This window comes from Caretta caretta, chromosome 7, assembly GCF_965140235.1.
Source record: "Caretta caretta isolate rCarCar2 chromosome 7, rCarCar1.hap1, whole genome shotgun sequence".
In the NCBI taxonomy this organism is placed as follows: Eukaryota; Metazoa; Chordata; order Testudines; family Cheloniidae; genus Caretta; species Caretta caretta.
Genome location: NC_134212.1, coordinates 93356509 through 93933224, shown reverse-complemented (window position 1 = coordinate 93933224; position 576716 = coordinate 93356509). Strand labels below are relative to the sequence as shown.

Genomic DNA, 576716 nt, shown 5'->3' with positions numbered 1-576716 from the left:
GGGTTTGGCTTAGGATAGAACACTGAGCTTGGTGCGTTGGTCATCCCACTTGATTCGGAATATCTTGTGGAGGCACCATGGATGGTATCATTCAAGAACCTTGAGGTGTCTACTGTACAAGAGATACAAGAGATACTGTACAAGATTTCACCACCATACAAGAGAGCAGGGATAACATCAGCCTGGTACATGAGAAGTTTGGTTTGATTCTTATTGTCACAGTCTTCAAGGGCACATTTTCTCAAGCGTACGAAAACTGCACTGGTGCATTGAAATGCAATAAAATATATTATCTAACCCTCCTTGCCTCTCTCATATCCTGAGACCGGCACAGCTACAACAACACTGCATTCAGCTATACATGGCAGTACGTTGAAGGATCTTATGAAAGATGCATCTCTGGAGCATTTCTCTGAGAAGCAGGCTGTGTAGGAAGTCTACATCTGTTACTGGAGCCTGATCTTACCCTCCACTTGGTAAGGCAACTCCCATATTTTCATGTGCTGTGTATTTATACCTGCTACTGTATTGTCCACTCCAAGCATCTGATGAAGTGGGTTCTAACCCACGAAAGCTTATGCCCAAATAAATTTGTTAGTCTGTAAGGTGCCTCGTTGTTTTTCATCTGCTAGTAGCAGCCCTGTAACCTACTATGTACAAGACAGTTTCTTTTGGACATATTCTGCACAAAGCTGGGATTTCCATTCTAAGGATCTCACAGTTACAATACCTCATAATCTTTAAAGACAGCAAAGCAAAAAATAAGTGTAGGAGATACAGCTCTATGCCACTGTTATGTTCCTTTTCTTTAGATCTGTAGGTAGATGCACACTTTGTAATTCAAACTGAATTATATAGAAAACACAGCACTCCTGAAGGGTGCTCATCAGAACTTTGTTTTTATTTCTACTAGGTATGACATAGCCCACAACAATGGTTTCCCACGCAGCCTAATCCAAATGTTGTTATGCAGTATGTCTCCACAATATGAATTAAGAAAATATTTCTAAGGGGACTCTAATATAGTCCACGTTGCACTCATCTGATGCCATCACTTTTTGCCTTCTTCTTTACCTTCTCTTTTCTTTCTATCATATTCCAGGGTTGGAAAGATTCTCCCTTCTTTTGTTTTAAAGGCACTGATGTAGTGGGCTGACATCATCCTCGGTATTCTTTAGTTATATGAACTGAATCTTCAGTAGAGAGTGAAAGCCTTCAAAGGAATTACACCAGGAATAAAACTGACCCACTAATTTTGCCTTGACCATTTATCTATGGGCATGTCTATATGATGTGTCAGTGCATAGTAACCTGGGCTCATAGTGTGTTTTGCATCAATGTACACTAAGGAACTTTTAGTGTACAACAGCAGAGTCCATATGGACAATTAATGCATGGCACACTGGAATACTGAAGATTTATCCCCCAGTTTACTGGGCACTAATTCATTGTATAAACAAACCCTAAGTTCCAGCCCAACGAGAAGCGTCTTCACAGTAAGACACTTAAAGAGCTCAATCTGTTTAGTTTATCAAAAAGAAGATCAAGAAATGACTGTACTTTCGTGGGAGGGGCGGGGAATACCTAATGCTAAAAGGCTGTTTAAATTAACAGAGGAAGGCATAACAAAAACTAATGGCTGGAAACTAAAGTCAGATAAATTGAAATTAAAAATAAGGCAGAAATTTTAACTATGAGGCTATTTAACCATCACAACAAACTACCCAGGGAAGTGGTGGATTCTCCATGTCTTAAAGTCTTCAAATCAAAACTGGATGCTTTTCCTGAAAGATATGCTTTAATGAAACATAAATTATAGAGGTAACTGAGTTAAATTCTATGCAGTGTGTTAACAGGAGATAAGATTAGATAATCTAATGTGTCCTTTTGACCTTAAAATATAAGACTCTTACATGCCAGAAGTAATCTTGAAACTCAGTTATGTACATAGCCATTCTCCCAACCTTGGTTGCCTAGGCAACCAGGGCTGTGTTAAACTCTCCACTTTCTTTCTCAAGCAAAGTTCATTGTGCCTCAGTTTTCTAATCTGGTAAATGGGGATAATGATATTTACCTCACATGAGTATGATAAGGTTAAATGCATTAATGTTCGCAATGTTCTTTGAGATCTTCAAATTAGACATTCAAAGTAAAGTGCAAAACATAGCCATGTAATATGTGTTTCTAAATGTTTGATTTTGATTAGCTCTGTTTTACTGTTCTTGATATTTTTATGTTTAATTTTGAAAATTTAAAAGTCTATATACAATATTAAATGTAACTTATTGTAAGATCTTTAGAGCAAAGAAAATTTCTTTCTACATGTTTGTATAGCACTTACCGCAAAAGGGAACTAATTTCAATTGAGAGCTTTAGGTACTATTGTAACACTAATTAATAAATAAATAATGATAATTAATAATGAAGATAGGTCCCAATGCCGCTCCCACTGAAATAAGATCCTTTCTTCATTGTAGTTGTAATGTATCTAGATGCTTTAAACAGCCAGCTTTCCCCTTTTCTTCTAAAAATGATCAAATCAGGCAACCAAATACATTTCTAAATTGGACTTTATTGAATACGGTTTATTTTGAACATTCAGGGATGCATCATATTTAGCAGACATGTGAGACAGGTAAGCGTGTTCTTTAAAAAATGCAGTGTGGAAAAAGCTTTGCATGGTAGAATATTTTGTTTAGAAATGACAGTTGTAGGCATTCTCTCATCCTCAGTAATATTTTCCATGTGTGCCTTTTTGTTTTTCAGCGATGCAAACGAGCAATAAAGGCCAAGGATATAAATTAATCTAACAGCTTTTGTAGCAATGCTTTTGATGGTTTCACGCAATTTCATTTTTCAGGGGGTACTGACTTTTTTACTTCTCCTGTCGCTTGTAATATGTAAAGCACAATTCCCAAAGGTTTATGAGGCTATAAGGATCCAGAAAAAGATGACTGTTTCTCCCCATACACGCACATTCCACCCCACACCCACTCACCCACCCACCAGCAAAACATAATGCTGTACTATTTTTGGTAACAAGGAAGGGCCTCCCTATGAAAACAGAAAGCAGTGTATTTTCTCAGTTACATCAACTTGCAGTCTAATGCTGTGTTGTGCTCACTGTTTTTGTGGTGATGCAAGTCTTTTTTTTTTTCCCCTCCCTACAGCTGGTTGGATTTTCCCCATCTTACAGCACCTCGCAGGTCCCTTCTCTGAGCAGTACGTTGCCTGAGTGAGTAGAAACACAGAGATCAGCTGCAGGTTTTTATCTTCAATAACAGATACAGAGGGAAAGGGAAAAGGGTTGGAAAAGGAGAGACAAATATTGACTTGGCCTTATAGAAAGACATCCAGTGACTGAATAAAGAAGCCCTGTTCATGTTTTGGGATATTCTTTCAACTGGCTGGAACCAGAGTCGATCAAAAGAATGGGAAATGCCAGCAGACCCTTTAGAAGAATTGCTTATTTCCTATGCCTTTTTTGTATGCTTTTGCTGACTGAAGGGAAGAAATCAGTGAAGCCAAAATGTCCTGCCTGGTGTACTTGTACCAAAGATAATGCTTTATGTGAAAATGCCAGATCTATTCCAACCAGCGTTCCGCCTGATGTTATCTCACTGTAAGGGCTGTAAGCATTTGGTTATTTAATTTATTATTTAAAATGAACTATTATGTTTGGTGTTTTCAGCACAGACTGAACGATGCTTGCAGTAGGGAATATACCTTCCGCATTCAAAATCATCAGATAGAATGTTAAAATGTGTGTTACATCTCCTTCCTCTATACATGTACCTTTTTCTGCATTATGTGAAAACTATAACAGATTTGTTTTTATTGTTAATTAATAGTAGCTATGTAAAGAAATTATATTGTAATTCACAGCTCAGTGTTGTAATGATGAATATTTGAGATCTCATTAACACAATTTTTCCCCCCTTCTTTCCAGATCCTTTGTGAGATCTGCTTTTACTAAAATCCCAGAAGGGAGTTTTTTGCTCACACCGTCTCTGCAGCTTCTGTGAGAAATATTTATATCATATGATTATTTGTTATGAAACATATATATCCATAAACAATATAGTAAGGGTCTGAATACCCACTTTATAAGAAATAGCAAGGGTGGCTCCATTACACATCAAAATACACAAACAGTTAGACTTTGAAGTAAAGGTAATTTTGAAAGATGGCATATGTTTAATGGGGTAGGGGTGTTAAACTGCATGTACTTGTTTGGGGTTTTATTAATTATTAATTATTATTATTTGCTGTCAGTATTAGTTGGAATAGATTAAATTCTGAAGATTGCTTTCTGTGATGACAGATATGCTATCCTCTTATGTATTGTACTCTAATGGATGTTACTGAAGGAGTCTGAGCATTACAAGAACTGTGCCTGTTTCTTTTCTGCAATCTTAGGGCCTGATCCCCATTGATGAGATGTTTAGGATATCTCAGGATCAGGCCCTTAATTTCAATGGGATGAATCCTGAAGTCCTTACTCAGGCAAAACTACCATTAATTTCAGTAGAAGTGTTGACACCTCAGTAGGAGTTTTGCCTGGGTAGGGACTGGATTTGGCCCATCATTTGTTATTTTGCATTCTCTAAAGTAGTGAGATTGATGAAAACTGTAAATTCTTAAGCAGTCATTACAAAATCATTACAAAATCAAACACTATGATAGTGTGTGCACTGAACAGAACACTGGAATATTGTTAGATATTTATATTCATTTGTGTGTAAAATTTTACAGATTCTCCAGAGAAATAGCTTTCTAGAAAACTGGAAGAGTGATTATATAATCACTAGCTGTACAAAGATATAGGAGGTATAAACCTGAACTGTTTGCACTGGGTTTGCTATCAGTTTGAGATGTATCCAAATTTGTTTCGGAAATCTGACAAGAGACTTTTTTCAGTCTGTTCAAAAATGAAATAAGACACCTGCATATGACTGATTTCACATGTGCAGTAGATTTGCTACAAAGTGAAATTTTGATGTATTAGAGCACTAAGGCTGTTACATTAAACTGTTGGTGTTCTGGTAGCTGAAGCCATGACTCAAGCTGTGCTTTTCTACCTCAAGTGGAGCTGATAAGGAGGTGCAGGCACACTGTACAATTTTGGATACAGGGTAAATAGGTAAATGTAGTTACTATGGAAACCTGAATACTGTTCCATTGTGCATTATTCCCTACAACATTTTCCAAAGTGGTCACAGATCACAAAAGGGACAAAGCCCACATGACTTCTGAGCTGGGCCTTCCAGCAGAGAGAAAAAGAAGTGGCTGTATTTGTATTATGTTGCTTGTATGTCAGTAAAGTGAAAAGGACATCATAACCCTCCCTCTTGGCTGTGCCACGCCACCTGCACTTAGCAATCCTACGTCTAGCATGGGCCATAGAATAGGTTAAGTGAAGTAGACTGGGAGTTCCTTGGAGCAGGGGCCATCGTTTTGTGCTGTGTTTGTACTGCACCTAGAACAAAGGGGTCCCGGTCTATGACTAGGTCCTAGGGTAATAAATAAATAAATAAATGATATTTAATAAATACCGCAGGCTGTATTTGCATGATCTACCATTCGCTTCACTCACACAATGTACCACATGTTATTGCTAACAAAATGCTGCAACATAATCTCCAAACTTACAAAAGCAGTTTTTGTTCCATTGTGGGTTTTGACAAGTAGTACGCTAAAACAATACAAACTATCCCCAGATTGCTTACTTTGTGATTGGGAACAAAAAAACCTCAACCCATTCCACAGTTGGGAGAAGGGGAAGGAAAGAAAACTTAACTTCATATATACCCTGCTGCCCTGGTTGGGTTCAAGCAGCTTCTAAAACACAGAACATAAGCAATGCCACTAGACTAGAGGGCTCATAAACTATTTAAAGGGATACTATCCTATCCCTAAATACTACAAAGAGGGTAGATTGTGATCAAATAAAAAGTATCCCTAGACAATTATGTTAATAGTAAATAAATAAATATGAATTGCAGACAAGCTATGATGCAGATCTACCATGTGGGTCTGATAGCAAGATTTGATCTCAAGCTTTTGAAACATACATGTGAGAAAATCTTCCTTTTAAAACCATTCCTATAAATCTATGTCAAACTCGTTAACTGGAGAAAGCATAACCTATAGAAGCAGAGCTAGAAAATAACTGAACTTGAAATTTTTTAATGCAGGATTCCAAAGAATAAATTAACTCATTATTAATTAATGCCTTGTAATTTTGAATCTTTAAGTGCCTCTGGATATTACACTATAAGTCCATGTTCCCTTGAAGTCCAGCTGATTGTAATTCCATTGAGGAAAGTGAAACTCATCTTCGTGGACAATCTCCTGGCATATTAGGGGTGTGGCAATCCAAAACTGATTTAAAATCACCAAAAGCAAACTTGTCTATTAATTATAAATAGGACAGACCATTAATCAATTTTATGAAAGATTAAAAGATTTTTATAGGAAAAAGTAAATGCGGTGGCAGTATATGATAGACAAAAAGAAAAATATATACATATATAATATAATGTATACATAATGAAACCTGCACTGTGAACCACCTCCGGTAAGCAAAATCCATTTTAAAATATGGTTCTACTCTGAACACTAAGTTAAAATGGCTTTAAGGGAGTCCATGCTGATTATATCTCAAATGTGCTCTTTTCACAAGTTAAAAGATTTTTTCCTAATTGCCAGCTCTGCAAACTCATCCTGCAATCTGAATGTCAAGCTAGGGTCTTCTCCCACATCACCATCAGAAACAAAGGTTCTGCAGGGCAATTCAGGCCCTTAGAGATACCTGTGCACCTCATTGTCTCCTGGGTATGTCTTTAGTAATACTTGTGCAGTCCCATTAGTTTCATGGAGCTTGCATAGGTAGCTGATTGGCCTGATAAGCATGTGCTTAAGTCCTACTGTACTCAGATGGAGCTACATCAGTTTAGCTCAGCTGAGGATCTAGTCCTTAGTCTAGAAAGCAAACCAGTTTTGCTGCTCCCTAGGGTCAGTGGTTCTCAACCTATTTACCACTGTGGGCTGCATAGGCAGCTCTCTATGTATTATGTGGGCCACATCCACACAGTACATATATTACCTGTATGGCCCTGAGGATGTCACATGGGCCACAGCTGTGTGCTGATTATGCCGCTAGCAACCCACAGGCCACAGGTTGAGAACAACTGCACTATACTATGCCATATATGGGCAGTGCACATTAGCCATATTATCCTGCAACCCTTACACAGACAAAACCTTTGATGTGGTCAGTGAGAGTTTGGTCTGCATGGGGACTTCTGGATCATGCGCTAAAAAGTATAAAAATCTAACAGTTTATTTTGTATTTCTTTATGCAGGTTATTTACATCAAACTCTTTTGATGTTATTAGCGATGATGCTTTCATGGGCCTTCCTCATCTAGAATATTTGTGAGTGAACAAAATATTTCTAGAATTATGGACTAGGTGGGATTTCCAAGTTACAGGCATTGCTTTAACCAAAATGAATTTGTGACCCATTACAGGTTCATAGAGAACAACAGCATTAAGTCAATTTCAAGAAATACTTTTCGAGGACTGAAATCTTTAATTCACCTGTAAGTAAAGTGTTTTCATGTATTACTTAATAGGGTGTATTTAATTTAGTAACTGAACCATCGTGTGGTTTAATTTAGCATTTGATATTATATAATCATTGATGTTTGCTGCTTAAACAATGTCAATATCCATATTATGCAGACCAGAAATGGCAAAAAAAAAAACCAACAAAAAAAACTTCTCAGCCAGGTCATGTCTATCCTGCCCTGTGCAGGAAGAATGATGCAAAAACTGTCCACTTGGCTGCTTCCCCTTTTCTCTCTCACGCACTAATCCGAGGAGCAAGAACAGGATTATGATCTTGCTGTTCAAGAATAGTTTTAGAAAGACAATCAGCTAAACTAAGAAAAGTTCCAATTTCAAGCTAAATCAAGAAACAAAAATATAGAAGTAGAAACTGAAAGCATGTCAGCCCAGGACAGTATACTGACACCTGTAACATTTAGTTGCAAATGTATGTACAGTATTTGCAGGGTCTGATTTATCAAAGCTAAGCTACTGTCATGTTTAATCAAAAGGTGTGTGGCATTTTCAGTCAGTTTTTACACACTATATGTATCCATATCAAATTAATTGTTTATAAAAAATTGAATGAACTTCCTTTCAAAATATAGCAGTTACCTTTTCTATATAGAAAAATATACCAAAAATATTCTAAGAAAATGAGGCTTTGTTATGGAGATTTTGCTGTCTATAAAGTCTAAATAACATTAATTGTCTAAAATGTGTGGGGTATGCCTAACATATGTATGAATTCCCTACTCTGATCATTTGCATTCACACAGGCATATATCTTGGTGTATTTGTCATATGCGGGGGAGTGTATTCTGACCTTTTGTCCTCAACATAATAGCTTCTAAGAGAAGTACAGGGTCATTTGACTTTTTGTTTCATATATGGTCAGATGCAGGGGAAAGCACAATTTCACCTACATATGGTGAATGCACAAATATAATTAATTAAATTTCACCTAATTCTGCATCATATAACAAATGCATCATAGGATACTATAGACCAGGTCCTTAGCTGGTGTAAACTGAATTCACTGTGACTATTCACATGCATAAAGTTATTTGCATGCATAAACATTTTTAGGACTGGGACAATAGAAAGAGAGAGAGAGAGAGAAACTAAGATGTGTGGTATATACATAAAAATCTGTCTACAGGTATAATTATGGCGTAGTTAAAAAAAAGACAGAGAATGGGATAAGGTTGTTGATAACCTGAAGGGCCCGTAAACTGCAAACATTTATGAACATGAATAGCTTTACATACACAAATTATTTTATTTATTAACTTATTAAATTATTTATTTTATTAATTTATTTATTATGTGCCTGCTGCTATCAGTGTGCAGGTGTTTTCCCAACACAGAGGAAGATACAGTCCCTATTCTGCAAAGGACACAATTTAAAAATAACATCATGTCTTAACTGTTGTGCTGGCTTAAAGGGACCCCTCAATAGTTTTCTAAGGGAAAGCATATGCAGGAGATGAGACAGTATTTTGAACAGCTATTGTCTGCATGTGGTTGCACACACAATCTTGGGAGATGAGTTTATATATCATGCAGTTTCTTCACATGCAAAGCTAATCTTCAATACAACGGGAGTTGTATTAGATGGAATATATGGGCTAATGGTGTTAACATAACCCAGGCATTGTCAAACATTAAACAGTGTTAAAGAAGATTCAGGGTTTGGTATACAGAGACCTCAGCCTGCTTAAAACCATGGCAAGCGCATCATTAAAAATCCTTTAAACTTTGTATTAAAGATAAAGAAAAGAAAGAAAACCAGGTAAAGCATTTGAAATGTAAATATTAAATAAGGTTTTCATTTTAACGACGTTCTTTGTTCCCTTTACTGGAGAGAGTTTTTAGAAGGAAAATCCCCCTTGTCTGACAGTCTCTTAGATGGTATCAAAGATGGTAATAACTGTCCTTCTGGGGGAAACAGAAGAAGTTAATTGAGATGTGTGAGAGCTGTTGTTGTTGCTGTTGTTAAAAGCTGATCCTATTTCATCCCAGGGCGTTTGGGATTCAGCTGGAGCTGGAAGAAGTGGCAATTTTATCAGGGTACTTTTTTTTTTTTTTGGCCCGGTCTGATCAGGGCATCTCTCAGGATTAGGTTGAAGAAGGACTGGGTCCCAGGAGATGGTAGGGGTGCCAGCCATGATGGTGAAGCCCACTCCAGAAGCCAATGTTTCTCCAAGAAGTCTCGTTCTTTAAGGACCCACAAAGGGAATTGTGGGTGGATTACCCCATCTTCCTTTATGATAGTTAATTCATGTAGAACAGCCTCTGCAGAACTAAAACTACTAGAAACATCTGAAGGGGTTTCACTTGAGGAAAAAGGATTCATATTTTCCTGGGCTTTTGCAGTAATAAAATAAGTTCTATTACTAACTTTGCTCTTTTGAGGGGTCTTTTTGGAAAACATTTTAACTTACAAGTATTTACTGACCTCAGGAAAAACAAACAGAATACAACCATATTTGGTTAAAATCAAAAAGGAAAATTAAAAATCACAGATCATGAGAGGAAAAGGAAAAAATAAAAGTTGAAACACAATTAAAACAAGGCACTACGATAAAGTGTCTGAAACAAAATCAAAATAAAATCCTGAAACATTAATCAGAGTGAAACAGATGCAGTTTCTTGTGCTTTGTGCTCCTAATCTTTTTAATGACCTTTTACTTCCCAAAGCCAATTATGAAAACATTCAGTTGCTTGCCAAGCAAGCCAATTGCCACATTTGTATAACTCTTTGAGATCTGAGTCACAGCACCAATAAACGTTGTATTGAGCTCAAGGGCCAAAAGAGTTAAAAGGTGTTATAAACTCTTTCACTGCCCAACACTGAAACAGTGTTACAAAGGTTTGGCGAGTGGGAAGGGGTTTCTACAGAGACCCTGGTTTGCTTAGTTTCTCTGGCAAACACCCGAAGGCACTCATTCTAAAGCAGGAAATATATTGATTAAAACACAAGAAAGAACAAGAAACATTTACACTTTAATGAAATTGAGTAATTATGCAAAACAAACTTAATCAAAAGCTATTAAAATTTTTCTTCTTTTGGAGGTAAAATATCAGTCCCCTATACCAACAACCTTTCTGTGATGAAAAGGAAAGGGTTAATTTTACTCTCAGTCCTGATGTATGAAGGGTATTTACTTCTGTGGAGAAGAGACAAGATAGAAAAGGTGGGAGAAATATAGCTTTTGTTGCTGTCCTTGGAACCAGTATTCTGTTATGAATGGATGCTTTAGACTCGCATGTCGGCCACAACAACTGTTGCTGTGGTCCCAGGCTCACAGTCTGGTCAAGGACGTCATCTGGGTTGGTGCTTTTTTCCTTAGACAGGGCAGGGCTGGATAAACCATCATCTCACTGTGCTGATGCATGCAGTTCAATTGATTTCAGGATCTAGTGAATAGGTGAGAGAGCTTAAACAAGAGCAAGGCCTGATGACCTTCCTCTCGGAAAGAAAATCCTTTGGTCAGGTCTGCTCCTCCTGTCTTAGGGTCAGGGAAGATGAGATTAGACACATTCAGTCAAGTCAAGATGAGAGTTTTCAAAGTATTTTAAAGACACCTCCTCCCGCAAAAGGGGTTGGAATGTGGGCAACATAGTTTATCCCCTCATTATTTTGCCCACCAATTAGGGCTAATATTCGACACACCAATTTTCGTTCATTAATTTCCAGACCTGCATTTTCTTGTCTGGACTCATTCAGTCTCTCTGTCTGATTTTCTTGCACCAGTTTATAACATTATTTTTTGAAAATAATTTGACTTACTTTTCATGGATGATTCCCAAACAGGCAAAAAGTTATAGGCCCAGTTGTCACAGCAGAGTTTTGCAGGTAGAATACCTACAGAAGCAGGCCCATAAACTACTCAGTGTGACCACTTTAATCCTTGTTTGTACATCCTTGTCCTTTCCTAGAATGTGTCTATATACACTTACCTAGCATAACAAGTAGATTCTCTGAGTCACACTCCACTTGAGGAAGAGCAGAATACTATTGTCATGTAAAATACGTCAAAGATATTCGTGGTAATTATGCATACTGATGAGTTCCATGAAGTGATGGCAGAATATGACCTTTGTTCTGTATACTCCGCCCATTTCCTTTTCACAAGTGAATTTCTGCATTCCAGTAAAATTACCCAAACATCTGGGTTTTACATTTATGCAAATAACTCTAATAATTGGAATGTGTCCTCACTGTAGTGTAGTCACATTAGTATACCTATTCAAGACAATTCATTTTGAAGAGTGGAATATTTTTTTAAAAGCATAGGAGCGGTATAATTGCACTTTTGACTCATTTAATGCCATAACCCTAAATTGCAGAATATTTTAGCATAGAAAATTATTTCCATGAACAAGATGTAATTTTGATGGCATCTTTGAAGTTTTTCAGAAAAGCAAAATGTCATTCTGAGATTTAAAATATGGGCCTTCACACATAATTACACAGGACTGAATATTTACTCCCTCATTAGCATCCATCCTTTCCAACTAAGTGTTTTCTGCACAGGTACCACTAAGAGCACCATCTAGAGGTTACATAATAAAATCTTATGGCATGTTTTCTAATAATGGAAGATATAAAGTGCCAACCTTTCATCCAAGAATTGGCTCAATGTATAAATCTGGATTTTTTTCTGTTAATCTGATTCCCACTAAAATTATGAACTTTTAGTAGCTCTGTATCCATTATTGTGCTCTGCTTGGTATAATTCGGTGATCAAAGATTACGTAAGGCTGGGATCCTGCATGTTCATATATGTGCTTAACTTTAGATATGTGAGTAGTTCCATTGACTAATATCAAATTACTCACATGCATAAAGTTAAGCAAATGCATAAATGTCTGGCAAGTTTGAGTTTATAAATTAGTTGCAGTAAACCAAATATGGTCTAAATGTAAATGGCGCCAGAGAAGGCACATTACTCACACACAAAAACACTAACCTTTAAGCTTTAACCTTAAACATGTGGTTAAGTACTTTGCTCAATCAGAGCTATTGTATCTAAATGCCTCCTTGTCAGATGTGTACAATTTACAAGTAAAAATAGTTTTTATTTCTAATGCCCAGTGCCACAAATTCCAACTGGAATCTGAAAATCATGCCAGCTTCTTTCCTTTTCATGCATCCTCACCAGTGATAAAGATTTTGCTGACCAAATTAGGCACTGACTCACACACACACAACCATATTCTCTTCTAGTTATGCCCTGAGTGATACTTGTGAAAACCTTGCATCATCCATGGGCTTACACAGGTGTACCTGCTGGAAAAAACGAATTAACTATTTTAAAAGTATATTCACATCTTCTGTCCACTCTACCAGTTGAAACTGTTGGGTACTCTCTTAGTTTAAAATAGTTTTCTTGAAAATCAAAGACATAGTATTGTTATTATTTGCTGGTAAGATAACTTTTTATCCCTTAATAACCCAAGCAAGAAAACTTTTAGGCTTAACTCAATGTTGACCTCCAATTTCTGCTTTATAAACTTATTGACTCCCAAAAATGTTAGTTACCGGATATTTTCAGAAACCATGAGCCAATGAGAGCTAGCTACAGTATCATGGATTCAGTGTTTAAGATAGATTGTGGTTCCTAGAAAGTGGACATGGAGGCAGGACATTACAATATTATAACAACACACATGTCCAGAAGGGAAGACATTTGTGTGTCCAGTCATGGCTAATCATTTTAAAATAATGGTGTTGGCAAAATACTAGAGATGATCACATTTTCTACTACCCTGAGTGAAGTACTATAAATGATACAAGAATGTTGAAAAGCAAGAGAGCAATAGGAAGTGTGAATATATCTTAGCAGAAGAAAGAGTCACAAGGTAAATGAGATATTCTTTAAAGTAATCTTGTATAACTAAGGATTGAAGTACATTATTGTTCTTTACCATAAAAAACAATATTGCATTTTGTAGAAATGTATTATCTGATGAGCTGACATATTTTCTTTTACAGGAGCCTTGCAAACAATAATCTCCAAACACTTCCAAAAGACATATTCAAAGGGCTGGATTCTTTAACAAACGTGTAAGAAATCAGCAATTTCTTATTTTCAGACACTATGGTTAGAAAAAACAGGCCATTGCCTATTGGTGATGACTGCAAGATATTGTAAAGTACTTGATTTGGAATTTTGGGTATATGAATTTTCACCTCTCTTTTAACTTCTTTCATGATGTAAAATATACAAGATAGACCTAGTAACAGGACGCTCCTATGACCCGGTGGACATTCAGGCCAGTAGACAGTGGAGGAATCCTATCACATTGGTGGGTGAAGGTGGTAGAAGCAAGGGTGGATTTGATTTACGTTTAATGCTGTCAATATTGTATAATATTTCCCAGATAAGATTTATATATATATATATATATATATATATATATATATATATATATATATATATATATAAAAAATAAAATAAGAATTCTGTATGGTCATAATCCCAATAATATGACACTTAAATATGGCCATTGAAATAAGAAAAAGACATCCTTTGTAATGCAAACAGGACACGATGTGAAAGCAGGGAGAAGGATACTTGATGAGAATGAGAACATTTCATGTTTCCAATATAATCTAACAGGAGGCTATCTTTAAACACAATGACCATTTAAAATCTCAGTACAAGTACTTTATACCTGGCTAACTCAAACTGCAACCAAAACAAAACGTAAACTAGTTTTAAATTTGTAAACCAAAGTATCTTAAACATTTGTAAAAGTACAAAATATATTTTTGAAATATATGCTTGGACCAGATCTTGCAGTTATTCCACTGGAAGAGTCCCATTAGAGACAATGTGCAAAATTCTGGCTCCCCCAGTACACATAGAAGTTAGACTCAGTAGATACCTAATGTTCCCTGCACCAGTAAGTCCTGGAGCTGGCCCAATGGCACTCCAGGGCTATTTAGGGCATAGCCAAGTGATCAGGCTGCTTCCCTCTCCCCTGCATGCCTTCTAGAATCTGACAACAGGCACCACAGAGTTTTGCATTGCTTCTGTTAGCAGCAGTTCTGCAATACCCCAATATAGTTCTTCATCCACACCCTCCAGTACTCCCTGAGGCCTTCTTCTGGAGTCTGCCAAGTGTTTGTAGAATGCCTCAGAACACCACCAGTCAACCACTACAGTTCCCCACATACCCAGTGCTCTTCACAGGGGACCCAGTCCTGCAAGGCATTTGACACCTCCTACACTGAATGCATCCAATGAAGTGAGCTGTAGCTCACAAAAGCTTATGCTCAAATAAATTTGTTAATCTCTAAGGTGCCACAAGTACTCCTCTTCCTTTTGCGAATACAGACGAACACGGCTGCTACTCTGAAACCTCCTACATAATGTGAGCTGAGGGTGTCAGCATTTTATAAGAGGCACTCAGTATCTTTCAAAGGCCATAGTTTGACCCAAAGGGAATTCAGGTTATATCCCTTATGACCCTAAATGAGTGTGTTTAAATGAAGAAGAGCAGAAATAGGGGTAAAGCTGAGGAACTGTCCACTGATCACTAAATTAATCTATCATGTCACAGTAATTGTCCCTGTGTCATCTAGAATGTCCTAGTGAGGAAATGCTAAACAATGAGAAACAAAAAAAACAAGATTTGGGCCAAAAAGTTGGACAGGAATTTAAATACCTGTAAATTTAGGATTATAAGTAAAATACGGAAGAGCAGATACTTCCACTGATTCCCAACCTAAGCTTGTCTTGATTTCCTTAGTATAATTGAAACTATTTAAGTTTTTGCAAGTAGTTTTAACAAACTGTTGTGTTGTTTTTGTTTGTTTGGGTTTTTTTTAATTGGTTCAGGACAAATTAATTCAGGAAAGTCCAGCATTCTCATAAGAGAAAGCAAGAATATAGTCATTTTATAAAAGTCCTTGTTATTTTAGTCTTGTGATGTTGTGGAAAACAACAGCTAATTGATCATTGTCAGTGTGTGGTTTATATTTTTACAGGGATCTTAGAGGGAACACATTTAATTGTGACTGCAAACTGAAATGGTTAGTGGAATGGCTGGGCAGCACCAATGCAACAGTTGAAGACATTTATTGCGAAAGTCCACCAGAATATAAGAAACGTAAAATCAATAGCCTATCACCAAAGGAATTTGATTGTATTATTACAGGTAACGTGTTCCAAATTATTTCATCTCATTACTTTAAAATCAAGGCTATATTTTCTAATTAAGGGTGCAATTCTGCAAGCAGTCTGCCTATGGACCTCTCACTGAGTCAACAGGAATTCCTTGTGGATTCAGGCCTGATACAGAAACCATTTTGTGCATCTATTACTAGTCTTTACTCAGACTTTAATAGGAGATTTGCCTATGTAATAATTGCAGAATTGGGACCTATAACTGTAACAGGTAACCTTCTTTTTCAGTTCAGAAAGAATAAGCAGCCTTTAAAATTCTGTCTTATTAGCAGGAAAACTAGACTACTTATTAAATGTATTCTTTAAAAATAAATGAGTATCAATTAACAAGACATTATTTTAATATGGTGAAAAAATACACATGGAAAGAAATGCTACCTTTAGTTATCAAATGTTATGTGTGCTTTTGCAGAATTTGCTGTTTATGAATCCCTGCCATATCAGTCTCTGTCAGTAGATACTTTCTCCTACATGAATGATGAGCATGTGGTTATTGCCCAACCTTTTACTGGAAAATGCATCTTTCTTGAATGGGACCATGTAGAAGGGTCTTTCAGGAATTATGACAACATTACAGGTATGAATAATGCATGCCAAATAACATTACATTACCTGATCTCAAAGGCAGTGCTAACTTTGTCCTTTATCTTTCTTTTTGTAGGTACTTCAACTGTTGTGTGTAAGCCCATAATTATTGAGACTCAGCTGTATGTCATTGTTGCCCAGCTCTTTGGAGGCTCCCATATTTACAAAAGAGATATTTTTGCTAATAAGTTTATAAAAATTCAAGATATCGAAATTCTTAAAATCCGAAAACCCAATGACATTGAAACTTTCAGGATAGCAGAAGACTGGTATTTTGTTGTTGCAGACAGTTCAAAAGCTGGCTTTACCACGGTTTACAAATGGAATGGAAACGGATTTTACTCCCATCAGTCTCTGCATGCGTGGTACAGAGATACTGATGTGGAGTATCTTGAAATAGCAGGCAAACCTCATTTAATTCTGTCTAGTAGTTCCCAAAGACCTGTAATATACCAATGGAACAAAGGAACAACTGAATTTGTTAAGCGTCTCGATATCCAAGATATGGAGGATGTGTATGCAGTGAAACACTTCAGAGTGAAAGAGGATGTGTACATTTGTTTAACAAGATTTATTGGTGATTCCAAAGTAATGAAATGGGGAGGTTCAGCATTTCTGGATTTACAAAGAATGCCATCCCGAGGGTCAATGGTATTCCAGCCTCTTCAGATAAACAGTTATCAATATGCCATTCTTGGAAGTGATTATTCTTTTACTCAAGTCTATTATTGGGATACTGAAAAAGCAAAATTTGTGAAGTTTCAAGAATTAAACATACAGGCACCAAGATCTTTCACACACGTTTCCATTGATAAACGCAATTTTCTCTTTGCTTCAAGTTTTAAGGGAACTACATTAATTTATAAACATGTCATAGTTGACTTAAGTGCATGACACTCATAATTCTGAGATTACATCAGACTTTCTACCGTAAGTGGACAAAATGAACTAAATGCATGATGACTCTTATCCTACTTCCAGATGAATGCCTTTAAAAGTTGAGATTGCTAGAACAAAGTATTACTAGTATCTTCATCTTTAATTGTCAAGTCTAGTGGTGTTGGAAGTTGCATTTTTTAACAAAAAGAAATTAAATTGTTAACTGTTCTTTGCATCCACAATATGTAAATATGCGTGCAACTGCATCTGTTGCTAAAAGTATTAAGATGTACTTTCCCATTTATTTATTCACCTGTTTGACAACAACTGCCAAATAAAATGTTTACATTTTCTGTCTTTCACATTCCAAATATGATTATTTACAGGTGATAATTTTTATTTGTGTATATATTATACACATATATAATAAACAACAAGGTGTGTTGTACATGGCAGTGTTTTTGTTACATGTTTCTTTTAATATTATAAGCCACAACAATAAAGCACAAGTGGTTTATACATGTAATCACAACCACATGATAAAGATACAGCATTACATCCCAACTCTATAATTGGTCCAATGCAGACAGACACTTGCATTCATGTGGAGCTCCACTTGCTTAAATGGGACTCACACTGACATGAGTATGGATCTAATTTCAGGATGGGGCTTTATATTGTGTACAGTTTGGGAATTCTTAATTTTTGAATAACGTATGGAGTAATCAAAAGAATAAAGTCTTGTTGTCAAGGCCTATCTGCTACTCCTGCTGGAGCAGCACAGAACAGGTCGTGTCAGATGTGACAACATTGTTCTGTACAATAAAAGAAAGCTAGGAGCACATCTTATTTTTCAGTTAACATCTTTTCTATATCTGAAGTTTAACACATCATTTGCATGGATGCCTTTGTAATTTTAATTGCTGTCAAGTCTTTTTAGTGTTTTTGCAATTATTTAATCTTCAATAAGTTTCTCTATTCCTCTGAATGTGGTTAACTGAAGACATTTTTCTGCTCTCCTGCACTAAAGTTCAGGAAAAGATATTGTCTAGAATCAGGGAGTTTTAAATGTAACAGGACAAACTCAAAGCATGTGTAAGCAGGTGCAATTCCACCTAAGTTACTCATCTGCTCTTAAATTATACCAGCTCTGAATTTGACCTCAAAATCTATTAAAAGATCACAGATGATATATTTACACAAAAGATTACATTATGTGTAGAATCTGAGACACTAATGTCCAGATCCTATTTTTGAAGAGCATTTGGTACAACTCAGGAAAGGAATACAAACATGGTTTTAAGTCCCCCAATGTTAGGCCAAACTATACCAGGCCATTCCCCTTTGTATTCCCACAGTAAAGGAGCCATTCTGGCAATTGGAGATCACTGGAGCATAAAGGCGCACCAGCCACACCCCTTTCCCCCCAGCTACACCCATTACAGTGGCCTTATTCCAACAAGGATCCCACCAAACTGAAGAGATCCTCCAGGAACCATATCTGCAAGTTTTAGGGCAGTTTTGCACTGGAAAAGATGTATGAAACTGCTCTAGCAATTCCTGGCCTCTGGCCTTATATATCCCTACCTTACATGTAAATACTTAACTCTCATTGGTATTAATCCCATGCAAAACCCTACTGACTTTGGCTTTTATGAATGGATAATCAGCTGAACATGATCTCCCCGTATGATGCTGTGGCCAAAAAAGCTGATGTGATCCTGGGATGCATAAGTTGGGGAATCTTGAGTCGGAGCAGAGAGGCTATTTTACCTCTGTATTCGCATAGGTACGACCAAAGCTGGAATACTGTGCCCAGTTCTGATGCACACAGTTCAAGAAAGATGTTGTTAAATTGGAGAGGGTTCAGGGAAGAGCCACAGGAATGATTAAAGGATTGGAAAACATGCCTTATAGTGATAGACTTAAGGAGCTCAATCTATTTAGCTTAAAAAAGAGAAGATTAAGGGGTGACTTGATTACAGTCTATAAGTATCCACATGGGGGACAAATATTTAATAATGGGCTCTTCAGATCTGGCAGAGAAAGGTATAACATGATCCAGTGCTGGAAGTTGAAACTAGACAAATTCAGACTGGAAATAAGACATACTTTTTTTATTGGGGAGAGTAACCATTGGAACAACTAACCAAAGGTAATGGTGGATTCTCTATCACTGACCATTTTAAAATTAAGATTGGATGTTTTTCTAAATATATGCTCCAGGAATTATTTTGGGGGGTTTCTATGGCCTGTGTTATACAGAAAGTCAGACTAGATGATAACAATGGTCCCTTCTAGCCTTAGAATCTATGAATGTAGCTGATGGCAGAAGTTGACGCAGTACATTTTAATCTCTAATGTATAAACTTAAATATCAATACTTCTGTATTCTTGTTTTCAGGCTCAGACATGCAAAATTTATTTCCTGATTTTTCAGCTGTTGTTCGATACCTTGCAATAATGTGCCCATCATCAGGAATGTCTGTAACATTTTAAAATGTGAATTCCTGTAATGCTTTCCATGGAATATTCCTAGCATCAAACTGATTCCTGATAAATGCCAAAGTATTGACATTTTGTTGTGTGGAAAGTTTCTCCAAAGAATGATACTGAAATAATTACTTTAATGTATTCGAGTTTTTCCACATTTTGTGGACTGCAAAAGGAACAATCTTAGTACAAGTAGCGCCACTTCCAAAAAGTTGGCCAAGATTCACCTTGCACACAGCTGAGTGAGGGCTATTTTGATTTAGCCTTTATGGCACTGGAAAAAGTTGAATTCTAAGAATGACATTACTAATACTTGAGTAGTGCTGACAGGTCAACAACAGTGTCAATTCTAGAAACCCTGAGCCAAATTAATCTATGTCACGACTCCATTGACTTCAGTGGAATTATACCAGTTGCAGATTTAGCCAGTGTATTTTAAGAAGTGCTATTTCATGGAGTGACTTTAAATGAATATATTTCAGGAAGTATAGGTTTTAGTTTAGATATCCACAGGGAGTCATGTGGCCTTATATTTTAATTCCCATATTTAAAATATGGGAGTGTATACATTTATGTACTGAATTTGTAATGTTTACAAATTTTTGAAGACTCTGACTGGCAAACATGAGTTTCACGATATGAGTGTCTTATTTAAATCACACAAACTAATTCTGCAAGTTTCTCTGCATGGGTGGCCCATTGTGCACACACACGGAGCCCAAAGAAGCAAGGGTTCACTCACACAGAGCAGCTTGCAGGATTAAAGCCTCAGTCACATTCTCTTCTTTCACACCACTAGGAGGATTGACAAATATAGTTGAAAAGCAATCTTTAAGAATGAAGAAATACATTCATTTTGAAGTGTAGGTTCTCTCTGTTATCTTCTACACTTAAACACAAGGTTTTCTACCTTAAACTAAAATATTGTTTGATTTTAAAAGTCAGAAAAATCAATGTTACTTTAACAAGTTATGCTATAGTCTAGTGAAGATGGTGGTAGCTGAATGCAAGTAGAAATGGACATCTATACATCTGCTACTCAGTTTTTTTGGCAGATAATGCAGCATTATCCACTCAGACATTGTGATCAATCCCCAGAGCTGTGCCATTAGAAGGCCACATTTCAGGGAATTAAATTGCAAAACCAGCCAGCTACGTTCTCAGTGCTGTAGTGACGTAACTGTATTCTCAAGTTAGCACTTCCTGGAAAAATATGAAGGGCCTCTGGGAATTTACTGTTTCCCCTATGTTTAGAGGAATTAGAGCAAGGGTACCAGTGACACACCTAAATTGCAGTACACAGTAATTAGAAAACTACATGAGGTATAGTTTAAGATGGTATTGGGTACCAATCTAATATGCTGTGTAGTTGTGTTACTGATTTGATAATCCCTTTAAGAAATGTTACCTTTAATCAGGAACTGGTGATTTGGAAGATTTTAGATGCTATGCGAGTTTCTAGAAGTTACAAGAGTTACAGAGCTCAAGCCTAAATCTGTTAATCTTAGGGAAAGAATTTTCTATAACTAATCTGTGTCAAACTGGATTTCACAGGCCCTATATTTGGTTTACTACTGTACAGAGACAGCATTTCATTGCACCACATACAGAATGGGGTACTTGTAGCACAGAACTCAGGACAGTTAAGCAATCCTTAAAGTGCAGCGGAGTAGAGGTTCAGTAGGCAGCTTTCTATGATGTATATTCCCAACTTCAAGAGACAGGGCACTTTAACTGTCTTTATGAACCCTTGTATGGAATTCCTATTGTGGTCAGTAGGAGTTCTGTGCAAAAATATGGAGCTGTGTTTACACTATTTCCCTGAGGCTTGCTTAAAAAAATGTAACTACTTCTTCTTCCAACATAAGGTGTTATTTCAGGCTGCCTGGTGTGGTCTGCGGTTTAATTGTTTATTGAGCTCCATAACAGAAATGGCTGACATACAGTAGGCAAGTACCAAATGTACTTCAGAAGATAAGGAATACTGAAGATTATTAATGGATGCACCTAGAGATCAATTTTCTTACATAACTGTTGATCATTGATACCGCTGATGTCATTTTCATGTCTAAGACATACAATAAAATTCCATCAGTAATTGTATACCTACAACTCTTAGTTACTATCTTTAAATTTTAAAATGATGCACAGTTATAAAGGAATATACAAATCACAAATAACCTCTCTTGTGTTGGGAGTTAGATATACATATATACAAACACACACCCACACACCTATACATACACATATACACACAAAAAAATACTTTCAAAATTACTGATTTATATCATATAAATATTTATCTTTAGGTGATGTAAACTTGTGAGTTTCATGAATTGCAGGGGAAATAAGATACAACGTAGTACCCTCTCAATCTAGTAATTTTCAGCTAGAAGATATTCCACTATTCACTATTCCCACAGAAATTCACTGATGAAAGAGAGTCTTCTTGCACTAAGAAAATTAAATGTATAAATGGAAACAGACTGTATTTGCATGTCACTTCTATCTGTATTCTATTACCTTTTAATTAGAATTTTCTTTATTTTTCTTTTTTCTTATTGCTTGCCTTTTTCTATGAATGGTTGATAACTACCATAAATCCAAGTATATTTGGGGATGGAAAATAATTATCACAGTTAATGTGTAATATGCTTTGATATGTTCCTAGTTGAAGCTAAATGTTTAAGTGTGTATTTATGTCCATTACAATTTATTGTATTAATATTTAATGGAAAATAAAGACTATTTAAGCCACAGAAATAACAAAAGTCCTTGGACTGTTTTGGACGTTACTGAGAACAGCATCATGAACAAACAGAAATGTCCATTTGTATCTAGAATTCTAAAGCCAACACATGATAGAAAATTAGTCCATTGGTGAAAGTCCAGAAGACTTTTATTCCTGCATTTCAAGGAAAGGCTTTCCTTAGTAGCAACGAACATTACACTTGTTTAATACATTCCCACACTAGTAAAATTTCCCTGAAAACCCAAAATATCACCTAGTATATGAGAAATACTAAGAACACTAAGATACACAATCCTGACAAACCTTATCTGCTATATCCACACCCATTCCTTGACGTGTCCCTTGTAGGGCATTATATTGTGTACAGTTAGGAATTCTTGATTTTTGAATCAGAAGACACAGAACACAGGAAGAGTCAGGTTTCTATCAGTACCTGGTAAAACCTGAAACCTAATACAGGAATCCAAAAGGAGAGATGGTCATGGTCCTGTTCCCCAAATCATATATATAAACAAATAAGGTCATAGTCTAGTGAAAAATGAAATGACTAAGTAGGCTATAGCTGTCATCAACACAGTCTTAAACTTTTGCCATTTTTCTGTGGCAAGGAGACCTGTGCAAACAGCACCAGCTATTCCTCACCCTCCCTTCTTGGCCACTTGCAGAAGAAAAAGATAATAATTAACGGAGCAAATCCAAATTAAATAGACTTGTTAATTCACTCAGTTGTTAATCAGTCTGATCTACCACTTATCTCCCATTTCTAGTGAGTATCTATGCACACTGCACATGCTTGCATTTAAAGTGACATCTCCAAAGTGTGTGAAGGGCAGGCAGGACTTGCCTACTTGGTGCAGCAAAGTATACCAGAAGGGTATGATTTGTAAAGCATTCTAACATGCTGCATGCTAACTGCCCTATGTAGATCCTGCATCCATCCTCTACGTACTTCACATTAATGTAGTCCTTATGTTAACAAAAACTAGGTACTTTTAAAATGCACCAGCAGAGTCTACATGGGGCATTTAGAGTTCAACACATTACAGCACTTTACAAATCACTCTCCTCTGGTGTGTTGTGCTAGCACCCTGTAGACAAGCACTCAGTCGAGCCTGAACTTCTTTGTCTGCCCACTGTAGGACTACCAGTATCTCAGAAGGATGTTAAACAGCAGAAACTAAAGCTAGACATTCTTAAATAAGTTCGCCCAAATAAATTTACATCCAAGAGTTTTAGAAGAGATGGGTGAGGAGCTTGCTGGACTGTTAATGATGATTTTCAATAAGTCGCTAGAGCTCCAGGAAGTTCTAGAAGACTGGAAGAATGCTAATATTGTGCCAATACTGAAAAAAGGGTAAATGGGATGATCCAGGTAATTTAAGCCTTGTCAGTCTGACATCAATCCCGGGCAAGGTAATGGAGTGACTGATATGGTTAATAAAGAATTAAAGGCAGAAAATATAATTAACGCCAATCAACATGGGTGTATGGAAAACAGACCCTGTCAAATTAACTTCATATCTTTTTCTGATGAGATTACAAGTTTGGTTGATAAAAATAATAGTGTTGCTGTAATAGACTTCTGTAAGGTATTTGACTTGGTACAGCAAAACATTTTGATTAAAACACTAGAATGATATAAGAAAAGGAGTACTTGTGGCACCTTAGAGACTAACCAATTTATTTGAGCATGAGCTTTCGTGAGCTACAGCTCACTTCATCGGATGCATACCGTGGAAACTGCAGCAGACTTTATATATACACAGAGAATATGAAACAATACTTCCTCCCACCCCACTGTCCTGCTGGTAATAGCTTATCTAAAGTGATCATCAGGTGGGCCATTTCCAGCACAAATCCAGGTTTTCTCACCCTCCACCCCCCCACACAAATTCACTCTCCTGCTGGTGCTAGCCCATCCAAAGTGACAACTCTTTACATAATCAAGTCAGGCTATTTCCTGCACAAATCCAGGTTTTCTCACATCCCCCCCACCCCCATACACACACAAACTCACTCTCCTGCTGGTAATAGCTCATCCAAACTGACCACTCTCCAAGTTTAAATCCAAGTTAAACCAGAACATCTGGGGGGAGGGGGAGGTAGGAAAAAACAAGAGGAAACAGGCTACCTTGCATAATGACTTAGCCACTCCCAGTCTCTATTTAAGCCTAAATTAATAGTATCCAATTTGCAAATAAATTCCAATTCAGCAGTTTCTCGCTGGAGTCTGGATTTGAAGTTTTTTTGTTTTAAGATAGCGACCTTCATGTCTGTGATTGCGTGACCAGAGAGATTGAAGTGTTCTCCGACTGGTTTATGAATGTTATAATTCTTGACATCTGATTTGTGTCCATTTATTCTTTTACGTAGAGACTGTCCAGTTTGACCAATGTACATGGCAGAGGGGCATTGCTGGCACATGATGGCATATATCACATTGGTGGATGTGCAGGTGAACGAGCCTCTGATAGTGTGGCTGATGTTATTAGCCCCTGTGATGATGTCCCCTGAATAGATATGTGGGCACAATTGGCAACGGGCTTTGTTGCAAGGATAAGTTCCTGGGTTAGTGGTTCTGTTGTGTGGTATGTGGTTGTTGGTTGGAGCAAATGCGGTTGTATCGCAGAGCTTGGCTGTAGACGATGGATCGTGTGGTGTGGTCAGGGTGAAAGCTGGAGGCATGCAGGTAGGAATAGCGGTCAGTAGGTTTCCGGTATAGGGTGGTGTTTATGTGACCATTGTTTATTAGCACTGTAGTGTCCAGGAAGTAGATCTCTTGTGTGGACTGGACCAGGCTGAGGTTGGTGGTGGGATGGAAATTGTTGAAATCATGGTGGAATTCCTCAAGGGCTTCTTTTCCATGGGTCCAGATGATGAAGATGTCATCAATATAGCGCAAGTAGAGTAGGGGCTTTAGGGGACGAGAGCTGAGGAAGCGTTGTTCTAAATCAGCCATAAAAATGTTGGCATAATGTGGGGCCACACGATCCATCGTCTACAGCCAAGCTCTGCGATACAACCGCATTTGCTCCAACCCCTCAGACAGAGACAAACACCTACAAGATCTCTGTCAAGCTTTCTTACAACTACAATACCCACCTGCAGAAGTAAAGAAACAGATTGATAGAGCCAGAAGAGTTCCCAGAAGTTACCTACTACAGGACAGGCCTAACAAAGAAAATAACAGAACACCACTAGCGGTCACTTTCAGCCCCCAACTAAAACCCCTCCAACGCATTATTAAGGATCTACAACCTATCCTAAAGGATGACCCAACACTCTCACAAGTCTTGGGAGACAGGCCAGTCCTTGCCTACAGACAACCCCGCAACCTGAAGCAAATACTCACCAACAACCACATACCACACAACAGAACCACTAACCCAGGAACTTATCCTTGCAACAAAGCCCGTTGCCAATTGTGCCCACATATCTATTCAGGGGACACCATCACAGGGCCTAATAACATCAGCCACACTATCAGAGGCTCGTTCACCTGCACATCCACCAATGTGATATATGCCATCATGTGCCAGCAATGCCCCTCTGCCATGTACATTGGTCAAACTGGACAGTCTCTACGTAAAAGAATAAATGGACACAAATCAGATGTCAAGAATTATAACATTCATAAACCAGTCGGAGAACACTTCAATCTCTCTGGTCACGCAATCACAGACATGAAGGTCGCTATCTTAAAACAAAAAAACTTCAAATCCAGACTCCAGCAAGAAACTGCTGAATTGGAATTTATTTGCAAATTGGATACTATTAATTTAGGCTTAAATAGAGACTGGGAGTGGCTAAGTCATTATGCAAGGTAGCCTGTTTCCTCTTGTTTTTTCCTACCTCCCCCTCCCCCCAGATGTTCTGGTTTAACTTGGATTTAAACTTGGAGAGTGGTCAGTTTGGATGAGCTATTACCAGCAGGAGAGTGAGTTTGTGTGTGTATGGGGGTGGGGGGGATGTGAGAAAACCTGGATTTGTGCAGGAAATAGCCCGACTTGATTATGTAAAGAGTTGTCACTTTGGATGGGCTAGCACCAGCAGGAGAGTGAATTTGTGTGGGGGGGTGGAGGGTGAGAAAACCTGGATTTGTGCTGGAAATGGCCCACCTGATGATCACTTTAGATAAGCTATTACCAGCAGGACAGTGGGGTGGGAGGAAGTATTGTTTCATATTCTCTGTGTATATATAAAGTCTGCTGCAGTTTCCACGGTATGCATCCGATGAAGTGAGCTGTAGCTCACGAAAGCTCATGCTCAAATAAATTGGTTAGTCTCTAAGGTGCCACAAGTACTCCTTTTCTTTTTGCGAATACAGACTAACACGGCTGTTACTCTGAAACCTGTTAGAATGATATAAAATTAACATAGCATACATGAAATGGATTGAAAGCTGGTTAGCTGATAAGTCTCAAAATATAATTGTAAAGAGAAAATCAACAAGCAGGTGTGTTGCTGGAGTCTTGCTGGGATCAGTTCTTGGCCCCACACTCTTGAATATTTTTATTAATAACCTGGAAGAAAATAAAATCATCAGTGATAAACTTTGCCAATTACACAAAAAATGGGAGAGTGGTAAATAATGAAGAGAATAGGTCATTGACACAGAGCGATCTGGATTGTTTGGAAAACTAGGTGTAACCAAACAATATTCATTTTAATATAGCTAAATGTAAAGGTATACATCTAGGAACAAAGACTGCACGCCATACTAACAGGATAGGGGACTCTATCCTGGGAAGCAATGAAAAAAATTTGGGAGTTGTGATAAAAAACAGGAAATTTCAAGTAGCAATAGAGAGATTAATTTTACCTCTATATTTAGCACTGGCGCAACAAATGCTAAAATACTGTACCAATTTCTAGTGTCCACATTTCAAGAAGGATGTTGATAAATTACAGAGCGTTCAGAGAAGAACCAGGAGAAAAATTAAAGGATTATAAAATTGCCTTATTGTGATTGAACTCCAGGAGTTCAATCTATTTAGCTTAACAAAGAGAACATTAACGAGTGATTTGATTACAATATCACTACCTACTTGGGGAACAAATATTTGATAATGTGCTCTTCAGTCTAGCAGAGAAAGAGCTGACACGATCCAATGGCTAGAAATTGAAGCTAGACAAATTCAGAATGGAAATAAGGAGTCAGTTTTTAATAAGGGCAATTAACCTTCGGAACAACTTACCAAGGGTCATGGTGGATTCTCCATCACTGGCAATTTTTAAATCAAGATTGGATGTTTTTCTCAAAGATCTACTCTAGGAATTTTGGGGGGAAGTTTTATGGCACATGTTATATAGGAGGTCAGACTAGATGACCATAATCATAGAATCATAGAATATCAGGGTTGGAAGGGACCTCAGGAGGTCATCTAGTCCAACCCCCTGCTCAAAGCAGGGCCGATCCCCAATTAAATCATCCCAGCCAGGGCTTTGTCAAGCCTGACCTTAAAAACTTCTAAGGAAGGAGATTCCACCACCTCCCTAGGTAACGCATTCCAGTGTTTCACCACCCTCCTAGTGAAAAAGTTTTTCTTAATATCCAACCTAAATCTCCCCCACTGCAACTTGAGACCATTACTCCTTGTTCTGTCATCTGCTACCACTGAGAAGAGTCTAGAGCCTTCCTCTTTGGAACCCCCTTTCAGGTAGTTGAAAGCAGTTATCAAATCCCCCCTCATTCTTCTCTTCCGTAGACTAAATATCCCCAGTTCCCTCAGCCTTTCCTCATAGCTCATGTGTTCCAGTCCCCTAATAATTTTTGTTGCCCTCCGCTGGACTCTTTCCAATTTTTCCACATCCTTCTTGCAGTGTGGGGCCCAAAACTGGACACAGTACTCCAGATGAGGCCTCACCAGTGTCGAACAGAGGGGAACAATCATGTCCCTTGATCTGCTGGCAATTCCCCTACTTATACAGCCCAAAATGCCATTGGTCTTCTTGGCAACAAGGGCACACTGTTGACTCATATCCAGCTTCTCGTCCACTGTAACCCCTAGGTCCTTTTCTGCAGAACTGCTGCCTAGCCATTCGGTCCCTAGTCTGTAGCGGTGCATTGGATTCTTCTGTCCTAAGCACAGGACTCTGCACTTGTCCTTGTTGAACCTCATCAGATTTCTTTTGGCCCAGTCCTCCAATTTGTCTAGGTCCCTCTGTATCCTCTCTCTACCCTCCAGCATATCTACCTCTCCTCCCAGTTTAGTGTCATCTGCAAACTTGCTGAGGGTGCAATCCACACCATCCTCCAGATCATTTATGAAGATATTGAACAAAACCAGCCCCAGGACCGACTCTCGGGGCACTCCACTTGATACCGGCTGCCAACTTGACATGGAGCCATTGATCACTACCTGTTGAGCCCGACAATCTAGCCAGCTTTCTATCCACCTTATAGTCCATTCACCGAGCCCATACTTCTTTAACTTGCTGGCAAGAATACTGTGGGAGACAGTGTCAAAAGCTTTGCTAAAGTCAAGGAACAACACGTCCATTCTGGTCTTGGAATCTATGAAGCTACCAACTCTGGTGACCAGGAGACATCACTATGATGCTGTTTAACAGTCTGACCTGAGATTGGCACTTTCAGTTGTGAACCATACCAGACAGCATGATAATCACTATAGAAGTGTGATAGTGATTTATGTTACTGTTGATTCTAGAGTCACTAAACATGTTTTTCTGATCAAGAATCACTGACCTATAAATGTTGAGGTCTTGGGAAGTTCAGTTTAATAAATATTAGTGACTGTACACAACCTGACTCTTTATTAAGGGGAGTTCTCTTCACTACTAATCCTGTTTGATTCAGATCACTGGTATTATGGGCATGTGAGTGTTTTACTTATATTTCGTTTATCCAAACTGGAATGCATAACCTAGGGAGGTGGTGGAATCTCCTTCCTTAGAAGTTTTTAAGGTCAGGCTTGACAAAGCCCTGGCTGGGATGATTTAGTTGGGGATTGGTCCTGCTTTGAGCAGGGGGGTAGACTAGATGACCTCCTGAGGTCCCTTCCAACCCTGATATTCTATGATTCTACAAGCCAGCCCTTTATAGAGGCTGTGGGAATTTTCCTGAAATGAGCTGTATTAACTAGGATTGATTGTGCTATACACCAATATTTTTATATCTGTATTTTGAGAAAAACTAAACAAAACTAAAGAAATTCATTCCTGGTGATGTAACACCATTGACTTCTCTGAGTTACACCAGAGGTGATTTAACCCAACACATGCAGTACATGATACTATTTTTTCTCCAAGGACAAAGAAATGAAAGTGCCATGAAGGTTAAAATATGTTGCTGTCTCACACACACCTTCCCAACCCTTTTTAATTCTCATAAACCTCTCTTCAATTAAGCTTCCATCTGTGTTATTTAAATGCAGTATATTAGTTTAATTTAGGAATTAGAAGTTCCTGACCCTACTCTCACTTCCTGTTTGTAGGCCTGGTTAGGTAGGACACCATGTTAACAAGATGAGTGCAGAAGACAAGAGCACAGACAAGAAACAACAGCTATTGACAGGCAAGGTCCCAATTAAGTGAGAGCAAATGCAGAAAAGCACACTCACCCCTAATCCTCTGCTGGATGGAGGATCAGTTATTGTCTATGATCTGCCTGTTGCCAAAGGTGCTAGGAAACTCTTTCTGGGAGAGACTTTTCTTATACATGTAAACAGCTCCAAGCATATTGCAGGTGTTGTCATGCGACAGACAATAATAGGAGGGAGCCAGTTGCTTCTCCCACAGTACCTCCTCATCAGTTCAGAGGGTGGCATGAAATGTTATATTCCCATATCACAGTCACACACACACTGGTGTTTGTATTGGTTCTTCAATTTTCTTTTTAAGTTGACAGTATTTGTTTATGATGTAAAAGTGATCAGGTACATGCAAAAACAAAGGAGAAACCCACCGTGGTGCATAGTGTCCACACAACTCCCTCTGCACCACTTCCAGGAGTTCTCAAACAGGGTCATGACACCTCAGGGGGTCATGAGGTTATTATGGGGGGGGTCACAAGATGTCAGCCTCCATCCCCAAACCCCACTTCACCTCCAGCATTTATAATAGTGTTAAATATAAAAAAGAGTGTTTTTAATTTATGAGGGGGAGGGGTCATACTCAGAGGCTTGTTGTGTGAAAGGGGAAATACAAAAGTTTGAGAACCACTGATTAAGCCCTGCTGCCATAGGCGCTGAGTCCGTGGGTGCTCCAGGGTTGACTGTCCGGTCTGCAGCGCCGCAGCGGGGCTGGCAGGTTCCCTGCTAGCAGTGGCACCAGGCAGCTCCCAGGTCCGGAAGCAGCCATCTTGTCCGGCAGCAGGCTCCTAGCCTTAGGAGCTGCCGGGGGGAGGGGGGGTCCGTGTGCTGCCCCCCCTTAGAGGCGCAGCTCCCATTGGCTGAGTCAGGGCAGGGGAGGAACTAGTGTGAGCTTCACTTGCAGGCGCTCAGCAGGTGGCTGCTGAGGGGTCGCATGGCGCGCACCTGCTGCCCGGCCCCCTTCTCCTCACGCTCCTCATGTGGCTGCTGGACTCGAGCTGAGCTGTGGCGCATGCCCTACGGCGAACCGGGGTCTGTCGCCCCATCGCCAGCACCCTGGAGTTCAAGGTATGTGTATCCCCGTCTCCGAGTGCTAGGAATGAGGCTGCACCTCCATCCCCCTCACTGCATCCTTCCCCATCCCACCGACCCCCATCCCTCTGTCATTGCATCCCTCCTCCCCCCCCGCACGGCATCCTTGCCCTGTCCCATCCCATCCCGCCCCCTACACCTACCTGTTCCAGCCCTGTACCACTTATAGCACTCTCCCCCCCTCCTCTCCCCCTCCCAGAGCTGCCACCCCCATATCCCTCACCCCCACCCCATTCACCTCTGGAATTAGAAAGTTGGCAACCCTACTCCCCACACCTCCCACCCACCGTAAACAGCTGTTTTGCGGTGTGGGGCAGGCTCTGGGGGGGAAGAGGGGACGATACGGCACCCCTGGGGGTGGGGGGGCAGAATGGAGCAGGAAGAGGGAGGGTGGATGTGGGGCCTTGGAGGAGGGGTTGGAGTGGGGGTGGGATCTGGGGCAGAGATGGGAGTCGAGCCTCCACCGGCACTTTGGAAAGTCGGTGCCTGTGCCTGCTGCAAAGCTGCACCAAGAAGGGGATCAGACCAACTGCACATGGAAGTTTCTGCCCCCCATCCCTGCCTCAGAAAGGAGTTGCACACCAGTCCAAACAGGCTGGCAAGTAGCAGAGGTTTGGGGACAGGATAGTAGGTAATCATGAAATCTGTTTTTACCCTGATCCAGTGACCTTAACACCCACCATTGGGGGCATCAGTGGCTCTTATTCCAGCCTATTGGCTGCAAGACTAGGTGTGGAAAGGTTGTGTTGTAGCCCCATGGCCTACCTACACATTGGTGCATGAATTCTATCCCACTGAAGCTCATAGTTTGTGCCCAGAGGTGAAATACATAAAAAAAGAATAAAGCCCCAGTGCAATTATCAGGGCAATACACCAGGTTCCCCATCAAACTGAGTGTACAATGTTGAGAGAGATTAAAGAGGTAACAAAATCTAACAAAATGATAATAGGGGATAATAATAATACCCTATTACAGATCTTTCAAGATCCAGGGTCCTGCACGTGACTATCCACAGTGCACTGAATGCCCCAACAACAACTATGGTGCGTGAAACCAGACAATCACTATGCTCTTGAATGAACTCATTCAGAAAAATGATACAAAACAAAAATACCAAATCACTCCTGGGCAAACACCTTTCACAAAACCATCATTCCATATCAGACATCTTGGTTCTCATCTTCTAAGAAAACCTGCATAAAACCTTCAAAAGATGTGTCAGAGGGCTTACATTCATAACTTTGTTAGACACTAAAAACCATGGATTCAATAAAGACATTGGATTTATGGCTCATTGCAACTATCTGCAACCACTAACTCTCCTTTGTCCTATGACTGCAGAGTTGTTAACTGCCCACTTCATCTTGAATCTTCTCTTGCAACATGTACTAATTCCTTATGCTTAACGATCTGTTCCACCTCGTAACACTGAATACCTTTCCCAGATTTCAAGAAGAGCTCTGTGTAAGCTTGAAAGCTTGCTTGCCTTTCAACAGCCGAAGCTGGTCCAATACAAGATATTACTTCACCTACCTTCTCTCTCTGATAATGGGGGACTCAGCTACCCAGCTAGAGACTGGAAATGGCAAGTGAGATAAAGTTTAGAGAAAATTTCTCAACATTTTAAATTATTCCCTCTTGGAACAACTAGTTCTGGAGCACATAGAGGAGAGGTTATTCTCAACTTAGTCTTAAGTGTGACATAAGAACTAATTCAAGAAGTAACTGAGTCACTAAGTAATAGTAACCACAATATACTTAAATTCAGTATCCCTAGGGAGAAGTAAGGAACCAAAGAGTGGCAGTGACGCTCAACTACAGAAAGGGAAAATGGAATAAAATTAAAAGGCTAATAAAAAGATCCCCAAGAGGCAAAAAGTAAAGTAAAATCCTTAGATGCAGCAGACACTACTTAAACAATAGAGTCTTAGAAGACATATCTGCCACTGAGCAAAAAGAGAGCCAGAAAGGCAAGGAGTGAACCAATCTGGCTAAATGGCAAGGTTTTAGAAGCTATTCAAGCAAAACAGAAATCCTTCAAAAATTGGAAATCTAACCATAGTGAAGGCAATAAACAGGAGCATAAATTACAGCAGGCAATGTGCAAAAGGGAACTTACATAGCTTGAAATGAACAATAGCTAAAAGTATAAAAACAAACAATAAATTCAAGTATATCAGAAGCGGGAAGCCCACAAAAGAACTCATGGGTCCACTGGAATATCAGGGGGTAAAGGAAGCAATTAAGGAAGATAAAGACATTGCTGAGAAGCTAAATGATTTTTTGCATTAGTCTTCACTGCCAAGGATGAGGGAGTTACCTATGCCAGACCTGCTCTTCTCTGGTAAAAATGATGAGGCACTATGAGAAAGAGAGGTTCTAGAGCAAATTGATCATTTAAAAGCAATAAATCACCATACCCAAATGGCACATCCAAGAGTTCTGAAGAAGCTTAAGAATGAAGCAGCTCAGCTGCTAACAAAAATTATGCAATTTCTCATTTAAAAACAGCTTATGTACCAGAGGATTAATAATTCTACCTACATTTAAGAAGGGTTCATGGGGTGATCTGGGGAATTACAGACCAGTAAGCCTTACAATTATGTAAGGCTGAGATTATAATTAAAAATAAAACAAAACATATGGGAAATGACATGATAAAGTCCAGCCAACACAGTTTCTGCAAAGATAAATAACATCTCACTAAACTCTTAGAATTCTTGAATGTGCCAATAAAGTAGCGCATAAAGGAAAATAAATTGGCAAAATACAGTTTGACTTTCAAAAGGTCTTTTACAAGACGCTACTAAGGAAACTAAGTAGTCACAAGGTGAGATGCAAATTATTGTCCTGAACCAAAAACTAAAACAGGAAACAAATTATGGGAATAAACTGTCAATTTTCATGATGGTAAAAGGTGAACAGGGTGCATCACGGTTCTGTGTTAGGTCCAGTGTTTAATATATTTATTAATGATCTGGAATGGGGACAGAGTAGTTAGGTGGCAAAGTTTCCAGAGGACACCAAAATAATTTAGGTTAGTCAAATCGAAGCACTTCAGAGGGAATGCCCATTCATCTAGCTTGGTTCAAACATGATGGGAAATGAAATTCAATATTCATAAATGCAAAGTAATCTACACTGGAAGAAAAATATTAACTATTCATACATTTTACAGAGTTCTAACTTAGCTCTACTAACTCAAGAAAGTCACATGGGCATCACTGTGGCCAGTTTGACAAAGACCTAAGCATAACGTGTAGCTATAATAAAAATAGCAAACAGAATATTAGAATACATAAGGAATGGCATAGAGAAAAATACAGCTAATATTATAATGCCTTTTATATAAATCATTGGTGTGGCCTCATCTGCAACTATGTGCAGTACTGATCACCCCATCTCAATAGAAATATTGCAGAATTAGAGGGGCTTCAGAGAAGGGTAACTAAACTGATTAGGTGGATGGGAAAACTCTTATATGAAGAGAGGCTGAAAAAACTGGGATTGTTTGCCTTAGAAAAGAGATTAGCAGGGGACAAAGGAAATAAAATAATTAATAGTGCAGAGAAGTGAGATCCAGAACTTCTGTTCTCCCTGTCTCGTAACACAAGAGCAAGGGAACATTCAATGAAGTAGAAAGTGGCAAATTCAAAACTGATAAAAAATATTTTGTCACACAATGTGTAATTGAACTGTGGAACACTCTGCCAAAGGAAGTTGTTCAGACCAAAAAACTTAACAGGATTCAAAGTGAGACTGGACATTTATATCAATATCAAGAATATCCAGTGTTACCATAATTAATGCTAACAAATTTTGGAAGAGATTTTAAACCTCATTCTTCAGATCTTAAACTTATTTCTAACTACTAGGGATTAGAAGGTTTCTTACACCTTTCTCTAAAGCACCTTATATAGGCCATTGTTGAAAATGAGATACAGACTAGATGGACCATAGGTCTGATTTTCACATTCCTACATTCAGTCCTGGAGAGACTATTTTTCCAAACTTGGCTCAAGTTGCTACTGTTACTCTCACTGTAAAATAAGATGTACATATGTACTCTATTTCTGTCTGTCTTTATAAAATATGCATCTATCACACAAGCCTCCAGGAGTATATTCAACTTGAAAAATATAAATGCTGGTGGAATCTGGAAAACGCTGAGAACATATGTTTTGGAGGTGTCAATAATTAGAACATTTTGGCAAACTTTTCACAAATGCTTGAAAATATAACTACACAAGAACTTCAGCTGGATCCAGTTACGCTAGTCTTGACAGACACGGCATCCCATGGGAGCAACTGAATTAGATCTCTTTGTGTACCAGTTGCTAAGAGAGTTATTCTTAGATGCTGGAAAGACATGAATGGCTCATCTGTAAAGTAATTTATTGTCAACATTGTAACAACACCATCCTGTGAAAGAGTCATTTCTGAAACACAAGACAGCTTGATCATTTTGTGAAAACATGAACGAATTTCTAAGAATTGTGAAATTCAAACTCCACCCCCAAACACACCATGAGAAAAACCATCAGAAAATAATAATTCAGGCTATAATTTAGTCACGGGTATTTTTAGTAAAGTCATGGACAGGTCGTGGGCAATAAACAAAAATCCCCTGACCTGTCCATGACTTGTACTATAAATACCCCTGACTAAATCTTAGGTGCTCTGGGGGCTCCAGGGTGCTGCAGATATGCTCGGGGAGGGGGGGCAGGAGTGTGCTCCAGTGCACCTCTGCTGCTGCTCTGGGGTGAGGCCTGCAGGGGATCTGCCGCTGCTGCTCTGGGGCAGGAGAAGGGCTGGCTCGGGGACCCACAGCCGCTGCTCCAGGATGGCTGCTCCAGGGCAGCGCCCAGGAATACTGCTTCTTTGGCGGCCCCTGGGGCCAGCTGCCTGAGGCTGCCTGAGCAGTGGCCGGTGCAGCTGGCCCTGGGGTCACCCCAGCTGCTCAGGCGTCCCTGGGGTCAGCCGCATTGGCCACTACAGAAGTCTGGAGATCCCGGAAAGTCACAGAATCCGTGACTTCCATGACCTCCGTGAAAGACTTACAGCCTTAATAATAAATAAATAATAATAATATGAAATGGAAGGTATCATAGGATGCCATGGTGTGCACAAATAAAAGGAGAAAATAAGACAAAGATAAAATAGTTACAACAGTTTAGGGCAGTGGTTCTCAACCTTTCCAGACTACTGTACCCCTTTCAGAAGTCTGATTTGTCTTGTGTTACTCCCATGTTTCACCTCCCTTAAAAGCTACTTGTATCAGACAAAAATACAAAGTGTAACAGCACACTATTACTGAAAAATTGCTTACATTTTCTTTACCATATAATTATAAAATAAATCAATTGGAATATAAATATTGTACTTACATTTCAGTGTATAGTATATAGAACAGTATAAACAAATCATTGTCTGTATATAATTTTAGTTTGTACTGACTTTGCTAGTGCTTTTTCTGTAGCCTGCTGTAAAACTAGGCAAATATCTAGATGAGCCGATGTACCCCCTGGAAGACCTCTGTGTACCCAGAGGGGTACGTGCATCCCTTGTTGAGAACCACTGGTTTAGGGTAACTTATTCTGTTTGTTACACAGAGCACACATATACAAATAAATATATTACATTACTGAGGGGAGCCTTTAAACAATATATATTTGAAGATATCATTAGCTTGTAAACATCAGTACATAAAATTCAAAAAATATTCCCCTCCTACCCCTCACCCCCATTCTAAAAGAGTACACACTCACTGGCTCTAGTTCAATCTTTAACCCCTTCCTGGAGTTTATTTTAAATAAAAGCAATCTAGGCTCTCTCCTGAGCTTAGCTGTTCCTAGAGTTTTCCCTTTACATGACCTCTGTAGAGGTCCTTGCTTCTAGCTTCCTCTGCCCCAGAAATGCTCGGGGCGAGTGCCAGCTATAACTTTCCAGAAATGTAATAAGAGCTGCTTTTGCCCAGCTCAAGATGTTGTAGATATCACTTCTTGCTGAATTTGATGACCCTGATGGTAATTGGATCACTCCCACAGAAGGGTTTGCAAGATCTGGAATGTTGTTCAGTGAACTACTGGCATCCTCAGATGTGCTTGCATTTTAGTTGTGCTTTGAACAAAATGCAGTCCATGTGCAAGTGCCTGTATGCTGCAAATTGTGGCTGTGCAAGGCCATATTGTTGGGGGACATACAGAAGGTTGCAATGAAGAACCAGGATGACTAACAACCACCAGCAACTGTTCCATCACCACCACCAAATAATTGTAGCAACTAGGTTAGTATATACTTCTGAGCCACAGATAATGATTCAATCACTGAACTGATTAACCCTTTGCACATTATTCATTGTCGTTATGGGCCCAGTTATGGTGTAACCTATCTGACTAATGACTGAGGATATAATCTTAGCCTGCTCGTAACCTGGTATACTGCTGATGATGACCTCATTGTGCATGTGTTGCTCTTATTGATCAAATGCTTCTGTGAAGCTATGTGGCAGCACGTGGTGTCCGGTGAGTGTGTTATCTCACCACCATACGTACTGGTATCCTAACATAATGAGGTTGCACTGTACTAATCAAATTACTTTGGGTTGTGTTGTAGTCTACTCCCCCATGTTATGTGCTTTTGATGAAGTGACAGCTATGTGTGTGGGTTTAGTCATGTGCTGTGGACCTTCTGTGTGGTTTGTCTGTCTTATTCCTCCTGCCTGCCATGCGAGACTACAAATGGATACAAACAAACAGGGGAATACAAGGAAACAATGAGACAATATTGGTGCTATGATAAACAGTGATATCAGGGAAACAGCAGATTTACATCTGCTTGGTTTTGCTCCTGGCTTGATCATTCTGTCTTTTTATCTATCTGTGTCCCCCACCCCCATCTTAGTAGATTCAGGCCTCACTGCTTTCTCTAACAGAATTGTGTTGATTTTGCAGGCTGTTTTTGAGCTGTGGACAAAGAAAATGTTGCCTATCAGTAAAATGCTGTGTTTGCCCTCTCATTCTTCCTTCTGCCTACAACATTTGGTTGCACTTCATGGATATTATCATTGCCTGTTCACACGTAGTGACTGTACCAACATTTCTCACAAGGCCAGTCCTGAGCCTCCTATGCCCTACGTGCTCCCCTGTTTCTGTACAGTCACAGGGAAGGAGGCAAGTGTTTTCTCAGACCTTTGGTTTTGCTTAACTTTTTGCTTAACTGGTTTACTTTTGCATGTTTTCAGCATTACCAGCGTCTATGGGCTTAAAATCCGTTCTTGTTATATAAAAGTATATCGTAAGAATATAGTTACATGGTATGGTGATGGTGTTGTAACATATATTAATTACAGTTTATGGCTGAATCTGCAAAGTATCTTTGTGGTCTCCTGTGTTATTTTTCTGATTATATTTCTCCTTGGCATGTTAATGATAGCTTATCACAGAAATGGTTATTTATTTTATGAAGCAACACCATATAGCTTTTTGCTTTCTCTTAGTTCCTTTATCAGTGCCACTGTTCTCAAAATCATAGCACAGAAACTGTAATATCAGCTTGTAACTCTGGAACAAGCATTCTCATCATGTTTGGTTAAAGAATACAGTATAGTTATCTTACTGTGTGAGAGACGAGGAGGATGAAGTAATATCTTATATTTGATCAACTCCAATAACTTGCCCACCTTGTATTTCTAATATCCTGGGACCAACATGGCTACAACAACACGGCAAATAACACTGTAACATGTCAGGTTCTAGGACCCTGCATCGACATGGAGAACTCTTCTGCTGACTCATCCTTACCGCTAAACTAGGTATGATTTATTAGTTCCAATTCAGAATAGCCTGCCATAGTCCTACCCCGACACATCAACTCTGAGGCCACTGATAGCAGCTAGCACTGCCATCACTACCCTCTTGTGCTCCAACACAGTTTTAATGGAAAATTTTCAACCAGCCCTAGTGTTTATGTACGTGCATGCATATATATATGTCTGGCATCCTGTTCTTCCCATTTGTTATTAATAAAGTTTATTCAAAAAACTGTGTGCTTTGCTGCAGCGGAAATAGCCCGACTTGATTCTGTAAAGAGTTGTCACTTTGGATGGGCTAGCACCAGCAGGAGAGTGAATTTGTGTGGGGGGGGTGGAGGGTGAGAAAACCTGGATTTGTGCTGGAAATGGCCCACCTGATGATCATTTTAGATAAGCTATTACCAGCAGGACAGTGGGGTGGGAGGAGGTATTGTTTCATATTCTCTGTGTGTATATAAAGTCTGCTGCAGTTTCCACGGTAAACATCTGATGAAGTGAGCTGTAGCTCACGAAAGCTCATGCTCAAATAAATTGGTTAGTCTCTAAGGTGCCACAAGTACTCCTTTTTTTTTTTTTTTAAAGATGCATCAGTAAACGCACCCTTGCTCAAGGCACTATCCAGGTTTGAGGCGTCAAGGGTTGCATGAGACTTCTGGTGTCCGTAACATAGAATGAATTCTGAGATGTCATTAATGAACCAGGAAGCATTAGAATATTTCACAGAGGGAAAATAAGTTTTAAACACACTTTATTTGTGTGCTCAATGCCCACCACAACCTTTTGGCACATATTTCTGAGCTTCACTCAGTTGTCATCTCAGCTTTGTAGTTCACTTTTAAAAACATTTTACTGAGCACCAGCATAGATTCACAGATTCTAAGACCAGAAGGGACTATCATAATCATCTAGTTAGGCCGACTGTATAGAACTTCCCCAAAATAATTCCTGGAGCATATCTTTTAGAAAAACATCCATTCTTGGTTTAAAAATTGTCAGTGTTGGAGAATCCATCACAACCTTTGGTAAATTGTTCCAATGGTTAATTACTCTCACTATTAAGAATTGACACCATATTTCCAGTCTGAATTTTTCTAGCAAAAGGGATATAAAACAAAGTAATCTGCATACTGATAGTATTTGGTCTTCTCCGTAAGGGACAGAACGCTTTTATTTAACAATTACAATATTTTCATTTAAATATGGTAGAACACAGTAACCAGCGGCTGCTGCCTATTGCAGTTCCTTGAGCTGTCGCTGCAGTCCAGAATCCAGCCTCCCAAGATGGTGAGTCACCTTTGGTCACTGCGCCGCACCTAACATTCTTACACAACAGCTGCTCCACAGCAGCAATTATTTCACAGTAATAAACAGTAGGCAAATCCTGTCATCAGAAATTAACATATGTGCGGCTCATGAAAATCCTCTGTGATTTAACTAGTCTTAATTTCTATTTTTTATTTGTTACTTCAGTGTCTATTTGTAGTTCCTGATAGCACATGGTGATAACTTTAAACATCTCAAGCATTCAGGACACAGTTCTCAACATATTAGCCATTCACAAGTTGAGAATTCCCGCTTATGGATTCCGGATCAGAATCTGCAACTACATACTTTGCCAGTCACATGGTAAAATTTTGCAGAGTCATAATTATAAAGAAAGTCACATGATTTCTGTTAGTAGAAAAGATTATCTCCCACAAAGTTAAGGTTGTGTTGAGATCCGCACTTTAAACAGGACTAAAATCCCTATGTTTATAAAAGGATAAATATTCACTAACTTTCACAAAGGAAACATTTTTAAATGCTCCCTTTTTGAAATTGTGCCTGAACACCAGCACTGCTAACCCCCAGGTTCAAAAATCATGAGTCAGACCCAAAAAGTCATAAGAGGTTTTTTTAAAATCAGATTGTGATTTTGGTCTGTCTTTTGATTTTTGACCTCCCCCTGCCCATCCCCAGTATGTGTTTTATATGGTAATTTTTGACTCTCCTGCAGGAACTTCAACCACCACATTTTCCTCTTCCACTGCCCAGCAATTAATTTTAACCCCACCTAACCCCCACCCCCATAAGTTCAGTCTCCCCATCAATTCAACCACCAATCCCCAACAGTTCAGCACTCCCACTTCCCCATCAGTTCTGCTCCCTTACCCCACCATCCAGTCTACTACCCCACATCAATTGAGCCCCCTCAGCTCTCACATCAGTTCTCCCCCATCAGCCTCACTTGTGCTCCTCCTAAAGCTCCTGGGGCTCTTCACCCCTTCTCCCGGTCTTCAGGAGGCTGCAGGAGGATCCGTGCCCCTTTGAGGCTGGGGAGGGATAAGCTCCAAGCGATCTTCACCCCCTATCTCTTCCTTCCCAGACCTGGTATTGCAGGGAGAGAAGGGAGGACGTGGCATCCATCCATTGCTCAAACAAGGAAAGGAAGGAGCAAAGCCCCCTGAACTGCTTGGCTCATTCTGCTCCCTCCCTCTTCTCCTCCTGTGAGAATAGAGTCACTCCGGAGGGGAAGAGAGCTCTGCCAGTTCTTGCAGAACTTAACTGTTGGCTGCTCTTCCCCAGTAGGCAGGGCATTGGGGGAAAGCAGCAAATCAGAGGGGTTTCCCCCAAGCAGAGCTGAAATTCACCATAAGACTGGAGTTTCTGGCCTCACAGCTTCAATCTGGGGGAAGGTCTGCCAACTCTTGCAATTTTGTTGCAAGTTACAATGTTAACACTGGCATGAGGTTTGGTCTTTCTCCGGCTAAAGAGCCACAAAAAAATCACAAACTCCAAATCTCTCTCTCTCACACACACACACACATAGATATCTCAGAGAGTGGCCATTTTCCCCATTTTTATATTAAACAAAATTATATGCACCTTATTTATCACACTCTATTTGATTGATTTAGATTTAAAGACTTCATAGATAGTGCACAGAATTCTGAGCTCTGTGTGTGTGCTCAGTGTGCAAGCATAATGAGATAAAGCCAACGTAGTGCAACTGTCGCGCTTTATTTCTTCTGCCCTATGTACCAGTCCTCTCTCATCAAACACTTCCTGAAAATAGCATTCTCCATGTCCGTAGACATTACCCTACACATAATCATATTATACTAGAATGCCTCCTTGTCACAGGTTCCACTCACCATTAGGGGCACTTCCTCCTGGCCACTCTGGGGATCAGTTATTTCCAGATCCAGTGTTCCCTTCCTCTGATCACTGCACACCCAGTCATCTCTCTCACACTCTGAGATTCAGGGTGTTCTGTCTTTGTGGCTGGGCCCTCTGGCCAAGTCATTATGGTCCTCCACTTCCTGGTTAACAAATTATTTCCTTACAAACAAACAGTCTCAGGCAGCCTTCTCATTCACTGCCCTGATGGTGCATTTCCCCAGTGGCTGGTAGGGGAACTTGAGCTCACGCTCTACTCCAAGTTCCAGCTCAGGGAAACTCTAATCAGCAGCCAAGGTCTGCACCATCCTAAACCTTGCTGCCTTTTTTCTGAGCCTTTCCTACACCTTCTGGCTCCCTCCCTTCTGGGTCTGTCAGCCCAAACTCCTTCCTCCTAGTGAGGGACTGTGGACTAAATTTCATGGCCCCAAATACACCTGCTTTCCCCCAAGGGAATGGCTGCAAACTATTTCCCCCAGCCTCCTTCTACTGCCAACTTCCTGGCTTTATACCAAGCCTACCTATTCCTCTTCAGCTGGGCTTTCCTCTTAGCCTAAACATTCCTCATCTTGCAGCCTAATAGGTTAATTGGCCACTCTGGCCTACATTGACACCTTCAGGGTGAGTGTGGGGAATACGGTCCATCAGATTTGTCCTATTGGGTTATTATTTGTTGTAACACAGAGGCCTTGACATAAATGTAAAAGCACAATATTGAGAAGTTACACAATCAAAGAAAGCTGCAACAGCATTTCTCCTTGCCTATGTCCCCAGCATATCCACAAAAGTCTACTTGAGCTCTGCCAAGAAAAACCAGCAGAACTGCTCAGAATCATCTGCTGCTTCTGTTTTCCAGTGCACAAGCGGCAGCTGCCCCTGCAGTGCAGTTACATAATCCAAGTCTCTGACAACTTAGGATATGTCTACACTGCAAAAAAAAGGTGTGTTCTTAACTCAGTTTTGCTAACCTGTGTTAACTAACACAGGTTAAAATAACAGTGAAGACATAGCAACTTGACTCTTCTTAACTCAGGTTAGATGCTCAAGTTCAAGCCTTTAGGGCAGGCTAGGGTCAAACTCAAGCTGCTAACCTGAGTTAGAAGCTGAGTTGCCATATCTTCACTGCTATTTTAACCTGAGTTAGCTAACACAGGTTAGCTAACCTGACTTAAGAAACACACCTTTATTTTGTAGTATAGACATCCCCCTAGGGTTCAACTCTCTCCCTTTCCTAGTCCTTTTCCATCCTGTCCAAGCCCAAATAACATGGGCACATGGAGGGTGATGTTAAGATGAAAGAGGTGGGGGGGAAGGTTTGGGAGTGAAGATAAGGAGAGGGAGAATATTGAAGCACAAGTTGTCAGATAGTCAGAGCTTGGAGGTTTGCTATAGAAGCATCTGCTTCAACTGATGAAACTCCTGTGGTGCATCCATGGGGAGTCACAAAATCCCAGTTCCTCAATAGGCACAATTGCTTGTTGAATTGCTTTATACATGGTTCTCATTTACAGTAAATGATCTGAAAAGGAAGAGTTTTATCCATGTAAAACTTTGAACATTTTAAATGTTCTTGAGATAAACTTTTAAGCACTTTAAGTTTTCAGTATGGGTACCCTTTTGCCCCCATTCCCTCCACTGTCCACCTCCTCGATATAAGTTCCTATTCCCACAGCAACTTTGTACTTGCTAAAGGCTGGAGGAAGGAAACCTGCTTGAATGGGACTTATAATATCTCAGCTCACATGGCTTCAATCATCATCGCTATTCTGATTACAAGCAAATTGCTCTTTTCCCATTAAATGTCTCTTTCCATCCAATCCAATACTTCAGTCTGTCTCTGATGTGTCTTCTTGAATGTCTTGTTGTCAAATCTTAAACTGAACATGGACAAAATTCAACTCCTTATCTTCACTCCCAAACCTTCCCCCAACCTCTTTCATCTTAACATTACCATCCTACCCAGCACTCAGACCTGAAATCTCAGGGTTATTTTTGACTCAGCCTCTCTCTTGCCCCAAATGTCCAGACCACATCCAAATCCTGATCAGCATCTTTTCAACATCTCCAGAATTTTTCCTTTTCTTTCCACCCTCACAGCCAAATCTTATGTTCAGGCCATCATTATATCCTGTCTTCACTACTACAGCACCCTCCTTTCTGATCTCCTAAACCCATACATTGACCCCTATCTGTCTATACAAAATGCAGCTACTAATGTCATGATCCTTACCTCTTGATTTGTTCATGTAACTCTCCTCTTTGAATCCTTCTACTGGATATCCATCCACTAGATCTTCAAATTTAAGCTTCCTGACCCAGATCCACAAAGGTACAGTAGTTAGGTGTCTAAACCCCAGATTTAGGAGCCCAAGCCCCAATTTTAGCCTACACTGTGATCCACAGAATTTCCACTTGGCTCCTGCCAAATCCTGTTGGTGCTCTAACTCATTCAGCACCTAATTTTCCACTGTAGAAGTTCCCCGTGTGCCTAGGTTTCTGCCTCTGGGCATGCATACAGATGACTCACTCTAGGCACCTGGATACATATCTCCCACCTAAGCCCCTGTGTTATCCACAGGAAGATAGGCAGAGGAGCACCTGTCTTTTCTGCAGGGCCCGATCCCATTAGTGTGTACTTTTATACACACAGGATGATTTGACTCTGGAGAATCATCAAAGAAAACAGGATTTTATAGTTTTATAGCTAATCCCATGATGTTATCACGTTCCAACCACTAGTACAGTGCAGTCGTATTACAGTGTACAGTAAGTGAACAAGAACACTCCAAGGCTGCATGCATCTGGCAACTGAAATGACCCCAGTACAATTAAACAAGGAGAGAGGACGGTTGCTGGGTGACGCTAAATCCAAATTGCCAAAGTAGAAAAAATTATTTGTTGCTTTCCTGGAAAATCCTTAAATAGAGCAAGAGCTAAGATATATTCAGTCAGATTAAACAATCAACAAACAAACAACAACAGTAAACACCTGCCACATTTCATTTGCCAGAAAGGAGAATTATCCACATTCTACATTATCCACATGTTGCTGTAGCCTATCTGGTTGCTATGCTGAAGTTAGCATTCAAAATGTAGAGACCTAAGTAACTAGTAGCAATAACCTTAAGAATGTACACTGAATCTAGTGATCCTAGGAGGTATATACATTTATGAATTCATTGCATTACATGAACAGTGTTACAGGGCCTCATGGAAAGCAGGATTATCTGAGCTGTCATCAGTTACTGCCACTGTACTTCTTTTGTTCATTCTAGCCTCTGTAGGTCCAGATGTCACACACATCATTTCCTCTTATGATCGCAACGTGCTATTGTCAGCACTAAATTGCTTTTACTTTGGTGTAGTGAGTACCACTTTAATTTATAAAGTTAGCTTTTTTATGTAAATAGAGGCAAGATTATCTAATTTCTATACATCCTCCACATCTATTTTCCCCCAAAGATGACTGACTGTCAAAAGATCCGGATGATACAGCAGATTTTTCCACCAGTCACAGCTCCAATTTAGACATTGATTTCCAGTTCTAATTCATATAAAGAATAAGAAATTCCAACCTGGCTAATTAGAGAGATACGGTGGATGAGGTAAATATCTTTTATTGGACAACTTCTGTGGGTGAGAGAGACAAGCTTTCAAGCTTACATAGAGCTCTTCTTCAGGTCTGGGAAACATATTCAGGCCTGGTCGACACTAAAAAATTAAGTTGGCTTAATTACATCACGCAGGGCCCTGGTCTACACTAGGAGTTGAGGTCGAATTTAGCAGCGTTAAATCGATTTAACCTTGCACCCATCCACACGACGAAGCCCTTTTTTTGACTTAAAGGGCTCTTAAAATCAATTTCCTTACTCCATCCCCGACAAGGGGATAAGCGCTGAAATTGGCCTTGCCGGGTCGAATTTGGGGTACTGTGGACGCAATTAGACAGTATTGGCCTCCGGGAGCTATCCCAGAGTGCTCCATTGTGACCGCTCTGGACAGCACTCTCAACTCAGATGCACTGGCCAGGTAGACAGGAAAAGGCCTGCAAACTTTTGAATTTCAATTTCCTGTTTGGTCAGCGTGGCAAGCTGCAGGTGAGTGCAGAGCACATCAGCAGAGGTGACCATGCAGAGCTCATCAGCAGAGGTGACCATGATGGAGTCCCAGAATCGCAAAAGAGCTCCAGCATGGACCGAACGGGAGGTATGGGATCTGATTGCTGTATGGGGAGAGAAATCTGTGCTATCAGAACTCCGTTCCAGTTTTTGAAACGCCAAAACATTTGTCAAAATCTCCCAGGGCATGAAGGACAGAGGCCATAACAGGGACCCGAAGCAGTGCCACGTGAAACTTAAGGAGCTGAGGCAAGCCTACCAGAAAACCAGAGAGGCAAACGGCCGCTCCGGGTCAGAGCCCAAAACATGCCACTTCTATGATGAGCTGCATGCCATTTTAGGGGGTTTAGCCACCGCTACCCCAGCCGTGTTGTTTGACTCCTTCAGTGGAGATGAAGGCAACACGGAAACAGGTTTTGGGGACGAGGAAGATGATGATGATGAAGTTGTAGATAGCTCACAGCAAACAAGTGGAGAAACCGGTTTTCCCGACAGCCAGGAACTGTTTCTCACCGTGGTCCTGGAGCCAGTTCCCCCCGAACCCACCCAAGGCTGCCTCCCGGACCAGGCAGAGAAGGGACCTCTGGTGAGTGTACCTTTTAAAATAGTATACACGGTTTAAAAGCAAGCATGTTTAATGATGAATTTGCCGGGGCATTTGCGGCTCTCCTGGATGTACTCCCAAAGCCTTATTCCGTTCACCATGGAAGGGCACTTTAACATGTCAGGCCAGTAGCACATAGTCAGGAATCACTGTAGAACAAGGCATTGCAGTGTATGTTTGCTGGCGTTCAAACAACATCCGTTCTTTATCTCTCTGTGTTATCCTCAGGAGAGTGATATCATTCATGGTCACCTGGTTGAAATAGGGTGCTTTTCTTAAGGGGACATTCAGAGGTGTCCGTTCCTGCTGGGCTGTTTGCCTGTGGCTGAACAGAAATGTTCCCCACTGTTAGCCACGGGGAAGGGGGAGGGGCTAGCCACGTGGTGAGGGGAGGCAAAATGTGAATAGAACTCTGACAGAGGAGTTCAGCCCTAACCTCTGACTGGCAGAACACTGGGGATCCTGATTCGTTCTCAGCTTATATTTAAACCAAGCAGAGGACCAGGAAGTTGTCTATATAACTGTTTCCCTGTATGTTGGACTGCTTCACTTGCACTACCTGCTCCTACTGCCTGACCCTGCTCTCTGGGTAACCTGGTCTTGCCTAACTGCCACCTGACTTCTGGTTTGCCCTCTGGCCTGTCTCAGACTCTGACCTCCTGGTATTTGACTCTGCCTGGCTTCTGCTCTGACCAGTAGATCAAATGGCCTATGGCCTGGTCCTGACAGGAACCAAACATTGTGCTAGCACATGAGAATGAGTAAGTAAAACTGACTTGTCTGTCTTAATTCTGAAATAAAATTAAATGCAAAAAAAAAAAAAAAAAAAAAACCAGCAGTGTACAGAGTAAAAAGTACATTAGACTTTTAAAATTTTAAAATTTGACTTGAATAATCTCAGGTGTTAATGACAAGAAACAAGAAATGTTAAGAAAACTATTTAATTTTAAAGACCCTTTAACATTGGCTATGAGCCTTAATGAAATATTTCATAACATACATTATCACACTTATAGTGAAATCTAACTTTGATAAAACATGTATCACTCACTTATACAATTGTGAAAGCACCTCCCAGTATATCTGTGTCTACGATAAAGAACTAAATTGTTTCCAATGAAGCCTGTTAAAATGTACCAGTTTAAGCACAAATAGTTCGTTGCATCAACATTAGCCATACTGAATAAGTTTAGTAAGCCTTGCAGTTTTGCCATGCTTCCACATAAGTGCTGTTCTAAACCACTTTCAGTGCTGTCTGGGTACCTATCCCGCAGTTCATGTTACAACTCCCAGAAGCAGTGGTATGTAGGGGATTTCAAAAGGCCTGGTGCCCAAGTCAACTGTGGGAACAGAGGACAAACTCCCACAATCCCATAGAAAAATTCCTTTATTGCCTGTGCCATTTTCTGACCGTGGAGGTCAGGAGGAATGCTCATGTAAGGGGACTCTTGTCCCCTTACTGACATTCAGTGGGGGTGTTTTGGTTGGCTAGCTCCCAGTACTAAAAGGGGGAAAGGTCGATGGCAAATCAGGACCCTGAGACTGACAGTCCCCAGGATCAATGGGAAGAGGCCAATGCTCCAGGTCAGCCTGATTAAGAGGGTGGGCAGGCTAATCAGGGAGTTCAGGAGGCCAGGGTGGGTCTCATCCTCCATGTGAGCTGGAATTGCCAGGGTCAGACAGAGTGGGGCCAAGCTAAGGAGAAAGCAGGGGCCCAAGCTGAGCTGAGGAGCAGAGCCGTGCCAGATCCAGAGGGGCCAGAAAAGGAGCCCAGGAAGCAGGTCACTGCTGGGAGCAGAGTCACAGAAGCAGCCCACAGAGCAGACCTGTGCTGCGGGGAGAGCTGGAGCAACCAGAGCCAGGGGAACCAGACACACAGCCCAGGGAGAGTAGACCCTGTCCTGGGAAGCGGGGCTGCAACCACCAAGCCAGAGGGGCCAGAGAAGCAGCCCAGGGGGCTGGAGGCAGAGCAGCAGCCTCAGTGCTGAGACAGAGTGGAGCTGGGGCTGGAGCTGGAGCAGTCTGGAGCAGGGTGTGGTGAGCAACAGGGGCCAGCCAAGGGGGGGCCCTGGGCAAAGGGCCCAGTGCAGAAAGATACCACCAGCCAAGGGTCCTTGCAGGACAAACTGGGAGGGGGATCTTAACCCAATGGGGGGCTGACGCTGGGAAGAAGGCCACCACCCAAAGCCTGGAAGTGTGTGGCCACCACCAGAGCAAGTGTCCAACCCACAGCATCCCTGCAGCACAGCCAGGGCCTGAGAAGAAAGCCTGAGACCTACAAGGAACAGACTGTGAACTGCCCTGACATTCCAGAGACACTGTTTGTAATGTTCCCTGCCACAGAGCGGGGTATTGTGTTTTCCTTTAACCTTTCCCATTTTTCCTTATTCCTTTTTAAATTAATTGCTGATTAAATAAATTGAATTTGTTTCAATTGTATGTAATGATCAGGGAAGTGGGTCAGGGAAGTGTCCAGTGCAGAGAGAGTACCCTGGAGTGGGGACACCCTAGTCTCTGTCCTAGGTGACCACAGCCAAGTTTGGGGGTTAAGCCCCCCAGGAATCTTGGGCCCAGCCTTGTTGGGGTTACAAGGACTCTGCCAGACAGGAGAGTGGAAGGGGAGTTCTCGAGGGCAGGGAAGCCTCTGGGTAAAGGAAGTGGGAGCGAGGACTCAGATCCTGCCGCTAGCCCATTTCACCGGGATAGTGCAGAAGCCAGGAAAGTTCCCCACAATAGCGGGACCATTCCCTGCTTACACTCAGCAAGAAAGATTTCTGTTGGATAAGGGTAAAATATATGTTGGAATTTTTGAGAAGCCACTACAAGGAGTCTGAGGTAGTATCCTTAGAGAGCCAGGGACTGAGACCAGGAACTCACCAAGCAGTTAAGCAGACATAGTTACCAAGAAAGGAGATGACTCTACTGTACTTGTGGAGAAGTTTTACTTGGCCCTGGTCTACACTAGGACTTTAGGTCGAATTTAGCAGCGTTAAATCGATGTAAACCTGCACCCGTCCACACAATGAAGCCCTTTATTTCGACTTAAAGGGCTCTTAAAATCGATTTCCTTACTCCACCCCTGACAAGTGGATTAGCGCTTAAATCGACGTTGCCGGCTCAAATTTGGGGTACTGTGGACACAATTCGATGGTATTGGTCTCCGGGAGCTATCCCAGAGTGCTCCATTGTGACCGCTCTGGACAGCACTCTCAACTCAGATGCACTGGCCAGGTAGACAGGAAAAAAACTGCGAACTTTTGAATCTCATTTCCTGTTTGGCCAGCGTGGCAAGCTGCAGGTGACCATGCAGAGCTCATCAGCACAGGTGACCATGATGGAGTCCCAGAATCGCAAAAGAGCTCCAGCATGGACCGAACGGGAGGTACGGGATCTGATCGCTGTTTGGGGAGAGGAATCCGTGCTATCAGAACTCCGTTCCAATTTTCGAAATGCCAAAACCTTTGTGAAAATCTCCCAGGGCATGAAGGACAGAGGCCATAACAGGGACCCGAAGCAGTGCCGCGTGAAACTGAAGGAGCTGAGGCAAGCCTACCAGAAAACCAGAGAGGCGAACAGCCGCTCTGGGTCAGAGCCCCAAACATGCCGCTTCTATGATGAGCTGCATGCCATTTTAGGGGGTTCAGCCACCACTACCCCAGCCGTGTTGTTTGACTCCTTCAATGGAGATGGAGGCAATACGGAAGCAGGTTTTGGGGACGAAGAAGATGATGAGGAGGAGGAGGTTGTAGATAGCTCACAGCAAGCAAGCGGAGAAACCGGTTTTCCCGACAGCCAGGAACTGTTTCTCACCCTAAACCTGGAGCCAGTACCCCCCGAACCCACCCAAGGCTGCCTCCTGGACCCAGCAGGCGGAGAAGGGACCTCTGGTGAGTGTACCTTTTAAAATACTATACATGGTTTAAAAGCAAGCATGTGAAAGGATTACTTTGCCCTGGCATTTGCGGTTCTCCTAGATGTAGTCCTAAAGCCTTTGCAAAAGGTTTCTGGGGAGGGCAGCCTTATTGCGTCCTTCATGGTAGGACACTTTACCACTCCAGGCCAGTAACACGTACTCGGGAATCATTGTAGAACAAAGCATTGCAGTGTATGTTTGCAGGCATTCAAACAACATCCGTTCTTTATCTCTCTGTGTTATCCTCAGGAGAGTGAGATATAATTCATGGTCACCTGGTTGAAATAGAGTGCTTTTCTTCAGGGGACACTCAGAGGAGCCCATTCCTGCTGGGCTGTTTGCCTGTGGCTAAACAGAAATGTTCCCCGCTGTTAGCCACAGGGAGGGGGGAGGGTTGAGGGGGTAGTCACGCGGTGGGAGGAGGCAAAATGCGACCTTGTAACGAAAGCACATGTGCTATGTATGTAATGTTAACAGCAAGGTTTACCCTGAAAGAGTGTAGCCACTGTTTTATAAAATGTGTCTTTTTAAATACCGCTGTCCCTTTTTTTTTCTCCACCAGCTGCATGTGTTTCAATGATCACAGGATCTTCTCCTTCCCAGAGGCTAGTGAAGCTTAGAAAGAAAAAAAAACGCACTCGCGATGAAATGTTCTCCGAGCTCATGCTGTCCTCCCACACTCACAGAGCACAGACGAATGCGTGGAGGCAAATAATGTCAGAGTGCAGGAAAGCACAAAATGACCGGGAGGAGAGGTGGCGGGCTGAAGAGAGTAAGTGGCGGGCTGAAGACAGGGCTGAAGCTCAAATGTGGCGGCAGCGTGATGAGAGGAGGCAGGATTCAATGCTGAGGCTGCTGCAGGACCAAACCAGTATGCTCCAGTGTATGGTTGAGCTGCAGCAAAGGCAGCTGGAGCACAGACTGCCACTGCAGCCCCTCTGTAACCAACCGCCCTCCTCCCCAAGTTCCATAGCCTCCACACCCAGACGCCCAAGAACGTGGTGGGGGGGCCTCCGGCCAACCAGCCACTCCACCACAGAGGATTGCCCAAAAAAAAGAAGGCTGTCATTCAATAAATTTTAAAGTTGTAAACTTTTAAAGTGCTGTGCTTAAAGTGCTGTGTGGCATTTTCCTTCCCTCCTCCACCACCCCTCCTGGGCTACCTTGGTAGTCATCCCCCTATTTGTGTGATGAATGAATAAAGAATGCATGAATGTGAAGCAACAATGACTTTATTGCCTCTGCAAGCGGTGATTGAAGGGAGGAGGGGCGGGTGGTTAGCTTACAGGGAAGTAGAATGAACCAAGGGGCAGCGGGTTTCATCAAGGAGAAACAAACAGAACTTTCACACCGTAGCCTGGCCAGTCATGAAACTGGTTTTCAAAGCTTCTCTGATGCGTACCGCGCCCTCCTGTGCTCTTCTAACCGCCCTGGTGTCTGGCTGCGCGTAACCAGCAGCCAGGCGATTTGCCTCAACCTGCCACCCCGCCATAAACGTCTCCCCCTTACTCTCACAGATATTGTGGAGCACACAGCAAGCAGTAATAACAGTGGGAATATTGGTTTTGCTGAGGTCTAAGCGAGTCAGTAAACTGCGCCAGCGCGCCTTTAAACGTCCAAATGCACATTCTACCACCATTCTGCACTTGCTCAGCCTGTAGTTGAACAGCTCCTGACTACTGTCCAGGCTGCCTGTGTACGGCTTCATGAGCCATGGCATTAAGGGGTAGGCTGGGTCCCCAAGGATACATATAGGCATTTCAACATCCCCAACAGTTATTTTCTGGTCTGGGAATAAAGTCCCTTCCTGCAGCTTTTGAAACAGACCAGAGTTCCTGAAGATGCGAGCATCATGCACCTTTCCCGGCCATCCCACGTTGATGTTGGTGAAACGTCCCTTGTGATCCACCAGAGCTTGCAGCACTATCGAAAAGTACCCCTTGCGGTTTATGTACTCGGCGGCTTGGTGCTCCGGTGCCAAGATAGGGATATGGGTTCCGTCTATAGCCCCACCACAGTTAGGGAATCCCATTGCAGCAAAGCCATCCACTATGACCTGCACATTTCCCAGGGTCACTACCCTTGATATCAGCAGATCTTTGATTGCGTGGGCTACTTGCATCACAGCAGCCCCCACAGTAGATTTGCCCACTCCAAATTGATTCCCAACTGACCGGTAGCTGTCTGGCGTTGCAAGCTTCCACAGGGCTATTGCCACTCGCTTCTCAACTGTGAGGGCTGCTCTCATCTTGGTATTCATGCGCTTCAGGGCAGGGGAAAGCAAGTCACAAAGTTCCATGAAAGTGCCCTTACGCATGCGAAAGTTTCGCAGCCACTGGGAATCGTCCCAGACCTGCAACACTATGCGGTCCCACCAGTCTGTGCTTGTTTCCCGAGCCCAGAATTGGCGTTCCACAGCATGAACCTGCCCCATTAGCACCATGATGCATGCATTGGCAGGGCCCATGCTTTCAGAGAATTCTGTGTCCATGTCCTGATCACTCACGTGACCGCGCTGACGTCGCCTCCTCGCCCAGTATCGCTTTGCCAGGTTCTGGTGCTGCATATACTGCTGGATAATGCGTGTGGTGTTTAATGTGCTCCTAATTGCCAAAGTGAGCTGAGCGGCCTCCATGCTTGCCTTGGTATGGCGTCCGCACAGAAAAAAGGCGCGGAATGATTATCTGCCGTTGCTCTGACGGAGGGAGGGGCAACTGACGACACGGCTTACAGGGTTGGCTTCAGGGAGCTAAAATCAACAAAGGGGGTGCCTGTACATCAAGGAGTTTTTCAGGCAGGACTTCACGGAGGGTTCCAATAAGAAATGGTGCACCTAAGTTATTGTTCTTATTGGAACAAGGAGGTTAGCCTGGCCTCTGACTGATACATGGCTAGATTTACCTCGCTGCACCTTCTCTGTGAGTGACTGCAGTGTGACCTAGAGGAATGAGTCCCCTAGACAGGGGAGGAGGCAAATGAGTACAAAACAAATCTGGTCTATTTCTTGTTTTGACCCACTCCATCTATCTTTTACATCTTTGGCTGGCAGCAGACGGTGCAGAAGGACTGCATGCCATCCACATCTCATGGCTGCTCAGCAGAAGATGGTACAGTACGACTGCTAGCCATCCCCATCTCTTGCCTGCCTGGCAGAAGATGGTACAATACGACTGCTAGCAATCCTCATCTCTTGCCTGCCTGGCAGAAGATGGTACAGTACGACTGCTAGCAGTCCGTATCGCCTGCCCGCTCACCCTAAGATGGTTCAATAGGACTGACTGCAGGACTAAAGAGAATGACCTGGTTAAGTCACTCCAAATTTAGTCCCTGCGCCCATGTCTGCCCAGGCGCTCCCAGCCGACGTGGCCAGGAGCACCTCGGACACGACGAGGATGACTACCAATCGTATTGCACCGTCTGCTGCCAGAAGGCAATGGGTTGCTGCTACTGTGCAGCAAAGCCGTACCGCGTCTGCTAGCACCCAGGAGACATAGGGTGACGGTTACCTGAGCGGGCTCCATGCTTGCCGTGGTATGGCGTCTGCAGAGGTAACTCAGGAAAAAAGGCGCGAAATGATTGTCTGCCCTTGCTTTCACAGAGGGAGGGAGGGAACGGGGGCCTGACGATATGTACCCAGAACCACCCGCGACAATGTTTTAGCCCCATCAGAGTGCTCCATTGTGACTGCTCTGGACAGCACTCTCAGATGCCCGATTGTTTGCCGTTGCTCTGACGCCGGGAGGGGCACTTACAGGGTTGGCTTCAGGGAGCTAAAATCAACAAAGGGGGTGGCTTTACATCTAGGAGTATTTCAGGCAGGACTTCACGGAGGGTTCCAATAAGAAATGGTGCACCTAAGTTATTGTCCTTATTGGAACAAGGAGGTTAGCCTGGCCTCTGACTGATACATGGCTAGATTTACCTCGCTGCACCTTCTCTGTGAGTGACTGCAGTGTGACCTAGAGGAATGAGTCCCCTAGACAGGGGAGGAGGCAAATGAGTACAAAACAAATCTGGTCTATTTCTTGTTTTGATCCACTCCATCTATCTTTTACATCTTTGGCTGGCAGCAGACGGTGCAGAAGGACTGCATGCCATCCACATCTCATGGCTGCTCGGCAGAAGATGGTACAGTACGACTGCTAGCAGTCCATATCGCCTGCCTGCTCACCATAAGACGGTTCAATAGGACTGACTGCAGGCAGGACTAAAGAGAATGACCTGGTCAAGTCACTCCAAATTTAGTCCCTGCGCCCATGTCTGCCCAGGCGCTCCCGGCCGACGTGGCCAGGAGCACCTCGGACATGACGATGACGGCTACCAGTCGTACTGTACCGTCTGCTGCCACAAGGCAAGGGGTTGCTGCTACTGTGTAGCAATGCCGTACCGCGTCTGCCAGCACCCAGGAGACATAGGGTGACGGTTACCTGAGCGGGCTCCATGCTTGCAGTGGTATGGCGTCTGCACAGGTAACTCAGGAAAAAAGGCGCGAAATGATTGTCTGCCCTTGCTTTCACGGAGGGAGGGAGGGAACGGGGGCCTGACGATATGTACCCAGAACCACCCGCGACAATGTTTTAGCCCCATCAGGCATTGGGATCTCAACCCAGAATTCCAATGGACAGCGGAGACTGCGGGAACTGTGGGATAGCTACCCACAGTGCAACGCTCCGGAAGTCGACTCTAGCCTCGGTACTGTGGAAGCGCTCCGCCGAGTTAATGCACTTAATGCACTTATAGCATTTTCTGTGGGGACACACACACTCGAATATATAAAACCGATTTCTAAAAAACCGACTTCTATAAATTCGACCTTATTCCGTAGTGCAGACATACCCTTAGTGAAGTAGCTGGGTCTGTATCTAGGTGACAGACTGTTCGTGACATTTTGTCTTCAAGACCTACGGTGATAAGCAGTGACTGCAGAAATTCTAAATGTAGAAGTAAAATTTGCTGGAATTCATGTTGAGCCTGACCTAAAACTGCAACTGCAAACCAACAGGATGAGTCATGCTTTCTGTGAAAAGATGGTGGTGCTAGCACTGTGAAAGATGGCTACCCCCAGTTGCTAATAGCCATATGCAAAGCAGTTTGGTGTAAGGAAATCCAAGGTGGCCGCTGTTGTGATGAAAGTTTGCAGGGCTGTGCTGCAGGAGAGATTATTTCATCTACTAAGATCACTTTGCTCTGGAAATTACACCAGTGGTGGAAGTTAGAGTAGGCCCCTGCCAGGCCTTAGTGACTGGAGGTCAGGGAGCTGACGAGTGACCACTAGTAGAGAGTCAACATCAAGATATTTCAGGGGGGTTGTGATCAAGGTGGTAATGTGCTGAGGGCAATCACTTCTTAGAAAAATATGTTTCTCTAGTGTAGACAAGGCTTTATATAAACTTGAAAGGTTGCATATAAAGCTGACTTGTAATACATATTTCATACATCTACATGTCTTTCCTATCTGGGTCACCCTGCCTGCAAATTATATTTGACTGCTGGTTACTTTGGGCAGCTGCACTGCCCTAACATTCTGGAAATGTTCCCCCTCTTCAGAGAGGGCTGTGTTTTACAAATAGACTTTGGAAGCTTTTGACATGAGACAAGTCTGGCAGTTTTACTGGGAACTTGACCAGCATCAAATAGAATGCTTTCTATATCTTGGCATAAACAAACACTGCCCTGAGATGCTCCTGTTCAAAATGAACCCAGGGAGTTGGGGCAGAGAGCATATTTCCTTGAATCTCCTCCTACAGTGCAGTATTTGGTACTAACTCTGGCACTTCTATAAATTAATTTGTGTCTCAAATGATGGACCTAGCCCTGGGGAGCGGATCCAGCATTCATAGACAGATCCCTGCTGCTGAGACTGTCCCGTTTTTTCTGGATAAAAAACCTCAGCCACAAACGTCCTTTAAAATGATTTTTTCTCCTTTCCCCCCTCATTCTCCTTGCATAATGACTCATGGTTATTTAGAGAGGGGGAAACTCTCTCTTTTCTTAGAGCAGCTCTACACTTACAATGGTGCACCGGCAGCTGCTGCACTGCTTACGTGAAGATGCTCCTGTGCCAATGGGAGAGTATCTCCCATCAGCATTGTTAAATCACCTCCCCAAGAGGCAGTAGCTGTGTCAGTGGGAGAAGCTCTGCTGTTGACATAGCACTATCTACGTGGAGGTGGGGGTGCCTAGGTCGGAATAACTTGTGTAGCTCGGAGGTGTGGATTTTTCATACCTCTGAATGATATAGTTATATTGAGATAGGTCTGTAGTGTAGACCTAGCCTTAGTTTTTCGAGACATGGGGTTTCTTTTCCGTATCAGTGTCTTTCATTAACTTTAATGGTCCATCATTTGTCTTTTCCTGGGTTGTATAATGCTAGGTGCTTGGAGTTAGTCTCATTTGATTGCGGAGGCAGCCCCTCCCTGCCTGGCTCATTTGGCCACCTTCCTGTTATGCGGTGGAGCTTGACTATTGCAGCACAAATTATAAGCACTGTTTTATATCTACACAAATACATAAATTCGTAAACACTGGGTACATATATCATAATGACCATCAAGTTCAGAACATTACAAGCATTCATAAAAGACCTTACTTTACATATTTTTATACACAATAACATTGTATACAACCAGTTGATCAATTGCTTATTCTTTGGGGGTTCATAGGTGACCAGATAGCAAGTGTGAAAAATTGGGACAGTGAAGGGGGTAATAAGATCCTTGAGATAAAGCCCCAAATGTTGGAACATCCGGTCACCTTAGTGTCCAGACCCCCCCGTTGCCCCCTTGGTTTGTCTGGACCCTGATTGTCATAGAAGTTGCTCCATTTTACTTTTGATTCTAATGTGTTTCACTTTCTGATTCTCATGCTGTAGCACACTGGTGGTGGTTAAATTTACACACTGCGTGAGAATGGTTAAATACCTCCTCCACCACACTAAAAAGTCTTAACTTTTTTTAAATAAAAAAGCCATGAAAACATTTCTATTCACATTAACTTTTGTAAATATGGGGCTTGTAGACGGGAGATGAGATGAGGCACACAGTATCACACATGGAAAGATGCACACACCTGAGCTGAAGGAAATACATTTTTATTTAATGAGCACAGTTTGAAATCAGCACTTAAGTAAAACACTTTAGAACAGATTACAATGAGATTCTGGTGAACTCCGATCTAACTGGGACTAGAGCCAGATCAGATAATCAAAAAATCAGATAACAAAGAGCTTTCTTTACTTACCTTTCAGGATTAAGAAAGTGTGAGGCTGCAGCTCCAGTCTAGCGGCCACAGAAGAGATCAGCCACTTCCGGACCTGGAGTCAAGCTCAGGTTGCTTTCCCCACCCTCCCCATTGAGAGCATCCGATGAAGTGAGCTGTAGCTCACGAAAGCTTATGCTCAAATAAATTTGTTAGTCTCTAAGGTGCCACAAGTACTCTTTTTCTTTTTGCGAATACAGACTAACACAGCTATTACTCTGAAACCTGTCATTGAGAGCCATGTAATCTTGCAATCGTGCTCTTCAGCATTAAAGCCCTTGCTTGTTAAGTAAACACTACCATGTTTCCTGAAGGGCTACAGTGTTTCCTTTTTGCAGGAGCAGCATCTCTTGAACATACATAATTAGAAATCCAGGGCTTCTCTTTCAATCAGGTCTCTCAGAGTCAGCACCACTGGCTTTGGGTTGTTAATTTCAGGCTAACAGATGTGCTAGTTGCTTGGTTAATGGAAAAAGCCAGATAATGGAGGCTCAAATTAACGGGATTCTACTATATCTGTATATGATGTGTAGAGATCTCCATAGTGAGGATGTCTAATGATACTGGGGTTGAGAGCAGAATAAAATGAGTCACTAGACATATGGGTCTGATCCAAAGCCTGCTGAACTCAATGGCTGTCTTAACATGCATTTCAAAAGGCTTTAAATTAGAGGTCTGCTCGAGCCTAATTTTGAAGCCTGGACCTAGATCTAAACCAGACCCAAGCTCATCCAACCAAGTCATTTTCGACCCAAGCCTTCACCCTGAACCTGAGTCAGTGCCATCACCATTCCCATGCCTGCTGGTTTAGCGCAGCAGTGGGTGTGTGCATTGGCTGCTGCCGGAGGTGCTGGAACAATTTTTTATTGTGGGGGTGTTGAGAGCCATTGAACCAAATTGTAAACCCTGTATTATAATGAAAATCACTTCAAGCCAGGTGATGTGGAATCACCCGCCACACCTCTAGTTCCAGCACCTATGGCTTCTGCGAGTCCTGTGCCTGCTGGCCATTGCCCTCAGCTGTGCTGTGTGTGCTGCAGAGTGAGAGGCTCCATGACTCGTTGACACATTTCATTCTGCAGCACACACAGGCAGAAGTAGGAGAGCCGACTCGAACCCAAGAGGTTGTTTTCCAACTGAAGCCTGATACTTGTAGTTGAGCGGCAGCCCCACTGGGTTTGGATTGGGTTGCAGGTTTCTGCTTTGAATCAGGGCCATATAGCTAGATTATAAGAGATGTCAAGCGCCTGCAGCTCTCATTTAAATCCACTGGGTGCCCATCTCAAAATCAGGCCTAAATTGCCTGGAGTTCTGCCAAAGTGGGAATGGAAGATCCCACTGCTGTAGGGGTGCTTGATGTTGCACTGGAGTTCCGATACTGGTTGGTGGTGAATATGTCCTTTAAAAAATTAGCTTAATGCTTTTCCCACTTGCACCTTTTTGTGTCATGCTCCATAGATGACAATCCTCTCCATTGTCTATCAATTGCCACAGATTGATTTGCAGTGTTTCAACCTATGATTTATTTTGGTTTCTTGGGTTATTTAGTGGCTCAGGATGTGGCTTTATGTTCTGCTGCTAGATGGGTGTTCATAAGCTTCCTTGAACATGAATTGCTCTTTTCCCGCTATTTGGAAAAGGAGAAGGGGGAGGACAGAGCAAAAAAGGTCTGTCTCAAAGGCCCAGATCCACAAAGGTATTTAGGCTTCTAACTTCCATTGATTTCCATGGAAGTTAGGAGCACAAATACCTTTGTAGATCTGCACCGAAGTAATTTGTAAACATTTTGTTATTGTGTAGAAATGTGTGTTTGCTCACAATGCTTGCCTAATTGCAAGCACTATGTCAGGAAATTATCTGATGATGCCTGTGGACATTCATGTGTGCACAAGAACAGGTTCAGCCAGATAAAAGCACTTTTGAACTCTGAAAGATGATAGTCACTGCTGAGATCATTGTTCAGTGGTATGATTCAATTAGTTTTTAATGAGACAGTGGAAATAAATGCCTGGCATATAAATTGGTGCAGAAACTGGATTAGTTGGTCCCTGATAGATTTTGCACAGTGACAATGGCAGAATGAGAAAGACCAAGTGAAAGCTAAGCTATTATCTCAGTGAAACGTTTGTGCAGACTCTCAGCTGTCATGTTGCTGCCTGGGCCGCTGCAGGAGAGTGAGTTTGTGTGTGTGGGGGGGGGGGGGGGTGGAGGGTGAGAAAACCTGGATTTGTGCTGGAAATGGCCCAACTTGATGATCACTTTAGATAAGCTATTACCAGCAGGACAGTGGGGTGGGAGGAGGTATTGTTTCATGATCTCTGTGTGTATATAAAGTCTGCTGCAGTTTCCACGGTATGCATCGGATGAAGTGAGCTGTAGCTCAGGAAAGCTCATGCGCAAATAAATTGGTTAGTCTCTAAGGTGCCACAAGTACTCCTTTTCTTTTTTCAAAAATAAGCTTTGCCTCATTTTTCAAAGTTTTGCTTTATGTCCTTGAAATGGACGTGGTCACCCTAGCGGCCAGCTAAGGCCTCTGCGCCAGCAGCATCAGGGATGCAGCTAAACAGAAGCCCACACACAAGGCGCTGACGGACCCGCAGCAGCACACCAGGGTGAACCTAAGGGAGAGCGGGGGAAGCGCGGCATTGCCTCCTCAGGCAGCTCCCTCCCTTCTGTGGCTGGGGAGGAGAGCGCGCCCCCTCCTGTTCAATCCACTTTAACTACCGCCAGCGGAACCTCTGCCGCGCAGCCCGAGTTGTGGGGCCCGGCCTCCGGGGGAGAGATCGGCGAGGAGCGGCGATGCGGAGTTAGGATACCAAGGGACAGGGGTCGCTCCCCGGCTGAGGCCAGGCGCGGGTTAGGTATCTGACGGGGAGGGAGCCCTTTGGAGGCTGGGCGCCGGCGGCCGACCCTTCAAGCCGTGACAGGGCTGGGCAAACACAAGCCTTCCGCAGGCTGCAGCAAGCCCCAGCCCAGGGGGCGGTACCTGGGCGGGGCCCCCGCGTGCGCAGGAAGCCGGGTGCGAGCCGGCTGGCCGGCATCAGCGTGCAGAGCCAGCAGGAGCTCCCAGCCGGCCCCATGGTGCGGCACCTGGGCAGCGGCGGTGCTGCTGCTGCTCCCCCCGTAGGAGGACGGGAGCTGGCGCCGCCGCGGAGCGAGGAGGAGGAGGATGCGGGGGGCGCGGGGCAGCACCCCCCGTGCCAGGCGGGCGCCATGGAGGCGGCGGGCGCCCAGGAGCCCGGAGGCGGTGGCTGTAGCTGCTGCTCAGGCTCATCCCGGCCGCGCTGCAGGCTCCCGTGGGCACGGAAGACGCCCGGTGAGGAGGGAAGCCCGGCCGGCGGGGGAGGGGAGCCGTGGCCTGCCCTGCCCTGCGGCGTGGGCTCCCCGCCCCTCGGGGGGACACTGCCAGGCGGAGGAAGCGGGCACCAGGGTACATCCAACACGGTGACTGGGCGCAAGCTGTGCTCCTGGGGCCGCTCCCCTGAGGGCGCCAGGCAGATGGGGGCGCGATCCGCTGTCTCCAGGGACAGTGCGGGTCTCAGAGGGGCTGTGGGGCAGCGCGGCCGCGGTCTGCCCCCGCCTTCGCGTGGCCTAACGGCCAGCGAGCCCTGCGCGCTCAGAGCTCACTCCCCTGCCTCAACACTCGTCCGCTGGCGCGCTGGGCAGCGGCCTAACGTCGGCTTTCCACGGCGTTGGGCAACCACAACCCCCTGACACGCGGCGGGTGTGAATCAGGACACGTAGCTACCCGCGTTTGGACATTTTGCCCTCGGTCTCCTGTTCCCTTCAAGAAAGGAGTACTTGTGGCACCTTAGAGACTAACCAATTTCTTTGAGCATGAGCTTTCATGCATTCTGATGAAGTGAGCTGTAGCTCAGGAAAGCTTATGCTCAAATAAATTGGTTAGTCTCTAAGGTGCCACTAGTACGCCTGTTCTTTTTGCAAATACAGACTAACACAGCTGCTACTGTGTTCCCTTCATACTCTTTTGTTTGTCCCATTCCCCCCAGGTTAAAACCATCTTAATTCATTAAAGGTACAAGTATAGAGAAGTGAAGCCCAGATTGCTTGGACTCACCATCCTAACTATCCTTAGCACTATATAACTTCATGTTTAAAGGGCTTTAGGATCCTCTCCCAACAAGACCACACAGCATTCTGCAGAGGTACAGAAATATCACGGTCTATTTTACATACTGGGAAACAAGTGGACACAAAGCTTCAGTGACCTCTCCTGCCCAAGGCCACATGAGTGAGTGTCCAGCTCTGAGAACAGGGAAAAGAAAGCTTTAAATGACACCTGAGAAAGTCCTGAAGTTCCTGGTTCCTAGCTTAGTGGTTATTTAACAAGACTGAACTTGTCTCTGCTTTTCTTTGACCAAGCACTGAGATTGGCTTCCTAGAGCTTATCTTGTGGGGAAAACCTGTGCAGAGGGCATTTGTTCTTGGATTGTAAACTTTGTGTGCCAGTTCCGAGTAAATGAAAATGACTAAGAGATAACGGACAATGAACTTTGGCCTTGTGAGCAATATTTTCTGAACCGTACTCTGCTTATAATGAAGAAATATGAGGGAAAATCCACATACTTATGAGGCCTCCACTATGAGGCTTCATTGGTAATACAGATATTTTACTTCACTTTATTTTCTCTGATAGTCTGAGGTCATTTTTTATATTTTATAGTTGGTTATTTTTATTAGAGCCACATGAAATTCTTGGGTTTTTTTTATATTTTTATATTTTTGTGCTTTTTCATTTTATTCATATGGGTTGGCTGGGTCCTACCCCCTGTGGGGATGGGAGATGCTGCACTACTCACCCTGCTCTGCAGATTCACCCAGTTTCTCACTGAGGGCACTGCAGTCTGCCCATGGGTCACAGTGCCACTCACTCAAATCCCCACCCTCCACCCCATCATGATTGTCAAAGGGCAGCCTGGCCAAACCTGAGTGGTGCTGCAATCCCATGCCAAGAGCAGGGAGTTGGGCCCAGCCCTGTGGGGCAGGAGCCATCAATGTGGGGAATTTTTCATTTAATTTTATACATTTTTTGTTTTTCATTTTATTTTGCAATTGTGAAAAACATGGGGCTCTAGCCATGATCCTGCAAAGACTTATGCAAGTGCTTTAACTTTAAGCATGTGAGTACTGTAGATGGATTCCTCACTGACTGAGCTGTCTTATAAACAAGGGTCCATGTCCAGAGCTTGTCTCCTGGAATTTGGGAAGCCCACACACACAAACTTATTCCTGCAGCTTTCCTGAGGTCTGCCAGATAATTCCTCTCTTGTGAGCATCCTAAGACATGAAGGTTAGGAGCTCTTCTTCTGGACTTGGAGAACATTCTTGGTCGATGTCCTTTACCTTCTCTTGCCATCTCTCAGCTGCCCACTCCATTTTGTTTTGCAAACTAAACATTTTTATTTGTATATATTTTGCAAGTATAACAATTACACATATGAAACTTAGATATGTTAAATGTAAATGCTCGTAGTTTACAAGAAGAAAACTGAGTGGGGCAGGAGTCAGGAGGTACCTGTCTAGAGCTTAAAACAAGGGGTGGAGGTTGTCTAAGGGACTGGGGAGTGGAACTGATTAGGGAACGGAACTAGGGAAACTATAAGAAGCTGCTGTAACACCTGCTCTGTTTAAATGTTTACGCATCTAGTAGCGAAAGCTCAGGTGTCATTTAAAGCTTTCTTTTCCCTGTTCTCAGAGCTTTTCGAGCTGCTAGGCAATGATATTTTTGAACTGAATGCATGTTTGTTGGAGTGGTTGAGTGTCATGGTGATAAAGGTTAATATTTGCAGACTTCCATTGAGTTGGGTAGGAATGTTGCTTTACCGTACTTTCTTCTTGGTATGTTCTTTGAAAGAAAATAAACTTGAGCAACTTTAATTCTCATGGGGAGGGAGGGTCTTATTTAATTGTATCAGTACAGTAGTAGTGTATTGAGAAGCACTGTTTTATGTCGTAAATTCTTGCTTTGGTAATCTGAGATATCACTGTTTTCAGTTCTAGTGTTCTCTGATATCTTTTTATTTTTCTGACAGTCCAGTGTTAGGTCATAATGGAGGAGTACGTTTTTCAGACATGCATAGTACACTGGCTAAATTACTAAAGCTAAGAGTTCTCAGAAAATTTTCTTTTTCTTCAAATCATAAGCTTATACTAGATGTGGGAGCTCTTGCTCTTGCTTTAATTTGATTCGCTATCCACTTCAGGGTTCCCATTTTTTTGGTTGACTTCTACTATTTGTAGTAATCTAACAGGCTACCATGCAGGAAATATGAATTTGATTTTCTGTTTTTGTGCTTCCCTCCCTGGATCAGCATGGGTTTGGATCTCCTCTTTCAGCTGTAGGTCACTGAGTCTCCTTACTGTAATATCTCAGGCAATAATTTTAAAGTGTGTGTGTGTGTGTGTGTGTGTGAGAGAGAGAGAGAAAAAGAGACTGACTTACTTACACAATGGGGACAATTATATTATTCAGGGATTAAAATTTACACTAGTCTTCAATTGCTAAAAATTCTAGGCTAGTGCCAGAATAGCATAGAAGATGAGTGACAGATTTAAGGACTGCTTTCTTATGAGCTACTAGAGCTAAAACAAATGTTGCAATCAACTGGAAATGTCATTAATTTCCCACTCTAGTGTGGTGTGAGATTTTGAACCTTAAAGTGACATCATTTTGGTAATCATTTGCCTTCCCTGTTCCCACTAGCCCACTTCAATTCCAAGCTGATTTTAATGTCTGCTATCTTAAGAACTGTTAAAGCTGGACCCAATGTCATAAAACATTAGGCCAGCCTGGAATCTCATCTTTTAGATGGTATAGAGCAGTTTCTTAACCTTCGAGTCGTGATTCCAAGGAGGGTCGAAGTGGGTTGTGAACAATCTTTCTTAATTAAATATAACAAATCCCTATTTTGATTCTTGGTTGCTTGCTAGGCAACTTTCTGCTGTGTCCTGTCACGTCATTCCTTGTGCTCCGTCTGTGAGATCTGTCAGCCTCCCTGCCTCCCCCATTATCTAAGGGGAGCCATCTTTCATCACAACTAACTGCTTTAGAGAGTGGCTGTTCCATTTATTATCTTTATGTGGTGGCATACAAGTTAGGGTCACCATAAAATATTATGCTTTTTTTATATGTACAATCATTTTTCCCCTTCTAATGACATGAGAACTCCTTGCTAATATTGTACCCTTGAGATTCTAACTTTCCTTCAGTTAATGGTTTAGTGAGTAGAGTGTTCATCTTATTTTGCAAAGAGATTTTGTTTTCTCTGGAGGCATGTTGCAGGTCATCAGCAGTTCATCTTCACCCCTTTTGCCATTTTGTGAATCACTGGAGGACATAGAGGGGGACCAGGAAGAGGGAGGAAAATGTCACTGAAGGGTGCCTGAAGTATCAGGGAGCCTCAAGACCAGCAAAGAAGCAGAGTTAGGGACCTTCTTATGGGGGGGAAACTGGAAGATGGAATCAGATGAATTCAGGGATGAAACTCCTGTGTCTATAGAACTGGCAAAGATGCAGGGACTGTTTAACAAGACCATGATGATTGAACACTTGACCAAATTTAAAATTATTTTAGTTAAAAATATTTCCATTTTAGTATCTGTTACAAGAAAATATTGGTAAACCCCCAAAACTCCAGAAATCCATAGAATAGATTTAAGGGGGTTGTGTTATGATGAAATATGCATTTCTTTGTACTTGTTTATGTAAACGATGTAAGATTCATGTTATACGTAATGAATCATTTCCTTGATTTTAAGTGTTTAGGTTTTTTAGATGGTGTGATAGGTAACTGTTGTCATTTAGCAACCTTAACTGGCTTTTTAAACAAAGATTTTTGTCTTTGGAATTTTAATGAAGTAAGGTGACGTATATGCCTTAAGGTTCAGTGTTTCATGACCTGGCAGGAGCCAGTACACTTTCACAGTTATATTTTCTAAGCCTCAAACCTAGAGCAGTGGTCAGAAAGAAACCTGATGCATGTAATCCAGTGGTCCCCAAACTTTTCACATGGTGCCTCTCCCCCTTCACTCCCCCCCCACCCCGACAAGGGTTAAGGGGGCCAGGAGCAGGGCCACAGCTGGGGGCTGAGGTGCGGGGCTGGGCTGGGGCCGGAGCTGGGAGTGGAGCTACGGCTGGGGATTGAGGTGGGGGCGGGGCTGGGAGCAGAGTCATGGTCGGGCTGGGGCTGCGCCTGGGAGCAGAGCAGGGCTGGGTGGTACTCCCCCATCCCCTTGTGGGGGCTGGCCTGGGTCTTGCCATGCCCTCCTGAATGTTCCCCCGTGCCCCCCTAGAAGGGTCTGCACCACAGTTTGGGGACCACAGATGCAATGAATTTCCCAAATTACAATCAAATATTTTGATATTAACCAAAAATGTAAACCACCTAAGCTGACAAATAAAATGTGATTTGTAAGAGTGTAATGCCATTATGTATTGAATTTCACCTCCTATACATGAGATCTAAGAAAATATTAATAAGGGGCTTGGGATGTACTTACAATGAATAAAAGTGGTACTTTTCTCTTGTTTCTTTTGCCTTCCCACCCCTTGCTGCTTCCCCCGACTCCCCATATAACTACATCGTATGGACAATCATAATTTCAAATACAACTGAAATACCTACTATTAGGTAAATTACTGTTAGTTACTAACTGGAATTTATTATCTGTTGCAGGAACAAAGAAGAAATTCACCTGCCCAGGACTTGGCTTGTTTTATACTATATTGTCTGCCTTCCTTTTCTCAGTGGCTTCTTTGTTTCTTAAAAAAATTGAAGATGTACATTCAGTGGAAATCAGTGCATTTCGATGTGTTTTCCAAATGGCATTTGTTCTTCCTGGTTTAATATACTACAAGTAGGTATTGTGTCTAAATACAAAATCTTGTGAGGTACCTAATGTTCTGTAGGTAATAATATATCCACAGCTATCATTAATGAAATTGGAAAGTAAATCTGACTGCAAGTATTATTTTAATTCAGGATTTAATTGAAGAAAAGAAATGTTTCAAGAAACATTTGTAACTTCTCACTAAATAAATAGCATTGTTTTCTTAATGACATTGAGATTCAGAAAACATCTCTGAAATATTTTGAGCCTCTGAGCAGTAGAAGAAGGGATTATTCCAAAAATACGTCACTGAAACTCTGAGATATTATCCTTAAAAATAGAAAGTCATTAGTAGGATTTCTCTTTATATTTTCTATGGAGTTATTTTGCAAGCAGTACAACAATGCCTAACTAGTACAATGGGATCTTGATTCTGATGGAGGCTTCTGGGTGTTACAGTAATCCAAAAAAAATCTCTGCAGAGAGCCAAATTAAGGTATTCTGACAGTTTCATGATAAAAAGTCCCTCATTTGAGGGTATGAATGTAGTGAAATTAAATGTTTGATTATGAATCATCAGGCTATGAGATCAATGTGATTATATCTTTGTTTTTCTTTTTAATTTTCAGAACAGGGTTTTTGGGACCAAAAGGTAAACGAGTTTTTCTTTTCTTTCGAGGATTCCTTGGCTCTGGTGCAATGATTCTTCTCTACTATGCTTTCCAAGTAATGCCTCTAGCTGATGCCACTGTTATAACTTTCAGCAGTCCAGTTTTTACATCATTGTTAGCCTGGATATTTCTCAAGGAGACATACAGCCTTTGGGATCTTCTTTTTACCCTCTTTACGATCACTGGAGTGGTTCTTATTGCAAGACCGCCTTTTCTGTTTGGATCCAATATTATAGGGATTGAAGGAAGCTATACAAATCATCTTAAAGGAACAATAGCTGCTGTCATAAGTGCAGTATCAACAGCTTCAACTTTTGTTATATTAAGAAAGATGGGAAAATCTGTGCATTATTTTTTGTCTATTTGGTATTATGCAGTAATTGGATTAATTGTATGCATTGTAGCACTGTTTGTAATAGATGAATGGACTTTACCATATTGTGGTACAGATAGATTTCTCCTAATATTAATTGGACTGTTAGGGTTGGGGGGTCAGATATTTCTCACAAAAGCATTACAGATAGAGAAGGCTGGTCCTGTTGCCATAATGAAAACCATGGATGTGGTGTTCGCTTTTATCTTACAGATTCTTTTCCTCAATCATCTGCCAACTTGGTGGACGGTGGGTGGTGCCCTTTGTGTAGTAGCCAGTAGCTCTGGAACTGCCATTCGTAAGTGGCAACAGAATTCAAAAAAGGCTAAAGAAAATGAAATCTAGCAAGTCAGACACTTTCATCACAGAAACAAAGATAACCATCATAATCTTGGGAAAATATATTTTATAGTAAGATATATTTTATTTATTTAAAATATTTCATTTATTTAACTCTCTGTTACCAAATTGTCCCCAAGAGGAGGAGTCAGCTGACTTTCAAGCAGCATAGCAGATGTTTTAACTAGCTGGTTCAGCATGTGCTACTCAGTGTCATACTGAGGAAGGCATTGGTGTATTTTCACAGATCTTGCTGTCTCTGTTTCCTGATTGCTATCTTAAACAGGCAGTAACTGTATACAGAAGTTTTTTTCTCTTTCCCACAAACTAGTGTTGTTTCTTTAAATTTTTGGGCCTGATTCTCCATTTCTTACACCTTGTATAGTCACTTACCCATCTCTAAAGTGGGAGTTAGTCTACCATTCTAAGGTAGTAGTTTGCATTCACTTACTACAGGTATAACTGAATAGAATAGGAGCAAGGCAGTGGAGTCTAATTATTTTTTCTTAACTCTACTCAAATTTTCTATTTTTAATCTTAGAAGTGCTCAGTGACATAGTTTCATGAATACACTTACTCCAAGCAGTTAGGGCCCCATTCAGCAAAAAGAAACAACAACAAAATAATACAGCTTCTGTACAACAGGCATGCAAGGCTGATACATGTGGCAGCCTCCAAAAATCTCTGCAGAAAACAGAAGCTGGATATGTAGGGATTTTTCTTAATTGGGTTCTAAATAAACATATGCTCTTTAATCTTCTGTATTATTATTTTTGAAAATTCTTTTGTTTTTCTGATTATCAAAAGAGAGCAGGGCTGATAATGCCAAAGTAAATCTGAAAACTATTTTCAGTGGCTTAACATGTAACATTATGTCAGTTAACTTTTTTAATTTAAAGTGACTTTCCCAATAGACCACGTCACATTGATTTACTACTTCTTTAGTTGCTACAATTTCAGTGATTAAAGAAAATGGTTGTTAATATAGCCCTTTGTGAGTAGACCATTTCTTACGCTACAAAATGTTATGCTGTGTTGCACTATCCTTAATTCTATGCAAAAAATATTTTATTTGTATTTTTTTAGGTATTTAATTTAGATTACTCAAAATGCTGTTCAGCAATTTTGTTTAATACTTTGTGTAAAGTATTTTTGTGGAAAAAAAAGTTGCACTTTTCTTGGCTGCAGTTATGTTTAATGTTTTATTGTAAAACCTCCCTTTTCTTCTTGTCACTAGCTAATGAAAGGTATTTAGAGATTCCACAAACAGCACTGGTTAGCCAGCGTCATAGTGGAGAATGTACAAAATGTACCCTGCACTCCTCACATGTCATTTTTAATGTTTGAAAACTATGTTTTGATAGCAATGACTACGGTAATATTACAATATAGAGTCCAGTTTCCCAGTTTTATGGGCAGGAAAAGAAGTTCACTATAATACATAGTGGTTTCCCAGAATGGATTGTGATGTACTGGTGGGTCTCAGTCCAATTGAGTTTTAAGATTAATTTAATTTTTACTTTGCTGAGACCCTTTACACTGTTCCCTGTGAAGTTTTTCAGGCAATTACATTGTTTCCTCTTCTTTCCTGAAAGAGGAAGATCTTTTATAGTCGTAACCCAAGAATACATCCTGTGTGTGGAAACTGACATAAAATAATGGATATAGTCTTATCTTGTACCATCACTTTCATGAGATAAATTGTTAAAACTGTTGCACTCCACTCTGCGGTGGTTTGGGTGAAGTGATTCCTGCATGTATAACACTAGTAAAGTGCTTTAGGATGCTTCTAGAAGAAATGAGCCATATTTGTGTAAGATTGCCTCAGAATATATGCTGTGGGTTTGAGGCTGCTTTTGTTGATGTCAAGGTCAAAACTCTAGGGAAAGGAATTAAGGAAACTTAATAAAAAATATGAAAATATAACAATGATCCAGTTTCAACAATACAGAGTCATAAGTATTATGGAGGGTTGTCTTTTTTAGAAATTATGTTGAAAATGTTTGAATCATACATTGTCCCTGAATTATTATAAATTGATGCATATGATTTAGTAGCCTGAATTACTGAAGAGAGGTTTTGTTGTCTTATTATATATGAATATTTACTTAAGTATAGAAAATATGCAGGTCTGAAATAGACAGTTTATTGGTTTAGTAACTTTGGAACAAATCTTTTTCTCAAGTTTTCTTCTTCAAATCTTCACCTTAAGTGTAATTTACTGTCTATGGTAAATGAGATATAGCAAGTCAGTCTTAAAACTGAAATTTTTATTAATCCTTTTTAAAACAAACATCTGTTAGCAAACTGGCAAAGTAATTTTTTTTGTCCAAAACTGTGATTTCTTTGGGGTTCTCCATGACTGTTCACACTCATTATTCCCAAACTTTCTTACAATATTGCGTGTATAGAAAGAAGGAAAACAATAAACCTGGTTTTGTGGTCTGTTTGAACTACAAATTTTTTGTTGTCCCAGATGTTTTAGGGCCTGATGATGCAAGGTGTTGAATATCTGGGTACCTGCATCTTCCAATGAAATCAGTGGGAGTTGCAGGCATTCACTATCTTGCAAGATACGGCTTATATTGTGTTACTTTCTTTATAAATTGAGTTAAGCAAATTTCTTTTATAACACTTTTTGCTCTTTAAAAAGGGCAATGCCTTCATTTGGATTTAAAAAACTTTTTAGATGATGGTTGCTCAAACAATATGGAGAGGAAGACCTTGAGTATAGTGATATACAGCAGTGCTGATATATTTATTTGTTCTGTTTATAAAGCATGATTTTAGGCATCTACAACTTGTCTTTCCAGATTCATTTTTAGTAGTGTAAATCATTTTAAGTATTGTATGGTTTTTGAAGCACCTCAAAAATTTTTGAAACCAATTTCAGATGCTTTCTTAAACTATAGCTAAAAAGTTAAATTTGGACAGTTTTGAAGAAAATAGTTATGAAATGGCTAAAATAACTGCCTTAAAATGCAGTAGCTGGTGAAAATGCTTCTCTTTTAATAAGTTATACTGGGCATTCAAATATCTGCTTTTCAGGAGCTTACACTGCAGATTTTAAAACTATATCAGATTGAAATTGAGTTGTCAGGTAACTTTTCTGGCCCAAGTCTTTTTTTTTTTTTTCCTTTCCCCTCCCCTCTCTACCCCCCACCCCAAGAAAATAATCTTATTCTGGAAAGGCATTTTTGAATTATAGAGCAACAAATTTCTCAGGATTTCAGGTGCTATTTTTCCAACCTCTAAATCAGAAACATGGCATTAATGTTTAACATCTTTTAGTGTCTTTTAAACCATTTTTATGAAATTGGACAAATGTACTGTATTTCTTAGGAATTTTTTTCTATGGAATATTATGCACTATTACTGCATACAATTTTTATTATAAAAAGGTCTATTAAAATCAATGGGACACTTGTAACCACTGATTTCAGTAGCTCCTAAATAAAAAAACATTATAAATGTTGTCCTGCACAAAAATGCAGGGTCAAAAGACTAAATTTTTACTGGTGCATTGACTGTAACATATGCTATTTTAGTAGGCAAAAATCCAGTGAATTCAGCTGCCATGACTTCAGTGGGACTTTACAACCTTAGAGCCTTATTTGCCTGAATTATACTCCAGGCTTGTGGCCCAAAAGTCTTCATATGGCGACTGTACAGCAGGTCAACATGTCCAGGGTTTATTTGGTTCTGAAAAGCCCTAAAGAAAATCCAACTTCTGCACCAGGGATTTAAGAATGTGCATGGGGGAGAAACAGGATATATATGTAACTGAAATCCCCACATACTAAATTACCTGTCCAGCATCTGGTTCTCTTTCCTCCTATTATCCTGGTGCTGCACAGACTTTGGGAGTTACTGCACCAATAGCGTTTGAGTAACCCCTAGTATAGCACCATTGGTGAGTGGTGTGGGTCCAAGCCAATTGTGCTTTTTGCTGTCAAACCTTAAATTGGAATTATGTTTTCCCACTTCCAAATGCTCAAATGTTGTTCTCCAATAGATAGAAGCTTCTTCCTCTGATTGCATGTTGTGAAGAGATGGGCCTTACCACTCTTGATCACCATTTGGAGGGAAGAAATCTCTTGTTGAGCTTCATTCAGGAGCTGTCTTCTAGGGAAATGTTAATTTCTAACTAGTCAGTCTCTTCAAAATTTCTCCCTTTGCTGACTGGCATTTAGTCAGCCGGGAGAATCTGTTTCCCAGCTCCAGGTTTGGGACTCCACTATTCAGCATCGGTCCCATAAGCAGAATTGGATGCAATTATGGACTCTAGTAGGTGGCAGGGTTGCCAATGTTGGCAGCAAGAGCGCAACATTGATTATTTTGGGCATTACATAGCTGCTATCAAGAGAGTTCAGTCTCTTGACCGTCAGCATGTCCAAAGAGGAGTGTGGTGCCTCTGTGAGCCTGCAGCTGGGGAGGGGATTCTGGGGTTGGATATACCTCAGTATACAGGCCATATTGTATTGTCACTCATACAGTTTATTAGAGTGGGTAATTTTATATACTACGTGAGGTACAGTTTCACAAAAAATGGGGTAAAAATCAGATACCTCTAGCACTAATTGAAGAGTCTCTATCTATTACGTAGTTAAATGTATGTGAAAGCGTATGTTTTGTAGAAGTTACTGTTTTTTGGTATCTACTGGTATATTTTTGAAAGATTATTTTAATTCCTATATCTTGAAATGTTAACATTTTCATAAAAGGTTTATATTTCATAACTTAATAAAATGAATAAGAAGAATAAGCAAGTTTTGGTTTTCATTTGGTTAATAGAACAATTCTAAACATAATCTTTAACAAAGAACAGCTGATCAACCAGAGTCTGTGGACCTAATTTTTAAAGGTGTTGAGCACCTACATCTCCAGTTGAAATCAATGGAAACTGAGTTCTCAGCATTTGTGAAAATCAAATCTAATTTTTCTGCTTCTGATTTTCTTTTTAAATTTTGTGAATCAGGGCCTGATTACACTGAGTCCCTTGTAGTCCTAATCCATGCTTCACCTATTCTAAGAAACTGGTGGACAAATATTGGCTAAGCTTCCATAATTAATTGCGCCAATACATAAAACAACTTGCATGCAGCAACCTGACTATAGGTTCCTGTGTGCTACCTGTGCATCTATACACAGATACCCATTGCTGAAGTCTGTAGCAGCACTGCTGCAGACTTTTTTTTATACTGTGGAACCAACTCACTGAGCAGTGTATACAAATATTACACCAACTGTTAAAAGAACATTAAGATTAAGTCAACTACTCAAAATTTAGGAAATGCTAGAATTAAGGTTTTCTGTGAAAACTTTGATCTTGGCATTTCCTAACTTTTGAGTGTTTAATCAGGTCATCCTGTGGTATGTATTATAATACAGTCTGTAATTACATAATCACAACTATTTTTCCCCTCACAGGATCTTAGCTTCATCTAGTACACAGGACCAATGGTACTGAATTAACGGGCAGCTGTTCAATATGTGACTTTAGGCCTTATCTACTGCACAATATTCAAATCCTTCTCTGAAGGCAGAATTTTTAATTTCTGCCTGGGTTTTTCTATGGTGCTCATCATTGTAGTATTCAAGTACTTCACAAACATGAATGAATTATCTTCACAATGCTGCTGTGAGTTCAGGGGATACTATTGTCCTCATTTTACAGATGAGGAGCTGAGGCACAGATTTAAAGTCAAATGGATCAACTAATTTTGGGTGCCCAGTTTCAGATGACTAGAACCTGATTTTCAAAGTAATTAGCATTATGTAGCACTCTGTGTTCAGTTAGAGCTCCCATTGACTTCAATTGTAGCTGTGAGTGCAATTTAGACCCCAGAGTCGCAAGTCAAGCACTCAGAAAATGAGGAACACACAATTAGGGCAGGTCTACACAATTAGGGCAGGGATCAACACTCTGAGATTGATCCACCAGCCATCAATTTAGCTGGTCTAGTGAAGACCTGCCAAATCAAGTGCAGATCACTCTCCAGTCGACCCTTGTACTCTACCCTCAAAGAGAAGAGTAAGATAAGACACACACACACTCCGCAGTGTAGGCCCCACGGTAACTCGACCTAAGGTATGTTGACTCCAGCTACATTATTCACGTAGCTGGAGTTGTGTAGCGTAGGTAGTCTTACCGTGGTAGTGTAGACAGCCTAAATGACCACCTGTAAAAAATGTTGTTTAAGTGCTGTGCCCAGCATCACATAGGAACTTTGTGACAGAGGCAGGGATATCAGTGCTCCAGAGCAGCATTTAAGTGTCTTAACCATGAGAGCATCCTTTCTCTTCCAGCAGTCCCTTGCTTCATTCACTTTCCAGCTTCTGCAACAAATGAGGCAGTGCTCCTACAGACAACAGCCTCCTTCATGACACAACCCTGACTCATCCCCAGAGTGAGTCTATTATGTACTGGGAGACAGAAGTGATACGGAAAAAATGTGATCATAACATACACACAAGGGGAAAAATTAAGGTTAAGATCCAGGGTAAAACATTTTAAGTTATGTTAGCTGGCCATGTTTTTGTGCAGGCTTCCCCCAGGCTAAAACACAGACAGGTAACATGACTTCAGACATGTTAGCCTTCATTTAAACACGATTTAAAGCCCTGTTAAAATTAACCCTTGAATTGAAAAACACCCTTTTTGCCTGTTAAAATGTTGGTGAGGCCTACAGATATCCGTGCCTAACACAAGCAATATACTTGGGTTATATTTACCTTCGCACCACATCAACCTTCGTAATCTACCCATTATGAAGTTCATCCTGTTTTGTTAAAAATAGCACTTAATATGGTCAGTAAAGTTTAGAACAACTTTTAAAGTGGGGAAAGGAAGTAACTTGCCATGGTAGAGTAGCTCTGCTGGCAATTGATATAATGGAAACTTTACAGATTTAGGTTGAAGTTATTTCTCATAAGAACACCATCTTTAAAATGAATACATTTAAATAACTAGATGTTTATAATTATAGTACTAGTTTTCTCTCAATCGGAATTTTACATCTGACCTAATCTGAGGAAGGGCTGAGCCAGTTCAGGCAAAATAGAAACACTCCTGATGCTTTATCGGTATCCTGGATCAACCTAGAAACCACTTAATATTTTGTGATCCAAGTGTCCCTTTCCATTTCTTATCTCCATGGAAAATTTGGAAGACAGGCCACAGTGTTCAAATGCCAGCCTTGTCCAATACCACACAAAAGCTACATGAATTTTATTCAGATATAACCCCTGAACATGTTAATTTCAGTATAGTGCTCCTGGATCGTGTTTAAAATTGCAGAATTGCACATTAGGCTCGTCTTCACTAGAGCAGTTTAGTGTTAGTCATTTACAGTTTCCCAGAATGCTGATAATACATATCACATGCTTAACACAGTGCACAAAAGTTCACACAATGTTATGCACTTGCTTTGAGCAAGGCTAGGCTGTGTTACATCCATTGCTATATATACCATTGCAGTGATAGCATTGTAGCAGATGCAATAATGCAATTAGCTCTCCCATAATGATTCAGCACACCCCTCGCTGGCTGTATGCATGGCTGAGAGCAGCCAATGTGGTACTCAATTGGTCTTAGCAGTGGCCACCACCTGGTACCTTCAGCCAAGCTGCCAATAAAATAAATAAAGCCCCACCTACCTTGTCTCTCTAATAAATTCTTTAATTCTTAAACTGAAAAAATTGCATCCACTTTTTAATCAAAAATCATTTTTATACGTTTTTCCATTTGTTTATTTTTTGCAACATTTAAGAAAATATTTTATTGTAAAATGTTTATTTTTAATCTATATATTGTTTAACGTAAACTTTTATAACAGCATTCTTTTCTTTTTTCCCATTGTTTCTCCTGCAATGTGTTTTGCTTTTGTAGGTCCATCAATGGCTATTAGCCAGGATGGGCAGGGATGGTGTCCCTAGCCTCTGTTTTCCAGAAGCTGGGAATGGGCGATGGGATGGATCACTTGATGATGACCTGTTCTGTTCATTCCCTCTGGGGCACCTGGCATTGGCCACTGTCGGAAGACAAGATACTGGGCTAGACAGACCTGTGGTCTGACCCAGTATGGCCGTTCTTATGTTCTTAAAGAAGGTTACAAAATGACCACTGCCTGAGCCTGTGCTTGAGAGAGTCTTGCTTGTAATGTATGTCCCTGCCTGGCTGAAGCCTTGCTTGGCAGCTATCGAGAAGCATTTCCTGAACTCTGGAAATATTAAAAGAGAAAACAAAGAGAAAAGGTTCATTATATAACAGGAAATTATTAATAGTATCAGTTTAGCTACCCAATATTTGCTCCTCCTTCCCCCTCCTCCCAAAAAAATAACTTAGCATATAGTGTCTTGTTTCCTCCCATTCTCTGAGCATGCAGCATAACCCCTATAGTGACCACTGTCACAGATATGGCAGGAGGGAACTAATTCTAGGTTGAGGAGTCCTGTGGATAATCCTGCTTACCCTTGAACCTGGCTTTTGGGGAGACCCTTTTCTGGATCCTATGGAGAAAATATCAAGAAAAAGGGAAGCTACTTACAAACTCCAGTTACAAGGTATGGTCTCTATCTGTATTCCACTGTGGCTATGCATGCTCTCCATGCACCTGAGACTTGAAAATTCTTGCAAGCAGTATCTTTTGGTCAGCGCCTGCACCCTTTGCTCTCCTCATACTCCATACCAAGGGTATAATGGGCAGGGTGCATTGACCACCTCTACAATTCCTTCACTATTGCGAATCTAGTCATGATCCAAAGCAGAGGGGAAGGACTGTGGTTAGTGGAGTACAATAGGAATCACACATCTTGAAGAACTCCAGTTACAAGGTAAAAAAAACTTCCCTTTCTTCTTTGAGTTCTGGTCCCTACGTGTATTCCACTATGGGTCATTAGCAGTACTCAGAGAAGAGGTGGGTGCAAGGATGCAGGTGTTATAGCTCCTTGTAGAACTGCTGCCACAAAGGACGTGTCAGCAGAGGAGTGTTGGACCAAGGCATAATGTCTTGACTGTCTGAATGGAACTCCACATAGCTGCCCTGCAAATGTTTGTCATTGGGGCCCCTTGTGCACTTGTAGAGTGAGCCCTTACCCCATCTCGGGGAGGGAGCTGTGCCAACTGTGATAGAGTAGGATACAGTGAGAGATCCACTTGGAGATCTTCTGATAGGATATAGCTTGATCTCTGACTCATTCTGTTATGGCAACGATCTAGATGACTTACTGATCAGTTTTGCTCAGGTCAATGCTCCTCTTATGTTGAGGGAATGAAGTCTCCTTTCCTTGCCAGAGGCATAGGGCTTTGGAAAAAATGCAGGTAAGTGAATTGACTGGTTTATTTGAAATTCACTCCTAAGTTAGTTTCAGGTCATAGTAAGACTTTGTCCTTATGGAATATTGTGTATGATGGATCAGTCGTTAGTGCCTCGAGTTCACCTACCCTTCTGGCTGAATTTGGGATACAGTTTACTTGGGCTTTCTGTTTAATTAGATGATCTATGAATGTATGTTGTATTCGTGTAGATCTGACATTTTAACAAACCCTATAAAACAGTATGGGGCTATGTCTGCATTGCACACTAAACCTGGGCTCTGACTCAAGTTTACATCCAAGTCCCTCTTCTATCCACACACAAATCAGTCTGACTCAGGACCCTGATAGAGAGGTGCATCAGAACCCAAATTGTGCTATCTCTTGGGTCTAAGCCAGGGGAGGGCAAACTATGGCCCATGGGCCAGATCCAGCTCGTCAGGGCTTTCAGTCTGCCCGCAGGACAGCTCCCTGCCTACAGTGGCACAGGGGGGCTAAGGCAGGCTCCCTGCCTACCCTGGCCCCTTGCCGCTCCCAGAAGCTGCAAGAACCATGTCCCTTAAGTTCACCCCCCGGGGGGAGGGGAAAGGGCAGAGGGCTCTGTGCGCTGCCCTCACCTACAGGCACCGTCCCCTACAACTCCCATTGGCCGGGAACAGGGAACTGTGGCCAAAGGGAGCTTTGGGGGTGGTACCCACAGGTGAGAGAAGTGTGCGGTGGAGCCACTTGCCCCACCCCACCCCCTGAAGCCACTGCTGGACATGCTGGTCACTTCTGGGTGTGGCACGGGGCCAGGGCAGGCCGGGAGCCTGTCTTAGCCCCACAGCCACCCCAGAGCCACTGGAGGTAAGCGGCATTGGGCTGGAGCCCGCACGCCACACCCCTCCTGCACCCCAACCCCCTGGCCTGATTCTCCTAACCCCCTGTCTTGAGCCCCCGCCTCACCCCTCCTGCACCCTAACCCCTTGCCCTGAGCCCCCTCCTGCACACCGCACCCCCTCCTGCACTCCAACCCGCTGCCCCAGCCCTACATTCATGGTCCTGCATAAAATTCCCCACCCAGATGTGGCCCTCCGGCCAAAAAGTTTGTCCACCCTGGTCTAAGCCCTGTTATTTTGCAGTGTGGATGCAGCTCAATCTGCAGACTCAGCCAGAGGTCTGTGTCATGCAGTATGAATTCAGGGTAGATGCTCAACTACAGGCTTGGAAATACACAGTCCATAGTGCTGTGTTTACAGTGCTGTGCAGTATATGTGTATGTGTATCCAGAGAGTCTGTCAGCTAGATGGCAACCTGTGTATGTTATGGCAAGGATGGTGGGTGACACTGAACTAATGAGAAAAGGCTTTGTCAGCTGAATCACAGCACCTTGTATCAGCATGAATATTGCTCCAAATAGGCAGCTAGCTCTTGGTTAAGCAATGGCTTTGTGCAAAGCACTTCCACAGTCATTAGTCCTGCCTATTAGGCAGAGGAAAACTTAGACCTGCTTTTAATTTCATAGCCCTGCTAGTGCATAGCAATTTGCAACTGTTTAGAGGGCTGTATGAGGATCCTGAGAGGAAGATTTAGCCCTAAGAAAACATTATATCATTTTCTCGATAATAAGGAATATGAAATTCTTTAAACTACAGTCCTTTCTACTTTGTATTACAATGTCTATATCTCCTTTCTGACAGTAGATGGTGCTAGGTCTAATCAGAATCTAAAAAACTGCTCAAGGGTATGAATTTAAACACAAAATTCAGCTCATTCAAAAGTTAAGATTTGCTTATAGTGACATAGCACTATTGTACATATTGTATTCTATGATCTAAGATTGTTGGTCTAAATTGGTGTCAAAACACTTGTTTTAAATTACTGTATGCAGTATATGCCATTTTTCAGTTAATTACACTATATAATATGCTTCCAATCTAGATGCATGGGCCCACATGCTCCTCTCCACTGTTCAAAGCAAAGGATAGCAAACTGTACCTGGAAGCCAGCAGAGACTCCTCTGCATTCTCCCATGCTCCTAACAACATCCCACACCCTGACTCAAATTAAAAACCTGTATCTTTCCACAGGATAGGGGCATGTTGGCAGTGCCATCTCTGAAATTTTTCCTTTGTCCTAAATAGTCCTTGCAAATATGCTCTGCGTGCTGCTACTCAGGCAAGGGCTATAGGTGTTTTCAGATCCTATTTCCTAAGGCTCTCGCTCTGGATGGGTGTGCCAGATGCCTCCAACTGCCAAGCATTTCCCAGGGCCCCTACCCATCCTGTCTCCATGACCCACTCCTCCCCAACTGCTGTAGTACCTTCCCCTCCCAGTGACCTATATTCTTCCAAAGCAAAGAAGCAACAGGTTCATTATTAGCAAATTCATCATACTGCCCTCTATTGGCTTATCACTGCTCAGGGATTCATTGCAATGTGTTATATTCCTAGGCCCTGATTTGCAAAGAGCTTAAGCATGCATTATTTCTCTCTTCGCTGAGCCTGGAGGAAGAGGGCCTTTGTGGCTGGGTGCTTATGTTGCTTTGTAATTTCAAAACTATTAAACAAGTTGTTTGTTTGTTTGTTTATTTCAACTCATGTCAACATTAAATGGGCTTCAATCGCATCAGTTTCAAAATCAGCAGAATTTGAAGGATTCTGAACCAGCAGACTAGAAAGTAACTTGTGAGGGTATATTCCATGCATTTCTGGTATTGACTGAAGTTTAAATGTTATCTTGGAAATCAACATGCACCACTTTAAAAATAAAGTACAGCCTCTCTAAGGAAGGAGGGTTATATTGAAATGAGAGAGCTGCAGGGTGGGATAGGAATTTTTGATGAAGGAGCATCGTAGAGGCCAGGGCAAAGACACGACTGCTAATTGTCACCAGCAGGTGTCACTATAATAGAATTTGTTTTGATAGGTTTCAGAGGAACAGCCGTGTTAGTCCGTATTCGCAAAAAGAAAAGGAGTACTTGTGGCACCTTAGAGACTAACCAATTTATTTGAGCATGAGCTTTCGTGAGCCACAGCTCACTTCTGTCACATCTGATGAAGTGAGCTGTGGCTCACGAAAGCTCATGCTCAAATAAATTGGTTAGTCTCTAAGGTGCCACAAGTACTCCTTTTCTTTTTGTTTTGATAGTTATCTGGGCAATTTACAAACATGAACAGAGAATAAAAGGGAGTTTAGAGTTACTTGTAAATTGTATGATTAAAGCACGTTGCTCTGTTGCAGAAAGTATACTTTGATCCAGGCACATAAAATACCTAACTACTTTATATTTTTATTTTCAAAAGAAAATTACAGGTGGAAATATACATTCCCATTAAGGTACCATAAAACCTATTCAACCACAATCAGGTGTTGATCAGGAACTAAGAGAAAAAGCCTTTTACTTAAAAAAAAAATCATTGTGAAGGTCCACCTATTTATGGAATTTCTTCATTTATTTTATGCAATTTAATTTTAGATTCAGATTTAAAAAAAAACAACCTTTTAGGTTAGCTCACAAATCACACTAACAGTAAACAATGGTTTATATATTGCTGTTCCAGCTTCAGTATTTTCAGAATCTTGATTGGATTTAGTTTTATGATATTTGATTGCCTTCTACAACAGGGAAGTCCCTAAAGCAGAATATTTTGCACTGTATAATGTACCTATTCAAACAGTGTATTTCTTTTCATGAAACAGTATCTTTACTACATGATAATAGGAAAGAAAGCGCAGAACATATTATGAAAGCTACATTGGAAATATGAGAACCCTGTTAGACAAAAGTCATTACCCCGCCATATGGCAACATAGTCTTTAATATTAAACAAATAAAGCAATAAAGAGAAATTTTATAATCTAGAATATCATACATAGGAACTCCAAAGAACAAGGTAGTATTTTTTAACTCATCACCTTTGCTTGCCAGTCACATAGTTTTATTTTCCCAGCACTTCATTATCTCCCACCCTGTCCCAGAAAAAGTAGCTATTTGTGTAAGGGCTGGCCTTAAGCACAAGGAAAACAAGTATCCACTTGAGGCCATGCTTTATTGGGGAGTGGTGGAGTGGGGATCTCCTGTGCAAGTTCTAGAATTTATGAGTGAGCCTTATCCACTCTCCATCAGTGGGAATGGAGAAGGAGGAGAAGGCTACTTACTGCAAATTTCCTTTCCTCTTCCAGTTTAAGACTCTCCAAACTATAACTTAAAATCAGACCTATTTGTCTCAGTTTTACTGGGAAAAAATACCAATGCCTCTGCTTCTTCACTGGCAAACAAACTTTTGAGCAAAACTATCTTCCTGCATGCTGCCTGTGTGCCCAGATACAAACTGGGAGAAGGGAAGGAGCAGTTTGTCCTCTTCCTATGTATTATATAGTAAAATTCTTGATAGTGTGCTGCTCTCGCTTAGATTACATCACCTATCCTAAGAATGGGATAGGATAGGAAAACCAGTGTTAAATCCACAATTTTTTTTCTTCAATGTGTTATCCCTTAAATTTGGAAAACATGCTGGCTATGTAATTAATCTTATTGAATATTAAGTTTTAACATGTTAGAAACTCACATTTCTATCAATGTATCAGGAGCCCCCTTGTGTACTGGTTTCCCCAAGAGAGATACACATGGCAATTTGACCCAGTGTTCTAAGTTTTCTAGAGGTCACTATACTGCCTTTCCAAGTTTCATGGTGTCCTCGGACTAGTCTGTGACATGTTTACTATTTGTATTTTGTCTTCCACCTTCTCATTCCTTCTATCAGATTTAGCAAGCTGCATATCAAAATTAGAACATTCCTCTGCAATCTTTACTAACTTCATTTTTAGTAAAAAGAAAAGGAGTACTTGTGGCACCTTAGAGACTAACCAATTTATTTGAGCATGAGCTTTCGTGAGCTACAGCTCACTTCATCAGATGCATACCGTGGAAACTGCAGCAGACTTTATATATACACAGAGAATATGAAACAATACCTCCTCCCACCCCACTGTCCTGCTGGTAATAGGTAATTTATGCAGGAAATAGCCCGACTTGATTATGTAAAGAGTTGTCACTTTGGATGGGCTAGCACCAGCAGGAGAGTGAATTTGTGGGGGGGGGGTGGAGGGTGAGAAAACCTGGATTTGTGCTGGAAATGGCCCACCTGATGATCACTTTAGATAAGCTATTACCAGCAGGACAGTGGGGTGGGAGGAGGTATTGTTTCATATTCTCTGTGTATATATAAAGTCTGCTGCAGTTTCCACGGTATGCATCTGATGAAGTGAGCTGTAGCTCACGAAAGCTCATGCTCAAATAAATTGGTTAGTCTCTAAGGTGCCACAAGTACTCCTTTTCTTTTTGCGAATACAGACTAACACGGCTGTTACTCTGAAACCTTTCATTTTTAGTGATAAAAGAGTAGGTCTTCTTCTCATACCCTGATTAATTACTTATAATACATATTTGCAAGGTACATATTTGGCAAATAGGTATGTGCTGCCAATTCATTTTTGAAGCAATCTCTGATAAGCAATGGTACTTGATGCAATGGGACTTTGTAGGCTGCAGTCTAATTGCCCTTTCTTCTGACTTTCTGGTTCAGAAATACTTAGTTCTGCTTCCTTTGAAGTCACTGGCAGCTTTTAGGTAAATCATAATATATATATATTATTGTGTAGAAGCATATGTGAATCTATGTGGTACATGTGCAAATGCATAGGCTGCACAAGCCCACCTGGTACCCTGGGTATGTATTTGCATTGCTAGCCTACTCCACTTAATCATAGGATAGGGGAATATTATGTGGGCAAAGGAGCCAATGGCAGAAGAATTCATAAAGGATTCATGGAGCCAGGAGCATAGAAAGGCTTAGCAATGCTGAAGATTGGCCAGCACATTACAAAGCTGGAACTTCCAGTCCCTGCATATCCCTAAGACCTATGGTATTTGGAGGCCATATCTCTTCCTTCTCTGTGCCCCCTCCAAAATCCTCTCCATAAGTGGTGCATTCACTGGAAACTGGTTTAAAAAGGGAGTAAAAAGGGGAACAGAACACTTTGGCTAACCAAAGGCAAACACAACCCACTGAATGCCTCCGATGAAGTGAGCTATGGCTCACGAAAGCTTATGCTCAAATAAATTTGTTAGTCTCTAAGGTGCCCCAAGTACTCCTTTTCTTTTTGCGAATACAGACTAACATGGCTGCTACTCTGAAACAACCCACAAATTAACAGTCAGAAAAACCAGAACAGAATTTGGGTCATTTCAAATTGGAACAGAAAGGAACAGTGTAACTCTATAAAACCGAGAGAATGTACTGTCAGGGACAGTCCTGCATTGTTGAAGAGCTGGATTAATGACATATGCCTTTTCTCACCTCTAACAACTTCATTCTATAAAAAAATCACTTAATTTAAGAAAATCTTTGCATAAAGCTGTAGATCAATATGGTGACATGGAAGCTGGTCAGTTACATTTTTTGACAACTTCCAGGTATAATTATGTTAATAAATGTTAAAATGATCAGGAATTATTGAGTGGGTCAGGGCTATTTCCAGTTTGGTTGTTAGATTCCTTATTATCAGCCTGTAATGGAGTTGTTTAGCCTTGGTGAGTGATCCAATTTATAATTAGTATGTCAGAGTTATAATGTAATGAGATATCTGAAAGAAAGCACAATGTACAAATATTTTGAAGAAAGGAAATCAGGACACATTACTTTTTATACAGCTGAAAGCTGCTCAGCAGATGTGGAAGGAATTACAGTAAAAGGAACCTCAAATGGCATATAAAACAGGAGCTTTAGTTTACTTTGTTTTTATTATGAAATAGAAAAAGAACACTTTAGTAAGATTCTGTTCCATTTAAAATTATATGGCTATATAGTAGTAATGGAACAAAAGAAAATTATCCAAAATTAGGCTAGGTTGTCTGGGGCTGAATATAAAATTCTATGTACTAATAGGATATTACAAGTAGAACATGACAAGTTTTTTACAAATGTATTTAGAGTAAAGGTTTTATAGTTTCTGCATTGACATTCATTGGCTAAGCTTGCAAATGATTTACCTCTGAGGTGAGCAGGAGGGAATAAGGGGGGGACACAGAGCTGCTGACATAGGGGAAGAGTGAGGGACCCTAGTATGGGAGGAAATGGGGAGCACATAAAACTCCTGGGTGGGAGATTGTGGGAACCTGGCATTAGATGGATCAGAAAATGGGGGAGGGGAGCACACAGGGGCCCAGGCATGAGAGGGTGGCGGGAGTTGCAGGGAGTCCCTGAAATAGAGGGGGATGGGAGGGTGGCACATAGGCAGCTTGTGGGGGGGGGGAGGGAGAGGGATGCAAGAAGCCCCTAGTAGGTTCAATGAACTTGTCTAAAAGAAGCTACAAAATGTGCAATCCCCTATTTGTAAAATAATCTCCCTAGAAATTGGATTGATAGCAAACCACATGATAAAATGGGTTTCATTTATTTGTATGTGATGATCAGTTCTTGTTAAACTCCACTCTTTTTCAGTTCACTAGTAAAGTGAAACATAGTCATTGCCCTTTTTTGTAGACTGAGTGCCTGGCGAAGTTCATGGAAAGCCCTGGTCATGTAAATTCATTTCTGAATACCCATTATGAGTAATTGTATGAACTCCCACATTCTCACATTCTAAACACCTAATCAGCCAACCTGAACTTGGAAAAACAATAGGTTATTGGAATCTAGAGCAAAGAATGAACCAGAAAAAATATGAATATTATTAAACTGTTAAAAGATCTATTTCACTCGCTATTTTCTTTTTGTTGAAATCTTTTGTGGAAAAGCTATTTTGGAATTAAAGAAAAGAGTAAAGTTCTATTCATACCTCCTCCTTTTTCAATAGCCAGCATGTGATAGGTAGAGAGCCCCGCAAATCTGTGAATATCTGCTTTTTAGCTAAAAGAAAAGGAGTACTTTTAGCTGCGGATATCTGCATCTGTGGTTATCCATATCCGCAGACCATGTTTGAGGATCATGGATGTACGCGGATCCAAATTATATTTCTAGAGCCCTGCAAATCTTTGGATATCCATTTTATATCCACAGACCATGTTTATGGTTCACGGAAACGGTTAATATAGAGTCAGAAGGCGGCTAATTAACCTGGCAGGCTGCAGCTGAGGGGAATCAGGTGGCTAAATAATCCCCTGACTGAGTGAGGGAGCCCAGCTGGGGAGGAACGAGCTGGGCACAGTCTATAAAGACAGGAAATTGGCAGCCAAGGGATCTGTTGGGAAAGTCTGCAGTCACTCCCTGGGAGAGAGAATTGTGAGGCTGGAAAATTTAGAGGGAGTGCCAGATGGTAATGAAAGGGCTCGGGGAAGACAGTTAGGTCTAGAAGGGAACAACCTTTGGCTGTTGATTAGTGGGTTCCTGAGCTGGAACCTGGAGTAGAAGGTTCCCCTGCTAGCCACTAAGGATGTGGCGCCATTTGGCAGTGAGTGAGAAGATAGCCTAGGATTGCTGAAGGAAGACTTTGATATCCGGAAGGGGAAAACACACAGTTATCTGGCTGAAGGGTCAAGTCATGAAGCAGCAGCTCCTGGAGCAAGAGAGGGGCTGCAGACTGCAAGAAGGATGGAGAGATCTCATGCAACCACAGAAAGGGGTGTTAACCTTGCAAAGCTAATCCCCAGAACAGCCAGGAGGAGGCACCATCCTAGTGGTGAGTACAGCACCCTGTCACACAGGGACATCAATTAACCCACTCTACTGTTCATACTTGATCTCCTGTCCATAAATCCTTTGTTGTATATAGACAGCAATGTGTTCTTTGTCTTTAATCTTACTCTTTTAAATAATAGACCTAAATTGTGGAGCATGGAGTACCAAAACCAAATGGGCCAATAATGGGTTTCTCATATACATCTCTCAAGTACCAAAGATATTGCTGAATTAATGTATGAATCAAGTGCTACCAGGAATGCAACTATATATAGTACTCATGACAAATGGCAGACACACAAGAATGCAACAATGGTAAATGAGAGTCAAACGTATGTCATTATTCTATTCACTTGTAAATCTCTTAATCTAAGAAGAGCTTTGCTCTTAAACTTGAAATTACAGAACAGATTCTTCCAAGGCTGTTGGGAAAGGTAGGTCCCTCAACATGTCACTTTATAAGGACTTAAGTTTATTTTGCAGGTTCTTTTAACTGTGCTAATGTAGAACAGTAGTAGACACCAAAGCAGTGGACAACATGAAATCTTTTGCAACGCCATCTCAATTCACATGAGTTAGTTAGTGCCAAACTGTGCTGGCTTCAGCAGATAATATTGCTATTTGTGGGATATGCCAATCATATATTGCCTTAATGAAAACAGACACTATTTTACTATTGCCAAATTTTATATTGCCAAATTGCAATAAACTGTCACTTTTAATACTTCTTGGAATCTACATCTGTTTAATAGGTTTTAATGAGAAAACCAGAGAACAGTATTAAGTTGTCATAAATAAGTTTCATATAAGCTCAGACTTTTTTACCACTACATTGTGTAACCAGAAACACCTCAGCCCTTTGAAGATCTGTATATACAACAGCATCCACTGGCATGAGGTTACATCTATTTGGAACAAAGGCTCAAAATCCTAGTATTGACAAGGACTAATTTCTCCTTGAGCTTTGTAGTGTTGTCATAGCTGTGTTGGTCCAAGGAGGATATTAGCGAGACAAGGTGGGTGAGGTAATATCTTTTATTGGACCAACTTAAATAAAAGCTCAAAAGCTTGTCTTGCTTACCAACAGAGGTTGGTCTAATAAAAGATATTACCTTACACACTTTGATCTTAGGGGCATTAATGCAAGTCTTCCAAGATTAGGCTTTTCCTTGCCCTTGATAACTCTAGGGAAGATGTATACCATGTAGGCCCTCAGAACGCCCAACAGAGAGACCTATGAAAATTGGGCCACTCTGAGTGGTGATTCTGGGATTTTTTTATTTGACTTTGTCTAATTTACTATTCCTCACTCTGTTATCTTCGTTTCCTTCTTCCTGTACTTAAAGTTTTGTATAGCTGTTAAGGAATTTATATTATCAGAGTAGTATTTCAATGTGCTATGGGAGGGGGAAATAGTCTTCTCTTGTTTTACGAGAATAATTCCCAGTTACGCTAATGGAAGTTCTGTGCATAGTTTGTGGGGAAAGTAGTCCACGGACGCATTGCATCTGAGAGTGCTAAAGGAATTGGCGGCTGTGATTTCAGAGCCATTGGCCATTATCTTTGAAAACTCGTGGCGAATGGGGGAAGTCCCAGATGACTGGAAAAAGGCTAATGTAGTGCCAATCTTTAAAAAAGGGAAGGAGGAGGATCCTGGGAACTACAGGCCAGTCAGCCTCACCTCAGTCATGGAGCAGGTCCTCAAGGAATCAGTCCTGAAGCACTTACATGAGAGGAAAGTGATCAAGAACAGTCAGCATGGATTCACCAAGGGAAGGTCATGCCTGACTAATCTAATCGCCTTCTATGATGAGATTACTGGTTCTGTGAATGAAGGGAAAGCAGCGGATGTATTGTTTCTTGACTTTAGCAAAGCTTTTGACACGGTCTCCCACAGTATTCTTGTCAGCAAGTTAAAGAAGTATGGGCTGGATGAATGCACTATAAGGTGGGTAGAAAGTTGGCTAGATTGTCGGGCTCAACGGGTAGTGATCAATGGCTCCATGTCTATTTGGCAGCCGGTGTCAAGTGGAGTGCCCCAGGGGTCGGTCCTGGGGCCGGTTTTGTTCAATATCTTCATAAATGATCTGGAGGATGGTGTGGATTGCACTCTCAGCAAATTTGCGGATGATACTAAACTAGGAGGAGTGGTAGATACGCTGGAGGGCAGGGATAGGATACAGAGGGACCTAGACAAATTGGAGGATTGGGCCAAAAGAAATCTGATGAGGTTCAATAAGGATAATTTCAGGGTCCTGCACTTAGGACGGAAGAACCCAATGCACCACTACAGACTAGGGACCGAATGGCTAGGCAGCAGTTCTGCGGAAAAGGACCTAGGGGTGACAGTGGACGAGAAGCTGGATATGAGTCAGCAGTGTGCCCTTGTTGCTAAGAAGGCCAATGGCAATTTGGGATGTATAAGTAGGGGCATAGTGAGCAGATCGAGGGATGTGATCGTCCCCCTCTATTTGACATCGGTGAGGCCTCATCTGGAGTACTGTGTCCAGTTTTGGGCCCCACACTACAAGAAGGATGTGGAGAAATTGGAGAGAGTCCAGTGAAGGGCAACAAAAATGATTAGGGGTCTGGAACACATGACTTATGAGGAGAGGCTGAGGGAACTGGGATTATTTAGTCTGCAGAAGAGAAGAATGAGGGGGGATTTGATAGCTGCTTTCAATTACCTGAGAGGTGGTTCCAGAGAGGATGGTTCTAGACTATTCTCAGTGGTAGAAGAGGACAGGACAAGGAGTAATGGTCTCAAGTTGCAGTGGGGGAGGTTTAGGTTGGATATTAGGAAAAACGTTTTCACTAGGAGGGTGCTGAAACACTGGAATCCGTTACCTAGGGAGGTGGTAGAATCTCCTTCCTTAGAAGTTTTTAAGGTCAGGCTTGACAAAGCCCTAGCTGGGATGATTTAATTGCGGATTGGTCCTGCTTTGAGCAGGGGGTTGGACTAGATGACCTCCTGAGGTCCCTTCCAACCCTGATATTCTATGATTCTATGACAGTCCACTAGCAGCAGCTTTATTCCTGGATTCACGCATTTCTGTAGTAGAAAGTAGTTTTGTTCCTAATCTGATTTTGTTATGGCAGTACAAGGTAAACAATGTGCATAATGTGAGCATAGGTGCCAACTTCTCCTGGTGCTGGTGGGTCCTCTCACCCTCCGCCCCGACTCCACCCATACTCTGCCCCTGCCCTCCCATCAATTCCAATCCCATTCCCCAAAGTCCCTGCCCCAACTCCACCCCCTCCCTGCCCCTATTGGACTCCTTCCCCAAATCCCCACCCTGGCCCCGCCTCGTCCCCTGTGTGCACCACGTTCCCGCTCCCCCCTCCCTCCCAGCTGTTTCGCGGCTGCAAGCACTGGGAGGAGAAGCAGGGAAGGCGTGCTCAGGGGAGGAGGTGGAGACAGGGACGGAGGTGAGCTGGAATGGGGGGGGGTGGGGAGCTGTCCATGGGTGCAGAGCACCCACCAATTTTTCCCCGTGGGTGCACCAGCCCCGGAGCACCCACAGAGTCGGCGTCTATGAATGTGAGCAGGTCTTTCTCACAAATATCTAAGTTTTCGTTCCTTACAAATCTGTATAAGATATATTACTGGGGGAATTCTGTGCCCCAAAATTAAAAATTCTGCGCACAATATTTTAAATTTCTGCATAGTTTATTTGTCAGAATAACACAATATAATCACTCCAGTTTCAATTATGTTGATAACTTACTCGTTGACAGGTATTTTGAAATATATCTGTAACAATACAGACAACAACAAGGATTCAGGAAATCTTTTTTGACAAATAAGGTTCCTTACTAGGTATATTAATACAGAACTTTGAGTAATAGTTCATTTAAACTACAATACAGAATTGTATTTCCTGCATCTCTCAGAAGCAGTGCAAAGGCTTGGGAGAGTCAGGGGTAATGGAGGAGCTGAGGGAGAGGGAAGTGATTGCTGGAAAGGAGCCTGGGAGTGAACCTGGAGGGCTGTTGGGTGCAATAAGTATAGAACAGGTTTTTGGTGGGGAGGGATTGTTAGGGAGTTGGGGAGCCTTCCCCATGCAGACACTGGCTGATGTCCTAGCCTCTCCCATTCAGTCAGGCATATTTGTCCCCATGTGTCCCTGCACACACACCCCCGATGTCCCTGCACCTCACCACACACCATGTGTCCCTGCACCCCAACTCAATCACCTCTCCTCCCCCAACTCTGTGGTTCCACACCCCCACTAATCCACCCCTCTTCCCCATTCCTATGTGTTCCTGCACCTCTGCTCAGCCGTCCTCCTCCCCCAGTCCACACGTATCTCTGCACCCCAACTCCCATTCAGCTCCTGCCTCAGTCTGACCCGCTTGTACTCCGTTCTGTCTGACTCCCCATATCCTGTGCCTCCTCACCTGGCCTGCAGGCAGGGCGCTGTGAGGAAAGCAGTCTCTCCTCCTCCCTTTCTTTGCTGCTTCTCAAGTAGTCTTAGAAGGATCCGAGACTATTAGAATGAGCAAGAACTTCAGGATTGATCCTAATGTACGCAAAAAGTTCTCTAATTCAATCATTACATCCCTAATTTAAAAAAAGGAAAATGTGTATTGTATAGCCCAAAATTCTCTTTTTTTATTTTTATGCTAAGTTACTTTTTATCATTTAATCAAAGTCTTGTCAAATTTTAATTTGGCTATTTCAAGCATTAGAACATATTACAGGAAAGTCTTGACCTGAAACATCTCATTTACAGGCATAAATACAGAACTTTGTATGTGTAACTATATAACATAGTCTGATCTGGTTGTGGCTGTTAGATACTACTGTGATATGTTAAATTATGAAAATAACTCATAAGGGGCTCATCAAATTGCAGAACTGAGCTATAAAAGAACAGAGAGGTCCAATCATGGTTCCATTGGAATTGCTGGCAAAACTCCCATTCACTTTAGAGGTCATAGAATGAGTCCCCAAAAGACACATTTTGAATTAAAACTGTATCTTTTCCTTTGTGCAAAGGAACATCTTTTTCTCATTTTCACAGAACAGAACTCAGTGGATTTCAACTTTCTTTTTGTTGAAAAGACTGTAAATGATCCAAGATAAAGTACAATATTAAAGAACAACAAAAAAAATTAATTTCCATCAAAACTATATTACTTACAATACTATTGCCCTTCGCTTTCACATTCAGGCTTCTCAGAACAATTCAAACAAAAGCAAAATGTCCTAATATTAAAATATGCATGTCTGGATTTCATAAAGATTATGCTCAATAACTCATGGAAGATGGGAGAGATTCCAGAGATCTGGAAGAGGGCAAATATAGTGTCAATCTATGAAAAGGAGAATAAGGACACCTGGGGAATTACAGACCAGTCAGCTTAACTTCAGTACCCAGAAAGATAATGGAGCAAATAATCAAGCAATCAATTTGCAAACACCTAGAAGATCATAAAGTGATAAATAATAGTCAACATGAATTTGTCTAGAACAAATCGTGTCAAACCAGCTTAACAGCTTTCTTTGATGGGGGAACAAGCCTTGTGCATAGAGGGGAAGTGATAGATATGGTATATCTTGATTTTAGTAAGGCTTTTAATACTATCTCACATGACCTTCTCAAACTAGGGAAATATGGCTTAAATGGAGTTACTATAAAATGGGTGCATAACTGGTTGGAAAACCATTCGCAAAGAGTAATTATTAGTGGTTCACTGCCAAGCTGGAATGTCATATTGAATGGGGTCCTGCAGGGATTGGTACTGGGTCTGCTTCTGTTCAATATCTTCATAAAAGATTTAGATAATGGCATAAAAACATAAGAATGACCATACTGGGGTCAGATCAAAGGTCCATCCAGCCCAGTATCCTGTCGGCCCACAGCGGCCAATGCCAGGTGCCCCAGAGGGAGTGAACCTAACAGGTAATGATCCCAGTGATCTCTCTCCTGCCATCCATCTCCACCCTCTGACAAACAGAGGCTAGGGACACCATTCCTTACCCATCCTGGCTAATAGCCATGAATGGACTTAACCTCCATTAATTTATCTAGTTCTCTTTTAAACCCTGTTATAGTCCTAGCCTTCACAAATGCAAAACAATCGACTTAGGAAGGAACAATCAATTGCACAGATAGAAAATGGGAAAATGACTGCCTAGGAAGGAGCGTTGCAGAAAGGGGTCTAGGAGTTATAGTAGATCATAAGCTAAATAAGAGTCAAGAGTGTAATACTCTTGCAGAAAAAGTAAACATCATTCTGGGATGTATTAGCAGGAGTGTTGTAAGCAAGACAGGAAGTAATTCTCCCACACTAGTCCACACTGATTAGGCCTCAGCTGGAATATTGTGTCCAGTTCTGGGTTTCACATTTTAAGAAAGGTATGGACAAATAGGAGAAAGTCCAGAGAAGAGCAACAAAAATGATTAAAGGTCTAGAAAAAATTATCTCTGAGGGAAGGTTGAAAAAAATGGGTTTGTTTAGTTTGGAGAAGGGGATATGATAACAGTTTTCAAGTACGTATAAGCAGGGCAGGCTCTAGGATTTTTGCTGCTCCAAGCAAAAAAATTTTGAGCCGCCCCCACTTTTTTTTGTGCCCCCCCAATCCCTTCCCCAAATCCCCGGCCCCGCCTCCTCCCCCAGGAGTGCCGGATTTCCACCCCCCCCATTGCTTCCTGAGGCTCCCCACCCCAGGAAGTAACGGGGAGGGTAGAACCGCTCCCCCACCCCCAGCTTGCCTCCGCTCCACCACCACCGCCTCCCCCGAGCGCGCCGCCACTCAGCACCTCCTCCCTCCCTCCCAGGCTTGCTGCGCGTGAAACAGCTGTTTCGTGCAAGCCTGGGAGGGAGGGGGGACAAGGGGAGTGGCGGCGGCACGCTCAGGGGAGCAGGTGGAGCGGAGGCACATTTCTAGGGGCAGCGTGGCCGGCGCCGGAATGCCACCCCTAGAAATGTGCCGCCCCAAGCACCTGCTTGTTTTGCTGGTGCCTAGAGCCGGCCCTGCATATAAGGTTGTTAGAAGGAGGAGGAAGAAAACTTGTTCTCATTAACACCTGCGGATAGGACAAGAAGCAATGGGCTTAAATTGGAACAAGGGAGGCTTAGGCTGAACATTTAGGAAAAACTTCCTGTCAGCGTAGTTAAGCACTGGAGTAAATTGCCTAGGGAGGTTGTGGAATCTCTGTCTAACCTGATCTTAAAAATCTCCAATGATGAAAACCTGTCAGGAATAGTCTAGTTGTTATCTAGTCCTGCCTTGAGTGCAAGGGACTGGACTAAATGACCTGAGGTTCCTTCAAGTCCTACACCTCTGTGATTCTGTGGAGTGGCAATCTCATTGGATAACTAAAGGTCTAGTCAAACAATGTTACACTGGTTTCTTAAGAAGGCCAAATGTGGCTCTGGGAGACTGCCAGAGAAAGCAGGTTCTAGAAGTATAGGCCCTCCAGGGTGAATGCCCTTCCATCAATCAAGGAACAAAATGGAAGAATGACCCATCAGATTGTGGCAGAAGAAGAGAGGAAATCTCAGTCAGATGAGTCTAAAACCATGTAGGATTTTTTTAATCCACATAATCAACACTTTGAACTGTGCTTGGAAGAAAATAGGCAGCCAGTGCAGAGCATAGAACTCTGATATTGAGCTAATTTGTTGGTTGCTTTTCAAGGGAAACCCTGAACACTGCAATAATTTTCCTCTAAATTAAAGGCCTAGCTCACAGAGGTCAGAGGAAGAACAGCCACTGGGCAAAAGTGTAGGCGAAGAAAGATTCTTTAGAAATATCAATCATAAGAAACAGACTTAAAAATAAAGTTAAAATACTGTTCAACAGGATTAGTCAGGTGAGTCTGAAGACACAATGAGATTATACAAATATAGACACATCTAATTAGATCAGATCAGTCACACTTTGTTAGACACTCTTTGAACATATTCACTGCCTGTTGAATTTCAATGTAATTCAATAAACTGGTAATTTGTAACAATATTTTTAGGCACCAAAAAGGAATTTAATTGCGGGGAATGGGATATTTATATGCCATTTGGGGCAAACTTAAATCTGGCACTCTGTGTGGGGAAAACGTATAGTCATTAGATTGGTATCTCAAGATCAAAGGCTTTAATATATAGCCGAATCATCTTGATCTACAGTGGTAGCCACTCTTTCTTTTAAGTGATCTTTGTGTATAACTCATGGCACAAATTCCCTTAAGAATTAATATACTAAAAGATTTATCTTCCATTCACAGATTAAACAAGCTTCTGATTTTAGCGAGAACTACAGATAATCTCAGAAAATTGATGCAGTTCCTTTAACATTTATTAAAAATTGAGTAGTAGTAGTAAAGTAAGATGAATTAAAAGTTCATATGCTTAAAATGTTTGTACTAAATCCCACAGCCTCATATTGTAATTTTTGTAAGAATTATTCTTCCAAGATTTTGAAAATAGGTATTTTAAACTGTATTTAACTAGGGAAGGAACTTCCTGGAATAGTGTAGAGAAAACATTTGAACAGAAACACAGATAAGTAATAAGATGGCAATAATAATTAAACATATTGGCTCAGATCTTCAAAAATAATTCTGAGGATCTGGACTGTAGGGTCTGATTCATTTAAATAGGAATAAATTAGGAGTAACTCTATTGAAATCAAAATTAGTATAAGCAAGAAGATAATCAAGATGATGATTGTTTAAATTAACATATTTACAATAAAGTTATTATCCTTATTAGAAATGTTTAATCTTAGTTAGATTTGAAAACAAGATTTCTCTTTACAAACTACTCAGGAAACTTCCTGATTGATTCTAAATATCAGAGATTTTATTGATGGCTTGACTATACTAGGCTGCTGAGTGATTACAGAGGAGGCATATTACTGTTATAGCCAATAGAGTACGTTTCCTTGATCTGAAGCATAGCTTGGTGGAAGTTTGAAAGCTTGTCTATCTCACCAACAGAAGTTGGTGTCATAAAAGATATTACCTCTCCCACCTTGTCTCTGATAGCCAGTAGATACATTTTGTGGTGGTCTTTTTGTCCAGAGATTAAACATTTTTCTGCATTATGATGTCAAAAGAGACTCCAGCTGAGCATGCTTATTATGTCTCCAAAATTATTCACATAAACCCAACAATATAGCAATCAGGTTGGATGGAATCAGACTCACCCTGTGAAGTGACATTATATGGTTGTTAACAAAGAGGTACTTACTGTTCCAACACAGTTGTCTACATAGACCCATGGAACATTTGTAAGATAGCAGCTTTTGGTTAAGACCTTTTATATGCTAGAGTCAAAATCTGAAAAACTGAGACATAACTCACAAATACTAGAACAGCTCTTAATATCTGCACCTTTGGGTTTTCTACTTACTTATTGTTTTAAGAAAGTACAATAGGGTATTGATTTAAATCAGTGTTTCTCAACCTTTTTGTCCTGGTGACCCCCTTTGGACTTAAAAAAAAAATGTGACTTATACTTGAAAAAATTGCAACCCCCCCACCTTAAATATTAAGTAAATTATTAATAATATTCAGGGTCAGCATTAGTGGGTGGAAAGCAGGGCAATTGTCCGGGACCCCACACCAGCGGACCTTGCAAAGTTAAGTTACATGCTTGAGTCTGGGGTGGCAGGACGCGGGCTGAAGCATGTAATTTAACTTTGCGGGGCCCCCTGTGGCATAGGGCCCTGGCCAGTTGCCCTGCTTGCCACTCCTAATGCTGGCCCTGCACTTGTGACCCTAAAATTGTCCTGTGACACCTCCCAGGGGATCATGAATCCCAGGTTGAGAAACACTGATTTAAACTTCCTTTTAGGACTTCAAACTATTAGAAACCATTTGATTTGAAATGAATACTTTCAGTAAAGCAACAGCCTTCAGAGCTGAGACTGTGGATTTCCCCAGAGAACTCTCTTATAATGGGCCAGAATGTATCCTCCCTGATACAGAGGACCTGTCAATTGTGTATGGAAAGGGGATTGCTTGGCAGGACTTGGTGGGCTATTCCATGTGTGCAGAATCTGTGCTGCAGTAGGAAAGACAACTGAGCAGGATAAGAGGTGGAGTGGATTGGAGGCAATTAACTTTGTCCCTTGTGTGGCCTTATATACCTTCCCTAGCAAAGATCATTCATCCCCAAGCTATATTACCTTTTCCACATGACCCCACTGTGGATTTTGGAAGCCACTGGAAACAATGGGAGTTTCAGCTAGCATGGCTCCAGTGGAACAGTGCTTCCAGGAAGCTAGGTGGGGTATACCTTCTTGAGGATCCCCAGGGCTTTGCCTGGCTTGTCAACAGACCGCATTATTTTTTTCTCTTGGGAAGAGGGCAAATCCAACCTCCCTGGTAGAATGATATAGGTAGAACTTCCACAAGAAGATCCTGACTGAGATTTCCTTCCCAAAAGCTCTCTCCTGTGGCTCTTAATGTGGAAGGAAGTGATCTGGCCCAATATTAGTAGAAAGCAAGACTCTTTGAATAATAAATGTGGTTTTTTAAAATTTTAATATTGTGGTAGTGATACTTTCATTGAAGTTGAGAGAACCTTTTCAGTCTAAATTTGTGTTCATGTGTTTCTAACTTTTTTTTATTTTTATTATTTAAATTTCCTTGTGTGTGTGTTCTTAGCTCATAGGTGCATTTTGGAGGAAAACTTGAAGAAAATACTGACATTTTAAAATTATATGAATGTTAAAAATGTTTAATTAAAATTAGATAGTTTGAAAATATTGTTATAAAATATCATAATTAAAGAAAAAACTTTTCTATACACTCCATTCTGTAGATTTTAGACCAAAGAGGCACAGTGTAGACCAAGGCCAGATCTACACTACAGACCTATATTGGTATAATTATGTTGCTCAGTGAAAAATCCACACCCGTCAGCAACGTAGTTATACCAACCTCACTCCCCATGTAGACAGCATTTTGTCCCTTCATGGAGGTGGATTAACTACACCGAAGAGAGAAGCTCTGTAGTGCTGTATGTGAAAACAAGCCATTTTCTCTAAGATGGTAGCACTTACATGGTAAATTTGGGGTGGTTTTCTCCTCTCTCTATCATCAGGCCCACAGAAGCTATGGGCATTGTGTTGGCATTACTTTCAGCCTTGAATCCTCAAGGATCTGAAAAGGCCAAATAAGGAATAAAGGCCACCCCATCTAGTCTTCACATAAAAGGATGATGAGTGTGATGTGGAGGCTTAGGGAAGAAGAATGGAAGACTCTTCCATCTTGTGAGGGATTCCATGGACCCACATGACAGAAAAATATTTCAAAAGACTGTGATCTGAGTCCAACTCAGCAGAAGACAGTTTTCATACCTTCAAAATGCTAGGTTAGAAGTTGTCCGTCAGAAATAAGAACTCAGCCAGCCCCAGAATTATCCCCTCAAATGTTAGCATTTGGAATGCAACACTGAAGGGGATGGAGCCCTTGAAGCAGATGTATACATGTGGAGTATCCCCTCCCCAATAACACACTCGTTTTCAATAATTTTTCCAAAACTTAGTTCAACTCAACCTTTTTAGTAGCCCCGTTGATAAGGGGCTAAGTATGGAGCCAGACTTCCCAAATGTCAGTTGTGTAGAGGAATTACTTCCCAAATGTCAGTTGTATAGTAATGCCAATGGACTGTGCAGTCAAAGGTGAACTGTCCTGAAAAACTGAGTGATGCAGTGTGGAGGGCAAAGAGATCATCTGAATGAATTATCCTCTAATAGGCAGCTTTAGAACTTGCCACCAAAGCCCTGGTGGTTATATTTATGCAGAATTTTTTTCCTGCTAAATCTTCACAAGCTGTTGCAGGCAGATCAGAAGGTCATATATACTTCTGTTCATTTCCTAAATTACTACAAGTGGCTTAAGAGAACCAGCAAAGCTTGTCTTTCTTGATCTGCCAATGACTTCCATGCAGCTTCTTAACAAGGAAAATCATGTGGAAAACGTAATTAACCATGGGGTTACATGAAAACTCATTATTTAGATATACCTATATATGCTATTCCTTTCTATTAAAACTTTATTTTAGTCTGCAACACTTTTCAGGAATGTGATTTCTGGATTAACAAGCACATAAAAATAGGTTGGAGGAAGGAGTCTGAATGGGATAGTTCCGCAACTCTATGGAAAGAAATAATTAAGATGCTAAAAAACTGCTGGGTTGGGACACATCCTCCTCAAATGTACCCATCTAATCAGTCTAGTATTTCTAATGTGCCTATCACCATGGTATCAGACATGGATGTTTCACGTTTGCAATTTTCTATCTATTTAGGTATTTCTATGGCCCCAATTGTCATAGTATCTGAGAACCTCATAAATATTAATGAATTTATCTGCACAATACCCCTGTGAAACAAAGTGTTGTCCCATATTTACAGATGAGGAACGGGGTTACAGAGAGGTTAGTTCTCTAATTCAGTAAGGTACTTAAGAATGTGCTTACCTTTTAAGCATGCGAGTAATCCCATTGACTTCTCATATGCTTAAAGTAAGGCACATGCGTAAGAACCTTGCTGAATCAAGGATTAGATGATTTTCCCAATTTTTTTAATTTTTATGAAGGTTATAACCTTTTATTACTCTTCAGTACAATAAACATATACTCTTGCCAAGTTAATAAAAATCAAGTGCTAATATATTGTGAAGGAAAATGGCAGATACATTTTCCACTGGAATAATTTGATATAAGTTTCCTGTACTTATTGAAACAATTGAAAAAGCAGAGAGGCTCCATGAAAAGTTCTTCTTTAGAGAGGCTGCTATTGCTTGTATTTGTACTCCCACTCATGATTTTTACTAAACAACTACTAGTCCTCTTCTACTGAAATTTGGTGCTTTAAAAATGTAAATCACACTATTTTATTTATTTAATTTATATTTATATATACTGTTACAATATTTGTAAATTAAATATACTTGTGTACAAATTAAAAATAAACCGTGCTGAAACACAATACAAATATTTTCAATTCAAAATGTGACTTGGCTAAGGGGAAAGAACCAACAAAATGTCACCTATGGCAAAAAAGGGACATTACTATTAATACTATGTACTATGGGTGAAATCCAAACCATATTGGAGGCCATGAGGATTTCAACCAATATATGGTCCATTTCAGTAGAGAATGATTAATATAAAGTATTTTGAATTGGTGTAACTGTTTTAATTTCAACTAAAACATAATTCAGATTAAACTAGACATAACAGTATAAAGTCAAAATCATATTAGGAAGGCTGAGGTGATCTGTTGTGGCTCGCATATTTTAGCGCTTTTCATTCTTTACTCTAATAACCTTGTAGTTTAAGCTTGTTGAAAGAACCAAGCTTAAAATAAGTAGCTAATAAAGCCACATAATGTTAAGTGAATATTACAAATATCTGGCTACGGTAATAGTAAAAAAAACCCCTATGCTTTCAGAAAATATATATCTTTCCTAGGTTTTACTTCACTAGACAGCTACATTTACTGGTTTTAAAAGTCTGTTATAACACGTCTCATAGTAGACTTATTACACTTTGATTCCCAACTATGCTACGCTCAGTATAGGTGCCCACACTTTCATAGTGTCACCATTTTATAATTCTTGTCCTCTGAGCATGGTATAAAGAGATACAATATATTTTCTGAAGTAAAGTAAGTATATAATATACAATAGTAAATACCTGACCCTCAAGTGTAAGATACGGTTCCCTTAGAAAACAGTATGAATTCCTTATATTAGAAGGGAATGAAGTAAATTAATTTTTTTAAAACCCAACAGTGAGACATTATCTCCACATGCCAGCTATGAGAATTTGTATTCTTTATATAGAAAAGTCCAAAAATAAAATTGCATGTTGTCTACAGCCAACTTTTGCTGTTTTCAGAATTAGAATACTACTTTTAAAATTAAGTTCTAAATAGACCAAGACTCCTTTTCTCTTTGTTTGACTCTGCACACAAAGACCAGAAAGTCTTGCATGCAAAGATGCACAGCTGAGTTAATTTAAATTGTATTTTTCCATAAAGTACTTGGAAACTGTACAATATTTCCCCCTTTCACAGACTTTAGTTAAGTCTTTCTTCCCATAGATAATGGTTGGCAGCAGTGCACAGTGCAGAGGTTGTGTGCTGCACTTCTGAACAAAGTCGTGAATTGAGCCATTGTTTTCACTAAGATAGCCTGCATTTTTCGCTGGACAGAGAGCAGGGTGTAAAAAAGGCACCTTGTGTGCAACTGTTGGCAAGGCTTGGAAGTGAATTAAAATCTCCACAAGGTCTGGGCAGTACAGCTCTGCTCGGTATTGAGCTCTTTGGAAGCACAGTTAGCTCAGACATTCCAATGTAGTGAGACAGCAGGAGGGACACAACTCAACTCTACAGTCGAACGGGGGAAAAAAGCCAACTCTTTCACAGAGATTAGTCTCTGTACTGAACTTTCATTCACAACGTGTGAGACACACAATGGCTCTGGACCAGCTTCTGCTCTACAAAGATTTGGAGAAGGCTCCGTTATCCAGTGATCTTGAGTCACTGGGTATTACCACTTAAACAGAATGGGTTGCCTGCCAGAGGTAAGCAAAACTAACAGGAAAGGCTGAAAACAAATCAACTGAAGATGCACGTCAACTGCTATGGTGTAGGAAATTTTGGGGAAAGTAACTCTCCTTTTGCGTTTGGTCTTTACCCAAATCCTTTCCTCCTTCCAAGCTCTGGTGTCATTTGAGCTTTACAAACCAAATCAAATGTAAAAATAACAGTTGAATGTATTTGCGTGATTATCTTAGTTAGCATTTTGGAAATCTCAAGCCCCAAATAGTTTGCTGTAGTGGCCTTGACACCCTAACCTCAGTATTTTAATTGATTTCAGCAGAGAAGTTCTGAGCTTGAGAGCCTTTGAAGATGCACCATAATTCAAGAGCAGGCAGGCTGCAGCTCTAAACGTGATGAAAGGCACCAGGATAGTAGCTATAGAACACTGTCCTATTGCTTAAAAAGCAAATGCGTTACAGCTGGGAGGGGGTGGAGTGTACTCCAGAGGTGTTTCTAACAATGTAAACTCTCCATCAGTGCACGTAGCACTGCATACAATGGCGCAAACTCTTTGGATGGGGGTATGTATTTAATATTGCATGTAACAATTTTAACATGGAACGGAAGGTCAATGTACCTAACGCCTCACAGCGGTACAGATAACCGGGGAGACTCTCCGGGGGAGGGGAGAAAGAGCTGTGTGGAAGGTTCAGCCACATCTTGTCCCCTGACTTCTGCGGGTGCCCCCCGCCCCGCCCCCCGCTTTATGCTTTTGGGTAGGTGCAATAACCTTCCTCCCTGCAGCGTGTGGGATTTGTGGGAGGGGAGGATCAGGAGCCCGCTGGTGGCGGCGGCACAAACATCCTGGCCCTGGACTGTGTCGGGGGGAAGGCGGGCTGCGGACCCTTCAGCGTTGGCGCGGTGACGTTCTCTCCTGCACGGTGTGTGGCCCCCCTGAGGAGATCGCTCTGGGGCTGGGGCGGCGGTGTAATCCCACTGTGCGCTACGCTGGGCAGCACTCGTTCCCCGGGGCAGAGCACGCAGGAGGAGGCGGCAGCAGTACCCAGCACTGGGCTGTTTGCCCTGGTGCGAATGACTCAAGGTGCTTCCCTGCTCTGTGGCCCTGCCGCGCTCACCTCAGGATGCCTGTGGCGGGCTCCCTTCTCGCTGGGGGAGAGGAGGGCTGGGCACGTTTCCTTGCCCGCCCAGCCGTCCTGCGGGGGGAACCCGGCCGTAGCCCCCTTCTCCCGCCGCCACCCCCCCCCCGGGCTGCGCGAGCCCCCGTTCTCCCCGCTGCGCCTCCTTCCGCCCAGCTGGGCGTTGCGAGCCCGGCAGGCCACCTCCCCCTCGGTCAGCGCGCGCTCCCGTCCGCCGGCTCGCTCAGCGGAGCCGTTGAGTTCGGGGGCTGACCTGACTCGGAGCCTGCCCTGCGCAGTCAGCCGGGGCGAGAGCCCTCGGGGCTGCTGCGGTGACCCGCCGCCCGGCCTCAGCTGCAGCGGCAGGAGGAAGAGGCTGGGGAGACGCTGAAAGTTGCCTCCTTCTACTTATCCCCAGCGGGTGAGGCGCTTCCACAGGCTCCTTGCCTGAGTTCCTGGGGCTGGGGTGGGTGGGCCTCCGGGTTGCCCAGAATCACCCCATAGGTTGCTTTGGGGTTTCGGGTGGTGAGAGAGCGCCCCCCCCCCCAGTCACCGAGCTACGGGGACATAGGTTCACACCTGATTGTGCACCCCAGCAACCTCATGGACGTCAGAGGGGTTGTACTAGGTCTGACATCCTTGCATTGGCTACACTTGCACCCTAGTTTGTCATCCCCTTTCCTCCCCATATATCAGTTCTCCATTAGGCTTGTGAAGATGATGATCCACACTAAAATGCAGTTTCTATGCATTCACATTGCAATATTTAGTTGTAAAATATCCCCTTTCTCTGCAGAGGATTTGAGGAAATGCATAGAGTGATTTTTTTTTTTTTTGGGTGTGGATTGTAACAAACTTGTTATAAATTACAACTGCGTCTAAAGTCCTCACTATCTTTCCCCTGAAGTTCTCCCTTTACAGCGTGGTTTATATCAGTAGTAAGTTTCATATTTCATTGCTTTAAACTTTCTGGCTAATCACATCTCAGTGGATTGTTCTGGGTGAGGTGCAACATCTGATCAACTACTAAGGTTTTAGGCTACGGGGGTGAAGTGGTCTCTCCCCAGCATTTTGGTGGTTTATAGTAATAAGCCCCGGTTCTCAGATGTTATAAAAGTTCATTCTAGGCTGAAACCTGGAAATCAAAGCAATGAAGTGTGTAAAAAATTTTTTTTTCACTGGTTCTGGCCTTGCCTTTGATATTTTTGAAAAAGTTTAGTTTTGTGAGTAACTTTGCATTCCCTACTAGTCCTATTGAAGTGTTTGCAGGATTGGAGCCAAAGTGTGCAAGACTTGCTGGTTCTCAGGTATACTGTAAACTCTGGGGAATGAGACTAGCATGGAAGCTTAGCCCTGGTCTACACTAGGACTTTGGGTCGAATTTAGCAGCGTTAAATCGATGTAAACCTGCACCTGTCCACACGATGAAGCCCTTTATTTCGACTTAAAGGGCTCTTAAAATCGATTTCTTTACTCCACCCCGACAAGTGGATTAGCGCTTAAATTGGCCTTGCCGGGTCGAATTTGGTGTACTGTGGACACAATTCGACGGTATTGGCCTCCGGGAGCTATCCCAGAGTGCTCCATTGTGACTGCTCTGGACAGCACTCTCAACTCAGATGCACGATTGTTTGCTGTTGCTCTGACGCGGGGGGGGGGGTGACTGACGACACGGCTTACAGGGAGTTAAAATCAACAAAGGGGATGGCTTTACATCAAGGAGTATTTCAGGCAGGACTTCACGGAGGGTTCCAATAAGAAATGGTGCACCTAAGTTATTGTTCTTATTGGAACAAGGAGCTTAGTCTGGCCTCTGATTGATACATGGCTAGATTTACCTCCCTGCACCTTCTCTATGAGTGACTGCAGTGTGACCTAGAGGAATGAGTCTAGACAGGGGGTGGTGTGGGGGTTTGCAGATGAGTACAAAACAAATCTGGTCTATTTCTTGTTTTGATCCACTCCATCTATCTTTTACATCTTTGGCTGGCAGCAGACGGTGCAGAAGGACTGCATGCCATCCACATCTCATGGCTGCTCGGCAGAAGGTGGTACAATAGGACTGCTAGCCATCCTCATGTCTTGCCTGCCCGGCAGCAGATGATGCAATAGCAATGCGTATCACCTGCCTGCTCACCATAAGATGGTTCAATAGGACTGACTGCAGGACTAAAGAGAATGACCTGATCAAGTCACTCCAGATTTAGTCCCTGCGCCCATGTCTGCCCAGACGCTCCTGATCGACCTCACAGAGGCGACCAGGAGCACCTCGGACATGACGATGACGGCTACCAGTCCTATTGCATCGTCTGCTGCCACAAGGCAATGGGTTGCTGGTGCTGTGAAGCAAAGCAGTACCGCATCTGCCAGCACCCAGGAGACATACAGTGACAGTGAGCTGAGCGGGCTCCATGCTTGCCGTGGTATGGCGTCTGCACAGGTAACTCAGGAAAAAAGGTGCAAAACAATTGTCTGGCCTTGCTTTCACAGAGGGAGGGAGGGAACGGGTGCCTGACGATATGTACCCAGAACCACCCACGACAATGTTTTAGCCCCATCAGGCATTGGAATCTCAACCCAGAATTCCAATGGGCAACGGAGACTGCAGGAACTGTGGGATAGCTACCCACAGTGCAACACTCCAGAAGGTGACTCTAGTCTCGGTACTGTGGAAGCGCTCCGCCAAGTTAATGCACTTAATACACTTAGAGCATTTTCTGTGGGGACACACACACTCAAATATATAAAACCGATTTCTAAAAAACTGACTTCTATAAATTCGACCTAATTTCGTAGTGTAGACATACCCCTAGAGAGGAGCTATAAGAGTATCAGCAGGCTGAGTTGCTGCATTCTAAGGATAGTAGGATGGTAACTGAAATGATACAGGTTTCAGAGTAGCAGCCGTGTTAGTCTGTATTCGCAAAAAGAACAGGAGTACTTGTGGCACCTTAGAGACTAACAAATTTATTTGAGCATAAGCTTTCGTGAGCTACAGCATCCGATGAAGTGAGCTGTAGCTCACAAAAGCTTATGCTCAAATAAATTTGTTAGTCTCTAAGGTGCCACAAGAACTCCTGTTCTTTTTGAAATGATACAAAAACTCATGAAAGGGTTGGCTGTGGTTCAAGGACAAGACAAATATTCAGACTGATTCTTATTTTGCCATGTGGTTTGACCATCCCTAATTGTAATGCACATTTGCGAGGGAGTAGTATTAAAATTAGTATTTTATGTTTATATCAAGATTTTGTTGAATGAATAAAAACATAAATTTTATAAGTATTTCAGAAGTGGGGATGTGATTTGCCCCCTTATTAAAAAAATTCTCAACATCTGAGAACTAATAAAGAATTTAAATTCCAGAATTTGTAATTACCTAATAATCATCTTGAATCAGAAGCCCTCCTTTTAATTTTTGAATCATCCTATGAGAAATAGGACTAACTACAAACAGTATATGTATATTTCTAATTAGATGAAAACAGTGACAAGATGAGCAACACCTAGACCAACAGGGGGGGAAAAATAAACCAAATCAAACTACAAATAACTTTATCACAGGAACTGAATATATTGTAGATCACCAATAGAAAGCTGTTGAGAGAGACAAACTGGACTGCGTAAGTCATGAGAAACTGTGCCCAGTTTGCATAGAAATTAACAGGGGATTGCTAAATTCTTCCATTCTTCTCTTAGTCATCTGAGTAAAAGAAACTTCTCATATTTTTGCCATGTTAAGACATTGATCCAATATATTATTATGAGTTCATTTCCACTTTCCCATGTGTTGAGACAGTTTTCTTTGTAGCTAGATTTGCTCTTAGAAACCTCCCCTTTTTGGGACCCAATTCTACGAAGTGTCAGCTACCCTCAACTCCGTAGACTTTTATGTGGAATGTGTTGGGCAATGTATTTTTGTTGCATTAAGCAAGATTTAATACTAAATATAGTTTAACTAAATATAGTATCTTGTCTATATTTTTGCATAATTTTGTCAGTCTGACAATAAGTGACACATAAGAAAAGACGGGGAAAACTCTATCAGTAAAGTAAGGATAAGAAAAACAATAAATCGTCAAAGTATCCATTGAGAGTCATGGAAAGGGTTCAGAAAAGGGCTACAAGAGTGACTTGATGTTTGGAAACACAGATTAGAAATAAGGCACAATTTTTTTTTTAACAGTGTGGGAAATTAACTATTGAAATAGTTAACTAAGGGTTGTGGTGGAGTCTCTATCACCAGTAATTTTAAAATAAAGATGCTCTAGTTCAACCATAGCTACTGGACCTCAAACAGGAATTAATTCAAGAAAGTCCTAGTCTAACTTTCTGCGTAACACAGGACATAAATCACAATGGTCCCTTCTGGTCTTAAAATCTATATATGAATAACTGCATTAAAATTAGAACTGTTACTGAGTGTTTTTCATTAATCATTAAAATAAAATATATATTTCAAAGATCAGTTGAAAGTAATCTTCCAGTAGAAAAAGTATTTCCATGTTGGTTAGTTTTGTTTTGAAATAACCTTATTAGGAACCAGGCTCTTTAGGCAGGAACTGTCTTTTTGTTCTGCTTTTGTACAGCATCTAGCACAATGAGATTCTGGTCAGTGAATAGGGCTCCTTGGCACTATGCTAATACAACTAATTAATCATAATGTCTGCTATATTTTATATACGTTAAGCATTATGTTTCACTTACGGATTTTTTTTAAATCATGCAACTCCAACATGACTAGTTATGAAAATAAGTTCTATTCCCCTTGCAGTCATTTGGTATTAGTTGTGTGAATAAGGGATGTGGAATTGGTCCACAGTCTTTAACTATGAAATTGCACTTTTAATTTTTAATTTTTTTAATTATTTTTATTATTATAAAAAACTGTTAGTATGCAGAAGTATGAGCCATGTTTGTCAGTGGTCAAATTCTGCCCTCAAATTACTTTTTAAATCCCATTTAAGTTAGCGTTATTGTATGAGAGTACCTGAGGCTGTAAGTGACTGAATACACAAATCAGAGCAGTACGACTTATGCTGCATACTACTTAGTTTGTCTTGGCAGACCTATGTGGAGATCTGACTGTGGGTGGGGTTCCCAGAATCATGCTTCTGTCAAACGTGGATCATATTGCACTCTTGATTTCTGAGCAAAACTCCTATTTACTTTGAGAGTTGCATGAGAGTTGAGGAAGAGGGTCATTGTGTTAGCACTACCTATATATGGGTGTCTTTTCTTTCTTTAGTGACAGAATTCTGATCTCACTTGAAATAAGTGGAATTTCTTCAGACTTACACCAGTGTGATATCGAACTCTGGCCATTAATGGTCTATTATGTTTCATCGCTCTAGCATTTGGGTGCATGACATAACTGAATGCAATTAGATACTAAATCAAACCATTGACAGTATTCTTTCCTGAACTACCCTAACCAGTCATAAATAATCCACCATAGTCAAACAAATGCTTAACCTAAAAGGTGTCTTGTACTTGTTTCTGAAAACCTGTAAAGGTGACCTCTAACAGAGTGCTCATGGGGATGAGTTTCAAAACTAAACTTTCTCCTCCAGAATCATCCGATTTCCAGTGCCCAAGAGTGCACACCCAGCAACTATCAGCAGCGGTGTCTCAGGTGATCTCATCTGTTGTGGTGATTCGTTGGGTCATAAGCGAGTCACGTGTCAAATCTCGGGACATATATGAATATATCTCAAGGAAAATCCTTCTGCATCCAAATCTCCTATTCAGTCTAGGGAAGTTTTGGGCGTGCGAGAAATGCAGGATTGAGCCTTACATGATGATCGGCATTCTGCAGGCTAGTATTTCAGCTGTGACATTTTATCCACAGTAGTCTGTGGCATGCCTCAGTAGACTAAATGGGTTCTGGACTCTGGAATGTCTTTTGCTGTATATTGCAATCAACAGAAAAGTAACCTTTAGTAATTTGGTAAGAAAATTGCAATGGAGATCTCTTTTTAAAAAGGTAAAAATGATCTGCTTAATTTTTAAATTGATATGTAAAGTTTTTTTAAATAAATACTTTAAATATCATTCAATATCTTTAAAATATTTAAAGGTATTCCTGTGTACTCTTACAGTTAACTGTTTTGTGTTTCTTTCTGTTAATTCTTACTAACATTTAATTACTTCTGGTTCAGCAGAAAGGTGAAAATGTTGTGTACCAAAGTAAAGTTACATGAAAGATATTTTTAAATATTTATTTTGGGATAATATTTTAATTCTATTAGTATGCACAAGTGCTGTATAACTTGCGTCTAATAATAGTATGTTTTATTAAACAGATGACTCTCCAGTTGCATGTGACCTTGCCTAGTGTTGTAGGACTTTTGCTGTCTGTTGTTTTAGACAATGCTCTGATGTGGGACTTTTCCTCCCACAATATTTTTCTCCATCTGTGCTACAGTGTACAGCAAGAATGCCTCTGAAGTGAACTCTGGTATTTCTGAGGTTTGTGCTACAATACATCTTTATTCTAACATTTTTATAATGCATTCCTTTCTTTCAAATACAAAACTCAGTTGTTGATTGAAATCAGCCACTTAGTTGGCTGATTTCCCCTCATAGCAGTGCAAGTAGTTTCAAGCAGCATTAACACCTGATTGAATTTCCACTTGGAAATCAGTGGGTTGTGGAGGGAATCGTGCTGTGTAGAGTAACTGCGCTGTGAATCTACTTCATCTACAGTGCCTCCAAATTCCCATGAAGGAACAAACTTGTGGAGCTCCAGTTGAGAAACTTCCATGATGTCAAAAGAACAAGGAGTACTTGTGGCACCTTAGAGACTAACAAATTTATTTGGGCATAAGCTTTCGTGGGCTAAAACCCACTTCACTGGATGCATGCAGTGGAAATATAGTAGGAACATATATATACACAGAGAACATGAAAAAATGGGTGTTGCCATACTAACTTTAATGAGAGTAATCAATTAAGATGGGCTATTATCAGCAGGAGGAAAAAAAAACTTTTGTAGTGATGATCAGGATGGCCCATTTCCAACAGTTTACTAGAAAGTGTGAGTAACAGTAGGGGAAAAATTAGCATGGGGAAATAGTTTTTACTTTGTGTAATGACCCATCCACTCCCAGCCTTTATTCAAGCCTAATTTAATGCTATCTGGGGACATGACCAACTTTTTCTTAACCAGCCGTGTCAGTTAAGAAGAAGTCAGAAAAACACTATAGAGGAGATGAAATGTGCATTGTGGGCTTAGTAGATCTCTTATTAGATGGAGTGTATCAAAGTTATTTATTCAAGCCTAATTTAATGGGTTTTGATTGGAGGTCTTTATTCAGTTTGCAAATTAATTCCAATTCTGCAGTTTCTCATTTTGGAGTCTGTTTTTGAATTTTTTTTTTTTTTGGAGTATTGCGACTTTTAGGTCTGTAATTGAGGGAGGTTGAAGTGTTCTCCGACTGGTTTTTGAATGTTATAATTCTAGATGTCTGATTTGTGTTCATTTATTCTTTTGTGTAGAGACTGTCAGGTTTGGCCAATGTACATGGTAGAGGAGCATATGCCCAAATAAATTTGTTCGTCTCTAAGGTGCCACAAGTACTCCTCGTTCTTTTTGCTGATACAGACTAACATGGCTACCACTCTGAAACCTGTTTCTATGATGTCAGGTCTCACCCTTCAATTTCTCTGGCTTGGTTCTGCTTGTTTTGGATCCTGCCTGCTTATGAAAATGAAGGGGAGAAAATTGTTTCATGTTTTTAGTATCCAAGCTAAAATTTAAGAGCATATTTTGCTTCTTTGCCTTCCTTTGCTAATTTTCATTTTCTCATTTTTTCATATATTTATAACTAGATTAAGATAATGAATTGTTCAATTCATATGAGTATATTAAAATAAATGTGTTCTGTAGGATGCTTCATTTAGTGGACAGTGATATTTTAATATTTGTACTTCTAAAGTTGTTTAATATTTATACATTTTACTAATAAGCTTCATGTTCTGGTGACTTTTTTCAAATAAACTAGATACCTGCTGTATGTCTACATAGCTCCCTTCTGCTCAAAATTATGTGGGTGGGAACTAGCTAATACAAACATTCCCTGGCCCTGTAAAAGTTGCAGGTCCTTGTAATCTCATCTCTTTTAGTGTATGGAACCAAAAGAGGTTCAGGTGTAAGGTAAGCAATAAAAGCAGGGAATCTGCATGTATCCAAAACTCCAATTCTGCAGATTATTGGCCAGCTGAGCCCCTCTGCATTCCCCTCTGGCTCTTGCCAGTTATGTCTATTACTTGATCAGGCCAGGAGGTTCACAGGTTGCTCATCCAAGGTTGTTCTGTGACCATCTTGGGTGGTAAAGGGTCAAAGAGCAAACAAGATTGTTTGTTTGAAGTCCTACCCCTCCCCCCCCCAGTGGTTCTTCCATGGTTCTTGGAGCAAATATATTGCTCCATGTGGCTCATTCAGAGTTCTGTGAGAGAGTCTACTGCATAGTGCAGCTCCCATCCAAGTCCTGTCGTATCCCGTCCCTCCCATGCAGTCTGCACAATTCTTTTGTAGTGGATATCTGGAAGGGGGAGTACCCTGCGTAGCTACCTTCCCTCTGCATGTGGTCATTTCATAGCAGTGTCTGTAGTCTTGCTTCCCTTCACATGAAGCAGCTGGAAGAGGAGGTGAAAACAGGAGCTTTAGAAATGATTATGTATAATTTGTATTAAAAAGTACATACAGTGTAGAACCCCAGTGAGGCCAACTAGTCATATATTAAGAGAAAAGCTTTTAGATGCACACAATTAATCCATAACATGAGTGGGAAATCTCACAATTTCCTTGGTGGTTGTTGCACTCTCAGGCAAGGTTTCAGGCAGAAGCTTATACCAGGATTGTTTTTAGGTTAGTGAGCTCTCAAAATGTAGGTATTACAATGGGTTTTGATTGGAGGTCTGTTTCAGTTCTAGTTTCATGTAATAGTGTACTCTGCAATAATTAAGTGATGTCTAAAGAAGTTCTCCTTAAATCTTGTTGGCCATTCAGCACACATACAGCCTGGACGTAGAAAAATTGGATCTCTTGTCTCACTTGTATAATAAAACCAGTATCCCAGGGCTATACCTTTTAAAAGATATTTTCACTCTAATTAGCATGTATCCTTTAAATATACAAGGTAGGCTTATAGGGCCTTTTTTTGTTTTATGCATGTATAAAGCACCTGTCACCATATTAGTGTCTGTCACTGAACAATATATGTTTCAAGTTACACAACTCAGAATTAAGTATCTTATTCCTTTTTATAATTGCTATATAGCCTCACAATATACAATCAGTCATATACATCTTGTTTTCTTAGTACAGTTTTTAGAAGGCAGTTAATCATGTGTCAGGTTTCAGAGAAGTAAGACTTCAGCATACCACATGAGTGTATGTGCTTACAAAATATAATTTCTAATACTTAGAAATACAAATAACACTCATAAAATTAATTGTAGTGTTGGGGTGCAGTTCTTTTGTTTGGCAGAACATTTGGCAGAGTTCCAAAATTCATATGCATTTCTGTATGCTCTGGGTGGCAAAACATTTTGTCCAGTTACTTCCTATCACAGTCATCTATTTGCACTATGCAGATCTGGCTGAAGGAGGGATTTGCTAATATACATTGCTCAAAAACAAGGTCACTGTACAACCAGTAACTAGTTCAATATCTGATTCCTCTCTTGTGTTTTTGCTTTGGACTTTTCCCAGTTTCCCTCTTCTGCCCATAATGTCAAATCCTGTTTGCTGTTACATAGAGGTTAGATTCTAAAAAAGAGCAACTGATGTTGTAGCAGGCAATATGTGCCACAAAATACAACAGAAAATCAGTCGTGTGATTGTACTTTTAATTTCACTGCCATGAAGGGTGACTGAATGACCTTGGAAACCAGTAATGTGTCTGTTTTCAGGGCCTCTTTCAATGTTCCTATCAGTCCTACAAAAAGTCTTTTGTTCTAATTTTTGAACCTCTGCAGACCAATGAGCCACCTGAAGAAGTTGCCTGTCAGCTGAGCTGGTGAAATCAACAGAAGGCTGTCTGAATACATATGCAAACCAAAGACTACTTATCCACCAGGCACATCACATACTAACCATTCCTGAGGCTTAATTATTATATGTGCTCTTTTTAAATCTAGCAATAGCCTAAGTTCCAGATGTATTTTCTTTTTGTTTTTAATAAAATTTACCTTTTTAAGAACGGGATTTTTTTTTGTGTCCTAAGAGGCTGTGCACATGTTGTTTAATTAGATGGTGGCAACAGTTGATTTCCTTTTTTTCTTTCTCAGCTCTTCCCGGGGGGAGGGTGAAAGGGATTGAGGGTACCCCACAGGGAGGAGTTCCCAAGTGTGCCTTCCTGGGTCCAAAGGATTGTTTTTGCACTTGGGTGGTGGCAGCATCTACCCATCCAAGGTCAGAGCTGTAATCTTGGGAGTTTAATACAAGCCTGGAGTGGCCAGTATTAATTTTTGGAATCCTTGCAGGTCCCTACCTTCTGCATTCGAAGTGCCAGAGTGGGGAATCAGCCTTGACAGCCCACAACCGAGTTTTTATTTACGTCTGAGAGTGAAGTATGTACAGATTTCATGGCAGAATGCTATTAACATCTAAAATCCAGTTTTATCTATCAGTTTTGCCATATAGTGACTATAGCTTGGGTATTTGTTAATGAATGTAAAATATTTCGTTATTTAGATTAGATTTGCTGTTGCTTATTTGTGGTGGTTTTTAAGGTTTATTTCAGAGAGAGAGCATTTTTGAGTCCTGAAACTATTTGCACTGACTGGGCAAAATTTTTCTAGCAGTGGCAGGTTGTCTATTGGATGTTAAAGGTACTTTAAAAATAAAGTTTTTAAAAATTAAATGAAATATATATTTAAAAATTTAAACTATGTACATTTAAAATATAATTATTTTCCCTCTGTTGTGGTTCCCTTTCCTGGTAAAACTGGAAGGCCCTTTGAGACTCAAGCTGCTGCTGTCTTAAGGACTTCCTTTTTCTGTGCTCAAAAGGAACTATGGTAGCCCAAGGAAGTTAGAGGAAAATATTGGATTAGGGAAAAGATAAAATCTATTTACATTACTTCAGTATGTTCTTGAGAGTCCTCTTGGGTGTGGAATCAGGAACTGGTTAGATGTCAGCAGCAGTGTGGGATGCAAATAGATTTTCTTTCTTTTCTGTGGGAAAGATGTAACTTTTAAAAATGATTGTGGACAAATATTTTTTTGCATAATTTAAACAATTTGCCTTATCATGGTACCTAAGAGCCCCAGTTATGGACCAGGGCCCTGTTGTGCTTGGTGTTGTACAAACAGAGAACAAAAAGACAATCTTTGCCCCAAAGAGCTCACAATCAAAGTATAAGGCTAGAGACAACAGATTGGGGAGTACAAGGAAGGCATTGAGACAATATTGCCTAAAATAAATAGACAAGACAGACAGAGAGGGTGGGGGAAGAAGTACAGCACACAAGCAGAGTGAACAATATGATGGCAGCAAACTTCCTGTTAGTCCCACATTTATTTTGGAGTGTGTGAGTTTACTTTGGAGATTAGGAAGGGAAGGGAAGTGAGGGGGACAAAGCAGGAATGGAAGTGTGACTGAGGGAGCAGGAGGATTGGCGCAAACAGCCAATCAGCGAAGAGCAGAGAAAGTCAGAACATTCTACAGTTTTGACTGGAATGTCTGTGGGTCCAAAAGTCCCTCATTTGGCTGCTCCTATTCCTCATAATGAAGTAACTGACGTCCTCAATTTAAATCAGTTTGTTATGATTAGGGTCTGGCTCCCCCTCTCAACTTCAGTTCTAACATGTCATCAGGCATTTTTTTAATAACAAAAACAGTGTTACTAGCTCCCCCAGGGTTCAAAAGTCACTTGATATGCCATCCAACGTCATTAGGTTGTGTTAAAAATAATAATTTGGGGGTCTTTATCCTAAGATTCCTGAATCTTTACAGGTCATGTTATCTAAGTGTTACCACAACTATGAGGGCTAAAACATATATTAAAAAAAATTAAGTTGAAATTCTCAGCAATTACATGACTCCAGGAGGTGGGGCTTTAAGAAAAACACAAAATTTTGTGAGACTGGCAATATGATGAGAGTTTTCAGAGCATTGCTTACCTGGTTAGAGATGAACACTATATACCATTTAAGAACTGGGATTCTGAACTTGCAGTTTGTGTTCTGCATTGATTGTAATTCTGATAGTTCTCAAGATAGCAGTACCTAAAAACAAGTCTGAAATGAAGTGGGCGATTCCCAACTTTTCGATGGTTGTATAGCATTAAACTCCTGGATGGATTCAAAATCATGTCCATAATTTCTAGTTTTGGTAGATAAGGGACATTAAAACAGCTATTGGTCTCTCAGCTCAGTAGTACCTTTTTTTATCTTTTAAGCACATTTATTCAAACTGAAAAAAATTGACCACAGTTTATGTAGGAGTAATGTTTTAACTGATCCCCAGCACACTATTAGAAGGAGGTACTCTAGGGAGTGGTATTAACTGGTGTTAGGAGCCAGATTCTCCTTAGAGGAAAAAGGATAATGCTAGCTGGAAAAGCCTTCTCTTTTTGAGTCCATTTAAAAAACAAAACAAAACAAAATCTTTGCCTGAACAAGTGTCCCTTGTTTTGTTCATTTGTCCAAGTTCATTTAAAAACCAAGCTGAAGGAAACTAATTGAACTTGATTTTTGAAGTATTGACTGTGCAAAAACTTTCTTTTGACCAGGCTCCAAAAATCCTGAGTACACCAGGAAAATGGGAATCAAAGCCTTCAGTTGTTGGTAGAGACTGAAATATTCGAGTGACCATCTATGGTGAACTTTATAATGAAAATGAAATCTAGTAAAATCTTTGCCTCCATCCTTATGCTCTATATATCTGCAGACTCCTACTCTTCCCCTCCAACCCTCATTCATACACACCCTTAAAAAGCTCATTTAGGTTACTGTCAGTTGTCCTCAGTTTCAAACAAGCACCTTCATGCTTCCCCTCATGTTTGGGAGAAACTCCCTGTAAATATCCACAGAACTAACTCATTATCACCCTTCAAGTCTCTCCCTAAAACTCTCCTTTACTGTGATACCTACACAAATACCTAACAATGGTTAGACTACCAGTGTACTGAGACCACGTTCTATCATGCTGACCAATATGTTCTCAATGTTTCCTTGTACTCCGCCATGTATCTATAGCCAAAGTCTCTTGTCTTTTACTTAGATTGGCTCTTTGGGTCAGGGACTGTCTGCCACCCCCCCCACCCCCCCAGTATTTCTACAGTGTCAAGCATAGTGGGAGCCTGGTCTACAACTGGGGCTCCTGGGTACTACAATAGTGTGGACTTATAGCATTTCCTTGGAGGACTCTGGGTCCACAGACAAAATAATGGATTTTATTGCTCCATTAGCAGTTACATCTGTTTTAACTCTAAAATACATGCTAATACTCTTTACTTTGACATGACACTCCTCAATTAATGTTTAAAACAGGTATAATTTAATACATTTCTAATGTAAACTATGTTCTTTTTATCCTAATATTTGTACTTCTACAGTACAGTACCATTTGTCTGAGGAACTCGAATTACTTAACTATTTGTCAAGGCTCACAACATTAAGTTTTGTTCTTCCCAGATTTGGAGGAGAAAATTGAAGTACAGAGAGATTAAAATGTCTTAAGTTGGTCACTCAAGAACTGACACACACAGAATTAGAGGGCACGTCTAAAAGTATTGAGCCAAAATGCCTTCATACTGTACTGGACATCTATGGAATTTTCTTTGAAATTTGGGCCCAATTGACTTATCTAAGGTCACCCAGTAAATCAGCAGCACCATGGGAATGGTCTCCTGACTACCAGTCTTGCATTCTAACCATTTGATAATGCTCACTGCTTTTAGTTCAGCAGACTTATGGCATATGATGTAAGGGGGAAACAACAGAATGATCAAATATATTAATCAACTCTGTATTTTATGATGAACACTTACTATTAGCTTTACAGTCAATAGCATATGGCAAGTCACATCAGGATCATAAGCGAAGGATGAAGGTTTCTGGCAATGGAAGTTTGGGGAGGGCTGAGAAGTTACTTCCCTACCCTGTTTCTCAACTATCATAAATCCTCTCTCATCCTGTTGCCAGTTTCTAAGAGTTAACTTTAAGGTCTTCATACATTTTATTATTAAAAGAAGACTGAGGATAAGTAGTATTGTAGTTGTTTCAATATCCTCATTAGTTTGGTTTTCCTTCCTTATTATGTAGTGTTCATTTTCCCCCCGCCGCCTCCTTTAGGTTCCTCATATCATTTTTGCACTGTATTGATACATTTTCTTCTTTCTTTAGCCATGTTATCCAACACTATTTAAGTTTACAATTCAATTTTATTCTTGCAACTTTTCAATGATACTATATAGCCTAGTCATGTTGCTTCACCCTTTTTTCATTTAATGTAGTTTTTCTTTTAATTTTTTTTAAAGTCTTCCCTGTAGTCACAGTGGGTTACTTTTGTTGTTTCTTTTATATTTAAACTGCAACAGAGTCAATTTCTTTTGTAGGTAGTGTAGATTCCACTAATTTCAGAGGGATGGATTGGAACAATAGAGTAACTGCTCAACTGTAAATTTGTTCTGTGTGGCTCAGATCCATCTTTCTGGAGCCTATCCTAACAGACAGCTGCAGCAGCACAAGAGCCAGCAGACAGAGCTGTAAACAGGGAAGTTTGAGTGGGAGTTCTGTTGAAGGAGAAGGTATTATGTTGGAGGAGAAGACTAACAGGACTTAGGTGCGAAGGCCATGACCGATACCGAGGCAGCGGTGGTAGTGATCCAAGTAATGGATGACACAACGAAGATGACTGAATGTGGAAGCTGCAGCATGTACATGATCCTAGAGGGGATACCTGAAAAGAGTTTCGTCTGTATGAAGTGTCGCCTGATAGAGCTGATGGAAGAAAAGATCCGAGGGAACAAATGATACAGCTAGATTCTCGCTGGAACGTATCAAGGGAGAGTATGCCAGGCTGGGGAAGATGCTTAAGGAAATTGAGGTTCAGGTGATCTTCAGTGGGATTCTTCCTGTTCCTAGAGAAAAGCAACAAAGGTGTGACAAGATTATGATGATCAACAGATGGCTCAGGCAGTGGTGCTATAAGGAGGGCTTTGAGATGTATGGCTACTGGGAAGCATTTGTGGACAGAGGACTGTTCTCTCAGGATGGACTTCACCTGAGTAGGGAGGGAAATAGACTTCTAGGATGGAGGCTGGCACAACTGATTAAGAAAGCTTTAAACTAGGAATTTGGGGGAGATGGTTGGGAGATGTCCAGGTAATCTCCATGCTGGATTTTAACACTGAGAGGGAAGAAAACAAATTAAGAAGGGATACAGTCGTGGGTAGGAGAATGGACATAAGCAGGAAGGATAGTGTAGATACCAGTCTAATAGGTGATACTGGTTGTGGAATGTCTGTGCCCAATTGGGTAAAGCAATTGTGAGCGAAGTGAAACAGCAAAAATTAAGATGTTTGTACACTAATGCGAGGAGCTTAGGTAACAAAATGGAGGAACTAGACCTACTGGTGCAGGAAGTGAAACCAGATATTACAGGGATAACAGAAACATGGTGGAATAGTAGTCATGACTGGAGTACAGGTATTGAAGGGTATGTGCTGTTTAGGAAAGACAGAAATAAAGGCAAAGGTGGTGGAGTAGCATTGTATATCAATGATGAGGTAGAGTAAATAAATAAGAAGTGATGCCGGAATGGCTAAGACAGAATCTGTCTGGGCAAAAATCACATTGGGGAAGAAAGCTACTAGAGCCTCCCCTGGGATCGTGCTTGGGGTGTGCTGTAGACTGTTGGGATTCTATTAGGATATGGATAGAGACCTCTTTAATGTTTTTAATGAAGTAAATACTAATGGGAATGTGTGATCATGGTAGACTTTAATGTCCCAGATATAGACTGGAGGACAAGTGCTAGTAATAATAGGGCTCAGATTTTCCTGGATGCGATAGCTGATGGATTCCTTCACCAAGTAGTTGCTGAACCAACAAGAGGGGATGCCATTTTAGATTTGGTTTTGGTGAGTAATGAGGACCTCATAGAAGAAGTGGTTGTAGGGGACAACCTTGGTTCGAGCGATAATGAGCTAATTCAGTTAAAACTAAATGGAAGGATAAACAAAAATATATCTGGGACAAGAGTTTTTGATTTCAAAAGGGATAACTTTAAAAAATTAAGGAAATTAGTTAAGGAAGTGGATTGGACTGAAGAACTCGTGGATCTAAAGGCGGAGGAGGCCTGAAATTACTTCAAGTCAAGGTTGCAGAAATTATCAGAATTCTTTTCAGAGTAACAGCCATGTTAGTCTGTATTCGCAAAAAGAAAAGGAGTACTTGTGGCACCTTAGACTAACCAATTTAACTCCTTTTCTTTTTGCGAATACAGACTAACATGGCTGTTACTCTGAAACCTGTCATTATGCAAGGCACTGTATTTAGCCGTATGGAGTGAAAATGCTCAAATAAATTGGTTAGTCTCTAAGGTGCCACAAGTACTCCTTTTCTTTTTATCAGAATTCTGCATCCCAAGAAAGGGGAAAAAATTCATAGGCAGGAGTTGTAGACGAAGCTGGATGAGCAAGCATCTCAGAGAGGTGATTAAGAAAAAGCAGAAAGCCTACAAGGTGTGGAAGATGGGAGGGATTAGTAAGGAAAGGTACCTTATTGAGATCAGAACATGTAGGGATAAAGTCAGACAGGCCAAAAGCCATGTAGAGTTGGACCTTGCAAAGGGAATTAAAACCAATATAAAAGGTTTTATAGTGATGTAAATAAGAAGAAAACAAAGAAAGAAGTGGGACCGCTAAACGCTGAGGATGGAGTGGAGGTTAAGGATAATCTAGGCATGGCCCAATATTCTAAACAAATACTTTGCCTCAGTCTTTAATGAAGCTAATGCGGAGCTTAGGGATAATGGTAGGATGAAAAATGGGAATGAGGATATGGAGGTAGATATTACCACATCCAAGGTAGAAGCCAAACTCAAACAGCTTAATGGGACTAAATCGGGGGGGCCCAGATAATCTTAATCCAAGAATATTAAAGGAACTGGCACATGAAATTGCAAGCCCATTGGCAAGAATTTTTAATGAATCTGTAAACTCAGGGGTAGTACCATATGACTGGAGAATTGCTAACATAGTTCCTTTTTTTAAGAAAGCGGGGGAAAAAGTGGTAGTTTGACATCTGTAGTATGCAAGGTCTTGGAAAAAATGTTGAAGGAGAAAGTAGTTAAGGACATTGAGGCCAATGGTAATTGGGACAAAATACAACATGGTTTTACAAAAGGTAGATTGTGCCAAACCAACCTGATCACCTTCTTTGAGAAGGTAACAGATTTTTTTAGACAAAGGAAATGCAGTGGATCTAATTTACCTTGATTTCAGTAAGGCATTTGATATGGTTCCACATGGGGAATTATTAGCTAAATTGGAAAAGATGGGGATCAACATGAAAATTGAAAGGTGGATAAGGAACTGGTTAAAGGGGAGACTACAACGGGTCACACTGAAAGGTGAACTGTCAGACTGGAAGGAGGTTACTAGTGGAGTTCCTCAGGGATCAGTTTGGGACCAGTCTTATTTAATCTTTTTATTACTGACCTTGGCACAAAAAGTGGGAATGTGCTAATAAAGTTTGCGGATGACACAAAGCTGGGAGGTATTGCCAATACAGAGAAGGACCGGGATATCCTACAGGAAGATCTGGATGACCTTGTAAACTGGAGTAATAGTAATAGGATGAAATTTAATAGTGAAAAGGGCAAGGTCATGCATTTAAGGATTAATAACAAAAAAATTTTGTTATAAGCTGGGGACGCATCACTTGGAAGTAACAGAGGAGGAGAAGGACCTTGGAGTATTGGTTGACCACAGGATGACTATGAGCCGCCAATGTGATATCGCCATGAAAAAAGCTATTTCCAGTACAGATAAGGAGGTGTTAGTACCGTTATACAAGGCACTGGTGAGACCTCTTCTGGAATATTGTGTGCAGTTCTGGTCTCCCATGTTTAAGAAGGATGAATTCAAACTGGAACAGGTACAGAGAAGGGCTACTAGGATGATCCAATGAATGGAAAACCCGTCTTATGAAAGGAGACTCAAAGAGCTTGGCTTGTTTAGCCTAACCAAAAGAAGGCTGAGGGGAGATATGATTGCTCTGTATAAATATATCAGAGGAATAAATACCAGGGAGGGAGAGGAATTATTTAAGCTCAGTACCACTGTGGACACAAGAACAAATGGATATAAACTGGCCACCAGGAAGTTTAGACTTGAAATTAGACAAAGGTTTCTAACCATCAGAGGAGTGAAGTTCTGGAACAACCTTCCAAGGGGAGCAGTGGGGGCAAAAGACATATTGAAGTATCACTAGAGGAGGTTTTGGAATTAATTGAGAAACTTAACAGTAACAAGTCACTGGGACCAGATGGCATTCACCCAAGAGTTCTGAAAAAACTCAAATGTGAAATTGCGGAACTATTAACTATGATTTGTAACCTGTCCTTTAAATCAGCTACTGTACTCAGTGACTGGAAGATAGCTAATGTAACGCCAATATTTAAGAAGGGCTCTAGAGGTGATCCTGGCAATTACAGACTGGTAAGTCTAACATCAGTACCGGGCAAATTAGTTGAAACAATAGTAAAGAATAAAATTGTCAGACACATAGAAGAACATAAATTGTTCTTCAAGAGTCAACATGGTTTCTCTAAAGAGAGATCATGTCTTGCTAATATATTAGAGTTCTTTGAGGGGGTCAACAAACATGTGGACAAGGAGCCAGTGGACATAGTGTACTTAGATTTCCAGAAAGCCTTTGACAAGGTCCCTCACCAAAGGCTCTTAAGTAAATTAAGTTGTAATGGGGTAAGAGGGAAGATCCTTTCATGGATTGAGAACTGGTTAAAAGTCAGGGAACAAAGGGTAGGAATAAATGGTAAATTTTCAGAATGCAGAGTGGTAACTAGTGGTGGTCTCCAAGGGTCAATCCGAGGACCAATCCTTTTCAACTTATTCATAAATGATCTCAAGAAAGGGGTAAACAGTGAGGTGGCAAAGTTTGCAGATGATACTAAACTGCTCAAGATAGTTAAGACCAAAGCAGACTGAAGAACTTCAAAAAGATCTCACAAAAGTAAGTGGTCGGGCAACAAAACGGCAAATGAAATTTAATGTGGATAAATGTAAAGTAATGCACATTGGAAAAAATAACCCCAACTATACATACAATATGATGGGGGCTAATTTAGCTAGAACTAATCAGGATAAAGATCTTGGAGTCATTGTGGATAGTTCTCTGAAGACGTCCATGCAGTGTGCAGCGGCAGTCAAAAAAGCAAACGGGATGTTAGGAATCATCAAAAAAGGGATAGAGAATAAGACAGAGAATATCTTATTGCCCTTATATAAACCCATGGTATGCCCACATCTTGAGTACTGCGTACAGATGTGGTCCCCTCATCTCAAAAAAGATATACTGGCATTAGAAAATGTTCAGAAAAGGGCAACTAAAATGATTAGGGGTTTGGAATGGGTCCCAGATGAGGAGAGATGAAAGAGGCTAGGACTTTTCAGCTTGGAAAAGAGGAGACTAAGGGAGGATATGATAGAGATATATAAAATCATGAGTGGTGTGGAGAAAGTGAAAAGGAAAAGTTATTTTCTTGTTCCCATAGTATAAGAATTAGGGGTCACCAAATGAAATTAATGGGTAGCAGGTTTAAAACAAATAAAAAGAGGTTCTTCTTCACTCAGCGCACAGTCAACCTGTGGAACTCCTTGCCTGAGGAGGTTGAGAAGGCTAGGACTATAACAGGGTTTAAAAGAGAACTGGATAAATTCATGGAGGTTAAGTCCATTAATGACTATGAGCCAGGATGGGTAAGGAATAGTATCCCTAGCCTCTGTTTGTCAGAAGGTGGAGATGGATGGCAGGAGAGAGATCACCAGATCATTATCTGTTAGGTTCATTCCCTCTGGGGCACCTGGCATTGGCCAGTGTCGGTAGACAGGATACTGAGCTGGATGGACCTTTGGTCTGACCCAGTATGGCCATTCTTATGTTCTTATGACCTTCTGTAGATGGGTTGAAATGATCCCCAACAACTGTATTGCTTGGCATGTGTGGTCAGTTAGGTCTTGGAGTTTTCTGGTTGGGAGCAAACAAAATGGATGAGTCAGGAATTTTATCAGGGCGAAGAGGAGATAATTCATCAAGTCATGGAGGGGGAAAATGCTGGAGATGATAAACCTGAAGAAGAAGAATAAATTTGGGCAATCTAAATCCATTCCTCAAGCATCTATACAGTAGATGCCACTTAAAAAAAAAACACCTCCGCATTCACCCTCCATTCCAGGTAGTGTATTTGAAGCGACCAGGGGATCTTCAGAACTACAGAATCTCTGGATTATTAGTGGAAGCAATGGTATAACTACATGTTTGTCTTCAATGTTGTTGTTGCTTTTCTCTATAAAATATTGAAAATTTTGTAGATAGTAACTCTAGGTAGATATGTTCTTTTAGAAGTCTAGAGTATTTTTAGGAACTCCTTTTGATCCTCAGAAAAGAAGATTTGGGTGAGATAAAGCATAAGCACATCTGCAGTCTGAGAATGGAGATTATGATGTACTGTAAAAAAGCATTAGGATTTATGCTGGCATGTGTAGATCTGGTGTCTCTGTCAAAATTCAAATGCTCACTGCAAAGTTTGATGCAGTTGGAATGGAAGAAGGATCCATGAGCCTGCATTGCACAAATTCATTTGTCAACTAAAGTCCGGGTAGTGCTACATTATGTTGATAATTCCAGTGAAGCAAAGGGAGACATCTAGATTCTGCAAAATCTTTGAACACCTTTGATGATCCTGTTAGTCAAGATTGCAGTGGTGATTGGAAGGTTAAGAGTACGGCAATGTAATTAGCATGTCCCATAAATCTTCAGACCAGGGCAGTTTTCCTAGCTATGTCGAAATGACAGTATCCGGTGAAAGGGAGGACTGTCTACAATGTACATTACAATATATATTGCAATACAATTTTTTGTCATGGTTTCATTATGAAAAATCAGGGAAAATGTACAGTAAAACCCCTTTGAAGCTCTCTTCCTTTTTGCGTGGAAAGGCATCTGAAAAAAATCAAGTGTCTCACTTACCTGGACATCTTGATATGAAGTTGGACTGGTTGTCTTCACCAGTTTAAATCCAAGGGAATTAACAGTACATCCAGTGATCTTTACTCAGTTGTGTGAGAAGTTGAAATTTCACGACTGGATTTATTTAAATCAAGTCAACACTGCCAGTTCTTTCAGCAATGGGAAAAGGTGTGCAATAGTGAAAAATGTTTGGTCAGCCAAACTGCTGTTGGCACGTGCATTTTCCTGGGTCTGTTATTCATGACATCCATAGAGAATGGAGAGGGAGATTAGTAATTTTGGTGGATTTGACTGAGATGGCGGATAGTAGAAGGACCTTGTATCTAGTTAGATGAAACAAACAATATGGCAAAATTCAGTATTACACTATCAATTGGAAGTTGTCACTTTGAGCATGAAGTTCAAGGCAACTGTTGAACAAAAAAGGGTCTTTGACTTAAAATGCAGATTTTTAAGGGTATTTAGACCTTGCTGTACCGTTGGGATTTATCTCTGGAAGGCCTAAATCACTTTTGAAAATGAGATTTAAGCTCCAAAAACAGACATTGTAGCACTGAGCACAGCAACACCTAAATACCTTTAGAAATCTGGGTCTAAATGATTGCAACTCAGATCTAGAAAGAAACCAACAATTTCCGTTGACTACTGGGTTTGTGAGAGATTGTTTCAGGTTCTCCTCTTAGTATTGTACTCTTACTGATGGAAAAAGGCATGGATGTGGGGGAGCAAATGGGGACCTGTCTGGCACAGGGGGATTTCAATCCTTAGCTCCCCAAGATTAGTTATGGTGAGGAGAAGGGCTACAAGGGGCTGCAGCATTTGGCACATTATTGGAACATCTAATAGTTGATTTTAAATTTTCATTCTATTCTGTTATAGCTATTACAAATAACTGTCTAGCCTAATTTATGACAAGTTGCATAACCATTTTAATTCTTTGAGATTTTGTTATTGAAACGGTCTGACACATCTGCATTACTGTTATATTTTATGCCAAATATATAATTTGTCTTCAACTGTTAAAAGGGATTATGTTAGTTTTCATTGATTCTTAGGAGGCCCACCATTTCTTTTTCACTGTTGGTGTCCTGGTGGTGGTGACATTGCCAGGTGATGGAACTTGCTTCTTATTTCTGGGGCCTTTTTCATATGGGGAATTAAATCTAGATATTTTACTTCCAGGAGCACATTGCCAGGGTCATTCCATAACTTTATTATTAGGAAAAGGTCTGTAGTTTCAGCTTTTTCTTGCTAATCTAGAGGTGAAAATCTCTGTATCTCATCACAAATCCTGTGACCTGTCCACTCCTCCAGATTCCTTTCTTTAATATGAAAAACTCATCCAATACTGAAGTCCGTACTGATGTCTTACCCAAGCAAAACTCCAACTGGCTTAAATGGGAGTTTTGAATAAACAATTAAGACTGGACCCCATCTCACCTTTTGTGGAATTTTCTTAGGTTGGTAGGGGTGTAAACCTATTTTTACCTAGCCTCTTTTTTAATCTATTTCTAGAATTCTTTTTTAATTTAAATATGAAGTTACCAAATAAGTCAGTACTAGCTGACACTTTAAATCTTAAAACACTGTACAAGTAATTAAGCTAAGTGAATATAGATGAAATATTTACTTTGTTAAATTGGTTTCAGTGTCTTATGCTTTACAACTTGAAACATTTTGTGAATGTGAGTGCTGAAATGTTGCCATGTTATCTCTCTCAATTATTCACTTTATTTTTGTTGGCTGACCTTTGGATCCAGGATGATTCACCTTTGGATCTAGTTTTCCACATTTTTACTTTTCTGTATTGATAGAGGGAGCATATTTCATTTGAGGCTTAAATGATGTCAGAAATGTACCAGTGTAGTTATTAATGTATTTCATTAGCTATTTAGTGGCTTTAGAAAATGTCCATGTGAGACTATAACCAAGGTGCAGGCTTTTGTAGGTTGGCCCATGTGCCTTTATATTCAAAATTAATTATAAAAATGTTTTGAGTGCTTTTTGGCAAAATAAGATTAATTGGGATAATTTAAATGTGTGCATATTTGCTGTGTGTATATATTTTCAGGTTTCTATACTCATTGTTTTTGACTGCTCATGTGCAAGTATGCAAATAGGGAGGGCCTGGGAAGTCCCCCTTTCTGCATATGTCTGCAGAGGTGGTAACTAGCATCCTGGTGCTTGTTTTCCATAAACACTAGGTGGAGGAATGCACGCTATACTTTTTTAAAGGGTTTAGCAATTGCTGCCTCATTGTGCTCCCCTGGTATCCCTGGAGACATTTTATCCACCTCTGTGATCGTCAGACATAATGCCCTTGGACAGCTGCAGCCTGAGAAGCATTCCCCCATGTGTCTGTGGCTTCAAAAGCTACATGTAATGCCCATGTCCCTGGGTGCATCGTCAGCAGTGGGCATGTAACCTGGGACCTATGGATCTTAATGCATGAGTCTCCACTGCTTAAGCTAAAAAATCCCAGCTTTTAGGTAGGGCTGTAGCAGGCTCATCAATCTCTAGGGCTAGCGACCACCAGAGGGGGACAAAGTGCCAAACTAGGTGGGCATGGATTAACTACAGTATATAACCTAGCCAGAGAAATGTTTACCATTGAAAATGCCCACAGGCTTACAGACTGTTTCAAAATATTATTTTATTTTAGTAGCTTCTTACGTACACTGGTACACAGGTACTATGTTAACGTCAATGTTTTTACATTTTAAATGGTGTAAATTACCATCTACTGATCAGTTTTATGGTCTTCAGTGAATGCTGTAAAATTAAGTTGCATACCAATGTTGTAAGGCTTTTCTGCCTTAAATAAATTAGTTGCTTTGAAAGAATCAGTTACTGAAGCAATAAATACATTATTCTCAGTGACCGTTCATAGCATTTTCTCTTTATTTCCGGTTTAGCAGCATCACAGGGAATATATTTATGAATATGGTACAGTAGGTTACCTTTTTTTAGGTTTGTCTGGAATTTTCTTGCGTAGGCAGGAAAGGTGAATCCGTAGTCTGTGGTGTTTTGATAGATGAAAAAAATCCTCCAAAAAATAGAAGGATATTAGTAATACATGTATATATTTTGATCTCTAAACCATCATTCTTATATTGGAAGAGATCTAGTGCAGTACAGAACAGGAGTTGGAAGAATATAAACAAGGTATCTAGAGAAAGCAAAACTAAAAAGATGTTTTTTTCCCCCTATACTTTGATTTTAAACACAGGGTGTTTAAAATAATAAGCCAATCATGTCCTCCACATTAAAAGACACAAGAAGGCCAAAATGCAAGTAGAAAAGTCTATTGACTTGAATCTGAGGGATTTTAGCTGCATCATCCCTTAAAATGGGGGTTTGGCAGCTCATGAAAGTGGGACTGTGGATCCCCATGCCAGTGGCTCCTTGCCTGTGCTTGACCAGAAACAACACCAGTGGGAGGGTTGGATTTGAAGGCACGGAGTAGTAATCTATAGAGATGAATGCGGAAAGGTTCAGTGGAAACTCCTGTGGGCATTTTCCCTGAGTGTGATATGGGAAAAGTTGCAAAGAAAAGTTTTCATGTTTGTTTAGGAAAATGGGTCAGGGTAGATAAAAATCAGTTACTTGAAGAAAAATCTGATTATTTTTTCTGTTTTAAATTGGAATTTTTTAATTTAAATTGAATACAGATTAATTTTTTTAAACCTCTTTAAAATTAAAATTTGAAAATATAACCACCTATGTTAAGGCCTCAATGTACCATTTATTAACATTTAAATTATTTAAAAATACATATTTGTTTGCCAGGTTTTGAAGAACTTCAATCACTGAACTGTTGGAAGTCACCGGGTCGGCAACTTGCATTAGAGTTGTTTAAAACACCTTTTGATAACAGTAACCTCTGTGGCATGTGGAGAGAGAATATTTATTTTTATAAATTTCAGTTTAGTCAATTAGCTCAATTGAATGACTAGTTCATTCAGAGTTAAGAAAAAGATTAGGAGTTGAAAAAGGAAAGCTTGTTGTCCTCTTGTGATCTATGAATAAAAACTAGGTATGAGAAAATGAGACCTACTAATTCTAAAATCTGGAAGGACATGGTGACCAGAAACAATCAGTTTGATTCACTAACTACAAGTCTTCCTTTGTTTAGTAAATCAGTTAGTTTTAAAAGCAAAACGTTTTGATAAACTTTGTTTTTTTCTTATGTATCTAGCACATTTAAGGTTTTCATTTTTAAAAAAGTTTTGTGTATAATTCCCTGTTTTCTAAGATAAAAAATGTAAACATTAAGAATCTGAATAAATATAACATAAGCTGTATAATAGCTGAAATAGATGTGTATAGCTATACACATCCTCCTAGTTAGCAAAAACAAGTTCCAAATTTAGTGTAAAGGCCTATATTTAGTTGCAAATCAACACGTTTTAGTGGTTACCAACGAATGAGGTTCAACCTTTCTTTTGGTAAATAAGTAAATACCAAGGTAAAACCAGATTAAAACTGATTTTAAATCAGTTTCCCCCTTGCTGAATTAAATCATAATTAAAATGGTGTGGTTTAAATCAATCCACCTTGAGGGCAGAGGTGTGGGGTGTAACATTATTGCTGAGGCACCCTCCCCCCCACCCCCCAGCAGAATTTTGGGCATTGAAGTGTGCTTTTTCTGATCCATTCATTCCCCAACTGGCTAAAATTTAGGGAGGTGATCGAAGTAGAAGTAACTAGTTTTATTTAAAATATTTCATTTGGGGAAGATTCTCTAATGATGATAAAATTGGTCAAGTGTGTAAGGAGATTTTCAGAATTAAATGAGCACATAGCTTGCTTTTATTAAAGTGCTGTAACTGCACGTGGTAATTTTAAAAAGTAATTAGTTTTATTAGGTTGATGAGAAACAGCTGTTGATTTTAGAATGCTTTTTGTTTTTTAAAGAATCCAGGGGTTCTAACTATCAATCTTTTCCTTGCTAAATAACAGGGCTTCTAGTCTGTTGCCTTGGACACTAGATCATAATTCCTTTTTTTTTTTTTTTTAAATGCCTTACCCTCTGGACTGGCCTCTCTCGATTCTACTTCTATCTCTCTGGCCATTCCTTAAGTGTCTCTTTTGTCTGGTCATCATCCTCTGTTCCACTTGCCATAGCGATTCCACAGGAATCTATCCTTTGGCCCTTTTATTTCCTTTTGTCATTTCTTTAGATCAGTGGTGCCCAGCCTTATTACACAGGAGGGATACATAAACCTAAGCACAACCTTGTGTGGGCCAAAGATTTAAAGTCCCCTATATTGATTTATATTTTAAGTTCCACTTGTTTAGTATGTATTTAGGTTGTTTCTAGGTACAGTATTGTCTTTTTACACACTTGTGTAAATTAAAATAACGTAAACATGATGACAAAACTTTAATGAATCAGCTGTTAGTATATTGCGTTGAAGCACGCTGCCGGCCTTAGGAAATGCCCTGGTGGATCATAGGTTGAGCACCCCTGCTTTAGGTGATCTTATATGCTCCACATGGCTTTAGTTAATATCTCTATGCTGATGAGACTTTAATTTGTTTGCTCCTGAGTTTTTTTCATCCATTCAGTTCCATATCTCAGCCTGTCATTCTGATATCTACTGGATTGCCGCTCAAATTCAGCATTGTCAAAAGTTAACTACTTATTTTTCCTAACAAACCCTCCCAATTCTTTCTCATTGTTGACAAAAACCACCAACCTCCCTGGAGCTCAGACTTGTTGTTAATTATTTGTATTACTATAATACCTAGGAGTCCAACTCGTGGATTTAAAGGTGTTAGTTTTGTGGATGTTTATGTGGAGTTCCTTCCAAACATGAGGGCCAGCATGGCAGAAAAGAAGTAAAGAGCTTGTTTGAAAATGTAATAATGGGGATAGAGTGTGGCTTCATGGGGTGATCACAATGAGAGTTGACATCGCAGTGGTGAATGGGAGATGATAGATAAGATAGTAATAAGTTGGGAGGGGTTTAAAGTGAAGACCAGTAGCTTATGTTTGGCATGGTAGAGAAGGGGGATGCAAAGAGAGTGGAGATGTGGTCAGAGACTGACTAGGAAAATGGTCTTTGCAGCAACATTCTGAATTGATATGAGTGTGCAAGTTTGCATTTGTCAAACCCAGAGAGAAAGATATTACAGTAGTAGGTGTTTTAGCTGTATTGTGGCTGAATAGGAAAGGCCATATTTTTAGACATGTTTTGTGGAAGCAAGGGGGTTTGAGTTGATTCAGAACAGAGAGCATGTGCTTGTCTAGCTAAGCATGGGAAGGCTGTAATTTGTATGATATATGTCGCACCAAGGAGAAAGTGTTTAACCTGTGCTAGAGATCCTTACCTGGGTTTACTCCTGGCATTGCCTCACCAAGATAAGTATTTTATTGCTTAATATAGTACTTGTTCCAAGTGTTTAACTCTTGCCCTCCCTCCAGGAGAAAGGGTTGGGACTTGGGCAGAGGCAAGTGGGTGGTGACCTGGGATCCCCTTCCTCAGCTCAGGGAACTCCCCACCTCACACATTTTCTTTCAGTCCCTACTGCAAAAACTCTCATCCAGGCTCTCATGATTTCCCCTTTTGACTACCTCCTCTTTGATACCCACATTAACCCTTCCAATCTGTACAAAATGTACATACTAAGATGCTTGTTGTTCTGACTGTGACGGGTTGGACCCCCCTCTCCTGTCCGGGATGACACCTGATGTACTGGGGTTTAACTGAGCCCCCCTTCAACCAGCCTGGGTTCCCTCTCCCTGCTTTGCTGAATTAGGCTCTCTGGCCTCTTGCAGCACACACACACAGAGGTAGGGCCTAACCCCGCTGCAGACAGACTAAAGTCAGTTCTGTGTGAGAGGGCTACCCCAGCACTCATGTGCCCCCACCCCTTTTGGGGGACAAACTCAAAGTAATACTGTCTTGCACTCTTTAGAAATATCTGTACAGCACAAGCTCTTAAAATTTGCCCTCTTCCTCAGTGTGAAGAGAGATGCACGACTTCTTGCCCCTCTGTTAGAAACTGCATAAACTGGGTTTAATAATGAACAAAATCTGCCTTTTATAGTTCATAAAATTTAAGTGGTTTAAGAGATAACGAACAGAGCAAAGCAGATTACTAAGCAAATGAAACAAAACATGTAAACTAAGCTTGACACACTAGATAGGTAAGATACAAATTAGCAAATTCTCACCCTGAGTGATAAACAGGCTGGCGGATTCTTAAGGCACAGGTTGCCTTGACTTTCCCAGGTTTTCATACACAGGCTAAAGATCTTAGCCTGGGACTATCACTTCTAACAGTTCAGTCTTTGTTCCTCAGGTGTTTTCAGATGTGTTGTTGTAGGGATAGTGAGGACTCCCACATATTATCATTGTCCCTCTTTTTTTATTTCCTCTCCCCCCTCCCCCCTTCCTGGAAAGCTTTTTTGCTGTGACTTGGGTCAAACAAACAGCTCTACACAATGGGAACTATCTCTGACCTTTAATGATGATCATAACCTTTAATGATACCTTACGTGAGTCATCTTGCATAAAGTACATCTCAGTTATGTCATGTCCATATCATAAGCATATTTACATAATGAATATGAAGCGCAATGTCACACTGACCATGTCATGTTCCGTTAGATTTCTTCTTGGCTTTTCCTCCTTCATACCAAGTTCAATCCTCTGTCCTTGCTATCAAGTCCCTGCACAATTGTCTTTTTACTTTTATCTCCCATCTCCTTTGCTGTACCAGTGGCTGCAGCCTTGACACAAGACACTTGACTAGAAGAAATGCATTCCCTCATAGTGGCAGGGTTTAAGGGCAATTAAGGATAATCATGTAATCTTTAAAAAACCTCTGTTAAGGCATAAGCAATCATTATCTTGACCACTTTACTTGTGTGTTGTAACTTTTTCCCCTACTGTGTGTGTCTATCTCTTTAATTTTGATTAAAAGAATCAATTATTTTTCAAAGGACATCAATAATTAATTTTTTCTGAAAATATTTTACCAACTTTAGTGATAAGTAGCCCCTAAAATAACTCTGAAAGAGATCATAGAAAACCAAGTATTTTCACTTTGTTCATATTATGTATGTTCAATTTCACAGTTTCACCCCGTACAGTAACATTTTCCTGTTTGTGTTTTCATACAATAATGTAGAGAAAAACCTTTTTTAAAATAAGAAAATTTGATTGCAAAACCTTAAATATTGATGGAGGGAGTCTAAGGGGATGCCAATACAACAAAAAGGCCTGTGGTAGTGAGTCTTAGAGCCTGGTCAACTGGTTTGGGCTTGCAGGGCTTGTGCTACGGGGCTGGAGCCCAAGCCCAGACATCCACACCGCTGTGTTTAGCCCTGTAGCATGAGCTCTGCAAGCCCAAGTTAGTTGACCCAGGCTCTGAGACTTGCTGCTGCTCCTTGTGTAGATGTTCCCTAAGACAGATATACTTCCTGAAACTGTTTTCAACTTTTTTTTTCAATTAATTAGATATCAAGTTGACTGTGTCCTCTTAACATTCTATGAACAGCTTTTACATACTAACCATTTCTTCTTGTTGTTATGACTGTGCATTTTATACCATGGAATTTAATACATTGTCTTTTTCTTGCAGGAAACTAATTAAAATTGGATGTTGTATGGTGAGATACATCTTTGTGATGGATTATATGTTCAAATATGCTCTTTTTCTACAAACTGTAGAAACAAATAGTACCCTGCGTATGACAGAAATGCTGAAAGTGGAAAGAAAATTGTCAACTGGCAATATCACGTTAAAAAACTGCTTTAAGAAACACTGTAGTTCACATCAGTGATCCACAGCTGATAAAGCTTTGTAGTTAGTAGTGCATGTGCTTTTAAAAGTAATAAAGGATTCAACATGTTTTTACACAGTGTGTCTGCACTGATAATTTAGCACTGAATTTTCATACACTGAAATCATAGTATGATTATCAGTGAGGAAAAACAGAACATTATCTAAAAACTGTCAAAATGACCTCTGAGGAAATGGCAGCTTCTGTACTTGTGTCTGTGGCACAGGGTAAAGTGATACCTGCTCAGTCAGCTGGAGCTGAAAATAGTGAAAATGCTGTGGACACCAATGTTATAAAAAGACACATTGCTAATCAAGGAAGGCAAACGACACATACTTTCTCGTACTTACACAGACTTAAAGAAGAACATCTTCAGGGCTCGCTGCCCAAAATTTTCTCTTTGGCAAATGGAGAAGGAATGACTGATAATAGGAGTAATGAAAACTTCTTGGAGAAGAACACATGCATCCCTGGTTCAGTGGAGTTTCTTAACATGAATTGCAACACTATAAAGAAAAAATGCAAGAGCAGTGTTCCGCATAACCAGTTACATAAATCATGTGATTCTTTAGCAGAAGAACACACATGCTTGGAAACTGGAATTTCTACTTCACGGGAAAGGACCATGTTTGCTGATATTCAGTTGAAGAGGGATGAACCTGCAGTAGAGATGAAGTCATTAAGAAACCATTTCGCAGTAAATAAAAGTGGCACAGATGATGCTGATAATGTAGCAGTGTTTCACTTTCACTATGCTAGTGAAAGAAATATATCAAAAGCTTTGTGCACGCTACACAACAGCTTCATTTTGGGTGACTGTTTACAGCATGTAAATGTTGGTAATGATCACGCCAGTGATTCAACAGCCTGCACTTGTAAATTAATGGAATTGACAAATAATTGTGACAATAAAAATGGACAACAGTTGTATGATAACTGTGACACTTTAAGGGACAAGTATTTATATGTGGAAAGAGCAGCACGAAAGGTTAGAGTGGCATGCTCAAGTCACAGCTTTTATGGTGGTAATTTTACTGGAAAAATGCCCTCAAAGCCCTTTCTGAGCCATTTTGAAGATTGCAGTGATAACTGCGAAGAAGGGATGGAGGAGGAGTTTTTTAGAAACAAAAAGGAACGTTCCACTTTATTAATCAGACGTTTTTGTAAAAATGATAAGGAGGTTAAAAAATCAGTTTATACTGGAACAAGGGCAATTGTTAGGACTTTACCTTCAGGGCATATTGGAGCTGTTGCTTGGGATTATGTGGAGCAGAGGAGAAACAAGAGTGATATAAAGCATTGTAGGATTATCACAAAACATCTAACTATTCAAGCCTTAAGTGAGGAATTAAATTCTGATCTTGTGAAATCCATGTGGTATGAGGTAAGCTTTTCATATTTTTTTTCATGTAAACATGTACTGAACTGATGTTTTGATTTAACAAAATTATTACACAATTTATTGGTGAAGCTCTTGAGGAGGGTGTCAAACTACATGATTAAATAACACCGATAACCTTGTAGATAAGATGTAATACAGCCACAACTACTATGCAAAAACAAGCTTTTATTATGAATAACATTTAAGATGCATTTTATGATTGTCCACTGGTACCAACTAGTATAGAGAATGGAAGACTTAATTAACATATTGCTATGTTGAACACTCCTTTTTAGAAGGGTTTGTCTCATCCTTAAACTCATTTTGTCTAAACTGGCACAAGAGTTTCTAATCAAGGGTAGAATAAAAAAAGAAATCCATCCATTTTTATGGACTTTCTAAAAATGAAGCAGAGACATTGTTGTTTCAATTTTTTTTTTACAATTTTCAGACTAATGCTATAATGTCCCATGGTGTGGATTGATATAGAATGATTGTAGTGAAAACATATGGGTTGTATTAGGTATTTTTAAAAAAAACCTAAATATTTCATCTAAATTATCATGTTTGAACATTACTTCTGCACATATAAATAACTATCTTTATAATTTGTTATGACAGTTGCATACTGTGTATTGATATATGGTTGTCTTAACTTACATTCTGTTGACTAAATATCGTTCTAAGCCTTCATCCACAATTATTATGAACTCATTAAAAAGTTGTAGAAATGATATGGCACTTCACAAACAAATAATATTAATTGTGAAGTACTTTTACATTATGCTGTTCAGAGTTCTGCAGTTCCATGGCTATAGAACTGGAAGCAGAAACTACACTTGGTAATGGAATTTATAAAAAAGAGTTTCTTCACAGTATTGCTAACAAAATGCCATTTTAGAATGGAAGATTACAGTGCTTTTCTTTGGCATCAAGTTCAGCCAGCATCTAATGTCAGTGTTTTGTATTTGACTTCACTTTGCCAACCATATGCTGCCTGACATTTAAAATCATTCTACATAATCTTATTACAACTGACTTTTAAATTTAACTCTGATTTTATTAATCGTAGCATTACTCTTCTAATCGTCTCGATACCTGTTTATTTTCATGCCACTAATACGTTTAAATGATGTAGTATTTTGTGACTGGGCAATCATCTCAAGGGTGTAAATAGTGATATCAAATCCATTCTCCATTTTTGCGGTGGTTCCTGATTTTACAGTTTGACTAGTTGGCTGTCATTTTAACATTCCCTTTGAATACCTGTGTTTCGGGGAGAATCTCAGTAAACAATATGACCGAAGAACAGCAAGTGTATCTAGATCATGTGAATGGTTGCTGCATTCCATATGGAGTAGTGGTGGAATCATTGCTACTCCAAAGGATATTGCTGCTATTGTCAGATCACTATATCAAGACTGAGAAAAGGCCATGTGACTGCCTGTTTAAAGAAAGTGTTTTAATTTCATCTTTTTATTTATTAAACTCTATCCATATCCAGAAAAAGTGGAAGAAGTTTTCAAAGGTAACTAACTGGCATTTGTGACTTTGAAAATCTTCTCCAGTGTGTATGAGTAATTCTCCTGTAGTACTCCATATTACATTTTCATATTTATGCTCATTTATTATTCAGTCATATTTTCCTGGTATAATTTACACTTCCTATATATTTTCATTTTACTTTTTCTAAATTATTTAAAGTGTTGAAGAAAAAATAAATTTGAAATATGTTTATAGGGACTTCTGATTTTGTTTCACATATCATTTGGGAGAGGGTGAGCACTCTTTCTTTTGGTCCCTGATTTAAGTACTTAAGCATGTGAGTACTCCATGGGATTTAAGTGCTTTGCAGAATTGGGGTGTGGAGCAAGCTGTTCTAGCTCACTACTGTGTAGAGAAATTGTCCTCAATTTCCTAAAGAAGGTATTTAAAGGAAAGCCTGAAATAAAATTCAGTACCTAGGATTTTTTTACCTTGTTTTTCTGTCCAACTTTTTGTCAGATCTCCAAAGTTATTGATTTGTTTACAGTTGAGTTGAGCAATATTCCTGTGTTATGCTTGTATCTTCTTTAATGAATTCTCCTGTTCCTATGTTCATGAAGATCTCTAAAAAGCAAATAAGATAAAGACAGAAATCAGGAAAATGTATAAGTAGAACTTTCTATATAAGCTACTGCTTCTTTTAATGCTTATCTCAAATTATGAGAGAGATGAAGAAAATATTTCTCAACGCTTAATTATTTATCCAGTACCTGAATGCTTTGGTCAGTGAAATTGTAACAATTAAAACAAAACAGCTTCTCATATCTCAGAGCTTTTTTGCTAATGTTTCTGATAGTTTTAGAAATAAAAAAATATATATATTTATTTATTTATATTTGTTTTTGGAAGGAGAAATTTGAGATTAAAAATAAGTCAAAATTAATTCCTGATATTAGTGAATACAGCTCCACTGACTTGGAATAAAATCTACCTGCACAAGGTCTGAATCTAACTAGCATAGAATACATCACCAAAGTCCCATCTAACTAGCATAGAATACATCAAATCTGGAGTAGTGGGTATGGAACCATGAGAGCACAATTTCTGTGACATAGTATTCCCCAGACCTTGGAACGTTGCAGAAGCTTCTCTACTGGACTTCTATGGGGTTGCGCCTCCCTCAGTACTTAGCAGTTGTGCCAAAACTAACTAACGTAGAGAGAGTTGCATGAGGTGAACCATTTTTCCCACTGCTCTCTGTCTGGATCAAGATGTTTGACTCCATCTTAAGTTGGATTCATGATGGTAGAATCCTTTTCAGTCATCATCATTATAGATCATTCTTTGTCTTCCACGCTGCCTTTTCCCTCCAGATGGAATCCAATCTAAAACATACCTTGTGCTTCTGTCACAGGGTAGCCTAATTACCTGACCAGACTGCCATAACTGTGTCTGTATAATTTGAGTCCACAGTCTGCTGACCCATGCGGCACAATACTTCCACATTGGTTACATAATCTCCCTGGTAGATTCCCAAGATTCTTCGTAATGCTGGTGGAATGCATTGAGCTTTCTGTTGTGTACATCCATTATCTGCCATGTTTCTGAGGCATACAGCAGTGCTGGGAGAACAATCTCATATTACTGTATATATGTATCTTCTTCTTCCAGATGTTTGACAAATGAGAAAATGATCCTATGGCTTCACTGATTGCTTCTTTAGTGAGTTGGCCATGAGCAGATCATAGAATCATAGACCTTAAGGTCAGAAGGGACCATTATGATCATCTAGTCTGACCTCTTGCACAACACAGGCCATGGAATCTCACCCACCAACTCCTGTAACAAACCCCCAACTTATGTCTGAGCTATCGAAGTCCTCAAATCGTGGCTTAAAGACTTCAAGATGCAGAGAATCCTCCAGCAAGTGATCCATCCCCCACGCTGCAGAGGAAGGCGAAAAACCCCCAGGGCCTCTGCCGATCTGCCCTGGAGGAAAATTCCCTCCTGACCCCAAATATGACTGTCCGCTAAACCCTGAGCATTTGGGCAAGACTCACCAGCCAGACACCCAGGAAAGAATTCTCTGTAGTAATTCAGATCCCACCCCATCTAACATCCCATCACAGGCCATTGGGCCTATTTACCACGAATAGTCAAAGACCAATTAATTGCCAAAATTAGGCTATCCCATCATACTGTCTCCTCCATTAACTTATCAAGCTTAGTCTTGAAGCCAGATATGTCTTTTGCCCCCACTGCTCCCTTTGGAAGGCTGTTCCAGAACTTCACTCCTCTGATGGTTAGATACCTTTGTCTATTTTCAAGTCTAAACTTCCTGGTGGCCAGTTTATATCCATTTGTTCTTGTGTCCACGTTGGTACTGAGCTTAAATAATTCTTCTCCCTCCATGGTATTTATCCCTCTGATATATGATAGCAATCATATCTCCTCTCAGCCTTCTTTTAGTTAGGCTAAACAAGCCAAGCTCATTGAGTCTCCTTTCATAAGACAGGTTTTCCATTCCTTGGATCATCTTAGTAGCCCTTCTCTGTACCTGTTCCAATTTGAATTAATCCTCCTTAAATGTGGGAGACCAGAACTGCACACAGTATTCCAGATGAGGTCTCACCAGTGCCTTGTATAATGGTACTGACACGTCCTTATCTCTACTGGAAATACCTCGCCTGATGCATCCCAAGACCACATTAGCTTTTTTCACGGCCATATCACATTGGTGGCTCAGTCATCCTGTGATCAACCAATACTCCGAGGTCCTTTTCCTCCTCTGTTACTTCCAAGTAATGTGTCCCCAGTTTATAACAGAAATTCTTGTTGCTAATCCCTAAATGTACATCCAAGGTAGAGGAAGTCCTGAACTCCTCTGTACTCTTCTTCATCAATCACATATGTGCCTGTGTTGACAGCATTCTCTCCTGCCTCCATAGTCTTGGTCTTCTGTGTACTGACACACAGTCCCACTTTAGTTACTTCTGCTTTTATGCTCATAAAGAGTCTTTTATTTTTTTAATTTTGTCCAAGTTGGTATCCAGTATGACCATATCATCTGCAAAATCTAAGTCTCACAGCTTATTGCTTGCCCAAACAATACCATCGTCGTTGGCAGCAGCTCTCGCTCTAGTCATCAGTCTGTGACAGTGCAGAAGAGAAGTGGGGAAATTATGCAATAACAATTTGAAAACACTCCATGTCTACGCTTTCTGTCCAGATGCAACCTGCAGACTAGTCATACAAGGCTTTTATCGAATTCGCATCTTTGCTGGAATTCCAGAGTGCCTCAGGATCTTCCAGCAGGCTTTTGTAGACACTATATTCAACACTTCTATGAAAATCAAGGAAGTTAAAAACCATCTTCTGCTGGTGTTCTAGGCCTTTCTCAAGTCATGTCAAGGTGAAAATCTGGTCTGAACACAACCTACTGGATTGACATCCAGTCTGATCTTCCCTGAGTATTTAATCAACAGCAGTTTTCACCATATTTAAAATGATAATGCAAAACGCTTCACCAGGTACAGATAGTGTTCTCTCTCCAGTTATCACAAATAAGCTGCCCCCCCCCGTGGGAATTTTGCAGATAACACCTCTTGTCTGATCTTTAGGACAGGTTTAGGGTTCCTAAACTATTCTATACAACCTGCAGGTGCAGTTAATCATCACTTCCTCTCCATCTTTTAATGTTATAATAGTCTGGTGTTTTCCCTTTCTGTTCAGTTGGTTTATGACTTTAGTTACTTCCTCAAAGGCAATTACTTTTAGTGATATAAGTTGTCTGCTATTTCTTTACATATCTGTGTGTGTTAGTGTTCTGGCTGATTCAGGGTAGCTGTAAATGTTCCATCTAATGGGCTCTCTACCTTTCCTCTGTGGTTAAAATTATACCATCTCAAGTCTTCACAGGGCCACAACAGTTTGAGAATTATGTCAGTTTTACAGATACTACTAAAACCTTTTTAGAATCTCTGCTTTTGTGTGCCACCTCAGCTTCTCTTGCTTTATTTTCCATACATTCTCTCATCTCGTCTGGCTGATCTTTTTAACTTTCTTGTCTTTTGTCCACATATTTTTGTTGTGGAATACTTCTTTTACTGCAGTTTCCTTTAATACTGTTCTTCAACAAGCCTCTGTACATTTGGTTGGAGCCATTATTTTTTCTTAGATCTTCGCATCCACACTTGCTTCTTTGAGAGACTACCATTGTTTGGTTACATCATCCATCACTGTCTTTAACTTTTCAAATCACTATCTAAGTTGCAGTTTTAAATGTGCCTTCACTTGTGGATATACTAACTTTCTAATATCATAGATGCCCTTTGCCTTGCACGGCCTTACCTTTTTTAGTTTGTTTTATTTTCCTAATGACAAGATGATGGTCACTTCCAACATCAGCACTCATATACGCTTTAGTGTTCAACAGTGTTCTTCTCCAGCTTCTACTAATGGTAACACACTCAAGCTGTTTCTGGGTGAAGCCATCATTAGATCTCCATATTATTTTACCTTTCCTTGCTTGGAAATAATGTACGCACAATGCAAAGATTGCATGGACCACAGAATTTAACTAAATGTTCTCCATTGTATATCTGCCCTGGCATGCCATGTCTGCCCATAATGTGTTCATATTCAGTATTATCATCACCAGCCTGTGTTATCCTCATCGGGATATTTAAAAGCAATGTCATCTTTATTGGTCTGACTAAGGACATGCTGCAGTTTTTCATGGAAGCAGTTTTTGACCTGTTCATCGCTGTCACTTATTGGCATATAACACTGAACAGCTGTGACTTTTTTGCATGGTTCATCACAAAGCAAGCAGTCAATATTCTTGAGTTTACAGGTTCCCATTCCTTCAGTGTTTTAGCTTCCTTGCTGAATAATATATCTAAGACTTCCCAGTGTTTTTTTATCATCCTGTCTTCCAGAATATAAAACATTCATGCCTTTGATGATGATGATTTGCCTTGTCTAGTCCACCTCATCTCATTTAGTCTAAGTATATTCGGGCAAATATTTTCATTTCTCTGATAACTTGAGTCTTACCTGTGCTCCAAAGTGATCTAATATTCCAATATCCAATTCTTGTGTTAACCTTAGCTGTGAAGATGCCTTGTTTCACTTTCAGAAATTCCTTGCAGCTTTGATTCTTCATCATCATAGTGTTGGTTGCTTGGCCAGTACTGTCTTATGTCCAGCAGATTGTGGTCCCCACAGTTGATTTGTAATAGCAAATTTGTGACACTCCTCTTGTCTCTGGGCTGATTCCATAATAACAGAAAACATTTTTGCATGGTCAGGTTGTTAGCCTGACTCTCAACCCCCTAACAGAAAGACTGGTGGACTGCCTTTAGTCTGGCTTCTACCCTTCAACCCATGTGGCTTTGGTAACTGTACAGGGAGTTTTGCTTTAAGCAGCATTTAACATTATCTGGAAACTTCATACTGTGCAGCTATGGAAGGACTCTGCTACTGGCAGCAGAATTCCTGCCTCTGGTTGGTACCCAAAGCCCCTCTCTTGAGGGGAATATTGAAGGAAAACTCCACAGCAATGATCTCATGGAGTTTCTCTACCTCTACTGCAGGTGTCTTTTTATAGGAGGGTACAATTGGGCCCCAAATTTGGTATTTTATTGTGAAGAGATTTTAAAAAGAGCTATAACTCTGAGAAGTCTCACTTTCCCCACACCTTAAAATAGTAATTTATTTTACAAACCAATATATTCCTTAGAAGAAAAATAACTTAATTTTTTTTTGTTCTGAAGATTCTATCCATCTGACTTCATAAAAATATCTGAATTCCTTGTAGTTAAGGATAGAGTGATTTTTACCAATTTAGAAATCAGAGATCAGTCTTCTCTACTAAAACTGCTCACCTGTTGGAGGTTAGTACTTTACTTTTCCATTTAAAAATATGTAAAATTATCTCACTGTACCATACAGTGTCGCTCTGTGGTAAGGTTCACTAACGTGATGTCCCCAGTCATAAATAGTGAAAGTATGCAGATGCCTATACTTGTGTAGGACTTGGTAGATGGGCCACATTCCAATGAAGGAATGAGTCTGAACCACATATTTACATAACTTGACATCCACTCACTAGATTTGTGTATCTTTTCACTTAACAAACATTAGCTGAGATCAGATCAGATTGTCACTTGCTCAATTTAGGAATGGATGTATTTTACGTTTCTTGTAGGCAGTTCTACCTTCAATTATTAGAGTCTATCTGCTTTTACATGCACACTGCTTTCCCTGACCTTTTCACCACCGCCACAATCAGTGCATATTGTGCAAGATGTTGAACATTTTGGTTGTACAGATTTAATTTTAATTTATGGTCCCATATCTACAAATTCAAGAAAAAGATCAGCAGTACATAAAATTGTCATACAAAAGTACAGACAAAATAAGAAATTATAAAAAAAATTTAAAAAATAATAAATTTTTTTAAATACAGACAAAATAAGAAAAAATAAAACGCTCAGTAAAATTGCCAGAATAATTATTGCAAAGTGAGTAGCTTGTTCGCCATAGAACGGAAGACCAGACAAAACAGTGACCTAAATCTGCAAATTTCACTGTTTCCCGACCTGTCACCTTCCACATGATGGTTTCTGTATTTCCTTTACTATCCTATTCTGTAATTGACCTATTGCGCATAGTATTCATCAAGAATTCCTAGTATCTTTTTAATAAAAATGTAGTGAAAAGTTGTTCTGTAATATTACTCCTGTTAGTTTTTTGATTATAGTGTCTTAATAATGTTTTCATATACCTGCGAATGAATTGTGTAGTAGCCAAGTATTAATACATTTACTGAGTTTAAAAAAAAAATCAACTTAGAGAAATGGTAGCCAGTAAATGAATGTGACTTTTTTTTTCATACTTTTTTCTCCTTGGTTCACTCTTATGCATGTTTTGTTGGAACAACTGAGTGAACGTTAGTACAGTCTTTTGAGTAAGAAAATCAGAGCACTTATCCACACCAGAGAGATTGCCTTGTCACAGTAGAATAGCTGTACCATTCAGCATAGTGCTGTCCGTGGTCTAAGTAGAACATGTGGGTATCGTTGATAAGTATCTCTTTGCATGATTGTTTCAGCGTTGGTTTGGAAAAGGCACGGTATTGTTGTCTTGCTAAAAAATTTCCTGTTTGCTTGGACTACTGAAGTGTTGTTAAGTGATGTAAGAAGGTGGAATTGAGGCTTCAGATGTATAGATAATACAGAAATTATTAGCGTCCTTGTATAGTGTATGGCTGCTCTTTATATATATTTCATATACAGGTCTCCTTGTCCATATAAATACCTTCATATAAATAGGGGATATCAATGTTCAGTCACTACTTACGTTTAGTTCTTCCTTTTTATTTAGTGTATAATCTCTGTAGTGATCAGTAAAATGAAAAGAGGCTCCATTCAGTCCTAGTCTATTTATCACAACATCTTGAATATGAAATATGAAGTCCTGTTCTAGACCATTGGTTTTCAGACTGTGGTCACAACTCAGTACTGGGTCGTGGAATGTAAGGCACTGGGTTGCAGCCGCTCTGGTCAGCACCGCCAACCGGGGCATTAAAAGTCCTGTCGGCGGTGCTGCCTGGCCAAGGCAGGCTAGTTCCTACCTGTTCTGACCCCACACTGAGCCTTGGAAGCGGCCAGCAGCGTGTCCGGCTCCTAGGCGTGGGGGCCATGGGTCCCACCCAATGGGAGCTGGGGGGGCAGTGCCTCCAGGCAAGAACCGCACAGAGCTGCTTGCGCACCTCCGCCTAGGAGCCAGACCTGCTGCTGACTGCTTCCGGGGTGCAGCACGGTCTGCAGTGCCAGGACAGACAGGAAGCCTGCCTTAGCACCCCCACTGCACCGCTGACTGGGAGCTGCCCGAGGTAAACCCATGCCCCAGTCCTGAGCCTGAACCCCCAGCTCAGAGCCCTGAACCCCTCATTCCTGGCCCCACCCTGCAGCCCTCACCCCTGCACCCCAACCCTCTGCCCCAGCCATGAGTCCCTCCCAGACCCTAAACCCCTCATCCCCAGCTCTGTTGGATCATGCGCATCAACGATTTTCTTCAACTGGGTTGCCAGAAAAAAGTTTGAAAACCACTGTTCTAGACAACACATTTCATAACTTTTGGAGGGTAAAATATGGTGAATTAATTTTGTAAAATACTGCTCTTCCCACACACATTTTCTGTGATGCTTGAGCCAACAAGATGCTTAGCATCCTAGCCCCAAGGCAGCAAAGGACATACAGCACTTACCTAATTTTTAAGTGCACAAGTACTCCAATTGACTTTCAAGTTAAGCATGGACTTACATGATTTGCTGGTTTGGGGCCAGAATGCTCATCTCTTTTGGAGGAGCAATTCTTTAAACAACTATGCACAATGCATTTCCTCAACGCAAAACCTAAAAGGTCCAAAGAGGAAAAGCTAGTGAAAACAGGATGCAAAAATGGTCATTGTAATACCATCTTGAATGTAAAGGTCTTGAACCTAACTTTGAAGATCGCTAGAGAGGGACATTGATCCAGTATTGCCAACCCCACGTGTTCAAAAATCCTGAGTCAGGCCCCAGAAATCTTTAAATTGGTTTAAAGATAATGAGACTTAAAAATAATCTCATGGGTTTTTTTTAATTTTACTTTTACTTTTTAAAAAAACCTTCAAGATACAATCTGTTCAAGTCTTTGAGCTTTTCTTCACAGCCATGAGGGCTAGAATTTTTTTAAATGAAGGCTGAGATTCTCACATATCACATGACTCCAGGACTTGGGGCTTTAAGAAATACATCAGATATTTGTGAGAGTTGGCAACATTGCCTGTGGTTATGCTTAGGAAGGGAGTTCTAAAGTTTTCTTGAATTAAGAAAACACTATCCCTGGCTTGATTCAAGAATAGCACTGTGATTGGTGCTTAATTCCCATCACCTGTAAGGGAAGGGAGATGAGCTCTGCACCTAGGAATGATTAACTGATTGTCTCCTGGCCAGAGAAGGAGGAGCTAGGTGGTATAAGGAGCAGAGAGAGCTCCCTTGGAAATGGAAGACCCAGGAAAGAGAAGGTAGGTGGAAGAGTTCCCCTCCAGGGTAGAGGCTTGGAGGAAAGGCTAGTTGTTGTGATTGGTTGCTCCTATAGCTTTGATTTCTAGTAAGTGTTAGCTTCTCTGGTGGGACTCTAGAGTGGAGAGAGTCCCAAGCTAGGGTCTCTAAGGACGAGGGAATGATCTATAAGAACATGAGGGGTAGAAGTTGAGTGATACTTGGAGTCCTAGCAGAGAAAAGCTTTGGGGTCAGTAATGGGATGGAGGGGAGGAGCCAAAGTTGAGCCCAGGAGGGGCAGAGAACCTTTTGTCTGTCAAGCCCATGATTGGTGAAGGACCTTTTTTGTTTAGAGCTGAACCCAGAAGGTATCAAATTATTGTGTGACTTGGCCGGAGGGCTGAGCGATAGGGACTCTATTGGGCAATCTGGAAAAGGGACCATCTGAAACTGACCATCACAGGTAGGGTTGCCAGGTGTCTAGTTTTCAACTGGAACGCTCGGTCGAAAAGGGACCCTGGCAGCCCCGGTCGGCACTGCTGATCGAGCTGTTAAAAGTCTGGTTAGCAGTGCAGTGGGGGCCCGGGGCTAAGGCAGGCTCCCTGCCTGTCCTAGCTCCGTGTGACTCCTGGAAGCAGCCGCCAGGTCCCTGCAGCCCCTAGATGCATGGGCGGTCAGGAAGGCTCCGTGCACTGCCCCATACCTGAGGGCTGGTTCCACAGCTCCATTGGTCAGGAACCACGACCAATGGGAGCTGCGGGGGCGGTGCCTGCGGGCACAAGGGTAGTGTGCAGAGCCTCCCTGGCTGCTCATGGGTCTAGGGGCTGCAGGACCTGGCAGCCGCTTCCTGGGTAAGTGCCGCTGGGACCCCGCACTCCAACCCCCCTGCTCCAGCCCAGAGTCTCCTCCTGGAGCCCGGACCCAAACTCCCTCCCGGAGCCCTCTCCCGCACCCTGAACCCCTCATCCCCACCCCAGAGCCTGCATCGCCATCCAGAGCCCCCAACCCTCTGCCCTAGCCCAGTGAAAGTGAGTGAGGGTGGGGGAGAGCAAGCGGCAGTGTGTGTGTGGGGGGGGGGAGGGGGACCAGGATGGAGCAAGCGAGGGTGGGGCCTCAGATAAGGGGCAGGGCAGAGAGGGGGCCTCGGGGAAGGGTTTTGTGCAATTAGAAAGTTGGCAACCCTAATCACAGCCCTGGAAGTGCAAGAGGCAAAGTCTCCTGCAACAGTGCATCCAGAGAGGAAGGGGGCACCCTAGTGGTAAGGACACGCATTTACAAGCACCAAAGATAAATGTTTGCATGGCTATTACAATAACCCCATTAAAATGACAGGTTTCAGAGTAGCAGCCGTGTTAGTCTGTATTCGCAAAAAGAAAAGGAGTACTTGTGACACCAGTCTCTAAGGTGCCACAAGTACTCCCATTAAAATGAGTATTAATAAAAAGAAAAGGAGTACTTGTGGCACCTTAGAGACTAACAAATTTATTTGAGTATAAGCTTCCATGAGCTACAGCTCACTTCATCGGTCTCTGGACTGCACTGAAGCTTCTGTGCCCCGATATGTTAAGTAAGTGGCATTGAAGTTTGCCTCTAACTCCTCCTCTTTATGAGGCATTGCTTCTGCAGAATTGCTGAAAGCATGAAGCACAGGTCAGAGCCAATAGCTGTGTGTGCGCCGCTGCCAAAACCTTTAAGTTTGAGCTGCTCCATGTTGAAGCCCCTGGAGAAACCTCTCAACATTTGGAGATCTCCATGTTCAGGTTCCTTTGCTTGTTCAGTTCTTGTTCACCTGGCAAATTCAGCTGTAACACAGGAAATGCTGATTTGTCCCCAAACCTGCTTATAAACAGGATTCTAGTAGATTCCATAGATTAGACTGTATGAGTGTTTCATAACCAGATCAATGATTTGGTGTAACAAAGGTTTAAAAAAATTATACATTCCTTAGGATTATGTAGTTTTTTTATGTATTAAAATATTTTGGATGTTAGAAGTAAAACTGAATAATATGAGGAACTCTTGCTTCCTATGTAATTCAGGAAGTGACTAGAGGACCTAGTAGTTGATGGTAGTGCCAGTTAATGATCTGTTATCTGTGTTTGTCATATTGACATAATGCTACCTCAGATAGTCAAAGTGTTGTGAGATGAGAATTTTTTCCCCTGTGTTGTGCTGGGAACATGAGATACGCAGAGTGTGCTCTCAGATGATGATTTCAAAGAAGCACAATTACAAATGAGGTTTGGTCAAATTTTCAGGTGTTTGCTAATTTTGGATGCTGCTCTTGAAACACCAAGAGTAATTTTTCAGAGGTGCTTAGCATCTACAGATCTAGTCAAGCTTCACATAAGCTGCAAGTGTACTACCACCTCTGACAATCAGAATCTGTGTATTTAGAATTAGGCACCCAGAAATTGGGACAACAAAAATAAGTGGGCACTCTTAAGGGGGAAAAAATAAATAAAATGTGGACTAAATGATTTGTCCAAGTAAAGAGAGCATGTTAATCTCAGCCATGGGATTGGAATCTAGGTCTCCTGATGTTCAGTTCCACTCTCTAAACACTGGGCAACTCAGCATTCTATAAATAGTATATATTTGTATGTTTATTATTAAAGGAAGATTAAGAAGTGTTTGTGCTCAGATAATATGGAAATGCCCTTTTGGTTAGTTTAATCAGGTTTAAGCTCCCCTAATAACCTGGTTAAACTCAACAGTTTTCTTTTTAATGATGAATTAGATTATTCTATTTTATAGCATTGTGATGGATATAGTGTTTCCCACTCCTGCTACATGCAGGAAGATTTAATAATGCGCATGCACAATTTTCTAAAAAGGTAGATAAAATTGAATATGAACTATAATTTATAAAAACAAATTTAATTGACCCTAGTTTGCTAAGACTATATAAAAGCATTTTCTTGGTGTCAGTCTTTTCACTATGATGGCTAATGCTATTTAGGAGAAGAAAAACAAAGGTTAATAGAGTGGTAACATAGTCATCCACCAATAGGAGTGATTGAGAAAATCATTCTGCCAAACTCTAACTTCTCAGGGTCTGAAACAGTAGCTGTGTAATAAATTTACTATTATCTTGTTACAGGTGCTCTCTTGTCAATTTGCTGACTCATTTGGCTGGCAGGAGGAACCAAAGCCTGAAGGCCCTGTTTTGTACAGGAAAATTTCAGGTTATAGGGGCACAAGAACAAATTTTACTCAAATTAAGTAGTGGCAAAGTCCAAAAGAAATGAACAATTAGAGCTCATGGTTCAGAATCTATACTTCCTTATTGCATAACCACCAAACATAGGGGTTTACACGATGGAAATTGCAACTGACCCTTTGTTAAAGTTAAGTGGTTATCCCAATGGCAATAAATTTGTGTTCTTCTAGTGCTTGCTCATGTGAATGTTAGGTGTGCGTACGCCGCATGTACCGCTGCTGGAGATTTTTCCCTGAGTGGTATCTGTAGGGCTGGCTCTGGCACCCTCTGGAGTGATGCACTCACGCGCTGGAATATGAGGCGCCGCCGGCTCTGCGCCTTCTCAGTTCCTTCTTACCTCCCGTGAAGGTTGCAGGAACAGTGCTCTTGCTTCGGCAAGCCTCTAGTGGTTTCTCCTGATTTCCATTGTAAATAGTAGTATAGTTTTTACGGGATGTTGTTCCTAAGACAGGGCATGCCCCGGTCTCTGGGCTTCAAACCACGTTCAGTGTGTGCTAAACCCATGCCGGTCAGCAACCCTCACTCTAGCTGCCTGAAGTGTCTGGGGCAAGCCCACATTTGTGATAAGTGCAGGATTTGCAAGAGCTTCCGCTCGTGAATCCAAAAGTACAGAGATTGGACTCAAAGCCCTCCTGATGAAATCTGTGCTGAGACTGGCTTCCGAGTCAAGTTGATCAGACTCTTCACCGAGCATGTCTGCCTCTGTGCGCAGTGCTCCTGTGGCACCGTTCCGTCCTCTGCACTGTTCAACATCCCCAGTGCTGAGGAAGAGACAAAAGAAGCGCACCGAGAGAGGGCACTCCCAGTGCTTGCAGGAAATACAAAAGATTTAGGAAGTGAGTCGTGACCCGCACCCACGGGAAGAAGCAGGCCTTTTGGAGGCACGCTCAGGGACAGATTACCAATCTCCGTCCTGGATCAGCAACTTCCTCTTGTGTTTCTGGACCACCTTTTGCCATACCTACCTGCTTGGGCAGCTATTACATTGGACCACTGGGTACTGAGTACTATTGCAGTGGGGTACCACCTCCAATTTGTTTCTATCCCTCTCCCAGACCGCCCCCCCATTCCTCTTCAGGGACACTTCTCATGAGCAACTTCTTGTCCAGGAGGTTCAGGCCCTCCTGGGGGTAGGAGCAGTGGAGGCAGTTCCTTCAGAACTGAGAGGGAAAGGATTTTGCTCCTGATACTTCTTGATCCGAAAGGAAAAATGGGGGGTCTATGGCCTATCCTAGACATACATCACCTCAACAAGGATATCAAGAAGCTGAGGTTCTGCATGGTCTCTTTGGCCTCCATTGTCTCGTCGCTAGATCCAGAAGACTGGTACACTTCCTTCAACTTGAAGGACCTGTATTTCCATGTCCATTTTTTGGGGACACAGGAAGTTCCTCAAGTTCATGGTGGGTCACGAACACTGCCAGTTTACATTGCTCCCCTTCAGACTCTTGGTAGCCCCAAGAATCTTCATGATGTGTATGGCAGTGGTGGCATCTTCCTCAGGCCCAGAAGAGTATAAATTTATCTGTACCTCGACGACTGGCTGATAAAAGGCTGTTCAGTGGTAATGGCCACCTGCAGATCTCCGGGCCTTCTCATAAATAGAGAGTTGATGGTGATCCCAGTACAGATGATAGAATTTAGAGGAGCAGTGCTTGACGCCTCCAAGCCCAGGCATTCCTCCCAGAGGCCAGATTCAAAGCCGTCGTGGTCTCTCAGCTGTTAGCTCGTCTGCTGACAACTGCCCAGGTATGTCTGCAGTTTCTGGGCCACATGGCGGCGTGCACTTACATAGTTTGACACACATGGCTGTACCTCCAACAGCTCCAGATGTGCACTGTTCTCTTGGGAGTGCCCTTCAAGACCCCGCAGCCTGTGATGACCCTGGTATCTGACACGTCGGACCTACAGTGGAGAGCTTACCAAGGCAACTTCAGGACTCAGTCTCTGGGTGACAAACAAGCTGTCCCTGCACATAAATGGGAAGGAACTTAAGGCAATCCGCTTGGCATGTGAGGTGTTCCTCCCCCAGCTCATGGGCACAATGGTGCAAGTGTTGAGGGACAATACAGCAGTGATGTTCTATGTCAACAAGCAGGGAGGTGCCCGCTCAAAGGTCCTTTGTCAGGAAGACCTTGGGCTATGGAACCTTTGCATGAAGCATTCTGTCCACATAGAGGCCAATGCACCTGCAAGGGGAATGGAACGTACTAGCAGATCGCCTCATCAGGTCCTTCTCCTCTCACCGTGAGTCGTCTGTACACCCGGAGGTAATCAGTGCAATCTTCCAGAGGTGGGGACTCCTCAGGTGGATCTGTTCACCATTTCAGAGAACAAGAAGTGTTCCCTCTTTTGCTTAAGACTCTGCCAAGGCAGGGGTGCTCTGTCTCAGTGGTTCTCAAACTTTTGTACTGATGACCGTTTTCACACAGCCTCGGAGTGTGACCTCCCCCTTATAAATTTAAAACACTTTTTTATATATTTACCACCATTATAAATGCTGGAGGCAAAGCGGGGTTTGGGGTAGAGGCTGACAGCTCGCGACCCTCCATGTAATAACCTCGCGACCCCCTGGGGGGTCCTGAACCCCAGTTTGAGAACCCCTGCTTCGTCCATGGTCGGACATTCTGCTGTATGCTTTTCCACAAATTCTTCAGATTGACAAGGTGGTTCTGAAAATACAAGTGGACAAGGCAAAGGTCATTCTGATAGCCCTGGCATGGCCTCACAACATTGGTTGGCATGCTCCTAGACCAGAGGTGGGCAAACTATGGCCCGCGGGCCGGATCTGGCCTGTCGGGGCTTTGGATCCGGCCCATGGGATTGCCCCCTGTGGCGCTGCAGGCCCTGTGCCGCTCTCAGAAGTGGCCGGCACCACATTCCTGGGGGGGCGGGGGCACAGAGGGCTCTGTGCTTTGCCCTTGCCTCCAGGCACTGCCCCCCCAGCTCCCATTGGCCGGGAATGGAAGCCCTGTACTCCCCGCCCTGTACTCCCCACCCCCCAGGGCCGTGGTTCCGGCCGCTTCCCGGAGCGGCACAGCGTGGGGCCAGGGCAGGCAGAGAGCCTGCCCTGGCTCCGGTGTGTGTCGCTGCCATCCTGGAACCGCTTTAGGTAAGCGGCGCTGGGCCGGAATCTGAACCCCTCCTGCCCTGAGCTCCCTCCCGCAGTCTGAACCCCTGCCCTGAGCCCCCTTCTGCACTTCTCCTATATCCCAACCCCCTGTCCTGAGCTCCCTCCCGCTGTCTCCACCCCTCCTGCACCCCTGGCCTGAGCCCCCTCCTGCACTCTGCACCCCTTCTGCACCAACCCCCTTCCCTGAGTCCCCTCATACACCGTGCACCCCTCTTCTGCCCCAATCCCTTGCCCTGAGCCTGTTCCTGCACACCGCACCCGCTCCCACACCTGCTCCCACATCCCAACCCCCTACCCTGGCCCTGCATACAATTTCCCTACCCAGTTGTGGCCCTCGGCCCAAAAAGTTTGCCAACCCCTGTCCTAGACCTAGCTGTTGCAGCCCAGTGGACTCTCTCCCTCAGACCAGACTTGATCTCGGATCAAGGGAGGCTCCTCCATTCAAACCTTGCAGGCCCACCCCTGACAGCATGGCTGCTGTGTGGCTGAATCCAGACGAAAGAATGGGTTCTGAGCAGGTGCAGCAGGTCTTGCTAGAAAACCCTCCTCGAGGGCAACCTACCTGGCCAAATGGAAACACTTCTCCTGTTTCTTCTGTAAAAGTTGACTTGGTGGCAATTTCAGCATTCCATCTCTGGATCCATGGCAGGTTGATCTTTGCACAGAAAATGATGGGCAGAGTTATCAAATGGCTGGAAAGTCTCTAACTGCAGGTTTGTGCCCCCATCCTGACTTGGGACTTGAACCTGGTTCTGTCTGGGCTATTTGGGCCACCCTTATAGCCTTTGGCATCATGCTCCCTTCTGGTACTCTCATAAAAGGCTGCTTTCCTGGTGGCGATCACTTCAGCAAGAAGGATTTCTGAGCTTCATGCATTAACCTCTGAACCCCCTTAAACCACCTTTTTCAAAGACAAGGTCTGGCTGTGTTCCCACCCAGCCTTTTTTGCCCAAGATGGTGTCGCAATTTCACATCAAACAGGATATCTTTCTACCAGTCTTATGACCGAAACCGCACAAGTCAGAAGAGGAGCAGTGTCCGCATTCTCTGGATGTAAGAAGGGTCCTAGGCTTTTATATTGACAGGACAAGACCCTTTCACAAATTGATGCACTTTTTTGCTGTGATAGTGGATAGGATGAAGGGCCTTCCGCTGTCGGCCCAGAGGATCTCCTTCTGGATCGCAGACTGTATCTGAGCCTGCTGCGAGCAAGCAGGGATCCCATCTCTGGCAATTGTAAAGGCTCATTCCACAAGAGTGCAGGCATCCTCAGCAGCTTTCCTGGCTCATAGTCCTATGCAGGACATTTGCAGGGCCATGACTTGGTCATTGGTGCATATGTTTGCATCAAACTACACCATCACCCAACAGGCCAGAGATGACGACAGCTTCGGCAGAGCTGTGTTGCAAGCCGCATGTCCGTGAACTCTGAGCCCACCTCCAGGGATGCTGCTTGTGAGTCACCTAACATGGAATCGACATAAGCAAGTACTCAAAGAAGAAAACACAGTTACCTGCCTTTTATAACTGTTCTTTGAAATATGTTGCTCATGTCCATTCCGTTACCCACCCTCTGTCCCTGCCGTTGGAGTTGATGGCAAGAAGGAACTGAGAGGGTGCGGGGCTGGCAGCGCCTCATATATGGGTGAGCATGGCACTCCAGAGTGCACTGGAGCTGCCCCTATGGATCCCACTAGGGGAAAAATCTCTGGCAGCAGTGCACACGGCACACACACACACCTAACATAGAATGGACATGAGCAACAGTTATGAAAGGTAGGTAACTGTTCTATTTATGGTGACAGGTTTCAGAGTGGTAGCCATGTTAGTCTGTATCCGCAAAAAAACCAAGGAGTACTTGTGACACCTTAGAGATTAACAAATTTATTTGGGCATAGGCTTTCGTGGGCTAAAACCTGATGAAGTGGGTTTTAGCCCATGAAAACTTATGCTCAAATAAATTTGTTAGTCTCTAAGGTGTCACAAGTACTCCTTGGTTTTTTTGTTCTTTTTATATCATTGTATAATAAAAATGTAAGGAAGTTGTCTATGGAATGGTATGCAGTTGAACTGTACTCTAATACAGAGGTTCCCAAACAGTTTTCCCTGAGGACCACCTGTACAGCTGCAATAGGTGCTGTGTCCCACTATTAACATGTGTCCATCAGGGAGAGGGGTCGCAGGGGGCATGCGCAGCTCCTTGCCTCAGCAGGAAGCAGGGCCTGTGAGAGGGCAAAGGGGCCAGGCAGGTGCCACAGCCAGCCCCTGCCGACACCCTCTGCCTCAGCAGCCCGCTGAGTGCCTTGAGCTGGTCACCTACTCAGCACCCTAGCATGCCTCACAGGCATCCCCTGCGGGGGAATGAGGGAAGGGCTCAGGGCCCACCAGTGCCGGGCAGAGGCAGGTGCTTAGCTGGGCCCGGCCCTTGCCTTGATGGTCCTGATCACCCATTGCCAATCCCTAATCCCTGGGCTGAACAGCCATGGATTGCGGGGTGCAGCGTCTCACAACGGGAATGGCCACAAACTCTCCAGCTTTCCTGGGAGCTGTTGCCTCTCAGGGGTGTACCCTTCTTCTGGCCCACTGCCCGGTGCTTTTACCACCTGCCAGGGACGCTGGACTCCTTCGGACTCCACTGATGGCGGACCATCCTGGATTGTGTCACAGCCCATCTTTGGGCTGCGACCCACAGTTTGGGAACCTCTGCTCTGAGTAACAACTATATCCTTGATCAGAGTGCACAGCTAGAGTAAATAGGATGTATGCTCAGGGAATGAGGTACAGGGTTGAGGAACAGCCACATATGTAATAGCTTGCACTGAGCCACTTGTGCCACAACTAAGTCAGGCTATAGAGCAGAAGGTGATGTGGATTGCTGCAGTCTCGCTATATAAGCTGTGGGAGAGTGGATCCCTGTTGTGACTAGGGAGTCCACACACACTGCCATTCTGCTGATCCACCATTTTACCATTTTGACTTCATATTGCACAGAGCATTGGAATCTCCCTGAATGGTTCTGCCCCTTTTTTTTTCCTTTAACCCCCCCAGTTGCCCCACATGTGCATTTCCACCATTTTAGGTCTTTTCTGATTGCAGGTGGGGCTGAAGAATTTGGCCCGAAACCAGTAACATTTATGCTAAAACCTGTTTACCATGACCCCTGTTATAAATATATTCTTTACAGTTATTCTACTTTATATATGGTTGTGGGTTAGGTTTTTTTCTGTATTTTCACACTTTGAAATAACAATTTCCTCCCTACTGTCCGGAGGAGGGATTTGCATGACAATGTGGTATAAAGCAAATCTACTAAGTGCTATTCCTCCCATTTTCGGGAAATTAATTTTCTTCCCTTCTACTCCTCTGACCCTTCTGTTACCATTTAGAAATATCTCATACCTGGGAGGGGGTATTTCTAAATTTTAAAAAAGTTTTATATTTTGAAGTTCAAAAATACTGAAGAATAGATAAAATTTTCCTTTTATATTGTCTCAAACTTGGGGTGTTATTGATATTCTTTTTATAAAATTCAGAATCTGAGATATTCAAACACGTTTTAAAGCATAGGTTCATGAGCAAACATAATTAAGTGGGGGAGGGAAGTAAAGCTCCAGCAACAGTGAAGCCAAATGGACACAGAATGAGGTTTCCGCTTTGGCAAATGCTGTAAAAATTAAATTGAACTGGTTCAAATGAAACTGTATACTTCTATTTGCTTTGGTCAGGGTTACTCCATTTTTATGGTTTTGCCTTTAGATATAGAAACTGTATACTGTTTGTATAAAATAGTCAATTCTATCACTATCATGTTTGATAGGTTTATCGATAAATTTGTTTGCACTTCTATGTGGTAGTGGCTTAATGGCCTTCTTGCTTCAAAAAGATTTTGGGCCAAATTTTTAACAAAGTTTTAGCTCTGAGCACATTCATGTATTTAGAGCCAATAGTGTGGGAGTCTTGGCAGGAGTAATAAAATATGCCTTCAGTTTTTCCAGCTTTTCTGTCCTTCCTTCTAGTGGTTATTCCTTAACTACGAAGAAGTACAGAGCTCTGTTTTAGAGAATGTCACCTCTCAATATATTAAAAAGTTAATCTTAGATCTTCATAAATTAGGTTTTTCTAAATTATTGTCAAACTTTTTAATTTTAAACACTTCACCTGCCTGTCAAAAGGACAGGATCTGATAAGCTATTTAATATTTGTTTAATATTTGTGGCTAAAATCTGCCTGAGTCAAGATATTGACAAATCTGCTCAAGAGTCAAGATATTGGAAATTGGAGTCACATATGTGAGTTTAGCAAGATCATATTTTGCATTTATCTAACACACTTAATTCCGAGGCATCTCAGAACCCTGAAGAAATTATACACCTACAGGTCTACTGAAATATTTGGGGTAGATAGCAGTCAACGGGCACATGTCATGCTGTTAGGAAATTTTAGGCAAGGACATGTAGGAAAATCCCTATTCTTAAAAAGTGCCATGCTATCATCAATGTCTATACAGAAAAGAATGGAGGATACCTTGAAAACTGTGGTCCTAATGTTCCATGGTGCTCAGTTTCTTTACCTGTGAAAGGGTGAGTTCCTCTTACTAGAATATGAACATGTGGCTCCAGAGTGTCTAGTTATTGCAAATATAGACCCTTCTCTTCATTCTGTTTCACGTTCATTCATGCACATCCATTCCCTTCAACAAGGTGGTACTCAGTATCAAGATATCAGGGTCACAGGCACAGCTGGCTCTCAATGAGCTCCTTCCAAATGGTTGTTGCTTGTTGATTGGGCACGGGAACCAGCAGTCTTCTACTTGAGCCTTGCAGCAGTCATATGGTGGCTGCTCAGTGCATACCATGCCTGTAGCTGTGCTTTCCCTGCTCTCACTTCCAGTCCTTGCTCCAAGCCCTGCTCCTGCTCTAGCTCTAGCATCAGCCTGTATCTGCTCCATTCTGGTTTGACTCCTGGTTCTGACTCTGGCTAAATCCCTGACTAAGACTCCAGTTTACCCTTTGGCTTAGACTTGACTTTTGATTCCTGGTTCTGACCCCCTGGCTACATCTGACTATGATTCTTGCTTAGGTTTTGCCTGCTGACTCCAGTTCTGACATTTGGCTTAGCTCCTGATCCTGACTCCAGCTTCAGCCTTGAACTAGTGGATCCCTGGATCTTAGCTTGCCATTACCTGAACTGTCACTACAACCACCAGGCTCCACCCACTAGGTAGGCCACCCATAACCGAGCAGCTTGTACGAGCCGGGACCGGGTCTTCTTGGAGTCAGGTTGCTTGGGAATGCAGCCCAAAACTGCTGGTAAACTCCATCTAAGGCTAAATACTGGCACAAGACTGATAGTCAACAAGTACCGAAAGGGAAAGTTGAAAAGAACTTTGAAGAGAGAATTCAAGAGGGCGTGAAACTGTTAAGAGGTAAACGGGTGGGGTCCGGGCAGACTGCCCGGACAAGTTCCAGGAGGACAGAACTGACATTGAAAAACACGTAATAACTGAGCATAGTGTAGCAGTTAGGAACAATCAGGATTAATCATAGTGGTGGTGTGCAATACTGTATAAGAGATTAGAAAAGCCATCAGAGTATTAACACAGAGTAAAGCTGAACACATCAATACAGCAGTCAGACACAATCATGATGACTCAGGATGGCATGGCTGCGCTGAGCATTCATCAAGAATACCAGCAATAAAACGGGTCTGGAAACATAAAAATTCAGTCTCTGGGACTGATAGCTCATTGTTTTCTTAATCTGTATATACCTAATAACTTCACCAGCAACTTCTGATTTTAGAAGTCATTCTCTCTCTCTCTACAAAACATTTACCATACAGTTGTTACGTTATGCATAAAACATTGTGCAAGTGCTCACTTTCATAATACTTAAAAAGCACAACAGGACACAAATTTAAAAAATTTAAGTCAAAAGTCAACATGTCATCTTTTTGATCCTCCCTCTCTTAATCCTGCAATTTTAGTAGAGTCACAGTCATTCTAGCATTAGTAGAAGGGCCTGCTTGGCTGGTACCTGATAACACGTATGTATGGATGATATTTTCATCTTCATTCAAATTCACACAAATATTGATAAATCCTCTAGATCCTTTTCCTCTATGGTAGAGGGAATGCCTAATATTCAGACTGATGATAGGATGTCCATAGTCATGTAAGTTGATAGCTAATAACCACTTTAAAAAACTTTTCTATATCTGTTAAAGATTTCCTTACTCTTTGTACTTAGCCTCCACAATCACTTGCTCTGGATCTAATTGAACAAACTGACTTTTTTCGCAGCAGTAAGTTTTTTGAAGACCTTGTTTCAGCTTTATTTTTCAAGAGTGCATTGATTGTGTTTTTTCCTCAGTTGTCAATAAACAGTCTATTGGCCTCTGTGCCAGGCCCTGGGACTAGTTATTCCTGACATCTTTAATCCTGAAGCCTCTTCAGTGCTTCCCCCCTTTGATGTAAGGGAGAGGTAGGGGAACTGAGGCCTACGCCCACTCTTCTGGGTTCCAGGCCTGTATGAAGTGGTCAGCAGCAATCTCTCCCAACCCCTTAACTGTTTCTGTGGCATGCTTTCCTGCTGTGCCTCACCTGCAGACCATTCCTCAGTCATACCCTGTAGTTTTCTTCTCTGGAAGATCTGATTTCCCAGGCTGCTTCTCACCTGTCTGTTGCTTTAGATGTCTACTCCTGGTGGTTTCTCAGCCTTTGTGGTAACTGCTCAACTCTGTTATGAACTGGCCTTCTGAGCTACTTCTGTCTGACAGGAACTTCCCCCGAGCCTTCCTCCTGGAGCTGAGGTTGTGGTTCAGGTGATTTAATAACTTGCTCTTTCAGACAGCAGTCTCCCCAGCTCTCCAAAACATTCTTTATTCCCAGGATTGTTTCCGCTCTCCCAATTTTTCCTAGGTCCTTGTATATCAGGGCTGCCAAAATTTTTAAGGGTCATGTCACGTGATGGTGGGCTGACCCCTAGGCACCACTGCCCTTAATGGGATGGATCACCCCAGATGATTAACATATTTAATTAGTAAAACCTTGTTGCATTACCAGTTGTAGGTAAGAGAATGTTCTTCAGTTGCATATATTCATTGTTTCTTATTTATATTTATTTGTATTACCAGAGCACTTGGAAGCCCCGGTCAAGGACTAGGACCACACTGTATGCACTGTACAAACACAGAGAGCTTACAATCTGAGTTTATCAGTGAAATAATAATGGTGTCTCACTCCAGCTCCTATATTTAACAGCTCTAGGTGTTTTTGGAACTATTAAAAAAACAAACCCCGAAATACAAGCATAAAAATCCAAAAATATATAAAGATCTTACCCCCACAAACTAATTGAGACTAAAATAGTATTAGCCCAAATAAGGGCCATAATGTGAACCCCCTACAGCACAGCCCTCAACCCCTTGCCATTAATAAAAGCTTGAGAAAATAGATGAGCTTTGCAGCATATCCTAAACATATCGGTTCTATTGAACCAAGATGGGATCCTTTAGTAGAAAACGTATCACCAGCCTTCTCTATTTTAAATCAAAAGATTTAGGTTGAGTGCCTCTGTTGGTTACAGTTGTTGTTAGTGTCACAAAACAAAATAGAGGCAATTGTAATTTTCATCTATTGCACATGTGTACTGTGTTCATTACTGTATATCATAACATTAAAGCATTAAATATACATGTGTTATGTAATAAATTATTGTGGGTGTTGAAACCATAACTTTGAATTTCCTGGCTTTTATAGGTATACAGTTTCAATTTTAACATTTCAGTAAGAATTTTTTGCATGTCACTATTTTTATTTTTTTAAAAAAAGGAAAAACAAACCAGTTGCACATTTACATAAACATATTCAGTATATTTGCTTCAGTGTACACTTCAATATGTGTACAACTCCACATTCACTTGAAACTCCTATTACATTAAAATAAACCCGGCTGTGTATTTCAGTAATCATGGCTCCAGAAATGAAGTCTTTTCATATGCAGAAGTCCCATTTAGTAGGATCAGGCCCTATATGTATGAATCTCTCCAGCACAGTATTTTTTTTAAGTGAAAAGTGATGGACTGTGAGTATGCAATATGAGACTTTCAAATCCAGTTTTTAAAAACACAGTATGTGAAGTCAGTATTTCTCACTGAGGCCTTGCTACATGCCAAGTTTGAACTGAGTACAAAACTGCTTTTGTTGTATATGTGGTGGGAAGTGGATAATCCAACAACCTAAAGCATGTTGTGGGTTTATTTATTTATTTATTTAGGGTTTTTTTTAAGGTGAAGGTTTTTTCCTTGTTTAATTTGGATAACAAAAATTACTGGAAGAAAATATTTTTAAAAATTCACTTTTAAACATGACAGTGCTACCATATGGTAACAATGCTACTGTAAAACAGTAAATATTTACTCGTTCATAACTGATTTTTACGGACGAACTAGGGAAAAAAATCAAATACTGCTGGTAGGCAGATGGCATTCTGCAGTAATCAGTCACAATAATTAATATTTAATGTATTTACTATAAGGGTATCTTATAGTTTCATTCATATAAATATACTGCATGTGTAAAAGGACACACAACTTCCATATTTATTTCAAATGATAAACAGTTACTTTGGTAGTAAGGCTGAAAACCGTGATCAGTTTTCTTCTCTAACATAGGGAGTATGTGCTGCATTTCTATTATATAACTATTTAATATTTGAGTGCAGATGGTATCACCCCAGTATTTAAATCAAAATCATGTAGAAAGAAAAACTGTAAGTTTAATATTGCACAAGATTAATACCTAAATATAGCAATATGTGACTTTTCTTGGTCTTTAACAGTCCAGAATTGTATCCTGATTTATCAGCAAGTTGGAGACAGAATTTAACAATATGATTGCTTCCCTTGAGCAATAAAGTAAATTAAGCTTTCATGTTTAGCAGATTTCAGAGCTAAAAGCTTTCAAGCTTTCAGATTTACTTCAGTTTGTCCAGTGTATTTCTGACTCTGGTTTGGAAAGATTGTAAATCCAGCCATTGCAGGTGATTGCTTTATTTTTGAATTTTGAAAACATTTATTTCTCTCAGCACTTTCGCTGTGACCAGCTGTTTCCTGTTTTTGTTCTCGGAGGCCCAGCTGCAATGGAGATAAAGGCAATGGTGGTATGTTGCAGAATGAATATTGGTCACCTTTATAAAATGATGGAAAGATGAAAGAACAAAAAAAATGGACTTATTACACGTTGGCTTACGGAAAAATTCAGGAGACAGACAATGCTATCATTCTTGCACCTGTGAGGTCTTGGTACTGTTCTCTTGGCTTTCACCCAGTGCTAGATGACAAGGCTGCTTCTGCTAAAATAGGACCTTTTCCTATGAGGTGAAATTCACCACTCATCACAAAACCTCAAGTAATGCTTCTTTGTTTAGGGAATTCCACAGGGTTTGGGGGAACTGAATCCTCCAATCTGCAGAGATGTTTCAGGGCTACATCACAACACCTTGATGTGCCCAGGATGAGGGTTTTGGGCTGCTTGATCTGCGTAAGGTCTTCAGTTGGAGTAATCACAATGCATGAAGTTAAGAACGTGCATAAGTCTTTGCAGGATTGGGGCCTAAATTCGTGTCTGTTACCCTCCTTGGTCTGCCACTCAGTGGCCCCCTTCACAGTGGCCTATTCAGGACCAGGGTGGAGCCCCCTTTGCAGTGCACAAGAAGTTTTCCATCTGCTGGATATTCTGTCTGCACCACAGGAGTGAATTGGTGTGGAAACCTTGCATAGACCCTATTTTGTATGCAAAATTCCTCAATAAAGGCTAAAGTCTTCACTGACCATTTCTTAAAACTCTTGACTCCCTAAAAGAGAGAATTTCATGCTGAGGAAAATGTATACATATACACAAAACCTAAGATTATTGTGCATTATTTCTGTGATAAGGGCAGGCTGTGTATTCAGTGCTGTGTAATGCACACAAATACTCTTCCTACCATAAGATGCTTATAGCTTAAAAGTCAGATGCAGAGAAAACAAGACACTGGAAAATCTAGAATATCCATTACTATAAACATGTCAGCAAACCTCTTTGAGAAGCAAATTAGATCTCTCCTATTCAATGAAAACTCTTACAGAATGAAGTCCGTTATAGTGTAAAGAGCTCCATTAAAAGAATAAAATATGGGGTAGAGGGAAGAAACAAACACCTGCCCCCTTCCAAAAACCAACAATAACCCCCTTCCCAAAAAAATACATGGCCTTCTCCCAATCGCAGTGAGGCATAGATTCCAAGGCCAGAAGGGACCATTGTGATCTACTTGCCTGACCTTTTGTTACACAGGCCATGGAACTTTCTCACAATAGTTCCTAGAGCAGATCCTTTAGAAAAAACATCCACTCCTGATTTAAAAATTGCCAGTGAGGGTGCATCCACCATGACTGTTGGTCAATGGTTGCAATGGTTAATTACTCTGACTGTTAAATTACACCTTATTTCCTGTCTGAATTCGTCTAACTTCCAGCCATTGGACTACGTTATACCTTTCTCTGCTAGATTGAGGGGACATTATCAAATATTTGTTCCCCATGTAGGTATTTAGCCAGTAATCCAGTCATCCCTTAATGTTCTTTTTTTTTCTTTAAGCTAAATAGATGAAGCTCCTTGAGTCTATCACTATAAGACACATTGTCTAATCCAGGGGTCTCAAAGTCCCGGTCTGCGGGCCATCTGTGGTCCAGAACCTCCCCAATGTGGCCCACGATGCTCCAGCAATTTTGGGGCCGGGTCTCTCCCTTGGCCCCGTCTGCTGCTCCTGGGTGCTTCCCCTGCCACGCGTCCCCTGGGTGAGTTAAAACTGTCTGGGGCCCTGCCCACCACCAGCAGAGCAGCGGAGCTGAACAGCTTCCTGCACGCTTGCTCCACGTGGCTGCTGGCCCCTCCCTGCAGCCCCGGCGTGGGGCTGTGCCTCCACGTGCTGCCTCTGCCCTGAGAGCCCCTGCGGCCAATGGAAAGCTGCGGGGGCAGTGCCTGGGAGTAGCAGCATGCAGCGGCCCCCCAGCTTGCCCTGCCTAGGGGCTCCCCCCCAGAGCCTGCACCCCCCCTTCCCAAACCCTTCCTCCTGCCCCCCAAACTCCCTCTCAGCGCCCGCACCCCTCACCCCCTTCCCACACCCCTCCTCCTTCCCCCAAACTCCCTCCCAGAGCCTGCAACCCCACCCTCTCCTCCTGCATCCCTGCCCCAGCCCAGAGCCTGCACCCAGCACCCAAACGCCATCTCAGAGCCTGCACCCCAGACCCCCTCCGCCATCCAAACTCCCTCCCAGAGCCTGCACCCCAATTCCCTACCCCAGACCTCCTTTCCCCACCCAAACTCCCTCCCAGAGCCTTAGGCAGGTGCAGGGCGGAGTTTTGGGGGGGTGGGTTCTGTGCGGCATGAGTGACATTATTGGCCCGCTGGGAGGATTTGAGGACTGGCACTGGCCCTAAGGTAAATTGAATTTGAGACCCCGGTCTAATCCTTTAATCATTCTCATGTCTTTTCTCTAAACCTTTGCTAATTTATCAACATCGTTCTTGAATCCTTCAGAACTTGACACAGTATTCCAGCAGTGGACAAATACCAGTGCCAAACACAGAGGTAAAATAATTGCTCTCTTGAGATTCCAGTGTGTATGCATTCAATGATTGCATTAGTCCTTTTGGCCGCAGTGTCACACTGAAATCTCATGTTCTGCTGATTATCCACTGTGACTTCTAAATCTTATTTTGAGTCACTGCTTTCCAGGTCAGACCCTCATCCTTAAACATGGCCTACATTCTTTGTTCCTAAATATATACATTTACATTTAGCCATATTAAAACACACATTGGTTGCTTGCACCTGGTTACGGAGCAATCTGGATTGCTGAGTATTAGTGACCAATTGTTGTGTTACCGGAAACTTTTATCAGTGATGATTTTATGTTTTCTTCCAGGTCATTGATAAAAATGTTAAATAGCACAGGGCCAAGAACTGATTCCTGTGGGACCCCACCAGAAACATCTGCTGAATGATGGTTGTCCATTTACAATTATATTTTAAAACAGTCATCTAGCTGACTTTTGATCCATTTAATGTGCCATGTTAATTTTATATTCTAGTTTTTAATCAAAATGTCGTATGATACCATGTCAAATGCCTTACAGAAGTCTAAGTATATTCTTACATCACTGATATAACCTTTGTCAACCAAACTTGTAATCTCATCAAAAAGTCATTAGTTTGATGGGATCTATTTTCCGTAAACACATGTTGACTGGAATTAATTATATTTCCCTCCTTATTTCTTTCTTAATCAAGTCCTCTATCAGCCACTCCATTATCTTGCCCAAGATTGATGTCAGACTGACCTCTATAATCACCTGGGTCATACCATTTACCCTTTTTTTTTCAATATTGGCACAACGTTAATTTTCTTCCCGTCTTCAGGAACTTGATCAGTGTTCCAAGACTTATTAAAAATGAACATTAATGATCCAGCAAGCTCCTCAGCCTGCTCTTTTAAAACTCTTGGATGCAAGTTGTCTGGACTTGCTGATTTTAAAACGTTTAAATTTAGTAGCTGCTGTTTTTAATCTCTTCCTGAGATATCAGTGGAATGGAAAAAGTGTTATGATTACATCATTTGTTTTTTCCCCCCAAATACAGAGCAGAAATTTATTTAACACTTCTGCCTTTTCTGCATCATTATTGATAATTCTACCATTTCCATCCAGTAATGGACTAATACTGTTGTTAGGGTTCTTTATGTTCCTAATGTATTTAAAAATCTCATTGTCCTTCACTCTTCTGCCCATACATTTCTCCTTTGTCCCTTATATTTTTTTCTACAATTCCTAGCTTCTGATTTATATTCATTAATATCAACTTCCCCTTTCTTCCATTGGTGTTTATAGATAATAGCTGCCTTCACTTCCTCTATATAGCAGGTGGTAGTCTTTTTTTTTTTTTTAAACCACTACGGCCTTCTTCCTTGATGGTGGGTTTTTGGGCTTATAGTAAAGTGTTCTTAAACAATTCCCAATTATCATTCACGTTTTTCTGATGAAATTCTTCTTCCCAGCTGCTATGGCTCATAATTGTTTTCAGCTTTGTGAAATTGGCCCTTTTAAAGCACCAAGTATATATTGTCATTGGTTTGGACTTTATTTGCTTTGCATATTATAAATGTGATGAAGTTATGATCACTTTTATACCTAAGCTACTATAATTTTTTAGTTCTATGATCAGTTCCTCCCTTATCTGTCAAGATAAGGTCTAATATAGAATTCCCCCATGTTTGATGCAACACTTTTCAGTTAAAAATTATCTATAATATTTTGAAATGTCAAGGATCTTTCAGTACAGGCAGCATATGTCACTCAAACTGAAGTCTCCCATAATCACACAGCTTTTTCCCCTGCACATTATAGGTAGGTGCATACGGAATTGGTCATCCTGTTCCCTAATATGATTTTGGTGGTCTGTAGCAGACACCAATTGATATCCCATCTTATGCTTTATGTGGTGGGACACTGATCCATAAGCATTTAAGATGATTTTCTTCTAAAGTTATCAGTGACTAAGAAACAGATGCCATTTCTGACATAGTACTACTCCCTCCCCCTTTTTTTCTCACTCACTCCTTCCTAAAGAGGTTATTACCACTGATTTTTAACCATCCAGTTGTGTCAATGAGTGGTTCTCAACTACGGGTACATCTACCCCTGGGGGTATGCAGAGGTCTTCCAGGGGGTACATCAACTTATATTTTGCCTAGTTTTACAACAGGCTACAGAAAAATACATTAGCAACAATTTCATACAGACAATGACTTATTTATATTGCTCTATATACTATGTGCTGAAATGTAAGTACACTATTTATATTCCAATTGATTTATTTTATAATTATATGATAAAAACAACCAAGTAAGTAAGTAATTTTTCAGTAATAGTGTGCTGTGACACTTTTTTCTATTTTTGTCTGATTTTGTAAGCAAATAAAGTGAGGTGAAACTTGGGGGGTACGCAAGACGAATCAGACTCCTGAAAAGGGTACAGTAGTCTGGAAAGATTGAGAGCCACTGGTGTGACTCCAGGTTTCAGTAATACCAACTAGATTAGATTAGATTAAATTTATGTTCATAAATGAGCAATTCAAATTCTTGTTTGTTACTTAGGGTCCCAGCATTGGTATATTAGGCAATTAAAATGTTTCAGTTCCCTTCTAGAATCTTCTGCCTTCTGTCTTCCTTTGCTTGTGGGGCAGGAAAGATCTCAGAGAAGATTGTTGCACGCACTTCTTCTTTAGCATGCATATGAGTTCCTTGAAGTAATCTATTATCTAGACTGTGAGATATCTTGCAGTGTAGTGCCAATATGCATCATTACCAATAGTTCCTTGTCCATCGACTTAAGAAGTCTGTCCAGTCTTCGTGATGTCCTGTGTCTTGGCTCTGGGAAGGGAGCACACCATGCTGTTGTCCTCTTGCCCCTTGCAGAATGTTTTTTCTATTCTTCTAGTACTGAATCCTTAATGAGGATAGTCTGTCTTCGCTGGGTGGTTGGAGAACTCTTGTAGGCAAGCTTGATTTTCTTACAGGCTGGGCTGCACTGCCATCCATAGCTGTGTCCTTCTGTTCCCTTGGACTAGATGGATCTTGAGAGGTCGCTTCCAGTTGCCACATTGAGAACGTGACGTCAATTGTAAACTTCTAGCTGTGTAGAATTCCTCCTGGTCCTCTTTTCTGTGGTGGCCACAGCCTGCCCATCTTTGTATGTCTCCAGCCAAGCAGAATGCTACTGTGACCTCTTCCTTCTGGTGGTTACGAACTGCCAGGTGTCCTTTCTGACTCTGTCTCTCTATTTCTGATTTGCTTGGTGGCCAGCTCCTTTCTTCCTTGAACCTGAGGTACTGACGTTTCCTGGATCTGGTTGTCTAGGAACTCCTCAGCTTCTCTGATTCTCCATAGCATCTGAACTTCAAGAATCTTTTCCTTTAGCATAGCCACCAACTTGCACTTCATGCACAGGAAGTCCCTTCTGGCTTCAGGTAGGAAAGAAAACATGGCACATCCGAAGCAAGTCACTACCACTGTACGCTTGCTGGCTTTCTTGAAATTGTGTGTAGAACTGACCCTGGAAAGAGACCCTCTCTTCCTTGCTCTCTCTGTCTTTGTTTGCAGCTCTCAATTTTGCCTAGCTAGCAAGTGATTTTTTTTTTATACTAAGTCTTGCAGCTCAGCTCTGCCTCTCACCACAAGAGAGCGATTAACCACTCAGACTTCAAACAGTAGGGCAGATCAAAGCTCCAAGGATCCGAGCCTTGCAGCCCTTAGTAAGCCCTTAGCTTCTTACTCTGGGGCCCATGTCCCAGCTGTACACCTGCAACACAGAGAACACTCAAAAAACCTACAGATGGACCAAATGCACCACTGAGAGTTCTTCTACCTCCAGGCACAGAGTCCACAGCTATGTCCTCTGAAATTGTTAGATACCTAATGGAGGGCAGAACATGGCCACAAACATAAATTTATGCAAACTCATGGCATAAATAAGTTTCTCTGAAGGCAGAATTTTGCTTATTGCTTTTAACCTGAATAAAAATAATTATTTACATGTGACTGCTATAATTTGAACTGCTATGGAGCTAAGATTTTTTCCCACAGAAGAGCTCTAAAAAATAACTAAATAGGATCTATCCCAAAAGTTATTCTTAATATGAAAAATTGAAAAGTTGTTCTGTCATCTTCTTTCATATGGCTTAGATAGGTAGCAACGATTACAAATTTATATCTAGATTTGATAGCCAGCACACTGCTACAGCAGTGAGCTGGTTAATGTCCTTCAGGCCCCTGGGAAAAGAACGAAGGGGATGCTCAGATATAATGTGCTCCATTTGTTTGTGCCTGATGACCACAGGTGACCATTTAAAGAGGGTTTTTCCACATCTCCGATTGAATGTCCTGATGCAATTCAGTCTGCACCTTTCTTTCTGACATAAGTCAAAACCCGGTGGTTCCTTGGCAGGATCAAGGATGAGCTGCTTGTTTGAGCAGTCAAAATGCTCCATATGGCTCTGCATTGAGCCTCAGCGTTGAATGTAAAGGTCTTGATGCAATTCCATAGAGGGTTGTGGGATTTTAATCTTCTTTAGCGGATTCTGCAGTCATTGTGCAACGGGATCCTTGTGTTTGCATTGACATCGTTGAGACAGCGAGATGTCTGGGCAGCTCTTCTAATTTGTGAAGGCTGTATGTGTGATAGACTCCAGTTGACTGTTTCCCAGTCAGCGTCCCTGACACTATGTGCATGGTGTTTTTGAGCTGAGTATCAAGGAGCTAAGTGTGGCTGCTATGGGACCACACTGGCGCACAGAATTCAGCCACAGAATACCCCAAGGGAATTGTTGCGATTCGTAGGGTCTGTGGACTGGAGTCCGATGATGTTCCTGTCAGTTTTCTGACAAGTGTGACATGAGACCTGACCTTGTTCTGTCTCTTAGGACTATGGTTCGTTGTGTTTTTTTTTTTTTAAATTGTTTGGCTTACAACAGAGGGTCCCACACTTATTTTTCTGAGCTACCCATTTGAAGGTTCTACGTCCAATGAGCACCCTCCTCTCAGGGTTAAGGGTGCCCTATATTCATGGGGGCAGGGGGAGGGTAGAAGGGTGCCAAGTACTCATGAAGGCCAAGGATGGGGTGGCAAAGAGAGAGGTGCCCAGTACTCAAGGGGGATAAGGCTGGTATGAGGGGTGCCTGGTATTTGTGATGGGAGGAGGGGTACCTAGTACCTATGGGAGGTGAGAGGTTACTCATAGGTTGCCAACTTTCTAATAGCACAAAAACGAACACCCTCCCCCCCCCCTTGGTTCTAAGGCCCTGGCCTCCCTCAGTCACTTGCTGTCCCCCATCCTCACCCATTCGCTCATTTTCACCAAGGGATGGAGTGAGGACTCCAGCTGGGGGTGCAGGCTCTGGGGTGGGGGCCAGGGATGAGGGGTTTGGGGTGCAGGAGGGGGCTCCGGGCTGAGGCAGGGAGTTTGGATGTGGGAGGGGGTATGGGCTCTGGGCTGGGGCCAGAAATGAAGGGTTCAGGATGTGGGAGGGGGCTCTGGGCTGGGGCACAAGGTTGGGGCACAGGGGTGTGAGGACTCTGGGGATGCGGGCTCTGGAGTGGGGCTGGGGCCGAGGAGTTTGGAGTGTGTGAGGGGGCTCAGGGCTGGGGCAGAGGGTTGGGGTGTGGGAGCGGGTAAAGGCTCTGGGGTGGGGCCAGGGTTACAAAGTATATCACTAGCTTGAAATTGGCCCACATTGGTTGTGACCAAAAGTTACTACTGTCTGAATGGCCTGTGTGAAATTAGTAGGTCAGTTTCTTTTAGAAAATACATAATTAGAAAGGACACATTTCTCACTCTTGATTTCAGTGATTCAGTAACTACCCAATCCAGGTTTCAGAGTAGCAGCCATGTTAGTCTGTATCCGCAAAAAACAGGACTACTTTTGGCACCTTGGAGACTAACAAGTTTATTTGAGCATAAGCTTTCATGAGCTACAGCTCACTTCATCAGATGCATCCGATGAAGTGAGCTGTAGCTCATGAAAGCTTATGCTCAAATAAATTTGTTAGTCTCCAAGATGCCACAAGTACTCCTTTTCTTTATCCAATCCAGGTAATTGCATTGTCAACCTTGACTTGGACATCTAATATTGCTGATCCTAAGCTGTATGAAACTATCCTCTCATCCACAGAAAAGTTTCCTTGAGGCCAGTGCTGAAGCATATTGGACGGTGTGACAGACCCAGACTGGTTGGGTGCAGGAGTCTGATAGAAGGAAAACAACACTGGATGAATAATTTTCTGTTTCCTGAGTGATGTGGGCAGAGGCTACCCCAGAGCAATCAGGAAGGTGCTAGAAGCAATTAAGTCAGGCAGATGCCATAAGACATCAATTAAGAACTGATTAGAAGCAATCAAAGGAAACAGGCTAATCAGATCATCTGAAGCCCATTTAGAACCAGCTGGGACTAGTTTAAAAGGAAGCCCCTTCAGCGAGGCCAGTTGGTAGGAGTTGGGAGTAGGAAGGTGTGTTGTGGGAAGAAACAAGAGAAAGAAGGTGCTCTGTAAAAGACCTGGGAAACCAGCATGGTCAGGTGCTAAGAGGGGCCGTTTGGGGAAGTAGTCCAGGGAAGGGCTATAGCTCCAGTAGTATCAGAAAACTACCTGTTTCTGCTGCCAATTAGGGTCCCTGGGCTGGAACCTGGAGAAGAGGGCAGGCCTGGGTTCTCCCAACCCCCCAATCCCTACACAGACGCTCCCTGAGAAGGAAGACAGGGACTAAAGAGGGTTCTTACACCAAACCCGTTGACTGACCGATGATGCAGGCAACTCAGTAAGCTGTAACTCTTGTCTCTAGGAGGGGAGAGAGGCTACATTGAGGGTCACAGCAAACCTCTGAGGCAAACCCTAACTGCCTAGAAGTGCAGAACTCCCCCGAGGCAAAGGCGGTGCTCTGCCACACCAGTTACAGTGTACAATTGAGTTGTGATCAGAAGCTGAATGTTCTGTCTGGGTATCTGTTCTGTTTATAATTAAGACTTTAAAGTCTCCAGCACTGTTTACCACCTGGAAACTAGTTGTTTCTAACAAATTTTCAGAGATATGAAGTCAGGGAAAAGTGATAGTTTTGGACAGTTGCGAGATAGCAGAGAGTGGATGGCTGGAGCACATGTAGTCAACACCTCCACCAACAGGTGGTGCTTTATCTTAGTGCTAAATTGTTGTCTTTGATATTATATTGCTGTAGCTGATTTGGGGTGGAGGGACATCGTAGGAAGTTTTAGTCTTGCTTGTGGTTTTGGAGTTGTTACTTGCAGTGTCCCAATAAATTCTTTGGTTTCTGTAAGTGAGTATTACAATATACATATGTAACACAACTACCAGGAGGAGTCGGCAGCAGCAAGGGCTGGATTCAATATCTAGGCGGCTCCTTTTTAACAATACAACACAAAACCGGCTTGAGCCCCCACCTAGTAACCTGGGAAAATTACACACCATCCTCTGTGTGCCTGAAAGAGGCAATGTTTCCCCACTTGCAAACACAGAGTCTGTGTGTAGAAAAGAAACTTTTTATTAAAAGGGGCAAAGTAACCTGGCATTATCTTGGGAAAATGCCATAAGCAGGGTTCATAAGCATAAGACCATGAGCAAAACACCCACACCAGAGTATCCTATTGGGATCCAGGAAGCGGGCGGGGGGATCCACAGGACCTGGAAGCCAAGTGATTTTGGGGGACAACTAATAAAATAACAAGAACAGGAGTGCGGTCAAAGGGTCAAACAAAGGGAACCTGACAGGGACACCGAGCAGAGAACGCCTGGACAGCACCCACTGCTCCTCGAAGGCGTCAAGAGTCAGTGGACGCCACCCAGAGGAACTCTGCCCGGATGCGTGAACGGACGGAAGATCCGGAAGTAGGCCCCACAGTCACAGGAGTCTCCATCAGCCAAGCTCCTCTCCCTGGTTTTATAGATGGCCATTTTAGCCAGGGCCAAGAGGAGGTTGACCAGGAGGTCCCTTGGCTTTGTGGGGCCACGGATAGGGAGTGCACAGATAAGGAGGTGAGGGAAAAAGTGTAGCCAGAAACGTAACAAAATATTTGTGAGGAGCCGGAACAGGGGCTGCAACCTGGCACACTCCAAGTAAACATGCGCTAGGGTCTCCCTCACACCACAGAAGGGGCAGGTGTCCAGGACAGGGGTAAATTGCGCCAAATACACGCCCGTGCTCACGTATTGGACAGTGTATTTTCCCTCAGGTTCTTAAGTTCAACAACCAAAAGTTCCTTTAAAATGCCCTTCCCTTTTCCCTCCACCTCACTCCACTCAGTTGTTGTCTTTGGTCAGTGGAGACCAGAGTTCAAAGGTGCTTTTGCGTGAAATCCCATCCCCCCAGGGAGGGGGGAAAAGGCTTGCTCGTTCTTCCAGCCACTGAACCAGTTCCTCAGGATGTCTTGAGTTCCCACTACTTAACACAGCCTTCTGTGATTTCAGTTGTTAGTAAGGGAGCCTCCGTGCTAGTGCAGGCTGGGCAGTCTCTCTTCTCAGAGACACTGTCCCTTAGACCTGGGTTTAAGCGACTTCACCTCTATTGATCTGCAACACAAGACTCTCAACTGAATCTTAATCATCTCTGTAATTACACAGTGGAGAGGGTGACGGTCAAATGGTGCTGTAGGCCCTGCCTAAGACACGTACAAACACCTATCCCCAATCTCTCTCATCTCTACTGGGCTTTGGCTCCTCTACCCCCTGTTTAGCAAGGGAAGTTCTGCTGCCCTTGATTCACACAACAAGGATAACAACCCTTTATTACCTCTGCACTCCAGTAACAAAGTGACTTTCAATTCACCACCCGCCAAAAAGGATCATTTGGGCAAAGCAGCTCCATCAGGCTGTTCACCTAGCCAGAGTGGGTGTGTCTATGCAAACAAGATCAGCTCCTGAAGTCCTCTTCCCCAGCTCACCACTAGATGTCAGGGGAGAGCTCATTCAGACTCTGCTTACATGTACAATAGCAGAGGATTTGTGTTCTAATGTTCAGTCCTGTATACTACTTGTTTCCTCTAGATATTGTTTCTATTTGAAATTCTTTGGCTTTTTCAAGTAATTGCAGGAAAGAAACCAAATTACTGAAACTAATTTATGTTTGCTGTGAAGCACACTAAATCTGTTCCACTACCTTCTGGCCTGTCACATATGGGAGCTCTCTTTAATAATATGTCCATTTACAGATGTGGTTAGGTGTTGGCCTTCCATACTTATTCATTAGTGACGTAAATAAGGATGAGGGGGAGGATATAAAAAGAATTTTATTTTATTTTTCCTACCTGGTTCAAGTTAAATCTCTCATCTGGTATGGGCCAGATGTCTCTGTAGATTGGTAATGGGCCACAGAACCTTGTAGATAACTGGTTCAAATCCTGGCCAGCTTGCTAATAAATGCAAGTTGCTGCCCTACGAACAGCTGCTGATGCCATACCTGAAAATGGTTAGAGGCCCCAGTCTACTTCTTATGGACAGATACCAAAGCTCTGGTTGGCAGCCTCAGTAGAAGGAACAACAGTCAAAGAGGAATGGAACTTCAGCTGCTCTCTTATCAAGAGCTGATCCTTCCAGAAAAGGAAGGAGACTGTGAAGAAGCTTGCACTTTGGGTAGTTGCTCATACTGTACCTGTTCTGCAATAAAAGTGGCCTGATCTCAAAGTTGTTGACTAACCATAGCTTCCATTAATGTCTGTGGGAGTTCTAGATGCCTAGCACTTCTGACAGGCCTCTTATGTTCAGGTGCCTAAATACAGACTTATGGGCTTTAATTTTAGGCTAACAGATTTGAAAACTAGGACTTAATTTCCCTTGAAACATTGCCCTAAAAAAACACATCTGTATGAATAGACAAGCTTTGGCCAGCTATTCACATTCGTATTCACGCAGGCCTGGTCTATATTTAGTTGTTATATCGGTTCAGAGTGTGGAAAACACTACATCCCTAACTGAGAGCTGTGCTGGCAAAAACTCTGGTGTAGACAGTTATATCAGCAAAAATGCCTTTAACCAATGTAACTTATTTTGTTTGGGGAACTGGCATAAGCTTTACCTAGCAAAAGAACTGCACCTGCATTTCTACTTGAAGGGTTTGCCAGTAAGGCTGTAGTGGCAACTACTTTTTAGTGCAGATATGGCCTAAATCAGCTTATGGGTTATGTGGCTTCTAAGAACTTGTCTACAGGAGGGTTTTGTGGGCTTAGTTATATTGGCAAAACTTTCCACTGTGGATGCAGTAATTCTGGTATGCTTGTTCTGTCAACCAGGATAAGGATTTGTCTACACTTAAAAGGGTTTATCGGTATAGATACAGTGAAATAGCTATATCAATAAGCTCCCATAGTGGAGCCACAGCCTATCCTAACAAAAGAACTTTTTTGCCATTACCAGTTTCATGCTTCTAACTGACATAGCTATGCCACTTAAGTGTAGACCAAGCCTAAGCTATTTTTGTATAAGCATCGTTATACCAGTATAACTGTGTGTAGACTAGGGCTTTTGCTGGTATAGATATGTTTGTTAAAAAACTTACACCCCTAACCACCATAGCTATGCCAATAAAATGTTTAAGTGTAGAAGGCCTAAGTGTGAAAATACATGTATTTATTCTGAATCTTAATCACAGCATGTATCTTCATCTCATGCATTCTGTTAACACAGTATTGTAATAGCTAATCTGTCTGCAAATCTTGTAACTTACAAGAAGAAACAGGCAGAGTATCTGAAATCAGGTAGCCCAAGCTTAAATATATTTTTATTGAAACTGAGATGCATGTAGAAAAGGAGTACTTGTGGCACCTTAGAGACTAACCAATTTATTTGAGCATGAGCTTTCGTGAGCTACAGCTCACTTCATCGGATGCATACCGTGGAAACTGCAGCAGTACTCCTTTTCTTTTTGCGAATACAGACTAACACGGCTGTTACTCTGAAACCTGAGATGCATGTGCCATCTAGTGGATAAAGTTGTTAATGCAATTTTATTGCAAATTTTGCTGTAGTTAATGAATAATTAATATTCACATTTTGGACAACTTGGGTTTCAATGTATCTGTTTTAGGTAGAACTTTGTTTATATTTTTGTAGTCAGATGTGAAAGGCATTCTGGAAACTGAGTTCCTGTGCTTGTTCATAGGCGGAGTGTCAGGCCTCTGCCACCAGCTGTACTGTATATCCTGATGATATAATAACTTTGGAAATGAATTCATTTTCAAGTTTCTGTTGTGATCTTGACTTGTCTTTTCTTGCATATACAGACTTAACAATTCTATTATGCTGTGTAGTTTTGTGATAAACAGCAAATTACTATTGGGATTTATGAGAATTGCAGGATATACTTAACGTGATACCAGAAGTTTAAATATAGTGATTCATCTAATAAATTCCTTAGCCTAACACTTTTTGAATATCAAGTTAGAAAAAATTAATTCTGTTGTTAACAGGACAGAATTGAACCGTGTAAATGCTTAATCTCAGAGCATAAGGACTAACACTTACACCTATCTCTAAGGTGCCACAAGTACTCCTTTTCTTTCTACCTACACAGTAGAACCTCAGTTATGAACACTTCAGGAATGGAGGTTGTTTGTAACTCTGAAATGTTCATAACTCTGAATAAAATGTTATGGTTGTTCTTCCAAAAGTTTACAAGTGAACGTTGACTTAATACAGCTTTGAAATTTTACTATGCAGAAGAAAAATGCTGCTTTCCCTTTATTTTTTTAATAGTTTACATTTAACATAGAGCTATACTGTATTTGCCTTTTTTTGGTCTCTGCTGCTACCTGATTGTATACTTCCGGTTCCAAAAGAGGGGTGTGGTTGACTGGTCATTTTGTAACTCTGGTGTTCGTAACTCTGAGGTCCTACTGTACATCACAGAAGTCACTAAGATGTGGGTGTACCTGAGCATAGAATTCGGCCTTACGTTTTCTTTTTTTCCCATCTTTCAGGAAGTTGCACCATGCTGTTTATTCTATCATTGCTAAAAATGTCCTATTACTGTACACTGTAATATTGAGGTTCAGATCGGAACATAGGAACAGTCTTCGAATGAAATACTGCAACTACAGTCCAAATATGAACAGCAGGCTACATTTATTCTTTTTTTTTTTTCCCCTTTCATTTGCGTTTAGGCAGTGCATGAGAAGAGTGGTTTTCAACCTGTGGTTCATGGACTGCAGACTGTCTAAGATTTCCAAAGGGGGGTCTGCACCTCCCTTTGAAAATGTTCAGGGGTCCACAAATTAAAAAAGGTTGAAAACCACTGCATTAGAAACAGAAGGGATTTATTTTGAAGATATTACTACTCAGCTCTTCCTTTTTAGAATTAGAGGTCGCAGACACAAAAGCAGTCCAGATATTAGTATATAAAATCAGAAAGCAAAGTGGCTGAATGGCTTTATCTGAGTAGCTGAATTGTGAATAATTAACTTCAAAGATACTTATAAAGTGTTTCTAGAAGTAATTTGTCTAAAATTAAATTAAAAAAATCAATGTCCCCACTCTCTCCTGGTCACACCGTACAGTTACAATGGAACAATCCGTTGCTAGGTTTATCATTTTACTATGTGTGCAGCATTATGGTAATTCTTTGGTCTATGTGAAATGAGTTATGGTGGACAGGTATTCACCTCACAACACCCATCACAACTGGCACTAGTTGGCATCTATTTGTTTATTTTTGAGTTGTACTAATAAAAAAACCCACAGCCCAAAACCCTGTGCACTTTTGGCAATCTTTATATACTCAACAATACTGTTAATAAATCTCTCTCAATACGTGAGAGAGGCCAAGAATTGATTGGGCATAGACACTGAACTATCCTATGACCTGTACAGTCCCAATTCAAGGAGGCACCCCTATTCAGGACAGTACTTAAGCATAGGCTGAATTGGGGCTACATTTAGATTTGTAAGGGGCCTGTCAGAAGTGCTAAATGCATCTACATACACGTTTAGAATTTTAACTCTTTGATGCAAGGACTCTATGTATTTGGCTCATTTTACTCATTGTATAGCACTGTGTATACATACAGTGCTACGTAAATAATAGTAACAAAGATGTAAACATTCTGGTAAGTCTAAGGGGAAACTTCCATTAGTGCTGTCTTTGCTGCATCTGCACTGAGGACTTCAGTCTCCTGAGATGTCAACATGGTCTGATCATAGCAATACATCTGTGTAGATAATTAATATAATCCCCTATTTACAAAGGAGGGTGTTGAGAGACAGAGGGTCAAATTCCCCCTGGTAACTAACTTGTTGAACTCAGTGGTGTTTCATCAGGGATGAATTTGGGCAAGATTATGAACCCCTTCATCAGACTAGTGAGCAGTTACTTATACAAGTAATTTAATTGAAATCGGTGGGATAACTCAGTCTCTGTGATTTGCCCAGTCAGAGATGATTCGGTGTTACAAATGGAATAAAAACTTGGGAAGCTTTGGCTCCTAACCCCTATGTTTGGTGAACTAGACCACAGTTTGTCAAAAAAGAAAAATCTGTTTTAAATAAAAGCATAAGATCAATAATAATGTAAAAAGTCAAGCATTGACTGACCACAATTTTGTGTTTCATAAGTATTCACAGAACAGACACAGCACAGGCACCAGTAGTGCACCTACTTCCACTCACTGACCTGCCAATGTGTTTTGATCCTGATGGACCGCTTCTGTGGATTCGTGTGTAGTTTATAATGATTGTCCTTGACCTATGTGCTGAGACTGCTAAAACAGATGCCAGACGCAGTGCTGATTTTAATGATATGGCAGCTTCCCCACTAAAATTACACGGGGACCACAATCTCATTTTATATGGTCACTAAACAGCAGTCAGTTTACTATTTACTACTGAGCTAGATGTGTGAAAAGGTGACTGCCAACAAGTCTTCCAGACATTGTCTTCTAAACTTGGGGTCTTATTTTCTTCTAGTATTGGGAATTTGGATGAAAAAACTCAGGGGATGAGTATCTATTTTGTCCAATGATAAATATATCTTAATTTTATGTAAATTATCATATTGTGATATAGTACAGTTAACATGTTTTATCAAATTAAATTTGGGTTGTAGCTGTTACTTCAAAAGAAAATAATAGCTCTAATATACTGGTGACAAGCAAGTGTGACATGAACTTATCACCATCTTACCACACACTTGAAATTCCATAAGGAATATTATACAATCTGTTTTAATCATAACTAGTTAGCTTTTAAAAGAGTATTTTAAAAGAATTATGCATCTTGTCTAATTTTGTCCACTGCAACTTGAAAAACTAGACATAGTGTATGTGCCTCCCAAAGTCGAGGGCCATATTATGCTTGCTGATGCTGATTTATTTCTCTGCTTTCAAAGCTAAACAGAACAACCGAGAAGAGCAAGAGTTTTTATGGTTGGAGAAGAATGTAGTTGAAGGATTTTGGATCTCAGTGTAACAGAGGCAAAGAAATCTTTCAGCTTATTTCTGAACTAAGCTGCTTTATGTACTTCATGCTTCAACTATTTCAAGATGGAACAGCATGTACGGGCTTTCTTTAACTATTTTGATGCCCTATTCAAAAAAGTATCACTCACGTGCTCTATGCATGTGATTCATGTAGTCCTGTATCTTTTTAAAATGAACACTGCTGCTTGAAAAGAACTTGGTCCTTTGATGCACTATGGGACTTATTGAGCCAAAAATAGCTTCCATGATCGTTTACCCTTGGAAGCTCAGAGCTGCAAAGGTCAAAACCACTGAGATGTACTGCCTCTTCAGAAAAAGAGCTTCCCCTTCAGTAGTGGTCGTAGACTATAGGTTCAGACATTATAGTCACCTATTGCTGTTCTCTTCCCAGGTGAGGGTCAATAAGTCATTCAGTGTTGTAATACGGGGAGCAGGATTTTCCCAACATGACTAAATATTGGTCACTGAAAGGAGAATATAAAGAGGGGTTCTGCATATAGCAGGATTGGTTTCATAATGAGACCCAGGGAAATGAAATGGGCCACTGTAATTCCCCGACATTAACACACTCCTGGAAAACAGTGTGATCAGGATTAGTTAAAAGGCATTCATGTCAATGGACAGATGATAGATAAAGCCCCCTGCCCAACTTCCATTGGCGGACTGGAGTAGAAGTTTCTTCCTACCCTAACTCCCAGTTAAAGAGGTAAGGGGAGGGAGGCTGGCCCTTTTCAACAATAGGGAGCCACGCAGAAGAGTTATTCAGCCCTATTTATTTATTTATGTACAGGCTATTTGCGGCCTATAAATTAGTTACTTCACATCTAGAGCTGCAGGAAATCCCCCAACCTGTAAAATCCAATGGGTTAAGAAGAGCAGGTCCAGTAGAGGGAGTTTCATAGAGTTTCATAGAAGATGCACAGCTAATTTTTGAGCTCCTTTCACCTGTCTGTACTTCTGTACAGAATGGTGAAGAGTTGCTGGGTTTGGTGTATGTGGTTTTTTTGTGTGTGGGTTTTTTTGTTGTTTCTTGATGCCCTTCTTTTACGTGCCTAACAAAACAGTCATTCCCTGGGTTGGGTTTGCCAGTTATGGAGCCAACATCTATGGCTGTCCATTGCTTACTTGGGGGAAGACTTTTTACTGGGTAGAACCCTATGACATGACTGTTATATTAATCTTAACTGATAAGAAAGATTTACTGCATTCACATCATTTTGTCACTTAAAATGTTGCCTATTTTCATCTATATGAAATATATTTAATATATTGTATGAAAATGTTGCTTATGGCTAAACTGCAAATATTATATTTTACATAATATGGAAAAGTCTTAATTAGTAGGATAATAAAAACACTGAGAGCAACATTACATTTGTACAAATTTTTTTTGTTTTTTCACTATGCAAAATGTATTTCAAGCAAGTTTAATTTTGGATGCAGTAGCCCTTAAAAAGACATAATTAAGTTCTGATGGGACCAATATGTAATATATTTAAATTTTTAAATTCTAAGACACATTGTTGTCTTATTTTATACCCTGTTGGTTTTTCTTTAATACAGTGATTCTTCAAGCACTGAGCAATTCCTTCAAACCCAAACGTGGCACTAATGGTTCTATATGTGAATAAATCACTGAATATGGAATATAATGATGAATGGTATGACTTTCAAAACTTAAAGTATACAATGAGATACTGATAGCTAGAAATTCTGGGGTAATAGAACTACATCTCTATTATGAGTATGAAATTAATTTCCCCCCAAAATGTAAAAATAGGCAATGACAATCGGACTAAATAAGATCAAATACAATTTGAGACTGCTACCCTCAGTGTACTTATTGGGATGAAAGAAGGATCCTGTATTTTGACTTTCAAGCAAATGATACTGTACAATACTTTCAATAAATGTAATTTGGCACCCTTTAGGGCCATTATTAGCAGCTTCTCACATATTGTTTATTTTTTCTTGTTTACTTCTGCATGGATGATAGTGAGGACAAATGCTTTTTTTTTTTTCCCCTTGTGGTTTTCTGTACCATTCTCGGGTCTATAGAAGTAATTTTCTTACCAGCAGATTGAAACAAAATAAAATCTTAAATCTTAAGCACTTACTCTGTATCTGAATTTCTTGGACTTGGGCAAGGGAAACCATCTCAGAGCAGCTCCAAGTTTACAGTTCTTAAATAGTGGCAGTTTTCTTAATGCCAGTCTGCTTAGAAGAATAGCTGTCAGATATACATAAAGTCAAGATTTCTGTTTAAGAAGGGGACAACTTTGACACTTTGTATCTGTGTGTTATGATCAGAGTGTGCACTCGCCTGGGCTAAATTTGTTTTGTAATGATGTGATCCTCACCATTGTAGGACTATAAAACATCTTTGCAGACAGCTGGCATGTTACAATTAGCTTCATATATTTTTGGAGGATTCTTCTTTTTATCCATTTTACATTATTTACTTGAGTGAAAGAAAATCCTTCAGTCCAGTGGCAAATCCAGATCTGCCTGGTAGGAGCTGCTTCTTCCAAGGTTTGTTTTTTCTCCACAGACGGTTAAAACTGAAATCATTACAGCTGCAGTTGTTGACCTACATGATCCAATAACAAAATCCCAAAAGACCTGGGAAAGGAAAGAACTTCTTCTATAAACAATATTTTAGAAGATAAACATTCTAATTCTTTAAAATTAAATTTATCTTTGGTGATTTTAGGAAGAATCCTGGCACTCTAATTGCTCTGCTCAAGATGGTCATAAGACATTAATAAAATACAAACTGTGAATAACGGAAACTGTGGTTTCCTGGTTGTATTATGATACTCTTTATATAGTGTAAAAGTATTGTTAATGATAATTCTTGTATAAATGTTATATAAAAACAATTCTGTCCTATTTGGAAACACATCTTTCTGTTATGAGAGACAGAAAATACACATTTGATATAATTTTTTACCCTATGAAGTGGTAGGTTCTCTAGAATGTATATTATAGGTGAGATTGATTATTATTAAGGTTGCCTAACACTTCTTATTAGCATTCCTGACACTTTTCTCTGTTTTCAGTTGCTTATAACTTTGGTAGACTTCAATTGTTTGGGCTGAAATTTTCCATGCTGGGTATCTGCTTCAGGCTGATTTTGTGTGTGGGGGAAGGTGCTCGGCCACAACCATTCAGCCATTTCTGGGAATGAGGTTAGTGGAAAATACATTGTCCCATGTTAAAAGATTCTCCTCAGTTTTTCCTTCAGTAGCTCTTGTGCCTCCATATTTTGGGCCAGGGACTTGAAACTTAGTAGGGTAGTAGCTTTTGAGTTAAGGTCTGTTGCTGTCCCCGTGAAAATCTGCCCAAATTTAGCTAAGTTATTTTTTGTTTAAATTGTGGTTCACGCATGTTCAGTAGAAACTTACTAGAACTTGGAATCTTTGGAGAATTTAGAGGCCATCTGCAATAAGCATGCTCCAGCCTGGGGCTGAGAGGGACTTTTCTTTCCCTGTGATTGCAGCTCTGGTTGTGTGGGCCAGGTTGGGGCTGGTCTCCAGACCTTGAGGGCAGGGAGCCTGTAATACAGGGATTGGCAAGCTTTGGCACGTGGCCAGCATATTCCTCGGCCCACGCCGCTTCCTGCAGCCCCTATTGTCCTGGAGTGGTGAACCTCAGACAGTGGGAGCTGCGATCCGCCGAACCTGTGGATGCGGCAGGTAAACAAACTGGCCCGGCCTGCCAGGGGGCTTACCCTGGCGTGCTGCATGCCAAAGGTTGCCGATCCCTGCTGTAATAAATTTGCTCTAATAAATTTGTTAGTCTCTAAGGTGCCACAAGTACTCCTGTTCTTTTTGCAAATACAGACTAACACGGCTGCTACTCTGAAACCTTTTGGAATGGAATACTAAACTGTTAAGCCACTCGATGCCACTGGGTGTAAAATGCCTTATTTGAGCTCACCTTAGCTGTATCTGGAAGAGCATTAAAGGATCTTACAATGAACACATCTGGTGTGTATCAGCCAGCTCTGTGACCAGCCCATATCTGATATAGGGGAAAATGACATTGTGTCAGGTGTAAACTAAGAACAAAAATTAAAGAACAGCAAAAAAATTTTCAGGATCTCATCAACATGCTACTCCTAGTGCCGCAGATAACTTCAGCTTTGACAAACTTTCACAATGGACAGACTGGAAACAATATTTTGCAAAATTGCATATTGCTACCAAGCTGCACAAAGAAACTGGAGATGGACAGATGTGATAAATAAAGGGAGGGTAGCTCCCTTTTATGGACACCTAGCCAGCCAGTAACTATAAAATCCTTCTTAGTAGCTGTTCTCTAATTGCTCTGCCTGTAAAGGGTTAAAAATTCTCACTGCTATGCATAGGTAAAAGGAAGTGGGTGGGCACCTGGCCAAAAGAGCCAATGGGAAGGCTAGAACTTTTTAAAATTGAACCAAATACTCCCTTTTGTCTGTTTGTTGTTGTTTTTCCCGGGGAGAGGCAGACAGGGCAGAGCTATGGTGTGAGAAGCTTGGGCCAGGTATGAAAAAATTATGAATATCACACCTAGAAACTACTCATTTAAACCCCAGGTATGTAAGTAGATTAGGAAATGTCTAGGAAGACGCGATTAGGTTTATTTCTTTTTTTATTTCTTTATGGCTTGTGGACTTCTTTGTGCTAACCCCAGATGCTTTTGTTTTGCTTGTAACCTTTAAGATGGACCTCAAGAAAGCTATACTTGGTGCTTAATCCTTGTAGTTGCTCTTTTAAAATCTAGAAATAGCCTGAGTTTGGTGCTCTTGGTGCAGTTGGCCTTCACCAGCTCATTACATTTAAAGCATTGCCCAGCTGACTGTGAGCTGGGGTGAGGTGGGTGGTTGGAGAGTTGGGTGGCTGGAGGAGAGGGCATCTGGGGTCTCCCTGGCTGTGTGGAGAGCTTCTCCTTGTGAGGTGGGGCCTTGGGTTGACCTCGATGGTGGGGTGGCAGGTTGCCCCTTCTTGTATTCCCACCAACTGCTCCTAGCTTTCTTCTTCTCGGCCACCTCCACCCATTTGGCACCGATCTCCCCTGCCTCTATTACAGTTTTGGGCTTCCCATTTAGGATGTACCTTTCTATTTTCTTAGAAACACCCTTAAAGAACTGCTCCATTTGTATTAGGAAGGACAGATCTTCCAGAGACTTAACATTTGCTCCTGATATCCAGGCATCCCAATTTTTTACAATGTAGTAGGCGTGTCGGGAAAATGCTGTATCTGGTTTCCACCTTAGGGCTCTGAACTGCCGACGGGCATGCTCAGGTGTTAGCCCCATCCTAATTCTGGCCTTTTGTTTAAAAAGTTTGTACCTGTTCATGTGTTCTGTAGGCATTTCAGCTGTCACCTCTGGTAAGGGTTCATTGAGTTGTGGTTTCAACTCCACCATATATACTGGTTTGTAGGGATGTTGTTCCCAACGAAGGCCCTTTCAAAAAATTTTAAGAAGGCCTCTGTATCATCTCCTACCTTATATGTGCGGAATTTCTTGGAATGGGGAGCAGTACCTGTAGGAGGAGTGTTAGGGCTTCCTGGCTGACCCAGCTTAGCCCTTTCCAGCTCTAAGCGTTTCAGCTCCATTTCTGCCTCCGAGCGCTTCTCCTCTCCCCTTGCCTCCGCTTCCAAGCGCTTCACCTTCGCTTCCACCTCCAAACGCTTCATCGATAGGAAAAAATTCCTGTCTTCCACAGTTAGAACTTCGCATTACTCCACCTTGTCACCTGGATCTCCGGTCCCCCATTCCCTCCCTGCATTTCTGTCATGGAGCTGGGTGTCTGAGCTTGATCTGGGTCTGACTTCTCCATGGCGTGCTGCTTTGGGAAGACTGGTTTTTCTAAGTTGCTAAGTTGCTTTAGGGTTTCGGTGCCCGCCCGCAACCTCATGTACGGGGCTGCCCTACTCTAGCCTAGCTATTTCATTGCCACAAAGCTAGAAAAAAAATACTGCTTATTGGACTCCCTAGCTTTGCAGGCTGAACCCTTTGTGTGCCTGTTCCCCCTCAGGCAGCAAAGAAAGAAAGAAAAAACCTCCCTGGCTTTGCAGGCTGCCAAAAGGAAATATGTGTCCTTTTAAAATCCTGAGGTCTGTGCCTCTGGTTCAAAATGATCCCACTGCTCTGCCACCATGTCAAGGCTGATTCCCACCTCTGGCACTTCTAATGCAGAGGTGGGGGCCCGCAAGGATTCTAAAAATTAGTACTGGCCACTCCAGGCTTGTATTAAACTCCCAAGGTTACAGCTTTTCTCTGACTTTGGATTCGTAGATGCTGCCACCACCCAAGTACAGAACCCCTTTGAGAGCCCAGAAAGGCGCACTTGGAAATTCCTTCCTCCGGGGAAGAGCTGGGGGCTGGGGAGAGGAGGAAAGGAAATCAGCTCTTGCCACCAGCTAATTAAACAACATGTGCACAAACCTCTTAAGACACAAAAATTCAATTCTGTTCTTAAAAAAGGTAAATTTTATTAATAAGAAAAAAATACATCTGGGAACTCAGGCTATTGCTAGATTTTAAAAGGGGGGTTGCGGACAGGGGTAGGTGGGGTGCAACCCTCAAAACTTTGGAGACCGCTGACATAGAGGATGACAACCTACTACTGCTATAATTTACTCTGTTAACTTAAGTGAGAGAGGTCTGTAGGAGGTATTTAAAAGTTCCCACCCTGCTAATGACTCTTGTGGGTGTCAATATAATACCATGCAATGAAATTTTGGCGTTCTTTTGTTGCCTTTTTTAAAAACCTAAGACGTTTCTCTCTCACACACAATTCATGTTAAAAGAATATTATTAAGGTTGTAAAGTCTAGGACGCAAAAGTTAGGAAATGCAAGAATTAAGGTTGCCAATGCAACCTCAGTTTGCCCCCCTTACGCATATGCATTCTGATGTGATGTATAATTTACATGATGACATGCTATTTTTTTCACAGGACTCCTCGCCTCATTCAGTGCACAGGATAGACCTGCTCTGGGGGTGAATCAGGGCTGTTTAGTGAAGGTTGCTGTTGTGTCTAAGACCTCTGCCTCATATGTTCTAGATTCTAGAAGTTTGAAAGATGTGTAGTGAATGAGGTAGGCCGGGTATTGCAGGAAGAGAAAGGATGGTCTCATGGTTAAGAGAGCTGAATTCTGTCAGAGTTCATATGTGATGCTGGAAAAGACATTTGAACCAAACTTTTCACAATTCACACTAATTATGTGTTCGTTTTGTGGGTGCTTGAATTGAAACTGTTAGGTCTGATTTGCAGAAGAGCTGAGCACTCACAGCTGTAATAGAAGTCAATAGAAACTGTGTTTGTTTTGAGCAAATAAAGTGCTGTATAATGCTCTATACTCTGAAAAAATCAGGTCTTAGTTGTCTGAAATTGGACACCCAAAATTAGTGGATATGTTTAACCTAATCTTTGAGTCTCAGTTCCCCATCTGTGAAATGGGATAATATCCATTCATCTTACAGGAGTGTTGTGAAAATTGTTTGTGAAGCACTGTGTTTTAGTAATGAACACCACAGAAAAGTCCATGAGGAAATTAATAATTCTGTATTTAGAGCAGGGTTTAAATGATGGTGCAGTAAGTAAGCTCTGTGGCCATATATTGAACACCAAGAAGAAAATGAAAACAAAACGTTGAATGTCTGTTTATTAGTTGAACACCATCCATTTTGTGCACTGATCCTGTGGACAAAATAGTATGGTATTTGTAATTAAAGACTATCAAAATGCATGCCTATGCTACATATACACAAGCAATTTTAATTCTGTTAATTCCTAACTTTTGAATGCTTGACTTTGTTCTTTTAATATAGTTTTTTTTGCATGTGTGTAATATATAGTATCTTGGGTCAAGTATGTTTTTGCATGGTACTACATACAATATATAGAAAAGCTTTATCAATGTGAACCATCAAATGTATTTATTTTATTTGTCCAATATACGAATGCATAGGAAAAGAACAGATAAATATGTTCTTCTTACGCATCTGTGCAATTCAACTAAAATATTGAAATTTTAAAACAGAAACAAATCCATTGTTATACACACTTAGCCCATCCTTTTCCACTCGCACTGTTAAACAATAGACTACCAACTGAAATGTATTGAATATTTTTGGATGTTTTTCTGCCTTTTCAAATATATTGATTTCTATTACAACACAGAATACAAAGTGTACACTGCTCACTTTATATTATTATTTTTGATTACAAATATTTGTACTGTAAAATTAAAAAAAAGTATTTTTCAGTTCACCTCATACAAGTACTGAAGTGCAATCTCTTTATCGTGAAAGTGCAAGTTTCAAATGTCAGGTTTGTTTTTTTTTTTTTTACATAATTTCACTTATAAACAAAACAATGCAAAAGTTTAGAGCCTACATGTCCACTCAGTCCTACTTGTTGTTTAGCCAATCGCTAAGACAAACAAGTTTGTTTACATTTATGGGAGATAATCCTGCCAACTTCTTATTTACAGGGTCACCAGACAGTGAGAACAGGCATTCACATAGGATGTTTGTAGCCAGCAGTACAAGGTATTTACGTGCCAGATATGCTAAACATTCGTATGCCCCTTCATGCTTTGACCACCATTCCAGAGGACATGCTTCCATGCTGATGATGTTCATTTAAAAAAAATAACGTGTTAATTAAATTTGTGACTGAACTCCTTGGGGGAAGAATTGTATAGCTCTGGCTCTGTTTTACCTGCATTCTGCCATATATTTCATGTTTTCATAGTCTCGAATGATGACTCAACACATGTTGTTGGTTTTAAGAACACTTTCACAGCAGATTTGACAAAACACAAAGAAGTTACCCATGTGAAATTTCTAAAGATAGCTACATCACTTGACCCAAGGTTTAAGAATCTGAAGTGCCTTCCAAAATTTTGAGAGGGACAAGGTGTGGAGCATGCTTTCAGAAGTTTTAAAAGAGCAACTCTCCGATGCGGAAACTACAGAACTCGAACCACCAAAAAATAAAATCAACCTTCTGCTGGTGGCATCTGACTCAGAGGATGGAAATGAATGTGCATTGGTCCACACTGCTTTGAATTGTTATCAAGTAGAACCCGTCATCAGCATGGACACATGTCCTCTGGAATGGTGTTGAAGCATGAAGGAACATGTGAATCTTCAGTGCATCTGGCATGTAAATATCTTGCAATGCCAGCTACAACAGTGCCATGTGAATGCCAGTTCTCACTTTCAGTGTGAACAAGAAGCAGGCAGCCTTATCTCCAGCAAATGTAAACAAACTTGTTTGTCTGAGCGATTGGCTGAACGAGAAATAGGACTGAGTGGACTTCTAAAACTTTAGAGACTACATTGTTTTATTTTTGAATGCAGTTATTTTTTGTACATAATTCTACATTTGTAAGTTTAACTTTCATGATAAAGAGATTACACTACAGTACTTGTATTAGGTGAATTGAAGAATACTATTTCTTTTGTTTTTTACAGGGCAAATATTTGTAATCAGAAATGACTATAAAGTGAGCACTGTACACTTTGTATTCTGTGTTGTAATTGATATCAATATATTTTGAAAATGTAGAAAACATCCAAAAATATTTAAATAAATGGTATTCTATTATTAACAGTGCGATTAATTGTGATTAATTTTTAATTGCTTGAAGCCCTATTATATAGATATATAGGGTTATAGGAATGTTTACTGTATACATATGTTGAGTTAGTTCAGTATCAGCACTGTTAAAGGAACTAGCAAGAAAGCAAGTAACTTCACAGTAAATACAGTGCGGGGTCATTAAGAAACAGTGCTGGGTTATTAAGCTGTAAAGATGCTTCTACCTTGGCCCCAGGCCAAAGTTACACAGCGGTTTTGCCAAGGCTGGGAACAGATAGTTCAAAGGACTTGAAATCTTTAAAAAGTGACTGGCTTGGGAGGGCAGGGTCAAGGGCTGTTCACAAGGAAGAAGCTGACATGGGGGGGTCTGAAGCTGTTGGGCCTTTGTAAGCTTCCGGGGGATAGTATGTCTTAGGTGAGAGAGAGACGTGTTGAGAGACTGTTTTATTACCTTAAAACTTTTTCTCTTCTGCTTTGCTATGTTCCTGTGTTCATGTTAATATAAAATAATAATTTGCTTTCAGAAGACTGTCTGCTTACTTTATTAATCCACTGGATCACAGCACCTGAAGGGAAGACTTGCAGGTGCTGAGCCCCATTTGACTTGCCGAGAAATCACAGTTGATAGATAAGAAGCTGTAGCTTAAGACATGTTTTAAGAGTGGGAAAATTATGGGATTCCACCCCAGTACAGGTAAAGGCAAGAGATCTGATATCTAATGGGGTGTACTTAGAAAGACCAGAGAGTGGTCAAAGGTGCAGCTCCCTCTGCACCTGGATGCTTTCTTGGTGCACCCAGCATTGTAAGTCACCTTGTTATCCCTCTGCCTTAGCAGAAGAGGAGTTAACTACTACTAAACTGAGATAACTCCCTGTCCCTCCAGTCTCTTAGCCAACCAAACAAACTCCTTCAGACTCTTCTAGCCTTTACCTTGCCTTGCAGTAGCACTTGATGCATCCCAGTTTCTGAACCCTCTGGAAAAGCGTTTCTGTAAGGTATCCAGCCCCTGTCACTGGACACACTCAGAAATTACCAAGTCTGTTGTCCCCAAGAGACAATATACACACCAGCTTGTTGGATCAGCTGAGGATGCACACCATAGTTTAATATTGCAGCATTGAGATGATGTCAAGGTTCCTCCCCCACTCTGAACTCTAGGGTACAGATGTGGGGACCTGCATGAAAAACCTCCTAAGCTTATCTTTACCAGCTTAGGTCAAAACTTCCCCAAGGTACAAAATATTCCACCCTTTGTCCTTGGATTGGCCGCTACCACCACCAAACTAATACTGTTTACTGGGGAAGAGCTGTTTGGACGCGTCTTTCCCCCAAAATACTTCCCAGAACCTTGCACCCCACTTCCTGGACAAGGTTTGGTAAAAAGCCTCACCAATTTGCCTAGGTGACTACAGACCCAGACCCTTGGATCTTAAGAACAATGAACAATCCTCCCAACACTTGCACCCCCCCTTTCCTGGGAAATGTTGGATAAAAAGCCTCACCAATTTGCATAGGTGACCACAGACCCAAACCCTTGGATCTGAGAACAATGAAAAAGCATTCAGTTTTCTTACTAGAAGACTTTTAATAAAATTAGAAGTAAAAAGAAATAAAGAAATCCCCCCTGTAAAATCAGGATGGTAGATATCTTACAGGGTAATTAGATTCAAAAACATAGAGAACCCCTCTAGGCAAAACCTTAAGTTACAAAAAAGATACACAGACAGAAATAGTTATTCTATTCAGCACAATTCTTTTCTCAGCCATTTAAAGAAATCATAATCTAACACATACCTAGCTAGATTACTTACTAAAAGGTCTAAGACTCCATTCCTGGTCTATCCCCGGCAGAAACCAGAATAAGACAGACACACAGACCCTTTGTTACTCTCCCTCCTCCCAGCTTTTGAAAGTATCTTGTCTCCTCATTGGTCATTTTGGTCAGGTGCCAGCGAGGTTACCTTTAGCTTCTTAACCCTTTACAGGTGAGAGGAGCTTTCCCCTGGCCAGGAGGGATTTCAAAGGGGTTTACCCTTCCCTTTATTTTTATGACAGATGAGTTTATAATAAAACAAGAACAGAGATTTAAGTGATAGTAAACAAGGATAATTAAAACAGAAAATAGTTACAAATAAAACAAAACTATAATATACTTTCTAGTGATTGAAACTTAACAGGCAACAATCCTTATCTGAGGCAGTTTTCTTACCTAAATCCTCCTCTCAATGTCACAACGAGCCCCACCGCCCTGGGCCAGGATCTAATTTGCATAAATGTTTCCTTAGTGATGGATAACTGAAGGGTTCCTTCACCTTCTTCTGATAGTCCAGAAAGCCATTTAAATGGTATTCTTTTGACAGGTACCTCCAGATAAAGTTTTTCTCCTGCATTGGTGTACAGCTGCCCTGCTGTCCATGCTCTTTCTTTTTATCCTTCTGTTAATTTGCTGCTCCTGCTTACCTCCAGTGCAAATGAATTTCCCGTGGTCTCTGGCTTCATGCTCAATTTACATCAGAGACCGAGATAACTACCTTCCCTCTTATCTGGAAGAAAACCTGTTTTTCCCTGGCTTTTGTTACAGACTTTGAAGCATAGTATCAGTAACTATCCATAATTGTTCATATAATGTTAATACATAAATTTCCCAATGATATTAATGACCATTATTTTCACTATGCAGCACAGTTATAGCTGTGTTGGTCCCAGGATATTAGAGAGACAAGGTGGCTTAGGTTATATATTTTATTGGACCAACTTATGTTGGTGAGAGAGACAAGCTTTCGAGCCACACAGAGCTCCACTTCAGGTCTTAGCATATCACTGGCTTTCATTTGATATCTCACATAACATTTTTTTAATAGAGCACGCTATGACAGTAATGTGTTAGGTGTAATGAGTTTGTCAGGCCTGAAAGGAGTTGCTGTTACATGACAGTGACCCCTTTGCCAGTAGGCATTTGAGGGGCTCGTAGTGTCGCACCATGACAATAAAAGAAGAAACAGTTTAGTGGTTAGAAAAGGGATTGAAAGTTAGGTAGTCTGGATTCTATGCCAGACTCTGCCATTTGCTATTTCTGATTTTAGGAGTGTATTTTAACTTTGATGTGCTTCACTTTTTCCACATTCGCAAAATAGAGATAATATTTACTGGCTTTTGGACCCAATTTCTCCTTTTGCTTGGCCCCCTCTGCAACTAAACACATCCAGTTGGAGGTAAGAGAAATAATTGGAAAACTTTAGAAATGATAGAATGGAGAAGAAAAAATATTTAAAATATTAGTGACAGATATTTTCTGCAAGGACTTACACAGACTTTCTAGTGGGTCCCTGTGAGATGCAGAAAGCTTGGGCAAGCTTTAGTTTTTATGAATTCCTCTACAATGGCTTGCTGGACTTGGTCATTGTGTCTTTTCTCCTTACCAGGAACTGTATGGGCAGGAAAGCTCTTGGTTATGTTGTTGTAGGCAGGAATTTTTCATTAGACATTTTCTCTCCCTTCAGAGGGGAAAAGCTATTCAGGGATGCTCTGAATCAAAACCTTCAGAATTTCCATGATGAAATACATGTGATACTGGAGTTTGAAAGGCCATTGTTTCTTTCTCAGTGGTACAGGCTTAGGTTCCAGAGTGTGTACTAGGCTGTGTCCTTTTAGGTAGGCAGGCAGGCTTGATGAAGCCATGCAAGAACATTTTTGACACTTGTGATGTCTCCCTTGGTTCCCCAAGACAGGCTTGATGAAGAGAACAACTATGATTGCTGCGTAGACTTCAGCATCCTTTCATCTGGGACAGATTTGTGTCCTCCTCCATTTCCATTCTCACAAGGAAATGGGAGCAGAAACACTTATTCGTCCATAGGAAATGAGGGTCATAATGCCACCTCTGGAGCACTGAAAAGGTCTGAGGTATTTATTCTCTGCTCTTTGCAGTGTCAAAGAGGTCAAATAGCATTGAGATTAGTGTTAGATTCCATGTGACTGAACTCTTTCATAATATACAGGCACTTCATAATGGAGGCAATTTAGTCATTCATATGGAGGGATTGTTTGTCCCTCTCAGGAGCAAGAGAGTACAGATGACCAGGAAACAGTGCAGATCAGAGCATCTCCAAGTTTCTGCTCAAGAGGAAACCACAGCTGGAGAATCATATCTTTTGTTAATATGGTTCTTCTTTGAGGGCTTGTTCGTGTCAATTCCAATCAGGTGCACACATACATGGCAGCTGGAAGATTTTCCCCCTAGCAGCATCTGTTGGGTCGGCCTGGGCACCCCCTGTAGTTGCTCCTTCTCATGGCGCTCAATACAGAGCCCTGCCAACCTGCCACCCCCTCAGTTCCTTTTTACCACCTGTGACGGTATGCTGCAGACCCCAGGTTTTAAAATTTGCGAGGCCTGTGGCAAGTGTGTGCCTAAAAGTGTTCCGCACACCTCATGTTTAAGGTGCCTAGAGGAGAGTCACCAGAAAGACCAGTGCAAGATCTGTCGCAGGTTTTCGCTGGTGCCACAAAAGAAAAGGGGGCCAGAGAGGGGCCAGTCTTCCCTGGCCAAGACCAAAGAGCCAGCCTTTGTGAGACCCGAGATGGGCCCCACCACCTGTATGGGTCGCGTCGACTGCTGCCCTGGTGGGGGGGTGGTTGAGTCCAGACCCACCTCACTCTTTGGCCCTGAGTCAAGAGCTGCACCTCCTGTCTACCCCAGAGGCTTTTGAGGTGGCACAAGACTTGCTATGCCTCATGGCGCTGTTCACCCTGCCTAAACAGGATAAGTCACCAGCACTGATCGATCCCTGAGCACCATTCAAGGGTGAAACCGGCCATGATACCATGGCGGTCTCCATCCGCAGAACGCCACTCCTTGGCACGGGCAAAGGTCCAGGAACCACGTTGCTCCTGTAGCCAGCAACGCGAACTGTCAGCACTGTGAAGCACCTCTCCTCCTTCACTGAGTGGTCCTCCTTCACTGAGATGTTGGAGTCGGACTCCTTCCGGTCCTGCAGGAGGCGAAAAGATTAGACCTTTTTCGGGAGAAAGGTCTACTCTACTGGCAGGTTACAGCTCTTCATCGGAAACCAGCAGGCCATTGTGAGCAGATACTGTTTTAACACCTGTACTGCAACGGCCAAGTTTGTGGAGCTGCTGCTGCAGGACTCCCGCTCCGAATTCTCGGCCCTAGTAGAGGAGGGCAGACTGATTGCCTGAGCCTCCCTACAGGCCACTCTGGATGGGGCGGATGCGGTCACACAGCCTCTGGCTATGGGAGTGGCCATGAGGAAGAGCTCCTGCCTGCAAGTCTCAGGTCTGCCTTATGAGGTCCAGCAGACCATCTAGGACCTCCCCTTCGAGCGTTTGGCTCTTTTCTCCGAAAAGATGGATAAAGACTTCACAGCCTGAAAGACTCCAGAGCCACCCTCAAATTGTGGTCTCCATACTCCTGCCACGCAGTGGAAGCATTTTAGGCCAAATCACAGAGATGTAAAAGCAGTCCTTTGCTTTTTTCTGGTTATCAGGAAGTCCTTGGTGTGATGCACTCGATATGATTTTATAAAAATATGCTAAAGTGTGTGAATATAGTGTAACTGGACTATGCTTCATGCAAAAGGTCTCTTGTAAGGTATCATTACAAAGCTTATAATCTACTGAGTGTGGCCATCCTATTTGTATAAATGTATCACTCTCTTGTATCTGAAACTAGAAATATAAAATATAACTCTGAGGGCCTATTGTAATTATGCAAAGTGTGGGCCATTAATGGTGGTTTGGAATCTTGATGGCTCCCATTAACCAGGACAATTGTCTGTAGATAGCTCTGTTTCACTTGAAGTCTTCCTGTATAGGCATGTGTTGGCAAGTGGGTAATGAAGTCTTACAGTGACGTGATCATGTCACCTGAACCGGAATCCATCTTTAATCTGATCCTTTCCATTGAGAAGGAGGGGGTGGGAACCCAGAGAGGGACAAAGGATTCCCGCCTTATGCAAAGGATATATAAGTGGGTGGAACAAAACAAAGGGAGAGAGCCATCACGAGAAATCCCCTAGCTACCACCTGAGCTGGAACAAGGGCTGTACCAGGGGAAAGGATTGTGCCCAGACTAGAAAGGTGTCCGGTCTGTGAAAGAAACTTATTGAAACATCTCTAAGGGTGAGATTTTATCTGTATTCAGTTTTTATTACTATACTAGACTTAGTCTTGCATATTTTATTTTATTTTGTTTGGTAATTCACTTTGTTCTGTTTGTTACTACTTGGAACCACTTAAATACTACTTTCTGAATTTAATAAAATCACTTTTTATTTATTAATTAACCCAGAGTATGTATTAATACCTGGAGGGGGGGAAAGGAGGCAAACAGCTGTGCATACCTCTCTATCAGTGTTATAGAGGGAGAACAATTTATGAGTTTACACTGTATAAGCTTTATACAGGGTAAAATGGATTTATTTGGGGTTTGGTCCCCATTGGGAGTTGGGTATCTGAGTGTTAAAGACAGGAACACTTCTGTAAGCTGCTTTCAATTGAGCCTACAGCTGTTAGGGGACTTGGCCCAGACCTTGGTCTGGGTTTGCAGCAGGCTAGCAGGTCTGGCTCAAACCAGGCAGGGCACTGAAGTCCTAAGCTGTCAGGGCAGGAAAGCAGGGGCAGAAGTAGTCGTGGCACATCAGTTGGCAGTTCCTAAGGGGGTTTCTGTGATCCGACCCATCACACTTGGAATGGTGGAAAGAAGTGACCTCTCTTCCAAGAATTGGAATAACAGCAAATGCCAGCCTCAGGGGTTGAGGTGGAAGGAACAACCCTGCATGTCCGTTAGACACAGGTGGGAGAGGTCCCTATGCATAAATCTGTTGGAACTTTGTGCAGAGGCAGTCATATTTTAATCTTGAAAGAGCAAGTTCAGTGCGGGGGGGGGGAGTTTGATATTTAACTGACAGCTCAGCAGTGATCTCCTGCATGAAGAAGCAGAGACATATGAGGAGACAGTGGAACACAATTTGCTGACATTCAGAGTAGCTCATTTGGTTGGATCTCCCAGCACGCAAGCAGACAAGCTGAGCTGCTGGAGACTCCATTTGGGGCAAGCAGTCCCTGATTTCAGAGGTCTTCCAGTAAATCTGCCCAACCTGGGACATCTATTTGATGGAGTTGAGCAAATTCTGTATCTATTCTGTATCTAAAATAGGCTGGTGCCTTCACACTAAGTGCTTTTTTCATCACCTAGATTGGTCCACTACTATATTCTTATCTTCCCTTCCCTCTCAGCCCTCAAGACCTCCAGAAATCTAAGACCAACCAGGCAGAAATATCCAGTTATTTCTGGAAGAGCCACTGAGCTTGAGTTAAATATGTTTAGATTCAGGGCTCAGTGCCTCTGTTCTCCAGAAATGTTACAGCTGAAGGTCTGCTGTAGGAGAGGAGATCCCTGAAAAGTCAGCGCTTAACCAAAAAAGTAATTAGCTCTCTCTCTCTTGGCCTTGGAAACTCTTTATGTCCATGATTTACTACCATACTAAGTAAAGATTGTATCACTGGTATGCTATGGGGAGGTAAAGTCTTTAGCTGTCTAGAGACTTTCCAGGAAAAGCTGCAGAGGAAGCCTTCATACCTTGAAAAGACAGGAGTCATATTTACAAGCAATAAGGGGCTTCTTTTAAATTTCTATCCTGTAATATCAAGACTTGTGAGGGTGGTGAAGAATCCGACAGCATCACCATATTGCTCCTGTGTATAGAGTTAATCTGATTCTTCAGACGGTTTTCCTCCCTTTGAGCCCTCAGACGTGGTCTTTCCTTTCTTGTTTTCCATTAAAGTAGCCTTTTGGATGATTATTATCTCTGCCAGAAAGGTTGAAGAAATTTGCTGCTTTCCTTTTTTTTATGATCCTTATTTGATTTTGCATAAAGATTAGGTGGCCCTTAAGACATAGTTCCATTTTGTTCACAAAGTTAATTTGGAGTTTCAAAGGGAACAGACATTTGAACTTCCCATCTTTCTGCCCCAACCCTTTCTTACCCAGAGAGGCCCTTTGGCACATTCTGAATTTAGTTAAAATGACAAACAAGTTCCCTGAAAGAAGAGTATGTTTATGTCCATAGAGACACAATGATCCTGAATACAACTGATGGGGTAATTCCCAAACCAAACACAAAATTTCACAGGACTGTGAACATTGTTTTGTCCCCCTTCTGCCCAAACTGAGACCCTAAAGAATAAAGGGAATTTCATTGTTTATATGCCAGAAGAGCAATTAAATTGTGTTTGAACAAATCTGATAGACTTTTTGTTTTGTTGGGACTGCCAAGAACAGATTGGCTGCCTTGAAATCTTTCATTGCAAGGTGGTTCATACTGCACATTAAAGAAGCTTATAAGAATAAAGCAGTTTCTGTACTAGATGGTATCAGGGTTCATTCTACCAGGACAATGGTGTGGTCATAGGCACTTAGAATGAAGCTTTTATTACTGATCTCTGCAAGTTTGCACTATGGCACTCACACCATACCTTCAATTTAGATGCTTTAGTCTAAATTTTCAAAGAATTCATGTTACTTCAACTGTTAATATACTGCATTATAGTGGTGTAGCATCTTGAAGAATACAGAGTATCTTCCCTAAATTTACATCACATAAATCTGGGTAAAGTTTGAATTTTCTGATGATATTCAACTAAATACGATACTTAGTATATGAGTTTAAATTATGAGTTTAATAATTATGAATTATTAGTATATGAGTTTGAATTTATTTTTTTTCTTTGTTTCTCACCTTGTGCAAAACTATTTTGCTAATAAATGGCTGGTTTGTATCCTTCAAATGTTCTATGTAGTTAAAACTCATTTAAAATCAGTGTCAGATGCACATTTGAAGAAATTGCAAGTAAGCACAGTTAACTATTGTATTCTAACTTTACTGTTATGTTTGCCAATTTCTTTCTTCAAAATGGCTGCTGTTCCTTAAGTTGCAATGGGATGGAAGCTACCAAATGGAAGGGAAGCTACTTAGGCCGTCAGTGAAGATGGCCACCATTTCATTAAAGTCATCCATGTGAAAGTAAGGCTATCCTTAGTAATGATGGCCAGTGTTTATGCATTGTTTTCAATAAAATGAAGGTACAGGCTATCCCCGTGGAAGATGGCTGCCATCTAAATGCTTGGCATGTGCAAGTGAGAGTGTCTTAGCCATGTCCTATTGTTTCCAATGGGACTGAAGCCACACTGCCAAAGGAGAGAGAGCCACCCTCTGTGATTTGTGGTTACAAAACTGGACAGTCAATTGAGAAGCTCCCATGCTCGATGCTCCAAACCCCATCTTGGTTAGAGGGGAGAGTAGCTCTAAGCTCCCATGCTGGGTTTTGTCCCACCTCTTTCAAATATCTAAGTCTTAACAGATGCTCCTCCACTCTGAAGTAAGGCAGAGCGGTTTCACCACATGTCTGGGTCTCTTGGCAAGGAATGCAGGCTCCATTGTACTTGAATTAGACATGGTAGAAACAGGCCAGTCATCCTCTCCCTCAAAAATAAGCTCCATGACCCTCCCTTCAACCTCCTATCTGCTCTGTCCCTTTCTTCAGACATCACTATTCCATCCTGATTCCCACATACTACATTGGAAATTGTATGTGTGAGAGAGAAAGGGAAGACGTGCTTTCCAACACTTCCATGCTCTTCCTGTGTCCTTCTATACTTGCCATATTAGAAATCTTGGAAATTCCATAAACGAAATCTTTGTTTAAAGAAATTAAGGTTGGTTGAGCGGGTCATCTCCTTAACACTAAGCCTTTAATAGAAATGCCAAATTGTGGGGTAGCTCTTAATTATATGTTAACACCAACACAATACATTTCCACTGACAGTGACGGACTTCATAGCCTCATAAGCAACGTCATTCTCCTCCAATAGTTAAGGAAACACAAGTACCAATCCAGCTGTCTTCCACTCTTTCAGGTGTTTACAATTAACTAGAGGAAAGATTTAATAGAATCATAGAAATCTTTGTTCTAGGGTTTTTTTGGTGTTTTTTTGGTTTGGTTTGTTTTACCATACATTCCATATTTAATTTAAGTTTCTTGAGACATTATTTATAGTGACTCTTTCAGACTTAGTGAAGTGTTCACAACAAATATAATGGACAATAGACCAGTTTATAGCTATAAAAGGAAAGCTTCACTGAACATAATATACAGCAACATTCACTAATGCATCTGGGTTTTTTTTTCTGTCCGCTTGTTATCAGGGAAGCATCACCCTACAGGCAGGTGGTATGGTGTAGTGGAAGTAACATAAAATCAATGATCAGAAAGGGAGACATTCTTTTTCTTAAAGAGCTTTTTTCTTAAAATACAGTTATTGTGTAACAGCTATTTTCCATTGCTGTTTGTGAAGATAAGGGCTCTATATCAGAAGGGGCAAAAATTGATCCAAATAGCTTGTACAGTAGAACCTCAGAATTATGAACACCGCAGGAATGGAGGTTGTTTGTGACTCTGAAATGTTCTGTTTTTTTCCAAAAGTTTACAACTGAACATAGACTTAATACAGCTTTGAAACTTTACTATGCAGGAAAAAATGGTGCTTTTAACCTTTTAATTTAAATGAAACAAGCACAGAAACAACTTCCTTACCTTGTCAAATCTTTTTTCTTTTAATTTTCTCTTTATTTTTGTCGTAGTTTGAATTTGTACTGTATTTGCCCCTTGGGGTGGGGGGGTCTCTGCTGCTGCCTGATTGGGTTAGTGTTACAAGCTTTTATGGATGTGACGTTTGGCACAAGAATTCTGCAAGCTGTATTATCTTTGCAGATGAAGTAAAATAAGACTGGGAACTGTATATTCATTGTTATTGACTGATATTTCCGGTTCCAAATGGGGGGTGGTTGACCAGTCAGTTTGTAACTCTGGTGTGTGTAACTCTGAAGTTCTACTGTACAAAAAACCATGACCATCATGTTATTTTTGTTTCTGTTTTGGAATTTGGAAAGAAATTTTATAGTAATAACAATTGCAATGCAACAGAATTTCTCATCTGCCTACTGTATTTTAAATGGCTGTTAGCTACTGTATCACTGAAGTATCTGGTGGCACATTCCCACTGCTTGAAGGAGGAAAAAGTGATGATGAATGGGTTGTAAAAAAGCACTGTTAGTTAAATATCTGTATGTATTCCTTTCTTAAACACACACACACTTTTTATTATTTTCATGTCAAATACACATCTATAATGGATAAAACAAGGGTATGCTGTGCAAGCATTGAAATATAAAGAGAGGTTTAAGATTTATCTTTATACGGAGAGTGAGGTTGAGAGAGAAAAGAATATTCTAACTGTACTAACAAATTTGTTTTAAAATAATAAAGCACACATAATTCTGTAGAATTTATTCTTTAATTTTTTTCTCTTGTTCATTGGTTGTCTGACATAGGGTCAAGAATAAATATTTTACATTTGGTTAGTAAATAATGGACTGTTTACTTTGTTCTAAGTCAGAGTATTCCAAAGAGAAAAATATGACTAATGCTTGAAGTGTGAACGCATTTGAACTGTACTTAAATTGCACAAAAACACATAGTTCTATTCATCCTGTGTCATCCCTCAGCAAAAGACAAGAGCCTCCGAATGATAAACTGCAGGTAGATTAGAAGGTGTACATTTGCGTAGTCTATGTAATACGTTTTCTTCAACAGCATTTCCTGACTGTAATGGGTCAGAATCTCTATAGAGCATTCAGAGAGATTTGTAAGGCCACATTGTTCTTGACTGACATGTCTGTGACTACTCAGAGTAGACTTACAGGCTTTCATGGATGTGACATTTGACACAAGAGTGCTGCAAGATGAGGTAAAATGAGAATGGGAACTGTATATGTAAACATAAAACATAATGCCTCCCCCCCTCAAAAAAAAGTTCTCTTAATGCTCATAAAATCACAATTTTAGGGACTATGGTCCTTGTCTCACTGAAGAATAGAAAACATTTTCTGTGCTTACCTGAAATCTCCCTCCTCCAGGTACTTACGTCCTCAGATACAGCACCCTTTGAGCGAGTTTGGAACTCCAAAGGAGCAAATAATTTTTTTTAAATAAAAGAGAGGACTCCATTTCCTTAGTTTTCTAGTAGGTATGTATTGTTTAATGTTAATTTAAGAACAGTTTTCGGCAGCTGAAACAGCTGAACTCCTTAGCTTGATTATTAAATTTTTTGGACTCCTCAAGAGGAGCAGCATAATTTATTACCAGTAACTGATATCTGTCTGTATATGTAGTCTGCAAAAAGGCTGACAATCCAGTGTTAGGATCTGTGGGCCTTGTTACCTGAAGAAAATAAATTTCCCTAATCATAAGCTTTGTGGTACAGTCTAATAACAATTAGAAGAATTCCCCTCTGATTCTCAGGAACTTTCAGAATGTTCTCCCTAGCAAATCTCTGAGGGGAATCAACATCCTGAGAGGAGAAAGAGAAGACATATAGAGCTCTTACTTTTTGTTCATCTCTGGAGGACATATGTGGCTGACCTCAAGTGCCAAGTATTCTCTACCTAGCTACTTAAATATATTTAAGTACAAACTCTGGAATTGTACCATATTTTAACCTTTGAACAGGGAAACTGGTTTATTTGTTGAAAAAGATTAAAATCTTAATGCCACCATTGTATATAAATCAGTTTTAAAGATTCTAGACCCCCTAAACTGGATACTTTAATCCCTCTATTTAGTGAAAAGCTCCTTAGTTGCAGAAAAAAAGAAAATCCTGTAAAGTGAACTTAGTTATGAATTGCTCTAATTGCAAAAGTATATCCATCGTCCTTGCTTTGTGTAATAGTTATTCTGACCTCTTTAAAATAAGTCTCTTATTTCAGTGACAAAACATCCCATTAAAGGTGATCATTGGGCATTAAGACAGAGACTGAGTTCTATGTTTCTTCCCTTTATATGAAAGAGTAACATATTTTGCAAGATATAAACGTTTATTTCAACCAAAACAACATATCTAAAGAGTATTATATCAAGTTTTAGTGTCTTAGGTATGACTAAACAGAATTCATTCAAATCAGTATTTTCTATCAGGTGTAAGAAGGTGTTGTACTTTACATAAGAAGGATAGTTTCACATCTTTTGAGGGGGCAATCAGTTTTGTAGTTTACAGGTGTGTATGTCTCTTTTAGCAAAGCAATGGGCTCACAGAGATAGAGGATTAATAAATGATTCTAGTTTACTTTTAATGATAATTTTGCACTCTTCCTCTTAGAATTTTGGCTTACTTAAAAAAAATAGCATGCCTTAGGCTTTTGTACTCTTAAATTGAAACAAAGTCTTATCAGGAGAAGATTTCTGTATTTCCCAACTAACACATTTCATCAATCCTGTTCTGCTCCAGCATATTTAACTACTTCTGTTGAGACGCTCTACTCACAAAAAGTCTTTGAGTGTGAAATAGAACAGGAAGGAATCATGGCGGAGTGAGGGGTTTAAAATGGTCAACTCTCCTCCCACTGACAGATGTTGCTGCTCCTGGATTTGGGCACTGGGCTGAGGTGGAAAGTGATTGTGGTCTGGAATAGTCCTAGTAAGCATCATTCAAACCTATCTAGGTAATCTTTTGCTGTAAAGTTTTTATGGTGTCCCTTATGCTATTCCTTAGGGAAATTTTTATCTTTTTTTAAAAAATAAACTGTCTCCCTGTTTAATTGCTAATATAATGAGCTGTGATTTTTCACCTTCTGAGAAAGATTAGATCTTAGGGTATAAAATGGTTTCCCTTACTCTGTAGCTATGTAACTTAATGCATTGAGCTTTTCTGGTGTTTCCCATTCCCTTTACTATGCTTTCAAGATAAGAAACTATGTGTTATAAATATGACTTTTGACCATGTTGTCTCTGCCCACTATTGAGAGGACAAATCATGAATAAGGCCACATTTTAGTCATGGGTATTTTTAGTAAAAGTCATGGACAGGTCACTGGCAGTAAACAAAAATTCACAGTCTATGACCTGTCCACAACTTGTACTATATATCCCTAACTAAAACTTGGGCTGCGGGTACTCTGGGGGGGCAGGTTGGCAGGGCTGGCAGCCTCCTTACCTGGCACCACACAGCTCCCCTGAAGCGGCTGTCATGTCCCTGCAGTTCCTAGGTGGAGGGAAGGTCAGGGGGGCTCTGAGTGCTGCCCCCACCACGAGCGTTGGCTCCACAGTTCCCATTGGCCAGGAACTGCAGCCAATGGGAGCTGTGGAGGTGGCATCTGCAGGCAGGGGCAGCATGCAGAGCCCGCTGGCCCCTCCACCTAGGAGCTGCAGGGACATGCCGGCCATTTCTGGGGAGCCCCCCCACCCCAAGATAAGTGCTGCCCCGTACCCCAACTCCCTGCCCCAGCTGCGAGCCCCCTCCCACACTAAAACTGCTGCTGCTGTTGGCCCAGGGGCTGCCCGAGTGCTTGGGCAGCCTCAGAGCTAGCTGCACCAGCCACTGCAGAAATCATGGAGGTTACAGAAAGTCACGGAATCCATGACCTCTATGCCAGACACGCAGCCTTAATCATGAACAATGGTGCTTGCATCCATATACCATTTTTCTGTACTGTTGCTTGTTGTTCTGATAGCAGCCTGGTAGTTTGCGACTAGCTATGACTTGTCTGTCTTCAGCCTTTCTTCTATTTTTTGAAATGTTTTATAATAATAATTAATGATACCTAGGTTGAGGGACAGTCATGGATAACTGAATACTTATTTTAAAAAAATAGTTTCAAACAATTTGGAACCATTAGAACCATGAGACTTTGAAAGTGGAAGGCAGCTTGGGTGAAAGTGATCATGAAATGATAGAGTTCATGATTCTAAGGAATGGTAGGAGGGAGAACAGCAAAATAAAGACAGTGGATTTCAAGAAGTCAGACTTTAGAAAACTTAGGGAGTTGGTAGTGTGACAGACCCAGACCAGTTGAGTGTAGGAGTCTGGTAGAAGGGAAATATATTGGCCGCTGGATGAATAGTTTTGTGTTTCCTGACTGACCAGAACAGGGACTTCCCTAAAACAATCAGGAACCTGCTAGAACCAGTTAAGACATGCAAACTAATTAAGACACCTGGAGCCAATTAAGAACTTACTAGAGTCAGTTAAGGCAGGCAGGCTGATCAGGACACTTGGTTTAATAAGGATCTCCCATCAGTTAGGGAGGGGCGCGCATGGAGCGGGGAGTGAGAAGGTATGCTGCTGGAGGACTGAGGAGTACCAGCGTTATCAGGCTTCAGGAGGAAGGCCCTGTGGTGAAGATAAAGAAGGTGCTGGAGGGAGGCTATAGGGAAGTAGTCCAGGGAGTCGTAGCTGTCACACAGCTGATACCGGAGATGTAGGCGGTTGCTATCCACAGTGCCCTGGGATGGAATCCAGTGTAGAGGGCAGGCCCAGGTTCCCCCTGTCTCCCCAACTCTGTATCTGACACAGGAGTTCCAGTTGACCTGGTCTGTGAGACACACCAGAGGGGAAGGTCTAATTTGGAAAGGGATCTGGCCTGTCCCCGACCCAGAGGCTGTGGAGATTGTTCTCCGTTGTCCCCCATGCTGGCCAGTGATGAGGTTAGCTGAGTGAACAGCAGGTTTGAGCCTCTAGCAAAAGCGGCCAAACTGAGGGCTGCTGTGAACCTCTGAGGTGAGCAAATCCACCAGAAAGCGCAGGACCCACCAAGGCAGAGGAGGGAACTTTGTCACAGTAGTAAGATCCCATGGGAGGAAGTCTAAGAGGAAAAGCAGTTGACAGTTTGCAGTTTTTCAAAGAGACATTATTAAGGGCAAAAGAGCAAACTATCCCACTGAGTAGGAAAGATAGGCAATATGGCAAGAGACCATACTGGCTTAACCAGGAGATCTTCAATGATTTAAAAATCAAAAAAGAGTCCTACAAAAGCTAGGTCAAATTACAAAGGATGGCTATAAACAAATAACACAAGTATGTAGGGACAAAATTAGAAAGGCCAAGGTGCACAACGAGATCAAACTGCTAAAGACATAAAGGGTAACAAAAAAATATTCTGCAAATACATTAGAAGCAAGAGGAAGACCAAGGACAGGGTAGGCACGTTACTCAATAAGGGGGGGAAAACAATAACAGAAAACGTGGAAATGGCAGAGTTGCTTAATGACTTCTTTATTTTGGTTTTCACCAAGGAGGTTGGTGGTGATTGGACATCAAACAGTAAATGCCAGTGAAAATGAGGTAGGATCAGAGGCTAAAATAGGAAAAGAACAAGTTAAAAATTACTTAGACAAGTTAGATGTCTTCAAGTCACCAGGGCCTGATGAAATGCTTCCTAGAATACTCAAAGAGTTGACTGAGGCAATATCTGAGCCATTGGTGATTTATTTTGAAAAGTCATGGAAGACTGGAGAGATTCTAGAAGACTGGAAAAGGGCAAATATTGTGCCAATTTATAAAAAGGGAAATGAGGACAACGCAGGGAATAACAGACCAGTCAGCTTACCTTCTGTACCCGGAAAGATAGTGGAAAAAATAATGAAGCAATCAATTTGCAAACATCTAGAAGATGATAAGGTGATAAGTAACCGTCAGCATGGATTTGTTAAGAACAAATCGTGTCAAACCAACCTTCTATTGCAGCAAGTGGGGTTAAGTTGGACATTGAGAAAAACTTCCTGTCAGAGTGGTTAAGCACTGGAATAAATTGCCTAGAAAGGTTGTGGAATCTCCATCATTGGAGATTTTTAAGAGCAGATTAGACAAACACTTGTCAGGAATGTCTAGACTTAGTCCTGCCATGAGAGCAGGGGTCTGGACTAGATGACCTCTCAGGGTCCCTTCCAGTCCTATGATACTATTATTAAGTTTTGTGCACATAGCTAGCTAGCCTATGAATTATGTCATCTTTTTAGTCTAACCCTCATCCTCCATGTTTTGCTCTTTTATCCCATTGTTTATTATTTTCACTTATTGCATCTTGTTTTAAATTAAATTTTGCTTTACATTTATCTTAATATACTGGTTAAACTTAACATGAACAAGGCACCCTTATTCTGGAATAAGAATGTACATGCATGGAGTTATTCAATAACAGTTTTTTCTGAATAATTCCATGTGTTGAAAAGCCTTTAGATTATTAACTCTTCAGGGAAGAGGTTGTGTGTACAGTGCTTAATACAATGGGGCCGTGATATATTGGGCCTCTGAGTGCTACTGCAATACAAAAATTGAATAACAATATTGCCATAATTGCTGGTGTTAGGCTGATATATTTTTTTCATCCATCATGCATGGAACACCACATCCTTACTTTGAATAGTGGCTAGGATGCTCTTTGTTAGTGTGAGAACACTGCAACCTCTGCTGATATAGCATGGCCGCGCTTTGTAGATACTTTGTCAACCCATTTGCAAAAGTTTCTGTGGAGAATAGTGTGTGTCTGTGTCCCCATCAGCATAGATTGATTTAAATCACCTGTTTTTTTAGCATGATTGAAATCCATGGGAGCTTAACTTGCTAAAGTGCTTTTGAAAATCCTACTAGGCACCTGTCTGCATCTTTATTTGCCCAAATATCTTTAAAAATCTGGCCCTCTGTCCTTCAAGTTTTTAGAACTGTAGTTGATCTCATGCTGCCCCAACTGGTTTTTAGTCATAGATTGGAAGAGGAAAAGAAGCTTTCTTGCTTTTTCAGCTCCCAATCAATTTCTCAACTTTGACTGAACTGAGGAAAATATTTCCTCTGCACCTGGTAGCTGAACTGAAACCAAAAGTAATAAAGGCAAAAGCTTTTCTGTGCAAGAGAAACTGAAAATACTTTCATTTGGAAAAATGCATTCATTCCATTGTGAACACCTAAAATAATATACTTATTTAATGCAGTACATAACATTGTAACATATTTATAGAGCTTTAGTTGACCTCAAAAGTTGAAATTGTTTTCCCCCTGTTTCTGTATATACTTAAAAAAGCAGCCACTTTTAGCTCATTGACATTTGAGGAGATTTCAATGATATAGCATATGTTTTTAAAAAAATATTTAAATGATTTTTAATAAATTGCAGTAAGTTTAGGCCTTAACTTAGGTTGTCATACTTTCTAATTTTGACAAGGTTCATTTTTAAAAAGAAAAATATACTTAAATAAATAAAATCATTAACTTTTATTTACCATGGTCGTCGGGCAATCCTGGACCTAGAATGTGTTGACACAACAGGGTTTAAGGTATTGGTCATGATCTAACAAAATCCTAAATAGCCTGGGTCCAGGCTGCCTGAGGGATTGGCTCTTCCCAGCTCCCATCTTGCCACAGTTGAGGTCTGCCAGACCACAGAGCTGGAGTCTCCTTGTTATCCAAGGCCATTATTTCCTATGAGGGCTCTGGAACATGCTTCCTCCTGGGTCTGAAATAGTCCAAATTCGGTGACTTTCCGGGCGCACTACACAAACATATGTTTCATAGGGAGTTTGGAGGTATGCTTCCTATAGTGATGAAGGGGGCAGAACTGAGTTTTTGTAGGTGGCTATCAAGGTTGCTGTTGAATTGATCATTTTAATGATGCTGAGGTTTAATTGTATTGTTAAATGTTGTGTTAGGGCACTTGGAGCCTTGGAGAGGTGTCTGAAATAAAAATGAATACATAAATAAAAATGAAGACCAGATTTATTTTTGCATAGGGTGGGAGCAACTGACTTTTACATTAGTATGGTCAACATGCCAGAATACCATATGCTGTTTTTCAGTAGACCCATGTTTGATTAATATAGGTGACTGATGCCTTCCTGATTTTCCCTGGTTTCCTGATTGCAGTATTTATGCTGCTGGCTTCAGTGCTAACCTCCGGTGGTTCTGAGCTTGTGTCATACAGTTGTTATGCAATGAAAATTTGATGCCATGGAGCTCTGGCTGTGATATATTTTTCATTCCCTTTGAATTTCCTTAGGGAGCTACCTTCCATTCATACCAATTCTTGGGGATACAGTTTTTCCTGTGTTGCGTATACTTCCTTGTCCTTTAAATCTGTTTGTAGTAGTAATAATAATTAATATTTTTACCATTTATGTACTGCTTTTTCATGTTCCAAGTGCTCTTCAAACATTTACTAATGAATCCTCACTACTCTTGTATTGGTTTCAGAGTAGCAGCCATGTTAGTCTGTATCCGCAAAAAGAACAGGAGTACTTGTGGCACCTTAGAGACTAACAAATTTATTAGAGCATAAGCTTTCGTGGGCTACAGCCCACTTCATCAGATGCATAGAATGGAACATATGGTAAGAAGAGATCATATCTATATCTCTATATATTATAGATAGATATATACATGCTCTTATATTGAGTATGCAAAATTGTTATCCTCTGTTTAGAAATGGAGACACTGAGGCAAAGATGGAGTGACTTCCCCAAACCCACACAGAGCAGGGCAGAGTCTGGACTTGAGCTCAAAGATCTTAACTTGCAACTCTGTGCTCTTTTCTTCATATCTTGTCGAACATCACTTTCCTGTCCTGCTGTATGGGGAGGTGACCTGTGGTGCATATGTAAGTGGCCATCCAGACTACTGCAAATCAATGGGAAATTAAATAACACCCTAATTCCCACACATCACAAACATTCCCAAGTTGTTGGGAAAGGAATTATCATGGCTATAGAGAAATATTAATTCTCATCTTTTTATTATATATTGAGGTTTCCAACTGCTTATGAGTACATGCTTATGTCCTTACAGAACTTCTGGGTATACTGTAATTTATAGCATCACAGGAATGGCGTTGAGTTACATGTCCCAGATATGGGCTCTTTGTATTCTCCTCCTCCCCCCCGCTCCCCCCCCCCCGGTTCAGGATACCAACAACTTTTTGTTTCCTTCAGACCACACTTTCTTAAAAAAAAAAAAAAAAAATCAGGGACACTTTTCCTTTTTATACACGCAATGCTGTGATCAGTCCATATAAAAGCAGTTGCACTGATCTGGGAATGGTTCAGAATGCCTGCCTGCCTGTGCTGCTTTTTACTGTAACTGTGCTTAGTCACTTTTGATGTAGGCAATTGGCTTTTTGCATACATATCTCTACATTTTGTTAGTAAATGCACAACTGAAATAACTGCAGAGCCCAGGTTACTCCTTTGAAGGTTCGTTGTAATGTGATCTTTCCCAGATGGTAAAGATTCTAGAACAGATTTTGCTATGCACTTCTTGGGAGAGACAACACAGAGGGCAAGGAGAGGGGCGAAGTATACATTCCCTTTTCATCCTCCATAACTATGATCTGCTATAAGGGGATGATATGTTCCCCTGCGTAAACTGGAGCAGTCCCCAGGCCTACTTTCACGGATGACAGCCTTAACATGGGTGCCTAAAGACTTTGCCTCAGCCCAGTCTCCTGTAGAGAGGTAAGCACTACATACTCCTACTTCTCCTTCTCCCATGCTAGGGGCTGTAAGAAGCTGCTGCATAGGGCTTTTATGACGGCTCCTGCACTAGAGGAATTCTGTCTTGACCATTTGAGGGAACTCTAAGAACCCTATATGCCTCTAGAGTTGTGCATAGGGTTGCTCCTTCCCTTTTTAAATGGATAAGATTTTGAGAAATTGTTTGTGAAATATCCACGTTCTCCCTAAACAGTGCCCTCCTTTGGAGATCTGAAATACAGTTATGGAGGGTCAGTAGAAAAGGAGATCTGTAGCCTTTAGCAGGGCAGCCTACGACATCAAAGTGCGCTGGGACAGTGTGCACTTGTAGTAATCAGCTGAAATCATGCTCTTGTGATATAGTTCTGACGGTAGAATTTGGTCCATAATTTGTATATGGTAATTCTTCTGTAAATTTTCTTCAACAATATTACTGTATTTTACAGTTTAAGTGCATATTTAGAAGTGATGGTTCCGAATGTTGGAGGAGAACTTTTTTTTTTTTTTTAGTTCAGAGTTACCAGTTTGCATTGTATCAGTGACTTCATATTCTGGACTTGTAAATAATTTCTAATTGAAATAAGCAAAAATAGTTCAAGTACTAAATCTTTGTAAAAGATTTTACTTTGCAGGAATGCATGTACCATAAGTCTGAAACGGTGCTTTCAGATAAGTTTAACATTACATCATTTAATTTGCAGAAATGTAAACATTAGCAAACATGCAAGCTCCAGTATGTTTCAGCAAAATGATATATTCCAGATTTCTTTGTGTGTTTTAGTTTTTAGAATGAATTAAACTGGACTATAGGAGAAAGGTTTCACAGGAACTGAAGAAGTGAGGCAGCACCATGTGAAATTCTGCAAAGGGATTAAGATTTGGCACTGCACTTCGTTTCTCTGCAGGCTCTTAGGCATAGTCTCTGTAGACGAGAACAGACTGTCATCTTGTATAGCCGAATGCTGTTTGCTTGTTTTGGATGTTTGTTTTTTTCCAGTTTCCATATTATTGTGTAGTTTTTTTACAAGTTAGTATGATATGGATATGGATGCTGTGGCGCACAAGAGAAAAAGGTATGGTTTATGTAGTATTGAATATCAAAAAGTTTTTCTTATTTTTGCAGGAGGACCTTTCTTCTGTAGAAAGCAGCATGCAAGGTTGCAGCATATTATATTCTTTTTCATCTTGAGTCATTGCATTTTTCACTTTGACATGCTTCTGTTTTTCAGTCACTGTTTATTAATCTCTGCAGATACAAAAAACTAATAATACTTTCATAATCTCTGCATTAATTCTTTTTATTTTAAGTTGTGCACACAGAATTGCCTTCAGATTTCCTAGCTTGTTGCTGGTTAATTCATTTTAAAGGATCTTGCAGTATTTTAGTATTTTAAAGTGATAAAACTCTAATAAAATTCTAACTGATTTTATTATGTGGTTAATAGAGTGTTTCATTCTAAATATATAAACATAGTGTAATTGCTCAACTTGCCTTGTCCTGACTCTTTTTTTTGTTTTGGTAAAGAAAATTCTTGCACTTAGTCACAGTTTATAATGTCAGCATTAAAAAACTTCAACAGATACTTTACTGATATTTAGAATTGTAATGTTAGTTAATTAATCAATATTATATATACAATTAGAGTTTGGTAATAGATGCATGGTGTTCATAGGAAAATGTATAAAATCCATAAAGTGAATATGTGGATGTGCTTTTGTCTGTATTCTGTAAAAGTACATATAAAAAGTACAGGCACAAATTATGGGTCTGATCCTGCACTCACTGTGGTCAGTAGATGAGACTTTAGTAAGTTTAGTAGGAACAGGATTATTTACTTTTCACTGCTGTGTGTTAAACTCGTTGGCTAAAACTTGAAAATTGTGTTATGTTCAGTATACTTGGCTAACCACTTAAAGTAATGTATTTCAGGAATTTAAACTATGTCACTACTTTTGACTTGGCCTGGACAATTTGCTTTGGTTAATTAGGAATCATACTACCTATTGTTTGAAATAATGTGATAAAAATGTTAAAAGTGAAGTAGGTGGTGATGACTGTTTCTCATTTTCATTTGTATAGCAGTGGGGTCATGCTGCTCTATACGCTAGAGGCTTCTAGTACCATTTAACTTTAGAGAGGTAGCTTATTAACTGTGTTAACATCATGTAGACTGCAGAGGTGCTGGAACTAGGGGTTTGGAGTGCTACCTCACCCCCAGCTTAAAGTGATTTCCATTAAATACAGGATTTACAGTTTGGTTCAATGTAGGATGACCAGATAGGGTGAAAAATCGGGACGGGGGTGGTGGGCAATTGGCACCTATATAAGACAAAACCCCAAATATTAGGACTGTCCCTATAAAATCAGGACATCTGGTCACCCTAGTTCAATGACTCTCAGCAACCCCACTGTACAAATTACTCCAGCACTCCTGTAGGCTCAGAATGCTATGATAAAACTTGGTGGCCTTGAGAATAGGGCTCAGATATTGACATGTTCCTTAGTGTAACTATTCAGTAAGAAAACCAAAGAGGCAATCAAATAACAAAACAACTTCACACTGGTATTTACATAATAATATCAATATTATTTTGGTAGTGGCCAAAGGCATCAGGATCTGGGCCTCCTTGTGCTGTGGGTTTTACGAATGCACAGGAAGAGACAGTTTCTGCTGGAAAGAGCTAACAGTCTAAAAGTAATAAACACAAATGACTTATCCGATGGGATATATGGGTACAACATACAATTCAATTATCATAATGATGATTGCCACCCATCTGGTTAATTACAGGGTGGGTGGGGGAGGGGCGTCTGTGTGTGTGTGTTTTTACTTGTTTGTTTTTATTAGGGCCAGAGGTGAAGTGAAGAGGAATGACCTGGTGGGGGCATTAATATAAGCAATGGAGAAGGAAAGAAGAAGAAAGATATAAAGGGAAGACATAAAAGTGAAGATGGCAGGAGAGGGACTGTGCGCTAAATCCAGAAAGGGGATTTAGGCTTAGCATTGCAATGCCTAATTTCAGATGCCCTGCTCTCTAGTAGAATCCACAGCCACAAATTAGGTGCCCAGGATCCCTATACTATTCATGGGAAGAGATGGGTGCTGAAGAATGAGATCTACAAAAGCCAGCACCCTGAGCAGAGAGCCCCCCAAGCTAGCCAGTGTGGTCTAAGCCCTGCCCCTCAAAGGGAATTAAGTGCCTAAATCTGGATGCGAGGAAGGTGTTTGCCTCCACAATTCACAGCCATGAACTCTGTCCTTTTTTACACCTATGCCCCCCCACCAGTAATGGTGGTGCCCTTCTACCCAACATCCAGTGGTTAGAGCATTACCCCCTGGATGCCAGGTTCTCTTTCTGGCCCAATGAATATTTAAGAATTTTATACAAAATGGAACAGCTTCAGCAGCAGAGACTGAGCCCCACCACAGAATACCCCCATAGGTAGAGCACTCACCTGGGAGGTAGAAGGTCTGGGTTCAAGTCCCTTCCTTCTCCTCTCAGACAGAATGGGGATTTGAACTTGGGTTTTCCCACATCCTAGGCAATTGCTCTAACCACTGGGCTCTTGGGTAAGGGGATGGGTGTGCCTATGGCTTAAATTTTGCATCTTAAATTTTGAAAAGCTACTGTACAACTAATTTTCCATCTTTAGTTTATCTTAATTTGTCCCAGGTTATAGGTATCTTATATTTTAGAAGACACTGTACTTGTCCAGTTTCAGGTGAAGTTTTAAAAACATGAACCCCTACAGAGACTTGATTTCATAGCAGGTTGTAATATGGTGTTTCATCAAAGCACTGACCTTAGTTTTTTCCATGAAAATTCATGTTTTTAGCTTAGAAGGTTTCTATATATACATAAAACAGCTTGGTGTTTAATGACCTTTGTATAATTGACTAAACATAGCATCTTGTGTTCAGTGGGAATTGGTTGTTCAGTATTCTATTTATGTAGCCAAGGACTGAAAAATATGTGATTTTCTGTGAAGTCCATACAGCAGTAAGAAACGCTGGAATCTATGGAACCTCTGTACAGTTAAGAGTAGGGTATTCTAGTTTTTGTGAACATTAATGAGGTGAGCCTATAAAAGGGATTCCACTCTAATTCTTCTCAGGTTCATATACCTCTCTCATCACAGTGTTGTCTGAATGGATAAGGTTGTTTCAGCATTCCTGTTAATTTCCAGGGTGATGCTGCTTGAGTAGAATTAAGGTTGATTCTGTGATCTTAACACTGTTGTTTTCATACTTCAGAGCATTTAGGGCTTTATACAATGGAACTTTAACCTTGAATTACCACGCAACTATTTTGTGTTTTATTTTAAAAATATATTTAAAAAATGCAATTTTGGCAATAATTTTCTGGCCTTTGGTAGGTGACAATACTTTCAACTCCAATTATAGAGTAAACAATTTTTAGCTTGGTATTTACTTCGTTTTTTTGAAAACTGTCATATCATCCATTAGCATTTATCTTCCCTGTTGTCCTGCAGACCTGGTGAGCTCCACAGAAGACCATTCCTAAACTGTGTAGGAGGAACGGAGGGGGAACTTCTACTTAGGTGGCATTTGGAAGCTTCACAGGCATGCAGTTCCTAATTCTTTACTTTTTTCCTCAGTCTCGCCACAAAAAACTCAACAGGAGATTTATAAACATGTATCTATCTGATGAGTGGTTTTAATGGTTGCATGAGCCATGCATACTTTGTGTGCATGTAAACCGCTGTTAATATCTAAATAATTATGTGCCCAGCTCTCCCAAAACTAGTCAATGGTATAGTCTTCCCTAGAATCAAGCTTTTAAAAATGTACCGTAAGGTTGATATGTGAAAGTTCATATAGATCAGTTTGACTTATGATGATGTTATAATGTTTGTAATGAGAAGCTAGTTTTAACCTTAGTTTTGGGGAGGTTAGCATTTGTCTATAAAGTCATTCATATATCACTCAATATGATATCTTAGCCATTTATAAAAATGGTTGCATTGGAACAGAAGTGTCCATGAATTTTGGTAAAGAAGTTGTTTGTATATACAAAGTTTTAGTTAAAACTAACACTAGAGCAAAATAAATCTCATGGATGCCTAAACTGTAGTCCTTGCATCTGTAACAGTCCCCAGAGAATAAGGGAAGTTAATTTAAAGTGTTTTTGTTCTTCTGGTCCTAAGACAGATATTTTAAATTCAGAAAATGAAGCCTCAAGTGACATTCAACTCCAGTGGAAAAAGACAAAAGAACATATGCACTTGTCCTTTAATAAAAGTTAAATATCACAATTTAAATATTATTATTATTTTTTTGCCAGAAAGGCACATCTACTTTAAAAATATCTTTCTAACTGCAATTAAAGGAATTGGAATCTTTGACGATTAACCAACCTAACATTTAGTGCTCTTGTATAGATTGGGGCACAGACCATAAAACTAATAAATATTCATTTGTTTTCCTCACTATTCTGGATCTTGGAATTGCTTGCCATAACTCCAGTTGGAGGTAGAGCATGATGTAACATATGAACTGATCAATTTTCACCAAACCTGAAAGTGGTTACCATTCTCTCAGCAGAATTAAACACTGGACCTTCATGTCTTTGTCACTGCCAACCATTTCTGGAAATATAGATAAATTTTGTATAGAGGGATATTCATTATTCTCTTCTATTACTACTGATATAGGTTCCTAACCTCTTTTGGCTTTGATTGTCTTAATAAAAATATGGCCATCTGAGCATGGTTTGTAGTCCGCAGTCCATTCCCCCAAATAGTAGTTGTTTTCTTAAACCAAATGTAGGGCAAGTATGGCATGTGCTATTGGCTAAAAAGACCACAAATTATTCTTCTTTGAGTAGGTGCAAATGTGCATTCCAGGTAGGTAGCAGTACCCATGTCTGTAGCCTCTCCCCTGGATATAGCTCCTCCTCCCAACCCCCTTCAGTTCCTTATTACTGCCTATTGGCTGGAGTCAGAGCTCAGTGTGGTTGTAGTCTCCCAACCTCGCATTCTTCTTCGAGTGATTGCTCATGTCAATTCCATTTAGGGTTGTGTATGCCGTGTGCATGGTAGCCAGAAGGTTTTTCCCCTAGCAGTACCTGTCAGGTCGGTCCAGGTGCCCCTTGGGGTCGTGCTTTCATGGTGCTGAATATAGGGCCCTACCAACGGCCATTTCAGTTCCTTTTTACCGCCTGTGACGGTTAGCCGGAACGCTCATAGCTCTTGCTTTGCAAGCACAACTTCTCTAGTAGTTTGACCTTTTGTCCTGTAAATAGTTAGGTTTATAGTACTATCATTTTAGTATAGTGCTAGGATAAGTTTCAGTTGGAGGTAACCCCTCTCTTTTGCCCTCTTTCCCTGGTACCGGGGCATGCCTCAATCCCCAGTGTTTAAGCCCTGAACAATGTGTGGCAAGTCTATGCCAAGAAGTGACCCCCACACTTACTGCTTGAAGTGTTTGGGGGAAAGCCATCAGAAAAAATGTTGCAAGATCTGCAGAGGAATCTCAAAGAGGGGGATCGGCACCTCAAGATCACGCTAATGAAGGCTGCTCAACATCCCCACTCCGACCCTGGCTCAGCAGAACTGACACTGAGCACCTCAGCATCGGTACGCCAGCACCAACAAGGCATGAGTTGGCGCCAAAGAAGGACTCTGGCAGAGACTCTCAGCACCAGCAGGGTTCCCCACATAGGGGTTCCACGTAGGGCAGTGGGCAGCACCGTTCTCAATCCCTGGTGCCCCACGAGAAGAGGAGACCTGAAAGGGGTAGCTCCCTCATGCACAGATGTGTGCAGAAAGAGCCCACCACCGTGAGACCCACACTGGGCCATGGGAGTTTGGCTTCACCGACTAGGGTTGTGTCAACTCCTGCCCCAGTGCAGGAACAGTCAAGTCCGGGCCCCCAGCACTCCCCTTTCCAGGAGGAACGTGATCTCCAGTTGCCTTCCATGCTGGAGGCATTGGAGGCCGCCAAAGACCTCATTGTCTTTACGGTGCCGCCTTTCCTTCTGAGGTGAGACAGGACACCGAGCTCACATGGGTCTCAACACCCATGAGACCCCCGGTGTTGTCCAGAGGAAAACCGGCAATGCTACCACACTGGTCGACATCTCCTCAGCACTGGTCACTGGTGCTATCCACCAGGGACCAACCGGGGAACTGCACCAGTCCCCGAATTCCAGGCATCGCTCCTCTGTGGTCCTCGTATAGCGAGTCCTATAGGTCCAGGAGGAGCAGGTCCAACAGATGTGGACAGCAGCAGACTCACCCAGTACTGTGACCTGGTTAGTGGCAGGCCCCCGCCAAGTGGCCTTTCTGGACCCTCTGGGCGTTCCACCAGGATCAGGGCCGGAGCCAGAGCTCCTACTCCAGGTTGGCATCGGCCTCAGCTTCAAATGTGCCTCCAGACCCTCGCCATGGGCAGGACCTGGTGTCTGCCATGCCAGCACTGGCACTGCCAGAAGACCAGGCACTGCGTGATGCCCTTGGTGCTGAGGACTGGGAACAGGACCCATTCCCAGCTAGGGTCTCATCCTCGCCTGATGAGGCCGTGATGGGAATGTCGATGGCCCCCATCCTGGAGAACAATAGCGTGCTCCAGCGGCTGCTGGGAAGGGTGGTGCAGAACCTGGGCATCCAGGCAGAGGAGGTCGTCGATACCACAAACCCTCTGGTGGACATTCTCACCCCCTCTGGTCTCTCCCACATTGCCTTGTCACTCATTAGAACAATCCAAGATGCTGCAAGATGCTGTTACAAACCCCTGCTTCTTTCCCACCGAAGAGGAATGAGCAGAAATGAGCACCTTTTCACACATCCTCCGCCGGACTCCCTAGTTGTAACAGCGGCTAATGAATGAGAGCACCAAGGCTATCAGAGACCCTCCCCGAAAAACCAGGAGGCCAAAAAGCTCGTTCTCTTTGTGGAAAAAAATCTATTCCATGGGAGGGAGCTCCAGTTCTGAATCTCTGATCACCAGGCTGTCCTCAGTAGGTACAGCTACAACTCCTCTGGAGCAATGGAAAAATTTAGGAAGCTGTTGCCGCAAGACTCCACGGCAGAGTACTCTTCCTTGGTAGAGGAGGGCAAGCTCATTGTCTGGGATTCGCTGCAAGCAGCCCTTGATGTTGTGGACTCAGTCACTCACACTATGGCCTCTGGGGTATCCATGAGAGAAGGAGCTCCTGGCTATAGGTCTACCGTCTGAGGTCCAACAAACCATCCAGGACCTCCCTTTTGGGGGCTTGACACTCTTTTCAGAAAAAATGGACTTGAGGCTTTACAGTCTCAAGGATTTGAGGGCCACCCTCAAGTCCCTTGGCCTGCACGTTCCGGCTACTCAATGGAGGCATTTCAAGCTGCGGCGCCCGCCTCATTTTTACCACCCTCAAAACAGGCAGGATTTTTCTTGAAGGCAGAATTGAAATAACAGTAAAAACCTCACCCTTTGTCAGCCCAGGGCTCTGGTCAGGCAAAACAATCCTCTGGCCAGAAGCAGAACTTTTGAAGGGGCGATGCATCAGTCCAAACTATGTATCCATCCCAGCTCATCTTTTCGTGCCAGCTGTCCAATTTCTACCCTGCATGGGCCCGAATTACATCGGATTGCTGGGTACTCTGCATGGTAGAAAGGGGATTCTGTCTCCCTCCAAACCCCCTCCCTGTCCCTCTTCAGGGACCCTTCTCACGAGCAACTCCTCATGGAGGTGGTGTACTTGCTCCTAACACTGGGGGCAGTGGAAAAGGTTTCTCAGGAGCGGAAGGCCAAGGGGTTCTATTCCCAGTATTTCTGAATACCAAAAGCCAAAGGCAGCCTCACTCCCATCATAGACCTGCGAGATCTCAACAAGTTCATGAAGAAACTGAAGTTCCATATGGTCTCTTTGGCCTCCATTATCCCTTCCTTGGATCTGGGGGATTGGTATGCCGCCCTCGATTTGAAGGGCGCTTACTTTCATATTTTGATAACGCCGTCCTACAGATGGTTCCTCAGGTTCATGATGAACCACAATCAATGTCAGTTCACTGCCCTCCCATTCGGCCTGTCAGTGGCTCCTCGAGTGTTTACCAAGTGCATGGCATTCATGGCTGCATTCCTACACAAGTTCCAGGTGCAGGTGTTTCCATACCTTGACAGCTGGCTAATTGAGGGCTGCTTCAGGGCACAAGTGGCCTGGGCCTTCTACTGAATGTATAGAATTCAACCCTATACCCCGTTCAGCGGATAGAGTTTATAGGGGCAGTATTGGACTCTACACAGGTGAGGGCGTACCTCCCAGAGTCGCATTTCCAGTCCCTGTGCGACACTATACAAAGTCTCAGGCTGTTCCCTACTGCCACAGCAAAGAATTCTGGGACACATGGCTTCTTGTACCTATGTAGTACAGCATGCCAGACTGAGACTCTCACCTCTTCAGGCGTGGCTGGCTTTGGTGTATTGGCCGATTCGGAACAGTCTAGATAAGATCGTCATTCTTCCTCATCCGGTCTTCGACTCATCCCTATGGTAGCTTTACCCAAAGGCAGTGGTGCTGGTGTTCCTTTCGCCAGACCACAGCCATCCCTCTCGCTGGTGATGGATGCATCAGCATTGGGGTGGGGTATGCACCCTGCAGATCTCAGGACTCAGAGCCTCTGGTCCCAAGCAGAGCTCTCACTTCACATCAACGTCAGAAAGCTGAGAGTGGATCATCTGGCATGCCAGACATTCCAAGTTCATCTGGAAGTTCATTGGTCATGGCAGACAATACAATAGCGATGTTTTATATAAATGGGAGTGTGGGGGTGCATACTCCTCTCCCCTGTGCTAGAAAGTCCTCAGACTTTTTTGCATAGTTCACTCAATACGCTTGGAGGCGTCATGCCTCCCTGGAGTACAGAATGAGTTGGCGGACTATCTCAGCAGGTACTTTCATGGCCATGAGTGGTCCCTTTGCCTGGATGTCGTGAATACCATCTTCCAACGGTGGGAGTTTTCCTGGATAGACTTATTTGCCACGCATCACAACAGGAAGTACCTGCAGTGCCACTCCTTAGAATCATAGAATATCAGGGTTGGAAGGGACCTCAGGAGGTCATCTAGTCCAACCCCCTGCTCAAAGCAGGACCAATCCCCAACTAAATCATCCCAGCCAGGGCTTTGTCAAGCCTGACCTTAAAAACCTCTAAGGAAGGAGATTCCACCACCTCCCTAGGGAACCCATTCCAGTGCTTCACCACCCTCCTAGTAAAAAAAAGTTTTTCCTAATATCCAACCTAAACCTCCCCCACTGCAACTTGAGACCATTACTCTTCGTTCTGTCATTTGGTACCACTGAGAACAGTCTAGATCCATCCTCTTTGGAACCCCCTTTCAGGTAGTTGAAAGCAGCTATCAAATCCCCCCTCATCCTTCTCTTCTGCAGACTAAATAATCCCAGTTCCCTCAGCCTCTCCTCATAAATCATGTGGTCCAGCCCCCTAATCATTTTTGTTGCCCTTCGCTGGACTCTTTCCAATTTTTCCACATCCTTCTTGTAGTGTGGGGCCCAGAACTGGGCACAGTACTCCAGGTGAGGCCTCACCAGTGCTGAATAGAGGGGAACGATCATGTCCCTCGATCTGCTGGCAGTGCTTCTACTTATACAGCCCAAAATGCTGTTAGCCTTCTTGGCAACAAGGGCACACTTCCTGAATCCTTCCTGAATCACAGCCAGGCTCCATCGTGGACACGTTCCTCCTTCTCTGGAAGGGACACCTCTTGTATGCGTTTCTTCCCATACTCTCGTTCACAAGGTGCTCCTCAAGGTTCGAAGGTATGAGGCCTCAGTGATATTGATAGCTCCAGCCTTGCCCCACCAGCACTGGTACACATTCCTCCTGCAAATGTCCTTGGAAACCCTGATCATCTTACCATTGCTTCCGGACCTGATAACCCAAGATTTGGGGGGGAGGGATAGCTCAGTGGTTTGAGCATTGGCCTGCTAAACCCAGGGTTGTGAGTTCAATCCTTGAGGGGGCCATTTAGGGATCTGGGGCAAAAATTGGGGATTGGTCCTGCTTTGAGCAGGGGGTTGGACTAGATGACCTCCTGAGGTCCCTTCCAACCCTGATATTCTATGATTCTATGAAGATCATGGCTGCCTCCAGCACCCAAACCTCGAATCGCTTCACCTCACGGCGCGGAAGTTCCATGGCTAAACCCGATGGAGCTCACTTGTTCGGGTCCAGTCAGGGAAGTCCTCCTTGGCAGTAGGAAACCCTCCATTAGGACTATCTATCTGGCCAAATGGAAGAGAGTCACAATTTGGTCTTTGCAATACCTCCCATCTCCAACGCTCATGGCTATTCTTGTCATATTGGACTACTGTCTCCACCTAAAACAGCAAGGGCTTTCCATGTCATCAGTAAAGGTTCACTTGGCCACCATTTCTGCCTTCCGTCCGGGCATGGAGGGCTGGTCAGTCTTTGTCAACCACATGGTCAGTCGTTTTCTAAAAGGCCTTGATAGACTGTACCCTCACGTTCGACAGCCAGTCCCAGCCCGGGACCTTAATCTGGTCCTTTCCAGACTAATGGGGCCATCTTTCAAACTGCTGGCGACATATTCTCTGCTGTACCTCTCATATAAGGTGGTATTTCTGGTGGCAATAACATCAGCCAGGAGGGTGTCTGAGCTCAAAGCCTAACCTCCAAGCCTCCTTATACAGTGTTCTATAAGGACAAAGTTCAGCTCAGACTGCATATGGCTTTTCTCCCTATAGTTGTCTCCCAGTTTCATGTTAACTATGATATTTTTCTCCCAGTTTTCTAACCTAAGCTATCCTCAAGCAGCAGGGAGTAAAAACTTCACTCATTGGACATGCGCTGGGCATTAACGATCTATATTGAGCAAACAAAACCGTTCCAGAAATCCATTTAGCTGTTTATCATGGTAGCAGACAGAATGAAAGGGCTTCCAGTCTCCTCCCAAAGGATTTCTTCGTGGATCACATCCTGTATCAGGGCTTGCTATGATCTTGGGAAGATACTGGCCCTTCCGCTGACAGCGCCCTCTGTGAGGGCACAGGCAGCATTCCTGGCCCATGTTCCAATGCAAGAGATCTGCAAAGCTGCGACTTGGTCATCTATACATACTTTTACCTCACATTATGCTATTATGCAGCAGGTTAGAGACAATGCAGCCTTTGATAGAGCAGTGCTTCAGTCTGCGAACCTTTGAGCTCTGACCCCGCCTCCAAAACTTAGGCTTGGTAATTACCTAATTGGAATTGACATGAGCAATCACTCGAAGAAGAAAAAATGGTTACCTACATTTTGTAACTGTTCTTCGAGATGTGTTGTTCATGTCCATTCTAATACCCACCTACCTACCCCCCTGTCGGAGCAATTCTGCACGAAGGAACTGAAGTGGCAGCGGGTCGGAATGGCTGTATATTCAGCGCCATGAAGGCACAATCCCAGACCAACCTGAAGGGTACAGCTAGGGGAAAAGCCTTCCGGCTGCTGAGCATGTGGTACGCGCATACGTAATTGGAATGGACATGAGCAACACATTTCAAAGAACAAGGGTTATGAAAGTTGGGTAACTGTTTTTTCATCCTTTCTTAGCCTAGTTAGTTAGTTTTATAAAAAAAAGTTATAGAATATAGCGTTATCGGTAGTTCTCTCCAGTCGTAACCTCACCAATGTTCAAGCATTGCCCTTCGTGTCCAGTGGCAATTCCCAAAAGTGACCCCCCACATGCTGTGCTTCCTCTGTCTTGGCAAAGCCCATCTTGAATAGCATTGTTCAATCTGTAGATTACTCAGAAAGAGGACGCAGGTGGCGTGGAACCTTTGCTTCAAGCAGCATTTTCTTGAACAGGCCATGCAGCCAGACCCGGTACTGAGGACTTCCTTAGGCTCAGAAAGTGCTGCCGCTTCTTGTACTGGGACAGGTGCAGAAGCTGTTGTCTGTCATCGGCACCAAAGAAGAGGTCTCATAAGACCAATTGTGAGTGTTCCAGGTCATGGCGTGACTCTTCTGCCTCCTGTAAGAGGAGTGCGGACTGGCATGGGACTGGCTCCAGTGTGTGGGATGGCATGGGTACCTCTGACTCTTCCTCAGAACCAAGTAGGGAGGTCAGAAACCCTGTACTGTCACCTCTGGATCTGGCCTCCAGGTGTCTGTTGAGTTCAGTACTGACAGGGGTGATGCTGGTACTGACTATGTCTGTGACGTCAGCATGCCAAGCTGCAGCAGGCCTACTCTGCCTTTAAGTTCTGTCCTTGCTACTGGTTCAAGACTTTTCAAGACTGTCACCTTCAATAGCCCCCCAAATGGAATGTGCCACTGAACCCTCTGGCCCCTTGGCACCCCACTCAGTACAGGGAACCTCAGTACCGCGACCCTCTTTGGCACTGACACAATTAACACCACAGATGCTTCCATGGTGGCTGTCACCACCCTCGAAGTCAATGCAGTCAGGCACTTCGGTACCGTTGTTTGTGCTAGGACTGACCTTGCCTATTACATTTGGTACGGGCAATATTGGCTTCATAAGGAGTACCGATGCTATCCTTGTTCTGGGCAACAAGTGGGTGGGATTGCCCTTTGGCTTCCTCCGGAGTTGCTCTGTCTATGTCACCGGGGCCCAGGGCTCTTGTGCTTCAGAGTCAGGATCATCATCCTCCCACTCCACATCACCTGAGGAGGTCCAGTGGACCTGTAAGTCTACAAGGGTTGGCATGTACCCTGGGGCTGGGATGTACTGGCCACCAATGCCTTACCCAAACCAGTGGGCCCCTTGGACTCAGTGGGAAGCTCCTGAATCTCAGAGCCCTCCTCCTTCATCCCAATCAAAGGTGAGATCAGCCATCCAATTGATATTTGTTGCTATGGATCAGCTGCAAGCCCAGGCACCCAAGGTTCCCCTTCCTGCAGAGCCTCCAGAGTTTCCTCATCTGGATACATTCTCCCAGGAGTAAGATCCAGCTGTGGTTCAACTAAGGGCCTCATCCCTGGATGATGTGGTGCTGCCTGGTTTGTCCTCCCCTTCCATCCCAGAAGACTTTAAGGCATACCAGGACCTTTTACATTGGGTGCCCACATCCATGGGTATTCAGGCAGTGTTTCTCCAGGAGAATACCCATAATACATAAACTAGTGGACGTTCTCCAGCACTCTGTCTCTAGGAGGGTGTCCCTCCCAATTAATGATGCACTTCTTGAACCAACAAGAGCCATTTTGTGGTACACCAGCCACTGTACCGCAAGTGGCTAAGTGCCTGGAGAAGCGCTGTTTTGTGCCCGTGCAGGATATGAGGTGTTCTTGACTTTAGTAAGGTTTTTGATACTGTCTCACATGATCTTCTCGTACACAAACTAGGGAAATACAACCTAGGGGGAGCTATTATAAGGTGGGTGCATAACTGGTTGGAAAACCATTCCCAGAGGGTAATCGGTGGTTCACAGTCATGCTGGAAGGGCACATCAAGTGGGGTCCCACAAGGATCAGTTCTAGGTCTGGTTCTGTTCAATATCTTCATCAGTGATTTAGATAATGGCATAGAGAGGACACTTATAAAGTTTGTGGATGATACCAAGCTGGGACGGGTTGCAAGTACTTTGTCCAGATCATTTTGAATTTTAATCCTATCCTCCAAACTGGAGAAATGGTCTGAAGTTAAATAGGATGAAATTAAATAAGGACAAAGGGAAAGTACTCCACTTAGGGAGGAACAATCAGTTGCACACATACAACACATATGGTACAAATGACTGCCTAGGAAAGAGTACTGCGGAAAGGGACCTGGGAGTCATAGTGGACCACTATCTATGACAGACTCCAGCGTGGCTGAGACAATGCTGGTTCTTCGACCTCATTGCTATGCCAGTTCAGCCTCCCATGGTGCTTTCTCTGCATACTAGCCTCCTCACACAGGACCACAGCCACACCTTGCATCGGGTGACCAGCTCCCTGCACTTTACGGTGTGGCTGCTGCATGGCTGAACAAAGAGGAGGAGTGTTGCTTGGAGGCTGTCCAACAGGTCCTACTTAACAGTAGAAAGTCTTTCTCTAGGTAGGCATACTTAATGAAGTGGAAGAGATTTCTGGTGTGGTCCTTGGCCCCGGGACCCATCCAGTGGTGCTTCCATCCAGGACATCTTAGAGTATCTACCACACCTGCAGACATTGGGCTTCGCACTCAGTACTCTGAGAGTGTACTTGGCAGCAATGTCAGAGTTTCGTCCCCCGCATCCAAGGGAAATAATTTTTTTCCAGTGCCATAATGACGAGATTTCTGAAAGGCCTTCTCCACTCACATCCTCTGGTTTGAGAGTCGGTCACCTTGTGGGACCTAAACATGGTTTTAGCGGCTCTAATGGGATCTCCATTTTAGTCTCTGGGGTGCTGTCCACTGACCCTCTTGACTCAGGAAAAACTGTGTTCTTGATAACCATTATCTCTGCCAGGAGGGTGGGTGTGCTGCAGGCCCTGATGGCGGGGCCTCCTTACACCCAGTTCTCCAAGGACAAGGTAACACTTCAGCCACACCCAAAGTTCTTATCTAAAGTCTCTTTTTCATTTAAACCAGTTTTATTGTTCTTCCCGAAGCCTCATTCCTCCTCCTGGGAGCAGCGCCTCCATACGTTAAACGTTAGGCAGTGCCTAGCCTTTTATCTAAACAGGACTTAACCATTTCATCCTTTGCCTTGGTGTTGATATCATATGTGGACCACATGAAAGGACAAGCGGTCTCTGCACAGATCATCTCTAGATGGATAACATGGATAACATCTTTTATCAGGACTGCATATGAGATAGTGTTGGCTATGCCTCCTCAGGCTTATTCAACAAGATCACAGGCAACTTCAGTAGTGTTCCTCAATGACATTTCTATATTAAACATTTGCATGTGGTTGCCAGATATATAGGTTTAGAGACCATTATGCTATCGCAGCATCTTCCAGAGCAGATGGTGATGTCAGAAGAGCAGTCCTGCGATCCTTACTCTGATAGACTCCATGTCCTGCCTCCTACAAGGGATACTGCTTGTGAGTCACCTACCTGCAATACACATCTGCATCTACTCGAAGAAGAAACAGTTACTTATTATAACTGTGGTTCTTTGAGATGTGATGCAGCTGTGTATTCCACACCCTACTGTCCGTCCTCTCTACATTGGAGTCTCCCCCAGGACGTTCGATGTGAAGGAACAGAGTGGGGTTGTGGCGGTGCTGCCTCGTATAGCTACAGACATAAGGCACGGGTGTTGCCCTTTTACAGGTACTGCTAGACAAAAGTCTCCAGCTCCAGTGCATGCATACAGCTACCTGGAATACGTGTCTGCATCACATCTTGAAGACGTACAGTTACAGTAAGTAACCGTTCCTTTCTTTAGGAGACTAGTGTTTTCAATACCTGCTCCCAGCTGCTATCTTTCCAGCTGGAACACTCCAATACTCATATTCCTTTTGGGAGTAGATCACAATCTGACACAAATGTTATTGATACAATATAGAAAAACACTTGGCACGTATGTTGATGTTTATGTCCCAAGTACTGTACAAACAAACTGTTTTCACAGTATACTCCCCAAAATGAGATGGGGACTATTACTTGTATTTTTGCAGAAAGTAATTCAATATTTGCCAGTAATTATTTAACCAGATACGTAAAGTAAGCATGATCTTAAGTGGTTGGCCAGAGTGCTCAACGCCTTGCTAAATCCATCTCTAAATAAAAAGGGGCCAAATAAGATGAAGACATTTAGTCCCACTTTTCAACTGCTTTGAAGGCTGAATATTACAGTTGTAAAGATGCTTATGCCAGATATTTGTGCTTTAAAAAAAGGGGAAAAAGCTAATCCACTGAGGACTGAGTAAAAATAAATAAGTAAATGTGGTACTTTGTGCAGGTTTCAGTATACATAAAGTTATTCTTACAGTTTTGTTAGTATTTGAAACCTGTATTTAATGCTGAACTTGTTTCTTTTCTTAGTTTTGAAAAGTTGAATGTAAAAAAAAAAAAAAAAAAAAAAACCATCCCAAACTCTTAAATAGCATCACAAGTTCATTTGTCACTATAACATGCAGTTTTAAAGATACTAAATGTAAAACTGGAGCTGAAATACCGTGACACAGTTCCTTTAAACATTGAGATCTGGCAACAGTAAACCATTTTAACTTTAAACATGAATTTCCGTTCTCATAAATTCAAAGGAAAAATGGGATTTTTTTGGAGGGGTAAGATTTTTTTAAATTCTTTCTGGTTATTGATAATCCAAAATGATAAGTGGGAAACTCATAATTTTGACAAAATACCCACCAGCACTAAAACTTTATCTGAGGCTGTAGATATTGTAATGTTAGTTTGGGCAAAGGATGGTACTTTTTCTATTTCTAGTTAATTAAAAAAAACCTTAGAATGGAAAATGTCTCTTTATAGAACAAATTTATTTTGTTTCATGAAATCATGTTCTGTAGCCTGACCTAAAAAAGTATTAAACAATTCAATCATAAAAACTCTGAGAATTTCCTGGCCCCTAAGTACTATCCGAAATGATCTTCTAATTATTCATGTGAACTCTGTGAACCCAACAGCTGAAGTCCAAACAAACAAATAGGAACAGATTCAGTGTCTCAAAGTATACTGAGAATACTGTCACAAAAAGTAGAACACAGTACTCTAATTTTTTAGTAGTTTACGTTTAACAAAGGGAAGGCAGCATTTTTCTTCTGCATAGTAAAGTTTCAAAGCTGTATTAAGTCAATGTTCAGTTGCAAACTTTTGAAAGAACATCCATAATGTTTTGTTCAGAGTTATGAAAATTTCAGAGTTACGCACAACCTCCATTCCCGAGGTATTCATAACTTAGAGATTCTTCGGTACTTATAAGAGACTATAAGCTATTTGAAGCAAAGTCTGTTTTTTGTGTGTCTGTGTGTGTGTGTGTGTGTGTACAGTGTTTAGCATGTTGTAGGGTTGCCAACTGTCTAATCGCACAAACCTGAGCACTCTTCCCTGAGGCCACGCCCCTACCCTTGAGCTGGGGGCGGGAGGACCGAGGGGTTCTGAGTGTGGGAGGGGGCTCCGGGCTGAGCCTGGGGCAGGTGATTGGAGTGCAGGAGTGGGTGTGGGCTCTGGGGGGGAGTTTGGGTGTGAGAGCGGGCTCAGGGCTGGCTCCTGATGAGCAGATCCAAAGAGAAAGTTCATTCAGTGACCCTATTCCTACTTTGTTTGCTATCTTCCTTGGGAATCTGTGTCAACATAGAAAAGTCCACTTTGACTCCCACAAAGACCATAGACTTTATAGGAGTGACCATAGATTTTTATAAGAGCCTACCTCTTGATGGAAAGATTCCAAGTAATGAGCAACTTGATAAGACAAATCAACCACAGTCAAGGTCTATGTTCCCTCTAAGGTGTGTGGCTGTGCAGGAGGCTACCAACAGTCACACACTTAATTAGCAGAGCTGTGCAGGTGTGCACACTGCACTCAGGGGTGTGGCCATAGGTGGACCTGGAAAATGGTAGTGGGGTGAGGTGGGGGTGGTGATGGGGGAGCTGCGACAACTCCCCCAGCCCCGGAGCAGCTGCGGTGGGGCCAGACGCCTCTTTTCCCGCGTCCCCCCACTCCAGCCCTGGGGCTGCTGTGGTGGGGCTAGAGGCCTGTCCCCCACATCTCCAGCCCTAGGGCTGCTGCAGTGGGGAGAGAGGACTCCCCCCAGCCCTCTCTCCCTGCCGCAGCCCCAGGGCAGCCTGCACCCCAAATCCCTCGTTCCCGACCCCACCCAGAGCCCACACCCGCAGCTGGAGCTCTCATCCCCTGCTCCCCACCCCTCTGCCCCAGCTCTCAGCCCCCTCCCACACTCTGAACCCCTCAGCCCCACCCCCATCACACATCACCTCCATATTGGTGCACATAACAAAATTCATTCCGCACATGGATGTGAAAAATTAGAGGGAACATTGGTCAAGATCTGCCTTTCTTTACTAGGCCATATGGCCTGTTTGCCAGTCTCCACATATGTTGCTTAAAGGCTTGGCTTCAGTCTGTTTACTCACCAGAGACAACAAGAATACCAGGATCACACCTGACTCGAGCATACTTATTACCATGCTTCCTATCTTTCCTATGCATTGATGTAGTTTGTTCTAGTTCCCTTAATTGTCTCTTTAAAAGACTGAAACTGGTTAGTTTAGACAGAAAGAGACATGATTGAGTTGTATACAAAATAGATTTCCCAGAAAAAATAAATCAGGAACTCTTATTTTATCCTTTTCAGAATGCAAGAACAAGGGGCAGACAATTAAATTGAAAGGCAATACATCTAAAGTTGGTTAAAAGGATTTTTTTATACAGTTCATAATCACACTATGGAACAAGATACCACTGAATCCTGCTAAGCTCTTGGACTCAGAAGAGGATTAGACATTTATATGGATAATGAAAACATCAAGTTACATAAGAGAGCATAAAAATATTAGGGATGTAAATACTTATGCTTTAGGAGATAAGCCAACCAGCATTGGCACAATCTTGCACGATACTGAGCACTCTGACCTCCATTCAGCAAAGCACGTAAACTAGTCCAAGTACTCACATGCTTAAAGTTAAGTTCATGCTTAAGTGGTTTGTTGGACTGTGGCCAGTGTGTTCAATATCTTGCAAGATCATGCCCTAATTGCTTAGTCAGGAAAAAATTTCATATGATTCCAATCTGCGCTTTTCACACACCCTTTGCCTTTTTCATTTTTGGATTTTTTTTCTATCTTATTTCCTAATTCCCATCCCTATAATGATTTCCATGTGACTTCTCAGTAGCAAAAAGGATGAGCAAAGTGTTCTGTTTATTTAGCTGCTGTAATTGAGAGTAGTAAAGAGTGCCCTGAAAAGATCAGGTATGCAGTCAACTTTTGAAGATTAATAGATATTTGTATTATCCAATTTCTTAACGGTTGAGATATGGAGTTATTTATCTGTAGAACGTTGTGGATCTTGGAAGCATTTGAGTCAAATTTGACAACAGCTTTTATACATTTGTGTTGACCTTACAAGTTTTATGATGTATGCTGGAAACAAAATCAACCTAACAGTTTGGGTATGTCTACACTGCCCAAGTTACAATGCAGCTGTGGCCGTGCTGTGAGGTGGGCAGTGTAGTCATGCTTTATCGCCGGGGGAGAGCTCTCCGAGTGATGATAAATAACCACCCTGAACAAGACGTGCTCCTGGCGATAAAGCAGTCTATACTGGCACTTTTCAGCGCTAAAACTTTTGTCACTCGGGGGAGGGGGTGTTTTTTCACACCCTGAACAACTAAAGTTTTAGCGCTGAAAGTGGCAGTATAGAGACTGCCTTACTTATGGCCTGATTTTCCAGCAGTGGCTGAGTATCTGTGGTTCCCATTTGAAGCTCTATTGTTTAGCCACCTCTAAAATCAGGTTATTAGCATCTGAGGGCTTAATCACCCTGCCTCTGTTTATAAACAAACTCCCTGCCCCAAAGGCAGAAGTTGTTAGCAGCACAGAACTCGTCACATTCCACACTCAAGCTCTGGCTCCTGGGTGCTGAGCACTATTTTTTTCTTCTGTGGGTGCTTGAGCCCTGGACCACCCATGGAATCAGCGCCTATTCATAACCCAGTTTTGGCCCCAGACCATCTTGCGATGGAGAATATAAATCAAATACTTCTCTATTGCAGGTGCTCGTGGATCACCATGGCCGTTTCACTAACATAAATGTGGGGTGATCCAGGAAGGAGCAAGATGCATGCAACTCCAGGAACACTGTCCTATACAGAAAGTTGCAAGCAGGAACTTTCTATTCGGACCAGAAGATTTCAGTGGGGGATGTTGAAAGGCCCATAGTGTTCCTGGGAGACCCAGCATACCCCTTTCTCCCGTGGCTTATGAAGCCTTACACAGGAACCCTGGACAGCAGCAAGGAGCACTTCAACAATAAGCTGAGTGGGTGCAGAATGACTGTAGAATGTCCCTTTGGCAGATTAAAAGCATGCTGGTGCTGTGATATGGCAGGATAGATCAAAATGAGGAAAATATTCCCGTGGTCATAGAATACTGTGTGGTCCATAATATTTGTGAAGCTAAGGGTGAAAAGGTTCCCCCTGAGGTGGAATGTGGAGGCGGATCGCCTGGCAGCTGATTTTGAGCAGCCAGATACCAGGGCTATTGGGGGTACAATGGGGGGGGGGGCTTTTCGAATCAGGGAAGTTTTGAGGCACCATTTTGACAATGAGATCCATTAATGTGTCATTCTATAAAGAACTTTGCCATGCTTTGTTAACTCGCTGCCTTGCATTTAACGTTTCGTTCCTGACCATTATTTGTACTCAGAAAATGATCAAATTGCCACTGTTTGTTAATTCCAGCAGAAACCACAGTGTGTAGGAGACAAACAAAGATTGATTATCTTTCAGAGAGTATGTTTGTTTTTATAAATGATCAATTAACAACATACACAAAAGGCTTGGTGGGAAGGGAATAACAATGAAGAGCAGTGTAGGCTTTTATAGCTATGTGCAACTCCAGGTATCATTGTGGAAGCTGTCCAAAGGGGTGGAGTGAGACAGGCCGGGAAGTTGCAAGGAAGGGGGGCTGGGAGGAAGGGAGGCCGAGCACACATGAATTCTGCTTGCAATGTGATTAAGGACTTCAACGTCTCCATTTGCTTCTCTATAACTTTTATCATCAGCTCGTGGCCTGTTAAAATTTGCTCCTGGCTCCATAAGTGCTGACTCTGTGGGTGCTCTGGGGCTGGAGCACCCATGGGGAAAAATTAGTGGGTGCTCTGCAAGCTCCCCCCTGAGTGCACCGCGGCCCCGCTCATCTGCCTACTTCCCAGCGCTTCCCGCCGCCAAACAGCTCTTTGGTGGCGCTTAGGACTTTCCAGGAGGGAGGGTGGAGGAGCGGGGGACGCGGTGCGCTCAGGGGAGGAGGCGGAGAAGAGGCAGGGCAGGGGTGGGGACTTGGGGAAGAGGGTGGAATGAAGGTGGGGTCAAGCACCACCGGGAATGGTGGAAGTCGGTGCCTGTACCTGGCTGTCCTGCCTATTTTATAATTTTCTTTTAAAGTCTATCTCCACACCCTGTGTTCTTGGAGCACCTCTAGAAACATGATCTCCTTGCTACTTCTTGGTCCCTTCCTTATCTGGTGGAGACGCTCCGCTGGTGTGTAGGGGGTTTCCCTGAAGGCCACATCTGCAGAAACACAAGAAACAATAAACAGAAGTATGATTGTTAGTGCATGCACAGCAAAGGGTCTCTGTTTCTTTTAATGGGATCACTGCAGGCAACTAGGGACAATATTGTAAATTTTGCCACCATTTTCCACAGGCGTGGGTCATTGAAACTGATATCTCACTCCTTTAGGGTAAGCAAGGATGCAAGGGTGCATCTGCTGCATGCATGTGGCTTGACACCGGGTGCCTATGCTGCTCACCCATGTGCCACTTTGGTCTCTGCACAAGTGATTGCCGATTGGTGCAGGAAAGTTTCATACAGTGGAGATGGATCAAAGCAGCTCTACCAAGGAACCTTCGACAGAGGATTGGCAAGTACCTCCAGGAAAGTTTCCTGGAGATCTCTCTGGAGGATTCCTGTGAAATCTCGGTGTGAGTTAAGTCACTGTTTTGATGAACTGCTTAGCTGCACAAGGGAATGTGAAGCACATGCAAACACAGCTAGTCTTGTACATTTCTATCCCTTCGCCCACTTCTAGAATATACAAAGCAAAGGGCAGCTCTACCTCATATAACCGAACAGCAACAACTCAAAAAGATCACTTACCAGAGCCCTCCTCTCCTGCATTGCTGACCACAGCAATCAGGATTGGCATTGTGGGACACCTCCTGGAGACCATTTACAGTGACATAACCAAGCGCAGTGTCTACACTGACACTTTGTCGAAATAACTTTAGCACAAAAAGCTCTACGACTCTCATTGAGGTGGTTTTATTTTGTCAGCAAAGCAAGAGAGTTTTGTCAGTGGAAGGAGCATTATAGTGACTGCACCTCCATTGTTTTGTTGATGAAAGCTGACTTTTGTCTATAAAACTCTGTAGTGTAGAGAAGGCGTCAGTCACACAGTATGTGAGGTGTTATGGAGCCAGTGGAATTAATCTAAAGTTGTTCGTGAAGCAGTTTTTATTCTAAGCCTATTTTTGATTTCATATCTAACCTTCTGAAAAAAAGGCACCCCTTATTTCCTGTCATTTTTCATGCTTACTTTCAGTCAAACAGAGAAATTTTGGGGAACATTAGATGTTAGAGACCTGTCTTTTTGGAATTAAAGGGACCTGGTGGGCGAGAATATGGGGCAGAGTCTGTGGAATCTTAATTAGAAATTTCCTCATTTCCAATTTTAAAATCAGTTTTTTGTAATGATTTTTATCTATAAATTTCTATATTGTCCTAAAAACTTAGCAGCATTCTTTTAATTTTTGGTATGAAAGGGCAACATTTCTGTAATTTTTTACTGTCTTTGGTCAGCAGTTCCTATAAGGTTTGATTTATGTATGGGGGAAAAAAACAAGGAAAAGAAGTTAGGACATAACTTTACAGGGAATATTGTTAATACAACTATGCAGCTCTACTGCCGCCAGCTGTGCTCTGATAAAGAACTCTGGGAAGATACAGGGTCCTTCAGAAAAAGATGTAGATTTCTGAGCAAATGGTACTCTTTGTTCCAAGTAATTACTGAACGTGTTCTCCAAGAGGCGATGTTGAGCTGGTATTTCTTTGGACAAGATATAAAACCGAGATCTTGATTACCTCTGGTCATCAGGGTCTCATGATACTTCTTTGACAGTGTAAAGATTACAGTCATGTTGGCTTGGTCAACTTCTCATCTCAATAATTACTTTTTGTCTAAATTCCCCCTGAAATTTGTTTCTTGTAGCCTTCACTTCCTGCCCCAAACTGCTACCGGGATATAGTGTTAGACACATCATGTTCTATCCCAGAGGTGACTGAGTTTAGTGGTGAGAGAAGCAATTCTTGGCTCTAAGAGCTTGTAAATTGCTTCAAGATGAAATGTAAGATGCTATTGTTATGAACTAGAGCTCATCAAAAAAATTTCTGATTGAATGTTTTTTTATTTGGAAAATGCTGTTTTGGCGAAAACAAACTTCCAATGGGAATATGTTGATTTTCATGAAATTTTGTTTTTGGGAGGGGGGAAAAACAAAGCATTTAGACAAAGTCAAAGCATTCTGTCTCAACATTTTTGGAATTGAATGTTTTGATTTTTCATTTTCAAATTACTTTTTGCTTTGAAATGTCTTTTATTTTCTATTATTTTTAAAAGTCAGAACACAACATTTAGATTTTTATCAAAACAAATTTAATTTGGAAATTTTGTTGGAGATTTTGAAATTCTTTGTTTTAATTCCTGCTTGAAATGAGACAAACTGCAAAATCATGGAATTTCCCACAAAATGGAAATTCATGGTTCCCATGCAGCTCTGTTATTTACTTGACAGAATTGTGTTTTGTGAAGTTTTTGTGTTCTCAAAAATTGTTTTAAATGATTTTTCAAGACATTTTCTAGGGAAAACTACAATCTGAAGGATCCTGGTTATCTCCCATTCTTGCTTGGTTAAAAAAAAATTGATAACAAATCAAGTCTATATATAATAGGAATGCCACACTAGTGCTGTGCATAGTATTTTACTATACACAGATTGCCTGTTATAATTATAGCAAGATAATACTGTTACCACTCAACCAACAAGTCTAACTTAAAATGTACATAATAGACTGAACTTATCAATGCTATGTTGCACTTTGGGATATATGTCAAATCTACATTTCTGCAAAATTTCAGAGGAATAAACCTTCATGTTTTGGCCACAGCAGTCAGTAAGAACCATATAGTAGTAAGACACATTTTTATGTATGCTTTCAGTTTTACCTTATGTTTATGCTGTATCTTTATGATGATAATAAAGTTATAGAGAAAGGATACAGGATTAATATTTGACCTATTCTTGTTTCAAAATGTTCTGGACTTTACACAATAAACAGCTGTTAGATATTTGGCAAAATAATTGCATTCACTAAGGTCCTAAACTAAATACCTGAGATAAAAATAAAATATGAAAAGAGAAACAGTTAAACCATTTTAATGAACGTAGGGAGTCACATGGAAGTTTTTAAAAAAAGCAAACCAGATATTCTTGAGAGCTTCTGTATCCAATATTTGGAATACTGCAATGCTCAGGAAGTCATGCTTTGTTTTGGAGGAACCATCAGTCATATCCCATAGTGCCGAGAGCTGCAACAGTATTTAAGCTGCTGCTTCTCTTATTCTGTAAACCTACAATAACGTATCTGGAACAAGGACAGAATCATCCTTATTTTATAACTGACTAAATAGAAAAACAAAATTAAGAGAAAAATATGCAGTATTTTCAAATGAATTAAATGGATTTGTAATTATAGTAATGTCTGTTGTTGCTGTAAATAAGTCTTATTGCCGAAAGGTTATCAAAATTCTACCTTGCAAATGCCATTTTAACTTTTTATAAGCAAGGCTGAGTGTTGGGGGTTTTTTAGTAGCGACGTAATGATTTATTAGATATTTTATTAACAGTCATCTTGTTTCCATTTATTTCCCAAATACGGATTTATGAGATTATATAGATGGAATTCCTGGCTGAATTTAATCACATTTACTAATATTAATTTTCATTTTTGTGTCTGAGACCGGTTGTCCTTCTGGCGTTTTTTGTATAATTTTGTATTAGAAGTTTTTCTATATTCTCTTTATTAACCACCAAAGATTCCACTCAGAGTTTAAAAAAACAAGACAAAAAAGAAATTCTTTAAAGCAGTAATACGTGTTCAGGTTCATGGATACCAAGAGTACAGTAGCATGGAGAAAATAGATGCCACTTTCAATCCTTTTCCTTTTGGGTATGTCATGTAAAAAGCCCAAAAGATTGAGGTAGAAAGCTTTTTTTCCTTTTTTTTCAATTAATCCAGAGAAGTATTAATTGTGGCTCACACAATTTTATCCATCCATTTATATGCTCATCACAGTGTTAGAGATAAGAATATCCTGCTCAGTACTCATTGCTGAAATCAAATATGTGCTGAGTTCTGCACTGATGATACAAGTAATCTGGAATAAATTCAGTGTTTCATAGTCTAGCAGCACCCTTTGGCCTTATCCTGCTCTCAGTATACATGGGGATTGTTATATAGTGGTATGTGAGATAGCTCAGTCTCAGGCAATAAAAAGCTTTGAAGACCCTGAATTTGATATTGAGATCCTGTGGAAAGCCCAGATAGTTTCTAGAGCACTGGGGTAATGTGTTCTTGTCAAACATTGTTATTTAGTGCATAGACTGCCACATTCTATAACTGCTGGAGCCTCTTCTAGCCCATTATATTAATTTCCAATTACAGTAATCAAGCCAAGATAGAGATCAGGAATGGTGTTGGTTGTCTAAGTTCACATCTGTCAGAATGGACCATAGTTTGATAGCTGGATAGAAGAATGTGGTTTTCTTTTCTGTTATTTGCATGTCCAGTAGTAGTGAAGGGCATCTAGACCAGGAGTGAGCAAACTTTTTGGCCCAAGGGCCACATTTGGGTATGGAAATTGTATGGTGGGCCATGAATGCTCAAGAAATTGGGGGCTGGGAAGCAGGAGGGAGTGAGGGCTCTGGCTGGGGGAGCGGGCTCTGGTGTGGGGCCAGAAATGAGGAGTTCAGGGTGTGGGAGGGGGCTCTGGGCTGGGGCAGGTGGTTAGGGTGCAGGGGTGGGGGTGTGAGTGCTCTGGCTGGGGGTGCAGACTCTGGGGTGGGGCTGGGGGGTTGCGGGTGCAGGAGGGTGCTCCGGGCTGGGACCAAAGGGTTTGGAGGCTGGAAGGGGCATCAGGACTGAGACAGAGGATTGGGGCATGGCAGGTGGTCAGGGTGCAGGCTCCGGGTGGCGTTTACCTCAAGCAGCTCCCGGAAGCAGTGGCATGTTTCCCCTCCAGCTCCTACGCAGAGGCGTGGCCAGGCAGGAGCTGCGGGGGCAGCGCTTGGGGCAGAGGCAGTGTGTGGAGCCCCCTGGCTGTCCCTGCGCGTAGGAGCCGGAGCAGGAACATGCCACTGCTTCTGGGAGTCATGTGGAGCCACAGCACATGCAGAGTGGGGCAAGCCCGTGACCCCACTCCCCAACGGGAGCTCGATCGCCGGTTTAAAACATCTGAAGGGCCAGATGTAGCCCCTGGGTCGTAGTTTGCCCACCCCTGATCTAGACTATGCAACATCTTGACAATGCAAGGACAGATGCCCTCAGCTGAGTATGATATTATGATGTTCAAAATGTTTTCCTTTTCCTACCAACATTGTTTCAATCTTCCCTGGTATTACCTTCAGTCAGCTGTTCTTTTTGAGTGATGGTCTTGCTTAGATACTAGTTTGGCTGCAAAATAGTGCTGTATGCATTCAACATGAAGGAGGTATAAAGCTGGGTGTAATTTGCTTATTTCTGGCATTTAACTCCATCATGTCCCTTCTGTGCTTCTTTCTTTAATGGGCCCCTTTTATACCGTTTATTGGAGGCAGTCCTCTGATTAAAATAAAAGGGAGATGTATTTACACTCAATAACAAAGCAACAGAAACCATATCTACAAGAAGCATAGATTTGATTACATAAACAAAATGTATAAACCTTTTCATAATGTTTCAGTCCTACAAATAGACATGTGCATAAACCAATGAGCCTACTCATATGAGTAAAGTTACGCATATTTATGTTTGCATGCTGAGATATAAACTCTTTCTTCAGTCCTCCAGCAATTGTAGGTATTTACTTGTGCCTTAAGTAATCTGAACCATCTAGACATTATTGTATTCAGAGCTCATACCTTTAAATTAGGTCTTTCTTGATCAAGTTAGTTTTATCACAGTTTGGACCTCTACAGAAGCTATGGAATAAAGGAGGTTTGGGTATCTATGTATAGTTCACTGTTCGAGGTGGGAAAAAAAAGTGAAGAACTATATCACTAGTTTGTGTGAGATGTCACCTGTATTTCTTGGCACATGTTCAAATGTTGCAAAATAAATACATGGTTCTTTGCAGATGGCGTTACCAAGTTCTCAAGTAATACTTTGATGGCCCCTCACTATATTTTTGTGTTTTAAGTGCTCATAGACTAGTCTGGTAAAGAGAAATTTTACTACAGTAAAATTTAAATTTGTGAGCACTCATAAAACAGGTAAATTAGCCTTTCATAGGTAAAAATGAATTGGATTGCAGTTATTTGCAGTTGACTATAATTATGTACAGTGTCTATCTGTATTTTTTCAAAAGCTCATCTACATAAGGCAGAAGTTACACATTCAGTGCTTTAGCACATCAAAACAGACAGTGTTAGAAAATGTTATATGAAGTGCAGAGTCTTTGGAGACAGCAAGTGCCCTGAAGTTACTTTATACAATCGGGATTAGCACCATTATTCTATATATATCTCTCCAACAAAACACTGTCGCCTATTTCTGTCAACAAATGGTTTCTTTGCTTTGGCAGCTGTAGGCAACAGAATATGCCTTTATAAATTGCAGAACCCGATTTTTAAAGTATTTTGGGAAGGTAACTGCAGTTTTTAGAAATTGTAATTATTTTCATTAACTAAATATTTTTCAGAACAAGCTAGAAAGACTAACTATGCCTGCTGCTAAGGTATTTTAGAGACAGTCATTTATCAGTAAATGTGGTATACATAAATAAATTGCTGTGCTGTACTGTAGTTACACTTGAAGTACTCCTAAATGTTCATAAGTAACCAACATGAGACATGGTTCCAGTTTAAACAGGACCAATAAACAACAATTAGTGGGAAATTGGCACTTTTTAAAATTAAAATTTGACGAACCCTGAAGTTTATTAGATCTGATCTGAAAAGTTATAAGCATTCTGAATGCCCTCTTCCACCTTTCTCAGCTATTACAGATAATTTATTTTCAAAGTGTTATTTCCAAGGCAATGGGAGAGTTGTATTGAGATTGTCAGTGGTGGGTATGTAGAAAGAGATCGCAAAAAGTCAACAATATTAGGTCTTGAGATCTTTCTTAAGACTCTTCCCTGAAAATACAACATGTTGTATTCCCAGCAATGCAGGAAGTTGCTGGATGTGACATGTATGCAGAATTAATCATAATATTATAGAAATGTAGGGCTGGAAGGGATTTGAGAGATCATCTAGTCCAGCCCCCTGTGCTGAGGCAGGCCAACTACACCTAGACTATCCCTAACAGATGTTTGTCCAACCTGTTCTTAAGACTGGAAGACTATTCCAGTGCTTAACTATCCTTATAGTTAAATTAGATATCATGGGAAAAAATTCGAAATCTCCCTTGCTGCAGATTATGCCTATTACTACTTCCCTACCTTCAGTGGCAAGGAGAACAATCAATCACCATCCTCTTTATAATAGCCCTTAACATATTTGGAGACTGTTATGAGGTTCCCCTTCAGTCTTGTTTTCGAAAGACAAAAAATGTTCAGGGTTTTTTGTCTTTCTTCATAGGACATGTTTTCTTTTATAATTTTTGTAGCTGTCCTCTGGACTTTCTCCAATGTGTCGTTTCTTTTTTAAAGCGTGGAGCCCAAAACTGGATACAGTACTCCAACTGAGGCCTCACCAGTGCCAAGCAGAGCAGAACATTTACCTCCCGGGTCTTACATACAACTCCCCTGTTAATACACCTTGGAATTATATTAGCCTTTTTTGCAGTTTTCCATCACATTTTTGACTTTTGTTAAATTTGTGATCCACTATAGCTGCCAGATCCTTTTCAGCATTATTATTGCCTAGCGAGTTATTCCCAGTTCTGTATTTGTGCATTCGATTTTTTCCTTCCTAAGTGAAGTACTTTGCATGTGTCATAAATGAATTTCATCTTGTTAATTTCAGACCAATTCTTCAATTTGTTAGTCATTTTGAATTCTAATCTGGACCTACAAAGTGCTTGCAACCCCACTCAACTTTGTGTCATCTACAAATTTTGTAAGCATATTCTCCACTCAGCTATCCAAGTCATTAATGAAAATATTGACCAGGACTGGACCCAAGACAGACCACTGTGTGACCCAACTAGATATGTCCTAGTTTGACAGCAAACCATTACTTTTAAATGTTCTTTCAATCAGTTATGTACCCACTTTATAATAGTTTTGTCTAGACCACGTTACCCTAGTTTGCTTGTGATAATGTGTTGTGGGACTTACTAAGTAAAAGCCTTACTAAAATCAAGATATATGGTGTCTACAGTTTCCCCCCCTCCTTTAGGCTAGTAACTATGTCAAAGAAGGAAATTAGGTTAGTTTGGCACAATTTCTTCTTGACAAATCCATGCTGGCTAATAAACCCTATTATCGTCTAGGTCAGTGGTTCTCAGCCTGCAGGCCACTTGCAGTCCGATCAGCATGCAGCTGCAGCCCATGTGACATCCTCCGAGATAGTATATATATTGTGTGGATGCAGCTGTAACACACGGGGAGCTGCATATACATCCCACAATGGTAAATAGGTTGAAAATCACTGCTCTAAGTGCTTAGAAATTGATTGTTTAATAATTTGTTCCAGGTAACTTTCCAGGTATTGAAGTTAGGCTGACTGGTATATAATTCACCAGGTCCTCTTCGTTCTTCCTTTTAAAGATTGGCACTATGTTTACCTTCTCTAATCTTCTGGGACCACACCTGTTCTCTGTGAGTTCTCAAAGATAAATGCTAACAGTTCCAAAATTACTTCAAGCTAGTTTCTCAAGTACCCTAGGGTCAGTTTCATCAGGCCCTGCCAACCTGAATACATTTAACTTATCTGAATATTTTTAACCTGTTCTTCCCCTATTTTGGCTTGAGTTCGTTCCCTCTTGTTGCTAGTATTAATTGTGTTAGCTATCTTGTCACCATTATCCTTTTTAGTGAAGACAGAAGCAAAATAGCTATTAAACACCTCCGCCTTCTTGACATCATCTGTTATTAGCTCTCCTTCACTGCTATGTAGTGGATCTGCAGTTTCTTTCCATTTTCTCTTGCTCCTAATTTATTTATAGAACCTCTTCTTGTTACCTTTTATGTTCCTTGCTAAGTGTAACTAATTTCGTGCCTTAGCCTTTCTGATTTTATCCCTTTCTGAATGTAATTAACTAATCATAACAAAATCCTAGACCTAGTGTAGGATCGAGAATTTTTACTATTAATTTCTCTTAATTTTAAATGCTATATACACATGTTATATCTGAATGGTTCCTGATTCAATGAGAGAAGAACATGTTATATCTTCAGAGTCGAGTCTTGAGAGAGACTGCCTATGCTTTGGAGAGGTTTCAATATCTACTGATATGTTTGCTCTGAAAGTAAAGGTTATATAATGTATAATTAGTAAATGCTAATAACACTCTTTGCTTAAACCAATCAATTAAAATAGACAATATTAGACAGGGTCACATTTAAAATCTCTCTGTGAACTTATGGTGTATATTCACAAAGTAATTATCTGTGCAACACCTATACCATTGAGAATTGAGCATATTATTATAGGCATTGCAGTTAGTGACACCTATAGTTAAAGTTGTATGTGCTCTCCTTTGTAAGATCATAGTTTTGGTTGCTTATAACTTTGGCAAACTTAACACTTGGCCTGAAATTTTGCATTTTGGGTATGAGCCTCAAGTTATTTGTTTTGTTCTTTTAATGTTTTAGCTAAAACAGTTTAGCTCTTTCTGAGAACAAAGAGAAAATATGTTGTTTTGTCCATGCTGGGGAAAAAAGTGCATGAATCTAAGAGAGCACACACTCCTACAGAACTCTTCGTTTTTCCTGAGTCTCAACATTCCTTGGCTATCTAGAAAATAACCGTGAAACCCACTTCCAGAGCTTGTCTCTCCATCCTTTTCTAGGGGCAAGTGCACAGAGAAAATAACTCATCTTCTGTTACCATCTACTCTTCGCTCAAGTGGTAGAGGACTGTATTGGGAATCTTCAGATATGAGGGCTGATGATGACCCGTGGGGGGCCTGTATTGTTCAACATGATGAAATTTTTTCTTTTCAATTTTTAATTTTTTAAAAAAATTGGGAAATATCATTTTTTTAAAAGATTACATTAAATAAATATCAAGGTTGCAAAGTCAAACACTCAAAAGTTAGGAAACACCAGAATTAAGGTACCCTGTGCAATCTTTATTTGGCCTCCTTGTGCGTATGAATTATGGGCAGACTTTACTTATATGATTACACTGTTTTTTCCACAGGATCCCTGTCTTACTCAGTGTACAGGCTGGACCTGCTTTGAGGATAAATCAGGGTTGGGTAGTGAAGAAACCTTGTCTTTAGGACCCCTGCTTCATTTGTTACAGAAGCCAGAAAGTATGTGGTGAGTGAGGCAGGGAACTGCAGGAAAAGAAAGGGTTATTTCATGGTTTAGGCAGTTGAATTTCACCCTGGAAAAAAGGATTCTATGCCTACTTCTGCCACAGGATTTCTTTATGATTTTGGTCAAACCACATTGTGATGGGTTTGGTCATAGAGATCCCCTTGGGATTGTCACCTGATGTGCTGAAGTTACCTCTGAGCCCATTTTCCCTGCCAGCTTGGGACTCCAGAACCCTGCCTTGTTGAGCCAGACACTGTAGCCTGCTGCAACACAGACCCAGGTCTGGTCCACACCCCCAAAGCTGCAGACTTCAACCAAAAACTGCTCAGCAGGTCACCTATCTCCAACACCCAGAAACCCAGCTCCAAACCCAAATAAATCCGTTTTACTCTGTATAAAGCTTATATAGGGTAAACTCATAAATATTCCACCCTCTATAACACTGATAGAGAGAGATGCACAGCTGTTTGCTCCCCCAGGTATTAATCACTTACTCTGGGTTCATCAATAAACAAAAGTGATTTTATTAAGTATAAAAAGTAGGATTTAAGTGGTTTTAAGTAATAACAGACAAAACAAAGTAAGTCACCAAGCAAAATAAAGCAAAAACACACAAGTGTAAGCCTAATACATTAAGAAATTGATTACAGGTAAAATCTCACCCTCAGAGATGTTCCAATAAGGTTCTTTCACAGACTAGACTCCTTCCTAGTCTGGGCTCAATCTTTTCCCCTGGTTCAGTTCTTGTTCGTTCCAGCAGACATCTTAGGTGTTAAGCAGGGGCTGTCTCATGACTGGCCCTCTTTGTTCTCTTCCACCCCCTTTTATAACTTTGGCACAAGGCGAGAATCTTTTGTCTCCCTGGGTCCCCACTCCTCCTTCTAAATAGAAAAGTACCAGATTTAAGATGGATTCCAGTATCATGTGACATGGTCACATGTCCTGTGAGACCTCATTCTTCATTACCCACAGGCTGGCCCACACGTACACAGGAAGGCTTGCAGGTAAATAAACCATCTACAACTAATGTCCTAGTCAATGGGAGCCATCAAGATTCTAAACCACCATTAATGAGTTATACTTCATATTTCTAGCTTCAGATACAAGAATGATACATGCATACAAATAGGATGAACGCCCTCAGTAGATTATAAGCTTTGTAATGCCTTACAAGAGACCTTTTGCATGAAGCATATTCCAGTTACATCATATTAATAAGCATATTTCCATATGGAGTGCAACATCACACATATAATCCAACATTTTCATAGCTGGCCACAGTGTGTCCCTCATTTTCTGTGTACCCAACCTGAGACACCTGGATTGTGCTTTCTAGAAGCTCTAAGCACTCACAGCCACAACTGAGGATAATAAGAGCTGAGCAATAAACCTATAAAGTGCTATAAAATGCTATGTACTCCGAAAACTCTTGGTTTCTCAAATTGGGTATTCAAAAGTTGTTGATAGTTTTGAAAAGTTTAGGTTCAGTCTGTGTCTCAGTTCCCCAGGTGTAAAATGAGGATAATACCACTATTTCACCTCACAGGGATGTTTGAAGATAAATTCATTAATATTTTTAAAGAACTAAGATATATGAGATCACTATAGACAAAACCTTTAAGGAAAGTAATGGTTCTGTTTTCAGTGCAGGGCTTGGATGGTATGCAGTAAATAATGCATGGGGCCAACATCAAATGATGAGGATTGAAATAATTACATATTTACAGTAACCATTCAGTGAGCACACTCCATCCTGTGCGCTAAATGAGGCAGGGGTCCTGTGGACAAAATAGTATGTGATCATGTCATTAAAGACTGTATTGTAATGCGCATATATATATATATATATATATATATATATATATAAGGGGGCTGGATTGAGATGGCATGGGCTACATTAATTCTGGCATTTCCTAACTTTTGTGAGCTTGACTTTGCAACCTTAACATTCTTTTAATAAGGTTTTTAAAAAGTAATAGATATAGGCCGATATGGTGTGGTGTAGAATACCATGGGGGAGGAACTCCCTTTTCTCCTGAACAGCATGGAGAGAGAGATGTCTCCATGGGCCCTGTGTTCAGCATTTCTTGCTACACCATTCTGAAATGCATGGCATACAATCACCCAGTTTTTCCCTGAAGTTGTTTACTGGAGGAAGTACCTCCTCTGAGAGCACCTTTTCTTCCTTGGTCAAAATTAGGACTGTGTTCTTGCTTAGAGTTCATTCTTGCTTTCCTTGAACTAAGTAACTAACTTCATGCCTATATAGTCCAATCCCCTGCTTGGAGCAGGGGGTGGGACTAGATGACCTCCTTCTAACTCTAATCTTCTATGAGTCTGTGATTGTGCAGAATTCATAAAACAGTTGTATTCTAAAAAAAAAAAAAGTGCCACAATTAAAACCTTAATGTTTTCCATAGAATGTTAGAAAAAGTTAAGAAACCAGATGAAAAATAATATTAATTATGGAAAAATGACAAGGTCTCATGCCTTTATTTCAGTATACCATTACATTCTCACTGGAATTAAGAAATCTGTATTTGTTATCTAGTAATAAGCTAAGTTTGATTCATCCTGTTGACATCAAATGCCTAAAGATCTCATTCATTGTTTTCTAATTTTAGAAGGAGCCCTTAGAGGTCAGTCAGGTTGTCTCAACATTGGGTTCTGAGTCACAGATGCTGTATTTCTAATAAAATTAAGAGCTTCAGAAGTGACTCACCTTGGAAAAGTTTAAATCCATGGAGATTGTTTATGTGGTTTATATTCTATATTAACAAGTCTGAGAGTTTTCTGTCCGGGAGTAATTGAATTGCATTACTAAATGTGATATTAAATTATCAATTATCATAATAGTAAATTACACATTATAGACTAAATAAAATTGAAATTTGTTTCCCCAAAGTTGTTGTATTGGAATAAACAAATACTAAATTTAAGTTTAAAATATTTATTTTAATAAACATTGCATTATATTTGAGTCCCAAATATTATGGCTCAAAATGAATTCCAATATATTACTTGGGAGCCAAATTCTGCAGCACTAGTTCAAACAAAACATCAGTTGCTTTCAATGAGTGTTTTGCCTGAATGAAAACTGCAGAATTGGTACAAGGTATCAAAAATATCACCACATTAATTTATATCTTTTTATGCATCTGTTCAAATTACGTTTAGAGTTTTAAGCATGTTGCAACCATGCCTTTAACTATAAGTTGAGTCTAGTTGTACTGTAGTAAAACTGTGTTCATATTGCTGTATGGTTATATAAATGATATGAAAGTAAACCACTAATGGTTGCTGTTTATCTCCCATTGGTATAATATAGAAAGGGCAAAATGGAGTGGGGTCTGCCAGTGAAGTAAATTGAAGCCTAATGCGCACATTTATAGATAGAATTTTTCGTAATTTCAAGTTAAATTACAATGTTAAATATGTATGAGGATGCTTTGGGAGTAAAACACACAACTGAGGGGCAGGGGAAGGGCAGTTGACCAAAAGCAAACCATTTCCAAAGATCATCTAGAAAAAACTGTTAAGCAAGTAGCACTGTTTGTGCTACCATCACATTACTGTGCATGTCTATAGCACCTTTCACTTAAAAATTCTGAAGTGCTTTATGAATGTATATTTGTATATCATTATAATTAATTATATATATGAAAGTTAAAAGAACAAATAGAATTCAGCCCAATATATGTGAGAGAAGCAGCCATTTTGTCAATAACATAGTCAATTAATTTAAAAAAAAACAACTCTAAATAGGAAGTGCTTGTGAATAAGAAAGGTGAAGTGGACAAGCATGAACTGATAGCCTTACACCAAAACTTGCAGATAGCTAGAGGACTTTGGTGAGGAAGATCCAGGGATGAGGTCCTTGAACTGAGAAGACTGCCTCCGGTCTGATCAAAATGAAAGCTGGTGTTGGAGAACAAGGACAACTTGACTGAACTAACATTGCCCTGTTTAATTGTGATAGGACTGAATGTAGTGTGTTTTCAGTGAGGGATCCTTGACTGTGGAATTTGCTTCTGTTGGTGTTCCAGAGTCTGGATTTGTTAATCTTCAGGTTGTGCTGCAAGGCTCATCTGTTTTATACATTTTAGAAGGGGTGATGAATAATTGCTTGGTATAACTTTATAGTCTGAGCTGTGGTGGTTTGGGAGAGTCCTTATTTTTGGGACCTTAGACCCTATTTTATATTGCTTTTTATAAAGATTGTATGTTTGCCCTGGATGGGAAATTTTGTAGTAAATAGAAATACATACATAAGTTGGACTTTGGCCACAACACCGTAGCTAACATTGCCAGGTTAAATGTAAAAGGGATCTTTAATGGAACAAAGTCTTAGTTTTACATCTTATTCGGAAGATGGTATCTCTAGGGAATTGATTAAAGAAAAGTGCCTGAATCACTAGCACCACTCTCTACCACCTAGGTTTTTTTTGGTAGTCTCGTGTCTAAGCAATGAATCATCATTATACTGATTAGCTATCAAGATCTCATGGAATCACAGTACAAAGTTATTGAAGGACTGAACTAATGGTCTGAGTCCAGATATGACAGTACTGTGCACCTTTACAAGGTGGTCTGGGCTCAGGACTCTCTCATCTATTCAGTTAGGGTGAAGAGTATTATGGAGATCGAGTCATTTGTAGGAGGAAGATTTGTTCATGGTACAATGACAGATAAGTGCTTACCCCTCCCATGGACTTTCATTAAAGTTAGGTGCATAACTGTCATCTGTAACTTTGAAAATCTCCCTTCAGAGGCACTTCAGTTCTGATTTCAGAGTGCAGCAGACTTTGTCTTGTTGTCCTACATAGTGTATGAGGCAAAATCCACTGCGTTTATAAAAAATATTCTAGTAACATTAGTACAACCTTGGATGCCGTATTTTTGACAGTTGTTTGTGTTTGTAGATTTTGTTGATACTTTCCCTCACAGGTTTCAGAGTAACAGCTGTGTTAGTCTGTATTCGCAAAAAGAAAAGGAGTACTTGTGGCACCTTAGAGACTAACCAATTTATTTGAGCATGAGCTTTCGTGGCATCCGATGAAGTGAGCTGTAGCTCACGAAAGCTCATGCTCAAATAAATTGGTTAGTCTCTAAGGTGCCACAAGTACTCCTTTTCTTTTTCCCTCACAGTTCATCCTGAGTAGCCTACCTTCTGCTGCTCTGTATCTAGATTTCCCCTTTCTTTATAATGTGTTCTCTTGCCTTTCATGTCGCCATGTCTGGAAATACTGTAGCAGTGAACCTTGCTGTGAGGGTGGAGAGAAAGGAAACCCAAGAGCTAATAAAATAATTTTAAAAAGCAAAGCAAATGCAGTCAGTCTCTCACCTAGTAAAATCCTTCCTTAATCTGCAGCATTCATAAGATTAACTTGTCGGTTTTAAAACTACTTAAATGTTAAATTCAGAAGTAATTATTTCAGGTAGAGTAGATTTATTGAGTGAAGTGAGAATAATGATTTAACTCCAAAGTTGTAAATTGCTTGCACTGCTGTCTGGTTTCGGGACAGGCCTTTGCAACTTATCTCGGTATCCATACTGGTAACTATTTAGCTAACCTTTTGCTACATTAACTTTTGGTTTGCTAATTCACATTATTTAATTTCAAAAAGTAAATCTTGAAAACAGAGTATTAACATTAATCGGCAGTTTAGCCATATAAGACTGTGAAATATCAAGTGTTTCCTTGTATATTACATGGAAAAAGATTTCTGGAAGCTTTTTGCTTTGATCATTAGGCTCTTTTAAAGTAAACAAAAATTACTTGGTAGCTAAGCCATAGAATGAACTTAATTAGTGTCTGAGCATGCGTATTGGAAAAAGAGAACTAAACCAATATTAGGCAGAGAACTTAGGCATATGCTGGATGTAGGTAATGAGCATAATACCAGAACATTTTGAAAGATTGTTCTTATGGATTAAAAAAAAACAAAACCCTAAACCAAAAAAATCTCTTAATGAAACTGTTTTTACTGCCATTGAAATCAATAGGACATTATTAATTAGTCAAAAAATGTCTAGTCTTATAATAATGTCATAAATAATTTTTAATTTAAATGTTGCCTCAATTTCTCTTCATGGCATATTTTAGTAATATGATGATCAGTAAAGCCTGTTTGGAATTGGGACACACTAAAGTAGTAGTTTTTAAGCATCCTGTTAGAAAACAGCCTTATTTAAATAGCTAGTTTAAAATCCCCACTCAAAATCTTTGCAAATAAGGTTTGGATTCTTAGTATTTTACAGTTTAATATATAAATACAATGTTCTAGCTGCTAGAGTCTTTATTCTTTGAGCCCATTGAACTTTTACAAGAAGTCATGCTGATGTTTTTTCGGAAGGTTCAATTTATTGTCCTCAGCAAATTGAACTAACACTTCATGCTTTTATATTTTTCACAGATCTACAATGCAGTGAAGGAGGAAGAGGCGGCGGAAGATACTTTTGAATATTGTCTCCATCCTCTGAGAGAGCTTCCAACACTAGATGCAGATTGCAGATGCAAAAATGTCTCTTTTGTAAAACCATGCGTAGAAAGTGCTTGCTCTGAGTACCGTGCCACTTTACAAAGGACGTCACTCTCTAACTTTATCACTGGTGCTCTACTAGAAGCAACTACATCACTGGGAGCAAGAAGTGGTCTTCTAAACATCTTTGGAGGGTCAACTGGAAGAACAATGCTTAAAGGTAATAAAGGAAAATTTTGTTGTTTTGAACTTTTATACAAATATATTAAGTACAGAAAATCTTCATATTATAGAATGCTGCACTGTGTACAATAATGTATATTCCCCTATGTGGAACTGGCGTAGATAGGCGAAAGTACTGTATGCTTGCAGAAGCTTTCCTGTACAATTCAGTCGGTGAAGAAGTGGGTAGCTGTGTCAGTTTGGTGAGATAGTAAAAATGCCTGTAAACTGAAATATTCCATATAACAAAAGAAATGTCAATATTTGTTTCTCTTTAGAAATGTTCCTGTCACCATCCCAATAATTAAAGTTTATGCCATAGTTGTCAAGACAGGTTTCTTTGTACTGTAATATCTAAATATTTGGCAAGAGCTCCTTTTTATCAATTGAATGGACTCATTACTTTAGACAAGTCTATACTATATCTAATAATTTTTGTTGTCATTATTATTTTACACAGTACTATACTATAAGCATATGTGGTTCGTTAAATACTGGTTTTCTATGCCCTCATCTCTGTTGTATCTGAACACCTCAGATACATTAGTGTACCCTATAAGAAAGGGAAGTGTGTTTTCTCAACTGGGGTTTTGAAGCAATAGAAATTGTTACTTGCCCAGAGTCGCCCAGAGTCACACACAGTCTGTGACAGAACTGGGAACAGAATCAAGATCTCTTGGGTCCCAATCCAATTCCTTAATCAGAAGATCATCCTTCTTCTCTTTACAGACAAATAATGGTACAGTTCCTGCTCAGAAGAGTTTACAATTGAAGGCCTCACTTCTGCAATCTGATCAGTGTGATTGGATCCTTGAGCCTGCGTAGAGTCCCATTAAAGTTAATGAGACTATGCATGAGTACAGTTGTCTGCTCATGCAAATCGGATTATAAATTAAAGCCCTAAAATGGATGGGGGGGATTAGGAATAGGTGGCAAACTGAGAGTGGAAGAGGGCTAGGGATGTGTCAGCAATAAGAACTTGCAGTTTAGGTCACTATGCACAAGTCTTGAGAGTTTCATTTATTATTATAATAAAAAAAGAGTGCTTATAAACCTTCCTTGAAGAAGTGTGTTTTGAGAAGGAACTTGGAAAAGATATAATGAGATAGAGACAGAAAGGAGGCCCTAGATATAAGCTAAGCGGTCTCAAGGAAGAAGACATGAAGCTGAGTGCAAAAGAAGGAAGCGAAAGCAGTGATTAGTGAATGGATTGGAAAGGGATAAGAGGAAGAGCTGGAGAGTGTAAGTGTAATGATAGTACAACAGTAGCAGTGCTATAAATAGGACTAGAAAATGTTCACAAAAACAGAGAAATTATATACGTTTATTTGAAAGTTTATTGAAAAGTAGTTACCAATGTTATATACATCTAACTATGGAAAACCTAGAATCATCTAGTTACTAGTTTGCAGTTACAAAAAATACATTTAAGTTTAAACATTTTGTTCTGTATATTTGTTTAGCTATCTAAATCTTGGTAACTGCAGGTATTGATCAAAATAGCATTATATAGGGCAAAGATTGGAGGGAGTAGTTAATCATTATGGAGTAGTACATTCGTTTGTTTAGTGAAACATTCATTTTGCGTGCTTTATCTAGTTCAACAGGGAGTTACCTTATAGGTTGTTTTTAGGGATTGTTTTAGGATATGCTGTATAAAAATGGATAGGGAAGGATATATTGTATGGCACTGTATTTACAGTACTGTATGTTGACAAATATTCGCATATAATAGAATAGCAGATAATGAGATATGAGTTAAAGATCTCTTAAAACATTGTAACAATTTTGGATATACTCTCAAGATACATTTCAGTCTCTGTCAAATGAACTAGAAACTTGTTTGTTACTGAAAGTAAAAAAAGGTCTTTTGTCAAAATGTTTATATATAATATGTGAAACATTCTGTCATCCAGGTTTAAAACATGCTGTGGTGATTAAAATTAAGGTCCTAAAAATTTTAAATGTGTATGTATTAGTACATTTAACTGAAAAATATATTATTGATTTTATGTAGGTACTGTATTGTAACAGGGGCCTGGGAGGGCCGGGTGGCCTGTTGGTTGGAATGCATGACTTCCGGCCCCTTGCTTCCCTGTTCAAGGTGCCTGAGTCTTTGGGGTAGTGGAACCTGGTCCCTCCCACTCCAGCAGGTCCTAGTCCAGGGCCTGTGTGAGTCAACCCCTGAATTATGGATCTCCCTGCGGGGAGTCTATGGCCACTGTCCTGTGCTCCTTCCTACCGCTGTTCCTTCAGTTTGGGGCACAGCCCATATAATCCAAGTTGCTGTGATGGCTTGTCTCAAGCAGTGTCTCCTTGTGCACCTTGGGTGGTATATTGATGTGGTCCCAGGTTGATTCTGGGTGGGGCAGCTGTAAATTTGGCAGGGTTGGAACCCAACAAGAACTCTGTGCTATCGAATTCTCTCTTAGGCCAGGTGAGTTATCGAATTCTCTCTTAGGCCAGGTGCTCCTAAGTCTCCTCCACAATCTTCATTAGCCAGGGAGATGGTACTTATTTCCTGGTGACTGCCTTCACTGGCAGGCTAGTGATCCTTCCCCTGCAGTAGGGAGGCAGCTAGCTCCTGCTTCTTTTACAGTCAGCCCTGAACTGAGCCAGTTTCTCTTTTTCCTCCCACTCCAGGCCAGGCATTGGCTGCAGGTATGACGAGTCGAGGCCGACTGGACCCAAAGGTTCTCTTTAGCCCCTTCCATGCAGTTTCTCCACTTCATCACATATACAAATGCTTTCTTAAACATAAACTGATACTATTCATTCTTTGATGGGAGAATATGGATTGCCTAGGTAATTCTAAGTTTATTCTATAATATCTATGAGAGCAGGAGTATTATAGAATCATAGGGCTGGATGAGACCTCGAGAGGTCATCTACTCTAGTCCCCAGCATTCATGGCAGGACTTAAGTATTATCTAGAACATTTCTTACAGTTGTTTGTCTAACCTTCTCTTAAAAATCTCCAATGATAAAGATTCTACAACCTCCCTATGCAATTTATTCCAGTGCTTAACTACCCTGATAAACAGGAAGTTTTTCCTAATGTCCAACCTGAGCCACCCACCCTTGCTGCAATTTAAGCATGTATCTTATTCTAAAATCGCCATTTAAAAGTTGAATGGATCAAAACTGACTTTGATGGAGGGATGCATGTTTGTTTAATTCTCAAAATATTGACCATAAACAAGAAGGTTGCTTGTTTTATACTATTTATAGAGACTTTGTTTATAGATACAGTGGAGACATAAATTTACTATTGGTAAAATGTCATTATGAAATAAACATCTATCACAAGAGAATTGGCTTTATTGAGGGATTTTGAGTGGTAATGTAGAAGAGACCAGGAAGAGTTCCTGGCTGCTGGGAGGGAGAGCATCTTGGAATTCTTGCTCGTAGTCCTGCCCCTTTGTTGCCCTGGTTCCTTGTGGTACTCTTCCCTAATCTACGTTGTTGGTGACAACCAGGAACATTTCATTTACAGCCATGATGTAAATCCTGTGTTAATTCTGTCCTAACGGTCACAGCAATGGCCACTTCTTATATTTTAGGTGTTACATTTGACATGCATTTGCAAGGAATGACTTTTCTGTCCTACTGAATATCATCAACCTTCCCATCTAGCAGTGGTAAGCAGTGAAAAGGAAGAAACTTTAAGGAATATGGCAACTCACTCCATCTTACCTGCACCATGGCAGGGAGAGTTTAACTTGTAGTCGACTTAACCTGTAGACAAGCCCTTACTTTACAAAACTACAGAAGTTTTTAAACTACCTATTCAAGTGGATAAATACTTGCAAGCTTCTTTTTAACTATAACGTGGGCTACATCTACCCCATATGGAACAAATTATTTACCCATGCAAGAGCTCTTTCTTCAAGATGATGAAAAGTTTACTTTTTTTTCATTTTTAAAAAGGTAAAAAGGTTCAGGAAAATACAATTAAGCATACAGATTATGCTTAATCTGTTTTATTTTTTCCTTTTTCTACAGGTGCATAGCACTCTGTCAGTAATACAGTGATACTACTTTACTAATATGCTAAGCCAAGCACCTGCCACAACTCAAGATACATGAGACAGGGAATTTAATTCCTGACTCATTTAATCATTGACTAAATCCATAAAATAACTGAAGAATACAGAAATACTTTTTAATAACTTAAGAATCTGGAAATGTCAAATATTTTGGTTGTTTCAGCTGCTCTATATTCCCCACTGTGATTCAGCAAGACATTGGTCAAAGTTTTACCTTAAGGCTTGCTGTCTCTGTACATGCGTATATTATTTTACAATTTGAAAAATAAATTGAGCCAAATATAAAAAGGGTAGCAAAACCCATGACTCAGGTGTCTCTGGTGAGAACATTTTGTGTCAGCTGTGATTCCAGTAACTGATGTTAACTCTTTATAACTCAAAGGAGTCTGATGTTTTGTTTAAACTAGTGGAAATGGCCATAGGTCTGATATTTTATTCACTCACAGTCTCAGTGACGCAACTCTGGCAGCCTGGAATCCTGTGGAACATTATTGTTAAAGACAGATGTTCCCGGAGGATAAGAGAATTCCCTTAGTTGACCAGAAAATACCAGATTAGTAATTTAACATTGACCCAGTTTAGATTCGACAACCATTCAGATGTAAACAGCAGGAATTTCAGGCTTACAAGGCAATCATTTCACAGATTCATGTTTGACAAGAGTTAAGAAATTAAAACTCTGAGGACTTGTGTGTTAATTATACAATCAACTCTGCTTAAGTGTGTGGATAGAATTTTTTTTTCCTGATGTTTTTCCACCTCTTTATGGCCGATTCTCTTACTTGACCAATTTTTTAAAAAACCCCAAATAATATTTTAATGTCATTTATACTTAGTCCTTAGTAAATTGATGGATGTAGTATTTGTTCACTACATACTACTTGTTTCTCAGGGTTTTCTTTTTCATGAGTGTACGTAACATGAAAACTTGAGATAGCTTATTGTAGATTTTATTTTGCTGCCCTGCAGTTTTACATTTCTATATGGACAAGATGGTGACACATACTGTTTGTGACTGGGCCAGATATTTAAAGGAATTTAGGTGTCTAAAGATGCAGTTAGGTACTTAGTGCAATTTTCAAAGCACTTAAGTGCCTAATGTCCATTGAAATCAATAGGATTTGGGTGTGTCGGTGCTTTTGTTTCACCCCTATATTTACAGAGAAAGCTGTGTCAGAGGGGGATAATTAACCCCCAGTACCACCACTGCCACCATTTCACAGGAATTCTGCTGGAAGAAATTACAGCTGGGGTTCCATAGGAGCCTCTCCTAGTGGTGGCTGGTCAGGAGAGGAGATGAATGAGCGTGTCTCCTGGGTGCGATTTTTCAGACTGCACAGGGTGTTGCCAAGGCTCACGCAGACCAGGTGCTGTATTTGTGTAGTTGAGTCCGATGTTGCTTCAGGCACGTTTTCTGTTGGAGGGGTCTGTAGCCTTTGTTTCCACCAGCAAAAGGTAGCTTAACCCAGGGCATGAATCTGGCCATATTAAGATTTCTTCTGTTGTTAGCTGTGAAATAAAGGATTTGCTGAGTATGAGTGTGTGGACCATGGCTGAGAGAGAGAGTGTGTGCAAATAGTGAAGTTAATTTTAAAATGAAAGTTTGTACATTTTATGAAGTTTAATTAGTCTGAAAAAAATGGGATTTTTAGTGCATGTAGTTAATCCTTTGGAGTGTATCTAAATTGTTTATTATTTTAAAAGGCTAAAAACTCATTTGCATGAGCCTTGTAAAAGTAATGTCCATGGGAACATTTATAGTGTAGAGTGGAACTTGCTTGGTATGTTTATGTTAGCTTGTCAGTCAGAAGCAAAAAAAAAACCCCAAGGACCTCAAGACATTGAGTCATCACTAAAGATTCCCTTGAAGTTTTGTTTCCAGCAAACAAATGAGAAGAAAATAATCACTACATTTATAGTAAAATGCTATTTTATTTATGATCAGATAAAATATGTGGGATACTAATATGTGCTTTTGGTTAAATTCTAAGATATCCTTTACAGTTTTCTTATTAAAAGAAATTCTGAATTTTTGTTAGCCTTTCAAACAGACATTTGGTTTCAAAATATATCTAATGTTGTTTTACCAATTGTTCTGTGATCACTCAAAATGTTTTCTATGGTGAGCTTTTTTATTGATAGAGAAATAATGAACAAAAATTCATATTTTTGTCAATTTTTCGTTAACATATTTTTATCTCTTCTTCATCTCCATGATGAATCTTGTATTATAATATTTAATATTAATTCCTCAGTTATGTAAATTTAGTAGCCGTCAATTGTAGCATTGAAACAACACCAGATTTACATGTTTATATTTTGTTTTCTTAAACCTGAGTGGTGTTATTGCCAGGCTCTATTTCCAGTTCCATATAAAAAAAAAGTCAAGTTTTTTCAAACAAAAAGTGTATGCAGCATGTAACCAAATCACGCTTAAGTGTAGTTATTTGAGTTCCAGGTCTAACTAAGTAGTTTTCTTGACTTCCAAGAGAGAGAGGTTACTTATGGTGGCTTTCTTTCCTTAAGTCTTCCCTACCCTAGCTAACTTAATAGACCTGATTTTCCACTTGTGTAGTTCTGCTGCTTGTAGCACTGGAAAAAGTTGGAGTATAGACAAAGTTCAGGTTAGGGTAAGATGAAAAGAGATAAAAATGCCACTATAGCTATGACCCATGGAGAATTATGATATCTGTGTAAGATGATAATTAAGATGCAGTCCAAGAGGTGGCTATCTCTTTATAAGCCCCTCAATTAGTGTTTTTTACAGTGAATCCGACTTACTGAATGATTCAGAAAGGGGTTTTCCCCCCTGTTTTTCCAAGCTAAACAAATAACTGCCTGGGATCCCAGCTTTCTCTCTAGCTATTTGTCTCAATATCTAAGTTGATGCCATATCACTCTATTAGTAAAACTAGGATGGGGTACATACTGGGTGTTTCAGGAAGGAAGTCTTGAAATTAAAAACAAAAAACAAACAAACAAAACCCCCTAACCTACAGGTTTTGTAGTGCTTAGAGTAAAGTTTCCTAAAGCAAAACTAATTCAGTTTATTATTTTTACAGGATGACTGGTCCTTTTTAAGAGAGAATGGGTTCAGTTCCACTTGTGACTAATCAGCTGCCTGATAGAAGGCATTAAGTGTGAAAACCCAGGCAGGTTAGGACACAGAGGAAGCAGAGGTGGGAAGGAGCATGAGGGAGCTGGTGAGGGTTCCCTGGGGTGAGCTGTATGAGCATGTGTCTCTTCCTCTCTCCCCCCTCCAGAAAGCACAATTTGGGGGCTGCTGGGGGTTGGGGGAAGAGCTGGCACAGAGAGAACAGAAGAAAGTTGGTGGGACAAGACTGGCCAGAGTTGGGGAACCCTAACTAGCAGAAGGCTATCAGTAAAGGGGAAGAGCTGGCTCAGCCAGGAGCTAGCTGAACTGAAGAGAAGAGGGTGATTCCAGAGGAATATGAGGGATAGAACTCAGACAAAGGAGGCATGGGGAATGGAACAGTGGGGTGCCTCCTTGCAGAAGTCTAGAGAGAAGAGCTGTAGCGGAAGACTTGTAAGGCGCTTGGCGAATGGCCAGCATGGTAGTGGTCCTGGAGCAGAGGCACAAGTATCATGGAACAAGGATTGTTGCCTCTTAGGTAGGTGAGCTGGAGGTAGGGGGAGCCTGGGATAGGGACAATAGAACTAATGAACACCTTTGTAACTTGTTTTACTTCAGGATTTGTGAACTGTTTCACTTTGAGGGACCTGTGAATGATGCACTTATATTAATCAAGTGATGTTCAGAAACAGGGCTTACATGAGACTCTGAGAGGGACATTATTTCTTTTCTGGGTGGGCGAGATGGCTGCTGCTCTGATCTGTGGCAAAAAAAATGGGTAACTCCAGTCAGCTCTGGGGACTGAAGAAGGAGTAGCTGAGGCAGGACTTGCATGTATTGCCATGCTTTGCTGCTTGAGGGCTCTGTGTGGGCCCTGTAACAACTACCTTTTGCCTACTTAAACAGCACTGATAAAAATAATGACAGGTTTCAGAGGAACAGCCGTGTTAGTCTGTATTCGCAAAAAGAAAAGGAGTACTTGTGGCACCTTAGAGACTAACCAATTTATTTGAGCATGAGCTTTCGTGAGCTACAGCTCACTTCATCAGATGTTTACCGTGGAAACTGCAGCAGACTTTATATACACACAGAGAATATGAAACAATACCTCCTCCCACCCCACTGTCCTGCTGGTAATAGCTTATCTAAAGTGATCAACAGGTGGGCCATTTCCAGCACAAATCCAGGTTTTCTCACCCTCCACCCCCCCACACAAATTCACTCTCCTGCTGGTGCTAGCCCATCCAAAGTGACAACTCTTTACATAGTCAAGTCGGGCTATTTCCTGCATAGATCCAGGTTTTCTCACATCCCCCCCACCCCCATACACACACAAACTCACTCTCCTGCTGGTAATAGCTCATCTAAACTGACCACTCTCCAAGTTTAAATCCAAGTTAAACCAGAACATCGGGGGGGGGGGGGGGGGGCGGTAGGAAAAAACAAGAGGAAACAGGCTACCTTGCATAATGACTTAGCCACTCCCAGTCTCTATTTAAGCCTAAATTAATAGTATCCAATTTGCAAATGAATTCCAATTCAGCAGTTTCTCGCTGGAGTCTGGATTTGAAGTTTTTTTGTTTTAAGATAGCTTGTTTTTTTTTTTTTGTTTTAAGATTTAACTTGGATTTAAACTTGGAGAGTGGTCAGTTTAGATGAGCTATTACCAGCAGGAGAGTGAGTTTGTGTGTGTATGGGGGTGGGGGGGATGTGAGAAAACCTGGATCTATGCAGGAAATAGCCCGACTTGACTATGTAAAGAGTTGTCACTTTGGATGGGCTAGCACCAGCAGGAGAGTGAATTTGTGTGGGGGGGTGGAGGGTGAGAAAACCTGGATTTGTGCTGGAAATGGCCCACCTGTTGATCACTTTAGATAAGCTATTACCAGCAGGACAGTGGGGTGGGAGGAGGTATTGTTTCATATTCTCTGTGTGTATATAAAGTCTGCTGCAGTTTCCACGGTAAACATCTGATGAAGTGAGCTGTAGCTCACGAAAGCTCATGCTCAAATAAATTGGTTAGTCTCTAAGGTGCCACAAGTACTCCTTTTCTTTTTGATAAAAATAAATGTCACTTGTTCACAGTGCTGCAGGTAAACAAACTTATTTCCTATATAAGACACATATATACAAAAATTTAACACGATTAAAATCGATTTTGTGTATAATTGTGTTCTCAAAATCAAAGGCTCATTTGAGTCCCAGTATTTCAACTTTTATCTGAGGAGGTGGGTAACCTGACCTTTCAGCAAGCAAGCCAAATGCATGTCTTCTTCATGGCTTACACAAAGCATGTCAGTTATGCATTTTGCCACAGTTTGTAGCTTTAAACGGAGCAGCTGCTGCCTGACTGTGAGTGTGGACAAGTGCTGTGTGCTATCCTTTTTGTGGTATTGAAGTACCTGTTCTTCTGGCATTTTAGAAAGAAACTTAAGGTTCAATAAAAGATACTTTAGCTGGTAAGATTTACATTTTTATGGGCTGTAAAACAAGGAGTTAATAATGTCTTTATAAAGCACGACAAGAGATAGAAGTAATGCGTTGCTTTTTAATCTAGTCAACTCATCAGTGTCTGCTATTTAATAACACAGCTTTGAGGACACTTACACTGTTGCTAGGTGGAAAATAAAGCAGACACACAATGTAAACAATGTTAAATGCAAAGGCCTCTCAGACTTGTAAATATGTATTTTGTAGTTTAATTTGTCTTTGAAATGAAAAGGAATAGAAATCTTTCTGGGGTCTGTAGGTACAATTTGTGTTGATTTTCTTCTCATTGCAGCTAATTTAGTTTGATGGTGAAATACGTTTGTGGGACATGCATTTATTTCTTACTTTATAATGGTAAGATTACATAAAACAGCTGAAATATTTATATTTGCTCCAATCAACTTTTAAAGAAAACTAAACAGGTGATTGTGTCTCATACAGTAGAATCTCAGACTTATGAACACCTCAGGAATGGAGGTTGTTCGTAACTGTGAACAAAACGTTATGGTGGTTCTTTCAAAAGTTTACAAGTGAAAAGTGATTTAATACAGCTTTGAAACTTTACTATGCACAAGAAAAATACTACTTTTAAATATCTTAATTTAAATGAGACAAGCATAGAAACAGTTTCCTTACCCTGTCAAATCTTTTTTTAAAATTTCCCTTTATTTTTTAGTAGTTTACGTTTAGTACTGTACTGTATTATATTTCCTTTTTTTTTTTTTTTTTCGTCTCTGCTGCTGCCTGATTGCGTACTTGCGATTCCAAATGTGTGGTTGACTGGTCAGTTCGTAACTCTGGCATTGGTAGCTCTGAGGTTCTACTGTAGTTCATAAATAATACAGATAAGATGTCCTAATTTAGCAAAATTTTTGGAGTGTGTGAATTAATTTCTGCTTTGGTATCTTATACGTGGCCAGGTTTTAATCTTTTGAAATTATACATATGATTTGCTGCAAATTCGTTCTTTGTAGCTGAAATAGTTTTGTCAATAATTTCCCCTTTTCCTATGTAAAGTACCTGAGTGCATAACATGCAAAATGTGTATTTTGTTACTAATTTCATATATAATTGTGGAGTAACTCTTCTCCTACATTATTAAAAGTGAAAATACTGGTACTTGTGTAATTTAAACACATTTAATAAGATTCTTTGAAACAGGAATCAGGGGTGTATTTTATATGATAATGATTATGCTCCCCAAAATGGGCTGTTAGTTAAAGGATATATGAAACATACACCAATCAAAGAGATAATATCGCACTGCAATAGGAAAATTATAGTTGCTATCAGTAGCTACATTTTCACTTTAACTATTTACAGTATACAACATAAAAGCCCTGATTTGAGTCATGTCTGCATTAATGGCAACATAATAGGATTTACTAGTAAAAATGTAAAGTATTCCTGGAGTTGCAGTTAAGGGATTCTGAAAATATGCTAAAAGAAAAGGAGTACTTGTGGCACCTTAGAGACTAACAAATTTATTTGATCATAAGCTTTCATGAGCTACAGCTCACTTCCACTGAATGCATCCAATGAAGTGAGCTGTAGCTCACGAAAGCTTATACTCAAATAAATTTGTTAGTCTCTAAGGTGCCACAAGTACTCCTTTTCTTTTTGCGAATACAGACTAACACGGCTGCTACTCTGAAACCTGAAAATATGCTATGATTCAATTTGCAGCTTGCTTGCTTTCAAGAAGAGAAAGTATGTTGCTTTTATTGCCCACCCCTTTAGTTGATTTTTTTTCTCCACAACTCAGGGGGCACCCATCTTCCATTGCACAGATTTACAGTACACGATATCACTACTTGAATAACAAAATCAATATTCACATTAATTACATGACAGAGTTGTGTTAGATTACAGAAATTGTGCAAGGTTCTGAGATGTGCAGTGTACAAACAGCAGAATTTGATCCTAGATCTCTAATTCTGACAATATCAAAGTTTCAGTTATTTTAAAAGTATAAATAAAGGTTGAGAAGAATAGTTTAAGTTAACAAAAAGAAATGTAAAGTTACAAAGGTCAACTCAGTCCTCGGATACGTAGAAGTATCTTTCATTGACTTCAATAGTCTGATTTGGTATCATTATACTAGCTTTTTTCTAAAATGAAGGAAGGTGTGAACATTTTTTGTTAATGCAAATTTTTTTATTCATAAATTATTGGATTACATTAACTACAGATTCTCTGTTTGTACATCATTTACTGTGGAAACAGTTGCATGTATTAAAATGCACTGTCCTAAATTTTAATAATTACAGAATAAATGAGCCATCAGTATGTTTTCTCATATCCAAATAGTGAATGTTGTGGTGTTCTACTTGTATAAATATCTAAGCCTAAACATGAATTTTCAGTTCTTTTGTAATTATTTTAAGTGCTTCAGAAGTTTTTTAAAATTAATTAGCAGAATACCAGGGGTTGCACAGTTTAAGGCTCAGTTCCAGTTTGAAACTCTTAAATTTCTGTATACCGGATTTCATATGAATTGGAATGTAAACATTTTAATACAGATTCTTTTTCTTTCTTTGCCAAATTCAAAGGTGCATATCTGCTTCTGGAAGGGGTTTAGACCTGATGCTACTACAGTAGCTCTTCCCCATTTCTTAATTTATTTTTTCTGTGGGACTACTGAGCGCAAAGTAGCTACTCTCTGACCTTCCACATTCCTCCAAGAAAAAAGAAGAAATTTTTAAAATTGAATTATTTGTTAATTTGTGTAGAATATTTGGAAGTGAGGACGCTGGAAGATATTGCAAACATTTGCACACTAGCCATTTTCAATTAAATTCAGTGAATAATCTCTGTACATGCCCATGCATGCTCACAATTCCAGTTTCAATGTGAAGAATCAATGAAGTGAAAAATTGCTTTATTTTAGTTCAAATTTGTCTTCTGTATGATCAATCCTGTTACAGTACTTCTGTACATATCTCCTTCCCAAAATGGCATTAAGCAGTGGGGGGAAATTGTAATAATAGAAGCAAGGAACGTTTGGAACTTTTGTGTGTGTGTTTGTGTGTATTACTATTACTTCTAGAGAAGACATGGTCTAAACTTACTCAGTGGTCTTTTACACAGGGATTTTGCATAATATTCTTTGTGAAACGTGAGTGGGTACTTAAGTAGGGCGGTATCATACATATAGACAAATTTTTCAAAGGTTACTTTGATAACTTGTTCCTGTAAATACTTTTTCTCCTAGTCATTTTTCAAAAAGAACAGAATTTGGCTTTGTGAGAGTCTGTAGTTCATTTACAACTTTAAGCTCCAGTCCTGAAAAAAACTAATGCACAAGAGTAGCATTGAACTACATGCTTTGTCATGTGAGCTGTTGCCCTGTAGAAGTTTTGTGGGGAGTTTCTGGCAGAGTATGGCTAGTGCTGTTCTCTGCAATCTCCTGCCCATTTATGGAGCTGGAATCCAAACAGAGAGACTTCTGCAAGTCAAAGCAAATTATAGAATCATAGAAATGTAGGCCTGGAAGGGACCTCAAAAAGTCATCTAGTTCAGCTCCCTGCTCTGAGCTAGGACCAAGTAAACCTAGACTGTTCCTGACAGATGTTTGTCTAGTGTGTTCTTAAAAATCTCCAGTGTTGGAAATTCCACAGCCTCCCTTGGAAGCCTAGTCCAGAACTTAATTATCTGTCCAATTAGGAAGTTTTTCCTTAATATGTAACCTAAATCTCTCTCTCTGCAAATTAAGCCAATTACTTCTTTTCCAACCTTCCGGGAATGGAGAGCAATCGATTATCATCCTCTTTATAAAAGCAATGAGGAATCCGGTGGCACCTTAAAGACTAACAGATTTATTTGGGCATAAGCTTTCCTGGGCAAAAAAACGCTTCTTCAGATGCATCATTTTTGTTGCTCTCCTCTGGACTCTCTCTCTTTCCACAACTTTCCTAAAGTGTGGCACAAAGAATTGAACACAGTACTCCAGCTGAGACCTCACCAGTGCCAAGTAGACCAGGACAATTACCTCTCATATCTTACATACAACACTCCTTTTTATTAGCCTTTTTTGCAGCTGCATTACATTGTTGACTCCTATTCAGTTTTTGATCCACTATAGCCCTCAGATCATTTCCAGCAGTACTATTGCCTAGCCAGTTATTCTCCATTTTGTATTTGTGCATTTGATTTGTCCTTCCTAAGTGAAGTACTTCTTGTTGTCTTTATTGAATTTCATCTTGTTGAATTCAGACCAATTTTCCAATTTGTCAAGGTCTTTTTGTATTTTAATCCTGTCCTCCAAGGTGCTTGCAACCCCTCCCCATTGGGTTTTATCCAAAAAAATTAAACATACTTTCCACTCCGTTATCCAAGTCATTAATGAAAATATTGACTAGTACCAGACTCATGACTGACTGCTGTAGCACTCCACTAGATAAAACCTCCCAATTTGGCAGGGAACCATTGATAACTGCTCTTTGAGTACGGTCTTTCAAACAATTTGCATCTACTGTGACGTTGCACTCCATATGATTTCATGAAAATGAGTGCGAATATAATGTCACTGGAATATGCTTCATGCAGAAGGTCTCTTATAAGGTGCATTACAAAGCTTATAATCTACCAAGTGTGGTCATCCAATTTGTATAAATGTATCATTCTTGTATTTGAAACTAGAAAGATGAAATATAACCCTGAGATCCTGTTGTAATTATGCAAAGTGTGGGCCATTAATGGTGGTTTGGAAGCTTGATGGCTCCCATCAACTAGGACAATTGGTTGTAAATAGCTCTGATTAATTACAAGCCTTCCTGTGAGTCAGACCAGGAAGAATGAATGCTTCGGGTCTCTCAGGACATGTGACGACGTCATCTTAAACCTGGTGCTTTTCCATTTAGAAGGAGGGGTAGGGACCCAGAGAGACAAAAGATTCCCGCCTTGTGCCAAAGCTATGCAAGAGGGTGGAACAGAACAAGGGGCTGCAGTCATGAGAAATACCCTAGCTACCACCTGAGCTGGAACAAGGACTGTACCAGGGGAAAGGATTGGACCCAGACTAGAAAGGAGTCTAGTCTGTGAAAGAAGCTTGTTGAGACATCTCTGAGGGTGAGATTTTATCTGTAATCAGTTTCTTAATGTACTAGGCTTAGACTTGCATGTTTTGTTTCATTTTCTTGGTAACTTACTTTGTTTTCCGAGTAGCAGCTGTGTCAGTCTGTATTCGCAAAAAGAAAAGGAGTACTTGTGGCACCTTAGAGACTAACAAATTTAAGCTTATGCTCAAATAAATTTGTTAGTCTCTAAGGCGCCACAAGAACTCCTTTTCTTTTTACTTTGTTTTGTCTGTTACTACTTGGAACCACTTAAATCCTACTTGTTATACTTTATAAAATCACTTTTGTTTATTAATTAACTCAGAGTAAGTAATTAATACCTGAGTGAGCAAACTGCTGTGCATATCTCTCTATCAGTGTTACAGAGGGCGGAAAACTTATAAGTTTACTCTCTGTAAGCTTTATACAGAGTAAAACAGATTTATTTGGAGTTTATTTGGGAAACAGAGCACTTCCTAAGCCATTTTCAGTTAAGTGCAGCTTTGGGGACGTGATTCAGACCCTGGGTCTGTGTTGCAGCAGATTAGCATATCTGGCTCAACAAGACAGGGTTCTGGAGTCCCAACTGGCAGGGAAAACAGGCTCAGAGGTAGTCTCAGCGCATCAGGTGACAGTCCCATAGGGGTCTCTGTGATCAAACCCATCATACCTACTTTATGGTAATTTCATCTAGACCACATTTCCCTAGTTTGCTTGTGAGAACATCATGTTGGACTGTGTGAAAAAATGTTACTGCAATCAAGACATAATATTTCTACTGTTTCCTTCCTATCTAATAGGCCGGTAACCTTGTCAAAGAAGGAAATTATGTTGTTTTGGGATGATTTTTTCTTGACAAATCTATGCTGGCTATTCTGTCTAACCCTATTATCCTCTAGGTGCTTACAGTTTGATTATTTAATCATTTGTTTCAGTACTTTTCCGTGTATCAAAGTTAGGCTGACTACGATTTTGTCACAGATATTTTTAGTAAAAGTCACAGACAGGACACGGGCAAAATGAAAAATTAACGGAAGCTGTGACCTGTCTGTGACTTTTACTAAAAATATCCGTGACACAATGGGGATCTGCAGGTTTTGACACTGCCTGAAGCAGGGCAGCTGCGCAGGGGCTAGGAGCCGCCTGCAGCAGCTGGGGGCTGTGGGGTACCCCTGCCACCTGCAGTGTCAGGGGTCCACCACTGCCTGTGAGGGCCAGAAGCTTGCAGGTTCCCCCTCCACTCCCAGTGAGCTGGGAGCTTGGGGGTTCCTCTGCCAGGCCAGCAGCTCTGGGGGCCCCCACCACCTGTGAGTTCGGGGATTCCCCACCATCGCTGCCTGTGAGCTCAGGGGTTCTCCTGCCACCCACAGCAGCTGGGAGGTCTGAGGGTTTCCCTGCCGCCTGCAGCGGCCAGGAGTTACGGGGCCACCAGAGGTGGCGGGGGTACCCCATAGCTCCCTGCCCCTGCAGGCAGCAGGGGACCCTGCAGCTCCTGACCACTGCAGGCTGAAGTCATGGAGGTCGCTGAAAGTCATGGATTCCGTGACTTCCGCGACCTCTGTGATTTAATCGTAGCCTTAGTTTAAAACGTAGCCTTACTTTACGTCACAGCTATTTTTAGTAAAAGTCATGGACCGGTCATGGGCTGTAAATAAAAATTCATGGCCCATGACCTGTCCATGACTTGTACTATATACCTCTGACTAAATTGCTGGGAGGTGGCCTGGGCAGTGCCACGGGTGCTTGGGGGGCAATCCAGGACCCTCATTGGTGCTGGGGCAGAGGGTTGGCAGGGCTGGCAGGCTCCCTGTCCAGCTCCACACCTCCCCGGAAGCGGCAACATCCATCAGCTCCTAGGCGAAGACGTGGCTAAGCATCTCTGCATGCTGCCTCCAACCCGAGTGCCATCTCTGTAGCTCCCATTGGCCAGGAAGTGCGGCAAATGGGAACTGCAGGGGCAGTGCCTCCAAGCAGAGGCAGCATGCAGAGCTCCCTGGTCCCTCCGCCTAGAAGCCAAGGGATGTCACCGCTTCTTGGGAGCCTCCTCGAGGTAAGCGCTGCCCAGAGCCCTCACCCTCTCCCACGCCCCATCCTTGAGCTCCCTCCAACACCCAAACTCTTGCTGCTGCTGGGAGAGGGAGGCCCAGTGGCCTGAGACTGCCCCAGCAGCAGTCAGTGCGGCTGGCCCAGGGGCCACCTGAGCTGTGCAGGCGGCCCTGGGGCCAACCACACTGGCTGCTGCAGAAGTCACGGACGTCCCAGAAAGTCACGGAATCTGTGACTTTGACCTCCGAGAAAAACTTGCAGCCTTAGTTATAAGTCTCCAGGTCCTCTTTGTTTCCCTTTTCAAAGATTAGTACTATATTTGCCCTTTTCCAGTCCTCTGGGACGTAACTCATCCTCTATGACTTCTTGAAGATAATTACTCATGATTCTACGATTGCTTCAGCTATCCTCAAGTAGCTTAGGATGAATTTCATCAGGCTCTGCTGACTTGAGTATATGCAACTTACCTGAATATTCTTTCACGTTCTTTCCCTATTTTGGCTTGCATTACTTCCCCCTTGTTATTGTTGTTAATTGTGTTTGAATATCTGGTCACCGTTTACCTTTTTAGTGAGGACAAGTGAAATAGGCATTAAACACCTCTGCTTTCTTGATGTCGTCCTTCATTAGGTCTCCTTCCCTACTAAGTAGAGGACCTACTTTTTCCTTTCTCTCTCTCTTGCTCCTAATATATTTAAAGGACCTCTTCTATTACCTTTTATGTCCTTTGCTAGGTGTATCTTATTTTGTGCCTTAGCCTTTCTAATTTTGTACCTACATGCTTGTATTATTCTTTTGTACTCATCCTTAGCAATTTGTCCATATTTCCACTTTTTCTAGGATTCCTTTTTTGATTTTTCAAGTCACTGAAAAGCTCCTGATGGAGCCTTGTTGGCCTCTTACCATTTTTCGGCCTTTCCTTCACATTGGGACAGTTTACAGTTGTGCCTTTTTATATTGTCTTGTTGAGAAACTGTCAGCTTTCTTGTGCCCTTTCATTGCTTAGATCAGTGGTTCTCAACCATGATCCTGGGGTCCCCTGGGAGGCTGTGAGCAGGTTTCAGGGGGTCCGCCAAAGAGGGCCAGTGGTAGACTCACTGGGGCCCAGGGCAGAAAGCCAAACCCCGCCACCTGAGGCCAAAGCCCTGAGCCCCTGCCACCTGAGGCCGAAGCCAAGACCTGAGCAACTTAGCTTCCTGGGTGCCCTGTGGCCCAGTCATTTGCCCTGCTTGCTGCCCCCCTAACACCAGCCCTGGCTTTTATATGCAGAAAACCAGTTGTTGTGCACAAGTGGGTTGTGGAGTTTTTATATCATGTTTGGGGGGGGAGGGCTTAGAAAGAAAAAGGTTGAGAATCCCTGTCTTAGATATTTCTTTTCCCCCATGGGACCTCAGCCACCAATTCTGAGTTTGTTAAAGTCTGCTTTTGTGAAGTCCATTGTCCTTATTCTGTTGCTCTCACTTCTTCCTTTCCTTAGAATCATGAAATTATCATTTCATGGTCACTTTCACCCAAATTCCATCTTTAGATTCACTACCAATTCCATCTTTAGATTCACTACCAATTCCTCCAGTTTGGTCAGAATCAAGTCTAAAAGGGCCGCCCCCTCATTACTAATTCTACTTTTTGAAACAAAAAAGTTGTCCCCAATACATTCCAACAACTTATTGGAAATTGTATATTTTGCCATATTACTTTTATCAACAGATTTCTGGGTAGTTAAAGTTCCCTCTTGCAACCAGGTCTTGTGTTTTGGATATTTCTGTTGTTTGTTCTAGAAATGCCTTATCCACCTCCACCTCTTGATTTGGTGGTTTGTAATACACCCCTACCATCTCTACTTTTTCACTTTATCTTTACCCAGAGACTTTCAAAAGTCTGCCTCTGACTCCTTCTGGCCTGCAAAACAAATGTATATATTCTTTATATAATCCAACATTACATCCCTTTTTTCCTGCCTGCCCTTCCTGAAAAAGCTATACCACTTTATACCAGTATTCCAGTGTGTAATTATCTCACCAAGTCTCTGTAATGCCAGTTAAGTCTGAATTTATCTTACATATTAATACTTCCAGTTCTTTCTGTTTATTCCCCATAATCCTTGCATTTGTGTATAGACATCTAAGTTGTTGAGAAGATTCCTCTACTGATGTCCCTCATGTTGCTCCTGTGACACTGTTTTACCATTCCATGTCTTCCCCCGCCCCCCCCCCCCCCAACATCTAGCCCTCTGTTAAGGTTTTTATGCTTACCTATGGGCTTTTGTCATCTTCCCTCTTTGAACTTAGTTTAGAATCATAGGACTGGAATGGACTAAGTATTATCAAGACCATCCCTGACAGGTGTTTGTGTAACCTGCTCTTAAAAATTTCCAGTGATGGAGATTCCACAACCTCTCTAGGCAATTTATTCCAGTGCTTAACCACCCTCACAGTTAGGAAGTTTTCCCTAATGTCCAACCTAAACCTCCCTTGTTGCAATTTAAGCCCATTGCTTCTTGTTCTATCCTCAGCAGTTAAGAAGAACAATTTTTCTCCCTCCTCCTTGTAAAACTCTTATGTACTTGAAAACTGTTATCATGTCCCCTCTGTCTTCTCTTTTCCAGACTAAACAAACCCAATTTTTTTCAATCTTTGCGCATAGTTCACGTTTTCTAGACCTTTAATCATTTTTGTTGCTCTTCTCTGGATTTTCTCCAATTTGTGCACTACTTTCCTGAAATGTGGTGCCCAGAGCTGGACACAATACTCCAGTTGAGGCCTAACAGAGTGGAAGAATTACTTCTCATGTCTTGCTTACAATATTCCTGCTAATACATCCCAGAATGATGTTCGCTTTTTTTGCAACAGTGTTACACTGTTGACTCATATTTAGCATGTGGTCCACTATGACCCCCAGATCCCTTTCCGCAGTACTCCTTTCTAGGCAGTCATTTCCCATTTTGTATGTGTGCAACTGATTATTCCTTCCTAAATGGAGTACTTTCCATATGTCGTTACTGAATTTCATTCTATTCAGACCATTTCTCCAGTTTGTCCAGATCATTTTGAATTTTAATCCTATTCTCCAAAGAACTTGCAACTCCTCCCAGTCTGGTGTCATCCACAAACTTTGTAAGTGTACTCTCTATGCTATTATATAAATCATTGATGAAGATATTGAACAGAACCAATCACTGCCAACCTTCTTGGTGAAAACCAAAACAAGTCATTAAGCACCTCTGCCATTTCCATATTTTATGGTATTGTTTTTCCCCCCTCATTGAGTAACGGGCCTACCCTGTCCTTGGTCATCCTCTTGCTTTTAATGTATTTGTAGAATGTTTTCTTGTTACCCTTTATGTCTCTAGCTAGTTTGATCTCCTTTTGTGCCTTGGCCTTTCTGATTTTGTCCCTACATACTTGTGTTATTTGTTTATATTTATCCTTTATAATTTGACCTAGTTTCCACTTACTGTAGTACTCTTTTTTTTTTTTAGGTCATTGAAGATCTCCTGGTTAAGCCAGGGTGGTCTCTTGCCATACTTCCTATCTTTCCTATGCAATGGGATAGTTTGCTCTTGTGCCCTTAATAATATCTCTCTGAAAAACTTCCAACTGTCTTCAATTGTTCTTCCCCTTAGACTTGCTTCCCATAGGATCTTACCTACCAACTGCCTCAGTTTGCTAAAGTCTGTCTTCTTGAAATCCATTGTCTTTATTTTGCTGTTCTCCCTCCTACCATTCCTTAGTAACATGAACTCTACCATTTCATGATCACTTTCACCCAAGCTGCCTTCCACTTTCAAATTCTCAGCTTGTTCCTCCCTATTAATCAAAATCAAATTTAGAACAGTGTCTCCCCAGCAGTTTTCTCCACCTTTTGAAATAAAAAATAGTCTCCAATACATTCCAAGAAGTCATTGGATAATCTGTGCCCTGCTGTGTTGTTCTTTCCCAACAGATGTCTGAGTAGTTGAAGTCCCACATCACCACCAAGTCCTATGCTTTGGATGATGATGTTAGTTGTTTTAAAAAAGCCTCATCCACTTCTTCTTCTTCATGGTTAGGTGGTCTGCAGTAGATCCCTCCCATGACATCACCCTTGGTTTTTTACCCTTTTTATCCTTACCCATAGACTTTCAGCAAGTCTGTCTCCTATTTCCATCTCAACCTCAGTCCAAGTGTATACATTTTTAATATATAAGGCAACACTTCCTCCCTTTTTCCCCTGCCTGTCCTTCCTGAGCAAGCTGTACCCTTCTATACCAATATTCCAGTCATACGTATTATCCCACCAAGTCTCTGTGATGCCAACTATGTCATAGTTGTGTTTATTTACTAGCATTTCAAGTTCTTCCTGCTTATTCCCCATAATTCTCGCATTAGTATACAGACATCTAAGATACTGATTTGATTCCCCACTCCCAGTTCTGTCTTGTCTCTTCCTTATCCCTGCCATAAATAGCCCATGCTCTCCCCAAATTCCAACCCTTCTCCCAGGCCTCCGTGTTTTTGACTTACCTGTGGGCTCTGGTCACCTGCCACCTTCGAACCTAGTTTAAAGCCGTCCTCACTATGTTAGCTAGGTTTAAAGCTCTCTTCACTGGGTTGTGGAGTCTGTGCACGAAGATGCTCTTCCCCTTCTTGGTTAAGTAGACCTACCTCATCTCTAGGGGGTAACATGCCAAGAATCCAGTTTTCTCTCTATCCATTCCTAACCAGCCTGAACCCATGGGTTTCATGCCTCCAGGGAGGAAATCAGCCTACGTATACTAGATGTCTGGAGGGCTCTCACCTTCTACCTTGACAGGACTATGACCTTCAGGTCCTCTTCCAGACTATTTGTACCTTTTGCAGAGAGAATGAAGGGACAGCCCATTTGCATGCAAAGACTGTCAAAGTGGGTCTCGGGTTACATACAGTCCCCTCATAGAGTGATGGCATTCTCCAGTAGGGCTCAGTCCACATCTGTAGACCTCTTGAAGGAAGTTCCCATAGCAGAAATCTTAAGGATTGCAACTCAGTCCTCTGTCCATACCTTTGCCAAGCATTACGCTATCTTACCTGCTTCTAGAACTGACACAATGTTTGGTAATGCAGTCCTTCAGATTGTCTGGGATCTGCTTCCACAGCACCCACCTCCATGTTAAGTTATTGCTTGGGAGTCTTTTATGGTGGAGCGCCCATAGGGACATATATGGAAAGAAGAGGGAGATGTTACTTACCTGGATAGTAACATAAGTTCTTCAGGATGTTTTGTCCCACCTTCTACTCTCCTTTCCCTCTACTGCAGAATCTTTGATTTTGCAGTTGAGAAGGAACTGACTGGCAGAGGTTCTGTTCCTCCCCATATGCCCTAGTACAGGAGCACAAGGACATGCTCTGTGCAGGCATGGGTCCTTGGACACTGCATTGCAGTTTCCAGTCAGGAGTGCAAAGGTGCGTGTTCACGCATCCTTACAATGGAGCACTTATAGGGACAAAATATATCTTGAACTCAAGTTGATGTACAGCTATGTAACCTCTGCATCACTGTAGCCCATATGTCATGATAGCGATATAGTAGCATAGCTACAGCGGTGTCTTCGCTGCCAAAAAAGATGTTGTTTTACAGAGAAATAACTAGTTCTAGGTAGCTATTTTGCTGTAAAATCTTAGTAGAGACAAAGCTTTATGGTTTTTACTGTGATGTAGCTAGACAAGGTGAACTGCAAGGGGCAAGGAGAAGGTCACAGGATCCCTTGACTTCTAGACATTTGCCTGCCCTTCCCTAGTTTCCCACTCTAACCAACTTTGTGTTTCCCTGGTGGTCCTCCAGCTCTCAGCCCTGTTGGATCACGAAAGTGGCTTAGTCACACAAGTCCATTCCTGCCAAAGTTAACAGAATCTAAAGGAAACAAAATAATCTTCCAGTTCTTTTCTGATTACATATTTCTTTCCATGTTTGATCAAGGTGTACCCTCAATGGGCTACATAATATCTTTGCTCTGACTGGGTTGTTGGTCCTCTTCTATCCCACTCCTGGATTCAGCAGTCTGTTACAGAATGCAAGATTGTCACTTAAGATAGATGCATATTCTTTTCAAGAAACCAGTGTTCAGTTGTGACCATTGACTTTGAATTTCAACAGGCTACAGACTAATTAGAGACCAATTTATTTGGGATATAATTGATAACCAGGTCAAACCATGGGTATTGCAATAAATTGAGATGCCTTTGCAAAGAACTGTAGGTGTTTATAGGTTTAATGAAAACTCTACTTCCCGTATGGAAGTGTTAGCAAGTGGTGAACTAACTGAAGTGAATCTCATAAATAATTCATATTGAGGAAGTATTATCCCAATTTTACAGATGAAAAATGGAGGCATAGAAGAACTAAGATATTTACCCAAGGTCACAAAAGAAATCTATGGCCAGCAACTGAACCCAGATCTCTAATCCAGGTCCTTAACTGGAAGGCTCTCCTTCCTTTCCAGCAAAGAACTCCATTTCTGATTATGTTCCAGGTTGGATCTCGTAGAAACTTGACTTGCAAATTTATTAAAACACATTGGCTTGTAACTCTGGAATAAATAAACGAAAAGTGAATTTTGAAACTGTTACTGAATCTGAATGGAAGGGTATCCAAAACAGTTAATCACTGGTTCCAATTCTACCAACTTTGGTCACCTATGAGTACCTGGGGCCTGTGGCATATCTGAAGCAACTAACAACCCTGTAAAGTGATTCACGTACCACATTGGTCCAATTCATTTAATTGTTAATAAGTTCATCCTTTTAGTTTTAGCAATTGTAGTGTTGAATTTGTAAAGTGTACCCTATGGCTTGTTTTTAAAGTTGTGTTTTTACAAAGTGACATTTGCTCCATTGTGGCACAAGGCCTATACCCACCACTGAAATCGTACTTTAGCCTTGTCAGGACTCAAAATAGAGCTTAAATGGGATCTACGTGGTTCACGCTCTACATAGGGGTAAATTTTACCCTTAATCATAGAATCATAGAATCATAGAATATCAGGGTTGGAAGGGACCCCTGAAGGTCATCTAGTCCAACCCCCTGCTCGAAGCAGGACCAATTCCCAGTTAAATCATCCCAGCCAGGGCTTTGTCAAGCCTGACCTTAAAAACCTCTAAGGAAGGAGATTCTACCACCTCCCTAGGTAACGTATTCCAGTGTTTCACCACCCTCTTAGTGAAAAAGTTTTTCCTAATATCCAATCTAAACCTCCCCCACTGCAACTTGAGACCATTACTCCTCGTTCTGTCATCTGCTACCATTGAGAACAGTCTAGATCCATCCTCTTTGGAACCCCCTTTCAGGTAGTTGAAAGCAGCTATCAAATCCCCCCTCATTCTTCTCTTCTGCAGGCTAAACAATCCCAGCTCCCTCAGCCTCTCCTCATAAGTCATGTGTTCTAGACCCCTAATCATTTTTGTTGCCCTTCGCTGGACTCTCTCCAATTTATCCACATCCTTCTTGTAGTGTGGGGCCCAAAACTGGACACAGTACTCCAGATGAGGCCTCACCAATGTCGAATAGAGGGGAATGATCACGTCCCTCAATCTGCTCGCTATGCCCCTACTTAATCTACAGTTACTTCATTTTGCAGAATTTATGAAAATTTGCCAGCTAATAGGCAAAGTATATTTGTTCACCTTTTACTATGATGATGATGATAAGAGTATTAATGATATTTTTCCAGCCCAACAAGAAAAATTAGTTACTATTTCAGAATAGAACATTTTCAAGACTGTAGTTAGTGGTGTTATACTGGATATTCAATATCATGCAGACATTTAAACTAAATGAAATAATGGCTATTTGTGGAATAATATCCACAAACACTCAGGTGAAATATCAGAATTGTACAAAATCTCATTTTTGGATGGTGGCGGGGGGAGATCGTTTTTTCTAGTTTGATATGCTAAGACTTTCTTCTGGAAGAGACTTTTAAAAATATATATACAGTGTAGTTTAATTTAATGTATATTAGAAATAATTAATGTTACTTTTACATTTAGAGAAATTTGTTTTGACCAGATACATATTTCCAGAGAACAACACACTTTTTTAACATTGGTCATATTCTGCCCTCATATATATTCTTATTTATGGGTGTGGTTCCCATCCCAATACAAGAAAAGTATTTGATTCCATGAATGTACTGTATTTCTCCTGGATAGATAGTTTTTAGTAGTTGGTTCTAGATCCCAGTCTATGTCCCCCGCCCCTCTAATACCAGTAGAGGATTGTGGAGTATTTCACTCACCAACTAAAATTTGGTGAGTGAAATCCTGACCCCACTGAAGTCAATAGTAAAACTTCCCCAGGATTTCACCCATTATGTTTTGTTATTTGTTAAAAGGTTAAAAATTTCAGTCTATTCCATCCTCCTGTATCATATGGGGATTGATTTTATTACATCTAAAAAGCCTTAATACGTGTGGTACTAATCTTTCCTAAACTATGTCACATTCTGTTGATTTTTACATCTTCCCTTTGTTACTTGTTTCATTGCCTCATGGTTATTAAACTTAGAAGGCCAGATTCTCAGCCATATACTTTGGCATAACTCTGTTGAAGTCAAGTGGTTATACTGTACAGAAACCATGCACTTGACATGGCGTGTGTGTGTGTGTGTGTATATATATATATATATATACTTCTGAGCGAGAATAACTTCAGCTACCATCATTGTTCAGTCACACTATTCTTATCAGTATGCAGGTTTTACTGAATTATGATTGTGTATCTTTGTATAAATTGAGCCCCTGCATCCTGTAATTGAGCCCCTGGCATCGCTTTGTGATTCCAGAGAGCTTGCTAAGAATAACTGGTCAGTAGCAATACTTTTTAAAAAGAAATATTGGCATGATATTATACTTATATAATATAACAAACATGTGCTACTGTGATAGGAAGTTGTAAAATGATATGTTAATCTTTAAGAAAATAACATACAGATTTCTTGTAGCTTCCTAGAGCTCCTTTCATCCCAGTCATATAGGAAAAATCACCTTGAGCAGGAAAGACTATTATTATTATTATTTAGGATGTTGATTGCTAATTGATGTAACTAGATATTGGCATAAAATCCACCTATTAAAATTTACAACAAGCGTGTTTTAAAATATTTTAAAACCAAGGAACTTGGCTGTTGCCTGAGAACAAATCCCCTTTCATTTGCAGTGTCACTATGTACTAGATAAATTTAGCTAGTGGTGGTGTTCAATACCAAAATGTTGTTCTGGCATGCTGGAAACTTGGTTCAGGTTGCAATTCAGGAAGAACCCAGGGTCATGGAAGACTAGGAGCCTTACTGAGCTGTGTGCGAGAATGGGCTCTGCTTCCCCAAACACACTGATCAGTGCACAAAAATGAATATATTCCAGAAGTGTGGCCCATTTTTTTTGTGTTGATTTCTTTGGGTCATGAATGCTATGTGGTGTATATATGAGCTACTCTCCAACTGGCCTAATCCATCAGTATTGGCAAATGTTCCTGTCCTGTCACTCACAGCTTTCCAGCTCACTTTGCATGGGTCTTCTGACTACTTGCATGGTGACATTGCAGAATACCTATTTATGTTTAAGGAAAAAGCGAAGTTAAAAACCCCTTCTCTAAGTTACAGGTATTTGCTGGCTCATTTTATAACCTTTCCATGACTTGATAACAGTCCAAAGGTTTAGTCCATGACTAAAGAAGAAATAACAAAACCTGCTTCCATCTCCAGAGAAGTGATGTTCACCGCATCTCCGTCTCCTTTTGCACTCTTTTCACCAGACCTCTTCTTCCCAGACTGTTTTCAGAGGAACAGCCGTGTTAGTCTGTATTCGCAAAAAGAAAAGGAGTACTTGTGGCACCTTAGAGACTAACCAATTTATTTGAGCATGAGCTTTCGTGAGCTACAGCTCACTTCATCAGATGTTTACCGTGGAAACTGCAGCAGACTTTATATACACACAGAGAATATGAAACAATACCTCCTCCCACCCCACTGTCCTGCTGGTAATAGCTTATCTAAAGTGATCAACAGGTGGGCGTCTACAGCCAAGCTCTGCGATACAACCGCATTTGCTCCAACCCCTCAGACAGAGACAAACACCTACAAGATCTCTGTCAAGCTTTCTTACAACTACAATACCCACCTGCAGAAGTAAAGAAACAGATTGATAGAGCCAGAAGAGTTCCCAGAAGTTACCTACTACAGGACAGGCCTAACAAAGAAAATAACAGAACGCCACTAGCGGTCACCTTCAGCCCCCAACTAAAACCCCTCCAACGCATTATTAAGGATCTACAACCTATCCTAAAGGATGACCCAACACTCTCACAAGTCTTGGGAGACAGGCCAGTCCTTGCCTACAGACAGCCCCGCAACCTGAAGCAAATACTCACCAACAACCACATACCACACAACAGAACCACTAACCCAGGAACTTATCCTTGCAACAAAGCCCGTTGCCAATTGTGCCCACATATCTATTCAGGGGACACCATCACAGGGCCTAATAACATCAGCCACACTATCAGAGGCTCGTTCACCTGCACATCCACCAATGTGATATATGCCATCATGTGCCAGCAATGCCCCTCTGCCATGTACATTGGTCAAACTGGACAGTCTCTACGTAAAAGAATAAATGGACACAAATCAGATGTCAAGAATTATAACATTCATAAACCAGTCGGAGAACACTTCAATCTCTCTGGTCACGCAATCACAGACATGAAGGTCGCTATCTTAAAACAAAAAAACTTCAAATCCAGACTCCAGCGAGAAACTGCTGAATTGGAATTCATTTGCAAATTGGATACTATTAATTTAGGCTTAAATAGAGACTGGGAGTGGCTAAGTCATTATGCAAGGTAGCCTGTTTCCTCTTGTTTTTTCCTACCCCCCCCCACCCCCCAGATGCTCTGGTTTAACTTGGATTTAAACTTGGAGAGTGGTCAGTTTGGATGAGCTATTACCAGCAGGAGAGTGAGTTTGTGTGTGTATGGGGGTGGGGGTGGGGATGTGAGAAAACCTTGATGTAAAGAGTTGTCACTTTGGATGGGCTAGCACCAGCAGGAGAGTGAATTTGTGTGGGGGGGTGGAGGGTGAGAAAACCTGGATTTGTGCTGGAAATGGCCCACCTGTTGATCACTTTAGATAAGCTATTACCAGCAGGACAGTGGGGTGGGAGGAGGTATTGTTTCATATTCTCTGTGTGTATATAAAGTCTGCTGCAGTTTCCACGGTACACATCTGATGAAGTGAGCTGTAGCTCACGAAAGCTCATGCTCAAATAAATTGGTTAGTCTCTAAGGTGCCACAAGTACTCCTTTTCTTTTTCCCAGACTGTAACATTCCAAAATCATTGTATCAGTTGATAGAAAAAGTATTTTGAGCCACAATGTATTTTCACACTGATTCCAAATATAGACATCTGTGAACACACATGGCTTAACTAAATGGGACTATTCAGGTGTAACTCTGAATCCCCTTTCTAGTAGCTGTTAAATGTGTCTGCATTGCCACTAGCCTTGATGATCCTTAGCAATTAGTTCAAGCTACTGAATATAGTTTCTGTGACTAAATATATAATAAGTGTATAAATTACCTTCATTTCTTTTAATCTAAATCATAAAAATTGTATCTGTGATTATCTTGGAATAAAGGAGGAAGATTCTAATATTAGTGTCTAAATTTGATTCTGTAGTTTTGTGCAGTCTATATGTAACAGAAGCAAGATGATATTACAAAGACAGAAGCTGAATCTGAAGTACCATGTTGTGTTCCTAAATCAGACTGCAGTCATTCATCTAGTTTTAAGTTATCTGTTAGATGTGTTTATCAAATCTATATCTGCCACTTGTCTTTTCGATCACTCTCCAATGAATATTCTTTTAGCACATAATACAAATATTCATATGCCAACCTCTTTAATAGTAAATAATTTATTAATTAAGGCACTTGTGCCAAAAAGGCTGTTGTTCCTCAGTTAAAAACCTCTGCTTCTTCACTGTTTTAAAAACTAACAAATTATTTCTAATTCGTCACTTTTCTCTTTTTTTCACCTTCATTTCACTGGCATCTTGTTAAACATGTGTCTCAATTCATTTATTGAATCTCCTATGTGAGAGTCTTTTCATCATATACCGCAGTGCTGTGAAACATTTCCCCTCGTCATAGTAAAATTGGAATGCCAGAGCAGAATTTTGCATTGCATCGTAAGAAATATTTGTTTTCAGCAGCATGTAGTTCATTATTCATATGAACCATGTATAAGTTTTTAAAATGTTTTATAATCCATTACGGTATATAGCAATACTTTAAGATTCTAAACAGTTGGAGATTATGTTCTTCTTACTCTTGTACATTACTGGCATTCAGACTGAGTAATAATTATATCAGACATCTCAGGCATAAATAATATAAAATCACTATCACAACTGTTAAAAAAAAATCCTTCTGAGATTCATTAGCTGACACCTTAGTATACTGAGCTTAACATTTCTATCGTGATATTTGAAAGCCATGCAGCTTTAAATATACGTCATCCTTTTAAATATAGATACATTTCTTGCTTTTTATTCTACACAGACATACTTTACGCAGCAAAATAAAATGTAGTTGATACTTCGAGAAATGTCTCCATTTTAACAGTTGTTCTCATCACAGAATAAATGGAGTGTCCAGTAAAGTCAGTAACAACAAGTATACTCAAAGGAAACATGGGGAGGAAAATGAATCCTGTCAGCCATTTATGAACAAGTCAGAGGGGCAGCAAGTTGTCTTTATATCAAACAGAGAAGAATGTAGAATACTGAACATAGTTCCTAGACAGAACACACACTGCAATATAGAGAATGAAAACACATCAGTCAATTTTATTGTCTCCAGATGGTTGTATCTTAGGTATGTTTTTTCATAAATAATTTTCTTCAGATGTATTTGTACAGAGGACAGATCCCAAAACAGATAGGTGGTGTCATTTTACACTACGCAGAGCATTGTAGGAAGCAAGATAGAATGATGTAGAGACCTCTGCGTACATCAAACCTTTTTAAACTGCCTTAAACTCTTTTAAATTGCTTCATTGTTGAGTTACAGGGCTCAAATCAGGAACATTTAATCAAGTGGTGTGGTTTTTACCAGATGCAGCTTGGATTGATTCATTCCCTGTTCCAATAATCAACAAGAGGGCAAACTGAAATATCTCTTGCAGCAGATTTACCTTCTTTAGCTTATTTGCAAGCTCCTGTAGTATCTTTCATCATTCAGGATTATGTTGATATTCAGACCCAAAAAATGAGATCCAGTATTCACCATCTATGTCACCATATCCCACTGAAATTCCAAGGATTTTAAACTTGTCAGACCTTACTTGATTCTCAAGTCATTTTATTAAATGTTTGTCCTTATTGTACTGGAGTCTTTTGAGTTCCCTCAGTCTCTATCACTCTCTTGTCTCTGTTTTTCACCATGTGCTTTAGATAAAGACCATTGGAGCTTTGCCTGGACACAGGATCAAACTTTTGGTTAACATCCTGAGTGCTGTTTTCTGCCCAAAGAACTGTACTATAATGATCATTGTGTACCACAAGACTGAAATACTTCCTGGTGTGCAGGAGTTGCTATTGTCTGCAGCTTCTGAGCAGCACTACAAGTTATGTGAGGAGTTTCTTGCTTATCTCCCTGACCCTGCATGGTTTCTCCATAGTCTCACAAAATCTAGCCCTCAGTATGATCATACAAATGTTAGAAAGATGATGACATGATATGACTTGGGAATCGGTTTATACTTTATACCTTGAAAAAACAAAACATGCTTAAGCTGAGGTATAAGGTCTGATTCTTAATGGCCTTGCACCTGTTTACACTTAAGCTTAATGGGTTTTAAATGCTGTGGTTCTGACTTAGTATTTTATATTCACTTTGCATTTATTCTGCATGAGATGAATCAGGCCATAATTTCAGATGCAGTGCTATAGTAGTTATTGGTTAAGCCTTGCTTATTCATGTGTTGAATTTCTGAGCCTCTCACAGCCAGAACAACAGTTGGGGGTGTTGACATGGCAGAATGGAGACACCTGTTTTCATACTATATATACAGGTTCCCCATATGTAGACCAGTGCTAATGGTGTAGGTCAACTAGCACATGAAGGTGAGATCACATCGTCATGCAGATGTGGGATGAGCAGCAATGGCTCCAAAACTTCTGCATGAAGAAGCAGACCTTCACAGCCTCCTGTGTGGGGATCTTGTCCTGACCTTCCTGTTGCAGGACATAAAACTGATGGAAGTCAACCAGTCAAGAAGGAGGTTGCTGTTGCCACCTGCAGGCTGGCTATCCCACACTGCTACAGGCGCATGGCTAACCAGTCTGGTGTTGGCAAGTCAGCTGTTGATCCTGTGGTAGTGGAATTTTGTAAGGCTGTACATAATGTGATTTATCTCTGGATGGTGGACATTTGCAATATGCTTGAAATAATAGCTGGCTTTGAAAGAATTGGCTTCCCAAATTGTGCTGGGGCCTGCCATAAGGAGCACATGAATGTGTCAACCGCAAAGGATACTACTTGAACATTCTACAGGCCTTCGTTGACCACAAAAGCAGGACACCATCATGGAATTACCAGCAAGTTACATGATGCCAGGTTGCTGCTGATACCTTATTCTCTCTTCCAAATACCCCATTGATAACTGTGTTATCTGTGTCCACTGTTACTTTACCCTCTGCTTACCCTCTACTGCCCTGGCTATTATGATACACTACCCAGATACTTGGCAGAAGAAAGTTTAATTACACACTTAGCAGTTTCAGTATAGTTGGAGTGTGCATTTGGCAGATTGAAGGTAAGATGGCAAAATCTTTTGCATTCCAGTGTCGCCAAAGTCATCTGTATTATTGAGGCATAAGAATGGCCATACTGGGTCAGACCAATGGTCCGAGGTCAATGGTCAAAGGGAATGACCAGAACGGGACAATTATCAAGTGATTCATCCCCTGTCATCCAGTCCCATTGCCTGGCAGTCAGAGGCTTAGGGACACCCAGAGCATGGGGTTGCATTCCTGACTATCTTGGCTAATTGCCATTGATGGACTTATCTTCCAAGAGCTTATCTAATTCTTTTTTGAACCCGGATATTGGCCTTCACAACGTCTCCTGGCAATGAATTTCACAGGTTAACTGTGCATTGTGTGAAGAAGTATTTCTTCGCACTCTTTTTAAACTTGCTGCCTATTAATTTCATTGGGTGACACCTGCTTCTCGTGTTATGTGAAGGGATAAATAACACTTCCGTATGCATTTTCTCCAAACATTCATGATTTTATAGACCTCTGTCATATCCCCCTTATCCTCTTTTCCGTTTCTCTTTTCCAAGCTGTACTTCCCAGTCTTTTTAATCTCTCAGATGGAAAATGTTCCAGACCACTAATAATTTTCGTTGCTCTTCTCTGTATCTTTTCCATTTCTAATATATCTTTTTTGAGATGGAGCAACCAGAATTGCACACAGTATTCAAGGTGACTCTCTTTCTTGAGTGGTGACAGCTAATTTAGACCCCACCATTTAGTATGTGCAGTTTTCCAGGGTGCATCACTTTGCATTTATCAACATTGAATTTCATCTGCAATTTTGTTGCTCAGTCACCCAGTTTTGTGAGATCCCTTTGTAACTCTTCACAGTCAACTTTTGACTTAACTATCCTGAGTAATTTTGTATCACCTGCAAACTTTGCAACCTCACTGTTTACCCCCTTTTCCAGCTCATTTATGAATGTGTTGAATAGCATTGGTCCCAGTACAGATCCCTGGCGGACACTGTTGTTTACATCTCTCCATTCTGAAGACTGACCATTTATTCCTATCCTTTGCTTCCTGTCTTTTAACCAGGTACTAATGCATGAGAGGACTTCCCTCTTATCCCATGACTGCTGTGTTTGCTTAAGAGCCTTTGGTGAAGGACTTTGTCAAAGGATTTCTGAAAGTCCAAGTATACCATAGCCACTGGATCACCCTTGTCCACATGTTTGTTGATCCTCTGAGAATTCTAATAGCCATCTTGACTCTTCTCCAACAAATCATGTTCATATGGGTATCTGATAATTCTTTTCTTTACTATAGTTTCAACAAGTTTGCCTGGTACTGCAGTTAGGTTTACTAGCCTGTAATTGCCAAGATCACCTCTGGAGCCTTTTTTAAAAATTGGTATCACATTAGCTATCCTCCAGTCATCTGATACAAGAACTGATTTAAAAGTGATAGATTATATACCACAGTTTGTGGTTCTGCAATTTCGTTTATTTGAATTCCTTCCGAACTCTTGGGTGAATACCATCTGATGCTGGTGAAGTATTACTGTTAAATTTATGTGTTTATTCCCAAATCTCCTCTATTAACATCTCAATCTGGGGTGGTTCCTCAGATTTGTCAGCAAAAAAGAATGGTTCAGGTTTGGGAATCTCCCTCACATCCTCTGCATTGAAGACAGATTGAAATAATTCATTTAGCTTCTCTGCAATGGCCTTGTCTTGCTTGAGTGCTCCTTTAGCATCTCAATCTTCCAGTGGCCCTTCTGATTATTTGGCAGACTTCCTGGTTCTGATGTACTTTTAAAAACTTATCAGAAATTTTTTTATCTTTTGATAGTTGCTCTTCAATTTTTTTTTTTTTTTTGCTTACCTAACTATTGACTTCCAATTTTTAAAGGATGCCTTTTTGCCTCTAACCACCCCTTTTGTTTAGCCCTGGTGGCATTTTTTGACCCTTTATTTATTTGTTTTAACTTAGAGGCTCAAATTAAGTATATACTCCACTATGGTGTTTTTAAAAAGTTTCCAAGCAGGCGTTTCACTCTTGTGACTGTTCCTTTTAATTTCCATCTAATTAGCTTCCTCATTGTGGTGGGCTTCTTTGGTATCCCCATCCCCATATATTATTATGGAGGATATGCCTCTCCGCTTGTGGATTTCAGAACTAGCTGCTCCAAGAAACAGTCATTTATTGTGTCTAGAAACTTTATCTCTGCATCCTGTCTTGAGGTGACATACCCAGTCAGTATGAGGATAATTGAAATGCCCCATTATTATTGAGTTTTCTATTTTTATAACCTCTCCCTGAGCATTTCACAGTCACTGTCACCACCCTGGTTAGGTGGTGGTAATATATTCCTACTGCTATACACTTATTGTTCAAGCATGACATTTCTATCCATAGTAATTCCATGGTACAGTTTGATTAATTTAAGATTTTTACTATATTTCACTCTGCTTTCTTTCACATCTAGTGCCACTCCCACACCAGCACAACCTACTCTGTCATTCTTATATATTTTGTCCCCTGGTATTACCGTGTCCCACTGATTGCCATCATTCCACCAAGTTTCTGTGTTACCTATTATATCTATATCCTCAATTAATACCAGGTACTTGAGTTCACCCCTCTTAGTATTTAGACTTCTAGCGTTTGTATACCAGCACTTAAAAAATTTGGCCCTTTTTAGTTGTCTGCCTTCATGTGGTATAATTGCATTGGACTCTTTTTTTCATTTCACTGTTTCTCTTCAATTCCTACCTGTACTTTATCAACTTCTATCCTCTCCTCTTTACTAAGATATAGAAAATTCCCATTAATAGTCCCCCCCATGGTATATCTGATTTTGAATCGTGTGCTCTTCCTCGCCTGTCAGCTTTTCCCCGGCCCTTCGTTTAAAAACTCCTCTACAATCTTTTTAATTTGACATGCTAGTGGTCTGGTCCCATTTTGGTTTAGATGAAGCCCATCGTCTCATCCACTCATTGAGGCCCTCTAGTTCTGCCTGTCTAATGGGTCCTGTGGATGGAACTGGAATCATTTCAGAGAATGCTACCATGGAGGTCCTGGACTTTAATCTCTTAGCTAGCAGCCAAAATTTGGCCTCCAGGACCTCTCTCCTACCTTTCCCTGCATCATTGGTGCTAATGTGTACCACAACTATTGGTGTCTCCCCAGCGCAGCACATAAGCTTGTCAAGATGTCTTAAGAGTTCTGTGACCTCTGTACCTGGCAGACAATTCACCATGCTGATCTCCCGCTCATTACAAACCTAGCTATCTATAATTCAAATCTACTCCCCCCATGACTATTACCTGTCTCTTCCAAATAATCGGGATTTCCCTCCCTTCCCCTCTTGAGAGGTATCCTCTTGCACATCATCTAGAGGGAAGGTTCCAACTATGGAATTGTTTCCCTCCGCTCCAGTTTCCCTCCTGAGTCTTTCATTCTCCTCAACAGCCCAGAGGCTGTCCGTCTGAGAGTGAAACCACTCTACTTTGTACCAGAAAGTCTTATCTATGTGCTTCTCTGTCTCCCTTAGCTCCTCCAGTTCAGCCACTCTGGTCTGAAGAGCCCATACTCGGTCTCTGAGAGCCATGAGCTCCTTGGTTCAAATGCACACATAACTCGCTTGCTCACAAGGCAGCTAATCATAGGTGCCACATTCAGTGCAATAAACTAGATAGCCCCCACTTTGCTGCTGGACTTCTGCCTGCATTTATTTTTACTCCTGTGACTTTGGGGGGGAGGGGGGAAATGTTTATTAGCCTAAATTTAGAGAATGTTAGGTGTATCTGGCTCTCACATTCCCTCTCTAAACTCTCTTGCAAAACTCCCCTGTTTGTTGCTCCTCTGTTCTCTTAAGAGTTGGCTTTTTATACCCCTCTTCTCCCTGATTAGCCCCCCGCTGGTTAATGGCTCCTAAAAGGTGAAATGCATGGGGAAATGTGATACTGTGATGGGGGAAAGTGGTACTGTGTACTGGTACAATTTATTTGCTATTGCTTTTATGTGATCATGATGGGGTATACAAACTCCACACTAGGGCAGCAAGAGGTTAATGAGCTGCTCTGGGCTCAGCCATCTCTGCTCCAACACACTTGCAAGAGATGCATAGACTGGAAAGGAGTTAAAAGAGAGCAGAACAGTTCACTTGTGGGCAGACTACGGAAGAGAAAGGACCTCTACCTTGCAGCTCCTGAGGGAATGCAGGATCTCTCCCATCAGGAACTGCCTGAAGGTTCCTCCCTGAAGGAAGGGAGGACTTTTTTTCTTTTATACCCTGAGAAGGAGGCATTTCCCTTTTCCACATACTAGCCCAGTTTATTTCCCCATGTTTTGTTTATGGATTACCCCTGAAGGGAGAGACTTGAAACTGACCTGGCTGTAGGGCCAAGGCACGAAATGAGGCAGCCACTGCCTAAAAGGGAGAGAGCTACCATGCCACACCCAGGCATGAAGAGGTGTCAAGGGATGAGCTGACCCTCCTCCATGCTTTTCTGGTATAGACTACAAGCTTTGGAAAACTGTAGGGTAGTAGGAAGTGGCCCAGGGAGGACAGCCTTAAGGTACTCCTGAGTGTAAGACCCTTTTGTTACCCCCACAGGGCCCTGGGAATGAGTCTGGTAGAGTGGGAGGGCCCGGGCTCCCCTACCATAACCCCCCCTGCAGATAGAAGAGCCTAAGCCTCTGACCATTAGACAACACTCCCTATGAGTGAAGACCATCACAGTGATTATAAAAGAGTTTTTTATACTTTATGAAAAGCTTTGGATACAACTTCCTTTCTCTTTCTTTCCCAAGCACTCACAAAGCAATGTATTGTACAGACAAGCCAATTTATTAACAAACAAAAAAAGTAAAAATACAACCAAAATTATTCTGAAAATCATTGCAGACAACCCAGCTGCCTGTAAACAAGCAGCAATTAAAGTAAAAATGCAAAAAAGTGCAAAACTAAGCCATTAGATAAAGTGCAAGGTGTATAGTCTCACTGGTAGTGGAACTGGATATCAAAAATGTACCTGTTCTCCTTTCCTTGCATGTACAGGTTGTACTCCATTGCACAGGGATAGAATGAACTGGAAACATCTGCCCATCCCAGTTCATGGAGTGTCTCCGAGCCCATCCACCCCTCAAATGTCCAGTGGCTGCAATAGGTGCATGACATAATAGTATGGAGGATAGTCTGTGGGTACTGGTGATGTTACTAAAGCTGGTGCCAGTGCAGAAGCTGACAGCTGCAGTCTGCTGGCTATCACGGTGAATAGTTACACAGATAGCTCCTTTTGCTGCTCTTGGTCCTGCTCCTTCATCCTTCAGTCATCGTTTAGGTACTGCCCAACCATTTTCTTCTCCACCTCCTTACCTCTCTGATAGTCCAGGTGCTTGTCTGACCTGCACCCAGAGTCATTTGCATTTTATACAATGGGTCATTACTCAGTCTTTTCCTCCCCTTCTCCCAAAGAGGCCTGGGCCTCTGCCTTGGTCCAGCAGAGGTGGAAGGTCCTTCCAAAGAAACAAAAGGGCATATTATTTTTTGTCCATGGAAGGAAACAAAAAAAATCCTCCTTCTTATGTTTTGTGTCACGGCAAAGCCAGAGGTTAATACTGTTATCAAAATGGTATGCCTTTATTTCATTTACATACATTGGCCTGTTCAGAAACTGCTTCTAGCCAGGTTGCCAGCCCACAGACACAACTATTTGTAAGAATATCAGATTTAATTAATTTTTTTAAAAAATACTTTTTTGGGACCTGATTTGGCCAGGGAAGGTTAAGGCAATCAGACCAGGACCTTGATGCCAATATTGGTTTTAACATTATTTCAGGATGGAGACAACATGCCATAAATAGAGAACATCAGGAAACCAAATATTGCCATCACCAAGGGATTTTTATTACCTAATACAACCACTGAGATTTATAATCCAGGCTGTCGCAATGCTCTAATGTTAGTAATGGTATAACTCTATCACAGTCTCCTGGTGTTTTTTGATAGTGTCTTTTGGTGTGTCTGTTGACTTTTGAACTCCCCATGCCCATCCCCAGTGTGTGTGTGAGACAATTAGTGTTGCCCACTTCCCCAAATTTATTGGGTAAAGTGATTTTTGGCTCCTGCTTCAGGAGCTGTGACACCCATGTCTGCCCATCCCCTGCCCAGTAATTAATTCTGCCCCTGGTCCCCAAATCAATCCTATTCCCCAGTCATCACATAATTTCTGTCTCTCTCAGTTCAACCCTCCCCCCATCAGTTTAGTGCCCATCTGTTCAGCCCCTCCATCAGTTTAGCTGGTCCCCTCATCAGTTGAGCCTCCCCATCCCCCAATCTGTTCAGTACTTCCCCCACATCTATTCAGCACCCCCATCCTCCTCTCTGCTTCTTCTGGGATACTTCATCCCCTTCTCCCAGGCTTGTAGGGAGTGGGGGAGCTGCAGTAGGGTCCTCTTTCTCTCCTCCTTTCTGTCTGTGGAGGGCTCTTCATCCCCCCTGCCCCTTTCTATGTTGGGTGTTGCAATGGGAGAGGAACAAAAGACTCATCCCATTGTTCACAGGAGGGGAAGGCAGAGGTGGGAGAAGTCTCACTTTGAGCTGCTGGGCTCTTTCTGCTCCCTCCTCCCCTCCTATGAGAATGTCTTCCAGTTGGGGAAGGAGAGGGAAAGAGCTCTGCCTACAGCTGCTCTGAGTGGTTGTGCTGCTCTAGGAGGAAGGGAAGTGGGGTCAGGCAGCCAATCGGAATGGGTTTCCCCGGGACTCAGATTTGCTAGAGGGCTAGAGTTTCAGCCTCAGCCAAAATCCTGTCACTTGCAAAACATCACAAGAGTGGGCAAAAATGACAACCCCCCTTCCTCCTGTCTAAAAAACATACCATCTCTGTCATGCAGGTCTGTGGGGTCTGTGCTTGGGTTGTGGTGAGTACCTTGGATGGTGGGTGAATTCCTTGTAGTAGGAGCAGGTAGGTGGGGTATTGCTGGATTTCTTTATCTTGCAGTAGGCACACTTTAATTTTTTAAAGTGCTCCCCACATTGGATGGCCATCTGCTTGATCCCCACCTCTGCCAGCCTCTTTGACATGTTTTCATACCAGTGCAGATTTTGGATGCTTCTCCCAAAATCATGCTCCTTACTGTACTTGCACTTGAGGTTAACAAGCACCATGGTGTGCTCCTCTGGCCAGCTAGTAGCACACTGGGATATCATCTTCTACAGCTGTTTGGCTGAGGTCAGCTGAGTACTGCAGAATTAGAGCAGGCTTCATGGAATGAAGTATTAAATGCCAACCAAGTGTATATAAACTGACGGGTAGTGTCTGGTGTATAATAGGAGGCAAGTGGGAAGTGAGTTGGTAAAAGGATGGGAACATATAGGCCTCAGAAGTTGTGGGAGGGCATTGGAGGATTATCAAAACTTGAGCTCCACCACTTGGGTTTTAGTTGCATTATCACTGCAAAGTAGGTGGGTCAGAGCCTGCTTTAAACTCAGGTTCTGTCTAACCCATATGCCCAGCCGTGCAAACAAGCCTGGGTTCAAAACATATATAATCCTATGCATAAAGGTTTTGTTTGAGGATGGTCAGGTGGATTGGGCTAAAACCTTGATAGGAGCTCTAGGTAAGCCTGGAGTGTAGACCTACTCTAAGTGACTAAGGAGCACAAATCCCATTGAATTCAGATTTCACAGTCAGATGGAGTGTTTGGCTTGGTTGAAGCATTTCAGCTTTCTTCACTTATGCAAGGTGGTGTTGCAAAGGCTATTTGTGTCTGAGTTTGTGATCTCACAGTAAGGATGTTAATGAGATCCTGGACCTGTGTTTTTATCATAGATGAGCATTTTAAATATGAAGCTTCCTGGTAGAAAAAAATCTCTACGTAAAATCTGAAATTATACTAACAATTAGGAAACGCACTAAGTACAAAACAGCTATGTAACAATTTAAGACTATAAAATGGAAGGAGTACAGAACTAGCAACATGTAAATACAAATCTGATTTAAATTAAACTGATACATATTAAAAAAAGATAATTTAAATTTTTTAAACTGATTTATTTTTGTTTAAATCATGAATTTTACCACCCAGCCTACAATTGGGGTATAAAGAATATTGTATAAAATAAAGCTTTTTTGTAACTATCAAACTTTTTAAAAAAATTGTTGAAAAGCATGTTAACCGCTAGGATGAGACTGAACATGCCAAATTTCAATCTGGAATTTTGATATCTGAATCAAATTGGCAAGACATTAAAAAATGTCTCCTGTGTTATAGTATTGCACAGTTAGGTCCAATACAGACATGTTATGCCCTCTTCTGATCATTTTTGGAGAAAGCTTACCAAAGTGCATGGACCATTGTTCATTTGCATTATAGCCATTCTATAGCACCACTGAAAAATGTACGGACAGCCTCATAACTATGGTTATTAGGGGGCAGAATAATACTTTCTTTTGGTATTAATACAGGAATTGAGTCTTCATCTTGGTTTACTTCTAACACTGCTTGTAAATGTAAGGGAATGGATATTTTTCAGCCTGTGCATAGGTTATCATCTCTCATGAGAGCATTCGTGCACACCTTTTATGGTCAAAACAGAATGCTTTCCCATGCCCATATGTCTTTTCTTTGTAAATCTGATGCACTTTGACCTATCCAAATCCTGATATCTGGGTCATTTTTGCAGTCAATTTTAAGTAAGAAGTGGTATAGGCAGGTTGTCTTAAAAGTAATAAAAGGAGTACTTGTGGCACCTTGGAGACTAACCAATTTATTTGAGCATAAGCTTTCGTGAGCTACAGCTCACTTCATCAGATGCATTCAGTGGAAAATACAGGGAGGAGATTTATATACACACAGAACATGAAAAAATGGGTGTTTATCATGCACACTGTAAGGAGAGTGATCACTTAAGATGAGCTATTAGTAGCAGGAGAGTGGGGGGGGAGAAAACCTTTTGTAGTGATAATCAAGGTGGGCCATTTCCAGCAGTTAACAATAACATCTGAGGGGGGGGGGAAATAAACAAGGGGAAATAGTTTTACTTTGTGTAATGACTCAACCACTCCCAGTCTCTATTCAAGCCTAAGTTAATCGTATCCAATTTGCAAATTAATTCCAATTCAGCAGTCTCTCCTTGGAGTCTGTTTTTGAAGTCTTTTTGTTGAAGAATAGCCACTTTTAGGTCAGAAATCGAGTGACCAGAGAGATTGAAGTGTTCTCCAACTGATTTATGAATGTTATAATTCTTGACATCTGATTTGTGTCCATTTATTCTTTAACGGAGAGACTGTCTAGTTTGACCAATGTACATGGCAGAGGGGCATTGCTGGCACATGGCATATATCACATTGGTAGATGTGCAGGTGAATGAGCCTCTGATAGTGTGGCTGATATGATTAGGCCCTATGATGGTGTCCCCTGAATAGATATGTGGACACAGTTGGCAACGGGCTTTGTTGCTTGGATACGTTCCTGGGTTAGTGGTTCTGTTGTGTGGTTGCTGGTGAGTATTTGCTTCAGGTTGGGGGGCTGTCTGTAGGGAAGGACTGGCCTGTCTCCCAAGATTTGTGAGAGCGATGGGTCGTCCTTCAGGATAGGTTGTAGATCCTTGATGATGCGTTGGAGAGGTTTTAGTTGGGGGCTGAAGGTGATGGCTAGTGGCGTTCTGTTATTTTCTTTGTTGGGCCTGTCCTATAGTAGGTGACTTCTGGGTACTCTTCTGGCTCTGTCAATCTATTTCTTCACTTCAGCTCTGATCTTTGGGGCTGTGTCCTGGAGTTGGTTCCCAAAGAACTTTCTTTTGGATCCCAGTTTATATAGTAAAATTTGAGTTCTTTTTAGCTGTACCTTAACCAATCATTATATAAAATTTTACTAATTAATCCTAACATAGTGTAACAAAATTCTCTAACCAATCCTATCCCAGCACCTTAATTAATTTACACCTAGCAGAATTAATTATGTGACAGAAACAATTTCACAACCACAACTGTTTCCATAATCACCATAAGTGATTTCGTGACAGACAGAATGCTATCAAACTAATTTTTTTTTAACCATCTTTTTGTAGTAGCCAGGCAAGGTACTAACAAACTTCAACAGGACTTTCTTCCCCCTCCCCCTCCGCCCCCCCCCCCCCCCCCCGCTCCTGCTGGTAATAGCTCTTCTTAAGTGATCACTCTCCTTACAGTGTGCATGATAAACACCCATTTTTTCATGTTCTGTGTGTATATAAATCTCCTCACTGTATTTTCCACTGAATGCATCCGATGAAGTGAGCTGTAGCTCATGAAAGCTTATGCTCAAATAAATTGGTTAGTCTCTAAGGTGCCACAAGTATTCCTTTTCTTTTTGCGAATATAGACTAACACGGCTGCTACTCTGAAAAAAGTAATAAAGTTACTTTACTCTTATATATTAAGCCCTTTTTATGGACATTGGTCAAAAATATAATTGTAGTAACTGATATAAGGAAGACAGCAGCGTTCAGAGAATCTGATATTTAAAATGAATATCCTTAAAATAAACACTGATTTTTAAAATATATATTTTTTGTGACTTGCTGTCATGGTTACAGTACTAGCACTCCATATTTTGCTTTCTGCTAACATCCAATATGCTGGTCAAAGTATGAGCCAGTAAAAGCATGAGCCAATATTGTTTGGCCCCCAACAAGAACCTAATTCAATAAAATATCAATTTGGTGGCTTCCCTTTGCAAGCTCCCCAAATCAGGTTATATTTGAGGGCAAAGCATCATAAATGTACATCAGTCTACATCTGCAGTGGTTTTGCTTGTGATATGAGGTTCAGTAGATTAACATCATAAATACTGATTGCTTTACTTGTTCATTCTGGGCTTGTTTTGCTTTGTAATTGTATTTAAACAAACTATTGATCTGAAGGACAGTGTAAATTCAACATTGGTATTGTTTGCAAATTTGATCTAACTATGAAGTATAGCAAATATGTATATGATAAAAAAAAGTATCAGATCAAAATTGCAGAACAATCTGAAGTGTTGAGAACAGTGGTTGATCTAAGTGACATGAGATTTTTGTGTATCTAAATGTAATATACTAAAGCACAAAAAACAGCCAGCGACAATATTAAGGAGACTGCCGCTGTGGAACAATAATTGTAATGGTACATAAACTGAATGAAGTTGCATTATATTGCTATTTATTAAAAAGTTACTGCCATTCTTGAGTGTGTTACGTATAGATGTACAGTGTTTCCTGTGAAACTGTGGAGAGGATTACTAGAACCTCAGCTCTACTGATTATCTGCACTTGATTTAAAGTTCAGGATCCACTGATTAAATTAATCCTTTTTCCTTTTATGTTCCTTCCAAATCCTGATCCAGGAATCTCTTCCTTAGTCCAGGCCTGTGACAACCTGTGTCCGCCTTCTGTTTAGTAATTCCTAGATCATGTTCTACTATTTAATTAATCCAAATCTCATGTAGTTATAAGGTTTCGCTGGTCATACTTTCATATGCTTTTTGGTGCTCACTTTATAGTGGTACCACAAATCACTAGTTTTAGAAAAAGAAACTGGTGTTTCCCAAGGAGAGAGAATATTCTGGGCTTCTGAATCTTTGATTATTTTAGTAAAATGTAATTTTGGAAAGAAGGTGGGATCTATCCATTTCAGTTGTGTATGCAAGGGAGTTTAGTTTGAACCTGCTGGTGGTGAAGTCTGTGGCAAACTTCCTATTGACTTCAGTGAGGGCAGGATCAGGCTCTTTGATATTTTTGTCTACAACAAGGTTTTTGTATGCAAAATTGATTAACAGTAGAATCAAGTTCATTTTAAAAAGAGAGACCAAAATGTTTTACATTACAGTATATGTAAAATGAACAGGAAAGTAACATAAGCTTATTGATTTGATTACTATGGTACTGGGTGATTTAACACCCTAGAGACAGAAAAAAACACTTTCCTGGTTATGCCATTCTTTATTTGAAGCCCATGTTTGTTTAGCAATTACAAGTTACATATAAAACTTATTTTTCTGAATGCTTTTTGTGTTTTTAGTATGTGCCATGAATAGTCTTGACAACATTCTTATAATATTCCTGTTAATGTACATTGTTAGGAAGCTGCATTTCCCTGGCTCTTAACAAAACTACGTATGGAAAAAATATTTCTCCCAGAAGCAAAAACAACCTTGCAATTAAAAAAAGACCCAGAGTGTAATCTAGCCCTGTTGAAGTCAATGGCAAAACTCCCACTGACTGCACTGGAGCCAAGATTTCACCACAGCTTGCTGATACCATTTCATTGTAATACAATGTTTGTTTTCATGGGTCTCTGGGCTGAAATTTAAAGCACAAAAATCTGGGTGAAATCTTTGGGTGTAGCTTGTTAAAATTGTTTTTGTTAATTGCATTCTTTTTACCATGACTATTGGATGATGCTGGAGTAGATGGGGCATTAGTGTAAGATGCTGAGGATAGGTGTTAGTCATTTTATCTGCTGTATGTTTTACCTTTTGATAACAGTTGAGAAACAGAGCTGTATGGGTTTTATATCATGTCATTCAGAATAGCCCAATTTAGTGGAAGCAAAGTCTGTTATTAAAAAAGGCAACTCTGATTGAGGATTTCAATTACAAGATGCTTTACTAAATCAAATAACTACTTTCATTACCAAATCTATTTGCAATCCACATGTTTTGTTTTAGAACACACAATTTGTCACAATTCAAAAATCTTTCACAAGCAGCACAAAAGTGCACACTTTTTTTAAATGATTGTACATTTCTTATTGTTTTTCTTCCTTTGCATTACTGTTTTTATCTAAGGTACTATTTTGCTTAAAATAGATGTTGGTATGAAAAACGACTAGACAATAAAGGCAAGACATTAACTGCATGGTCTCATTTATAAACTTATCAAACCCTGTTGAAAGGCAGTTTTCATCTCTGCATGAGGTTCACTGTTTCTAAGTTGTACTTCTTTTATTAGTACAGTTGCTTTACCCTGAGCATCCTGCTTCATTATGATTCTGCATTTCATCTTTTTATGAGGTATCAAATTTAAGAGTTGTTGAATTTGAGTTTGGACAATAAGAGCTCCATACTGCAGTCCTTATTTGGTTAAATTTCACGTTGGAAGCAGTGTGATTTTTGTCTGAGTAAGAACAGTAAAGTTGGATACTAAAATGGTAACCAGGATTAATGCTGTTGACATCTGTGTGCCCAAAGTTTGCGCTATTTATTTTCTTTATAGCTTTCTACAAATTCTGTATATTTTAAAAAAATATTTTTCAAAGTCAATCTTGAAAAAAAAGTTGATGCCAGCAGTCCTGAAGTTATATAACCAACCAAAGACTAACAAGTTTGTCTGTGAATGATAAAAGCATTTCCATAACTAAACAGATGTTAATTTCAAGTTTATAAAAATATAATATAATAAAAAATGGGATAATTTATCTTTGGTAGAAAGTAATTAAAGAGGTTCTATATACTAGATACTGTCATTAGTACAATATTCAGGCATAGAATAGTGATGAAAATGGTAACATATAGTTAACACAGGCATTCATTTGACTTTTCCACATTTTTTTAAATTTTTGAAAAATACCTTGGCAGTGTCCTTTTAAGTAAATTCCCTAGTTTGCATATTTAGAAAATCCCAAATAAACTGCATGCAAGTACTTCAACCACAAAAATGACAGAGTACAACAAGAGAAACAAGGTCAACTAAAACAGAGGGTTTCAGCACTTCATTGTACTCTTTATATGGTGATCTCTCCCTCCCTCTATCTTTCATGGTGTATTCCTTCTATGGAACTTCGCACATATATTGCACATGTACAAAATGTGTTGAAATTTAAAATAAGGTAATTAAGATTGCCTGCTTGTTGAGTTTCTGTGAAAATAGTCTGTTAGAAATACACTAGCTCTTTTATAGATCAATGCAGGCTTGCTTGCAGCATGGTTCAGAAAAATCAGAGATGCACTGTTTCTAGGGTGAATTTCCTTTTTCAGTTAAGGACACGTTTCCGTGTTTGAGTCTCCAAGGGCAGACTTAACTATATTTCTCCCATTCTTAACTAGATAATTCCTTTGGTAGGAAAGAAAAATAGTAGAAAGGTTTGTCCTTCTTCAGGTATGTCTCTCTATGCGTGCTCCACCAGGATGTGAATCTGCCAGTGTGCTCTCGGTCAGAGAATGAAAGTAGTGTCTGTGGGCCCACACCAGCGCATAGCAGAGCCTTGTGGCTCCAAATGAGGGCATATATGGAGGCATGGGCCCGCCACTACTCAGTTCCTTCTCAATCACCTGCAACTTGAGATGAAGCAACTGCATGTTTGCTGTTCTCAGCTTCCCACCGTTTCTTACGTAGCAATTTTTTCTAAGTCTTTTTCTTATACGTTGTTGTTATTTTATTTCTTCTTTAGTTCTAGTTTTGTTTGAAAGGGGGATTACCCTCCTCTCCTTCTTAGGACCTCTGGTTTTGGTCCTTTAGCACTATGTATTATGCCAAAGGCCCTGGGGTTGAAGCCCTGCCAGACCTGACACAGGTCCTTTCTCCATAATGACAGGCATTCTAGCTGTCTCTGCTGCCTCGGAGCACCCACCTCTAAGTGTAAGGTCTGTATGGGATTTAAAGGCAGGTCTCAGAAAGGCAGAGAGGCTAGACTGAAGCTCTTTCTAATTGAGCATTCAGTAGCCCCAGCAACGGCTGCTCCTCCACTCCCCATACATCGGCCTTACATCCCAAGCTTCCCTAGTGGCAACAGCCCCTTTGGAAGCTAGGACTTCTAAAAAGAAGATACCTCTTTCTCCTTCCAGTTAGCCTCAGGGGAGGGGTAGGTCACCCCATAAATACCACTCTAAGGAGGCCTCATATCCTTCAAAAGGTACACCTGAAGCTCCATCTGACTCCAGAACTAGCCACTGGTACCACACAAGAAGCAGTGTATGGACAAGTTGTCTAGCAGGAATCAGCCTGCCTTGGTGCCTACTGACAGGCACCAAGAGATGCATAGGCCTCCTTCACATGCCCCAGTACAGTTATCTCCATTTCACCAGGCCTTTAAGGTTAGATAAGCTGATACTGTGCTAACCATCTCAGCACTACCAAGCCTTGGTACAAACTCAATCTTTTGGATACCATAGCCCTCCAGCACCCTGCAATATTTCTTTCCTTGGAGGTCCTGGACTCTCCCCTGCTTCGCCCCTCTACCAGGGCCCCTTCTCTTGTACTGCCTAGATGGATTGAACTTTGGTCAGGCCTTCAGTATGGGTACCTATCTTTGAAGCTTCATCCCAAGGAACGATTCTTCTTCAGGTCTTGGTATATTGCTCTTTTTCTGTGCCTTACCACTCTACCCTGCTGAGCCAGTACTCTGAAGGAGCTCTTTTGGACCTCGCCAGATGTCCTAGAGATAGGGGCTATGACTATCCATGGGTTCCCTTTCCCTAACTGCCTCCTCAGTGGGTGTACTGGAATCCCTGGGGTCATCTTGGTGAACAATTTTATAGGGTTCCATTGAGAAAGATACCTCAGTACCTGCTCATATTGTATCTTTCACAGGCACTGACTGACCAATCTTTGGTACCATAGGATCTCCATCCAGATCCATCTTCATCCACTGTATGATCTCCCTCTGGTACCTTATGCTTCCTCTGCATCAGGAGACACCCAGGTACAGCAGGACCAACAGATGGAGGGAAACTCACCCCATCAGCTAAGTTCTTCTTATCCCCAGATGAGGTGGTAATGCCTCCATCACCTTGTTATGTTGGTTACTTTCAGTGCTTTTAAGACTCCGTGAAATGCCCGGTGGAATCCCTCCAGATCGTATTAGAGGAGGTCCAGGAGTCTCAACACTCCTTGGTAGGCATTTTAAATATCCCACCCCTCCCCCAGGGAAAAATCGCCCGCTTAATATATATGATGCTCTGTTATTGCCTGCTTGTCCAGCCTGGCAGACACCTGCCACTATCCAACCCACTTGTAAGTGGGCAAATAAAAAATACTATATACCAACCAAAGGAATGGAATATTTCTTTCCCCACACCACTCCCAATTCCTTGGTGGTGGACGCAGCTAATGAAAGGAATAGACAGGCCCGTTCCAGACCTTCTCCTTATGATAAGTAGTCTAAACTTTTAGACCTCTTGGATGGGAAAAGCTATTCCTTGACAGCTCTCCAATTTTGCTTGGCAATCTACCAAGCCCTGTTGGCAAAAATATGACTTTAATACATATTTCAGGTTCACTTTTTTATTGAACATCTGCCACAGGACCAGAGGGAACAACTTTGGCCCCTCATTTTGGAGGGTAAAACCTCCCTCCAAGCTCTCCTAGATACTGGGGATAAGGCTACTAGATACCTACCCATGGGTGTAGTTTTGCAAAAGCATCCTGGCTCCAGTCTTCCAGCCTCCTGAACACAGCTGAAGACCTTCCTTTTGAAGGACTCAGGCTCTTTAGCTCTGATTCATACTCCTTCCTCCATCCTCTGAAGAACTTGAGAGCTATCTTATGATCACTGGGAATTTATGTTCCTGCAACAAAAAGATATTTTAATAGGTGTCAAACATCACAGCGAACTATGCCGTTTCAGTACAACCTGCAACAAGGGTTTCCCAGACCTTCAGAAGTTCAGAGGAGATCTAGACCTCAGAAAAGGGGCTCTCCCCCTTCTACAGCAACACCTCCCTCCAAGGGTATGTGTACACAGAAAAGAAAAACCCATGGGTGTTGCTCTCTGGCTTGCAGGGCTCAGGCAGTGGGGCTTTTCATTGCTTTGTAGACTTCCAGGCTCAGGCTGGAGCCTGGGCTCTGGGACACAGCAATGAAACAGCTCCACAGCCTGAGTCGGCTGGCATGGGCCAGCAGTGGGTTTTTCTTTGCTGAACAGACATACCGTAAGAAACCGTTCTGACATCTTGGTCGAAGACCTCAAGCAGTCTACTTTCCTGGATCCTGTGCTGAACGATTCCATCCATCCCCCACTTTGGAGATCAGCAATCTCATTTCCTCCCTGACTGTGAATAGACTATTTTGGACAGATGGATTTTGGAGGTGATTGATGTAGGATACTCCATATGCTTCCACTGTATTTTCCGCCCTTAAGAAACCTCCCTTTGAACTGATAGCTTCCTGTTCTCTCCTCCACCTCTCCCTCAAGACTTGGTTCCTCGCTTCAGCTAGACGAATGGGAGTGCTCACCTGCCAAATACCACCTTTTATAAAAACAGAGTTACACCTTGTCCCCATCCTCGCTTCCTCCCGAAGGTCTCTTCAGAATATCTCATTAATCACGTTATTTGGCTGCCAGTATTCTACCCGAAGCCTCATGCGTCTAGAGAGGAGACCAGCCTACATATGCCAGATGTCAGAAGGGCCCATGCCTTCTACCATGACAGGACTAAGATCTTCTGGGCCTCTCCTAGGCTCTTTGTATCACTAGCTGGGAGAATGAAGAGTCAACTTATTTCCACTCAAGACTGTCAAAGTGGGTTTAGGGTTTCATCTGAACTTGCTGTGAATCCAGCGGGATGCAGCCGCCTCAGAGTTGCTGCACAGTCCACTAGAGCTCAGTCCACATTTATGGCTCCACTGAAGGACATTCCCATAACAGACATTTGTAGGACTGCAAATTGATCTTCCATCCATACTTTTACCAGGCATTATGCCATCTTAACTGCTTCCAGAGATACTACACTTGGTGTCTCAATCCTCCAAACTGAACTTGCCACCTCTGCACCCACCTTTTTGCTGAGTTACTGCTTGGGCCTTTCTTATGGTGGAGCACCCATAGGGCCATATACTTGAAGAGATATTACTTGCCTTACAGTGACTTGAATTCTTTGAGATGTTTTATCCCTATGGGTTCTATACCCACCGTCCTTCCTCTTGGCTGTGAAGGCTCTGCTTCATTTTTGAGAAGGAACTGAGTGGTGTCAGGTTGCCCTTCCATGGAGGCAAGAATTGCTTTTGGTGCAGGCGCAGGCCTGTGGACACTGCTTTTCATTCTCCAACTGAGAGTTCACAGGCATGCGAGCATCCTATGTTGGAACACCCATTGGGACAAAACATCTCAAAGAACTCAAGTTCACTGTAAAGTATGTAACCTCTCCTTCTCATGTCTATCAGCTTAAGATTAGGATGACCAGTGAGTCCTCTAAAGCTAGGAAGAAGTTATGAAGCAGTGACTAATAGTTAAAAAGATTCTCCTCTTTGACCATTGATCAAAAACAGAATGACGCTCTCAGTTTCAGCACTGTGCAACTAGCAAAAGAGAGCTCAGAATCCTTTTCACTCTCTTGTAGTACTTAGCACTCTCTTGGAGCAGTAACTCCATACTTAGCGTTCAAGGAACAGATGTTCTCTTACTGCATGGTCCCCAATAATAGAAATAATTATAGCCTGTCTTGATTCCAGCAACAAAGCCCACTTTTTTTAAATCGATATCTGTCCTGAAAGTAGCTCCATGTAGCAAGTTATTATTCAGCATTGTACTTTATGTGAAATATAGAGGAAGATATGGTCTTTGCCCTGAGAAGCTTAGTTTGACACAGACAAGATAAAACATAGGACATTTCAGGTAGGAAAGGATGTGGAGGCATTATTGAGACTAGTTTTAGGAAGAAACTTTAATAGAAGAAATAGATTTTAAATAATGATTTGAAGGAGGAGAGAGCAGCTGTTGGTGCATAAGAAATGGGGGATTGTTTCAGCCACAAGGCGTGAAAGAAGGCACATATCCCATAGAGGAACAAGGAAACAATAAGAAGAAAGGACTAAGGCTAGCGTTTGGGTTAGAGGAAAAAAAGGAAGACATATGAGCAGAGATGTACGTGGAGATGAAATTATGAGGGGCCTCGAAGGTTAGTATGAGGAGCTTGAATTTCATGTAGTAGAAAACAAAAGATAGAGTCAAGAAAAGCATGATGTGGTCAAAGTAGCAGTTACTGTAGGAATATTGTTTTACCAATGAAGTTTTAGATAGACTGGAAGGGTCAGAGATGAGAAGTCAGAGATTAGAGAGGAGAAGTTTAGAATAATTGAGGCAAGCAATGGTCTAAAGTGAGGATGAGAGATTTATTTTATAGTGTAGTGAAGCAGTCTTGTGGAAGTCATTGTAGCAGAAGGAGAGACTATTTCTCAGGTAGCTAGGGCCAGTATTATGTAGCGATTTGAAAATCAGTGCAGCAACCCTGAACTGAACTTGTATGTTCATTGCCAGTGTAGTGAGTGGCAAATTGGTGTGTTCCTGGTTTTTGTTAGTCAAAAATAAAAACTCATTTTTTCTGGTAATTATCCCTGCTGAGTCCCATTCATCTCCAGTAGAACATAACAAATATTTTTGCTATATTCTGGTACATTTTTCCTCAGAGAGCTCTTTCCAAAAGAAGCGCACAATGTTGTCTGCTTGCCCTAATGATTCATAGTATTCTGTTTGTGCTAGCTGTAAAATGCACATAAATGGAGGGGGTATGGTGAGACATCTTCACAATCATCATTCCAGTCAAATATTTGACTCAGCTTCTTAAAATGACAACACTCCTACTCCTTATGCTAAATGGCAACACAGCAGAGCCAATACAAAGAGAAGAACAGGAAATTCTAGAGAAGGAGGAATTTTTCCTTCCTTTCATAACCCTAGGTTGGTAGCATTATTATTTGTATACAAGGAAAGCTCAAGGCCCCATTGTGCTAGGCCACCAGCTCTCAAACTTTAGCAACCCAAGGATCCCCATTTTGATTTAAAAAATTTCCTGGACCACCCCACCCCCCCAAGTCCCCTGCTCAGCTCAAAGCCCCACCTCCACTCTGCCACTTCTGCCAAGGCCCTACCCCACCTCTCCCCCTCCTCTTCCCTCCCTCAAGCACATCCTGTCCCTGCTCCCCCCCCCCTCCTTCCCAGCGCCTCCTGTGTGCCACTGAACAGCTGTTCTCCAGCATTCAGGAGGCACTAGGAGGGAGTGGGATGAGTTGATCAGCAGGGCTGGTGGCCCTGGACATGATTCTTCCCCCTCCCCCAACCGCACCCCCTTCCCCGCTCCTCCCCCTCCCTCCCAGCGCCTCCTGCACACTGCTGAACATCTGTTCTCCGGCATGCAGGAGGCGCTGGGAGGGAGGAGTTGATCAGTGGGCCCGCAGACCCCAGTTTGAGAAATGCTGTGCTAGGCATTATACAAGCAACTAACAAAAAAAGACAGTCCCTGCTCTAAAGAGCTTAAAATCAGTCCAGCAAGCTGTTGTATGCAGGAGATTTCTGTGCTAGTAATAAACTGCATTGACTTCATTGCTTGTCTATAAGGGTCTGCCCACATGAGAGCTGGCAGGATTGGAGCTTAGATTTATGACTGGATGCAACAGGTTGATGAAAACAGGGGGATGGACATTTATTTCTACTACAAATATGTCATTATTATCAGCCACTGCTAATAAAAAATACACCACCTTCTAGTCACAACTCACCACAAGATGGGAAAAGACAGCTATGGTTATACACGTTTGGTTTTTTTTTTTCTTCAGAAAAAGCCAATATGTTTGAAATTATCTAGCCAGACAGTATAAACAAGAAAATAGATATATGATTTCCCTCTCTATATAAACCCATAATAAGATTTTCTGTTATTTTATTACACTGTAAACTCTTTGAAGTAAAGACTGTCTGCATTTTTTTATTTTGTATAGAGCACATTGTCAGTTCTTAACAAAAACATAATAAATTTATTCAGATGTCCTGAGCAGCCACCATCACCACTTTCTGTTAACAGTGGAGGTGTACCTTTTGTCTCAAAACTCTGCTTCCTACACTTTACATCAGTGCATCTCTAAGTCACACAGGAGAATATCAATCTTTGTCTCTGTTTAGTGGCTGGTCCTTTGTGACAATTGGGCTTACAAATTTACTTGAATAGTGAGCTCAACTGTAAAAAGTATGTAAAAGTTCAGATGTTACAATAACCTATAATAATAAATATTGATGAGAGCCGGTATGAAAGAAAGAATAAATGAATTAGTTTAAACAAAAAAGCCAGTTTTGATATGATTCAAGGACTGTGTTGAAATGCTTGTTAAAAACAGCAGATTGGGAGCTAGAAGTTAATGAGCCAAAATTAGTATGTCAGATATTAGGCCTAATTGGTGGACAAAATGAAGAGGAGATGGGCTATTTGACCCATCACTTCTTTTTGGGTCCTTAAAAGAAAGATTTTGTGGGAAAATAATGAGGAAAAAAACAGAATGAAAGGAACAACAGATGGAGGCTACTGAGCTGAGCTTCACCATCATGGCTACCACGTCCTGGGACCCTGGGCCTTCATCACCCTGAACCTGAGAGGTGTCCTGACCAGAACTGGCCAAAGAGAGAGGGCCTAGATGACATCACTACTCTCCCAGCTCCAGCTGAATCTTAAACACCACCTGGGATGACGGTTACTACCATCTTTGATACCATCTAAGACTGTGGCTCTCAACCTTTCCAGACTACTGTACCCCTTTTAGGGGTCTGATTTGTCTTGTGTACTCCTAAGTCTCACCTCACTTAAAAACTATTTGCTTAGAAAAATCAAACATAAAAATACAAAAGTATCACAGCACACTATTACTGAACAATTGCTTGCTTTCATGTTTTTAACATATATTATAAACAAATCAACTGGAATAAAAATATTGTGCTTACGTTTCAGTGTATGGTATATAGAACAGTATAAACAAATTGTACGAAATTTCAGTTTGTAGTGCTAGTGCTTTTTATGTAGCCTATTGTAAATCCAGATGAATTGGATGTACTCTCTGGAAGATCTCCGCCTGTGAGAGGCACTGATCTAAGCACCTGTCAGACAAGGGGGCTTTTCCTTCTAAGACTGGACTGTAACAGCAACAACATCTCCAGCTGATCTCTACATTTCCAGCCCAAATCTTTCCTCCCAAAAGGACAGTTATTACCATCTTTGATACCATCTAAAAGACTGTCAAATGAATTTTTTCCTTTTAAAATCTCTCCCCAGCTAAAGAGAAAGGGAATAAGGGATGCTGATAAAATGAAAGCCTGATTTAATACTTTACATTTCAAATGCTTTAACAGTTTTTCCTTCTTTCCTTTAATAAAAGATGAAAAGGATTTTAATGGTGTGTTTGCCATTGTGCTAAGCAGGCTGAGAGCTCTGAATACCAAGCCATGGATCTTGTTTAACACTGTTTAATGTTGGACAGTGACTGGGTTATGTTATCATTAGCATATATAGTCCATCTAAATTAATAGAACAAGTCCACATGGTATATGAGTGCAACAATTTCCAGCTAGTGAAGTTAGCCCTTTAGTTCAAGTGATAGAGATTCCCACTTTCAGTACTGAAGAGTACGGGTTCAGACCTCCCTGTCCACCCAAACAGTGCTGGCCACGCATCCAGAATGTTTTATTAGCTGCTTGAGACAAACATACAACTAGTACCTTCACTCTTCAGAGTAATATTTTGGGTTAAATATTGAGACCTGTCTTCAATCAGTCAGTATCATGAGCTGACAACTCCATGTGAGAGGTACATCTGCATTTCCTGTAGCTGTACCCACAACCCATTCTCAACTCCTTTTCTTTTTACTTCAAATTAGTTTTTTCTGCCAACATAACCAGCCCTTTTCTTCTCACCCTGATCTCTGCCCACTTGAAAAAGGAGGATAATTCACTCCTTTTTTCTTCTCTGTATATTGGTCACAGTAATAATAATAATTAATAAATGACTGCACTTTACATGTTCAAAGTACTATATAAACATTAATGAATCCTTGCAACATCCCTCTGATGTAAAATTAACATATATATATATATAAATTTAATGTTAGCATATTTATATCCTAAAAAGGCCAAATGCAATTAGTCTGGACAAGCATTTGAAAGCTTACTCTAACTGAATCTCAGAACCTTTCATAATTGTTCAGCACAATGGATAGATGAGATGATCCTGATGTAAAGAGTGAACGGGGTATGTTGTCAAGGCTTGCTGGAAGAAAGGTAGCAGTGCTTCACGGGTTGGGGGACAGGGGTAAGAGGAAGTTGGAAGCTGCATCAAAAAGAGAGGTGGGGATCAGCATGGCGATACTGACTCATTCCCTGGAAACGTAAGTGGGAAGGGTTAAAACGGACATGCCAGGATGTTAGAAGCCCTTTTTCCACTCAGCACACAAAGCAGCACCCAGCCTCCCTCCTATGGCGAGGGCGGGGATGGGGTTTGGTAAGATCCAAGCCAGGGGTTGGCTGCGGGACCTGGATGGAAAATGACAGGGGGCTAGCAGAAGCCCCCAGGTATTATTGAATGACTGTGGAGTTGCCTGCACTATACACTTTTATCTGCCATTGTCCTAGGCATCTAATAATAAAGTTGCAGCCTAATTAAATCCATATTGAGTGTCTCCTGTCCTCCTTTCAGTATAGTCGGACCTTTGCTTAGATGAGTGCATAGCATTCATAATAAGAGAATGAATTGGGATCACTCATTAACCTGATTGATTAGACAGCACAAGCAATACTGATTTTACATAAATGGAAAGAATTTGCTGCTATGAAAAGATGTTAAAGTAAAATATATGTCAAGAAACAACACTGTTTGTAAATTATAAAACTATTGTGACTCTCCTTTGTAGTGACAGATTCAAAACATACTCTTCCAAATATATGCATGTTTTTTTCAGAGGAAAGAAAATTGTATTTTATCTTTGGACATTTTCTTATATGAAAAAGTAAAATGAACGCAAATGAATAACTTCTAGGCAGTGTTAGTCTTATTGCAAAACCTTGGAGGTGGGCGGGCGCTAGCCTACCCACTTCTAAAGGCCCCTCCCCCAGCCTAGTGGGAGGGACCACTGGACCCAGGAACCAAATGAATACGGGGGGAAAACTAATGAAAAACAGGGATCGGCGTGATGGTCACCAGACGGGGAAAAGCAGTGTTAGTAGTGATAGGAAAAAGGGAGAAAAAATATCACATAGGTATTGATTTATTGCTATACATTATTCATATTGCAATGATGCCCAGAGGCCCCAATCAGTGACCAGAGCCTCTTCGTGCTAGGTGCTGTACAGACGAGCAAAATAAAGGCAGTCCCTGCTCTACAGAACACCTTATTTATAATCATGATAAGATTTAACTGGTGAATGAAACAGACAGAGGGGAAGAGTTGTGGAACACAGTAACAATAAATGCAGTCAAATTTTGCTTAAATCAATAGTCTCAGTGGTCTCCAAAGTCCCAGGTCTACACCTGCCTAATTAACTCTAGATGGTAGTGTTTTGTAGATATGAGATGAGCCACCACTAGAACAATTTATTAGGTTATTTAAATATAAAATGTGAAATCCTGTGTTGTTTAAGTAAATAAACAATGTACGAGAACAAAAAAATTCAGTCTTAACATGTTTTTGCACAGTCAAATGCAATAGATGAAGGAAAGAAGCTACATAATATTTTTTATTTGTTTTGTTTTAGAACGTCAACCGTGCACATCTATGGCTGGTTCAAATGCACTCCCCTCCAGTGTAGCTGGTATCAGTAAAGAGCTAGTAGAACTTCAGCACCTCATTCAGTTCCCAGAGGAGGTTGCTAGTATTCTGACTGAACAGGAACAGGATCTCTACAGAAGGATCTTGCCCATTGACTACCTCAGCTTCTTAACCAGGGATTTGGGTAATGCTGAATGTCAGAGCAAACTTCCATGCATTAAAGCTTCCGTATCTGCGACTATTCTTTCCTCGCAAAACAACGAGCACAATGTTATTGAAGATCTCGTGACAAGATTTAATGAGGTAAGACAGGATATTTTAATTACTTTGTAAGTGAATTAGATGCAATTTATGGGCCAGTTTTTCCCTTTTATCTAAGGGATACCTTAATTTTTAAAAATGAATGATGAAATTTTTGAAGCTGAATAGGGAGCCACACAACTTCTGTTGACATTAATGGGAGTTATGTGACTAACTTACCTAGTCAGCTTTGAAAATCTCAACCCAGGCCTTTCTCCCAAATTGGGAATGTAAACAAGAAAAAAAAAAAACATTAAATCAAGACTTATTCTCCTGTAATGTGTTTATACTGGCATTTTGGCATGTATTCTCAATCAGATTATTACTCTGCTCAGAAGCTGGAGGGTATTTTTTGTGGACAAAGCATGGTCTCGTTAGTAGTCAGCATGGAAGGATCATGAACTGGGAGTTTTTGGACTCCACTAACTACTTGTGTAATGATTTAACGGTAATCTGGAGAAATATAATCCCTTTGTGTGTTTTGGATATTATTATACAAGAAGTGTGGCTCAGCTGGGTACTTTTCCATGAACCATATCTTGAGGTCTTTAGTATGGTGTTTTTTTTCTCAGTTTTTATTCAGGTAAACTCCTTTTGACTTTAATGAAAATTTGACCAGGGGAAAACTTAGTAAAGACCTCAGGATTCAACTCCAAGAAAATATATTAAAATAGAATAGTTACTTTAAAAAACAGAATACAATATACTGTGTTAAATCAATAGGACTGTCCTAAATTTATGAAAGCCAAAAATACGGTTTCATCTCAATCCTATCCTCTGCTCAGTCTGTTGTGCCTAACCATAGGATGTATTTTGTATTCTTAAATGAGATCCTAAAATTCAGTGAGAGCACAGAAATAACTGTGTAGATCAGGCCATATATTTAACCCCTAATGAACTATCTGGGTCCCAAGTAAACAAGAACTGACTGTTCTCTTCCAAAATATTTGTATTCCTGGCAGGTCACAAAATACAGGTACTTAAAATCCTGTAATTCGTTTGGTTTTCCCTGATTTGGTGCTAAGATAAGAACATCTAGTGATAGAAAACTGGTAAATACTGTCTTGAGAATGCTACAGAAAGCTGTAGAACACAGCTTTTAAAATATGTAAATGACCTCTAGTTACAGCAGTTTCTGAAAGATTAGTCTCAATTCTCCAGTACGTTGGGGATGCTTTGTGTTTCTTGGTAGCAAGAAGAAACCTTAAAGCCATCAGCTCCAACCTGTGGAGGATTCTCCCTGCCTAGGGTATCTATCTTATTGCCACTTTCATGAGGAATGTAGGTGGGAAGAAAGGGGAGTGGCCAGAGCTCTCTTGTGTCCTGGCAATCTGCAGCTGCCCATGTGACCCCCTGGGGCATTTTGTAGTTAACTGGTGCAAACTAGAAAAGCCTTCGTGGTGTTGTAACTTTTAGCTTGGGATAGGTGCTGGGTGAATTTTTTTGGCCAAAACATTTTTTGTTGGAAAAAAACGTAGATTTAGAACACCAAAATGGCTTGCAAACTTGTGACTATTTCCCTGAATTGTTCAGTTTGGGGGCAGGGTGAGGAAGACCTGAAAAAGTCAAAACATTTCATTGACATTTTCAAAATGAAACATTTTGATTTTTTGTTTTGAAATATCTTTGTTTCATTTAAATTTTCTTTAGTTTTTTTGTCCAACCTGAAACTAAATTTTTACTTTTTTTTTTTTCCTTCCAATTCACTGAATAGTCTGTAAAACTTCAATTTTGGGTTGACCCAAAACTAATATTTTTCCCCAATTTTTTGGAATTGCCAGACAACTGGAAAAAAAAAATCTGTTATTTGCACTGCTCTGCGTGAGACCCCAACAGCCTCAGGATTAGGGAAGACACCGCTGATTTAAAAGCAATGATGAGATTTTAAATTCTGGTCTTGTGATTTGTCGAGGATGGCTAGGAGTATTTTATGTCCAGTGTGAAGCTGAAAATTAAAGCTATCCATTGGCAAAAGTACATTACATTATTTTCTAACCCTAGTGGGTTGTGATATATCAGACTTTGCTAGTGTCACTATTCTTTCAACCTAATTGTAGGTTTTTTGGCAGTACTCCAAGATTAATTCCTCAGAGCAGCAGTTCTCAAACAGTGGGCTGCAACTCCTATTTTAATGGGGTCACCAGGGCTGGCATTAGATTTCCTAGGGCTAAAGCTCCACCACCCAGGGCCGAAGCCAAAGCCCTGGCGGGGCTCAGGTTACAGGCCTCCCACCTGAAAAAAATTGTTTAAATGGAGTTGCTGTGTAATATTCACTGCTCCTAATAAATCAGTATCTTAGCATCTGTTTTATTTTACAGCACAGTTGAATATATATCAGTGTCATATCCTACCAACAAGAGTGGATTTTCTAAATGGCTTTGTTTTCAAATTTGCAAGAAAATTCCTGCACAGAGAGTCATACTTTTGTTGGCAGAAGACAATGAGTGCTTGCTGATTTTCTGGCATTGCCCACGAGAATACTGGAGTGTATTTATACTCTGGGAGCCAAAATGAATTTCAAAATGACAGGCTTTTTCTACATAATGGGAGAAGATTATTTTATTTCATTTTCCTTCTTTTCAATAGAAATTATTGCATGCAAATTATCTTTCATGTAGTGATGTGCTTTGTGAATTTTTTTTAGAAATGTAACTGCAAAGTTTTACTATTCACTAGCTGTTGTTTCATGATAAAAAGGAAATTCAGCCAAATCTTAACACACTTGAAGGAGTTTTCACCGAATAAGGACTGCAGGATTGGTATTAAGTAACCTCTGCAAAAAATGTGCCTGTTAAGCGTAATCATATAGGGACAAATCCTGATCCCATGGAAATAAATGTTATTTATATTACAATAACACCCAGATCTCATTCATGATCCAGGCCCCAAATTTCCATTGACTTCATGGTGCAGGATCAAACCCTAGAGAATGGAAACATCACGATTCCTTGTATATGAATGACATTAAGTGCAGTTGCTATTTTGAAACTTTTGCTTACTGTATATTTAAATGGCATCACTAGAGGATATAGACAATACAATATGGTAATATTCTGATAGCTTTTATTTGCTTTAATTTTCTTAAATCACTCTAGTCACCACTGGTTCACGTTTTGGACTTGAATTGCAATATTTGGGCTTAGAGGGGAGGAAAAGCATGTTAATAGCTCATAAGAGGCAATATAAAGGGATATGAAAAGGGGAAAGAATCCATGATGTATGGTCAACACCTTATGGAATGGGAATGATTTATGAAGGGTGATCAGGAGGAAGGTGACTCAGAAATCAGCTCTCTTATGCAACATGTATCATTTGTTTAATTTGTAGCACTTACATTTATTGGATCTGCTTGTGTGGCAGTATACATTTATTTGTCGTCATCTGCTTTTGTTCTGAGATGTCAGTGTGGAACTCCTGTCATATAGGCCTTTGAAAATGCAAGAAAATGTTAAAAAAGGCTAAATTAAAAAAAGTAGTGAACAGTCTGCCTCCCTGTTAACATAACACATAAGGAGAAATGTGTAAGTTTTGCTCTGAGTCAGAAGAGATTTGAGGTAGAATGTATTTCATTCAATTGGAAGGAGCCATCCAGAGTGTTTGAGGCCTTTCCATAAAGAAAGGTGATTAGCATAAAAATATGAGTGGTTAGGAGAGATCCTTGCAAGCAACAGTATCATTCACAAGATGTGAACCATTCTGATTGGACTAGAGCAGCAGGTGGATTCCTGACTTCTGAGGGCAATTGTAGGTATAAATAAAATTACTCAGAATTTTTTCAGCAGTGTCTACAGAAGTGAGAACACTTAAATGGTGCGTTAACATTCTAAACAGCATAGGGATCATGAATGAGGGGAAACCTGATGCTATTTCACTGCAGTTGGATCAAGCACAGATATAATAAAAGATCTTGTGCTGGTCAAATCTTCGAAAAAGTTTCTTATGAACATAATTGCTATAGTGTCAGCATTTCTTTGTTGCTTCAGTAGGCTCATTTATAGTCATGACTAGAACAAGTGCCTCTACTGCAGTTAGACCTTTGTCTGTCAAAAGGTGGTTATTTAAGATAAGCATTTATTGTTGTGTTTTCCCCCCAGAGATTTAGGAAAAGCATTTGAGAAAACAGCACTAAGATTAGAGAGAAACCACCTCTTTCGAAAACATTCTAATAAAAAGAAAAATTGAATAATAAAAGTGCCTTCAGTACAGACTTCAGTTGTGGCATAGAGGTGCTAGAGCAAGATAGATAAATTGAAATTACTGACCAGAACTTCACAAATAGAATGAATACATGACTAGCAAATTATTTTCTTGATGAGCTGAGCCTGGATAAGGGAAGCCTGCCTCTGTTTAAGGAAGCATGACCATTTGGGTATTGGAGGTATATGATTCAAGTAGTATGTATCATCACCCTGGAGACGCTTCCTTCCCAGAGATTTGTAACCCACTGGTCAGTATGCTTACATGTCTTGCTCTGTGCCTGATCCAGAGATGAGTCTGTTACAGGCCACAGCTATAAAGAGCCTGCTTCCTTAGCTCAAGTTGCTTTCATATCTAGAAGTCCCCAGTTCAGTCCCTGGTGTCAGCCATGATGGCAGCTGTCCTAGGTTCATCCAGTCAGCTTTTTCAAAAATATGTGGGGGAAAAAGGCTAATGGTGAATAAACTGTGACATACAAAGAGTAACAGAACCATTCCCAGAAATAGTCAGGTACTCTGATCTGTATTCCATCTTTTTCACCGTACTCTAGAAGATTGGGTAGTGTGGACAGTTCTAGATCTAGAGGCCCTAACTAAATCCACAAGGAAATACAGGTTTCAAATATAATATACCTATCATCTGGTAAACCTGCCATTTCTCTTGGGAATTTATGATCTCTGATGGGCCTTCCAGGTGAATATGCATGTAACAGTATGGCCCAATCTCATAAGATCTCTAGTGTTTGTCTAGCCTCTGCAACATTTTTTTCAGGTTTCTCATAAGATCAAACTCACTGGAGTTAATACAGAAAGGAAAAGCAAGTGGTGAACACTACTACTGGAGTACAGATTTCTGATAATGCTAAATAGAAAGACAGGATAACATGTTGAAGAAATAGTTGATAAAACTGACATTAAAATGTAAAAATGAATAAAAAACAAAGACTTGTTAATATGGGGGCTAGATATGTGCTGGACTTCAAAAAGAAAAATTCAAAATGTTGGAGAATGAGGGAAGGCAAAACATTTGAGATTAATTTCCAGTGAGTGAAGACAATATGGATCTGTTCAGATTCATAGGAAAGCTCTCTGATCTTCTGGATCTCTAAGATTAAAATGATTCATTGTATACTCAGTGATGCCACAGAACTTCTGTGGTGAGATATTGTAGTGCAGAGGAAAAACAGAAAATTGCAGTATGATAGTTATCCTGGCTGATAAAAGAGAAACAGGACAGAGACAATGGTGGCTTAAGACATGGAGGTATTAAAATCCTCATTTTTCCAGAATTGACACAGAGCAGATGGAAAGGGAAGTCACAGATCAAACAGTCCTTGTGAAGGAGTAAAATCTGCTGTACTTGTAACCAGTGAGGTTGCAGGTCACATATGGAGAACAGACCCATCTGTTCTTGGACACCCTATCATCAGCTGCTTTGTTGCTGTAAATCTGATAATAGCAGATTGAAAACAAAGCAAGAAATTCCATCAAAGTCAGAAAAAAAAAAAGACAGAACCATAAAGCCACGATAAATGACATAGGGCTTGTCTACATGGGGATTTTAAAGCGGATCAAACTAAGTTTTAATTGGTTTGAAAATGGTCACATACACACGGGGCAATCACAGTGCACTGACTGCACATTTGCTGCAAACTCTAGTCCTTTTGCCAAGTAGACTAGGTTTGCTGCAAATTGAATTAGTGCAGTCTATTATTCTTGTGAATGCAGTTGCTGTGCACCACTTGTGACATGCTTCCATCAGCTGTCCCATTGTGCTTTGCAAGTTAACCATTATTGACTTGTTCATTCACTTGTATACCCTTCCCTGCTCTGGTATCAAGTTCCCAGGATGTCTCCTTCTTTCTTTAAATGATGGCGGGGAGCCAGAATTTGCCCATTTGCTTCTGGATCTGAGTGTTTCAGCATTCTTGCGATACAACTATATCTAGAAGCCCCATAACATGACCTGCACAGCTGCTTGGAGCTGTACTGAGACCCTGGATCTTGTTACCCTCTGGGAACAAGCATCAGGATAGAAAGCTCTTGTGGCCAGCTGCTGGAACGAAGACCTTTTTGTGGATATTGCCAAGCAGATATCTGAAAGGAGCTGTGACTCCTGACCAGTGCCATATAAAGAGCAAGCAGCTCAGAAGTATGTTGAAATGAGCAACCAAAGAATGCAATTGAGCAGAGAACATGTGATCTGTCCATTTTATAATGACCTGGACGGGATTCTACACCATATGGAGCTTGTTGGCTGCACTCTTCCCTCCCACTGAGGATGACTGATGAAGCCCACAGGAGGATGCTGGGGATAAGCTGTCCCCTGAGAGGTAGGATCTTTATAGGACTTTGGCCAGCTGGAAAACTAGTTGCAGTCATGTGCTGCTGCAATGTGCCCTGAATCTTTCTTGATTTTGGCTAGACTGATGCAGGGAAAGGGGCTGTATCTGGCTTGGTCCCAATATACCCTCATAGCCCCACCACCACCACACCACTTTGACATCATAGAAGCACCACAAAGACACAAACAAAACTGTATAATTAAAGCAGCAGCATAATTTTAACCCACCCACTCTCCCAACCCATTAAGGCACAGCAGCAAATACCATATACAGGAGAGAGAAATCCCAGGACACCCTGTGTCTCCTCACACACAAAAATGCTATCATGGCCTGTCTAAAATATGACCAATAAGCACCTGGTTTTTTCCCATGCTCCCACACCACAGCACCTGTGACATTCAGATTGTCTAGGACAGGGCCTCTGTCTGCTGCTTGGAGGCTGGCCAACCTGAGATGGTGAAAAAGGAAGACATGGGACAAGACATTTGTAGAACTCATGATAGAGTCCCAAAGGAAGACCACACTAGCTGAAAGGTGGAGGCAGTACATGATGACCCAGAGGGAGGGAGAAATGCAGTGGTCCATGGCAGTGGTCAAGGAAAGAATCACCATGGCCAAAGAGGCCCCAAAGAGGCAAAAAAGGCTGGGAGATGCAGAGGCCACTTGTGGATGCGGTTCTCAGATAGAATGCTCTCCTACAAAACATGCTTCTGCAAGGCCAGCAAGCTTTGCAGTCCCATAAACTGGGACCAAGCCATGTCTTTCAGCCCCTGGACATTACTGGTTACTCAGACCAGCAGTAACTCCTACCCACCATATCCATGCAGCACTTGTTCCAGAGGCCATTCCCTTCTCAGGTCCATTATCTGCCCACAGAGAACACAGTCTCCTGATATTTTTGAACTCTGCAATGCTCCTGAAAATTTTGAGCCAGAGCACTCAACCCCTGAATCACACATAAAAGAAGAGACAGGGAAGAGAGATACATGCTTGTAACTTTATGGATGCCCCCAACCCCTCCAAATCTTATTTTTGCACTGTTTGCATTGTTGTACTTTCAGTTTGGTTTTTCACTGTTTTATTTAAAGGTTCACTGTTAGTTGGTTACTCAGTAGACTGTTCTGATAACTATACCTTTTTATTTGAAAATACATCTATTGGTTCAATTAGAATTTTATTTTGGCTTTGTTACTGTTTAAAAAAAATTGTATAAAATAAATTTGTCTATTATGACTCATCTGTGCATGACACAATCTTTTAAATAAAGCTAAAATAATACATACTGTTTTATGTAAGTATATCAGCAACATCCCACTGCCACTACCAATAAGCGATATTGCACTGCTAACAGTCTATCCCAACCTCCCCCCGCACCCCATGGATTAGCAGCTGGATTTACAGTTACATGTTCAAGTATGAGACTCAAAATATGAATAGGCATCCCGGACAATATTTCCCTGGGTGTTAGTGTTCTCTATGAGACATTGCTGGCTGCTCGAACCATCAAGCAAGTCTCTTCACCTCAGCTTTCCACCCATCATTGAGGCTTTCCTCCTTGTTCTCACAAAATGTTGTACATAACACAGCATGCCACTATAATGGTCAGGAATTTTTTTCTGCTGTTTCCCAATGATAAGCAATGCTTACTGCCTTTCAAATGTCAGAATGCACACTTGACCATCATTCTGCAACTACTCAGGTGATAGTTAAAAAGTTCCTTCCTTCTGACCAAGCAACCTGTGAATGGCTTCATTAATCAGGGCATCAGAGGATAAAATGAGGTCTCCTAGAATAGCTGGACCAATCTTAACACCATTAGTGTCCAAATTGGTTATTGGGGCAAAGAGCACCATGGAGAAATACCCCTTTCTATTTATAAACTGTACTCTGGCACAGAGGGGGGTGGAAATGCTAGGGGACATGGATTCTATCAACTGCCCAATACAGTTTGGGAATCCCATGAGTGCAAAGTCATTAATCATCTCCTTATTCCCCACCACCACCACGCTGAACCGATTGGCTATAGACCAGTAACATTCTGGGGGGGGCAGCTTCCAGATGACAAAGGTTATCCACTTTTCTACAACCATGTTTTTATGCTGTTACTGAAGCTCCTGTGTCAGTTCTGTGCAGGTTTAAAAAAAAAAAAAGCACTTCCTATTCTGAAATTCTCTCACCTCTGCTGGTCATTCCCAGGTCTGCAGAATTATTCTCTCTCCTCAATCCATGCAGGTTTGCTGGGCCCAGAAACTGTGTTGTGTAGCTGATCCAGGAATTAGTCCTCTAGTTCCAACAGGTTGGCTTCCTTGTGCTGGTACAATAGCTTTGCAGCGTTCTGCTGCTGCTGCAGATGGGGTGGGATGGGGTATGTAAACGCCACAGTGGGACAGAAGGGATTGGGAGCAATTCTGGGCCCAGGTAACTTTGTACCACCACACTTGCAGAGCCTGCCCCAGCTAAAGGAGGAGCTGAAAAAGAAAGCCAGACAACTCAGAAGGGGAGCAGACAGACAGCAGATGAGGGAAGACTTATCTTGGGAGCTCCTGCATAACGGTGCAGGAGGAGTCCTGGCTGCAGGGGAGAGGTCTGCAAGAAGCAGCTAATCCAGGCTCTAGAGGAGGGATTAGCCTTTCCCTAGGAGTAGGGAACCCTTTACTTTAACTGCTGGTGGATTATTTGTAAGGCTTTTGACCACTCCTTGGACTGGGAAAGTAATTGATAGGAAGTGGCCCAGGGAAGCAACTCAAGCACTCTGGAGTATTTGTGATCACTGCCTCTGATAGGCACCTGTGTCAGAGCCTGATGAAAAGAGGCGGGGGGGACCAGGATCCCCTACCAATCACCCTTTCATGAAGGGGGCACAACCTGCCACCTCATTCCCTGTGGAGATAAGGGCAGGGAGATAGAGACATTGTAAGTTCTGAGTCAAGGGTGCTCCCCACACAGGTGCCCAGAGGTGGGCTGAAGAACCTTTGTTTTGTGGGGACATTTGACTATATACGTTTTGTTGGACTCTGTGACCCCAAAAAGGAGCAAACTCAATTGGTTACCTGACCAGAGGGTCAAGTTGCTACCTACTGGAAGGCAGACTGCCACTGTGTCAGAGAGTGATTGCAGGCAAGGGATGCCAGAGATGGGGATGAACTGGACATGGTGAGCTACCTGCTAGTCAGCACCACTGAACATGCAACATTCCACCCCAAAAATTATTTGCAAAAGTGACAGGAACTTAAAGTTACTGGGTAAACAATATGAAGTGCTTAGAAAAAAAACAAGTAGAGTTTCAAGCCAAACAGGTCAAAGGACTGCAAAGGTCTTCTACTTTGCTGAGAAGACAACAAACCTCAGCCAACTAGGTGAGGGGAGACAGAAAAAACAGTTCTGTTCTATGTAAACATACTCCCTAATTTTTCTGTCATGTATGACTAATCTCAGAAAAATAAATTAAGCAGCACTATTTTTCCCCTTTACAATCCTCCTAGAAATATAGGATAATACACTTTTGTTAAATTGCATATACATGATGGTCACAAGAAATGAAAAGGGCATACAAAATATAGAGTCTTAACAACTGAATACAATTTGCTACAATAAAAATATAATCCCACTTTGGAGCAATATGAAGTATATAAGGAAATTTTGGAGTTCCAGGTTCCTGTAACATTATCCTCTCTTTTTTGTTTTTGTGTATTAAGTCTCACCTCAACTACAGGATTGGAGAAGGCACATTGCTTTTTGGAACTGTTGTTTAATTATATAAGAATTTAACAAAGTTTCAAATTCAGTTACATTTCTACCATGAAGGTAGAGAGCATTCATTGCCAATAAAAGTTGTAGCCCGAGTAGGAGGCTACCCATATGTCTATACCTGGGGTCTAATACAAAGCAATTTGATGTACACCTGGTAATTTGTAGTATACAAATTGCACCAACAGCATGGACACCCATTTTGTTTCCAGTTTGCATTGTGTGAACACATGGCAGTGGCTTGCTGTGAACTGAGGGAGTAGCATTTTTGGGACATAACCTATGGTGCTTTGTTTCTCAGTTGTGTAGTATGCATCCTGGAATTGTTTTCACTGTGAGTTGTATGGGATGCAAAGTGGAAGCCATGAGGGTTCCATTTTTTTTTTTAAAAACAATCCCATGTTTCCGCTGTCTCAGCGCCATGCTTCCTTCCTGAGCAGGTTAGCACAATTTTCAAATTGCTTTCACCATGGAATCAGAAATGAACCAGGCCATAATGGTGGCAAGCACAAATACAGAGACTGCTTGGGCTGTATTACAGCATTCTGTGTTGGACTTCGCCTGCTGCACCCATGAAGCAGATGGTGAGGTGCACAAGAACATTCAATGGCAGTGTGACAGGCTAGGCTGTTCAATGGTGCTGACTAGCAGGTAGGTCACAGTGTCCCAGTTCATCCCCATCTCTGGCATCCCTTGCCTGCAATCACTCTGACACGGTGGCAGTCTGCCTTCCAGTAGGTAGCAACTTGACCCAATTATAAAGAATATCTACCTTTATCCTGATCCATTGCATCACTCACATAGTCTTGTGTTAACTTGTTTCTACAATCTGAGGGGTAGAAGTTGTGCTCAGAAGGACTGAGATAGAACTGAAGTTTTTAATCAAATTTTCAAAAAGTATGGGGTTTCTACACAGTGGGTCTTACTGAATGTGTGTGGTTTGGAACCTTCATTTAGGAACTAAAATCAGGAACATACTGAAAACCACCACATTAGTTACCTCCATACACGTGACAAACTATACGATAGTTTTAAAATCTATTAACTGAAGTGTTTTATACACACACATTATTTCAGAACATTCTACATATTTAAAGCCAGATTCACCTCTGACACTTGTGTAGATCAAAAGTAACTACTGAATTTAAGTTATAATCTTGTAAAAGGTTTCAGAGGAACAGCCGTGTTAGTCTGTATTCACAAAAAGAAAAGGAGTACTTGTGGCACCTTAGAGACTAACCAATTTATTTGAGCATGAGCTTTCGTGAGCTGAAGTGATGAACTGATGAAGTGAGCTGTAGCTCACGAAAGCTCATGCTCAAATAAATTGGTTAGTCTCTAAGGTGCCACAAGTACTCCTTTTCTTTTTGCGAATCTTGTAAAACTGGTACAAGTGAGAGGACATTCAGACTCCTAATTACTAATTCAGAGAAGTTTATGCATCAATAAGACACTTTTTAAGGACTCTAAAAGACTTTACTTTCTTATTGTGAAAGGAATGTCAATATCCTATATTAAACCCTTAAATCTCTTAAAATTTGGATATTTACCATTTTTAAAAATAGTCTTTTCCTTTGTTTTTAAAGAAGGCCCTTTTCTCTCCATGGCTTGGAAACAAACTGACATAAGAGGCTAGGATTTGGGAACAAATGTGGAACGCTGCCACTTTTTTTTATTTAGCCAGCCTCTGTTGAAAATTTGAGCCTGTATGTGTCCATGTTTTAATTGAAATCATGGTACAGTGCTCACTTTATATTTTTTTATTATGAGTATTTGCACTGCAAAAAAACCCAAAAGAAATAGTATTTTTCAATTCACTTTAAGTACTGTAGTGCAATGCCCTTATCATGAAAGGGCAACTTATAAATGTAGAATTGTGTACAAAAATAACCACGTTCAAAAAAAACAAAAAACAATGTAAAATTTGAACCCACGAGTCCACTCAGTCTTACTTGTTCCGCCACTCACTCAGACAAACAAGTTTGTTTACATTTGCAGGAGATAATGCTGCTTGTTTACGTCACCTGAAAGTGAGAACAGGTGTTCTCATGGAACTGTTGTAGCTGGCATTGCAATATATTTACGTGCCAGGTGTGCTAAAGATTCATGTGTCCCTTCATGCTTCAACCACGATTCCAGGGGACAGGCATGCCGATGATGGGTTCTGTTTGATAACAATCCAAAGCAGCATGGACAAACATGTTCATTTTCAGAGTCAGATGCCACCAGCAGAAGGTTGATTTTCTTTTTTGGTGGTTTGGGTTCTTTTTTGGTGGTTTGGGTTCTTTAGTTTCCCCATCAGAGTGCTGCTCTGTTATGACTTCTGAAAGCATGCTCCAGACCTCGTCCCTCTCAGATTTTGAAAGGCACTTCAGATTCTTAAACCTTGGGTGGAGTGCTGTAGCTATCTGTAGAAATCTCACATTTGTACCTTCTTTGCAAAAATTTGCATTGAAAGTGTTCTTAAAATGAAGATGTGCTGGGTCATCATCCAAGACTGATGTAACATGAAATATATGGCAGAATGTGGGTAAAACAAAGAAGGGGACATACGCTTTCCCCTAAGGAGTTCAGTCAAATTTAATTAATGCATTTATTTATTTATTTTTAAACGAGCGTCATCATGGAAGCATGTCCTCTGGAATGGTGGCCAAAGCATGAAGGGGCATATGAATGTTTAGCATATCTGGCACATAAATACCTTGCAGTGCTGGCTACAAAGTGCCATGCAAATGCCTGTTCTCACTTTATGGTGATATTGTGAATAAGAGGGCAGCAGCATCTCTTGTAAATGTAAACAAACTCGTTTGTCTTAGCGATTGGCTGAACAAGAAGTAGGACCAAATGGACATGTAGGCTCAGAAGTTTTATATTGTTTTGTCTGAGTGCAGTTATGTAACAAAAATTACATTTGTAAGTTGCACTTTCACCTCATACAAGTACCATAGTACAATCTTTGTTGTGAATTGAAAAACTTTTATCATTTGTACAGTGCAAATATTTGTAATATACACTTTTCAATTACAACACAGAATACAATATATGTGAAAATGCAGAAAAACCCAAAATATTTAATAAATTTCAATTGCTATTCTACTTAGCAGTGCAATTAAAACTGATCAATTTTTTTGAGTTAATCACATGAGTTAGCTGATTAATCGACAGACCTAATAATTAATATAATCAGTTTGTATTGATATTAATGCCCAAAGACCCCCATTAGGATTAGGTTCCCATTATACTAGATGTTATACAATCACAAAAGTGGACATGGTCCCTGACCCAGATAGTTGACAACCTCATCTGAAAAAGACAAGTGAGTGTGGCAAACAATTGAAGGAAAGGGGGAATAAAGGGAGAAGAAAGATCCAGTTTGAGTGTTCCAAAAGACTATAAAAGCAAAAAACCCCAAAACAAATCCATCCTGCACTGAAATATGTTCTCCCATTGATGTGTTTTTACTTTACTTTCTTCTAGGGTAGTTATGGTGAATCATTTGAGGTCTTAGTTTCAGGTACAACATACAATATTCTACTATATATCAGCACATTTCTCAATCTGATGCAACTAAAAGTGCAGGGGGGAAAAATCCCTGTACTTGTAATGTTTTCCTTTTAAAATTAATTGATGTTTGCCTGATGTTTTCATAGTTAATATGGCTCACTGCTGTTTTTCCTTGGTGTTCTGTTGTATGCTTACTTCATTGTAGTTTGTTTTAAGTTTGCAAGTTTTCAAAACGATGATCTGAGTGGTATGAGAATATGTACCCTGAGTAATCTAAGAGCTAAGAGTTTTGTTTGTGGGTCCCTAATGATTTTCTGAAGTTCATCAAGTTCTTGGATGCCATGACTTTCTAAGTCTACTGGGGGTATGTCTACACTGCAGTAGCTGGTGTGATTTTCTGCTTGGGTGGGCATACTCATGCTAGCTTTAATCTAGCTAGCACACTAAAAATAGCAGTGCACACATGTCCACATGGGCTTCAGAGCAGGCTGGCAATGTGTATTACGTACCGAGAAGCTAGTGGGTTGTACAGCCCCCCTCCCCTCCCTAACCCAATAACCAAAGACCAGAGTCAGTAATGCTGGTACAAATCCAGAGTATTTCTGGTAAAACAGACTAATTTGATGACTCCAAGATATATTGACTAGGGATTTATTGATTAGTCTATTAATATTTTAATTCTGATCACAGTGAAAGTGATTATAATTAAAGGAATGTATTAGAGCACCTCTTTCATTACAAATTAAGCACTGTACAGCTGTATGTATAACAATTATAATATCAAATATGCAGTAGTTAACAAGCAGTCCTTCAGATTTTCATAGTTCTCCAATATATGTGGAAATGTTACCTTTCAGCTCTTGCATCTGGGTTACATTATAGATTCCTTTGCCTTCAGTTGAATTAAATAAGTGACACTTATATAACTTGAAAACTCCATGAAAGTGTATTAGCTGCTACGTTAAATCTTTAGTTACATGTCTCACCTACCATTAGATAGTCCGCCGTGCCAAAGAGCTAAGCATGTTCATTCTGTGTAAGGAGATCATATTTTAGATTAAAAAATGAGAGCACAGTGTGTATATATATATCTCTCTCCTCTGTTACAGGCTGCAGCAACTCTGAGAATAGTAAAATGGCAGCTGTCTCAGCTCAAAGACTGAGGACCAGATTCTCAGCTGCTGTAAATGGGCATAGCTCCTTGACTAAATGGAACTATGCTGATTAACACCTGCTGAGAGTCTGCCTAGAATTAGTAAAAATGTAATAGTAACCCAGAGAACAAAAGTATGATACAGTGGTATGTTCTATAGTTGTAATTGATGCCAGGTTCCTATAATCACCCAGATTTCACCCATTCCTCAACTTCCCCAAAAATAAAACATTCCTGTAATTTCATATTGCATCTCATTCTCAGGTTTGAATTTTTCTAGGAAACTTTGGGGAAAATCATAAAAGGAGTTTTAAAGTTAGGCTGCCAAGTTCTGGGTTATACTATGACCCATTTTAGCCGCCCTGGAAATGCAAAAAGGGCCATAAAGCCAGTGGATCCAGGTACTCTGATGCAGTCCCCAGTATACACTGGAGGGAAGGCAGCATGGCCAAAGTGCTACTGACTTCTAGCAACTTAACAGTCAAAATAGTTTCTTGGAGCCACAGGTAACTTGAAGCTGCATTAAATTTTGTCAGGGGTAGGTCCAGAATAGGGGAGGCACAAAGATAAATTTGTGTATACTACACTGCCTCGAGGTATCTGCATCTCAGCATTTGCTAACAAAATTGAGGGTGTTGTGTACTGGATTTGGGAAGTGGCTTCCATCTCTGGCCAAAGACTGATAAGTTCTCACACTTATTCCTTTTTTCCTTCAGTTAACTATCTCCTAAACCTTTCATTCTCTCCCCTTCCTCCCCACATATTTTTTCTAATACACTTATGAAAAGTAAAAAATCCAATATTTTTAGAAGTCTATATTTTGATGATACTGTTAAATTCTTACCTAGTTTGCTATGATATAGTCAATAATTTAGCTTCACCATCTTAATAGCACATACTGAAACATGAATTTGGGTTATTCAGATGAATATCCACCTCCCACAATAATTTACCAGTTTCTGGTCCTTTGGGGGATGACTTCTTCCTTCTGTCTGGAGGGAGGGGCAAGCATAGTCTGTGAAATATAATTTTGCTTCCTTTCTGTGAAGGCTAGGGGAAGGGATCAGATTAGGAAATGGAGAGATCTTTAGTAGGGAGGGAAGGGGGAAAAAAACCAGGAAGCCATTGGGCAGGGATCTTCACCTCCTCTTTATGAACATATGGAAGGGAACAGAGAAGATCCATTAAGGGTGTAGGAGAGTCCGCAAGGTGTACAAATAGGAATCTTCGCTCCCCTCCCCCACATTGCAAAGAAAGGAGCTGGAGAGGGTCAGGGGAGGGAAGAAAGAGTGCACAAGGACAGAGGGATCTTCAGTACTCTTCTTTCCAGGAAGATTTCTTCAGGGACATGCTTCTCTCTCACTCAGGCAAAGTAGGAGCAATGAGCATTCATTCAGTGGATCTCTCTCAGTTACTCATCTCTTGGTCAGGAGAGAGAGGTGTGAAAATCCCCTTATTCCTTGATTCATCTCACTCTTGTTCTCAATTATGTATTTATTCATCCGGGGGGGCATGCAGGTGAGGGAGAATTTAGAATTCTTCACCCACTGCATGTTTAAATTGATAAAGAAAGTGATTTAATGCATGGTAATCTATTTTCAGTTATTTATAATTTCTTTATTTCTCAACCTAAACTTGTAATGTATTCCACATTGTGGTGGAAGTGTGACATCTTAAAACAAAACTCAATTCAGGTAACCCAGAAACATTTACACTGAATGTAACTTAAAGTTATGGGAGGAGAGCAAGGATGACAAATTTCAGTATAAAAGGTAACTTTTTTGAAAAATTAAAAATGCCTGAAAATAAGTGAGGAATGAAAGTACCTCCTGAACTATATCTCTCGTATGGCACTGCTACTGTGATACTATAATCATGCATTAGGTTTGTCACTAATTTATTCAAGAAAGACTTTTGTTAGAAATCAGAATATTCTAATTATTTGTCAAATTTAAATAACATTGATAATTTTAATGGCATAATGTTTCAGGTTCTCTTCATTATCATTCAAATGATAAATTTAAAAAATCATCATCAAAAGAGATACATGATCTAAATCTTTCTCTCTAATAGGGGTTGAACTCACGTCTTGCAAGCACCCCCTGGCTACATGCGTGTGCCTGCACTCTGTTTGTGGTCTTCACAGAGTCATCCCTCTGGCCAAATCACACAGTTGGAGATAGAAGCAAAGCAAACCCTTTCAGGGTACAAGTCCAACAGGGGCCTCTCTCAGTGCCCTCTGTAATATCTCTTGGTTTGTCCCAGCTTTGGAATAGAACAGTGCCCCAGGGCTCCTTCCCTGGAGGCAATATCTTCACCCTCTCAGGGTCTCTTCAGCTGGGCCACTACAGTTCACCCTCCCCCCCTTCTAAGGTACCTCAAAGTCCAGGCCACTACCCAGGCCCACCCTCTACTGCAGGTCCCAGCCCAGGGACCCTATAGATAGCAGCCATCCCTTTAAATAAACTGTGTTGCTGCTATAATTCCCTAGGCCAGTTCCCCGTGACTCCTGCACATTCTTCAGCCTTACCTCAGGGCCAGGGTCTTGTCCTGATGGAATCCCAGTAGCCAACCCAGAGCACCATCCATTCTCCACCAACTCTAGCAAGAAAATGAATTCACTCTGGCCCTGGAGCTCTTCTTATACTAGCCTGCTGGGCCCTGATAGGCTGCTTCCCACACAGCCACTCTAGACCTCTCTACTGCCCTTTTCTGAGGCGGAGTGTGGTTGGGCCAAAAGGTCTCCAACAAGGGGCCTCGGAGCCTAGTCCACCCTGTCACACTATCATTTTACTGTAATAATGGAATGTAAATAAATATTGCTCCGTCTTCGTTCAGCATTTTTTCACAATGCCTAAATGGGTTTGCATAATACTTTTTAAAAGATTTTGTTATACAGATATCAAACTGGTCCAGTCCTTGTCCTTGTCCTAGTGTTTAATCAGGGAAGGGAGATTGTTTGTAACTCTGAAATGTTCATAACTCTGAACAAAAACGTTATGGTTCTTTCAAAAGTTTACAACTGAACATTGACTTAATACAGCTGGGAAACTTCACTCTGCAGAAGAAAAATGCTGCTTTTAACTATCTTAATTTAAATGAAACAAGCACAGAAACATTTTTCCTTAACTTGTCAAATCTTTTTTAAACTTTCCCTTTTTTTCCCCCCCTTTAAGTAGTTTCCATTTAACACAGTACTGAACTGTATTTACTTTTTTACCCTCTCTGCTGCCTGATACTTTCGGTACTTCCGGTTCCAAATGAGGTGTGTGGTTGGCCAGTCAGTTTGTAACTCTGGTATTTGTAACTCTGAGGTTCAACTGTATATGTCACTGGAATTGTATGAAAGAGCCTAAGCATATTAGTGAATCTGATCCATCAACTTTCTCTCAGCAGTATTTTGACTTCAGAGAGAAGTGATAAAATTGCAGTTGCTGGATGTGAAGAATTACTTTGATTTCATTCTGTGTACTATGAATCCTACTTTTCAAATAGTGGAATAAAATTTTTCTCTCGTCACTATATAGTGTATGCTATCTTGATGAAGATTCTTATTTTACATGCCTAGGGTTTTAATGTGTAGCTCAGATTTATAATAATAATAGAACAGATTTGTTGCATACGGGATTATAGATTGTTACATTTATCCTTTGCAAAATGCAAAATTCATCTAGTCTTGGTTTGAGAGTCTTAAAATATACTTAATTACTCTGTCAGTATAAAAATGTGTCTTTCCTACTCCAGTAAAATTACTATTAATTCAACTTTACTTTATTACAGAAGTATACGCACCATTTATTTTGTATACTAGGTTGTAGAAGAGGCATGTGCTGTAATTTTATCCCGTGACAAATCTGTAAATTTGTTCATCCTTTAATTTACTAGCAACAGTATATATTCTACCTCAGTGATACAGACAACAGCACACATACTAATTTCACTTTTTAAAATACATTATTGCTTCATCTATTATGTGTTGTAAAATGATTAAAAATTCTTCAATTAAAAAAAAAGAGCAGGTTAATGTCTTCTGCAGCACATCACTCTTTGAAACATGCCCCACAGAGACACTGGACTGCTGAAGAAGTCTTGGAAGTATTTTAGGTTCAGTGGACAGGGTGGTGGACTGGGAATGAGAAGAATTAGGTTCTGTTCCTAGGTCTGCCATTAGACCTGCTGTATGACCTTGAGCAAGCCACTTCATCTCTCTCTGTGCCTTCATCCATTTACAGTGGAAGCTCTTTGGGGCATGGACACTTGCACTATATGTATTGCTTAGTACAGTACAGTGCAGTTCCTTGGGGCATCTAGATTTTACTCTAATACAAATAATATATAAGAATTTCTTCAGGTGTCAAATGTACCCATATGTGGCAGGCAGATGTATGTACTCTGCATTTCAGTTTTCTCACCAGTGAATGGCTCTGACTCCATGTTGTTGTAATTTTCATTGTTATTCAAACAAATCAGAGATGAAGTGTATTATTAGGAGATAGATATTTGTGATATTCTTTTTAAATGTATGTTCACTCTGGCTATGAAATTGAATGAAATTATTCAAATCAGGCTGGCATTTAAATTTGAAAAATTGTAGTAGCTGTATAACTATATCATGCTTATATTAATCATGTTGAACTATTACATACATTTTTGGAGGATTCTTCTTCTGATTTCATGGTCTTGCAAAATATTTCCTTTCTTCAGGTGGCAGTACATTCACTTTCAGGCAAAAATGAACATGTCTTTTACTGATGTCTCCGTGTTATGTTCATATATATCTACCTTTTAATTCTTCATATAGCAAAAATCTTGTCATATGTCAGTTGAGAGAAAAATAATTTGATCCAATAACTTCTTAATATTGGAGACCAATTTGATATCCTTCTTGGAGGTGAGGGGGACATAGCCATTCAGCTATATCAGGTACTTATTATGCCCCCAGTATCAAAATGTCTGAGTGCCTCAAAGTCTTTTGTGTATATATCCTCACAACACCTGTATGAGATAGGGAAAAGTAAGTACAGTACTGATATCTGCTGTTGCTCAGTGAGCAGAATCACAAGAGGGGGGGAATGAATTAATGCTCTCCCCAGTGGCAGTTTCAATTCCTTTTGGTTTTTATTGATTCACACAGGATTCCACACAAAAAGCAAGGTAATCAAAATAGTAGATCCTAATTGCCTGAGTCCTTTCCAGGTAAGCTAGAGGGGAAAGGACATGCATGCCCTTCCCACTCAATAGTTACCCCACAGACACTTTCTCTCTACCCAGTTACCCATATGTCAGGCAGATCTGGGTCAACTTTCATATAAAGGCATTTACGAAGCACCTTTTTATAATCCCATTTTATAGAGAGGGAACTGAGAGATGAAGTGGTCAACTAGAGGTCACACAGTCTGTGATAGAGCAGGGAATTGAACACAGGTCTCCCAACTCCTGTGTTAGTGCCCTAAACACTGGACATTTTTCCAGTTATTACTCATGCACATGCTCACTAGCTGACACACTATTTCTCATACAGGCACTCATTTTCTCAGTCATGAAACTTATTCATCTCTGGTTGCCATGAGCATCTGCTTATGTGTTGGGTTTTTTAAAAAAAAATCTTTACACATTTGTAATTTGATGTACAAATGATCAGATAAAAAGTTAAGGAAAGATGACGTTGCTCCACACGCATCAAATGATGCTCACTGTGAACGAAGATACTGTACTGAACTGTGTGAAGGGTATACCATGCTATCAGTCCTTTACTAGTCTACAGAGCTAGGTACGTTATCAAGTATAAATAAATAAAACAACCTGTAGACAGATTTCATGGAAACTGACTCCATAAATATTTCAATAAGTATTACAGGCATTTGCTCTATTCATATATTTCCTTAAAGTCATAACTTATATTTTTGTAACAAGTATTGTGCTGAAAATGTATCATTTCTATTGGCCAGACCAGGATACCACTCAGCTTGACCATGAACCACTTTCTGGCTATGGTCAGATGCATTATTATTTTGAAGTCTGAATTTTAAAGACTTACAGAGGAATTTGTACAGAATTGCAGAATCCATACGCTGGTGCAATATTAAAAGGACTTTATTCTAAATGCCTTGGGCCAGATTGTCAGCAGCTGTTGTGGCTGTGCCCATTTACACCTGCTGTGTATCAGATCTATATATTTTGAACGCATCTTAATATTGTGGTTATTTATTAAGAATATGCATTTGTTTTCATTCATTATTTTGTTTCCAACCATTGGCACATATTTTCACTGAAGATGCATAGGTGGCCTTAGGAATCTTTTGCTCTAAAACTTAACTTTCTACATTTAGTCTAGCATACTGCAATTCTGACAGTGGAAACAGTCTGACAGTTACCCTTTATTACGCATAGGATAATACTTAATGATAAATAAAGTGCTAGTTTATAAAAATCGTAAGGGTTCTGGTACTATTTATTTAATGGGCATCGGGCTTCTGTGGTGAAAGAATGTAGGTTGAAACACTGACTCCTAATGTACATTTGGAAGTCAAATTTATGAAAGTGACATTGCTCAATTTTCCTAGGTTCTCCCAGCCAAAACTATGGTATACAAAAAAATTACACTGAAAGAAAATTAAATCTCAAAAGCTAGAAAATGTGAAAAATCAGGTTGCCTTAATTTGACCTCTTCTGTGTATGCATTTAGATAGTTTAGTGTGGAAGTCTATGGCAGAACAAGAAATAGCACCCAGCTCTTCTGGGTCTTAATGTGCCTTAAACACAGGAGAACATTCTATTTATTCTGGAACATTCTGCCTCATTCACACCCCATTCTATGCCACTGCCTAAGGCAGAGGTCCTGTGGAACAAACAGTATGTAATTAAAGACTGTATCAATCCAAGTAATGAGATGTCATAAATATAAAGGGAAGGGTAAACACCTTTAAAATCCCTCCTGACCAGAGGAAAAACCCTTTCACCTGTAAAGGGTTAAGAAGCTAGGATAACCTCGCTGGCACCTGACCAAAATGACCAATGAGGAGATAAGATACTTTCAAAGCTGGGGGGGGAGGAGGGAAGAAACAAAGGTTCTCTCTGTCTGTGTGGGGCTTTTGCCGGGAACAGAAAAGGAATGGAGTCTTAGAACTTAGTAAGTAATCTAACTAGATATGCGTTAGATTCTGTTTTGTTTAAATGGCTGATAAAATAAGTTGTGCTGAATGGAATGTATATTTCTGTTTTTGTGTCTTTTTGTAACTTAAGGTTTTACCTAGAGGGATTCTCTATGTTTTGAATCTGATTACCCTGTAAGGTATTTACCATCCTGATTTTACAGAGGTGATTCTTTTACTTTTTCTTCAATTAAAATTCTTCTTTTAAAAACCTGATTGCTTTTTCATTGTTCTTAAATCAGGTTCTTAAAAGAAGAATTTTAATTGAAGAAAAAGTAAAAGAATCACCTCTGTAAAATCAGGATGGTAAATACCTTACAGGATAATCAGATTCAAAACATAGAGAATCCCTCTATGCAAAACCTTAAGTTACAAAAAGACACAAAAACAGGAATATACATTCCATTCAGCACAACTTATTTTATCAGCCATTTAAACAAAACAGAATCTAACACATATCTAGTTAGGTTACTTACTAAGTTCTAAGACTCCATTCCTTTTCTGTTCCAGGCAAAAGCCTCACACAGACAGAGAGAACCTTTGTTTCTCCTCTTCCCCCCCTCCCCAGCTTTGAAAGTATCTTATCTCCTCATTGGTCATTTTGGTCAGGTGCCAGCGAGGTTATCCTAGCTTCTTAACCCTTTACAGGTGAAAGGGTTTTTCCTCTGTCCAGGAGGGATTTTAAAGGTGTTTACCCTTCCCTTTATATTTATGACATGAGATATAACCTGAGAGCCCCAGAGAGGGTCAAGACATACCACGTGCATCTCCTTTTCCTGTGTTTGCTCAATCCTTTGTATTATATCAGTGAGGGCAGCTGGCTATCAGCTGTGCACCACTTGTTGATAGCTAAAATTGGGAGCCCTTTCCAGTGCAGGGTCCACATCATAAGGATATATAGATCTGCCCTGAAATCATCCAGACAACTTCCAAAAATGCCTTTACACGGTAGTGGAGGTTGTCAGGAATGTAGGAGTTGTGTTATTAGTGGAACCAGAAATGAAAAATTGCCAATTATATAGAGTTGTGGGTTTTGAGGAGAGGGAGGGGAGTAGTGGGGGTCGGGTGGGGGAGATTGTCTTGTTTTCTAAGTAATAGAACACCATAATTTTTTCAGAAAGGTAACATAGTCTCAACCATAGCTCTGATTTAAATGTTTTCTTTGTTAATCTAGTTAGAGGAATTTTGAGCTCTTTATTTACATATCTTTTAAAAAATAAAAATACAAAGGGAATTGAGAAAATTGGAGTAGAAATCACCATGGCGTCCTGCAATTTCAGGTCTTGAAAATGGGCAGATTTGTCCATTGTAAATAAGGGTCTTTGGTTACCAAATCATGTTCCATGATAGATTTATTACTGGCTTCACCAAATTTGTCTATAAAACTGTTGCAGAAACTTTGGCTTAAAAAAGGTGGAACCACTGGATGATTCTCATTGACTTCAAAAATTAACAGTATATTTTTGGTCAAATACTGACATAATTTTGCCTTTCTAAATAATATTAAACTTTAAAACTATTTGAAAAATAAACATTATATAAGGAAAGCAACATCATCAAAGCAAGATAAGCGTAACAACCAAATCAAAAGTATTTGAAAAAACAAGGAGATTTTAGTGTAATTTAAAATCATCCAATAAAAATCTATTTATTGGTCAAAACCATAACATTTAAAATAAATATAGAAAATACTAAAACAAGAGATAATCTTATGGTTACCACACAAACCTTTTTTCAGCTTATAGCACAAACAATTAAAGTTTCAAAGAAACCCAAACCGTATTGCTCTTTGTGTACTGCTGTTCTTTAGATCATTGCTAAGCTACTATTTAAATTGCCAGGACAACTGACAAAAATCCTGTTGTGCTCAGAGTCAAATTTAAAGAGGGCTCTTGAATTGTGTGAAAAATTCTAGCTGAGGCTTTGTATTGTTTCCGGTATGGCTAAAATTTGGCACAAAGCTGGAATGCAAAGCCATGTGAAAATATTATGTGTATCTTAACTAATTATCTATTTGGTTTCATTTTGTATAATTATAACCTAATATTTAATTTGTGTGGAGAGATATTGAGGGACCCATTAATTTCTACCCACCTGAATGAAAGGGCAGTGCTAATAATCAACTTGAGTGGCTTGTGTTTCAATTTATGACTTACATGTATCTAGCTGTCTTTATTATAGTGATCCAGCAAACATACGTTTTCTCATCCTTTTTCAACTAATCAGTGCAGTGAAAATCTAATTATAGAGTTGGTATGATGATTCCTGTTGTGGGGAGAAGGGGTATTATAATGAGGGTTATGTAAGCAGAACTATGTATGAAAGGAAATAAAATTGAGATCATAGAATCATAGAATATCAGGGTTGGAAGGGACCTCAGGAGGTCATCTAGTCCAACCCCCTGCTCAAAGCAGGACCAATCCCCAACTAAATCATCCCAGCCAGGGCTTTGTCATGCCTGACCTTAAAAATATCTAAGGAAGGAGATTCCACCACCTCCCTAGGTAACGCATTCCAGTGTTTCACCACCCTCCTAGTGAAAAAGTTTTTCTTAATGTCCACCCTAAACCTCCCCCACTGCAACTTGAGACCATTACTCCTTGCTCTGTCATCAGCTACCACTGAGAACAGTCTAGATCCATCCTCTTTGGAACCCCCTTTCAGGTAGTTGAAAGCAGCTATCAAATCCCCCCTCATTCTTCTCTTCTGCAGACTAAACAATCCCAGTTCCCTCAGCCTCTCCTCATAGCTCATGTGTTCCAGTCCCCTAATCATTTTTGTTGCCCTCTGCTGGACTCTCTCCAATTTTTCCACATCCTTCTTGTAGTATGGGGTCCAAAACTGGACACAGTACTCCAGATGAGGCCTCACTGATGTTGAATAGAGGGGAACGATCATGTCCCTCGATCTGCTGGCAATGCCCCTACTTATACATCCCAAAATGCCATTGGCCTTCTTGGCAACAAGAGCACACTGTTGACTCATATCCAGCTTCTCGTCCACAGTAACCCCTAGGTCCTTTTCTGCAGAACTGCTGCCGAGCCGTTCGATCCCTAGTCTGTATCGGTGCATGGGATTCTTCCGTCCTAAGTGCAGGACTCTGCACTTGTCCTTGTTGAACCTCATCAGATTTCTTTTGGCCCAATCCTCTAATTTGTCTAGGGCCCTCTGTATCCTATCCCTACCCTCTAGCGTATCTACCTCTCCTCCCAGTTTAGTGTCATCTGCAAACTTGCTGAGGGTGCAATCCACACCATCCTCCAGATCATTTATGAAGATATTGAACAAAACCGGCCTGAGGACCAACCCTTGGGGCACTCCACTTGATACCGGCTGCGAACTAGACATGGAGCCATTGATCACTACCTGTTGAGCCCGACAATCTAGCCAACTTTCTACCCACCTTATAGTGCATTCATCCAGCCCATACTTCTTTAACTTGCTGGCAAGAATACTGTGGGAGACCGTGTCAAAAGCTTTGCTAACGTCAAGGAACAACATGTCCGCCGCTTTCCCCTCATCCACAGAGCCAGTTATCTCATCATAGAAGGCAATTAGATTAGTCAGGCATGACTTGCCCTTGGTGAATCCATGCTGACTGTTCCTGATCACTTTCCTCTCCTCTAAGTGCTTCAGAATTGATTCCATGAGGACCTGCTCCATGATTTTTCCACGGACTTGAGGCCTGTAGTTCCCAGGATCCTCCTCCTTCCCTTTTTTAAAAATGGGCACTACATTAGCCTTTTTCCAGTCATCCGGGACTTCCCCCGATCGCCAGGAGCTCATATGTATGACGTGCATGTGAAGGGCCACGTGCCCTGAACCTAAAGCTGTGACTGCCACAGGAACTTGGGGGAAGAAGTCTCAGTGTTAGTTAGCGCTGAGTACCCTTGTTGAACCATAAGAGCTTGATTCTGATCTTAGGCATGTGTATTATCAACAGTGGAATAACTTGTGCATGTTTGAGGGCTAATACAAGTGCCACAGATTTTGCAGCCTCCAAAGATGCATTAGGCCAGTTACGTGTGGCTAACATACCTATACTTTAAGATCTCCTAAATGGGGTGTATGATTTGAACCAAATTAGGAGGGGTTAGCTCTATACACATAGTTCACATATTTCTATCTAAAATACACATTTCAGGAGTAAAAACAAGTAGGAGTACTTGTGGCATCTTAGAGAATAAGAAATGTATTTGGGCGTAAGCTTTCGTGGGCTAAAACCCACTTCACCAGATGCATGGAGTGAAAAAAAAAGGAGGTAGGTATATATACACAGTACATGAAAAGATGGGATTTGCCTTACCAAGTGGGGGGGTCAGTGCTCACAAGACAATTCAATTAAAGTGGAAGACAGTGGGCTATTCTCAACAGTAGAATACCAAGGGAGGAAAAATCACTTTTGTAGTGGTAATGAGGCCTGTAGGTGTTTGTCTCTGTCTGAGGGTTTGGAGCAAATGTGGTTGTATCTTAGAGCACATCACACGATCCATTGTCTACAGCCAAGCTCCAAGATACAACCGCATTTGCTCCAATCCCTCAGACAGAGAGAAACACCTACAGGATCTCTATCAAGCTTTCTTAAAACTACAATACCCACCTGGGGAAGTGAAGAAACAGATTGACAGAGCCAGAAGGGTACCCAGAAGTCACCTACTACAGGACAGGCCCAACAAAGGAAGTAACAGAATGCCACTAACTAAAACCTCTCCAGTGCATCATCAAGGATCTACAACCTATCCTGAAGGACGATCCGTCACTCTCACAGACCTTGGGAGACAGGCCAGTCCTCGTTTACAGACAGCCCCCAACCTGAAGCAAATAGTCACCAGCAACTACACACCACAGAACAAAAACACTAACCCAGGAACCTATCCCTGCAACAAACCCCATTGCCAACTCTGTCCGCATATCTATTCAGGGAACACTATCATAGGACCTAACCACATCAGCCACACCATCAGGGGCTCGTTCACCTGCACATCTACCAATGTGATATATGCCATCATGTGCCAGCAGTGCTTCTCTGCCATGTACATTGGCCAGACCGGACAGTCTCTATACAAAAGAATAAATGGACACAAATCAGACATCAAGAATTATAACATTCAAAAACCAGTTGGAGAACACTTCAGTATCCCTGGACACTCAATAAGAGACTTAAAAGTGGCAATTCTTCAACAGAAAAACTTCAAAAACAGACTCCAATGGGAAACTGCAGAACTGGAATTAATTTGCAAACTGGACACCATCAAATTAGGCCTGAATAAAGACTGGGAGTGGATGGGTCACTACAAAAACTAATTTCCCAATACTAATTTCCCCCTACTGTTACTCACACCTTCTTGTCAATTGTTTGAAATGGGCCAGCCTGTTTAGATTGGCCTCATTACCACTACAAAAGTGATTTTTCCTCCCTTTGTGTTCTACTGTTGAGAATAGCCCACTTCCACTTTAATTGAATTGTCTCGTTAGCACTGACTTGGTAAGGCAACTCCCATCTTTTCATGTACTGTGTATATATACCTGCTTACTGTTTTTTTCCACTCCATGCATCTGATGAAGTGGGTTTTAGCCCACAAAAACTTATGCCCAAATATATTTGTTAATCTCTAAGGTGCCACAAGTACTCTTCGTTGTTTTTGCTGATACAAACTAATACAGCTATCATGCTGAAACATTTAAGGAGAGCATTTCATGAGCCTTATTGATTTCATACACATTTTAATTAATAATATATCTGAGCCTCCTCTGAGGTGCAGTTAATGAATGGCTAGCTGTCAGACTACATGTGATTTTATACACATTTCAGCTAATTCAGAGATCCAAAATTCAGCATGATGCATTCCCAAAAAAACCTAGGGCCAGATTTTTAAAGTTATTTAGGTGCTTAACTCACATTTATTTGGGCATAAATTTCACACCAGAGAGTGCAGTAAGGGGCCTTTGGGCCTAGTGCCCTTCTTCTGCTGCCACCTCTATAACAGGGCTCCTCCCGCTCAGGGATTGCTTTGCTGTGCATATCCCAGGCTGAGGCCTCCATGAGAAAGATAGATCTATCTGGCCCATATGGATCCCAGACAGTAGAGACAGGTAGAACATCTGGGGAGCCCATCCTTTAGCCAGTACCTTCCTTGAGAGACCTAGAAGGGGTCCATGTGGAGAAGGGGAGACACATAAACCCAGCTTCCACGAGGACAGGGGGATCACTAGCAACTTCAGTATTTCCAGAGCAATCTGTGAGCTCAAATTCAGTTGTGTCTCTGAACAGGATTATGGGGACAAAATCCCAAAAGGGAAATAAATGAATAGTAAAATCAGTGCCGTTTCCCCAGCTCCCATTCATGGAGTGCAACAGGACAGATAATCCTCTATACTCAGTTCCCCATATCATCTTCACAAAGTGCAGCATGGGAAATAATCCTCAGCACTTCGTTCCCCTCCTCAACTTCATGGAATGCAGCAGGGTATATTAATGCAGAAAAGACCTGGGCATAGACATGCTGATTCCTTCAGGTGTACTTACACACACCTTACAAAAACAATTACAAGGATAATTCTTCCTCCTTTGGGGAGGAAGCCTGACAGTCCAAATTAGAATTGGAGAATCAAATAGTAATATATATATATATTTTAAAAAGTAGGATTCAAATCTGTTGCGTGCACATATATGGGGCTTTGGTTCTTAGGAAAAGATGCTTGGACAAATTAGTTCCCAAGCTCTCTTAGTGATACAGTAGGAAGCTGTATGGGGAACTGAGGCTATTCACAGTAATCAGAAAAGTCAATATAATCCTGGCTCCTGCCAGACACTACTGAAAGGAATACAGATTATATGGCAAATTGAAGTAGTCTCTGAAGTACAACAGGAGAAAATACCTCTTTGCAAGTAGTAGCTAGACCAAGTGTGGAGTGAGTAACTACCCTGTATTGTCTCAGAGCTATCTGCAGGTCTCCCAACACCTCTGTCTGGAATTAGAGCCCTGATTTGTTCCAGCCTCTTTCAATTTCGGAGCAAAAGAGCTTTGATCAGATGAGGTCACTGGACATTGTCCAGCGTAGGTACCTTAAGGAACTGTGCAAGAAACCGAGAAATAGCTTTGTCTCATTCCCAGTCTCAGCAACCAGTGCAGGGGCCACAGCATGAATGAAATCATCCATCATATACTTCAGACTGGAGTGTTACAATGCATTCCCCATCAGCTTTCTAGCCTCAGAGAATTAGGAAAAACAGAGCGGAGCCCTGTCTGAAACATCTAAATAAGTTCCTAAAGGAGGCTTATCTTCAAAGCATTCCCACTTTACCATCCTCAGACAATTTTTATGTTTTGCAGATGGACGGCACCCTTTTTTTCCCCGTAACTTTGATCATAACCATTTGATCTTTCATGTGCTCCCAACGTCTCTCTCTGGCATCATGGTAGCAATAACATTGACTTTAGGGAAGAAGAAGATTCACTTCTCTTCCGAGATTATTTTTCTGATTAGGGTTCTTCTGTTCAGAGAGAAAGCTGAAGCAAATGTGCAGAGTGATGTGGTTCCTGGAGTATGAGGACAAATACATTGTGCCAGGGAAATGAATCATATGCCTGGGCTGTGGATGAATACTATCAGGTACAAGGTCTTCTCCCAGAAGAATGTTACTAGAAGATGAAGATGGCCGTAATGTAAAATGTGATGTCACAGAAACAACAATCCAATTTTTACTGGAACCCATTGGGAATTCTGATCTTATACACAGGTATGATTCAGTGATCCAGAATTCATATGATACCTATCTAATAATTCCAGGTATTCCCTTCACATATCACCATATCTCATCCTTTTGGCATCGATCCGCATCTCATTTTATATTCTCTGCTCCCACAAATGGTGAATGCAGAAAATCAGATTTGGTTTTGTTTTGTTTTTTATTTTAAGAGATTTTCCCAATTCAGTTCAGGGATTGTGTACCAGAAAGAAAGACCGCAACATCCATGAGCTAGAACACAATGATTCATTGAGGTCTTGGAGCACTTTTCCTTCCATAGATAAGACTCGTTCTAGTCATGTCAGTTAATGTGTCAAATAGTGTTTTCATAATAACTGGGAAGAACATAACCAGCCCTACCCTAGAGAGAGTGAGTCTCGGAGCAGAGTTTCCTTTCTCTATATGTACTGCCTGACAAGATAGAGAAGAACACCAAGATTTACATGGCAGAAGTCCGATTAGCAATGTGGCTCCTTTACCTAGAAATATATCCCTCATTATAAATCAATTTGGAGGATTGGTGATTGACTTCTTTGCATATGGAAACATAAATAAGGTGCCCTGTGGTTTTCCTACATGTCAGGACCAAGAATGTGAGGCAGTGAATGACCTTTCTCAAACCTGGGCAAGATCCCTGCTATATGTCCTGCTTTGCAGGACAATACAAAATATAAGAATGCAAGAACAACAGTTACCCAGGTTATGCTATGCAGGATGAAGAGACTATGTTTTTCAGGACTGATTGGATCTTCAGATGTCTGTATCTCATAGAGGAGGTCTGATATAAAATAAAATAAAAAATATTCCACCTGGGACGAGAAACATTTAAAATGAATACTTTTATGAAGTGATTCTTATTCACATGGGTCCCAAAGGAGAAGTAAACAAATAGAAATTATTCTATGGGACAGTACAAAATAACTTAATTACCATGTTAAATCAGTGAAACATAGCCTTGAGTTCCTCCAGGAGGGCTTTATTGTGCATGTATAAGAGTGTCCAAGAAAAAAGATCAGGTCTGTGTAGTATATTCTCAGCCTGTCCAAGACCATAAACTTTTGTACACATCCCAACATTAAATGCTCCTTAGAGCATAAACTTTATTCCAATCTCACAAGGCCATAGAGTATGACTTTGGAAGCTCATTTTGCTCCTTACAATACTACCCAGATTGAACCTCTGCAGGAGGTGCCATTATACTTGCTATCCATTAGGGTGAGCTTCCTAATGGCTATTATCGCCAATCAGATGAATTTTTATTTTAAGGAGCTTCTTCTAATGAGACTTAATATTGTACCTTTCATTTAGACAGGTAGTCCTCTCAATTGTCATAGCATTCATTCCCTAAGTAAATTCAAGATATATTCCTCCTTCAGTTAAGCATCAAAGTCCAGTCTTTAGGAGCACTCATAATCCTGTATTGAGATCTTCTAGACAGCCAAATGGCCATCAGTACATAGGTTCACCAGATTCTGCACATTGGTCACCTAACTTAGTCATTGTCATTTCCTGTCTTTTGGCAAAAGTTTTCTCTATGCCTTACTGCCCAGGAGAAGTTGGAGGAGATAGATTTTATAAAATCTATCTCATTTTGGATGTGTCAACATTTAAAAGATGATCCTGCTTCTACCTTAGAGTCACACTACTATGAAAATAACATTGTAACAGATTTGTGGGCCTTTGTACAAAGAATAGGAAAATTTGTCCATGCTTATTTGAAAATTTCCTTTTTTCAAGTAATAAGGTCCACAGATCCAAGCCACTTGGAAACAAATGGATCATTCAGAATAGAGATGGAAATTGATATTAAAGGATTAAGGGTTTTTGTCATTAGATAGAATTTATCATGCTCTGCAGTTGGAGAAATTTCCTCTGTGCTTTTCCTCAAACTATATTTAACACAATCTGTAACTTAGGAAAGTAAATGTGAATTATCTTGGCCATGTGGAAGTTATCTCAGATTCAGGGAACTTCAGGAGATGAGACATTCCCCAGCTGCCAGTGACTAACAAGTTCTGGTTCTGCCTCCAAGATGTAAACACACTGAGGTATCTATTGTAACAGATCTGTGTGCCTTATTACTCAAAGGAAGGAAATTATCAGATAAGCAGAGACAGATTTTCCTATTCTTATTTGTTTGTTTGTTACATTGTGTTTTTAAACAGTTAATGAAAGAAGAGAATTGAATGGATATTGCTTTTAAATAATATGAACAAAGATTGTGGCATATTATGGAAAGGACAATGTGGCACGTATCTCAGTGAAATGAAAGACATGTTGCACTTCAATTTAGCAACTGAGGCGATCCAGATGCCATCTCACAGCCAAAATTCTAACTGGTCATATGCTTTCTTTACGCTTTATTAAATTACTTACTACAGGATGCATCATGAAATGTTGTAACTCTAATTACATAATTTTGCAATACATATTAGGTACTATACAAAATTCATAATTGCAACAGGATATGAAATTGGAGCATTCATATTGTACATTTTGCTTTATGGTCAAACAAATATTAGCTATACTGTTTGCAGTATTGCTCATGCATTGTTTATTTCATGTCATGTCTTCATTACTGTTCAGGTCTGTTTTGTCTGGTTAAAGAATAATTAGAACACCCATTTCAGATTGAACTGCTAGAAAGAGGCACAAGTTAGACAAAAAAATGGGCCTGATTCTCAGCCCACTGAAGTCAATAGAAGTTTTTCCATTGACTTCAGCGATCTTTGGATCAGGCCCTATGTGCATAAATGAGTCTAATATGTAAAAGTCCATAAAGGTTTGGATTATGGGTCTAGATACCTATAAGATCTGCACTACAGAAATATACTAGACAATTGTGATAATTAATAGCAAACATCAGTATACATCAGCAGTTGTGCTGTTCATTTAGTACACAAAAATGCACACACTTTTTTTAATTCAAATTTTCCTTTTCTTTTTTTCCCCAAAGAGGAAAATTGAGGCCTTAATCTTGTAGCATTTTTATAAATACATGCAATAGGTGAGAATCTCACCCCTGATTACTCTGGGTAAAAGGTTTCAGAGTAGCAGCCGTGTTAGTGTGTATTCGCAAAAAGAAAAGGAGTACTTGTGGCACCTTAGAGAGTAACAAATTTATTTGAGCATAAGCTTTCATGAGCTACAGCTCACTTCATCGGATGCATTCAGTGGAAAATACAGTGGGGAAATTTTATATACACAGAGAACATGAAACAATGGGTGTTATCATACACACTGTAAGGAGAGTGATCACTTAAGATGAGCTAATACCAGCAGGAGAGTGGGGTGGGGGCGGGGGTGGAAGAAAACCTTTTGTAGTGATAATCAAGGTGGGCCATTTCCAGCAGTTGACAAGAACGTCTGAGGAACAGTGCGCGGGGGATAAACATGGGGAAATAGTTTTACTTTGTGTAATGACCCAACCACTCCCAGTCTCTATTCAAGCCTAAGTTAATTATATCCAGTTTGCAAATTAATTCCAATTCAGCAGTCTCTCGTTGGAATCTGTTTTTGAAGTCTTTTTGTTGTAATATTGTGACTTTTAGGTCTGTAATCGAGTGACCAGAGAGATTGAAGTGTTCTCTGACTGGTTTATGAATGTTATAATTCTTGACATCTGATTTGTGTCCATTTTTTCTTTTAAGTAGAGACTGTCCAGTTTGACCAATATACATGGCAGAGGGGCATTGCTGGCACATGATGGCATATATCACATTGGTAGATGTGCAGGTGAACGAGCCTCTGATAGTGTGGCTGATGTGATTAGGCCCTATGATAGTGTCCCCTGAATAGATATGTGGACACAGTTGGCAACGGGCTTTGTTGCTTGGATACGTTCCTGGGTTAGTGGTTCTGTTGTGTGGTGTGTGGTTGCTGGTGAGTATTTGCTTCAGGTTGGGGGGCTGTCTGTAAGCAAGGGCTGCCTGTCTCCCAAGATCTGTGAGAGTGATAGGTCGTCCTTCAGGATAGATTGTAGATCCTTGATGATGCATTGGAGAGATTTTAGTTGGGGGCTGAAGGTGATGGCTAGTGGCGTTCTGTTATTTTCTTTGTTGGGCCTGTCCTGTAGTAGGTGGTTTCTGGGTACTCTTCTGGCTCTGTCAATCTGTTTCTTCACTTCAGCAGGTGGGTATTGTAGTTGTAAGAATGCTTGATAGAGATCTTGTAGGTGTTTGTCTCTGTCTGAGAGGTTGGAGCAAATGCGATTGTATCGTAGAGCTTGGCTGTAGACAATGGATTGTGTGGTGTGATCTGGGTGAAAGCTGGAGGCATGTAGGTAGGAATAGCGGTCAGTAGGTTTCCAGTATAGGGTGGTGGTTGTGTGACCATCGCTTATTAGCACCGTAGTGTCCAGGAAGTGGATCTCTTGTGTGGACTGGTCCAGGCTGAGGTTGATGGTGGGACAGAAATTGTTGAAATCATGGTGGAATTCCTCAAGGGCTTCTTTTCCATGGGTCCCTATGATGAAGATGTCATCAATATAATGCAAATAGAGTAGGGGCATTAGGGAACGAGAGCTGAGGAAGCGTTGTTCTAAGTCAGTCATAAAAATGTTGGCATACTGTGGGGCCATGCGGGTACCCATAGCAGTGCCACTGATTTGAAGGTATACATTGTCCCTAAATGTGAAATAGTTATGGGTGAGGACAAAGTCACAAAGTTTAGCCACCAGGTTAGCCGTGACATTATCGGGGATAGTGTTCCTGACGGCTTGTAGTCCATCTTTGTGTAGAACGTTGGTGTAGAGGGCTTCTACATCCATAGTGGCCAGGATGGTGTCTTCAGGAAGATCACCGATGGATTGTAGTTTCCTCAGGAAGTCTCGAAGATAGCAGGGAGTGCTGGTAGCGTAGGGCCTGAGGAGGGAGTCTACATAGCCAGATAATCCTGCTGTCAGGGTGCCAATGCCTGAGATGATGAGGCATCCAGGATTTCCAGGTTTATGGATCTTGGGTAGCAGATAGAATACCCCAGGTCGGGGTTCCAGGTGTGTGTCTGAGCAGATTTGTTCTTGTGCTTTTTCAGGGAGTTTCTTGAGCAAATGGTGTAGTTTCTTTTGGTAACTCTCAGTGGGATCAGAGGATAATGGCTTGTAGAAAGTGGTGTTGGAGAGCTGCCTAGCAGCCTCTTGTTCATATTCCGACCTATTCATGATGACGACAGCACCTCCTTTGTCAGCCTTTTTGATTATGATGTCAGAGTTGTTTCTGAGGCTGTGGATGGCATTGTGTTCTGCACGGCTGAGGTTATGGGGCAAGCGATGCTGCTTTTCCACAATTTCAGCCCGTGCACGTCAGCGGAAGCATTCTATGTAGAAGTCCAGTCTGTTGTTTCGACCTTCAGGGGGAGTCCACCCAGAATCCTTCTTTTTGTAGTGTTGGTAGGAAGGTCTCTGTGGATTAGTATGTTGTTCAGAGGTGTGTTGGAAATATTCCTTGAGTCGGAGACATCGAAAATAGGATTCTAGGTCACCACAGAACTGTATCATGTTCGTGGGGGTGGAGGTGCAGAAGGAGAGGCCCCGAGGTAGGACAGATTCTTCTGCTGGGCTAAAACTATTTCCCCATGTTTATTACACGCACGCACGCACGCACACACACACACACACACACACACACTGTTCCTCAGACGTTCTTGTCAACTGCTGGAAATGGCCCACCTTGATTATCACTACAAAAGGTTTTCTTCCTCCCCTGCCCTCCTGCTGGTATTAGCTCATCTTAAGTGATCACTCTCCTTACAGTGTGTATGATAACACCCATTGTTTCATGTTCTCTGTGTATATAAATCTCCCCACTGTATTTTCCACTGAATGCATCCGATGAAGTGAGCTGTAGCTCACAAAAGCTTATGCTCAAATAAATTTGTTAGTCTCCAAGGTGCCACAAGTACTCCTTTTCTTTCTGGGTAAAAGGACACCAGTGGTGTAATTAGGTGCTAACAGTTTCAGATCCAGCTGGGAGAGAATTCTCCATGCACAAGAATTGTGGAAGAAACCTGATGTCAGAGGCAAGCTGGGGATGGGGCTTGTGGCAGGAAGAGTGTTCCAAGAGCAGAGCAGCAGCACCTAACACTGCAGAGATTCTGGGCAGTGCTGCTGCTCTTAGGCAGGCATGAAAAGGCTGTTGTAAATTAGATAGCCTTCAGGGGCTGTCTAAATTATGCAGCCCCTGGAGCAGCCCAGAATCAGATGTGGTTTAAAACTATCTTAGCCCTCTCTCCATCTGTGAGTTCTATTCTGCACCTCTTAGAGCAGGGGTGGCCAACCTGAGCCTGAGAAGGAGCCAGAATTTACCAATGACCATTGCCAAAGAGCCACAGTAATATGTCAGCAGCCCCCCATCCACTCCCCAGCCCCTTCCAGCAGCCCCCACTAATCAATGCCTACTCCCCCCACCCACCACAATCAGCTGTTTCATGTGTATAGGAGGCTATGAGGGGGAAGGAGCGAGGGCATGGCAGGCTCAGGGAAAGGGGCAGGGGCCTTCGGGGAAGGGATGGAGTGGGGGCAGGACTTGGGGCAGAGCAGGGGGTTGAGCAGTGAGCACCCCCCAGCACACTGGAAGTTAGCATCTATAACTCCAGCCCCGGAATCAGTACCTAGGTAAGGAGCCACATATTAACCCCTGAAGAGCCGCATGCAGCTCCGGAGCCACAGATTGGCCACTAGAAGCATAGCACAGCATTTCACCTTCTGTGTATAGCCTGTTTTGAAAATATATTTACTTGAGTGTGTTTATTTGAAATACAGAATTTATTTGAAATACAGAACTGTTTCTGCCTCTTGAGTAAATTAGGTCTTCTCTACAAAATGCATTAGCCTGCACCAGAGGGGTGTAGATTCTTGTGCACACTAATGTGTCATGCACTAACTTACCCATGTGGGACCCGACTGGCGCACACTAAAAGTTCCCTAGTGCATGTTAATGTAGTACTGTTTGAAATGGGACTACATTAACATGCACAGGGAACTTTTACTGTATGCCAGAATGGGTCCACATGGACCAGTTAGCGCACAACGTGCTAGTATGCATTGGAGTTTATACATCTCTGTTGTGGACTAATGCACTGCATAGACAAGCCCTTAGATGCAGTTTTAAAACATTGGCAATATGTAGGAAAAAAATTTGCACCTCATTGACTTACTTTCTCCTTATTAATTTATTTAAAGAAAGAAACTTAAATGTAAAAATACATTTGAATAATGCTGAAAATGTGACACAGGCCAATAACAAAGCTAGTTGCCTGGCTTTCTTTCTTTCTTTCTTTCTTTCTTTCTTTCTTTCTTTCTTTCTTTCTTTCTTTCTTTCACAATTGGATTTAGGGCAAAGCTATAACTTTGGATTTCCTGAATTTTGCTGGTTTCTGTCAACCCTAATATTACTTAAACACAGTCTTTCATTAATAATATAGTATGTTAATATATTTCAAATTAAGAAAACAGTGGAACTCGACTTTGTTGTGCTTGATTAAATTGGGCATCAGAAAGATTGAAAAGCAAGAGAACAATCTTATTCTTGTTCTTGCTTTTACTGTGTTTGCTGTTCTCATGACCCAGAATGAGGAATTGAGAATATTGTGTCTGTATAGGCTCAGGAAAATATAGTGATGTATATAACCCCTACGTGTTTTCATAAATTGTTTTGAATTCAACAAATTTTCAGTTAATTTCACATGTTTGGTTTGTGTCTTGAAATATATCAGTAGGACATTTTAATACAGATTTCTTTCTTTGGGGGAAGCTAGGAGTCTCAAACGTTACGCGAAGCTCTCATCACTCTGGTAATGACTATAAACACATAAATCGTTCAAGACCAAAAGAAGAATGGAACTCAATGTCAGTGAACAGCTCACATTTATTATTTTATGATTAAAAGTATTTCTACAATGACAAAAATCAACCCCTCGGGAATCATACTGTAAAAAGGAACAGTTGGTTTAATTTAGGTTTCCATGTGAAATATATCTATTTTTTGTGGATGTTGTGGAAAAGTAAACTGAAAATTTTCAGAGTAGTAAATTTCTGTGCCTGATCAGATTTTAAGTATGTACAGAATCATATAGTTAGTTGATTTCTGATGCTGACATTAATTACCAAACAGAACTTGACAATAAAGTCAAATTTGGAAAGTGATATTTTCTGCTTCGTTTCTTAATATAACAAATAGCTATAGTAGCTAGTTATTAAATGTATTTAGAGTATATTGCAGTGAACAAATTTGTACATCAAAAAAAAATATATACAAATGTCAGCTCAATCAACTCAAGCAAAAAATATTCTCTAATTTATAAACTGCTGCTTCTGACCTGTTTCCCAAATTGAACAAAATGGGTTATCTTATCTAAGGCTAAAATTTTCAAAGCCATATAGGAGATTTGGGTGCCAGTTCCCATTGATTTTAATGGGAATTGGTCTTGCAAATCCTTTAGGCAGCTTTGAAAATCTTGGCCCTAGTCTACAATACAATGTCTGTTATTGTTCAGCATTTTTGGTTTAAAATAAATAACTTTAAAAAGCATTTTGAGATTCAAATACTTTGCATATATGTGTGTGTGTGATATGTGTATACACAAAGTATATATATCATATGCGGTGAATGTTTTTGTGTGATTTTATTGTGTGTGTGTGTATATTTATATATAAATAAAAAATTTGGTGAAATATCTTATTTTCCCCCCAAAAGAGACAATTTAAGATTAAAATATAGTAATTCTGTTGCATTAAATATGTCTGAATGTTCCAAATAACATAGCCATGGCTGATTTCTTGTACTGTACATTTTGTTTTATTAGGTGAGCTCTTGGGTTACATGGTTGATCCTTACTGCCGGTTCTATGGAGGAGAAACGAGAAGTCTTCTCATATTTAGTACATGTGGCAAAATGCTGCTGGAACATGGGAAACTACAATGCTGTAATGGAATTCTTGGCAGGGCTTAGGTACTGGCAACTCATTTTTACATAAGGAAGTTTCAGAGATAGAGATTAAATTACAGCTTCTGTTAAACCCAACTCCTCTCTGAAGAACAATGTGGGACATTGAATCAATCACTCTGTTAAGCAGTATTCTGTTGCTAAATCACATCATTTCATCTTTTGAATTTCTCATAATTATTGGGGGAAAACTAAACATGGTGAAAGACAGACATTTTCTCAGAATGCTCTGGAGACATCATCATCTATCCTGGTACATGCTAAATATGTTAAATTGAAAACATGGACATACATTTTTCAAACAGCTGATTTAAATGAGAAAAGAAAAGTGTAAAAGTAGTTTTATTATAACTATCTGTAACTCACTACAACTACTATAGTTTTAGGGTTGGAGTTTCAATAACAAAGGTAGTGAAACTATAAATGTTAAAGTAATATTATGATTATAGGTCAAAAAAGAAATGTCAAATAAAGCTCCTTCCTTAGCTCACTCCATTTTACCTACGCTAACTGCTGCTAGGTTCTCAGAACAGTAAGTGATTTTACATAGAGTATACAGTATAATGAATTATTCTGTAGTAGGAAGAGTTAAGTCTAAAGTTGCAGCCTCTTAACTCTGACTTTCTTTGTATTTTGAATGTGTGTTTTTACTGCAGCTTTTTGTGGTTTAATAAGCACACTCATTGTGCTGTTAGTTTACATTTTTAATATATGAAACAGATTCAAAGCACTCACAAACACAAGAAGCCTTGTCCTGCAGAACATATCCACGGCCTCCCAGGCCATGTAAGCCCAAGAAGGCTGTGAATGGTTGTTCTACAACAAGCCAGCTGATTCAGGGAGAAGTCAAAACTGTAATAAGAGTTTAATTATGCCTCTCTTATAAGTACACTGCATGAGGGAAGGGGAGGAAAGGAAGGGTAGTGCCAGAGCTTTATGCAGTGGACAAGGAGATAGTGGAGAGAGGGATATCTTGTAATTAGCTGTTCTGTAGCACCGCTGGTGTGCTGGGTGAGGAGGGGTGGAATTGCCATGGCTCTGCCCAAACATGCTCCTCTGGGAATGAGGGAGCTTCTAGCAGTGCAAATGTATTCTCTCGTGCAGTCCTAAAACCATTTTTTGTTTGGATATAAACATTCCTTTGAGCATCTACAACACAAACATGGCTGCAACATGCTAGAGCGTGAGAGCTGGAAAGCTGAAACTAACAAGAAACAAAAGTGAAATTGTTTATTTTATAGTTTATTTTCATTGTCCAATCTGACGGAAATGCAAAAAATATACTAATCAACATTAATGATTTAAAATCATTTTTGAAAATTATTTCACTCTCACTTATCTAAGGATTACTAATAATACAGCAGCTTATGTTATGTACGGATAGGTTTATCATGACATTGTTCCTTTAACTATGTTTGATTTCCTCCCACTACTCTTTATTTTTAAGATAGTATAACAAGATAAATGTAAAAGATTCCTCTTTTCCTTCCCAAGCTGTTGTGCCTAACTCTCTTAGGCTCTGTTGAAAATCCCAGCTGTAGCTCCAGCAATTTCTAGATCTCATTACTCAGCTTTGCAAGTTCATTTTGGTGTTCAGTTATTCAAAAGGAAAAAATTGTTCTGTTAGCCTGAGCTAACTGAATTTGTCTCATTCATTTACAGGGGTTGGCAACGTGTCCGTACATGGACACAAGTGTCTATGGTAAAAATTTTGAGGTCCATGGGAGTGCTCACCTGGGGCGGCTCCCCGCAAGTGGCTCCCTGTCACTGCTGTTGCTGGCAGACGCCAGGTGACTCTGCAGGCACACTGCCTCTGTCCCCTCTACCCAAATGCTGACTCCACGGCTCCCAGCCTATTGGCCGGGAACCACGGTCGATGGGAGCTGGGGGGGCGGTGCCTGCAGACTGATGCAGCATGCCTGCAGAGCTGCCTGGCCGCGCTCGCCTCCGCCAGCAACAGCAAGGACAGGGAGCCACTTGCGGGGTGGGCAGTGAGCCTCCCCGCAAGCAGCTCCCTATCCTGCTGTTGCTGGTGGAGGCGTGGCCAGGCAGCTCTGCACACTGCCTCTGTCCCCCACCTCCCAGCGCTGACTCCACGCTCCCAGCCCATTGGCTGGGAACCACGGCCAATGGGAGCTCTGGGGGCAGCACCTGCAGACAGGGCAGTGTGCAGAGCCGCCTGGCTGCACCTCCGCATAGGAGCCAGAAAGGGGACATGCCGCTGCTTCAGGGAGCTGCTTGAGGTAAGCGCTGCATGGAGCTTGCACACGCCCAGGCCCCGCCCCCCTGGCCCAGCCCTTATTCCCCCTCCTACCCTCCGAACAGCTTGGACTCAGCCCGGAGCATCCTCCTACACCTCAAACACCTCACCCCCAGTCGCAACCCAGAGCCTGCACCCCCAGGTGGAGCCATCATACCCCCACACACACCCAACCCCCTGCTCCAGCCCAGAGCCCCCTCCTGAACCCCTCATTTCTGGCCCCACCCTGGAACCCTCACCCCCAGCCCAGAGCCCATACCACTTCCCACACCCCAACCCCATGCCTCAGCCCAGAGCCACTTTCCACCCCCCGCCAATGTCTGTCCCTAAGTCCAGTAATTTTGTCAAGTGTCTGTCGCGCAACATGGTGGTGCTGACCCCTGTTTCTGAGTAATGCTAATGAAAGTAAGACTAATTTTCTTTAATAGAAGAGATCGACTTCTGGTGTTGAACTTTAATGTAAACTATGTTTTTTTTATTTTCTTACAAATGTTTTGTTGTCTATTTGCAATAGGTCTAGAAAAGTTTTAAAAATGTGGCAGTTCATGGATCAGTCTGATATTGAAACCATGCGAGGTCTGAAGGATGCTATGGCACAACATGAATCATCCTCTGAATATCGGAAAGTGGTAAATCGTGCTCTGAATATTCCAGGCTGTAAAGTAGTTCCTTTCTGTGGTGTATTTTTAAAGGAGCTTTGTGAAGTTCTAGATGGAGCAGCAAGCCTCATCAGACTTTGCCCACAGTATAATTCCCAGGATGAAACATTAGAGGTAAATTATTAAGAGATGGCATTGATGTTCTAAATGGTTACATGCCCATACCTGTATACAGTGAAAATGGCTCCCTACCAAATTGTAGATGATAGTGAAATTGTTATTTGACAGTTACTGAAGGTAACAATTGCTTGAACCCCCTTTGTTCAATGCAGTTGATGAAACTTTTTGTGACCTTCTCTAAACCAAAATGTAATCTATGGTATCAAATAGAAGGATATCAATCCAGTTATACAATAACAACTCGTATTAATTTTTTAAAATTAATTTAAAGTGGATTGTTTATATATAGGAATGACAAATATATTGCAACTACAGTTGCAATCAGCAATGAATGTTTATGCCAAAAAACCTCATTCTGGAAGGTGCTAAGCACTTTCTTTGAAAGATAGTGCTCTTAACTTCCACTTAATTCAATGGGAATAGAGGTAAAGAAGAGTTCAGAACCTCAGTGTTTCAGGCCCTTAATATACAAAAAGAAGCAAGTCTTCGAGTATGTGTCAGTGTGGATCCTGAGGTAGGTGCTCAGGCAGGCGAACCTGGAATCTTTTGAATAGCAACATCCAGCAGGGCCATGGATGCAGACCTGTGCTACTTTGTGCTCTTGTGCAAAGACATAAAGGGTGGAGAGGCCCTGACGTTCTCTCAGTTCCTTCTTAATGTCTGTGGTAGGGAGACAGACCGGGAATTTGTCTGACCTGCTTCTGGTTTCAGAACCCTTTTCCAGTGAAGAAACCCTTCTGCACTTCTCCTTTTAATTAGATCCTTCATCTTAGACTTTTTTGTTGGGTATTCATGAAAAAAAGAGAGAGCAAGCAGTTAGGATAGACATGGGGGACACCCCCCTGTACAGCAGAGTGAGGTGCTTTGTGCTAATCTCTAGCTATGGCAGGCTCAAAACCCACTAAGTTTAATGTGTGTCCTTCCTGTTACAGTTTCATGCCTCTCATAGATGAACAAAGCAGATTCATGGATTCCAAGGGCAGAAGGGACCATTGTGATCATCTGGTTTGACCTCCTGTATAACACAGGCTATGGAACTTGCTCAAAATAATTCCATTTGAAATAGAACAGATCTTTTTTTTTAATCTGAATATAATTTAAAAATTGCCAGTGATAGAGACTCTACCCTAACCTTTGATAAATTGTCCCAGTGGTTAATTACCCTCACTGTTAAAGATTATATGCCTTATTTCCAGTCTAAATTTGTCTAGCCTCAACTTCCAGTCTGTTCTGCCTTGGGAAAGGTTACATCACCAACAAATGTTCCATCTGCCACTCCTTTTCAACCCATACCTGGAAATCCCAAGACACGAGGTTCTAACTGCCCCACTTGTACCTAATCCATGAAGATAGCTTCAGATTCAGGAGCACCAGAACCAAGGAGATTGTATTCATTGATCTGTCTATATCAGGCACCACATCTTTGGCTCCAGTAGGGAAAAGAAGGCAAAAAGGGTGCCAATACCATTGTTACCAGTGCCGACATCACCAACAGCAACTTTACCACTGACTGCATTGTCTTCAGGACAGAGAGACCTGGCACTGCCTTCTGAGATGGAAAGAGACTCCACCACCAAACGCAAACACAGCAATCAACTGGCATCAAAGCCAGTTTCTTCAGAGAGGACACAAGGACTAGAGAGAAGCCCTTGAAATCCTCAGCATCGATAAGCATAGTGTCATGACATCGGTGAGACCAAGAGACCAGGTGATTGCCCTGGTACTGACATTGATACAGAGAACTGCTCCAGTACTGATCCTGGAACCAGAACCCTTCTTGGTATCAAGACATTCCTTCAAAAAGCCCCCCTCACGACTCCTCTTGGTGTCAGAACAAGCCCAGACACCAGTAGTGATATTGGCACCAGCTCCACAAACATCAGTGCCAGAAACCATATGTATTGGCACTGTAATTTCCAGAGACCTATTTCTCCTCTTCATCACCAGGCCATTCCTTCTCCCCCACCTCAGGCAAGGAACCATTGCCCAAGAGGAAATGACAGTATCCGAAAGAGTACTTGGAAGGTATGTGGTACAGAGCCCCTGTGCAGGACTGGGAATGGATGGGACACCCACAGTTTAGCCAGGACCAGTACAACTTGCTGTACTGGATTTATTGAGGCCCCACCTTCCCATATGTCCCCTTCCCATGACTCAGAAAAGAGGAGATGATCTCGGTCACCATCAGCAATGCTTGCTGAAGCGCCCTCAGTAGTACTGCATGGACCTTCCAAAGATATGGTGGAGTTAATGAAGGAGACACTCCAGCTGCTCTCCCTACCTAAAGAATTCTCCTCATCCCTTGATGAATCAGCCATCATAGCCCCAACACTGGCTGTCAGTGACTTCCAGGCTTTCCTGGAGTTGCTGCCAAGGATAGCGGACACATTGGACATGGAAATGATGGTGCTCCAGGAAGACATATTTGACAGCCTCAGCACCTCCATGCCCACAAGAATTGCCCTCCCAGTCAATGAGGGCATTTTAGACGCAGTGAAGGGTTTGGGGCACATCCCTGCCTCACTTCCTTCTGTCTTGGAAGCGTCTGGAAAAACACTACCAAGTCCCGCCCAGAGGTTTTGATTACTTTTATGCCCATCTGACTCTGGGGTTGCTCATTGTCTCTGCAGTCCAGGAGAGGACTAGATCCAAGCAGAGGACTTCAGAGACAAGGACCTCAAAAAGCTGGACATTTATGGAAGGAAAGCATCTCTCCAGTTCTGCATTACAACCAATCTAGTGCTGTTTACAAAATACAACTTTTGGTATGGGAGAGGGTGGCTTCCTTCCTATCTCAGCTCCAACAGGTGTATAGGGAAGAACTGAGACATGATCAAGGAGGGGCAGATGATAGTCAAGACAGCACTACAAGTGGCAGTGGATGAATCCAATACAGCTGCTTAATCGGTCTCCACAGCAGTCGTAAAGCACCAAGTGTCCTGGGTCCAGGCATCCGGAGTATCAAGGGAAGTCCAGGCTACAATTGAGGACTTACCCTTTGAAGATATGCATTTAAATAGCCCATGAATGGAAGAGACACTGCACTGCCTTAAGGATTCCAGACCAACACTCAGCTCTTTGGACATTTATGCCCCAGTACCATACTGCAAACCCTTCCAGTACCAGCCATCTCAGAAACCAAGAATGTCATCTTTCTTTCATAGCTACCAGCCTGAGTATTCATCCAGAAAGTGATCCCACTATTCATGGATTATTCATGGACCCCACTATTCACCCCTCTTCTCTGTTGCAAATCAATCTCTCTCTCTCCCGGAGGGAGCAGGTTTGAAGAGATGATTGAGAACCATGTCAAAACCACTCTACAGCTCACTTTCAGATATCACTTCTCCGCCTTTACTGGACACTTTCCTCCAACAATGGAATCAGGGCCCTTTTTTACATCTTCCCACCAATCCTAGCAATCACCAGCGTGGTTGCCAAACTTAGACAAAATTGGACCTGATTCATCTTGGTAGTTAGCTCCCTACTGGCCAAAATAGTTCTTGCTGGCAGACTTTCTACAACACCAATCTGACTTCCAGACCACCCAGATCTATTGTACAAGAGATAAGTCAAGTACTCCATCTGAACCCAAAGTTGCTGATGCTGAAGGCCTGGATATTGGCTGGCTGATCATCATGGAAAAGGACTGCTCCTTGCATAATCAGGAGATTCTGGCATCAGGCAGGAAACTATCCATAAGGAAAACTTACTCTTCTAAATGGAAAAGGTTCTTGATGTGGGCAGCCCAACATGGCCTGGACCCAATGCAGGTCCCAATACTGAAGATTTTGGTCTACTTGCTGCAATTAAAACATTCTGGAATTTTACTTCAATTAAGATCCATTTGGTGGCAATTTCAGCATATCATCCACCAATTCAGTCTCTTTCAATCTTCTCTCATCTGTTGGTATCCAGATTCCTTAAGTGCCTTATGCATGCTCACTCATTGGTTAGAGATCCTCCATGGGGCTTCAGTGTTGTCCTTCATAGGCTTATGGAGTCCCCCTTTGAGTCCCTTTCCAACATCTATCCAACATCTTGCTCTCCAAAACAGTATTCCTGGTTGCCATCACTTCAGCCAGAAGAGTCAGTGAGATCCAGCAACTCATGGCAGAGCCTCTGTCTACCTGGTTTCATAGAGACAAAGTGGTCCTGAGACCTTATGCAAAATTCCTTCCAATAGTGGTTTTAGAAATGCATTTGAATCGATCAGTGAACTAACTTGTGTTCTTCCCATAGCCATGTTCCAGGCAAGAGGAGAAGAAACTCCATACCTTGGTTTATCCAGGGTTCTTTGAAACTATATTGACAGGCTCAAACCTTTCAGACTGTCCCCACGACTATATGAGACTATACCTGACCACTCTAAAGGGCAAACCATTTCATCCCTAAAATTTCAAAATGTATCACACTGTGCTACCAGATGGCTGATGTTCCTCTCCCACTGACAATTTAGGGACCATTCTACCAGAGCTCAAGTGGCATCGTCAGCATGGTTCTGCAATGTGCCACATTTGTCAAGCATTATGCACTGGACTTATTGCAAAGTTTGGGAGAGCTGTACTCCCATTTGTCTTCGACAGTTGCAGCTGATTCTCCTCATGGCCACCATCCTGAAGAGGCTACTACTTGACAGTCACCTGCAGTGGTGGCTTACACATACCTGAAGAACAAAAAACAGTTACCCTACAGTAAAAGTAATTCCTTGAGATGATGTTAGCAGTGTGAATCCCATGACCTGCCCTCTGCTCCATCCACAATTTCAGTCTTCAGCTAACACAAGCTTCAAATTGCAAGGGAACTGAGAGAGGGTCAGTTCCTGGACCCTTTATCCTCTTCCATGTGAGCACAAGAAGGCACAGGGCACATACATGGTCCTAATGGACATTGCTATTAAAAAAAATCCAATCTCGCACACGTGTGGTACAGCCGTATCTACAGGGGGATCCACGCTGACTACATCTTGAAAATCTTACATCTTACGGTCATTGTAAGGTAAATAACTGTTCTTTCCATTTTTATATTTTTTTCCTTTCAAATCATCCCTCAAGTGTAGAGATTAAAGCTGAGATTTTCAAAAAGTCTAAAGGAATTAATATTATTTATTTGTTTGTTTATAGTATTCTAATGCCTAGAATTCCTAGTAATAGACCAGAATTAGGTGTTCAACTCCCACTGAAAGTCAATGGGGTTGATCTGTGCCTCATACACCAAGGCCCCTTTGAAAATCTCAAGTTAAACTCTATTTCTGTCAGTTTACTTAACTATGTACTATTCTAACTGTTCATTGTATTAACTATTTGGGGTTTTTTAGTTTGTTTCAGATTACAACGGGCAAGATAATTTCTTGCAACGAGTAGGCCAAGATGGTTTAAATAATACAGAAAAAGAATCAACAGCAAACAGTATCTTTCAAACCATTCGGAGTTGTAATCGCAGTTTGGAATCTGAAGAAGTTGAAGACAATTTTAGTGAAGGAGGCAATTCAAGAAAAAACTCTTTGAAGGATAGAAACCGTTACCAGTAGGTTTTACATTGCATAGTTTACTGTGCTATTTTTCTGTGTGTTTCAAGATTTTTCATGTTTAATTTGCTGTTGTCTGAGTCTCAATTATGGTAACAACATGAAACTTTAATATAAGCATCCTTGAATTTTGCCCCTTCCAATTTCAGCTCTTTTCCCAGAGTTACGCTTGATATCAGGATGCTCAGAGGCTTGGAATCTCTCAATAGTTTTATCGTCTATTGTGATGTAATTATTTCCAGGCAAATCACTTTTATTTTGTCTAGAGAGCTTTAGAAACCCACAGTTACATTATGATTTTGATCAGTTGTGCCAGGAATAGCACCATGGCATCTCTGTTATCAAAGCTCAGAACCTTATATCCTGTGGGTTGAAACAGCATTCTGCCCTAGTTAATATAAAGGTTATTTATTATTGTTGGTAAAGCCTGCTACTTTTTAAGGATATGTTCATTTGAGGTTCATAATTACCTCAGGAAGAATCCATGAAAGCTATTAACCAAATTTTCACACTGGATCAGTCCAGTTATTTAGCACTGGTGTTTCTTTTATTATGACACCTGGGAAAGCTCGGTGTTAGCAACCTCAGATTCCCAGTTCCCACTTGTACAGTGAGAGGTCCAGTAGTAGATCAGTATCATACCAGCATACCGTACAGTATTGGTCATGTGGGAATAGTGATAAGTCCAAAGCCTGCTAAATCATTTAATCTTCCAAAGTGTTGTTTTGTTTTCTAGTTGTCTTTCTTATTGAATTTAAAGAGGAAAACATTTTACAGGGGAATGAAATTGGTGTTATGTATCTAGCTTCCAATTTGAGATAAGTCTCCCACAGTGCATTTCTAATTAACCACATCTATATAGCATAGAAACAGCAGAAAAATGCAGTTAGGTGAGATGGTGGTTCTATGTCTATCACAGTCTTTCCCAAGGACAAGTGTATTACTGTTATAAAGAGAGGAACTTTTGTTTTTACTAAGAGCTTTAGTCTAGTCTAATAAATTTAAAATATCACAGTAGCAGATAGTTAACAGGAAGCATGCTCCCTACCTCTGTAGATAAAGAACCACATGATAGAGAGTAAAATACCCACATGTTTAGAGGTATCCAAACTGGTTCAGCCACCTATATATAAAGTCCAGTAAGTGAGCATCTGAGAAGGAACTACCAGCTTCCTGCGTTTATTTCATTTACATGCAATTGTAAATTTCATTTTAAAGAAATAATCTTTGTTTCCTGAAATAATGTTTTCTAATAGAATTACTAACATCTGGCCTTAGTTCCTTCTGAGCACCGAAGCAGCAGCTGATGCCAAGAAAGGCTGTCCTACTTCACTGTCCATTTACATCATCCCTTGATTGCGGAAGAGTGCTGTAGAAAGCCCATAGTCTTTAGAATTTCCTACAACTTAAGTGCTTCCTTCCAGAAATTATTTTCTTAACTAACATCAGACATTTTAAAACTAGTATTTAATTCATAGCTCAGATTTAAAAGAAACTTGGGAAAACAACATTTCACTTATTGAAGCAAAGTAAAATGCTTCTAGTAATGATAAATGGGAAGGTAACTTCTCCTGTAAATGTTTAATCATTGCTTTGGAGTATATGTTTTATATCTATATACATACATGAAATTAAATGAATTCATCCTCCTTTGAGCAGTACCAGTCTGTCCTGTCTGCTTTTTTAAAGAGTTCATCCCTCTGTAGTCAGGCCCTCTTGGCTGCCAGCGGTCAGTGCTTGAAGTCTCCTTTCCCTTCCCACTGTCCTGTTTTCTCCTTCTTGTGCACACTGAGAACTCTGGGAGGGAGGGGAGCTTGCAGCAAAGGAGGATGAGGCAATACTATTTTGCTCTCTTTTTGTGTAGAGGCTGGAAAAGCAGGATTGTTTTAAAATATTGTGCACTGTGGACAGCTTTTCCAGTGAGATGGGAGTAGTATTTTGCACGTAGTATGTGAGGTCATTAACTTATGCTCTTTTGTATATGTTAATATTTGGTTTCTTAGTAAAGTTAAAAAGTATTTTTATTATAGTTATTTATTTAAACTAAAGACTGTTTAGTAGTAGAAATCTTGATTTTTGTAGGGTGATATATGAAACTGTAATATTTTGATGTTTGGGGGAAATATCACATAATTTGCTTCAGTGTCATAGTTCAAAGTGAAAATGAAGATCTTACCTTAATTGATTTTTCCTGAATTACATATAGAACTGAGGCTATGAGTCCATAAAAATAGATAACTTAGCTTGAGCTGAAGAATATAAGGGGCATCTAACAAAGTCAGGGAATATGTTTATCAATATTCCCACTCTTGCCTGTTGATAGGATATTTAGCACTCTGTGATCAGGGCATTGGCTATTCACCAGGAATTTCCTGACATGCCAAGTATATGTCAATGATTCATTTTTATTAGGGCTTTCTCTTTTCAGGGATAAAGCAAGTTGGGTAGGAAGACAGAAAATTGCCAACGCAAGTACAATTATTTGTCATCTCCTTCATATCTCACTCCCCTGACAGAGAGGATAGAGTTATTTTTCTAATTTAAAATGCTTATATATTTCAAATTATTTCAAACTTGTGACACTTAAATATTGTCAAAATCAAGGTAGACCAGAATAAATTGAGATAGAAGCTCCCCCTAATTTTCCTGTGATTTAATGTTTTCATACACAACAGTATATAAGAGTGGGAATCTATAAAATATGGGTGTCATTGGAGAAGGGGAAATTACATGGTCTACTTGTAATTTGATGTCCTTGAAAGTGATATGGCTGTGAGAGTCACATGCACCTATCCATTCCAAAGGAAGAACTAGAATTGCATTTTGATTCGTTAGAAATTTTGATTGTGGGTGGAAAAGTACATAGAAGCTTGCCTATAGTATATGTATCAGGGGGTAGATGAGTTAGTCTGTATCCACAAAAACATCTGAAGAAGTGGGTTTTTTTTACCCACAAAAGCTTATGCCCAAATAAATCTGTTAGTCTTTAAGGTGCCACTGGACTCCTTCTTATATGTACTTTTTCAAGGTTTGTTAATCAACTAACTTACGCCGACGTTCGAAATTTTGCCACATAATCCTTTTAATGATTGATCCCACTTTGGAGAGACAAGCCATATTATATGTGTCTGAATCAACATCTTTAAAGCACAGTAATTTCTCTTTAGAATAAGTGTGAAAATCCACACAGTTTTCTTTTTTATATATTGCATCCCTTGCTATTTCCTTCATAAAACGACAGTCTGTTCTAACATTTCCTTTTATCTGTTTCCTTCATTCCTAATGCATCTCAGTACAACACACGCAAAGAAAGCCTCTGAGTCAAACCGAGTTCTGTAAGTTTGTTCTCAGCACTTCCTAAACTATATTGCTTGTGCTAGCTACTGCCAGAAATTAATTGTGCATTTTTTGTGTGGCTGCTTCAGATGGCACAAACAAGAGTATGCCATCCCTGTCTATCCTGGGCCGCTCTTTGCAAATCCTCTCTGTTGTTAAATCCTGTCAATATTTTCTAGGATATTTGTAGGGTTGGCTGCTTTTTTCCATTTGAAAAAGTTATTCTTGTGTGGTCATGACAAATACTTTAATGTTTAGATATGGGGTGAGATGCATTGAAGTCAACAGCAATGTATACTAGCTGAGGATCTGTCCTATGGTTGTTCTTTTTTACATTCAATACAGCAGTACATGTGTGTTTCAATTTAGCAGAAGAAGCTCTTGTAGGGAGGAGATTTTGGATAAGTGAATTCTGTTCTCATAAACCATATTTGTTAATTTAGATTTTTCTGCTTCATAACTGCTGTTTCTCAGAACAGTAAAGGTATTCACTATATTTGGATTGGTAGCTACAAACGTTGTGATTGATAATTATATGTTACTTATATAATATTTTACATGTTCAAAATAGAAATATTCACTAATTAATTCTCACAACACTTTTCTGAGCAAGGTATGTGTTGTTGTCGTCACTATTTTATAGATGATAACATTAAGGGTATGTCTATGCTGTGGGGGAGGGGGATGATTCCCATCTCATGTATGCATACTCATGCTAGCTGTCATTGAGTTAGCATGCTAAAAATAGTGATGCAGCCACGGTGGCACGCATAGCAGCGAGTAGTGGCATGGGCTAGTCGTGCTGAGTACAAACCCTCCAGAACCCTATGGTACTTGGAATGGCTTGCCCCCCCTGCCTGTGCCACCCCAGCTTTGCTACTATTTTCAGTGTGCTAGCTTGATGGGAGCTAGTGTAAGTATGTCTGAGTGAGCTGGAAATCACACCTCTAGCTCCTAAATGTAGATGTAGCCTAAGACAGAGAGAGTAAGTAACTTGCTCAAGGCCACAGAATGAATCTCTGAAAAGTAGAAATATAGTAAAGGAATTAGCCTTCAATCCACTAGGCTGTGCTGCCATTGTCCACAAAAGAGATTTGGACATACTGCAACCAAAGCTATTGTATGGATTGGATTTAGAAGCTGGAATCACTTTGTTTTTAGATCCCCTGTGAAAGTGATTCATTACTAAGAACTTTTTAAATGTGCATTTATATTTTTGTATATGTGATGTTTGGGAGGGAAACCTGAAAAAATTGTCATCATACATTTTTTCTCTGTCTCTAATACAGTGATATCAATCCTAACAATATCTGTTAATTAATTAGTTTGTCCAAAATTACAATAGTATAAAGGTACATTCTATATACTATATAATACAATGCTGTCAAAGTCTTTAAGCATAGATATCCTTGTACCTCTAAACAGTATGATGTTAATCTTCTGCTGAATTTAAACTATAATAGAATAGGTTTTAAAGATAGTATTGTAGCTAAACATGCACAGAGTAAATGAAAACATGTGTATCAGATGTTCCACTATGTATACAGTATATATACAAATACTGGAAAACATAAGTGTTGTATCTTACTTCACATACAGGTTTATAATTGGAGATCTCTCAGACTCAGAAAGTGACATATCTGAGCAGTCAAAAGAGTGGGACACAAATACAACTGAAGAGCAGCAAAAGGCATACAATCATGGAATAGAACTCATTCCCTGGTATGTGTTATCAATCAGAGCTGATGTCCATCAGTTCATGCTACAAGGGGCAACTGTCATACATTATGACCAGGAGATGCATCTCTCAGCACGCTGTTTTCTTCAGCTTCAACCTGACAATAGTACTTTGACATGGATAAAACCCACTACAGCTTGTCCTGCAAATACTAAAGTAAAACTCGGTGTGCTAGGTAGCAATGCTGACCTTGGTAAATTTCAGTTTCTTGGCAGTACTGGATTGAATGGACTGGTGGAAGGTTTCTTGGATTTGTTTTCAGCAAAGGCTGTGTACATGGGGCACCCTGGCGTTGATATGCACACTGTGTGTGTTCAAAATAAACTTTGTAGTATGTCCCTTGAAGAGAATGGAGTAACACTACTATATGGACTTCAAACTACTGATAATAAGTTACTGCACTTCGTGGCTCCAAAATATACTGCCAAAATGCTGTATGATGGATTGCTGGAATTAACAAAAGCTGTAAGAAAAATGAGGAAATTCCCTGATCAGAGATTGCAGTGGCTACGGAAACAGTATGTCTGCCTTTATCAGGTAAGTTTCAGAGTAGCAGCCGTGTTAGTCTGTATTCGCAAAAAGAAGAGGAGTACTTGTGGCACCTTAGAGACTAACAAATTTATTTGAGCATAAGCTTTTGTGAGCTACAGCTCACTTCATCAGATGCATTCAGTGGAAAATACAGTGGAGAGATTTATATACATAGAGAACATGAAACAATGGGTGTTACCATACACACTGTAATGAGAGTGATCACTTAAGGTGAGATATTACCAGCAGGAGAGCGGGGGTGGGGGGGAACCTTTTGTAGTGATAATCAAGGTGGGCCATTTCCAGCAGTTGACAAGAACGTCTGAGGAACAGTGGGGGGTGGAATAAACATGGGGAAATGGTTTTACTTTGTGTAATGACCCATCCACTACCAGTCTCTATTCAAGCCTAAGTTAATTGTATCCAGTTTGCAAATTAATTCCAATTCAGCAGTCTCTCGTTGGAGTCTGTTTTTGAAGTTTTTTTGTTGAAGAATTGCCACTTTTAGGTCTGTAATCGAGTGACCAAAGAGATTGAAGTGTTCTGCAACTGGTTTTTGAATGTTATAATTCTTGACGTTTGATTTGTGTCCATTTATTCTTTTACATAGAGACTGTCCAGTTTGACCAAAGTACATGGCAGAGGGGCATTGCTGGCACATGATGTGTAAAACTAGTGAATCTGGCCTTTGATATTGCATTTAATCAAAGGCCATCATGTGCCAGCAATGCCCCTCTGCCATGTACATTGATCAAACTGGACAGTCTTTACGTAAAAGAATAAATGGGCACAAATCAGACGTCTTCAATCTCTTTGGTCACTCGATTACAGACCTAAAAGTGGCAATTCTTCAACAAAAAAACTTCAAAAACAAACTCCAACGAGAGACTGCTGAATTGGAATTAATTTGAAAAACTGGATACAATTAACTTAGGCTTGAATAGAGACTGGGAGTGGATGGGTCATTACACAAAGTAAAACTATTTCCCCATGTTTATTCCACCCCCCACCGTTCCTCAGATGATCTTGTCAACTGCCGGAAATAGCCCACCTTGATTATCACTACAAAAGGTCCCCCCCCCACTCTCTTGCTGGTAATATCTCACCTTAAGTGATCACTCTCGTTACAGTGTATGGTAACACCCATTGTTTCATGTTCTCTATGTATATAAATCTCCCCATCTCCCCACTGTATTTTCCACTGTATGCATCTGATGAAGTGACCTGTAGGTCACGAAAGCTTATGTTCAAATAAATTTGTTAGTCTCTAAAGTGCCACAAGTACTCCTTTTCTTTTTATCAGGTAAGGTACATTGAAATCATCTAATGTATAAATAAGTGAGAGTTTCTAAGATACCAACAATATGCATAGTCATATCTGTTTTAGACAGGTTGAGATTAAAGATACAAGACCTGATTCTCCACCGTTACATTAATTTTACACCAGCATAACTCCACTGAAGTCAACAGATTGACACTAGTGTAAAACTAGTGAATTCTGGCCTTTGATATTGCATTTAATCAAAGGCTATTTGATACATTAAAATCAAGTATTAAACAGATCTTTTATATTAAGCAGATCTTAATAGATCATAAAATAAAAAGTGAAACTGGTATGCTAATTGAGCCTTTGAAGTTCGCATTTGATTAAACAGGAAGCAATGCCCATAACTACACAGGGGCTCAAATCTTGAGCAGTGGGAGGTGGGATTAAAAAAAAAACAAAACAAAAAGCAAAACGTTTTGCCAATAATAACAACAAAACAAATAGCAGTACTTTTACTATAAGTAAAACTTGCCTTGCTTTTGATGTTCAGTCTTTCACTGCTTAATAGTGGGCATCTTCACTACTATTTCAGAAAATGTTTGAGTCCTTCTGCAATACTGTACCTAGTCCTTTTTTTTGTAGGAGGATGGCAGATTTGAAGGCCCAACTTTGGCTCAGGCTGTTGAACTGTTTGGAGGTAGACGCTGGAGTGCAAGGAACACAAGCACAGGGGCCCTGACCAGAAGCACTGAGAAACCCAGTGTGCAGAGAAACAACACTCTGGGAATAAGCACAGCCAAGAAAAAGAAGAAAGTACTCATGAGGGTAGAATATTTTGTTATGTACTAATCCTGTGATCTAGCCAATTTAAGCTATTTATAATATAGTTTTTGTATAACTAACCATGTATTCGGAACCAGAGAAAAGATCAGTAAATAATAATACAGTTGTTATAACTTCGAAACTGTGTTAATTGCAATGGCAGTTCCCTGGCTTATTATTTATTTGGGAGAGGCTTATTTTTCCTCATACCCAGGGAGGCCCAGGATTTTGGGGGACAGCATGTAGAACAATGGGGTGCAGACTGATTGAGACCTTTATATAGTACCTCCCCTCTGAGCTGTTCCATTAGTTGGAAATCAGCTGAGCACAGGAGTTGCCCAGGCTACAAGTTCTTTTTCCTAGACATACATCCTTTTCACAAGTGGCCAAGAGAGGGATCATGTAGGAACTGGTATGATGGCTCTACGCTACCCAAAGGTTCCTTTAGTCAGGGGGATTCCTCAAGGGGCCAGATGCACCTCCTCTAGGACTGTTTTATGCCATTGGCCTAGCGCAAAGCCAACCAGAGCACTCCAGAAAATCAAGGCCATTGTCTTGTTATTTGTGATGTCACACTGAGGTGACAGCCAAAGTTCCCACACTCCTTTGTGTAACTTTCATGAGACTTAAATGACCTCTTTTCTATCTAGAGTGATGGTGGCAACTATCAGCATTTACAGCAGGCTTCTTTAGTGTTTAATGTAGAATAGCTGATTCATGTCCAGTTTTTGTCATTCACAAAAAGAATATAGGGTAAAATAAATAACATTTTAAAGATGATTATGACAATGTTCACTGTTTCCAGGGTGAAAGTGGAGATGCTACTGATGATGAGATGGCAACTCGTAAGACAAAAAGTTATAAAGAATATCGTAATAGAAGTGGTTCGGATCCTCAAGACATTGATGAACACGAAGAATCAGGTAGATATAATAGTCCAGTAGTTAGATCCCTTTTAGTGCTTTGTTCTGAATAATTTTGATACAGCTAATGATGGGTGAAATGTTACAATGGACAAAAGTTTCAATAGGCTTTATTCTATACAAAAATAATAATAGTTATTTGTTTATTAATAGGAAGTTACAGCTCTGACACACACATCTGTGGTGTGATAGTGTTGTCAGGATGGTATTTTCTGCAAATGCTGTAAACTTTTTACATTAATTTGTACTGTTCTTCTTTGAGTGCTTGCTCATGTCGATTCCATTCTAGGTGTGTGCATGCCCATATGCGCAGTCGTCGGATATTTTTGCCTTAGCGGTATCCATAGGTTTGGCTGTGGCGCCCTCTTGAGTAACGTGCTCATGCATCGGTATATTAGGTGCTGCAGGCCTACACCCTCTCCGTTCCTTCTTACCGCCTGTGATGGCTAGTCGGAGCACCTTTCCCTTGCCTAGCAAGGGTTAGCAGTCCTTTCTCCTCAGACTTCGACCCTTAGAGCCTTGTAAAAAGTTTGTTTACAGTAGTTAGTTAGTAAGTAGTTGTTAAGTACTATAGTTAGAGAGAGAGTGTCCCAGCGGGGACTTCACCCCAGGCAGGGCATGCTCCGGTCTCCAGGTTTTAAGCCCTGCTCTGTCTGCAACAGGCCTATGCCTGTTAGTGACCCCCATAGCAGCTGCCCAAAGTGCTTGAGGAAATCACATGTGAAGGACAAGTGTCACATCTGTAAGAACTTTCATCCCAGAACTCAGAAAGAGCAAGACATCCATTTGAGGGCCCTCCTCATGGAGGCTGTTCTCCGCCTGGCTTCCGAGCCTTTCTGGATGGACTCTACCCCTAGCACTTTGGCCTCGGGGTGTAGCTCACCCCCCGGCACCAGGCTTTGCCTGACACCACTCCCCATTGCCAGTGCCAAGAAGAAGTCAAAGAAATGCAATTCCCCAGCACCAAGCAAGAAGGGCCAAGGGGCATCGGGCAAAGGACCCAGTTCGGGCCACCAGCTCACACCAGAGCCATGTCGGAATTCCTCCCTGATAGAGTACCCTAGCCCCACAAGGGATCCACCACTGACTCCTAGGAGTGGTAGGGGACTCAAACTCGTGACAGGGCCGACGCCTCCCCAGGTTCTCCTGGCACCTAGAGAGCAAAGGCCACTACCAGTGCTGCCAGCACTGTGTGCATCACAGGACACGGCAAGGGTTCCCTACAAGAGCAAGCCAGCCATAAAGACCCCCCCAAGAGGGCAAGCGAATGCTGCCAGTCTCCGGAGCCAAGACAACGCTTTCCATCTCCACGCCCCAGGTCTCCATCTTCTGCAGGACACCCTAGATTGCTGGCACTGTGATCACAGTCTCTGCCCTCTCAACATGGGTCACCCAGAGGGAGGTATCAGTCACCATATCACCGGCATTAATCATCTTCCTGACAGCTGTCTCCTCTGCACAGATCCCCATTTCTTAGACTGTGGAAGAGTCTGCGATGCGATACTGATCCCCTTGCCCCCGGCACTGATCCAGCTACTCAAGACACCGGGCTTCTGTGGCAATAGTTAGCTGTCAGATTCAAGCTTTGACAGCCGCTCCGTGGTCCCTGGAAGGTGATTCCCCCGGCACAGAAAGGGAATTAATTTCTTCACCGAGGCAACACCGGCATGACTGGGCACGTGAGGCTACATTGACCTCTGCAATGCCATCTTGGCAGCAAGGCCAGTGGCCAGCACAATGGCCCTACTGGAGTTTGTGATGCCAATGCCGCCTTCACTCCATTTTTCAGCCACTGCCTCGGAGCAGCAACCAACAGCACCAGCAGCACCAAGCTCAGTGAGCGAGGTGCACTCAGAGGCTGGGGTAGAGGAGCAAGTGCTCACCCCGAAACCCTCTTCCTCCATGGGGGATAATGCCCCGGGGCCTCCCCAAGTGACCCAGTCATCATTCTCGTCCCCAGATGAGGTGGTAACGGTGCCCTCTCATGCCAGCCCACCAGATGATTTTAAAGAACACCAGGACCTGCTTCGTAGATGGCCACAAACTTCGGCTTGGAGGTGGAGGAGGTGGCTGAACAGGAGGACACTCTGTTTAATGTACTCTCAGCATCTACCCCCGCCCGTATCGCACTACCAGTAAATGATAGGGTCTTAAAAATAGCCAAAGACCTCTGGCAAACTCCATCTCCTATCCCTATCACCTCAAAGAAGGCAGAGAAAAAAAAATTCGTCCCAGCCAAGGGTTTTGAATATTTGTATACCCACCCGCCTCCGGGCTCATTGGTCATCTCTGCAGCCAGCGAGAAGGACAGATGGGGCAAACCAGTTCGACCCCCAGAAATAAGGAGGTCAAGAGGCTGGACCTTTTTGGAAGGAAGGTTGATTCAGCCGCCAGCCTTCAGTTCCGGGGGGGCTAACCACCAGGCTCTCTTGGGGAGGTACAACTTAAACTTATGGAACTTCCTCTGTAAGTTCGAGGAATCCCTGCCCCAGAACTCAGCCCAGGAATTTGGGGCCCTGGTGGAGGAGGGTACGGCAGTGGCTAGGTGTTCCCTCCAGATGGCTGGGACACAGCCAATTCGGTAGCTCGGGTGGTCACATCGGCGGTGGTCATGAGGCACAGCTCCTGGCTTCAGACCGCTGGGCTGTCCTCAGAAATGCAGGCCTTGATCCAAGATCTTCCCTTCGATGGGAATGGTATTTTTGCGGAGCAGACCAACGCGAGGCTACACCGTCTGAAGGACACTTGGGCCACCCTTCACTCGCTCAGTCTGCATATGTTGCAGTTGGCAAGGAAGCCGTTCTGGCCGCTCCCGCCACCAAGGCCTTGGCAACCTCAACAAGGTCCTGCAAGGAGAAGGGATAGAGACATGAATTTTAGTTGTTGCTGCCCTCCTTCCTCCTGCTCACCTGCACAACCCAGCCCAGGAAAGCATGAGGGTGCACTCGAGAGCGATGCCCCAGTCCACTCTCCGGATCCTCCTCGTTCTTTCCTCAACAGTCTTTGTCCCTACCATTCGGTCTGGTCATGTGTCACCTCGGACCGTTGAGTGCTAGAGATTGTATTTCAGGGCTACATCCTGCAATTTTCACCACCCCCCATCCTTCCCCGTCCCTCTTCAGGGACCCTTCTCACAAGCAACTCCTTGTTCAAGAGGTCGAAAACCTCATGCAGCTGAGGGCAGTGGAAGGGCCCCTCGGGACATGAGATGAAAAGGGTTCTACTACCGATATTTCATAATCCCAAAAGCAAAAGGTGGCCTGGGACCCATTCTGGACCTGCGGAGCCTCAACAAGTCTCTCAGGAAGTTGAAGTTTTGCATGGTCTCCCTGGCTTCCATCATCCCCTCCCTGGATCCAGGATACTGGTACGCTGCCCTCAATCTGAAGGATGCTTATTTCCATATCTCCATCTTCCAAGGTCATAGATGATTCCTCCATTTTATAGTGGGTGGGTACCATTTCCAGTTCATGGCACTGCCTTTGGTCTTTCATCTGCCCCAGGGTATTCACAAAACGTATGATACCAGTGACAACTTACCTGAGGTGTTGAGAAGTTCAGGTCTACCTGTATCTCGATGATTGGTCATCAAGGACAGATCTCGGGAGCAGGTGCAGATGAGTCTCGATCTGGTATGTTCCGTCTGCCGCGACCTGGACCTGTTGATAACAAAAAGAAATAGAACTCAAGGCCGGTGCAATGGATAGAGTTCGTTGGGGCGGTTCTCAACTCCACATGAGCCAGAGCCTTCCTTCCAGAAGCATGTTGTCAGGCCATGTCAGACCTGCTCTCCCTTGTGAAAAACTACCTGCTCACCATTGCTCGCAACTGCCTGCGATTGTTAGGCCACATGGCTGCTTGTATGCATGTGGTCCGGCATGCCTGGCTCCATCTCCACCCACTGCAAGTGTGGTTGGCATTAGTCTACATCCCCAACCGGAATGATCTAGACTGGGTAGTCAGGGTGCCAGTTCATATCTGGTCGTCCCTGGATTGGTGTTTGAGGGAGTTCCCTTTGCGGCCCCAGCCCCATCACTGTCCCTGGTTTCCAATGCCTCAGACCTGGGCTGGGGAGCCCACCTGGGTGAGCTGAGCATGCAAGGCCACTGGTTGTGAAATGATCTGGCCCTCCACATAAATGACAGGGAGCTCAAAGTGGTTCCTCTGGCCTGCCAGGCTTTCCTGCCCCACCTGAAAGGCAAGGTGGTACAGGTCCTGACGGACAATACCGCTGCGATGTCATACATTTCTTTGTGCAGCATGCTATCCATCTTGTATGTTCCACCTGTCACACTCTGCCCGAGGCCAGGAACATGTTAGCAGATCGCCACAGCAGAATCTTCTCATCTCATCACAAGTCATCACTCCATCCAGAGGCGGAATAATCTTCCACTGGTGGGGGAGTCTCTAGGTAGACTTGTTCGTGTCCGTAGGATCGGGAAATGCCATGTGTTCTGCCCAAGCTGGGGAATGGGCAGGGGCTCCCTGTCAGATACCTTTTTGCTCCCATGGTTGGAGGCTCTGATGTATGCCTTTCCACCAGTCCCATTAATCCACAGAGTCCTCATGAAGATTAAACAGGACAGGGTGAAGATGATCCTGATAGCCTCTGTGTGGCCTCGACAGCACTGGTTCGGCACGCTACTGGACCTTTCGGCGGCCACCCTGCTACAGCTGCCTCTCTGGCAGGACCTGCTGTCCCAGAACCATGGCAGTCTTTGGCACCCAAACTTGGCGGTGCTGCACCTGGCAGCATGGCTACCGCATGGTGAAATGCAGAAGAACGGGAATGCTTGGCCCATGTCCAACAGGTCTTGTTAGAAGCAGAAAGCCCTCCACCAGAGGGACCTACCTGGCCAAGTGGAAAAAGTTCACATGCTGGACCTTGGACAGCGGTATCTGGGCCGAGCAGGCCCCCCTGCAGGCAATCCTGGACTATCTTCTGCACCTCAAGCTCTAGGGATTGTCCCTATCATCAATCAAAGTCCACTTGGCCGCTATTTTGGCCTTCCACCTTCCATTCCAAGGCAGGTCAGTCTTTGCTCACGGCGTGATGGTCTGGTTTTTGAAAGGTCTGGAGCGTCTCTACCTGCACATCTGGGATCCTGTTCCTCCCTGGGACCTAAATCTCACGCTGTCGCAGCTCATGGGTCCCCCTTCGAGCCTCTGGCTTCCTGCTCTACTTCTCTCCTGGAAGGTTTCGTTCCTGGTTGCGATAACATTTTCCCACCGGGTCTCTGAGATCAGGGTGCTTACTTTGGAGCTGCTGTATACAGTGTTCTACAAGGACAAGGTCCAGCTGCGGCCGCATCCAGCGTTCCTGCCCAAGGCAGTTTTACAGTTTCATACCGGACAAGACATATACTTACCTGTCTTCTTTCTGAAGCCTCATAAATCAGAAGAAGAGCGCAAATTGCATGCCCTGGACGTCAGGAGGGTGCTTGCCTTCTACATTGTCAGGACTAAGCCGTTTCGCAAGTCAGTGCAGTTATTCGTTGTGGTGGCAGATTGGATGAAGGGTCGCCCAGTGTCCGCTTAGAGGATTTCATCCTGGATCACGGCCTGCATCCATTACTGCTGCGAGGTGGTGAAAGTGCCTTCACCGGCAACTGTGACTGCCAATTCAACTAGGGTGCAGGCTTTGTTGGCGGCCTTCCTGGCCCAGGTGCCGATTCAAAATATCTGCAGGGCTGCTTCCTGGTCACCTATCCACATGTTTACAACTCATTTTGTGCTTACCCAGCAAGCCTGAGACGATGCTGGCTTTGGTAGAACAGTGTTGCAAGCTGCATGACCATGAACTCAGAGCCCACATCCATGGATATGGCTTGTGAGCCATCTAGAATGGAATCAATGTAAGCAAGCACTTGAAGAAGAAAAAATGGTTACCTACCTTTCATAACTGTTGTTCTTCCGATGTGTTGCTCATGTCCATTCCATTACCCACCCTCCTGCCCTTCAGTTGGAGTTGCAGGCAAGAAGGAATTGAGAGGATATAGGGCCGCCAGCACCTAACATACTGATGCATGAGTGCGGCACTCAATAGGGCGCCAAAGACAAATACCCTACGGATACCGCTAAGGCAAAAATCTCCGACGACTGCACCCATGGGTGCTCACACACCTAGAATGGACTGGACAAGAGCAACACATCTCGAAGAACAACAGTTACAAAAAGTAGGTAACGGGTTTTTTTCTGTGATTGCTTTTACAATGAATTTTCAATAATAAATACTATAATCATTAACTTTCTAGTGCTAACAAGACCTAATATTCATAAAATACTGTTCAAGATATGTTTTTAAGTGATACAAGACAAATTTAGAAACTCTTTGGGGTTTTACTCAGTTTAATTCAGTGATAGTATATGAGTGTTGTGTAGAAAAAATACTAGTGATGCAAAATTTTGTTTTCTTTCATAGATCAGAATATTGCGACTGCCTCTAACACTCTGCCATCTAGAAGAGCTCATTCTCTGACTGCATCTGGATCTCCTAGCTTAGCACCCGGGGCATCTGCACCAATCAGACCAGTCTCCTCTCCTGTAATGTCATCTTCAAGCAAGAGTCAGGCTAGGTAGGGACAAAATCAGTACTTTACTTTTTAAAAATCTAATTATTAACATTATAAGTTATGACTGAAGTGCTCGCCATACATCAGTATGGAGCTTACCTTTTCCAGCTCTTGGATATCCCAGAGATCATCTGCACAGATTTTGGTCACAGATGCTCCATGTGTGTAATGGTCATTAACTGAAGTATTTCAGCTGTGTAAACTGTGTTGCATAGGTGCTTTGCATAAATTAGTTCAATTTCAAGAAGCATAAACCTGCACTAGGATTTCTGGTGGAAGTTGCTCTGTTTTGCCAGGAAATAACAGGGATATTTTGGGGAACCTTCCCTTTCCCACAGATTTCTCTTCTCTTTTTACTTGCAGTACTTTTCAGTCCTTTATTTACTTTTGACTGTGCAGTGGTAATTCATTATTATTATTTATGATTTATTTTATTATACCATAGGTGTGCATGGCACTTTACCGGCATACAAGATGACAAAGTCCCTGCCGTGGGGACCTTCCAGTCTAAATGAGACAGATAACATAATGAATAGTGTGGGTAGGGACAATAAGGAAGGAGGGAAAGACAACTGTAAACAGCATGAAAAGATCATTGCTGATGGATGGGGGAAGGATAGCTCAGTGGTTTGAGCATTGGCCTGCTAAACCCAGGGTTGTGAGCTCAATCCTTGAGGGGGCCATTTAGGGATCTGGGGCAAAAATTGGGGATTGGTCCTGCTTTGAGCAGGGGGTTGGACTAGATGATCTCCTGAGGTCCCTTCCAGCCCTGATATTCTGTATCTGTAGTGCTAAACTGGCTGCTTTTGCCTTGAAAGTCACTTTCTAAGGCTTTTTTGTTCTCTTTACATACAGTGTGCCGTTCCGCACTCCATCATGCAGGACCAATGGATGTATACATCACAATAAGATTTATTTTTACTATATGGCTTTCATGTTATATTTTTCAAAAAGGCTATAACAAATTTAGTTCACAGTACATTGAAAAAGCATCACAAATTGATGCCACAGCAGTTGCTTCCCAATTTTGAAAATCTATGTTATGTTTCATTTCATTTGCCAAAATAATTGATGTTCCCTATATGTAGAGCACCTGGAACTTTGTAATATTTCAGTGTGCCATTCATTTGGCACAGGCAAGAAAAATCTGTTGTTGACTGTATTGTAGCATTCCACAATTCCATACGCATGCCACAATTCCATACTCATAAATCCTGAGGACCCATAACTCCCACTGATTTTAATGAGAGGTATGGGTACTCAAGTATGTGTTCAACACTTTTCAAGATTTTGGGTGAGATTCTGTGCTGTGCCTCTAAAGCTATGTCTACACAGCAGTGTAAGCCAATGGTTAGCGAGACTCAAGTCAGCTGACCCATGTCAGGGAACCATGGGCTTGAGCATCTATATTGCATTTTAACCCTAAGTTAAGAATTTCCTGACCTATACTCGAATCCAGGGTTCTGGCATTCCCATTGCAGTGCACATATCCGAGTCAAAGTAAACACATCCCAAAGTGCTTGCTGCCACCACCCCACATGTTGACACTCTAGCCCTAAGAACATGATGCACTGTGGGAAAATGCTACTGCCCATCCTGTTTCCTAACTGGCGGTACTATTGATGGGACTCAGATGCGCATAATGAGCGAACGAGTACATCAGTTGCATAACTAGCTCCTTCGGTGGCTGTCTAAGTGGAATGACTGCAGTTTGAGAAGAGTTTATACTGAACTACCATCTGATCTGATTCGAGTTGGCTCTCCGCCTCTAGGCTGAGTCACATTGGTGGGGAAATGCCCATGTGCACCTGTTCTCAGGATAATTAAGACATCAGTGTCCAGGGCTGTCAAACTATTAAAATGAAATTTTGCACTTTAAAATTTTTAAAATGGGATGTTCCATGATGGTGTTTTTGTCTGGGTTTTTTTTTTTTTTGGCTGTTTATTTTGAAGTTTGACATAAAATGTAGGTTTCAGAGGAAGAATACACACACCCAGCTGCCGGCTGCAGAGCAGTGAAGTGAATCCCCAAGGCTTGGGGTGCAGTGTGCTCCAGTGCAGATCCCTTATCTTTGTATAGGGTCAAATGCTGCAGCCCTGGTTTCAGTCCTGGTCCAGATATAAGTCTTATTTCCTTCAGTTGGACTATTCATGTGAATAAGTCAAACAGGATTTGATCCTGTATATTATCTTTATGGGGTTGAGAACTATCTCCAATAGCTCACTCTCCTTGGCTAAAGAAAACCTTGCATTTCTCTGAATAGTATTCTTACTTTACTTTTTGCTGTCCAGTATTCTTATTAGTTGGCCAGAGTGCTTGGGGGAGGGTTTGTTGGGTTGGAGGGTTGGTTCAAATGTACTAAACAGAAATTTAGCATGGATATAAAAGCTTGGTTGTTTTTGTCAAATAAAGTATCAAAGCCACAGTGGTATGGAAAAGTTATGTAACTGAGTCACTCAGCCCCATTTCCTAGTCTTCCCCCTATCTGCTTCATGAGTGCCAAAATTCTGGCTCTGTGGGGACCATGGCAACTATATTTTAAACCCATAGTTATTAAATTGTCAGACACTCCATGTTTCTTCAGCCCTGGCGAGAACATCCTTCTATCCACTTTATTGTATGCTTTTTCTAGGTTTATAAAAGCCCAGAAGTTATCTAGTTCAAGTTAATATTATTATTTATACTACAACACAAACTACAACTACAAACTTGTAATCTCATTAAAAAGAAATATCTAGTTAGTTTGAGAACCTATATTTTCCATAGCGCATGTTGATTGGCATTAATTTTATTACCCTCTTTTAATTTTTATTCATCAAGACCAATATCAGCCATTCCATAATTTTGCCCAGAATTGATGTCAAGGTGACAGGCCTATATTTATCCAGGTAATCCTGTTTACTCTTTTAAAATATTGGAACAATATTAATTTTCTTCCAATCCTCTGGAACTTCCCCAGTGTTCCAAGACTTATTGAAAATCATCAGTTACAGTTCAGAGAACGTCTTGGCCAGCTCTTTAAAAAGTCTTGGATTTAAGTTATCTGGAGCAGCTGAGTAAAAAATATCTAACTTTAGTAGCTGCTGTTCAACATCCTCTTGAGTTGGAATGGAAAGCATTTCATCATCATCATGTGATATCAATACATCATGTAAATTTTTCACAAATACAGAAGAGAAATATTTATAGAACACCTCTGCCTTTTTTAACACTTTTGACCATAGATGTCTCCTTATGTCCTTTTGCTTCTTTTATCAATTTTCTTCAACACCTAACTTCTAATTTGTATTAAGTGCTAGCAACTTCACCTTTTTTCCATTTGTTATATATTGGGGTTTATTATTATTGTATAGCTGTTTTCAAATCCCCTCTGAGCCAGGTTGTTTTTAACCAATGTAGCCTTCTTTATCAATTGTTAGACTCTGGGTTTTAGGCATCTAGTAACATGTTCTTAAACAGTTCTCAATTGTTATTCACATTTTTCTGTTTACATTCTTTCTCACAGCTGATTTGGTTCATAATTGTTTTCAACTTGTGAAATTGGCCTTTTTAAATCACCAGGTATATTATATATATTATTGGTTTTGATTCTGTTTGGACATAAAATGTAATCAAGTCACCATCACTTACACCTAAGCAACCACTTATTTTTAATATTGTGATCATTCCTCAATTCACACTCAAGAGATTCTACTCTGCTTTCCCTTCCCTTAATCCGTGTGGGTGAAGGAGGGAAGCCTGTGATACCTTGTTCTGCCGTGGTACCCAGGCCTGGACATTTCACGAGCTTGATGCACTTAAATCGGGACACAGTAAAGTTAGCTGACTACTGTAAGACTTGGCGCCTGCAGCCAAGCATCATAAAAACAGTCTCCAGTTTGTTCCATCTTCATCACGCCAGCACAACCCGAGACTGAATGTTTATCTGAATGGTCAGAAGGTGAAGCATGAAGTAGAACCAGTCTATCTAGGTGTGACCTTAGACCACACACTGAGTTACCGTACCCACCAGAAGAAGACAGCAGCTAAAGTTAAGACGCGCAACAATCTTCTTAGCAAACTGGCAGGTTCATCATGGGGTGCTTGTGCTCCAACTTCGTGGACGTCAGCTCTTGCCACCTCATATTCAGTGGGGTAGTACTGAGCACCTGTTTGGAGTCGATCGTCACACACCAAACTGGTGGATACACAGTTATATGCCACCATGAATATCATCTCCGGCACTCTGTGTCTGACTCCACTCTCATGGCTTCCAGTTCTGAGCAATATTGCTCCTCCTCATATCAGGCAAGTTACTGGAGAAAGTACGCGCCAACTCAAGCCTGCCGCTGCACAATGACCTTTTTAAACCACCAGCTGCATGTTTTCCGTCACGTCGCCTATTATGGTCTCATCTGCCATGCCAGGATATTATGGCGGAAACTCTCTGGTGAGAGGAATGGATATCTGTTATAACCCCCAACCAGTCCCTCGCCACCAACCCCACAATTTGCCCGCCTGGTTTTGACCTGCCCCATCGCCAGTGGTCCCTGTTGAACAGGTTCTAGATCGGGCAAGGTCTCTGTGTAACACCCACAGACCCCCAGTTGTCGGCAGGCAGAATCGAACCGGGGACCTCTGGAGCTTAGTGCATGAGCCTCTATTGCATGAGCTAAAAGCCAACTGCCTGTTAGCTAAGGCTGTAGAGCAAACTCATTAATCTCTCTCTCTAAGTGGTCTCAGTGCCATTAGATGGGACAGAAAACCACACCCAGGAAGTGTGTGGGTTACATCTGCACAGCTAACCAGTATCGCTGGGGCCTTTGTGACAGCCCTTTGTGCAGCTGCGGCGCAACACAGACGATAACGCACATTGTCGATGAATACCTGCTGACTAGGTTCAGTGGTGGCCTAGAAGAACTGCATCATGCCACTGAAGATACCATTGCTTGGCTAGACAACTATGCACACGCTAAATAAATTTGAGGAGGAGGGTGCCCCAAATGGTAATTCTTCCTTACAAGAGATCAAGCCTGAATGAAAAAGTGGGGTAGCCATGGCTTAACTTCTGTGTGCCACTTCTGATATTCCTGGCTGTTCCTTGGGAAGCCCTGGCTGCTTCTGGGGACTAGCTCCATCCCTGTTTCCTCTATTCCATGTGATTGGGGAAATAGAGGGGAGGGCTACAGCCTGTGTCGCCTGCTGGAATCGGCAGGCAGGGGGCCCCCCTACTGAGCACCTCCCTGCCTCACCGATGCACCCAGCTGTTGGAGATGTCCAAATGTGTGACACCTTTATTTTCTGCATATAATCCAGAAAGAATCATTTATTTATTATGCTAGCATTATACCTTAAGGAATTCTGTACATTTCCAGCATGTTTCCCATTTTAATTGTCTTGCTGATAAAATACTAAAAGCAAACTTCCTGTGATCTTCATAAACAGCAGGACATATTTCTTTAGGTTTCATGCTATAGCAATAATAGGATTATTTTGTTAAGTGAAAAAAAAAGAAAACTTGTTGGTTTGTGCCTATTTAAATTAGATTCTTCCATGCATGGAAAGGTTTCAATAGAATTTATTTATTTGCTTTGGCAAAGTTTGCAGTGGTCTTTAAGGGAATGAGTGTATTTCTCCATTGGAAGTACAGGATCAAAGTACAAACTCTGATTTTATCCACTAAGAAGTATTGTTTTTGTTTCCTTCTTTCAAATATTGATAATAAATATATGAAAGAAAGCTTAGAATAGACCTCTAGGGCAATGCTGCCTAATATTTCACAATCAGTGGAAGTTAAATATAAGAAAATAACAGCAATCTCATTTTGTTTCAGTACTTGGAGCAGCAGTAGCTGGCATGGCCGAGTCAAAGGAGGATTGAAGGGGTTTCAGAACTTCATGGTTTCCGATAGTAATATGAGTTTTGTTGAATTTGTAGAGCTTTTCAAGTCTTTCAGGTAAAATCTATTTGATTAATCACATTCATCACATCAAAGTTGGTGAAAATCTATTTTAAGAAAAAAAGCACAAAGTTAACATTCTTCCTGTATCCTAGTGTTCGAAGCCGCAAGGATCTTAAAGACCTCTTTGATGTCTATGCTGTACCCTGCAATCGATCAGGTTCTGATTCTACTCCACTTTATACTAATCTGAAAATTGATGAGAACACCAGTGAACTCCAACCTGATTTAGGTTTGTTAAATTTAATTTCAGCAAGAAAATAACACTTTAGAGAACTGAACTATTTTAATTATTGACATTGTAAAAAAATCCTGTTGAAGTGGGGGGCAGAATCAGGCTTACAATTGACAGTGAGTTGGAACCTTAACTAAAGGGTCACTACCACAGCTCCATAATAACAGTTCATCACATTCCATCCATACACAACTGGTTTAACTAATTTTAAGAAGTTTAACAAATTCAGAAAGTTTTATTTCACATAAGATTTACCAAAAGTGCATTACTCTCTGTGTGTGTGTGTGTGAGAGAGAGAGAGCGAGCCAAATCAGCTCTCAATAAAGAAAGAGTTCCACTGATGTAAATAGGAATCTTGCCTGACTAACTCTTGGCTAAGAATTTTAGGATTTGATCCATAATTATTGAAAATTGATTTTTTCCAGTGAATACAATTTTAATTCCTTTGAATAATTCCATGTGGTATGAATAATAGAATAGTACTCGCCTAATTTATCTCCAGGTGATAAAATGAAACTCCTCAAATATTTATGTTCATATTTATTATCTTTTAGATTTATTGACCAGGAATGTATCAGATCTGGGTTTGTTCATTAATAGTAGACAGCAACTATCAGAAAACCAGAGACAGATATCTGATGCCATTGCTGCTGCTAGTATTGTAACTAATGGTACTGGAGTAGAAAGCACATCACTGGGAATATTTGGAGTGGGAATCCAGCAACTCAATGACTTCTTAGTGAATTGCCAAGGTGAACACTGCACCTATGATGAAATCCTCAGTATTATCCAGGTCTGTAATATAAACATTTTGCAATGCATCTATTCATTTTGTAGGGGTTTTTGTTTCCTCCATTTTTTCCCCCTGCACGTGTTCTTTCTCTGTGCAGTCTCCAGAACAGTACCTTCTGTATCACCTATATGAAGGTTTGATTTCCTCCTTTGGAACCACTGCCAATTCTGTTCCCTCAGTTTGCATGAAACTTCTCTAAACACAGTGTACCCAATAGTCCCTTTCCATGAGATCAAAATTGCATTTCTATAATGTGTCTTACCTCCATTGAATGTGGACAAAATGATCCGAGTTGAGTTTTGTGTCCATTGTGTTATAAAAATTGAATAACTAGCTACCATAATGTAAATTTTTATTCCTTTTTATTTTTGTCTAATGCAATCCAAAATTAAGTCCGTACTCTACAGGGTTTAACAAAACTGTCAAAACATTTTGAACAGTTCAAAAGTTAGGCAAGTATGTGCAATATACATTTACAGCAAGGTTAAAAAATCAGGATGTCTAGGGGAACTTCAGAATGATTTTGTGCAAGTTGATGTGTTGTTGAACACTGGTGAGTAAATACAAATAGTTATTTCCTTTTAGATGATCGCACTGAGTATTATATATAAGAATAAGAACATGCATGATTTTAAATAATAATCTAGATCAACATTCTACATTTGTAAGCTCTGCAATATTATTAATTTTATATATTTAGTGACTTTGCTAACTCCTATAACTATTATCAATATAGTGAAGACACTTCTGAATGATATTCAGACTGCATAAATACAGCTTATTAGTTTGATGTACAAATTACATTGTAAAAAATGAATGAAAGCCTTTTACCTAAAGCATGTGATACGTATTTCTTTTGATCAAAATAATATTGTTCTCTTACTGTTTCTTACAGAAATTTGAACCCAGTGTCAATATGTGCCAGCAGGGGCTACTGTCATTTGAAGGATTTGCAAGGTAATTAATCACATATGAAGTTAACATACACGTGATGTTATTTGTGCGCATTTTGCTAAATATTCGTCACAAACTATTATTTCTGCACCTTTAGGTTTTTGATGGATAAAGACAATTTTGCCTCAAAAAATGACGAGTCACAAGAGAATATTGAAGAGTTACAACTACCACTGTCATATTATTACATTGAGTCTTCACACAATACATACCTCACAGGCCATCAGCTTAAAGGAGAATCATCAGTAGAGCTTTACAGCCAGGTATACAGAGTTAGATCGCTGCATAGTTTTCAGCATAAACTTGTTTGTTTAACTAAGAAGTCACAGAAACATGGCCTTTTTGCTTTGAAAACCCAAATGTTCTGAGCCCCTGCTTGTAAAATGTAGGAAAACATGATGTGTGGGAAAGCTGCCTGTGTGCACAGTTGTGTTCAAATGCTTTTACTAAGGCAAAAAATGGGTTTCGTTTGAGATTCATAGCATTTAGACACTAGTCATTTTGACCTAACTTACTAAAATTAGACTTTCCCACAGGAAAGACTGATCTAATATGTTAGTTCATTTAAATGTCAGAAACACCCTTCAGATATTGTACATTGTACTGAAAAGACAAAATTCTAATGAAAACATCACTCCCGACAATATACTTGTAGGAATATTACACTATTTATCTGACCCTGTATCTAATTGGTGACAAACCTAGAAAGACTGATTTCTCTCTATGGGCTTTGGGACTATATTTTTGATATGTGTATTCAACAAATATTACAGAAAACATCAAACTTCCTGTGACTGGGATTTTTATTACTCACCAGGTTAAAGAGAAATCCATTCAAGTGTGACAGGCTGTGCTACTTCAGCCCTTTGTTTGTATGTTTGGAGGTGGGGAGGTGGACTGTGTGTGAGAAAGCCACGAGTAAAGTGGCTGCATAGTGGTGCTGTGGAGTAGGTTTCTATGACAGCCTCACACAGGATGGCAGTGTTGGAGGAGGTAGGGTAGGGATCCATTGTCCGTAACACCCCAAGTGATGTGAAAGAGCTGCAGGCACTCTTTCAGCAGCCCATAGGCTAAAATAATGGTCCATAAGATGAGATGGGAACATTATTGCAGCCCTGTTCCCCTGGGTGGGGTGAGGGTGCCCCCTCCACTGACATAATGTACTTCCATTGTCTAAGGCTTTGAGCAGGATAAGTGAATTTCATCCTAATCATATATGTAATTTACCTGAAGTTATAGATAGATTCCAGAAAGCTTTATTTCCAATAAAAAGTTGTAGCCCAGAAGGCTATCTTGCAGTGGCCCTTCTCCATCTGGAGAAAATATCTGTGTAGATACCCACTTGTTTCTGCAGGCAGGAAGATGTAAATATTTCTCTCCCAGTGTAAGTTTCTGGCCCTTTAAGGGACAGTTTTGGCAGCTGTGACAGGGTGTCTTGCCCTTATGGGCTGGAGAGTCTGGGGCTAGCCAATCCTGATTAGAAGCAAACCTGGGTTGAATCAGGTGATTCCTTATTAAGGGCAGCAGATGGCTACAGCAAAGTGGGGAGCTCAGGGAATGGTAGGAAGAAATGAAGGCAGTCAGGTTTCTGCAGTGATGACCTTGTTACCAGGCGGTTTGGAAGCTAGAGACCTATGATTCCAGCAAAGTAGGGCCTGGAGGTGGCCTGCTAAAGTAGGAAAAGCTATAGGCAGGAAGGCCTGGTAATAGGGTGAATTGGAGTCTGCTGTGAGTGAGCAGGCTCCAGCAGAAAGACCTGGGACATGGGATTTCCCTACTGAGGGTATGTCTAATTTAATTGGGGATTGGTCCTGCTTTGAGCAGGGGGTTGGACTAGATGACCTCCTGAGGTCCCTTCCAACCCTGATATTCTATGATTCTACTCAGCAGAAGAAAAACCACAGCAGTAAGTCTTGGAGCCCTGGTCACCTGAAATACAGTGAGGGAGAAGGGTTTCAGACCCTAGGCTCCAGTCCAAGCCCAAGTATATACACTGTTATTTTTAGCCCCATAACACAAGGCCGAGTGAATTAACCTGGGCTCTGAGACTTGCTGCTGTGGTTTTTTGTTCTGTTTTGTTTTTTGGTTTGGTTTCTGTGTAGTTGTAGCCTGAGACTACAGGCAGGAAAAGCCTGGGAGTGACCTGATAAGAGTAAAACTGATGCACTGTTTTCAGACTTGGAGTTTTATCTTGGAGATTTATTTATGTGAATAAACTCAAACCCCTTTAGAAGGGTGATGAATGAACAAGAAAGCCCTATGTAGAGTTTGTTTAAGAAGACTTTTGAGGGAGAAATTGTTAGCAGAGCATCACAGAGGTACCCTGGGCTAGGGTTGCCAACTTTCTAATTTCAGAAAACCGAACACTCTTGCCCCACTCTTCCCTGAGGCCTCACTCCAGCCCCCCTCCTCTGTCACTTGCTCTCCTGCCCCCTTGCTCATTTTCACCAGGCTGGGGCAAGGGATTGAGTGCAGGAGGGGGTGAGGGCTATAGGGTGGGGCTGGGGATGAGGGGTTTGGGGTGCAGGAGGGGGCTCCAGACAGGGGCCAAGGGGTTTGGAGTGTGGGATGGGGTTGCCAAATCCAGGATTGAGTTCAGGTGCAGGAGGGGGTGTGGGGTGCAGGCTCTAGGAGGGAGTTTGGGTGTGGGAGGGTGCTCCAAGCTGTGGCAGGGGGTTGGGGCGCAGGAGGAGGTTTGGGGTGCAGGCTCTGGGCAACTCTGCCTGGTGTGGTTTGTGGGGGCTCCGGCAGGTGCTTTTGTCAGGCTGCCCCTTAAATAGCAGACGCACCAGCGCTGCACTGGAATTTCGTGGATCTCAGAGTCTGCTCTATCTGCCATGAATCCTGGACACATGGCTCGGCCAGCTCACTAAGGACAAAAGTGCTGACCGGAGCCGCCAGGGTCCCTTTTCGACTTGGCATTCTGGTTGAAAACCAGATGCCTGGCATCCTACCTGGGGCACGAGGCACCGCATGGGAGACAGCTGACCCCGCTCACCAACCAAATTCCCATTCTCTCTGCCTCCAGGAGCAGTTCTGGTAGCTTCTGAAATTTCTTTCTATTTCTAATGGGAACCTTTCTTTTAAATGCTTGCTTTCTAATATGCTTCATTTTCCTGCTCTGTGTGTGTGTGTGAGATCCAACTGTTTGGGATAGTAGCTTCCATGATTTTCTTTCACACTGCAGTAAAGTAGCTTTCATGAGCAGCAACTTCCCTCAGCTGCCATTTAGCACTGCAACCCCTTTTCTCTCTTTGTTTTTGTACAGTTGCTGATCACATGGGATCTATTATTCGTTTGTATTACAGGTTCTCTTACAAGGCTGTAGGAGTGTGGAATTAGACTGCTGGGATGGTGATGATGGGATGCCTATCATTTATCATGGACATACCCTCACTACTAAGATCCCTTTTAAGGTATATTGACAATTTCTTGCAGAAAATAGAAATTAATCAAGAAAGAAGTTTAATAACTTGTTCACTTGTATGATGATACCAGTTTAATGAAGCAACAATTATCCTTCTAGAAGAAAACAAGTCACTAAGGATTTGTGTACACTGCAATTAGACACCCGTGGCTGGCCTGTGCCAGCTGATGTGGGCTTGTGGGGCTCATGCTAAAGGGGCTGTTTAACTGCAGTGCAGACATTCAGGTTTGGGCTACAGCCTGGGCTCTGGGACCCTCCCACCTCACAGGGTCCTAGGGCCTAGGCCTCAGCATGTGGATATGTCTACACTGCACATGGGAGCGAGTGTTCTTCCCAACATGGGTAGACAGACACATGCTAGCATTGCTCAAGCTAGCACACTACAAATAGAAGAGTAGCCGGGGTAGCACGGGCAGAAGCTTGGGTTAGCCACCTGAGTACAAACATGTCTGGAGCCCTCAGGTACATACTTGGATGACTGGGCCAAGCTGAGGCCCATGCAGCCTCAGCTACACTGCTATTTTTACAGCGTGTTGGTTCAAGCAGAGCTAGTGTGTGTCTGTCTGCCTGTGCTGGAAAGCACAGTATTAGATGCAGTGCAGACAACCCTAAATGAATTAGCAACAGACAATATAAAGTCATATTGTATTTTGAATCATGGAAGCAATACTCGGAAATAATCAACTATAAATATTTTATGCTTTTCAAATTAGAGAATTCTAACTCTTGTAATTTACACTTTGATTCTTATAGGATGTAGTTGAAGCTATTGATCGCAGTGCCTTTCTCACATCTGATATGCCAATCATCATATCTATAGAGAACCACTGTTCATTGCCTCAGCAACGCAAGATGGCTGAAATTTTTAAGGTTAGTCATAGTTTATTATGTCATTCAAAGAGCATGTCCAGGGATTTTGTTTTTCATGATATCTCACGTATTCTCAATATTTCAGAATGTATTTGGAGATAAGCTGGTAACTAAGTTTTTATTTGAGAGTGACTTCTCTGATGATCCAATGCTCCCTTCACCGGACCAACTGAGAAGAAAAGTGCTGCTGAAAAACAAAAAACTCAAAGCCCATCAAACTCCAGTGGATATTTTAAAACAAAAGGTAAATTATTTCCCTAACAAACATTCTGATATTTAAGTTGTGGTTTGGAAAAAAGCAATAGTCATTAAAGTTTGTCCAATTTAACATGGACAAAAGAACCAGTCTAATGCACACTGGGAAACTCACTGTGGATTATATATCAACATAATATAAATATATAAAATAAAAATATAAATACAAAAATACTTGGTTTATTTTTGTGATTTTTAAGTTTTAATTATGATATATGGTAAACACAACATAGTATATTTGGTAAAAGTAATATAGTCTTACCAAACACTTCACTAATAAATGTTTGCTCAGAAAGGGGGAGAGGCCACCCCAAGGTTTTTTTGTGTGTGCATTTTGTTCTGTAATACTTTGTTGTCTTTTTGGATTTAGCAAAGTTGTGCTGTATTTTTACCATATTCAAGCCAGGTACTTTCTTGTTAAACAAATTTTTTTTTCACTTGCTACCAATTGATTTTATTTTATGGCAGAATGTTACCATTTTTATTAAACTGTATTTCCATATGATAGGTAGAAAATTTTCCTGAAATATTTAGTATTTCTTAATATTTATGTATATATCCTTTTGTGACATCTCCTCCATCTTTTAATTTTTGCAATGAATGAAATACTCTTACAGAGGTTGAAGTCTTCTCTTTACAAGGAAATCGAGTCCCATGCAATGCAACAATGCAAGCTTCCTTTACATTACAGTCCCTTTTATTTTAATCTATACAGCCTCAGCCCTTCCTTCATTTTTTCCACAGGGACTGTACAATAACTGTTCCAGTTACCAAGGGCTTGGAATTGATGCCAAACATCCCATGTAGTGAAATACATTATTTAGTGGGAACTGGACTTTTTCAAAAGTGTGATGTTATCTATAGATCCACAATGACTCCCTTTTCACTTTGGGTAAATGTAAGCCCAATAAATAATAATAAAAAAAGATGGACAATTATGTATGATTCACATTCAGATCTTTCTTGAAATTCTAGTTTATTGACAACTCCTGTAATCCAGGTTTCAATGTTACACGGATTTTCAGAGATTACAGGAGGAGATTTAAACACATTTATGGAATCATTTAACAGTAAATAAACTATTTTGGGAGATGGGGGGGGAATTTTGGGGTTTCTGTACACAGGAAAGTTTCACCAGTCAAACTACTATAGTTAAACCACTAACTCCCCGTATGTTTTTTGGATTTTTTTGTTTTGTCTAAACAGCTTCCAAAGTGCCATAAACTAAACCAGAAAAAGGGTACTCTTATATTGGACTAACAGTGGGCACATGGGGATTTATACCTGTGTAACTATATATGTTTAAATTCACTCTTCACTTTTTACTGCTATAACTTTCCCATGTGGACAAGCCCTTAGAATAGCTATTTTTCCTCTTATAAAAACAGGACACTGAACAGATACATATGAATAAGAATATTATAAATAGAACTTTTTTGCTGTTTTAATATTTGAGTGCTTTAAAAATTATTTTAATGCTGTAGGCTCACCAACTCGCATACATGCAAGCCCAGGCCAGTAATGGTGGCAATGCTGGTAACCCCACCACTAATAATGAAGAGGAGGAGGATGAAGAGGATGAATATGACTATGACTATGAATCTCTCTCTGATGGTAAAGAAGTATAGTTATTACAATGCTGTACTTTGAGAATTCTTGGTTCATAAAGTTTCTCCATACTTATGACTGACTTTAACTGTTTAAATTTGCTTCAGTTAGAATAGATCAAACAAGATGTATTGAGACATTTACATGAGACAATTAGGTGGTTAGTGTATAATCTAGTATCACTTATAATGAATGATAACTTATATTCATTCTAAATTACATCAAAATAATAGTGTATATAAATGAAGTACAAAGTACTGTATCTTATATAAACCCTGTTTTCTTTTACGGTTTTAACACCTCAGAGTTCATGCATTTTTCATATTAATTCCTTTTCCCTAAGGGCTGAAGAGTGGCCTGGGTTGTGCAGTGGTATAAGGAGGCATAAGGCATTGTCTTACCATCTTGCCATACACTTCATAGATCGCAACACAGGAAGGGAAGCAGGCTTTGCAGAGCCACTACAACCTGTGGCCTACACAAATGGGTAGGGAGTGGGCAGACCCTTGGCTCCATCTCCCCAGAGGTCCTGATAGCATAGATGTACCTGGGTGTCTGGTGGCCTACGTTGCACTGGGTATAGACCTGGCAAAGTTTTCTCCCTCACTAGAACAGTGGGAGATTTTGGAGATTTTGACTCTATTCTTTCTGGACTGCTCATGGGGCAGGGCCACATCAGAGGCCCTTGTTCAAGTCAGATCTCATAGTTACAATGTAGATGTGTTTGCAAGCATGCCATTGCTGTCATTAATAAGTTTAACTAGTAATTTTTGTGCTAAGAGTTCAATCATGTTGCCAACATTCAAACAGTTTTTCAGGGACAGTATTCAGAACAGGTGCAGAACATCCTTCTATGAGCGCAGCATATACACTTGTAGTCTGGGGCCTGGACATGTCTGGACATGTTCCTGAAGTCAGTGAAGTTACACTAGGAATGAATTGGCCCAAGACATTCAAAAGTGATGTTGGTTTCATAATTGATAACTGTCAGAAAATGTGTTATGTCAAGATACATCACAACTGGTAGCCAAATTCATACCACCCAGAGACATGGCAAAAGAATAAAATAGTTCATTTATTAAAACCTAAGACCAGATAGTGCCTGGCCTTTACACAGGTGACCAAGTTTATGAAAGGCACAAAGCTCAGCACTTCCTTTAGTGCCAGACTTGTGTTCAAGTGGCACAGCGAAAACTTTCACAAATGAAATTTATTTTATTGTTTCTCTGTTGGTGATGATGAAATTAACAAAATAAAATTTAATAAGGAGACTTAATGACTGCTTCTGATTTTCCTAAGATAAATATGAAAATGGCTCAGATTCTGGTGCCTGCTCCAGCTGCTTTGTGCTGTTCCAGCAGCACAAGATAGCTGGAAAGACTGCTTAATTGTCTACCTGAAAAATTCTCCCTGTGTAGAAGAATCTTCAGGTGGCATAGATGAAAATATGCTGTTCGAGTGCAGATGTTTCTTACATATTGGCCAGAAAGAAATTGCAAGTTGCCCACTATAAGTTGTACTTGAAACATGCTCCAGTAGGAGAAGACTGGAAAAGTCTGTGCACAGTGCAGTACAAAAAGTAACCTGTGGCATGCTTTACTGCTTTAATATAATGGTTACACTATTTGTTTGTTTTAACTATTATAATATTTGGCAGAACTAATCTAAATAATAATCATCTGAAAACTTTAGAAGATTTCAGTTTTATGCTGTAGTTTTGCATAATGCTCATAGTTTTAAAATTGACACTTAATTTTCATTTTTTCTGGCTGTATTTCTTAATTTCCTTTACTCTTATCCCCTTTCTGACTCTGTTTTCCTGTAGTTGATGTCCTTAATGCTTCTCCCGCTCCTAACAGCCAGGAAGGTAAAAGCCATTTGGTTGAGCATTTTAACTGCATGAATTTCAGCACTGTGTCTCCAACTTGTTAAAAGTCTGTAGTGTAAATATATGGTACCTCCTTTGTATTAATTGAAAATGCATTCAAATGGTTTCATTAAGCCTTATTTACTGGTCAGGTATCATTGGAAAAACATTGGTTATTCATAAAGATATTGTGGTCCAAAATTACACACACACACACATGCTGTATAAAGAGCCAAAATAAACAAAAAATGCTCCCCGTTGTAACAGTTTTTCCATTCTTATAAATCACTCTAATTTGGGGGGACAATCAGGGTAAGTCTCTAGCATGTACATGAGGCATGCTCCTTAATGGGGAAGAATGCCTCAAACATATAGGCAGTGTGAAGTGGGGGCAGCATGAGAATCGAAGTCTGAAATGTGAAGATACCTTTTAAAATTACTGATTACTGACTAAACTATATTAACTGATAAACTTCTGCAATTCTTGAATATTCAAGAATATCGCCTCTTAAATACTTTCGGTGGCAAGCCTTTGTTTCTTTGTTTCTTGATTTGCCAAAGAGGATGTGGAAATATTTAACTCGTATTATTAAACGATTTTCTGGTTTAATATCTACTGAACAAAAAAGACAGTGTAGAAGGTTTCATAGAAGAGCAACGTCCTAACAAACAATATTACCAATGAAGGAGAAATGCTTTAACCAATAAACAAGTTATTTTTGCCAGTTGGTTATTCAGACATGTAACTAGGTGCTTTACCCAAAACAACTTGTTGAAATAAAATTTGCAGTTAATTCTTGGCCTGCATATTGTTTATCTAAAATTAATTAATTTCTAGATAACATTCTGGAAGACCGACCTGAGACTAAATCATCCAGTGATAAACTGCAATTTGAATATAATGAAGAAACTGCCAAGAGAATAAAGAAGACTGATTGCATTGCTTACAATAATAAAGGAAAGGTAGTACTTTTTTTTCCTCTCCCCCAAACCTTTTGACATGGATCCAGCTTCAAAAGGATTTGATTTGCTCAGGTAACTGAATCATCACATGGCAAATGCACTTTAATGACAAATATCTGGAAGCGGGGAACCATCCTAGGGAAGATAAGGTAAATGCAACAAGCATCTGGGTCAAGAAAAGGATTCAGAGGTTATTGTGGACACAAAATGGAGCTCATTAGACCAGTATGCAACAGCAATAAAAACAGGAAAAGAAATTTGTAGTCTGTGAGCCAATGCCTACTGAAGTCAATGGAAGTCTTTCCACTGGCTTTCATGGGCATCGGATCAAGTCCCTAACCTTACTAGCAGAGAAAAATAGTATAAAACAAAATAATTAACTTTAATGGAAGGTGGTTGTTAAATTCCATCTGGATAATCTACACAGTCTTGGTTGGTTGTGCTGTAGGTGGGAATATATTCATTAACTCATTAGTGTGTGGTGGCAAAGTGAGCTAATAAAGAACTCTAAAATATTTAAAAGATTGCTAAAGTTGATAAAAGGCAAGGGTTTCAAAAACATAATCTAAACAGTGGTGGCCCAGTTCTGCTGTCGGTGAGGCTGTCCCCCGCTACATCCCTGCCCACTTGAGGAGACAGCCATGCTGCAGCACCCCAGAGGAAGAGTGGAGTCGGGAAGCATATTGTGACTCAATCACAGTGGTTCCTTGGTTGGCTCCTGGCCAACACTGTTATTATGAGCCTGACTAAGAGGTTACTCTCAGTCCATATCTAGCAAAGAAGTACAGTGTCCATTCACAATTATAGTAATTCACTCTTGTTTCAAATTCTGTTGATGCAGTTTAAGCTTCCCTGCCCTTGCTTTTTATAAAAGACTGTCCATCTCACTCTCAAAATTACGCAAGTCTTGATTTTCTATGATTATGCTCCATATGTATAGTGCTATAACTGATGTTTGTGAAAGTAAGTTGAGTTTTTATATAAAAAGCAAACATTGTTTATAAATACCATATGGTTTTGCAGAGTACTTAACTGCAGCTTATAAAGTTTGCTTTATCTTCATGATTATCGTAATTCCATAGAACACACGCTGTTTATCAGATTTGAGGATTACTTTTTTTCCAAACCCAAGCAATTTACCAGATATTATTGTACTTCACTGTGAACTGATTTTTGACACACACTCCTCATGATATATTGAAAATGCTGGGCTCATCAGAACATTTTTTCCAGGCTCGGGTGCACTGTATACTGACTCAGTCTTTACTGTTTCCATTTAGTTCAATGGGAGTTCTGTGCACAGAACAAAGACAAAATATGGCCCACTGTCCACAATTCATTTAAGAAAGCCAATAAATTTATCAGTATAATTATTTAAAATTATAGTTTTCGTAGTAGAGTTTAAAAGAAAAATCTCTTTTAGACTTTTTCCTGAAAGATATATCTTATACTGTTTTAAATCAAGATAATATACATTTATTTAGAACAGATCTGTGCAATCTTTTTTTATTAATGATCCAGGTTTATGTGAGTTTTGTGTTGTTAATCAGTAATAATTAGAGCATAACGTATTTTATACGTATATTAATATTATGAGATACATAGAGAAATCCACACTCAGTATATTCCTGGAGGGTATTGAATATCGTGAATTTCTATGTGCATCTTTCTCTTTCAATCTGAAGTGAAAACAACACCAATAAATAACTTTTTTTTCAAAAATTGATTTTAAAAAATAAACACTGGGAAACAAACCTGACAAAATTACGAAACTCCCTTTAAATGGTATTCCATTATCTTGAAATCAAGTCAGTTTAAAAAAAAAAGTTCACCAGTATATTGGCTGCATATAAACTGGCTCAACATAAGAAATGTCAATTTCTGTATTAATTTGTCACATTAACAATCCAACTTCTGCCATTTTGCTTGCTTATGTGACAATACTCTTTATAAAACAGTGCCTCAGATAGGTGATTAAAACTGAGTCTCTCTACCTCAAATGCGTACTAGAAGAAAAATGGTGCTGATGCGTGTATATTTGCATTGTCTTCTTTTACAGGCAAAAAGGAACTTTATTCATAAGATTACATTTATTTTTTTCTCACTATTTCAGCTGGTTCATCCCATTTTTAACAGCCCCTTTTGACCCATTTTCTTTTTGTGCAATTTTGCTAAAATGTCCAGACATCTCTCCTGGCGTATTCATTGGCCATGACAGCTGTATTCTATCCCGCAGTTTCCCACCCTTCTTGTTTTCCATCAAGAGCATGTGAAAAAATATCTTCACTAGTATTTCAAACAAAAAAACCAAAAATATATGAATTTGAAATAATTTTTCACTCATTTAAAGAAGACCTTCTATGGAATTTTCTTCCAGCTGTTGTACTGTCTTTCTCTCTGAGGTTTTTTCCAATTGTGACAAAGTCTCACAGCTGTTTGTTGATATTCAGATTGTAACAGGTAGTGTAGGTCTCCCCTTAATGATTATGCATACATTCTGCCATTGTTAATGTGAGCTATTCCCATGCACTCAGGGAGTCTCACCTCCCAGATTATCGCTGGAAGTTCAACTTGAACATCAACCTTCCCCTCCTCTCAACTATGCACGTATTATGTTGTACAACTTTTTCAGTTAACTGGCAAAATTGCATTTTGCTTTTAGTAAAATTTACAAAAAGTAAAATGAGAAACTGGTTTTTAAAGACATTCTGTTCATAAAGACAAAATGAATCACACACTTCTACTTTACGCTGAGTGAAGCTCCCTACCTATGGATAAACATGTATGAAAAGGGGTTAAAAATAAAGTGTAGGATGGAAAGCCTCCCTTCAGGGTCTTGACTGGTGATTCCTTAATATATAAAGGAATACTGTTACTCTTTGTGTCATGTTGAGCAGGGATTGCAAGGCTGCTGCACTCCACAAGTGTGATCAGAGGTTACATGGGGGCACAAGTAAGGTAAAATACTAGTGGCCATATTTTCAAGAGCTGAGCTCCCATTTATTTAGTCACTTAAATAAATGACCAGATAAATGACCAGGTCATTATTGGGTGTTGCATTCTTTGGGATATCTGGTCTAGGTATGAACCCTCATACTGACTGGTAGTAAGTCTCAAGCCCTCCGTATACTTGGTTTCCTGCTTTCAAGAGTGCAGGATAAAAAAAATAGTGTGGAGAATGATGTGGAGGGTGTGGGTGGAGAATGAGCCTATTTGAGGAGACATTAGTTTAAGTGTCGTCGTCAGAATCATAGAAATGTAGTGCTGGAAGGGATCTTGAGAAGTTATCAAGTCCAGCCCCCAGTGCTAAGGTAGGACCATCCCTGATAGGTGTTTCTCTAACCTTTTCTTAAAGACCTCCAAAGGTAGAGACTCTACAACCTCCACTGGAAGCCTATTCCAGAGCTTAACAACCCTTATAGTTAGAAAGTTATTCCTAATATCTAACCTAAATCTCCCTTGCTACATATTAATTCTTCTTGGCCTATCTTCATTGGACATGGAGAACAATTTATCACAGTGCTCTTTATAAAAGCCTTTAACATATTTGAAGACTGTTATCAGGCCCCCCTCAGTTTTCTTTTCTCAAGACTACATATGCCCATTTTTAAAATCTTTCCTCATAAGTCAGGTTTTCTAAACTCTTTGTCATTTTTGTTGCTCTTCTCTGAACTCTCTCCAATTTGTCCCCATCTTTCCTGAAGTCTGGCACCCAGAATTGAACACCATACTCCAGCTTAGGCCTCACCAGTGCCGAGTAGAGTGGGATAATTACCTCCCATGTGTTACAGAGGATGCTGCTGTTAATATAACCCAGAATATTAGCCTTTTTCGCAACTGCATCACAGTGACTCCTATTCAGTTTTTGATCCAGTATAACCCCCACGTCCTTTTCATTTGAGCAGCACCAGCAGCTAGCCATTTATCCCCCATTTTGTAGTTGTGTATTTGGTATTTCCTTCCTAAGTGTAGTACTTTGCATTTGTCTTCATTGAATATATTCTTGTTGAATGAAAATGAGCTGCTTAGGTCTCACTCGTGCTATGAGTCAGAAGTAACTTAGGGCCGGATTTTTAAAGTTATCTAGGTGTATTTTGAGTACTACTGCAATACAAATAGTACTAATATATGGTAACGAATGGGAAAAATAGATGCATGCATAAATCCATTATGTGAGGATATAGAACCATGTGTGCTGAATGTGATAAAACCACATCAAGTGTGTATATGAGGTATGCTAGAATACTTTCATTTTCAAACCTTTTGTATTATACATCACTTGAATTGTCACTTAGGTTTATGACATGGAACTGGGTGAAGAATTTTATCTTCCACAAAATAAGAAGGAAAGTAGACAGATAGCACCAGAGCTCTCAGATCTTGTCATCTATTGTCAAGCTGTGAAATTCCCTGGTAAGTATGCTTATTGCTTTACATTTTCTAAATCTTTGGAACATTACAGTGATATAATTGTAACTGCTTATACTGCGGAATTCAAACTGTAGTATGTGGGGAATATGCCTTTTTGTGGTTATGGATTCTGTACGATGACGATTCTATGTGCTGCGTTTGTCATGGAGGGAAAAAGTACTCCAACCCTTAAACTGTAGTGAACTGGCTAATTCCTATCTGACTGACAGCTAAGAACAAGCTGTTTTGTAAGGCTTTTCATTAGAATTTCACCTAAGGAGCTGCTGTGCCAGGTCTGAAGAAGAGTTTGCAGCCTCTGGGAGGCGGAGCAGGTCAGGACTCTTTAAGAATAGGTTCCAAGTTAGCTTGTCACACCACTGCCAGAAGCCTTCCCTCTCACCTGCACCCCTGACATTATTATCTACATCCCTCATTACCCAGTAATTGGGCTAGACACCAGCTGGGGAATGGGGAGAGAGAGAGAGAGAGAGAGGTCATATTGGGGATGAGGCTAAAAGGGAAACTGGCATGGAACCAGGAGTAGAGAACATCTGGAGAGCAGACCAGGTAAAGTGGATGGGTGGCAGGAAGAAAATGGCCCATGATAGGCATGTAGCAGTGATCCCGCAGGAGGACAGAGAGGTAGGAGGGGTTTCATTCTGTAGTGGTGGAGAGATAGGGATTGGAAAACAGTAGGAGGTGGAGGAACTGAAATTGAGATTACTTGTCTTCATTTGCTCAGTACAGAACACTGAGGATGAGCATATTTTGGCTAATATACTGTACATTCTGTATACTAACTCATTTTTTAAATTGCTAATTTAGTGTTCATAATTGATAGTTTGTTGAAATGAGAATTCAGCTTCTTTAATAGAACAGTTCTCTAGAGAAATATTGGCAACTATTGCACATTAGGATTTAATACAAAAAGAAATATAATCTGATATTAATTTACACAAAGTCAAGGTAAGCAAATTGAAAAATTAGAGAGAAACATTTCTCTAATCTTAGTTTTATGAATGTTAGGTGTAACTTGTAACAATGGCAAGTTAAAAAATAAGATTTGTGATTTTTAATTTAGCTGTCCCCTTAATATAATCTACAGTGAAATAATTCCAGTTGTCTTTCAAGTCAAACATTATTTTCTTCTGAGCAAAGAGTAGTATTTTCCATCTTTCATACAGTTTCAATTACTCAAAACAGTTTAATACACACATTTCTGACTTTCTAAAATGTTCCTAAAATTCAATTAGAAAATAAATACTCACTTGCCATAATTAAATTTCTCCTTTGTTTTAATTCAAAACGTAATTAGGACAAATAAAAAAATCAGTTCCTTTCACAGGGAGGACACTTTATAGGCATAGCTAGAACCCATAAAGCCTGCTTTCCCAAGTTAACGTTTATATGCCCCCCCCCCCTTTGGGGAAAAATCCTGCCCTTCTCTTTGTGGACATAGAGTCCCTGACCTCAGTGCAACTGATGTGATTCCACTGTGCAGCAAGGGGACAGGAAGCTGGAAACACTTCACAGGCCCCAGCCAATAGACAATATTGAGGTTGGAGCAGTAGAAAAACGAGGACAAGGCTGGTGGATCCATAATTATGTGGATGTACTGACCAGTTTCTTCTGGAGAGGGGAAAGGATGCAAAAGTTGGGAGGGGGTGGGGGTAATGTAATCCTGAAGTAGCAGGAGTGGCTGCAAGGTGGCTTTGCTGTTCCTGTATAGTCTAAAGAGAAGATTTCTTTCCTCTGGCCCCTTTTACTTGTTTTGTGTTTTGCACTTATGATTTGGCTCTTTCTGAGGAAGCCAATCTTAGATCATAAGGCCAGAAGGGACCACTGTTATCATCTCTTGTCTGACCTCCTGTATAACACAGGCCAGAGGATTTCCTTGAATTATTTCTTGTTAAAACGAGAGTTTATCTTTTAGAAAAAAGTCCAATTTTGATAATAGCATTTTCAGTGATGGAGAATCCACAACAACCCTAGGAAATTGTTCCAACCCTTAGGTAATTTTGGTTAATTAAACTCTCTGTTAAAAAATTGCAACTTCTTTCTAGTCTGAACTTGTTAAGCGTCAGCTTCCAGCCATGTTGTTCCTTTGTCTGATAGGCTGAAGAGCCCTCTATTATCAAGTTTCTGTTCTGTAGGTATTTCTAAATTGTGATCTAGTCATCCCTTAACCTTCTGTTCATTAAACTACATAGATTGAGCTCCTTGAGTCTTTCACTATAAGGCATGTTTTTAATTCTTTAATCATTTTTGTAGCTCTTCCCAATCCCCCTCCAATTTATCAACATCATTCTTGAATTGTGGACACCAGAACATATGATCAAGTGAAAGCTAAGGGAATTACTCCAGATGTGAATGTGAATAACTAGGCTAACACTTGAACGCTGCCTGATGCAGTGACCCGGTCAACAACCTGTACTCCCAAGAAATAGATAGTAACTATGGTTTGGGAGCAATAAGCTCTGATGACCAGAACAATATTCCAGTATTGGTTACATCAGAGCCAAATAGAGCAGTAATATAACCTCCCTACTTTTACTTGATATTCCCCTGTTTATACATCCTAAAACAAACATGTTTTCTTCCTTCCCCTTGATAAAAATGTTAAACAGGATAGGGCCAAGAATTGATTCCTGTGGGATCCCTCTGGAAATGTTACCAGTTGATGATCATTCGCCAATTACAATTCCATTTTGAGACCTATCAGTTAGTCAGTTTTTATTCCATTTAATGTGTGCCATGTTGAACTTGTATTGATCTAGTTTCTTAATCAAAATGTTTGTGTGGTGTCTTACAGAAGTCTAAGTATATTACATCAGCACTGTTACCTTTATCAAACCAATTTGTAATCTCATCAGAAAAAGAGATTGTGACTTTGATAACATATATTGTCCATAAGCCCATGTCGATTGGCACTTATTATAGTACCCTCCTCTAATTCATGAAAGCATTTTATCCATTCTGATTGCTTATGGTGTGGAGAACGAGAATGATGTCTGTATTATGTCTATGAATATTATGAATGTTACCTCATTTTACCTGCTCGTTTTACCTGTCCGATTACATGGAGTTGAATTAAAAGGGGTGGTTAGGAAAAGCCAGGAAACAAACCGCTGTCACAGCTAAGACATCTTTGGATAAACAACTTCCAGGGGGCGATGGCTGAGCTACAAAATGATGAAGATGCTCTTCCTAGGTGCCAGCCGAATGTTACGCTGCTGTTTTGCCAAGGTCAGAGTTTAAGATCAAAAGAACAATGCTCCACTGAAAAATCCCTGCCTAGAGAGAAAGGGAGAATGACTTGTTTGCAGCTGCTAAGGGAGAGACTCTGCAAGAGGGACTGAAATAGGCAGAGCATGCAGCAGGGCTTTGTGGGATGTGTCGGAGGCAGTTGGGCTGACTTATGCTTTGAGAGAGGTGATGAACTCTAGACAGGACCCAGGCAGGCAGAACTTTTGTGGTTTTAACCTTTTCCTCTGTTTGTTATGAAACTCTCTGTGAATGGACATTATGTCCCTTTGGAAGGAGCTGTGCTGAGTCACCTTAATCAGCCAGTGGTCAAAGGCTCCCAGAGAGACAGCTGTGTCTGTCATCTTAGCAAAGTTGGAATCAGGGAGTTGCATTCAGGGATCCAGTCTAGGAGTGATAAAGCCATGGAGTTCCACCAGGAGAGAGGGAAAGGTAGAGAAACCTGTCACCTGAGGGGTGCACTCGAAAGGTCCTATAACTGTGACAGTAGAGTGGGAATAAGGAGTGTTGTTGACCATTGATCCAATCCAAAGAGTGCCATTGTGGGAAGAGTGCAGCAAGTAGAGGCCCTGTCACTTGGAAAAGGTGCCTAAAGGAGAGACTGGGGGACAGATCACAGATGCAGTTTGCCCCTGAACCATCACATGTGGCTAGGGCTCAACTTACCCTAATGTTTTGCTTTGCCCTCCAATAATTAGGTAACAGGTTAGTCTGTTTCCTCAGTGACTGTCTCCACAACAAGGGCTTGAAACATAAGACTTGACTGCCACAAGTTTTGCTCCTGTGAGACCTTACTTAATCCTCCAATGTGGAAAGGACCCAACACCAGAAAAAATTAATGCACCCAGTGGGCCCAGTTCTAGGGTCCAGGTGACATCCACTTTGTACCACCTTTTATGCTCTTGGCCATGGGCTGGGCTGGCCTCAGGCGCAACTTAGAGCAGCTTTAGCACTGCTCTAGTTTTCTCCTGGCTACAGATGGCCACCAAAGGACCATTCAGGACATCAGGACATGCTCTGGTCATGCCCTGTGTGTCAGGGACTCAGAAGAAGAGGTGGTATAGGGCTGGCTATGCAGCCTCTACACAACCTGGAAATTAACCAAGTAACAAGTAACCCCAGTTTTACAGATACTTTGTGCTGCTGGAGTAGTGCTAATGTGCTATATCAAGGTCCAGGATCTGGCCAAATACATATTGAAAAGGCCAGAAGTCTGCTGTGAGTTATCAGTTGCTCCATGTTCTTCCTAAATCATCTGAAGTTTTATTTTGCAGCTGATTATTATTCTAATATAGGTAGCTATGTTTAACACAGATAATTCTCCCAGTTGTACTAGCCAATGCACAGGATATTAGAGTTGAAGTACTTATTTTTATAGCATCTTCATTTTACAAAAATATCTGTTTCCTTCATTTTGTCTCTTGGTTAATAGTGGGTAGAACTGGACAAAACTAGAGATTTCCAGTTTGTGGGAAATTTTTGATATTTTGAAATCTCCTGCAAATTGGACATCTTAAAAATAAAAAAATGGAAACACCAAAGCATGGTGTTTCCTAAACAAGGCATGATCCCTGGGACTGCTGCAGCTGCTAAGTGAAACTGACATTCTTGTCAGTTTCATTGCTTCCAGTGAACAGCTGTTGGAGTCTGTCTCATGGTCTGTGACTCCTGGGCAGCCCCAACCTGAACTGTCCCAGGCCAGGGGACCCAGGACTTCTAGACTTGGGGGCCAAGTGGCTCCCCATGCAGCCCAATTCCCAAGCAGGCAGCACAGGGAGCCAGCTGGCCTGGAAATCTGAAAACCCTGGGCACTTCCAGGATTTCCTGACTCAAACTGAGGTTCTCATGTTTCCCAGTCTCCCTGCTGCGGAGCTGGGAGCCAAACAGTGGAACTCAGATTCCCAGCTCTGTCACGAAGGCTGGAAGCCCTGGCCTGGCGGGGCTGCCCCAGAGCTATGGACCTTGGAAGCCATGAGTGGCTCCATTGAAATGATGTGCTTAACTTCATTCAGTATGTGCAAAAGCATTTGAAGGATTGAGACCTCATTGCTAAACTGCAATAGGTTGAGTTCAGAGGAGCAGAATCCAACTTCTACTAAGCTTCAAATTAGTAGTTAAAATATTAATTTTCAGTGTAAATTCAGTATTTTCTTCTATTGTAACTTAAGTTTTCAATTTACATTTCTTTGTGCAATAATTTTTTTTCAAATTTTAATAAAAAATTAAGAAAAATGTAAGTTACAGGTATGTCGTGGAGTTCCAATAGCATTCTTCATCTGGCTTTCAGTGTTGAACTGATGTCAAAAGAGCTCCTTGATGTATTTTTACTTTGTATTTCACTTAGATCTGACCAAAACCCACTGAAATCAATGGAAAGGCATTTAAATCAGTGGAAATGGAATCCATTGATTTCAGTGGAGTTTAGATCATGTCCTTAATGATTGTTTTGTTTTGAATATATGTATATAGAATAATAATATTTATTATAGTGCTTTTCATCTGAGTATCTCAAAACGGGTCATAATCATTAAGGGATTAAAAGATTTTCCACACTTACAAATATTTTCCATGGTTGAAATATGAGTTATAAATAGTAGTTTTAATATAATATAAGATGGACTCGAAAAGACTCATGGGTCAACTAGTATTTTACCCTACGATTCTTTGGGATTGTCCTTACATCAAATTTAGTCCTTTTTGTCAGGTTCATTTGAACACATAGTCAGTGTCCTTGCCTACAGTGTGTCAGTACCATGATATGGTATACTTGTATGTTTTGATTTACCGGAAAAACAGGTTAGATCTCTGATGGGTCGCATTATTTTTTAGGTCTGAGTTTATTGTGACTGTTCATTGTAGAATTTGTTTTGAAAGTCATTGGGGCTATTCTGTAATACAAGACTTAAATCACTTCCTGTTCTCCAGCCAAAAATAAATCTCAGGCAACAGTTATGTCACAAAGATTTTTTTTTCCTGTGTTGCATTGTATATCATCTTCTTGATGATTGTAAATATAGTTAGACTCAGTTACTGGGAATCATATGCTAGTTGTCCTGTGTGCTACTTTAGTATTAGTGCCTCAAAGAATAAAGTGAAAAATGATGGAAAATGTCATGCCCTCTTGGTCATGTTTTTTGGCTTATTTATTTTACTTTTATGGGAACAGGCCTGTCAACGCTAAACCCATCTGGCTCTAGCAGAGGAAAGGAAAGAAAAAGCAGGAAGTCCATTTTTGGCAACAATCCTGGCAGACTAAGCCCTGGGGAGCCAGCAACACTTGCCAAAGCATCTGGAAAAGGTAAAGTCAGGATCTTCTTTCACCAATCACGTGGAATGACTCTGTAGTCCAACACATACACCAGATCAAGATGTTAAAGATCAAACAATTTACTGTGTGCATGCTGCTCTTGAATTTTTGAATCACTTTTCATTAATAATGCAGCTATTACAATAACTTCTTTATAAAGAATCAACTGTAGGGTATAGAATGTTAGTATAGGATTAATTTTCTGGAGGTATAAAGTTAGTCAGTTAAAAATTACTGATGAGAATGATTGATTCACAACTAAAATATTTGTATCTTATAGCTTGAACATGTACCTTAGGATCAAGTTTATATATTAAAAGGTACGGGAGGAGATTTTCACAGGTGCAAACGACAGTTAAACAGCTGACTGCCATTTTATGTCTTGAAAAGCTTCCCCATAGTCTTTAGGCAAAATCCTGCACTTAGACTTGGTGCAAACTTCAGTGGGGCTGCAAGGGATATAAATCAGCAAAGAATTTGGTCCTCCATCTTTTACTGCAGGTTGTATAGTAAAGTTTGAAAGTGACATAGTAGTCTTAAAGAAATTTTATATTCTTTCCATTTAAACAATCTCTATATTCCAAGCAGCGTACTAGCAATATTATAAAGGTTTCCAGCAATGAATTAAGAGTCAAGACTCATTTCAAACTGTTAAGATAGTCTCACACATTAAATACCACATTAAATATGTACTCATTTAATTCAAGGAAATGATATTCAAATACTTATTTATGGAAATACCTTTTAATACATGCCTAGTTACAGTATCAGTATTTAACCATTATGTAGTCTCTCACTAATTGCTCTTACTGCACATGAAGAAAGAAAAGTGATATCTATGTGAACAGTGTGGTTTCTAGAGATCATTTATTTTTACCCCATCCAAAATACATAAATATACTTCACAGGAAAAAACTGATGCTTGAGGTCTGAGGATCTGCAGCTATAATTTGAGATTAATGTTTATTTTCCAGGTCCTTTTGAGGGTGCCCGGCAAACCTGGGAAGAACTTTGTTCTCCTCCTTTCAACCATACAACTTCTCTCAGTGCTATCATAAGGACACCTAAATGTTATCATATCTCTTCACTGAATGAGAATGCTGCCAAACGTCTGTGCAGACGATATTCTCAGAAACTGATTGAGCATACCACATGTCAGCTATTGAGAACATATCCTGCTGCCACACGCATTGACTCTTCAAACCCCCATCCCCTTATATTCTGGCTCCATGGAATACAGCTAGTGGCAGTTAACTATCAAACTGATGGTACGGGTAGAATAATTCCTCTAGTAATATATATTTATGTACATTTTAATCATCAAATAAGTGCTTCTTTAATTATGAAACTGTATTTACCATAATATTCCTTTATCTTACCATCGTCTGTATTTGTGGATTTATTAAACAGATGTTGGATTATTTGGCAAAGATACTGTACTTGAAAAAGTTTTGAGTAAATATATACCTGGGTGGTAACTCATAGAGAATAGGGACCAGATTGTATCCATTAGCACAGCCTGAATAAGAGGTGTTGCATAAGGGCACCACCCCAGAAATAGTCCTGGGAGAAATTGTGACTCTAACAAGCACAATTCATCCCGTGCTCCCCTTTTGTTCCCAGGGAGGTAATTTATGCCAGCTCTTGAAAGGGTGCATCTTCCTTCCCAACACATGCCCAACCAACCAACCTTCCTCACCCACTTGCTTGCCGCAGAGAACATCATACCCTGCACTGTACTCAGGAGGGAGACAGATGATTTGGATAAAATTCCACGTGGTCATTTGAGACCTGGGGGGGGGGGGGGGTTACCTGCATTTACTTCCTTTTGCAACCATGTTAAGGCTAAAAGCAATCTAGCCTATGTGAATTACTGCTTCCAGAATACTGGAATTCTGTGCCTAATTTGGTAGGTCTTCTGCCTCACTGTTGACGTGGAAGTGCCTAGAGCACTGCACCCACAGATACCATAATTGGCTGGAATCCAGCACTTTTACAGTGCTGTAGCCACAATATCATTTATAGTAACTTTTTAAGTATACAAAGACACTAAATTCCCTTATCCTAGAAATGACTCCTCTGGAACAAAGTCTGAGTACTGATGCAGTGTTGGTTACAATCTTTGGGCTATATTCTATCCCTACTTATGCTCCCTTACCTTTTGGGTTTTCATAAAAAGTTGCTCCATTCAGCTGATTTCAAATTACACAATCCTTTTTTTTTTTTTTTCATCCTAGATTTTTGGGAAAATCTCAGGAAACTTGCTAGGTATTGTTAGTGGGTATGGCCAAGTCCAAAATAGAACAAAAACTAGAAAATGGGTGAAACTGGAAAATCCTTATTTTTTAAAGTATAAACTATTTGGGCAACTTGGATATGTAAGTTAAAGCTGTCCCAAGAAATTTAATATTAGTTTTATACTGTCAATTCAGTTTTAACAGTAATCTTTAAAAAACCCACATTTTGCTGTCTTTCTATTGAATTTTCACTATTTTTCAGTTGTGACTGCTTTACTTTTGCAGATCTCCCTCTGCATCTTAATGCAGCAATGTTTGAGGCGAATGGTGGCTGTGGGTGTGTTTTGAAACCCCCTGTTCTGTGGGACAAGAACTGTCCAATGTACCAGCAATTTTCTCCATTAGACCGAGATCTGTATAATATAGAGCCAGCTATATATTCTTTAACAGTAAGTACATTTTAAGGGAATGCTATATATTTAAAATATTAATATTTAATATTAAAAGCTAAATATTCAAACTGGATGTCATATAACTTCAGCCCTAAAAGGATCCCATCAACCACACTTCTATATTAATATATTCTATAATAATTAGAACATAAGAACGGCCATACTGGGTCAGACCAAAGGTCCATCTAGCCCAGTATCCTGTCTTCTGACAGTGGCCAATGCCAGGTGCCCCAGAGGGAATGAACAGAACAGGTAATCATCAAGTGATCCATCCCCTGTCGCCCATTCCCAGCTTCTGGCAAACAGAGGCTAGGGACATCATCCCTTCTCACCCTGGCTAATAGCCATTGATGGACCTATGCTCCATGAACTAATCTAGTTCTTTTTTGAACCCTGTTATAGGCTTGGCCTTCACAACATCCTCTGGTACAGAGTTCCACAAATTTGCCGTGCGTTGTGTGAAAAAACACTTCCTTTCATTTGTTTTAAACCTGCTGCCTATTAATTTCATTTGATGAGCCCCTAGTTCTTGTGTTATGAGAAGGAGTAAATAATACTTCCTTATTTACTTTCTCCATACCAGTCATGATTTTATAGATGTCAATCATATCCCCCCTTAGTCATCACTTTTCCAAGTTGAAAAGTCTCAGTCTTCTTATCTCTCCACAGCCGTTCCATACCCGTAATCATTTTTGTTGCCCTTTTCTGAACCTTTTCCAATTCCAATACACCTCTACCCCAATATAACGTAGTCCTCGGGAGCCAAAAAATCGTACCGCGTTATAGGTGAAACTGCGTTATATCGAACTTGCTATGCCTCCCCAAACAGCCTGGCCCTGCACCCTATCCAACCTCGACCTACTTCCTGCCCCCTGACTGACCCCTCAGAACCCTCGACCCATCCAAACCCCCCCTGTCCCCTGACCGCCTTCCAAGACCCTCTGCCCCTTATCCACCCCCCTAGCCCGGCCCCCTTAACACACCACTCAGAGTAGCGTGTCAGAGCCAGACACGCTGCCGCCATAGGTGCCAACTCCAGGGCTGGAGCACCCAGGTTACTTGCTGCGGCCCTCCCCCAGCCCCAGCTCACCTCTGCTCCACTTCCTCCCCTGAGCGCGCTGCCACTCCACTTCTCCCCCCTCCCTCCCAGGTTTGCGCAAGCCTGGCAGGGAGAGGGGAGGAGGGGAAATGCTTTACCACGTTATATCCGAATTCGTGCTATGTCGGATCGTGTTATATCGGGGTAGAGCTATATATGTTTTTTTGAGACGGGGCGACCACATCTGCACATACGGATTTATATAGAGGCAATATGATATTTTCTGTCTTATTATCTATCCCTTTCTTAATGATTCCCAACAATCAGTTTCTTTTTTGACTGCCGCTGCACACTGAGTGGATGTTTTCAGAGAACTGTCCACAATGACTCCAAGATCTCTTTCTTGAGTGGTAACAGCTAATTTAGACCCCATCATTTTATATGTATAGTTGGGATTATGTTTTCCAATGTGCATTTCTTTGCATTTATTAACCTTGAATTTCACCTGCCATTTTGTTGCCCGTCACCCAGTTTTATGAGATCCTATTGTAGCTCTTTGCAGTGTGCCTCGGACTTAACTATCCTGAGTAGTTTTGTATCATCTGAAAATGTTGCCACCTCACTGTTTACCCCTTTTTTCCAGATCATTTATGAATATGTTGAATAGGACTGGTACCAGTACAAACCCTTGGGGGACACCATTATTTATGTCTCTCCATTCTGAAAACTGACGATTTAGTCCTACACTTTGTTTCCTATCCTTTAACTAGTTACAGATCCATGAGAGGACCTTTCCTCTTATCCCATGACACCTTATCTGGGGACCTTGTCAAAGGCTCTCTGAAAATCTAAGTACACTATATCCACTGGATCCCCCTTGTCCACATGCTTGTTTACCCCCTCGAAGAATTCTAGTAGATTGGTGAGGCATGATTTCCTTTTACAAAAACCATGTTGACCCTTCACCAACAAATTATGTTCATCTGTGTGTCTGACAGTTTTTTACTTTACTATAGTTTCAAACAGTTTGCCCAGTACTGAAGTCAGGCTTACAGGCCTGTAATTGCTGGGATCACCTCTGGAGCCCTTTTTAAAAATTGGCATCACGTTAGCTATCCTCCAGTCATTTGGTACAGAATAATGACTTGTAATAACTAAGATCAGTATAACTAAAAGCAGTTACTGGGGGTGGGGGGGGGGGAATTCTCTAGTTTGTTTATTTGTGCATTGACAGCACTATGCTTATAGTGTTTTTCACTGTTTCCCCTTGTTGACATGAGTGCTTACCCCTAAGGTGCCCCTACGTACCTGTGAATAAATTGAACAACTGTCATGTCAAGCTTGAACAAAATAGAAGTATTGCAAATGTTAGGCCTCAAACTTCCGTATTCCGCAAAATGCAAGCCTTGCAAAAATAAAGCTTACGCTTGTGACTTGTGGTCAGGAAACGAGGCAACCAGATAGCGATTTATGCTGACTCATATATACTTATCAATACAAAATTACCCACATTCAAAATCTAATTGGCTACAGAAAATAAATAGGCCTTAAAATTTAATATGCATCAATTATACAATTAGGGCAACCACATAAACAATGTGGCCCACCCTGATTGGTTGGTCTGTTCTAAAACACAGCCGTTAGACCAGATAAAAAGGCGAAGGCACGGGAGTGTGTGTGTGTCTCATCGGTTGTACCTGATCCACACCCCCTGAACCGAAGGGACGTGCACTTCTCGACTGTCTGTACCTGGCCAGTGTGGAAAATGGCCGACTGCAGGGTATGTCAATGGAGTAAAGAAGTCTGGTCGCTCGAGCCAAATTTATCATAGTCGTATCGATACCATAGTGTAAAATCAATAGTAGATGGCTGATGCATAATAGCTTTGCATGTGTTACTGCTTCTCTTTTACGTAGTCCTAGCAAAAGCATGTAGAGCTGTCGTTCATCAGCTTTATGTTACCTTTAAAAACACCAGGAATATAGGGCTGTTGAACAATAGTTTTACCTATGCTTGTCTTTGGGGCTTTTATTATAACCTGCCAGGACCAGCATATGTAGAGTCACTGTTCAGGAACTCTCAAATGGTCCACAATATTACTTTTACTTGCACTTGTCTTCAGTGTAATCTGCCTTTTGTACCGAGACATGGCAATGCATGGGACTGCACCTCTCACACCCCTCGGGTGGCCATCTTCTCGGCTCTGATGACCAGTGTCATCTCTGGACTCTCTCACTGGGTCTTCTTTGCCTCGGCCCTTTGCCCAAGTCACACAGCAGTTCAGCTCCCTTTCTGGGGTTCAGTCCCCTTCTAGGGTTCAGCTGAAAAACATTTTTTTTCACACCACCCGAGCTTAATTCTAAACAAAAGGTCCTTTGCCCCTTCTGGGCTCCTCCCCCCATCAGGATACTGACTGACTGCTGGGAATCCAAATACGACTTAAACTACCCTTCTGCTTGTATCTCATTCCCTGGTATTCACAGACCCTAGATTGGGGGTTCCTCTCCACTCTAGGGCCCCACCATAGGAAGTGGCCCTGCTCCTGTAGCTATGCTTTCTGGCCACAGACAATCCCAAATACTGGACCTTCTTTGAGGCCCTTCTGAGGGACAGGGAACTCTCCCTAGCTTCTCTCTCCTGGGTCCCTCCCCATCAGCTGAACTCCCTCAGCTCCTTATTCAGCCTAGCTCAGCCTCCCAGGGGTCTCTGATAATCGTGCTTCTTGCAGCTTCCCAGTCCCAGCCAGCTCCCTTTTCAACCAGTCCTTACTCAGCCAGCTCTGTTACGCTTTTGGAACAGCAACCCCAGGGCAATTATTGAATCATAGAAATGTAGGGCTGAAAGGGGCATTGAAATCAGCAAGTCCAGCCCCCAGTGCTGAGGCAGGACCAAGTAAACCTGGATCATCCCTGACAGGTGTTTGTCCAACCTGTTCTTAAAAACCTCCAATGAGGAGGATTCCATAGTCTCCCTTGGAAGCTTGTTCCAAAACTTAACTACTCTTATAGTTAGTAAGTTTTTCCTAATATCTAACCTAAATCTCCCTTGCTGTAGATTAAGCCTGTTGTTTCTTGTCCTACCTTCAGTGGACATGGAGAACAATTGATCACAGTCCTCTTTGTAACAACCCTTAACACATTTGAAGACTGTGATCACGTCACCCCCTCAGTCTTCTTTCCCCAAGACTAAACATGCCCAGGTTTTTAACTTTCCGCATAGGTCAAGTTTTCTAAACCTTTTATCATTTTAGTTGCTCTTCTCTGAACTATTTCCAATTTTTCCACATCTTTCTTGAAGTGTGATGCCCAGAACTAGATACAGTAATACAGCTGAGGCCTCACCAGTGCCCAGGAAAGAGGGATAATCGCCTCCTCTGTATTACACTCCTGTTAACAGACCCCAGAATATTAGCCTTTTTCACAACTGCATCACATTAGTGACTGCTATTCAGTTTGTGATCCACTAAAACACCCAGATCCTTGTCAGCAGTGCTACTGCCTAGCGAGTTATTCCCCATTTTGGTGTTATGCTTTTGATTTTTCCTTCCTAAGTAAGATACTTTGTACTTGTCGTTATTGAATGTCATCTTGTCTAATTCAGATCAGTTCTTCAATTTGTCAATATCTTTCTGAATTACAATCTTGACCTCCAAAGTGCTTCCAACCCCTGCCAGTTTGGTGTCATCTGCAAATTTTATAAGCATCCTCTTCACTTCATTAACCAAGTCATTAATGAAAATATTGAATAGTACCAGGCCCAGGACTGACCCCTGGAGGACCCCACTAAATACACCCTCTCAGTTTGACAGTGAACCATTGGTAACTACTCTGAATACAGTCTTTCAACTGGCTGTGCACCCATCTTATAATAATAATTTCATCTAGACCACATTTCCCTAGTTTGCTTATGAGACTGTCATGTGGGACTGTGTCAAAAGCCTTACTAAAATCAAGATATATCCACTAGGCCAGTATTCCTGTCAAAGAAGGAAATTAGGTTGGTTTGGCATGCTTTCTTCTTGACAAATCCATGCTGGCTATTCCATATAACCATCTAGAAAATGCTTACAAATGGATTGTTTAATAATTTGTTACAGTGCCTTTCCATGTATTGAAGTTAGGCTGACTGCACCATAGTCCCTGAGTCCTCTTTCTTCCCCTTTTCAAAAATAAGTACTGTGTTTGGCCTTTTCCAGTCCTCTGGGAGCTCACTCATCTTCCATGAGTTCTCAAAGATAATCACTAACGGTTCCAGGATTGCCGCAGCTAGTTCCTCAAGGATGAATTTCTTCAGGCCCTGCCACCTTGAATACATCTAACTTATCTCCATATTCTTTAACCTGTTCTTTCCCTGTTTTGGCTTGCATTCCTTCCCCCTTGTTGTTAATATTAATTGTGCTGAGTATCTGATCACCACCTTTTTAGTGAAGGCGGAACAAAACAGGCATTAAACCCCTCAGCCTTCTTGATGTCGTTCATTATTAGCTCTCCTTCCTTGTTAAGTAGAGGACGTACACTTTCCTTAATTTTTCTCTTGCTCCTAATGTAGTGAAATAACCAGTACTTATTGCCTTTTGTATCCCTTGCTAGATGTATCTCATTTTGTGCCCTACATGCTTGTACTATTCTTTTGTACTCATCCTTAGCAATTTATACATTTTTCCACTTTTTGTAAATTTGTTTTTGATTTTCAGGTCATTGAAGAGCTCCTGAAGGAGCCATATTGGCCTCTTACTATTCTTCCTATCCTTTCCGTCACATCAGGGTAGTTTGCAGTTGTGCTTTTAATACTGTCTCTTTGAGAAATTGCCAGCTCTTCTGAACTCCTGTATCCCTTAGATCAGTGGTTCTCAACCAGGGGTCCGAGGCCCCCTGGAGGGCTGCATGCAGTTTCAGGGGTCATCCAAACATGGCCAGTGTTAAACTTGCTAGGGCCCAAGGCAGAAAGCCAAAGCCCCACCACACAGGACTGCAGCCCAGGGCCCCAAGCCCCACTACCTGGGGCTGAAACCAAAGCTTGAGGAACTTAGCTTCACAGTGCCCCCTGTGGTTGGAGCCCTGGTCACTTGCCCTGCTTGCTAACCCTTAACACTGGCCCTGGGTTTTATATGCAGAAAAACAGTTGTGGCACAGCTGGACTGTGCAGTTTTTATAGCATGGGGGGGGGGAGCTTAGAAAGAAAAAGTTTGAGAACCGCTGCCTTAGATGATGTTCTTAGGAGACCTTACCTACCAGTTCTCTGAGTTTTAGTCTGCTTTTTTGAAGTTCATTGTCCTTGTTCTGCTGCTTTCACTACTTCCTTTCCTTAGAATTACAAAATTTATCATTTCATGATCCAAATTGCCTTCAACCTTCAGATTCTCAACCAGTTCCTCCCCTATTGGTTAGAATCAAGTCCAAAATGGCTGTCCTCCTGGTTACTGCCTCCATTTTCTGAAACAAAAAGCTGTCCCAATACATTCCAAAAACTTATTGGAAATTTTGTGTTTTGACATATTACTTTTCCAACAGATGTCTGGGTAGTTAGCCCCACATTACTACTTTGGTCTTGTGTTTTGGATATATCTGTTTGTTCCAGAAATGCCTCATTCACCTCTGTAACAGGGTTTCCTCTCCACTCGTGGAACCTCCTGCTGGTCGCTCTGGAGATTAGCTCTGTCTCATGCTGTGCCCTCCTCAGCAGTCTCTTCACCTGTCATCTTCTCTCTGAATGCAGCCTCTCTCACTCTCGGTGCTGCCGCTTCTGGTCTGTGGATTGGCCCTCTGACCAGGTCACAAAGTCCCTCCCCTTCCAAGGAAATCACAGTTTTTCTGGATCAGCTGTCCGGCGGGCATCTCTTAAACCCTGAACAACTACCCTGTAGCTAGTAAGGGAACCCAGGACTATCCTCTACACTGGGTTCCAGCTCAGGGACCCTATAACATGCAGCCTGGGCCTGTGCTGCCTTTCACCTTGCTGCTGTTTCCCTGGGCTTTTTCCTAGCTAACTGGCTCCCTTCACCCTGGATTTGCCAGCTTCTCCACTCCCTCCTCTCAGGGAGTCGGTGCAGCCTGCCTTCCTCCAGCCTCAAATACTCTCGTCCCCCTTTCCAGGGAGTGACTGCCCTTTCCTAGCCACGGCCCTCCTCTCTAGCCAACTACCGGGCTTTCTAAAGGTCCTGTCCTGTTCATGCCAAGATGAGCCCATTCCTCCTCCATTAGCTCCCTGCCTTGCTGCCTAATTAGTAGCTTGGACACATCTGGCCCCACCCAGCTCTTGCCAGGCCAGTGTGGGTGCACACCCAATCACAACCTCCTGTTCCTGATTTAGTGGTCTCTAGTAGACCCTACCATGACATCTCCCCTATTTTTTCCCTTTTATCTTGACCCATAGATTTTCAAGCGCTTTATTTCTCACCTCCTTCTGGACCTCAGAACAAGTGGATATGTTTTTTTTATGTATATTGCAACACCACCTCCCTTTTTATCCTGTCTGGCTTTCCTGAACAAGTGATATCCCTCTATACCAATATTGAAGTCATGAGACTTATCCCACCAGGGCAATTAAGTCAGAATTTAGCCTATATACTAATACTTCTGGTTCTTCTAATTTATTCCCCATACTCCTTGCATTTGTGTATAGACATGTAAGATGTTGAGCAGATTCCCCTACTGCTTTCTTTCATGTTGCTTCTATGACTTTATTGTGATTTTCCATGTCTCCCCCTCTCTGCCCCACACATCTAGCCCTCTGTTGATCTGCCTGGACACCTGGCTCCTTGCTCCAGGGACCCAACACAGGAGTTGGCACTACTCCTCCCAGGCACAGGCAACTGGGCAACAAAATAGCAGATTAAATTCAGTGTTGACAAGTGCAAAATAATATACATTCAAAAACATTATCCCAACTATGTATACAAAATGATGGGGTCTAAATTGGCTGATACCATTCAAGAAACAGATATTGGGGTCATCGTGGATAGTTGTCTGACATCTGCTCAATGTGCAGTGGCAGTCAAAAAAGCTAACAATTTTAGAAACCATTAGGAAAAGGATAGATAACAAGACAGGAAAATATCATAATCACACTATATAAATCAATGGCATGCCCACACCTTGAATACTGCATGCAGTTCTGGTGGCCCCATCTCAAAAAAGATATATTTAAATTAGAGCTGTCAAGTGATTAAATAAAGGAAGCATGCAATTAATTGCAGTGTTAAGAATAGAATACCATTTATTTAAATATTTTTGGATGTTTTCTACTTTTCAAATATATTGTTTTCAATTACAATTCAGAATACAAAGTGTACCGTGTTCACTTTATATTTATTTTTTATTACAATATTTGCACTGTAAAAAAACAAAAAATAGTATTTTTCAATTCACCTAATACAAGTACTGTAGTGCAATCTCTTTATCATGAAAGTTGAACTTACAAATGTAGAATTATGTACTAAAAAACTGCATACAAAAATAAAACAATGTAAAATTTTAGAGCCTGCAAGTCCACTCAGTCCTACTTCTTGTTCAGCCAATCGCTCAGACAAACAAGTTTGTTCACATTTGCAGGAGATAATGCTGCCCACTTCTTGTTCATAATGTCACCTGAAAGTGAGAACAGGCATTCTCCTGGCACTGTTGTAGCCACCGTCGCAAGATATTTATGTGCCAAATGCTCTAAAGATTCATATGTGCCTTCATGCTTCAACCACCATTCCAGGGGACATGCGTCCATGCTGATGACGGGTTCTGCTCAATAACAATCCAAAGCAGAGCAGACTGATGCATGCTCATTTTCATTAGCTGAGTCAGATGCCACCAGCAGAAGGTTGATTTTCTTTTTTGGTGGTTCAGGTTCTGTAGTTTCCTCATTGGAGTGTTGCTCTTTTAAGACTTCAAAAAGCATGCTCCACACCCTGTTCCTCTCAGATTTTGGACGACACTTCAGTTTCTTAAACCTTGGGTCAAGTGCTGTAGCTATCTTTAGAAATCTCACATTGGTACTTTCTTTGTGTTTTGTGAAATCTGCAGTGAAAGTGTTCTTAAAATGAACAACATGTGCTAGGTCATCATCCAAGACTGCTATAACATGAAATATATGGCAGAATGCAGGTAAAACAGAGCAGGGGACATACAATTCTCCCCCAAGAAGTTCAGTCACAAATTTAATTAACACATTCTTTTTTTAACGAGCGTCAGCTTGGAAACATGTCCTGGAATGGTGGCTGAAGCATGAAGGGACATATGAATGTTTTGTATCCGGCATTGCAAGGTATTTATGTGCCAGATATGCTAAAGTCCCATGCAAATGCCTGTTACCACTTTCTGATGACATTGCAAATAAGAAGAGGACAGCATGTAAATGTAAACAAACTTGTTTGTCTTAGCAATTGGCTGAACAAGAAATAGAACTGAGTGGACTTGTAGGCTCTGAAGTTTTTGTTTGTGAGTGCAGTTACGTCACACAAAAAATCTACATTTGTAAGTTTCACTTTCATGATAAAGAGATTGCACTACAGTACTTTTATGAGGTGAACTGAAAAACACTATTTCTTTTGTTATTTTTACAGTGCAAATATTTGTAATAAAAATAATATACACTTTTATTTCAATTACAACACAGAATACAATATATATGAAAATGTAGAAAAACATCCAAAATATTAAATAAATGTCAACTGGTATTTTGTTGCTTAACAGTGCGATTAAAACTGCGATTAATCACGATTAATTTTTTTGAGTTAATCGCATAAGTTAACTGCAATTAATCAACAGCCTTAATTAAAATTAGAAAAAGTAGAGAAAGGCAACAAAAATTATTTGGGATATGGAACAGCTTCCATATGAGGAGAGATTAAAAAGAGTGAGACAGTTCAGCTGAGAAAAGAAATGACTAAGGGAGGATGTGACAGAGGCTTATAAAATCATGAATGGTGTGGAGAAGGTGAATAATGAAGTGTTTTATCCCTTTATATAACACAAGAACCAGGGATCATCCAATGAAATTAATAGGCAGCAGGTTTAGAACAAACTAAGGGAAGTACTTCTTCACACTACACACAGTCAACCTGTGGAACTCCTTGCAAGGGGATGTTGAGAAGGCCAAAAGTATAACTGGAGTCAAAAAAGAATTAAATAAGTTCGTGGTGGACAAGTCCATCAATGGTTGTTAGCCAAAATAGTCAGGGACACAACCGCATGCTCTGAGTGTCCTTAAACATCTGACTGCCAGAAGCTGGACTGGACATCGGGATGGATCACTCAAGAATTGCCTAGTTCTGTTCTTTCCCTCTGAAATATCTGGTACCAGCCACTGTCAGAAGACAGGATACTGGGCAAAATGGACCATTGGTCTGACCCACTATGGCCATTCTTATGTTCCAATAACTCACCCGTTTTCCTGTCCTGTCACAGGCCTTTATAGCCCCATGTGTAGCCTGTCTCCTTTAATCGGTTCAGTTCAGCCTACCTGCTCTGACACAGTGGAGCTGTGCGTCGTTCACTCACAGGGCCCAGCTACTCTGTGGCACCACCATAGTGTCCATTAGCGAGGCCCTGATCCTGCAAACATTACCCTGGGACTACTCACTTGAATAAAGTTACACATATGCTTAGGTATTTTCAGGGCTTCATTTCTCCCTTACTGAAAAGACTTTTAAAACATCAGTAGGGGTGCAGTGAAAAACCCTTAAATCTTTTTAAAAATAATATTATATAATGAGGACATATTATTTAAAGGATGTTCTGTCAGAAATCTGGATGTTTTGAAATTAGTCCCTTTGTGGAGATATTTGAGAACATTTATATGAGATTAACAGAAATCAAATGTATCCTAATTCTGAGCATTTAGGGTCAAATTCTCTCATTTATCAGAGTAACTCCATTGAAGTCAGTAGAGTTACTCTGATAACTGAAAGGAAAATTTGACCGTTATTATCTAGAATCCAAGTACAAGTACATATTTTTTGATTAACCTTCAAATACTTTGAATTGTTATATTCATGATCTATGTTCTATTTTTCAAAGGAAAGATACACAAGCAATTGTATTTGTTTTAAGCTGCTTTGTTTCTGAAATTACTATCTTGGCAATTCAGGATACTGAAGCAGGGTTGTAATTAGATCAGCATGTTAACAAATTGTTCTTTGGAGTATGATAAATTTTATTTAACTTGAAAATGCAACATAAAAAACCCAACCCACTAATTGGTTACTTTGTGTTCTCCTCTGTTTCAGATTGTGTCTGGACAAAATGTTTGTCCTAGCAACAGCACAGGAAGTCCATGCATTGAAGTTGATGTACTTGGGATGTCTCTGGATAGCTGCCATTTTCGCACAAAACCCATTCATCGCAATACTCTCAACCCCATGTGGAATGAACAGTTTCTCTACCGGGTTCACTTTGAGGATCTGGTCTTTCTTAGATTTGCAGTTGTTGAAAACAACAGCTCAGCTGTAACTGCTCAAAGAATCATTCCACTAAAGGCTCTAAAAAGAGGTAAAATACAATTTGCACTAAGTTTGTACACAGTGCCTAGATCCTGAGTTATGACTGAGAGTGCTCAGTATCACTTGGTGGGAAGTATTTAGTTCTGGGGCCATCTGTCTCAGATGTCAATTAGAGCATTTTCAGCACTCGATTTATGCTGTGCTGGCTACCCTTTGCCCCCCAGAGGCCATTCCAGGAACTTGTGATTACTAGGGCAGAAAGATGTCCTACCCATGCCCCCTTTTCCATGGCTATGCACAGTGCACCAATGGCTGGGAAAGGTGGGGGGCAAAGTTTAGGGGTGCTACAGTAACTGTCACCTAGGATTTCCTCTAGACCAGGAAATCCTGAAGAGGGGTGGTCAAGTTGGTCTCAGGTCTATCTTGTGCCACTGTGGTAATACAGAGTAGTCTTATCCTTCTGGATGATCTGGTCCATTACGTTCATTGTCCAGGATAAAAATAAATATTTCTTTGCTGTTTAATACTTGTAATTTATTTTGTTGCTTTCATGAATGAATGTATTTTGTACACAAAAGAAGGAATGACGTCAGTGGAAGTTAAGGATATTCAGTCTCCTGAGGTACTCAGCACCTCATAGGATCATTCCCATGTTGTTGCTCAAACAGGAATTTTAATTCAAATCATTACAGTGCTTTAATAGTTCAGGCATAGCAAAATCTTAGATGCTCAAGCTTTCAACTTTATAAATCATGTATTCCACTTTAACATAATATGCTTGACAAGTTTTCTCTGCCCCAATGACATATTGTTTTAGGGTATAGACATCTCCAGCTACGAAACCTACACAATGAAGCCTTAGAAATCTCAAGTTTATTCATAAACAGTCGGAGGATGGAAGAAAATCCCTCTGGGAATGTTGTGCCTACCTCTTTGGTAATTTATTTTATGTGAATATCAAATATATTTGTTCATGTGTTCCAAATGACTAATAAACTGTTACAGTATGTCGGAGATATACTTTTATTGGATAATATCTTTTATTGGACCACCTTCTGTTGGTGGAGACAAGCTTTCAAGCTACACAACTTGTCTCTGTCTCTTCCGTCAACAGAAGGTGGTCCATATAAAAGATATTATCTCACCCATCTTATTTCTCTCAGAGCCTGGGACCAACCAGCTACCACACTGCATATTACAATAGATAGACACTTAGTACCATTTTTTTAAACACTCAGGGCTTGTCTACACAAATATTTAGTTCTCGGCAAGCTGGAGTGTGAATCTACCGTGCACTAGTCTGCCATGGACTAACTGTCCCTGTGGATCCTGCGGACATGCTTTAAAGGTTAGTTAATGAGCTTTGATCTAGATCACATTAGTAAACTGGTCATGTGTGTCAGCAGGGTAGATTCACACTCCAGCCTGCCATGAACTACATTTTATGTAGACAAGCCTTGAGTGTTGCAATGTTTAATTTCTAGGCACCCTACCACCCAGTGAAATCCTCAGTCCCAAGTTAAGTGCCATATACAATCCATAGGGAGAGTTAGCTGCCTACAATGGGATTCACAGAAGCCAGCAAGCTGAGCGAGGAGCCACCTAAGCCAGTAATTAGGAAATGCTGTGGAGACAGTGTGGCTTGAGCCCAGCCCCTCATAGGTAGTTAGGTGCCGAACTCCAGGCTTGAGGGAAGTGCCTGTCTGCTCTCAGGATTCACAGCCATGAACCCTCTCCCAGACTAAGGGCTGACCTGGCTGAAGCGTCTTTCTCACAAAAAACAAAAGGGGAGAGAGAGAGACTTTCCAGCCCATGATAGGCAATAGGTGAGTGGTCAGGGCACTCATCTGGGACATGGGGGGCCTCTTTTCAAAACCCTGCTCTGTCTGATTTGGAGCAGGGATTTGAACTTGTCTCCCATATACCAGGTAACCACTAAACTATAGAGTCAATTTCTAACTCTCTCTATCCCAGTGAATATTTAATTGTTTATACAAAATGGAGTAGCTTCAACAGGAGAGATGGAGAGTGACCCACCTGGTGGTTTGGGCACTCACTTGGGATGTCAGAGACCTGGGCTCAGGTCCCTGCTCTAAATCAAACAGAGTGGGGATTTGAAAACACATCTTCCACAGCCATGGTCAGTGCCCTAGATATTGGGTATTCTGGAGGACACAGACACATGCCCCAAAAACTCCTGAACTGGTTATCCCAAACTGGTAGGCCCAGTCTGGTAGGCATACTCCAAGACAACCTGCTGGATCAGAGCCCCCTGGGGAATGCCTAGTTTGATGAGCTACAGCTCTGAGCAGCAAAACAGCATCTGGACGAGAGTTGGGTGGAATTTTTTTATCAAATAGTAAATTGGCAAAAAAAATAATGGATTTTTGGGCCTCACAAATTCAGGTAGAATTCAGCAAAAAATGTTGGTCCAGAAATTGATTTTCTTTTAAACAGTCAAAATGATTTGGTTTGATCCTTTTGAAACACAGTTTTATGTAGAAATTTAGCTATATTTATTAAAACACAGCAAACAAACATAGCAAACACCCCAAAACAAAATGAGCGGTTCTCCTCCTTCCCAATTAGTTTGAATTTGGGAGTTTTTTTGTTTTGGGATATTTTTAAATCTGAAATTATTTTTTATTTTGGTGAGAAAACCAGAAAAATTCCGTTTTGATTTAAAATTAGGTATCAATTATTCATTGAGCTCTAGTCAGGAATTAGGCAGTTTTGTGCCTGTTCAGTAATGGGAACTTAAGAGTGCTAAGAAACTTCACCAACAGAAACTCAGACACCTACAGAGTTAAGTGGCAGTTGAACAAGGGGTTTGAAGATCTCCTGGCACCCAAATGTTAGACCTTGCCACCAAAAGTGGCAGTTAGCTGTGCCACAGTGATTCTGAAAAACACAGTAGGTGTCTATCTGCATCTTTAGGTGCCTAAATACATTTGAAATTCTGGCCTTTGAGGCATATCTATAGATTTCTCCTTATATTATATCTTTATCAATAATTTTAAGGCTATATACGGTTAAATGCCAAAAAGTTTAATCAGCTATATCAGTGATACTCAGAGACTTCAGTGGTTCAGGAGCCAAATTAGCGAGCAATATTACCCAAAAGAGCCACAGTAGTGTGAATTCATTGTTTCATTTACTATAATATTATTCATAGTTAAACAGGACAGGGGAAATATTTTGTGTGTGTATATATATAAAAATTATCAGAGCAATTAAGTTAATAACTTAATCGGTTAATAACACGGTAAAAGCATCCTGCTTGGTTAATAACTTAGATTGGTTAACAATGAAATCACACCGTGATTTAATATCATGTGCTGAAAAGAGCTGCATGAGAAACATTAAAGAGCCACTTGTGGCTCTGGAGCCTCAGACTGACTGAGCTAGATTCTTGTGTCTGGGAGAAAAGTTGTCTGTCCAGTGTCTGTTTCCTTATAAATGTATCAAATTAGCAGTTCAGTTGAGACCAAAAGTTATGTAAGTCACAGACAATTGCTTCTGTGTCTGAGACGAGATGGCTCTTTGCAGTGTTATAGCTGTGTTGGTCCCAGAATATTAGAGAGACAAGGTGGGTGAAAAAGTGGGAAGGTAATAGAACTCTAATAGGAAAAGGGGCCTCAACAGGGGTATAATCTGTATAAAGCAGCTCAGAGTGCTAGACTTTTTATTTTTTTATTTATTTGAAAATGCATGATTAATCCCATTGCTGATGCCTAATGTATATAATATGTCAAACAAAACATAGCTCCTGGCTATCCCATGTGCAAAAGGCATCAGCAGAACAAAGGCTAATTAATAACCCACCAAGAAGAAGTATATTTTATATACATACTCATGGATTTTAAGGCTAGAAGGGGCCATTGTAATCAACTTGTCTGACCTTATTCATTAACCATAAAACTTTACCCAGTAATTACTGCATTGAGCGTAATAACTTGTGGTTAACAGACATCCAGTAATGGAGAATCTAGCAGATCCTTGGGTAAGGTGTTCCAATAGTTAATTACCCTCACTGTTAAACATTTGTGCCTAATTTCCAGTTTGAATTTTTCTAACTTCAACTTCCAGTCATGAGATCTTGTTATGCCTTTGTCTGCTAGACTGAAGAGCATGCAGGTACTTATAGAACGTCTGTGCATTTTCTGTGAGACCTATAATAGTATGCCTATATATCTGAAAAAAATATTAACTGTCTTTTGAACAGTTGTTTAGCATAGAAGAGAAGAGAACTTCAAAGTTGTACAAAGTCACAATACATGGAATTCCAGGCCCTGAACCCTTTACTGTTTTTACTATAAGTGAAGGGACTACAGCAGCACAGCTTCTTCATCAAGTAAGTATGTCCACTTGCCCTAAAAAGGTCACAAGAATCCATAGTAACCAGCTACGTGCTGGGCAGTATCTGACCTTCCTACTTTTATTTGGAATCATTACATTTAATAAAATGGATGCATTAACAAATATATTTTTTATCACTTTAAAGGGTAAGAGATTATTTTGTATATCTGTTTGCTAAGGAATTAATTGAACAGTTAAGATATCAGTGAAGTTTTCCAAATCTTGACCATTAGGTAATGATTTTTAATCTATGAAATGCAATTCAGTAACAAAAATATATTTAAAATTTAGTTTTCTTTTTGCAGTCCTACAGTTTGAATTAATCAATATGACAAAAAATAATTAGCTAAAATTACAAGAGTCTACATTTTATTACAAGGAGCTGCATATGGTTAATTATCTAATGACAAATTATATCCTATGTTTCTTTTCGGTTTTGTATATATTCAGTGTCACAGCTCCTCTAGTGGTTTTAATGACCATTGTGAAGTTCATTATAAGAATTCCTCATTGCCATACTACCTTGGGCTGTGAGTTAAACAAAGGGAGAGTTGGACTTGGTCAGTACTTAGAAGGAAAACAGGGTTCTTTGGTGACTGGTGATTCTGTAGTTGGTGTTCTTCTTGAATCAGTGCTGAACCAAACCTGCAGCCTGGTGTAGAGTGTAGTTTGCTGTTGGAGATGCTGTCTTTGAAATGCAAAATTGAGGTCAGGATCACCTGTAGTTATTAAATAACATGACGTTTTACCTACTATTAGAGGTGGTCTTGCTATGTTACTATTTGGTACCTACTTAAATGTACAGATTAATTTGGCTTTATAGAAGTCATATATGTAATTTGGGGTCTTTGGAAATTAATATTTTATTATTAAAAAAATTTAAAATAACCAGAATTTTAGGAATTGAATATAAGCTTTTTCAAATCACCTTGACTTGATCTTAGCATACAGTTTGTGAACTATTTAAAAGACAAATGCCCTTGTTCCTGTGGGTTGTTGTTGCACAAAGCTGCCTAAAGCTGGTTTAGCTGGTCACTGTAGAGGAATCCTGTGGTTAGGTACAGCCATTGTAGTGCATTCTCCAACATAGATTGGAGCCAGCCCTGAAACCTCTAATTTACCAAGGAACTCTTTTTGGGGAGATGCAAAGCCCCAGAATTGGGAAGCACATAGGTAACTTAAATGCATGCATCTTCTTACACACTAAAACTAAATCATGCTAAACTAAATTAACTATTACTGCTCAAGAAAGAGATTTTGGAGTCATTGTGGATAATTCTTTGAAAACACCCGCTCAGTGTGCAATGGCAGTCAAAAAAAGCTAACAGAATTTTGGGAAAGTGATAGATAATAAGACAGAAAATATCATAATGCCACTATATAAATCCATAGTAAGCCTACATCTTGAATACTATGTGCAGTTCTGGTGGTCCCATCTCAAAAAAGATATATTAAAATTTGAAACAGTGCATTGGGCACCAATAGTGGAATATATAGAGACCGCACATCTCAAAGAACAACAGTTACCATACGCTAGGTAGCTGTTTCTTACTAAGAAGGTGTAATGATCCTCTGTGTGAAAGAATGTCACAATATGTCACAATATTAAAATGAAGCAAGGGTGACCCATGTCAAGGGTGATGACATTTCAGTGTTAGGACATGGCAGAATGACTCAAATCCCAGTCTAAGGGAAGAAAGTGCAGTGTCCTGAAACTGCCACAATACCTGTGCAATTATGTACCAACTGAATGCTGTTTTCAACATACAACCAATTTTTCTGCAGTTCTCTGATGATCATTGTCATTAGGAATCAGCTAAAATGAGGAATAATCTGAAGCTTCGTGCAAAATTCAGACTGAGCCATGGTTTGAAAAGTTTTGATTACATGTAACATTTTTCCACAATATTTCCAGGATCTAGCCAGGAGCAGAAGGTTCTTGAGGTGTTTCTGATCTATCCAGAAACAATTTAATGAGAATGTCCAATCTACCCTTCAAATCCCTTCCTCGCAGGATTTTCTGTCAGGGGTATTGTAGGCTATTAAATGTGATTGGACCAGTTTGAGAAAATACTAATTGCTTCTGAGCAACAGCTGAACATGAAGTTAAAGCTGGATAACGACAAAGGTTTTTCTCTGGTGCTGAAGATCTGTTTGGACACCATATTGCCTATCACTATTTTAATGTTTGGGCAAACAAAGATGAGAGCTTTTTGAATAGTGGGTTAGACTGGTTGCCCTTGTATGACACTTTTCTGTTTAATTCTTTGAATATTCTAGAAATACAAAGTAAATGTTAAAGGGCTTAGTTCATGAGCAGAAAAACCTGAAACAGATTAAGTCAACAGGAGTTGTTATTTCATCAGTGGGAAAATTTTGTACTGTCTTGGGATTATGAATAAATTGACCAGCCAAACTGGACAGGCATAAATTCAAATAGTATTGCTTTGTCTGGAATAGTTGAACTGTTTGGGTAATCTAAAGAGAACTGTATATTAGTTATGAGTAGCAGATCAGAAATACTTGTCTACACCACCAGAATTAACTAATTGATCATAGAAGCTTTTTGTGTACACATTCATTCATAGCTACTAAACACGTACTGTTTATGTCTAGCATTCTAATAGTTGTGTATGTGTTGTGGTTCTTTCTCAGATTTTGGCTACCACAAAAAGCACTGAATCACGTGCTCCTGATTATTTTCTGATGGAGGAAAAATGTTTTATATCTAAAGAAAAGACTGAGTGCAGGAAACCACCGTTCCAGAGGGTGATTGGCCCTGAGGAGGGGCTAGTACAGCTTTTGAACAGCTGGTTCCCAGAAGAAGGATATGTTGGAAGGATTATCTTTAAAACCCAAGAGGAAGTAAGTCTGTTCTGGAAAAACTGTCATTTACATACATAGCTAAAAATAATGATCACAAGAGGGACAATAAGAGCATCACATTTGCTTTGCTAACTGGAAGTTAATCTTATTCACCACCCATAGCATTAACAGAGGACAGCTGAGCACTGTCAAGTTTTATGCACCTATCATTTAGTATACCTCTGCAAAGACAGATATACTTTCACACAGCCCTGTTGATCTCTAAAATGCAATACATCATTGTTGTTATTTAATATTTGTATAAATCAGAATCAGGCCATTATTGTACGAGGCACTGTACCAAAAAAAATACACTCCCTGCCCCCAAGGAGTTTAGATTTTTAATAGTGATTAGATATGAAGGGATGGCAAATATAAGGAATGAAAGGAGTAAGGTGGGTGAGGGTCGTAGCTGTCGGAACACTAGATTGCAATTATTAGAAAGAGTATTCTGTGCAGACAGCAAGGCTTTTTCTTATTTAAATTGCTAATTACCTTTTAGATAAAGAACCTCAGCAACTGAGAGGATGGGAAAGTTGTTGTCCGTGACAAAATGGGGGAGGAGGCGGGGTTCTAGAGGAAGAGATGTAAGTTTTAGCTGCTGTCAGTCAGGACATCCATGAGATGCTCTCAAATACAGGGATTAGGGTGCAGGGAGAAGAGTCAGAAGTAGAAAGGCACCTAATGAAATGACCCGGTTTTCAGGAGTACTGACACCTGAAACTCCTGTTGGTAAGTTCAGCACTCAGTGGCACATAAATTTTGTGTGTGTATGTGTTTTAAATAAGTGGGTTTTTTTAGGTGGAAAAGCTCTTGGGATGTTTGAGAATGAAAAGTTCTGACAGTGCAAATTTTATTTGATAAATTTGCAGAGAAATATTTTTACCCCTTTACTGTTTGTACAGTTCTTCTGTTGCACCTTGGTTTCGTAAAATCTTTATTGCACATCTTTTTTCCTAGCCTCCAATCCAATCTTATTTTGGTGCATTTACTTCATCCTCCACAAAGCAAAAGGTTACCCAGGTGTGCATTTGCTTGGGGGAACAATTGTGCTTTTTCGGTTGAAGGCATTATTTTGAGTTTTGTGTGAGCAGCTAGGTACATGAATTAATGCATGAGCCCTTCACTTCAGAAAACATAGGTCAAAATCCATCTTAAATCATAACTGAAAACTAGTGTGAAGGTTTTGTTTTAGTCGTCATGGGACACTAGTCACCATCAAAACACCTTTACAGTTTGGCACAAATCCAGAGGTGGCAGTCTGTTCTAGGCAGTGGAAGTGCATTAACTTTCCCATTAGGTGACGTAAGACCCTTTTAAAAATCAAACCTTTAGGTCACTTTTCTTAACTAGTTTTCTAGTTTTGTTTTCTCTTTACATTTTTCTACAGAATTTGAATGGGAGAAACATTTTTCAAGAAGAGAAAGAAGACGCAAACGTTAGCTCTGAAGATGATAGTTTCTTTGTTCAAGTGCATGATGTTTCCCCAGAGCAGCCTCGCACTGTCATCAAAGCTCCCCGCTTTAGCACAGCACAGGATGTCATACAACAGGTAGAAAGCCTTTCTTTCCTGTTTCCACTCAGTAAGTTCCCTGTTCATTTGTTAGAGGTGGGTTCATACAAGAAATGTTAACTGAGTTTTGTTCTCAGTTAAAGAAGTCCTTTGCTTTTGCCAATTTGGACTGAGCATCTACTCAGTAAACACGGAGGGGTATTATGTTTTTAATTTGCCCCTTTTTTTTTTAACAGACTCTTTGCAAAGCCAAGTATTCCTACAGCATTCTGAGTAATCCCAACCCAAATGACTATGTCCTCTTGGAGGAGGTGACAAAAGAGCTAGCAAACAAAAAGTCAACATCTAAGCCATCGCAGAGGATTCTGTCTGATCAAGAGTGTGTGTTTCAGGCTCAGAGCAAGTGGAAGGGAGCAGGGAAGTTTATCCTTAAACTTAAAGAACAGGTTCAGGTAAGTGACTGAAAACTCTTTTGTTGGTTTTAAAAATGGCGTGTGATCAAATATTTGGAATGGCAAGTGAAAACATATTCCTTGACAAGAACATATGTAAGAATGGCCATACTGGGTCAGACCAAAGGTCCGTCTAGCCTAGTATCCTGTCTTCCGACAGTGGCCAGTGCCAGGTGCCCCAGAGGGAATGAACAGAACAGGTCATCATCAAGTGATCTATCCATCCCCTGTTGCTCATTCCCAGCTTCTGGCACACAGAGACTAGGGACACCATCCCTGCCCATCCTGGCTAATAGCCATTGATGGACCTATCCTCCATGAAATTATCTGGTTCATGAACTAGAGACAAGGTGGGTGAGAATGGATGCACTGCGAGAGTGAGAGGAACATTTTAGGCTGAATGTAGCATTAAGCTTCCTTGCAACATAACAGTAAATTCCTGACGAGCCATGCTTTCATAGCCAAGTGGAACTACACTTTTTTGTGCATATACTACTACTACTTACTACTGGTGAGCTAACTTCAGATCTGATCCTGTTATAGGCTGAGGGCTATATCCACAAAAGCTTAGGCTCAGCAATGTAGTGTCTTGTCTTTAAGTGCCCTGACACCATCTAGTGGAATCCTCAGCCCGCAGTGAGATGCCCTAACTCCCTATACAATGCACAGGGAGAGAGATATGCACCAAAAGAATGGAATGCACAAAGCCAGAAAACAGAGCAGGAAGCCAACAAACTAGCCAGTAGGAAATGCAGAGAGGCATGGCCTAATCCCTGCCCCTCAAAGGGCCTTAAGTACCTAACTCTGGGCTGGAAGGGAGGCCCCCAGTTCTCAATTCACAGGCCATGAACCTTGTCCTGGAGTGAGATACCTAAACCAGGTCAACCCTTTCTCACACAAATTGGAGACCACACCCTTATACCCAACAGCCCAACAGTTAGAGACAGTTCAAATCCCCGTTCTGCCTGTGAACTCGGGGGTCTCCCTCTGAGGTGAGTGCCCTAACTACTGAACTGTAGGGTATTCTGGGTGAGAGTTTCAGTTTTTCCTGTTGAAGCTGTTCCACGTTGCTCCAATGAATATTTTATACATCGACTGGAACCTGGGTCTCCTAGGAGACCGCCCAAATCATTGGGCTATAGAGTCAATTTTCACCCTTGAGCCCAATGAATATTTAAATATTTTATACAAAGTGGAACAGCTTCATCAAGAGACCAACCCCAGAATACCCCAGGGGTTAGGGCACTCATCTTGGAGGTAGACCTAGGTTCAAGTGCCTCTTCCACATCCTGGTGAGTAGGGATTTCAACTGGGGTCTCCCACATCCTGGTGACTGGACTATTGGCTACTAAGAGAGAAGGAAGTGCCCTGATCTGGTAGGCATGCTATCCGGTGGCCTTGGAGCACACCTACTGTAATGGGTGAGACAGACTGGGGGAGAGGGATGGTTAGTCTTAGAATCCTGCCAGGCTTTGGTGGCTATCCACACGTCCATGGATGAAGTGGCAGTTGAGCAGGGGTTTGGAGGACCTAAATTGTTGAGATACCCCTGAGTGCTCCCAATATTCATGTCAATGTTTTATTGACCATGCTAGGAGGTGAGAATGCACAAAACTTACAGGAGATGATACAAGATCAGTCACTGAAAGACAGCAGCACAGAGCAAAATGCTATTTTCCCACTAATTTACTTCACCTAATGGACCTAATGTTGTGGATTCCCGGTGCAATCCATACTAGTGAGGGTTGTCACTACTTCTACTGCAACTCTGGGCATCTTACAATACTTTGCTGCTGTAGCTCCCAGCCTGGGACACTCAAAACCAGCCTACATTCAAGTCACACCCTGAAGTCTGTGTGTGCTAGACAGCCCTACCTAGTACAGCAGCTCTGATCCCAGCAGCCTGTCTACAGCCCCATGCTGGTTTCCACCTGCCTTCGTGACAAGCAGCAAGATGACCCCCCACACAGCCACTCCAGAATTTCCCCAAAACCATGTGCTCTGCAATGTCCAGTCCATTCCTGGATAGTTCAGAAAAGTAATATGGTTCCTTTGTTCAAGACACCCAAGCATACCACATTATTAACTTGCGTAAATACACTCCTCTAAACACCGTACTAAGTTCGTTTACAGTAAAAAAAAATAAAATTTATTAACAGATGTTAAGTGATGCCAAGTAAAAGGAATAAAGGTAGAGTTACAAGCAAATAAAAGTGAAAACACCCATCTAAAACTTGATCTAGCAAGGTATAGGCTTTGTTCAAGATGGTTCCTCTCACCAATCTTTCTTCTTCTCAGCCATGGCTGACTTTTCCTCAATCAGGACTTTCTAGAGACGCACAAGGGGCTGGCTTTCTTTATCTTCCTGGATTGAAAGATCTTGGCCTAAGCAGGTTTCTTACCTGTATTGAGTTTACGGAGACTTCAGCCACACTTTAGCTGAAAAACCCATCTTTCTCAGCTTGCTAGAGCTCTGTTCCCTTGTGTCTCTCTAGTGGTGGATGCCAAAAATGGCTTCTTTCTTTGCTTATATCTTCCAAAGCTCAGTTACTTTGTTTCAAGAAGCAGGATGACCTCATGCTGTTCTTCCCTTCTAGTGGGCTTCCCACCCTGCTGCATGTAAATGAACCTTCCATTCTTTTGATTCCACATACAATCAGAATTCACATAGAAGACAGGTAAATAACTGCCTTCTCTCCTGTCTGGGAGGGAATCTGTTTCTCCCCATTTGGCCACAGACTTTAAAATGTAGTATCATTATGAAAGTATCTGTATTTCCTCAGATAGTGTTAATAATAATATTGTGTAGCATTAGTTTTCTGCACACTTACAGTACTATTGTATACAATCAGTTGATTAATTTGCTTATCACTTAAGGTTCAATCCCTGCCCCCCCCGCCCACCCGCCTCCCTCCCCACACCTTTATAGCCCAATAAACCATTGCAATGTATTCTTCTGTGAGGAAGGCAACATGATTGTCTGGTGGTGAAGGACACTCCATTCTGTTTCTCCCCTCATTTGTTAGCTTAATAGCTTTGTTTACCTAATATGTAAAAATGGATCTTCATTTTCTTTGTCTGAAGATTGGGCTGGACAGAGAATCAAATACACCTAAGGCAGACCTATTTAACTAACTCCACCTGACATGCTTGGTTTAAGCACACTTTAGTCATAATTCTAGCATGCATTCATAACTCTTAATACCCACCATGTACATACATCACAAGGATATTAATGATGAGTTATTAGTTTTCAAATGATACCTCAAAGGCATATTTTGTGCAAAGATTATTGCAGTATGTGTAGGGTGTGAATACAGGGGTGCTTAGTATCACAACACCTGCCACTGTAAAACCTAAACCCTTCATTTTTGGTTTTTCAACTGAAAAAGTCCCAGGTTTTATAAAAGCTATTTAATCAGTTTTTAAGCTATTTTCACCCAAAGTCTGGACTGCTAAAGTACGTGAAAATACTGATTATATGAAGAAAATCCAGTACATTACATCAGGTAAATGTGTTGGTTAATAATAAGTTAGTCTAAGTGTAAATGTAATGCAGTGGAGTGGAAGTTACACACACATGGACGCACATGTACATGGGTGCTCAACTCCTAAAACAAAGTACTGCAGATCCTGAACCAGGGAGATGGTGGCTTGGTAACCCAGGTTAGTGCTGACCACTCCCCAAGAGAGGTTGGGGGGCCCAGGTTACTGAATTGCGCTCTCTCTCCTTCCAGAGTGGGAAGCTGGGTCAGAAGTAATCTTACTTTTCTCTATACACTGCTTTTTTCCCCTGTCCTCCTATCACCCTGTATTACCCAGAAAACTGTGAAGTCAATTTTTTGCACCAATTTTCACCTTTTTTTTTTACATTTTTGTAATAAACACCCAGACAATTGTAAACAAAATAAAAACCAAAAACAAAGGGTCTTGTTAAAACCCACTGGCAGGCAGCCTTGGCCCTACTTTACACCATACAAATTCTGCTACAATACCTAGAAATCTTAACCTTTCAGGACCATCTGTCTTAGTTCTCCTATTCTAATTCCTGTAACTCTGCATCCCCATTTCCCTGCTGTATCACCTTGGGCTAAGTACAATTTCAGATAATAGCTGTACAGATCCCTGTGAACTGCTGTGATTTTGTTGCCTTTATTCCCAGTCAGCAGAAAAGCAGCTGTGGCTGGAGCTCTTTACACTTGTGAAGTAGCAGGAAGAAAATGCATATTAAGTGCAGGGTTGAACCACGTAATGCTTCTACCAATTGGTGGCATGTCTATGGCAGGGGCGAATATGGTTCCTTTTCCCCAAAAGAGATGTTGCTTCTTCAGCATTGCATTGATACGAAATACATTGTGATCACAATCAAATCCTGAATACAATTGATCTACTTATCTATACTGTATCAGTCAGGAGTATCTAGGCAGCAGACTTGCTAAGGCTTAAGGCCATGTTAAGCAGCATTCTATTTCTGCAATTTTAAAATAATTTTTGATGTGAGACAGTCAGGACACTGCTTTTGTGAACCTGACATAGGGAAGATGTCAAAAAATGCTGCTATTTGCTCTCACATGAAATCCAAACCATATTTCAAACCTCAAAGTTCAAAGTATCAGTGAGCTGACACATTCTTGTTTCCAGTGTCTGTGGTTCTTTTGTTTGTTTTACAGGCAGCACGAGATGATAAAAGAAAAGGCATTTCTTTTGCCAGTGAACTTAAGAAATTAACCAAGTCAAGTAAACAGTATCGGGGCTTTGCATCATCACCTTTGCAGAGCTCACCGGACAATACTAAAGATGAAAAATCTGCAGGCAGTTTGACCTTTAGTGACAATATGGAATAACATCCGTAATTGCCAGCAGTATGTTCGCTGCAGGTATGACGTGTGCTCCTTGTTTCTAAATCAGACGTGCTCTCTGTTGATTTTTCAAGGTACAATTTTTTCAAAAGTGTGCTTGGTAAACCATAGTGAAATACAATAAGCAGCCAGAAAACTCTCTGTGCCAGTACAGAGTAATAACCTAAAAGCATAAACCTATACACATTACTATGCATTGGCAGTCCTGTCTAGTCCCCCTATGAAAGCCTAAAGATAAATGGCGTGAAAATTGCTAGGAACATAGGAGTCCTAGGGTCCATCAGGTAACCTGACAAGGGCCAGTCCTTTTAAAAGACTCTTAGAATGCAACCTGGTTTCATCATACACTGTGACAGTGAGTTCCACAAGTAATGCAGTGTGCTAACCGCTACTTCCACACCCACTCTTAATTAAGAGGTGCCATCATTTCGTGTTATGGGACAGCTGAACTTTACTAAACATTAATTTATATGCATTTAATAATAATGGATCTGTGATCTCTTACTCCTCTCTCCATACGTAAACTGTTTGTGGCAGAGTTTCTAAGAATTTTATTGTCCTTTTCTGAATCTTTTATATTCCTTCTAGCTTGTTTGAGCTAAAGTGACAAAACCAAATACAGAATTCAAGGCAACAGTGTGCCATTTATGTATACGACAGAAAAAATCTTTTGGAGTTAGTAAGGTGTCTGGGCAAGATTTTCTTCTTAATTAGCTGTGACCTCTCAGTACCAAACAATTCTTAATAATCCCTTATCACATGGAGCAGTGATAAATTTCCCTATTTCCTTTCCACTCATTCTCAATTTATCAAGATACTATTTATATCTACAGTGTCACTTCATCAGAATTCAAGTAATAAGGCTGCCAATAATATTTTGTTTACAAAATTCCTTAAAAATGTATTTCATAGTATGCAGGCACCCATTTATACACTTGTATTTGAATTTAAATGCTATCATCATCTTCCCCTTTCCAGGTGATTTTAAAGGCCCTAAAATGGCGAAGGCAAAAAGCCAAGCTGAGGCTGTCAAAAACAGAGGGAGATTGTCATATTCCCTCTTTTTCCACATAGCCTTGCATTTACGTGATAACTGGAACCAACATCCGGATTCCTGATTTAAGAGAGCTTTCTGCATTCTCCATGAAGGATACTGCTGAGGCCTAAACTATTCAGCACTAGCTTGGCCTAATCCAGACTGTACTTCTTGGTGACAGATACAGATCTGGTAATGCTGAGTGGGATGTTACAGTTTCTAATGTTTGGAAAGACGCTTGCCAGCATTTGAAAGAGATTCCTCTCTTCCCAAATATCTTCACATCTGCAAAATCTGGAGAGGAAGATTAAGCAGACTTCTTAAATTGTACTTTGTAAACAAAAGATATTTTAATTAATTGCTTTAAGGGAAGAGAATTAGAACTAGAGTGTTCTGTGTATTGTATGAAAATAATGCACCTTTAATGGTTCCTGTTAAACACTGTTAGGTGATTGTAAAAAGATTTACATGGACTGTAACTTTCTTGGTATCACATATTTAATTTTGGTGATAAACCATAAATAACTATGGTAAGCATTTTGAGTATATCTATTTTCACAAAATAATCATGTACAAACAGCTAAATACACCTCCTTGATAGTGATATTTTGACAAGGAACAACATTTTCTTCATTCAAATTCTAGTTTTCCAGGCTTGTGTTTCAAGTAAGAATGATTATTTATTTTCACGTTCCAAGGTATGAGTCACTGTGTAATATATTTATCATACCTTTCTTTTTTGGTTTAGGGGAAAAATAATTTTCTGCTGAAAAAAAACATTCAGAAAAAAAAAACACTATTTGAAACATGCAATTGCTTAAAGTTTCAATTTTGAAATCATAGTAAAATAATCTCAACATTAGTGTTTGTTAGAGAATGGAAAATATTATAGTTGTGTAAATAACCCAGGCTACTCCATTTATTTTCCAATATAAACCTTGACTTTTTGTTTATGTAGAAGCACTGCTGTAAAGTTTTGTATATGTTTGAAATCATGATTTTTTTTTTAAAGAAGTTAGTTATAGCTGTATCATTTTCTTCAGTGTAAATCAAAAGCAGTTCATACTGACTTATACAAAGTAAGGGCACAACTGAAACTGCTGATGTCCATACATAAGAACCTTGTCTAGTAACTAAACTGTTCAGCATAAGCTTTGGCTATACTTCAGATCATATGTCTGATGCAGGGATTGCTGCAGATGAGTAAATCAATTAAACTAAATTTATAGGACAGTAAGAGAAGCAACTCTCCATTAAACAACCTGAAGTTGAATGAAATGCAGGGAGATGATTCAAGCAGTCTGCTCAGCACAGAGAATGAATACCCTGTATATTAGCTAGAGGGTCTACATCCCCAGAAATGTCCTCTAGCACAAAAAGATGCTATTTCTAAGGTTGTAATTTTGTGAAAATCTATATCTCTGTACTCAATCTAGACAAGGCACTATAGTTGCTGACTCCAAGAAATAAATTTAAAACTAAAAAGTCATAAGTTGATTTCTAAATGTGCAGAAACTATGCTGCGTTCAAATAAAAGCAGGAGAAAGTTAGAAAGCAACTCTCACCTTTTTCTGTGCAGGAAGTGCCCTCTTCAGGCTGATTCCAACATTAGGAAAAAAAAATGTAACTACACATTCAAAACTCCTTTACTGAGGCATCCCCAGGAGCTTACACACTTATTTTGAAATTCACCTGTCTTTATCCCATTTTAAAAATAGCAACTAAGCCTGTTCTGAATTCTGGGAAATTCGCAATATTTTCAAGCAGTGCTATGTCATTTGTCTAAACATGGTTTTCAGAGTTACATGGGAGAAGATTACACATAATATTTTGAAAAGTGAGTAGCCATGTAGCAGCCACTGACTTTAAGCTTCTTAGGCACTTATGAAAATCCCACTAGTCACCTATCTGCATCTTTTTTGAAAATGGACCTTAGGCCTCTCAATTACTTCAGGGTAAAATTTTCAGGACTGTTTATGGTGAACAAAAATAGCTGCTCTTCTATCTAGTCCTTCCATGTCTAAAGTAACCAGTCCCACTGAGAGAGATACAGGAAATTCAGCTTCCAAGGCCCATTATTAAGTGAAATTACATGGTGTTTTATATGCACATTACCCCTTCAAGCAATATTTGCATTGATAGTGTATATCTTTCATTGTCCTTTGAATAGAGCTTAGATAAAGGTCTGATCCCTTTTTCATTTATATATATCCATCACCTGCATTGGTTGTTAAATCCATTTAGACACATGAAAATATTTTTTTAATAAAAAATTTACCCTTCATTTGATAAATGGATTCCCCTTATTTCTAGTAGCACTGAAAGTAAGAAGGTTGGGTCCAGAGAGATTTGGGAGAAGCTTTTGTAAATCTACTACAGATCCAGCAGAGAGAGAACTCTTGTGTAGGAATGCCACAAATATTAATGTCTCATTGCTACTAGACTTGAAAGAAAATTTAGATAAGGGCATCCTCAGCATCCTAGATTATAGCAGGCAAAGTCTGGTAGCCCTTTAAAAAGCAACAGATTCGCACTATTTGTGACTAGCATACACTCACTGTGTAAAGTGCATGATGTGGTTTATCCATAAGGACATTTTCTCTTTGCTAGTTATTTTAGCCTTGCCCAACTGTCATGAATACTTACCAGCCACAGGACAAAATCTACTTAAAAGCATAGCGGTAATGAGAAAACCAAGCATTTTGCTTGTTCAGTTTAAAAAAAATCATTTTATGGAGGTGGGCATGGTAGAATTTTCCAAAACTGATTATATTGAATTGGGGGAGGAGGGGTTCATTAAAGTACCTCAATTTATTTAAGTTTTAAAAAATAGGGATCTTGATGATTAATCAGCACCGCATTAGTTAATTGCATTCATGTCGTTTTGGTCATAGACGAAAGTAGGGGAAGCACATAAGCTTTCCATTTTCGTTAGCCTAAAAATCCCCCCAAATGAAATAGAGAGCTATTACTCTTGTGTTAAACAGCTTTAACTTATTTAAAATACCATAAACAGATTTAACATCAAGCTGTTTGGTTAATAGGAAAATTTGTCCCGCTTACCCATAAGTTTCCTTTCTTCAGAAATACAAGTCCACAGATACATATTAATGGGTCTGATAGATGGACAGCAGTGGTTCTGCCTCCCTGGCAGTTCAGGCTAAATGCCATCATATGGATCTGTGGACCTGGGTTTGATAAAGAAACATTTTTATTACAAACTATTCATAGGAAATAATTTACCACAGTATATAATATAAACCTTCCAGACCCCTACAAATGATAGCAGGACTCACCATGGGCAGTCAACTTCCTGTTACCTCTTTTGTAAAGAAAACACTTTATTCTACACTAAAATGTTTTTTTTAACCCTTCCTACCTATGTCTGTCTGTATTTGTTTCAGTGTATAATGAATGCTGGTATTGGTGCTTGTATGGGATTGACGTTGGAAGCCATAGGTCTTGGCTGTGTTACAACACTACACAGTTTTCAGGAACTGGATTGTTGTATTGGCTGGTGTTCAAGTTTCAAGACGACTTTAAAAAAAAAACCCTTAAGATATAAAAGTACTATGTCACATTTTAAAAACATACATCACATTTGTTTTTAGTTTTATTATTATTACTAATATTAGTTGGTGGAATGTCTCAATAACCATCTCCTGAAAATAACGATTAGCCTCTAGAGACCGCTAACAAGTTATCAAGAATAAGAGTTTAACAGAGAAGTATCTCAACATTAAGATCAAATTCTCTTTAAACTCGGCTTTATAAAAGAGAACTTGTCAGTGGCTTTTTACTTCAAAACTGAGTCTTCAGCTTCTGAATGTTAGTGATTTTGCTCTAGCTCTCAGAATGCAATTTAGCTTCAGCAGATGATTATTAATCACTTTGTTGTTGCTAGCCCATTAGATGTAATGATGGTGGAGTGTTTTCTATTTGTGATAAACATTTCATAATTGCTGCAGTGCTACACAGTTGACAGAAGTAACAAACACAAACAAAAAATACAATAACAGTAAATATTTCTCTCACACATATATAGGCTATTAAACTGAATTTGTTAGTTGTGCAATCGTCTTCATTCTGCTGCTTTAAAGTGTGTCAAAATGTTTTGTCAATGTTCTATCAGTATGTGCCAGTTTTTATAAATTTTACATAATTTAAAAACTATGTATTTTAAAACTGACTTTCCACCTGGACTACTTTTTCTCTGACTTGAAAAGTAAACTTATATTTGTATATGTTGGAAAAATAAATGGTTTAAGAAGTGGACCTTTAGTAGTTCTTTCCTGAACTGCCAAAACTGTTGGCAATGGGGACACTTTCTAAAGTTTTCAAACCTTAAATCACATCACCTTCCCAAACCCCCTCACAGAGTTATTTAAGAACAGAAGTATTCAAATGCTATGGAGATGGGGGATCATATAAATTACTAAGAGACACAGAAGACTATGTGGGATACTATTTGTACAAAGCCACAAGCATTCTATAGGTCCTTTTTACAGTTCAGGTAGTGAAAACATAGGTTTTTAAATATACTAATTTATAGGGACTCACTAGTACCTACTTCAAAAGTGAGATATTTTTCATTTACGTCTTACTTCTTAGGACTATTTAACCTATTTTGATTGAAAATTGATAGCATGGTGGTATTAAATTAGATATTTAATATAGATTTCACAGTAATTATGGTAGCACCTAAAGGTCTGACCCGTTCTACAATAAAGGAAACATTTTCTAAGTGTTGCAGGTTACCAGCCACATGAGAAAAGCCCCTGAGGGCAGGGACCATCTTTTTGTTCCGAGATTGTGCAGTGCCTAGCACAATGGGGTCCTGGTCCATTCCTAGGACTCCCGGGTGCTACGATAATACAAACCACCACCACCTTGCATAACTGAAGCCTCTGTTGCATAGCATACCACACGCTAAATCAATTCTACACAAAGTCATATGTAAAGTGAGTGTTAGAACTCTCACTTTTAAATTATTTCATGCAATTTATCTGCAAAGCCAACATGAAAATGGCATTAAAAACACAACTTATGCTAAGCTAACCAAAGGGCGGGGATGTACTCATAAGACAAAAAAAAAAAGTTTAAATCTTTACCCTGAATCTCTTTAACAGTGCCGGTTCACTGAAGATATTGCAGAATGTCTCATTCAGTGACATCCAAAATACCATGAGTAGCACTGGAATTTAGCATATCATGATGCCCAATTCTGAAATACCTTCAATGGACCAGTAAGTACCAAGAGGATTTCACTGAAAGAAAGTCATTTAAAAGAGAGAGATTAATGGATAGGGCAAGTTAGACAAGAGAAATAGTTCAAGTTATTGCTCTTGGGATGCAGAGTCCCCAGATGTCTTAAAATAAGCATCAGAGAACACAATCCTGTGTGAATACTTCCTAAAATATACATTCAGTTAGTTGTAAAACATAAACCCAATGAATCTCTTGCAAAATATATATTTATGTAAACAAAAAATATTGCAATAATATACATCTCAAGCAATATTAAAGTCACCTGCCTCCAGACTTTTATACTTCCAGAAGTTACTTTTGTTACAGCTCAGTATGGTTCCTGTGAGGATGCAACCTTCTCAGTTAACCAACAGGTAACTGCAAAACACTGCTATTACTTCGTGTGCATCAGCAATGCATCATATATTTTTATCTTTCCACAGCAGGACTTCATCTGAATTCCTGTAAAGATGATGGGCAACAATTTCTTTCTGCTATTCCCAGACCCCAATTAAGAAGTCAATTATACTGGGTTGTAATACTTATGATAGGGATGATTCCTTTAAGTGTTTAGCAAAATCCACGGGTCTGTGAACAGCAGCCTCATTGAGATGTGTCTGAATCAATTCCTTTAAATCTTCATTTAGAAATGAATCCCCTTGAAGAAATTTATCCTGGAAAAAATCAAAATGTTAGTTGTATAAATGATGTAAAATACCTATCTAAATAAGGTCAACATAGGGGTTTCTCAAAGTGATATTTTACTACTTTATTTTTCCTTCCCTAGACCACCTTCTGAAGGCGAGGACACCAAATGTTCACTGATCCCTATTCATGTAGCAGGGAGAGCCTGTCAGTCTGAGCAGGGGAGGTCAGAGAAAGGACTTGCTTTCTAGACATGCAAGTTTTTCCTTTCTTCTTTGTAACTAAGCTAAGGGGAGCTTGCCACATCAGCCTTTGGCTAACATCATACAAACTTTTTTGATTTCCTCTCCATTTTTAATAACTCTTACTTTTAAGAATACTACAGTTTGAAACACCCACACACTGACTACCTCTCAAAAATCTGTCCTCTAGCCTCTAAGGAGAGGCACAGAAGGCAAAAGAAGCCTGAATCTCCACTCATGGTTTCTGTCAAAGAGCCTGGACAGAAGTGCTCTGTCCCACTGAGATATGTTGCAAAGGCCTATGGCGGACAGACTCCAGAGGAGAAGCAAGTGGGCCATGCATGGTATGGCAAAACTGAGATATGGTCAGAGTTTGTTAGAGAAGCAATAAGTTTCTTAAGCAATAAACAAGACCCCAAATTAAATTTAAGAGACCTAAGTCACTTTAACGTAAAACAATGTAGAGTTACTGATTTTTTTTGTTAACTATTTTCAGAGGTATTACATGCTACATATTCTCACTCAAGTACTAGACAGTTCTACTTCCATCTGCCAATCCCAGTGCCTCTCTGCCAGACATGCAACTGATGTGATAATCCAGGGGAACAGGCAAGTTTACAAGTCATTTTCAGAGGACTCAGTTACTTATTTAATAAGGAAATTCTGTGGTGTCAGAGGACTTTGCTGATATTAGTAGATTATCAGCAGGAGACTCCATTGCAATTCATAGGTTACCACACTTTCAAAAGAGAAAGTGGGGATAAAGTCTCACGTTGTAAAAGGGAGAGCACTTGTGTAACATGTAGTAGGAGCTGTCAGTGGAGAATGTTTCATAGTGAAGCTCTGAGACATGTTAACTTTTTTCTTTCTCCCATAAAAGCTCTATGTTCCCCTCTTATATTTACACTTTTCAGTTACACACTGGCACTGATGGTGGCCACTTCCCACTCTGTATGCTGAATCAGGGCTCTGGGAACTTGGCCATCCTGCTGATTTCAGACTCTGAGACAAGAAAGGGCTTTGACACAAAGGCAACAGAAGCAAACTTGCACTCAGCCACAAGACAGCATTACAGATCTGAAAAGTAACAGACACTACATTTGTGTTACTACACATGCTCGTCCTATGGGAGATGGAACTATTCATACCATTTCTCTTCTTTCACAGTCAGCAGTCAACAATATTCACACCAGTAAAGAGAACTTAGCTGGGAAATCTGGCCATACAGTCAAAACCCCTTGGTGCTGAGCAGTGAGTCAGGAGTTCTAGTATCTATTTGTGAACACGTGTGTTTAAGAAAGGATGTTGAAAGAGACAGTACCTTTTTTCTAGGTGTAACTGATGCTACAGGAGGATTAAAAGTCATTCCTTTCATATTATATGTCTCAAAAAGTTCTGTGCCAGACCTGTAACACAAGATCAGTTTTACACAATTAAAAGAAACCGTACAAAGTATATGTCCATAAAACAAGTCTCACTTCAGTACTCTATGAACTCAAAGTAACCTGCTCCTCAATCACTACTTCAGACCTGCAAGGGAAGAATACCTGGTAATACAGAATATCAATTGGAAAAGTTATATGAATCAGAAATGTAGAGATAGGACAAATAGACAAATTAAAAGCATGTAAAGTGGCTGTAAATTATTATACTGAGATTAACTACATAGCTGAGGTATGAACGAAGATGGAAATGAGGGAGATTAGGAGTCCAGCTCACAGAGACTATTGCTATGCATGCCTGACAAAGTTCCACAGTCATCTATCCTCACACTAATTTCCATCAGTACATACTCCAGAACCCGGCACCACAATTGTTTTTCATTGGACTGTCGCAGCCCAGCAACACTGCTCCTTATTAAGATCCCTGGGCTGCTACTATGCAACACCAAGTGCTTTTGCTCCTATGAGGGCAGAGTATGCTGCATTTTCAGGACTTTTATCCTCTGCATGGCCAGGAAACAAGCCCTTAGAGAAAGCAGCCAGCTTTTGGTACTTATAAAAGAACCATCATACTTTTGTTCTTCAAAAATAATTTTCTTGAAGCATATGGAAAATTACTTACTGAGGAATCTTATAACACAAAACAAACAGCTTCTACTTTGCCAGTGAACTATTTTTCAAAACATATCCACCGTATATCCCACCTTCGGCTCAGATCTGGTCTGAGAGCTTCTGAACCTTCAGCTGGAGCTCCAGCAATAAGGTGATCTGCAAATTTCTGCACTGTCGGATGATAGTGTCTCTGAAAGGAAGAAGGGGATTGGTGAAGGATAGAATAGTAGGTACTTATGTATGTACTTCGCCAATAATAATAATACTGTATTTATACACTGCATAGAATACTTTCAGCAAACTTCTTTTCTGTTTCAGGATGAGACTAAGGATTAGCCAGTGTTCTAAGGGTTACACATGCTATGTTACCAACCCATAAAACCACACAAATAGTTTGGATGCAATGTCCATGACAGTTTCACTATAGTTAATCTTAACTCTTTTTCTTCCAGTAGATAGTTCTAGCCAGGATTATAGACAAACATTTTCCATTACATATTTGCAGAGATAGGCGTTAAATATAATTTCTGGAATGAGTAGGCTATATTAAAAGCATACTGATAAAACATAAGGGCCATAAAGGTTTCCATTAGGCTACCAGCTCCACTGAAACAATTTATCACACAAACAGGTTAATGGTAAGATTTCCCTTACTGCCATCTTTGTCCCTGCCTCAGATGGGTAATTAATCTCAGTATAATAATTTAAAGCCAGTTCACTTGTTTTTAATTTGTCTAGTTGGTGGAGCAAAGCAAGATCTAACACTCAACTCCGTATCATTTCTCTGTTTATCTGCAACACAATAACTTTGCAATGCCACATCCCAATCAACTTCAAAATTAACAGAAATGTTCTAGGTACTGGTGGGCACAAACCTATTGATTCTGGTGCAGATTAGAAGACCGGAAAAGACTGAATCACAGGAAAAATCAATACCACCAGACTGAGGCAGAGGAATCTCTCTGCCGCGCCCCCTGCTGCTGCCTATACATATCAAAGGCAGCACATTAACCTGCTATGCCGGAAGTTTGGATTCTACCATAAAGAAGGTTTCAGAGTAACAGCCGTGTTAGTCTGTATTTGCAAAAAGAAAAGGAGTACTTGTGGCACCTTAGAGACTAACCAAATAAATTGAAGAAAAGAAAAAAAAGAAGAAAGCCTTTCAGGGAGGATTTTGAGAGGGGTGGGGTGGAGAGAATCTAGGACTGCAGGGTTTAGGTAGCAGGGGACGTAGAGATCCAGAGAGAACTGAGGGGTGTGGGTGAAAAGTGGTGGTAATGAGGGAAGCAGGGGGAAGGGAAGATACTGGGTGGATTGGCAGGGAAGCAGGGATCCACAGCACGGGAAGCATAGGAGACAGGGAAGGGAAAGTGGCACTGGAGGAAGGGGGAGAGGCAGGGACCTGGAATGGGGAGGAATAAAGGGACCATGTCATGGTCAATAAGTGGGGAATGAGGGTGCGCACAGAGCCCCTGCCATGGTACATGGAGAGGGGGACATGGAACACACACAGAACCCATGGCCTATGGCAGAGGAGTGGATGGGGGCACACAGAGTGCCTGTGATGAAGGAGGAGTTGGGGGGAGTTGCAGGGAGGCCCTGAAACAGGGTGCCACACAGGGAGATTGTAGGGAAGAATGGAGGGATGCAAGTAGACCTGGGGTGTGCAACACGTTTGACCTACACTAGCCACAGAACATGAGACCTCCTAGCATAAATACACAGAAAGGATACACAGAACACAAGATTTCATCAGCCACCATCCCAACAACCTATCTGGAAATACTGTTGTAACAAACAGAGTATTGTGTTAGCAGAAGTTAGACAAGGGTATGTCATTCATCTAGAGTACACAGCCTAGAGATTACAGCATTGATCTGAGCTCTGTATTTAGTTAAGTATATAAACATTTAGCCAGCTCCCCAGAATTACCCAAATAGTAACTCACCCGGAGTGCATGTAATTCCCACAGGGCTGTGTTCTGAGCATTGCAACACTCTGGCTCATCCAGTTCGGGGAGATACAGTCCACTGCCTTGAGCCTCATTATCTAGCAGGAGGTCTGTTTTTGGGAACGTCTATCACACCATCACACAGAAAAATTGATTATCTCACAGAAGTTTAATGCATATAACATGGTAATGCAAGTTCAAGAGTGTAACCAAACATTCAGCTCTATTCAGACTCAGCAGTACTTAAGGAAATCCTATTTTCATGTTTAAAATGTCAAAATATTCTGTAGTAAAAAAAAAAAAAAAATTGTAATATTACATAACAATTCATGGACTAGCAAATTCTGCAGCCCAGTGTCTCCCACAATTCTGGAGGAGACACTGCTAGCAGAAAGGAAATAATCAAATAAGAAATTTTCCATTCCAGCAAGTGACTAAGAACTTACTTGCATCAATATTCTGTTGGTTGCCAAGATCCCAACACTGGAATTTGGAAGGACATGGAGAGCAAGTGTGGAAAGTCGCTTTATGAAAGCAAGGGCTCGTTGCTGGGAAACCTGTTTCCTACGTTTGGTAAGCATTACATCCAGGCACTGAAGCACTATCACCATGTCATCATTCGTAGCACCTCAAAAAACAGAATATGCAAAAACCCATTTAAAGGCAACAAGAGACCTTCCACATGAGAAAGAAAATATTCTATGAAGGATGTTGTTTAGAAATTAGAGCCCTAGAATATTGTACTAAAGCATAAATAATAGTTCAACAAACAGTGGTTATTAACATGATAGACAAAAACACACATCTACTTTTAAAAAACTATTCCTGCTTTGAGCAGACTCAGTATATCTGTGCTTCTTTTAACAATGCACTTATTCAAACAAGGATGCTTAAATTCACAAAGATTCTTTTGGTCCTAATTACACTGATCATTCTATCAATTATTTATAATTATAAAAAAGTGTACTCATCCAGTGTTTTGGATGCATATACAATAAAAACAATGTACAACATATAGTTAATTCATGAGCTCCTCCTATACAAATTAATGAAACCCATTTTAACTAAATTAATCCTTACTTTAATAGGCATCTTTTCATAAAGTGTTAAAGCACATATTAAAAGCAATTAATGTTGAAAATATAAAACTTTCAAAAGATCAACAGAGATTTCAATTGCCTTTGCAAAGAATCAAGTAATATGGAGTCAAAAGACAGATTTCTATGAAGAGAGGTTAGATCAGGGATGGGCCACCAGCAGCATCCGGTCCGCCAGATCATTTTATTTGGTCCACCACAGCCCAGCTCAGGGCAAGCAACCCAGCAATGCCAAGGGCAGGAAAAGGTGGGAGGGCCCCGCCTGCATACATACACATCATATGATGCTGTAGCAAGAGCCAGTGGACCGGAGCAGAAAGTCAGGCCCAGCCCAAGCTCCACAGGACAGTAGCTGTTGCCGCAGGATGCGTGTGAGGCAGATATGCTCTCCAACCCCTCTCCTAGGCGGCAGGACATGACATTCCCCCGGTCACACCCATCAGCCCACCAGAGGGTTTTAGTGGATTTTGTGGCCCTGTGCTACCTTAAAGTTACCCATGCCTGGGTTAGACGCTGATCCAAAGTCACTCACTAGCCACTAATGAAATCTGACGCTATTTGAAATTGGTACTAAGTAATGCCATAATATATATACTAACTTGAGAGAAGAACTAAGAAGTTAAAACAAATTTGTTATCTGTTTCTGTAAAAGGATGGCAAAGGCATCTTAAAATTAGCATTTTTAAGAGTATCATACAAATAAAATAAACAGTCTATGTGTTCAGATGTTAAAATAAGACGCTGAACTTACCCGCATGTAGCCTAAATAGTGTCCTGTAAAGGTGACTGTAGAACTTTGAAGGGTCAATGTTAAGAACATCACCTATTTAAAAAATAATCCCAAATAAGTAGGTTTACTTCACTAACCTATCATCTAAAATCAAATTATAAAGTTTATATTTTAGAGAACTTACCTTGTCCAGACAGAATATGAAAAGCAGTGAGAACGCAATGAAGGCTCTCCCGATAGCTTAGATCCTGGGAATACAAAAGAATAGCTGATGCACAGTAGATAAAGCTTCATTTTTAAAAAAATGTCTCAAGAAATTACCTCATTAGGAAAAAGCTCAACTTACCCCAGATGCAATGAGAGAATGTAGAACAACCAACAGGTCATCAAAAAATTCTACATTTATGAGATGGGCAAACCTAGAATCAGGGAGATTTTTATTTTTCTGTAATTATAGACAATTTTCTCTGCAAGCTCATTCAAAGCATTCTGTGACCCACCAAAGACTACATCTTCATCCTCTACTTTCATCAAATGCCCTCTTAAATCTACTCTATATTCGCACAGCTTGGTAATGCAATGCCTAGAGGCATATCTTAACTTTTCATTAACGCTACTGCACAGAGCAAAGAACGACTATCAATTTCTTTATTAACAAACCAGAATAAATAATGCAAATCACCTCATGATTTGAAGGATTTTTGTCATGTAAGGCCCATACTGACAATTAGATACTAGAATGAAAGACGTTAGAAATGCTCAAATATACAAACTGATGAATTTTGGTGTGCTTTATTCATATATCCTACATGCAGTTGAATTGCTCATAAAAAAGATTCTTAAAATGTCTTTTTACTGACTCATTTTTTCTAAAATATATAGAAAAAAAAATATTGACTCATAGCTCTTACTTTGCAAGACCTTCCAGTACCGTAGGCAAAAGAAGGGATTTCTGTACTTTCTTCAGTATTCGGAAGTAAGTTAAAAATACAATATTCAGAGTCTCTGTGTGCTGTGGGAAAAAGTACATAAAATCATATCAGTATGCACAGAAAACAGGTATTGCTGATTCATTTAAACTAAACTCAAAACTTTCCTTTTCCTCTTACTTTTTTGAATTTTGAACTCACCAGCCCCCCAAATCCTAATAATTACAAATATAGCGGTCCAAAAATTCCTATCACAAAGGATACAGTCACATGTTATTGAGTCAGCAGGTGGATTTTAGATTCTGTAGTAAACTAAAATTAATGGCAATATTTTTAAATTTGACCAACATAAATCATGCTTTTAAATTCCACTTTGATACAACATCTCATTCAAACAAAGAATTGAGAAGACCTACTTAAATATAAATAAAAGGAAATAAATGCCAACAAACTGATACTGAACAGCTGTACATATTTAAAGGGACGCTGTTCTAAATAGGCAGTGTCAGGCTGTCAGTGTGCCTGTCACCCTGGGGTAAGGACTACACAACTGAAACTGAAAACTGACATCATAATAAACATTGCTACTAGCAGCAGAATTTTTCTGACACACACAAAGGAACCCTATTACAGATTCAAGTAATTCCACCTTACTGGAGCCCTCTGCTGTAAACTGTAACCTAGTCAGTGAGTTACAAATTAGAGGCATCATTTTCCTTTCTTTGTGCTCCACCTGTGTTTTTATAATTTCAGTCTCCTCAACACAGCTAGGTCTGTTAGTTGCAAAAAATGAACCCTCCCCAGATCCTATCTCATGACATACAATACCCTTTCTGCCTGAGAAGAGGTCTTCCATACCCCGTATCACTTACCTACTGAGCTAATGTGACAAAGAAAAGACAACAAATTGGACCACAAAATAGACTTCAGACAACTAGTTTTAATTGCTTGCAAGAATACATGCAAAAGCAGAAAAAAAATTTCTCCAATTCCCTACCAGTTTCAGTTTTTTTTCTTTACTCTCAGAGGCTTCTGCTTCCAGGAGTTCTCGTTCCAGCTTCTCTTCTGCTTTCTTCCACTGAAAATATATTCATTTTAAAGGTTTCAGATTAACAGGGAGAACTGGAGGTCCTGGTGATGTCAAAGAACTATGACGTGATCGGAATAACAGAGACTTGGTGGGATAACTCACATGACTGGAGTACTGTCATGGATGGTTATAAACTGTTCAGGAAGGACAGGCAGGGCAGAAAAGGTGGGGGAGTAGCACTGTATGTAAGGGAGCAGTATGACTGCTCAGAGCTCCGGTACGAAACTGCAGAAAAACCTGAGTGTCTCTGGATTAAGTTTAGAAGTGTGTGCAACAAGAGTGATGTAGTGGTGGGAGTCTGCTATAGACCACCGGACCAGGGGGATGAGGTAGATGAGGCTTTCTTCCGGCAGCTCACGGAAGCTACTGGATCGCATGCCCTGATTCTCATGGGTGACTTTAATTTTCCTGATATCTGCTGGGAGAGCAATACAGCGGTGCATAGACAATCCAGGAAGTTTTTGGAAAGCGTAGGGGACAATTTCCTGGCGCAAGTGCTAGAGGAGCCAACTAGGGGGGGCGCTTTTCTTGACCTGCTGCTCACAAACCGGGTAGAATTAGTGGGGGAAGCAAAAGTGGATGGGAATCTGGGAGGCAGTGACCATGAGTTGGTTGAGTTCAGGATCCTGACACAGGGAAGAAAGGTAAGCAGCACAATACGGACCCTGGACTTCAGGAAAGCAGACTTCGACTCCCTCAGGGAACGTATGGCCAGGATCCCCTGGGGGACTAACTTGAAGGGGAAAGGAGTCCAGGAGAGCTGGCTGTATTTCAAGGAATCCCTGTTGAGGTTACAGGGACAAACCATCCCAATGAGTCGAAAGAATAGTAAATATGGCAGGTGACCAGCTTGGCTTAATGGTGAAATCTTAGCGGATCTTAAACATAAAAAAGAAGCTTACAAGAAGTGGAAGGTTGGACATATGACCAGGGAAGAGTATAAAAATATTGCTCGGGCATGTAGGAATGTTATCAGGAGGGCCAAATTGCACCTGGAGCTGCAGCTAGCCAGAGATGTCAAGAGTAACAAGAAGGGTTTCTTCAGGTATGTTGGCAACAAGAAGAAAGCCAAGGAATGTGTGGGCCCCTTACTGAATGAGGGAGGCAAACTAGTGACAGAGGATGTGGAAAAAGCTAATGTACTCAATGCTTTTTTTGCCTCTGTTTTCACTAACAAGGTCAGCTCCCAGACTGCTACGCTGGGCATCACAAAATGGGGAAGAGATGGACAGCCCTCTGTGGAGATAGAGGTGGTTAGGGACTATTTAGAAAAGCTGGACGTGCACAAGTCCATGGGGCTGGACGAGTTGCATCCGAGAGTGCTGAAGGAACTGGCGGCTGTGATTGCAGAGCCATTGGCCATTATCTTTGAAAACTCGTGGCGAACCGGGGAAGTCCCGGATGACTGGAAAAAGGCTAATGTAGTGCCAATCTTTAAAAAAGGGAAGAAGGAGGATCCTGGGAACTACAGGCCAGTCAGCCTCACTTCAGTCCCTGGAAAAATCATGGAGCAGGTCCTCAAAGAATCAATCCTGAAGCACTTGCATGAGAGGAAAGTGATCAGGAACAGCCAGCATGGATTCACCAAGGGAAGGTCATGCCTGACTAATCTAATCGCCTTCTATGATGAGATTACTGGTTCTGTGGATGAAGGGAAAGCAGTGGATGTATTGTATCTTGACTTTAGCAAAGCTTTTGACACGGTCTCCCACAGTATTCTTGTCAGCAAGTTAAGGAAGTATGGGCTGGATGAATGCACTACAAGGTGGGTAGAAAGCTGGCTAGATTGTCGGGCTCAACGGGTAGTTATCAATGGCTCCAAGTCTAGTTGGCAGCCGGTATCAAGTGGAGTGCCCCAAGGGTCGGTCCTGGGGCCGGTTTTGTTCAACAGGGTTTTTAGATGGGGTAAGATCCAAGTTACCCGGGAAAGAATTTTCTGTAGTATCTGGCTGATGAATCTTGCCCATATGCTCAGGGTTTAGCTGATCGCCATATTTGGGGTCGGGAAGGAATTTTCCTCCAGGGTAGATTGGAAGGCCCTGGAGGTTTTTCGCCTTCCTCTGTAGCATGGGGCACGGGTCACTTGCTGGAGGATTCTCTGCTCCTTGAGGTCTTCAAACTACAATTTGAGGACTTCAATAGCACAGATATAGGTGTGAGGTCTTTTTTAGGAGTGGTGGGTGAAATTCTGTGGCCTGCATTGTGCAGGAGGTCAGACTAGATGATCATAATGGTCCCTTCTGGCCTAAATATCTATGAATCTATGAATATCTTCATAAATGATCTGGAGGATGGTGTGGATTGCACTCTCAGCAAATTTGCGGATGATACTAAACTGGGAGGAGTGGTAGATACGCTGGAGGGGAGGGATAGGATACAGAAGGACCTAGACAAATTGGAGGATTGGGCCAAAAGAAATCTGATGAGGTTCAATAAGGATAAGTGCAGGGTCCTGCACTTAGGACGGAAGAACCCAATGCACAGCTACAGACTAGGGACCGAATGGCTAGGCAGCAGTTCTGCGGAAAAGGACCTAGGGGTGACAGTGGACGAGAAGCTGGATATGAGTCAGCAGTGTGCCCTTGTTGCCAAGAAGGCCAATGGCATTTTGGGATGTATAAGTAGGGGCATAGCGAGCAGATCGAGGGACGTGATCGTTCCCCTCTATTCAACATTGGTGAGGCCTCATCTGGAGTACTGTGTCCAGTTTTGGGCCCCACACTTCAAGAAGGATGTGGATAAATTGGAGAGAGTCCAGCGAAGGGCAACAAAAATGATTAGGGGTCTGGAACACATGACTTATGAGGAGAGGCTGAGGGAGCTGGGATTGTTCAGCCTGCAGAAGAGAAGAATGAGGGGGGATTTGATGAGCTGCTTTCAACTACCTGAAAGGGGGTTCCAAAGAGGATGGCTCTAGACTGTTCTCAATGGTATCAGATGACAGAACGAGGAGTAATGGTCTCAAGTTGCAGTGGGGGAGGTTTAGATTGGATATTAGGAAAAACTTTTTCACTAAGAGGGTGGTGAAACACTGGAATGCGTTACCTAGGGAGGTGGTAGAATCTCCTTCCTTAGAGGTTTTTAAGGTCAGGCTTGACAAAGCCCTGGCTGGGATGATTTAACTGGGAATTGGTCCTGCTTCGAGCAGGGGGTTGGACAAGATGACCTTCTGGGGTCCCTTCCAACCCTTATATTCTATGATTCTATAACAGCCGTGTTAGTCTGTATTCGCAAAAAGAAAAGGAGTACTTGTGGCACCTTAGAGACTAACCAATTTATTTGAGCATGAGCTTTCGTGAGCTACAGCTCACTTCATCGGATGCATACTGTGGAAACTGCAGAAGACATTATATACACAGAGACCATGAAACAATACCTCCTCCCACCCCACTCTCCTGCTGGTAATAGCTTATCTAAAGTGATCACTCTCCTTACAATGTGTATGATAATCAAGTTGGGCCATTTCCAGCACAGGAGAGTGAGTTTGTGGGGGGGAGGGTGAGAAAACCTGGATTTGTGCTGGAAATGGCCCAGCTTGATTATCATACACATTGTAAGGAGAGTGATCACTTTAGATAAGCTATTACCAGCAGGAGAGTGGGGTGGGAGGAGGTATTGTTTCATGGTCTCTGTGTATATAATGTCTTCTGCAGTTTCCACAGTATGCATCCGATGAAGTGAGCTGTAGCTCACGAAAGCTTATGCTCAAATAAATTGGTTATTCATTTTAAAGACATTAAATATTCTGGCAAATTAAAAAATTCCACTTCTCACTAAATTTGGAGGCCCAGGGTCCACAGGTGTCTGGAATAACCGTGTTCAGTGCTCTGCTGATCCTTTGCGAGTTCCATGGTGGAATGAAGTTGTCTTAATGATGGCAGAAGGGTAACTGGAGGGTAGCTCGTTTTCTGAACATCCCCTTCCCACCAACTAATAAACAGAACTGAGTCACTATCAGAAGTTTTGCTAATTATTATAATAAATATAGGGAAAAGGACAGAATTAGGAAGATTAAAAATTCCTTGATGTGCCCCAAAATGCTCTATACACAGTGATAATGCAACGCATTTACCAGCGCCAAAGGATAACAAAGGTAACAGGAATCCGTTTCTATTATACCTTTCTTTGCATCCTTGAAAGATTTTTCCTTTTCTCCTTACAGGACATGAACTTTTTCTTTGCAGTAATGTCTTCTGTGTCTTTTTTTACTTCTACTTCTTTAATTCTTAGATGAAGGAATATTTTTAGCACCTAAAATTGACAAAGAAACCAGAAAATATTTAGTGCCTGAAGTTTAACAAAGTCACGTGCAGCAAATTTACAACAGCAGATTATCCACATCAGGAACTTCAAGAATGGGTGTGTCTGACTGAGCTTTTGTCCTGTAATACTGGAGAATCTTCATACAATTTTATATAGTTAATTAGAAAACATACACAATGCGTTTTCATAAAATATTAATTAACAGCAGTCTTCCTTATAGTCACGGTCACTTAAAACTCTGGCTCCTGCAACATATTTGGTCACCTTAACCTATTTTCTTGGCTTAAATCCAGTGACTAGAACCCATAACTTGAGCATGCCTTAATTTATTTGTCAAACAGACTACACCCCTTGTAGGCGCAACTGCAAACTATCCCGATGCAAAGGAAAGATAGGACAACTAGTAAGAGTCCAATATGGCTTCATCAGAAGCTATTTAATTATCTGAAAATAAAAAATGAAGTTTACAAAAAGAGGAAACATGAATAACCAAGGAGTACAAAAGAGCAGCACAAGCATGAAGGGACAAAATCAGAAAAGCTAAGGCACAAAATTAGTTATACCTAGCAAAAAGCAGTAAGAGGAGGTTCTTTAAATGCATCAGGTTTGTCAATCTAACAGACTACACCCCTTGTCTCCTTTTTAAGGGAAGTCAAGAAGCCCTAAACTTGTTCCATGCTCAGGAAAAGCGAAGAAATACTGGATAGCTTTCCTAAGTATAGACTTTTGCTATTTTTGCCATTGTCAAAAACAATTCTGAAGTACAACAGAAAGAAACTTACCTCAGGTCTAACATCATAATTTCTGCTTTTTACAAGGCCAGAAATCACCTTAACAACACCCAGAGAAACAGAGCCCAGTTTGTCTTGTTTAAAGAGCTTCTTTACAGCTTCACAACACATTTCAGAAATCTGTAAAGTGAATTGAAATGTTTATTCTCATAAAATTATATAAAAAAAAAAGAGACAAGTTCATCCCAATAGTTACTCAACTAAGTTTCTATGTCAAAATTTACAATGGTGTGAATATCCATTTTCAATAAAAAAGTCAAGTACAGAGAGAGAGAGAAAAAGTGTTGAAAAGAGAGGCATGCTACGGTTGCTTTGTAATTAACTTTCAAAAATCAAATATTTTTCATATAAGAGAATGCCTCTTAAAATCAAACAAATAATTAGAAAGATACCCACCAATTTTGATGCGTCATTCATGAGAGGTACAATCAGGACAATGATGTTATTGTGGAAATTGAAGTGAGGCAGCACCACAAGAAGCTCACACAGACACTTGACTGCAATCTCTGCCAGACCTTTATATGCTTTTAATGAGATCACGTTACTTTTCTTCAGCTTCCTCTGCTTCCAGTCTGAATAAAATATTATTTTTGTTATTATTATGCAAACCTTAGCTACTGCATTATTTTTGAGTATTTTTCTGGCGGCTTTCCTGATGTTTTAGTAAAATCAATCTTAAGTACAGCTTTCTATGAAATAACAATCAGAAAATGTTAGGTGCAGAAAGCAATATTCATTCCAAGGATAAACAGTTATTCTGCAAACACTTATATAGGCGAGTAACTTTGTGCGCACAACTAGGCCCTTTCAGTTCAACGGGATTATGCATATGTAATTGACGGCAGGATCAGGACCTTGTATCTAGGAATGTACTTAACTAAGAAATGAGGAAAATCCACACTATACCTTTAACTGTTTGTTCCAGATTTTCCAAGTAAAACTTGTACTGGCTCACAAGGCTTTCTTCAAACTCCCTTAGTTTCTGAGTTTCTTTTCTAACCTGTAAACATGATACAGGTGAATTATTTTTAAAGACCTAAGTATTTCAGTTAACTAATACTGCCAATATAAGGTTTGGTGTTTTGGGTTTTCTTCTTGTTTTTGGGATTGGTTTTATTTTTATTTTTTAATCCAATGAAGTTTAGTTTTTAACAGAGCTTTCCCAGGTATATATTAAAATTAACTTTTCTGTACAAGTTTTGGTGCTTGGAGATTTTTTCTGCCCACCAGATCTATTTCACTAGCAAGTATTTACGTGGGATTTGGGAATAGGACTGCCTTTATGAAAAACAAAGCCAGAATCCTGAGTTGTGCCACCTCAATTGGTAAACACCTTCTAAACCAACATTTTACAAAAAATCCAGGAGAATAAGATATTCTGCCTTTATTTAGCAGAGAATTAAATATACTTGTTGAAATCTGATCCAATATAAGGGCATCTACACGGGGGCATCCAGGAAAACTAATCTGAATTAACTAAAGTGTGAATTTGAAGTAGATTAGTAAAACTGCATTAAATCCCATGTGAACACTCTTATTCAGCATTAAAGTGGCCTTAATTTGGTATAGTTTAAACCACTTTCAAAAGGAGTTAAAATAAATTAAATTAAGGCCACTTTAATCCTAAATCAAAGCATCCACACAGGGATTTTAATGCAGTTTAACTAATTAACTTCAAATTCACACCTTTAGTTAATTCAGATTAATTTTCCTGGATGTCCCCATATATGCAAGCCCTAAAATACATGAATAATTGTACTCTTTCTGCTCCTTGCCCCAGCCCCACCCCCAGCTGCGGCTCCGCTCCCAGCCCCAGCCCAAGATCCACCCCCAGATGCAGCCCCACCCTCGGCCCCCTTACCCCTGTCTGCGACCCCCACCTCCCTCCCGAAGCCGGGGCCCTGCTCCCAGCCAGGGTGCACACAGGGTTAAGGGGGAGGCACAACCCTGAAAAGCTGAGCATCCACATTGTATTTTAACCCAATATTAAGACTCTTCTAACCCATAGTCAAACCTATGGCTCTGGAGTCCACACTGCAGTGTGCAGACCCAAGTCAAAGTAACCATATCTCAGAGTCCCTAGTGCTCTCCCCCCTACCCCCAAATATGGCTGCTCTAGCCTAGGACCTGGTGCACTGTGTGAAAACTTTACTGCCTCCCCTGCACATTACAGGAAGTTTGAAGCAACCTGCTTTGCAAAAGACTTGATCAGTTTGTTCTCCATTGCAAACCCAGGAGGTTCTTGGATAGTGTGATTGCAGCTTGGTGATCAGAAGAGAACAGGTTAATGATGACCTGAGTTGCTGCCATTCACAAAAGGGGGCTGGGCTTCCATTTTCAATAAAGTGGATTGCAGATTGTTGGGACAGAGAGGAATAAGGAAGTTATCCCACAATTCTATGGGACACTTCCAGCCGATTCCCGGGAGATGAGTCAAGTGGGGCTCCATCTACACTGTAAAGCAATAACACAAGCTCGGACCCTCCAGCCCTGCAGGGCCCTAGGACCCTGGGTCCAAGCCCTATGTTAGTGCAACTGAAGTATAGACACAAGGGGGTTAGGCTTGAGCTACGGCTCAAGCATGTGCTCATGCTGCAGTGTAAACATATCCCATAAATACTTCATGTTAAAATAGGATTTGTTAAATTTGTTCAAAAACTAGATTTCTGTTAAACATTTGTTTTAGATCAGGGACATTAAAAACAACAAACTATCCACCCTATTTTATAAAGAAACCTGGAGTTTCACCTTGGTATGTTTTTCTGCTTCAGTCAGAGGCCGAATTTTGTAAGAAGGAGTAATATCTTTGAATATTTCCATCAGAGAAACCATCACCAGCTTCCGAACAATCACAGCCACATTGGGGTCTTGTTCCATTAGCATGGCACGCAACTCTTTCAGCTTCTTTATCTGTTCAAGAAAACATATGGTGCAGAATAAATAAAGGTTATATACCAAAGAGAAACAAATTTACACTCTACTTTATGCAAAGGGTGGCAGTAGGAAAAACTCCCATATCTGGCAATAAAACTACTGTAATAAAGTGATATTACACAAACAAATTAGTACACACTATTAAACACCAGGGAAGGAGTCAGCAAACCCCAAAGAATCTAATGAAATTAATAGTTCAGGAATGTTGCAACTAGCAAGTAAATACAACTTTAAGCAGAATGATAGGAAAATATTAGTGCACGCTGGAACACTGAAAAGTCAGGGTCCAATCATGAGCCTGCAAGCAGAGCCCAAATAAAGCGTTATGCCCACAGGAACTATGGGCCTTGGTGGAATGGGAGCTGTATGGAATCCCCACTCCCAACCCATCAATAACACCAATGAATTCGTGGAGAGTCCAACTACTGGTGGGTATGGGTAATATCAAACACAGTCTTGCGGATTTACTTTGTCTGCAGAACAACTGCCAACAACCATGGCCCCCCCTTTGCTGTGCTCTCTCTGCTGATTTTGGCTTTTCCATGGGTGCATAACATGTTGCAGACTTTGCCATTCCTTGATTACTTCAGATTTTTGAAATTAATTGATTTACTGTACCACACACAAAAAAATTGAACACTACTCACGCTGTTTTCTGGGTCAGACAGAATGGCAGCTGCTAAGGCTGCAATGTGTATCTTCTTCTCTTGCAGCTTCCTCCTCCTTTGAATTACCAGTTCATCTGTAGTGAGCACAGGCTGGGGTTCTTCACTAGATGCTAACACAATGAAGTTTAATAGTTAACTTTTCCCCATTAGTTCCCACTCTTTAACTGTATGTTAGAAACCACTTAAGTATCATACTGTAAAATCCAATTCTATTAATTTTATTTCAAATTATTACTTAGCAGATACAATATCATAATGTTAAGTTCAGCAGTATAGCACTCAAAAGCAGCCCAAGAGGGTTTTCAGGGCCACGTGATGACTTGTAATTTGCATAAGACCCACTTCACCTCTTCTAACCCAAAATAAACAAACAAAGGAATAATGTCAAACTTGGTGGGTTAGGTCAGGGCTTGAGATACAATTTTTCTGTTAAATTTCAAGTGAATTGGACAAGGGCATTTTGAATTGCAGTACCCTAAGAAATGGAAGTGTTCACAAGATTAAATAAATAAAAAAAGGACACTGATAAAGCATAGCTGTACAGACTCATCAACCTGAGCTCTCATGCACTGAACCAAAGATTAATTAATTAAATCAATTTTAAAAGTTAAAGATTTTCATTAACTACAACCAAATGGCTTGGTGGCGCCAATGAACTTAAAAAGGATGACAACAACTGGAGATCTGAACTGTCATTTAATTTTTTTTTTAAATTACCTCGAAGTGTAAACCCATCACTATGGTGGCTTCTCAATAGAAAAAGGAAACAGTTTCCAACAAAACTGAAGACAGGTTGTTTTTAAATTAAAGTTTTTAATAACAAAAAAGGTGTTCTCAACAGTAAGAAACTTCTAACGCTTTTTTTTGGGCAGAGTTTTGTATCCTGAAAATCGAGAGTAGGAGACATTAAAAATTAAGATTATTCAACTAAGCTATTTTAACAGGTGCAAAAGGAGTGGTGCCTCCCTGCTCCCTCTCACCATAGTCCCACAAGCACACACCAGTGGACCTTTTAAGGTGCTCACTTCCAATGGATTCAAGGGCTTGCAAGGTGCGTGTGTATGTGGAGGGGAAATACGTATGCTGAGGAGAGTACAGAGCTTGTGGACTGAGAGAAGGGGTCATGAAGAGTATCAGCAAAGCAAGCAGGGTGATCTGATGGGAGAGAAGAAAGGAACAGAAGAGTGAAGGAAAATGGATAAGGGGAACAGCAGGACAGGGTACATGCCACACATACTTGTAAACATTAAGAGTCTCAGCATTACCCCTTCTCCCGATCAGCTCTGGAGAGGCTAAACAGGCCCAATCAGTAGCTGTAGAACTTAAAATGTTGTTGCCCTCTCAACCCTTGCAACTTTAGTAGGCTCATTGTAAACTCTAATTTCCACAAGGCTTACCAGGGTAGCCAGGGTTCCTCACAACCACTCACTAGGAGGTCCAATTAGACTCAGCAGCATAAATAGTGTCATCAACCTCCCAGCTCCATTTAGGGTTTTGGGCAGCCAATGAGTCAATTTTAGGTAGTCAGGTAGCACCTAAGGCTTGTTGGAGAGATTGGGGTTAGCTTGGCCCGGCCCAGACTTGCAGTGTGGTGGGGGTTTGGGCCTCCTTCACAGGGGCCGGGGGCCGACCTCAAGCCTCCTATTGCTTGAGTGGACGTGTTGGAAGGCAACTTCAAAATGAATCTTCTAATGTTCACCAAGAGTCTGCTGAACTTAGGATTTCCTATCACTGTGCATCTCCAAACATTGTGGGCCCCAGGAGATCCATAGGAAGAGAAGGAGGAATGCTTCCTGGTGTGCTGCCATCTACAATCCTCCTACTCTACCCACTTCTCCTCAGGAAGGGATACCCTCAGAAAGTGTACAGGAGAGGATATGTCTGAACATCAAGCTGGAGTATAATTCTCAGCTGAAGAAGCTGTGTTAGTTCTAACTGAGTTGGCATGCCAAAAATAGAGTGCAGTTGTGGCAGCACGAGTGGCAGGAGGGGCTCAGTACCAGAGTGCATGCCTGTCCAAGACACTATGTAAGTACTTGGGATGGCTAGTCTCTCCCACTGCCCTGGCTACACTCTATTTTTAGTGTGCCAGCTCTATCAAAGCTAGCATGGGTATGGCTCCTCAAGCCAGAAGTTATACCCCCAGGCTGATATGCAGACACACTCTAAACTACAGGCAATGCAGAATTTTCAAAATGCCTTTAAAAATGTAAGATACCTCCAAAATGTGCACATACAGTTTGGCAGTTGGTAAGACACAATACTCCCCTGGCTGGGTTTCTAACTCCTGTAAAAAGGAGTAGAGTGTATGTCTGTTTTGAATTTGAAAGTGGTTTTCTCTATGTACACAGTGACAACATACAAACCCAATGCATAAACCATATTGGCAGCTTGACTGGAGAGAAACTTTGCAACAGAGTGTTTTGATGTAAATTTATCACAACCTAATTCATACTATAGCAATACAACCACTTTACTTGCATTTCCTGATGACTGTTAATTTACTCAAATGTGTGTTTTGGCTTTTGCTGCCCTGACTAAAACCAGCCCAGAAACTCAGGATTTCTCGTTCGCAGGAAATTTTGATATTTTGACATTTGGTTTTGTTCTGATGTCAACAAATGGCCATTTTCCCAATCAGCTCTAGCCACAACTAAGACAGAGTTAGGGTTGTGCTTATCATGTGAGTGAGACTCTGTAGCTTATTGTGGAAGTGCAAATTGAATTCCAAGTTTTCTGGGTTTCTCACATTTGATAGTTCAAGTTAAAAAAAATTCTTGAAAGGTAATATATACTCAAAAAACTGATACTGCTTCATTTTAAGATTTTTTTTGTTTTGGAATAACCACCATGAATCAGGCAAGCCAGAGATTCCTGAATTAAGAATAGGAGTACTTGTGGCACCTTAGAGACTAACCAATTTATTTGAGCATAAGCTTTCGTGAGCTACAGCTCACTTCATCGGATGCATACTGTGGAAAGTGTAGAAGATCTTTTTATATACACACAAAGCATGAAAAAATACCTCCTCCCACCCCACTCTCCTGCTGGTAATAGCTTATCTAAAGTGATCACTCTCCTTACAATGTGTATGATATTTTTCATGCTTTGTGTGTATATAAAAAGATCTTCTACACTTTCCACAGTATTCATCCGATGAAGTGAGCTGTAGCTCACGAAAGCTTATGCACAAATAAATTGGTTAGTCTCTAAGGTGCCACAAGTACTCCTTTTCTTTTTGCGAATACAGACTAACACGGCTGTTACTCTGAAACCTGAATTAAGAATGAGGCTTCTTCCTTCACTTGTGAAAAAGACACAACAGTTCCAAAGGGCTTAGTCTAAGCATCAATTCTGGAGACACCAACACATCAAAATGATATTAAATAAAGTAATTTTGAAGTCAGCGACAGAAATTTTTTCCTGCAAGTCCTGGAATTCTAGCAGGTGAGCATGAAGCATTTTACATTGCCAAATTGTGTGGGTAAAATGACACTTGACAGAATTGAGCTGTCTGTTCCAAAACCTCCTAGGCAGAACACATTCTGTGGTAAATGACTTTATTAAACAGAAAAATCACTTTCAGTTGTCTAAGTGTAACAGGGTGTTTTATTACCTTCTACCACCTCCATTTCTTCTGTGTCTTCATCCTCTTCATTCTGTGCAACACCGATGACTGCAAGAACGGAATGTATATTACAAACCTAACACTACGCACTCGGGTTTAAAAAAATTAATAAAATACAACCTTGCTGGCTGCTATGTTGAATCCAGCACCTGTTTCTTACCTGGCTTTTCCATTGTTTGTGGAATAATGCCACTTTTGTCTTTGATAGGAAGCAGGTGAATAAGTTCTTTTTCTGGCTCAGTCTGCATGTGCCTTGGCATTTTCTCATATCTGTCAATCACGCTTTCCTGTTTTCGTTTCTTGAAATGAACAGGTTCACTGTATAGTGCAAGACAGACTATTTAATTCATCAACAAATTAGATATTAACTGTAAATTCAAAGTACACTGCAAAATTAAACTCCTAAAAAAAAAAAAAAAGTCATGCAGTACATCATGAACAGAACATCCGAGTGAGTTTCAGTGTCAGTTTCAGTTGCCTCTCCAGTTATTCACTGTTCTATGAATAAAAATGAACAAAAAATCAACCCTCCTGTTCACCTCCAATGTTTAGTAAACTTAGATATGAAATCATGATGGCTTACTTAAGCTAAAAAGAAAAGGAGTACTTGTGGCACCTCAGAGACTAACCAATTTATTTGAGCATCAGATGAAGTGAGCTGTAACTCACGAAAGCTTATGCTCAGATAAATTGGTTAGTCTCTAAGGTGCCACAAGTACTCCTTTTCTTTTTGCGAATACAGACTAACACGGCTGTTACTCTTAAACCTAATTAGTGTGGCTACTATCAGTCAAGATGCTTTGGGCCAAACATGTAGTAGCTGCAAAGAAGAGAGCAGTAGAAAGAGGCCTCACTGTCATAAGATCTGCCATAGCAAACAGACCAGTGTCCTAGTTTTAGTCTGGTGTGCCATCTCCTTTTACAAGCGGTCATAACTTAGTTTGTTTTCATTCCGTTCAGACTCCTAACCTGTATATGTTTATATGTGACTACATATGTCTGTTTTGTAAATAATAGATAACCGTCATGGTCCGGCAGGCCCAGATCCACAAAGGATTAGGCATTGCAATGCCTAATTTTTAGGCACCTAGAAAATCAATGGAACAGCAGCAGGATCCACAAAGCCTGAGATAGTGGCCTAGGGAACGCACAGGAAGAAATAGACGTCTGAGAATGCAAAACACAAATCCAGCAAGCTAGGCAGGGAGCTGCCCAAACTAACCAATGGACAATGCCAATGAGAGGGGTATGTCCTCAGCCCTGCCCCTCTCACAGTTAGGCACCTAAGTCAGGACTGCAGGGGGGTATCTATATGTTTGCAATGCACAGCGAGGAACCCCTCTTCTGGAGTCAGGCAGCTTAGGCACCTAACCTGTTTCTTGTGGGAAGGAGTTAGAGAAGTGCCTAACTCCATGCCTAACAGTCAGAGGAGGTGATGCCACTGTCACCCTGCCTTATAATTTTTAGCCAAGTGGTTAGAGCACTCTCCTGAGACGTGGGACACCTGGATTCAATTACCTCCTCTGCCTGATGAGAAGGAAGAATTTGAAAAGGAGCCTGCTACCTCTCTGGAGAGTGTTCTAGCCACTGGGCTATGGGACATTTTAAAGTGGGATCCCTCACTCTCTCCTGTTGAAGCTGTTCCACCTTCAATAAATAATTAAAGAGTCATTAGAGCAGGGGGACTGGACTTTACAACTCCCATCTCCCAGGCTACAGAGTCTCTCACTCTCTTTCTCTGGCCCAAGTACTTCAATTAATCATTGGGCTAAAAACTTAGAAGGGAGGCACAACCACCTCTACCTCTGGCCAGATTTTGAATGGGGCCTGATCCAGTAGATATATTCAGAGCACTGAACTAAGCCCTGCAGTCAGTGATGAGCTGCCAAAATCTTAACAACCTGTTCCCTCCTCACCCCACAAGAGGGTCGTGGCTCGCCCCCGCCCCCTGGGACTCCTGCCCCATCCATCCCCCTCCCCGTCCCCTGACTGCTCCCAGAACCAGGCAGGAGGGTCTCGTGGGCCACCGTAGTGGGTGCCCACCCCGCCCTTAAGAGCCAGAGGGACCTGCCGGGGGGTGAGGTGGGAAGTCCCAGTGTTGCTTACCTGGGGCAGCTCCCAGGAAGCATCCGGCAGGTCCCTCTGGCTCCTAGGGGCTGGGTAGTGTAGCTAGGGGGGGAGCAGGGGGAGCGGTCGCTCCCCCCATTGATCACATCAAAAGTGGTGCCTTAGGTACCGACTCTGTGGGTGCTCCGGGGCTGGAGCACCCATGGGGAAAATTTGGCAGCTCCCCACCCCGCCCTGCCCCAGCTCACCTCCAGCTGTTCACGCAGGAAACCTGAGAAGCAGGCGGCAGCTTTGCGCTCAGGCCCAGGGAGGCGGAGGCGAGCTGGGGTGGGGAGTGGTTCCCCTGCACGCCCCTGCCCCCCCCCAGTTACCTGCTGCAGTGCGGGCGGCCCTTCTCACGCCCCCCGCCCCAGCTCCCCTCCGCTCCGCCTCCTTGGGCCTGAGTGCGAAGCTGCCGCTTGCTTCTCAGCCCTCCCAGGCTTCCTGCGCGAACAGCTGATTCGTGGGAAACTAGGGGAGGAGAAGCAGAGCAGGGCAGAGCATAACTCAGGAGTGGAGGGGGAGCGGAGGTGAGCTAGGGTGGGGAGCTGCCAGTGGGTGCTCTGCACTCACCAAATTTTCCCCGTGGGTGCTCCAGCCCCGGAGCACCCATGGAGTCGGCGCCTAAGGTGCCACTTTTGGCCGGTTGTTAAATTTAGAAACCCTTTTAGAACCAGTTGTCCCACGAGGCTTCTAAATTTAACAACCGGTTCCAGTGAACTGGCTATAGTTAAAATAGGCACCATTCCCCCAGTTTATGGATCACGCTGGCGTTTAGGCAGGAGATGGGCACCAAGACTGTGGCAGCAGCAGACATGCCCAGAGGCAGAAATTAAAGCACTTTTACAGCAAAACTTTAGGCACTGAGTGAATGTAGGGGCCTACAGAGTTACATGGCAGCCGAGTGAGGATTTTGTGGTTGTAGTGGAGTCTACAACTGGAACTTAGGTGCTTAAATCCCTCTGTGGATCTTGGCCATAGTGGCTACATTGCAGATGTTTCTATGAACTTTTCACAATTGATAAGAATAAAAGGGAGAAGAATGGGGGATTTTTTAAAATTGGAAAATGCTACATTCTGTGCTTTAGAAGACAATATGAAAGTAACAAAAATTTGGCACAGTAGCTAATTTTCAAATGTTTATCTCAACAATTTAAAAATGTCTTTTTTAAAATGAAAAGAAACTAGGTCAAACTAAAAGATCCACAGCTTGCACAATGTCATTCAATAAATATACACGTTTAGAGTTTTCCAAGATCTATTTCAGATGTTCTGTAACAGTTGGAAACAGAGTTGTGTTTTAAAAATAAAACTGTATCTTAGCTAACAACTTGTAGACCAGCTACAGCATTTTACGCAGCACGACAGAATGCAGGAGTGCTGTAACTCTGTATGTCAAAAATTATTTTTTAGTATATTTCAAAAACTGGTCTACATTAATAGTTTATAAATTTAACAAAATCATTTGAATTAGGATTAGCATAAATAAGTGTTGGAAGCAGAACATTTCTTCCTCCTTTTAAAAAGTCAAAATTAATTCCAAATCAATATTTTTTTAAAAAAAGAAAGTACTCTGAGCTGATACTTTCTATGTCAAATTAAGAAATTTTTTTATAACCCATTAAACAGAAAAGTTGAGTTTACACTGGAAATTAGAACAAACTATTAACTTCACAGTACCCATGACAGGTCATGGCATTTCCTACTGGTTGCCAAAGGATATTGTTAAGAAATAAAGAAAAGATACTATAATTCTGCTCCTCTATAGGACTGAGAATCCTGCAGAGATCCTATTTCAGGAAGTGGAAGAAATATAGGGTAATTTATTTCTCTGGAGATATCACCTTCCAAAATTTTCACTCACCCGCCCACTCTCCCCCACACAGACGTTGCAGGTCCTTTTTTTTTTTTCCCTCTTCGTATCTGCATCCAAAGCTTATCATAATTGCATTTAAGGCATGAAATTTTTCAAACTATTCTCATAATTGGCTTAACACTGCAGGGAAAGTCTTTGTATTCGGTTCAATCAAGAATTGACCTGAATTTTCAAAGGACAGTGGCTGGAAGTCCAGGGAAGCATGTGACCACGAGTAGGAGATTGGTTCCTTCTCCATAGCTGCTATCACTGCGTGTAGGAACCGAAAAACATCTTGAGCTTTGGGGATTCCATCTGCCTCATGCTAGGGAGTTGAGACAGGAGTGAAAATTGTGCAGACAAGGTATCTTAGGAGAAAGTAATTTCCCAGCATAAGAGGAAAGCTACAGTAGTGCTGATGAATGTGTTAATAGAAAATGTGTGACTAGATCAAGTAAAGTCTAAATAGGAAGTATTTATCAATCTCACTACAGCTTATAGACTGTAAGAGTATATGAGAATACTTACCTAGAAGAAAGGTCTCTCGTTACAAATGATGCTTTTTGAGCCAAATCTTCCATTAATTTCAGGTCATCTTCATCCATCATATCTAGTGGAAGTGCTTCCTCTTCCTCCTCTTCCTCCTTTCTTTTAGCTGTATCAGAAGACAATGGACAGACTTGTGAGCCACTGCACTTGTGTGCAAACTTGAAAATGCACCTTTCCTGTATTTGTCAATCTTCTCAGCTCCACACTTCAGCCCCAATCCTACAAACACACATGCTGAACTTTATTCCTGTGATTAGACCCATTTACAATAGTAGGACTACTCCTATGAGTAAAGTCACTCATATTCATAAGTATTTGCAAAATCCAGGACCTTAAGTCTTCCTGGCTCCACAATCATTATCTAGATAATAAAAAAAGGACCTCATCAATCTCAGTAGGCCAAATAAACCTGACTTTGAAGAATAGTCCCATCTAAAAGGATTTAGTTTGGGGCAGTCATGCCCAATTAATTCTTTCCTTCATATTTCTACTGTTGGGAAGGTGTTTTTGTTCTCTTTCTAAAGAAAAAGAAGATAAAAACTAGCACAAGTGCATTCTGCATCACACCATGTGCAAGCTCCATCACTGAATCTATATGAACATTTCTGACATGCTTAAGTGATATGTGGGCTGTTTCTAAAAAGATAGAATAGTCAGGAATTCAGGTTCAAAATAGCTTTTGAATCTGAATCTATAGGAATGTATAAACTTGACAGTCGGAAAAATAACAGGCTCAGGATTTAGTCTGGAACAGGAGACAAGAAGGTGAGCAGTGCAGTCACCAAACATAATACTGAACATAAATTGGTCCAGAGAGAAATCTATGCAGGCACTCTTGAGGAGAAGAAAAGAAAATTCAGAGACGACAAGAATAAAAAAAAAGAGATTGTCTGAATATTGAAGCATAAGTTTGTCTTTATAATGGGAAACTCTGATGTCATACTTTTCCTGCAGTTCATTTTGTAAAGCACTGCATACTGTTTACTCTTGCATAAAAAATAATATAAGCATTATTACAATTTTCTCACCACACTCCATGCACATAACCCTTTGATGCAGAGGCAAAGAACTGACTGATAATCTACAAAAAGGCAAGTCAAGACTCAAACATCTGTACATATCACTAATGGCAGTATCAGAATAAAGAACAATTTGTAACTATTGGGTTCAGCTCTGGTTTCACTAGATGTAAATTACAATGTCATGCTTACCTCTCATCCCCCATCTATGCAAAATAGATCAGAAACCTTGCTAAATTTACTACCTGACACAAGCGAACACTCACCTGCATGTTTTGTCTTGTATTCCTCCAATGGAACAGATGTTCTGGATGTAACATCTTTGACAGCTTGCCTAAGTTTTCTTTGCTCTTTTCGATATTTCTTAGCAATGCTCTCATGCTTAAACTGTTTATTCTTTAACTTGTTGTCAAGCTTTATTTTACTAGTTTTCAGCAACTTGCGAAAGCTTGGAACTCGTTTTTTATTTTTTCTCTGGAAACCAACAGAAAACTTCAGTTAACTGATTCATGTTTATTTTTGTTTTAAAAAAAGAAGAGAAAAAAAGCCAAAATCACACTACATTTAAGCAAAAGATTTAAACCAGACATGCTAAAGCTCACTAACACCCATGCTGGATAACAAATTTCTTGTGAACAGAGATTTCTGTGTTTAGGTTTAAATATACCCAATTCTTAATTAGTGAAATTAATTGCATTAAGCAGAATAATGCTTAAACAAATGGGCCAAAGATTTTACAGAAACATTTCTGAACAATCCTAATTCTATAAAAAGAAAAGGAGTACTATTATTATTATTTGAGCATAAGCTTTTGTGAGCTACAGCTCACTTCATCGGATGCTGTAGCTCACGAAAGCTTATGCTCAAATAAATTTGTTAGTCTCTAAGGTGCCATTAGTACTCCTTTTCTTTTTGCGAATACAGACTAACAGGGCTGCTACTCTGAAACCTAGTTCTATAAATATCCAGCACAGAAAGCAATGCAGTTTTAATACAGTCCTATAGCACATACGTAGCGGCCTCTTGTTTAGGAAGGATTATTAGGAAAGAGGTGATGGGACAGCTCCAGCAACAGTTGACATTCAGACTACCTCTGCCCCCATTATTCAGGTTCCAGACATGGATGCAGAAATGTGACCATACTGATATTTCTGTGATCTGTTCCTAGGGTAAGCTGTACAGCATGTAGCAGGATGGAGTCCTAGTTCATGACTAGGGCTCCCAAGTGCCATGGTAGTACAAACAATATCCCTGTTAATTTTATTATCAGCAGTCTTTGAAGCCAATTTGCAAAAGATATCAGGGATCTGCTTCTGAGATATCTGTAGGGGTGATGACGTGAGCATTTCAAAAGGTGCCGGCCTTGCTCCCAAAGAGGTGTAAGAAGGCCAGCGCTGCCTCTTCACATGAGGGCTTTCCACATAATTCACAGTCCTCCTCTATCTCCTCACCCTTCCTCTTCAATACCGGGCCTACGGGCCTATGTGCGCCCCCGGGTGCTGCTGACAAGGAGGCGCAGACACAGGGAACTTTGAGAACCCCGGGCCCGCCTTGGAGAGGCTGCGCGGGCCTCAGCAGCCAGCCGGGCTCGGGGCACGAGCCGCCCATGTATCACCCCCAAAACGACACCACAGCCCGTAACGCCCCCGATCCCCACACGGCCCGGCTCTCCCTTTCACAGCGCCTTGTGCCCCCCAGCGACACCGAGCACTTACCCCGCTCCACTCTCCCTCACAGGACCGTGCCATCAGCAGCCGCCCTCCCAAGGCCTGGCTCTCCCCCTCACAGCGCCTTGTGCCCCGGCCTCCCCCACAGCCCCCACTCGGCCCTCCCCCTCACAGCACCTTGTGCCCCCTGTCCCGGCCTCCCCCACAGCCCCCACTCGGCCCTCCCCCTCACAGCACCTTGTGCCCCCCGCTCTCCCCTCACAGCGCCTTGTGCCCCGGCCTCCCCCACAGCCCCCACTCGGCCCTCCCCCTCACAGCACCTTGTGCCCCCTGCCCCGGCCTCCCCCACAGCCACAGCCCCCCCGGCCCGGCTCTCCCCCTCACAGCGCCTTGTGCCCGCCCAGGCCCGGCTCCGAGCCCCCCACAACCACAGCACCAGCCCCCAGAGGGCCCCGTTTCCAAGCCCGGGTCCCCCCCGGCCCCGCAGACCGAGCCCCTCACCGGCTTCATTGTGGCGGCTCTAGGGGTCCCGGACACACGTGGCAACAGACCGCTGCGCAGACCCGGAAGCGCGGGGCGGGGCTGAGCTGCCTCACAGCGGGGCGTGTTTGGCCGCGCCCACACACCCCTGAGACGTGTGTGACCCCGCCCCGGGCCTAGAGTCGCCCTGCTCCATTCCAACCCCGCCAGCGAGCTGAGGCTGCAGCGGCCTGGTTGAAGGGCCCGGCGCCCCTCCTGCACGCCCACACGTGAGGCAACAGCTGCAGCAGTAGCCCTTGAAACCCTAGGACCTCTGGCAGCGTCTGGTTTATTTTGCTGAAAGCGCGAAAACCATTCACAGGCTTGTCTCTCCCTGGGGCGTTGATCCTGGCTAGCTGCATGGGTGGCGACTCCTGGTCCAGGCTACATGGCCATAAGAGAGTCAATCAGGAACAACTCCATCAATATAAGTTGTTGCTGGTTTCCAGGTGTGTGGGTTTCGACTGGAGCACCCAGTCAAAAAGGGACCCTGGTGGCTCCTGTCAGCACCACCCAGAGGGCAGTTAAGAGTCCGGTCAGCAGGTCTGGCTCCTAGGTAGTGGACCATGCACCCTCCCCACCCCAAGCACCAGGAGGCTCCACAATGCGGTGCCCGGGGCCAGGCAAGAGTAACACACAGAGGCTCCTACTCCACCCGTGTAGGAGCTGGACCTGGTGCTAGCTGCTTCTAGGGTGCAGCACAGCTTCCCTCATCTCCAGCCCCACCCCAGAGTCCACACCTCAGCCCAGAGCCAGTACTCCCTCCTGCATCCTAGCCTCAACCTACAGTCCCCTCCCACACTCCAAATCTCTCAGCCCCAGCCTGGAGCCTGTTCCTGTAGTGCACACCTCTCATCCCCCGCCCCACCCCAGAGGCCCCCGGTGGAGCCCTCATCCCCTCCTGCACCCCTAACTCCCTGCCCCGTGAACCCTTTATTTCTGGCCCCACCATGCAGGATACACACACGCCCACTTCGAGCCCTCAACCCGAACTCTCTGGCCCAGCCCAATGAAAGTGAGTGAGAGTAGGGCAGAGCAAGCCACCAGGGGAGTGGCAAGGTAGTGACCAGGGGTAGGGCCTTAGGGAAGGAGCAGGGCTAGGGTGTTCAGTTTTTTGCTATTAGAAAGTTGGAAACACTATTCTGGTCAGGAGAATCCAACTGCTGCTACTCGTTCATTTCAACCAAGAGGGGAAAAATATTTACTGGTGCTAGAGAACCTGCCACCCTCACCCAGGGATGCTAGAACAAGTGTTTATAGTGGGGATGTTGAAGCCATTGAACCAAACTGTAAACCCTGTATATAATGGAAACATCAAGCCAGCACCCCTGCACCCTTAGTTCCAGCACCCCCGCCCTCACCCTACTAACTCATGCCCTAAACCAAAATGACAAGGTGAAACAGAAATCAACATTCCCAACCAGTAATATTCTGGCAAGATTTGAAAGCACCCACTTCAGTATAGTAGCTAGATCACCTACTTACACTCCTGTTGACCTCACACAGCATGAAACCAACTGCTTTTGAAAGCTGTTTCACATGAATTTGAAACAAGTTATAGTGACCCGGTTGGGCAAAAGATAAGTATACTGAACTTTCAAACTGGCTGAAGTTAGAATGATCTGTCTCAACATAAAGCATCAATAAAACAGTTAACGAAAGACTATTTTGTTTGTATTCCTACATGGAGTTGTTTGGATGTCCCTAAGAAGGTTTGTTACATTCCTGTGAAATTGTGTTGTCCTAGTTTATTTTGCATCAGCAACGCTAGTTTTATAGAGTACCATTCTTTAGCCTCCATTAAGTCAGACTCTTCTACCCGCCACAATCCACATGCTTGTCACCACAGCAACTAGGCCTTCCTGTGAGGAAGGCTGAACTCTTTAGCTCCCCTGGACTGGTACAATATAATCATAGAATCATAGAATATCAGGGTTGGAAGGGACCTCAGGAGGTCATCTAGTCCAACCCCCTGCTCAAAGCAGGACCAATCCCCAATTAAATCATCCCAGCCAGGGCTTTGTCAAGCCTGACCTTAAAAATTTCTAAGGAAGGAGATTCTACCACCTCCCTAGGTAACGCAGTCCAGTGTTTCACCACCCTCCTAGTGAAAAAGAAGTGTTTCCTAATATCCAACCTAAACCTCCCTCACTGCAACTTGAGACCATTACTCCTTGTCCTGTCCTCTTCTACCACTGAGAATAGTCTAGAACCATCCTCTCTGGAACCGCCTCTCAGGTAGTTGAAAGCAGCTATCAAATCCCCCCTCATTCTTCTCTTCTGCAGACTAAACAATCCCAGTTCCCTCAGCCTCTCCTCATAAGTCATATGTTCCAGACCCCTAATCATTTTTGTTGCCCTTCGCTGGACTCTCTCCAATTTCTCCACATCCTTCTTGTAGTGTGGGGCCCAAAACTGGACACAGTACTCCAGATGAGGCCTCACCAGTGTCAAATAGAGGGGGACGATCACGTCCCTCGATCTGCTCGCTATGCCCTTACTTATACATCCCAAAATGCCATTGGCCTTCTTGGCAACAAGGGCACACTGCTGACTCATATCCAGCTTCTCGTCCACTGTCACCCCTAGGTCCTTTTCCGCAGAACTGCTGCCTAGCCATTCGGTCCCTAGTCTGTAGCTGTGCCTTGGGTTCTTCCGTCCTAAGTGCAGGACCCTGCACTTATCCTTATTGAACCTCATCAGATTTCTTTTGGCCCAATCCTCCAATTTGTCTAGGTCCCTCTGTATCCTATCCCTGCCCTCCAGCATATCTACCACTCCTCCCAGTTTAGTATCATCTGCAAATTTGCTGAGAGTGCAATCCACACCATCCTCTAGATCATTTATGAAGATATTGAACAAAACCGGCCCCAGGACCTACCCCTGGGGCACTCCACTTGACACCAGCTGCCAACTAGACATGGAGCCATTGATCACTACCCGTTGAGCCCGACAATCTAGCCAATTTTCTACCCACCTTATAGTGCATTCATCCAGCCCATATTTCTTTAACTTGCTGACAAGAATACTGTGGGAGACCGTGTCAAAAGCTTTGCTAAAGTCAAGAAACAATACATCCACTGCTTTCCCTTCATCCACAGAACCAGTAATCTCATCATAGAAGGCGATTATATTAGTCAGGCATGACCTTCCCTTGGTGAATCCATGTTGACTGTTCTTGATCACTTTCCTCTCATGTAAGTGCTTCAGGATTGATTCTTTGAGGACCTGCTCCATGATTTTTCTGGGGACTGAGGTGAGGCTGACTGGCCTGTAGTTCCCAGGATCCTCCTCCTTCCCTTTTTTTAAAGATTGGCACTACATTAGCCTTTTTCCAGTCATCCGGGACTTCCCCCGTTCGCCATGAGTTTTCAAAGATAATGGCCACTGGCTCTGCAATCACAGCCGCCAATTCCTTTAGCACTCTCGGATGCAACTCGTTCGGCTCCATGGACTTGTGCACGTCCAGCTTTTCTAAATAGTCCCTAACCACCTCTTTCTCCACAGAGGGCTGGCCATCTATTCCCCATGTTGTGATGCCCAGCGCAGCAGTCTGGGAGCTGACCTTGTTAGTGAAGACAGAGGCTAAAAAAGCATTGAGTACATTAGCTTTTTCCACATCCTCTGTCACTAGGTTGCCTCCCTCATTCATTAAGGGGCCCACACTTTCCTTGGCTTTCTTCTTGTTGCCAACATACCTGAAGAAACTCTTCTTGTTACTCTTGACATCTCTTGCTAGCTGCAGCTCCAGGTGCGATTTGGCCCTTCTGATTACATTCCTACATGCCCGAGCAATATTTTTATACTCTTCCCTGGTCATATGTCCAACCTTCCACTTCTTGTAAGCTTCTTTTTTATGTTTAAGATCCGCTAGGATTTCACCGTTAAGCCAAGCTGGTCGCCTGCCATATTTACTATTCTTTCGACACATCGGGATGGTTTGTCCCTGTAACCTCAACAGGGATTCCTTGAAATACAGCCAGCTCTCCTGGACTCCTTTCCCCTTCATGTTAGTCCCCCAGGGGATCCTACCCATCCGTTCCCTGAGGGAGTCGAAGTCTGCTTTCCTGAAGTCCAGGGTCCGTATCCTGCTGCTTACCTTTCTTCCCTGTGTCAGGATCCTGAACTCAACCAACTCATGGTCACTGCCTCCCAGATTCCCATGCACTTTTGCTTCCCCTACTAATTCTTCCCGGTTTGTGAGCAGCAGGTCAAGAAAAGTTCCCCCCCTAGTTGGCTCCTCTAGCACTTGCACCAGGAAATTGTCCCCTACGCTTTCCAAAAACTTCCTGGATTGTCTATGCACCGCTGTATTTGCTCTCCCAGCAGATATCAGGAAAATTAAAGTCACCCATGAGAACCAGGGCGTGCGATCTAGTAGCTTCTGCGAGCTGCTGGAAGAAAGCATCATCCACCTCATCCCCCTGGTCCGGTGGTCTATAGCAGACTCCCACCACTACATCACGCTTGTTGCTCACACTTCTAAACTTAATCCAGAGACACTCAGGTTTTTCTGCAGTTTCGTACCGGAGCTCTGAGCAGTCATACTGCTCCCTTACATACAATGCTACTCCCCCACCTTTTCTGCCCTGCCTGTCCTTCCTGAACAGTTTATAACCATCCATGACAGTACTCCAGTCATGTGAGTTATCCCACCAAGTCTCTGTTATTCCAATCACGTCATAATTCCTTGACATCACCAGGACCTGCTTGTTTCCAAGGCTTTGTGCATTCGTATATAAGCACAATAATTCCTCATTACTGATGGCCTAGCTAACATAGGTTGGCGCTTGGTACCAAGTACATTGTTCCTCTAATTATGAAGAGCTGAGAGAAAGGGGGGAGGGATAGCTCAGTGGTTTGAGCTTTGACCTGCTAAACCCAGGGTTGGGAGTTCAATCCTTGAGGTGGCCATTTAGGGATATGGGGCAAAAATTCGGGATTGGTCCTGCTTTGAGCAGGGGGTTGAACTAGATGACCTCCTGAGGTCCCTTCCAACCCTGATATTCTAGGATTCTTCCAAACAGTTGGATGAATGCCTTTGGTGTCCCTAAGACAGAACTGAACTGACAACTAATACCCCAGCTAAAGTCCTATGGTAAAGCAGCAGATACTGAAATCATTTATTATTCTATCCACACTCCACCGCACCACATCATGGGATTGTCTGCATAACTGTCACAGGTATACTCTTATTGATATTTAGCAAATTAAGGACCAAGGTCTGGCAGAAGCAGAGAGTTTCCAGCTCATATCCTTTTTGAAAATTAAGCTACAAATTGAGGGTACTAACAAATTGTTACTACTACTTTACACCTTGATGACAAGAAGTCTGGACAGAATTTCAAGAGATTATCGTCTGAATGCATGTTTAGGGACAAGGGGTTTTGACATCAGTGAAGCAAGGGAAACAGTATAGCATTTTGTCTAATATCACCAACTTACAATTGGAGGCTGAGCACAGACTACGCCCCACCCTCCTGTCTTCTGAAACGCCAAAAAAAAAAAAAAGTTATATGAAGCACTCTCATATCCTCATTCTATAGTAAATACTTATATGGCTCCCATCAGCACCATATCTGAGCACCGAATAGTCTTTAATGTATTTGTCCTCACTACAGGTCCCCAAGTCCAAGTCAACTACTCTAACCACTGGACCATCCTACTTTTTCCCCCCTCATTTTTTAATAATTCACAAGCATTGGTGTGAGTTGTAATGCAGAACCACTCTTCTGTTTTGGATTTTTATTGAGCAGAGTTATCAGTAGGTGCTTCATGAAAGCACTCTGAGGATAGAACAAGAAGCAATGGGCTTAAATTGCAGCAAAGGAGGTTTAGGTTGGACATTAGGAAAAACTTCCTATCAGGTTGGTAAAGCACTGGAATAAATTGCCTAGGGAGGTTGTGGAATCTCCATCATTGGAGATTTTTTTAAGAGCAGGTTAGACAAACACCTGTCAGCAATGGTCTAGATAATACTTAGTCCTGCCATGAGTGCAGGGAACTGGATTAGATGACCTCTCAAGGTCCCTTCCCGTCCTATGATTCTATGAAAGCAATAGTAACCATTTCCAATGTGTGCTGGTTCTGGACCAATCCTTTCATTATACCCTTGAGGATTAGACTGATCCTCTATTAGCATGTAACTTCAGCAGAAGAAAACCTGAAACTAGGGTGACAGATAGCAAGTGTGAAAAATTAGGACACTTTTTTCAGGAGGGTGGGGGGAGCATATAGTTGTGTATATAAGACAAAAACCCTAATATAAGGGCATGTGATTACCCTACCTGAAGCACATATGATATTACTGCTCACAATTCAGGTGTCTCCTATGCCCAAACTACTATCCAATTAATGTTAACCTCTTTATTGCCTGAATTGTAATACTGTCCTCTTCTGATCTATTGACAGAGGAAAGGTCGCCATCATACCTCTTCTGTCCAAATTTTCACTATTTCCCGGAAGTAGAACAAGTTTTGGTGATGATAGACTGATTTCCACCTCCTCCTCACCCTATCAGAAAAGCAACCCCTTGTCAGAACAAATTCAACATGTGCCTTTGGGTCAACAATGAAATAAGGAGTGACTCACTGAATACAAGTCAGTTTTTCCATCCCCTTGACTGTCCCTGGCAACACAGTTAACATGCCTATCTATTATCAAGACAGCAAAATGCCCCCCCTTGACTCTGGCTCCATCAGTGACCCCAGGACAGGACCACAAGTGGAACACTTTCAGGGGGGCATTCCTCACACCCCCAGCCTAGCTCACCAGCAAACCAGCACTCTCAAATCAATATCAACTCATTTGTATTACAGTAGTACCCAAAGGCCCTACTATGCTGTGCATTATACATATGTTAAATGGGATAGATCAGCAATGTTGCTGAATCTATCACCTGGGATGACCAGCAACACACTACATCAAGCTCATCAATGAATACATTATTTCAGTTTTCCTCACTACAAGAAAATCTTTTAGGTACAACTCTATCAGACTGAAGAGAAAAGTTTGGCAAGAAGTATTTTTAAGCAAGAGTTTTCTCCTGTATTAAATTAAAGAAGATGCCCCCAAAAGGGAAAAGAGACTCAAGTAGTTGTTCTGCTTATGAGTTTTATTTACACAGGATTGTTACTAGTGGTCTTAAATGAAGGCTAGATCCCTTCTATTTACAATTTTATATACATGTTTGTACTTGAAAAGTAAGAAAACTGTACAACAGAACTCAAAAACAAAAGACAAATAAATTGGATCCAATTAAAGTAGTGAATACACACAAGAAAAAATCTCAGACATTTTAACTTTAAATTGCATGTTATGAGTAGTATATTTAAATGTAGTTTTAAACCAGATAGCGACATAAAAAGTTACACTACACTGTAATTCAAATCTTTAACCAGAACAAGTTATGCAGACTCTGCTTTTAACACTGGACAACTGAAAAAACCTCCCAAATTTAAAAATATGTAATGATAAATCTGACTTCATTTCCACAGAGGGACCAATTACAAAATCACAAGTAAGCAATTTATTTACATTAAATACTATCAAAAATGGACTCCGAAAGAGCAAGTGTTAGCTACTTAGAGTATTATCCGTTTTCAATTTCTAATCCCTAAGATTGAACATTGTGTTTTACATATTTTAGAAACTAGGAAATATCTGCTTGTGTGACATGTACCATATGATCTTAGATCTCACACAATTAAAAGAAAAAGCAAAGTATTGCCAAACAATATGCTTTTTGGATTTTTTAGTATTGCACACCATGAAAAAAAAAGTTTCAAAAACTATTCCGTCTGCATTTTTTTTCCAGCATTTTTGTGTGGACTGAAATTTTTAGTATCAGTGCTCCTGAAAACATACAGAGACTTGTCAGAAGATTGTTTTTAGTGTTTACCATCAAGCATAAGAGTGAACCATTTCTTTTATTAGTAATGATTAAGCAAAATAAACTGTTGGTGGCAAACAGTTCACAGAATATCCATTTAATTTTCCTTTAAGAAAGCTGCACACCCAACACTTCAAAAAACAAATGATTGAAACCATCTGTTACCCATGCTAACTAGATTAAGAATTGTTGCACTGGTATACCTACCCATGCTAACATTATACCTTAATTTGCAGTGTATACACACCTTTATAATACACTTCAAATAATGGGCCTGATATTGCCACCATTTAAGTCAACTGGACTTTTGCTACTGACTTCATTTGTAGCAGGATAGGGCACAATATTTCCACAGTTCCTGAGTTAAATTTGCCTAAACTGAAGAATGAAGCTACAATTTAAGTGAGCTAAATAAGACATACCCCAATACTTTATATTATCTGGTACAAACATACCGAAAAATTCATTTGGTCCACAATATTTCTTACTGGTTAATTGTGGTGGTAATTTTGTACCAGAGTGTTTGGTTCAGAAAGCAGTTCTTATTTAATATTTTCGTCACTCCCCAAAAAAAGTGCCTTTGTGGTATTTGTAAAAAAAAGTATGTCTAAATTTTTGTAAGTACCAACAAAAGTTATTACAAATATTTATTGCATTAAGCAGATTCTTTTTAAATATTAAATATGTATTACCCACTTCTCAGTTTCACAAGTTTTAGTATTGTGCTTTCTGTGAAAACAATTCTTCCCACAAAAAGCTATTTAATACTGGCAACAGGGTGAAGATTTCATCAATTTCTGCCACTGTACTCAGTCAAATACTGTCTCTCCTTGTGTTTCTTAAGCTTTTCTCTATAGTGGTTTTCACATAAAAATGATGTAATAAATCCTTTTTAATCAAGTGGTTTTCTACATCAATAGACCTTTACATTATGGAGATTAGCTTTTCAGTGCTGGGCTATGGTTCTTGTCCCCTTCTTTGTTGTCCTTCATTAGTGAGGCAAATACCTATAAATTAGTGTTAAAAAGGCAGGTTAAAATGATGTGCAGGTTTAAAAAAAATATTAAATATTAAAATAGTTATCATAACAGATTACCCTTATAAAGAGATCATAATACAGATGTTTTTCTCAACAAGGATTTACATTTATCATAAACCTGAGGATCCCTATGTTTCCCCTAATGTCTAATCTTTAGGCCAAGTGTTGTAACTGCCAACTCCACAAGAGACTGACTGAAAGGGACTAGAAGCCAGATACCACTAATCCTTACTGGCCACAATCAAGGCACTTCCCTTTCCACTCCATCCTAGGGAGTACTCCCACACCTCCAGCTTCCTCCAGAAGCAAACAGAACTGAGCTCAGACATTTGACAGGCAAAGCACTACCAAGTAGCCCAGCCCACATGATGGCTTCACTTAAAGTACCTGTTCTTCACTGCTCAGTGTGCAAGAGAGCCTGATACAGCAAAAAATGTGTTTAGCTTCTCTTTCATCCCAACCTTGGGTTTTGTACTCTTGTAGTCTGGTATAGATTTCAGCAGCAATAGTGCAAATATTTGCTGAATATTGGATTTTAAATATTTTTCTAAAACTTCTGAAGAAAGAAATTCTGGGCAAATATAGAAAAATGTGACCAGCTCCTGAGCTGCTAAATCCCACAAGAGATTCAAATGCCACAATTCAAAGCTGCACTATATAGAAGCAAGAAATATTGCTGAAAAAGTGCCCTACATAAATTTTAAATCCTACATCTTAGTCAATTTCCCAGTTAGGAGATATTTTATATAATAAGTAAGATTTAAGGTTTTACAATAAATATTTGTTTTCTGGCCTCTAACTATAGCATTTTCCCCACTGTTTCTGCACTGGAAAGATGGTCATATACAGGATCCTAAGGAGGCCTGAGCCTATTCATTTTAGGGCAACCATTTTATTATGGTTCCCTTCAAAGCTCCATGACCATGGAGCAGGCAAAAAAACATAACTTCTCGTAACTCTTGTTCTTCAAGATGTGTTGTTCATGTCCATTCCAAATTAGGTGTGTGCGCACCGCATGCACGGCAGCCAAAAAGGTTTTCCCCTAGCAGTATCTGTCGGGTCGGCTCAGGCAGACACCTTGGGGTCACGCCTTTATGGCGCTGGATATAGGACCCTGCCGACCCGCAACACCCTCAGTTTCTTCTTGCCAGCTGCTCTGACAGAAGGGTAGGAGGGTGGATATTGGAACAGACATGAACACCACATCTCGAAGAACAATTACGAGAAGGTAGGTAACCATCCCCCCCGAGTGCTTGTTCATGTCAATTCCAATTAGGTGATTACCAAGTCCGAGTTTGGAGACGGGTCAGAGCTCAGGGGTTCACTGACTGCAGCACGGCTCTACCAAAAGCTGCATCGTCTCTGGCCTGCTGGGCGATAGCATAATGTGAGGTAAAAGTGTGTATTGATGACCACGTTGCTGCTCTGCATATTTCCTGGATTGGAACATGCTCCAGGAATGCAGCTGACAAAGCCTGTGCCCTCACGGAGTTTGCTGTAAGTGGAGGGGCAGGTATGTTCGCAAGGTCATAGCATGCCAGGATGCAGGACGTGATCCATGACTAAATTCTTTGGGAGGAGACTGGAAAGCCCTTTCATTCTGTACACTACTGCAATAAACAGCTGAATGGACTTCTGGAACAGTTTCATTTGCTCAATGCAAAAAGCTAACGCCTAGCGAACGTCCGGCGAACGTCCGAATGACATTTTTGCTCCTCACTGCTAGAGCGCAGCTTAGGGTAGAAAACTGGGAGAAAGATATCCTGATTGATGTGAAACTGGGAGACAACCTTACGAAGGAAAGCTGGATGCAGTCTGAACTGAACTTTATCCTTATAGAACACAGTGTAAGGGGGATCTGATGTTAAGGCCTTGAGCTCAGACACCTCGTGGCTGACGTGATTGCCACCAGAAACACCACCTTGTAGGAGAAGTACAGCAGAGAACATGTTGCCAGTGGTTTGAAAGATGGCCCCATTAGTCTGAAAAGGACCAGGTTGAGGTCCCATGCTGGGACTGGCTATCAGATGTGTGGGTATAGCCTGTCAAGGCCTTTCAGGAAACGACCGACCATGGGGTTGGCAAAGACTGACCACCTGTACCTGGATGGAAGGCAGAAATGGCAGCCAAGTGAACCTTTATTGACGACATGAACAACCCCTGCTGCTTGAAATGGAGAAGGTAGTCCAGTATGAGGGCTATAGACATGAGAGTTGGAAATGGACAGCGTTGTGCTGACCAGATTGAAAATCTCCTCCAGTTGGCCAGGTAGGTAGCCCCTGTGGAAGGTTTCCTACTGCCAAGGACGACTTGTCTGACCAGGTCCGAACAAGCGAGCTCTATTGGCAGGAGGTAACGCAACCTTCAATACGAAGGCTGAGCTCCCGTGGCCGTACGTGGGTCTCACAGCAAGCTCCTACAGTGCTGCCCTGGGCATGAGGGAATGTCGCTTCTCGGTCTTCTCTTCTTGTGGAGGACCAGAGAATGAGAAAAGTACCATCCACTGCCCTGTGCGGAGCTCCTATGAGGAAACGCCTGCCGGTGCCAAGAGTCTCTACTGGAGTCCTTTCTTGGCACCGACTCGTGTCCTGACTGTGCCAGGGCACCACGCACCAGTGCTGAGGTGCTTGGCGTCTGCTCCGCAAAGCCAGGGTCCAAATGCGGAAACAAAGCAGCCTCCATCAGCAGTACCTTGAGGCGCTGCTCCCTCTCTTTTTGGGTGCTTGGCCGAAAACCCTTGCAGATCTTGCAGTGCTCCTTGAGGTGGCCTTCCCCAAGACACTTCAGGCAAAAAGGGTGAGGGTCACTTCTTGGCACATGCTTGCCACAGTCTATGCAGGGTTTAAACCCCAGGGATTGAGGCATGCCCTAATACGAAGGAAAAAAGGAGGTGGGGGGGCAAAAGGTGCACCCCCAACTAAATCAGAACTATACACTACATACACAACTATTTACATGAAGAAGTCAAGAAACTAGGGGAGTTGCACTTACAGAGCAAGAGCCACGAGCATTCCGGCCAACCGTCACAGGTGGTAAGAAGGAACTGATGGGGTGGCAGGTCGGCAGGGTTCTATATCCCGCGCCATAAAGGTATGACCCCAAGGGGGCACCTGAGCCGACCCGACGGATACTGCTAGGGGAAAAAACTTTCTGGCTGCCATGCATGCGGCGGCATACCTAATTGGAACTGACGTGAACAAGCACTTGAAGAACTTCCTTTCCTGCACTTATATACCAATGAAGGAAGTAGTAAGCAATCACCTCCACGAATGACAACAGATCTGCTCTTCAAATAGATAAGTAGGATGCACTTCACAGAAAGAGAGAGCAATCCAAACATATGCTTTTGATACAGTTTTGTTTGTTTGTTTTAAAAGTAGAATCAGACTTCCAGCAGAAAGTAGGCTCTATAATGGAGATACCCTACAGGTTCTGAATTTATACAGGCCACTGTCTATTTTGAGAAATGTGTATTAACAACTACTTCTATTCACATTATTATTTTCACTCACCTGGGCCCATTTTTTGTTACTGTTCTGCATCTGAATAGCTGCAATGCAACTAAAAAGCTTTTCTGATGTGATGTCTTCAGGCAGTTTGGTTAGAAACTGCGCTATATGAATGAAGTCCATCTGTAGGAGGATATCTTCATATAATCGAAGGATTCCTAATCCTGTTCTAAACAAAAACTCTTCTCCATCTCTACAAAAGACATCCCAGACTCGACAGGCCAGATCAAGTGGTAGTGACTTGCTGTAGAGTGTGAAGATCCTATAATTGTATAAAAAGGTAACTGGTTAGTGCTATTGTTTTTCTTCAGAAACATGATCAGATTCCATACCCTTCCCTTCCCTAGGTTGCTGAAAGCTATCAAATGACAAATTAGCACTGACATGTTCAAGAGCTAAATGTTTTCTAGTTTTATTCTTTGTCAAATAGTTGCAATTTTAAAAGCTAGCAGAGTTTTAGATGGTCCCCTAGAATCTGAATTCCCAATCTGAGATTATCTGCTATTTCCTTCCCATGCTACATTTGAGTGCCGCCTTCTTTCCCTCCCCCACAGAGCAATTCAGATATTTCCCACCCACCACAATCCAAATGTTTCCAAAGAAACAGTGTGGAGTAGGGATATACAACACTCTGAACAGGGCTTTTTCCTTGAATTTTGTTTTGGTTTAGGCTTCAGTAGTATTTTTGTCCACTTGGTTGGAAAAGGTTTGAGGCAACATATGGGCCATGTTCACAAAACAAATTTCAGGACATGTTCACAAAACAAATTTTAGTTGGTTAGCAGTTTCTGAATAATTTCATTTTTTAGGGACAGACCAACATTTTGTTATTCTGGGAAATGATGGCATGAAATTTACTTGGGTGACAAGACATAAGACATTGGCAATATATACAATTCAGGACATACATTCGGGATCACTTCATTTCTAAATCCAGTCATTTCTGGGATGAAGTAAGACAGCTCTTCAATGCACACCACCTCACAAAACACTTTAGAGTCGTAAAAGGAGAATATTGGAATCAATTAAAAACTTGAGGAAACTTGGTTAGGAGGAGAAAAATTTTTTTACATGTGTTTTGGATTGCCACCAATATAAACGCCTTTGAAGATGTGTGGAGGTAGCAACCTTTAATATTTTCTTTCCAATAAATTTTAATATATTTGATATAATAGCACTACCAACTGATGTCTCTCATAGTTACCAATCATGGATCAACTCAATTAAAAGTGTTTCTAAAATGTTAATCTGTTAAATGTATATATAAATATGTATTATGGTACTTTGCCCACATTTTTAGAGTACTAACTTGTTTCCATTCTTCCATTATCTTTTTCTCTCCTGATTTTTAGTGTATTCCTCCAACTTGAACATTAAATACTTTTACGTGTTTGTTATTTCTAAGTCTATCCTTTCACTTCTTCAATTCTTATTCTTTTATTCTGCCTCTACCTTAGTTTTCCCTTCAGACTGTCCTCTTACTCTTTTATTCAGTATCCCTTTACTGCTCCCTCTACCACTACAACTGGACCAAAATGTCACTCCAACTGAGCTGTAGCTCACGAAAGCTTATGCTCAAATAAATTGGTTAGTCTCTAAGGTGCCACAAGTACTCCTTTTCTTTTTGCGAATACAGACTAATACGGTTGTTACTCTGAAACTCCCTTGAGCCTCCTCCTTCCTGACAAGGTTACAACTAAGCATCTCAACTATGTGGTATTGGAGCAAGATCAAATGGCCTTTTAAATTAATTGTATGTTATTTCTACTTCTAGTTCATAAATGTACACTGATGTTGGAACTAGGTGCTGCTGCCAGGGCTGCCATGGGATGTGCAGCCGTGCAAAGTAATTCTCCAGGAGTTCATGAGACCCACAAAGTTTGAAGATAGTTTTGGTCCCACACAAACTCTTGACGTATACTGTACTTCTGCTGGGGATGGGGGAGTGAAGCAAAATAGGGAAATCACAGGCAGTTGCTAAATCAGGTTTGCTGTGGCCATTAACTTACCAGTCTATCAAGTATATATCTGGAGTAAGACTATATGATTTGAAGTGAAGAAATAGTTTTGGGAGATTTTCTTCAAAGAATACTTCAAACGCTGCAAAATATTTCAGCATCTGTAGGGGGGGAAGTATCACAAAAATTGAAGATCTTCAAACCTTAAAACTTGTCTATAGTACAACAAATTCTGTTTTTTTATTTCTCTCTAGAAATGAATGTCTTTAGTAATTAATCACACTAGCTTGATTGTCTAATTCTAACCATCATTAGAAATTGTTTGCTATCCAAACAAATGAAGGATTAAAAGGTTACTAATAGTAAGAATATGTTCTGAACGAAAGAACAAAATCAAGGTTTAATACTTTACAATCTGTTAGCATACCATGCTGTGATGCACACGAAAAAAGGCCAGCTGGCATGGCTTGTTTAGGAGATTTGCAAAGGCAATGAAAGCATCTGCCTCTTCCAGATTGAGAATGAGTACTGCGGCAATGAAGGACATCCCTTGTACCTTCAATGGGGAAGTGCAATTAGCACACAAAGAATAAATAGCACAGTATCTTAAATGTTTGTAAATGCAAATATTTATAATCTGCAATATGTCATTAACCAGTTAGACAAAATTTTGAGATGTATACAAAATAACATGGTTAAGTAAAGGCAAAATGTTAAAGCAGTAATTTACAAAATTCTTTACAACATGTAGCTAAAAACAGCGAAAACATGGCTCCAAGAAAATCATCTTTATTTTGCAGAAGCAAGTTGGGGATGTTTGTCACTGAGCTTCCAGGAAGGCCTTGGGTGATCTAAAGGTGCTCTGGGATTTGGAATGCTCCCTCTCTGTAGGGAAGACAACAGACTGGATGCAGAGCTCATTAGCTCAGCAAAGACAGAGTTTGGCCCCAAATTCATTGTTAGGATATGGAAAAACTGCTACAGGGAAATAAATCACATGGAAAAGGGTAGCCAACTAGGTTGGAACAGAGACAACACTAGTTACACAGTTGACTCTACTGTAACATTCCTATTAGCCAATGCCATTTGTTCTCATGCCCCCAGCTCACACTCCCTAAGTGCATATATAAATAGTTAGCTACATTTAAATTTTACACCTCTGACTTCTCTGCTCCTAGATTTTCAGGTAGCAAAGTGCCTATCAATTTCTCCTACTGTTTCTACCTGCTGACATGTTTCACCTCCATCTTATCTAGACAACAGTGTTTGGGGACTTTTAAAAAGAGCATTGTAACAGCAACAATCTACTTTCTTTACAGAACTTCCTGACCTGTAATAACTGACCATAACATCAAGTAGTTTTTCAGAGACATATGCATCATATGCTCATAAAGATGGGAACTAGTTTTAAAACTGCTGGTAGCACAGCACAATAAAAGTTCAGAGAACTAGAAGCTTTGATATCTACACTATTAAAACATATCAATGTATAGAGCAAATACTTACATATCCCACATCAGGTCTGTAACACGTATATGCTCCTAAGACACTATGCAAGAGATCATGATATGGACCTCCCTTGGGGAGAGAAAAAAATGTGAATACTTTTGTAAAGCTTTCCTCAATGTAGGTAACTAAACCAATCAAATCAATTATTATTTTAAGATTCAAAGGTGAGACCCTAAATTATTATGCTATTCGTAACTACTGAATCCCCAACTTCACCATACACATTAATTTTGCTTCAGGATCTACAATTTTAAAAAGCAATTCTTAATATGGTGTTACTCTCAAGAATACCACCACTGCTACATACAAAACATATATGGTGTCTTGCGTTCAAGGGCTACAAAATCTCATCTCAACTTCTTTCATGTTTTTTGAATGGACACATACAGTGCAAATATACTTCATTCAAATGACACCACAAGCTCTTCCACTCTTGACATACAGTACATAATGTGAATTCACAAGTTATGGCCTCTTCATGAAACAGATTTTAAAACCTCTCACCTTCTGAAAAATATAGAAGGACGGAAATGTGCGTGATATATCCAGCTTAATTAGTTCCAGGCTGGCCTCACGGTCAGCAACAGACACACCTGCATCTGCAAGTAAACAAAAAAAGCCACTCATGAAAATGGATAAAATATGCTGTTCTATAGACATTTCTTTAGGAGTCAATATGAAGTCACACATGCATATGCAAAAGGAACTTCAGGAAATTGTCAGTGTTTAAAACAGGAGAAAAAAATGTTAATTCTTGTTCTCTGAATGTACTTCCTCCACAAAGCCATATTGTAAGAGTTGCATACCTAGGAACATACTGAGAGAAGTTTTTTGAAAGAGAGGCTATTTAGCTTACAATAACTGGAGTTCTTTTAGATGCCTTTCTCCACATGGATCTCACTGTAAGTGTATGTGCACACTACGCATGGAAACCTAGAATATTTTAGCCTGCAATGTCTGTTAGAGGCTGCATACCCCTCCTTGCATACCCTAACTCCCCCCACCTCCAAGACAGGAACCTCTCTAAGGCATGCTACAGACGTTTCTTGAGCCCTTGTAGAGAGCAACCTAACTGTAGAGCAGAGGTAAGCAATGTTTCAGAAGTGGTGTGCCGAGTCTTCATTTATTCACTCTAATTTAAGGTTTTGCGTGCCAGTAATACTTTTTAAAGTTTTTAGAAGGTCTCTTTCTATAAGTCTTTAAGATATAACTAAACCATTCTTGTATGTAAAGTAAATAAGATTTTTAAAATAAGAAGCTTCATTAAAAACTAAATTAAAACGCAGAGCCCACTGGACCAGTGGTCAGGACCCAGGCAGTGAGTGCGCCACTGAAAATCAGCTAGCGTGCCACCTTTGGCATGCGTGCCATAGGTTGTCTACCCCTACTGTAGAGGGATGGAAATGCTTATTCATAGCATACAAGATCTTAATACCATCAGTTCCATTAAAATCAGGCTCATGTAATACCCAATTGGTGCTGCAGGCTGAGGAAGCTCTTTGGCATCCTAATCCTTCCCTGCCACAAGTCTTTGAGATCACTGCCTTACTTCTGTGTCCAGAAACTATATAAGTATCAGATCAGTGAAAAATCAGGCTTTTCTTGTTTCTCCAATTTCCCAGCAAAAAAAAAAAAAAATAGGTTTCTGCCCACTGATACCTGGAACATTCCCTGATTTTTTTAAATTGATCAGGTCAGCATAAGAAAATAAGACTCATTACACTAAGTTCTTGCTGCCTCGATCCCCTCCTGCTCCTCCCTGTCCCTGACCTCCCCACCACCCAATTTGCAACCTCCATGTTGTATTATGCCCCTAAACTGCCAACTCCTGTTGAAAATCAGTTCTAGAAACACATGGCTAGAGTCACACAACTCCTATAGTGAGGCTCTGGAGGCAATGTCATGAAGGAGAACCAGAATTAAAAACAGCCACTTTACTAATCCAGAACTGTCCCTCTAGTAATTCAAGAATTGCCAACTAGCTTTTTCAATTGGTTAGCAGCAACCACTAAGAACTGTTTGACATCAAGATACCATATGGCAATCTGCTTAAAGACAGGTTTCAGGAACTGCACTGTCGTGAAAACTGGAGTATATTAGTTTTAAATAAATTAAGTAGAATGGAAAATTAATATTAATTTCTGTAACTCATTTCAAGTTGGCTCTTAACAGTGGTGTTTTTCTTTTTTAAATCTTCCTGGACTACAAAAAAAGTCACTTCATGAAATTTCATTTTCTCTTATTAAATGTGTTATAAAATTCAGAGTAAGTAAAAACTTAAGTTTCCATTAATAAATGCTCATCAGTAAAATAAATACTGTCGTAGGCGGTAGCCATACCTGCCAACATTTAAAAGCTAGAAAGTTATTTGAGGAGAAAAATAGAGAAAACCTGAAAATACATGAGATTAGAAAAGCTTTTGGAAAGATGTTAAAAAGAAGATTAATATTTTGCTAAAAGAATTAAGGCCAATCTAAATACATAAAGTAAAATCTCTGGTATTTTCTGGACTTCTCTACACAATCAACTAACAGATCTTCCTGCTCTTGAAAATTGGGGGGGGGGGGGAAGAGAAAAGAGGGGGAGAAACATACTTCAAGTCCATTTGGTTTGGACTTCCCTTGTACATTTATAAGAAAAGCAACATAAATACAATATAAATATGTTAAACCGGAGCTAGAACCCCATTTTTCCTTTTTAAGGGTGTCAAGAAAAAGCAACTGAACATTCTGCTTGAAAGGTGATACTACTAATAAAAAAAATTAAATCAAACTGGTGGCGGTAATACAGTGCAAAAACAAAAAGGACATTAAAGTCATTTAAATATGTATGCCAAAGATAATTAAGCTTTGTGTCATACTCATATACACAAAGATTTTTAAAAACACAGTTTGCCTCAGATTAGTCACAGATGTTGACTGAGGAAAGCCTGAGTAATTTACTGGCAAAGAAAATTTGGATGGTCTAAGCAGAAACGTGGACAAAAATATTTTCATGACTGCTATATTTTTGAACTGGTGTGTTTTGAAAAAAACAAAGTGATTGTTAGGGTAGTAAACATTTTATTAACCTCTACAAAAACAGTACCCCTACTTAAAGTACAACAAAACAAAAATAATTTTATGAAATGACATTTTATAGGAAAAATCTCAGTAATAGCAGCACAATAAACCACCACTTATGGCAAGGATTTTTTCAACAATAAAGGTAAGCCATCCCCCGCAACATGTAACTGAAGAAATTTGCGACAAAATTGGAAAATGCAGAGGATTTAGAATTACACAGATGTATGTATATAAACAAATGTTAATATCCCCATTTTATAGATCTGAGAGGGCCAAAAGGGTCTTGCGGTTAGGAACCAGACTGGGACGAAGACCTCAGGCAAATCACTTAATCTCTTCATCTCTCAGTTTCCCATCTCTAAAACGGTTGCTAATACTTTCCCGTCTCAAGGCTGTTGTAAGGACATCGTCGTCACTGGATTTTCAAAGACTCAAAAGGAAAAACATTAACTTAAAAATTAATTTTGACATTAAGAAACTGCTCCCACCAACATGTCTTTTTGCAGGCACCTCTCTTGGCCTGGGGAGTGCTAGAGGGTATACATTCGGTGACCTGCTACAAGAAAAAAGCATCAAGGACAAACTGGACCTGAACACACTGAAGGTTTTAATTCTCATCTGAATTGAACCTCTGAGCCTTCAGACATTTGCCCATCTGTATGTCAAACCATACAAAAAGCCATGCAAATCATGTTTGGTATTATCATTGTAAGAACACACCTTCTATATCATTCTCTGAATTTGTCTCACTGAAGCTTTTCCATCGTTCCTTGGCTCTGGATAAGAAGATTTCATAGAGTTCTGCAAAAAAACACAGCAAAAACATAGCCAACATACACAAGTATAATGAAAAATAATCAAAACAGAGCTCTTTAGCTCTGGTCTCTATTGCCCCTCCCCCCCCCCCCCAAATCTATAGTCTAGGATCTTAAAATGAGAAAATCCATTAGATGAGGTTACTAAAATTTCACTGCATTACACTTTTACACATAGAGTTCCAGAGATATCTACTGTATTATGCTTTGTTCGGTGATGAATATTCAAATCAACAAAGAAACAAAAATCCTTGTTTTCATTACACATTTATTGAAACAAACCCACTTGTAAAAGCAGAAGAGTACTGTGTCCAGTTCTGGGAAAGATGTGGACAAACTGGAGAGAGTCCAGAGGAGAGCAACAACAACGATAAAAGGCTTAGTAAACCTGACCTCTGAGGAAAGGTTTAAAAACTGGGTATGTTTAGTCTTGAGAAAAGATGACTGGGGGAGGGGATCAATAAGTCTTCGAATATGTTAAAGGCGGTTATAACGAGGATAGTGATCAATTGTTCTCTGTTCCATGTCTTGTATTCTCATACTTCCTTAGTCTCACCAAATGTACACGTCTTATGTAAGGCTCAAGAATTACTATCACTTATTTTTAGAATGAAAAGCTAGTAAATTTACTTTGAAATTTCCATTAAAAATTGATATTATAAAGAACTTGTGAAGGTGCAACCAATCAGTGTTTGATTGTACACTGCTTTTTACCTCTGAAGACGTGTCTTGGCCTACCCAAACTGCTACTTTTATAGTGTTTGGGATTGGGAAATTTTTTTTTATTTGCAATTAAAAAACAAACACACACACACACCCACCCACCACAAAACTGTCAGGGAATTGAACCATCACTCCTCTTTCCTAAGCATTGGCACAGTATACCAGAGCTTTTCCTCTATGTCACGTCTTCAACAGAATTTAGAAGAGCTCTTCTACCTGTCTTTTAGCTATATAAAAAGAGTTTATTTGCTGTGTTTTATTTGCTATTCAACAGTCCATAGCATCAGAGCACTTTATTAAAAAAAAACCCAAAACAACAACAAAAAACCACACATATACCAGGCAGAGTACTCATTAATAGTATATACAATATATAAGGAATAGAAAAGCACTTAGTTGGACATTATGCTCTTGCAAACACTCATTTTGATAGCCTGGGTTAAATGCCTGATGAACTGAAATAGTTTTGAAGCAGGTCAATATTTAAAACTTGTGCAATGCATAAAATTTTGTAAAAATTGTGTGAATGAAGTTAGCACCAAGTTTTAAACACAACTCAGCCTTTTTATTCTTTTTTAAATGAGCTGGAGGTCATTAGAGCATATTATAACCACACTCATTTAAGTACATATTATTCAAGTATTCCCCCTGCCCACACAAAAATCACAAATACCTAAATTCAGTCCTCAACTTAGATTTTTAATTACTCTCATCCACAAGTGAAAAAAACGTTCCTTTATGTATCTTTGGGGGAAAATGTGTCTTTATATGCAAAAGGTGTGCCCCAGAATAAAAAGTTGTGCAATTTTTGTATATTAGTTACATAGCAATGAAAAGAGGTGTTTAGAATGGAAACAAAAAGTCCTCATAGCTCACAAAGGACTCTGCTTATAAGGATGTGAAATATTATTTCTATAATAAATACATCCTAAAGGGGTCAGTGGTTTTCTTCAAACCTGACTTTTTTCTTCATTTTAAAAACTGTATTAAACTCACTATATTCTGACCTTTTTAAAAGAAAAAGCTTCATATAAGCTGACAACCATTCAGTGGCAAAGTGCAAGATTTCTGATTACCTGATCTGTAAAAGGGATCATCCCCCCATATCAGAGACAGCAAACAAAGGAAAGAAAGGAGGGGTGGGGAAGATAGGTACACATTTGGATAAACAAAGTAAAGAATTGTGCATAAAAGTATGTATACATGACACGCACCATGAGTAATATTTAATTCATTTCCTATAGCTAGACTCCAGACCTTCCCACGAACACTTGGGGGTAACCCCTGCCACCACAATTCTCGAACTCTTCGGGTAGTACGCCTAGGGGAAAACAAAACAAAAAACAAAACAAAAAAAAACAAAAAAACAGGAAATTTAGCAATTTCTGTTTCCTGACCTCACTGAGCAGTTTAGCAGTAACATAACATGCTACTACCCAAGTCAAAATTTGAAGCTCTCTGCTTATGTTCTTGGACTGTAAAGGGTTAAGACCGCAATGCCTAGCAGCCCACTGTAAGGAACATCTCATGTTGCTATAATAATTCTTCATCACATCTGAGGCACTAATGATGGGATATAAACTTTCTTTGGCTAGTAGGATCAGTCCAACATATGGTCAGGAGTATGGAGAAAGAACATGAAGTTGGTGGTTCCTCTGTGTTCTAAGAGGAGAAAAAAAACCAAACCACATTTGTATTAGACTTACACTAGAAAAAACATATTTACTCACATGCCTTCCCAGTTAGGTAATATTTCATTGATCCAAATCACCATAGCACTAGCAATATTTTCCTCTTGCTTGAATCGTTCTTTCATTATTCTTTTCCTTTTATGTGCTTCTTTAATTTCTAATGTTAAAATAGACAATGTTTTAATGCATGATACTATAGGAGCACTGAGTTAGATAATTAAATATTCTGATGGTCTCCGGAAAAAGGTCAAAGCTAAGAGTTAGACATATGAAAAATACATTTGCATATGAACTGCTTCAGAGACTGAAAGCAGGGATTATCAAATTAGTTTTTTAAATAAACTCATTTCCCTAGAAGACAAGTTATGTACAAATACATAGGTCTTCTTACATGCCTCATTGTTAGCTTAAAATGTAGTCCTGCTTTGAAAAGTGACTATAAAAATAGCAATGCAGTGTTCCACGTTTACTGTAGCTAAAGGATTTCCATGTCAAATGTACTCAGTTTATCATAAAAGTGTTTTTCTCCAAACCCAACCATGCAAATCAATCTTGGGGCCTGAGATTCAAGCTGGCTTCTATCCTTTCATAGATCACCCCCCAAAAAGGGTCAAATTGGGAAGCAGGGTGAGGGTTTAGATGCTCTTGTGACACAAAGCAATCCAGTCTTTCCACCATCTAATGCCATGTTTCTTCCTCCATTATAGTCTGTTTCCATGACAGCAGCATCTTTCTCAATGGTTTTCTTATATGTCATCTATTGGTTTCCTCTTTTCCGACTTCTCCCAGGTAGTATACAATCCAGGGCTTGTCTAGGAATACAGTTTTTTGATATCTGTACAACCGGTCTAAAACAACTACAATCTTCTTTCTCAAATAATTGTCTTTACAGTCTGCTGGCCAGTCCTTTGTGCCATATATCAGTTGTTGGTTACTTAATCCCACCAGCAGACACTAAGTATTCTTCACAAGCATCTCTGATGGAATGGATTAAGTTTCCTGTTGTAGGATTCTGGCATTTGCCAAGTTTAAGAAGCAGATAATGCGAGTGTCACAATGGCACCACAAAACTTGATCTTTGTTCTTGTGTGAATCTTGTTGCTTTTCCGGACAGCTGCTAGCATTGAAAAAGGCTCCACTTGCCTTCCACTTCTTTATGGAGTTGGCCATCGGCACTAACTGTGATTCCAAGATACACAAACTCATTAGCCATGCTGTATACTTCATCATCACTTCTGTACCATCACTGCTAACCTCCTTCAATGATCATGACTTTCATTTTCTTCCGGATAATTCTTAATTCTACTTTGGTGGCCTCACACTTGTCATTGGTACTGGTCTTTTTCATAGCATCATCATCATCATGTGTCCAATAGAACACGTCATCTGCAAAGGAGATCCTTAAGTTTTCCTCTACTCCATATAATGGTTTCTTCCTTTTATGATGCTTTTCATGTCACATAATCTATCACAATGCAGAAGAGGAAAAGTGATAAAATGCATCCCTGTTGTGCTCCAGTGACTATATCAAATCAGATAGTCTCTCCATTTTGTCCTTACACAGCATTTTGAACCTTCATACAGCATCCTGGCCCATGTCATGATCTTTCTAAGAAGCCCATATTGTCGCAAGACCTTCCATAGCAACTCTATAAATGCAGTCCAAAGTTTTGGTGAAATCTATAAAGTTCAAGATTAATCTTCTCTTGTAAGCAAGGCCTTTCTCAATCAATCAATCTCAGGGTGAAGATGTAGTCTGTACACAATCTTTCTGGTCTAAAGCCTACTTGCTCCAGATGCAGTTTTTCATCTATGACCAGTTCCCCCACCCCCCAATAGTGCACTACAGAACACTTTTCCAGTATAACAGCTGTGTTAATCTGTATTCGCAAAAAGAAAAGGAGTACTTGTGGCACCTTAAATTGGTTAGTCTCTAAGGTGCCACAAAAGTACTCCTTTTCTTTTTCCAGTATAGAAAGTAGCATTATTCCTTGCCAGATGTTGCTTATCAGTGGTTTTCCTTTTTTGGAATTTGTAGATCACACCTTTCTTCCCTCTTCTGGGCAGAATTCTCTCCCTTAAACTGTATCACAAAGGGTATATTTTTCCATGAACTACCACCTCCTCCACAGCTTTACACATTTTAGCCGTGATCTTATCTTGACCTGGCACTTTGCCATTTTTAGCGGCTTCTTGTTTCTGCTTCTGAAATTTCTAGCAGTGAGATTTAATTCTTCACATCCATTGGAATTGTTGGCCCTGGCTAGTTGAGTACTTCATTAAAATATTCTCACCATTGTTCCTTTTGTTCTACTTTCATTAAAAATCTTCCATCTTTTGCTTTTATGATACCTCCACATGCTGCTTTGACTTTTTTCTTTTCTGTCAAGCCATTCTCTCTTATCTTTCCAACAACTTCTTTATCTTTCTCCACATACCCCTGTTGCAGCAGGCATTGTTGTTCCTGCTGTCATATCGCTGGTGCTTGCCTCTTTTAAAAGGGGAACAGACAAAATTCTGGAGCAAACGATGGCAGCTTAGAGGATGTGGTAGTAAAACATTCCACCATGTACCAGCCTAGTCCAAAAGTTCCGGAGGAAAAAATATTCCCACAACTACATGTGCATCCCACTATCTTTAGTTTTGTAAAAAACCATATGTTTCATTATTCTCCACTGGAACCTGAAAAACAGCTCTGTTAAGATTATTTTGACTCTGCTGAGCTAATGAGAGGAAGAGCACAGTAATAGCTCATTTTTGTCACTGAAGTTAGCAGATGTGCCTCAATATGCACAAGGAGCATATCTGTCCAGTAAGAAGGTACTATTTTTAGTCACTTTTCGAAGCAGACACTCCCTTCCAGCATGTGTATTGTGTGCGATTCCATATAAACAATCAAATGGCTGCTCTTTAACACGTTAACATTTTGCTTTCATTTTGATAATGGAAGAGGTGCCTTGGTACAAGTTAGCATATAAAAAAAAGTATTTTTCTTTTGTTTTGGGTTTGTTTGTTTTAAGGTCATGTGAGATAGTCTTTCTTTACAGGATATGATTACGAAGCAGAGATAGAAACATTGCTACTGCCTGTTCAGCCATCATGCGCTTTGCCAATCAGCAGATCACAATCCCAAGAGAACTCTTTGTCCAACTGTATTCAGAAAGCAACTGACGGTTAGTCCAGTGGCGGCATAAATACACCTGAAAGAATAGTGCCCAACATCTACTGCTGGTTTTCAAAATTTAAAAAACTTTAGAGGTATGGGATTTCTCCTCAAGCCATATGAGCGGCAATCTATTTTTAGATTACTGCACAGTACTGCATAATTTGATAAAGTGTTTGCATTAAAATAACCTCAGACGGAAACTACTGAAGAACACACACACACAAGCAAAAGCTCTCTTCTTACAGCAAAGTCTTTGACAAGCCAAGAAATTATATGTTTTAGAAGATGTTAAGCTTATCAGAATTGTAATTAATCTTCGGAGAAATCCCACAGGACTTAACCTATAATCTTTGAGTAGATGACTTTTTACCAAATTTCCAAGTTAATTAAATAAAGCCAGTAGTCTGGACCAACAGAAATCTGATTAGAATGAATACAAACTAGAAGCACTCCTTTAGCACGATTAACACTGCTATATACAAAACGTCTAGTAAAGCGAGTTCTATACCAGGTTCTGCCAATAGCATGTTTTTTACCTCTATTATAGCTGTATGTCCTGAGCATCTGAATTTACAGTAGTTCTTACACACTGGAGAATTCCATCAATCACAGTGTAACTACAGTAAATTATAGCTAGAGCATTAGCAACAATAGTGAAATTTAAAATCCAAACATCTGCATTCTAAACCCACTTTCAGTTATTCAGTTTTCTGAAACTTTCACCTATTGGGATTCAGTTTAACAGGCTTTATCTCTTCCAGGAAGAGGACTTTGGTTTTGCTTAAACTTTTTTTTTTTAAATTCAGTTATTCTTGATTGTACAAAGAGCAAAATTATTTTCCTGTGATAAAAAGGATCCACTATCCTCCTCCCCTTGTTTTGTTTTTTAAAGAGGAAGGTCTAGCACTGAAATGGCTCATGGTAAAATACTGAAGTTTGGCCTTGCACTGAGATGTGTTGTGGCACTGAAGGAAATGGTATTCTGTTGAAAACTGATCTGGATTCAGCTGTGTTAAAGCCATTGATCATTTGGCATATTCAGTTGAAGTGTCACAGCTTGTTTTTAACTGCTTTTTATTGAAACTGAAGGTAAGCTATGCAGTACACCTTCTCTAGTGTGCACGAGAATAATATGCATGAAATGTTGCATTTTATAAAGTGTGCAGCAGGCCACGCACAGTTAATAAAAACAAGATCTGCAGGAGTCCTCATCTCATGCAGTGTACCTTTTGCAAGGGGTACAGTGAATGGGGCAGAGTTCTGCAGTCCCTTGCCTTAGTCACTCTGCATCTTTTAGATATGCAAGGTATGGAGACCTACCCTCTGTCTCCATACATCTTGTAGGGTAACACTTTGCAGGTCCAAATGAACATGAGGGCGGGGGGGGCTCCTTAACATAGGATAGGACAGGGCATCCTAATAGTGTCTAGCTTTTCTTTTAAAAAAAGTTCTAGGAAATTAAAAGCTACATTAAAAAATTATATGGTTAAGCACTGATAAGTCAAAACTGCCAAAGTTCAGTATACACAAGTTTAACTCGACCCCTTGTGTACACATTGTGAACACTAATATTTGATTTTGTACAGCCTTTTAAAGTACATTTTGTTTGGTACGCAGGCTCTTGTGTTAGTCACTGTGCATTTTCTACACAAATTACTCTCATGGATTGACACATAATAGTACAAGATGCTACACTTGTATTTATGGCTGTAGGAAAAATATACAACCATATTTTACCACCTGAGAAATAGTAAGCTATCAAACTTAGGGCTTGATTCTGCAAACACTGCATTCACATTCTAGAAAAGAACTACTGGGCCAGGAAATTCCACATAAGACAAAGGGCCCCAATTCTTATTAGGGGTTTTCCGTGCTATTGCAATGGAAGTTATATGTAGTAATAATTTTGGTTTACTGTGACAGGCCCACTGACAGTAGGGGGCAAAGAGGTCAATTGCCCAGGGGGGCCGCAGGGCTCCTAGGCACGCCCAGGATGGTACTGGCGGCGGCAAAGGCCGCCAGGCGGACATGTGGAAGCCCTAGCCATGCCAGAAAAGCACAACCAGCGGCAGCTTGCTGGGCACCAGCCACGGGAGAAGCAGTACCACACGCACCCACACACTTCAGTGAATGCCATTGTCGCTTCACATATCTGTATCTTAAAAAAATATCTAGCAATATTCAGGAAGGCACCTTTGGCTATGACTTTTTCAGCCAGTTCAGTATATCACGATCAATAAGACTGATCTCTGTCCAAAGATGCAATGCATGCACATGCATACAAATGACTTTTCCTCTCAAGATCAGCTAAAGTCCAATATTTTTCCTAGCAATGAAAATGTGTGTTTATGTTTTATTCAACTTCCTCTTCCATAGTATATGTACTGTATGTGATCCTTCATATCCCATAAAGAATTAATTTCATACCAGGTAGTTGAAGGTTGCTATCAAATCTCTCCTCATTCTTCTCTTCTGCAGACTAAATAACCCCAGTTCCCTCAGCCTCTCCTCATAAGTCATGTGCCCTAGCCCCCTAATCATTTTCGTTGCCCTCCAATTTCATTCCATAATGTATTTAATTTAAATATATAATTCAAAATAACAAATTCTACATCTTACATTTAGGCTCTCAATTTGTTTAATACTGGTGCCATAACTGGAAAAAGAAGTTAACTATATCAAGCAACGCCACAACTTACATACAGTGGGTTCTAATGTGCTATCAATAGGATAAAAAGTAGTGTTGTAAACCTCAGCCATCACTTTCTAGTGGGCCCACTGACTGTTCTGCCCTGGGACCCGGAATGGCTGTCGGTGGGCTTCATTGTGACAATTCCCATACCTACCTATATGACTAATTTAAAGGCAGCTCAATGGCTTTTAGATACTATCTTGTGGTTTACATATTCAGAATAATAAAGTTTTGTTTGGAGGATCCACTGTTATCAAAAATAAAAGGGGGGTGCAAAGGTGAAGTCTTTGATAAGCACATGGACAAGCTGGGATTTGCATGCATGTGATCTTTGAAGTTCCTTGGCATCCTCAGGGGTGCATGTGCCCTTTTGAAGATCTGGCCCTAACAAATAGTAATTGTGATGGTGGCACTGGTAGCTGGGAAGATTTAAGTACCTAGAAAGTTTCCAACTGACCATACTGCACAAAAAGTTAAAACAAGTTTCCACTTAAGCGTTGGAGACTATATTCAATGTAAGAATTCACTTATTCACAACAGTGATGAAATTAAGGCTACAAGTTGAGACTGGTGGTCTGGTTTAAACTGTGAGTGTGCCTGTGAGTTCTGCAGCACATGCGTAGTATTAGCCCAGAAATGTAGTCTTTAATGTAAATACTGGCCTAGAAGCTAAAAATGTCCTTATTCTCTCATTTTTGAGATAGAAAACAGAACTGTATTACCATGGTTATAGTTAGCTAACATACCTCGTTTTTTTGCCTCTGCCACCATTTCATCATACTCTTGTCTGTGACGTAAAGCCTCCTCTATGGATTTGGCAGGAAGGTTTCTGAAAACAAGTCATTTCTGAATTCAATATATGGATGACATTCTGGACCATTTCAAGACAAACTGACTGGTTTCTCTCTCCTTTTTAAGGTGAATTTAGTGATTATATTAAGTGGAGGAATAATGGAAAATGAAGTCCAATATGGTGAAACATTTGTATATAAACAATCTACCAGACAAGTATTTTTGCATATATTGGCTCTTATCACTCTCCTCACTGTTAGTAAAGAGACTAAGTGACTTGCTCAAGATGAAACAGACTATGGCAGAGCCAGGAACAGAATCCAGGTCTCCCGAGTGCCAATCCAGTTCCATTATTATAAAATCATCCCTCCTCTCAACCCAGCTGCTGAAGAACAACCTCCAAGGTAGAGAAGCTCTATGTCATTCAATCACTGCTCTCTGCTAAAATTGGTAATAAGTTTGCCAAACACTACCACTTGCAATGGCATTTTGCATGTGATGTACACAAAAATATACACTAAGAACAAGATCATCACTATAATGCAATAATCCGGAACTTCCATTAAGACATAATGTTGTATATTACTGTAAAACTTGGTACTTCACTATCAATTGCAGGCCCTACATAAGTCAACATATTTTAGGTCTTGCCAATAAGCTATTTTTATCATCACATGTACAAGTAATACTGGTTAAAGCACAGGGTGAGAAAGATGCATTCTGGCAGGCTACGAAAACATCTGCTAGAATGGCCTTCATGAAGCTGCAGAACTAATTTCACTGAGGCATGCTTGAAAGTCAGGGATTCTTTTACTAGAAAACACACACTTCTGGCTCATCTAGAACAAAGTTATTTTAACTTAGTGAAATTTCACGTTCTCATGGAACCTTTAAGGTCATACAAAAAGCTTTGTATGATGTTAAAGACTCATTCTACACTTCCTGTTTCATGGTTCCGTTTCATTAAGATGGATGAACCCTGAGGATTTTTGTTCCCAGATTGAGAGAAAATACTAGAAATTTCAGTCCCACACCACTGATTGAGCTTGCATACCTCTGGGAAAACTAAAATATTCTAATAAATGGTAAAAATTTCCCAAAGAGATTTAATATGAAACTGCATAAATGCATGCTAGAATTTTTTCCATTGATAATGAAAGTTAAATCAGACAAGTGATGGATTAACTGAGTCTTAATGATTTGAAACTCATAAGAAAATTCCTGTAACTCAAAGAATTCAGCACCCACACACACACAATCAGACAACTATATATTGCTCCCTTAACTATTAATTTCTCAAATGTCTACTTCTCATTTGATTCAGTATTTCAAAGTTAGTGCTGGCTCAGTGGCTTGTATACTGTGGCGTCACATGGTAACAGCACAGTAGTTTAGAAAACCTCTGGTTTCCTAGTCTTTTGAAAACATTTTAGAAATGATCTCAGCCTCTACAGAGGGAGGCAGAGGGTTGATCATATTTTAGCACACCCAAATGAATGAAAACAATATTATAGTCTGAAGACAGCCTTAAGATAAATGCTGAGCAAGAGTAAATGTACTGAGCAAGACGCTAGATATAAAGGTTAACATGGTATCTTGCATTCCTGCTTCAGGAAGGTGAAAGTCTCCTTTTGCTGAGCAAGAAGCAGCATGGGTTTGATTACCTCTCGATTCCTTTATTGTCAGTGATAATTAAAAACTCAGACTTCAAAGCTCTGAGAGGAGATGGGGTGGGGAATTCAGTAACAAAACTGCTAATAGCTCAACCTCGATTTCATTTTGGCTACCCTTTATCGACAGAATAAATATAACTTTTAATGTGACTTTTGAATAGGATTTGCTATAATGAATAGAAAGATGAAACTTATACATGTGCCAAAAATACAATCAACTCGTGTATTTACAAATAAGCATTGATATGCAGGTATATATTAACAAGTAAAGATTTTTTACTGGGGGTAGAATGCACTTACATGAAACATTAGTATTGCTTTTATACACTGCATCACCAATTTTTATACTTCATGCAACTGTATAAGACTTTAATATATTGTAACGGGTGAAGGAGGGCTATCTTACAGAAATTCTCTTCGTCTATAAGGGTGGCGGAAAAGAAAATAAATTGCATGAGGTATTTTACCAGAAGCAAGTTCCCAAGCCACCTGCAGGCTAGAAAGTAGGTAGGAGCAAGTTCACCCTGCCAGAGTCAGAACCCAACATATTTAGTTGGTAAGCAATTATCCTGTATTTCCTGGCAACAGCATCTTTTTACCATATGCCGTAGTTACATTTTTTATCCCCAAAATTAGGCTCTCATGGTGACTGGTCTCAGACTATGCTCAGCAGACAAGCATCCATGCTGACACCCTCTTGGTGGTCTAGCAAATAAAATATTTTAGGAACCAAGCAGTGGAGAAATGGGGTTTTAGGAGCGGTCCTTAAGAGAATCTTTTATAAAGGAGTCTGCAGAATGAAGAGTTTTGAGAATCAATGTCACAGGCAACTACCTGACAGCATTACAGGATGAATATATAGGGAAAAATTCTTGCTCCATTGACTTCAATGGAGCAAAACGCTCATTGACCTTAATGAGGTCAGTATTTCACTCAATTATTTAGTTAAGGTCTCAGATTGAGTAATTTATAAAGAAATTGTTCCAGTTTGACCAGTATAATACCTTGAGAAAGAAAATTGTAAACAGGACATCTAAATTATTTAATTTTTGCTAGGTTGGTAGGCAGGAGGGCATGTATGTATATCACATTATTATCTACTTCATGGCAGAATTCACTACTATACTTACGACGGTCGATCTTCCAAAATAAGAGCAGTAGTTGAAAGTGGTTCAAATACAAAATTTTTACGTCTTGTTGCCTGGGGTGGAGGTTTACATGGTCTTCCTGTTCGTGCTTCATATTCCTAAGTAATGTTATTAAAAGAAAACATTAAAAACTCCAAATTTCAAACTTCCTTATAACTATGGGACATGTTTTCAAAATGAATCAACGAGGAACTAATACATTCCAGCTTTAAAATGATTTACATCAAAGGAGATACTGCTATTTCATGACTATTAGGAAGTGAAAACTAATGAGAAGGTTACATTTCAAAAATTAATATATCTGGTTACAACAGATCCATGATTACATTCTAAATATAAATCTGTATTCGTATGCAACTGAAATTATAAAAACAAGTGTAATGTGTTTTACAATGTTAATTGCAGTACAAATATTCTATTGGAGCAGTCATATGAAGAATTACAAAAAATACTAATTAAGATGAGCCTTCTAGTTCCCTTCATTTTTATTTTCCTTTTCCCCCCTTAATGGCTGCTGCTGTCATTTGTATGATGTTGCTCTTGTTTCTGATTTCCACCTTTTCCCAACATCCTTTTGAATACCAGTGAGAAGGATGTGCTCTTGTTGTTCAAATTTAACTATACAACACAGAGTAGTACCGTAATCAAGGTCTTATATCATTCCATCTGTTATGGATGTACATGTTTTAACTTGTATCCTTATGACTGAGAATGAAGTAAGTGACTTCCTAATTAGACAATGTATATTTAAGGGCAGGAGGGGAGACATTTAAGATACCCCAGTGCAACCTCAGATACTCACCCTTAATTGACTTCCAAGTTACCCCGTGACTCATTCTTACATACAGATTACAATTCAAGATTTTTCTATGTGACAGCATTCAGCTTAAACCCAAATGACATTTTCACCTTAAACATTCTCTTTATGCCAAAAAATAAATGCTGGCTTCTCCTCTCTAATTCAGTTTCTTTCACAAGCTGCAGTTTAACAAAAACAGAATATATAGGGGCGAGTGTTTGTTTTTAAAGAGGAGAATAGAAGGTTAAGTACATTGGAACCAACTGTTAAAATAGGCCTGTTCTCAAGATGAGCCAAGAATCTTGTCCAAACTCATATGAATAAGTTTAAAAAACTAAGTTTATTCCTGTACATATTTCAGCACTGTCCACTTTCAGAAGTAAAAAAGAAATGTTTTACATTGAATTTCCTGAAACAAAAATAATCTGTATCCATTTCCTACAAAAAATATATCATAAATGTTTTATTTAGAAATAAATAGCAAAATGGTAAGTGATAAGCTGCTGATTAGGCAGCTGTATCTGCCTGATCAAGTACAGCAGTCTGTTCCAGAAATTGTTTCCACCTGAATTTCACACACTACACTACATGGAAGAGCTTTTTGTTTACACCTTTTCACTACTAAGTATTTATATCTGGGAATAAAGGTGGTTATTGACTTGGCCTATATATTCCATTCATACAGGACATTTATTCTAAAAGGTTATGAAAAGTGAAAACAACTTTTAAAGTTATCTGTATAACAACTTAAGTCTTACAAAAAAGTTACCATGCAACCTCAAGGAGCTACCTGAAACCTCTGGATAATGTACAAGATGGAACAAAAATATTGTTCACCATGGAGTCACGTAACTCCCACTTGTGGTCGACAGTAAAGTGTCTGCTAAGGAAGTTCACTGGTATGTTCTGGTTCCCTGGAAGATAAACTGTCAACACAGTGGCTTGATTGGTCACGCATCAATTCCATAGTCTGACTGCTTCTCCGCACAGGGGGGTGGTAAAAGATAGCCATCATTTGTCTGACATTATGAAGGTAAGATGATCTTCAATGAATAGGAGAAAGGTCTTGCAAGCCTTTAGGACTGCCCACAATTCCTAACTATTGATGCACATAGTGGACTCTCAAAATACCTAAGTGCGCTGTGCTGTATGGCTCTTGTCCATGTGAGCTCCCCAACCTAAAAGAGACACATCTGTAATAATTTTTTCCAGTGAGGGGGAAAGAAAAGGAACATCCAAGCATACCTGGTGTGGATTCTTCCATCATAGAAAAGATTACATAACTATGGCAGGAACAATTACTATGGCATTCTTACAGTATTGATTTCAAGAGTACACTGTTTGAAGCCACACTTGCAGGCAATGAAGATGGAGTCTGGCAAACGGCATTACATAACTGCATAAAACTATATGATGCAGCAGAGAAAAAACTCTGGTGCTTGAAGACGGTCTATGGAGGTCATTCATTGCCTGGAACCTGTCCACAGACCTCTGGACCTCCCTGGGAAAACCCAAAACATGAAGCCATGATTCAGAGTGTATTACAATGACAATAGCCACTGCTCTCAAAGATGTATCCACTGCTGATTGAAGAGTGGTCCTGCCAACCATCTTGTCTTTTTCCTATGAGAGCCTGAAATTGAGCTCTGTCCTGATGGGGAAGCATGTCTATGAAGTCTGAAAATTGGGAATAGTTTAGGTAATCATACTTAGCCATCAGTGCTTGGTAGTTGGCTATCCTGAACTGAAGACTAGTATTAAAAAAAAAACAAAAAAAAACAAAACCACAACTCCTTCCAAATAGAGTTGCTTGCCTTCTTTGTCAACTGGAGTAGATCTAATGTGTTGCTATCTTGATCTCTCTGTGGCAGCCTAACCACCTAAAAATTAAGAGAAGGATGAGAAAAGAAAAATTCTACCCTTTGGCTGGGACAAAACATTATTCTGCCCTTTTATGGATGGGAGACAGTGCCAGTGGCTGAGGTATGCTAGACTGTTCTTGTTGGCTCCATGATGACTTCATTAATAGGAAGTGCTCTTCTTCTGGAAGACTGAAGGAGGTCTGATCACTTACATTGAGGATCCTGAACTTCCTCAAGAGAAATCTGTAACTCCCCTGCAATTTGACATAACAGATCCTGGAACTTCTTATTGTCACTGGGGGATATGGAGACATTAGAGTCACTGCTTCGTCTAGAGAAGAGGACAATCTTGTCAATATCAGAGGAACTGCTGGATCTGGCACATAATCATCTTCAATGGGTTCAGGAGGAAGCTCTAGTTGACTTCTCGTTCGGGAGGGGAGGTTGTTTAGACTCCCTAGAAGGCTGAACCAAGCTGATGGGATGGTACAGGTCCGAAGGTCTCCAGTCTGGCCAATAAGATGGGTCAAACACAAGTTGCAGTGTCCCCATAGCATGGGGTAACAAACACTGCAAGATGGATGCTGAGGTACAAGTTGGTCCCAAACTGGTTCCGGTCCCTTATCCAGAAAGGTACGCTTCAGAGAACGAAACATCAGTTCATCAGATGATTATGGATCTCCTAAGGAAGAAAAAGCAGATGATAGTACCAACAGTCCTGCTAGAGAAAAATCAGAAGCAGAGAATGGAATGGGACTCCTCCCATCAGTTGCAATCTCCCGGTGGAATCAGGACCTCCTTCATGAGAGAAGGACCTGATTGAGGAGACTGAGAATTTGTAAAAGCAAAAATGTCCTCAGGTGGATAAGATTCAGCTCTCCCCACAGCATAAGGGATCCTGTCTGCTCAAACTGATGGAGCCACAGTAATTACAGTCTGTGCCAAAGTTGTGCAAGATGAAGTTGGTACAGTCAGTAGCTGAGACTCAGTGGTTGCTTCTAACTGGTACAGTCAGATCCCAGAGTTTGGTTGGATGGTACCAGAGGCACTGTTGTCGACAGATCGCAATCCAGTACCAACGAAGCCCTGGATTTGTAGGCTCTCTTGTCATGTCCCTGAGATGTTCTAAGTTCTCTTGGACTGAGCTTGAAGACTTTCAGTCTAGGCAGGGTTGTAGCCAACTTCTTCTATGTGGATTTGGAAGAGAATTTATTCTCATGTTTATGAGAATGCTCCCAGCCTTCCCAACAAGACACCAGTGAGGGATCTGTAGTCAGACCTCATGGTAGGAGGGGTACTCCTTGATGAGTCAAGCCTCGTATTGGAGGGGATCCCATCAGGTGCTCAAGGAGAAGTTTTTACCTTTCATGGGTACAACTGGGGAACAAGCAGCACATACTGCACCTTGCCACAACGCAGGCTTCCCCAAGGCAGTGCAGGAAGCATTGATGGTCAGTGCTGACTGAGAAGTAGTGCAGGCAAGAAGCTCAAAATCTTGAAGCCTGAAGTCCTGAGCATATCTAGTACCTACAGTGGGGTAGTGGACTATAAAAAGCAAAACTAGAATTTTAGAGTTTTATCTGGTAAAAACTTTTCACAAATACGTATTTACAAACAAACATATAAAGATGACAAAGTTCTTGGAGCTGGAGGTTCCAACCTGAGCCATATAGTGGTGAGAAGGAACAAGAGAGTCCATCTGCTCCACCCTTTATTTTCTCAGTTGGAGGCTCAAGGAGAGCAAGGGGTGCAGACCAACAGACACAGGTTTCAAAATTCTCCAGCTATGGGCACATGGATCACATGCGTACCCACATGGAATGCACATAGGGACCAGTACTTGTAGATGAAATATAATAGGCTTGATTCTTCAATTCCTTCATCTAGAACTCCAGCTACCTTAAAGAATGCCCTACGCACACTTCACAGAATGATATTTTATAATAGCCCAGTTAGATGGGTTTTAAAAAAATAAAATAGTTTGAGATAAAGTTCTGTGTTCACAGTCTCGGCTACAGATCTCCGTTATTACATTGTCTTTAAACTTATAGAAATAATAGATTAAGTTGTCAACTGCCAGAAGTCTGGACTTTTAAAAATGTATAAAACTAACCCAAAATGTCAATGGAGCAACAGTAATAGGTACTCTCCTCTGTTTGAAACAAATGGTCTGAGGTCTTGAAGACCCATATCCTAGAGAAAGGATGCAATTCTGTTTCTGAAGAAGGAAGCAAATAAATGGCTACGTGAAAAAAGAAGCCCAGTAGGACTCCAATAGCTTAGATACTGTAGCAGGCATATTGGTTGGCCAAATGGCCTTTTTCCAGTTCCTGAAGCATTCCAATTACTCACTTTCAGTTAGCAGTTCAAGAAGTTTTGAAGCACTTAGACGAGAGGAAAGTGATCAGGAACAGTCAGCATGGATTCACCAAGGGAAAGTCATGCCTGACTAATCTAATTGCCTTCTATGACGAGATAACTGGCTCTGTGGATGAGGGGAAAGCAGTGGACGTGTTATTCCTTGACTTTAGCAAAGCTTTTGACACGGTCTCCCACAGTATTCTTGTCCGCAAGTTAAAGAAGTATGGGCTGGATGGATGCACTACAAGGTGGGTAGAAAGTTGGCTAGATTGTCGGGCTCAACGGGTAGTGATCAATGGCTCCATGTCTAACTGGCAGCCGGTATCTAGCGGAGTGCCCCAAGGGTCGGTCCTGGGGCCAGTTTTGTTCAATATCTCCATTAATGATCTAGAGGATGGTGTGGATTGCACCCTCAGCAAGTTTGCAGAGGACACTAAACTGGGAGGAGTGGTAGATACGCTGGAGGGTAGGGATAGGATACAGAGGGACCTAGACAAATTGGAGGATTGGGCCAAAAGAAATCTGATGAGGTTCAACAAGGACAAGTGCAGAGTCCTGCACTTAGGACGGAAGAATCCAATGCACCGCTACAGACTAGGGACCGAATGGCTAGGTAGCAGTTCTGCAGAGAAGGACCTAGAGGTGACAGTGGATGAGAAGTTGGATATGAGTCAACAGTGTGCCGTTGTTGCCATGAAGGCCAATGGCATTTTGGGATGTATAAGTAGGGGCACTGCCAGCAGATTGAGAGACATGATCGTTCCCCTCTATTCAACATTGGTGAGGCCTCATCTGGAGTTCTGTGTCCAGTTTTGGGCCCCACACTACAAGAAGGATGTGGAGAAATTGGAGAGAGTCCAGCGAAGGGCAACAAAAATGATTAGGGGTCTGGAACACATGACCTATGAGGAGAGACTGAGGGAACTGGGATTGTTTAGTCTACAGAAGAGAAGAATGAGGGGGGATCGGATAGTTGCTTTTAACTACCTGAAAGGTGGATCCAAAGAGGATGGAGCTAGACTATTCTCAGTGATAGCAGATGACAGGACAAGGAGTAATGGTCTCAAGTTGCAGTGGGGGAGATTTAGGTTGGATATTAGGAAAAACTTTTTCACTAGGAGGGTGGTGAAACACTGGAATGCGTTACCTAGGGAGGTGGTGGAATCCCCTTCCTTAGAAGTTTTTAAGGTCAGGCTTGACAAAGCCCTGGCTAGGATGATTTAGTTTGGGCAGGGGGTTGGACTAGATGACCTCCAGAGGTCCCTTCCAACTCTGATATTCTATGAAGTTTTTAAATGACACACTGGAATCCAGGGAATAACTATGTTTAATGGATTCACTCGAAGAGTATCCATAGTTGGTCTGAGTTGCATGATAAAAATAGTAGTTACTCAACAAAAAGAAAATAGATTAAATCATCCCGCATCTCGGACAACAATTAAGTTCTTAGCTTTGATTTGTGTGATTAAAAGACAGAGGTACCAATTAAATTATATGAAATGTTCTAGTTTTACGAAGACAATGTTTCCAAACTCTTAAGATACAGGAAAGATATGATTGGAAAAAAACACTGATAGTTTTCCTACTCCTAAAGTGGTCAACTAAAGCCAAAAAATATTAACAATAAGAGTACTAACAACAGTTATAGTTAAAAGTCCCAAGCACACAATTTTCTTGAATGTGTGTGCCCCCCCATTAGTCTGATAACTTTAAATTTAGGTCATACTTGTCGTGGGGCACCCCAGGCCTTGCTTATGTTCATTATCAAAGAAGCCACCACCTTCAGGCTTCAGAATGTAAGCCAAGAGCTTTTTTTTTTTTTTTTTTTTTTGGAGGGAGGGGATGACAACACGGGAGATGGGGGAAGAGGTATCTGAAATATCCTTGGTCAAGGAAGCTAGATTGCTTCTCTGAGAGGCATAAGGTTGCACCATCTTGTGTCCTAGTTCAGAAGGCCTTAGCTAAAGCATTAGTGAAACAATCCGGTAGAAAGGACAGTGGTAAGGCCCCATCTGACCACAATAGTAGACATGAAGGTCTAGCAGGTTGAAAAAGAAAGGGAGCATCAGAACTGCTTGAATTCCTTTACATTTAGGGTCCTGATAGAAGTCATACACCAGCTTCACTGATAGTTCAGACCTGAGAAGAGATGAAGATTCCTGCATAAGAACCGTCATGTTTCTGGAAAAATAAAATATTTTATCCTGAGATCCAAGGAATTGCATTGAGCATGCATGAAACCTACTAGTTTATAACATTTCTAGAAACTGTGGATATCAGTGACCATTTTCTCCATTTACACTATGCACTACAATTGTCAGGACTTTAAGAGTTGATGTTCCTGTGCCTAAGCAACTAAAATGCAAGTAAACGTATTGCAAGCTTCAGGTCTGAACTGCAGGGCTTGATCTAGAATTATACAGGTCCAGGCAGAATCAACATCTTATATCCAACAATGGTACCAGTTTAAAAGTTTGTCTGCAAAATCCTTTATTATTCAAAACACCAACTGATACTTGGCAGGACAGTAAAAAGTAAGTAATAGTTACTTGCTCAATAGTGACTTCAAGATGGGTGGTCCACACTGATTTCACTGTTGGCGCAAATTATACGAACATGGGATTCTTTTGAAAAGCTGTGTCCACTGGGCCACAACTGCACCTTGCTCACCCTCTTGCTTCAGTTAGCAGGGGAGGGAGGTTAAAAAGAACATGGCAGCTACCACCTAAGCTCACTTCCCTCACTCAATACGAGGACTCCTACCAGCGGGGCCGGAGGGAGGGACGGACGTGGAATCCATGTGGACAACACATCTTTAAGAACTACAGTTACTTACCATACAGTAAGTTATTTGTTCTTCAAGTGACCATCCACACAGATTCCACTCTTGGTGATTAGCAAGCAGTCATCCTAATCCCAGGAGGAAGGGGAATTGAGGCCGATTTGAAGAATGATTGCAGAATGGCCCTACGGATGTTTGAAACCTGTGTAGGATCTAGAAGTCTATCACAGGGGGGCGAGGAGAGAAGAGAAGAGAATGCAAAAATATGGACTAATATGGCCATACCAGAGGGAAGTGCTGGTCCTGCATACAAGACCACCCACTGAAACCAAATGAGCCATTGTGAAACAAAGGACAAAAAAACTTTGTTGATTGCTACTCCCTCCACCTTCCCCCCACCCCCCCCCCCGCCCGAAGAGGAGACAGGCGTGGACATTTGTACCATCAGTTTGAACTCTAGGGCAGGGGTTTCAACCTTTTTCTTTCTGAGGCCCACCTCAACATGCTATAAAGACTCCAGGGCTCAGCAAGGGAGGGGGGAAGACTCGGGGCTTCGGGCCGGGGTTGGGCCCTCGGGCATAAGCATACTTTGACTTTCATTTTGGGGAGGTAAGGGCCAGCTCTGCATGGAAGGGAGGGGGTGTGTGTGTGTGTGTGTGTGTGTGTGTGTGTGTGTGTGTGTGTGTGTGTGTGTGTGTGTGTGTGTGTGTGTAAAAAAAGAGAAAAGAATCTCAGGGTGGAGATAGGGAGTCACTAGGGGCTGTGTGCAGGCAGGGAGGTAGCTCAGGGTGCAGGTAGTGGGGTAGCTCGGGGCTGTGTGCGGGAAGGGGAGTAGCTCAGGTGCAGGGAGGGAGTAGTTAGGGACTGTGCATTAGAAGGGCTCGCCTGTAGTAACTGCTCCCCAATGGCTCTTCTGGGCACAGAGCTGGGTCCCCCTGCCTACGCAGCTCTTACCAGCTGCTTGAGCTGAGGAGCAGCCACAACCCAGGCACCAGCAGCAGGAAATGGAACGACGTGGCTGCCTGCTCCATGGCACCAGCTGGAGCAACAGCTGCCCACACTGCCTGATTCCAGCTTCCCGCCTCTGACCTGGCAAAAGGGCGGGGACTCGGGGGCAGAGAGAGGAGGAAGTGGTGTGAGGAGCTGCCCTCAGGACCGCTCTGCCACTGCAGGAATGGGGAGCAACCAGCACTCGGGCCTTCAGCCCTACAGCAGGGAGGGCACCAAGGCTCGGGCGGCACTGAGACTCAGGCTCTGGGTTCCAGCCACAGGGTCCCACATCCCCCCGAAAGGGCTTGATGCCCCCCCCCCCCCCCCCCGGGGTACACGGATCCCTGCTTGAGAACCGCTGCTCTAGGGGAAGGGAATACAAATGTCTGACCAAAAGCAACTGTATAACTATGCTACTTGGAATTTGGAGAAGTCAATATTTCTAATCTTAAGTAAGGGAACCCCAAGCTGCTTAGCTTGGGTTAGCCTTAAAGGGCATATAGAGCTTGCACAAATTGATAGAACGGCAAACTCTGAGGGCTCTTAACAAAAGATAGATTTTTTTCTCCTGCTGTATATTACAGTCTTCATGAAAAGGCACTTCACTGGAACTCAGTTTCTGTTCCTATCGCCGCAGACTTCTTCTGCAACCAGCACACGCTATTTAATTTCTCCTTGCTTTCAGTTCCTCATCTACTTCCCCCCACAAAGTACTATTTCAGGGACAAATTTATTAATGCTTGAGGTGTTTAGATACAACAGTGATTTGTGCCTTAGAAAAGTCTTTATGTACAGTTTCTTTCCTCCAAGTTCAAACTAGGTTATAACTTATTTAACAGCAACTACATGGAGAACTGCAGCAAACCAAATGCACCCAGAAATTTGAAGTGCAGCACAGTAGCTTGTCTAGTGGACAGCAAAATTTCCCTTGGTCAGATGTTGGTGGTCATGGGGGGCTGGACAACAAGCTTTAATGTTAACTTTTAATTAACACTCGTGCAAACTTTTGAGTAGGTAAAATACTATTACAGGTGATAGAATTTTTATTAAATACTTGATGTACTAGCCACTTTGAAGGACAAAAAGGAGTTTATTTTCTTTCCTCTACTGAATCTGGTGCAGAATCAAAAGCTCATTGTTTTAAAAAAAAATTACACTTATCTTTTAATAGCCATGCCTGCTGGACTTTGATGGGGCTGCCTGTACCAAGCCTGAATTAAGTGGGGAAGGTTGAGTGCAAAGCTAGCCATCTAGCCTCATAAAAAAAAAAAACCCTCACTGGTTACAGAAATTGAACGAAGCTACCATTCCGGTACAAATGCCTGCTGAGTAGAGAACACTGCCAACTCCTCACGATGCATGAAAGTTCCTAGTGAAAGCCAGTCTCTGGAAGCCAGAGCCCTAGAAAGTTTGATGCTGGCAGTAAGCAAACACTTTAAAAATGGAAGAGCAGTTTAGTGAAGTTTGAGGAAAAAGACCCCTCCTGGCCAGAAACATGGAACCATTGTCAAAATACTCCAAAAGGGTGATCTTATGAAAAACTAGAGGAGTTACACTACTTTCTCTGGTCAGGAAAAGCCTTCTGATGTGTGATGCTAAACAAGATGAAAGGAGCAGAGGAGGCAAAGCTTGGAGAAGAACAGACTGGATTCAGGTACAAGAGATTGTATAGATCAGATATTCACACTAAGGACCATTATAAAAGAACGTATAGAATAGCAACCTGTCCTCATTATCAATTTCATTAATTTTCAAAAGGCATTTTGACAACCTGCTCTGACATAGTATTGAGGAATATTCTTCAGCCCTAAAGCAGTCAACATCATCAGGGCTGTGTACAGAGATATGAGGTGATTTGTAGAAGTGAACCACTGGACAACATAATGGTTCAACGCGGACACTGGCATAAAATAGGGCTGCATTTTATCTCTACTGTTTGACATTGGCACAGACTGCATAATGAAGTGCATTAACTACACAAATATTGGCATAGGATGGACAGATGGAAAATGTCTAGAAGACTTAGACTTTGAAGATGATATTGTGCTACTGAACAATACCCCCAGCCCCCAAAGTGACAACCTGGCCCCCCCCCAAAAAAAGCATATGCCAAGCGGGGCTCAAAATTAGTTATGCTAAAACAAACATCCTTGAAACCCACACATCAAGCAGTAACGTCACCTTAGAAGGCCAAAAAAAAAAAAAAAAAAAAAAACACACACCAATAAATTTGAGCCATTCACTGATCTGGGCAGCACCATATTGGCCAATTGAAAATGAAGGCAGTGATACCAAGAAAAGGAAAGACATCCAGAATATTTACTAATCAGAATATGGAAACCAAAGACGTATGGCCAGAATAAAAGTGAGAATTTTCAATTCAAACGTAATTTCAGTGTTCCCATACAGCTGCGAGAGCTGGAGATCTACCAAATCATTAGGAAAAAAGGAAGCCTTAGAAAATAAGTGCCTATGAAAAATTCTGGGCATTGTTTAGAAAAACTTCATTACCAAAGAAGAGATTCAAGAAAAATCACTAACCAGCAGCTCGTTTCCATCAGAATTTGAAGAAAGCACTGGACATATTTAGGGCATATATTCCAGATGCCAATACAGAGACTCCCATATAAAGCTATCAAGTGAACACCAACTGGTGTCAGGAAATGCAGGTGCCCAAAAGAAGCCTTAAGATCACCTTTAGCAGCGAGGGCAGCACAGTCAGTCAATCTCAACACATAGAGCAAATGGAAGCTGCAGCAGGTAACGGCTGAGGAATGAAAGATACGTTTCCGCCCTGTGCGCCAACAGTGGCAAGGGATGGATGTAAGAATGTTTACTAATATTTGGGGGAGAGAAAAAGGGCAATTATCTTCAGGGAGATTGTCAGAATTCTGACAAATCCATAATAAGAGAGGGGTGAAAATTCCAAACTATTTCATCTCCAAAAATTCCACATCACATGTCCACCTAAATAAAAGTGAAATATATGTTAAAATATAAGTAGGCAGGTGAACACCAGCAGACAGAGTCTGAACAAGATGCTATTTTCCCTTTTATTCCACAAGATAGAAGTTTACCGGACCCAGTGTTGCTGGCCCATTCACTCTTAGCAGCAGAAAGATAGGAGAGTAGTTGTAACAGAAGAAAGCCTCTGAAGTGATAGGGACCCTGCCAAAGTCCCATCCACCCCTCTTTCTCCATGAATAAGAAGAGGAAGTCTTAATACCACAGTTTAAGAGAAATTTTACAAAATAAACAAATGTTTGGTCTTCAGTGGTGCCAGAGAGTAGAACCTATAAATGTCTGCAAGTTCTTGGAAGAGTTATGAAATTGTGTTAGATCTCATTATCAGAATTTAAAGATTAATTCAATATTAAAATCCAAACTTAGATCCATAATATTGGAAACGGACAGTCATTATGCTGCTAAAACAGCTGTCTAATTCACCAATTTTCATTGAAAACAGTGACATACATCTTGTTCCCATAAAGCAGGGGTGGCCAACCTGTGGCTCCGGAGCCACATGCAGTTCTTCAGAAGTTAATATGCGGCTCCTTGTACAGGCACCAACTCCGGGGCTGGAGCTACAGACACCAACTTTCCAATGTGCCAGGGGGTGCCCACTGCCTAACCCCTGGCTCTGCCACAGGCCCTGCCCCCACTCCACCCCTTCCCACCCCCATCCCCTCCCTTGAGCCTGCAGTGCCCTCGCTCCTCTCCCCTCTATCCAGAGCCTCCTGCATGCCACGGAACAGCTGACTGGGAGGTGCGGGGAGGGAGGGGGAGGTGCTGATCAGCGGGGCTGCCCGTGTGTGGGAGGCGCTGGGAGCGGGGTCGGGGAAGAGCTGATGGGGTGGCTGCTGATGTATTACTGTGGCTCTTTGGTACACTGGTAAATTATGGCTCCTTCTCACACTCAGGTTGGCCACCCCTGCCATAAAGTTTGTTCTAGCTTGAGTCCAAGAAAAGCTGTCAGTAGTTTTACCTATAATACTAAATTAATACAAAATAGTATTTTAGTGGCTAAATTATCTGAGTGACCATGGATTTTCAGAACTATGTGGTCTAGCACTCCCACAGTTATTACCTCAAAATTTAAACTTTTAGAAGATAGACTTTTACGGTAAGGTTTATCTTTTTATAATCACTATACTATGGTAATCCTATGATTAAACTTCAGGGGAAGGGTAGTTCCTAACTGTGTGGGAAAGCTAACTCTGAAGCCAGAGAGCGATTCCATCTGACAGACTGCATCTTTAGATGTAGCCATAAGGCTGGGTCAGAAGTGGTCATGAGCTTTACCCTAGGGTAACTCCCAGATAAGATTATAGCAGATCAAGTCTCTTTCACCCCCTGTTGTAACTGACGCAATAGCACAGCTCTACACAATCCAAAAAGCTTGCTATGTAACACACTGAGCCCTTAACACTCTTTTCTCTAGGTTCACTCCTGTCATTTTGAACTAAATACCTCTGATTTTTATATCGTTAGTCCTCAATTAGACTTCTTTTCTGGGGCACAGCGGATACTGGCAAACTCACTATACCCGATGCTCTTATTAAAATCAACAGATAGGGCTCTACACTAATTCATATAGGGTAGAGAATTGTCTAATGAGTTCACACAGTTCTTTTAGGGTCTTTGTTTAACAAAAAGTTAAGGCTAATTCCACACTTCACAGCACTTTCAAAGATACAGTCACCACAAGAATGTGATACAAGAACTAATTTTTTTTAAAATAGAACTGTTCAGGAATAGATTTTCCTATATGAGTTTTTTAAAAAAAATTACTTTGTATAATGCCTATTCCAGAGAAAAAGAGATTGGATTTACAGTAATGGTAAAACTTATCTAATAGATATGTGAGAGAGACTGAAATTGAAAGGCAAGCCTATTGACAAGCGCTTAGCAGTTAGGTAGCATTCTATCTTTCAGACTATGTAAAGCTTTAATAGACCCACTCTCGCTGCTATCTTTATTTATCAACTTCAACTGTTGAAACAGGATTCCACTCAGTTTTAATAAAACTGTAAAAGGACATAAAAAAATTTACATCAAACTCTCAGTATGTCAGTGCGGTGGTAATGATATAAATAGCACCACGCAAAAAAATTACAGAAGACTTACATTAAAATAAAATATAAGTGGTCTTCAAATAGCACACCAACTAGACCAGAGGTGGGCAAACTACAGACTACAGGCCACATCCGCGGAACTGTCCTGCCCGGCCCTTGAGCTCCCCTCCCCCACTGCCACACAGGTAGCGCAGCTGGCTCAGTCCGGGTGGGAGGGCTGCGAGCTCCTGCTGCTCTGTGTGGCATGGTAAGGGGAGGCGCTGGATAAGGGGAAGGGGGTCCTGGGAGGCAATCAGGGGACAGAGAGCAGTTGGATGGGGCAGAGGTTCGGGGGGTTGGATAGGCGGTGGGGGGGCAATAAGGGGGAAAGGGAGATTGGATAGGGGGTGAGGTCCCGAGGAGGGGGCAGTTTGGGGCGGGGGGTTCGCAGGAGGGGGCAGTCAGGGGACAAGGAGCAGGTGGGGGTTGGATGGCTCAGGGGTTCTGTGGGGGCAGTCAGGGGGTGGGAAGTGGGAGGGGGTTGATAGGGAGCGCGGGCCAGGCTGTTTGGGGAGGCATAGCCTTCCCTACCCAGCCCTCCATACAGTTTCACACCCTGATGTGGCCTTCAGGCCAAGAAGTTTGCCCACCCCTGAACTAGGCTTTCAAAAGATACTGCTCACTGAAAACTTTTCCAACTTACCATACAAAGAGCATTGCTATATCTGTACAGATTTACAGTCTCATATTACAAAATATTTACTACATAACTAAGTTGAACAATGCTAATCAAGCAAATTAAGCCAGTTAGAATGATAATATTAGGCTGTTTCAAAGTTTTATATAAAGTTTCAATTAGCTTATCCATACTTGGGATTGAAAACATTTTAGCATTTCAAAATACTTAAACTGAAATGGACCCAAAAAAAAAAAAAAAAAAAGACATGATGGGCTTGGTCAACATTAACTGATAGTGATCAATTAAATCTAGTTTCAAGAACGAGTATTACAACAAAATGGGGCAAAAGCCTGATGCATAAAGAAAGGCATCCAGACTCTCCTCTCTAGATCTGGAGAACTTGCAGTTGAACTACCTTCCACAGGCGTGGGAAGTAGAGATGCAGGGAGTGTTGCAGCACCCCCAAGTTTTATGCGAGGCAACCCTGCACACACACACCCCTTGCTCCCAGACTTCCACCCCTTGGGCCCCATGCCTGTCCACGCTCCCAGGCCTCCATTCCTTAGGCTCTGCTCCTGGCCCTGCATGTGGGGTCCTGGCTGCCAGCCCCTGCCCGTGGCTCTGCTCCTGGCCCCACGACCACCCCCAACTGTGGCCACAGCCTCCGCCCCCTTATCCCTGTCTGGGTCCCCCGCTCCTGGAGACACAGCACTGCTCCCACACTCAGCTCTGCGGGTGGGGGGGGCATGGACAAGGGTAAGGGGGCTGGCTTTCAGCGCCCCCACTACCAAAAATGTTTCACCGCCACTGCTGCTGTCCCATATGGATTAATAGATTCCAAGGCTAGAAGAGACCACTGCAATGTTCCCTCTAATTTTTCCCATGCATGCGCAGAATTAATTTTGTTATGTGCACCAAGATGGAGGTGATGTGGGGCAGGGGTGGGCCCAAGGGGTTTGGAATGTGGGAGAGGGCTCAGGGCTGGGGCAGAAGATTGAGATATGGGGAGGTGAGAACTCTGGCTGGGGGTGCAGGCTGCCCCAGGGCCACGGCGAGGAGAGAGGACTCCCCCCCAGCCTTCTCTCACCACAGCAGCTCTGGGGCTGAGGGAGAGCATCTCTCCCCGCCTCAGCCTTGAGTGCCTGCATGGCCCTTGATAGGGTGCTGGGCGGCTGCGCAGCTTAGAGGGAACTTAAGATCACTGTCATCTTTAAGTCTGACCTCCTGCATAACAGGCCAGAGAACTTCCCCAAATTATTCCTAGAGTATATATATATATATACTCTTGACTTAAAAAATGGCCAATGATGGAGAATCCACCACAACCCTTGGTAAGCTGTTCCAATGATTAATTGACTTCATGGTTAAAAATGTAGTTTATTTCAAGTCTGAATTTGTCTAGCTTCAACTTCCAGCCATTGGCTCAGCTTTTTCTGCTAGACTGAAGAGCCCATTATTAAATATTTGTTCCCCATGCTGATTACTTATATATGTAATAAAGTAACTCCTTAACCTCCTCATTAAGCTAAATAGATTGAGAGCCCTGAGTCTATCACTATAAACCATGTTTTTTAATCCTTTAATCATGCTCATGGCTTTTCTCTGAAGCATCTCCAATTTATCAATATCCTTCTTGAACTATGGGCACCAGAACTGGACACAGCATTCCAGCAACGGTTGCACCAGTGCCAAAGACAGAGGTAAAATAACCTCTCAGCTGCTACTCAAGATTCCCCTATTTATACATCCAAGGATTATACTTGCCCTTTTGGCCACAGCATTGCACAGGGAGCTCATGTTCAAATGATTATCCATCACTACTCCCTAACCTTTTTCAGAGTCACTGCTTCTCAGGACAGAGTCCTGCTTCCTGTAACTAGGGCCTATATTCTTTGGCCCTAGATGTGTTTTACTGAACCAGAAGATGTGTTGAGAAACACTGGCTCCCAGGTCAGAAGAATAAAGCAGATAGCCAAAAGCTTGAGTACATTAAAGCTCAACTTGCACTTTTTGCACCCTAGAAAAGTAGGTGAACCCGAAGCAGGCTCCTCCCCAGCCCAGGAGACATGTATCTGAAGTTATGCAGGTAAGGCTGTGAGGAGGTAAATGAGGTAGACACACTATACAATGGGGGTGGTGTTCCCATCAGGCCAGGGGAACAGAGGGGCTCTTCCCAAGAGAAGAGCAATTTCCATCTGATCACAAGAAAGGAAGGGACTGAAAGGGACATGCATTTTCTATTCTTGAGGGAATTCTGCACCAAAAAATTAAAACTCTGCACACATTTTAAAATCCCTGCAAACTTCTGCATATTTTATTTGTCAAACTAACACAATATAATCACACCATTTTCAATTATTTGCTGACAAGTTTTTTGAAATAAATTATCAAAATTATTTAAAAACACTGGTCAGCAAATAATTGAAAATGGTGTAATTATATTCTGTTATTTTGACAAATAAAATATGCAGAACTTTGCTGAATTTTAAATTTTTTTATTTTGGGGGTATAATTTCTTCAAGAGTACCAGGGTTCTTTCTGTGTGGCACAATCCAGGTACAGGCATCTTAGTTGAAGGTGGGTGGAGGGGCTCCTTTGGAGGTTGTGGGTGCAGGGGAAATGGGACTCTGCTGGGGAATCCAAGTGAAGGTGGTTAGGGCTCAGCAGGGAGGGCTGGGATGGGGGGGCTCATCTGGGGATGTGGGTGCTGGGGTAGTGGAGCTTGGTAGGGTTGGGGTCAGGGTCCAGCTGGTTGGGACTCAGTGGGGTGAGGCTCAGTGGGGTGGGTTCTGGGTGCAGGAGGTTACAGGCGGTGGTGATGCTTGGGATGGGGGGGGTGTCATCCAGATGCACAGGGGTTGGGCAGACGGGGGAGAAGCTCCCCCTACAGTGACCCCTTTTCCCCATGGCTGAGGAGCAACAGGGCCAGGAAGTGCGGAGGGGTCACTGTAGGGGGAGCTGCTCAACCCCCACGCATATGGACCCCCGCACCCAACCTCCCTCCCCCCCACACCCAGACCCTCCCCTCCCCCCAGCCAACCCACCTCCCCATGGTACAGAGCTTCCTGCAGCCAGGGGAGGTTTTGGGGATTGATCTGACCCAGACCCAGCGACTGCGTGCAGCAAAAGGGGAAGGGAGAACTCAGTCTCCATCCACCTCCTCCTGCCCAGGACTAACATCCCTGGGCAGCCAGACTGGCCCCAGACCTATACCCCACCCCTATGCAGTGACTTACCTCTTTTCCCCGGCTGCCCAAAACTGACACACCCGCGTTGCCAGGGAGGAGTGAGTGAGCACTGATGCAGCTTCTCTTTGCTTCCCCACAGAAAGTGGTGATGCAGGAACCAAAGAGAATCTGCAAGGGGACACGCAGTGGTGCAGAATTTCCTCAGTAGTAATGTACTATTGCCCATAGGAGCAAGTTCATATAGGCCACAAAACCTCCCAAGATAGGCAAAGTCATGCTGACTGGGTGAAATACGTGGAAACACCTTAAGCCTGGGAGGATTAAAGTGTGAGAAGTGTGTCATGAGAAAGGAAAGCTTTGGCAACCCATGCACAAGTGATGTAATTCCTGGGAGGAAGACAGGTAAGAGACTTTCCCTTGGTTGATTAAGGACCTGTTGTGGGCTTTGTAAATTAGAACCCTGTCTTGGAGAACCCAGTTTAGTGCAGATGAAGAGGTCTTTTAGGTGGGATACACTTGTAATCACTATCTCAGCACAAGCTTGAAAACAGAACTGACAAGATAAAGCCACTATGGACTAACTAGACTCCAAAGAGCAGATACTATATTGCAAAGAAAAACCCCCAAGGGCAAAGTGAGGATAATGCAAGTAGACCAACAGCCATGAAAACATGAGGAATTCCCTGAAGTCCACTGAACAGCTTGAATAGTAGATCTTGGAATCTCTATATAAAGTTTGTTTGTGGGACCATCTGAGACAGCAAAGATGTAGGAAGGGGTGAAAGTCCCCATGGTGCATGTGTCAATCAGAAGACAAGTGTAGAAAACACTGAGATAATTCTTCTGGGAAAGATAACATGATGGTTCTCTTGCAGAGGACTTCTGTGACCAAAGTATGAGAATCTGAGATCAAAAAGGACAAGTGGCAGCTGGGAAACCTGAAGAATGAGGGGGGGCGGGCGGAACACACTGTTTATCACTAACTCCCTTATGTAGATATCTAAGGTGGCTCAAATGATAACCAATCAGTCCACCCCAAAAAGGTGGTAACACCCAGAAGCATAAATTGTGTGTGGGGGTAGGGAAGAAGATGGCAAAGCCTCTAGATCTGTGGCAAAAATCTGTGGCAAAAATGGTGGCATCAGAGGTTGCTTTACATAAAAGTAGATGGTGAGCCAGGCAGAATCTATAAAAAAAAGATTGTGCCTTGAGATGGTGTTTGAAGAGAAGAAACTTAAGGAAGATACTACATTCAGTTGTAGAGCAAAAGATACGAAGGCCCAAGTGTGTGGTATTCCAAAGGTGAATGCCATACCTTCCTTTCAGTGGAATCCAGTGGAGAAACCATCCAGTCAGTGAAACAAAGTGGATTTTCTATGGGCAAATTAACATTGTCATTCATCCTAAGGATAGAGAATATTATGTCTTGGAGAGATTGCATATTAATTTGCCATGGGACAGGATCATGAGGCCTCTAGTCTACACTCTCTCATTCAAAGGAAGCTATGTTGAACATGGAACTTAAGGGGTTCTTGTGCTTTAATTATTGGGAGGGTCTTTTGAAAAAAAAGTCTACTCAGGCTGAGACTTTAGAACTATGACCCCCAATGTGGCAGGAGTCCAGAATGGACTCTTGCTCCATGTGAGCGGCAGTCTGGATCCTGATGCATCTTCAAGCTGGTGTACTTTAGATCCTCATCAACCAAAACTGGCATCACAAGAGAGGAGACTAGTCTGGAGAAGAAACGCCACTACAGCGGGGAAAATGCATGCAAAAATCAGAACCTAGGGCACTCATTTATCTAAAATTGGTTTGAGAGAAGTCAGGGTGGGAAGGACAATTCCCCCAGGAAGAATTTCTGCCCTTGCATGATTTGAGGGCTCCAAAAATCAAGGATTAAATCCTGTCAAAGCTTCTTATGAGTTCAGATACCTTGACAGGCAGCCATTGCAGCAGGAACAGCTGGACCAAAGATGCTTGCAGGAAGCATACAAACAAAAAATTATGCAATCAAAGATGGCAGCCAGAGAATTTTTTTTTGAGACACCATAACTCTATTTTCCACTTCGCTTCCTGGTAGGTGAAACCAAACCCATAGCAAAACACTGTACTGTTGAAACTCTTCATTTGGACTATAACCTACTATATACCTTCTGCTATTTAAATCCAAATTAACTGGTACGTTAGTAAAAAAGCAGTGGCAATTTTACATCAATTCTTAAATTACATTAGTGAGGTCAATAAGCGTGAAATTTACTTGTTGCTAATGGTACCTAATGACTGGATGATTTAGTGCCATAACTACTCATGCTACCATGAAAATGTGATGTTCATTCTACTTTAATGATTGCTAAACAATCCCATGCATGGCACAGAATGTGACTAGAAAGAATATATTAAATTCCATACCCCTGTGTTTAACAGATTGAGAGTAGATACTGATGTAACACTGCCAGAACTGTCATCCTAATGAGAAAAACAGAAGTAAAGCCTTAGTAAAAAGTTGTAAAAAAAAGTCATTCAAATATTGCAATATGTATGTTAAAACTCATTTTTCCACAGCTTTCTCTATTCCTAAAGTACTTTTTACTTTGAGGCAAGGATGCCATCTGTCCTAACATGGGCTTGCCTTACCTTTCCCAGATATACCAGGGTGTAGCACAGATGTGAGGTCTCACTTGTTAAAGACTCACATTTTGTATGTGTTGCAATGGGGGGGGGTCATAGAGCTTTCATTCTGAGACAGGTCTTCCTTCTCCTTTCATCCTCCTCTTTCACTCCAGCCCAGTTTTTACAATTCTTCTTTTCTGGGATCAAAACCTCAAGCACTTCATAGCGTAAACTCTGTGGCCAAGGGTGCAGATAGTCTGTTCCACAATTATAAACACTCCCTCCATTACTGGAAACTGGGGATATACATATCTGCTAAACTATTAGTCTCTCATGAAGCAGAAACACACATGTACAATGTCACACCAATTTTGTGACTCATATTGTAAAAGACAGCGCGGAAACAAAAGGTTAAGAGATGGACAAAAATTACGATTAAGTAGTATTCAAGAGCTGAGCTAATTGGTACCACTCTAAAAAGAGTTTCTCTATTAGAAATGTTAGTAATTAACTGTAGCTAACAATCAAGCTAACTTAAGTTTGAAAAGACATTAAAAAACTTCCTGTATCACATTTTTCCCCCTTTTTGACACTATAGCATCAGTCTGTCCATACATCAGAACAAGATCTACCTCTTTGGAATTAGCATCAGTAAAATCCATCATGTTCAAGAAAAGTACCTTTCACAGAGAACGAGCATGTCATCCGAATGACAGACTTAGGCTCTGATGGCCTATGATGAGGCTATGAATTAATTCAAATCCAGATTGCTGGCAATGGCGGGGGGGGGAGGGGGGAGAACACCTCAATTGTTACTTACACTGAGTAATACAAGTTTCAGCTACAAGTCTATCAAAATAAACCTAGATATTAAGAAAAAAAAATCTAACCACAAATCTCTAAAAAGGAGACACTAAACAGATAGCAAATAAGGGTAATTTCTATCCCAAAATACCCGTCTTCACAACATTTTTCACATAAAACATTTTAGATACATTGCCAAATCCAAAACCTTAACTTCAGAATAAGTGCTCAATGATCATGTTAATTGTTAACATACTGTAAACTCAGGCGTTTGCATTACTGTTTCTACCGCCCCCTCGAAAGATGTTTTAATAGAGATTTATAGGAACGCAGGAATTGCAATACTAGGTAAGATCCAGTGTCCATCTACTCCAGTACCTGATAATTCAGAGAAAAAAAGCAAAAACCCTACAATAGACAGATATGAGATAATCTCTGACTCTTAGACTGACTAAACCTCATGCTTCAAGGCTGTTAACATATTCCTTCCAAATGTAACTGGATATTCTTTATAACCTTGTGTGTCCATATAAGTATCCAGTCCCTTTTCAAATCTTCAATTCTTGACCTCAGTGACCTCCTGTGGCAGTACGTACCACAGATTAGTTACATGTGTGAAAATATTTCCTTCCATTCATTTTTAATTTCCCACCTTTTAATTTCACTGAATTACACATTTGTTCTCATGTGACGAGACAGGGAGAAAAGTACCGACCTACCTTTTGAATAAAAGTTGCATAATGTTCCCTCTTATTTGCTTAAGGTAAGCAACTTCAGCATTTTCAATCTCTTCCATGAGAGGTTTTCTATGTCCTTGATAAAGTACCCCATTTACCAATAAGTTTGTATAAAAAAATTGCACAATTTAATTTGTAACTGTATATACATACTCACTGTTACATGCTACTTAATAGAACTCTTCCTTTAAAACTATTTCTCCCCACAATAGCTATAATTACCAATGTTTCAAAATGAGTCATCTCTCTAGACTGAGAAAGACGGAATGAACTGTGAGGCAGCTTCAGTAGATATGAAGATACTTGGAATTACTGGTCATCCATCCAAAGTCACAAAACCATAGAAGAGGGTAGAATGAACTCAGACAGAACAGAAGATTAAGGCCATCCATGTTGAAACCTTTGAACTAGCAGAACAAACAGCCATTAAAACCTCCGGCAAATGTTTTGGAAAAAATCTCTCTTTGCTGGATCTGCTATCTTTTGGAACCAAGCCAGATCACAGTCCCATGCACACAGATGAAACTCCAGGATAAAACAGTTACTTACCTTCTCGTAACTGTTGTTCTTCGAGATGTGTTGTACACATCCATTCTACATTAGGTGTGCGCGTGTCGCATGCACAAGCATCGGAAACTTTTTCCCTTAGTGACTCCCGGCGGGGTCCCCCAACTGGTGCCACTACGCCGTGCATATATACCCCTGCCACCCAACCCCCTCCAGTTCCTTCTTGCCGGTGACTCCGACAGCGGGATAGGAGGGTGGGTGGTGGAATGGACATGAACAACACATCTCGAAGAAGTTATGAGAAGGTAAGTAACTGTTTTTTCTTCAAGTGCTTGTTCACATCCATTCCACATTAGGTGAATCACAAGCTTACCTGTGGAGGAGGGTAGGAGTCACAGAACAACTGATTGGAGGAACGCTCTGCCAACTGCCGCGTCCTCTCTGGCCTACTGGTTGACCGCATAGTGGGTTGTGAAGGTCATGCACCGAGGACCAGGTGGCTGCTCTGCAGATCTCCTGGATCGGGACCTGTGCCAGGAAAGCAGTGGAAGTCGCTTGCGCCCTGATCAAGCTTGTTATCGAAGATGAGATCCACTGCGCCAACACCAGGGGGCCTTTCATCCTCTCTGCTACGGCCACGAACAGCTGCGCAGATTTACGAAAGGGTTTGGTGTGCTCCAAACAGAACGCCAGCGCTCGACGGACATCCACAGTGTGTAGGCTGTGGTGACTTGGGTCCACGTGGGGTTTTGGAAAAAACACTGGCAGACAAATGTCCTAGCCCAAATGGAATTGCAAGACCACCTTAGGGAGGAACTTGGGGTATAGCCGGAGCTGCACCTTTTCCTTGTGAAACACTGTATACGGTAGCTCAGAGGTGAGAGGCGTCAGCTTGGACACCCTTCTGGCCGAGGTAATGGCCACCAGAAATGCCACCTTCCAGGAAAGGTGGAGGAGGAAGCAGGTAGCGAGGGGCTCAAACTGGGGTCCCATAAGTTTAGACAGGACTAAGTTAGGGTTCCAAGGAGGGACTGCGGGGCATGAGTACGGGAACATCCTCTCCAATCCTTTAAGGAACTGTCCCACCATTGGGTGGGAAAACACGAGCCCCCCGAAAACCCCAGATGGAAGGCAGAGATGGCCGCCAGTTGCACTCTAAGTGAGGACAGGGCCAGCCCCTGCTGCTTGAGGTGCAGGAGGTACTTGAGAATGGCTTACACCAGGGCCTGGCATAGCTGCACCTGTCAGGGCTCACACCAACAGAACCTTTTCCATTTGGCCATATAGGTAGCCCTGGTAGAGGGTTTCCTACTGCCAAGCAGAATCTGCTGCACAGGAAGGGAGCACTGGCTCTCCAAGGCATTTAGCCACAGAACTTCCACGCCATCAGGTGTAGTGATTTCAGGTCAGGGTGGAGAAGCCGCCCACCATTCTGCATGATGAGGTCCCGGTGTAGGGGCAGGACTACCGGGGCCTCCACCGACAGCTCTAGGAGCATTGTGTACCAACGTTGAGGGGGCCGCACCGGGGCAATGAGGACCACCGCCGCCCCGTCCCTGCGTACCTTGAGCAGCACCTTGTGTGCCAAGGGGAGCGGGGAAAATGCATACATCAAGCTCCCTCCCCACGGGATCGCAAACGCGTCTGCGACTGGGCCACACGGGCACTGGGCATTGTCCCTGGTGACAAACAGGTCTACTCGGGGAAACCCCCACCTGCAGAAGAGCGAAAGCATGACGTCTACTCTGAGATCCACTCGTGCATGCGATACGACCTGCTGAGGTAGTCTGCCAGCTTGTTTTGCACCCCTGGGAGATATGCCATTCTCCTCGAGGCATCCTGGGCTATACAAAAGTCCCAGAGGAGGAGAGCCTCGGAACAGAGCAGCGAGGAATGGGCCCCACCCTGCTTGTTTATATAAAACATGGCCGTAGTGTTGTCTGTCAGAACTTTCACGCCGTGACCACTCAGAGTGGCGTGAAAGGTCTGGCAGGCTAGACCAACTGCCCTGAGCTCTTTCACATTGATATGAAGCGACCGCTCTGCTCCGGACCACGAGCCCCGAGTCCTAAGGTCCCCCAGGTGAGTCCCCCATCCGTGGTCTGACGCATCCGTCACCAGCGTCAGGTCCAGCTGTGGGGTGGCAAAGGGGATGCCTTCGCAAACCACCAGTTGGGACTGCCACAGGCACAGGGAGTCCAGCACATCCCTTGGGGATGTCACTACCAAGTCCAGAGGGTCCCTGCCTGCACGGTGCACCCAAGCAAGCCACACCTGCTGTGTCCCGAGTCTCAGTCTGGCATGCCTGACCACGTGCATGCATGCTACCATGTGGCCCAGCAGCCGCAGGCAGCACCTGGCCGTTGTCATTGGAAACTGATGCAGGGAGGCCACCACTTGCTGTATAGCTTAGAAGCGGGATACTGGAAGGCTTGCCCTGGTCCGCACTGCATCCAGAACCACCCCTATGAATTCCACTCTCTATGTGGGCACGAGAGTGGACTTGTGGACGTTGACCAGGAGCCCCAGCTCGCCGAACAATCTGAGGGCCACCTCCATGTGTCCCCACACTTCAACGATTGGCTCCTGACGGGTCGATCCAAAGCGGAAGTACGGGTAAACCCGGACCCTCTGCCTCCATGAGAAGGCAGCCACCACCACCATACATTTTGTGAACACCTGTGGGGCTGCAGCTAGACCGAATGGGAGAACCGCAAATTGGTAATGCTCTTGGCCCATGGTGAAGCGCAGGAACTGCCGATGAGCTGGGTGGATGGTGATATGAAAGTACGCGTCCTTCATGTCAAGGGCAGCATACCAGCCTCCCGGATCCAGAGAAGGGATGATGGTGCCCAGGGAGACCATGCGAAACCGGGCCTTGACCAGGAACTTGTTGAGCTCTCGCAGGTCTAAAATGGGACGAAGGCCCCCTTTGGCCTTGGGGATGAGGAAGTATTGGGAGTAGAAACCTTTCCCCCTTAGGCCGTGCAGCATCGCCTCTACCGCCCCCACCTGTAGCAGCGAGTGAACCTCCTTCTCTAGGAGATGCTCGTGAGAGGGGTCCCTGAAAAGGGACGGGGAAGGGGGGTGGGAGGGAAGGAAGAGAATTGCAGCGAGTACCCGTTCCATACCGTGCGTAAGACCCAACGGTCCAAAATAATGCTGGACCACGCACGGGAGAAACGGGCCAGGCGGTTCAGGAAAAAGGGGACGGATCCGGTGACTGGTCTGGTACGCTGTCCTCGAGCATATCTCCAAAAGCTTGGCTTAGTGCCCGGCTGGGATTTGTGCTGATCTTGTTTATTATTGTTATTATTGCACCGTCGCCTGTTATCCCGCCTCGCCTATGGTAAGGCTCATGCCTATGATGAGGCTGGTACTGACGCTGAGGGGGAGGCTGTGGCTTAAAGGGCTTCTTCTGCGTCACCGGGGTGTGCATACCTAGCGACTTAATTGTAGCCCGCAAGTCCTTGAGGCTATGCAGCCTTGCGTATGTCTGGTCCGAAAAGAGCCCAGACCCTTCGAAGGGGAGGTCCTGGAGTATACTCTGGACCTCAGGCAGCAGGGCTGACTCCTGCAGCCACGCCGAGCACCTCATGACCAGCCCCGACGCGATCATTCTGGCTGCCGCATCTGCTGAATCCAGGGAGGCCTGGAGAGAGGTCTTAGCCACTAACTTGCCCTCGTCCACTCCTGTAAACTCCTGTTGGGAACCTTGTGGGAGGCTGTCCTTAAAAAGTTCCCCACCGCTGCCCAGGAGTTAAAATTATGCCTGTTGAGGATGGCCTGCTGATTAGCAATCTTCAACTGAAGGCCCCCCCTGCGACGAGTACACCTTTCTGCCAAAAAGGTCCAGGCGTTTTGCCTCCTTAGCCTTAGGTGCCTTGGCCTGCTGACCATGGCGCTCCTTTTCGTTCACCGCCGAGACCACCTGGGAGCATGGACTTGGGTGGCAAAATAGAAATTCGTAGCCCTTTGATAGGGCAAAGTACTTGCACTCCACACCCTTGGCCATTGGAGCGCTGTAGGCTACGGTCATGCCTCTTCTGTGACCTCCTCATGCCGATCCACTCCCAGTACCGTGTCTTCCTTCTGAGCCACAGATAACTGGGAGTCCGCAGACACGGAGCTCGACCAGGACCAACTCCGGGAGCGGTGCCGGGACGGTGTCCTCAAACAGCACACCATTGACGGCTTACCCCTCAATGGCACCCGTGGCATGGGTGCCGGAGGATTCTCTCTGTACAGGAGGGGGCTCGTTGCTGACAGCTCAATGAGGTCCTTTGCCGCCTCAAAGGTGCCAGGCGTGGAGGGCTGATCCATTAAGTCCTCAAGCCCATTGTCCGCACTGAGCTCACTTAGGCCTGGGCTTGGTGGGACTTGTGGCGCTGGAGCCGCTAGTGCCAGAACCGGTACAGCGGCCTTTCCACTCGTATCGGTGCTCGGGGCCTTGGAAGGAGCTGGCCTCCTATGCGGGGAAAGTCCACGCCTTCCTTTTGGCTGTGCCGTGGGCTGCACCCGGGAGGACAAGCGGTGCTAGGGCCTAGTCTGGCGCTGTGGAGTTGACCACTTTCGGTGTTTAGCCGGTGCCGGTCTCCCGACGGCTCTGGGGCACTACGCACCAAGGAAACTGGAGCCAGCGTCGGGCGCTGTAATGCAGTGGTAATTTAATGCTTTAAACGAAAGTCTCTTTCTTTCTTTGGTCTTGGCTTGAATGCGTTGCAAATCTTACACTGCTCAGTTTGATGTTCTTACCCCAGGCAACGTAGACACGAGCCAAGAGGGTCACTAACTGGCATAAGCTTGCGGCACGTGGCACAAGCCTTAAACCTGTGGGCTTGCGGCATGCCCCGTGGTGGGTGCTGGAAGCCTCCAAGCACCTAATCACTTAAGTGTCCACAACAAAGTGTATGCTAACTAACTGATAACAGCTATCTATAAGAGAAAGGCTAAGGGACTGCTCTCATACAAGAGAGAGGTTGTCCAACACTGTCACGGATGGTAAAAAGGAACTGGAGGGGGTCGGACGGCAGGGGTATATATGCACGGCACCGTGGCGCCAGTCGGGGTGGCCCCGCCAGCCCGCCGGGAGCCACTAAAGGAAAAAGTTTCTGACACTCATGCATGCGACGCGCGCACACCTAATGTGGAATGAACGTGAACAAGCACTTGAAGAAGAACTTAAAGATTTCCAGACATGGAAGCTACTCCCAGTAGAAAGTAAGAAAGGCTCTGTTTCAAAGAAAAATCCATTTCCTCCTGCCCTGCCCTTAAAAAAGGGCCTGCAATGGCCAAGACAAAGCACCCAGTCAGAAAACTGGATCTATAAAACCAGTTGGACTCCCCCAGATCTGATGAAATCTTAACTTTCTCGTTTAACTTACCTTCAGAGAAGCTAGATTGTGCAAACTAAACTGACCTTAAAAAAGGTGATAAAGAATGAGCACAGAGACTCAACCTTTCCCTTAGAGTATTATTTCTTTAGAGCCTCCGAGATATACAGGAAATCTTTTCTATCGCATTCTCAACAGTTGAAATCTACATATTTTATAGCAGTCAGCAAGAGGGATTATCCCCCATCAACTTCAATACCTTTGTGGTAACGCGGATATATCCAGTCAGATGTGAGGTATAAAGTCTAGGAGAGGAGATCCATGTCATAAATTACTCAGACCAGTGGCTGACAGCGCCTTTACAATCAGCACAGTTTTTGTGATCCTTAGAGGGTTCTACTAGAGAAACATAGAAGGCACACTTCTCAGGCACACATCCAAACATTTGTCATGGGTGTCAGACACAGGAATCTTACTATCACAGGAATTAGACAAAGTTTTCTAACTTTAGGCTTCTAAATTAATATGCAGTAATCTAAAGAAGTGATTTTGAAAAGTGTTGTGGGATGCTTATTCAGGTGTCTAAACACGCCTATAAAAGCCTAGGCACCAAGATTTGAAAGTGATGGCTGTACTTAAAAACCAAACCAAAAAACTAAGTGTGTGTTTGTCTGCCATAACAATCTCGGGGGGTAGGGGAGGTGACAGCAGGGAAAGGGGAGAAAAGACCCACAAAAGAAAAATTCTTCTACAGGCAAAATGAATGACAAGACAATATAAACTTTAAGATACCACAAGATCTAAAAAAAAAAAACCCTGAAAAACTACTAACAAACAAAGTATTACAAAAGAATCCTAGTTTCACCCCATGCAAAGCGAGAGTTGAGGTGGCACAGTTGATGCTAACTGGCAGAAAGTGGGGAACAAGGGGATGGGTGAGAAGGGGCACCAATGCCTTGGCCTTTAATTCCGATTTACCTTCTGAAGTGACACAATGGATGAGCTCACTAATATCCTGGGACTGGCACAGTTACTGCTACACTACATAGTTAGTGTGATGGGTTCGGTCACAGAGACCCCTTGGGACTGTCACCTGACATGCTGAAGTTACCTCTGAGACAGTTTTTCGTGCCAGCCTGGGACTCCAGAACCCTGCCTTGTCGAGCCAGACATGCTAGCCTACTGCAACACAGAGCCAGGTCTGATACACATCCCCAAAGCTGCAGGCTTAACTGAAAACAGCTGAGCAGGTTACCTGCCTCCAGCACTCAGAAACCCAGCTCCCAATGGGATCCAAACTCCAAATAAATTCATTTTACTCTGTATAAAGTTTATACAGAATAAACTCAAATTGTCCACCCTCTAACACTGATAGAGAGATATGCACAGCTGTTTGCTCCCCCAGGTATTAATCACTTATTCTGGGTTCATTAACAAACAAAAGTGATTTTATTAAGTATAAAAAGTAGTATTTAAGTGTTTCAAGTAATAACAGACAGAACAAAGTCAGTCACCAAGCAAAATAAAGCAAAAACATGCAAGTCTAAGCCTAATACATTAAGAAGCTGATTACAGGTAAAAATCTCACTCTCAGATGTTCCAATAAGCTTCTTTCACAGATTAGACTCCTTCCTAGACTGGGCCCAATCCTTTCCCCTGGTACAGTGCTTGTTAGTTCCAGCAGACATCTTAGGTGGAAAGCAGGGGTGTTCTAAAAGGCTGCCAGTCATGAGCAAAGGTGGGAATCTTTTGTCTCTCTGGGTCCCCACCCTTCCTTCTAAATGGAAAAGGATCAGATTTAAGATAGATTCCAGTATCATGTGACATGGTCACATGTCACTATAAGGCCTCATTCTTCATTACCCAGGGGCTGGCCCACACATACACAGGAAGGCTTGCTGTTAAATAAACCATCTACAACCAATTATTCTAGTCAATGTGAGCCATCAAGATGCTAAACCACCATTAGTGGCCCACACTCTACATAATCACAATAGGACCTCAGAGTTATACTTCATATTTCTAGTTTCAGATACAAGAATGAAACATTCATACAAATAGGATGAATATATTCAGTAGGTTATAACCTTTGTAATGATACCTTACAAGATACCCCCTGCAAAAGGCATATTCCAGTTACATCATACTCACATTCACAAGCATATTTCCATAAAACATACGGAGTGCAATGTCAGAGTTAGTTTCTAGGCTGTCTGGGAACAAGTGATACAGTTTTAAAATATTAGTTAAGGTGCAAAACTCCACAAAGAGGGAATCAGAAGCAGTACCTAAAGATTTTGTTAATGGTTGCATGTGTTTGGTACCTTCTGCTTCCACTGGAAAGACAAAGCTTCACTGTAGAAGTGGGAGTTATTGAAATCAACAACTAAATCTTAAACTGCAGGAGCTTCTCCCATCAGTCTCTCACTAGGAACATGTAACATTTTAGTATCCGTTGTCTAAACTGTATTCTTAAATTTATTCACCTAAATTTGGGTTATTGCTGATTATGCACTATATGTATCTTAACACTTTAAAAACAAATTTTGTATTTGTGGATAATCTAAGCACTATACCCAGATGTACAGACACTCTTTTCTTAACCTGTGTACTACATAATTTTTTAACATTACCTTTAATAAAAAATGTAAATCAGTTGTGTGTCCTTTTTGCAGGGAGCAGATAATACCCATGCTCTATGGTCTGCCCTGGCTTCCATCAAGAAATGGATATTTAAAGTGTTCATTTTCATCTGTATAAATTTCTAAATAGCTAGGAGTCCTACCTACCTTAGATAGAGATTGCTTCTCTTCCTGTGCGCTGTATCAGATGCTGAAGTCCTTAGCTAACAGCCCCCTTCCCTTATTTAAACAGGAATGGTCTTACAGCGGAGTGTTTCTGGTAAGTAGTTGCAACACTAGAACTCACTCCCACTTCCCTAGGACCCATCTGTAAAAGCCTAGGTTTGTTGATTTTCAGGGCACACTGCAAAACTATTTTCCTCTGGGTTTTCCCAAGGACGGGGGGGGGGGGGGGGGGTCAGGTGACCTGAACTGAAGCTATGTATGGATTTAGAGGGAAGAGTTATTGTGGTGGGTTGAGAGGCTCAATGTACACGGATACTGATCCAGCCTATTTTTTGTGTCTTTTATTTAACACACACACACACACACACACCCACACCCAAACCTGGCCTAATTCAAGTTTTTGTGACCCATCTTAGAAGTCTCTCTGAGAGAAACGCACAAGGCACACTTTTCAGGCAAACATCCAAACATCTGTCATTGGTGTCAGACACAGGAATCTTACTATCGACTTCAACGGAGTCGGGACTTCATTAGCGTTCAGGTAGGCACTTCAGCATAGTCAACTTTTGCTAATTGAAACCCTCTCACATTACTCTTTTGATTATGATTTCTAATGTTCAATATCCATTTTCAGAGACCTGATGACAATCCTAACTTTTTTTTAGATATATTAGTTGTAGGACAATGACAAAATAGTCTACAAGTGCTATTTGGTGTTTGTCAGATTGCTTGCTTAATGCTAGCACCCTTGGTCACGTAGAAGTGAGTGTAAATAATGGTTGCTGCTCTTTTCTTCACTGTTTTAGAACTGATTTCCTATTCTGCTTTTTAGAGTGTCAGAGACTTTAAAAAAGCAGTTCTTCTTCTAAATTCTAAGGCTCCTAAAAAGGCTTTACCTGGCTAAAGGAGGAGATAATGCAGGCTACTTTAGAATATGAATCTGTCTCTCACAGATGTACAGCAAGACATGAGAAGACTGAAAAAGATACCATCTCTGTCTTGTAGCCCAAGCAGAGTTCAGGAATCACTTTAAGCTTTACTTAAACGAGAACTGAGAACTGAATTTAAATGCCTCAATCAATATTTCACTTGACTATGTCACTTTCACCACAGATTTAAATATCTCATTTCTAATGAATAAGTATTTTCAAAAAATGTAAGCAAATTAGTTTTACTTAATCTTAAACAGATCTGCCACTTTAATCAGTACCAATGGAAATATATTATATTCATCATATGCTGCAAATGCATTTCAGCTTCAATCTTATTAAGTTTTATTTCAAAGTGTAGGACAATGATTTTTAAAGTGAGAAGGCAAGTGTAGTTTACTAGTCAGGATTTCTGTTAATCCATATGTTCCCCTATTTAAATTGGCAATTACATTTGTAGTCACAGTTCATCAGAATAAAAAGTTCAGTACACTAAACACATTTTTGGCACTTTTAATCCTAAAAGATTGCTATTTTTCCCTTTACTAAACAGGGGAGGAAGGAAGCACAGCTGGTGGGAGATGTTCAGAAAAAAAAAAAACACACCACACATCCTACTTGTGCAGTTTTAAATCCAGTGAGAACTGAGACAGCCAACAGCTGCAAGCTGAGAGAATTAGCCTGCCAAGAACTTTCAACCTTTGATCCATTTACAGCTGTAAAGTCTAACCAGAAGAATGTGGGTATCTATAGCTGAATGAGCAGTAATCTTTTGGAAAAGAGAATATGCAATTTGCTGCACTAAAGTATAACAAAAATAAAATCAATAAATAGACTTACTCTTAAAATTATTTCCTTGCAGTACTTTCTGCATGTGTATAGGGCAATTTTTCAAATCTCACTAGTTCTCTGAAGATAATACCCATTACAGCATTACATTTCTGGGACCTGTGGCTTCAGGGAGTTCTCAAACCAAGTTTCCAGATTTTCTGGAGGACCTTTTTTGAGACAGCCTGCTCATATTACCACCTATCCCATTTTTTGTGGAAGAACAGTTTGCACTAAAATCTAGTAGTCAGACCAGATGATTAGGAGTCAAACTCTTGAATTGAAATCCTGACTGCCATTGACTTGCTGTGTGACCCTGAGCACATCCTTTAGGGTTGCCATCTCTGATGTATCAGAGACCAGGACATCAGAGATTATCCTGAGCCCGCAACATAGGACAGTAGACAGTGTGCTCTGATCATCCTTACAAATTTCCTGAGACAACTACCTCAAAAAAGTTGGGGGGGGAAGAGAGCAGAGGGTGATCTTGGGAAAACCTGAGTAGGTGGGCAACCCTATTTAATTGATATCAATTTCTCCATATGTAGAAACAGGAATACCTGCCTACTGTACAAGCATACTGTGAAGATAAATCTTCAGGTTCTGAACCCTTACAGCAGGCCTTCACTACCCACTGGATCGGCAGGTTAGTGATCAATCTATCAGGGATCGATTATTGCGACTCGTCTAGACACTATAATCGATCCCCGAATGCACTCCCCGTTGACTCTGGAACGCCTGCTCGCAAGAGGTGGAAGCGGAGTCGACAGGGGAGCAACAGCGGTTGACTCACCACCGTCCTCATGGCCAGGTAAGTCGGCCTAAGATACGCAGACTTCAACTACGACACCGACCCTCCCTCCCAGTGTAGACCAGGGCTTAGAGTGCTATGGTTATTTAAAGAGGCCTCAGTGTTGACTTAGTACAGCTGAACACAAAAAAACCCCAAACACACATTTAGTTTAGGCCTAAATTATAGCTGAAATATCGAAATGTCACAGAATAAGGAACTCCAAAAAAAATTCTGATTTGCAAGTACTGACAAATCTCATTTCAACATTTTCAAAGTATTTTGACATTCCCTGAAACAATGTTCTGTTTCAAGTAACAGAAACATTAAACTGCATCTGCCTACAGTGCCATGGTGCCTCATGGAAGCTGTAGTTTGGACGCATCATGCCCTTATTCTTTCCTATGGGTTGGCCTCCCTGGCAGGATTATACATCCCTTGATGTACTGTAGTCCAGTTACTCCCATGATGTGGCTCAGTCAGAGGTGAGACAACAATGCAAGGTATAGTGCAGCCAAGAAGCCAAGACCACAGGAGAGAATGGGGATATGAAGCACTTGAACTACCATTCCCATGAGATACTATGGTACAGAGACAGATGCAGTAGGATGTTGAGCTAACTCAAAATTAAGTGCTCGGGGTCAGTCAACATGCCAAAAAAAAAATTCAGACTTGGGTCCAACCGACTGAAAGCAAAATATTTCATTTGAATTTTTCCCCACAGAAAGTTTTGATTTTTTGGAAGCTACATTAAAAAAAAGTCTTTTAGACTGAAGATCCCCAACCAATTCCACCGAGTTGGATGGTTACCTCAATAACAAAAGAAAATACAAATGACATTCTAAATTACTCAGCAATATTGGAACGATACATTTAGATATATATTGCATGCCTTTAAAAGAAAAAAAATGACCTTTTTGAGAACACAAACCCATTAATGATTTATTTTTGCTTAACTTTCTCAATAATTACCATACCAGTTATTTGTTTTATATCTGGTACTGCCATTAAATTCCACTTGGGGCATCACCACTTCACTAACCTCATTTCTGTTATTAGTCACTATGGGATTTTTCCTATTCATTGCAGTTTTGTACTCTTAAATCTTCTCTCTTTAGAGAGAGAGAAAGCTACTTATAATCCAGACATTATCAAAAGTCCATTTTCAGATCTGTAGTCTCCTTTAGCTAAATAGGCAGAGCTTGCCTCTACATTTCAAGCCCTCTGATCTCTAGAATATATAAATAGGAGAATCTCAGCTTTCATTTATGAATTAGTATATTTAATCTTTCTCGGCAAAAATGGTTTTGGTATGTAAACAGATAAACCAATTACTAGGATTGTGATTGGATTTTTTCCTAAAGACCATACAGTTCATTCATGTCTTCAAACCCCTCCTCATCCCCACTGTTTCTTTGGAATCCATGAAAGCCATATGAACCTCAATTTTGGAGAAGCCATTAGATTAGCACCCAGCTATGTGAGGCCATGGTTTTAAGGGTAGGCCTACACTTAAAATTCTGCAACAGTGCAGCTGCATCGCTGTAGCGCTTAAGTGAAGATGCTCCTACACCAACAGGAGAGTTTCTCCTGTCAATGTAGTTAATCCACCTCCCCAAGAGGGTGGTAGCTATGTTGACAGAAGCTCTCCTGTCAACATGGCACTGTCTACATGGGAGGTTAGGCTGGTATAATTACGTCGCTGAAGGATGTGGATTTTTCACACCCCTAAGTGATAGTTATACCGATATAAATCTGTAATGTTGACCTGGCCTTGGATTGGTAAGGCTTTCCACCAATGACACAAAGACTGATGTAAGCATGCTCTCTCTGGTGGCCTGCCTCAGCCAAGACAACGCCACTGTTGAACACCCAGCCTGACCTGCCGGCACTTTGGGAAGGCGTATTTAGCATATTCTCATTGGACTTTTCAAACAAGTAATAATACAAGGCAACAAGCATTTTGTGCAAGTGGTCCATAGGTGTACCCACGGGCACTGGTTTCCAACTTTCCCCGGGGTGCTCAAGCTCCTCTCAGCTCCAGGCCCCGCACCCACTCCACTTCTCCAAAAGCCCCACTTCAGCCCAACCTCTTCCTGCCCAGTTCTGCCCTCTCACCCCAGCACGCCCCGTCCCCATTCCTCCAGCACCTCCTGCATGCCACGGAACAGCAGCAATGAAAGAAGGGCTTTAGCAGACAAACCACACCTCAGAGACTTTACACGCTTCCATATGTTCCACCCAGTTTTCTACTTCCTGTCATCATCAAGTTTGGCAGTGTATTATTGTGGGCAACACAATTTAGACCAGGTACTAAAGGTGAAATTATCTTTAGTAAAATGCACCTTCATCCATTAGAATCCCTGCTGGATTAACAAAGTGGGCCAAAATTTTCCAAGAGACAGGGCTGAGTTTTCACAGAAGCTGCTTGCTTAGAGGGAGTGGTACCACTTCTGGAAAAGGTCCCACTATTGATGTGGATTTTCAAGGCACATAATCAGGAAATGTCTCAAGTTTGGAATCTCAGGTCAGGTGCTGCCTCCCATAATTCAGATCAGCCAAATGTGTTCTCATGTTGTAAAGTCTCATGCTGTGGCTGGGAATGCTGACAGTGCACTCGAACAATAATCTGATGCCATTAAAACACTGAAGATAGATGGTTGTTGTCGTCTTCTCTAAGATATTACCTCAATACTATACAATATCTAGATGAACAGAAAAGAGGATGCATTCATCAATTTAAAGTTACTTATAGAAGTCTCATTTTGAATGTAACAAAAATGAAGCAGATATTCACTGAGGGGGAGTAGAAGGAAGAAGTAAATTTGCTGATCTGATGGACGGATCTGTCTCAAGAGCAAGCTCCTTCACTGCAAGAAAAGAGGAACTGATGACTGGAAACTGTATAGTCCACCACCTCTACTCCGAAGACAAGAAACCAGAAACCTCTGGATTCTCAGCATATAGTATTTATTGGAGACAGAGAGCCAAGAATGTTAATAGCAGATACTTTTAGAGAACACTTCTTTTCACAATTAAGGAAGCTACCATTAACATTCAAATTGAAGGAAAAACTACACTTGAAGATGCACACCTTTTAAATATTGTACATATGAATGTATCTCAAACAAAAACATACAACTTTTATTGCTTAATCTAAGGAAGTGATATCTTAAAATAGAGTTTGGTTTATCATTTATCCCAGCGAGTCCTGTTTAAACACTGTTGCGATTTCAGTGCAAGTGACTTTTTTTTTGGCAGCTCATAGCAAAACACTACAGGATTCTATGACTGATATTTCCCATCCCACTGGGAGTTCAAGCTCCCGAAAAACCCTCCTATTTTTCACTTCACTGCTTCACAAAGGGTTCCTATTGAAGTTTTTTTTTGTTTGGTTGTTGGCCCCCCCCCCTTTTTTTTTTTTTGAAAAAAAGAAAAAAGGATGACAGAACATAGCTCCCTCCATAGCTTGCCAATTGCAACTGTTGGAGGAGCATGGGGCGGGGGAGGAAGAGAAGCAAGAGAGAAGAGAAGTCACAGAAAGGCGGGGGGGAGGGGAAGCTCTCCCTCAGGTCACTCGGGTCTGGTCTACACCTAGAAATTAGATCAACCTAGCTATATCGTTCAGGGCAGTGAAAAAATTTCACACCATATGCAATGCAGTTAGGTCAACCAAACCCCCACTGTAGAAGCAGCTAGGTCAATAGGAGAATTCTTCCACTGACCTAGCTACTGCTTCTCAGAGAGGTGGATTACATGCATCAATGAGAAAACCCCTTCCGTGAATGTGGGATCTACCTACACTATAGCAGCACAGCTGCAGAACCTTAGCTGTGCGCTTGTAGCATAAAATAAGGTTACTGCCTCCACCAGCACAACAGAAAGGAACTCAAATTCATTGAGTCAGCACACCATACTGCCTTTGAACTGCAGGGACACATTCATGTGTTTCATATTTTCAAACATTAATATTGTATTACTACCAATTATTCACTTTAATAAAGCAGTGGCATTTTTACGTACTAGCAGAGGAATAGTACACTAAAAATATACAGGAATGAACATAAAAGACAATAAGGCATTATAATCGATAGACAAGTTATTAGCCAAGCAGAAGTTCCAGACGCTTTGACCACTACAGACTCCCGTCTGGGCAGACTTTTCACATGGCTTCTTGTGGGGCTCAAGGTACTCTAACTTCACCTAGGACTGAATCTAACCAGATCTGCATTGTCTATAGACAGTGATTGTATATCCACACTCGGAAAAATCCTAGTTTTTGTTTTTAATCAATGTGTTTGCTAACAGATAAGATTCTAGTGACAAGGCAGTGTGTGAGTTCTCACAGATGTTAACAGGTTGAGGTAAACCACTAGGGTATTTGTAAAACCATAAACGGTCTTTTCCACATTAGTATTTTATCATATATCAGCTCACATGATAAAATAAAACCCACATCTTTTCTCCTCGTGAAGACCAGGCCTGAGTCTTTCTAACCTGATTTGGAATGGTATGCCAAGTTTTGTCTCAATATATCCAGTCACCAAGCTCTCTCCCACAATCTTGTAAGCAAACTAATGTTGTATTATAAGTCATTTAGAATGTGGGGAAAGTTTGTAAATACTGAAAGACCATTAGTTCTTTAAATCAGAATATATTTTAGTACTGCTAGAACAACGGGATGCATATGAATGGTTTTCATACATTTTTTTCTACTGCTCTCCAAAGTACTGAAGACAACTTTGTTTATTCTGTATTGAATTAAGTTTCACTGAGTGAGCTGAGGTATCCATGGTCTGCTTGGAAAGTTACTTGAGAAACAAGGAAATATGTAACCTTTTTTCTTTCAGTGAAAAGCAAAACTCAAAAAGGTTCTTCTGACTGTCAAGCTAGGTGCCAGTTACTGATAATTATGACAGGGACATCTACTAAGAATCCAACTCATTCCTAAAAGAACCAAAATTTCATACCTAAAACTATGAGATAGTTACTCACCTGCTGAATTATTTTGGAATCTTTTTGAAAGTTTTCTCTAGGAGGGACTTTTCCAAATAATTTCCAGCCAGGAGCACTGTGGAGAGCAGGTTTGAGTTCCTTTGTCCTTTTGGTGAAAAAGTTTCTGGGGGAGGGGAAAAAAAATCCTTTTAAATTACAGGCATCTTACAATACTAAAGTTTGTCTCAATTTTAGATTTGTTTTAGCCCAATACATCTTTGTAGAGACTTAATGTTCAGAAGAGCAAATACTTGTTTGTATACTACCTTTAATTTTCTCGTTCTTTAAAAAAAAATGTGAATAATGTACAAAATAAGAATGGTCACGTGCTATTGAAATAAATATCCAATTGTTTTCAATAATTGCTTTTGAAATTATACACCGCTGGACAGTTTTCTTTTTTAATGTTTGACAGTTGTAACTCAACAGGAATAAATGGCTAGAGCATTAAATATCAGAGCATCTACAGGATACTGGAGGACTCACCTATCTTTTAAGGAGTTCAGAATATTGTGTATCTAGTTTATGTCTTTGCAGTGATAGTATGTTTAAAAAATAATATTTAATCATTTAGCCAAGGATGGTGAATTTAAATCTTTGTGTTAAATAAATCAGCTGGAAAGTGATTTAAAAAAAAAAGTCTTCCTAGTCCAAAATTCTAGGCAGCCGATGAAGTGAGCTGTAGCTCACGAAAGCTTATGCTCAAATAAATTGGTTAGTCTCTAAGGTGCCACTAGTACTCCTTTTCTTTTTGCGAATACAGACTAACACGGCTGCTACTCTGAAACCCGTCAAAATACTAGAGACACTGGTACTATAAAATACATAATTCCACTGATTAAACATAAACCAGGACAACATTTCCAAAAAATTATGTTGTGATATAGAGCACTGCATACCAAGAAGTTTTAATTTCAGAATATTTGTGGTGAACTCGTCTCCAAGTATTAAATTTCAGCCTGTAACAACTCATCACTCTCATGTATGGGGGATATAGCTTGTTCAGGAAGGACAGGCAGGGTAAAAAGGGAGGAGGTCCTGTATTATACATCTAGACTATACACACTTGTTCTGAGGTCCACAAGGAGGTGATAGACAGACCAGTTGAAAATCTATGGGTAAAGATAAAGAGGTGGGAGGGGGGGCGCAAAAAAAAAAAGGAGTGATGTCATGGTAAGGTCTACTATACACCATCATATCAGGAAGAAGAGGTGGATGAGGCATTTCTAGAACAAAAAAAGATACATCCAAAAAAACAGACCTAGTAGTAATGTGGGACTAACTACCCAGACATCTGTTGGAAAACTAATACGGCAAATCACAAAATTTCTAATAAGGTTTTGGAATGTATAAGGGACAACTTTTTATTTCAGAAAGGGGAGATAGGTAGAAACTAGTTGAAAACGACTAAGAGGGAGAAATTGGTAAGGAAACTGAAGGCAACTTGGGTGATCATAAAATGGAAGGAGTGTAAGCAACACAATAAAGACAATGGATTTCAATAAAAGCAGACAAACTCAGAAATGATAGGGATAAGATCCCAGGGAAGAGCAATCTAATGGAAAAAAAGGAGTTCAGGAGAGCTGGCAGTTTCTTAAGGAGGCAATATTTAAGGCACAACCACTGCAGGCAATCCCAATGTGAAGGAAAGATCAGAAGAATAGTAAAAGCCCAACTATGGCACCATCAGGAGCTCTTTAATGACCTGAAAATCAAAAAAAAAAGAAGCCTACAAGAAAGTAGAAACAGACAAATTGCTAAGGAGGAGTACAAAAGACAAATTTAAAAAGTAGCCTCATATTACTAAATAAGATACAAAATGTAGATGCCCAGTGATATCCAATATAATTAATGTTACAAAGCAGTTCCGATTTCAGCACCCAATTTTCACATTCAGATTTTCTTTAAACATACACAGTTGTTAAGCTAGGAACGTGACTCTGCCCATAGATAAAATTTCTTTTGGAAAAAAAAATCTCTGCAATTATAGATTGTGTGTGCTATGGGGAAACGTGTACATTCTTTTCCCCATTGTGATATATTCCAACTTTTCAAAAAGAAAAAAAAGAAAGAAAAAACAGGCCTACAAACAGCTCAGCTTGGGAAATTAAAAATAAAGCAGTGACTGAAAAAACCTCACTCACTTAGCATATGCCCAAGCAGCACATCCTAGATACTAGTGTAATATAAATGAATAATGTTTAAAGTTTTTCAGCAGAGCTCAGTGAAACCAATTCACTGATATCTCTACACACTTGTCTTGCCTGATCAAGCGATTGTGAAGTGGCAAGGACTCCCACTAGAATTTGCACAAACAGAAATGATAAAGGTTTCATTGAAACATAGCAAATATTAAAGCCACCAAAATCTGCATAGGCTTAGCATCAGGAACAGAAGAGAAATTCAGGTTTGAAAAGAATAGCTAAGCCAATCCTATAATTTTAAAAAGTCTCAGTGTTTGTGACAGTTTTCATTCTTAAAGTTCTAAAAAAGTTAGAAAAATATTTCCAGAATTTCCATTGTGAAGTTGAGAGCATAATGCAGACTGCCAAAAAAAGTGTCTTTAGGCAAAAGTGTCACCAGCAACACTCCCAGCTTCCCTCAAAATTACCTCACTATGGTGTGAGCTGCCCAGTGTAGTAGAGAGACTCACATTTAACACAGTTTTAAAAAAAAAAAGTAATGAAGCACATGAAAATGAAACGGCATCATTAATGCAACATTAAGTCAGCACAGTCAACGTAGTTTAGGGCTTATCTACACTGCCCCACAGTTTAGACTGCTAGGGCATACATAGCAGTGTGCACCAAAGTGTTGCATTGTCATTCCTCCCCACCTGGATCTTGCAGATGCAAACAAACAGGTTCCTAGTCTGCATTAATGCAAATTAGGAGCCTTTTAGTTTGTGCCTGCAGTATCCACACAAGGGGAGTTACAATGCAGCACTTTGGTGCACACGGCTATACACCCCTCAGTAGTCCAAACTGAGGGACATCTACTGTTGACATAGCCCTGTCAATAGAAGCAAGAAAAGCAAGAGTTAAGGTTCAAACAGCAACAGTAACTATTGCACAGACTGTACCTTTCACAGCACAACAGTAACATTTAATGAGAAAAATAGAAAATACCAATGTTGTGGAACAGTTCTGCTATTGAAGTTTAGCTATGTTAGTTAACCTTTTTATTTAATAGTTTCCAATTTGGAAAAAATTCTGAAGTAGTAATGTGATAAGATTTGCCACGGTCCATCTTTAACAAGTTTTCTTCAAAGCACAATTTAAAAGGCTCGGATATCCTACCCCAAACAAAATGGTCTTTCCTGACATTCAACTATTCAGAAGTTATAGGCAGGCAGAAGGAAGCTGCTGTTCTATAGTAGCAACAATTTCAGTTTTGATTGCCATCTCTTATTACTTACTGTTAGAGAAGTTGCTCTGCTGCACAGTAAGACACCTTGAATTACTTCTTCGTAAAAATCTTAAATTCTTCGCTATGAAGTTTTATTCCAGATGACAATTACTTCTTCCACTACGAAACAAACCTCCCTCCCCTAAATTTAAGATGGTTGTGTTGACTCACCCTTTATCCCAGCAAAATGTAGGATCAGCACTTCTCAGTACTGTATGCCATATTTTCTCCAGTCTTTCATGTCCCTTTGATAAGACACTTGTCCACAAACGTTGTTAAAGGCCATTCCAACTTTTGTGACATGGATTAGAAAACCTAGGAATGCGTGTGCGGCTTTAAATAAGGTTTCCTTCATCAGCCAGTGTATAAAACAATTAAGTCTAAATGGACAGATGTGTCTGAATGGAAGTTCTAAGCCTTCTAAGGAGTAACTAACAAGGTCATCTTAGGGCACATTTGATCAGAGGTATGCCTGCAACCATTTCTAGCCTCAGATCAGTTGCTGTTTAGAATGATTACAGGGCCAGTGGCATGTAGGTGCTCTGCACAAATTTTCATAGATTTACATTGTATAACTCCCAACATTTAGATTTTTTTCAAATCAGTGTTCACCTAACCTGTTTCAGGGTGGAAAGTAAACCAGCTTTCCCAGTTCCTCAAGCCACTTATGTGCTGGCCTCCAAATGTACAGCACAACACTAGTTCTCTGTATAAAATACTAGCATTTTAACAGCTTGTTGACTTTATATGGTTACTTTGTGCAATGATTTCTGACTGGCTCTTTAGAAGACACTTTTTTTGGAGTGTACAGCTAGCTAGAAAACCTTGTACTGTTAAATCTGGCAAGTTTCAGTTAGAGGGGGACTTTCATAATGTGTGTACCTTTGAATAAGAATTTTGTTTAGTTTTATCCATGGGTTTTGCTTATTTTTAGTTGGATACATTTCCTTACCAGCTTGACTGAATTTATATTAGTGTCCTGAAAATATCCTTTACAATTTGCCCTGATAGAAATACAAGTATGCTACACAGTTACTGCATATAAGTACCTGCATTCTACTTGTGAAAAACTACAACCACGTCTGTCTTCTACTTAAGACGGTCCACCTATTAACTTTCTAATCTGTTATAAAATTGCATTTTAAACTATTGCATTAATCATTAACAAGAAACCCTGTACAGTGCGTGTCCAAACAGCATCTTTTCTGTATCACAACCATGTTTGTGCACCTGTACCCACACTATCTAACCTTGTTTGTATCATGGTGCACTCTGAAAAATCAGCAGAAGCTACTCCAGCATTCTCCAGCAGGGGACATATCATCTGGAGGTCATCATACAGAGCAGCATGTGGGGCATCACAAACATTAAAGGAAAGATGGACAAGCCAAACTGGTCACAGGATGTCTTGGTTAAATGCCAAAAACAAGCGTGTTGAACCACTGACAAGAGGACAGCTACGTGCCAGCATAGGGTTCTGGTAAGAGAGAAACATTTAGCCAGGCACTGCTCCCAGAGTTTTAACTATGTTTAGAGCTGGCCATGTTAGTAACTAAATTACAAAGTTAGTGGGAGATGAAGTTTTAACAAAACCAAAATATGCATGGTAAGTAAGCCTGAAAGACAAACCAGAAACAGAAAACTTGCACCAGACACAGAAGGGGAAAAACCTACACTGTTCAACTGACCCTTTTGCTGAGCTTAGAAAAGGTGTTCCTGCAGAAGGATCTAGTTTCTCCCTTTTCTTTGAACAGTTGAGAATCATGTGAGTGATATTATTAATCAATGAATATGTCCACCCTGAGAGGAAGATTAGAAATTCTGCTTGTTTGTGATGTAGTAGCAAAAGTTTTGACATTCTGCTCAGTGCTGTGAATTAATTACAAGAATGAGGTACCTTCCACAGTGCTCTGGATTGTTTACAAGGCGGAGATAAGTGTATTAAAACATTTCCTCCTGAATATATATACACACTAGTTCCACAGATTACCATTTTACATAGCCTGCCCTGATGTAGGTGTTGGAAAATGTAAACAGTAGCACCAGGTTATGAAACTTGCAGGAGTACAAGATGACATCTCACTACAATCTCTTCTCTTTTCACATTGAGTTCCAGCTCTTTGGCCACTTCCTCAAAGTTCTGCATTGCTCCACTTATTTTACAGGTTAGTTTTTATTCCCCACACTCAAGATTTTCTAATGATTTATTCTCTACTTAATTCTCTCTCCTTTGTGTGACCTTATTTCCTCCTACTGCTCATTACTTCATACCTTTTTCACATGGTCTCCAACATTCTCTCTTTGTAGGCAACAGCATCTCTTTCAAATATCTCCTAAAGTATTTTTCATTTATTCTCATAGTTGTTACCGCCCTCATGCCTGATTTGTATTGCAGTTTACATTCAGTTGGAAGTGTCTCAAAGCAGCGATCATCTCACTTGTAATTTAAGAGAATCACAGCCAAAAATGTCTACTTAAAAAAAAAATCCTTCTAGTGCAGGATCTTCACATGAAGTTGTATCCAATCTGTTGGATACAAGAAAGACATCTCCCAAAGGACTTCCGAAACTCTTCCATGTACTGTGGATACCTTCGAGAGACTAGAAATCGGACATACAGATCTCCTATATTGACATTCACCAGTTTTGTTCATTTCCCGTAACTGACTGAACTGTCAAAAAAATATAGTAAGTATCACTATTACAGTGCTGTCCCTTAGCTATATAGTAGTAGCTGAAATTGAGCACAATGGTGAGCCAGATTTTCCAGAAGTAGGTATGCAAGAACATACAGCTTTGTGGATGGTTTGGGAAATAGAGAAACAGATTTTAGGTCAGGGACTTTGCTGGTTGCTGGGAATCACTTGGCCCTCATTTATGCTAGGGAATACCACTGACGCTACCCACCAGCTCAGCTGCATCACTGTTAGCACCAGCAGAAGCTGTAATACAGACAAGACTCCAACAACTGTTAATATTTTACCACCAAGTCAAATAAAATTCCTTTTATGGGTCCCTAAAAACCTTCGAATTTTAAGAAGAAAGTCAAACAGCAGCGTTATTTATACAATAGGTGTGAACAGCCCTTTGCGATCAAAGATTTTCCCCAATATTTCATTTCTATAGACAGGTATTTCAAAATTGAATCCCCCATGGTCTACAAACATCCCCACTTCCCTGTATGACACAAGTCTACCTTGCTTTAGATATTCTTTACTACAATGAAGTTATAGTGTGTTAACAAGAAAGCCATATAGTAGAACCTCAGAGTTACAAACACCAGAGTTATGAACTGATCAGCCAACAACACATCTCATTTGGAACCGGAAGTACACAATCAGGCAGTAGCAGAGATTTAAAAAAACAAAACACAACACAGTTTAGTACTGTGTTAAACCTAAACTGCTAAAATATATAGGGAAAGCAGCATTTTCCTTCTGCATAGTAAAGTTTCAAAGCTGTACTGAGTCAATGTTCAGTTGTAAATTTTTAAAAGAACCATAACATTTTGTTCAAAAGTTATGAACATTTCAGAGTTGCAAACCATCTCCACTCCTGAGGTGTTCATAACTTTGAGGTATTTAACTCATGCAATAGCCTCTGTTTGCCTTTTGAATACCAATTTCAAATGCAGCATTGAAGTTGGACTATACAACATAAAAGTAAATTGTACATGTTTAGTGTATTTCAGTTTTTCCTTAGACATATATCTGGTCAGTAAATACTCAAATTTCAAATCACCAGGGTAGATTCAACGCTAGAATTTTTTAATCTGTCAGTACTGAGTAGCAGTTAATTTAACTGTTTCATCTATTATGAACCAGCTTGAGGTATAAGTAAGATTCACTATTTTTGGAAGCCAATATAATATTTTCTGTTCTGATGTGCTCATTTAAATCATGATTAAAATTGGTGACTTAAAAATCACAGATTTAAAATCAGTCCACTCTGACTCAGGGTATATTGATCACCCTAGATGTCCTCCTCCCCTGAACTTAGGCTGACCATATAGCAAGTGTCAAAAATTGGGACAGGAGGTGGTGGTGGTGGGGGTAATAGGTGCCTATGTGAGAAAGACCCAAAAATCAGGACTGTCCCTATAAAAATCGGGACATCTGGTCACCCTACCTGAACGCCCCAAGGGAGAAAACTCAATTCAGTGCATCACACCCTCCTCACACTCTGCAATGACACCAGTCTTGACTACCCTCTTTTCCTACTTCTCCCATAAAAAAGGTGGCATGGAAACATTTATGTAATGAATAGCCTCCTTAAATTACTCCATGCATCTACTAACTTCTGCTTTTTCAAATCCCTTCTCACACGCCACTTCTACTGCTATATCTATAGCGATGTTATGGGGCTAACTACACCTCAGAGTGCTCCCTTCTCAGATATTAAGCCTCTTGCCATCATCTGTCTCCAGATGCAATTTCTGTTCAGCCTGAGATGTAGGTGTAGATTTGTAATTGCTTATTCCAGTGCAGGCCCATCTCTATTTGGGTACCTGTTTGATGTTCTCTTTAGGAACTTATGAACAGCAATACTGACCAACAATCTTCTTAAACCAAAGTATTTTTATTTAGTAGTTGGAACAAAATTTCAGCGATTATAGGATTATAAAACAACTAACAGTCTACACACATTTAGTCTCTACCCTATACTTCATCACAAGCTAAGTTAGATAGGCTTTTTACACACACACTTTATAGGTTCAGTTCTGTTCCAACTTAGATTCTCTTAGAATACATCCATATTAAGATAAAATATGTGCTCTTATCTCATGTTAGCTAGCATGTGTAACTAACGGAGGTAAACTCTTAGCGAAGACAAGACAGTTTATATAGTTTTCACATGTGTTAGCAGGTTGAACAGAACATTGTTCCCAGTATGCACAAGTAGTTTTATTCATTCCTTCCACCGTAAATTACCTTGCATTTGCCTACACTGAATTTCATCTGCCACTGTTGCCCTATCACCTAGCTTTGCTAGATCCTTGTGAAGTTCCTCAAAATCCTATTTAGCCCTCACGAATCTAAAATTAAGTCATCTTCAGATTTTGCCACCTCATTTTTCATCCCCTTTTTCCAGAATAAATATATTAAAACAATATAGTCAACTTAAATTTCTGTATGGAAACAGTTTACATACTATTGTTAAAAAGTACCTCCAAGGAAGTTTTCAGTTTTACTTTTTGCACAGGTTAGCATCTTAGTCAGCTTCTCCTGTTTGAGTCAGTCTTCCAAACTTAAACAAAGGAAACTGGCAAGAAAAATGTGATTTTGAAGCTACTAGAATTGGCTAGGGGTAGCAAAAGGCAGGTATAGTAACAAATCACTTCTTAGTCATTTTCTTTAAATTAACCATCTCAACATCTGACAGAGATGAAAGGGACAGCTAGCTGAAGCTTAACCTATACAGGCTAGAGACGATGCAATTAAAAAGAGTGAAATGCTTGTATCATCATCACAGCATCCTCTACTAAGTGAATGTGTCCACAGATCAAGTCAGTGGCAGATTTCTTACACCAGAGAAAGGTTAGGAGACTGAACTCCATCCTGTCAGAGGTTTTGGCCATTGTGATCCATGCCTTCATGAGCTCTGGGCTGGATGTAAAACAAAAAGGTAAAGAATATATAGAGCTAAGTTTCATCTATATGTTACTGATAGCTGAGACTGATTACCGCACATACACCCTTCCCAGCTTCATGAACATGCTAAGAAAACAGAGCCCTGTGCAACTCCACAGGTGAACACTCTGCTGACCTGCAGAATCCATTAAGTTCCAAGGTGGATAAAATCTCTCTTTTCGAACTGGATTTTAAAATTTCACATCATGATTTAAATTAAGTCAGATTTACATATTAGTTGTTTGCTTTCTTCACATTTTATAATCTTAAATTGGGAAAGTGGACATTTTGTAGTGGCTTCTTTAAATACTTCGTAAAATTTGAAATTCTAACTATTAGGAGAGACTTTTCTAAGAGACTTCATACTTAAAATGCTCATCTGCTGAAACAGTTGTTAACGAAGGTCTGTACATCATTTCTATGGGACCACCACAAAATTCAAACATAAAACTGGAAAGTATATAACCTATATTTGCAACCCACACCAATTTCCAGTATGTTGAAGTTCCACAAGTCACAAAAGCAGAATTGCTTTGATTGGAGCTATAATCCATTAGGGTCTGCGACTGGAGATCAATGGCACCTATATTCCTACATCACTTGGGAGCAAAATAGTCAAAGAAGAAATTCACAACTTCTAGCATATTTAAAAATCTAAAAACTTTGCTATTAACAATGAAGCAATTTTGTTTTGAACAAAAATGTGTCAGAAAAGTTTATAAAAAATACAATTTTAGCCATTCATGCTCCTAACACTTTGTGCATGAGTAACTTTACTCAGATGAATGGTCCTATTGACTCTCATTCATAATTACGTACCTGCATATGTGTATGCAGGAACAGGACCTTAATTTTCAAATATATGGTTTTTGCTTAGAGCAGCTTTGTAAGTTCCAATAAGATACCCTATTAGTAGTAGCATTTTAAAAGGCAATTATAATTTAGTTCATTATATATTTTAATTAGGGCTGCCAAGAGATTAAAAAAATTAATCGTGATTAATTGCACTGTTAATAATAGAATACCATTTAAGTATTTTTGGATGTTTTCTACATTTTCAAATATATTGATTTAAATTACAACCCAGAATACAAAGTGTACAATGCTAACTTTATATTTTTTATTACAAATATTTGCACTGTAAAAAACAACTGTATTTTTCAATTCATCTAACAAGTACTGTAGCGCAATCTCTTTATCATGAAAGTTGAACTTACAAATATAGAATTATGTACAAAAAACACTACATTCAAAAAACAAAACAATGCAAAACTTTAAAGCCTACAAGTCCACTCAGTCCTATTTCTTGTTCAGCCAATCACTCAGACAAAGAAGTTTGTTTACATTTGCAGGAGATAATGCTGCCCACTATGTCACCTGAAAGTGAGAACAGGTGTTCTCATGGCACTGTTGTAACCAACATCACAAGATATTTACATGTCAGATGCGCTAGAGTGTCATATGTCCCTTCATGCTTCAACCACCATTCCAGAGGGCATGCGTCCATACTGGTAACGGGCTCTGCTCAATAACAATCCAAAGCACAGCAGACAGACACATGTTTATTTTCATCATCTGAGTCAGATGCCACCAGTTGGATGCCGAGTCAGATGCTGGATTTTCTTTTTTGGTGGTTTGGGTTCTGAGGTTTCCGCAACAGAGTGTTGCTCTTCTCAGACTTTTGAAAGCATGCTCCACACCTCGTCCCAATCAGATTTTGGAAGGCACTTCAGATTCTTAAACTTGGGGTCGAGTGCTGTAGTTATCTTTAGAAATCTCACACTGGTAGCTTCTTTGTGTTTTGTCAAATCTGCAAGGAAAGTGTTCTTGAAATGAACATGTGCTGAGTCATCATCCGAGACTACTATAACATGAAATATATGGCAAAATGTGGGTAAAATAGAGCTGGAGACATACAACTCTCCCCACAAGGAGTTCAGTCACAAATTTAATTAACGCATTATTTTTTTAATAAGCATCATCAGCATGGAAGCATGTCCTCTGGAATGGTGGCCAAAGAATGAAGGGGCATACGAATGTTTAGCATAACTGGCACGTAAATACCTTGCAATGCCGGCTACAAAAGTCCCATGCAAACAACTGTTCTCACTTTCTGGTGACGTTGTAAAGAAGAAGTGGGCAGCAATATTTCCCATAAATGTAAACAAACTTGTTTGTCTTAGCAATTGGCTGACCGAGAAGTAGGACTGAGTGGATTTGTAGGCTCTAAAGTTTTGCACTGGTTTTGTTTTTGAGTGCAGTTCTGTAACGTACACATGTAGAATTTTTTGTAAGTTGCACTTTCATGATAAAGATTTCACTACAGTACTTGTATGAGGTGAATTGAAAAACACTATTTCTTTTATCATTTTTACAGTGCAAATATTTGTAATCAAAAATATAAAGTAAGCACTGTACACTTTGTATTGTGTTGTAACTGAAATCAATATAGTTGAAAACGGAGAAAACATCAACAAATATTTAATACATTTCAATTGGTATTCTATTGTTTAACAGTGCGATTAATTTTTTTAAATCACAGTTATTTTTGAGTTAATCATGTGAGTTAACTGAGATTATATCGACAGGCCTAATTTTAATCTAAAGCATCAAGTTTTGAAACTAGTTTTAGAAGGCTTCAACTTGATGTACATCAACGATTTAAAGAAAGTGATCTGAATCACGATCATTTAGGTTGCTCCACTCTGCTAAATTCTGAAGCATGTACCTTGGATCTTAAATGAGGAAGTTCTCATGGTTGATTTCAAAATAAGCTTGTAAAGTTTCTAGCTGACTGAGCAATGTTCAGAGCATTTTAAAATTAAGATAAAATTTTGAAATGGATCACTGCTTTGCAGTGCTAGTTTAAGTATACTTATTTCTAATACATCTACGTGTTGAAAACAAGAATTACTAAAAGAGCAGTCAATTTTCCTTGTCTGAACAACTATGGACAACTAATTTTGTATGTTTACACACAAAAAGTTAATACATTATACGTGGCAGAAATTCAACTGCGGTTAAGATTTGAGAAATCCTCATCTAGTAAGTACCATAACTCAAACAGATGAGGATACGATCTAATTATACCATTTTGTATCTTTATATCCATTTTATTTTGTGTTTGTATATTTTGTAACACCAGATGTCAAAATGCATGAACTGTATACTTTTACTCCCAAAAACTGTTTCAAAATATACAAGATAAAAATACAACTTGAGTCAGATAAGGATCCATTTATCAAGACTAAAGCATGCCCTATTTTATGCAGATTTATGTTTTTGCCTAGCTTGCAGTACTCAGTCATTCACACAGTTGCTAATATTTCCAGGATATGCAGAGTCAGACTGTGGCTTATTAGAGGATAGGAGTTTCCCCTAATGTTATACTACTTCCAGACAAAGTAAGCTCCAAGTTTTGAATCATCTGGTTCCTTAAATTCTACTTCATTTTGAAAGTGTAGTAGAGTACACTTCAACTGTGCCTTCCATGTAAGTGCGCGCGCACGCACACACACACCCTCCCTTCCAACCCCACACATCCAATAAGACAACTTCAGGTCATGCAGGCCTGCAATTTCTCTCTCATTTTCCTTCACAGCCTCACAAGAGTTTGCAGTTTTTTAAGAGCCCAGTACAAAGAGTTATTATTCGGAGCAACACAACAGCTTAAAATGAAAAAAAAATAAAAATAAAAAATACAGCATGTTGAGAAAAAATTCTATTACATCCTTGTTGTCTCACACAAGGAATTATGATAATGGGTTATAGGAAAAAATAGTAAAGTAAAAGTAACAAAATATTTGAATGTGGCCGAAGTTAACAACATATTTTTAAGAGGGGAGTCTCACTGTTAAAACAATTTATTAAGCATACCAAATGTAACTCAACATAATCTATAAATAATGAATCACTAAAAAGAAATAAGATCTTCCAGATAACCGTCTACTAGCCTTCCAGGTTAACAGAAAGGTTTCAAGGTCTTAAAACAAAAACAAAAAAAATTAAAGTTATGAATCAATTTGCACGGGGCAGAGGGTGTGTTCTTGGATTGTATTTTGTGCAGAAATCAAGCTTTGGATCAGGGATCGGAATATCATTGCCTGTCAAGTATTGCAGATCTGTATTATGTGCCGTAATCCAAGAGTTATTTTGTTGCTTATACATGTTCAACCCCATATACTTCCTCAAATTACTAATCATATGAAGGATTGGAGAGAGTGCATGATGGGATATATTAATATATCCAGTTCTGGGCACCATACCTTAGGAAAGATCTAGCTAAATTGGAGGGAGTCCAGAGAAGAACAACAAAAATGATTTCTAAAAGATTTAGAAAACCTGACCTATGAGGACCGGTTAAAAAACTGTGCATGTTTAGTCTGAGAAAAGATGAGTAAGGGGGGCGGGGGGGGCACGTTCTTCATGTCCATTGAGGGTAGGACACAAAATACTGGGCTTAGTCTGCAGCAAGGGATATTTCTTTTAGATGTTAGGGAAAGGTTTCTAATTATACAGGTAGCTAAGCTCTGGAATAGGCTTCCAAAACAGGCTGTGGCATCCCCATCATTGCAGGTTTTTCAGAACAGGCTGAAGATACACCTGTCAGGTATGATCTAGGTTTACTTGGTCCTGCCTCAGAACAGGGGGATGGACTAGAAGACTTCGAGGTTCCTTCCAGCCCTACTTTTCTAGCATTCTGTAACTCTAACAGTACACTCAAGTCTCATACACAAAGAGACAAGCATTAGGAATTACATACAGTAATTGCATACTTTAATAGCCTAAATATACTTTAAATCTAGAAATAAGAAACTGACTTCAATCTTTATAATAGCTATTTTAAAAGATATACAGTCAACACTGACCTCTGTGTAACATACTCAGATAAGACATTTGAAAAATCAGTGCACTTTAAGACCAACTCAGAACAAGATGTCCAATCCATGTTTACGTTGAGTCCAGTGAAAATAATAAATCAGAAAACTTCACAAAAGGTAAGTTTCCGGTTCATGATTTAGTTACTATCTTTAATTTTAAAAACGGAGAAAACAGAATAAGGAAATTATTTTTCTTTGTGTTACCAAACTAGTGGAGCTGTGGTTCATAACGAGATGTTTGACACAGAAGGGATGAAAAAAAAAAAAGCTAAGCACAATAATGATTGCCATTAACATATTTTAAGTAGAAAAGTTAAGATATACGTCCCAGCAAACTGGAAGAATGACTAATCTAGATGTATACAGCATATTTTCAAATATTTTTTGCTACTCAGTTTGCAAAGTGAGACTTCATGTCTGAGTACACAGATTTCCCATCACTATACAGAAACAAGATTTTAAATTTAGACCAATCAGAATAAAACTATTCCAGCCTTGCCCACATTAATACAATTCAACAGTTATTTCCCAAACCACCACGTTCTTCATCAAAGGAATCCAGTGTACTATAAAATTGCTTAGAAAAGGAGGTACTAATTGAAATAGGCATATAGAAAGAAAACTGGGAATGGTTATCTTTCCAGTTGTTTCTTGAAAAGCTGTCAAACCTTACAGTTTCAGAGATTAAGGATAATCAGAAGAGAAAGCTATAACAAGATACATTCCATATAGATAGCTAAATTTACATTACAGATGCAGGAGTCAGGAAAGGAAAGGTAAGGTTTAATCATATATTTCTGGAGAATCCCTGCCTCGGTCAATCAACAGGCTGGTGCAGTCAATGAGGCAGCCACAATTTATTTTTTATTGTCAATATACAATGAATGGACCTGTGCCTTATCCATTACACATTGTTAAACCTGTACACGGAAGGCCTAAATTTGCTCTTCGGCAATTCTGAGTAAATCCACTAACTACGTAATCACATTATTTACATAAAACGCCCTCCATAATTAAGTACACATATGGAATGGTGTGCAGTGAATTAAGAAAGGGTACAAAAGAGACCTATCTTACATCTGTGGTCCTCATTCTGGACAACAGTAGATTTTGGGTTTGCTTGGGATTTTTTAAACTATCACAGTAAATTTACTACATTTCATTACAAGCCTTTGGTTCGTTTGCTGTACTACATTCAACCAGTGCAGCTAGCTATGCAAGTAGCTATTAATAATTATAATAATGTATACAGCCAAGAAGATTTACAAGGTGTATGTGAAAACAATCTTAGCTTTCCCCACATCTGTAGTGTTTCACTTTGCTGCCTTAAAGACAGACTGCAAAAAGTATTTTAAAGGGAGTTTGTGCCCTCTTCTTCTTTATGATATATAAAGATGACCTGACTATACTGCCTCTCTTCTCTTCCTCTCCACAATTTTTCTTACATATTTCTGACCTGAGAAATATTAGGAACATCATGTCTGGTCTTCCCATAAAGTTATCCAGCAAAACTGGGAAGGAGGGGGAGAGCATCTCCGATTTTTATTATGAATCCACTCCTTAATTAACAGACGTTGACTGATGAATCTCCAGCTCAAGACCTCCTCTTTGGAAAATTCTCATTGAACATCATCATTAGAAACAGATGTTATGTATACCAAAAACTAAAATTTAATTTTCCCTTTCAACTGGTCAGCTGTCATTTCTTGAGCCACCAGTTTCACTAGTTCTCTTGCTTATCCACGGTCTTTTAGGATGTAAGAGACCTGTATTTCTAATGTTAAATAGAAATGGCAACATTCTTAAATATTGAAGTCTTCTTTATACATCACGAAATAACATGAAGCCAAACAATTTTTCCCCTCCCTTTGCAGGTCAAGTGTAAGTTACAGAAGATTTTGTATAAAATTCCTTAAGTTGGTTGGTGTGTTTTGTTGTCCTCCCCTCCCCTCCAAGAAATCAACAAAAATTCCATCAACAGAACAGCATGTCTTGCATATGGTGCACACTTAATTCTTGGATCTTACTGAACGAAGCAATTTTTAGTTAGACATCCAGTTAAGCAAAGACTCAGTGCTGTCAGACTTGCCTCGAACCTAGATGAACTGGTAGGGGAAGAGTTGCCTGGTGGTAGAATGAGTCTCAGAAGTCACTGAAGGATGCAGTGTCAGGCCCTGCCTCCTGGTCGTCAGGCCTAGTAGTCAGAGTGGAGGGCAAAGTCTGACGTAGGGTCGGGACTGAACAGAGGACAGCACTGGAACGTAGATCTGGGGACAGGCCGGGGATCAGAACCAAAATCAGAGTCTACAGACAAGCCAGAATAGTACTGTAGCTGGAGTCCAAGTGCAGGCCAGAGGTCAAAGCCAGGTGGTTAGAGTCCAAGGAGGTCAGGAAGTGGAGGCAAGGCTGGAGCAAGGTCAGAGTAAGGCAAGGACAAGACTGGAACAGGGCTCAGGCAAGGCTGAGGCAGGAAGAGGAGCAGAAGCAGGCTGGGAGTAGAGTCTGATCTGCTGCACTGCAGTGTGAGGGTTCCTGGCCAGTAGTGCTGTTGTGTTGGGGAAATACCTGAGCCTGGGGGGTCATCTGACCCAGGCTCTACTGAGAGATAGGCTGCTGTCACATGCCTGAAGGCTGAGACCCTGCAGGCTCTTTGTGAATGGTAAGTTAGTGTAGCTGGGTTGTTGCACAATGCCTGAGTGGTGACTCACGACAGCTCTGTTGGAGGGGCACCTATTGAGTTTCTGCACATAACAGCCCCTGTTGGTGGGGTGGCTGAGCGAGCAGCCCTGGTTTGGCTGCAGGTTTGCCTCACAGACAGAAGGATTGTGATATTACACTAGGATGAATAACTGAACCAAAATGGCTGTAGCACTCAAGTTGCTAGTCTACATCAGCACTGAAGTCATGAAAACTGAACCAGCTATAACCTGCTCAGGGTTTGTCAACACAGTGCATTAGAGTACACCAGCTGGAGTGTAATTTCTAGTGCATACCAGCATGTCGCACTTCAACTGCCCATAGGGGCTCTGCTGGCATGCACTAACAGTTCTTTTCTGTGCTTCTATGGAATTTTTAGTGCATGCTAACAGGGGCCACATGGGCAGTTAGCGAGCAACACATGTAGAGCACACTGGAATTTATACCATAGCTAATGCACAGTAACATTGTGTAGATAAGCCCTCAAAGTTACTACAGTTGTAACACTTAGAACTAATGAAAAGTGTTACAAGCACTTATGGGTAGATCAGAGGTCTCAAACACGCAGCCTGCATGTGGCCTGTGGGGTTATTTCCTGCGGGCCGCCAAGTTCCCATCCCCGCCCCCCCTCCCCCCAGGTTGCCATGTCCCTGCTCCTCTGCCTACCTCCAGGCGCTTCCCACCGCCAAACAGCTGTTTAGTGGCACTTAGCACTTTCCAGGAGGGAGGGGGCAGGAGCAGGGAGCCACATGCTCGGGGAGGAGGCAGGGATTTGGGGAAGGGGTGGAGTGGAGGTGGGGTCGGGGGGGGGGGTGTCAGTGATGCAGCCCTCAGGTCAATGTACTAGTCCTCATGTGGCCCTTGTGGTGATTAGACTTTGAGATCCCTGGGGTAGATAGTGTTTTATCAGTTTGAACCAAGCTCTTAATGACAAGTATGCCTAGTACAGACCAGCCCTACAAATACTAGTTTGTTGATAGAGTATTGGAATATGTTGTAACCTTAAACTCAATCATGTATAACAAAAAACAGTAGGGTTAAAAATGCTAAGAATTTAATAAGGACAGAAAAGAAAAATAAAGGGAAGGAAGATAAATCAAATATCCTCATCATTCACACATGTGTACAACACAGTTCTGGCTGCAGACTTAAATATGGAGATACTCTACAGCAACTGCATAACTACGTTAATGTTTAATGATTTGACAGAAACACCTGGTGATCAGATGGGAAGAAAACAGATGAAAAAGGCACTATTAAAAAACTCAAAATACTGACAGAACACGTCACCAAAAGTAAAGGCAAAAAACGCCTAAAAAAATAAAAATAAAGTAACAGACTTTTAAAGTAGTTTTTCAATTTTTTACAGTTTTTCTTCTTTGAGCTACAAAGTGGCTGGAGTAAGTGTATTAATGCAATTCTAGTAACTTGTTCACATAAGTCTGTTAGAACTAGACAGAAGGGCCAAGAAATAATGGCAGAATAAGTTGATGTTCTGCTTATACTGTACATTACGTATGCCAAAAAAGCCTTCACATTATTTTTGATTGCAACTTTAAAATAAGCATGCTTTTTTGTCTTGTTTGCAGTTTTAGCCCAGCTATACTCCAGGGGCGAAATGTTATTTGAAGTTAACTACAATGATCACTGCAACAAAATTTGCGTCCAGCAGCTTTTTACCTTGATTCTCCAGGCAATTGGAATTCAGGTCAAATATTTGTAATTTAAGTGGACAGGTAGGTATGAGAATGGCTTTGTTGTTCATAAATCAATATTTGAGATGCAGAGAAATGTAAGCGCAACTGTTACATTAAAAATTTCTAAACAGACAGCTGAAGCTGCAAAGGAACTAGAATGAGCAGAAGCTAAAAATGAAGCATAATTAAAAAAACTAGCAGTAGTGTTTAGATCACCTACATATTATTTTTCTGACAACTGACCTCTTTGTAGTTCCCCACCTGCTTATTAAGATCAACAGTAGGAGCAAGATGGGAAGATAATCAGCTTTTGAGGTACAGCCTGCTGCTTGAGCCAGAGGAACATGTTCACAACAGAGTAAAGGACATGTGGGCTCAGGTGACTTTTCCACTAGTGATCCCCATCTCTGCCCTGTGTCCCCACCCAAACTAGCCTGGCACCATCTGATACCCCACTCAAGAAAACACTACTTTAAAGTTTTTTCTTTGCAGGTACAACAATGACTCCCCAGCACTGTTTTATTCCAGTAATAATTGCAGAAGGTTTGGGGGGAGGGGGCTGTGGGGAAATGGAAGTGGGGAAGTGTTATTCTTTGGTTTGAGGGAGTTGGGGGGAGGGGGGAGAGGAAGAAGAGGAAATTGCCACTACCTCTGGTGACCCACCAGTAGTTGGCAGATGAAGTTCACAAGACTGCTTATGAACCAGTCACAAAAAATACTTACAGTGTGTCTTGTTCTATTTTTATGTAACTGCCATAGTAACTGTTTATTAAAAACCAAACCATTCAGTTTACACCAGCAAGGACAACTCTTCATGAAGGTGAATTTTGGGAACAAGAAACTGAACCACGTTCCATTAGATTTATTTTACTTCTGCAAAATTAACATTAAACATGCTATTCAAAAGAGCAGCAATGTAAAGATTGAGGAAAAAAATGAAAAGACGCAGGACAAAAAACATTTCACAGTTGTTAAGCTGTAAACTTGAGAATAAAATGGCAATCAAGTATCTTACCAACAATTGTCAGGTGGCTATAAAATTGTTCTTGGGAAAGGAATAATAGCCATGTGCACAACAGATACATGTTCTTGCATTATAGAACTTTTTAAAAAGTTTTGCAACTATATATCCTAGAAAAGCCATCACAAAATATTGGTTCCCAACCTTCTTGCTGGAGCCCTGGTACAGTTACTGCTGCCTGATCTCCAACAGTTTCCTTCTCTTGCCCTTTTACAGTTCATTCTTTGCCTTTTCTTTTTTTGGGGGGGGAGGGTGGGGGGGGGGAAGCAGAAGCACTGCTTGTTTTCATTCCCCTTCAGTTTTCCCTACTCACTGGGAGGCTTCATGCTGCAATGCTAGTGGAACCCCTGCTCTAGCTCAAAAATGATCTGAACAATGAGACAAGACGCACACTTGGGCTAGTAGGCTCCCGTCTCAGGCCATATCTCCACTATGGGAACTCTACCAGCATAGCTACAGTGCCATACCTATGCTGGCATAACCCAACAGCGTAGACACAGCCTACACTAATGGAAGGGGTTTTTCTGTTGCCATACGAACACCACTTCTCCAAGCAATGGTAGCTAGGTTGACAGAAACATTCTTCTAGCAACCTAGCTACAACTTGGGGTCTACAGTGAGGGTCAGAAAACTGTAGTCTCTCAGTGGTGCAGATTCTTCACACCCCTGAGCAACACAGCTAAATCAACCTAAATTTAAAGCATAGACCAGGCCTCAGATTATAATTATGTACCACAAGAGCTACTGCCAGATCTAGGTACATTAAGGCTCAGTCTACACTTAAATTTAAGTCAATATAACTGTGTCACCAAGGGGTAGGAAAAATCCACACCAAGCACTGCAGTTATGCCAACTCAACTGCCAGTGCAGAGGCAACTAGGTCAACATAAGAGTGTTTCCATCAACCTAACTACCATTGCTTGGGGAGGAGGTGTTCCTACAGCAATGGAAACAGCCCTTTTGTCACTGTACACTGCATCTACACTACAGGATTATACAGATGTAACTATATAGCAGTACAGTGCCTGTTGAGTAGACAAGGTCTAAGAGAAGGCAGGTAGCTTTCAAGAAGCTTTGGCCATAGCATCAGACACACACTTTCAAGGTGGAGGCAGGTGGATCTGGGGACATGCAATTTTCCCTGCCCCACTGACCATCAGCCCTAACAAAACCCACAATTACTACGGCTGTCCTACAGGAGGCCCACACCACATGCTGTGGAAAAAATGGAAATAAATATAGAACGAGAAAGATGGTGAAAACTTATTTTCAAGACAAAATTTAGCACTATATCAAATAGATTTGATAGTACTTGGAACAGGTTGGGACTCTGGTTTCAAGCCTAACAATCATCAGATCAAATTTCTCCCTCATATGGGCATTAGGTTTGATATTTAAGGGTTCGGTTTAAGTCAATTTGTGACAGTCTAGGTTCTGACTATTGAAAGTAAGGAAGTGATTCTGTGATTAAGCACAGAGTTGTGTTCAGCTGTAATAAACAGAAAAGTAGTCACACTTACAAGGCAGTTTCAGTTCTAGCATGCCTTCTTTATTGAATGTTTACCAAAAAGCCTGGAGGAAACACTTATTTCTGGCCTATTAGTATGGTCAGCTGCCTCTTTTGCATTTAAATGCCTTCTACCAAAAAACAAAAAAAGCAGCTATGTTTTAAAACTAATTTTAAATATAACAGAAGATGGCATAATCAGGGTAAAGAAAGAAAATGAAAGAATCAGAGTTTTAACACAAAACTACAGAGGAAGAACAGAACAGAGAAGTGATTTTCCCTTCTATAAAAAGCACCTTCAGTGGGAAATCAAGGCATGCATAATTGGGATTGTTTCCACGTACAGCAACTTAAAGGTTTGGTACCAGCATCATTATGACTTCGTGCTCATTGTAATACAATGATCTATTCACAAGAGTCACAAGAGACCCCATTGTCACTATTGAGGATTCACTCATAAGGCAACTTTAACAGTTCCAGACCTGCACCTCTTAAAACAAAAATTATCAACTTCTGCAACATTTAAATGCTTTATAAAAAAAGCGGGGGTGTGGGGGGAGGGACTTCTAGCCCTTAAAGTTGCAAAGATAACCTACAACACGCAAAAGGAGCATACGGGCTTGTCTTACACAGAGCAGCAAGAGGTCTGATTTCTAAAGCACATTAACTGGTCTGCGCAGACCCTTCTGGTACAAGCTAAAAGTTCCCTAATGTACTCTAACACAGTGGTGTTTGAGCACTACATTAAAGCACACTAGGAAACTTTTACCACAGAGCATCAGGGTCTGCCCAGACCAGTTAGTACACTTTAGAAATCACACCCGCACAGTGCAAATTGCTGCTTCATGTGGGCAAGTTCTAAAATTATTGTTGTGTTGTCCTCTCAGAAAGTCTGTAGGCAAACCACTCCAATGCCTTTAGAGGTGCTTCTCAAAACTGCAGCAAAATGGAAACTTAGGTCTACACTAGAAAAGGTTTGCCAGTATAGCTATACCAGCAAACTCTCGTAGAGTAGATGCAGCTCGTATCAGGAAAATAATGTTTTTGCCAGTATAGCTTAGTACAGGTTCCCCAAGTAAAATAAGCTGTAATGGCAAAAAAAAACTTATGCCAGTATATAACTGCATCTATATCAGGATGGTTTGCCAGAAAAGTAGTACTGGGAGGAATAAAAGTCATCTTCCCCACACCTGACATCAGTATACTGACGGAAGTTTGTAACACAGACCTGGATTTAGCCTGGTCAGTCTTCATGGTTTCCCAGAAGACTACTCAGTGTTACTTGGCTACTACTCTGGAAAGCAACAAACAGCAAGAACTGGAGTTATTAATTTGGACTACTCAAAAAATGAGGCAAGGGAGCATAGAGTACTGGAGACAAAAAATGACAAAAGCAAAGACGGGACAGAGCAAAAACACCACACACTCCCATTGCAGTAGACAAGAGACTGGTAGACGCCTCCCTCAATCCATCCTCAAAGCAGTCAGGAGGCTCTTTAGAAAGGATGACAAACTCCAAATTTATCAGACAGTTACTAGCTTGAAGATAACTCCAAAGCAGAATCCAGTGATAGCATTCAGTAAGAATCCAAGCACCTTCCCCTTTCCCAGCAGCTGCAGCAAGGGAAAGTGCTTCTCACTTGGGCATTGTCTCTGCAGAGTGAAACTCATCTTTCGTATCAGTCTTCGGCTAGTGGGTTTACTCTATCTGATTTCTTGTAAGATTTCCAAACCTTGTGCGTGAGAAGATTGTATTAGTTAACTGGATGTGAGAGATTATATTTATCTTTTCTCCAAAATAAGTCTCAGGTATAAGTATATACAAAGGAGGCAGGGAGAGGGAAGAAGAGAACGAAGACAATATAGGGAAAGAACAACATAGAGAAGAGAGAGAGTGTGTAGGTAAACAATCATGATCTATCACGGGATATGCTGTGTCCATTGAGGCACATTAACCCCACATTATACAGGAGAGACCCCAGAATTATACAGCTCTGCCTTTCAAAGATCTTTCCTTCAAATTTACTCCAAACAAGCTTAGCATTCAAGCTAGTTGGTGGCTTGTACAATTTTCCAAGCTCTGCTTATGGATGAAAAACCGCTGTTTCTTTATCATATTATCAATTAAGTCTCATAGCGCTTTGATTGAAAGTTACTGAGGAGCAGAAAACTATAACAGTCATATATTTTTTTTGACAGTAATTCTCCAACCCAGAAAAGTTTATTTTAATACCAAATATTCTCCAAAGACCTGCGGCTATTAGGTTAACATGGATCATGCTGCTGCTGTAACTACCTTCACATGTGATGCAGTCTTCAGCTTTGAAGTCAACAAACTCACGGACTGGAGTTCTAAAACTGTCTTAAAGAGCTTGTCTATACTTACAGCATTGCATCGGCTACTGTAACACTTAGTGAAAACATTACCTGTGTTAATGAGAGAGCTTTCTCCCACCAGTGCAGGTACTCCACCTCTCCCGGAGGGGGTAGCTATGTCCACCAGGTCAGTGTAACTATGTTGCCCAGGGGTCTGGATTTTCCACATCCCCCAGCAAGGTACTTTACACTACAAACATATGTCAGTTAAGAGGAGGGCTCAGTCTTCTTAAATTCCCTCCCAAGTGCACAGCCTCTCTCTGGCTGGCAGGTAGGGTGACCAGATAGCAAGGGTGAAAAAAATCAGGAGAGGGGGTGTGGGGTAATAGGCACCTATCTAAGAAAAAGCTCCCCCACCCCACCCCAATATTGTGACTGTCCCTATAAAAACAGGACATCTGGTCACCCTACTGGCAGGGATAGGAGATACTTAAGTTCTGCACACAATCCTACCATTGCTGGAAGTTAATACTAACATGTTGCGTCCGATGAAGTGAGCTGTAGCTCACAAAAGCTTATGCTCAAATAAATTTGTTAGTCTTTAAGGTACCACAAGTCCTCCTTTTCTTTTTGTGGATACAGACTAACAGGGCTACTACTCTGAAACCTAACATGATCAGTGTTACTGAAAATTACTGTTGACCATTGGTCTTTATGCTTAAAAGTTTTTACGCTTAAAAGATGAGTGAGGTAGGGTTGTTTTTTTGTTTTTGGAGGGGGGAGGGAGGAGAGACCAGATCACAGTTCCCAGAGCTAGTTTCGGGGAGCCTTAGTGAAACAGGTAGGACAGCAGAGCATCGGGTCACCTTGGGAAGATCTCTGCACAGACTAACGCTATTTTTGAAGTTTATTCCACCCACCATCAGCTCACTGCTGTTCCTGCTCTCCCAGGCACCAGGGCAGTGTCCTTTCCTTCCCCTTCCCCAGCTAGGAGGGTCAGTATTGCTCCCGCCCCAGGAACATAGGGCTCCGGGGGAGGGGGAATCTCACCTTGTAATGAAGTCGGCGATGCCGCTGCTGCTGCCAGGGATGGCGATTCTCTTGGTTTTGTCCGTCGGCTCCTGGGGAGGGGCCGGGGAGGTGGCCGGCGTCCCCCCGTGCGCCTGGTGCTCCGGGGCGCTTCGGCGCCGGCTCACTTCGTAGGTGTTGCGGGAATTCAGGTTAATGTCTATGAAGCCCACAGGCGCCGGGAACAGACCTCCCGCCGCAACAGCCCCGTCGCTACAGTCCCGGGGAGTCCGAACGCCGGCGGCGGCTTCTGTCGGGCTTCTGGTCCCAGCTCCGCTGAGGGCCGGCGGCGGGGGGCTACCGACTGCCGCGCCACCCTCCGGATCGGGCCCCAAGCAGCAACTCCTCAGAGGCTCTTCGAGGGCGGCCCCCGCCGGCAGGCTCGCCCGGCCCGCGCCGCCTCCCCGATCCCCAGCCGGAGCCGGGGGGAAATGAGGAAAACCCCCATTGGGCAGTCTCGCTGCTTCCTCCTCCTCGGGCCCCGGCTCGGTCCGCAAGGCCCAAGCAGGCGGCTCCTCCAGCGGCAGCAGAAAGCCGGCGTCCCCGTTGGTCATTCTCCCGTGGGGGCCCAGGACACAGGCGGCCCCGTTGGGGGGTCTCTCCGGGCAGCACTTACAGCCCAGCCCCGCAGGCGCCGTGGGGCCGACCTTCCCGGCCAGGTACCGCTGCAGCAGCAGCTCCTGCCCCGAGCCGCCGCTCAGGCTCCGGCTCCGGCTCCCATCCCGCTCCCCGTCCTCCTCCTCCTCCGCCGCCGCCTCCTCCTCCGTCGCCTCATCCTGCCGGCCCGCGGGAAACAAGGCTGCGCTGCCCTGAGCTCCGGCATCGTCCGGCCCAACCATTTGCCGCCCCGCAGCCCCCGGGATGCCAGTGGCGCAGCTGTGGGTGACGGGGGCGCACGAGCCCCCCCGGCGCAGCGGACCGAGGGGGGCGGGCGCGCGCTGCTCTTCACACCGGGAGCCGCAGCTACAGCTGGCTCCGCTCACCGCATCGGACGGCGGCCTGGGGCAGCCCGGCTCACGCAAGCGCACAACCGCAGCAGCCCCCAGCCAAAGGCGCTTCCACCATAGAGAAGCAGGGTAGACCTACCTGGTTAGCCCTGGAATATCCGGTACCATAGAGATGCCACCTAGATAGGATCCTCCTCATAGGAGGGGAAATCTCGGATTTCCTTTACCATACGCCATATATGACCGCCTTACGCTCAGGTCCCCTTACCGTATTCTATCTAACACTCCCTCATTCACATGAGAAAACTGTTTCTGTGACGAAATTCCATCAAAACCTAGCCACACCCAGTTACTGTATTCCATCTGAAACCACCTCCTCTAAAAATCAGACCCCAGTAGCCACAGGTGTAATTACTAATGGGTAACAGCAGCATCACCCAAAGGCATGATCTAGCCTACAGACTTCACTGGTGTCGGACTGAACCATTTAGTTCCAATATGCTGATGGCCCTTCATTTCATACTATATAAGTAGAAAGGTGGACAAGTAGAAGCTGACGAGAAGGGGGCATGGTGTCGTTAATATCTAGTGCAGCCTAGGACTCAGGCTTGCTCAGTTAAAGCGAACGATAACATTACCTCCTGCACAAGACAGGCTCTGGGGCAGCTTCATACTTGTGAAGTGGTGCAATAAACTCAGAAATTCCATTTAAAACACACACAGCTCAGGAGCCTAATCTTGGTTCCCAGGCAGCAACCACATTAGATATGACAACCTCTTTTTGACTCCTTCTAAACCAATAGTATCCAACCTTTTCAGCCCCTTTATTGCAAAGAGGTGAAGAGACGACAATATTTGGGGGAAGGTTCTTCTCCTTTTGCACCATATGGATGGCACAGAGGGAGCAGAAACCACAGTAAATCCCATGCTGAGGATTTCCTAATGTGGGGAGAGACATCAATCGGCTTCAGCATCAGCATAGCCGACTCCTATGCCCCCTCTCTGAACAGTCACCACACAGTGCAGTGCTACTATTCCCCAATGCTTTCTGGTCCCTTGGGGACCACAGACAATGAATGCAAGTTAGAACAGCCCTCTGGCTGCCATATCCCACAGAGAATTAGGTAGGTATAACTGATTGTTGGTTCTCACCTTATCTTTTCCCCACCCCTTTCCTGGGCTGATCAGGTTGATGGGAGGGGTAGGGAAAAGAGGGGAACCATTCTTTGCTAGGTACTTCCCCCTAGGCTCAAGCAGAGCCAGTGGAACATGTATCCAGCCCTCCCTGGAGAGAGCCAGATTAAGACAAATTGAGGCCTCTGAGATTCTACAACATGAGTCCTCCCCCCAAATATCTGTGCCCCCATGCTTTTTCCTCACCACTGCCAGACGTGGCAGAATACCCAGCATGTCTCAGGAACAGCTGCAGTAGTACTGGATCCCTTTCTTCCTCTCCTAGGAACAGCTGCTAAGGGGAGGAAGCCACTGAAGCAGTGGGAGTGACCCCCAGTTCTTACTCCAGAATCTGAGGTGGTTTTGCCTGTAAGGGTAGGCCAACCCTTCTGTGCCCTTCTCCTGTGACAGAGTCCTCTGTTGGGATGGTAGTAGCAGGGCTCCCCAGAGTAGTCAGGACTGGCTGTAGACACCAGCAAAGCAAGCACGTGCTTGAGGTGACGCAATTTCAAAGTCCCCCCCCCCTTTTTTTTTTTTTTGCTTGAGCAGTTGTGCTCTTGGAGCAGCAAATTTTTTGCTTAGGGGCGGCAAAAAACCTAGAGCCGGCCCTGAGAGTAGTTGGTCTTATTAAGAAGAGATTGGAATGAATGGGGTACACTTCTCAAGGCCATCTACAGACTGAGTTTATATCTCTACACCAATCATGCTTGGTTCACATTTCCAAGTTTTTCTTCCCAACCACGAAGGCTGGAAACTTACCAATTTTCTTTCCCTCTATCTTCTGTTTTTAAATGAAAGTGGAGAGTCTGATATCATTACATGACTCCAAGAACCTATGATCAGGTTTACATAGTGCATACACCTTAAGGCAGCCCTATCCCTCAGGTTTCTGTAGTCTGTCAGGGAAGCAGTGGATTCTCCATCACTAACAATTTTTAAAATCACAGGGCACAACTCAGAGAACACATTTTCAATTTACCATCCATTACATATTTTCTGAACTGTTGCCCTTGAGGGCCATGGTTTAGAGTCTCAAAGCCCCAGGCTGGGCACCACTTTTCTAATCCAACTGACTGCTTTCAGTTGCTTGTCAGGGACTTCTATATGCCTTTTTTCATAATACAAGAGCTAAGGGACATTCAGTGATAATGAAAGGACAACATATTTAAAAGTTATGAGGGCTATTTTTTTTTTAGAACATTGCATAACTAACTTATGAGATCAAGTATCAGAGTTAGTCTGTATCCACAAAAACACCGAGGAGTCCCAAATAAATCTGTTAGTCTTTAAGGTGCCATCAGACTCCTCATAACTTATGAGACTCATTTTGCTAGCTCACTAGGTATACAGGAGCAGAATCCTAACAGGGAACATAAGCCAAGGTCATGTTCAGATTTTCCTATATAATTTAATGGAGGTTCTTTAACATGCCAAACTGGGTGGGAAGGAAGGAGTTAACCTTATAGACAAAATGTTCAAAAACAGCTACAGATTTTGGGTGTCCAACATGAGCCTCGCAGCTTCCACTGACTTCAGCTAAACCCTTATCTCCTATCATACACACAAACACCAGTGTATACACATACAGATTCCAATTATGCAATTTCCACATAAAAATTAATATCAACCTTAGATCAACTACATAGATCACATTACAGAAAAGCATTTTAAAGCCACTATTTGCAACATGACACCATATCCCCCACACACCAATAGAAAACCAAACACAGAATGTGTAATGTACTTTATTAGAGACACACTAACTTTGCATAAGTCATCAAAAACACATGAAGCCATAACCAATAATCATGGACAGAGGTGGACAAGGATGCCTGTTAGTTAGTTAGTTGAGTTTGAGGGTAAAGATATGTGGGCTGAGGTTGGTGGAAAGAAGATAGTTGAGGGTACGAAGGAAAACTGCTGATAGTGTAGGGGTGTTGAATTATTTATTTATTAACTTTTTATGTTTCACTTTGGGTCTAGCATCCTTAACTTGCAGGTGAAGAGTTTTGTGTGGGGAAGTCTATAATACGCAAATGTTACGTTCTGATATTAAGTAGAGACTAAAGTAGAGTAAAGAGGGAGAAGGAAAAAGCATAATAGTAAAAAATGGTGAAAAGTAAAAAAGGTGAATTTTGAGGAGAAAGTTGAAGGAAGTAAGGATGCTTGGCATACAAGAAAAATGGTCTCATTCTAGGTGAAAGGAGAAGCTTGGAAAATGTCATGAAGACAAGAGTGACATAAGCAGACAAAGGGTGAGAATGTGAGAAGAGCAGGCAAGAACACGGGGAGCTACAGAAAATGAAGCGTGGACAGGAGCAGAGCTGTGGAGGAATTACACTGCTGTACAGACAGAGAGGTCTAGTGAAGGGGCATGAGATGGAGGTGACTGAGTTGTCAACAGAAGTGGAGAAAGGAAGCAGGGAGAAAGTTGTGGAGGACAGATATGTTCAATTTCTGCCATGTTTTTCTTTAAGGAAGCAGCAGGGCACCCATATTAGAAAGACATAGAAAAGATGTGAACATAGTCAAGGGTGGAAAAGTAGAGTTAAGCCTCAATACAGCATAAAGCTTATAATAGACTCATCCAAGAGTTAGTGTAGAGGAATGAAAACCCAACTCCTGGGAACATCAGCAAAAAGGGATAGGGAAGAAGGAAAGGATCTTTCAAAAGTAGTGCTAGGTAGGAGTCATCAAGAACACAGAAAATGAAGAAAGGACACAGCTACAGAAGTCCAAAAAAAGAGAGGGTCTCAAGAAGTTGGTAAGCACGAGAGAGACGAAGGAGAATGAGCACAGAGAACAGATCATAGATATGGAAAGAAAGATTACTTTTGTGATCTTCTGAGTGGGCAGTTTCACAGGAAAGGAGAGGGCAGAAGCTCAAGAGAAGACATCAGAGCAATAGGACTAACCACATGAGTAAGGTTTGCAGGATCAAGCAAAGGCTTTGAGTGGAAGCAATAACAATGTCTATGGGCACTAATTAAATAAAGCAGCAAATTAAAGAAATAAGGAAAGCTGTATGTGTGGGGAGCAGCAAGGTCTAAGAGATGGATCATATCTGGTAGTTAGTACTTATAGGCAGTATCATTTGCTTTTAGGGGAAAGTTATTTTTCTTTCCCCCTTTGATGCTGAAACAGGACTGCTTAGCAAGTCTTGTCCAGCAATAACTTTCTTGCTACTTCCTCCCTCTGAGGACTTTAAGTCACACTATTTTTCATTGGAGAATTTTGTAAGTTACTATCCTCCCTTTCTAGGATAAGTGTCAGAAGTAACCCTTAAGTGTAATAGAGTCCTGTAATAGAAGAATCTGTTAGAAGAGTGAAATAATGTAGCTAAACTTACCTTTCTAAAGGGGTAATATCTAATTCTCTTGGAAACTTCTGGCTAGAGGAGTCCTCCATTTAATGACTCCCTCCTCAAAGTTTCCTTTAATCTGTGGTGTGGCAGACCAACCTGTCTTTATAGGCAGCCAGCTGGAGCATGCTCAGTATAACGGAGGAAGCCTCAACTGCACAAAAGCGTTTTCCCCTTCATTTTAATCCTTTCTTCTATTAATGGGGGTTTTTAAGAGAAATAGTTTTATCTGGGAATACTTACAAGGATCTCTTTCTCTCTCTTTTTAAACAGAATGTTGTGTTCTCTTATTGTTCACTTTCTTGAGTTGCAAATCATTGCTAGAGCTTCAGGGTCAGAAAATCTGCTGGGGATAGTTTTAATAATAAATAATAACTGTTTATTATCTTGGCTTTATTTTTCTCTTTCTCTATCCTCATTTTACAGATACACTTCTGAAATCATACATGATTTTTTACCACCTCTATTGACTATAGATCTTAGCATCTGGGTAAGACCAGGAATTTTGAGCTTTTGGATTTTGCTGCTAGACAAGCTACTCTCTGGCCCCAATTCTAGAGTTTCCCACAGCCCTGGCCTGTAAAGCAGCAGAGCCAGCATACAGAAACTGGAAAGCTAACAGATCTCTCCATGGAGGAACATCCCAGGTGTAAGAGGGATATCTGTGGTAGCATAGGGCAGAATGGCCCTGTGCTGCAACCCTTGCAGTCCCTTTCAGGGAAGGGGCATAGGCGGGAGGAGGGTCTATCGTTGTATGAGTTAATTAGACTGTTAGGTTTGCATCCCACAAGCCGTGCCATAAATAATGTTATTTTTAACAGTCTCAGGATTAGCTTTATCAATAACCTCTTATGATGACCTTTGTACTTTATTAACCTAAGCATGCAAGAAATTCAAAGTGAAACCAATTTGTTTTCTTAATCCTTTTCTTAGCAATTCAGAACTAACGATATTACAATCAAAGAATTCCCAGCATAGATTAATTTCCCCAACCAAAGACATATACGGTGTCACAATTGGCTGACATTTGTACTGTGATGTCATCTTATTATGGTGCCATCCCAGAAGTTTTCAGATTTCTGGTGTCTAGAAGGGGCTGGCTTCATGGAGAAGCCGTGCTCTTAAAGAGATGTTACACAGCGAGAGCAAGCTCCTGGTACCTATGTGACCATCCCAGCAGAATTAGCTAAACTGGAATTGCACCTTAACATTCTGTGGCAACATGATTTTGCAAACACAGTTACATCAACAGCCCCATGTTGAGTTTAGGGTTAAACAAAATTTGTACCTATGCATTTTGACAGGGGGAGATCTTTGCAATTTTCATCCATTTGACTCAAACTGTTCCACCAAATGTCTTTTCTGGAGACATTCAATATCTAAGATTTTTAAAATAAACAAACAACCCTATACTAGACCTGATCTTTCACTGAGTTCCCAAGGGGGAAGTCAGCTCAGATCTAATATCAGATCATTAGGTTCTGCATTTTAGCAATGGGAGGTTGATCCCAAAGACTCAGATAAGAAATTATTTTTTTTCTCCAAATGTCTCCTCTGTGAAATATGGGGCAATGGTGAAGTATGTGCACACCCTTCAGCAAAGAGACACTAAAGTGGTTGCCCCTGCTGTTTAGCCAAAGGCTTTAGCCTAAGAACAAGGCCTTAGACTATCATAGTGAGAGAAGGCCTATAAACAGGCAGACTAATTTTGATTCTAGTTTTGTACCTCTATAACTAGCTAAGTGATAAGAACACACCTAAATTCTTAAAGTGTAGGCTTTTGCAGACAGGCTTGAATATCTATATCCTAACATTTCCTTCTACTAGGGCATTATCACCTCCACCAAGTGTGTTTATTTGTCAGGGCAGACAGCTTCTTCAGGTAATAGATGACTCTTTAATCTAGAGGTGAAAGGTAGAATGAAATTAAAATGGTTAGAAGCGGAAGATAGACGAATTGACTAGAAATAAAGTGGAACAGTGTGGGTGGAATAGTTTACCACTGGAATAGTTTACCTAGGAACATGTTATATTCTTCATCTCTTGAATTCTTTAAATCAAGATTGATTGTCTTCCTAAAATATATGCTATAACTCAAACAGATGTCCTGAACTTGATGTGGAAGTTACCAAGTGTGGCTCTATGCCTTGTGTTATGCAGATGATCAGATTATATTATAATAGTCCCTTCTCACCTTGAAATCTGTCAATCTATATGAAACCATGAAGCAGCCTTCTTCTGGACAGCTAGCAATCTTTTTCATCCAGATTCATCAGCTGCTAGAGACAGTGTCAGAGCACATATGATTTCTTCCCCCACATCATTTTCAAGGACAAGATTTTAGACACGCGACATGACCTGAACCACATTTATAATACACCTCTTGACTGTATAATGTTTTGAGGTCTTAAATTCCTTAAGAGATTGCAGGACAATTTCAAAATTCATTCCTTGTATTAATTGGGATGAAATCCAACTAATCACAGCTTGGATCCTTGAAGGATATTTCCTTTCTGGAACTTCTAGAGGTAAAATGTTCTACATTAATGAGTAGTCCTTGTGAGGGAGTCCTATTCTCATAGCTTTGAAAAAGTGTTGGCAAGCCATCGGTTGAAGAAGTCTTAGTTAATTTGACTACAATCATAATTATAGGTATAAACGAGTGTTTAAACTGCTGATGACGATCGAAGTCCTAGGGAAAATGGCACAAGTGCTGGCTTTTATACTCTTAGTACCTGGTCCTGCAAGCACTTCAGACTGAGTGAGTGTAACACTCACTACCATGAATTGGCAGGATTACTTGCAGTAGTAAGCACTACATTTGATCATATCTATACTTACTACTTCTTTGAGAGCTATGATCTGGGTTATGTCACTGCTACCTATATATAACTCTTTAGACTCAGGCAAATATATTACTACTGTAATCTAAGCTTTTCAGAACATTCCACTAACTACAGCTTTGTCTAATAAATGTAGGTGTTTCATTTCTGAATACCTCTGGAACTTTGAATATCTTTACATGATTTATTTAGTCTCACATACAATAAGGATTGCTGTAGAGCTGCTTTCATATATTTAGCCATTCAAATCTGGTCCTCAATAATGTTGAGCTTTTGGTTTATTAAACTAGCAATCCTTTCCCAAGGACAGAAACAAATATGATATTTTGTATATGATGCCAAATGTCTTTGTAACTTGGTTATCTACATTAACCATGATTAAATAGGTTTAGTCAAAAGTATAACGATTTTCAAACAAAAAGCAAGAAAATTATCTTGATTGTTGAAGACGAAAAATATTTAGGGGAGATAGAACAACTGATAATCATATCCAAAGATTAAGCTTTCACTTCACAAGAAACAAGTAGTAGTATTTCAAGTCATATTCAAAAGGTTAAGATTTTATATATAAATACTCAGCTGTTTCATAATATAAAACATAATAACCATATAATCGATTCCTGCTTTCAAAAAAAACCCGTTTCTCTTTTTTATTTGTAACACAAACACTCAATGTAAAAAACAGTAATCTGCACATACTGTATATAACACGTTTCATAGAGGATGTTAAAATACTTTAGAAAAGCAATAAATAATATGGTCCCTATTTTATAGGTGTGAAACAGAGGCACAGAAGTTTAAATGAGTTGCCTAAGGTCACAAAGTTCAACACTGACAGTTAAGAATGGAATCCAGGCTTCCTGACTTTAGTTCTATATTCTAACTGCAACACAATGTAATCAGATATTCTTCAAACTTGTGCATTCCTTTAAAAGCCTTTAACAGGTTTTTTAAAATAAAAAACTACTCTCCGTGAGATCTGTATTAAAATCTTGTAATGGCAAAATCTGGTTACCAAGCTCCCATAGATAAAACTCAGTGCAAATGGAATGAACGTAGGAGTGTCTCTTGTACAAGATAACCTGCAGTCTTTTTGATACCTCTGCACAATTTTCAGCTACAGAGCATATTCCACTGCACAGTCTGAAACAAAAACAACAAGGAGTCCGGGGTGGACAAAGACTAACATGACTACCCGCTGAGTCTAAAACAAGTTTATCCTGTCACACAAGATTGTCTAAGCCAATCTCAATGTCACCCTTTTTTGTTTACAGTTTATCTCGGAACACTTTATTCTATACTGGACCGTACTATGTTATTCAGGATCTGCCTGGCTTTATCATATGAACTCAGTTATCACAGGTTTATAATTCAAACATAAAAGTTAATTCCAGAGTGAAACTTTGTACAGAAAACATCAGGCAGGAAGTGGACCTTCTGTAAAAAAATTGTACAAAATCTATTTCCGTGGTTGGTAAGTCTTAGTTTAAATTTAAAAATCCCCAACAATAAACCAAGTGTACTTTTGTGTGATCCACTCCTGATGCAATACTAAGCCCTGGTCTACACTAGGACTTTAGGTCGAATTTAGCAGCGTTAAATCGATGTAAACCTGCACCCGTCCACACAATGAAGCCCTTTATTTCGACTTAAAGGGCTCTTAAAATCGATTTCCTTACTCCACCCCTGACAAGTGGATTAGCGCTTAAATCGATGTTGCCAGCTCGAATTTGGGGTACTGTGGACACAATTCGATGGTATTGGCCTCCGGGAGCTATCCCAGAGTGCTCCATTATGACCGCTCTGGACAGCACTCTCAACTCAGATGCACTGGCCAGGTAGACAGGAAAAGAACCACGAACTTTTGAATCTCATTTCCTGTTTGGCCAGCGTGGCAAGCTGCAGGTGACCATGCAGAGCTCATCAGCACAGGTGACCATGATGGAGTCAAAGAGCTCCAGCATGGACCGAACGGGAGGTACGGGATCTGATCGCTGTTTGGGGAGAGGAATCCGTGCTATCAGAACTCCGTTCCAGTTTTCGAAATGCCAAAACCTTTGTGAAAATCTCCCAGGGCATGAAGGACAGAGGCCATAACAGGGACCCGAAGCAGTGCCGCGTGAAACTGAAGGAGCTGAGGCAAGCCTACCAGAAAACCAGAGAGGCGAACAGCCGCTCTGGGTCAGAGCCCCAAACATGCCGCTTCTATGATGAGCTGCATGCCATTTTAGGGGGTTCAGCCACCACTACCCCAGCCGTGTTGTTTGACTCCTTCAATGGAGATGGAGGCAATACGGAAGCAGGTTTTGGGGACGAAGAAGATGATGATGAGGAGGAGGTTGTAGATAGCTCACAGCAAGCAAGCGGAGAAACCGGTTTTCCCGACAGCCAGGAACTGTTTCTCACCCTAGACCTGGAGCCAGTACCCCCCGAACCCACCCAAGGCTGCCTCCTGGACCCAGCAGGCAGAGAAGGGACCTCTGGTGAGTGTACCTTTTAAAATACTATACATGGTTTAAAAGCAAGCATGTGAAAGGATTACTTTGCCCTGGCATTTGCGGTTCTCCTAGATATAGTCCTAAAGCCTTTGCAAAAGGTTTCTGGGGAGGGCAGCCTTATTGCGTCCTTCATGGTAGGACACTTTACCACTCCAGGCCAGTAACACGTACTCGGGAATCATTGTAGAACAAAGCATTGCAGTGTATGTTTGCTGGCATTCAAACAACATCCGTTCTTTATCTCTCTGTGTTATCCTCAGGAGAGTGAGATATAATTCATGGTCACCTGGTTGAAATAGAGTGCTTTTCTTCAGGGGACACTCAGAGGAGCCCATTCCTGCTGGGCTGTTTGCCTGTGGCTAAACAGAAATGTTCCCCGCTGTTAGCCACAGGGAGGGGGGAAGGTTGAGGGGGTAGTCACGCGGTGGGAGGAGGCAAAATGCAACCTTGTAACGAAAGCACATGTGCTATGTATGTAATGTTAACAGCAAGGTTTACCCTGAAAGAGTGTAGCCACTGTTTTATAAAATGTGTCTTTTTAAATACCGCTGTCCCTTTTTTTTTCTCCACCAGCTGCATGTGTTTCAATGATCACAGGATCTTCTCCTTCCCAGAGGCTAGTGAAGCTTAGAAAGAAAAAAAAACGCACTCGCGATGAAATGTTCTCCGAGCTCATGCTGTCCTCCCACACTGACAGAGCACAGACGAATGCGTGGAGGCAAATAATGTCAGAGTGCAGGAAAGCACAAAATGACCGGGAGGAGAGGTGGTGGGCTGAAGAGAGTAAGTGGTGGGCTGAAGAGAGTAAGTGGCGGGCTGAAGACAGGGCTGAAGCTCAAATGTGGCGGCAGTGTGATGAGAGGAGGCAGGATTCAATGCTGAGGCTGCTGCAGGACCAAACCAGTATGCTCCAGTGTATGGTTGAGCTGCAGCAAAGGCAGCTGGAGCACAGACTGCCACTGCAGCCCCTCTGTAACCAACCGCCCTCCTCCCCAAGTTCCATAGCCTCCACACCCAGACGCCCAAGAACGCGGTGGGGGGGCCTCCAGCCAACCAGCCACTCCACCACAGAGGATTGCCCCCAAAAAAGAAGGCTGTCATTCAATAAATTTGAAAGTTGTAAACTTTTAAAGTGCTGTGCTTAAAGTGCTGTGTGGCATTTTCCTTCCCTCCTCCACCACCCCTCCTGGGCTACCTTGGTAGTTATCCCCCTATTTGTGTGATGAATGAATAAAGAATGCATGAATGTGAAGCAACAATGACTTTATTGCCTCTGCAAGCGGTGACTGAAGGGAGGAGGGGCGGGTGGTTAGCTTACAGGGAAGTAGAGTGAACCAAGGGGCGGGGGGTTTCATCAAGGAGAAACAAACAGAACTTTCACACCGTAGCCTGGCCAGTCATGAAACTGGTTTTCAAAGCTTCTCTGATGCGTACCGCACCCTCCTGTGCTCTTCTAACCGCCCTGGTGTCTGGCTGCGCGTAACCAGCAGCCAGGCGATTTGCCTCAACCTCCCACCCCGCCATAAACATCTCCCCCTTACTCTCACAGATATTGTGGAGCACACAGCAAGCAGTAATAACAGTGGGAATATTGGTTTCGCTGAGGTCTAAGCGAGTCAGTAAACTGCGCCAGCGCGCCTTTAAACGTCCAAATGCACATTCTACCACCATTCTGCACTTGCTCAGCCTGTAGTTGAACAGCTCCTGACTACTGTCCAGGCTGCCTGTGTACGGCTTCATGAGCCATGGCATTAAGGGGTAGGCTGGGTCCCCAAGGATACATATAGGCATTTCAACATCCCCAACCGTTATTTTCTGGTCTGGGAATAAAGTCCCTTCCTGCAGCTTTTGAAACAGACCAGAGTTCCTGAAGATGCGAGCATCATGCACCTTTCTCGGCCATCCCACGTTGATGTTGGTGAAACGTCCCTTGTGATCCACCAGAGCTTGCAGCACTATCGAAAAGTACCCCTTGCGGTTTATGTACTCGGCGGCTTGGTGCTCCAGTGCCAAGATAGGGATATGGGTTCCGTCTATAGCCCCACCACAGTTAGGGAATCCCATTGCAGCAAAGCCATCCACTATGACCTGCACATTTCCCAGGGTCACTACCCTTGATATCAGCAGATCTTTGATTGCGTGGGCTACTTGCATCACAGCAGCCCCCACAGTAGATTTGCCCACTCCAAATTGATTCCCAACTGACCGGTAGCTGTCTGGCGTTGCAAGCTTCCACAGGGCTATCGCCACTCACTTCTCAACTGTGAGGGCTGCTCTCATCTTGGTATTCATGCGCGTCAGGGCAGGGGAAAGCAAGTCACAAAGTTCCATGAAAGTGCCCTTACGCATGCGAAAGTTTCGCAGCCACTGGGAATTGTCCCAGACCTGCAACACTATGCGGTCCCACCAGTCTGTGCTTGTTTCCTGAGCCCAGAATCGGCGTTCCACAGCATGAACCTGCCCCATTAGCACCATGATGCATGCATTGGCAGGGCCCATGCTTTCAGAGAAATCTGTGTCCATGTCCTGATCACTCACGTGACCGCGCTGATGTCGCCTCCTCGCCCGGTATTGCTTTGCCAGGTTCTGTTGCTGCATATACTGCTGGATAATGCGTGTGGTGTTTAATGTGCTCCTAATTGCCAAAGTGAGCTGAGCGGCCTCCATGCTTGCCTTGGTATGGCGTCCGCACAGAAAAAAGGCGCGGAACGATTGTCTGCCGTTGCTCTGACGGAGGGAGGGGCGACTGACGATACGGCTTACAGGGTTGGCTTCAGGGAGCTAAAATCAACAAAGGGGGTGTCTTTACATCAAGGAGTATTTCAGGCAGGACTTCACGGAGGGTTCCAATAAGAAATGGTGCACCTAAGTTATTGTTCTTATTGGAACAAGGAGGTTAGCCTGGCCTCTGATTGATACATGGCTAGATTTACCTCGCTGCACCTTCTCTGTGAGTGACTGCAGTGTGACCTAGAGGAATGAGTCCCCTAGACAGGGGAGGAGGCAAATGGGTACAAAACAAATCTGGTCTATTTCTTGTTTTGACCCACTCCATCTATCTTTTACATCTTTGGCTGGCAGCAGACAGTGCAGAAGGACTGCATGCCATCCACATCTCATGGCTGCTCGGCAGAAGATGGTACAGTACGACTGCTAGCCATCCTCATCTCTTGCCTGCCTGGCAGAAGATGGTACAATACGACTGCTAGCAGTCCGTATCGCCTGCCCGCTCACCATAAGACGGTTCAATAGGACTGACTGCAGGCAGGACTAAAGAGAATGACCTGGTCAAGTCACTCCAAATTTAGTCCCTGCGCCCATGTCTGCCCAGGCGCTCCCAGCCGACGTGGCCAGGAGCACCTCGGACACGACGAGGATGACTACCAATTGTATTGCACCGTCTGCTGCCAGAAGGCAATGGGTTGCTGCTACTGTGCAGCAAAGCCGTACCGCGTCTGCCAGCACCCAGGAGACATAGGGTGACGGTTACCTGAGCGGGCTCCATGCTTGCCGTGGTATGGCGTCTGCCCAGGTAACTCAGGAAAAAAGGCGCGAAACGATTGTCTGCCCTTGCTTTCACGGAGGGAGGGAGGGAACGGGGGGCCTGACGATATGTACCCAGAACCACCCGCGACAATGTTTTAGCCCTATCAGGCATTGGGATCTCAACCCAGAATTCCAATGGGCAGCGGAGACTGCGGGAACTGTGGGATAGCTACCCACAGTGCAACGCTCCGGAAGTCGACTCTAGCCTCGGTACTGTGGAAGCGCTCTGCCGAGTTAATGCACTTAATGCACTTAGAGCATTTTCTGTGGGGGGACACACACTCGAATATATAAAACCGATTTCTAAAAAACCGACTTCTATAAATTCGACCTTATTCCGTAGTGTAGACATACCCTAACATACTTCCTCATAGTTCCAGTGACTCCCCCACTAAATACACCCTGTCCCTAGACCCAAACAGAGGCCATATCTTAAAGCTGCAGCCATGTTTCTAAAAGAAATTACAAAATAGCATTTCAGCAAGGATACCCAGGTTCTAAAAGAAGCTGATGTGAAATTACTAGGATGCCCATTCCGTCTATTTGTCACGGTACCTGAAAATAGCTTCTGTACCAGCGGGCTTGGAGGATAGCAAATGTTGTACCTATATTTAACCGCGACACAGGGGGGTCACCAACAGAGGATAATGAATGCAGGACTTCTGCATCTAAAAGGATGAGCATATATGCCTGTGCTAAAAGTCTCAGCTCTGTTAACTTGAGGCCAATAACAGATTCATAAACCTCTATGTGATCCATTGTGTAACCATGGGTTACATAAAAAAGGCCCTAGGAGTGATCCAAAGAAATTACAGACAAGTCAGCCTGCTACCTGCCCCTAGTGAGCTTCAAGGCAGTAAGGATCCAGCTCCTCAGAAGGATCCAGCCCATGGTGAGAATAAATTACAATTTGATGCACAATATTTCCATATATCAGCTGTATGCATACACATGAATCAAGAGGAACCTGTGGTAGTAATTGAGGCCAAACAAACCTACTCTACTAGTTAGCCTAACTGGTGAAAAGTGGATAAAGTTTCATGAATGGATAAAATGATTGGTTACTTAAAACTGTTTAAGAAAATGTGAGAAGGAGACAGACTGAATTAATGTAAACAGAAAGGGTCTACCAATACCATTCAAGGACTGGGTTAAGATTATGACTGGTAAACAAAATTGGTTTGGCAGAAATTAGGCTTAATTAGTTTGCCCATCAATGAGAAGGTCGATTGGCGACCTTCAGGGGAGAAAAGTTTTTCTTTTTTCTTTTTAACCATTACTGCCAGAACACCAGACCTCAATGCTCCACTGGGGATGCTTGACCATCATTGCTGCACCAATGAGGACCTGAGCCAGATGCATTGAGATCCTGCTCTGTCTTCCCCTCCCTGATGTACTCTTCTCTATCCCCCATTATCTTCCTCCAGTCCTATCACTCTCTGCTGGCTTTTCACTTGATCCTGAAATCAACTATACTGCATGCCATCAATATAGGGACATTATATGGCCAATTCCACTCTTCCTGGGCTGAGAAGTACCAGTGAAGGAGAGGGACCTCAGCAGATCAACTAGCTGTCTCTGACTCAGGAGGAGAGCGAGGATCCAAAACAACTGCTATCGTGGCTGACCTGCAGGCTCAAAGCATGCATCTGACAGACCAACCGCCTGTATCCTGAGAACATCAACAAGTCATATCTTCTCCCATCTTTACTATCCTCTCTCTTCTCTCCCTTCTGTGTCTCTGTTTTGTCTAAAGCAGGAAAGGGATTATCATTCCTGACTCAGAAATGAACAACAGAACTTAACCCTTTCTTCCCAACTAAGGAGGGCTGTTCAACTAAATAAGAGACTTTAACCAATATTCAATATCTCCAAAAAAGGACTTTAATAGGCTTTAAGTAAGTTTGTTTGCATAATTACTCGATTACAGATTCAATGTGTTTTGCCTTGTTTTGATTTTTTTTCTTTTCTGTGTTTCAGTTAATACATTTCTGACTTTTGGCATGAATTTCCTCATATGTTTGCCAAGATGCCACGGTCTCTATATACCAAACCCTGAACCTTGTTTGTCACTGGAAAAATGTAGGGACTGGTCTACACTAAAAAGTTACATCCGCATAGCTATGCCTCTCAGAGGTGTGGATTTTTCACACCCCTGAGAGACCTAGTGAAGTCAACCTAACCCCTGCTGTAGATTATCTTAGAATTTTCCTAAGAATTCTTCTGTCAACCAAACTACCACGTCTCAAGGAGGTGGATTACCTACAGTGATGGGAAACCCATCTCGTCGCTGTAGTGGGGGGTCTACATTGACACGCGACAGTGGAGCAGTGCAGCTGTGCCACTTGTAGCATTTTAAGTGTAGACATAGCCTCAGTGTCCCTTTGATAACTAAGCTCCCAGCGTTGGCAAAACAGCTTGTAACTATGGATGGATCCTAGAAGTAGCATCTTCAACACTCATAGCTAGTCCATTGTCTTGTGATCATCCAAAATACTTGCTGGGAGACTACTTACCTAAAGTGATTGTGTTGCCTTCCTGCTAATTTTTTGAATGGCCCCCTATTAATCTGTCAACACATTTACACAAGAAAGCCCAATAACCCAACAGGAACTGTCTCAATAACCAGGTCACATACCATATTTATGAAATTATTACAGTTCAGTATTCCTAGACTATTACATAGTTGGCCCACAACATGGGCCTCTCCAAATGAGAATTTGACCTCTCTGTCCTAGATATTTGGGAGAAAAACCAGGCCCTCTCCCCAGAAAGTTAGTTAAATTATATGTGATATCAATTTTATTGTTCATTATTCAACTTTAAAGGTATTCAAATTTGAGACTGATAATATGGTTCACAACATTGTTCAATTTCAAGTGACTTGGAAAGCTACGAAGGCCTCTGAGTTGGATGTTACAATGTGCAAATTATCTCCATTAAGCCACAGCAGATTAAACCTATGTTTGATACTTAGCTATAGCTTTAGGTTGTCTTTTCTTTACCCTGTCTTTTGCAATGATGTAGTTTCCACTTCTGATGTGCAGACAGTCCAAATCTCAATGGTGGGAAGGTAATTCATTTCTGACACTGCTATAAAGAGATTCTTAACTCATAACTAATTCATAATTCATATAACAATTATATATAGCATCCTATTTCAAATGTTTTATTCTTGCCTTCAATACAATCTCAAGTTTTCTTCCAGGACATTTCAAATCAGTCACAAATAGTACTTGTAAAGGTAATCACTAACTTCACCTTAGTTCAAACCACACAATGTACAGCAGTCACGATTCACATTTTTCAGTCTGCAAGGATGACAGTTTACCCAGAATATCCTTTTCTCTACACAAATATATATATTTATACAGTCTTATTAGTGGTTACATCAGATTATACACATTTAAAAAGCTGGTAACAATAACAGTAGTAGTTTTATTTCAGTTGAAAAGAATTAAAGTAACAAAGCATCATGGCTATTCTTATTTATTTGCCAGAGTCAGAACAAATCTACTGTTCACTACTCAGCTGAAAGCAAAATAGTAATGAATGGTATCTGATAAACTGAGCACAAATCCAGAGTTACTACTACCACTACTTAATGAGATCATGCTGTGTTAGGGAGATTTGGAGCTAGCCTGCATGCAGTATGGAACCATAGCATGGAATCCGTCATTAATCTACACTGGTTTCATCCCTGCCAATATGGTAGGATATGACAGCCCAGAACTGCAGCACCTTTCCTGCTGAGATGGAGAGGACAGGACAGGATAACCAAACAACCTGAGACCCTAGGTCAGCCAGCTGGGGGGCAGCAGGGGAGCAGGATTAAGTCATCAGGACTCCTCAGGTGTCAAGCCTTGTGCCTTTGGCTCTCCTGGGGTGGAATTCTGCAATCCTCCTAGTCTCAGACTGGACCCTGGGCTACAGTACCCTATGTATCAACCAGGCTTACCCATATGTCTGAGTTTGGGCACCTGCAGTTTTTCCCTACAGGAGTCTGGCCAGTGATGAATATACTGACCACACAACCTTCTTAACCCACAGTATTGTTTATTTAGAGGTAGGAAAAAATATTTTAGAAAAAAACAGGATTTTATAACAAGAAACAGCCTACACATCAGTCACCTAAAAGGCTTATCATCCCCCAATTGCATCCTATGCAAGCCTAACGTCTAACACTCCCAGCAATGTCCTATGTGCCCCGCTGGTTTCCCCCAAACAACTAGTGCTTCTCTTGAGAAAGGTCCCCTTTTAATCCTGCCACAGTTCTTTTGTTCTTTTTCCATGTTCATGGGCCTTTTCTTGTCCTGGTTCAAACCACTTTTGTAGGTTGGCTGGGGACAGAGACAAAGTCGAAGCTAGCTATAGTTCTGGCATTTTCTCTGAACAACTTTTAAGTGTTTACTGAGAAATGGCTTTACTGAGCCTTTTCCTTCCTGCCTGTTTTCTCAGACAGACTCCTATTGAGCTAAACCAATATTGTCATAAAGAAAACACACTGACAACCAGGTCAACATATAGCATTCATAAATAATTACAGAGAAGACTGAAAAAGAAATTCAGCTGTTCTTGGTATGTGTTGGCGCTGGCTATTTAAAGGGAACAGTTACTGAGCTTACATTTATTATTCCATAGAAGCTGACATTGATTTAGGTCAGCACCAATGCCATTTCAAAAGTTAAGGTAATTTTCTTTAATTGGTACTTCCAGTCTAAAGGTTTATTTTAGACTTTCCATTAGAGAGTCTACACTGAGGACAATACCATCATGCAAAAGGAAAAAAACTCCTCTCAACTACAACCTGTGTGAACACAATGGGCCTGATTCTCTTCTCACATGGAGTAAACCAGGAGTAAATTCACTGTAGTCAATAGAGATGCATCAGTGTAAAATTGGTATAAATGAGGTAGAAACAGGCCCAAAGTGCTTCATGAAGTTATTAACAACATAGCTATTCTCATCCAATTTAGCTATGTCACAGCCTAGTAACAACCAACAAACACTAGGATCAGCTTCAGTACACACAGGTTTGTTTTTAACAACTGTTGACAAGACTATATGAAATAATTGTCATACATATTAGAATAAAGGGCTAAGAGGTAATAGTACTTTGACCTTTCTAGTTAGATTCTGATTTGATCTTTTGGTTTAGAACCAGTTTGAAACTGGAAACCAAAAACCAATTCTAATGCTCTAGTTCTTAAAGTTCCCTAAGAAACAAAAAGAGGCAAAAACTTCATATGACGTGCAAAGAATGACTAGTCCTACAAAATATTATCAAGAAATGAATGTGTAAACTAACAAAGAGCAGGATGATGAATAGTAAAGAACCCATCAATGTTACATTCACAAAGCTAAAGAGGGAAAGCCTGAAAAAATGAATTATTGTTCCTGTACAAATTTGTTAACTGAGTTGAATATCTGGAGTAGCAAAATGATATTTAGACTCATTCTGTCTTGTTAATAATCTGGATTATATTAGAAATTATGTCTCTACTTGTTTGTGTTAGATCTGGACAACTATACCATAACCCTGATTTAATTGATAGTACTAATTAGTTTCCATAATTTTCATTCTGGTAAGCATACTCAGTTTGTAGATGTCCAGATTCATGAATTCTAGTACCAACTGAGCAGTGATTTTTCATTAGTGTGCTGCCAGGCTTCAGCCTATATTCTAGATGGGTTAGAAAAGAGACTACTGTTTTATCATAACCAAGAAGGTACCTTACCTGCAGTAGCACGCCTACCTTTCCATTACTTTTGATCTCTCACTCACATTGAGATTTACAGGACAAAGAAAATCCTTTGCTCAGGTAAGTGGCCCTTCAAAAAGAAGATTTGTGAATATGTCACTTTGCTACAGCACCTGCCTCTCACAGTGCACTGCTGCATTTATTCCATGTGATGAGGATGTCCGGGGGCCTTTCGCTTGTGCCCTTTCACATGAGGATTTATATCATACTACTTTTCTCTGTGACTTTCTGCATTCCCTTTGCTAACCAGGCTAATTTTGAATCCATTTGAGATTTTTCCATTTTATCATCTATTTTTCTTGCATAATCTTCGAAGAGAAGTCCTAAACCTGGACCGTGACACGTTGTATTGCTAAATTGATTATGATATCACAGACTGATCATATGCTCTTCATCACAGAATCAAGAAGGAGCCTGTAAAGAAGAAATTCCTTTTTAAATAATAACAAAACACAAAAATTAGATAAGTAGCAAAAGCAGAAGAAAAATTAGTCCTTTCACAGGTAGGTAGATTTGTGGTTATGTGTAAACATTTTTCCAGTGTGAAATTCCCTTTTGAAATGTTTGGAAAAAGTTAATTGATTTTAATAATTCAAAATCCATCAGTCACTGCCATTTTTAGATGGACATTATCAGGCACCTATTCTTTCTTGCGACTTCAACAGCCATTGACATTTCCTAACAGGGCAATGTGGCTGCTCAGATCATTCTTTGAGCCCAATTTTACAGTCCCTTGCACACACAAAATTCCCATTGAAGTCAATGGGAATTTTGCATAAGGATCTGAAGAATTAAGGTCCTGCATAGGTGATGTAGCCTTCAGGGGAAAAGAACTAGGCACTCAGCTCTTCATTCCAAGAAGTTGCATCCATAACAGTTGGCAGTTCTACTCTTCCCCACAGACAATACAATGTATTTTGGGGACATCAGCTTATTTCATACGTATTTTCTTATAGAAACATTTACAGCAGCTAAAGGATTCTTCAGTATATTGGGCCCAATCCTTAGCTTCACTAAGGTCACTTTGTGCCACAATAATACATACATTTTTTCAGAGTGCAAAAGCATCATAGTCACATCACAATGGACAGTAAACACAACATACAAGAGTCATTGTCCAGCAATCTTCCCCCATGTTCTGCAGCCTTCACACTGCTTTGAGAAGCATGCAATACCGCATCCTGTCCAGAAAACCACATTGGCAAACCACACTCACCATAGGTATCCCCTTCTCTGGCACCTGACACCAGTCTCTGCAAAATTTGTTTCAGCAACCTTCCTCTGTTCATCTGACCCACATGTCCTGAAAACTCAAGTTTTCTTTGTCTGATCATCTTGATATTAGGTTATGCATCTGGTTATGCTGTAAATTTAGGCAATTACCTCCTTATTAGTCATATAAAAAATAACTAATGTGCAGCAATCGCTGTAGCATTTCAGTTGGAAGGCAGTAAGCCTCTTAATATCCTGTTTCCTTAATATCCATGGCTCACATGCATATAGCAAGATGCTAGAGACAAGAGACTGCAGCAATTTCATTTTATTCTTCATGGTAATACCTTTGTTTCTCCAAACATGGCAAAGAATCACTGATGCAGCAGGTGAGTCCAATTCTATGTGGGATCTCTAAGTGATGTTTAGCTTCCCTTGTAGTCATGGTACCCAGGTATTTGAAGTGTTCATTGCACTCCAAGCTCTCTCAGATTCCATCTGCTAAAATGAGAGATTCGGTGCTGACATTTAAAGTATCTTCTTCACTAGCTTTAGAGTTAAAGTCCCAATGAGATAAATAGAAGATGGGGCAGAGGAGTTCACGCCTTTTCAGCCCTTGTTTCAGATGGTCAGCAGATTCAGGAAGATGATAATCTGCTGATTTGTGTTCAGTCTACGCCTTTTCAGCCCTTGTTTCAGATGGTCAGCAGATTCAGGAAGATGATAATCTGCTGATTTGTGTTCAGTCTACACCAGAAGGTTTTCTTTGTAACCATGAGGTTTAAAAAAAAAAAAAAAAAAAGTTAAAATTCTGCAGAAGCTGAATGTGTCAGGAATGTGCCACATAAATACATCAAGTGGGCCAGATCTGGTCTAGACATTTGACAACGCTGGTTTAGCGTTATGATCTAGTCTTTAATCTATCTGCATCTCAGGCTTCCCACCTGTAAGAGCGGAACCATTTTCACAGGGGTAATAAGGATGAATTACTTAGCATTTCCATAGCACTTTTAAGATGCAAAACATTTACAAAAGTATAATGTAATCAACAATGGTTCAGTTTGTTTGTTTTTTTAAATTGAGGAAATAATTTGAGTGTTTTCTGTTTTGCACTGTGTTTAAGAAGTGAAGAAATTCCTACTTAAAACAGACCAGTGCTTTCCTATCTAACTAATTTCTTTTTATACATAGTGCAGTTGTGGGACTCTCTGGGCTCCCCTTGTGAATAACCTCTTGGCCCACGTATCTGGAAAAAATAAGAATACTTGAGGTATAACAGATGACAGTTTGGAAAACAATAAAACAAAAACCAGATGGGACAATAATATTTTGTGCGTACATTCTTTTTTAGTGCTTCTCGCCACCCCAGCACTGCCAGTGTGAAATGTTCCAAATATAGCAGGAACATGCTGAAAGTTGTTGGAATCTGTTCCTCTGAATACACTGGGTAGAGAATACTGGGACACATTCAAGGCAAGGTTATACTGCATAGCTGTGGGGATTGAAGAGAGTTTACCTGCATGGAGGATATTTATAAAATTAAACAATCTGAATCTTTGTTTTTCAAAATGTATTTTCCCTACAGTGTAGTTTGTCCCATTTAAAGGGTATTTGTTTCTTCCCAACCGGGCCCCCGATCCTGAATTCCTTGTGCACTGCCACTCCTACTGTAGTCACTTGGAATTTTGGGTGTGCAAGAAATGTATTATGAGGCCTTAGAAGGAAAGCAAACAAGGATGACAGAGGCATGACTAATTCCTTATTACTAATTTTATATTGCAGTGGCACCCAACAAGAGGCATTTGTTTAGCACAGAGGAGATGCAGCCCCAAATTGATGACAATCTAAAAAGAGAAAGACAGATGAAGGAGAAAGAAAGGGGAACAACTTACAAGTAGAGTATTTACAGGTCACTAATTTTCGGACAGGTGCTCTATAGTTCCCTACATTTACAGCAAATAAAGGATCACTGTTAAAGTAATTGCTTACAAAAGTGGGGTTTAGCTAAACATTTGCTAACTAGGCCCACATTTGGGTCATACTGGAAACTACCCTTCTACAAACTGAATGGACAGGGAAGCTCTTATTTTATTCATTGAACGATACAAGACAACGGAAGTTTGCAACTCCACTTTTTGATTCCTGTTTCCCAATTAGGTAGTGTCTTTCCTTGATGTTTTTTCCCTACAATCTTTTCTGTATGGTGCTTATGCATATTGTAGCTGTACATATTGAAAGGTAATGTTATGTTTTCTCTGATTTTGTACAAAAAAAAGTCAATCAAACTCCATCCAGAACTCTGGTGTATTTGCAAATTATTTAGTGCAAGAGCATCCATAATCTTCCTAGATTGTGAGCTTCTGGGGCAGGACTGTCTTTGCTTGTACACTGGCGAATACAATAAGCCACTAATCCCTGTTTGGAAGCCTGAGTTGCAACCACAATACAAACAATAAATGAAATACAACATTCTACGCAGCCAACACAGTCATCTTCCTTTTTTATGAGAGTATCCAGTTTTGAGAGCTCATTCTTAATCTTTCCCTGTTTGCTGTAGAGGATGTTGATCAGGTGGTTCCACAGTTTCTTCGCACAACAGAACCACTAATCCAGGAACCTATCCTTGCAACAAAGCCAATTGCCAACTGTGTCCACATATCTATTCAGGGGGCACCATCATAGGGCCTAATCACATCAGCCACACTATCAGAGGCTCGTTCACCTGCACATCTACCAATGTGATATATGCCATCATGTGCCAGCAATGCCCCTCTGCCATGTACATTGGCCAAACTGGACAGTCTCTCCGTAAAAGAATAAATGGACACAAATCAGATGTCAAGAATTATAACATTCAAAAACCAGTCAGAGAACACTTTAATCTCTTTGGTCACTCGATTACAGACCTAAAAGTGGCAATTCTTCAACAAAAAAACTTCAAAAACAGACTCCAACGAGAGACCGCTGAATTGGAATTAATTTGCAAACTGGATACAATTAACTTAGGCTTGAATAAAGACTGGGAGTGGATGGGTCATTACACAAAGTAAAACTATTCCCCACCCCCCACTGTTCCTCAGACATTCTTGTCAACTGCTGGAAATGGCCCACCTTGATTATCACTACAAAAGTTCCCACCCCCCCCCCCCCCCGCTCTCTCCTGCTGGTAATAGCTCACCTTACCTGATCACTCTCGTTACAGTGTGTATGGTAACACCCATTGTTTCATGTTCTCTGTGTATATAAATCTCCCTACTGTATTTTCCACTGAATGCATCCGATGAAGTGAGCTGTAGCTCACGAAAGCTTATGCTCAGATAAATTTGTTAGTCTCTAAGGTGCCACAAGTACTCCTTTTCTTTTTGATCAGGAAGGTTTTCTGTCTGTTTCACACATTAAGCTTAGTCATTTTGGTCAATGATGGTAAAGCTTGTGGGGATTTTACTGAAACTGATAAGTTATCTTATGGCAGAAATTCAATATTGCTTTGAAATTTTCCACTCTAACCCTAGAAAAAAATAGTCAGTGTTTTGAGAATAGTAATCATCTTTACATTTTGGCTGCCATGCAATTATGGTGGGTTTTTTCCATGTCAAAAAAGTCTGCAAATAATTTAACTGTGTCCGCCAAAACTTAAAATTTCAGAATTTAAAATAAATCAAATTTAACAGTGACCTAGAGAAGAATTCTGGGTAATCTCAAATGCTTGTCTCCTTCACCACCAGAAGTTGGTCCAATAAAAGACATTACGTCACCCAGCTCACCTCTCTGTCTAATATCCTGGAACCAATCTAGTTGCAACAGCACTGCAAACAAATGTAACAATCACAGAGCCCTTTCACGGAGCCTGTAAAATATGATCTCTTATGCCTATAGCGAATGGTGTGTTCAACCTGCAGTGCATGGTTTTATGTTAGCAATCTTCTGTCATCTTTACATTATGCCTGGTGCCTCTGGAATAATAAATGTGATCTTTCACACAATTTGAAACCAGCGTCAGCAACATTTTAATAGCTGAATGTTGCAGAATTGTAAGTCTTTTAAACTGCAGCAGCTCTTCTCATATTAATGCTGAAATATTTTTCATAGCCTTATTATTGTATCTTGTTCATCTTCAAGTGTTATATAAGAAATAAGTAAGAAATGGACTCAAGTTGCAATGTTTGGATCCAGAATTTGAACACCCCAAATTCGGAGGATGTTTAGATCTGGGGTTTTAGCTCAAGGCTATCCCTAAAATAAATAAGAAAAAAATCAGTTGCAACAAGGGCCCATCTTGTTTCCCACAACATTCATCAGTTTTCAACCATTGCCACAGAGTCACACTGTGTGTGAGTATTCACCACAACTGTGACGATGCATGTTCTGTTTCTTTAAATCTGTTGCAGGAAGTCAGGCAGCACAGGCTGGAAAGGATTCCTTGCCTATCCCCCTGACCCTCCCCCCCCCCTTTCAGTGTTAGAAGAAATCAACTCTTTCTGTGATTTTTTTTTTTTACCATTGTCATATGACAGGATGTCAGAAGTTTTCTTGTTTATGCTGATTCAAAGTGGGTTAAGAAAAAGCCAGAGTTCAACTTTTCACAAGACTTTCAGTTTGATCAGCCTATGCAATAGCCCTAGTGGAAGGGGCACTTGAGCAGATTCCAAACCACAAAGCTTTACAAAGGAATTTGAAACATAGGTCAGCTCATTACTTTATGTAATGAGGAATGAAGCTGAAAATGTTAGCTATGTGCTGCCCCAGAGGAAGGAGATGAGTAACTATGACATCATTCTTAAAACATTTGATGAACATTTCATTCCAAAAGGAGACATAATTCTCATATGTGAATGCTTTTACCAAAGGGTACAAAGGCCCAGAGTAAGCATGTTAATCTTTATATGAAAAAACAAAGTATGGTGACATTAGGAAGAAGAATACATAAGACCTTCTAATAGATGAGATTTTTTAAAAAGGAATTTTCAGGAAAAAATACAAATTTAGAAAAGTTACTGAGTTTACTGTGGGGCAGGAAATACAAGGGACATGGCAATATGAGTTTGTGAACATGCAAGTCAGTCAGAAAGCAAGTAGTAGAATTATTGTGCAAGAAAAAAGGAAAAGGAAGCACTATTAAAATCTCTTAAAAGCACAATTTCCTGAGCACAGTGTAACAGGCATGGCATGGGAGAACACAAGATGGAGGAGTCTGCTCAGCTAATGACCAGATGTTCAGGAAACGTTAGAAAAAAGGAATATGTCTGTCAAAGCAAATAAATCAGGGAGATTCCTATTTCCTGGGACCTCTGTCCAAAGACAACATTCATTAACAGAGTGGGCTGTTAATCTCAAGATTAGCATACTGCTAAATTTAAACAGATTCATGAGCAGAGGTGACTGATTTGTAAAAACTTTTAATGAGGGGAGTCTTAGGGTACGTCTACACTACGAAATTAGGTCGAATTTATAGAAGTTGGTTTTGTAGAAAGTGTTTTTATACCGTTGATTGTGTGTGTCCCCACACAAATGCTCTAAGTGCATGTAGTCGGCGGAGTGTGTCCACAGTACCGAGGCAACCATCGACTTCCGGAGCATTGCACTGTGGGTGGCTATCCCACAGTTCCCGCAGTCTCCGTCGCCCATTTGAATTCTGGGTAGAAATCCCAGTGCCTGATGGGGCTAAAACATTGTCGCGGGTGGTTCTGGGTACATATCGTCAGGCCCCCGTTCTCTCCCTCCCTCAGTGAAAGCAAGGGCAGACAATTGTTTTGCGCCTTTTTTCTTGAGTTACCTGTGCAGACGCCATACCACGGCAAGCATGGAGCCCGCTCAGCTAACCGTCACTGTATGTCCCCTGGGTGCTGGCAGACGTGGTACTGCATTGCTACACAGCAGCAGTTTATTGCCTTTTGGCAGCAGACAGTGCAGTATGACTGGTAGCCATCATCGACGTAGTCCTGGGTGCTCTTTTAACTGGGCACCTGGGCAAACATGGGAGTGACTCAGCCAGGTCATTTCCCTTGTTTCGTCTCGTGGCGATTGAGTCCTACCGGCAGTGCACTGTCTTTTAACCTGCAGCTAGCAGAAGATGATGGCTAGTCGTCATACTGCACCGTCTTCTGCCGAGCACCCAGGTGTTGACGATGGCTAGTGGTCGTACTGCACAGTCTGCTGCCAGCAAGATGTATAAAGATAGATGAAGT

General features: G+C 41.1%; 5 protein-coding genes and 1 long non-coding RNA gene across 19 annotated transcripts; 4 read left to right on the top strand and 2 right to left on the bottom strand.

Annotated features, from left to right (window-relative positions):
* Positions 1-2520: 2520 nt before the first annotated feature.
* Positions 2521-17643, top strand: LGI1 (leucine rich glioma inactivated 1). Of its 5 annotated transcripts, XM_048858395.1 has the most exons (9): positions 2521-2635; positions 3171-3622; positions 3950-4021; positions 7368-7439; positions 7535-7606; positions 13618-13689; positions 15619-15788; positions 16230-16394; positions 16479-17643. In XM_048858395.1, the coding sequence occupies exons 2-9, from the start codon at positions 3432-3434 to the stop codon at positions 17294-17296; spliced, it is 1632 nt and encodes a 543-aa protein (XP_048714352.1). In that variant the 5' UTR covers positions 2521-2635; positions 3171-3431; the 3' UTR covers positions 17297-17643. The 5 variants fall into 5 exon arrangements, with proteins under 5 accessions (XP_048714352.1, XP_048714351.1, XP_048714353.1 ...); XM_048858394.2 differs by lacking the exon at positions 2521-2635 and having other exon boundaries at positions 3092-3622; XM_048858398.1 differs by lacking the exon at positions 2521-2635 and having other exon boundaries at positions 3514-3631.
* Positions 17644-50593: 32950 nt separating this feature from the next.
* Positions 50594-51879, top strand: LOC125640465 (uncharacterized). The gene is made up of 2 exons (XR_012669512.1): positions 50594-50753; positions 51342-51879. It is a non-coding gene; the product is annotated as an uncharacterized LOC125640465 (long non-coding RNA).
* Positions 51880-60715: 8836 nt separating this feature from the next.
* Positions 60716-73019, top strand: SLC35G1 (solute carrier family 35 member G1). The gene is made up of 3 exons (XM_048858774.2): positions 60716-61352; positions 66733-66913; positions 67516-73019. Exons 1-3 carry the CDS (start codon positions 61115-61117, stop codon positions 68273-68275), a joined length of 1179 nt encoding a protein of 392 aa, XP_048714731.2. The 5' UTR covers positions 60716-61114; the 3' UTR covers positions 68276-73019.
* A 27560-nt stretch (positions 73020-100579) lies between these two features.
* On the top strand, positions 100580-425528 carry PLCE1 (phospholipase C epsilon 1). 9 transcript variants are annotated; one of them, XM_075130951.1, is made up of 35 exons: positions 100580-100798; positions 131721-133306; positions 245003-245288; positions 301269-301585; positions 340228-340373; positions 343142-343400; positions 348724-348932; positions 352227-352268; positions 353869-354544; positions 356448-356630; positions 357433-357550; positions 363972-364125; positions 369936-370058; positions 370157-370293; positions 370851-371089; positions 371985-372046; positions 372141-372306; positions 375352-375459; positions 376224-376340; positions 376426-376584; positions 378080-378209; positions 380029-380070; positions 380909-381033; positions 385329-385446; positions 391874-392005; positions 392989-393282; positions 394537-394700; positions 405959-406220; positions 406989-407107; positions 410397-410525; positions 413186-413395; positions 414786-414947; positions 415145-415360; positions 420031-420237; positions 421198-425528. In XM_075130951.1, the coding sequence occupies exons 2-34, from the start codon at positions 132101-132103 to the stop codon at positions 420202-420204; spliced, it is 6984 nt and encodes a 2327-aa protein (XP_074987052.1). In that variant the 5' UTR covers positions 100580-100798; positions 131721-132100; the 3' UTR covers positions 420205-420237; positions 421198-425528. The 9 variants fall into 9 exon arrangements, with proteins under 9 accessions (XP_074987052.1, XP_074987054.1, XP_074987053.1 ...); XM_075130953.1 differs by lacking the exon at positions 100580-100798 and adding an exon at positions 101622-101698; XM_075130952.1 differs by lacking the exon at positions 100580-100798 and adding an exon at positions 101748-101859.
* A 1183-nt stretch (positions 425529-426711) lies between these two features.
* NOC3L (NOC3 like DNA replication regulator) lies at positions 426712-455313 on the bottom strand. Its single transcript, XM_048856996.2, has 21 exons — positions 455222-455313; positions 453320-453527; positions 452014-452140; positions 447685-447842; positions 447513-447572; positions 443876-444006; positions 443043-443204; positions 441201-441294; positions 440691-440866; positions 440286-440414; positions 439360-439491; positions 435148-435228; positions 434133-434233; positions 433568-433640; positions 433406-433469; positions 433243-433314; positions 431841-432022; positions 431392-431520; positions 429536-429633; positions 428711-428795; positions 426712-427176 (listed from the first exon to the last, which is right to left on the bottom strand). Exons 1-21 carry the CDS (start codon positions 455228-455230, stop codon positions 427045-427047), a joined length of 2403 nt encoding a protein of 800 aa, XP_048712953.1. The 5' UTR covers positions 455231-455313; the 3' UTR covers positions 426712-427044.
* A 7022-nt stretch (positions 455314-462335) lies between these two features.
* TBC1D12 (TBC1 domain family member 12) lies at positions 462336-550249 on the bottom strand. Of its 2 annotated transcripts, XM_048858281.2 has the most exons (14): positions 549172-550249; positions 524967-525090; positions 507036-507092; positions 486893-487008; positions 484044-484126; positions 477479-477596; positions 476963-477069; positions 474931-475011; positions 471650-471744; positions 471143-471214; positions 470064-470192; positions 469688-469797; positions 467682-467940; positions 462336-464137 (listed from the first exon to the last, which is right to left on the bottom strand). In XM_048858281.2, the coding sequence occupies exons 1-14, from the start codon at positions 550026-550028 to the stop codon at positions 464069-464071; spliced, it is 2277 nt and encodes a 758-aa protein (XP_048714238.2). In that variant the 5' UTR covers positions 550029-550249; the 3' UTR covers positions 462336-464068. The 2 variants fall into 2 exon arrangements, with proteins under 2 accessions (XP_048714238.2, XP_048714239.2); XM_048858282.2 differs by lacking the exon at positions 507036-507092 and having other exon boundaries at positions 549172-550248.
* Positions 550250-576716: the final 26467 nt, after the last annotated feature.

What these genes read in the sequence shown, in the direction of transcription:
- LGI1 (XM_048858395.1), top strand. Translation starts at nt 3,432, where the DNA reads ATGGGAAATGCCAGCAGACCCTTTAGAAGAATTGCTTATTTCCTATGC. An exon ending in CCGCCTGATGTTATCTCACT is followed by an intron (nt 3,623 to 3,949) that starts GTAAGGGCTGTA and finishes CCTTCTTTCCAG; the next exon opens with ATCCTTTGTGAGATCTGCTT. An exon ending in ATTTGATTGTATTATTACAG is followed by an intron (nt 15,789 to 16,229) that starts GTAACGTGTTCC and finishes GTGCTTTTGCAG; the next exon opens with AATTTGCTGTTTATGAATCC.
- SLC35G1 (XM_048858774.2), top strand. Translation starts at nt 61,115, where the DNA reads ATGGTGCGGCACCTGGGCAGCGGCGGTGCTGCTGCTGCTCCCCCCGTA. An exon ending in GTGGGCACGGAAGACGCCCG is followed by an intron (nt 61,353 to 66,732) that starts GTGAGGAGGGAA and finishes TATCTGTTGCAG; the next exon opens with GAACAAAGAAGAAATTCACC. An exon ending in CCTGGTTTAATATACTACAA is followed by an intron (nt 66,914 to 67,515) that starts GTAGGTATTGTG and finishes TTTAATTTTCAG; the next exon opens with AACAGGGTTTTTGGGACCAA.
- PLCE1 (XM_075130951.1), top strand. Translation starts at nt 132,101, where the DNA reads ATGACCTCTGAGGAAATGGCAGCTTCTGTACTTGTGTCTGTGGCACAG. An exon ending in TGAACTCCAACCTGATTTAG is followed by an intron (nt 370,294 to 370,850) that starts GTTTGTTAAATT and finishes ATTATCTTTTAG; the next exon opens with ATTTATTGACCAGGAATGTA. An exon ending in TGCCAAAGCATCTGGAAAAG is followed by an intron (nt 392,006 to 392,988) that starts GTAAAGTCAGGA and finishes TTTATTTTCCAG; the next exon opens with GTCCTTTTGAGGGTGCCCGG.
- NOC3L (XM_048856996.2), bottom strand. An exon ending in TGTCTGACCCAGAAAACAGC is followed by an intron (nt 443,205 to 443,875) that starts GTGAGTAGTGTT and finishes TTTCTTGAACAG; the next exon opens with ATAAAGAAGCTGAAAGAGTT. An exon ending in GGGAATTACATGCACTCCGG is followed by an intron (nt 429,634 to 431,391) that starts GTGAGTTACTAT and finishes TCTTCCTTTCAG; the next exon opens with AGACACTATCATCCGACAGT.
- TBC1D12 (XM_048858281.2), bottom strand. Translation starts at nt 550,028, where the DNA reads ATGGTTGGGCCGGACGATGCCGGAGCTCAGGGCAGCGCAGCCTTGTTT. An exon ending in ATTCCAAAATAATTCAGCAG is followed by an intron (nt 507,093 to 524,966) that starts GTGAGTAACTAT and finishes TTTTCTCATTAG; the next exon opens with GATGACAGTTCTGGCAGTGT. An exon ending in TGAATTAAATATTACTCATG is followed by an intron (nt 475,012 to 476,962) that starts GTGCGTGTCATG and finishes GTTTTTTTGCAG; the next exon opens with AACTCTATGAAATCTTCTTA.